The sequence below is a fragment of the Bacillus rossius genome, chromosome 2, assembly GCF_032445375.1.
Source record: "Bacillus rossius redtenbacheri isolate Brsri chromosome 2, Brsri_v3, whole genome shotgun sequence".
NCBI lineage: Eukaryota > Metazoa > Arthropoda > Insecta > Phasmatodea > Bacillidae > Bacillus > Bacillus rossius.
The window spans coordinates 71,928,881-72,505,596 of record NC_086331.1 but is presented as its reverse complement, the minus strand read 5'-3'; the positions used below and the strand labels follow the sequence as shown (position 1 = coordinate 72,505,596).

Sequence of the window (576,716 nt, the reverse complement as noted above, 5' to 3'; positions counted from 1 at the left end):
TGTGCGAGAAGCAAGGCATAATACAAGAGTACTTTTCCATGGGTAGACACGTCAAAGTACACTGCATTTACCTGTGTCACACGTACAGTCGTATTCCAAAACATCTCCTGCGAGACAAAGCAAATGTCATAGTACTTTTTCGCATGGACGAACTTAATTTATGTCACGCTTATGACGATCATGTAAACACCGACATGACATTCCAGGAATTTAAAGACATGTGTTGGAAAAAAGAACACGGATTCCTAGTTATAGTCAAGGACTGTGTTCTATATAAGGGCAGGTACAGACAAGGTTTCGATAAGTTTATCGCCAAACATGAGTCATACCATTTCGAAATTCGGTCGTAGCAGTCGAGACTTACGTACTGCTCTCAAGTCCCACGACGACGATATCCATAAATACATTTCGCTACTGGCTCAAAAAGTAGAAAGTGTGAAAAAGGAATTACTAGAGTTCCTGCTAGCCATCGACCAGCAAGTGGAAGTCTCGGATTCTCGAATTCGCAACATGATCGAAGTATCGAATGCACAAAGACGCGACGATTTAAGGACTTTTCAAAGTAGTCTGAAAGAATTACTAACTCACTTGTCAACCAATTCAGATTTTGCCAAACACAAGAAAGAATTTTCTGCGAACGAGTAAAAAAGTATAAAACGAGGTCTTGCAATATGTTTTCAGCCAGTACAATGTCGGACTTGGCCAGTGACCTTCATCGAGCTATACAGTCTGTTCGTGAAAAATATCTACTTGCTAAACGAACCAGACTTGCACGTGAGATGGAAAATGAAGAGATATTTATGCCAATCACTAGTCGTCTCGACGAACTTAAAAATACGGAAGAACCAACCATCAATATGAAGACAAAAGTTGAAGATGAAATGCCAACTGTAAAGAAGAGAAAGTATGAACTAGATCGAGAAAAAGAGGAATTTACGAGTACAGAGTCCATGCACAAGAAAAAAATACCGAAAAAGGGACACCAAGTTAATGCAATGGTTCGACCATACCTGATATCGTTTACGAGTCGGAATAATGACCCGACCTATGGAGTATACAGAAAACATAATAAGTGGTTCCTCGGTGCTAAAGAAATATAGGTACTTTCTACCAGGAAAAATCGTACGTGAAGAAGAGTTCAAAACAGTAGTATATAATAGGGCATCCGAAAACTGGGTTCTGGGTGTGGTGTCGGTGGTGTTGACCGCCATATTGGATTGTAACGTCACGGCGGCCATAGTGGATGAGCGTAACGGGACACAACGTAACGGGACAAGTAGGACATAGACCTTTGACCCTCAAAATCCGCCAAAATTGGGCAAAATTTGCCCAAAAATCCTCAAAAATCGCCAAAATTTCCATTTCTGTGGAAACAAATTCCGCCAAAAAAACTCAAAAAATTCCACAAATTAAAAATTTCTCTTTTCGAGGGAAAAATTTCCCGTTTCGAGGGAAAATTTCCCGTTTTTAGTCCTTAAAAATCCCAGCGGCTGAAAATTCCTAAAACTGGCTTAAAACTCCTAAGAGATAGCCGCTTATAAGCTTATAGGAATAAGGATATCATAACCGCCATTTTGGATTATGTCGTCACCGTTGCAATTATCGTTACAGTCGCCATCTTTAACTTTTTTATTTATTATCCGATTTTAATGAAATTTTTTTAAAAATTATAAAAAAAATTTAATAAAGTTGTAATAAAAAACAAACATTTACGACACGGAGCTCGGAGTCCGCGGTTCGAACCCGGTGCGGGCAAAAAAAATATGGTGACCGATCCTTCCCCCCGTGGTGGCTGCTGACAGACTGACCCCCGACACTTATGTCAAAGTATATATCGTCACCTAGTATGACGTTATGGCCGCCATCTTGAAAATCCGTAATTCTTATGTTAGAAAATCGGGAAAAATTTTAAAAATCATAAAAAATATTAAATAATCTAATTAAATAATAAAAAATCTTAAAAACCACTGTTGCACTTATCGTTATGGTCGCCATATTGGATTATATAAATGTTGCTTGTTTTATTACGCCCGCCATCTGGTTTGAGTACGATGTCATCGTTACACTTTACGTTACGACCACCATATTGGATCCTATTAATGTTGCAAATCGTGTTACGGTCGCCATCTTGAAAATTCGTTAATTTAATGCTAGAAATTCGGGAAAAATTCTAAAATTCATAAAAAAAATTTACTCATTCAAGCATGAGTGGTTCAAAACTTGGTTCGATCCCTGGTCGATACAAAAATAATTTTATGTAAAAATACCACAATAATGACAGGTTCGTAAATAAAACACCTCAAGTCCTTTCACAAACATAATATTTATTACACAATTTCTATCCTATTACAGGATCACTTGCGAAAGCCATCAATCTTTTAAATATTTAGCCCTGCATAGGCGTGAAATGACTAATTCTTAGCTCCAATCGGTTTATACTAGACAGAGACCAACCAGAACCTTTACAGACATAGTCCTCCTCTTCTTGACAGAGTTTCCGGACACCGTTTTTAACAGTTTGCTTCACATCGTTAGAACTGTAAATTACTGCAGCCGATGTCTTAAATGCACACTTCTTCACTTTGTCATCGAACGGATATGGCTTTCCATATAAACAGTCCAACCACAAGTTAAATTTTAATGGACCGTTTGTTGCTACGTCATCAGCAAGCTGATTGATTATGTTCTGTCTGATATCGTCAAGAAAATTACAAATGTCCTTCGTCTCACTAAACGTATTTAGATAATAGTAGTCTTTCAACGTTCCACGAAATGCAGACTGCGCCAAGTAGAAGCCATTATCGTTCACTTGTAATGCTCCGAACACAGTCTTAGGTTTAGTTCCATGGGCAGACGTCATAACAATCGGTTGCTGGGCATCTGTTTTTTTGGTTGTACGCTTTCGTGTCTCCAATCTAAAGCGAGGAGTCGAAATGTCGGCAGGTAGTTCAGCAGTATGAGCACAGACTTCACCTTTACATTATTTCGCATGATGTCGCAAACTGTCAATTCGAGTAAACCATTTAAGGTACTCATCACAGCGAAACTTCATGCGAGAAGGATTCTTCGTGCATTTGCTCCGCTCATGTCTTCGTGCATCATGGGAAAATGCGAACGACGTATCACAGTAGCTGCAAGGATACCGTGGAGATGAAGACGAGCCTTTCAGACCTGATCCAGATACAGGCGTTGCAACAGTAGTACCATTTCCAGGCATACGTACTCTTATGCACATCGATGCATCGTTGTTGCGCCGAAACCTTTACTTTCTGCCGCACAGCAGGACCTTTGCATGCATTCATGTGCGTTTTCATATTATCTTTTCTGGCAAACTGCTTATGACATTTCTCACAAACAAACATTTTACGATATAGGTTCTTGGCACATTCGCTCCTCTCGTGTCGTCGAGCATTGCTGTTGTTTGAGAAAATCTTGTCGCAGTAACAGCACCGATGTTCGCTAGTTGTTGTCGATTCGGCATCCATTGAAGTCTCCATCGAGGGCGAAACGAAGTTCGTCGAGTTTTCCTGCACAGCCAGCACTACCGGCATTAAAATCTCTTCTGCTGGTGGTATCGCGTCTGATGAAGTCTCCTCCAGTGTTGTCGCCGTGGTTGTCAACGGAATCTGCTCCTTCTCCGTCGTAGCTGTCGTCAAGGTTCCCGTAGACGATGGTACAACCTCCATCGAGTTCGATGTTAAAGTCGGTAAAGATGCCATCGAGTTCGCAAGAACAGGTAATTACGTGATTAATGCACCAGAAGAAACAAACTAGGTGATCCGTATACCGTCGTCGTCAGTTACAAACTGAGCGACTTGCTGTCTAGGACTCGCTTATATACATGCACCGGATGGAATAATACGCTAGTCAAATCAAGAACAATTTACTATAATACTAGAGTCAAAACAACATTAAAAATAGAAGCACCATCAAAAAAAAAGGCACCACATTTTGGACACACCGCCAACGAAAAGGCAGCACATTTGGAAGCACCGTCAACGAAAAGGCAGCACATTTGGAAGCACCGACAACGAAAAGGCAGCACATTTGGAAGCACCGACAACGAAAAGGCAGCACATTTGGAAGCACCGACAACGAAAAGGCAGCACATTTGGAAGCACCGACAACGAAAAGGCAGCACATTTTTGAAGCACCGACAACGAAAAGGCAGCACATTTGGAAGCACCGACAACGAAAAGGCAGCACATTTGGAAGCACCGACAACGAAAAGGCAGCACATTTGGAAGCACCGACAACGAAAAGGCAACATATTTCGCGCCTTCAGATCCAAAGCTCCAACACGCAATGTACGCAATGTTCGCGCAATACATGCAAATTACACGCAGGAAACGAAATGAAGAAATAGTACACACAGGAAACGGAACGAACACATAATGTTCTCGTAATTGACGCACAGTACACGCAAAGTACACGCAACGTAGGCAAAGTACATGCAATGTATGCAATGTACGCAATATACGCAAGGTACACACAACGACTACGCTTCGTTCGCACAGGACAGGCATTTAATGAGAACATAGCACGTTTGGACGGATATTCTATAAAACGAAGGCTCATTTAACGAAAAAGAGGCACATTCTCTCTCGTTCATTCAACTCGGTAGGATGCGATCGGCAATGATAAGTTAGGATATAATGTTTCCAACAGTCAATGAATCCAACAGTTTTTATTTCCATTAGTCATTGGCTCCAACAGACATTGGCTCCATCAGTCATTGACTCCAACAATCTTTTGGCTCCAAAAGTCATTGGCTCCAACAGCCATTGGCTCCAACGGTCTTTTGCTTCATCAGCACCAATGATATTTGGCTAGACTGCTGCGAGTCTAAGAGACTATGAGGCTACAATTCTACGAGTCTACGAAGCTCCAACTACTCCAGCAGCTTTATGTTATAAGATTACAAGACTACTTGTTTACATAGCTACAAGTCAACGTGGCTACTTGGCTATGTAGATAAAAGTATACGAGGCTTCAAGACATCATGACTACGCGACTACGACCCATGAGGTTACGAGTATTCAAGTTTACGAGACTGCAAGGCTATAGAGCTACGAAGCTTCTGGAACATAAGTTTACGAGACTGCGAGGATACAGGACTACAAGTCTACACGATTACTTGACTACGAAGCTACAAGTCTACATGGCTCCAATTGAGGCATCTGTCCTCGTCTGAATTTTGTCTTTGGCTCCAACTGCTTCAGCAGCATAATGCTATAATAGTACAAGGCTACTTCACTACAAGTCTACATGGCACCAATTGCGGCATCTGTCTTCGGCTGAATATTCTCTTTGGCTCCAACTGCTACAGCAGCATTATGATATAATATTACAAGGCTACTTGGTTACGAAGCTACACATCTACAAGGCTCCAATTATCGCATCTGTCTTCGTCGGCATTTTCTCTTTTGCTCCCACTGTTCCAACAGCATTATGTCATATGATTCCATGGCTACTTTGTTACGTATCTACAGGTCTACGAGGTTCCAATGCATCATGTTTACGAAGCTTCCAGAACACAACACAAGTTTACGAGACTGCGAGGCTACAGGACTACGAAGCTTCCAGGACACGAGGCTACATGGCTACGAGATTACATGACTCTAACTGATTACAATAACACCATTCAGTGGTGAGAGTTAGGTTATCTAATGCAAAGCAAATTGATGCAAGTAGTTCTGGCTGTCATCAACAGATGTAGCCACGTGTTGCTTGCAGGTAAATATTAATTAGTTATTTTATGTGGGATGCGGGATGCTCACTAACGATCGCAAAAGAAGGAGGGCTTCGCTAGACACCAAGGAGAAGGAAGTTCGTCTTACATGTTAATGATTCGCTGATGTCTAATGGTATATTATTTGACTGAGTAATGGTTGTTTATTTCTTTAATTCCACCTGATAAAATTATTGCAAGTGTCAATTTATTAGCAGAAATTCACTAATTAAATGTAACTCTGAATAAAATGACATGACTCATTAAGTAAATATCCTTCATGCAGAGATCGATTTTACACAAATAATCAGGAGCACCTGGAGAAAATCATTAGATTTCTAGCCAGGAATAACCAGAAGCACTTGGAGAAAACCATCAAATTATTAACAAGATTAATCAGGAGCACTCGGAGAAAACGTAATGACAAGAATAATCGGGAGCACACGGAGAAAACCATTTAACTTTTCTTTGATATCGAAAAAATAAAGAAAAAATATTTAATAAGTAACAAATAAAGCAATAAAAAATTTCAAATAAAAAATACATAAAATTCTGGCCTGTACTAGAACTCTATATTTGCTCAACAATGAGAAGTTCACAAGCTAGCAGAATCTGTTTATGTATTTTTTATTTGAAATTTTTTATTGATTTATTTGTTACTTATTAAATATTTTTTCTGTATTTTTTCGATATCAAAGAAAAGTGTAATGGTTTTCTCCGTGTGCTCCCTATTATTCTTGTCATTACGTTTTCTCCGAGTGCTCCTGATTAATCTTGTTAATAATTTGATGGTTTTCTCCAAGTGCTTCTGGTTATTCCTGGCTAGACATCTAATGATTTTCTCCGGGTGCTCCTGATTATTTGTGTGAAATCGATCTCTGCATGAAGGATATTTACTTAATGAGTCATGTCATTTTATTCAGAGTTACATTTAATTAGTGAATTTCTGCTAATAAATTGACACTTGCAATTTTTTTATCAAGTGGAATTAAAGAAATAAACAACCATTACTCAATCAAATAATATGCCATGAGACATCAGCGAATCATTAACATGTAAGACGAACTTCCTTCTCCTTGGTGTCTAGCGAAGCCCTCCTTCTTTTGCGATCGTTAGTGAGAGTAGTATGTTTTGGGGGCTCCAAGCGCAGGATGCAGGATAAGGATTGTGATTGTCGGTCCGCCATCTTGGATTGTGACGTCACGGCGGCCATCTTGGATGGTTGTGACCTTGACCTTTGACCTTGTCCTTGACCCCGACGGCCATTTTGGTTCCGCCATTTTGGATGACGTAATTGTGTGTTCTCGAACATTCCGGCTATGTGTTTTCCGCCATATTGGATGATGTCACCGTTGCAATTTCCGTTACGGCCGCCATCTTTAACTTTTTTATTATTATCCGATTTTAATGAAATTTTTTTTAAAATTTATAAAAAAATTCAATTAATAAAATTTTAATATATTTTTTTAAAAAAACGTACTTTTCAGACACGGAGTTCAGAGACCTCGGTTCGACCCCGACGAGTGAAAAAAAAAAAATGACGACAGGCTCCTTCCTCAATGGTGGCTGCAGGCAGACTGACTTACCCCCACCACATGTTTCATAGCATATATATCATCCGGCAGTATGACGTCATGTACGCCATCTTGAAATTTGGTCGCCATCTTGAAAATCTTTATTTATTATCCGATTTTAATGAAAAAAAATTCCAAAATTCGTCAAAAAATTAACGTATTTGAATTCTGTTTGATTATATCGATGTACGTCCTTGGTTCAATTCCCGGCGAGAGTAAACGGTCGATCCTTCCTCCATGAAAGCTACCTAGACTGATCTACCACCACCAGTACCAAGGTATATATCCAGTGGCGTAGCGTGCCATCTCGGCGCCTAGGGCGGGAGACCCATTTTGCCGCCCCCATTCTATAGGTGCTTAATTAAAATTAAATTTCACATGCAATGAGATACCTTTTATTGAAGTTTAAATAGGATGAGCGGTTTTACAAGCGGATTCTACGGGCCTTATGAGCAGCGAAGTCAGAAATAACTTTGTCAAAATCAATATTAGCAGCCAATTCTTGTTCAATCGACAATATAGCCAAGTTTGATAGTCTAACGGAGCTCATAGAAGACCTGGGGTAATTTTTTATTAGCTTCAACTTCGAAAAACTTCTCTCACAACTTGCAACACTAATCGCCAAAGTCAAATATATACGAATCAAGATGACTATATTTGGAACCGAAATTCCGAGATTCAGTTTTTGAATGAACTGGAGGAGCTCCAGTGGTCCTTTACCACTTATATCTTCCTCTGATTCAGAACAGGCAACAACAACAAACTGCTGAAGACGCTTCCGCTCCATCTGAAACTCGTCCTTGTCGATGTCTTCTAATACATGGGAAAGATCACACTTGAACTTGCTGTCCAAAAGTTTCGCTGGCTGACTTGTCCGATATTTCTTGAATTTGCTGGAATCGAGTCGTCATTTCTTGAATGATCTTGTCGAATGATGCGATAATCTCTCGACGGATTTCCTGTTCGTGAGACAAAGCTGCATCTTCAGAAGATTCATCGCCATGCATGCGTTTTTTCCTGCGAATTCTTCTCGTTTTGAGTTCGATTCCGAGTTTTTCGCAGAGAGTCTTAGCAAAGTCAATTGCTTCTTGCACGAAACGGTCTCTACTTTCCACTAAGAGGGTTTTCAAAGCGCAGAGTTTCTGAGCACACTTATCCACACTTAGTCCTCGTTGCAGCAGGTAAATCTGTGCGTCATCTACTTCAGGTAGCACTGCAGCCCAAAAGCCAAGAAAAGTTAGGAAGTTAAATTACTGCATGGCTGTCAGGAGAAGAATGGCTCCCGATCTTGTTTCGGAAGTTTGAGATGAATCTGTTAATTGTTCCAGTACCTCAAGAACTACCTCAAACTTATTTTTAAGCATCTTGACAGCTACATGTCTAGCGCTCCAGCGCGTTTCAGTGACTCGTTTTACTGATTGACCTGTGACGGCAACCAAAGCGTTCCATCGAACAGTTGATGCGGAAAAGAAGGCAAACAGCTTCTCCAGAGGTCCAAAAAACGTCACGGAATCCACTGATTCAGAAGCAGCGTGTACCCCAGCCAATTTTAGTGAGTGGTTTGTGCATGCAACGAATATAGCTTTCGGATTCAGTGCTTTAATCCGGGCTTGAACTCCATTGTGGATCCCTGAAATTGTGTCAGCATTGTCATAAGCCTGTCCTCTCAGATTCTGTATGTCCAGTCCGTCTGATGTTATCTTCGCGATTATATCGTTGCTGAGATCTTCTGCATTTTTTCCTTTTGGTTCGAAGAAGTCAATGAAAGATTCTACCACGGCGACTTTTTCTCCTTCGATATGTATGTATCGCAGAACTTGGCTCATTTGGTCATTGTGGGAGATGTCTGGTGTACTGTCGAAGATTACGTAATAATATTTAGCTTCTTGAATACGACGGATGATGGTGGATCGAACTTGCTGTCCCAGTAAGTTTATAAATTCATTCTGGGTTTCTGGAGATAGATACGAAACTGAGACTCTTGCTCCCAGCTTTATCTTTGTCAGGTGTTCCATTAGAAGAGGGTCGTATTTAGCTAGGAGGTGCACTAACTCCAGAAAGTTCCCGCGATTGCCACTATCATCTCCTCGAATGTCTTCTCGATGTCCTCTGAAGGCCAGATTCTGTTTGGCTAAGAACTGGATAATATTCAGCAACCTGTACAGTACATCCCTCCACTTCTTCTCCTCACTTTCGAAAACTTCTTGTTGTTTCTGATCGATGGTTGCTTTACAGTTCAGGTGAACTTCCAACTCCTTCCATTTCAAGAAGCTCTGTTCATGGCCCAGGCTATTTTCATGGTCTCCTATTCTTGGATTTAGCTTCCACCATTTGTTGAATCCTTCTTCAGATGCGAAGTTAGAGCCGGAATTGCCAAACAGCTTGCAAGAAAAACAATACAAGGATTGCTTCAAAGGCGAGTACACCATCCATGTTCGGAGAACCTTTTCACCGTTAGATAATGGTTTGTAGAACCACTCTTTGGTTAGTTTTCGGGTACCGCCTTTCGTTGAAGTCCCTGAGCGAACAACATCGGCAAATTTGGAATCGATGTGCTGTACTGAGTCAGATCCGCGACGTACTAGAAGCGTTCTTACTTCGTCGGTCATAGGAGAAGGCCAGCAACCTACATCGTCGAGATTCACATCTTTGATTTCGGCAGGAGCAGAAGGCACGATTTCAATTATGTCTTCTTTGGCAACATTCACTTTTTCTGCAGGCTTATGACTAGATGCTTGAGGTACTTTTGATGAGTCGACTTGGTCTTGACCCTGCTCTGTGGTGGGACCAGAACTACTTCCAACTGCGACGGCAGGTACGTCTTCTTCTTGTACCTGTAAAATAAGTTATGTATTCCCATGAATATTGGCCGGAGGACACGTTCGAATTTCAAATAAGTATTTTATCTATCACAAAACAAAAGTGGTTTTGGTGACGGCGCGGTTTGCCGGGCTTATAGGAAAATTTACAAACAAAATTGATTTTGTATGGCAGCAACCTTTTTTAGAGTTTCCCGGTAAAAACTGACTGAGTAAGCCATGTTATAGATGTTATTAAAATATAAAATGACGAGAAATTTGAGAAAAATCGTTGGTGCCATTTTTGAGCTAAATGAAAAATTATGTTTTCTTTATATGACAGGTACCATAAATAATCAAGTTATCCAAAAACAAAAAAAAATATATATATATATATTCCTAGACTACTACTAGATTTATAAAACATCTCCTATTGAAGTTTTAAATTCAAGTAGCAGGACAAAATTCAGTCGTAAACTTAAAAAGATGTACCTTAACTCAATGTAATTTATGTTAATATACTCCATACTTTTTAAACAATAATCAATGTTCAAACAGCTATTAGAGCAATTTTAAGTGAATAAGATTTAATGAACGAGTGTGACTCCGTACTCGCAGACAAACCTAGGTGAATAGGTTTTGCGAGACTAATGTAAGAAATTTTTGTAACTTTTGTAAACAATAAATAAATAATAATAATAAATAACTGGGGTAATTCTAGGCCATGCATGATTCTAGATGGAGGAATCATATACCTACTTACACTGGAATCACTTCCGCTGCTGCAGGATGCCACCGAAGACGTTAACGTGGCTTTCGAACCAGAACTGGAACTAAAATATTTCAGTAATGCACCTTGAGACTTCTTCGCATCTGCTTCTTTCTTAGCCTTTTTTTTTTTTTTTTTGCGGAATTCCGCACCGCTTTCTTTGACTCTTTTCATTTTCAAAAACTAGTTCAAAGATTGGGTAAAGTTCTAAATGTTTAGTTTTAGAAGATTCAACAGTATTTAAAAGATCGAAACACAATCAAAATGACTTTCGTTCCGTATCCGAAACCCTCGCGAAACAAACATACGAGTAAAGCGTGATTGCGTAACGGTACTTCACGATGCACTAAAACAAACAAAGATCAGTACTGTAGCATGTGTGCTACAGCTGCTACCTTTGATAATGTTTATGTTGGCAGAAATGGTTAACGTATTTTATTAATCTTTCGGATGCCCTGGTAATACGAGAAATTTTGGATTTAAGATTGTTATATGTTGTTTTAAAAAAGAAATTTGTAACTCTTGTTTAGTCTTATTATTTTAAAGTTTAAGATTTTAAGTTATTAAATTGGTCTGGAAAGTTCGAGGACACTACCGAATATGTTGGTAATCGCTGCGCTAGACGGCGCGCGAGCAGAACAGCTGATTGTGTGACGTCAGGTGAGACGGGCGAGCGGAGTCGCCTGGTAGGCCCAGGCGGGCGCGCACGTGAAGTAAAACGCGGGTTGGCCATGGTGATGGTTCCACATCGAAGTAACTGTATACGTGTGTTCCTTTTTGAATATGAACGGGGTTTATTTATATAATTTAGAACGCTTTGGTACGATGAACGCGAGTGGTTGGTGAGGCGTGTGTGAATATCGCGAGGATTTTCCAAGGATGAATTATGTGCGCCGAAATAAACTCCAAGACGGTATGGCGAAGAATTCGTCATATCCGTACAATTACCTGCAGCTACGGTAACGTATAATGGCAAGGGTTTGCCATTAAAAACACTCGTGAGCAAACGAGTGTATTTGGTGACCAGACATCACGACGTCAAAAAGCAAGTAAGTGCCAGCCGTGCCACTGCCCCGTTGACCCCTTTGACCCCTGGTGCGAAACTATAATTTGTGGATTTTTGGGATTTAAATTAACGGACTAATAAAACTGAAACTGGGATTTTACGTTCAGCGTGTTTCACCCAATCCCTGCCAGACCTAGAAGAAAAAAGGCGTCGACCGTTAGAAAATGACTTAACTGAGAAGGGCTTGTAAACCCATAATTTGTAATTTGCTAAATTTTTGGTATATTTATTTGCATGTTAAGGTGTGTCAATTTTTTGCTAGATTTCGCCTATGTTAATTGGTATTTACAGCGGTGATACGCCCGGTGCGTATCTATATTTGTATTTGTATTTGTATTAATATGTTCTTATATATTTTTAATGCCTTTTTATTATTATATAGCTATTTTTTATAAGTAGTAATAGGGTATGTATTTTATGATGGATGCGCCGATTTGTGATGAAACGATTTTATTATATATATATATATATATATATATATATATATATATATATATATATATATATATATTAAATGTTGTCATATCAATTTTGCGTTTTTTAACTTGCTGCCTCCTCTCACTGTTCGCAACCTTATTAGTATTTTTTAAGCGTGCTATTAGTTTGGGTTTTAATATTTTTTTGGGTTTACCTGCGATCGCGGTACGGGGCAATATAGGAGTTTTACTGTGTCCCGGTTTGTGGAAGTTGTTGGTTTGCCCTGGGTTAAGGTCAAACTTTACAGTACAATGCGTAGTACTAAATTCAATGAGTGCGAAAGAGAGGCATCGACACGGGCCGACGCGTGAAACAAAAGATTTTGTATGAGTAATGAACATAATAAGGAGTGCCGCTCAACTCGACTCGCGCGCGCCGGGCGGCGCGGCGTGATGCGATGTTGCCGTTCGTATGTAAACAAACAAACGTTATAAAGAGCTCTGTCAGTGATTTCGCAGTTTTTCTTTTAAATAAATATTAAAAAATAGTTGGTGCGCAAAATTTTAGATAAAAATGGAACATTATAGTGTGTCTGACACATGTAATGAATGAATCATAGATCAGATCTCAACCCGCTTCACCGGCGACCCGCCCCCGCGGGCTGCCGCCCGGGGCGAGCCGCCCCCTCCACCCCACCCACGCTACGCCACTGTATATATCATCAACTGGTATGACATCATGTCCGCCATCTTGTCTTCATCCGCTGGAGACTACCATCTTGTTTTCGTCTGCTAGAGTGTGCCGATACCATGTAGTATAATTATCTGGTCACCATACTTTTGTCCTCAACTGTTGACATTGAACATTTACCTTGGCCTTTGACCTTGACCTTGAACTTTGACCTCGAACATGAAATTGGACCTTGACCTTGAAATTTGACCTTGACCTTGAAATTTGACCTTGACCTTGAAATTTGACTTTGTCCTTGAAATTTGACTGACCTTGAAATTTGACCTTGACCTTTAATTTGACTTTGTCCTTGAAATTTGACTTTGTCCTTGTCAACCATCATGGATTCGACATTTTATGTTCAGTACATGTTACCAGGAGCTACCACCTGCCGGAGTACGCCATCTTGTGTGTGTACTTGTATTATAGAGTACATTTCCATCTGGATAATTTTATTCTAACCCGCTACAGTGCAGCAATCATTTATTACCGAGGTGCCCCCGCCATCTTGAAATTCGGCCGCCATCTTGAAATCATGTAATAATGTAGCTAGAAAAGCGGGAAAAAATCCAAAATTCATCAAAAAAATCACTCATTAACTTACATATTGATTCGATCCGCTCCAGTCCTTGGTTCGATCCCTGAATGATGCAAAACATTTAATTTTATTTAAAAATAATAATTTCAATAAACCATGTTCAAAATTCTTAAAGAGACTTTAAATCCTCTACTACCATCATCCTATCAGACATAAAGACCATCATATTGGAAATTCGTAATTGTAATGCTAGAGATTCGGGAAAAAGTTCAAAATTCATTAAATTTGTAATCTATATACTGATTGATTAGATCGTCTAAGGTCCTTGGTTCGATCCCTGGCCGATACAAAACAACTTTAATTTTAAAAAAGTATCAGAAAAGTGTAAGGTTCGAGAAATAAAACACCGCAAAGTCTTTTACAAACATAATATTTATTACACAATATCTATCCTACAGAATCACTTGCGAAAGCCAGCAATCTTATAAACATTTAGCTTTGCATAGACGTGCAACGACTACTTCTTAGCTCCAAATGTTCCAGCAGCTCCAAATGCTCCAACAGCCTCCAAATGCTCCAACAGCCTCCAAATGGCTCCAACAGCTCCAAATGCTCCAACTACCTTTTCTTTCAACAGCTCCAATGATATTAGGCTACAATGCTACGAGGCTAAGAGACTACGAGGCTACAAGGCTACAAGTCTAAAAGGATCTAGCTGGTTCCGAGTTTTACATAGCTGAGAGACTGCATGACTAAAAGACCGCATGGCTACAAAATTACATGTCTATGAAGCTACATGGATACAAGTCTACTCGGCTCCAACACGCAATGTACACACAGTACACACAGGAAAAAGTAATGTACACACAGGAAAACGGAATTTACACACAGGAAAACGAAAAGTACACACAGGAAAACGAAATGTACACACAGGAAATCGGAACGTACACACAGTACACACAGGAAACGGAACGTACACACAGGAAAACGGAACGTACACACAGTACACACAGGAAACGGGACGTACACACAGGAAAACGAAATGTACACACAGGAAAACGAAATGTACAAACAGGAAAACGAAATGTACAAACAGGAAAACGAAATGTACAAACAGGAAAACGAAATGTACACACAGGAAAACGAAATGTCCACACAGGAAAACGAAATGTACACACAGAAAAACGAAATGTACAAACAGGAAAACGAAATTTACACACAGGAAAACGGAATGTACACACAGGAAATCGGAACGTACACACAGTACACACAGGAAACGGAATGATCACACATACAGTTGCGGAAACACAGACTTATTTGGAAATCAGAATACAAGAAATAAATCATACTTTTTTAAAATATAAATAATTCATTTTATTTTTCATTTGTACACACATGACAGTTAATCAAATAATTATTGTATGTAGCCAGCGTTCCGAAGTTCTTTAAGTATGGTCGATACTTCCACGATATGCGAGTAGTTCCCTCTACGAACAGATGCCACCATCAGTCTTGGCCGGTCAACCAATATTTTTGGATCTTTCCATGATGTGGAATCAATCTCTTCTGCCACCATCTTCATTGCTTGTTTATTATAAATATTATGATCTCTGGTGTCTTCCGTTTTAACACCAACCTCAGGGTTACTTTCATCATCTAGCCAGCGATCATCACAAGCTTGATCAGATTTATTATAACACATACGTTTCCATCGCTTCGGTCTCAGGACACCACCACATTCTTCGATCTTGTCAGCTTTAGGTTCTGCATCACAGTCTATGCCTTTGTAAACATCCTCAGAGTCACTGTAGCAATCACCGTAGAAGACAACGTCTTCACCCAGATTACAGCAAGAACTCAATATCGTTGATGTCGAAGTGTCTTCATCGCCTGTATGCTTCCTTTTCAGGAGTCCACCATTTATACAAAGTATGGAGGATCTGCTAAATATAGGCTTGAATGTATTCTCACTTTTCACAGTGTTGATACCTTCATTAGTTTCAGTCTTCCCGATACCATCAACATCCTTCAATATTTGTTTCTCGTCACGATCGGCGTGCTAAGGCTTCCATCTTTTCTATATTAATAATATTATTTGTCTTAAAATCTCCGCGTCCGTGTCACTATCACAGATGTAAATCATCATCATAGCTGTCATCAATATTATCATGAGTTGCATCAATATCACTCATTTTATGATATCGTTTCCTCATTTCAGTTGTCAGAGATGTACCACAATCTATGATCTTGTGAGCTCCATTCTCATTTTCTGTAAAAGCCTATGAGTCCAGTTTTATTATTTAATCCTTCAACCCATCATCACAAACTCAATTAAATAATTGTAGTATATAGAAAAAAAAATCATCAAAGTTCCTTTCATTTAATCTTGGGAACCGCATCATCCTTTCCACCTATAGTGTAGTTTCTTGAGCCCAAGAGTCTTTCATTATATATACCATGCAGTGTTCTTCAAGTGATGTGATATACTTCTAGTTCTACATACAAATCCATCCTATCAATGATTTGTTTACACATTAGAAAAACCTTCACGCTATTTTTACGTGTTTTATTAAAATATCACTTCGACTAAAATAATTACCACACATAGTAATTTCTACAGAGGACACTTTGTCCAAGACATTTTAACCATCATCTCTCTGAAAACAACCATGTTCCATCTATATCACAAAGTAAACGAGGGTTAGTGGAGATAGGTCAAACAAGTGCTAGTCACTCATAGGGTAAGAACCATGTGTTCGATACCTATCTCAGGCATTGTAGCATCTATGTATTTTTCTTACCCCATGTAGAAAAATATGTTCCAATGCATACGAATTTAAACTTATTCACGTGCGACTAGTCAAAAGTACATAAATTCAAGCACGCCAACCTCAAAAAAAAATTCTCAAGGATAGAGGCAGAGACTTCTCGATCGAGACACGCCTACCATCACCTGCAAATGAACATTGACCCCCTCGCGCGGGAATCGCAAGCTTGCAGAATGCTGCGGCACTCATATGTTTTGCTCAAGACATGCATACATCACATCGCTAGCCTTCCAACTCAGTACACGTAAAACTCCAGTGAAATCGTATCCAGCATACGTAAAGTACTTGCTGGAACCACTTCAAAGTATACATCACTGAACCGGAGCAGAAAATCAGCCTACGAATGTATATCTTGCTACCTACAAAATAAATGTATAGTAAATATACGAGAGGAGTTTATTCCTACATAGCATACTCAATACTCTGATAATTATAAGCAGCAAAATATTTTAAATCAAGACCTTAGCCAGTATACATTCATTTTCCCATGTTGTAAAAATTCATGTTAGTAATCAGCAACGAAGGAGTGAGTAACTTGGACGAAGAACCGCTTTCCAAGTATCCGGAATCTTACTGATACAGCCCATCCAGTGCACCAGCATACCCCGAAGTGTGGTCAATTGATAAACATTCTTTAATTTTGTAATATCACGTCCGTAGTGTACACCAATATATGACAGGTTACGATTTAAGACCATAAGTTTCCCACAAGTCTGTTAGTTTTATTTCGGGGAGTAATAAATTATTTCTTAAAAATAATAAATCAAGTTCCTATCAGATTTGCTCTAATGTTACGGCATTACCTGTACCAGCACATTACCAAAACATCTCCCATAAAAATCTTAAGAATGCAGATGACATACACAGTCAAAAATAATTTTAACAAAAAAAACAGTCGTCAGCATTATTGATAAAAAATAATACACACAAACAAGACAAAACGGACATTTCAAATCCAACCTAAATTACGTGTCACATGTAGTTTATTGCATTAAAATAAACGATGTAGGTTAGGGAAAAATAAATAAAAAATTCTTTAATTCTATAATTGATTTAAAATTTTACATTTATACACATTAAAATCTGACATTGTATATATTTTTTACATTTCTCAGTCCATGCGACATTCAATATTATTAAAATAAATTATTATAGTTCGTATTAAGAGTGAAAAAATACAAATAATTCATACAGATCACGTTACATCAGATCAGGAGTGTAACACCTTAGAGGGCCAGAAATTATGCTAGAAACCCATCTTTACAAAATTGATAATGTTTTTTCAAGAAACATTTTCGTGTAACCTGTACACCGTACTTCTCACACAGAAATTTTACACGGTCAAGATTTCATCTGCAGCCATGCCTTTCATGGATGCGTGTACTTCGTACTCGTTCAAAACGTTTACCACAGTAGCGGCACTGATACAGATACTCATCGCAATTACCATCGCTTCCCCGATGTACAACTTGCAAATGAACTTTGCTTTTACAATGCCTAATAAAATTACTTTTGTTTGTGAAATGTACACCACATGGCTCACACGGAAATGTCAAACGATTAACGTTTCTTCTACAGACATGATTTTCATGTCTTCTTGCATGTTGTCGGTATTTAAAACTTTTGCTACAGTACGTACACAGATGTCTCGTCGTTAGACCGTTAGTCACCGACGGCTCGGAAAGTATATTACTTTCAATGTGCACTGCTGTTGTAGGCGACGAAGTCCCGTATGTTACATGAGCTGGAGATTTCCCAGTCGACATTGACAGATCATCTGTACTGGATGCCAAAGAATCTGAAGTATACACGACTGATGCAGAAGCTGGGAATTGCTCACAAAATGTTTTATTTACGAAATGCGGTGTATTTGCAGGTATCGGAGTCTCCTCCGCGTTCGATAATGAACACATTGAAGTCTCTTGGAGTGAAGAGACAGTAGATACAGCCATCATCGGGATCTCTGGAGATGGTAGCTTCGTTACCATCGGAATCTCTGGAGCTTCCCTCATCGTGGTCATAGGGATCTGCTTCGTCATCTTCGCCTCCGTCGTCAGGGACCCCGGTGAAGACGTGAGACCCTCCGTCAAGATCTCTGCTGTCGTTGACCCCGCCACCATTGGGATTTGTACCGATTTCAACGTTGCTACCATGGAGTTCGGATACACATCAATATTCATATACCAGACTTATATGCAGACGAGCCAATCCATCAGATCTGCACTGTACCACTACAAGAGGTGGACTGAGGGACCTGCTGTCTAAGACTCGCTTAAATAACAGTGTCCGCTTGTATAATACACAAGGCAATACATCATCCATTGTTATTACTTTTAAAAAATTAGGAATTTCAAGGAATAAGAATTTAAATTATATATTCAATCAACTAATCACACATCATACATACAAGGTTCATTTAGACCTACATGAGGAAGGAGCAAGAGTCTGTAATCAATGGAACTTTCAGAATCCAAACAAAATTTAAACTACTCAAATGTAAATTTTATTATGTACAACTACACATAACCTCCAACTGACTCCAAATTTCTACAACATATGACTAAATTATTTTATCCGATACCAGGCTAGGTCCAAAGTCAATTATTTTTTGTACCTCTCATCTACAGTTCAGGGGAGCTTCAGTGCTGATATAGCTACAGCCAAGACATGCTCAGTACCACACATCTTCAAAATCCTAACCCTTCAAAGTCGATCCTTGTTAAGCCTTACGACAAAAGTCTCCGAAACAAGAGACCTACTCTATAATTTTACTAGACATTTTTAAGCTTTTCATAGCACACATCGATAAATATCTTCTTAAATAACCCAAAATATTATCAGACCACTAGCATTTGATTTATGCACATACTGTGGGTCACCAACATATTCATCAACACATGACCATTCTACATTAAGCTCCCCACTTACTTCCATCAGTCTACTAGGCTCCACGCAGCACACATAAACTAAAATAAGTCAATTAACAACCTATTATTTATTTACATTCGAATATTTAACAGCATACCGTCGACTAGTAAAATAATCCGGTCAGTGAACATGTCAGCAAAGTCTACATTTATATAGAACCAGGAATCCATTGAACATTCAGAACCTAGCTACACATACACAGTGCTGGATGCAAGTTAATTCTACACTGTTTTGTCATCACTGACACTCATATTACATCATAGGCACTTGAGTCAACACTCATTTTCCATCATTAACATGCACACAAATGCATATTAGCCACCATCGACACTCAATGCAACCAACCACTTTCCATAATCTAATCTCAATTCGGCACTCATTTTCCAACATCGACACTCAATTCAACACTCACTTTCCATCATCAGCACTCAGTTTCCATATTCGACATTCAATTCAACACTCATTTCCCATAGTCGACACTCAATTCGACACTCATTTTTCATAATCGACACTCATTTTCCTTAATCACACTCAATTCAACACTCATTTTCCATAATCGACAATCAATTCGACACTCATTTTCCATCATCGTCACTCAATTCGTCACTCATTTTCCATCATCGACACTCAATTCGACACTCATTTTCCATCAACTACACACAATTCAACACTCATTTTCCATCATAGACACTCAATTCGACACTCAATTTCCATTATCGACACTCAATTCGACACTTAATTTCCATCATCGACACTCAATTCGACACTCATTTTCCATCGATGACACTCAATTCAACACTAATTTTCCGTCATCGATACTTAATTCTACATACTCCTTCCTTCTTCGACACTCATTTTCCATCATCTACATACAGTAAAATGGAAACTTTCCACACACACACACACACAGATATATATAAATATATTCATACTCAACTCAATTCTTTAAAGTAGCAAACACATGAGCTTTATTAGGGCATGAATAACGACACATTTTAATAACAATTTTTAAAATTATATTTATATCAAAAATACAAAAGTATAAAAATTCGTCAGTCAATAAACATTACTAACTTATTATATATATCCTGAAATTCTAAGTTCATCAAGAATAGTCCACGTTTCTTTGATAACTGATAAAATTTCGTCATCTTGCGAAACAAGTAAAAGTCGCAACCTGTTCACCAACACGTTCGGGTCTTTTCACGATATATAACCAATTTCACTTGATGACACCATCTTCTTCGATTGTTTGCTGAACATATTCTGAAAATCGTTGTAATAATGATTATGATAATTTATATCATCATCGTTGCTGTCCACATCTTTATCAAACACACTGACATCTTCATCTTGCATATCCCAGTATTTCGAATTTTTTGACATTGGAGTACCCTCATTGGCATCAAGCTTACTTGCTAATTTTCCAAAAAAATATTCCAAAGTCCGTAGAAGTCTACTATAAGACGTCTTGTCACTTTTACTGGAGATGTTACTTTCATTATCTTCTACCTTACTTATATCTCCAACACCATTTAAGCTATATCCTTTCTCAAGACCTGGAGAGATTTTAACACAATCGCTTTTAAGGCTAGGTAGATCAATTTCATTGTAAGACATACTGTCCCCGAGCATAACGTCTCCATCTACGTACTTTATCTCCTGCGCGAGCTTGGCTTTACAAGTTTTATCGTGTCTTTTTAAATTATCTCTTCGTGTCAACCGTCTACCACACTTGACACAAATTAGTATTTGACGGAATGAGCTTTTAACACAATCGGTCTTTTCATGTCTACGAGCATTATAGCTGTTATCAAAGTATTTGCTACAGTATGTACAATGTCCTTCAGATCGAGATCGATATTTGTGTATCGTACCTTCACTAGACTGTACGTACTCCATAATGGTTGAATAGCAACTAAAAGTATTTTTTAGGTACTTCGTATTTTTATGCATGAACATTCATCAATTATTTACGAAAAAAAATTTTTTTTCTCATTTTGAAAAAAAAAATCATGTTCCACGTAGTTTTACTACCCACCTTCATATTTCCTCATATGTTATGTTGTAAAAGCAACCAAAGTTGGTTGTAGGTTATGGAATGCTCACTCACGATCTCTTGAAAAAGGTGTGCCTCCCTATATCTCAAGAGGAAGAACATTGACCTTATTTAAACATTAGTGAATAATACCATGGCCTAGCAAGAATCACAAGATAATCTGTTCTCATATTAGCAACCATCATGTATCAGTTGTCTGTATAAGCAGTCAATGATTTGTGTGGGATGCAGGATGCTCCCTAACGATCGCAACAGAAGGAGGGCTTCGCTAGAACTCAAGGGGAAGGGAAATCTTCGTGTGTGATAGCGTTTCTCAGTTGCTTCATGACGTAGTAATCGTCTGATTAATGAACTTTTGTTTTTGCCTGATTTCCACCTGTTAAAATTCTTTTTTAAGTGTTGATTTGATAATATGACTTCGGAAATTTATACGAAACTCTGAATAAAATTACCTGTCTTAGACACCAAGAACAATGCAGTTTGTCCTTCATGTTAATGCTTCTCAGTTGTCTCAAAGCATATTATTTTTCTGAGTAAGGTTATTATTTTTTAAATCCACCTGATAAAAATATTGTATGTGCTGATTTATTGACAGAATTTCACTAATTAAATGCAACTCTGAATAGAAATGACATGACTCATTAAGTAAAAAATTCTTCATGCAGGGATAGAATTCTCACAAATAATCAGGAGCACTCGGAGAAAACCATTAGATTTCTCACAAATAATCAGGAGCACTCGGAGAAAACCATCAGATGTCTAGTCAAGTATAATCAGAAGCACTCGGAGAAAACCATAAGATGTCTAGTCAGGTATAATCAGGAGCACACGGAGAAAACCACCATAATATTGTCAAGAATAATCGGAAGCTCACGGAGAAAACCGCCATAATATTGTCAAGAATAATCGGAAGCACACGGAGAAAACCACCATAGTATTGTCAAGAATAATCGGAAGCACACGGAGAAAACCATCAGGGAGGATGTCGTGAACTCTTTGCTTAAGCAACATGAGAGTTCTAGCACAAGTCAGCTTGTGAACTCTTTGCTTAAGCAACATGAGAGTTCTGGCACAAGTCAGCTTGTGAACTCTTTGCTTAAGCAGGATTAAATTTGGACTTTAAAAAAAAATTGGTAATTTATGATGTTTATAAACGACATCCTCCCTGATGGTTTTCTCCGTGTGCTTCCGATTATTCTTGACAATACTATGGTGGTTTTCTCCGTGTGCTTCCGATTATTCTTGACAATATTATGGCGGTTTTCTCCGTGAGCTTCTGATTATACTTGACTAGACATCTGATGGTTTTCTCCGAGTGCTCCTGATTATTTGTGAGAAATCTAATGGTTTTCTCCGAGTGCTCCTGATTATTTGTGAGAATTCTATCCCTGCATGAAGAATTTTTTACTTAATGAGTCATGTCATTTCTATTCAGAGTTGCATTTAATTAGTGAAATTCTGTCAATAAATCAGCACATACAATATTTTTATCAGGTGGATTTAAAAAATAATAACCTTACTCAGAAAAATAATATGCTTTGAGACAACTGAGAAGCATTAACATGAAGGACAAACTGCATTGTTCTTGGTGTCTAAGACAGGTAATTTTATTCAGAGTTTCGTATAAATTTCCGAAGTCATATTATCAAATCAACACTTAAAAAAGAATTTTAACAGGTGGAAATCAGGCAAAAACAAAAGTTCATTAATCAGACGATTACTACGTCATGAAGCAACTGAGAAACGCTATCACACACGAAGATTTCCCTTCCCCTTGAGTTCTAGCGAAGCCCTCCTTCTGTTGCGATCGGTTAGGGAGCATCCTGCATCCCACACAAATCATTGACTGCTTATACAGACAACTGATACATGATGGTTGCTAATATGAGAACAGATTATCTTGTGATTCTTGCTAGGCCATGGTATTATTCACTAATTTTTAAATAAGGTCAATGTTCTTCCTCTTGAGATATAGGGAGGCACACCTTTTTCAAGAGATCGTGAGTGAGCATTCCATAACCTACAACCAACTTTGGTTGCTTTTACAACATAACATATGAGGAAATATGAAGGTGGGTAGTAAAACTACGTGGAACATGATTTTTTTTTTCAAAATGAGAAAAAAAAATTTTTTTCGTAAATAATTGATGAATGTTCATGCATAAAAATACGAAGTACCTAAAAAATACTTTTAGTTGCTATTCAACCATTATGGAGTACGCACAGTCTAGTGAAGGTACGATACACAAATATCGATCTCGATCTGAAGGACATTGTACATACTGTAGCAAATACTTTGATAACAGCTATAATGCTCGTAGACATGAAAAGACCGATTGTGTTAAAAGCTCATTCCGTCAAATACTAATTTGTGTCAAGTGTGGTAGACGGTTGACACGAAGAGATAATTTAAAAAGACACGATAAAACTTGTAAAGCCAAGCTCGCGCAGGAGATAAAGTACGTAGATGGAGACGTTATGCTCGGGGACAGTATATCTTACAATGAAATTGATCTACCTAGCCTTAAAAGCGATTGTGTTAAAATCTCTCCAGGTCTTGAGAAAGGATATAGCTTAAATGGTGTTGGAGATATAAGTAAGGTAGAAGATAATGAAAGTAACATCTCCAGTAAAAGTGACAAGACGTCTTATAGTAGACTTCTACGGACTTTGGAATATTTTTTTGGAAAATTAGCAAGTAAGCTTGATGCCAATGAGGGTACTCCAATGTCAAAAAATTCGAAATACTGGGATATGCAAGATGAAGATGTCAGTGTGTTTGATAAAGATGTGGACAGCAACGATGATGATATAAATTATCATAATCATTATTACAACGATTTTCTGAATATGTTCAGCAAACAATCGAAGAAGATGGTGTCATCAAGTGAAATTGATTTGACGCCAGCCGATAGTGCGCCTCTTAGTCGCACAGGCCGCGATGCCTCTCCGACGCCTCTCAAAGCCGTGTGCCACGAACACGCCCGCGCGTGCAACATGGTGCAACGAGTGTGAGTGCGCCGAACGACCCGCAGCTAGCACCACTACCGGCAACCTCGGCGGATGCACTCCACCGGGTGTGGCAATGTGCTTCCTCCGGACTATAGAATTCAAGGGCACATGTTTTCTCTCACAGACATAAACTATGTAATGTATATTTCATCAAATGTTTTTATTTGTTAATTCAATTGTTCAACGTGCGAATAGGTCCTAAACTTGGCCGCGTCTGTTTCCCGCGCGCTGCGCTTCTGGCGCGCAATTGGCAGGCCTGCTGTAGCGCTGTGCTACACGAGGGAGTCAGTACCCACCGGGAGCTCGAAGAGGCTGGTCGTCTTCGCGCAACGTTGAGAGGCCACCTTCGCGCCATTTCCGCAACCGCATCTAGATCGTGAGTTACAACACCACTGGCCGTGCATCACCGCGCATCACCGCGCAGGTCTTAGCAGCAACGTCCGCCACATACTGTTCGCTCAAAACTCCCCCCTCTCCATTGTAAGCGGGGTCATCACCGAACAGCCGTACACGCGCAGAGCTCTCTAACCCCGAACAGTCGCGGCCAGGGGATGGATAGCACCATGTAGAGGTTTGTGTAATAAAAACCACACTTCACGTAGCGGAGTGTATCATTTGTAGTGTAAGGCGTCTTGGGTGGCCTAAACAGCCCAAGGATCACCTCTACGGACACGTCCCTGCCTCCCGCCACTTGGCCGAACCCAAACCCCGAGACCCAATCTGCAAAAACTTGATAGCTTTGACGGGGAGGCAGCCGGAACGGTGTCAGATTATATATCGTGGAAAGACCCGAACGTGTTGGTGAACAGGTTGCGACTTTTACTTGTTTCGCAAGATGACGAAATTTTATCAGTTATCAAAGAAACGTGGACTATTCTTGATGAACTTAGAATTTCAGGATATATATAATAAGTTAGTAATGTTTATTGACTGACGAATTTTTATACTTTTGTATTTTTGATATAAATATAATTTTAAAAATTGTTATTAAAATGTGTCGTTATTCATGCCCTAATAAAGTTCATGTGTTTGCTACTTTAAAGAATTGATTTGAGTATGAATATATTTATATATATCTGTGTGTGTGTGTGTGGAAAGTTTCCATTTTACTGTATGTAGATGATGGAAAATGAGTGTCGAAGAAGGAAGGAGTATGTAGAATTAAGTATCGATGACGGAAAATTAGTGTTGAATTGAGTGTCATCGATGGAAAATGAGTGTCGAATTGAGTGTCGATGATGGAAATTAAGTGTCGAATTTAGTGTCGATGATGGAAATTGAGTGTCGAATTGAGTGTCTATGATGGAAAATGAGTGTTGAATTGAGTGTAGTTGATGGAAAATGAGTGTCGAATTGAGTGTCGATGATGGAAAATGAGTGACGAATTGAGTGACGATGATGGAAAATGAGTGTCGAATTGAGTGTCGATTATGGAAAATGAGTGTTGAATTGAGTGTCGCTTAAGGAAAATGAGTGTCGAATTGAGTGTCGATTATGGAAAATGAGTGTCGAATTGAGTGTCGACTATGGAAAATGAGTGTTGAATTGAGTGTCGAATATGGAAACTGAGTGCTGATGATGGAAAGTGAGTGTTGAATTGAGTGTCGATGATGGAAAGTGAGTGTTGAATTGAGTGTCCATGTTGGAAAATGAGTGCCGAATTGAGATTAGATTATGGAAAGTGGTTGGTTGCATTGAGTGTCGATGGTGGCTAATATGCATTTGTGTGCATGTTAATGATGGAAAATGAGTGTTGACTCAAGTGCCTATGATGTAATATGAGTGTCAGTGATGACAAAACAGTGTAGAATTAACTTGCATCCAGCACTGTGTATGTGTAGCTAGGTTCTGAATGTTCAATGGATTCCTGGTTCTATATAAATGTAGACTTTGCTGACATGTTCACTGACCGGATTATTTTACTAGTCGACGGTATGCTGTTAAATATTCGAATGTAAATAAATAATAGGTTGTTAATTGACTTATTTTAGTTTATGTGTGCTGCGTGGAGCCTAGTAGACTGATGGAAGTAAGTGGGGAGCTTAATGTAGAATGGTCATGTGTTGATGAATATGTTGGTGACCCACAGTATGTGCATAAATCAAATGCTAGTGGTCTGATAATATTTTGGGTTATTTACGAAGATATTTATCGATGTGTGCTATGAAAAGCTTAAAAATGTCTAGTAAAATTATAGAGTAGGTCTCTTGTTTCGGAGACTTTTGTCGTAAGGCTTAACAAGGATCGACTTTGAAGGGTTAGGATTTTGAAGATGTGTGGTACTGAGCATGTCTTGGCTGTAGCTATATCAGCACTGAAGCTCCCCTGAACTGTAGATGAGAGGTACAAAAAATAATTGACTTTGGACCTAGCCTGGTATCGGATAAAATAATTTAGTCATATGTTGTAGAAATTTGGAGTCAGTTGGAGGTTATGTGTAGTTGTACATAATAAAATTTACATTTGAGTAGTTTAAATTTTGTTTGGATTCTGAAAGTTCCATTGATTACAGACTCTTGCTCCTCATGTAGGTCTAAATGAACCTTGTATGTATGATGTGTGATTAGTTGATTGAATATATAATTTAAATTCTTATTCCTTGAAATTCCTAATTTTTTAAAAGTAATAACAATGGATGATGTATTGCCTTGTGTATTATACAAGCGGACACTGTTATTTAAGCGAGTCTTAGACAGCAGGTCCCTCAGTCCACCTCTTGTAGTGGTACAGTGCAGATCTGATGGATTGGCTCGTCTGCATATAAGTCTGGTATATGAATATTGATGTGTATCCGAACTCCATGGTAGCAACGTTGAAATCGGTACAAATCCCAATGGTGGCGGGGTCAACGACTGCAGAGATCTTGACGGAGGGTCTCACGTCTTCACCGGGGTCCCTGACGACGGAGGCGAAGATGACGAAGCAGATCCCTATGACAACGATGAGGGAAGCTCCAGAGATTCCGATGGTAACGAAGCTACCATCTCCAGAGATCCCGATGATGGCTGTATCTACTGTCTCTTCACTCCAAGAGACTTCAATGTGTTCATTATCGATCGCAGAGGAGACTCCGATACCTGCAAATACACCGCATTTCGTAAATAAAACATTTTGTGAGCAATTCCCAGCTTCTGCATCAGTCGTGTATACTTCAGATTCTTTGGCATCCAGTACAGATGATCTGTCAATGTCGACTGGGAAATCTCCAGCTCATGCAACATACGGGACTTCGTCGCCTACAACAGCAGTGCACATTGAAAGTAATATACTTTCCGAGCCGTCGGTGACTAACGGTCTAACGACGAGACATCTGTGTACGTACTGTAGCAAAAGTTTTAAATACCGACAACATGCAAGAAGACATGAAAATCATGTCTGTAGAAGAAACGTTAATCGTTTGACATTTCCGTGTGAGCCATGTGGTGTACATTTCACAAACAAAAGTAATTGTATTAGGCACTGTAAAAGCAAAGTTCATTTGCAAGTTGTACATCGGGGAAGCGATGGTAATTGCGATGAGTATCTGTATCAGTGCCGCTACTGTGGTAAACGTTTAGAACGAGTACGAAGTACACGCATCCATGAAAGGCATGGCTGCAGAAGAAATATTGACCGTGTAAAATTTCTGTGTGAGAAGTGCGGTGTACAGGTTACACGAAAATGTTTCTTGAAAAAACATTATCAATTTTGTAAAGATGGGTTTCTAGCATAATTTCTGGCCCTCTAAGGTGTTACACTCCTGATCTGATGTAACGCGATCTGTATGAATTATTTGTATTTTTTCACTCTTAATACGAACTATAATAATTTATTTTAATAATATTGAATGTCGCATGGACTGAGAAATGTAAAAAATATATACAATGTCAGATTTTAATGTGTATAAATGTAAAATTTTAAATCAATTATAGAATTAAAGAATTTTTTATTTATTTTTCCCTAACCTACATCGTTTATTTTAATGCAATAAACTACATGTGACACGTAATTTAGGTTGGATTTGAAATGTCCGTTTTGTCTTGTTTGTGTGTATTATTTTTTATCAATAATGCTGACGACTGTTTTTTTTGTTAAAATTATTTTTGACTGTGTATGTCATCTGCATTCTTAAGATTTTTATGGGAGATGTTTTGGTAATGTGCTGGTACAGGTAATGCCGTAACATTAGAGCAAATCTGATAGGAACTTGATTTATTATTTTTAAGAAATAATTTATTACTCCCCGAAATAAAACTAACAGACTTGTGGGAAACTTATGGTCTTAAATCGTAACCTGTCATATATTGGTGTACACTACGGACGTGATATTACAAAATTAAAGAATGTTTATCAATTGACCACACTTCGGGGTATGCTGGTGCACTGGATGGGCTGTATCAGTAAGATTCCGGATACTTGGAAAGCGGTTCTTCGTCCAAGTTACTCACTCCTTCGTTGCTGATTACTAACATGAATTTTTACAACATGGGAAAATGAATGTATACTGGCTAAGGTCTTGATTTAAAATATTTTGCTGCTTATAATTATCAGAGTATTGAGTATGCTATGTAGGAATAAACTCCTCTCGTATATTTACTATACATTTATTTTGTAGGTAGCAAGATATACATTCGTAGGCTGATTTTCTGCTCCGGTTCAGTGATGTATACTTTGAAGTGGTTCCAGCAAGTACTTTACGTATGCTGGATACGATTTCACTGGAGTTTTACGTGTACTGAGTTGGAAGGCTAGCGATGTGATGTATGCATGTCTTGAGCAAAACATATGAGTGCCGCAGCATTCTGCAAGCTTGCGATTCCCGCGCGAGGGGGTCAATGTTCATTTGCAGGTGATGGTAGGCGTGTCTCGATCGAGAAGTCTCTGCCTCTATCCTTGAGAATTTTTTTTTGAGGTTGGCGTGCTTGAATTTATGTACTTTTGACTAGTCGTACGTGAATAAGTTTAAATTCGTATGCATTGGAACATATTTTTCTACATGGGGTAAGAAAAATACATAGATGCTACAATGCCTGAGATAGGTATCGAACACATGGTTCTTACCCTATGAGTGACTAGCACTTGTTTGACCTATCTCCACTAACCCTCGTTTACTTTGTGATATAGATGGAACATGGTTGTTTTCAGAGAGATGATGGTTAAAATGTCTTGGACAAAGTGTCCTCTGTAGAAATTACCATGTGTGGTAATTATTTTAGTCGAAGTGATATTTTAATAAAACACGTAAAAATAGCGTGAAGGTTTTTCTAATGTGTAAACAAATCATTGATAGGATGGATTTGTATGTAGAACTAGAAGTATATCACATCACTTGAAGAACACTGCATGGTATATATAATGAAAGACTCTAGGGCTCAAGAAACTACACTATAGGTGGAAAGGATGATGCGGTTCCCAAGATTAAATGAAAGGAACTTTGATGATTTTTTTTTTCTATATACTACAATTATTTAATTGAGTTTGTGATGATGGGTTGAAGGATTAAATAATAAAACTGGACTCATAGGCTTTTACAGAAAATGAGAATGGAGCTCACAAGATCATAGATTGTGGTACATCTCTGACAACTGAAATGAGGAAACGATATCATAAAATGAGTGATATTGATGCAACTCATGATAATATTGATGACAGCTATGATGATGATTTACATCTGTGATAGTGACACGGACGCGGAGATTTTAAGACAAATAATATTATTAATATAGAAAAGATGGAAGCCTTAGCACGCCGATCGTGACGAGAAACAAATATTGAAGGATGTTGATGGTATCGGGAAGACTGAAACTAATGAAGGTATCAACACTGTGAAAAGTGAGAATACATTCAAGCCTATATTTAGCAGATCCTCCATACTTTGTATAAATGGTGGACTCCTGAAAAGGAAGCATACAGGCGATGAAGACACTTCGACATCAACGATATTGAGTTCTTGCTGTAATCTGGGTGAAGACGTTGTCTTCTACGGTGATTGCTACAGTGACTCTGAGGCTGTTTACAAAGGCATAGACTGTGATGCAGAACCTAAAGCTGACAAGATCGAAGAATGTGGTGGTGTCCTGAGACCGAAGCGATGGAAACGTATGTGTTATAATAAATCTGATCAAGCTTGTGATGATCGCTGGCTAGATGATGAAAGTAACCCTGATGTTGGTGTTAAAACGGAAGACACCAGAGATTATTTAATTTTATTTTATGATTTTTAAAAATTTTTCCGATTTTCTAACATAAGAATTACGGATTTTCAAGATGGCGGCCATGACGTCATACTAGGTGACGATATATACTTTTGACATAAGTGTCGGGGGTCAGTCTGTCAGCAGCCACCACGGGGGGAAGGATCAGTCGCCATTTTTTTTTGCCCGCACCGGGTTCGAACCGCGGACTCCGTAATTTGCCTGTGTTTTTTTACTTGTAGTAGTGTAGAATTTAAATAGGTAATACAATTTGGGATTTTAAAAGAACTTGTGTTTTATTTTCTCGAACCTGAAATTACTTCATTTTGTTCATTGTCCAAGTATCAAACCAAGTATCGATTTAATATGTAAATTAATAAGTGATTTTTTGATCAATTTAAGAATTTTTTTATAAATTTATGGGTCAATAAATACAAATTTTCGATATGGCGGTCATAACAGCTTACTGGAGGCTGGTAGTAAAGGATTTTAAGCCTCTTATGATTTTGAATGTGATTTATTGAAATAATTATTTTTACATAAAATTAAATTTGTTTGCATCGTCCAGGGATCAAACCAAGGAGAGGAATCAATCAGTGTATTAATTGAAAATTTATTTAATGAATTTTGGAATTTTTCCCGAATTTATAGCTGAATAATTACACAATTCCAAGATGGTGCTCAAATTTTAAGATATCGGTTGCCTCAGTAATAATAAATGATTACTTCACTCTAGCAGGTAAAACTTAAACTAGTATGGTGGTATCATGCTCTAGTAAACGAAAACAAGATGACATCCTCTAGCAGACGAAAACAATATGGCGGACATGACATCATACCAGCTGATGAAATACACCTTGGTAATGGTGGTGGGAGGTCAGGTGACAGTTGGCTTCCATGTAAGAAGGATCTTTAGACAATTTTTTTTTATTCTTGCTCTTACCAGGTTAGAACCAAGGACTTCAAGGCGTAAGTGCGTTTTTAAATAGTGTTTTATTAAAATGTGATTAATAAAATGTTATTGTAATTTTTGAAATGTTTTCCAAATTTCTACCTTACAAATTACGGTTTTCCAAGATGGTGCTCGAAACTTTAACTCTAGACATAACCTATAAGGCCCCACAAAGTGGCGTGACAAATGTTTAAGTTATATGAATTATGACGGTTACTGCGGCCCTCTAATATATGCGTGGAACGACATTTAACAGCTAGCAAAATACATACCTACATTATCTATGGTCAGGATTAGAATCATACATATAAAATTACTGCGATAACAAATTGATATTTATTCAAAAATAAGAAAAAGAAATAGCAACTGGGTCACCACAGCACAATATAATAATGATAATCCGTATGATGACCAAGGAAGAAATAATGTTCAAATCTAGGTGCCGTTACGGTGCACACAATTATTTCAAAAATTCATTTATATTTATAATGTTTTAAAAATCTCAGGGAATGTCTTTCTTAAACTGCTCCGGCGTAGTTCGGTAAGGTATTTTAACGAAACGGTATTCTCAGGACTACTAGTCTTGGTGTCTCTAGCATGTGAAAATGTATAATTGAATTTGTTAAAATGTCGAAATAGTTCTCACCTTGAAGTCCTAAAGTCACTAGGGAACCGTGATATAACGTGGCGTCACCTCAAACCGTAATAGCAACAGCCTACCTTAGCCGATGGATGCTGGGGTCCAGATGTGAACGCAGATATCACACTCACGCACGTTATAATCGAGGAGATTATTACACACAAATGTTCACGGCGATGTCACGAAACCGATTTAAATATGACAAGAGTGTCAGTGCGCGGATTATTAAAAAAATATCCCGATTGCCGAGACACCGTCAGCACGGCACGCACTCAGGACAGCCGTCCAGGAAACCTTCTATATTTTACATTGTCGCTTTCGTACCGGCCGCTCCTCGGCCGGCCAATCACGACGCACCATCGCGGAAACGGCTGTTGAAGTTCTAATTAATTTCTTTATTTACCTACTGAAAATGGCTTAAATTAGCGCAAATAAAACGTCCAAATGTATTTAAAATTAAAATAAATAAGGCTGGAATGTTTACTGTTTATATTTGTAACAAATAAAGTTTGTTGCTAGGCAACGACGGTAAAAACGTAACACACGGCGGGCGGACAGTGCTAGAACTCGGTAATATAGTAGATACATATTACATAACGTAAAGTGCAACAATGTTTTTAAAGCTTTTCTATTAAAATGTAATTAATAAATATGTTTTATAATTTTTAAAATATTTCCCGATTTTCTAGCATTAAAATTACGGATTTTTAAGATGGCGGACATGACATCATACTAGCTGACGGTGTATATAAACCTTGACATAAGTGGTGGGGAGGTCAGTCTGCCAGCAACATCCATGAGGGAAGGATCAGTCGCCATTTTTTTTTGCCATCACCGGGTTCGAACCGAGGACTCCGAGCTCCATGTCGTAGGTCTATTTTTTTTAAATTTTTAATAAAATTTTAATAAAATTTTATTAATCGATTTTTTTTATAAATTTTTTCATTAAAATCGGATAATAAATAAAGATTTTCAAGATGGCAGCCGTAATGGGAATTGCAACTGATACTCATAATTCAAAATGGCGGAATTCAAAATGGCAGAATGTTCGAGAAAACAAAATGACATTATCCAATATGGCGGATCCAATATGGCCTCAGGGTCAAGGTCAAGATCAAGAATCAAGGTCAAGGTCATCCAAAATGGCCGCCGTGACATCACAATCCAAGATGGCGGTCAGCTCCCGGCTCCACCGTTTGGCACCTGCGACAGTAGCCCCATTTACATACTACTCATGCACAAAGCAGTTAGAATTTTTACAAACAGATGTAGCATCATTTAACAACAATGTATGTGTTTAAGCTATGTAAAAAAAATTGTATGATCCATCCTAGCATAAGTAGGGAAAGGCACCTAAGATTGCGCACCTAACAAACAATAGCCATATATGACTACATTTCAAATTTAAAATGTCTCAATCCACTTTGGTTTTATTAATCTATTATGCCTCCATCTTCCTATGCTCAATCATATAGAAATATTCGAATTGTTATAAAACACACAGTAGTATGTAAATGGCGGTCCTGCGCCAGGGTTCAGGGTGTGAAGCTGTGAGCCGAACAGCTATCTTGGATTGTGATGTCACGGTGGCCATATTATATGACCTTGACCCTGGCAGCCATCTTGGATCCACAATTTTGGACCCACCATCTTTGGTGGTGTCATCGTCGCCATTTTGTTTTCTCGAACTTTCTGCCATTTTGAATTCCGCCATTTTGAATTATGACATCACCGTTTCAATTCACATTATGGCCGCCATCTTGAAAATCTTTATTTACTATCCGATTTTAATGAAAAAATTCTAAAATTTATAAAAAAATTAATTAATCAAAATTTAATAAAATTTAATAAAAACCATTGCACATTTATGTACGGTCTCTATCTTGAAAATCTGTAATTATTATCTGATTTTAATGAAAAATTTCTAAAATTGATATAAAATCAAATTTTAATCAAATACAAAAAACACCATTGCATGTTTCGTTATACCCACCATCTTTAAAATCCTTCATTTTTATGCTAGGAATTTAAAAAAATCTTTAAATTCATAAAAATATAATTAATTATATATTGATAAAAATTATTCAAAACATGGACTTATGTCTTTGGTTCGAACGCCGTGAGGGCAAAAAAAATCACCAGTCCTTTCTCCACTGAAGCCACCGACAAACTGACCTGCCACCACTAATTCCAAGGTATATATCGACAGCTAGTGTGACATCACATCCACCATATTGTTTTAGCCTATTTAGGTCACCGTCTTGTTTTCGTCTGCTAGAGAGCACTACCATAATTTTAGTATAATTTTCGTTCACAAGATGTTTAACTATAACCTTGACCTTGAACTTTGATTTTGAACTTAGACCTTGGCCTTGAACTTTGACCTTAAATTTTGACCATGAATTTAACCTTGAACTTTGACCTTGACCTTGTAATTTGATCTTGAACTTCAACTTTGACCTTTGATCTTGACCATGGTGACCATCTTGGATACACCATTTTGAATTCAGTACTCACTACCGGGAGCATTAGTTAACATACATGGCATCTGCTAGAGAGCCCTGTCGACATCTTGTTTTCAGTATTCGATACAAGGAGCACTAGTGTCATGCAGTACACATGCTATCTGCTAGAGTGTACTACCTTCATGTTAGATTGATTTTCACCTGCTATAGTGCAGTAATCATTTATTATTACTGTGATGTCGTCAACTTGAAATTTGGACACCATCTTGGAAATTCATAATTATTTAGCTAGAAATTCCGGAAAAATTCCAAAACTCATTAAATAAATTTGTAATTAATATACTGATTGATTCGATTGGTTTATGTCCTTGGTTTGATCCTTGATAGATGCAAATTTATTTTTATGTAAAAAATACTTATTTAATAAATTATGTTGAAAATCTTAAAAGAAGCCTAAGTTCTACATAAACCAGCCTTCAGTAAGTCTTTATGTCCACCATCTTGGAAATCTGTAATTATGTAGCTATAATTTCGGGAAAAATTCCCAAAATCATCAAAAATTTCAACTATATAATAATGATTGGCGCGATAGATTTTCGTCCTTGGTTTCATTCTCGGACAGTGATAAAGATGTCTAAACCTTAAATTGAATTTTATATTCTGTTTCCCATTACCTTTCATGAAGTTTACTAATCATTCACTCTACGAAAATCATCACTAGACAAAATACCTGTCCAACGAAATAAATACATGGCCGCTATGCCTAACATAGAAGTCTAATTTTTCGATACTTAGAATACATTCCGTCAAGTTCATGTAAAATGCTATACGTATAAGCCAAGTGTCTACAGACCAAGAGACCAGGTCATCAACAATGTCACGCATCATTTAAATGATTGATCTTTGACAAATTCAAAATTCAAAATGTAAAATATACATGTTAAATCTAATAACTAGGTATATGCTATTATTGTATATACGTCATGAACACGGTAGGCATCAAAACCTTGAAAGTACATATGTAAGAATGATATTTTATAAAAGTCATATTAAACGGTATATTTTTTCCCAACAATATTCATCACACCAAAAAAAATAGCTTTTATTCTATATAAACCCCACATTTCTTAGTTCATATTTCATTCATGATGTATAAATGTTCAGCATTTCTCGAACCAAGTAGACGTTTTAGACTATTCACCAATCATTTGGATTGTCTCTCGATGTACAATATGTATAATGTGCTACTGCTTCCAACTTCTTTACATATACCTATGTTATTAATATTCTTAAAATCTACGTGTCCATGTCACTATCGCAGTCGCAAATTAATCATCACCGTAGCTATCAGCAATAATACCATGAGCTGTATCAATACCATATCGTTTCCATATATATGTTGGCAGATATTTATTACAATCTATGATCTTGAGAGTTTCACATTATTCTATATTGTTTTCAAGTTCATGGATATCTACATTCTCATTTTCTGTAAAAGCTAGTGTTTCCAGTATTATTATCTAATCCTTCAACCCAACATCCCAAACACAACTAAATCTTCGAATTATATAGGAAAAAACAACACAGTTACATTCATTTAATCTTAAGAACCTCATCATTCTTTCCACCTATTGTATACCATCTTTAGGACAACGTAAAAGCTGGTTAGTGGAGATAGCACACACAAGTGCTAGTCACATATACGATAAGGACCATGTGTTCGATACCTATCTCAGACATCGAAGCAACTATGTATTTTTCTTGCCTCATGTAGGAAAATAATTTTCAATACACGTGAAGTGAAAAGTAAAGATGTAAATAATTTTACTTGTCCTGAGCGTGATAGTATTAGCTCACCCGATCGCGACGAAGAACATAAATTGAAGGATTGGCTTCGGGAAGACTGAAACTAATAGAAGTATAAACACTGTGAGAAGTGAGAAAACATTCAAGCCCATATTCAGTAGATCCTCCATATTTTGGAATAATAATGATGGACACTTAAAAAGGAACATTTTAGACGATAAAGAAGCTCCAACATCAACGATTTCGAGTTCTTACAGTAATTCGGGTGAAGATGTTGACGTCTATGGTGATGACAATAGTGACTCTGAAGCTGGTGACGTGATCGAAGACTTTGCTGAAGTATCTAAAGCTGGCAAAATCGAAAGCTGTGATGAAGCCCTGAGACCGAAACGATGGAAACATCGTGTTATAATAAATAAATCTGATAAAGCTTATTATGATCACTGTGACGATAGTGATATTAAAAGTATTTATAATAAACAAACAAGAAATATGGTAGCAGAAGAGATTGATTACACAACATGGGAAGATCCAAACATATTGGTTAGCTGGTTAAGACTTCTACATGCCTCGCTTTGTGCAGGAAACTATTCGTGCATCAAAGAAATATCTTTCATACTCAAAGAACTGAGGGAAGCTGGCTACCTACAATAATGGCTTGTTTTGCTTGCATTTGTATAGTGTTGATAAATAAAATAAATAATTTAAATTACAAAAATTTAATGTTTTATTTCTTGTACTCTTATTTCAAACTAAGTCTGAGTTCTCGCTACTGTGTGTGTTCATTCCTTGTCTACAGTGTGTACTGTGAGTTCGTTCCATTTTCGGTGTGTACTGTGTGTACTGTGTGTTCATTCCGTTTCCTGTGTGTACTGTGAGTTCATTTCGTTTCCTGTGTGTACTGTGTGTAAATTCCGTTTCCTGTGTGTACTGTGTGTTAATTCCGTTTCCTGTATGTACTGTGGGTAGTATGTAAATGTATGTCCTGGCACTGGGTTCTGGGTGAGGAGCGAGAAGACAGTCCGCCATTTTGGATTGTGACATCACGGTGTCCATATTGTAAGACCTTCACCTTTGACCTTGACCTCTGACCTTCAAAATTTGCCATAATTGGTCAAAAATGGCCGAAAATTCTCAGTTTTTTGAAAAAAAAATCCCACCAAAAATTATCAAAAAATTCGATAATTCATAAAACCTCAAAAGTCATTTTGCCTTAGGAAGAACACAAATTCCTCTACAGACTCCGATAAGCCGTTTCTAGGAATTACGATACCATGACCGCCATCATGGATTATGAAGTCACCGTTGAAATTTCCGTTACGGCCGCCATCTTGAAAATCCGTACTTTTTATGTTAGAAAATCGGGAAAAATTTTAAAATTCATAAAAAATGTAATCGAACAAATTTAATAATAAAAATAATTTTAAAAAAATTTTAAAATGTACACTTACATCATAGTGCTTGCAGTCCTCGGATCAAACCCGGCGAGGTCATAAAAAATGACGTTCGGTTTTCCTTCACGGAAGCCACCAGCAGACTGACCTCCCACCACTTATGCTAAGGTATATATATATATCGTCAACTAGTATGACGTCACGTCTGCTATCTTGAAAACCAGTAATTATGATACGATTTTAATTAAATAAATTAAAATTAAATAAAATATTACTTAAAAACCACTGTATCAATTATTGTTACGGTCGCCATCTTATATCATATACATGTTGCCTGTTTTTTATGCCCTCCATCTTGGATTACTATGACATCATCGCTACACTTAATAATACATCCGCCATATTGGATTCTATAATGTTGCATGTTTCGTTACGGCGGGCATCCGTAATTTTAATGCTAGAAATTTCTAAAAAATTTCAACAAAAAAAATATTATAAGAACTGCCTACTTAAAATGTTTAGTTACTTAAACGATTTATGTCCTCGGTTCGATTCCCGGCGAGAGTAAACCAGTAATTTATTAATATATTTAAAGTAATTATCAATTAAAAGTAATAAAAATGTCTTATGCCACACCCGACATTTTGAATTATGTCACCAATGTATCAATTATCGTTTCGGACGCCATCTTGAAAATCTTTTTATCCGATTTCAATAAAAAAAGTTCAAAATTCATCAAAAATAATTTATTAATATACTGATTGATTAGATCGATTCCTGTCCTTGGTTCGAACCCAGTAAGAGCAAAAAATAAAAAAACGACAGATCCTTCCTCCACGGAAGCCACCTGCAGACTGACCAATATCAAGGTATATATCGTCAGCTGGTATGACGTCATGTCCGCCATCTTGTCTTCGTCCGCTGGAGACCGTCATCTTGTTTTCGTCTGCTAAAGTGTGCTGGCGACATGTTAATATAATTTTCTGTTCGCCATACCTTTGACCTTAACTGTTGGCATTGAAATTTGACCTTGACCTTGAATGTTGACCTTAAACTTCGACTTTGAATGTTGACCTTAAACTTTGACCTTGAATTTTGACCTTGACCTTTCTGCTATATCCACCTCAGTCGGCTAGTTTAACCTCGTGGTGGGACACAACAGGGAAGCCCCAGGATCTTAGGCTCAATGACACTGTTTTGTATGTGAAGAGAAATATATAAGCAGATAAAACATGCGCCGAGTGGCTCTTACAACCAACATAGCTTACTAAGATAAAGATTACTTAACTAAAGGATCTGATTTTATATTAAAAAATTACATATATACTTTGGTTCAGGCCATTTTTATTTTAAATATCATGCACATACTTAACTTACAAATATGTCTGATGAGTATTATAGTAAACAATAGTTCGTAAAATTACCAAGCTTGGGGGCCCCGCAAGAGAAAATAAATATTTTAAAAAAATTAACACATGGCTGGTTACACCAGTGGCAATTACAATAACAAGATCAACATTTAAAATATTTTGAAGGTTATAACTAAAATTTTTATTTTTGTCATTTAATTTGATAGTTAAAAAGAAGAAAAGGTCCTTTCAATTGATGTAGGGTATTTAATATTTTTCACCGCGATGATAGGTTAGCAAAAGTCACAATAACATTCATGCCAAAACATGCTAGAAGCCAAAAGAGAATTGAGGAAGTGACTTTCCTGAAATAGTAGGCTGCATCCTGGTGCCAATAGAGGAGGAGATAGGCTCACTCCCATCCCGTATGTACTTATTGGACTAAATCAAGCATGGCCCGAATGTCTCACGCCACACAAGGACCGCTAAAAGAAATTAAAGAAAAAAAAAAAACAAATATTAAGACATCGACCAAAAATAAATGCATAAGATGATTCCGGGGGAATCAAGAAATAAAACTCACCCAAAAGGCGGTAAGCGGTAATCAAATCACCGCATTATCCAGCGGATTTAAACAGATACAAGTAGTGCGATGTTCACACAATGGCTGACCGACCAGGAAGAAGAAAGAGCAAAGTAAGTCTTCTATTTAAGAAGCTACACCATAGATAGTGACACAAGATGTCAAACTTTGTCAGTGGCGGATCTAGAGGTTCAGAATAGCCAGAGAAAAGATGTTTTAAAATTACTAAATTTGTTTTTAATCTACTCACACTACACATAACATCCAAACACCAGATTTTATTATTCTACAAGAAATTCATTAATTATATTAAAATATTTTATTGGTTTTATTAATAGTAGTATTTTTTGGCCAGTCCGGCGCCAGGGTCCGGAGCCGGGAGCCGAACCACCATCTCTGAATGTGACGTCACGGCGGCCATTTTGGACTCAAAAATTCCTCAAAATGACTCAAAATGACTCAAAACTTACCGTTTTGAGGAAGATTTTCTCGTTTTCTTTCACAAAAATTCGAAAATTATGATTTCGAAAAATCTCAAAGTACTTTTGCCTTAGAAAGAACACAAAATCCTAAAAGAGGCTTAAGCATCCTTGTCTATAGCCTCCGATAAGCCTCTAACGTCATCTAGGATTATGACGCAACCATTGCAATTTCCAATACGTCCGCCATTTTGAAAATCTTTATTTATTATCCGATTTTAATGAAAAAAAAATTTAAAATTTAAAAAAAATTAATTAAAACAATTTTAACAAAAGTATTTAAAAACATACTTTTACTAGCCCTCGGTTCGAACCCAGTGAGGGCAAAAAATAAAATAAAAATGGCAACTGATCCTTCCCTCACGCTGGCTGCTGGCAGACTTACCCTCACCACTTATGTGAAAGTATATATATCGTCACCTAGTATGACGTCATGTCCGCCATCTTGAAAATCCGTAATTTTTTGTTAGAAAAACAGGATTTTTTTTTTAAATCATTAAAAATAAAATAATAATAAAAATTTAATAAAATATTACTTAAAAACCATCGTTGCAAATATTGTTACGGTCATCATATTGGATCCTACTAATGTTGCATGTTTCGTTACGCCCACCATCTTGGTTGAGTACGATGTCATCATTTCAATTTACGTTATGACCGTCATTTTGGATCCTATAAATGTTGCATGTTTCGTTACGGCCGCCATCTTGAAAATATTTATTTTTTATCCCTTTTTAATGAAAAAAGTTCAAAATTCATCAAATAATTAACTTATTAGAATACTGATTGATTAGATCGATTCCCGTCCTTGGTTAGATTCCCGGCGTGAGTAAACGGCCGATCCTTCCTCCACGGATGCTGCCTAGACTGACCTCACACCACCAATATCAAGGTATATATCGTCAACTGGTAGAAAAATGCATAAAATTCTGGCTTGTACTAGAACTCTAACTTTATCAACAATAAGTTCACAAGCTAGCAGAATCTGTTTATGTATTTTTTTTCATTTTAAATTTGTTATTAATTTATTTTTATTTTAATTTTTAATATATGTTCTGTTATTTTATGATATCAAAGGAAAGTGTGATGGTTTTCTCCGTGTGCTCCTGATTATTCTTGTCAATACCTTTGATCCTGGTTATTCCTGTCAATATGATGATGGTTTTCTCCATGTGCTCTTGATTATTCCTATGGTTTCTTCAAGTGCTTCTGTCTATTCTGAGAAACCATTCTCTGCTTGAAGGATTTTTTTACCTAATGAGTCATTACATTTTATTTGGAGTTACATTTAATTCGTGAATTTCTGCTACTAAATCAGCACTTGCAATTTTCTTTACCAGGTGGGATTCAAAAAATAATAAACAACCATTACTCAGTCAAATAATATAGCATGAGACATCTGTGAAGCACTAACATGCAAGACGAACTTCCTTCTCTTTGATGTCCAGCGAAGCCATCCTTCTTTTGCGATCGTTAGTGAGCATCCCATATCCTACATAAAAGAACTAAATAATATTTACCTGTAAGCAACATGTGGTGTCATCTGTTGACAATAATCCACACTACTTTAAACAGGTTAGTTTGCATGAGATAAATTAACTCTCACCACTGAATGGTGCTATTGTAGTCAGTTAGAGTCATGTAGTCTAGTAGCCACATAGCCTCGTGTCCTGGAAGCTTCGTAGTCCTGCAGCCTCGCAGTCTCTTGTGTTCTGGAAGTCATGATGTCATGGAACCTCGTAGACTTGTAGCTACGTAACCAAGTAGCCTTGAAATCATGTAACCTTGTGTTCTGGAAGCTTTGTAGTCCTGTAGCCTCGTAATCACGTAACGATGTGTTCTGGAAGCTTCGTAGTCTTGTAGCCTCGCGATCACATAACAATGTAGACTCGCAATCGCATAGTTTCATAACCACATGGTTCGTAGTCACGTAGTCATGATGCCTTGGATCCTCGTAGACTTGTAGCTACGTAACCAAGAAGCCTTGTAATCTTATAACATAATGCTGTTGGACCAAATGAGAAAATTCCGTCGCAGACAGATGCGACAATTGGAGCCTTGTAGACTTGTAGCTACGTAACCAAGTAGCCTTGTAATTATATAAAATAATGCTGCTGGAGCAGTTGGAGCCATAGAGAAAATTCAGCCGAAGACAGATGCAGCAATTGGAGCATTGTAGACTAGTAGCTTCGTAGTCAAGTACTCATGTATATTTGTGTTCTAGAAGCTTCGAAGCTCTGTAGCCTTGCAGTCTCGTAAACTTGAAGACCCGTAGTCACATAAACTCGTAACATCATGGCTCGTAGTCGCGTAGTCTTGGAGCCTCGTAGACTTGTAGTCTCATAGTCTCTTAGACTCATAGCATTCTAGTCAATTATCATTGGAGCTGTTGAAGCAAAAGGCAGTTGGAGCCAATGACTGTTGGAGCCAATAACTTTTGGAGCCAAAAGACTGTTGGAGTCAATGACTGATGGAGCCAATGACTATTGGAGCCAATGACTTATGGAACTAAAAACTGATGGATTCATGGACTGATGGAGACATTATATCCTAACTTAACATTGACGATCGCATCCTACCGAGTTGAATGTACATGAGAATGTACCTACTTTTCGTTAAATGAGCTTTCTTTTGTAGAATGTGCTTTCTTTTGATTGATGGTGCGTCCAAAATGAGCTTCCTTTTTGTTGATTATTATTCCGAAATGTGCTGCCTTTTTCGATTGAGCTTCCAATATGTGCTGCCTTTTTTTTATGGTGCTTCCAAATGTGCTTCCTTTTGGTTGATGGTGCTTCCAAATGTGTTGCCTTTTTTGATTGTGCTTCCTTATGTGCTGCCTTTTTGTTGATGGTGCTTCGAAAGTGCTGCCTTTTTGTTGATGGTGCTTCCAAATGATCTGTCTTTTTGTTGATGGTGCTTCCAAATGTGCTGCCTTTTTGTTGATGATGCTTCCAAATGTGCTGCCTTTTTTATGGTGCTTCCAAAATGTGCTTTATTTTTTGATTGTGCTTCCAAAATGTGCTTCCTTTTTGTTGATGGTGCTTCCAAATGTGCTGCCTTTTTTATTGTGCTTCCAAATGTGCTGCCTTTTTGTTGATGGTGCTTCCACATGCGCTGCCTTTTTGATGATGATGCTTCCAAATGTGCTGCCTTTTTGTTGATGGAGCTTCCAAATGTGCTGACTCTTTGATGATGGTGCTTCCAAAATGTGCTGCCTTTTTGATGGGATTCTTGATCCTCTTGTTAGCATAAAAACATGTTACGTTGGTTTAGTTGAATATAATTAGCTGACATCGAAGGTCGTGAGGTTCGGAAATAACTAATCTCTATGTCTGACATTGTTTATGACCCGGTCTCGCGGTCCGAAGACGCTTGGTCTATATGTATGTATGGCTTTGTACATGAACGGATTAGAGGTTATTCAGATTATCGAAAAACTAGGCTTTCATGTTAGGCTTATCGGCAACAGTAGTATACATATGGGGCCCCTGCGCCAGGCGCCAGGCGCTGGTGCCGGTGCCGAGCCACATCTCTGATTCTGACGTCACGACGGCCATCTTGGATGAGAGTAACGGGACACAGCGTAACGGGACACAGTGTAAAGGGACACAACGTAACGGGACAAGTATATCACGGTGGTCATCTTGGATCCGCCATCTTTAAATCATGCACCCCACTCATTATGATGAAATTTTCGTCTCTGTCGCCATATTGATTTTTTCTGTTCCGCTGGAGACCGCCATCTTGGATACCGTCGACTTTGTTTCTGTTGTTTGTTCCTAGATAGCGCCAGAGTCGCTCTTGATTTTTTCTGTTCCACTGGAGGCCGCCATCTTGGATACCGACGACTTTGTTTCTGTTGTTTGTTCCTAGATAGCGCCAGCGGCGCTTTTGATTTTTTTCTGTTCCACTGGAGGCAGCCATCTTGTATACAGGCGACTTTGTTTCTGTTGTTTGTTCCTAGATAGCGCCAGCGTCGCTCTGTCTCATCACATAAGGTCAATGTTCCATTACCTACCATAGCTATTATGATCCTTATCGACATATTAAATTAAATTTTTATGCAAAATACCTTGGAAGCGCTGTGATTCGAACCAGCGCAGCTCTGATCGCTAGATTGGAAAACATACGCCTTTAACCGCTCGGCTATCGAGACATTTACCAGACTGAGAATTAAATAAGGTATATAAAAAAAATAACATGCATATTCGGACTTGAAACTTTTTTTAAATTTTAAGTAATAATAGTACTACCTGCTCGAGACAGAACCGCCATCTTGGATTAAGTCGTAACTGTTGCAATTATCGTTACGCACGCAATCATTAAAATCCGCAATTTTTATGTTAGAAAATCGGGAAAATTTTTAAAAATCATAAAAAAAATAATCGAATTAAATATTAAAAATCTTAAAAACCACTGTTACACTTATCGTTGCGGTCGTCATCTTAGATTATATAAATGTTGCATGTTTCGTTACGCCCGCCATCTTGGTTGAGTACTATGTCATCGTTACACTTCCCACCTCGTGGTTAACCACCGAGTTAGCCTGACGCCCTCCCGGACACGTTTCACGTAAAAAACCAGCCTTCCCGCTAGGAACTACGCCATATAAATTCACCGCTAATGTAAGTAATCAACCTGATGGCAAAAGCAGAAATATTTCATATTTCTTTAAATAGTTTATGATATATAAATATGTTCTGTCAAGTATGCTGTTAAAGTCAATTTGGATCAGCAATTGGCTGCAAAATTGGAATTCCGAAAGCTTAATATTTCATTAATTATAATAGCACCATACTTATTTTTTACAATAATTAATGTATTTGCGGAAGCAAACGCATACTGAGTGGCTCGATCAAATAAGGCACCGACTTCTCTCACAGACAGCTGCTTGACTTTTTGGTTGTTAAATTGCAGTATTAATTAGGGTCATGTGTTTCTTCGCGAAAATATTTCAGAATAGCTCATTTTCTTTCATTTTCTTCATTTAAAAATTAAAATTCTCTAAATTACAATATATATAAGAGTTTTCATTTTTGTACATTTTCTTTATTCATTAAGATAAATAACTTTATTTATGATTATGATGGTAAATCTCACCCCATCCGATGCCCATTTTTTGTTTGAATTCTGTTATACCCATGGGTATAAAATGGGCATAAGAGTTTGTATAGAATAAGACAATGTGAACTATTGGGGTGTTGGTATCGATATGCTCGACCTAATCTGTTTGCAGTGGAACACTGCAAATAGCTCATTAAAGTATTTATACGTATGTGTCTTATTTGTAAAATGTGCAGAGTATCAGAAGAAACCACGTGATTTAAAAACTGCTCAACATATCCAAGTGCAGTCTCTTTATGAAAAAAACTTAAAAATACGCAATCACTAAGTGCATAGCCTTGCATTGTCCATTTCTGTATGCACACAGATGCATGTGTTAGGCCAGTGATTTCACAACACTTTAGCAAGTATATTTGTCGCGGTAGTTAACAGTAATATATAATTAAAGTTCCTACAGGTGATTGCAATCTAACAGTTTTTTGTTTCAGAGCTATGAAAATATGATGAACAAGAAGACTAGCTAAAACATTCTAGTGGTGTGAAATATACATTGCAGCTAACTGTGCCTGTAAATTCTGTAATTATAGTTGTGGGAAATTAATATATGGCTTTTTCTGTCCCTAAAAGAAACAACACCTGACTAGATTATATTTTTTTACGTGATAAGATTTGATAAAATTAATCCTCACATCCACAATCATAGTAGTTGTAAAGTTCCAATGAAAACAAGCATGTTGTGACTGACCTAACCTAACCTAACCTAACCCTTCGAACATACATATAGTTTTACATACACATAACTTTGAAGTAAAACAAATAGTAATAAAATTTTCCAGATAATCTGAATTACAAATATAACATTATTTCTTTAATACATATCCATAGACATGACATGTCAAGCAAATCCTATATTTTTTCTTAATTTTTGGTTTTATTAAAAATAAACATAATAAACGGAATTGATAGTGTAATTACTATGGGAGTTGTGATTTTTTTAAGGCAGGGCGCTATGCTCGCTATGATCGCTATGCTCGCTATGTTGATCAACTCTGGCGACGAACTACCTCCACCAAAAACAAGGTATTTACCATCAGCTGGTATGACGTCATGTCCGCCATCTTGTCTTCATCCGCTGGAGACCACCATCTTGTTTTAGTCTGCTAGAGTGTGCAGGCGACATCTTAATATATATAAATCTCGTGTCACAATGTTTGTCCTCAATGGACTCCTAAACCACTTAACCGATTTCGATGAAAATTGGCATTTATGTGTAATTTTTTCCAACTTGAGAGATAGGATAGTTTTTATTTCGATTAATGGTCTTAATCTGATAATTTTAGAGTTTTCTAATGTGATGTATGTATGAGTTGGCAGAAAATCACCACGGCAACGGCTGTAGCATTGTTGATGCTTCATTCGTCTCCATGGCAACGACTATTTCATTGTTAGTGTAGTCCTCATCACTCATTAAATACAGACCACCAATTTTTAGATATATACAGGTAAATAACTATACACTGGTAGAACAAAGTCGGTCGGGATTTGAAAGTGATATAAATTATTCAAATTAAGAAGACAATTACTAACTACATCTGATTTCTAAAAAGGTCCAGTGAACTCTTTACCAAGTCAACCGATTTCGATGAAAATTGGCATTTATGTGTAATTGTTTCCAACTTGAGAGATAGGGTGGTTTTTATTTCGATTAATAGTCTTAATAATTTATAATTAATAATAAACTGATTATCAATGTTGATTGGTGTTTAAGCCCGGGAAACAGTGGGTACTTCGTTTCCATGACAACGTTGCGTGCTTGAGAGTCGGGAAACCATCGGTGCTATTCGTTTTTTCTTCGGTACATTACAAAGCATTGTATAAAGTTTTTGTCAAAATTAATTAATTTTCATTTTATTTCATTTATTATAACTGTAAATAGGAGATTTGGTCTCATTTTCCCCCCCATAATTACAACCGTGCGAAGCCGGGTCGGGCAGATAGTTTTAGTATAATTTTCTGTTCACCATACCTTTAACATCGACTATTGAAATTGAACAATGTCATTGACCTCGAACCTTGTCATTGAACTTGAACTTTAAATTTGACCTTGACCTTGAAATTTGACCTTGTCCTTGAACTTTGACCTTGATCTTGAACTTTGACCTTGGCCTTGAAATTTGACCTTGACCTTGAACTTTGACTTTGACCTTGATGCCCATCATGGATCCGTCATTTTATGTTCAGTACATGCTACCAGGAGCTACCACCTGCTAGTGGTCATTGTCACCATGTTTTCGTCTGCTGGAGGACACCATATTGTGTGTACTCGTCTTACAATCATGCTAGTTTTATTCTAACCTGCTACAGTGCAGTAATTATTATGACTGAGGTGCCCGACATCTTGAAATTTGGGCGCCATCTTGATATCATGTAATTATTTAGCTAGAAATGCGGGAAAAATTCCAAAAGTCTCCGAAAAAATTGATTATTAATATACAAATTGAATCGATGGATTCCTGTCCACGGTTCGATTCTGACCAGTGACAGTTGTAACTAATTATTATATAAATTTTAGGTTCGGTTTTCCATTACCTTTCGCGGAGTTTATTAATCATTCACTATACGAAAAACAACTCAAGTCATTATACCTAACCAACGAATTAAATACAGTACCGATTATCCTAACATGAAAGCCTAATTTTTCAATAATCAGAATAGCTTATAAGCCGTTCATGTACAAAGCCACACATACAGGCAAATTGTCTACAGACCATGAGACCGAGTCATGACAATATCAGAAGTAAAGGCTAGTCATTTCAGGTCCGCATGACCTTCTTCGTCGTTAGCTAATTATATTCAATAAGTCCATCGTGACATTTTTTAGACATACTAAAAGACCAAGTGACCTTGAAAAATATTTTAGTAACGCCAAGAGGTTTTGTACCAGTAAATATTCAGTCACTACATTTTGTACTACGCACAATCAACAAAAAGGAAGCACTGGCAACGAAAAGGCAGCACATTTGGAAGCACCAACAACGAAAAGGCAGCACCGTCATCGAAAAGGCAGCACATTTGGAAGCACCGCCATCGAAAAGGCAGCACATTTGGAAGCACCGACAATGAAAAGGCAGCACCGTCATCGAAAAGGCGTCACATTTGGAAGCACCGACAACGAAAAGGCAGCACCGCCATCGAAAAGGCAGCACATTTGGAAGCACCGACAATGACATGGCAGCACCGCCATCGAAAAGGCAGCACATTTAGAAGCACCGAAAACGAAAAGGCGGCACATTTGAAAGCACCGACAACGAAAAGGCAGCACCGCCAACGGAAAGGCAGCACATTTGGAATCACCGACAACGAAAAGGCAACACCGCCAACGAAAAGGCAGCTCATTTGGTAGCACCGCCAACGAAAAGGCGGCACATTTGAAAGCACCGACAACGAAAAGGCAGCACCATCAACGGAAAGGCAGCAAATTTGTCATTGACTCCAATATTCTTTGGCTCCAATATTCATTGGCTCCAATATTCATTTACTCCAATATTCATTGGCTCCAATTTTCATTGGCTCCAATTTTCATTGGCTCCAATATTCATTGGCTCCAATATTCATTGGCTCCAATATTCATTGGCTCCAATATTAATTGGCTCCATCAGTCATTGACACCAACAGTCTTTTGGTTCCAAAAGTCTTTTGGTCCCAAATATATTTGGCTAGAATTCTTCGAGTCTAAGAGACTTGAGGCCACATGGTTACGAGTCTAAAATGATCTAGCTGGTTACGAGTTATACATGGATTGCGAGGCTACAGAGCTATGAAGCTTCTAAAACACAAGTATTTCGTGATTGCGTGGATATAGGAATACTAGTCTGCATGAATTCTTGACTACGAAGCTACTCGTCTACAAGGCTCCAATTGCAACATCTGTAATCGACGGAATTTTCTCTTTTGCTCCAACTGCACCACCAGCATTATGTTATAAGTTTACATGGCTACTTGCTTACGTAGCTGCAAGTCTACGAGGCTACTTAAATACGTAGCTACAATTCTTCGAGGTCCCAAGACTTCATGACTACGCGACTTAGAGCCATGAGCTTAAGAGATTATGAGACTACAAATCTTCAAGTTTACGAGACTGCGAGGCTACAGAGCTACGAAGCTTCTAGAACACAAGTTTACGTGACTGCGTGGATACAGGAATACAAGTCTGCATGAGTTCTTGACTACGAAGCTACTCGTTTACAAGGCTCCAATTGCCACATCTGTCTTCGACGGAATTTTCTTTTTTGCTACATTTGCACCATCAGCATTATGTTATAAGATTACAAGGCTACTTGCTTACGTAGCTTCAAGTCTACGAGGCTCCAATGCATCATGACTACGAGACTACGAGCCATGAGGTTACAAGACTATGCGATTGCAAGTCAGGTGCATGTCGCTTCCCCCCCACCACCGCCGATCAGGATTAAATTTTGTCAGTGGTTTGTGCTCAGTTTGTGCTAGTTTGTGCCGCAAATTTTAGAGTTTGTGCTAGTCTGGTTAATGAGATATTATTTAATTAAAGTGGGGGCTTAGCATGTCGCCAGCCCCCCACCTCCGTCGATCAGGATTAAATTTTGTTAGTGGTTTGTGCTCAGTTTGTGCTAGTTTGTGCCGTAAATTTTAGAGTTTGAGCTAGTCTGGTTAATGAGATATTAATTAATTAAAGTGGGGGCCTAGCATGTCGCCAGCCCCCCACCTCCGCCGATCAGGATTAAATTTTGTCAGTGGTTTGTGCTCAGTTTGTGCTAGTTTGTGCCACAAATTTTAGAGTTTGTGGTAGTCTGGTTAATGAGATATTAATTAACTAAAGTGGGGGCCTAGCATGTCATCAACCCCCACCTCCGCCGATCAGGATAAAATTTTGTCAGTGGTTTGTGCTCAGTTTGTGCTAGTTTGTGCCGCAAATTTTAGAGTTTGTGGTAGTCTGGTTAATGAGATATTAATAAATTAAAGTGAGGGGGGGGGGGCTAGCATGTCGGCAGCCCCCCACCTCTGCCGATCAGGATTAAATTTTGTCAGTGATTTGTGCTCAGTTTGGGCTAGATTGTGCCGCAAATTTTAGAGTTTGTGCTAGTCTGGTTAATGAGATATTAATTAAATAAAGTGGGGGCCTAGCATGTCGCCAGCCCCCCACCTCCGCTGATCAGGATTAAATTTTGTCAGTGATTTGTGCTCAGTTTGTGCTCGTTTGTGCCGCAAATTTTAAAGATTGTGCTAGTCTGGTTAATGAGATATTAATTAATTAAAGTGGGGGCCTAGCATGTCGCCAGTAACCCACCTCCGCCGATCAGGATTAAATTTTGCCAGTGGTTTGTGCTCAGTTTGTGCAAGTAATTTTAGAGTTTGTGCTAGTCTGGTTAATGAGATATTAATTAATTAAAATGGGGGCCTAGCATGTCGCCAGCCCCCCACCTCCGCTGATCAGGATTAAATTTTGTCAGTGACTTGTGCTCAGTTTGTGCTCGTTTGTGCCGCAAATTTTAAAGATTGTGCTAGTCTGGTTAATGAGATATTAATTAATTAAAGTGGGGGCCTAGCATGTCGCCAGCCCCCCACCTCCGCTGATCAGGATTAAATTTTGTCAGTGGTTTGTGCTCAGTTTGTGCTAGTTTGTGCCGCAAATTTTAGAGTTTGTGCTAGTCTGGTTAATGAGATATTCATTTATTAAAGTGGAGGCCTAGCATGTCGCCAGCCCCTCCCCCCACCAATCTCAATTAAATTATGACCGTGGTTTGTGTTCTGTTTGTGCTAGTTTGTGCTGCAAATATTAGAGTTTGTGCTAGTATGGTTAATGAGCTATTAATTAATTAAAGTGAAGGGGCTGGCGACATGCTAGCCCCCCACTTCCGCCGATCAGGATTAAATTTTATCAGTGGTTTGTGCTCAGTTTGTGGTAGTTTGTGCCGCAAATTTTAGAGTTTGTGCTAATCTGGTTAATGAGATATTAATTAATTAAAGTGGGGGCCTAGCATGTCGCCAGCCCCCCCACATCCGCCGATCAGGATTAAATTTTGTCAGTGGTTTGTGCTCAGATTGTGCTAGTTTGTGACGCAAATTTTAGAGTTTGTTCTAGTCTGGTTAATGAGATATTAATTAATTAAAGTGGGGGCCTAGCATGTCGCCAGCCCCCCACCTCCCCTGATCAGGATTAAATTTTGTCAGTGAGTTGTGCTCAGTTTGTGCTCGTTTGTGCCGCAAATTTTAGAGTTTGTGCTAGTCTGGTTAATGAGATATTAATTAATTAAAGTGGGGAGCTTAGGATGTCGCCAGTCCCCCACCTCCGCTGATCAGGATTAAATTTTGTCAGTGGTTTGTGCTCAGTTTGTGCTAGTTTGTGCCGCAAATTTTAGAGTTTGTGCTAGTCTGGTTAATGAGATATTAATTAATTAAAGTGGAGGCCTAGCATGTCGCCAGCCCCTCCCCCCACCAATCTCAATTAAATTATAACCGTGGTTGGTGTTCTGTTTGTGCTAGTTTGTGCTGCAAATATTAGAGTTTGTACTAGTATGGTTAATAAGCTATTAATTAATTAAAGTGTGGGGGCTGGCGACATGCTAGCCCCCCACCTCCGCCGATCAGGATTAAATTTTGTCAGTGGTTTGTGCTCAGTTTGTGCTAGTTTGTGCCGCAAATTTTAGAGTTTGTGGTAGTCTGATTAATGAGATATTCATTAATTAAAGTGGGGGCCTAGCATGTCGTCAACCCCCCACCTCCGCCGATCAGGAATAAATTTTGTCAGTGGTTTGTGTTCAGTTTGTACTAGTTTGTGCCGCAAATTTTAGAGTTTGTGCTAGTCTGGTTAATAAGATATTAATTAATTAAATTGGGTGGGGCCTAGCATGTCGCCAGCCCCCCACCTCTGCCGATCAGGATTAAATTTTTTCAGTGATTTGTGCTCAGTTTGGGCTAGTTTATGCCGCAAATTTTAGAGTTTGTGCTAGTCTGGTTAATGAGATATTAATTAATTAAAGTGAGGGGCCTAGGATATCGCCAGCCCCCCACCTCCACCGATCAGGATAAATTTTGTCAGTGGTTTGTGCTCTGTTTTTGCTAGTAATTTTAGAGTTTGTGCTAGTCTGGTTAATGAGATATTAATTAATTAAAGTGGGGGCCTAGCATGTCGCCAGCCCCCCACCTCTGCCGATTAGGATTAAATTTTGTCAGTGATTTGTGCTCAGTTTGTGCTAGTTTGTGCCGCAAATTTTAGAGTTTGTGCTAGTCTGGTTAATGAGATATTAATTAATTAAAGTGGGGGCCTAGCATTTCGCCAGCCCCCCTCCCCTCCCCCTACCAATCTCAATTAAATTATGACCGTGGTTTGTGTTCTGTTTGTGCTAGTTTGTGCTGCAAATATTAGAGTTTGTGCTAGTCTGGTTAATGAGGTATTAATTAATTAAAGTTGGCGACATGATAGCACCCCCACCTCCCCGATCTCGATTTATTTTTGTCAGTGGTTTCTGCTCAGTTTGTGCTAGTTTGTGCCGCAAATTTTAGAATCTGTGCTAGTCTTGTTAATGAGCTATTAATTAATTAAAGTGGGGGGCTAGCAAGTCGCTAGCCCCCCCCCCTCCCCGCCCCCCCGATCACGATCCTTGTAGACTCGTAGCCTTGTAGCCTCATAGTCTCTTAGACTCGTAGCATTCTAGCCAAATATCATTGGAGCTGTTGAAGCAAAAGGATGTTGAAGCCAATGACTGTTAGAACCAATGACTTTTGGAGCCAAAAGACTGTTGGAGTCGATGACTTATGGAGCCAATGACTATTGGAGCCAATGATTTATGGAACTAAAAACTGATGGATTGATAGACTGTAGCATACATTATATCCTAACTTATCATTGACGATTGCATCCTAGCGAGTTGAATAAACGAGAGAATGGACCTCCTTTTCGTTAAATGAACTTTCGTTTTGTAGAATTTCCGTCCAAACGTGCTTCGTTTCCATTAAATGCTTGTCCTGCGCGAACGATGCGTAGTCATTGTGTGTACATTGCATATATCGCGTACATTGCGTGTACTTTGCGTACATTGCGTGTACTTTGCGTGTATTGTGCGTCATTTGCGAGAACATTACCTTTTCGTTCCGTTTACTTTGTGTACTATTTCTTCATTTCGTTTCTTGTGTGTACTGTGTATTCATTACATTCATTGCGCGTAAATTGCGTGTATTGCGTGTACATTGCGTACATTGCGTGTTGGAGCTTTGTAGCTTTGGAGCTGTTTGAACACTTGAAGCTGATGGTCAATTGGAGCATAGGAGCCAAATGTAGATGGATCTGATAATGTGAATTGTAGCTGTTGAAGCCAGATGGATATGATGGCACGAATTGAAGCTCTTGGAGCCTAGCGTATATTGGTGAGATCGAATAAATGAGACGAGAACGTATCACTCTGCATCTAATTTTTTCGAACATATGTGATTCTTTTTTAAATGATGTTTTGACACTAGTATTATAGTAATGGTTCTTGATTTGACTAGCGTATTATTCTATCGGGTGCATGTATAAAGCAAGTCATTGATAGCAGACTGCTCAATTTGTTACTGTCGTCGACGGTGTAAGGATCACATAGTTTGTTTCTTCTGGTGCATAAGTCGCGTAATTACCTGTTCTTGTGAACTCAATGGCATCTTTACCGTCTTTAACGTCGAACTCGATGGAGGTTGTACAAACTGCTACGGGAACCCTGACGTCAGCGTCGACGAAGAAGGAGCAGATCCTGTTGGCAACGACGATGTCAACATTGGAGGAGACTTCAACAGTCGCGGTACCACCAGAAGAAGAGACTTTTATGACTACAGAGCTGGCTGCACAGGAAACCTCGATGAACGACGTTTAGCCCTCGATGGAGACTTCAATGGCTGTTATTCGACATCAACTAACGAACATCGGTGCCGTTACTGCGACAAGATTTTCTCAAACAACAACAATGCTCGATGACACGAGAAGAGAGAATGTGCTAAGAACCTTTATCGAAAAATGGTTGGCTGTGAGAAATGTCGCAAGCAATTTAAAAGAAATGCCAATTTGCAACAACACTTGGAGACATGCAAAGGACCTGTTTCGCGGCAGAACGTAAAGGTTTGTATACAACAGCGAATGATTGATGTGCATAAGAGTATGCCTGGAAATGGTACAACTGCAGCAACGTCAGTATCTGGATCGAGTCTGAAAGGCTCGTCTTCATCACCGCGGTATCCTTGCAGCTACTGCGATATGACGTTTGCATTTGCTCATGACGTACGGAGACATGAGAGGAGTAAATGTACGAATAATCCTTCTCACATGAAGTTTCGATGTGATGACTGTCATGAATGGTTTACTCGAATTGATAATTTGTGTCGACATGCAAAAAAATGTAAAGGTGAAGTCCGTGCGCCTACTGCTGAACTACCTGCAGAAATTACGACTCCTTGCTTTAGATTGGAGACTCTAAAGCGTACAAGCAAAAAAACAGATGTGCAGCAACCGATTGCTATGGCATCTGGACATGGAACTAAACCTAAGACTGTGATCGGTGTTCTACAGGTGAATGATAATGGCTTCTACTTGGCGCAGTCTGCATTTCGTGGAACATTGAAAGACTACTATTATCTAAATACGCTTAGTGAGTCGAAAGACATTTGTAATTTTCTTGATGATATCAGACAGAACATAATTAATCAGCTTACTGATGACGTAGCAACAAACGGACCTTTGAAATATAACTTGTGTTTGGACTGTATATATGGAAAGCCTTATCCGTTCGATGACAAAGTGAAGAAGTGTGCATTCAAGACATCGGCTGCAGTAATTTACAGTTCTAACGATGTGAAGCAAACTGTTAAACACGGTATCCAGAAACTCTGTCAAGAATAGGAGGACTATGTTAGTAAAGGTTCTGGTTGGTCTCTGTCTAGTATAAACCGATTGGAGCTAAGAATTAGTCATTTCGCGCCTATGCAGGGGTAAATGATTATACTATTGCTGGCTTTCGCAAGTGATCCTGTAGTATAATATAAATTATGTAATAAATATTATGTTTGTAAAAGTGCTTGCGGTGTTTTATTTCTCGAACCTGTCACTTTTCTGGTATTTAAATTAAATTTATTTTTAGCTTCGTTCAGAGATCGAACCAAGTATCGATTTAATATGTAAAGTAATGTGTGATTTTTTGATGAATTTTGGAATCTTTCCCGAATTTATAGGTCAATAAATACAAACATCCAAGATGGTGGCGGTCGGCATCACAGGCACCACACCCAGGACCCAGTGCCAGGACCGGTCAACCTATACTACTAATGGGACACAAACATAGCATTTTTAACCTGGGAAAGATAGGACAGTCAGACTCCCCTTAAGTTAGATTCATAATAACATATGACATTGGCGTACAGCCAATCAGATGGCTACGTAACTTTTTTCTGTACATGCCGTTGCCTTGTTTATTCTGTTACCACATTCCCAGAACGTTCTTTTTCGGGAAAATAAGATTTTTTAACATTCAGTTTAAAAAATAACTCGCCATGCAGTGAGTTTGCCTTTGTTTCTACAGTTCATTTCGCACTTATGTTTACATTGCTAATTATAAGCAATGGTTGTCCAAGTAAGAAGTAAACCACGACTATAGGTACATTTATTTAAGCTATTTATGTTATGTACAATACAATATGTCAATAAATAATTTGATTTATTTTAGGTTCTTCTACTCTTGCTGAAAATGGACCAGAGGAAAAATGTGTGGTTTACCCGAGAAATAGAAATACCCGGCAAGCCAGGGACAGTAAAGTTCCTGATATTTCTTTTACCAGCGAGAAATGTCATCCTCAAAGTACATTTATCTTTCCTACCAGAACCGACGGAGCTAGTCGTGGAAGGAGAGCGCGGCATCAGTGGTTTAGCGATTACGGATGGCTTCACTATGATAGTGTAAACGATAGTGTTTTGTGCTTCGTGTGTATTAGGGCATGCAACATGGTGAGCAAGGAAGACAGGCCATGGTATAGTGATGCAGAATTAGAATTATTTATGTGCGCTTCCGCTCCTGGAAGGATGCGACAGCAACATTTGCAGGTCATCAAAGGAGTACATTCCACAATAAATGTTAGCAGCTGATAATAAGCAGGGAAAAATTTGTTCCAGTCGTTTCTCAAATGTCAGATGCTCATGTGAGGGAGCAAATGAAAGCTCAAATCTGCTTACTTGCTATGATTAGCTCTATTCGTTATTTAGTGCGCTCTGGAAATGCTGTACGAGGTCACGAAAGTGGCACTGGTAATCTTGTCATGCTCTTAGAAGAGAGGAAATCAGAAATTGAGGAACTGGAGCTGTGGCTGTGACAACTACCTGAGTCCTGAAATACAGAATGAAATAATTGAGATTATGACTCACATGGGTTTGCGTGAAATTGTATCTGAAATTGAAATTGCTCCATGGTTCTCGGTTATTGCAGATGACACTACTGATTGTGCTGGTCAGGAGCAGTTCTCTGTATGTATCAAACTTTAGTTGCAAATAGTTATTTGTAGGATTTTACAACCCTCATGATAGCAAGGGGGCGACATTTGCTGCGGCCATTTAGGATCTGCTTCTACGAATCAATCTTCCAATTTCTGATCTCAGAGGACATTGCTTTGATGGATCTGCTAATATGTCTGGAAGAGAGAAAGGAGTTCAAACGATTTTAGAGAGTATTCAGCCAAAATCTCTTTATGTACACTGCTCAAACCATGCACTTGACTTAGCCTTGCATGAAGTAGCTCGTCGGAGAAATGGAATGTGCGATTTACTCTGCACAGTTAAAGATGTATCCAATATAATTTTGGATTCGGCAAAAAGGAGAAAAATCTACGAAGATATTGTTTTGCCTCCTTGCAAAATTGGAGCTGAAGACGAAGATGTGGTCACTGTAAAACCAACTCAACTTCTTGCTCTGTGCCCTACATGTAGGAGTGTCAGGGTTGATTCACTTAAAAGATTCAAGAAAGAATACAAGCGAGTTCAGAGAACTTCGGATGCTATCAATGACAAAAAAGGAACCATTTCTGATGAAAGAAAGTCTGCTGTGCGTGGATGGATTGCCAGGTTGAGAAAATTTGAAACACTTTTCTATCTTAATGTAAGTATCGAGGTGTTTAGTCCTTGCGAAGAACTGGCTCGGGCTCTACAAAATCCACGTATCACTGCTTCAGGTGCAAAGCATTCTGCTCTGTTGGTGATTAGAAAATTGGAAGAGTTAAGAACAGAAACAGATTTCAACAGAATCTACCAGCAGACACATGAAACTGCCAAGAAGCTTGAGTTGAATGTTTCAGTGGAGCCCAGACAGAAAAAGTTGCCACAATGCTATGACCATTGGTCCATGACAGAACCATCAGCCAAAATACAGGCGACAGACGGTCTTCGACTAGAATACTATCAAATCATAGATATCCTTAAGAACAAGCTGTCGGACCGATTTGAGCAGAGTGGGCTGGAACAACTATGTGAACTCGAAAGGCTCATGATGAATTAACTTCAAGGAAGGGTACCTACACAAGTTGAATTAAGCACAATACTCGGTGTCTTTGCCGAAGATTTCAATTTAGACAGTCTCCTTACACAGTTGCAGTTATTGAAGAATCTTCCTGGAAATGTACCCGACACTTGTGCAGCATTCGCTGAAAAGTTGGGTAAAGAGAGTGATACGGCTCGTGCTTTGCTCGATCAAGTAACTCGACTCATGATACTCATCATGACTGTGCCTGCTCCAGCCGCATCTGCAGAGCGTTCATTTAGTGCACTTCGTCGTTTGAAGACATACTTGCGATCTTCAATGTCCCAAAGACGTCCCACTCTTTTGACTTTGCTTCATATCCATAGTGATAAAACTGCATCAATAGACATCAAGTCGGTTATGAAAAAATTTGTCTGCCGCAAGGTCGAGAGAAAGAGCGTTTTTGGTAAAGTTTAATTTTCCTGTTGCTACTCATCAAAACATGAAGTCTGGGTGCTGTAATAATTCTTTCCTTTACATCAAAACTTGTGATGCAATTTCTAGTAGCTGTGTAGTTGTCAATGAAAAAATACGGATTGTTCGTACAAATAATTCTGAGAATTTTGAGAATGTTTTTATGTATTGTAAATTAAATTATGAGGAACAGAAAAATGCTATGATAGTAATATGTTGAACGGCTCACTATTCCGAGGTTTGTTATATTGTGATTTGACTGTGTTATTTTGTCATATAACTTATCATAAGATATTTAGATTTTCAGATTTATTAATAGTCAAGCAGTTTTTCTGACACGTTTTAAATTAATATTCAGTGGACACTAGGTACACCATAAGCTTGTGTCAATACATTCTGAATATTGGCATCATCTAAGAATATTTAATTAAAGGTGTGTAACATTAAAGTGGGGGCCAAGCATGTTGCCAGCCCCCCACCTCCGCCGATCGGGATTAAATTTTGTCAGTGCATTGTGCTCAGTTTGTGCTAGTTTGTGCCGCAAATTTTAGAGTTTGTGCTAGTCTAGTTAATGAGATATTAATTAATTAAAGTGGGGGCCTAGCATGTCGCCAGCCCCCCACCTCCGCCGATCAGGATTAAATTTTGTCAGTGGTTTGTGCTAAGTTTGTGCTAGTTTGTGCCGCAAATATTAGAGTTTGTGCAAGTCTGGTTGATGAGCTATTAATTAATTAAAGTAGTGGGCTAGCATGTCGACAGCCCCCCCCCCCCCCCCCGCCAATCACGATTAAATTATGACCGTGGTTTGTGTTCAGTTTGTGCTAGTTTGTGCCGCAAGTATTAGAGTTTGTGCTAGTCTGGTTAATGAGCTATTTATTAATTAAAGTGTACGACATGATAGCACCCCTACCTCTGCCGATCTCGATTTAATTTTCTCAGTGATTTGTGCTCAGTTTGTGCTAGTTTTTGCCGCCAATTGTAGTTATTTTGCTAGTCTGGTTGATGAGCTATCAATGTAGAATTTTTTCAACGATTTTTGCTCAGTTTATGCCTCATATTTCGCAGTTAGTCCCTGTCGGGAAGACTTGTAATCATGCGTTGATTGTAGATATTCTAGTGTATTACAATGAGTTAAAGGTATTATAAGAATAAATCATTTGTTTATGATAGCTAAAAGAATATGATATTAACTCTATTGGAAAGGTCTATACATACTGTCACAATTTTAATGGTAACACGGACCCAGCTTTAGAGTTGTGATATTATGTGAAAGAAGATAAAATTATGCATACATATGAGAAATTATGTAATCGTTTACAAAAGTATTTTAAAATATATGTCATCAAGGCGCGTTGATGATAACCCTTTATTGGATATTGGTAAACTTAAATATTCAGCCGAGTATCACAGCAGTATAGTAGAAATAGGTCTAGACCCATTTCATTTTTATTACTGGAAACCAGCACACCTTTTTGTATACCAAGAGTACTGCAAAATTAAGTCGAACCCATCAATTATGATAGATGCAACAAGAGGGTTAGTTAGTAAACTTCAGCGCCCGTTTGGAAATGTTTCAGGTGTAGTGTACCTGTATTCTGTTACATTTCATGACTGTACAGCTGGTTTGCAGTACACAGTTGCAAACATGCTTTCAGAAAGTCATCACAAGAGAGTTCAACATTTCCTACAAACGTTGCTACGAAGTGGTGCTCCGACTCCAAAAGAAACTATCAGTGAAGACTCACTAGCCCTTCTGTCTGGACTAGTAAAAAGCTTCACTCAATTTGGTTCTCTTGCAAAATACGTGGAAAACTGTTTTAACAGCATTTTTTTTGTTCTGGCTATTATGAAATTCCTGACTGTTTCGTACGTTGTGGTGTAGCGCACAAATGAAAATTAATAGCAAATTTACCTCCCCTTCACGGCAAGCCAAAAAGGGTTAGACATTTCTACATACGACGTTTAGCCCTGATGGTTCAACGCGCGAACATTAATGATGTTAAAATTTTACTGGAGAACATTTTTACAGTAGCACTTAGCGAAACAGACGAAACGGCTGCAATCACAGGCGAAAAGATGCACAGTGAAAAAGCAAACGATATTTTAAAAAATATGTTTCTAACAGGACCAAACCCAGCATTACAAGCAACAATTGAAATTATTTTATTTGACGAAAGTGTTTCAAATACACAAGGAATTACCACTTAATTCACCAAATGGCCACTTAAAATTGCGGCAGAAGTTCATGGAAAGGTTAATGATGAAGGTGACCATGACAATTGATATTATTTCTTACCAGAAATTGTAACAGTCATAAAAATGTTAACCTTAATGGTGCCAATTTTTGGGTATGGTTCTTTGACAGCTTCAAGTGCTACAGTAGAAAGCATATTCAATGACATTAAGCACCGTACTTTTCAGAACGTACGTCTGCCAACGACTGGGAACTCATTTCTGGAAAAACATCTGAAATCTGTTGGTGAAATGAAGTTATTCGCAACGAATATACCAAGCAAAAACATGTTCAAGCACAGAGAGGAAAAAACATCTCATGATTATGTTGAACAACTTCTTTTTTCATCCGATGTAAAGGAAAACAAAACAAAGAAAGTTGGAAATAAAAAAATTAAGAACTGAAAACACAGTGGCGATTGATACACAACATACGCTCATCAATGAACCCAATAAAAGCTTTGCATGTGCCAGAGGTGATTTGCCAACAGGTGCTTACACTTGTTGTGTCTACGGCATTCCGTTCCATGTTGCATTTACTGACTATTAACTCCCATATTGAAAGTTCTGAAGAAGGGTATGGCGAGAAACGTATATGCATGAATTGTGTAAAGAATGGTACTGTCCATACATTATACACTAAAGAAAATAGCTCCACTTATAATATAGATATTCACGAACAGGCGCGTAGGAAGCAAATATTTAATTGGGGGGGGGGGGGGGGGAAATGAGAGTATCATTATAAGTGGTGGATTTAACAAGGGGGGTGTCCGGGGGCTCTCCCCCGGTAGAAAAATAATGTATTCTAAGGAGCAAAATTGTGCTATTTAAGCATCTTTCGTACATAAAAATAGAATGTACTACTAGCAGAAATTTTAATTTTTTTATAACAAATTAACTTAAGGCTCGGCATCACAAAACAGTGTTCAGTTTTCGCCTCGTAGAATTCATTTTAAATGCAATTGGTTGATTTTTCCCACTGCACAGAGTACATAAATTACAAGCACCTTCAAATTTAGTCCCCAGATATCAAGTTATCTAGAGCTGTAGAAAAGGCAAATATGTATTTATAACTAAAAATATGTTTCACTAATTGCATCATAATTACATGACGGTGGTTGAAGATTAATATTTGTAGTGTGAGATAACATATTTTGCCAACTATCTATAGCTATAGTTACATTTTCTTAATATGTGCTAACAAACAACTGCAATAACCAATACAAGCTATAATCAAATATTTAAGTGAGGCTGTATCGAATTGAAATTAAAAGGAACGACTAATGCTGCCGTTGATTTAAATTCAGTCGTCCTTTCAGGCCTTGAGTAAACAATTTAACAAAGACGTCATTATCCCACTCATTGCCCACTCTTAAGTAAATTCATTTGAATATCAGGACAGGAGAACTCTTAACACTAGAACTACCAAGGGGGTCATTTTGACCCCTTACGATATTTTTAAATGATGCCAAATCTATATATCTGATTCAAATTAACAGACCTTTCGTGACTTTTCCTAAAATTATGTTGTTAACAATTTTTGAACATCGATTTACTCAGGTTTTATGCAGAAACTATTTAATTACAATTTGTTTGTCCAATTTTACCTAGAAAAACCGACAGGGGTCAAACTGACCTCTGCAGAAAAGTATTCAGTTTGTGATTAATAAATGCCACATAAGTATATATTAGTAAATAAGTATTTTTAGTAATGTGTTGTTAAGAAAAAATACTCTTTTTATGGATGAATAATATGTCGAAAGGATATTTGGTGTGGATTATCTGCGAAGGAAACAATTGCTCTCTCAGTACATGCTCATGCAGCGTCATTCAGTAGGGCCTGTGATATTTTTATCTGACTCCGCCTTTCCTCTCACTGGTGAGACATATTATATACAAAGATAATTATCATATCGTCTTACAGTGTGTTGCGGTTGTCTGACATTACAAAGCAATTAGTTATCTTCCTCTATCTACAGTTTCTGTGTTACTAGTTTCCAGTTACTCCTCCGCTTGAGATTTGTTATATTTTTTCATCAATTTTGGAGGACCGGTCGTGAAATGTTTTTCGTTTTAGTCTGTTACATTTGCAGTGGAGAGAGAGTTGATTGTTGTCTTAGGTAATTGTTTTTTGGTACTATCTATGTCATTGTACAATCGTTCCAGTGTATGATGGATCGTCGCCAAAGACTAACTACAGATCAGGCACTCCGATATTTTCAAGACATTTGTGAAACAAACTCAGGCAGTGAAAATAGTGATAATGATTTGTCTAGTGGTGAAGAATATGTACCTCAGAACAGCGATAGTGACAGACATTCTGATGAAGAGGTGGAATCGAAAATCCTACAAGACGCCGATGTCCGTAAAACATCACGGGCTACTACTCCTTCAGTAACACAAGGAAAAAATAAACAGGTAGCTGAGCAGCAACCTTCTCAAATGGAAGTGGAAGATGTTGAATTCGCCCCACAAGATGATCATGCTCAGGTATTGTGTAGTAGTCAATGGGCTAACCGCAGTAGAAGTAGCAGTAGGTGCAAAACAATTCAACGTGTGAAACCAACAAAGTGTTTTTCACTGAAAAAGATGCCACCTGAATCGGCGACTGTATTGAGAGGTACCGGGACAGAATCGTTACTCGTTCGAGGGATGCAGCCTGAAGGTTCTGTGCCGTGTGTACATGTAGGGCCTGCTGTCGGTCACATTGAGGTTTCTAGGGATGGAACAGAGTGGGAGGTGATTGACTTTGGGAACATCCTTCCTGGTAGACGGGGAGCTCAAAATGTAGTAAAAGAAAATAATGGTCCTACACTTCATGCTAAGCGACAGATCAAGGATAATTCTCCGCTAAGTGCGTGGAGACTGTTGCTGACTCCAGACATCCTTCTACATATCAAGACATCTACTGAGAATGAAGCCTGCAGAAAATTACACGATAATGCATGGACCATCACACTCGTAGAACTTGAAGCTTTCATATCAATAATTTATGCTCGAGGGGCTTATGCAGCAAAAGGTCTGGAGCTATCTGCACTATGGTCAAGCATCTGGGGACCAGCATTCTTTACGCAAACCATGTCGCGAAATAGATTTTGCGAAATAATGCGATTTCTCCGCTTTGATGATCGAGTTACACGTAGTGAACGTTTACGGACTGATAAGTTTGCACTAGTGTTACATGTGTGGAATGGCTTTATACAAAATAGTATTGCATGCTACAAGCCTGGTATAAATATCACAGTGTATGAGCAGCTTTTCCCAAAAAAAGCTAGGTGCCCATTCACGCAATACATGGCCAATAGGCCCGATAAATTTGGGATCAAATTCTGGCTGGCATCAGATGTCGACTCTAAATATCTAGTCAACGGGTTCCCGTATCTTGGAAAAGAAGATGACCGACCCCGTGATCAGCTACTGGGCACCTACGTAGTTATACGCCTATTGGAACCATATTTGCTGAGCGGCAGAAATGTAACGACGGACAACTTCTTCACTTCTCTAGAACTCTGCCATGCACTGAAGGACAAGAAAACCAGTTTAGTCGGCACTGTAAATCGCTCTAGGAAGGAGGTGCCACCTACTGCTAAAAATTGCAAACAACAGTTGCATACAACATATGTGTACAGGAACAAGGACACAACTCTTGCAGTGTATCAGGGGAAAGTCAGTAAAAATGTGATCCTCATGAGCTCACTCCATCCAAATGTGAGCATTGCTGACAATGAAAAGAAGACTCCTGAAACCATCCAATACTACAATGCCACTAAATTTGGCGTTGATGTTCTGGACCAAATGGCGCGGAAATATTCTGTCAAATCAGGATCAAGACGTTGGCCGGTTCATGTTTTTTTCAATGTGTTAGATTTGGCGTGTATCAATGCATGGATCCTGTACAAAGAAGTAACTGGAAGGAAAATCAAAAGAAGAAAATTTATCCTGGAGCTGTGCGAAGAGCTACGAGCGGCTTACCTGGCTAACAAGAATACCAAGCCACATATTGTTAGCAACGGCGATGAAGAAACAGAAAAATCGCGAAAGAAGTGTGGCAACTGCAGAAAGAACAAAACAATGGCAAATTGTGCTGCATGCAGAAAACCAGTGTGTGGTAAATGTGATGGGAGTAAACGCCTCATCTGTGTAAAATGTAAATAGGATTTTATATGATGTCAAGTTTTGCTGAAAATAGTAGTGTTATGGTTTTTTTTTACTGGTAATGTTTAGGCTGAATAATAACATTGCTATTACGTTTTTATTTAATGTTGTTGAACAATAGTATTGCCATTTTTGGTACAATAATGCATTGCTGCAGAAGGAAAAAAAACAATGACTAGTGTCGCAGCAATGTATAAAAACATTGTGTGGTTATGATAGTACTAGGAGTAAACATTTCATGTGGCGAATTATATGTCATGTTAGTGACTGAACAATAGTGGTTATACTGTTCCTGCAGAAATAACACATAAAAAGCAAATATTGCAGGATGTACGAAACCTGGGTGTGGTAAATGAATTTCAAGTAAATATCTCATATGTGTAAATGTATCCAGGATTTAGTGTCTTGTCAAATTGTAGGTGAATAAAACTAGTGCATTAATTTGGTTTTGTAATTTTTTTAGATAAGAAAAATTTAAATCAGTACAATATTTCTTGGCTCTGCAATAAAGTTGTCACAACTATTTAGGAATTTATTGTTTAAAGATAAAAATTAAAAAAGGTCAAATTGACCCCTCGTGGTAGTTCTAGATAGTCAGCTGGTGCCGGTAGTCCTAGTGTTAATTAATTAATATCTCATTAACCAGACTAGCACAAACTCTAAAATTTGCGGCACAAACTAGCACAAACTGAGCACAAACCACTGACAAAATTTAATTCTGATCGGCGGAGGTGGGGGGGCTAGCATGTCGCCAGCCCCCCTCCCCACTTTAATTAATTAATAGCTCATTAACCAGACTAGCACAAACTCCAATATTTGCGGCACAAACTAGCACAAACTGAGCACAAACCACTGACAAAATTTAATCCTGATCGGCGAAGGTGGGGGGGCTGGCTACATGCACCCTTGCAAGTCTTCAAGGTTACGTGATCGCGAGGCTATAGGACTACGAAGCTTCCAGAACGCATGGTTACGAGACTGCATGACTAAATGGCCGCGTGGCAACGAAACTTTATGTCTCTAACTGACTACAATAGCACTATTCAGTGGTGAGAGTTAATTTATCTCATGCAAAGGTACTTGCTGCAAGTAGTTCCGCTTTTTAACATCAGATGATGTCACGTGTTGCTTGCAGGTAAATATTATTTATGTTATGCAGGATGCGGGATGCTCACTATCGATCGCATAAGAAGGATGGCTTCGATAGTCTCCAAGAAGAAGGAAGTTCGTCCGTCCTGCTAGTGCTTCTCAGATTTCTCACGGTCCACCATCTTGGATTGCATGATCACGGCGGCCTTCTTGGATGGGTGTGACCTTGACCTTTGACTGAAACCGCAGGAATGATCGCAAGCACATGGATTATACATCAAAATATTGATAAGAATAATCAGGAGGACACGGAGAAAACCATCATAATATTGGCAAGAATAATCAGGAGCACACGGAGAACAACGACACACGTTTTCTTTGATATCATAAAATTACAGAAAAAAAATTATTTAAAAATAAAAATGTGCTTTCTTTTCGATGACGGTGCTGCCTTTCCGTTGTCGGTGCTGCCTTTCTGTTGTCGGTGCTTCCAAATCTGCTGCCTTTTCGTTGGCGGTGCTGCCTTTTCGTTGTCGGTGCTTCCAAATGAGCTGCTTTTTCGATGACGGTGCTGCTTTTTCGTTGTCGGTGCTTCCAAATGTGCTGCCTTTTCGTTGTCGGTGCTTCCAAATGTGCTGCCTTTTCGTTGGCGGTGCTGCCTTATCGTTGTCGGTGCTTCCAAATGTGCTGCCTTTTCGAAGACGGTGCTGCCTTTTCGTTGTCGGTGCTACCAAATGTGCTGCCTTTTAGTTGGCGGTACTGCCTTTTCGTTGTCGGCGAATCCAAATGTGCTATTTTTTCGTTGTCGGTGCTTCCAAATGTGCTGCCTTTTCGATGGCGGTGCTGCCTTTTCGTTTTCGGTGCTTCCAAATGTGACCCCTTTTCGGAGACGGTGTTGCCTTTTCGTTGTCGGTGCTTCCAAATGTGCTGCCTTTTCGATGGCGGGGCTTCCAAATGTGCTGCCTTTTCGTTGCCAGTGCTTCCTTTTTGTTGATTGTGCGTAGTACAAAATGTAGTGACTGAATATTTACTGGTTCAAAACCTCTCGGTGTTACTAAAATATTTTTCAAGGTCACTTGGTCTTTTAGTATGTCTAAAAAATGTTACTATGGATTAATTGAATATAATTAGCTAACGACGAAGTAGGTCATGCGGACCTGAAATGACTAGCCTATACTTCTGATATTGTCATGACTCGGTCTCATGGTCTGAAGACAATTGGCCTGTATGTGTGGTTTTGTAGATGAATGGCTTATATGCTATTTTGATTATTAAAAAATTAGACTTTCATGTTAGGCTAATTGGCACTGTTTTTAATTCGTTGGTCAGGTATATTGACTTGAGTTGATTTTCGTAGAGTGAATGATTAATATACTCCGCGAAAGGTAATGGAAAACAGAACCTAAAATTTATTTAATAATTAGTTACAACTGTCACTGGTCAAGAATCGAACCGTGGACAGGAATCCATCGATTCAATTTGTATATTAATAATTAATTTTTTCGAAGACTATCGGAATTTTCCCGCATTTCTAGCTAAATAATTACATGATATCAAGATGGCGCCCAAATTTCAAGATGGCGAGCACCTCAGTCATAATAATTACTGCACTGTAGCAGGTTAGAATAAAACTAGCATGATGGTAAGACGAGTACACACAATATGGTGTCCTCTAGCAGACGAAAACATGATGGTGGCAATGACCACTACCAGGTGGTAGCTCCTGGTAGCGTGTACTGAACATAAAATGACGGATCCATGATTGTCATCAAGGTCAAAGATCAAGGCCAAGGTCAAAGTTCAAGGTCAAGGTCAAAGTTCAAGATCAATGACAAAATTCAAGTTAAATGGCAAAGTTCAATGCCAATAGTCGAGGTTAAAGGTATGGTGAACAGAAAATTATACTAACATGTCGCCTGCACACTCTAGCAGACGAAAACAAGATGGTGGTCTCCAGCGGACGAAGACAAGATGGCGGACATGACATCATACCAGCTGATGGTAAATACCTTGTTATTGGTGGAGGTATCTCAGTCTCTAGGTGGCTTCTGTGGAGGAAGGATCTAATTTTTTTTTGCTCTTAGCGGTTTCGAACCAAGGACGGAAATCGATCTAATCAATCAGAATTCTAATCAGTTAATTTTTTGATGGATTTTGGAATTTTTCCCGATTTTCTAACATAAAAATTACGGATTTCCAAGATGGCGTCTAAATTTCAAGATGGCGACCATAATGGTAATTGCAACATTAATAGGATCCAATATGACGGTCGTAACATAAAGTGTAACGATGACATAGTACTCAACCAAGATGGCGGGCATAACGAAACATGCAACATTTATATAATCCAAGGTGATGACCGTAACGATAAGTGCAAAAGTGGTTTTTAATATTTTTATTATTTAATTCGATTATTTATAATTTTTCCCGATTTTCTAACATAAAAATTGCGGATTTTAATGATTGCGGGCGTAACGATAATTTCAACAGTTACGACTTAATCCAAGATGGCGGTTCTGTCTCGAACAGGTAGTGCTATTATTACTTAAAATTAAAAAAATTATTTCAAGTCCGAATATACATGTTATTTTTTTATATACCTTATTTAATTCTCAGTCTGGTAAATGTCTCGATAGCCGAGCAGTTAAAGGCGTATGTTTTCCAACCTAGCGATCAGAGCTGCGCTGGTTCGAATCACAGCGCTTCCAAGGTATTTTGCATAAATATTAAATTTAATATTTCGAAAAGGATCATAATAGCTATGGTAGGTAATGGAACATTGACCTTATGTGATGAGACAGAGCGACGCTGGCGCTATCTAGGTACAAACAACAGAAACAAAGTCGCCGGTATCCAAGATGGCTGCCTCCAGTGGAACAAAAAAAATCAAGAGCGCCGCTGGCGCTATCTAGGAACAAAGAACAGAAACAAAGTCGACGGTATCCAAGATGGCGGCTTCCAGTGGAACAGAAAAAAATAAAGAGCGACTCTGGCGCTATCTAGGAACATACAACAGAAACAAAGTCGACGGTATCCAAGATGGCGGTCTCCAGCGGAACAGAAAAAATCAATATGGCGACAGAGACGAAAATTTCATCATAAAGAGTGGGGCGCTCGATTTAAAGATGGCGGATCCAAGATGTCCGCTGTGATCTACTTGTCCCGTTACGCTGTGTCCCGTTACGCTCATCCAAGATGGCCGTCGTGACGTCAGAATCAGAGATGTGGCTCGGCACCGGCACCAGCGCCTGGCGCCTGGCGCAGGGGCCCCATTTGTATACTACTGGCAACGTATTTAATTCGTCGAACATTGCCGTACATTTCTTGAGTTTTATTTTTGAAGAGAGATTGATTAATAAACTCCGCGAAAGGTAATGGAAACAGAGTATAAAATTTATTTAATATTTACTTACACTTGTCACTGTTCAAGTATCGAACCGAGAACAGGGATCAATCGATTGAATATGTAAATTGATTGTAAATTTTTTGGTGAATTTAGGAATTTTTCCCCAATTTCTAGCTAAATTATTACACGATTCCAATATTGCGCCCAAATTTCAAGATGGCTGGCACCTCAGTTATAATAAATGATTACTGTACTCTAGCGGGTTAGAATAAAACTATCATCCAAAATGATGAATAATACATCTAAGCTAATGACAATGAAAAAGTTTAAGGTAATAAATATTTTTGTTTAAACATATTTATATTTCATAAATTCTTTTAAATTAATGTTTTTATACATATATATAAATATATTGAAGCACTTCACTTTAGATTAAAAATAAACTTCAAATTTTTCACAATTTACATTAAGATATGATTAAAATTAAAATAAAATTACATACTAAAAAAAAATAATTTTAAAATCCACATAATTGAGCCTGCATGATGTCCAGTTTGCCAAAAAAGGAAAAGAAATAAAAATTAATGAGAAACAGGTTGAGTACATACAATGTTACGAAGTGCAATAGCACACCTTTGACCTTGGCCTTTGACCTTAACGACGACCATCTTAGATCCGCCATTTTGTGTTCAGTACTCGCTACCAGGAGCGATAGTTAACATATATCACCTGCTAGAGGACATTGCCACCATCTTATTTTCATCTGCTGGAGGACTCCATCTTGTGTGTGTACGTACTTGTCTGATAGAGTACATTGCCATTATATTAGTTTAAGTTTTACCCGCTAGAGTGCAGTAATAATTTACTATTACTGAGGCACTTACCATCTTGAAATTTTGGCGCCATCTTGGAATTGTGTAATTACTTAGCTAGAAATTTGGAATGAAGTTCAAAATTCATCAAAAAAATAACTTATTAATATACTGATTGATTCGATCAGTTCCTGTCCTTGGTTTGATTACCGAACGATGCAAAAATAACTTTATTTCTAAATACCACAAAAGTGACAGGTTCGAGAAATTAAACACCACAAATTATTTTACAAACAATATTTATTACATAATTCATATTCTACTACAGGGCCACTTCCATAGGTTAGCAATCTTATAAACATTTAGGCCTGCATAGGCTGGATTCTGTCTAGTATAAACCTATTGAAGCTAAGAATGAGTCATTTCATGCCTATGCAAGCCTAAATGTTTATAAGTTTGCTGGCTTTCGCAAGTGTTCCTGTAGAAGAATATAAATAAAGTAATAACAATTACGTTTGTAAAATAACTTGTGGTGTTTTATTTCTCGAACCTGTCACTTTTGTGGTATTTTTATATACAATTATTTTTTTGCATCGCCCAGGGATCGAACCAAGGACAGGAATCAATCAGTATATTGTTTGCAAATTTTTTGTTGAATTTTGGAATTTTTCCCGGATTCCTAGCTAAATAATTACGAATTTCCAAGATGGTGTTCAAATGTCAAGATGGCGGTTGCCTCAGTAATAAATGATTACTGCACTCTAACGGGTAAAACTTAAACTAATATTATAAAAGCACCCTCTAGCAGACGAAAACCAATTGTAGGCCTCAAGCAGACAAAAAAATATGGCGGACATGACGTCATACCAGCTGATGATAGGCTATATACCTTGGTATTAGTAGTGGGAGGTCAGTCGGCAGGTGGCTTTCATGGAAGAAGGATCTATCGACATTTTGATTTTTTAATTTTTGCTCTTACCAGGTTAGAACCGAGGACTTCAAGGGTTAAATAGTATTTTATTGACTGACAGAAAACAATAATTTTTGTTATGTTAGTTTAGTGTTGTTAAAGTGATCAGATTTATAGCATAACTAGCTGCCCGACCCGGCTTCGCACTGCTATACTAATGGAAAAAAATTAAGCCACATCTCCCATTTACAGTAATGGTAAATAAAAAAAATTCAGTGAAAATCTATTACAATGCTGTATAATGTACCGGAGTGAAAATGAATAGCACCGATGGTTTCCCGACTCGTGCACGCAACGTACAACTGATGTACCCGTATTTCGCTACGGCAGTCTACAGGCAGATCACTCTTACGCCGCTCATTATACATGCCCCTCCTTGTGGGTACGCCACTGCCGCGCGATGCCCGTTGCCATGGAGACGCAGAAGGCATGAACAATGCAAAATCCTGTTCTCATGCAGACAAAGTACCCACTGTTGCCTGGTTTTAACCACCCATGGGATCTAATTTTCGGAAAATGTCATCCTGCGTAACATAACGAACATTACTGTGAAGTTTCAAGTCTGTAAAATATATATACTTGAAAAAAAGGGCAATAAAAACACAAATTAAACACAGAGAGAGGGAAAAAAACAATAGTTTAGGTTTGCTATTTAAAGTGATAAAAAGTATTTAAATACTAATTGAACTCTTATGAGAGTACTGATTGCTTCGTAGTTAATATCACACGGGTGTTTTTTACTTGTATGGGAAAATTAAGAATGATAAGGCATCTAGTGCGTGGCAACAATGTTAATAGGCAATAGTAAATAAACTTCTAGCGCCTGCGCCATTGTCAACACACACTTCGTACGTGTACTGCATGTTGTATCTAACCCCCTTCAACGCATTTGATTCTAAATTGGACATTTAGTAAGGATCTCTAATGTAATTGATAATATTATATAGCCTATAGCCTTCCTCGATAAATGTACTATCCAACACTGAAAGAATTTTTCAAATCGGACCAGTGGTTCCTGAGATTAGCGCGTTACAAACAAACAAACTCTTCAGCTTTATAATATTAGTATAGATAGTATCACGATAGTATCTAAGTAGTATAGGAATGGGCATCCGGGGAAAGGGTGCAGGGTGTGGAGCCGCGAGCCGGCTCCGCCATCTTGGATTGTGACGTCACGGCGGCCATCTTGGAGGAGTGTAACGGGACACAGCGTAACGGGACAAGTTTGACCTTGACCTTTGACCCTCAAAATTCGCCAAAATTGGGCAAAAAATGCCCAAAATTCCTCAAAATTCGCCAAAATTTACATTTCTGTGGAAAAAAATTCCGCCAAAAAATCTCAAAAAATTCCACAATTCAAAAATCAGGATTTCGAAAATCACAAAAGTCGTTTTGCCCTAGAAAGAACCCAAATTCCTAAAAGCGGCTTAAAACTCCTAAGAGCTAGCCGCTCTAAGCCGCCGAGGCCATGACCTTGAAAACTAGGATGCCATGGCAGCCATATTGGATGATGACGTCACCGTTGCAATTTTCGTTACGGCCGCCATCTTTAACTTTTTTATTTATTATCCGATTTTAATGAAATTTTTTTTAAAAATTATAAAAAAAAATAAATAATAAAACTTTAATAAAATATTTAAAAAAACAACATACATTTACGACACGGAGTTCGGAGTCCTCGGTTCGAACCCGACGAGCGCAAAAAAAAAATAAAAATGGCGACCGATCCTTCCCCCCGTGGTGACTTTTGGCAGACTGACTCCCACCACTTTTCTTAAAGCATATATATCGTCACCCAGTATGACGTCATGTCCGCCATCTTGTCTTCGTTGCTGGAGACCACCATCTTGTTTTCGTCGGCGAGAGTGCGCTGATAACATGTTAGTTTGATTCTTACCCGCTAGAGTGCAGTAATCATTTATTACAGTGACACCCGCCATCTTGAAATTTGGCCGCCATCTTGAAAATCCGTAATTATTTAGCTAGAAATTCGGGAAAAGTTACAAAATTCATTAAATAAATCACTCATTAACTTACATATCGATTCGACCCGCTCCTGTTCTTGGTTAGATACCCGAACGATGCAATAATGTTTAATTTTATGTAAAAAATAATAATTGCAATAAACCATGTTCAACATATTTAAAGAGACTCTAAATCCTCTACTACCATCATCCTATCAGACATCAAGACCACCATATTGGAAATTCGTAATTTTAATGCTAGAGATTCGGGAAAAAGTTCAAAATTCATTAAATAAATTTGTAATTTATATACTGATTGATTAGATCGAATAAGGTCCTTGGTTCGATCCCTGGCCGATACAAAACAACTTTAATTTTAAAAAATACCACAAAAGCGACAGGTTTGAGAAAATAAAAACACCACAAGTTCTTTTAAAAAAATTTATTACATAAATTCAATACACTACTACAAGTACAAAAAAACACTGACAAATTACCAAAGCCTTTTGGATTCCTCGTTTCAAACAGTCTTCTTATTGTACGGACTCAGCCTTTTACATGACTTTAAATGTCTATCCGATCCGTTCATTACCTCAGCCAGAGACGGACTGAAGTCCATATCACCAGGGTCTCACTTATATAGACTCATCAGTCGGTACAACACATGAGTCAAAACAAGAACCATGTTCATTATACTCACACTTAACTTTCTAGGAGCATTTTACATAATGAAGATGTAAGCTATCAAGACGTGAAATTAGTTTTTTGCACTTATTGCACTGAAATTGTATTCTTTTAACATTATTAGAACAACTGCTTCTTTCATGTCTGCGAGCATTTGAGGTGATAGTAAATGATGCGTCACAGTATTTGCACTGACGCAATGTACGCTCTTCATTAGTTGAAGAATCCATTGCTGACGATGAAACTTCGGATGATGGTGGTATCACGTCTGTTGAAATCTCCTCCAATGTTGACATCGTCGGTGCACACGGGATCTGCTCCTTCTCCGTCGTAGCTGTCGTCAAGGTTCCCGTAGTCGATGGTACAACCTCCGAGTTCAACGTTAAAAACGGTAAAGATGCCATCGAGGTCTCAAGAACAGCTAATTGACACGACTTATGCACCAGAAGAAACAAACTAGGTGATCCTTACACCGCCGTCGTCAGAAATAAACTGAGCGTCCTGCTGTCTAGGACTCGCTTATATACATGCACCGTATGGAATAATACGCTAGTCAAATCAAGAACCATGTACAATAATACTAGAGTCAAATCTACAAATTTAAAGAGAGGATCATTTGATCGAAAAAAAATTCGATCTCTCCAATATACGCCAGGCTCCAAGAGCTACAATTCACGTCATCAGATCCATCTACATTTTGCTCCTATGCTTCAATTGACCATTAGCTGCAAGTGCTCCAACAGCTCCATCAGCTCCAACACGTAATGTACGCAATGTACGCGCAATACATGCAATTTACACGCAATAAATGTAATGATTACACAGTACACACAGGAAACGGAACATACACACAGTACACACAGGAAACTAAACGTACACACAGTACACACAGGAAATGGAACGTACACACAGTAAACTGAACGTACACACAGTACACACAGGAAACGGAACGTACACACAGTACACACACAGGAAACGGAACGTACACACAGTACACACAGGAAACGGAACGTACACACAGTACACACAGGAAACTAAACGTACACACACACAGTACACACAGGAAACTGAACGTACACACAGTACACACAGGAAACGGAACGTACACACTGTACACACAGGAAACGGAAAGTACACACAGTACACACAGGAAACGGAACGTACACACAGTACACACAGAAAACGGAACGTACACACAGTACACACAGGAAACTGAACGTACACACAGTACACACAGGAAACGGAACGTACACACAGTACACACAGGAAACGGAACGTACACACAGTACACACAGGAAACGGAACGCACACACAGTACACACAGGAAATGGAACGTACACACAGTAAACTGAACGTACACACAGTACACACAGGAAACGGAACGTACACACAGTACACACAGGAAACGGAACGTACACACAGTACACACAGGAAACGGAATGATCACACATACAGTAGCGGATACACACACAGGCTTAGTTGGAAATCAGAATACAAGAAATAAAAACATTAAATTTTTACTTTCAATATTTTATTACTTCTCAACATTACACAAATACAAGTAAAAGAAGCCATTATTGTATGTAGTCAGCTTTCCTCAGTTCTTTGAGTATGAAGGATATTTCTTTGATGCACGGATAGTTTCCTGCACAAAGCGAGCCATGTAGAAGTCTTAGCCGGTCAACCAATATGTTTGGATCTTTCCATGATGTGTAATCAATCTCTTCTACCACCATCTTACTTGCTTGTTTATTATAAATACTTGTAATATCACAATCGTCCCAGTGATCATAATAAGCATTATCAGATTTATTTATTATAACACGACGTTTCCATCGTTTCGGTCTCAGGACATCGCCACATTCTTCGATCTTGTCAGCTCTAGGTGCTTCATCACAGTCTATGCCTTTGTCAACGGCCTCAGAGTCACTGTAACAATCACTGTAGAAGACATCCTCTTCACCCAGATTACCGTATGAATTCGCTATCGATGATGTCGAAGTGTCTTCATCATCTTCATGCTTCCTTTTTAGGAGTCCATCATTTTTACAAAGAATGGAGGATCTACTGAATATAGGCTTGAATGTATTCTCACTTTTCACGGTGTTGATACTTCCATTAGTTTCAGTCTTCCCGAAGCCATTAGCATCCTTCAATTTATGTTCTTCCTCACGATCGGGTGAGCTAATACCATCACGCTCAGGACAAGGAAAGTTATTGTCATAATGCAGATCACTCTTCTTTAGTCTAGTGGATCCATCGGTGTCCTCTATGCCGTAAGTAGTCTTGACTTTAAATGTTCTACCATGTCTTTTTAAGCTGTCAATTCGTGTTAACAACCTGCTACAACGATTACAGCTAAACATGTTGCGTAGTGGGTTTCTAGCACAATCATTCTTCTAATGACGTCTAGCATTCCTTCTCATGACAAAATCCTTGCCACAGTATCTACAGCGGCTTCCTTCCGATTGAGCTATAGATAACAAACCACGATCCATGGTAGCTTCTGTGACTAATGTTAGATACAAACTGTCAGTTTTCTCCAATTGGAACCATTTCTTAAATAGAGTTTTTGAAATATTACATCAGCGAGAGTTAAGTTATCTAATGCAAAGCAAATTGATGCAAGTAGTTCCGGCTGTCGTCAACAGATGACGCCACGTGTTGCTTGCAGGTAAATAATATATATTTCATAATGTGGGATGCGGAACGCTCACTATCGATCGCAAAGGGAGGTTGGCTTCGATAGTATCCAAGGAGAAAAAAGTTCGTCCTTCCTGCTAGTGCTTCTCAGATTTCTCACGGTCCGCCATCTTGGATTGTGACGTCACGGCGGCCATCTTGGATGGTTGTGACCTTGACCTTTGACCGAAACCGCAGGAATGATCGCAAGCACACGGATTAACCATCAAAATATTGATAAGAATAATCAGGAGCACACGGAGAAAACCATCATAATATTGGCAAGAATAATCAGGAGCACACGGAGAAAACCGCCACAAGTTTTCTTTGATATCATTAAAATACAAAAAAAAAATTAATAAAAAATTAAAAATAAAAAGGAAAAAAAAATCAAACATTCTGCTAGCTTGTGAACTTCTCATTGTTGAGCAAAGATAGAGTTCTAGTACAAGCCAGAATGTATGATTTTTTTTTTCCTTTTTATTCCTATTTACTAGAACTCTATCTTTGCTCAACAATGATAAGTTTACAAGCTAGCAGAATCAGTTTATGTATTTTTTGTTTTTATTTTAAATTTTTTTTATTAATTTATTTTTATTTTTAAATATTTTTTTTCTGTAATTTTATGATATCAAAGAAAACATGTGTCGTTTTTCTCCGTGTGCTCCTGATTATTCTTGCCAATATTATGATGGTTTTCTCCGTGTGCTCCTGATTATTCTTATCAATATTATGATGGTTAATCCGTGTGCTTGCGATCATTCCTGCGGTTTCGGTCAAAGGTCAAAGTCACACCCATCCAAGATAGCAGCCGTGACGTCGCAATCCAAGATGGCGGACTGTGAGAAATCTGAGAAGCACTAGCAGGAAGGACGAACTTCCTTCTCCTTGAAGACTATCGATGCCATTCTTCTTATGCGACCGATAGTGAACAACCCGCATCCCGCATAAAATAAATAAATATTATTTTACCTGCAAGCAAAACGTGACGTCATCTGATGTTGAAAAGCGGAAATGCTTGCAGCAAGTACCTTTGCATGAAATAAATTAACTCTCACCACTGAATAGTGCTATTGTAGTCAGTCAGAGACATAAAGTTTCGTAGCCATGCGGCCAATTAGTCATGCATTCTCGTAACCATGCGTTCTGGAAGCTTCGTAGTCCTATAGCCTCGCGATGACGTAACCTTGAAGACTTGCAATCGCATAGTCTCGTAACCTCATGGTTCGTAGTCTCGTAGTCATGATGTATTGGAGCCTCGTAGACTTGAAGCTACGTAAGCAAGTAGCTTTGTAATCTTATAACATAATGCTGATGGCGTAGATGTAGCAAAAGAGAAAATTCCATCGAAGACAGATGTGTCAATTGGAGCCTTGCAGACGAGTAGCTTCGTAGTCAAGAACTCATGCAGACTTGTATTCCTGTATCCACGCAGTCACGTAAACTCGTTTTCTAGAGGCTTCGTAGCTCTGTAGCCTCGCAGTCTCGTAAACATGAAGATTCGTAGTCACGTAATCTCGTAACCTCATGGCTCGAAGTCGCGTAGTCATGAAGTCTTAGGACCTCGTAGAATTGAAGCTACGTATCCAAGTATCCTCGTAGACTTGAAGCTATGTAAGCAGGCGGCCTTGTAATCTTATAACATAATGCTGGTGGTGCAGTTGGAGCAAAAGAGAAAATTCTGACGAAAACAGATGCTGTAATTGTAGCCTTGTAGACGAGTAGCTTCGTAGTCAAGTACTCATGCAGACTGGTAGTCCTGTATCCTCGCAGTCACGTAAACCTGTGTACTAGAGGCTTCGTAGCTCTGTAGCCTCGCAGTCTCGTAAACTTGAAAATTCGTAGTCACGTAGTTCTGTAGCCATGTGGTCTCATAGTCTCTTAGACTCGAAGAATTCTAGCCTAATATATTTGGGGGCCAAAAGACTTTTGGAACCAAAAGACTGTAGGTGTCAATGACTGATGGAGCCAATGAATATTGGAGTCAATGAATATTGGAGCCATTGAATATTGGAGCCAATGAATATTGGAGCCAATGAATATTGGAACCAATGAATATTGCAGTCAATGACAAATTAATGTGCTTCCTTTTCGTCGATGGTGCTGCCTTTTCGTTGTCGGTGCTTCCAAATGTGCTTCCTTTTCGTTGGCGGTGCTGCCTTTTCTTTGTCGGTGCTTCCAAATGTGCTTCCTTTTCGTGGGCGGTGCTGCCTTTTCTTTGCCGGTGCTTCCAAATGTGCTTCCTTTTCGTTGGCGGTGCGGCCTTTTCGTTGATGGTGCTTCCTTTTCGTTGTCGGTGCTTCCAAATGTGCTTCCTTTTCGTTGGCGGTGCTGCCTTTTCTTTGTCGGTGCTTCCAAATGTGCTGCCTTTTCGTTGTCGGTGCTGCCTTTTCGTTGTCGGTGCTTCCAAATGTGCTGCCTTTTCGTTGTCGGTGCTGCCTTTTCGTTGTCGGTGCTTCCAAATGTGCTGCCTTTTCGTTGTCGGTGCTGCCTTTTCTTTGTCGGTGCTTCCAAATGTGCTTCCTTTTCGTGGGCGGTGCTGCCTTTTCTTTGCCGGTGCTTCCAAATGTGCTTCCTTTTCGTTGGCGGTGCGGCCTTTTCGTTGATGGTGCTTCCTTTTCGTTGTCGGTGCTTCCAAATGTGCTGTCTTTTCTTTGGCGGTGCTGCCTTTTCGTTGTCGGTGCTTCCAAATGTGCTTCCTTTTCGTTGGCGGTGCTGCCTTTTCTTTGTCGGTGCTTCCAAATGTGCTTCCTTTTCGTTGGCGGTGCTGCCTTTTCTTTGTCGGTGCTTCCAAATGTGCTGCCTTTTCGTTGTCGGTGCTGCCTTTTCGTTGTCGGTGCTTCCAAATGTGCTGCCTTTTCGTTGTCGGTGCTGCCTTTTCGTTGTCGGTGCTTCCAAATGTGCTGCCTTTTCGTTGTCGCTGCTGCCTTTTCGTTGTCGGTGCTTCCAAATGTGCTGCCTTTTCGTTGTCGGTGCTGCCTTTTCGTTGTCGGTGCTTCCAAATGTGCTGCCTTTTCGTTGTCGGTGCTGCCTTTTCGTTGTCGGTGCTTCCAAATGTGCTGCCTTTTCGTTGATGGTCCTTCTATTTTTAATGTTGTTTTGACTCTGGTATTATAGTAAGTGGTTCTTGATTTGACTTGCGTATTATTCCATCCGGTGCATGTATATAAGCGAGTCCTAGACAGCAGGTCGCTCAGTTTGTTACTGTCGTCGACGGTGTAAGGATCACCTAGATTATTTCATCTGGTGAATAAGTCGCGTAATTACCTGTTCTTGAGAACTCGATGGCATATTTACCGACTTTAACGTCGTACTCGATGGACGTTGTATCATTGTCTACGGGAACCTTGACGACAGCGACGACAATGGTGGAGCAGATCCCGTTGGCAACGACGACGATGTCAACATTGGAGGAGATTTTAACAGATGTGATACCACCAGCAGAAGATAGCTTAATGACTACTGAGCTGGATGTGCAGGAAACCACGACGATCGACGATACGACCTCGATGGAGACTTCAATAGATGCTGATTTGACAACTAGCGAACATCGGTGCTGTTACTGTGACAAGATTTTCTCAAACAACAGCAATGCTCGGCGACACGAGAGGAGCGAATGTGCCAAGAACCTATATCGTAAAATGTTTGTTTGTGAGAAATGTCATAAGCAGTTTGCCAGAAAAGATAATATGAAAACGCACATGAAGGCATGCAAAGGTCCTGCTGTGCGGCAGAAAGTAAAGGTTTCGGCGCAACAACGATGCATCGATGTGCATAAGAGAATGCCTGGAAATGGTACTACTGTTGCAACGCCTGTATCTGGATCGGGTCTAAAAGGATCGTCTTCATCACCACGGTATCCTTGCAGCTACTGTGATACGTCGTTCGCATTTTACCATGATGCACGAAGACATGAGCGGAGCAAATGCGCGAAGAATCCTTCTCGCATGAAGTTTCGATGTGATGAGTGCCTTAAATGGTTTACTCGAATTGACAGTTTGCGACATCATGCGAAAAAATGTAAAGGTGGAGTCTGTGCTCCTACTGCTGAACTACCTGCCGACATTTCGACTCCTCGCTTTAGATTGGAGACACGAAAGCGTACAACCAAAAAAAACAGATGCCCAGCAACCGATTGTTATGACGTCTGAACATGGAACTAAACCTAAGACTGTGTTCGTAGCATTACAAGTGAACGATAATGGCTTCTACTTGGCGCAGTCTGCATTTCGTGGAACGTTGAAAGACTACTATTATCTAAATACGTTCGGTGAGTCGAAGGACATTTGTAATTTTCTTGACGATATCAGACAGAAGATAATCAATCAGCTTACTGATGATGTAGCAACAAACGGACCTTTGAAATATAACTTGTGGTTGGACTGTATATATGGAAAGCCATATCCGTTCGATGACGAAGTGAAGAAGTGTGCATTCAAGACATCTGCTGCAGTAATTTACAGTTCTAACGATGTGAAGCAAACTGTTAAAAACGGTATCCAGAAACTCTGTCAAGAAGAGGTGGACTATGTCTGTAAAGGTTCTGGCTGGACTCTGTCTAGTATAAACCGATTGGAGCTAAGAATTAGTCATTTCACACCGCTGCGGAACTAAATGATTATAAGATTGTTGGCTTTCGTAAGTGATCCTGTAGTAGAATAGAAATTATGTAATAAATATTATGTTTGTAAAAGAACTTGCGGTGTTTAATTCCTCGAACCTGTTACTATTATGTTAAATTGATGATATATTTAATTTTTTTTGCATCATCCTAGATCGTACCAAGGATCTTAGTCGATCTAATTAATCAGTATATTGATCGGAAATTTATTTAATGATTTCTGAACTTTTTCCCGGATCTCTAGCATTAAAATTACACATTTCCAATATGGTGGTCTTGATGTCTGATAGGATGGTGGTAGTAGATGATTTAAAGTCTCTTTAAGAATGTTGAACATGGTTTATTTAAATTATTTTTTTTACATAAGATTAAACATTATTGCAACGATCGGGTATCGAACCGAGGACGGGAATCGATCGAATCAATATGTAAATTAATGAGTGATTTATTTAATGAATTTTGGAACTTTTCCCGAATTTCTAGCTAAATAATTACGGATTTTCAAGATGGCGGCCAAATGACAAGATGGCGGATGTCACAGTAATAAATGATTACTGCACTCTTGCGGATACGAATTAAACTAACATGTCATCGGCGCACTCTAGCCGACGATACAATGATGATGGCTTCCAGCATCGAAGACAAGATGGCGGCCATGACGTCATACTAGATGATGATAAAAAGTGGTGGGAGTCAGTATGCCTGCAGCCACCTCGGGGGAAGGATCGGTCGCCATTTTTATTTTTTTTGCACTCGTCGGGTTCGAACCGAGGACTCCGAGCTCCGTGTCGTAAATGTTTGTTTTTTAAATATTTTATTAAAAATTTTATTATTTAATTTGTTTTATGAATTTTAAATTTTTTTTCATTAAAATCTGATAATAAATTTAAAGATGGCGGCCGTAACGGAAATTGCAACGATGACGTCATAATTCAAGATGGCGGTCATGGTATCCTTATTCCTAGAAATGGCTTAACTGAGGCTTGAGTTAAGGATGCTTAAGCCAGTTTTAGGAATTTTCAGCCGCTGGGATTTTTAAGGACTAAAAACGGGAATTTTTCCCTCGAAACGGGAAATTTTTCCCTCGAAATGAGAAATTTTTAATTTGTGGAATTTTTTGAGATTTTTTGGCGGAACTTTTTTCCACAGAAATGGAAATTTTGGCGATTTTTGAGGAATTTTGGGCAAATTTTACCCAACTTTGGCGGATTTTGGCGATTTTTGAGGATCAAATTCAAGGTCAAGGTCAAAGGTCAAGGTCACAACCATCCAAGATGGCCGTAGTGACGTCAGAGATGGACGTGACGTCAGAGATGTGGATCGGCACCAAGCACCACAGCCTGAAGCCTGCGCCCGGACCGGCTATCCTATACTACTGACTCCTAAAAAGGAAGCATGAAGACGATGAAGACACTTCGACATCATCGATAGCGAATTCATACGGTAATCTGGGTGAAGAGGATGTCTTCTACAGTGATTGTTACAGTGACTCTGAGGCCGTTGACAAAGGCATAGACTGTGATGAAGCACCTAGAGCTGACAAGATCGAAGAATGTGGCGATGTCCTGAGACCGAAACGATGGAAACGTCGTGTTATAATAAATAAATCTGATAATGCTTATTATGATCACTGGGACGATTGTGATATTACAAGTATTTATAATAAACAAGCAAGTAAGATGGTGGTAGAAGAGATTGATTACACATCATGGAAAGATCCAAACATATTGGTTGACCGGCTAAGACTTCTACATGGCTCGCTTTGTGCAGGAAACTATCCGTGCATCAAAGAAATATCCTTCATACTCAAAGAACTGAGGAAAGCTGACTACATACAATAATGGCTTCTTTTACTTGTATTTGTGTAATGTTGAGAAGTAATAAAATATTGAAAGTAAAAATTTATGTTTTTATTTCTTGTATTCTGATTTCCAACTAAGCCTGTGTGTGTATCCGCTACTGTATGTGTGATCATTCCGTTTCCTGTGTGTACTGTGTGTACATTCCGTTTCCTGTGTGTACTGTGTGTACGTTCCGTTTCCTGTGTGTACTGTGTGTACGTTCAGTTTACTGTGTGTACTGTGTGTGTGTACGTTTAGTTTCCTGTGTGTACTGTGTGTACGTTCCGTTTCCTGTGTGTACTGTGTGTACGTTCCGTTTCCTGTGTGTGTGTACTGTGTGTACGTTCCGTTTCCTGTGTGTACTGTGTGTACGTTCAGTTTACTGTGTGTACGTTCCATTTCCTGTGTGTACTGTGTGTACGTTTAGTTTCCTGTGTGTACTGTGTGTATGTTCCGTTTCCTGTGTGTACTGTGTAATCATTACATTTATTGCGTGTAAATTGCATGTATTGCGCGTACATTGCGTACATTACGTGTTGGAGCTGATGGAGCTGTTGGAGCACTTGCAGCTAATGGTCAATTGAAGCATAGGAGCAAAATGTAGATGGATCTGATGACGTGAATTGTAGCTCTTGGAGCCTGGCGTATATTGGAGAGATCGAATTTTTTTTCGATCAAATGATCCTCTCTTTAAATTTGTAGATTTGACTCTAGTATTATTGTACATGGTTCTTGATTTGACTAGCGTATTATTCCATACGGTGCATGTATATAAGCGAGTCCTAGACAGCAGGACGCTCAGTTTATTTCTGACGACGGCGGTGTAAGGATCACCTAGTTTGTTTCTTCTGGTGCATAAGTCGTGTCAATTAGCTGTTCTTGAGACCTCGATGGCATCTTTACCGTTTTTAACGTTGAACTCGGAGGTTGTACCATCGACTACGGGAACCTTGACGACAGCTACGACGGAGAAGGAGCAGATCCCGTGTGCACCGACGATGTCAACATTGGAGGAGATTTCAACAGACGTGATACCACCATCATCCGAAGTTTCATCGTCAGCAATGGATTCTTCAACTAATGAAGAGCGTACATTGCGTCAGTGCAAATACTGTGACGCATCATTTACTATCACCTCAAATGCTCGCAGACATGAAAGAAGCAGTTGTTCTAATAATGTTAAAAGAATACAATTTCAGTGCAATAAGTGCAAAAAACTAATTTCACGTCTTGATAGCTTACATCTTCATTATGTAAAATGCTCCTAGAAAGTTAAGTGTGAGTATAATGAACATGGTTCTTGTTTTGACTCATGTGTTGTACCGACTGATGAGTCTATATAAGTGAGACCCTGGTGATATGGACTTCAGTCCGTCTCTGGCTGAGGTAATGAACGGATCGGATAGACATTTAAAGTCATGTAAAAGGCTGAGTCCGTACAATAAGAAGACTGTTTGAAACGAGGAATCCAAAAGGCTTTGGTAATTTGTCAGTGTTTTTTTGTACTTGTAGTAGTGTATTGAATTTATGTAATAAATTTTTTTAAAAGAACTTGTGGTGTTTTTATTTTCTCAAACCTGTCGCTTTTGTGGTATTTTTTAAAATTAAAGTTGTTTTGTATCGGCCAGGGATCGAACCAAGGACCTTATTCGATCTAATCAATCAGTATATAAATTACAAATTTATTTAATGAATTTTGAACTTTTTCCCGAATCTCTAGCATTAAAATTACGAATTTCCAATATGGTGGTCTTGATGTCTGATAGGATGATGGTAGTAGAGGATTTAGAGTCTCTTTAAATATGTTGAACATGGTTTATTGCAATTATTATTTTTTACATAAAATTAAACATTATTGCATCGTTCGGGTATCGAACCAAGAACAGGAGCGGGTCGAATCGATATGTAAGTTAATGAGTGATTTATTTAATGAATTTTGTAACTTTTCCCGAATTTCTAGCTAAATAATTACGGATTTTCAAGATGGCGGCCAAATTTCAAGATGGCGGGTGTCACAGTAATAAATGATTACTGCACTCTAGCGGGTAAGAATCAAACTAACATGTTATCAGCGCACTCTCGCCGACGAAAACAAGATGGTGGTCTCCAGCAACGAAGACAAGATGGCGGACATGACGTCATACTGGGTGACGATATATATGCTTTAAGAAAAGTGGTGGGAGTCAGTCTGCCAAAAGTCACCACGGGGGGAAGGATCGGTCGCCATTTTTATTTTTTTTTGCGCTCGTCGGGTTCGAACCGAGGACTCCGAACTCCGTGTCGTAAATGTATGTTGTTTTTTTAAATATTTTATTAAAGTTTTATTATTTATTTTTTATTATAATTTTTAAAAAAAATTTCATTAAAATCGGATAATAAATAAAAAAGTTAAAGATGGCGGCCGTAACGAAAATTGCAACGGTGACGTCATCATCCAATATGGCTGCCATGGCATCCTAGTTTTCAAGGTCATGGCCTCGGCGGCTTAGAGCGGCTAGCTCTTAGGAGTTTTAAGCCGCTTTTAGGAATTTATGTTCTTTCTAGGGCAAAACGACTTTTGTGATTTTCGAAATCCTGATTTTTGAATTGTGGAATTTTTTGAGATTTTTTGGCGGAATTTTTTTCCACAGAAATGTAAATTTTGGCGAATTTTGAGGAATTTTGGGCATTTTTTGCCCAATTTTGGCGAATTTTGAGGGTCAAAGGTCAAGGTCAAACTTGTCCCGTTACGCTGTGTCCCGTTACACTCCTCCAAGATGGCCGCCGTGACGTCACAATCCAAGATGGCGGAGCCGGCTCTCGGCTCCACACCCTGCACCCTGTCCCCGGATGCCCATTCCTATACTACTTATCTACTGCAACAGAACCTCCCCGACAAGAGTAGGCTACTGCTGTCTAGCTTGGCTTGACATCGCGAGAGTGTGCTACATGAGCGAATCTGTAACTTTCACATGGTTTACAGAATCAGAGTATAATGATGGCCGCTACTGTGATAGAAAATAAACCTCGAATGAAACTGTCGCCATGACCATCGAGTTTTATTAAAAGCTATTAGAAAATGAATGGCCAATTTTTTTTTGCAATTGTATATCTATGACGTTTTTTTTGATTCCACTTCTGTCTCATTGATTTTCTAAATGGTTCAACATTAGTTTGGTTTATATCCTAGGAATTCACATATAGAAACGCTGGTTGCTTCATTTCGTGCTTCATGCTGGTGTGTTCATCTCGGCGTGCGATGGAAATGACGAGGTGCGACAGTTGAGAGCTAATCAATGGAGGAAGCGCGGTCGGCCACCACTTTCGAAAGTGAACGCAAATGGTGAGTAGCGGCTTTGTATAAAAATATGTAAGGTATTTCAACTTAAAGTGAAGGGCAAACCTCGAATACAATAGCAGATGAAGGCCGCTGAAACGGTAGTAATCCTTCACTAGGACGTGATATGATCTATATTTGGAAGCGGAGTGGACTTATCTATAGAAAGTATTAAAAAAAAAAAAATCACCGATTTAAATATAGATTTTAAAGCATTTTCCCTGTACACACATTTATTGTCGACAAATTGCATTTTACTATTAATTTTCACTGCCCAGTGATGTAAAAAATATAGTTTAATTCGCAGTCGAGTGTCCTAAAGTCATTTGCCCTAAAGTCGTTTGTCCTAAAATCGTTTGCCTAAAGTTGTTTGTTCTAATGTCGTTTGTCCTAATGTCGTTCTCCCTAAAGTCGTTTGTCCTAATTTAATTTGTCCTAAAGTCGTTTGTCCCAAAACTGAGTATAAAAATTTATCGAACCTATACAGTTGTTTGTCCTAATTTCGTTTGTCCTAAAGTCGTTTGTCCTAATTATAGGACAAACTTTTTCAGGACAAAAGACATGTGTGCGGAAAAAGGAGTGCAAATTCGGAGAAAAAACAACACTTTTTTACAAATACAATTTATTACATAGATCCTATACTACCACAGGAACACTTGCTAAATTAGCAATTTTATAAACATTCAGTTCTGCATTGTCTTGAACTGAATAATTCTTAGTTCCAATCGGTTTACTGAAAACAGAGACCAGCCAGATCCTTTGCCTACACAGTCTTTTTCTTCCCGACAGAGTTTCTCGATACTATGATTAACTGACTGATTCACACCGTCGGAATTGTAAATGGGAGTATTTACTATCTTGAATGCACACTTCTTCACTTTGTCCTCGAACGGATATGGTTTGCCATATACACAAGTTATATTTTAAATTTTCTTATGTAACTACTTCATCAGTAAGCCGATTGATAATGTTCTGCCTAATGTTGCCAAGAAAAGAACAAATGTCTTTGGATCCATCAATCTTAAGCTCCAACTGTCTTTGGCTCCAACAGTCATTGACTCCAAAGGTCAATGCTCCAATGCTTTAATTTCTCCAATTGCTCCAATGCTCCAATTGGCCAACAGCTCCAAGTGCTTCAAAGCTCCAAATGCTCCAACTGCTCTAACTGCTCCAATGCTCCAATGCTCTAATTGCTGCAAAGTTCCAACAGCTCCAATTGCTCCAATGCAACGATTGGCCAACAGCTCCAAGTGCTCCAAAGCTCTAATTGCTCCAACAACCATTGGCTCCAAAAGTCAATGCACCAAGTACTCCAACAGATACAACTGCTCAAATTGCTCCAAGTGCTGCAACTGCTCCATCTACATTAGGCTCCAAATGATTTCAATTACATTTTTTTGATCGAACTTGTCCTGATTGCTGGTACAACTATTATTACTCTCCATTTTGCCTGTCAATGGTGATGATTTTTACATCTTTAAGTTATAAGTCGTATTACGAAAACTCGGCATTAGATAGAAATCAGATTTCGAGAAATGAAACAATCCCTTTTGAAATCCAAAATATTTATTTTTTCAATTTTATACACATACAAGTAATACAAGACATTATTGTGTGTACTTATTTGATGAGCGAATAGCTTCCTGCACAAAGCGAATCATGTAGAAGTCTTAACCTGTCAACCAATATGTTAGGATCTTCCAATGATGCATAATTAATCTCTTCTGCTGTCATCTTCCTTGCATGTTTATAATAAATATTATTATTAAGATCTCTGGAGTCTTCCGTCTTAACACCAGCCTCATGGCCACAGTGATCATCGTAAGTTTGGTCAGAATAATATATTTTAACACCTTGTTTCCAACGTTTTGGTCACATCGATTCATCACAGTCTTCAACCTTGTGAGCTTCAGGTATGTCATCACAGTCTTCGATCATGTCAGCTTCAGATGTTTCATCACTGTCTTCCTCCTTGTCAGCTTCAGGTCGTTCTCCGTTGTTGGCAGATTTTGGGCAAATTTTGAAGGTCAAGGTTAATGTCATCGAATATGGCCGCCGTGACGCCACAATCCAAGATGGTGGTTGGCATCTCTGGCACCTCCTGCGAAAGCCTGTCCCAGGAGGAACTATTATATACTACTAATTTCCTATCCATTGCCTTGGCGTTCTCGTCGGCTTAGTGATGCTCGAGGCGGCCTGCGAACTAACGGATCTTGTAGTAGTCGAACCCATCATTAACATTGTGTTAAATGGAGCTTCGTAAAAAATACTATATTTGTCCTAAATCCGTCACAATTTTTGGCATTTTTTCTCATATTATTATTATTTTTTCGTTCGTTTGGGTGCTTGGTAAATGGTTAATCTGTAGGGTAATTTCAGGAGAGATGCCACACATTTTGAAAATAATCTGTAGAAAAAATATTATTGGATAATAATTTCACATACACAAAGTTACATACACTATTTTTTTTTCTTTAACAGAAAAAACGCATATACTTATTAGCATAACAATATGTCTCGAAATAACTAAACAAATTCTAGATCTTGTTTTCTCCAGCATAATGTTACCTATAGGAGAGAAGCTGCACTAATGAGGATAGATGCCGCACTTAATTTGATTTGTTGAGGGTTAAGTTTTCTCTTTTATTCTCTTCCACATTTATTACACAATGTGCCGTACAAAGTACATGTATCATGAAGCCACTTTGCACATAATCTGCACAGAATCCAGTCCACCTTGGAAGTATGTAGTTTTGTAGTAGTTCTCCCAACATTCACAACAAATATAGCCTGTGTCAATAACAATTAAAGCCATAGAAACACTTTGATTTTTCCTGTAATATTCTTTACGAGATATTTAATTCATTTTCACCTCTTTGCAAGAAGCCACAGGTTGGGTCATTTCAGGTGATGCTAATATGGTTTTGTTTTTCCTTATTCTCTTTCAATCTTTATAAATTCTCTCTTGTGGTAAGAATCTGTGCATATTGTTTAAAACTTTGTTTCTTATTAGGGGGTAGTTGTGGGAGTGTGCTTATGTCATGGAGATACTTTGTTGGAGTTTCTTTAGATGTGGAGGGTGTAGAATCTGTTATACTCTGATTTTTACTCTGGCATGAGATTTCAATGGGAACTGTAGATGACTGGTGACTGAATAGGTCTATTTGGGATAGTATGAGAGTAGTGTATATTGGCCGGTCCGGCGCCAGGCGTCAGGCGGTGGATTGTGATTGTCGGTCCGCCATCTTGGATTGTGACGTCACGGTGGCCATTTTCAACTCAAAATTCCTCAAAATTCCTCAAAAATAACTCAAAATGACTAAAAAAAATTCCCGTTTTCGAGGGAAAATTTCCCGTTTTCGAGGGAAAAATTCCGTTTCGAGGGAAAATTAGGATTTCTAAAAACCACAAAAGTCGTTTTGCCTTACAAACCACGAAATTCCTGATATAGGCTTAAGCATCCATGTCTACAGCCTCCGATAAGTCTCTTTTAGGATAATGGCGTCACCGTTGCAATTTTCGTTACGGCAGCCATCTTGTTCATCTTTATTTATTATCCGATTTTAATGAAAAAAAATTTAAAATTTATAAAAAATGCAGCTTCCGTTAAGCCATTTCTAGGAATAAGGATACCATGACAGCCATCTTGGATTATGACATCACCGTTGCAATTTCCATTATGCACGCCATCTTGAAAATCTGTAATTTTTATGTTATAAAATCGGGAAAAGTTTTAAAAATTATTTAAAAAATTATTTAATCGAATTAAATAATAAAAATATTAAAAACCACTGTTGCACTTATCGTTACGGTCACCATCTTAGAATATATAAATGTTGCATATTTCGTTACACCCGCCATCTTGGTTGAGTACTATGTCATCGTTACACTTTATGTTATGACCATCATATTGGATCCTATTAATGTTGCAATTACCGTTATGGTCGCCATCTTGAAATTTAGACGCCATCTTGGAAATCCGTAATTTTTATGTTAGAAAATCGGGAAAAATTCAAAAATTCATCACAAAATTAACTTAATAGAATACTGATTGATTATATCGATTCCCGTCCTTGGTTCGAAACCGGTGAGGGCAAAAAATAAAAAAATCATCAGATCCTTCCTCCACAGAAGCCACCTTCAGACTGACCTACCGCCAATATCAAGGTATATATCGTCAGCTGGTATGACATCATGTCCGCCATCTTGTCTTCGTCTGCTGGAGAACGTCATCTTGTTTTCGTCTGCTAAAGTGTGCTGGCGACATGTTAATATAATTTTCTGTTCACCATACCTTTAACCTCGTCTGTTGACATTGAACTTTGTCATTGACCTTGCACTTGACCATGACATTGAACCTTGACCTTGAACCTTACCTAGAATTGTGACCTTGAACTTTGACCTTGACCTTGACCTTTGAACTTGAACTTGACCTTGACCTTGAACTTTGACGTTGACCTTGAAAATAGACCTTGACCTTGAAATTTGACTTTGATCTTGACTTCCATCATGGATCCGTCATTTTATGTTCAGTACATGCCACCAGGAGCTACCGCCTGCTAGTGGTCATTACCACCATCATGTTTTCGTCTGCTGGACACCATATTGTGTTTGTACTCGTCTTAACATCATGCTAGTTTTATTCTAACCTGCTACAGTGCAGTAATCATTTATTACTACTGAAGTGCCTGCCATCTTGAAATTTGGCCGCCATCTTGAAATCATGTAATTATTTAGCTAGAAATCCGGGATAAATTCCAAAAGTCTCCGAAAAAAATCAATTATTAATTTACAAATTGAATCGATGGATTCCTGTACACGGTTAGATTCTTGACCAGTGCCAGTTGTAACTAAGTATTAAATTTTAGATTCTGTTTTCCATTACCTTTCGAGGAGTTTATTAATCATTCACTCTACGAAAATAAACTCAAGTCAATATACCTGACCAACGATTTAAATACAGTGCCAAATAGCCTAACATGAAATTCTCATTTTTCAATAATCTGAATAACCTATAAACCGTTCATGTACAAAGCCACACATATAGATCAATTGTCTACAGTCCATGAGACCGAGTCATGTCATTATCAGACGTATAGGCTAATCATTTCACGACCGCATAACCTTCGTCGTTAGCTAATTATATTTAATTAATCCATCGTGACATTTTTTTATACATACTAAAGGACCAAGTGACCTTGAAAAATATTTTAGTACACCAAGAGGTTTTAAACAAGTAAATATTCAATCAATACATTTTGGACTACGCGCAATCAACAAAAAGGAAGCACCGTCAACGAAAAGGGAGCACCACCAACGAAAAGGCAGCACATTTGGAAGCGCCGACATCGAAAAGGCAGCACCGCCAACGAAAAGGCAGCACATTTGGAAGCACCGACAACGAAAATGCAGTACCGCCAACGAAAAGGCAGCTCATTTGGAAACACCGACAACGTAAAGGCAGCACCGCCAACGAAAAGGCAGCACATTTGGAAGCACTGCCATCGAAAAGGCGGCACATTTGGAAGCACCAACAACGAAAAGGCAGCACATTTGTCATTGACTCCAATATTCATTGGTTCCATTAATTCGCTCGCTCCAATAGTCATTGGCTCCAAGATTCATGGGCTCCAATATCAATTGGCTCCAAATGCTCCAAATGCTCCAACAGGCTCCAAAAGGCTCCTTCAAACTTTTGGCACCTACAGTCTTTTGCCTCCTATAGTCATTAGCTCCAATAGTCATTGGTCACAATATTAATTGGCTCCAATATTCATTGGCTCCAATATTCATTAGGCCAATATCAATTGGCTCCAATTGCTCCAAATGCTCCAATATTCATTGGTTCCATTAAATCACTTGCTCCAATATTCATTGGCTCCAATATTCATCGGCTCCAATATTCATGGGCTCCAATATTAATTGGCTCCTATTGCTCCAAATGCTCCAACAGGCTCCAAAAGGCTCCATCAGTCTTTTGGCTCCTACAGTCGTTTGACTCCTATAGTCATTGGCTCCAATAGTCATTGGCCACATTATTCATTGGCTCCAATATTCATTGGCTCCATTATTCATTGGCTCCAATATTTATTGGCTCTAATATTCATTGGCTCCAATATTCATTGGCTCCAATATTCATTGGCTCCAATATTCATTAGGCCAATATTCATTGGCTCCAATATCAATTGGCTCCAATTGCTCCAAATGCTCCAACAGTCTTTTGGCTCCTATAGTCATTGGCTCCAATAGTCATTGGCTCCAATAGTCATTGGCTCCAATAGTCATTAGCTACAATATTCATTGGCTCCAATATTTATTGGCTCCAATATTCATTGGCACCAATATTCATTGGCTCCAATATTCATTGGCTCCATCAGTCATTGACACCAGCAGTCTTTTGGTTCCCAAAGTCTTTTGGCTCCAATATTCATTGGCTCCATCAGTCATTGACACCAGCAGTCTTTTGGTTCCCAAAGTCTTTTGGCGCCAAATTAATTTGGCTAGAATTCTTCGAGTCTAAGAGATTATGAGACCACATGGCTACGAGTCTTAAATGATCTAGCTGGAAACGAGTTATACATGGTTGCGAGGCTACAGAGCTACGAAGCTTCTAGTACACAAGTTTACGTGACTGCGAGGATACACGACTACAAGTCTGCATGAGTACTTGACTACGAAGCTACTCGTCTACAAGGCTCCAGTTGCCGCATCTGTCTTCGAAGGAATTTTCTCTTTTGCTCCAACTGCTCCATCAGCATTATGTTATAAGATTACAAGGCCGCTTGCTTACGTAGCTTCAAGTCTACGAGTCTCCAATGCATCATGACTACGAGACTACGAGCCATGAGGTTACGAGTCTATGCGATTGCGAGTCTTCAAGGTTACGTGATCGCGATGCTATAGGACTACGAAGCTTCCAGAACGCATGGTTACGAGACTGCATGACTTATTGGCCGCGTGGCAACGATACTTCATGTCTCTAACTGACTACAATAGCACTATTCAATGGTGAGAGTTAATTTATCTCATGCAAAGGTACTTGCTGCAAGCAGTTCTGCTTTTCAACATCAGATGACCTCTTGTGTTGCTTGCAGGTAAATAATATTTATTTCTTTTATGTGGGATGCGGGATGCTCACTATCGATAGCATAAGAAGGATGGCTTCGTTAGTCTCCAAGGAGAAGGAAGTTCATACTTTCTGCTAGTGCTTCTCAGATTTCTCACGGTCCGCCATCTTGGATTGCGACGTCATGGTGGCCATCTTGGATGGGTGTGACCTTGACCTTTGACCGAAACCGTAGGTATGATCGCAAGCACACGGATTAACAATCATAATATTGGCAAGAATAATCAGGAGCTCACGGGGAAAACCGCCATTATATTGCAAGAATAATCAGAAGCACACGGAGAAAAACGACACATGTTTTCTTTGATATCATAAAATTACAGGAAAAAAATATTTAAAAATAAAAATAAATTAATAAACAAATTAAAAAAAAACAACATAAAATTCTGGCTTGTACGAGAACTCTATCTTTGATCAACAATGATAATTTTACAAGCTAGCAGAATCTGTTTATGTAATTTTTTTAATTTTTTATTAATTGTTGTACTCCACTATCACCGCACCTCTCTTTGGATGGATGAGTGATTTCCACATATATATTTGGATGATTGGGTGGTTGCACATCACTATCACCGCACCTCTCTTTGGATGGTTGAGTGATTTCCACAGCATATATATTTGGATGATTGGGTGGTTGCACATAACTATCATCGCACCTCTCTTTGGATGGATGAGTCCTTGGAGACTAACGAAGCCATCCTTCTTATGCTATCGATAGTGAGCATCCCGCATCCCGCATGAAAGAAATAAATATTATTTACCTGCAAGCAACACGTGAGGTCATCTGATGTTGAAAAGCGGAACTGCTTGCAGCAACTACCTTTGCATGAGATAAATTAACTCTCACCAACTGAATAGTACTATTGTAGTCAGTTAGAGACATGATGTTTCGTAGCCACGCGGCCAATTAGTCATGCTGTCTCGTAACCATGCGTTTTAGAAGCTTCGTAGTCCTATAGCCTCGCGATTATGTAACCTTGAAGACTTGCAATCGCATAGTCTCGTAACCTCATGGCCCGTAGTCTCGTAGTCATGATGCATTGGAGCCTCGTAGAATTAAAGCTATGTAAGCAAGTAGCCTTGTAATCTTATAACATAATGTTGATGGTGCAGATGTAGCAAAAGAGAAAATTCCGTCGAAGACAGATGTGGCAATTGGAGCCTTGTAGACGAGTAGCTTCGTAGTCAAGAACTCATGCAGACTGGTATTCCTGTATCCACGCAGTCATGTAAACTCGTTTTCTAGAGGCTTCGTAGCTCTGTAGCCTCGCAGTCTCGTAAATTTGAAGATCCGTAGTCACGTAGTCTCGTAACCTCATGGCTCGTTGTCTCGTAGTCATGATGTATTGGAGCCTCTTAGACTTGAAGCTACGTAAGCAAGTAGCCTTGTAATCTTATAACATAATGCCAGTGGTGCAGTAGGAGCAAAAGAGAAAATTCCGACGAAGACAGATGCTGCAATTGGAGCCTTGTAGACGAGTAGCTTTGTAGTTAAGTATTCATGCAGACTTGTAGTCCTGTATCCTCGCAGTCACGTAAACTCTTTTTCTAGAGGCTTCGTAGCCTTGTAGCCTCGCAGTCTCGTAAACTTGAAGATTCGTAGTCACGTAATCTCGTAACCTCTTGGCTCGTAGTCGCGTAGACAAGATGTCTTGGGACCACGTAGAATTGTAGCCTCGTAGTCTCGTAACCATGCGTTCTGGAAGCTTTGTAGTCCTATAGCCTCGCGATCACGTAACTTTGAAGACGCGCAATCGCATAGACACGTAACCTCATGGCTCGTAGTCTCGTAGTCATGATACATTGGAGCCTCGTAGACTTGAAGCTACGTAAGCAAGCGGCCTTGTATTCTTATAACATAATGCTGATGGAGAAGTTGGAGCAAAAGAGAAAATTCCTTCGAAGACAGATACGGCAACTGGAGCCTTGTAGACGAGTAGCTTCGTAGTAAAGTACTCATGCAGACTTGTAGTCCTGTATCCTCGCAGTCACGTAGACATGTGTACTAGAAGCTTCGTAGCTCTGTAGACTCACAAGCCATGTATAACTTGTAACCAGCTAGATCATTTTAGACTCGTAGCCACGTGGTCTCATAGTCTCTTAGACTCGAAGAATTCTAGCCAATTATATTTGGAGCCAAAAAACTTTCGGAACCAAAAGACTGCTGGTGTCAATGACTGATGGAGCCAATGAATATTGGAGCCAATAAATATTGGAGCCAATGAATATTGGAGCCAATGAATAATGGAGACAATAAATATTGGAGCCAATGAATATTTAAGCTAATGACTATTGGAGCCAGTGACTATATAAGCCAAAAGACTGTTGGGGCATTTGAAGCAATTGGAGCCAATTGATATTGGAGCCCATGAATATTAGAGCCAATGAATAATGTGGCCAATGACTATTGGAGCCAATGACTATAGGAGTCAAAAGACTGTAGGAGCCATAAGACTGATTGAGCCTTTTGGAGCCTGTTGGAGCATTTGGAGCAATTGGAACCAATTGATATTGGAGCCCATGAATATTGAAGCCGATGAATATTGGAGCCAATGAATATTGGAGCGAGCGAATTAATGGAAACAATGAATATTGGAGCATTTGGAGCAATTGGAGCCAATTGATATGGGAGCCCATGAATATTGGAGCCAATGAATATTGGCCTAATGAATATTGGAGCCAATGAATATTGGAGCCAATAAATATTGGAGCCAATGAATATTGGAGTCAAAGAATATAGTGGCCAATGACTATTGGAGCCAATGACTATAGGAGGCAAAAGATTGTAGGAGCCAAAATTTTGATGGAGCCTTTTGGATCCTGTTGGAGCATTTGGAGCAATTGGAGCCAATTGATATTGGAGCCCATGAATATTGGAGCCGATGAATATTGGAGCCAATGAATATTGGAGCGAGCGAATTAATGGAACCAATGAATATTTGAGTCAATGACAAATGTGCTGCCTTTTCGATGATGGTGCTGCCTTTTCGTTGTCGGTGCTTCCAAATGTGCCGCCTTTTCGATGGCGGTGCTTCCAAATGTGCTGCCTTTTCGTTGGCGGTGCTGCCTTTACGTTGTCGGTGCTTCCAAATGAGCTGCCTTTTCGTTGGCGGTGCAGCCTTTTCGTTGACGGTGCTTCCTTTTTGTTAATTGCGCGTAGCACAAAATGTAGTGATTGAATATTTACTAGTTTAAAACCTCTTGGTGTCACTAAAATATTTTTCAATGTTACTTGTTCCTTTAGTACCTATGTATAAAAAATGTCACGATGGATTAATTGAATATAATTAGCTAACGACGAAGGTTATGCGGTCCTGAAATGATTAGCCTATACGTCTGATAATGACATGACTCGGTCTCATGGACTGAAGACAATTGATCTATATGTGTGGCTTTGTACATGGACGGTTTATAGGTTATTCAGATTATTGAAAAATGAGAATTTCATTTTAGGCTAATCGGCACTGTATTTAATTCGTTGGTCAGGTATATTGACTTGAGTTTTTTTTCGTAGAGTGAATGATTAATAAACTCCTCGAAAGGTAATGGAAAACAGAATCTAAAATTTAATAATTAGTTACAACTGTCACTGGTCAAGAATCGAACCGTGGACAGGAATCCATCGATTCAATTTGTAAATTAATAATTGATTTTTTCGGAGACTTTTAGAATTTATCCCGGATTTCTAGCTAAATAATTACATGATTTCAAGATGGCGGCCAAATTTCAAGATGGCAGGCACTTCAGTAGTAATAAATGATTACTGCATTGTAGCAGGTTAGAATAAAACTAGCATGATGTTAAGACGAGTACAAACACAATATGGTGTCCTCCAGCAGACGAAAACATGATGGTGGTAATGACCACTAGCAGGCGGTAGCTCCTGGTGGCATGTACTGAACATAAAATGACGGATCCATGATGGAAGTCAAGATCAAAGTCAAATTTCAAGGTCAAGGTCTAATTTCAAGGTGAAGGTCAAAGTTCAAGATTAAGGTCAAAGTTCAAGGTCAAAGTTTAAGTTCAAAGTTCAAGGTCAAGGTCAATGCCAACAGACGAGGTTAAAGGTATGGTGAACAGAAAATTATATTAACATGTCGCCAGCACACTTTGGCAGACGAAAACAAGATGATGGTCTCCAGCGGACGAAGACAAAATGCGGACATGACGTCATACCAACTGACGGTATATAGTAGGGGAGACCGGGGTAAGTTGACACATTTTTTTGTTTTTAATTTTTATAATTTTTTTTGTGAACACGAAAATTAGAAAAAAATATCAATGTAGAAGCAGTTGTTCCTTTACACATTTAGCATATTACAAGTTATGAAATATGATAACAAACTTAGTAAAAATTCATTTAGTTAGCAAATGCGTAGTGTCTCAATTTGACCCACACTGGGGCAAGTTGATACTGTCATTGGGGCATATTGATACAATCACAGCCAACCTATTCAAATGATGATTCATGATTGTTCAAATAACTGTAAATTAAAAATTACTGTTCTGAATTTTTATAAATAATACAAATTTTACATGTTGGCAATGCGCTGCGAATTATTCACCATATTTTTTGTTGCTCTCGAAAAAACATATTGACTAAGAACTAATTAATGATAATAAAATATTTATCAAAACATTTTATCACTTCACTGTCGTTTAACTATTTTAACTCAATCACTTTCACTGTCTTCGGACAAAACACAAGTGTCCGATTGGCAATGAATGCATGTGTATTCCAGAATGTCCTTTCCACATTTAAGGTGAGCCCATTTTTTGCAGGAAATGCACTGAATCCATTCCTCGCCTTGTTTGGATGATGAATATAGTTTGAAGCAAATTAAACATAGGGCATCTTCATCATCTTCTGATTCTGTATTTGATGAACTATCATCTTCCTCGTCCCGGCGCCTCAGAATTTTTTTCTGGGTTTCTTTGGATTCCTTTTTAGACCTTTTTAAACTTTTTCCTGTTTGTTCGTCATGAAGGTTTTTATTTTGCTTTCTCATCAGGCTTTCTTTTCTCACTGATGCTCTTATTTCTTTTTCTCGCAGTTTTATTTCTTTTATCCGTGCTTCATTTTCCAGTCTATCTTTCACTGGAGTGTCTGTAAGAATTGATGATGTCATTCGTCTTCTGTTTGTAGGCCTAGTCTGTTTTCGTTCACCAGCTCTGGGATATGGACGTACTACCTCGGGACTGACCACTGTACGAGGCATTTCTTGGTTAACAATGCTTGAGGATGGCACAGTTTCAGCATTTTCTTCACTTAATTCAGGCCTCGTTGAGGTAAATGGAGATTCAGGAGGAATAGATGTGTTGTTCCCAACTTCTGTAGGTCTTTCTTCTCTCAAAGGACTATCTGTCACCGACGATGGCAAAAAGTCTGCATCTGTAAAAATTTCTGGATTGTAAGGCATGATACCAGTGCTTTGAAACCCTGATAATATATTTGTTTGAGTTAATGCATGGGATAGAGCACATGTGACAATGGAAGGAATGTCCTATATAGTTAACGTTTTCCCAGGGTTGCTAGTCATCCAGTTGTCAACTCCAGAAAAATAATAGCTCTTAAATAGTCCAAAAACTGACTTTCTAGTGGCTGAAGACGGTGAGATGTATGAGGCGGGAAAGACAAAAGAATTATGCCATTGTCTTTGCAGAATTTCAAGACATGTAAAAACAAATGAGATTTATGATTGTCTAGTATAAGTAGACAAGGCTGCTCTTTGGTTGACTTGACATGGCTATGGAAGTGCTTGATGAAAAGTAAAAATGAAGGCCCGGTCATCCAGCCAGACGGATATGCCGTAACCACACAACCAGGAGGTCCGCCTTTGATGAAATAGTCTTTAAAATGGACCCGGGGGAATATAAATAGTGGCGGAACTGAATTACCAACAGCATTTACAGCAACTGCCATGGTAACCGTGGTTCCCCTTTCAGCCGATGTCGCCTTTCTCACTTGGCGCATACCTTTCTCTGCAACAACTTTCGATGGTCGCTGCACAGTCTGGAGACCGGTTTCATCAGAATTCCATACGTCCTTAGGGGAAAGAGAGTATTTATTTAATACAACCTTTAAGTTTGTGAAAAACATTCCAACATTGTGCTTGTTGAAGCTAGTAGCGCGGCTCAAACTTGTTGATTCAGGATATCTGATGGAAAGTATAGGATGCCTCTTCATAAACCCGGTGAACCATTCTGCTGATGCAAGTTTCGATGCAGTCCAAGTCTCAGGAATTGCGACGTTGTTAGTCAAAGCTAAGTCATAAGCCAATACTCGCACATCTCTAGGAGTCAACCCATAATATATTTTTGAGCAGTGAAGAATATATTCTTTCAGCTGTAGTTCTAAATCTTTACTTAACACCTGCCTGTGTTTAGCATACCCCACTTCAACATCAGGTTGTTGTCCTTTTTTCTTGCAATATCTCGACAGGGTCATTTTATCAATTCCATATTTTTTTGCAGCTCCTCTTAGTGATGTCATCCCTGTTTCAATGTCTGCATAAGCCCTTTCAAACGTAGCTCGTGGTGTTTCACCCCGACAGGTTTTATTGACATACCTCCGAACCATATTCTGTAAACAGACAATAACAAACACTGCTTGAAAATAAATAATGTTATGCAAGTAAAAAAAACCTTAAATATCTTTGCAAAGTCAGCTGATCCTCCCCAGTTCTTTACCAGCTAAACTATGTATATATACAGATGCAAATATGTAAGTGATGTTTTTTTAGAAAGAGAGTAGGCATGGCTATATATTAAAAGCAATACCTAAATATACCTAATCATACACTAACTAGCCAGAAAATGTTGATATAATTCCAGACACTGTGTTGAGTGAGCCATCTGATGCGTTTCCTCTTACATGCGCGTAGTTTTATCTGTACTCAACAGATGGCATGCAAAGTACTAATATTTTCTTAGGCTAGAACGATAGCTATGAGCTTTATCTGCTGTACACGAAACTGTCGCTATTTATTTGTTTACACAATGAAACAAAAGCATCTTTATTTATAAAGTGTAACAGCTGTTATTTATATCTTTTCGAAACAAAAAGATCTAGTAAGCTTAATCAGAAACGTAAAGTGTAGTGACATTACGGAAACGTTACAAAAACTATAATTTATTTCGAAAAAAAACAAAACAAGCGGGCAAGTTGATACACCGTATCAATTTGCCCCTTTTCAAATGTATCAACTTGCCCCATCGACGCCATTTCATTTCAACACCGGTACATGGAAAGAGAGGACCCACTAAACAATTATCAATAATGGAATCAACTTATCTTTTAGAGGCTAAACGACATATGAATCAAGACAGAAATAAAAGTGTTTATCCGTGCGTGTTATGTAACTTCAAACAACAACCATAAAATTTACTTTTCACTTTAAAAAACAACTTTCTTGAATAACTTTTATACCGTTACACCCATACCACCAAGCGTACGCACAGACTGAAGGCTCCACGGGATGGGTCTCCCCTTCCAAGGAGACACATGTGCGCATGCGCGTTTCCGCTCAGCACCAGCTGTACCAACGTGCCCCTGTCTCAATTTACCCCTGTCTCCCCTACCTTGATATTGGTGGTAGGTCAGTCTGAAGGTGGCTTCTGTGGAGGAAGGATCTGATGGATTTTTTTTTGCCCTCACCGGTTTCGAACCAAGGACGGGAATCGATATAATCAATCAGAATTCTATTAAGTTAATTTTGTGATGAATTTTTGAATTTCTCCCGACTTTCTAACATAAAAATTACGGATTTCCAAGTTGGCGTCTAAATTTCAAGATGGCGACCATAATGGTAATTGCAACATTAATAGGATCCAATATGACGGTCGTAACATAAAGTGTAACGATGACATAGTACTCAACCAAGATGGCGGGTGTAACGAAATAAGCAACATTTATATATTCCAAGATGGCGTCCGTAACGATAAGTGCAACAGTGGTTTTTAATATTCTAATTGTTCTGTTGTGTGGCCAACTGTACAAGCCCCACAATAATGGGTGCTTTCTAAGTGAAATATGTATTATAAGTTATGTGGTCAACTGTAACTAACTGGTGTTCTTGCTGGGTTTTTGGCGCCTATTCTCTCCGCAGTAGATCTCAGGAACGCTGCTGCTGTATCGATTACCCAGACTGCTAATCCAGCTAGCACGTCACTGCATTGTATTACTGGAAGGAGAGTAATTATTAAAAATAAATTAGGTAGTGTTGTGTGACTAGTGGAAATTTGCATTACCTATGACCTGGTCTGTTTTATACGTAACTGACATTTACTGTAAACGAAATAGCAATAGCTGTAAAACATACAATTTTAATGGGTTCTTTGATATTGACGTGAAGTTACTGTTAACATGTAATTCAGCGAGAGGAACAACCAAAATAATTTACTGTGTATGTTATCATTTTGTTCAGACCTAGGTGTCAGTAAGTAGATGTAAATGACGTCACAGGAACACATCGACTACCATGCCGGGTCTAGCTATAATCTGTCGGAGGCTTGAGGCTCTCTTCTTAGCACCTCCAGGTGGTCTGCTGCGACGCTGGAACACGGGACGCTAGAAGCTGTAATTGGCGAACAACAGAAGATCTGATGTAGTCGGGGGTCTGGCTGAAGAATCGACTTCCCTCTCGTCCTAAAAAGTCTGTTTTAATTTGGATCGTTCTCACCAAAACGTCGTGGCCGATCGTAGCTGGCGCTGACATCAGTCGTCCGGAACCACTACGGGAACGAACGGGACCGACGCGGAAGTGAGCACTAGATGTCGCCGATACTTCCTATCTGAGACTTATTCAGTCCGGAACTATTCTCACAAATCGTAGTATGGAGAATTCTATATAGCACACGACCGCGGATGACGCGAATCTTCAATTCCTCGGGCGGCAACCAAGCCTTTGGTTCGCCCCAGCCCGAGAAACGTCTTCCCGCTGCAAGATGGCGATGGCGTCTACCCTTTCTTCTTCCTTCTAACTATTTATTTTCCGTCCCTAGCAACCAAGGAGCTATAAGGCCATCAGCAAACCAAATTAACTGCATAGTGAAATAAAACTTGGATTTTATCATGTAAGAGTGCTGAACTAAGGCAAATGAATAAAGTTTCCAAAGAATAATGCTTAGAAGACCCTGAAGTTAAAAGGTGTGTTGGCTCTTTCAATAAGATGTGTTATATAGGTTAACTTTGGTTGTACTCTTTACAATAAAATAATTAAATACATAAGATCGGCTTATGAAAAATACAATTAATGTTACAATGATAATCAAAATAATAATAATATAACTGTAAACAGTTGTACTGGTTACAAAATTTTTATTATTTAATTCGATCAAATAATTTTTTTAATAATTTTTAAAACTTTTCCCGGTTTTCTAACATAAAAATTACAGATTTTCAAGATGGCGTGCGTAACGGAAATTGCAACGGTGATGTCATAATCCAAGATGGCGGTCATGGTATCCTTATTCCTAGAAATGGCTTAACAGAAGCTGAATTTTTTATAAATTTTAAATTTTTTTCATTAAAATTGGATAATAAATAAAGATTTTCAAGATGGCTGCCGTAACGAAAATTGCAACGGTGATGTCATAATCCTAAAAGAGGCTTATCGGAGGCTGTAGACATGGATGCTTAAGCCTATATCAGGAATTTCGTGGTTTGTAAGGCAAAACGACTTTTGTGGTTTTTCGAAATCCTAATTTTCCCTCGAAATGGGAATTTTTCCCTCGAAAACGGGAAATTTTCCCTCGAAAATGGGATTTTTTTAGTCATTTTGAGTCATTTTTGAGGAATTTTTAGGCAAAAATGGCCGCTATGATGTCACAATCCAAGATGGCGGACCGACAATCACAATCCACCGCCTGACGCCTGGCGCCGGACCGACCAATATACACTACTTAGGAGCATTAGTGGGCTATGTTCAGCAAGTACTTCAACATTCTCAGGAGCAGCATGATTAGATACCGTTTTAAGAAGCCGAAGATGCATCAGAGATTGAATAAAAATTGTCAGGAATTGCATCAGGATTTAAAGGAAAGATTCCAGTCACCTTTAATCCTGAAATAACATTACCAACAGTGGCAGATTTTTCCCATGCATTACCAATGAGCTGTCCTGCTTGATGTCTGGTTATAATTCGGTTTGTATGCTCTCGCATCCACATGCTAGCCTCTTTGTTGCCTTCAAAGGCCCAGAAAACAAGCATTACAGTGGTTGGAGTGCTTGAGTTTTATGGCTGGGCAAACAAACTATAATATCTTCCTTTTCAGGAATTTCCAAAATATCTAGGGTACTTACATGATAAGCATGTCCATCAAGAATGAGCAATGTTTTTCCTATTGGTTTTCTTGGTAAAAAAATGTTCTATAAACAACCGAATAAATAATTCAGCCCTTATGTAGGAGGATTTTGGATTCATGTACACATCTGAACCAGCAGGTAGTCCATCACAGAACTCCTGTTTGTTTCTTTACACCTTTCATTATAAGTACAGGAGGTAAGTAAATATCTTCATTCTGCTTTAAAACATCCTATTAAAGTGGTGTTTTACCCCCTTTCTTTAGGTGCCAATGTCTGGACTTTTCTAGATCTTTTATTGCTAACACTTTCTCTGGTTTATTAATAAGAAGGAAACCCAAATCATCAAAATTAAAATTTTTATCTGGTTTGTCCACATTAAAGGAAGTATTCTGTAGCGATTCATAAGTAAATAATCATAAAAAATATATATTTGACACTACGGCATCGCTCCTTTATTTTTGCTTGGCATCTTTACTAATGTTGAATTATAGACGCCGCTCTTAAGGACTTGAGTAAGAAAACATTTTTTTTTTATCATGCTTTCACATCACAAGATTTACAACACAACAGAGAAGTAAATTAAATCGTATTAAGCAATAAACTTATGAACACAAATAGTAACAGACTTTATAATCTCTTATTTAAATTTTTTCGAACCAAAATTCCTTGCCTTGTGTAAAAAAATCGTCCGTCACAAGCGTAACGAAGCAGCTGTCCAGGAGTACTAACATGGCATCGTTGCGCGGATACAAAAATCACGTTCTGCTCTAGTGCTGCAATCTGTGTTGGAGTGCAGTATTACCACGGGTGCGGTATCTTATCTGCCGCAGCATCTCTCCTGGTACTACCCTACCAGGGCATTAATTTTTTTTCCTCAAATTTGTTAGTAAAGTTGAAATGTTATTTCAGGAATATGTTTAAAATTCGTGTCAAATCAGAGGCTTGCTTCAGTGGTCAAATGCATGGCCTGGCTATCTGGTAGCTTGGGTTCAAAACACAGTGGTAGGCTACTGTTTGTTTTTACATTTTGTTTTTATTTTCACAATATTTAAGTATTAGTAACAAAATATAAATGTAGTTAAATAGTTAAACGTATATATTTAAAATTAATGTATTTAATATAGTAGTAGTATGTAAATGGGCATCCTGGCACTGGCGCTGGTGCATAGAGCCGTGGAATGGGGCCGCCATCTTGGATTGTGACATCATGGCGTACATCTTGGATGACCTTGACCTTTGACCATGACAGCCATCTTGGATGACATCATCGCCGCCATTTTGTTTTCTAGAATATTCTGACATTTGGTTTTTCGCAATTTTGAATTGACATCACCATTGCAATTTTCATTACGGTTGCCATATTGAAAATCTTTATTTAATATCCAATTTGAATGAAATAAATTTAAAGATTAAAAAAATTAAATATCAAATTATGATTAAAATATTTAAAAAATACTGCTGCAATTATCGTTACGACAGCCATTTTGAAAATCCATAATTTTAATACTAGACATTCCAAAAAATTCCAAAAAGTATTATAAATTGCCTATTTCAAATGTTTAGTTACTTAAACGATTTTGGTCCTCGGCTCGATTCCCGACGAGAGTAATTTATTAATATATATTTAAAAAATCCTCCATATAAGTAATAAAAATGCCTTATGCCACATCCGACATTTTGAATTATGTCACCACTAATCAATTATTTTTACAGATACCACCTTGAAAATCTTTATTTATTATCCGATTTTAATGCAAAAAAGTTAAAAATACATAAAAAAATTACTTATTAATATACAGAATGATTATATCGATTCACACCCTTGATTCGAACCCAGTAAATACAAAAAAAAGACAGATCCTTCCTCCACAGAAGCCACCTGCAGACTGACCTCACACCACCAATACCAAGGTATATATCGTCAGCTGGTATGACATGTCCGCCATCCTGTCTTCGTCCACTGGAAGCCACAATCTTGTATTCGTCTGCTAGAGTGTGCTGACACCATGTTAGTGTAATTTTATGTACACCATAACTTTGACCTCGACTGTTGACATTAAACTTTGAACTTGACCACTGACCTTTGACCATGGCCTTGACAACCACCTTAGAACCGCCATTTTGTGTTCAGTACTCGCTACCAGGAACAATAGTTAAAATATATCACCTGCTAGATGACATTGCAACCCCATTGTTTTCATCTGCTAGAGAATGCCATCTTGTGTGTGTACTTGTATGATAGCTATAATGCATTTCCGCCATATTTGTTTAAGTTTTACCCACTAGATTGCAGTAATCATTTATTATTACCGAGGCACCCGCCATCTTGAAATTTCGGCACCATCTTGAAATTGTGTAATTACGTATCTAGAAATTCGGGAAAAAGTTCAATATTCATAAAAAAATTTCACTTATTAAAGTAATGATTGATTCGATCGACTCCTGTCATTGGTTCGATCCCTGGGCGATGCAGAATTTTTTTTGTTTTATGTAAAAAAATATCAATTTCAAAAAAAAAAGATGGTGATACATAAAAGAGGCTTAAAATCCTCTACTACCAGCCTCCAGTGAACCGATATGCCCGACATCTTAAAAATTTATATTTATCGACCTACAAATTCGGGAAAAATCCCAAAATCCACCGAAAAAATCACTCATTAATTTACATAATGAATCAATGGATTCCTGTCCTCAGGTTTGATTCTTGACCAGTATCAAGTGTAACTTAATATTAAATAAATTTCACATTCTGTTTTCCATTACCTTTTGCTGAGTTTATTAATCATACACTCTACGAAAAACAACTCAAGACAATATACCTGTCTGACGAAATAAATACGTTGCCGATAAGTCTAACATGAAAGTATAGTTTTTCGATACTTAGAATAACCCCTAAAACATTCATGTACAAAGCCATCTACATACAAATAGACCAGGCGTCTTCCGACCACGAGACTGGGTCATAAACAATGTCAGATTGCCGTCACCCGCGGTCTCGTGATCGGGACTCGGGGCGGTCCTAGTGGTTTTAGTGGCTCTTAATGAAATCTCCGGCGGGCGCCAGGTTAATTTGAGTATTAACCGAGGTGGTCGTGGGTTTTTGCCCCTGCGTGTTCCACTAGGATCGGCGGCTGTTGATGGTGGGAGGGAGTCCCTGCTTTTAATACGCACTGGCCCTAAACAGTGTAGAGGACTGTTTCCTAACTGTTCAGGGGACGTCTACGAAATAAAGAACACGTTAATTAGGTGCTGGTTTTTAATCCCGCATCTCATAAAGTGTGGATGGGCACAAGTTATACAATTACACTGGACAAATACGCTGACACTACACACACTCGCACTGAATAATTAAATACGTGTTACGTTGCGGCACTTGCAAATAAGATTCCTACATGGGCTTGGGGGTCGTCGCAGAGTTTGAGTGGGTTAACGGCCACTCCCGTGATAAACTGGAATTAGCTTCGTGCCCGGGCTCACCTGTGTGAGTCGCGGGCCCACGAAAGTAATATTAAAAGAAAAGTCTTTACGTTTGTAGCCGGCAGGCGTCTGCTCGACGAATTAGATTAAGTTCTGTTCGCGGGAGTCGGCCCGGACCGTAAGGTGACTGCGTCGCGAACCGTTGTTGCGCGACGAGCAAAAATTAACGTGGCCGGGTTAAGCCCTGCACCGGAAAAGGGCAAGGGGGCACGCGGGGAGAGGAAAAAGGAGGTTTTAATGAATTATAATATTTACCAGCATGAAGAGATCAGTAGCACAAAAGTTGAAGTCTCCCCGCGGGATCACGTGTACGCCCCGGCCCGTGAGTAAAACTCTACTGCCGCTTTGTGCCGGCTTGGGGAGGGGGGGGGGGGGGGGAGGAAGCGTCATGACGCGCCGAACTTTCTAATGTGCCGTTATTCCAAATTTATAATTATAATTAGACATTATTATTTCTAGAACCCTCGTAATTTAATGACATCTGTCTGAATTAATTGGCGGAAGGCCTATAATAATAATACATAATAAAATTGAGATTAATAATATTTGAAAATAGAAAGTCAAGCTGGAGACTGTCTGTCACTTGTTGACTACTCCAGTGGCTATTTGCAGGTGAAAACGGGGAGGTTAATTAGGTTGATTTATGCTGTTGTTAATTATTGGCGGAAGGCCGCAAGGGGTGTTCCGAACGTTTATTAATTGCGGTTTCCCACGGGGAAAACCGCTGCACCCCTACGACGCACTTTCACTCTTAAGGGTTGTTTTGATAATTAAAAATCACTTAATTACTCCCCGTAATTAATGAAGCATAAGAGTTGTTTGGTGGAGTTGGCATACGGGCGTAATCTATTTAAACACTCACCGACGTCGTCGGCTCGCTTGACTCACGTGACCTGGGCTAGGATTGCGTTCCGTTAGCGGGGTTTAATACTGGCGGGTGGAGGCCGGGCTTTATGGCCTTCGGACGGACGACGTCAAGATGTATAGACCAGTTATTACCGAACCTCACGACCTTCTTCATCGACAGCTAATTATATTCCATTAAACAAGAATCCCTGAAAAGAGATTTATCAAGACAAAGAGGTAAATATTCAGAGATAGTACTTAAGATTTGAATACGTACATTTAACGAAACGTCACACATTCAACAAAAGAACACACTTAATATTCAGTACACACAGGAAATGAATAAACACAGAGTACAAACAGTACACACAGGAAACGGAATGAACACACAGTACACACAAGAAACGGAACGAACACGCAATGTTCACGCAATTGACGCGCAATACACGCATTTTACACGCAATGTACGCAATGACTACAAAACGTTCACGCAGTTCAAACATTTATCTAATGTAAATGAAGCACAATCGGAAGCACAATCATCGAAAAGGAAGCACAATCGAAAGCACAATCATCGAAAAGAAAGCACATTTGGAAGCACAATCTCAAAAAGGAGGCACATTTGTAAGCACCATCAACGAAAGGCAGCACAATCGGTAGCAATTTCAACAAAAAGGAAGCACATCTAACGAAAAGAACACACATTTTTACCAACATTCTACTCACTAGGTTGCGTTAGTTAATTTTACGTTAGGATACAATGCCTCCAACAGTCATTTGCTCCAACTGTTTTTGACTCCAACAATCAATGACGTCAAAATTATTTAACTCCAAATAGTCTTTGGCCTATCGCTATTTGACCGCAAGACTAGGAGGCCACGAAGATACTAGACTACAGGACTACATATCTACATGAGTAGGTACTTGACTACGAAGCTACAAGTCTACAAGGCTGCATCTGTCTTCGACGGAATTTTCTCTTTGACTCCAACTGCTCCAGCCGCATTCTGTTATAAGAATACAAGGCTACTTGATTATGTAGCTACAAGTCTACGAGGCCCCAAGGCATCCTGACTACGCGAGTACGGGCCATGAGGTTACGAGACTACGTGATTACAACTCTACAAGGTTACGAGACTGCAAGGCTACATGACTACGAAGCTTCCAGGACACGAGGCTATGTGGCTACGAGACTACTTGGCTCTAACTGACTACAATAGCACCATCCAGTGGTGAGAGTTTATTTATCTCATGCAAAATAACCTGTTAAAGTAGTGTCGATTCTTGTCAACAGATGACACCGCATGTTGCTTACAGGTACATATTATTTAAGTAGTTCTTTTATGTGGGATGCGGGATGCTTACATACTATTGCAAAAGAATGTAAGCCTCGCTAAGCACCAAGGAGATGGAAGTTCGTCTTGCTTATTAGTGTTTCTCAGATGTCACATAGGTTATTATTATATGACTGAGTAATAGTATTTTCGTTTTAATACCACCTGATAAAAATATTACAAGTACCTACTGCTTTAGTAGCAGAAATTCAATTAATAAAATTTAACTCTGAATAAAATGACATGACTCATTAAGTAAAAAATCCTTCATGCATAGATCGGTTTCTCAGAAACAACCAGAAGCACCTGGAGAAACCACAGGAAAAATGAGGAGCACACGGAGAAAACCAAAATATTGACAAGAATAATCGGGAGCACACGGAGAAAACCACCACACATTTTTCTTAATAAAAAAAATTTACAGATAAAATTTAAAATAAAAACAGAAAATATTACAAAATTACAAAAACAGTTTCTGCTATCTTGTGAAATTCTAATTGTTTAGAAAAGATAGAGTTCTAGTACAATCCAGAATTTTTTGTAATTTTGTAATATTTTCTGTTTTTTATTTTAAATTTTATCTGTAAATTTTTTTATTAACGAAAATGTGTGATGGTTTTCTCCGTGTGCTCCTGATTATTCTTGCTAATATTAAGTTTTTCTCCGTGTTCTGCCGATTATTCTCAATAGTTTGATGCTTTTCTCCTTGTGCTCCCGATTATTCTTGTCAATATTTTGGTTTTCTCCGTGTGCTCCTCATTTTTCCTGTGGTTTCTCCAGGTGCTTCTGGTTGTTTCTGAGAAACCGATCTATGCATGAAGGATTTTTTACTTAATGAGTCATGTCATTTTATTCAGAGTTAAATTTTATTAATTGAATTTCTGCTACTAAAGCAGTAGGTACTTGTAATATTTTTATCAGGTGGTATTAAAACGAAAATACTATTACTCAGTCATATAATAATAACCTATGTGACATCTGAGAAACACTAATAAGCAAGACGAACTTCCATCTCCTTGGTGCTTAGCGAGGCTTACATTCTTTTGCAATAGTATGTAAGCATCCCCAGGGCCGTTTTATGAGAATGCGAGGCCTGGGGCAACAATATTCCGAGGCCCCCCCTTTTTTTATTGTAGTGATAATTTTCAGATATGAAAAACTCATATTTGCATTGACATGTATGTATGTAATAACTAACATAAAAAAGGACAAGTAGTACCATAATGAAATGCAGCCTCTATTCGCAGAATTATGAAACATATTTATGCAGGGAAAACAAAATAATGTATAACAACAAATTTTCTAGTTGAAATGGAGTAATATTTCATAGCCAACACCCACCCCCAATATTTCTCTGCTTCATTTACGAAAGTCTTAAATCGTTCTCAAATATTTACACAATTTTATGAGTTGCAGATCCCGACCAATCAAAATTACATATTTATTAACTCACTTTGCAATAAATATCTTCCTTGCCTTTTTAGCAGCAAACAAGTTAATGAGTCCATCAAATGAAATGCTGTTCACAAGATCATGTAGGTACTGTAGAAATCACCGCTAACGAGTTTAATCTCTCTTGTGACATGGTAGATCGGAATTGATTCTTCAGAACTGACAGTTTTGAAAATGATTTTTCACTTTCACAGTTTGTGATTGGTAGTGTCAAATACAAGCGCAGTGCTATTGCTACATTTGGAAATACATCAATTATATCACTGTTATATAAGTGCTGCAAAACCTTTTGTGGCGTGAATGATGTAACACTGTCTTCAACTTGTTGCTCTCTGAGAAATGATGATAAGTGTAATAATTCATTTGTAATAACAGGCTGCAGATCCTTTCTGTATTTTCTGACCAACTCGGTAGCACTATATTTGAGTTCATCTTCACTTGCTGTAGTTAAGTTACAAAGAAACCCAAATGTTGAAGCAATATCTTTGTAGGAAGCAGCTCTCTTCTCCAGTTCCATGCGGAGCTTATCAGCAATGCATAGAAATGTGGAATTCTGAAATTCTCGCGGGATGTTACAACAGTTGAAAGTTCGTCTTTTCCATTCAAAAACTTTTTATTTTTGGAAGATCTAGTATCTACAAAAGTTTGTAACACATGGTTGCTTAGTTGTGTTGCTTTAACTTCAATTTCATCAAAATTACTTCGCAAATCGGAAACAAAATCTTTCAAAGAATTCATCAGTTGATGACCAGTTATGACATCGAGTCCAGGCTTCTGTAGATGCTTGGTTACTGCACCGAATCTTTCCATAATGTCGTCCCAAAATACGGCCATAAAAGCAAATTCTAAATATTGCATTTTCTTCATGAGGGAGTTCGCTTCCATCCTTGTGACTTGCGTTTCATTTTTGTCGTAGAACATATCATTAAATGCACAGAAAATCTCATCATAATGAATGACGAGAGTTTTCAATGCATCTTCTCTGCATGACCACCTTGTTTCCGACAAGCTCTTGACAGTGATTTTTGGCTTTCCGCTATTTCCTGTGCTTTCCGAAATAACTCCTTCAATAACTGACCACCTGTGAGTGGAAGCAGCTGTTTTTTCCTACTAATTTTACTGAATGTGCTGCATATGGAACATACAGCACAGAGCTGTTTATTGATTTAATGTGCGCTTGCAGGCCCTCGTATTTTCCTGACATGTTGGCTGCATTATCATAGCTCTGACCTCGGCAATCCTGGACAGGGCCGCAACTAGTCTCTAGGACCCGGGGCATGAATGGATTCGTGCGCCCCACCCCCCTCTTTTTTTGCACATACCACACCAATAAAGCGGAAAAATGGTGCTATTTAAGCATTTTCCATACCTACATGTAACAGTTTCTGTGCTACTGTACCTTCCATGCATGATCCCACTATGTCCATAAAGTAGTCCGTATAATCACTAGACTTGTTGAGACGTTATATTGTAAATCAGATAAGACATTCCTGGCATGCAAGTTAAAAAACTTTTTACCAGTTACCAGTTGTAGTAGGAATTACAATGCAAGCGATTTCGGCGCCCCCACAGCTTTGCGCCCGGGGCGTATGCCCCGCTTGCCCCCCCCCCCCCCCCCTGGTTGCGGCCCTGATCCTGGATATCAATGGTGTTGTCTTTTAGAGTACCTACAGTTTACAACTTCACTTAAATTTCTTCCTGTGTGGCTGTAAATTGGAATGAAACAAAAGATAACTTATCTGTATGGGAAACATCAGGTGTAGAATCAACTATCAGTGAATAATATTTGGCCTGTCTAATCTCATTTAGCATGTGTTTCCGAACTTCGTTGCCCATTAGCTCAATGAATTCTTCACATATATCAGAAGAAGGATACGATACATGGCCTTTTCCTTTGTTCCCATGTATCCTTAAATGTTCCTGTAAAAAAGGATCAAACTGAGCAAGGAGTTCCGAAATTCCTAGGTAATTACCATTACGAGGTGATCCAAGCATCTAATTATCACCACGAAAAGGAAGACCACGACTGCACAAAAATTTTACAACTGCCACTACTCTAACAAGAACATTCTTCCAGTAATTTTTCTCAGTCACTTGTGCATCTGAATGTGATGAAATTGACATTTTCTTATTTTTTCTTGAAACCCATTTTAAAGAACATGCTTTGTGTTCAATACTGTTTTCATGCTCCCTCAATTTTTCTTCTGTTTTCTTCCAATTAGAAAAACCAATTACAAATTTTGATAGTTTACAATTACTGAAAAGTATGCACGCAAAGCAAAACACATTTCCCGTACATTTAGAGTACAATAACCATTTTCTCTCCTGTCGCTCTCCATTTTCAAGAACTCTCACAAATGCAGATGATGTTAGTTTACGAGTACATTTTGGATATTGCCTAGCAGAAGCTGTGTAGTCTCCATCATTATTACTAAAAACAGTCCGGCCCCTTATCAACACAATAACTAATCCTTTCGTCAGTGATTTTTCCAGGCCATGCCGCAGGATCTTGCTGGATTTCTTCTATTAACACTGCACTATCAAACTCTACACTTCTTTCAGTCCTAGCACAGTTTCTAGAAATTATGGGAATTTCTGAAATTGTGTTAATGAGATTACAATTATCTATTTTAGTTACTTCTGTGTTTTCTTTAACTTTATCAGAGCTTGAAAGTGGTAAAGTCAAATGCAACTTACCATCACAATCACATGGTTCTAGTGTTTGAGGAGGTTCATGGACCGGCGTCGATGTCGGTGACTTACTCAGTAGTTATAAATAAAACCATACAAGTTACAGCACGGTGTGATTTTATTGTGGAATCATGCTTTACAAAACTAAATGAATAGGTACCTATCTAAATTCAAAGACAAGTTATTATTACGCCAGATATAAAATGGGAATTCACTTTAAATAATGATATATTTTTTTGATAAAATTTGAGGCCCCCTTGAATGTGAGGCCCGGGTCAAATGCCCCTTTTGCCCCCCCCCCCCCCTAGACGCGGCCCTGAGCATCCCGCATCCCACATAAAAGAACTACTTAAATAATATGTACCTGTAAGCAACATGCGGTGTCATCTGTTGACAAGAATCGACACTACTTTAACAGGTTATTTTGCATGAGATAAATAAACTCTCACCACTGAATGGTGCTATTGTAGTCAGTTAGAGCCATGTAGTCTCGTAGCCACATAGCCTCGTGTCCTGGAAGCTTCGTAGTCATGTAGCCTTGCAGTCTCGTAACCTTGTAGAGTTGTAATCACGTAGTCTCGTAACCTCATGGCCCGTACTCGCGTAGTCAGGATGCCTTGGGGCCTCGTAGACTTGTAGCTACATAATCAAGTAGCCTTGTATTCTTATAACAGAATGCGGCTGGAGCAGTTGGAGTCAAAGAGAAAATTCCGTCGAAGACAGATGCAGCCTTGTAGACTTGTAGCTTCGTAGTCAAGTACCTACTCATGTAGATATGTAGTCCTGTAGTCTTGTATCTTCGTGGCCTCCTAGTCTTGCGGTCAAATAGCGATAGGCCAAAGACTATTTGGAGTTAAATAATTTTGACGTCATTGATTGTTGGAGTCAAAAACAGTTGGAGCAAATGACTGTTGGAGGCATTGTATCCTAACGTAAAATTAACTAACGCAACCTAGTGAGTAGAATGTTGGTGAAAATGTGTGTTCTTTTCGTTAGATGTGCTTCCTTTTTGTTGAAATTGCTACCGATTGTGCTGCCTTTCGTTGATGGTGCTTACAAATGTGCCTCCTTTTTGAGATTGTGCTTCCAAATGTGCTTTCTTTTCGATGATTGTGCTTCCTTTTCGATGATTGTGCTTCCGATTGTGCTTCATTTACATTAGATAAATGTTTGAACTGCGTGAACGTTTTGTAGTCATTGCGTACATTGCGTGTAAAATGCGTGTATTGCGCATCAATTGCGTGAACATTGCATGTTCGTTCCGTTTCTTGTATATACTGTTTGTTCATTCCGTTTCCTGTGTGTACTGTGTGTTCATTCCGTTGCCTGTCTGTACTGTGTACATTTCGTTTCCTGTGTGTACTGTTTGTACTCTGTGTTTATTCATTTCCTGTGTATACTGAATGTTAAGTGTGTTCTTTTGTTGAATGTGACGTTTCGTTAAATGTACGTATTCAAATCTGAAGTATCTCTGAATGTTTACTAGTCCAAAACCTCTTTGTCATGATAAATCTTTTTTCAGGGATTCTTGTTTAATGGAATATAATTAGCTGTCGATGAAGAAAGTCGTGAGGTTCGGAAATAACTGGTGTATACATCTGAAATTGTTTATGACCCGTTCTCGTGGTCCGAAGAAGCTTGGTCTATATGTATGTATGGCTTTGTACATGAATGTTTTAGGGGTTATTCTAAGTATCGAAAAACTAAACTTTCATGTTAGGCTTATCGGAAATGTATTTATTTCGTCGAACAGGTATACTGTCTTGAGTTGTTTTTCGTAGAGTGAATGATTAATAAACTCAGCAAAAGGTAATTGAAAACAGAATATGAAATTTATTTAATATTATTTACACTTGATACTGGTTAAGAATCAAACCTGAGGTCAGGAATCCATCGATTCATTATGTAAATTAATGAGTGATTTTTTGGTGGATTTTGGGATTTTTCCCGAATTTCTAGGTCAAAAAATATAAATTTTCAAGATGTCGGGCATATCGGTTCACTGGAGGCTGGTAGTAGAGGATTTTAAGCCTCTTTTATGTCTCACCATCTTTTTTTTTTGAAATTGATATTTTTTTTACATAAAACAAAAATTTTTTTTTGCATCGCCCAGGGATCGAACCAATGACAGGAGTCGATCGAATCAATCATTATTTAATCAGTGATTTTTTTTATGAATATTGAACTTTTTCCCGAATTTCTAGATATGTAATTACACAATTTCAAGATGGCGGGCACCTTGGTAATAATAAATGATTACAGCAATCAGACAAGTACACACACAAAATGGGATCCTCTAGCAGATGAAAACAATTGGGTGGCAATGCCCTGTAGCAGGTGATGTATGTTAACTATCGTTCCTGGTAGCGAGTTCTGAACACAAAATGGCGGATCTAAGATGGTCGTCAAGGTCAAGGTCCAAGTTCTAGGTCAACTGTCGAGGTCAAAGGTATGGTGTACAAAAATATTACACTAACATGGTGTCATCACACTCTAGCAGACTATATATACCTTGGTATTGGTGGTGGGAGGTCAGTCCGCAGGTGGCTTCTATGGTGGAAGGATCCTTTTTTTTGCTCTTATCAGGTTCGAACCAAGGACGGGAATTGATCTTATCAATCAGTTTATTAATAAGTTATTTCTTGATGAAAGTTTTACTTTTTTCATTAAAATCAGTTAATAACTTAAGATTTTTAAGATGTCCATAACAATAATTGACACAGTGGTGACATAATTAAAATTGTCGTGTTCCGTGATACATTTTTATTACTTTTTATTGAGAATTTTTAAATATATAATAAATTACTGGTTTACTATAGTCACGAATCGAACCGAGGACCGAAATCGTTTAAGTAACTAAACATTTGAAATAGGCAATTTTAAAAATATTTTTTGGAATTTTTCGAATTTCTAGCATTAAAATTACGGATTTTCAAGATGGCAGGCGTAATGATAATTGCAAAGTTTTTTGTAAATATTCAAATCAAAATTTGATAATTTTTTATAAATTTTAGAATTTATTTAATTAAAATTGGATAATAAATAAATAATTTCAAGATGGCGGCCTAAACGGAAATGGTGAAGTCATATTTCAAAATGGCAGAATGTTCTAGAAAACAAAATGGTAGTGATATAATTCTAGATGGCCACCAATATCAAGGTCATCCAAGATGACCGCCGAGACATCACAATCCAAGATGGCGGTCCCACTCCACACGCCAGTGCCAGGATGCCCATTTACATACTACTTATAGTGAAGTTTACAGTAAATTAGTTAGTTAATATATTTCAACAGGAATTGTTGCAGGGTTACTACACATTTTTTGAATAAGAAATTCCCTGACTTTTCCAGGTATCCTAATCAATACCTGTAGAAAATTTTTCAGGCCATTACATATGATTGTAATTGTACTTGGTAAGTAATGTATTTTGTAAAGTTCATAAATGGCAATTTTTATCCAGTATATTTGAAGCACGGCTATCTGATAATTTATATGAGACATGTCTTTTCAGAAAGGAAAGAAAAAATATCAGAAATGGTTTAAGAGAGAAGAAACGAATTTTTTTTAGAAGAAACTCAGAAGGAAGCCCTACTATTACAGAATGAAATCTCTTTAATTACCAAGCCTTTAAATGTTATGAATGTTTGTTGACATACTTATCACAAGTTATTTTTATTGTTGTATGAGGTAATGTGAATAGACTTATTATCAGGATTTTGAAATGTCAGAAATACTGTACATTGTACGAACATTTTATATCTTAAACATGTCATCTTTATTGTTTTAAACTTGCAAAATAACAGCTTTACCAATACTTCTTTGAAATGTGTAAGTACATTTTTAATTAAGTCATTTTATAATTGTGTTTTTTAATTTGTAGGTACATACATATGAATATTAAAAATTATTTTTTGGTGACTCACGCCACATGCAGTGCCCTGTAGTCCTTTTGCGAGCCGCCAGATAGCTACACCAGTCTCTTCCATAAGCCCGCATGTTTTAGCAGTGCACTCGTGCGATCTGCACAGTCGATTTGTGTTCTGTTTCTGCCACCACCCAAGAGATGGCGCTCCGCTCGGGTCACTAACGACAATATCAAGATATTGATGCAGGTGCCATTGCCATCCACTCGGAAATCTTAGGAACTTTTCGGCCCAGAAGCCGAATCCACCACCCCTCCCCCCCTTTTTTCTTCGAAATCGAGCTCGTGTTTTAATCAAGCGTCGTTTACGCCAAAAATGGACTCCGCGCCGCGCTAGTAGACTGACCACTTCGGATCCTCGGCCAGCACACAGCAAGATTTCAGTCGGTTGTCGTACAAAAATGTAGTCGGCTAGTCAAGGGATGTTTTCCCTAATTTTTATCTTAACCAGTAATTAATTTCAAATCTCCATACCTCCAAATTCTCAGTGATGTCCACAACATGACAATTAGATTACTACTTTGAAGAGACTGGAACATCCGAAACTATTTCTTACAAGACTTTAATAAATCTAAGCACTAAGAATTAAAACTCTGGGATTGTTTACTTTGACCTTTTATTGTGTCTTATTCTGTTTAACTATGCCAAAGGAAACCTAATAATAATATTCAAATTAGGGTGGCCCATACATCAAATGTTATAGTTTTAATATATTTGCCAACCCATACAGCAAATGTTATAATTTTAATATATTTGGCAAAACATATATGTAAGTTAAGTTACTTTTTTAACCTGTTTACTGAGATCATGTTTTGCTGGTTTATGTTCACTTAATTAAAAGTAAAATAAATATAGAGGCACAGATTGATAGACAAAATCACATTTGTTATTTTTTTTTTGTATTTGAAACTAAAAGATCCACCAGGCTCCCAAAGTTTTTGTTTTAAGAGGACATCTACATTACACCAAGAGAAGAGTGTCTAACATAAGAAAAAAATACAAACAGTAGTTTTTATTTAACTTCCAAAACAACAAAATAATCCAACCGCGCCTTGGGAGTTACAAGAATTTTTCTATCACTAACCACATCGATTAGTCAAAATCGCCAAAGTATCAGTCACAATGTACATCACAGCGTCATGATAGTCCACTATCACACCCTATCAATTTGCCAAAAACACGCAATAAGGTCCACTGTGGTTTGTTAAATGCAGTCTTATCTATCATGTTTGCAATGTGACAGAATTAAAAATTACCACTTAGTTGGTTATGTGCCATGTAAGTTCCAAATTCCTCTGTGTACTGTTGTGTGTGTGGGTTGTAGTGGTACTGACGAGTGTCTGGAGCTTCAATACAGGACCAGTAACATTGCCACTTAACTGTGAGTGATACTTTCCCATTTCAATATATCCTGCTTTCCTTGTCCTGTCCACATGTGTGCATGCGTGCAAGAGATTTGTGAAGGGACGTGTCCACGGGCCCTTACATGTGGACCAACTCAGTAAGACAGCCACTTTCCTGCTACTAGTGTTTCTCCCGATCCAGTCACGTGTTCAGTGGTCACAGGGGTTTAATGGTCCACACTCCGCCTCCCTAGGGAGGCTGCTCTCTGAAAACTGATGCCAGGCAAACCAGAACATCACCAACTACAGAGCAACGTCCACCGCGTCTTCCCATCCTGTGTGGAGACCGGCCTTCGTCAAATGTAGCCAACATAACCTGGCCCGCATCAAAAGTAGTTAACCTAACTGCTCAAACAATTTTACAATATTCAAAATGTACCTAAAAACCTTTTATTTTAATGATAGAATAATGTAAATATCATAATGCTGCCCTTACTAAATAAAAGCATTAATTTATTAGAAGAACTAGAAATAATTTTTTTTATTTTTGCATAAACTCACAACTCCAAGACTATTTCTATTACCAGTGCAAATTTATGGAGTTTACATTCGGCTTTTTGTAACAACCAAAACCTAAATCATTGAGTTGGTATTGTTTAGAACACCACTTTATATGTTATGCACAGTTACAAATTTGATATGAAAAATGCAGTGGGATGAGAATTGTTGGACATTTTAGTGTGTCAAAAATTTTTTTTTTCTTATTCCAAATTTGTAGTAGAATTAACCTTAATCTGAATCAACATACGCTTTCATTATCAAAGTAAACATCATAGATAAATGCATGCTAGGTTTGTAAGTCAACCCCATGTCAGCCAACCTTATCTTAATCTTAATGCAGCAAGCTATAATTTCACTTACAGAAGAGAGCATCATTTTACTGCGTTCATGTGTTATTATGACCACTGCATTTAAATAAACAAAAATTGGTCCCAATGCGAAAACAAGTGTGAAAATGACAATCTCACAAAAACTTGCTTGTTAGTGATGTTATAGTGTTTGTTACAGCATTTATTCACTGCTATATCATCTTAAAAAATTTCCGTAAACTCTAACCAAAATAAAATACTACCACCATCCACACAATAAAATCAAAGCAAGAAGAATAAAAATGAAAATTATCTAGTAGTATTTCATTTATTTTCGGTAAAAAAATTAAAACAAACTTAAATATTCAACCTAAGTAAATAACTTCAATTTTTATTAAAATTGTATACAAAATTACACATCCAAACTGGTTTTGCTTGCTAGCAAATACTTACTGAAAAGCTACACAAGCTAGCAGGTTATTTTCTGCAGCACGATGTTAAGTGTGTCACTGTAATTTTTAATTTCTCATAGAATTTTCTAACAATGTTCATGAAATTATACACAAAAAAATGTATGTGTCAACTTGCATGCTTAACCAATATATTTAGGTATATAAAATTGCATTGTGCATGTGTCAATAATTTGTTAAGCTGCCACATATCACCAATTTTCATTGTATTGTTGAAAATAAAAACAATATTACTGTTGTTAAGGTAAACAAATCCCACAAACTGCTATGGAAGTCAAATGTGAATACCTTGTGCTTTTATTATAAAATTTTTAGTGCAAAATATTTTCCACATGAATACCCTGCTCTGACAACACTTTTAGAAAAAGATTAATCCAGTTTCTGATTAATTATAAAACAAATATTTAAAACACACAAAACATAAAACAAGCAGAAATATAAACTATCCTTTAGCAGGCTCAATATAACAAACCAACCTTATATAAACAAATCACAACTCTGTACGACAATTGTAGTGCACGTGGAATATTAACTTCAAGATACACATTTTAGCGATATGGATTTAAAACAATTCACTGATGATTCAAACTGTACAGCAATTAATCTTTTATCCAAGCTTAATAAGGATATGTTGTGACACACATGACAATATATCAAAGTCAGTATACCTATATCAGTGTATAAAACATAAAAAAAGCTGCCATAAGACATGCAAATCTGGTATAATAAAGTGATGAACATCATCATTTAATAAATTTTTTTTTCAGAATATTCAAAGAAAGTAATAGTTTGAAACAAATCATGATATGAACAATACTAACATTGTAAAAAATAAGATAATTTTTTTTAGTTTATCATACAGATCACTCACCACAGAAATTAAATATTCAAGCAAATAAAAATTATTACTAAAGAAAACTTGACCTAGTTGAATACATGGAGCAGCATGCAAGAATAAAATTTTTTGTGTGGGTATACATTTATGGATATTAAAAGAAAACTGTACATTTGAAATAAAGTTATGAAGGAAACATACAAAAACAAAACAATTCTTTTTTTATAAAAATGAAAAACAATATTTTTTAAATGTTGATATTACTTGTAAAAAGTGGCAATACAACTGCTTGCTATATGTACCATGTCTATCCAATATAATCATAGGATAAAACATCATATAAAATGAGAATTTATCTTAGGAAAAATACACACACAGTGAAACAGAAACATGTTACATCCAGTAAATTAATAAATTTTGATCTACTACCTTATACATGTTCACTGAAATATCACAAATATTACATGCATTTGATTACTAAGCACAAATAACATTTCTTTAATCGGAGACTTTACACGTACTATGAATTAAATTAACAAAAAGATACTGCTGAATAAAATAAAAATTTCGCAACAATTGTGTAAACATGTCAAAGTGGGTAATACAACAATGAAGAAAGCAAAAAATCTGTGATCTTGTCCAATATTTTTAAATAATAATGATAAATTTACAAATTAAATAGTATTAAATTGATAAATTGCAGTGTTTGAGGTTAATAAAATGTGTGACTGAATTTCTACATAAGCAGGCACATTTATGAGGCACTGGCCACTCAAAATACCCCAAATATAATAGGTCCTTCAAGTATATTTCAAATGATTCAAGTAGACAGTAACTAATAAAATTTAAAACGGCCTTTCAAATAAACCATAAGCAATGGCAATGTAACAGCCATTAAGAAGATTAGATGGTTCAAAAGTTAGCTGACTGTATGGTAAAACACTTTCATTAATTTAACCATAAATAACCTAAATCACTATTTATTGCAATTATTAAACTAAGACATTAGGTAGCTAAGCATATAAAGTCAAAATTAACCATAATATTTTTAGTTGATTATCTAATTTCCTAGAGTTCTTAATGAAGAGGCCAAATGGTTTTCAAAAATTTCTGACAAATCAATAACTTAAAAAAAATTTGTTTAGTATTTGATTACACTTTCAAGTACCATTCAAATGTAGACTTTTATTCTAAACATCAGAAATATGTCATTTTGATTTTTTTTAACATGTCAGCAGGCTAAATGAACTATAATAAGTATTTTAATTAAGTGGAAATGTGAGCAGCAACATTGGTGCATGAACTAAATACATTTCAAAAACCACTTTAAATACAATTTTAAGAGTGTACACAAAAACATATGCAGTTGAAAGATAGGTTAGCTGGTATTCAGTCCAGTAATACAAAAAACAGAACATTATAAGTAAAAGGATATTACTGTAAGTCAATTCCAGCTGAACATGTATTTTTTTAGTTAGTTAAAGATCTGTTATTTGAGGTTTTTGTGAAGAACAATCACATCATAACCATGAATACTGCAAATTTTTGAAAATGTGATCTGTTAAGTCATAATAAAAAGATAGTATTTGAGACCATTACACTTTAATGTAATTCCTTCGTAACACTGTATATACATATTTACAAATATAAATGTTTGAGCATATATATATATTTTTTTATTCAAATTTGTGAGAATACATATATGTAATCATTGCTACAGTTTAACTACTTTTCAATATCAACTAAGTACGATCATTGCCACCATCCATCACCACAGTCATCGTCTTCATTGCCATCACGTCATCATATTTTGTTTTCTTCTCCTTGCCGCTATGGAAGTTCTACAGAAAATGCAATTAACACTGCACATGCCTGAAATGGCTGCATCAATTCCACTGCATATAAACTGGTTTACAAACCAGGGTTTAATAAACATTACCAGTTATAATGCATAAAAATATTTACGTATTAACTACTAGAAATATTCTTGAAGCAACATTTTTAATGTCACATATTGAAACTTCAACACAAATTATTCATTAGGTCCGTTACAGTCCACAATAATTTTACAAGAGTGCATGTTAACAGTTGGAGTACAATCAGCAAAATTAGAATTAATAAATAAATAAATAGTAAATAAATACAATACAACAATTTTCATCACAGCATGTTTCCACTATCTCATGATGACAGTTATTCACGATTTATTACAATTAGAATCAATGAAATATTGCAAAAATTTTACAACAAAATCAAGATGTTGATTTTAATATGTCAAAATATTTCCTCCTAAAATTATTAAAATATCGCATTCTTTCAAGAATTGGCCCAGTAACTGTTTTCTTCCAATTGTGATATATACATACATACATACATATACACACACATACATATACATACATATATATCTCTTCGCTTAGCATCAATACCACCTAACTGACATTAAGGTGGTATTGTTTGCTAAGTGATGATATCCAATTTTTCTATTAATGTTACAATATCCATTGAGATAAGTTTTCCATAAATAAAAAACTAATAAAAAGATAAAAGCTATACAGGAAATTGTACAAAGTAAGACCCACGGAAGTGTTTTATCCAAGTACACCGCCTTATTACCAGTTTTCAGAGCTGTAATATAGTCCTGACCGGGTTCCACATTAAGAATGGGAAAAAAAAAGTCGACTTTCTGTCCAATTGCTACTAGCACTGAAGTAACGAACATAAGAAAATTGTTATAAGGCTGCAAACTTAGAAAGCGCAATGTATACTGAGGCTATATTAATCTGCTGCAAGCTTCGGGCCACAAAAATGTTTCAAAACTTTAATGGTAACTCCATCTCAAAAATTTTAACAACCCCTGATCTTAACAAAAGTAGCTTAAGATTTCTTATGCAAATACAGTAACACTTGTTTTAGACGTTCCTACACAATTTCCCATCTAATGTGGTAAAATTTTAAGAGTCCTGTCATTCTCTATAAAATGTACATAACATACATTCCATGTAAGAAGTTCCTTAAAAACTTAATTTTCCATGTTAATCTATGTTCCTTTAGAATTGAAATGCATTATTTGCTAAGGAATTACAGTTTAAGTATTTAACCAACAAAAATAGGTAGTAGTTGTTTTATTTGTGTCTATTGGACATATTTTCAACTATTACAATCACAATTGTTATCAGTACACTATGTTAGTTCTGCCTCACATTGTGGTTCTGGTTTTTGTTAATTTATTTAATTTGATATAAAATGTGGTTTTAGTTTTGTAATATTTATTTACTAGTAATACAGAATAATTGAACAGTGTGATTAAATGCAAATTTAGAATATGTTTTCATTCTGTAAAGTCTCTTTCAGACAAGTTCTCAAACGTTAGAACTTCAATCTGTACTATTTGTTCTTTATTACTCAACATGTACTTTATGTTATTAAATTATCTTAAGTCCAAATTTTCATAAGGAAATGTTACCATTAGTATTTTATTTTTGTATTCTATAAGGAAACTATGAAGTAGATAATATTTATTTTTTCCATCTAAAAAAGCTTTTTGAAGGTAGTCCTTTGAACACATCTTAAAGTTTCACTGCATGCAGCAGAAGACAACTGAAATTCAAAATAGGCTGAAGATTTATAACTATATAGTAGTTGGTTTAAAATCCACCAAATATTATGAATAAAAAAATACTTTAAAGATTTTTGAAAACAAAATATAACATTGCACAAAGTAGTACTGAAAACTTTAGTTCCAAAAATGGAAATTCTGCAATTTGTATTTTAACGTTCCAAAGATATGCTTCTGTAGATTTATTGCAGTTAAGTTTTGCTATTATATATAATAATATTTACAAAATGTTATCAATAAAAAAACTGATGTACATACATACAGCAGTTTCAGCAGAAAATAACAGACTGGATTAACGTAAGTACAATCAGCCATGGCCAATATCTTGTAAGGCTTGCACTAATATTTTCATTGAGAAATTTTTGCACAGTAATTAAAGCTCCAAGCAAGATTGGCATGGATTATGGCTACCAAATAAAGTAGTCCCAACTGACCATTGGCAAGAATTCTTTTTTAGCGCACGTAAGTTTTACATTAAAAGTACCAGCATTTCTCAAAAACTAAGAACCGTCTAATATAGATGTACAACACTAGACAAAAAATTATAATATGAACTAATATAATAAAAAACACTTTTTGCTATGAAAGACATTTTAGTTTAAATTACTTAACTATACTGATTATAATACTTTATAGGTAGACTCCAATGAAAATTTATCTTTGCTTCATATTCAAATGTTTTCTAAATCTCTATTATTTAAATGCAAAGTTTTTTTTTTAGACCTCCATCAGAAACAAACAAAACAAAATGGAAATGTTTAAAACTTGACACTTGGCTCACTCATTAAGCCTATGAGGCAAAACATACATACTAAAATTATTATTTGTGGTTAATACCTTACACTTAACCACATCAAGGAAATATAAATTACAACATTTACAACAAATGTAATTTCAAACTTCAGTATGTAAAGATTTTTACACATAACATATAAACAAAATATTTTGCTAAAATGTTAAAACAAAAAACTTACAACTAAGAAAATGAATCATTAATACACTACTTGGTAAGTAATTGTGTGGATGATTGCTATCATATACAGTTAATATAGTGAACAAAAGTTTTATGCACCGTGAACTAATAAAACAAGAATATTCACAATTTTATATTTAAAAAAATTGTCAGTAGAGTGCACTCATATTTTCAGATCATTCATCTACACAACTGTAAAAATACAACATTCATCACGCACCAAAATATACTTATACATATGTATGTATATATTAGGGGTGCACAAGGAGTATATGCTGGTGTTACATTGTATCTAAAAACTGAGTATTAAGGTCAAATATGGCTAATTATTCTGCATTATTTTAAACAACTTACACAATTACAATTACTCAAATGGTGGTTTGTACAGCTGTACATAAATGTTTTAGAATGCCTTACCGAATAATTGCCATTATACTAATAACATATTTCAGTATTTGTATTTACAATAAGTTTACAATTTTCTTACATGTAATTTTACCTACAACTTAAGCCAATATCACTTACAAAATATTTCTCAAGAAATATTTATTTTGTAAGAATGCATAAGCTGAAATTAAAATACACATCGTGCAGCCACATTGAACTTAGGCTTTTAATAATCAGTGGATATGTATAACACTACTACTAAAAATATTACATGTCTCCAACTTTATATGATGTTTTGTTTGCTATTTTAAATATAGAGGTTTGTTGTCACTTATATACTTACTGTCGAATAACACAAACATAAACAATTATTCTATTTGCATAATTTGTATACCTAGAATGAGAATACTTGGAGCTTATGCACACTAATATTGGATTTTTGAATAATTCATAAAACCACATATGCTAAAACATTTGCTTACCCAATATGTATTAGTTTTGTTTAGTTAATTATGCACCATTTAGAGCATTCAGTGGGCAAACTGCTGCTGCAGAGCTAAGCATTTCAAATCATTCAGTTCCAGCACTGCAGCACAGTGCTTCAGCAATGGTCGTGGAAAAATAAATGCCATCTCTCAACTGTGAGATCACTTGCTCTAGATGATGACTCAAAATGGCTATACCAATAAACAAATAGTATGCCATGTGTTATGTTCACAAAACATGGCACATTTCTGAACTGTAATCTCACTAAGCAATTTCTGAAAAATTTTGGTGATAAAATTCAAGCAGCAGGAAATAAACTTTAAATTCAAAATACTAACACCGCCACCTGCAGTTCATTCAGCCACTGATTCAGCAGAGCTATGCCTGCTCAAAATGCCCATTCTACAGAAATAGCAAAAAGCAGACAAGTGATCTGTGCATTTTGGTACAAATAATGGTCTCATAAAAAAGTATTAAGTTAGCCTATTTTAACAAGCCTTCCTATAACATTTACCAAATTCAATAATACAGCTCACACAGGAATGTAAGATTAGTGTTCTGTAGTGCGTGCATGTGTGTGTGTGTGTGTGTGTGTATGTATATATATATATATATATATATATATATATATATATATATATATATATATATATGGTGGTTTGTACAGCTATACCAACAATACAATTAGCAATGAAATGAACTAACTGGAAATACATTTAAAATAAAAATCTAATTGGCAGTATGTGATAATGAAGAAATATCTAATATGTTACTAAAAGTTTTATTCTTCATTATCTTTTTTTCCAATGCATACAATGAAATTCCAGAAGAATAAAACATAAGTGCGCTGTGGTGTAACTGTAAATAATAAAAATTGGTTATGTGGATGTGTGATAAGACCGTAAGGAAGTGAAAAAAAATTCCTGGAATATTTCCATCAGATGTGAACTTCTAATGGGAAAATTATTAAAAGGTGTAAATTTATACATATATAGATATACAAATAAAATATTAAATTCTTTATGTGACATCAGTTATGATAAATAATTTCAGCATTCACAAAACCGAATTTCAACTTAACTACTTTGTTTCGTCACAACTGTACGGTTAATATTCTGAGACCGACCCAGGCTTGCTTCAATGAGGTTACACTAAACCAAACAGAAAAATACTGAAATTTTACTAGCTTTAAAATTTTAACTGGTCAAGTACTAAAAATGCAACATTTCTAGTACTTTTGCACCCCTAGTATATATGTACTTACAAACAAAAGTTACATACATACATACATCATACATAGGTACTCAGAAAGACAAATATTTATGAAACAGTTATTTTTTTGAGCATGTTTCATGAATACATTATTTTATTCAGCAATACACCACAAAATTTATAAACATTTAGCCCTGTACTAATTTAAATGGAATTAAAATTGTTCATTTTATTTATTAGTTGTGTGAACGTCATGTTTACATGCCTTCTTTAAGAAAAAGCTAGGCAATGTTAACAAAATATAATTTTATTTATTACCTTGTCATGTCCTGAGTGACAATATAACCAAGTACTATGCAGATATGACCATAGAGTATAACATGATTAATGAATAACACATTCAACCTATCACCAGTGCCTGACAAGGCTGCATTCAAATTGTTTAAAAACAAATGAGACTAAGAAAGAAATGAAAAATATTTTGACAATTATAGTTTTCATGATTAAAATAATATCTTAGAGATTTATACATAGGTGAAGTATCATGCAAAAAACTAATAAACAAATTGTAAATAATACTAGTTAAGATGCTGTGCCTGACAAAATAGTATTTTACTGTTTATGGGAAAATATGAGATAGTACTTAAAATACTTTAACCCATGTACAGGAACACTATCAGAAACATGCTGTCAGTAAAAAAGAGACATTAATTGACTAAATATTCATTTATGGCTATTTTTTTTTGTACCTTTACTTCAGTGAAATATGTGTGTGCATCTCATTGCTGTATTTAATTTTTCCCTCACTAAAATTGTGTTGGTTTGTGTCACTCACTGAGAGTAGATTGTTTCATGTGTGCCTGATAATGTTGCTGAACTCATTACTGGGTGTGAGTATTTGCTTAGATGCACCAACTGTGTTGATTTTTTTTTGTACTGAGAAAAGTGAATAAGGTTTCTTAATTGTGTATTTAAATTCTAGACAGTTTTTAACATAATGGGTTCGAACTGCAGTAAGGAACAAAAAGTAGGGTTTATAGCTACGGTAAATAAGCTCATCGGATAGAAAATTAGTCACCCTGGTGGGCACAGACAGATGGATTGTTAAGCCTGTACAAATGGTGCAGCGAACGAGTCCCATGCTCAACCGCATTTGCACTGCCTCTATGTGAGCATAAGGCAGTAGCAATCAGTGAGACATTGATGTTTCAAGTGGACAGTGTACGTCAACATAGGTAGATGTAAGGATGTGACAGAGTGGCAAAAAGGGGCAATCATGTTTGGCCATGCCCATAGCCATACAGTGCGTAAAGTTGCTGGATTTATTGGTGTTTTGCAGCGGACTGTTCAAAGTGTCTACAAGCAGTGGTGTACTACACGTGGCCATGAAACATTTTACCAGAATTGTTGTTGGAAAAAGATCCTGACTGAGAGGGACAAGACACGTGTTTCACGGCATGTGTATCAAAATCGCTTCTAAACCCAACAGTAATTGCTGCAGTCAGTGAATGAAGGTCCATCCCAACCTGTTAGCGAGAGATCATTGCGACAGGAACTGCATGCAATAAACATTTGGAGAGGGTCACCTTGCAAGCGGCCATTGCTCACACAGGCACATAAAGCTGCAAGTCTTCAATGGGCTAGAAATCATTGAACGTGAACAGTAGCTGACTGGTGAAATGTACAATGAATCATGTTTTTGCCTGTATTCCAATGACGCATGTCATCATGTGCACCGAAGACCAAATGAAGCATTTCGCCCTGGATGTGTGCAAGGTCAAGTTCAAGTCTGAGGTGGGTCTGTGATGTTTTGGGGGTATTTTTTACATACGGATTGGGCCCGCTCACTGCGTTGAACACTAACATAAATCTGCATGTTTATTTAAACATTCTGGATGATCAGGTGTTGCCTTTCAGTCAATATCTGTATCATGAGTAAACCACGATTTTTCAAAATGACAACAGCAAAGTTCATTGGGCTCGATGCATATGTGCCTGGTTTTATGAACACTCCCCCACCCTATTACATCTCGATTGGCCTGCAAAATCACCTGACTTGAACCCCATTGAAAATCTGTGAGTCATGTTGAAACAGCTGGTGAAACTCGGACATCAGAATCCCCGTAGTTTGGTGGAATTGAGCGATCAAATCCTCAGCGAGTGGCTTAACCTGGATGCAACGTACCTTCAAAACCTAGTGGACTCACTTTCTAACAGAATCCAGGCAGTTATCAAGTCCAGCGGTGGAGCTACACTGTATTAAATTATGCTTGTAATTATTTCTCCAGGGGTGACTAATTTTTTATCAAGTGAGCTTACAAAAGTTACAATGGTGCAAATAATTAGCACAGCTATTGCAAATAAACACAATGACAAAAGACTGAATAGACAGGTTGTAAAAAAAAAGGAAAGTTTGTTGTTTGTAACCATAATTTATTATTTTGAGAAAAACCAACTGACATATACTGCTATAATTATACATGTGTACATAGTTTTGGAAAAATTCTAACTATTTTTTTTTTGCTAGACTCTTAATGAAAAATTTTGACCAAAAATTTGAGAAAGTAGATTCACTCAAATGTGACTCAATAAATATAAATAATACTAATCAAATACTGCAAAAGAGGCAATATGTGGATTCACACATGCATACACACATATACAAACTTGTGCACATGCGTGTGTGCAGGCACAAACATGCATACACATGCAAAAACACATATATATGAGTGTATATATGTTGTATGTATATATGTGTGTGTGTACATATATATATATTTTTTAAGCCAATGGAGGAATGCAAAACATTTGCAGATATAATCATTTGTAATTTTAAGAAAGATTATGAAATCAAACCCACATATTTCTGCATAATTATTGCACATGTGACAGACATGAAAAATTTGCTTCATTACTGAGAAACATCAATATAAGTGGGAAAATGGACTCTGGGACAGTGTTTAGGCCTACTAGCATATTTCTAGCACATGGTATTAGTTGAAAGTAGTCAGCAGGAGCAAGCATGCATGCTAATGGGCAAGGTGTTCAAACTTGTGTCGGCATAACCATTAAGTGTTTCCTTAACCAAGGATTTCTAAATCTCATGCTTTGTAGTCAGTTCATATCTTTATGTATGTATGTATGTATGTATGTATGTATGTATGTATGTATGTATGTATGTATGTATGTATGTATGTATGTATGTATGTATGTATGTATGTATGTATATATATTTAAAAAATTATGCTCACACATGCCTATGCATGCAGACACACACATACAAACATACTCAAAAACATACTTACAGACAATATTTATGGTAATTTTCAGGTAGAGGAAATGAAACTGATTCTATGGAACTCTCTTCTCAAAAATTGGCCTACCTAACATTTTTTTCTCTCGAGGAAAGTAAGTTATGAGTCAGGTAAACAGGCAAAGCTATGTATGAACATATGGGCTGAAATCATTTAATGTGCCTTAAAGGAAACTATGGCCTCTGAATGGACAGATTGCCAAGTGATTTGAATGAAGTGTAGCAACAGCTGATTTTACAGAAGTAAGTCCAAGAAGGATTTAATTTATTTTGCAGATTTACTTTTATGCCTGACCTCATAAGAATTCACAGACATGTATTTGAATGTAAAATTCTGTTGTTATCTTGCATGATGTATGAAAAATATAATGTATGTTGTGTCTGGCCGAGTCCTTATTAAGCAAATATTCATAGCCATAGGTATTAGCAATGGTAAACTTAAATTATAATTAAAATTGGAACCTGACTGACATAATTATTTGTCTACAGTAAAAATGCAGTGCAACTTCGAACATTGCTACATCAAATCACTATGAAAGAGTGCATTATTAGACTAAGCTGTACATATTAATTTATTTCCAAATTTTTTTATTATTAATGAAGAAAATGATGTTAGATAAATGTCAAAAAACTCATCTTTATATTCAGAAAATTATTTATATGGGCCTATGCAGATACGTCTAAAACAAGGAAAGATTTGAACTATGGTTTCAATGAAAAATTTACAGAATTGATCTACATTCCATTGTACTAGGTATTCAAAACCATTTTTAATTACTTCATATTTGTCATGTACATTGCAATTTTTTTTATTCAAAATAATAATAATAATTCTTCTGGAGACTTGTTTATATTTTAGCTGAAATTTTATCTAACGTTAAATGCATTTTACATGAGATCTCGTGCAGTTTAAGTGTGAATTTGTTTCTTTTGCATGCAAAATAAAACTTCATTCAAATTTTTTGTGTAACAATTTTTTCACCAAAAACAGTTGTTTCTACCAGCATCCACCTTGCACTGATGTGACAGGACAAGCCAAACATTCTCACTACTATTTATTTTTCTGCACAGCTTGAAAGGGGCAGCATAAAAAATCACAAAAAGAGGCAAAAGAGCCTGCACAGACAACATCGTCACTGAGCGGTTGTATGATGAGCAAAACAGTAACTGGAGGGGGTTAGTCAAGCAACTGCTATTACAAACAACCTACTGGCTGAGAACATTGGTGGCGTGTAGTCTGAGTTATACAATCCGATTTATGAAATGGCTTCTACGTCAAAATTTAAGTAGCATATTACATTAGATACACCACTGTGGAGACAAACAAGGGATATGTAGTTTATAAATGTTGTGAAATTTTGACATACAATGTCGCTGAAACAAGTAGCGCTGCACAGGTGTTTCAACAGCAACAATCAAACAAATTCAGCAAAGAGAAAGAAAATTAGCAAAACCAGTTTGACTTTTATGACAGCTTCAGGTAAGGCAACAGAACACAAGAAATTAATTGAAGTAGATGTAGAATAATCTGAGAGTTTTATTCTTTAAAACAGTTGGTCGCAACATTAAAGTTGTTAAACTTGTAAAGTAGTCTGAAATTAAAAATGCACATAAATTAAATATTTAAGAAATGTAGCTGGGATTTGGCTGGAAACTATGTCAAATTGAAGAGAAAGATTTTTGGTTGAAAAGCCCTGATTAACTGTTTGGAGAGGGCATTACAAAATTTTATGTGGCAGATACACAATTAATTATTGTGCATGCGTATGAGAAAAACGCTTTTGTTCTGAATACCGTGTTTTCTCGCATAATCGTCGCACATTTTATTCTAAAATCAAGTTTGAAAAGAAGGGGTGCGACAATTATGCGGAAATTTTTTTTTGTTAGATAAAGTATTCATAAAAACAAAACCCATTCATGGAAAGCACGTTTATTTACAAAGTGAAGTATAAAAGAGCACGCCAAACAATTAAATTTAATAAGTCATGCAACAAAAACTTTTCTTCAACTTTAAATAGAAAAACAAAATCTGTGATCCAAATGCAAGCCGAACGAACGTGTAACTACCGTAGTAAACACCACGAGTGAGCGGGATATCAAATGTAGTTAACTTGGTTCCGCATAGAGAGCGCACGTTGCATGCAATTGGCGAGATATCGATATTCGACTAAGTGTGCGTGCTCTATACGGGAAGCAACATAACCAAACAGTAATGATTGCAACGAGCGCTGGCTACCTTTTTGTAAGCGGTACACTGCGGCAACGCAGACAAACAATGAAGATTATAACATTTAAAAAGTCTTTAAAATAAAATTTACACATCTGACAGCTTTGTATTTCCGTTATCTAAATAAGTACGCGGTAATTTCTGAATAAATATTATATCTATACTTTCAAATACATCATTTTATACGGAAGAGATACCTACCATCGGTGAGATATCGATATTCGACTACGTATGCGCGCTCTAAACGGGAAGCAACATAACCAAACAGTAATGATTGCAACGAGCGCTGGCTACGTTTTTGTAAGCGGTACGCTGCGGCGACGCAGACGAACAATGAAGATTATAATGTTTAAAACGTCTTTAAATTTAAATTTACACATCAGACAGCTTCATATTTCCGTTATTTAAATAAGTACGCAGTAATTTCTGAATAAATATTATATTTATACTTTAAAATACATTGTTTTATATGGAAAAGATACCTACACAAAGCGCTCTGCATCTAATAGCGGGACCAAAAACATTATGTGACATTTACGCGAGAGGTTTTTTTTCCATACAAATTTTGGACGCCCTAAAATATGGGTGCGATGATTACGCGCGTGCGACGATTATGCGATAAAAGAGGGTAGTATGCTTTGAATTTTGAAAACTTTTCAATGTATGTTTAAAGTAAATTAACTATGAAATCACCACGAAAAATCTGTTCTAATATTGATCGCTTAAACAAAACCCTACTGCATCATCCCTAAACTAGACAATTAAAACTGGCTGACTAGCAACAAAGATGAAAGTGAATCTTTTGTTTTTAGTTAAAAGTGCAACCAAAAAAATTTTGATTGTAATAATTTTTCTTGTTCATTCACGGTGGTAACTTTTTACTCCAGTTTCAATGTTCTGAAGTGGCAAATATTTGTTAAATAGATTACTAAAGCACTTCTGTAAAATATAGGTTCAGTAAAATTTTTTAGCGATGCCATAAATTAGACTTGGTTTATAACAGTTTCTTCAAGCCATACCCCGGCAAGAGACTTTAAATTTATGAATGTCTGAAAGAGGTTTGTAAGGGTATTTGTGGGTTAAACAACTAATTTTAACAATATATTTAGTTTATAGTCACACCATTATAATAAACATAATTTTTTTTTTACATGAAACCACAAGGGAAATAGTATTGTCTGGACATCAATTTTAAAAAGTTGGGATGTGATTAAATTACCAAATGAGTAATTAAATGAAATTTCTTAGTTAAGACATCACTGCTCGTGTACAACTAACTCAAGCTTAACGGTTGGTGAGACATCCCTCCTGGCTCATTGCGGGAGGGGAAGACTGTTGTGGAGGGAAATCTGAGAAGGCTCTTTTGCTTCTTGTTGCATTATAGAACTGCATGCAAAACAGAGTGGGTGTTATCAGAGAAACAGTACTGCTGCTCACAGTTTGACACAATTGCAACTATCCACAATGGACTAGGCCACATCTAATTATTCTCTCATAGAGTTGTCTCCAAGTTAATTGGCATTAGTTAAGCATTACTTCAAATTTCACAGGTTTAAACATAGCTAAGGGCTAAGATTTTAAGAGGCATTTGAAAATTTACAAACAAGCTAGTGCAAACTTGTGTATTAAGCTTTCCGCTCTACAGTTCAGTTCCGTGTATCAAACTTTGATCAACCCTTGTAAATGTAAATTAATAAGTAGGTAGGTACCTTGAATGAAACATGCAGGTGAGTGTATAATATCCCTATCACTTGGCTTTCAAGTTAATTTCTTTTGTAATTATGGCAGGGAGCTAATTTTGACAAGAACGGTTTAAACATGGAACTATATGGCTTTTTCCATATCCATTAAGTTCGGGACACCTTCTAGCAGAGACCAAAATAAAATAGTTTTTACTAATTCTTCTTATAGTTCACTAAGGAATACTTTGAAACATCTTAATAAAATACTCTTAAGAAAAAAACCACACTGACTTGTGATTAGTAGGCCAATTTAAATTTGAGGATTCAGTCACATCAAGTGTTCAAACTTGCAGTTATGGCACTTTGATACTTGCATACCATATTATGTACATGTAATTAATTACACTATAATTTATAGCCTAATATGTCTAATAGTATAAATGATTCAACAGTATGTTTTGCAATAAACTTTTTGTGTTAGAATACCCTTTTTTCCACATAAATTACAAAGTAAGAGTACTTAACATTTATGTAAATACCATATGGTATGAATAAAAAAAAGAACAAAAACAAGAATTCCAAAAATGAAACCCTAATAGTTTTAGAGCTGTATTGTGTGGTAGAAAAAAAATACTGTTAACCAATAAACATGTCTAAAAATTTTTTGGATGATAATCAAATCACTTATTGGCAAGAAAGTCTGCCCCTGCTCTGTGCTTGGACTTTTTCAAGAATTTGTGCACAGAGCTACATGTTTAAAAACATGGCAAGAATCAAGGTATTTAAGGCACAAATTCAACTGCAAAGTATGGCAGAATTTTAAGATACAAGAACCTGTTTCATGTAACTCACAAGAGCAGTAAAAGAATCATTTTCTCCTTCTCACATTCCTTTCCATCTTGATTTCTACCATCAAATCTCACAGCCTTTATACACTCCTCTGACAGAAAAGTTGACGTTCATGTTCCATCGAATCCAACCCACACGAGCAGGAGACACTTCCCAGATACAACTAGGCCAAAATATGTCAACACACAAAATATTCCTTGCACATTTTCATTTCAACTCTGACCATTAGCAACACTGCTACTGTACATCTAAACATTTAAGTCTTTCAGCCCTTTAATTCATTATTTAAAAATACATTCACACTGCAACAAGGCAACTATATATAATAGTAATTTGCTTACAATGACTTGATTTGTTTTAAAAATACATGTCTACAAACTATCACAACATAGTTTTTGAATGTCAGAAGACATAGGAGATGTACACAACTGCCAGATACACACATGCACACTGTATAAATACTATTGTTCTGAACAATGACAACAGTAAAATGACTATGATATGGATGAATGTGGTGAGAGACATTTTCAGAACTTAAGAAGACCTGTATCCATCAAGTCAGATGAATGCAGACAACACCCAACATTTCTACACTTTTGTATCTCGAAGATTTGATCTTGCATCGTAGTAAAAAATAGTTACAAATTACATTTGCCTCTTACCTAGCCCTGATAACAGTTCTGAAGTTCATGAGCCATCGACCAACAACGACCATATCTTAAATTATATGGAGTTATTTCCAGTAACTTCCGTTCTTTAAAAATTTAATTCATATACTCTATTTAAATTCATCAATGCACGTTGCTCAGTTGATCCTCTGCACACACTTTGCAAGTTGATCCACAGTCTTTTTTATACAGATGATAATAGTCCATCACAGTATTCGAAACAAATATCTATAGAAATTAACAGCCAAACAAAAGAAACTAAATTTTACTTCAGTAGGTACAATTTGACCCGGCTACTGACAGTTAGTGCACGCACTGGCCACCAACCAACAACAACAATCCATTTTGGTATGTCCATCCATTGAGAAAGTTGCAAACTGCAACACATGGCATACATAAATTATGTGTGGAGGAGGTGACTACCAGGAGTGAGTGAGCATACATCCTTGCGCTCCTCACCGGCCAACCAATCTGGTCGATAGCATGCTGGTCAGCACTACGAGCCAGCAACAATCTGCACGCACCACTGCTGTACTGTAGGTCAGTTCCTCGTTCTTCACCACTTCGTTTGGATGCTTGTCGTACTCGCCTGCACAAACATAAGATGCACATGAACACTAACTGCTACAAACAGGCTATTGTTTGGTTAAATTTGAGAAAAACACATTACTTAATAGTAAGGTGCATAATTATATCAGTGGCAGGTTAACCATGCCAATCTGCCAAAAATATTCCAACGCTATCAACAGAAACAAAAGCAGTACATGCAGTGTAAATTCTATATAAAGACACTTAACGGACTGAGCATTTTTCGGCATTATAGAGAGTGGTCGCTAAATGGAGAGAAATAAAAGATTTTTTACTATTCTATAATAATATGTATTTACTAATATAGTACACATTTTACACACGAACATTAATATTCATACAAATAACAACACTTGTTGCGAATAGTCCGTTATTTAATCTTTGTTTTTCCACATTGTAGACATGGTAGAGTGGCTAAATCCAAAGCGTCTTCCAACATCACTGATCTTTTCTTCCACCTCTACTGAGCATATTAATAAAACTTTTTCGTCAATACACAATCATTTTTGTTTACTCGCCATGTTTACAGTTCGATAGTCTGTAAGCAACTGCAATAATGATAACGTGTAACAACTTGACAAAAGTCTAGTAACCGAGGTAAACATGTGCAAGTTCCTCATACAAAAATAAACGACAACATTTCTTAGAATCTCCGGTATGTCAGTTGAAGTAAACGCGTGCTAGATAATAAAAGAACAAAACAGCAAACAAAAGAACGTACACAGCTGCAGTTATTATCAACTTCAGCAACTTAGAAAGTACTGCTTAATGATTTATAATGCCGTATTGTTTTCATTAAAAAGAGTTAGCGTGACGCTATCCAGGGTGTATCAAAATTCATGTTACAACACTTGAGGGTAGAAAGCTCTTATTATTTGCAACCATTTTTGCCAATAAACATGTTGCCGGAAACGCAAAACTGTAGCCCCAGAAAGAGTCAGCGTAGGCAACCCGTTGTAGAGTGTTATGTTGTGGATGTGCGGGCGTTCGAGTAGAGAAATAACCTTTTTAATCGTGGCACAGATTTTAATTTCACTCTGAAATCAATCACAGCTTCGTCTTTGTTTCACAACACTGAAATTGTTGCATACGTTTTAACAACGTGACAGCGCTTAAAAAGACGCCCACCTTGAGCGACACAGAGGTGGCAACGGCGAATCATGTTTTCACGGATACGCTGGAGCATGTGTGGAGTCGACCTTATGATTTTGAACGCTTCAATGATTCGCTGTGTAAGCTCTTCTACCGTTTCTACTGGCGTAGCATAGATAAGCCCTTTTACGTAACCCCACAGAAATAAATCTAACGGGGTTAGGTCCGGTGACCTTGGCGGCCATGCGACAGGGCCCGCTCGTCCAATCCATCGGTTTGGAAATGTTTGGTTTAAATACTCTCGCACTTGCAGGGAAAAATGAGGTGGTGCCCCATCATGTTGGTACCCCATCACACGTCGGACATGCAATGATGGAACCTCTTCAAGAAGACTTGGTAGTTCGTTCTGAAGGAAGTGGAGGTATCCGGCGCCGGTAAGTCGTGGCGGAAGAAAAAAATGCCCGATGAGTACACTGTCAACAATACCGGCCCACACATTAACTGAAAAACGTTCCTGGCGAGCTGTAACACACGTTGCATGCGGATTGACATCATTCCATACATGACTGTTGTGCGAATTGAGAATAGCGTCTTGAGTGAACTTGGCTTCATCGCTGAATAAAACCGCTAACTCGGGGTTCCTCAATACTCTTCGAATGTACCAATGAGAAAAGGTCATGCAAAGAGGATAGTCCGCCGGACCCATGTGTTGCACTTTTTGAAGGTGGTACGGGTACAAGAGTTGCTCATGAAGAACTCGCCAAACAGCCATTTTGTCAGCGTCCATATCGGAACCTTCTGCCCTTGTGCTTGTATCCGGACTCTCCTCAAATCTCTGAAGTACATCTTCTTCAAAACTGGGACTACGAACCCTGCGTGGAGCACCAGCATTTGGTCTTGTGACGGCATATGTACCAGTATCACGTATTCGCTGAGTAAGTCTTGCAAACATGGTGTGAGCTGGAATCCTACGAGCCGGATATCGTTCTTCGTACAGACGACGGGCGGCTCGTCCATTTTGTCTAGCTTCCCCGTAAACAAGCAGCATGTCCGTGTACTCACTAAACGTGTACTCCATTGAGCTCCACTAAAACGTTGCCCTTTTCAGAACCACAGCGAAAGAAATGACACCACGAGTTTGCTTGTACGACAGAACAGTCAACGACAGACCACCAGTGATATCACAACACACTGCGACACTGCGATGTCACGCTGCGCAGTGCTATGGCACGGCACGAACGGAAGAAAAGAGGTGAGGGCGCCACCAACGGAAGTAAAAAGGGGCGGGGGTCAGCATTCGACATCGTACAGTCCTCTCGAGCGCTGCCTGGCGTCGTAAACACGTAATTCACCACAGCATCGTCTGTCTCGCACAAAGCCCAACGGGTTGCCTATGCTGACTCTTTCTGGGGCTACAGGGGCTTAACTACGCGTTTCCGGCAATATGTTTATTGGCAAAAATGGTTGCAAATAATAAATGCTTTCTACCCTCAAGCGTTGTAACATGAATTTTGATATATCCTGTATAGAGTGTATTATTATATAGAAAACAAGGTAAACCAACCCAAGTCAAGAAATTTAGACACTTTAAGGAGTTTGTCGTTAAATCGAGAGACGTTATAAAAAGTTAACACTGTATTTGTAAATAACAAACTTACTCTTGGTTTAGAAGGTTATATAATTATTGTTCCACATAACAAATGTATCATTTTCATTGGTAAAAGTAATAGTTGAGTAGTTATCAGTGTTAAGAGGTAAAACATGGGAAAATTACACAAAGCTGATACAATGAGCTAGCTCTGAAGCTGGAATTCTGTTAGTTTAAAAAATAAAACCAATTAATGAGGGGAAAAAAATGGGTTAACAGTGATACAAGTTTGAACACGCACCAAACAAGTTTGAAAATAGCACTAAAACTTTGACATAAAAAAAATGTTGCTATCATGCTAAACAGTTTTGAGTACGTAACTGAAACCAAACCAACCTTAGCAGCCACCAGTTTCCAACATTGAACTTTTTATAAAACATTAAGTTCAGGAATTATTTTTCTTGATAAGCTGTGGACTTAGCTGGGTGTTACCAAAGTGTGAACAACATATATAAAAGCAGAGTAAAATTTAGACATCTGCGAATTGTGATTTTTCAGTTTGAATCGAATTTGAATCGAATTTCAAAAAAATTCACGAGTTTCGAATTTTTTTCTAATCAAATTTGAGAATATTTATTAAAATATCATAGATCATTAAAAATTATTAACATACCACCTTTGAAAAACTTGTCACATTATTCACAGTTTAAATCAAGTAACTAAAATTAAAGTGAGACTATATTGAAGAAGCACAACCAGATTCTCAAAAATTAAAGAAAATTAAAAAAAAAAAAATTAAAAATTATATGTCTGTAGCACTAACATCAAATCATGCTAATTAACTGTATTTTGTAAATTTACAGACTGGCAATTATTAGTGTGTTTGAACGTTTGACAGTTTTAGTTGGTTGTTTTATAAAGTGAAACATGGCTACGCACATTATTTACAGTAACACTTATTTCCAATTTTCATGGGGTCAAAGTAAAAGCAGTAAAGTATAAATAAAGGAAAGACCATAAAAGTATCACAGCTTACCTTATTTAGATAAAAATATCAATAAAAATATCTCAGCATAAGGAAGTTGTACAAAAGAAAAATAACAAATTTACCGTTTTTATCGCTTAAAAATCGCACATTTTATTCTAAAATCAAGTTTGAAAATTAGGGGTGAGACCGTGGGTGCTACTATTATGCAAAAAAAAAGTAAAGTAATCCATAAAAACACAACTATTCATGGAAAGTGCGTTTATTTAAAAAGTAGACTTAGCGAAAGCACGCCAAATAATTTAAATTAATGAGTAATGCAATAAAACCATTTTATTCAGTGTAAAAAAAAGAAAAAGAAACCTGTAACAAGAACGTGATTTGTAACTATACGCATAACGATCGGGCAGGTTAACTCGGTTCCTGACAGAGCGCGCGCGTGCATGCAGTTTGCGAGCTATCGATATATATCTTCGACTAAGTGTGCGCGCTCTATACGGGAATACAGGAATCAACACAACCAAACTGGCACTGCTTACGTTTTTATAAGCGGTATAAAGCTATTCCCGAGACATTAAAGATGAAGTTTATAACTTTTAAAAACATCTTTAAAACACGATTTACACATCAGATTACTTTGTAATAGGATTTATTAAGTTAGTAAGCAGTTTTATCAGAACGAACGGTGCAAACTGCGTAAAGCAATATGCGCGTTGTAAACAACGGGAATTTATTGCATTACATCAATTGAGGTTCAAACGGGACAGAAATAAAATGGTTTGTATAACGGAAAAACGTAAATAATGGTAACGTAAATAAGGATTCACTGTATAATTTTTGTAAGTGGAAGATGTAATCGTCCATTTACATTTCTTTTAAACATGTGTTTGGGGGGAAGGGGGGAGGTCTTATATTAGTGTATCCGGGCCAGATTTTGCAAGTCGAATTATTGTAAAATGAATTCGATTTGAATTGACGAATCGAAAATCAAAAAATTTGAACTTGAATTCGGAAATTTTGAATATTCGCAGAACCCTAGTAAAATTTACATAAAAATGGAAATTTGGCAACCAGCATTATGTTTTACTTTGTCCTAATTATAAGCTTAGGACTTCTTTTTAATAGGTACCTAAAATAATACAATACTAAAATTTAATTTAAAATTTCATTCAATCAATTAAAATTAAATAAAATACCTTCTATCACCATACACCTGTAGACATACCACAATAAACAATGTCACAGTGAGGTTTCACAGAACGCAGAGTTATTTTCAAATTCTCAAGAGTTGAAATACATTAACTACAAAACTGATGCAACTTTTTGTGTACTTTAATGTACTGAAAACAAAATTAATTTTCAGTACATAAATTTTCTTCTAATAGTTTTCCAAGTGCATGTTTTCATAATAAATGTGTATTTCTTTTGGTCATTTGACTGAAATGAATGAAAAATTTTTTGATTAAAATTTTTTTTTAGATACATCTTCCTTGAAATTTTTCTTGTGTTACGCAATGATTTAAATTGTACTGAATGTATTAAAAAAATCACACCAAAACTACCAATAAGGGAGCAGGTACAAAGGTTAACTAGATATAACTAAGTACAAACATGTACTTTCATTCTTTAACAAAACACAAACAACAATGGTCCATAATATGACATTACACTAGATCTCTCGCTATGCATAGAACAAGGAATCACATATCCAAGTTAAAACTGATACTATTGGTGCTGTTGATACAGCATTTAAAGTCAATTTTCAACCGTTGTCGATAAACAGTGTGATTTTACCGTAGTAGATCTGCATTTTTCACTGGGAAAATGGAGTTTAGTTCAATTTTGAGATATTTTCATGTATATTCCCAATAAATCATTGTTGTGGCAAAAGTCATAAAACAACCATCAGCCAAAATGCCAGAGGAATAAATATCAGTGTTTAGGATAATTCAATGTTGCAGCATTCTAGAACATGACAACTAAACCAACTAAAAAATTCTCTTGAAAATGTTTGTTTATGCAACAGATGGGTGGATATTCTCATGAGATGTCATTAGTACATAAAGTATGTGTTGTTTTGCTGTTGGGCTCCACATTCAATCCCTGACCTGCCAGTGTAAAAGGTCTTTTGATCAGGTCAAGTTTTGGATTGGCACTATAATTAAGAACCAGAGGTGTTACAATTTGGTTGGGCTTACCCTTCTAAATTCCAATTGGATTTAGTTTTTCCTAGTGGTTTAACTTTTCTTTTGAATTAATTATATTTTTTTCTCCCATCTGGGTTGTGGTTATGTGCTGATTCTTTGTTTTGACTGTCCATGTTGTGTGCTAAGGCCGACCACTATAGTTAATCTAGAGTGCTATTTAAACGCGTCTATTATAGCTAAAGCATTTTTAATTATTTTCTGTTTGAAACAGGGGTTTTGATAAGTCCTGTTCTGAACTAAAACAGTTTGATGTACCTAATTTTGTGTGAGATTGAAATTGTGTACATCACATTACTTAAATTTGTATCCTGCCAAATGTTTACCCACATTAAACCAAAATGCTCTTTGACTTTTAAACTTTTGAGATGATGTACCCTATTTGTTATGGCTTTTTTTAAATAATTTAATTAAGTTAAAATTATTGGCAAGTAGAAAAAGAGGCTTTAGCAATTATATTTGGAGTAAAAAAATATCAGTACTTGCGTGGGAGAGAATTTTTGTTGGTAACTGACAAAAAACTTTTAAACTAATATTTGATCCTAAAAAGGAAAACCATCAATGGCAGCTAGTAAACAGCAGGGATGGGCAGTATTTTTATGAAGGTTTACATGCACCATAAAACTGGTTACTTCTAAAGAGAATAAGACAGATCAGTTAGCTAGACTACCACTTTGTAATGTTCCCTAAAATCCAATTGAAGCAAAAATGTCTTCATATATTAATGTTGCAAATGAGGCACCTTTCCGTAATCATTCTGGATGGTGCTACTGATCCAAGATGGTTATCATTGTCAATAGTGTGATGTAATTTTTTTCAAAAGATTTACCTGAAACAAAACTACCAAAAGTTTTTAAACCATATAAGAACAAGAGACATGAGATGACCGTAAAATAGAGACTGTTTAATGTGGGGCCATACATGGTAATTCCTTGCAAACTTCACTGTTTGTTGTTAGCAGACTTGCATCACAGCCATATGGGTATAGTAAAAATGAAAAGCTTGGCAAGATCATATTTATAGTGGCCATCTTTAGTTCAAGAAATTACAAGAAAAAAAAATGTTAAGACTGGTATACACTGCCCAGCTAGTCCTCATATGGCAGAATTGGTTAACTGACCTTGGATATCAGGGCCCAATAAGAGATTGCATGCAGTTTTTTTGTGATCTTCTTCCAAGATAAAAAGTTTTTTTTGTGAAACTGAATGCTCATTCAAAGTGTTTGATGTTTTTGAGATAAGTAAAATTATGTAATTCAAGCTATTGTTGCATTTCAGAAGAAATTTTTTACATGAGGCTTACCACTGTTAGTTGCGACAGATAACGGTCCTAGCTTTAAGTCTGAAGAATTTAAAACATTATTTGTAAACAAATGGGTTAGGCATATTACTACAGCTGTCTGCATGCCTCAATATAATGAGGCATCAGAAAATAGTGTAAAGACTTTTAAGTCAAGTTTCAAAAAACAAATACTGGATGATGGAGCAGTACAGTCATTTGTTTATGTACCGTAATACACCATATATTACAACCGAACACTTACCAGCTTAACTACAGCTAGGGTACAAGCTATGGACTAGACTTATTAACTTCTGAAAAGAACGACACAGTTGAAGGGCTATAGTATGGACAAACTGTATTGGGCAATATTAATGGCTAAAAATCATCTGTCTGTTAACAGAGGAATAATTTCTGATTGGCATCCTTACTATTACCAGACGAAACAAAAGGGGGACCCTGATGGTTATGGGAGTGAATCAGCAGAATCACCAGTGGGTGACCAAGAGATGGCAGAATTGAGTGGAAAAAAAAAGGGTATTAGTGAGTTCAGAAGGAAAATTTCACAGTAAGAAAGTTAGGCAGACAAATGAAACCTAGACTAAAATTTGAATTGTAAATTTAGTAGGCAGGAGATGTGATAACAAGTATAAGGATGTATGATGCTAAGCTTTAAAATTTGTAATAATTAAGGTAATTTAAGATGGTATCTGTCAATTTGTCAAATTAGTAGAAGCAAGAAGAAAATGGCATGCTGGGATAGAACGGAATGGACATTGTACTAGTGAAGATGCAAGAAATGTAACTTTTATAGTTATTGCTAAACAATTGCAACTCAGAATGAAAAAAAAAAGTGTAAAAAGATAAAACCAGGCACCTAACCCATGGATGCGGTATTATGCGCACTTTCTTGCTTCTGGTTCGGTTTTTGGATAGTGGAGAACAATTTTTCTTTTCGCAAATTGCGAGCAGTTAAACTTTTTTGTATTTTTTTGGGTAGCTTAATATTGACACGTGGCTCAAAATTATCATTAATTTATTTAATTAGTTTATTTGTTGAAAATACAATTTTAAATTCTTTTCGCTAGTTCGGGACTTGGTTTCCCTCACGCTAAGATGGGGTAACACCTTTGTTTGATTTGGGTCTCCGCGGGGCTGGAAGAGAGCGAGTCTTGCACGTCTTTGTCTGGGAACGCAGGCGTGACCGCGTTTCAGCCAGGCCAGCTGACACGTTGTTTGCTGCAGTTCCAGAGAAACGCGGTACAGACTTGTTTACCGTTGCTTTTGAGGCCAGCTGGGAATGAGGTTGTGCGCACGCGCTTTGCGCAGGGCGAGTGTTGCAACCTGGTGGCTGGTTTTCTGACTACGTGGACAACCCGGCGCGGCCGACAGCGCGGCTGGCTTGTTGTAATAACTTTACGTGTTTGTAAAACACAGGAAAACTTCCCGTCAGGATGTTTTCCCCGTAGGGGTTTTGCGGCCAAGCAAATGGCTTAAAAGAGATGTAAAATGTTTTCGCGGGGCTGTAATCCTGTGGAAGGCTGTTATGCTGCCCGGCCGTGCGGCGACTTGGTAATGGTTAGGTGAGTGCAATCGAAATGGCGTCCGAGTGATGCCGGACTCTTAGCCTTCCGAACCTTCATTGTTTCTTCGTAGTTAACTTTAAAATTCTCGTTTGGTGTATTATTTGCTCTCCTAAGTAATTTGTTTTAAAAACTTGGTGTTATTCACGTGAAATTAGTTAAGCTCTACAGTTCCCTGTTTGTTTTCAAGTATAAACTCGGTAATTTGTTTGTATCACGATCCTTGTCTTTTCATGTTTATGATGACGTTATAGACTTAAACTAAATAATTTTTAAAATCGGTTTCGAAGTAGTGAATGTTATTAATAATTTTTAAAAATGAAGTTGTGGAAGAACTAATGAAGTTTGGTATCACTGGGTGGCCTGGAGGAAATTATTAGGATAATGTTAATGTGTTAGTACTACTAAGGGAATCTTATCTGAAGTCTATTGTTTTATGTCTGGGTATTTAAGGCTTATAGCGTACCTGGAATGTGCCTCATCATTTGTCAGCTCTATTTAATTGTTATAAATAAATGTGATTGTTCTATTGTTTTTAGGTTTCTCTTATTTTTTTCTCAGTATCCTGATTTTCTATTCTTGTATAAGGATACACCTACTAGGATCAATCCTCAGTGAAACGCTCTACGGCTAGTTAAGGTTTTGAGTTTATAATTTATCTGAGCTGTATTTTTGGAAGAATTGAACCCCCCCTCTGAAAGTGAGACGTGACAATATAATGCATTATACTGTTGCAAACTGAATCAATACAAATCTTTGATGATTACAAATTGCAGATTGTCATAAATGCCTGTTACATTACACAATTTTTAGCTTGTTGAATCTCCTTTATGCCTGCTCAGTTGTCAAACCACAATTTATATGTACAGTAGAAACCCTGTCATACACTTTTCAACGGAGGGCACAAAAATGGTGTATGATGCGGGAAAGTGTATGAAACGGGGAACGGGAATAATAAAAAAATTTTCCAATCTAGCATACCAGCACAATGTCAGATTAAACATAAATACATATGTGTAAATAATTGCATTATATTAATGAAAGATACCTAAGAATTCATCATTATATATACATACAATAAAACCACCAGAAATGTAAAATACAGTACATAATCACGTAAAGCTGACATGAGAAACGGTGGCCTACAAAGTGTTATGAAGTCCTTTCTTTGGTGGGATGGTGGGGGGTGTGTGTGTGAAAAAGTCACCAAGCCTAAATTAGAAATAGAGAAAAAAAATTAGGCTATTTCTTGCAAAAAAAAAAAAAAAGAAATTTTCGTTTGTTTTCTGTTGCAACATGCAAGTTCTTCAACATGTTGTTCCAATTTATACAAGTGAGGGTTCATACTCACTCACAAGAGATGGTAGCTTCTCTTTCCAGTGTTCCACAGTATCAGGATTAACACTTCTACTCTCCCTGCATACAGTGTTGAAAACAATGTTGTGTCTTTTTTAAAAGGATCGATCCAGCCGTTTGAAGCAGTGAAATTCTGGATACCTAGGCGGGAAGCTACATGCAATGCTTTTTCTCGCAGTAGTTTACCATCCGCGGGAAGACCTGCCGCGCGTACGTTAATAAATTATTCTTTCACCAAATCGTTAAGTTCTTCAAACGGTGATATTTTGATGGCCATAATTTTTTTTACCATTGGCCCATTTCTTTGTGCAATGTCTTCAATAAACACTCGCATTTTCGCGATCGTGTTAATCGTCGACACCGGCATCCCAAGTTTATTTGCCAAGGACACACGTGTACGGACATGGGCATCCAACTCTTTTAAGATGTCCATCTTTTGCTCAATTGTAAGCGGTTTTCGTTTCCTGCTACTAGACTCCATTGCCGTTAAAGCGTTTTTACAAACAACTTTATGCAACAGAACAATTTTCAATAAAATTTTAACCTTAGATACGTAGAATACAAAACAATCCGATCGTAAGAAAACAATAACAAATGGGTATATTCAGTTCAAAGATTAATGAATGCATAAAATATGAGATCCGTGCCTTGGTAAAGAGCGTGACCATTTTCATAATCATTGCTAGTTTGCGCCACTAGTCTTTCTTCGGTGCTGGCCATAGATGCTATAGATGCCATAGATGCGAAGTTCACAGTCTTCCTGATACTATCCATTTCTATGGCACAATAAAGTTATTTTCTTAGTTTGCAAAGGTAAACAATAGATGTTTTTCAAAATAAAAGCATTAAAGCGTAGTTTGTAAGGAGGAATATAAAAAAACATTTGTGAATTTTGGGACTTTTCCGCTTCGTAAAAACGTATAAAACAGGAAATTAATGATTTTATTAGGGTATGTTCCGGGAAAGGAAACCATTGTAAATATAGTACTTTCGGCGGGACCAAAATTAATTTGCGTATGACAAGGGAAAATGTAAGAAATGGGAACGTATCATAGAGGTTCTTTTGTAACACTATAGCATTCTGAAACCCTGCCCTCCCCAGCACATATTCTAGAGGAATAAATGCCGTGTTTTAGTTAATCAGATGGATCAACAGTTTACACATATTCAAAGTCATAGTGATCCAGATTTTTATTAAAATTTTTTTTTTTAACTTTAATATTATTTTAATTAATTTTGATATTAACATATGTTTACTATAAAAGCCCTTTAAATATGTTTTTACCAAATATAGGTTCACTAGTAAATATTTATGTAAGTGTGATTTTCAGTATTTTATTTCATTGACATGTAATTTTTTAGCCAATTTTTTCGTGTTCATTTTATAGTGTGTTTGTAATATGTACAGAAAATTAGATAGCATTTTGGTAAAGGAAAGACATATGTGCGATGCTCTGGCACCGGCAGAAAGGCAGTTCATTAGTTACAGAGATGTTCTGGCACTTTTTGTATATATTCTTGTGATGACATAAACAGAAGGTATTTGCTTCCATGGGACATGGTTAATTTATCAGGTTTTTGTGCAACCAATCAGAAGTGAAATTTGTAATTGTGTGTTTGGTTTTTTTACATAAACACCTAGATATTAGATTTAATATGAGTATTCAGTTTGTTTTCGTGATCTTCAAAATTACTGAAGTAAACATTTTTTGAGCAGGAAAAATTCATGTGTGTTGTTACTATGGAAAATGTGGCGAACTGTTGTGCATTAAGTAATAACACATGGTGTTTTGTTTTTATGTGAACAAAAAATAAATGTACATAGTAATTTTACGAATAATTTTGTTTAATAATTTTTTTAAAACTAAATTCAAAAGTAATATCAAATACAAAACATGTAAAAACATTTTCAGAATTTATTTTTTGAAATGATTTGGTGAATATTCAAGTCATGTAATCTTTTAGCCAGGCCGATCTGATTTATAACAACACCTCTGTAATACGTCATTTTCCACACTAATAACACACACATTTGTTATGAGTTATTCCTTTACGTTTTTCAGTTCAAACATCTATGCCAGTTTGCAGACATCATTTAGGAATGCATCAGTGGATTATCATACTTGCTATAGGTGTTTGAAAAGTTTAGCCTTCTTCAAAATAATGTTTTTATTTACTGAAGAGAATGGGGTCAAACCAACCTTTCCCTTATCACATTATTTGTTCATTTCTTGGTCTTACAACAAAAATTATTCCAACATACTGTTTCTATCAGGTTCCATGCAATGGAAGCATGTTATATTAAACTAAATTGTTTTTATTCAAATTTTAAAATTTTAATACAAATTTTTTTTAGCTGTAATGAATAAACGGCAATAATGCATTTAGTCACACCTCGGCATTGCTTAAACTGTAATAAAAAAAAACTATCAATGCCTAACATTTATTCAGAAATTTTTTTTCTAAAAGTATGACATATTACTTGTAGAGATGAACTTGTACCTGAAAGGACTAAGAAATAATTTTGAATTAACCCACAATTTGATTCAGAAAAATGTTATCTCAACTTTGAAAATTTTCAGAACCAACCATATTTGCTCCAAATAAAAGTGTTACCCAATCTTTACTAAGTGTACTGACACTGCAGCCTTCATTCTAGAAAGTCACAATTTTGGCTGAAGTAGGTACACTTGAAAAACAGTACTGTAGATTTGGGTTTCAAAAAATCCTAGGAATTAAATTTGATTTAATAAACACCCAGAAAAAAAAAAACTAGGCTGACAGTTGTATCATTGCACAATCGACAGATGAGAGATGGAAGAAAACTGGAATCTTATTGAGCCTCGGGGGAAAAAAACTTGAACAATATATAACTCTTTCTGTTTGACTCTCGTCTGCTATCTGTCAAGCAAATCACATGACCAGATTTGGTTCGAAATTGTGTTAACATGGCATTACAAAATTCTCATATTTGGGCAAAAATGTTATGAAACAACCACCACATTACGTAGTCCCACCCAAAAGATGGAAACTGACACAAAAACACTTGATGTCCTTTCTTTAAGAAAACAATTATCAATAACAGTATCTAAGATTATGTTACGATAAAGTAGCAAACAAAGAAAAATGTGGTGCCATTTTCCCAGCTAAAAAATGCAGATTTTCATAATCTTGGAAGGTTAATGCCAATGATAAGGTATATAATTTGAATTAATATGGACACTTTCTGTTGTCAAAAAGATTACACAAACAAACTAAAACAACAGAAAAAAATTAACAATGACACAGACATAGAAATCAACAGAAACATTGCAGTCATAGAGCAATCAGAAAAATTAACAACACAGAAATATAAACACAAGGACAAGCATATTACCAGAAAGCATATATCAGGATTATAAATCCTTGTGAGTAGTCTACTACAACATTTTGCTGAATGCAGCATCTTAACTGAATAAAAGGACATATTTCATACCTAAAAGGTATTTTAACCTTGTGTTTTGTGTTGTTTTCTGTGTCTTATTTTCTTGTCTACTTTTGTTGTGTCCAATGTTTTTGATTTTTTTTAGTTCATCACTGCTTTTGTGGTTTCATCGAAGAATTTCTGAAAAGGATTTGTAATCCTGATCATAGTTTCCTTATGTCTCTAAGTTTTAATAGAAATTTTTTTTTGCAGCTTTGAAGTAAGCTGTTATGTCAATTTTACTATGCAAAATACACTACATTATTAAAATTTATTATGTCAAACAACATACTTGTCTTTTTCGTAGTAGATTTGATATTGTAGTTTGGAACGTCCAACTCCTTATAAGACGTAAATTTGGGAGTGGTCGAAGTTGATTTCGTGACTGCTGTCGATGAGGATGATGGAGTGCTCGCCACAGTCGTGGAAAATGTGGTGCTTGGCTGGTGGTTAATTTGAGCTGGAAACATAAACATACTTCAAGTTCATACAAGCTGTTAACAGACACAACTGAAATGTAATACTGCTACCATTAAAGACATGACTAAATATGTTCAACAATTTATTTACTATACAGATGTTAATGCAAAACGCTATAAAATATTTAAAAAAAACTAGAAACAAGGCTTAAGAATACAAACATGTGAGGTATAAATAGTATTAAAAATATAATTAGTTGTTTATGTTTTAAAATCTGTGAGTGGCAAATAAAAAATATAAAATAACAGCTGAAGATTTCTCAACCCTGAAGATGCCTGCTGCAATGCAGAGTGAAACGTTGGTACTCATTACTACTATGTCAATGCAGCTGAACCTCCAAACCAAGACAGTTTATTAGACTCAACCTCTAAAACATGACAGTTTTATTAGACAATGACCACTAAAGCCAGAAATATAATTTAGATTTTTTACTATCAAATAAAAAAATATTTTGAGTTCAAGATTTGACATATATATTTTTGGCCATAATTGGTCGACAAACACCAACATTAAAAATTTTTTACACCACTTTTCTCTGGTCTTATATAATGCTACTTAGGCATAATGTTCTCTCTTTCATACTTTTATGCATTTTGCACATCATATTGGTGGACGAGGAGGAGGAAGAAGCCGAGCTGGAGATGGACTTTCTGCCTGTTGTTCCAGAGGATTAGGGCATGGAAATGCATGAAGGTGAATACTAGCTGACCCATGTGAATATTTCGCAAAGAATCGTGATCAACGTTAAACAGACTGTTAATAGATGGCACCTCCTACATGTTAGTTGAATATATCTTCATTACGAATGCCATCAACAAATGGCATTTCCAATGAAAATATGTTTTTTTTTATAAAAAAAGTTGGTTAATAATTTTTTGAACTAAAACATTAGTTTTAAAATTTCATCTATTTTTCATCAATAGCGAGGAACATAAGCCTTAAAAATATGATTTAATAATTATATTTGATGAAGAATTAAAGGAGATATGTCTTTCTCACAAAAAAACACCTTTGAGAAATAACATATATGATGTTTGTAGGTTGTTTGTGATATAAAATATCAACAGTAATTTCAAAAGTACTTACTTATAAGAAAAGTCTGACGTACCAGAAGTTTTGGTTAAGTGGTTTTTTGGCAGAATTTTTTGGTTAAGTTGAAGGATCCTATAAGATTTCTTTATCGTAAGTTCTGTTTATTATGACGGGAGTGCAATTTAAAAAAGAAATATGTAAACGCTGATGTTTCAAGTGGATATCCGATTCGATATGTATTGAAAAATCGATGCATCCATTAAAGGACCTCTTCTTAGATGACTCTAAATCTCAAATATAAGAGAAGCGGTACATTTTTAGACAGTGGGTCTATTTTTCGTCATTAGCTGGCACGATAAGCTTTAAATGAGGGGTGAGTCATGGAATTTGATAAAGGAATAAGGAAGATCTCGCGGACCGACAGAAAAACGGGCTAGAGAAATAATATATAACATATAAGTACATCATTTTTATTACAGAAACATAATACTATTCATGGGAAGCAATCCTCTACTATTTCCACGCTTCTAATCTTGTTTTGCAGATTTAGATGTCCCTGATCAGCCAGGACCTTCAAAAGAATTGAAAAAAACGTTGAGAGTAACCAATGTTTGAGAAGCCACTGAAGGTATGAAACATAGATATTTACTTGGTACCAGAGAGACCTAGAAACATAGTATACCTCACAACATTCGAAGTGATTACCCACTGATTCCCTTTCTGTTCCTATTTTACTGATGTGAATGATCAGCCAGGGCATTATACCAATTTCGGGACATCAATACCATAGCTACTCAATTCCTACTTCATACAACTATATACTTAATTGAATTACTTTTAGCAATAATTTTATTACTCTTAAGCAAAATTTTTACTATGATAATTCTTTCAGCAATGCCTAGTCGTATTTATTAACAAGATTCCACACTCACTGATATACATTAAGTAAGTAGGCACGTAAAAACTCAATGACTACCTGAAATATGTAGTTACTATATATTATGTATATTAATATACATAAATATAATCCTAAAACCAACTGTAATATCATACGTAGTCATTTTTTGCACAAGAAAGATAGTTACAGCGTTAAATCGCCATTAATACTGATTTTGGGAGTTTTTGGTTTGGCACCCCTTTTAGCGGTGCTCCCACGGCTAAACGGTTGGCGGAGAAAATAAAAATACATAAAATGTAAATAAATTTACCCTCTTTAGTTTCATATAGGATTAAATTTCATGTAAAATGCTTAGTTTTAGAGTTATTCAAGAAAAACCCAAGAAAAAGTCTATTTTTCACACCTTTTAGTGAAAATAGTATTTACTGTCAACATTTTTGTAGGAAAACCTCAGATTCGTGTTCAGCAGCCCAAAATACCATGTAGTACCAAAAACATAAACTCCACCAAAACTTTCCTTTTTAAAACACAAGCCACCTCGACTATCTACTGAAATTAAAAATTTAAGTTAATACTGTTTATTTCTGAAAGCATTAGCATTAGTTACCACAGTGAAATCTATGACCAAAAAAGCAACATAGGCCTATCACCATAATTGTGTGACGCACACAATTATATTATGAAATAGAAATTGGCAGCCAGTACATATTTCCTTTAAATAAACACATTTTCATGTTTTAAATTTTAATTCTTTGTATAGCAAATAAATGATTTCCTGTAAGTTTGTTGGCAGCTCCTTAGAGTTTTGATTTGATGTATTACTTCAATTTAGTAGGTAAGGCCCAACCTAATACAAAAAGAAATGCAAAATATAACAGAAAAAAAATTTACACACGTTGACAATAGAACTCATTGTAATTCCAAATTATTATCAAATGAAATCTATGAAAAAAATTCATACTCCCAAACAAAACATACTTTTTTACTGTAAACTGCATGGTTAGGATTAACAATAAAAAAATGATAGTAATGATTTTGGCCAGTCATTAATAGAAACATTAATTCTGAGGTTTCTTAAAGGACAAGCACTACGCTAAGCAAATGGCACTAACTAATCCAGAAAATTTCACAAATCAATTACTAAATTAGTGTCATTTGAACCAATTTAGAGGGTGTGTTGATTTTTCATATAAGAGATGATTTCAACATAATTGTAATAATGTTTTACTAAACTTACCTAATTACAAGGAACAAATATTTAATACCAAGCTATGTAATTATCTGTAAAAATACTGGCACAAACAAGTCTATAAAATAACAAAATAGTACATACCTACATACACTCTAATGTTGATAGTGATTTGCAGAAAATGGGTACTGGTGTCCCAGTATGCTTATTTATATAATTTTTTTAAATTCATACTGCATATCTTAACTTAAAAAATGACAGCATTTTAAAATTTTACATCTCATGCCAATAAATGCAGCGCAACACTAAGTTAAAAAATAAAATGTGTAAGAGTTTCACTTGTAACCAATCCCATCTTACTCTTTCACAAAATAATTAGTTACGAAGATAAAATATGTGTTGCTACACACAGCACAAAGGAGCAACATATCACTTTTTTTTTTTCCATCAAATACTATTGATTGGTGCTGCTGTAGAAAAAAAAATCCTATATTCGAGATTTCAAAATACTTTGTTTTGCAATTTTTTTTTTGTGTCACAAATGTATGAGGTACCTTGTGAGGCTTTCAGAAATGGCATCGATCAACACAAGAAATATGGATGTATTTTGCACAAATCTCAATGTCTTCACAAAAAAGTTGAAAACTAGTGAAAAAATTTAAAATTACAATTTTGAGCGTTACCATTTTTTGGGGTCCCTGCTCAGCATCCTTATTAATAGCTAATGTCTTAGTCAGTCATCATGCACAGTAGGTATGCTAAACGCTCAGAAAATAACTTAGAACACGAAGCGTGATTAGGTTGTAAAAACTCATACAGTCATGAAGATTTCGTGTTCAATAATTTACCTGTTAGTCAATGAAGGGAATCTGAATTTAGTGGGTATCACAATTATATACCAACACAAAACCACATTTTAAAATTAATTTAACTTTTAACAGTGATAAATAGGTTATGACAGCACCGAATGGTGTTAAAAATGTGTTCGGCTAACCAGAAAATATTTTTCTTAAAAGCAATTATGAAGATTTACTTAATGGAATGGGCAACTGCAACATGATAGAGTATCATGAAAATATAAAACTGTGTGTAATAATACTTCATCCACTCAAATGCTTAACAAGGATTTTTTCCCAGTCTGAGGAAAATGTTTCTAAATTTGTCTTGCTTTCAGTTATGATTCACTGTAACACTTTTTCCCTCCCTGCGTTTTTAGTATTTTGTATTTAGTATTTAGTATTTTGAGTAACTTCAACAAATGTGGATAAATAATAAAGTTAACTTTACACGTGTTAAAAATTATTCAAAGCTCATTGTCTGAAGTTAGTTCGCACCGAGTAATAAGCAAGATAAAGTCATCGAGCAAATTGGTAAGCAAACGTAAACAAAGTTCAACCACAGCGGGTGGTTCATGACTGGTCAGTTTAAATTCTCGAATGGTGATTGGTCTATGAACTTAATCAGTACAACTTTCGATTAAGTTTAAGATTTGCTATACAGAATTGAGCATTGGGTAGCAGTAGTGATTGCAACACTGTGACTTAATTTGATACAAAACTCCATAAAATTGTTAAAACATGAAAGAAAGTTTTTTATCATTATATGAAGTCAGGTGCATTCATTTAAATACTGTACATATAACATGAAGAAGAACATTGGATTATCACGAGATGCGTAATTTTAAATGACTGTTACATATATTTAAAAACTGAAACTTGAGATTCCCACCTTAGATGAAAGACCACATTAAGTGCGACGCGGTGTGAAGTTGTGTTTGAGTCAGTAGCTTAGTAGCCTCAGCTCAATGTGTAGGTGTTTATATTCTGTAGAACAGTCATTGCTAGGTCATTAAGTGGAGCCCACAAATTTTTAAACTTCTACTAGCGACAGGTTAAAAATGTTGGCCCTGTGATCATAAGTACATATTCAAACACACATATTTAACATATTAATACATATTCATATAGTACAGTCCAGAGCCTATCTTTGGCTCACCTTTGCTAAAAATATTTCTAAATTGCAGTGCATGAAAGACAGGTGAGGTTCAAAACTTATTTTTTCTAACTCTGTTCTACTGCACTTCAACTGTTAGTTGTTAACACCATTACAATCAAATTATACATCAATTTTATTATCTTGCTAAAGTCAACTTATTAGGTGTTATGTATGGTAGTAGGAATAATAGCCTAGATTGGTAAATGTGCATAGCCTCTGTTGGTACCACTGTCAAGTCAAGATGGACACGGGTTGTTGTGTTGTGTATGATGTGAACAAGCCACAATAAATCGAAAAACTAAATATATAACACTGGTACAAGTAATTCGTCTAGGATCAATATCGGCATGGCTAACCTGTTAGGCCACATTGAGGAGTTCGATGCGAGTCGGACGCAGGAATGGGATGTGTATGCAGAACGTTTGGAATTCTATATCGAGGTGAACGAGATTACAGCAGCCGAGAAGAACGGGCAGTGTTTTTGTGTGTGTGTGGACAAAAAACGTATGCAATAATACGGTTGCTCGTATCACCTGAGAACCCAGCAATGAAAACATATTCAGAAATCATCGCGTTATTGAAGCACCATTTTGCGCCAAAACCTTACGAAATTTTTCAAAGGTTTAAGTTTCATCAGTGATGTCAGCGTACCGGTGAAAGTATTGCTGATTTATGGTGGAGCTGCGCAGTTTGGCTGAACACTGCAATTTCGGTGAAGGGTTGGACTTAACCTTACAGGACCGTTTTGTGTGTGGGTTAGGCGACGAAGCAGTGCAGCGCAGACTGTTAGCTGAAGTTACATTTTCATTTGCGCAGGCGTAAGAAAAGGCCCTAGCTGCTGAAATTGCCTACCAGAATTCCAGAGAAATCAGAGGGGCTTCTGCATCTGTGATAAGTACAGATAAATTAAGTCGTATGCCTCTCCAGGCTGCACTGGATCAGGTTGGTGGAAACAAAGCACACTTTATTAAGCATGTAGTCCTTTGCTCAAGCTGTGGAAATCTTCACAAACCTCCGTGTAGGTTTAAGGATAGTGATTGTTTTTACTGTAAGAGGAAGGGGCATATTGAGAGAATCTGTCGAACTAAAGCAGCACAGTTGCAATCTAATGTCAAGGTGAATGCTGTACAGGATGCGCCACAGCCCGCGATAGTCAACGACATGTTTGAACCAAATGTGTATCACCTTTGGAATATAGGAGTGTCTGAAGCTATAAATGGCCAGTTAATTGAAATGGAAGTGGACACTGGTGCGGGTCTCTCAATAGTGGATGAATGTACCTATCAGAAGATATTCCCTTGCCCACCTACCACACTCAGTATGGCAGCATGTGTACTTCATGTTTACAGTAAGAATGAAATTAAGATGATGGGCTCATGCAATGTCCAGGTAAAATATGGGTCACAACAGTGCACACTTCCCCTCATCATTGCTAAGGGATTGAAGCGTTCCCTTCTTGGAAGAAATTGGATGCACGCCTTGGGGATAGAAGTTATTGGTTATTTATGTATCTCAGAAGCGTGTAACGACGTTATCAAGGAATTTCCAGAGGTGTACAGCAAAAATTTTGGTAAGTTCAAGGGGCGACCTAATTCGTTTCAGCTTGACCCAGGAGTCAGACCTATACAGCTTAAGCCTCGTTCAGTTCCAAGAGTGGAAAAAGAGTTAGAAAAGCTAGTATCCCAGGGCGTGTATACACCGGTTAAGCATGCTGAGTGGGCGACATCGATTGTTGTTGTTATTAAGCACAATGGGGAGGTCAGAATTTGTGGGGACTACAAGAGCACCTTGAACAAGGCATTACAGCAGGACTTGTATTCCATTCCACCTGTATGCCAACTGCTAACCAAATTGAATGGGGGCACCACTTTTGCGAAGATCAATCTTGCACAGGCATTTCAGCAGCTTGTAGTTGATGAAGACGATGCAAAGGCTCAGACAATCATCACACACAAGGGTGCTTTTCAGGTTAATTGGCTGCAGTTCGGCGTACGTGTTGCCCCTGGAATTTTCCAGCGGTTTATGAAAGGGTTATTATCTGGCCTAGATGGAGTGGTTCCATATTTCGACGACGTTTTGGTAAAGGGTGCATCAGCAGAAGATTTGCGTAGCAAGGTTCGACAGGTACTGCAGCGTTTCCAGGAAGCTGGGATTCATGTTAAACCAGAAAAGTGTCAGTTTGGAGTACCAGAGGTAACGTTCTTAGGGTTCGTAGTGGACCAAAGTGGGTTACGACCCACACCGGACAAGGTTCGTGCCATTCACGATGCACTCTGTCAAAGAAGGAAGATCTACAAGCCTACCTTGGACTCTTAAATTTTTATCATTCCTTCTTGAAGAATTAAGCCTATATGGCGGAACCCTTGCATGATCTATTGCACAGTTCAGGGAAGTGGGAGTGGACACAGCGACATGAAGCAGCTTTTGCCGCGACCAAGCGCCTCATGTCGTCGGATTCCTTGTTGGCTCATTATGACCCTGACCTACCACTAATTCTGACGTGTGATGCATCTCAATTTGGAGTGGGAGCTGTTCTAAGTCAGACGAGCGCACGAGGTGAAGATATTCCTTTTTCTTTTTACTCCCATACAATGACTTCCACCGAGCGGTATTATGCTCAGATTGACAAAGAGGCACTGAGTATCATTGCTGGAGTCAAAAAATTCCATGACTTCTTATATGGTCGGCGGTTTGCGATCCACACAGATCACAAGCCGTTGCTTGGATTATTCACGATAGACCGGGTAACTCCAAACATCATTTCACCACGCATGCTGCGTTGGAGTATCATCCTCAGTGGTTATGATTTTGAGCTGCGCTATAGGCCTGGTTCCAACATCGCAAATGCTGATGGATTCAGCCGTCTCCCACGGCCTACCCCTGATGTAGATGTTCCGGCTCCGATGGAGGTCCTTCTCGAAGCATTAAATGCGCCACCTCTGACCTCATGTCATATCGCTGCGACAATTCGAGCTGATCCGATCCTATCACGTGTCTGTCATTGGGCTTTGATGGGCTGGCCGCATGACAAACAGGAGGAATATGTTCCCTTCGTCAGGAGGCAACATGCACTGACCGTACACTGGGGGTGCCTCTTGTGGGGCTCCCGGGTCGTCATTCCGCCAGCCGGGCGACCTGAGATTTTAAAAACCTTGCATGTGGGTCATCAGGGTATGGTTAATACAAAGGCATTAGCTAGGATTTATGTGTGGTGGCCTGGTCTCGATGCAGATGTGGAGCACACATTCCAGCAGTGTGACACATGCCAGTCACGTCACGTCACGCACCACCCTAGGCACCCAACCAACAATGGGAGTGAGCCAAGCAGCCTTGGTCTCGCCTACACCTGGATTTTGCTGGTCCACTGCATGGCCAGGTGTTCCTGGTCGTTGTTGATTCGTTTTTCAAATGGCTCGAGGTCGCACCGGTCTCTTCCACGAATGCAATGAGTGTCATTACAGCATTACGTACCCTATTTTCCACACATGGAATTCCAGATGTGCTGGTCAGTGACAATGGCACTGCATTTATGTCAGGAGAATTCAATTCCTTTGCCAGAAATAATGGCATTCGGTTGGTCACAGTAGCACCGTACCACCCATCCTCGAATGGTCAGGCAGAGAGAATGGTTTATACCACCAAGGAGATGCTTAAACGAATAGAGGGTAGTCACCTGCACCAACGAATAGAAACAATGCTCCTGACTCAAGACGTAAAGCCCTGTTCCAAAACAGGATCCAGTCCGGCGGAACCCGGTGGAACTACTTATGGGTAGACATCTGCGGACGTGCTTGGATAGAGTTCACCCCGACTTTGTACAGGAGATGACGGACAAGCAGGAGGAGAGCAAGAAATTGACTGCCAAACCACGATGTTTCGCACTAAACCATTTGGTATATGCCCTGAATACAGGACGAGGACAAAAATGGTTAGCTGCCACCGTTGTGGTGGTAACGGGGCCAGTATCATGTTGTTTTAACAAGTGGAGGAGAAAGTCTGCGACGGCATGTCGACCAGCTGCGAACGAGGTATCCATCAGCGGTGGAACGTGAGAGGGATTTCCCTCCAGATGCGAGGGGCTCCCAGGAAGCACAAGAAAAGGGGGCAGATCAGCCGGAACCGACAATGAGTTCTGTAAAGGGAAATGCACAGGCATTGCCATTTCCAGTCAGTGGGGAGGAGGCTGGAGTCAAAGACTTTGGCCAGCCTCGAGAGTTGTCACGGCCACCAGGGCTGCTGCCACCACTTCCGGTCCAGGACGAGGAGGCTGGGGTCAAAGGATTCAGCCCACCACGGGTGAATCAGGGGAAAAGTTCAAGTGGAGACTTGATGTATGATGGAGGCAGGCCACTCAGGGCATCAGTGAAACCAGCATGGACTAAGGACTTTGTGATGTGAGATTGTGTGTCATGTGCTGTGTGTTATTGTGTATAGTAGAGTGTGAGAACTTGATGTAGGGGAAAGGAGTGTTATGTATGGTAGTAGGGATAATTGCCTATAATGGTAAAAGTGCATAGCCTCTGTTGGTACCACTGTCAAGTCAAGATGGACACAGGTTGTTGTGTTGTGTATGATGTGTAAAAGCCACAATAAATCAAAAAACTAAATATAGAACATTAGGGATACGTTTGTAAAGTGTGTGCTTACGTCCGTTAGGTTAATAAATTAATTATTTTGGCAACAGTAGTAATAGTAGTTTACCTATTTTATTTAATTTTTTTAAAATTTAATAAGGCTGTTGTAGGTATTTAAATATTGTAATGTAAACATACTTACGTGGATTGAAAGAAAAATTGTGTACAAACTACAAACCTATAATAGGCCAGTTTTGAAAAATAAACTTCACTGTGATTCTATATATTTACTTAAGAAATAAATAAATTCATTGGAATAAAATTAAAGGTTGAAATTTTTTTTTACTAAGTTAAGTTTTATTCCAGTTTAATGTTTTTTTTTTATTTAGCTAGTTTAGCCAAGGACCCCTTTTCTTGTATAAACTAACATAACTAAAATATCACACATGTTCCCCAAGTTCTCGATTAACAGAATTTTGAATTTTTTGGTTTGGTTTTTTATTTTTAAGTAATAATTAATGCTATTTGTTGTTTTTATAGGTCACATTGTTGAATAAATTATGGGGGGGAAAGTTACCAGTGATAAGTATATCGTCTTTTATATATTATAGTAAATATGAATTTTTCCCCTCTATGGGGTTTTACTAAAAAATCTGGAACGACACCTCCCAGAAAACATCCTGTGTACGCCTATGGTAGACACACATAAGATATTTCGACTGCAATGTTGAATTTTTTTCAAATTGTTGTAGATAAAGACAAGATCAAAGATATAAAAATGAAATGCAAAGAGAATACAAATCCATGTAGCACTATATAAAGTCATTCAAAAGAACTATTTTATGCAGAGGCATTCTATCATATCTATGATGGTGCTAAAATAGAAGTGAAAATTCCACAAAAACCCTAAAGGTATTACATTAATTCAAGTGTATTGTTTATCACTACCAATTTGATTAATGGTTGAAGAAATGGTCAAAAATTGAAATCTGTGGTTCAAGAAGCTGTGGTTGACGAGATACGACTGTAGATATTTTTATGTATGCATGTTTTACATGTATGTAGTTATGACTTTGTAATGACCACCGAAAACTGTATGAACGTACTTTGGTTTTGATCTGGCCGGCAGCATACTTTGAAGACCACCTTCATGTTGTGGCTAGAGCAGCGGCCACCAATACGGCGATGTAGGTCATCCTTCGAAGAAGTTGCTGCAACACGACAGTGTCACCACATTCATTGTGTCCTTATAATTAATTATCCATTTAGAGCATCATGTATCACATAAACATGTAAACAAACTAATAATAACAGTAGCTTTAAAAATCATGCCATACCTATATATACAAATATAAAATGAATATAAAACACATTTTTTTAATTCTGTAAAATATTTTTCTTGTTCGTAAGAAATATGAAAGACAGAATATTAAAATAAACTAATTTCTTCTCCCTAAATGTTATGTAATCTGCCAAAACAAACCTAACTCTCCTCAATCATCTTCCCACTAAAAATGACTACTTGAAACTGCCAGTCTCAAAATATGAAACGGGCTGAACGTCAATCACAAACTTTACTACTAGAAACAAACAAGATTACAAAACTGGAGAAATGGAAGTATAACCTGCAACATTTAACAGTATGTCGCTGATGAGACTGTGATTCAGGTTCTGCTTCACCCACCATGTCTATTTGCGAGCTATAGCAAAATGGATAATATAAAAACCTTCTCCATGAAAAAACTCAGTGGTGTCAACTTTCATGGTGATTGGTCAAATGGTGTCGGAATTTATCAACGTCATATATATATATCTTAATATATATAAATCTCGTGTCACAATGTTTGTCCTCAATGGACTCCTAAACCACTTAACCGATTATAATAAAATTCGCACACCATGTGCAGTTCGATCCAACTTGAGAGATAGGATAGTTTAAATCTCAAATTATAGTCACAATTTTAATTTATTGCTATTTATTTGTCTGTTATTATTTGACAGTCACAATTATCTGTTAACTCCAAATGATTCTAACAGATGTCGATACCTTTCGACTGGGTTGAGTAAGTAATCAATAGATGGCGCTGCTATGGTAAATCTACGAACGTGTCATATAAGCTACATTTTAACAGCATAATTACCACGTGTTTGTTTCCAGTGCACTCTTCACCAAGTCAACCGATATCAATGAAAATTGGCATTTATGTGAAATTTTTTCCAACTTGAGAGATAGGATAGTTTTTATTTCGATCAATGGTCTTAATAATTTATAATTAATAATAAACTGATTATCAATGTTGATTGGTGTTTAAGCCCGGGAAACAGTGGGTACTTCGTCTCCATGACAACGTTGCGTGCTCGAGAGTCGGGAAACCATCGGTGCTATTCGTTTCTTCTTCGGTACATTACAAAGCATTGTATAAAGTTTTTGTCAAAATTAATTAATTTTAATTTTATTTTATTTATTATAACTATAAATAAGAAATTTGGTCTCATTCCCCCCCCCCCCCCCCCAATTAATACAACCGTGCGAAGCCGGGTCGGGCAACTAGTATATATATATATATATATATATATATATATATATATATATATATGGCTCTACTTTAATGGTAAATAAAATCAGCACATTTCGTCATACAAATTTCTTGATTTCGTCACAAAACTCCCTTGATTTCGTCATAAAAATTAACATTAGAAATCAAACATTTTAAGAAAAAAACATGTACAAACAATAATAATTGGCTGTGATTAATTAAATTGTATAAAAATGAATTTTTAATCTCTGATTCTTAATTACTTACAATAGTAAAGTCTGACTTTACAGCATATTAAAAAAATATATATTTTTATTTGAAAACATTCTATGAACAACAAAATTCAAAATTACAAATTGAGTAGGACTATCATACAAATGCCATGAATGAAAAGTTCAACAATGTTATAAATTCTTCTCATTGAAGTACAACGAGACCATGAGTTCAACATTTTCTGGTTTCAAGCTTCTTCTTTTGTCTGAAAAGACATCGGAATAGGCTGAAAATGTCCTTCCTGAATCAACATTAGAAACTGGAATCCATACAGCTTTCAAGACGTTACATGCAAAAGCTGTATGATCAAGTTTCAATGACAATAGTATCGGCACAATGTCTACACCACTATCACTCTGTTTGACTTTGTCCGTCACGATTTGCTTGAACGCTGAGTAGCCTTCTAAGAATTCCTTTGCCGGAATACTTGAAACAAAAGGTATCAACTTCCCTGTCTTTACCAAGTCACCACAAACTTGTTTCAAAATCACTTCCCGGGGATTGAACAGGTGACCTAGACTCTTGAAAACAACTTTGGCTGGATCTTCAGCAACCAGTTTCAGCAATTTTGAGTGGCACTTCAAGCCACACAACTGGAATTGGGTTTTAACAGAACCCTGTTTTACTGCTGACAGTGCCTTCAGAGATACACTCGTTCTCGAACCAAACTGAAAACCTTTAACTAGCTCAAAGGATCTCAACAAATCAGAGAGCTTACCAGTGACAAGGTGAGACATGGGGTAGTGTGAACCCTCGAGTTATTTCGTCAAATCCACCAAAGTACAGCCATGCTCAACATGAAATTCAGCTTGGCACTGAACAACGTCAAGCTGTTCCTTTTGTAAGCTTACAAAATATTGTAAGGCTACAGTTGACTCATCATCCAATGATTTGAGGTAAGTCACCCAGTCATCCATATACTCGTTCACATATGCCACAGACACAAACCAAGAGCTCCACCTCGTTAGAACTGGTGAGGGAAACAACACATGGGGTTTTTCTTCACTAGGATAACGTTCTTTGAGAAAACACAAGTATTTGTATTTATGTTTTCTAGTGTTTTGGAATGCACTTTTGGTTTTTGCGATGAAATCGTTCAGTTGTGGGAGAGTTTGGGGCCAAATGTTTTGGATGAGGTTTAGTTTATGGCTCCAACACTGCACATGAATGACATCCTTGCCTTCAGATGAAAGTACTACTTGGAGAGAATTTACGCATTTAGTCATGTAGCGTGCATTGTCACATACAATTGCAGTTACCCTTGTGTGCTCAATCTCATACTTTGATAGTACCTCCAAAATTGCTAGTGAACACTCGCTTGCATTGGAGTTTTCCAAAACCTTAACACCACCCACTAGAAGAATTTGCTTGTCTGTAGCTTGTAAAGTTTTCATTAGCACAACAAACACACACTGCCCTTTTTTATCAGTAGTTTCATCGCATAAAATTGTAATGTCTTGCCCTGCAATTGATTTCTTCCACTGCTCTTCAGCAGATTCTTGAATCTTAGGCATGTATTTTTCTCGGATGGTTTTCACACATGGCAACTGTCCCCCACCTGGAACAAACATTTCCACGAAGTTTCTTATAGATGAGTTGCAGAGTTTTTCCAGTGGAATGTTTGCATCCATAAATGCTTTGGTCAGTGATGTCACAAAAACGTCTTTATCGTCTTTCTTCTTCTTGAAGGTCTGGAAGCTGTCCCCAACACTGATCTGTTGTTTGCTTGTGCTTGCTTGGGATAAGGCAGCTGTCTTCTTTTGTTTGTGGACTGCACTGTCACGGCAGTGCTTCAGACATGTATCTTTATGGGACCACTCAATTTTAATGTTGCAATATCTACACATTAATATTTTATTTACTTTATCAAACACGTCAAAGCCGTCACTCTCAAATTCCCGGGCACAATGAAATTCAGTCACTACTTTCGGCGTTTTAAACTAACGATGCCGATACAACCAAAAATACACAACTTTAAATACAATAATAACAATCTCTTCACGTGGTTAGATCGTTATCGCAGGAAATAGGAAGTAAAACCAAATAAAAATGCTACGTATTCTCATAGACGTCACGTAGGCCGCAATCATTTTGATAGATCGATAGTCGGTAGTGCAAGCGAGTGCAAGTCGGCCATTTTTAACTCCCATTTAGTCCACGTGTTAGTTTCCTACGTTGGCAATACTAGAACAATCGATTAGTTGCTACGTTTATTTTATGGCATGTTTACTGTTGCGTACGTGGTCTTTTCTATGGCTGTGAATCATTTGCACCGCACGTAAACAAAAACAAGGTTATGTGGAATGCGGATGGAATTATTGAAAGGAGAATACTCATAACACAATGGAGTAAATACCATAACAGATGTAAATATTTTTTACAAGTTAATTATAAAAATGCCACTGTAAACGAAACTTAATGTAAAATGTCTTTATATACTAATTTCGTCATTATTTCGCGAATACACAATTTCTGCTTAAATTGCGTGAATAACGGTAAATTGTTTGGAATTTCGCATTATTTCGCGGTTAGCGAAAATTTCTAGGCCCTAAATGATAGGGTCAAACCCAAATTGTTTTGCAAGTGGGAAACGTGGTAGACATGGTGTGTAGACAAGTGTGTTTTCTTGGGGTACTCTCATTTCCTCCACCATGCAATCAGATAATTCTCCATCCTCATCTCATCACCCCTCATCACCTCTATTAAGACCCCCCGGATACCCAGGCACACATATGTTGTACAGAACTTCAGAAAAAAACCATGCGATATGAAAACTGCTCAAGATATCAGAGTGGTATCTGTTTGGGAAAAACATTTAAGAATATGCTGAGGGTGGATGAGTAGTGTTTTTGTACTTTTTTTAAAGTGTATTTTCAGAAGAGTGAAAATGGTTAGTTCTCAGAATAAATTACAGCAATGAAACACCTGGTATCGATTCTTGAACACACTCACGGGACTTACATTACACCTTTATTTTCATTTATCCGTCACAAAATGTTATGTTTACCGCTTAAAACTCTAAACCCGAGAAGACTGCGCACCAATTCACAGCCGTGTGCTTATACACAATACCATGCTAGAAGCACCAGCGAGCATTGCACTTAACATTCCGCCTCACATAACACAAATACACCCCTGACTAGGCGGGTCACTTAATGACTTAGATGTTGACATGACGTTAAACCAAAACCTTAATTCATTCATTAAACATTCACATATGACAAAGCCATTGCTATTCTTAGGGCGGGATTCATAGTCGAAGGCTTGTTTGGCGAATAAGTAATACTTTATAAAGTAGTGCTTATTATTCAAGTAGTACTTATTCCAGCAATGAATTCATAAACCTATACTTGACGAAGTAATACTTGAACAAGCACTACTTATATTGGCCATGCTGTACTTGATGAAGTATCTGAAAAAGTAAAGGATGAATTTTGTGTCAATGTAACGCAAGCAAATATACCGCTGTAAATACATAGTTTACTTGTTTGAAAATAAAAATGCCCACGTTTCAAACCATATATGCAATTAAAATAATGAAATTAATACGTAAGATGATATTTATAATTTATTTGATAGTGAACTTGAATAACATAAATATGAACATGTATTAAAAACGAATTTACAACTACATAAATATGTTTTGAATGTTTGTGTTGTTAAATTATATTGGCCATCTTGTGTCTGTGATCTATAAGCGGGTAAAGTTAACCACGTGGTAGCGAAACAACACGCTAGCTGCAGAAGAGGTTATGTACGTAGCCTGTATTGTTTACAAAACTAAGCGGCAACGATTTGTTTAGTTTCTTTTCCCCAAATTGAATTTGTTTACTCTCTCAATTTTAATTTAATATATGGAAAAATTAACGGGAATTAATACCTTACACAACCTATTCCTTACAACAAACAAAACCGTACCAGTACTTGAGTCACCTAGATAGCCGACTTCATGAAGTATTACTTATATCAATGAATAAGCATGTCTTATTTGATTATGAATACTTGCGAAACAAGGCAAACTTACTTCATGACTGTGAATTCGTATTGAGCAGTACTTATTTGATGCAGTGCTTCGTGAAGTATTACTTGAAGTAGTCCTAATAAGCAGTGCTCTTTTTGTTCGCTATGAATTTAATGCCATACTTAAGCATGCATATAAGCAGTACTTTTTTCAAGTATTGCTTATATCACCACTATGAATTCCGCCCTTAGTGTATAAAAGCAACGTGTAAAGCGGCTAGGGTAATGTAGAAAATAGTGCACAGACTTTTAGGTTGCAGAAGCCAGTTAGTTGATAAATGGTTCTTTTAATTTGTACCTCTATAACAATGATGCATCATCATACGGAAAAGATATGACAGTCACAGAAATCTCCTGTATCAACTGTGGCATCACAAACAGGGTTGAAAATATTATGAAGATGATATTTACTTTTCAGCGAATGGAGTAAATGGTCACAATTTTAGCTAGCATAGTTCTTCTTTAATGTAATCAGCAATAACTTTATTGGTTTTATTTGTAATTTTTTCAATACATTTATAAGGTGGCATGTTTTAGAAATGTTAAATGGGTTTATATTAAATTTAAGTGCTTGGTAATGATTTGAAAGTTTTTTTTTTACTTTGCTTTGCTTATTTCAAATTTATTTAGATAACAAACAGAGCATACTTACATTACAAGTAAAGTCAGTGATGTTAATTTAATACTGAAACAGAACTTGATGTAAGAAAGTGTGTATTACTTTTTTTTACTGTTATTATTTTTATTGCATAATTGTGTGACTGTACAGCAAGTTACTTAATTCATTACTTATAAGGTTTCAGATTTCTACAACTACAATGAGCCACAAAATTTGTAGGTTGGTAGTTTAAAAGAATTAAAAACACAAAACCTCTTCAATTATTTGTACTCTTGAACATTCCAGGATTGTTTCTTTTACAATAATCTACTGTTTCATGCAATTTCATTAAACTGTTAATTCGGTACAAGTCAACTATGGTAACATTGTATCAGCTTCAGGCTTAATGGAAATCTTAACTGAGCAGAGAAGAGAAGTTTCAGACATCAGTGAGACAATATCTGGTCAGAAGATAGGTATTCAATTTGAAAAATTAGTATTTTGGTGTACTTTACATCTTTAACCTATCAGCATATTTAATTTTTTTAACAATAACAAGGTCTATCGCATGAGATGGGTCAAATAAACTAACATAAGAGTAATCCTTTAAGATATGCATGTTTTAATTTAGACTTGATGGTGTAAAAAAGTGATTAAACATGTGGTCCTTTTTTTGTTAAGTTACACTAGGGCTATTATAACATTTTATTAGGCTAGAAGACATCTGAGATATTGAAACATTCAGTAGAATTTGGTAATATGATACTTATAATTAATGATGGTTCTAAGTATAAACTATAACCATTAAAATGTACTCTAAAATACCATGTCCCAGGCCTGCCGTTTTTACTGATTTTATCCGTTTTCATGGATATTTGAAAAGTAAAACGGATTGGCGGAAAAAAAGCAACATTCACAGATATTTACAATGGTTCGGTTAATATTTTCCATTAAAATTACGTTCCTGTAAATATTTACATTTTACTCTGCTATCAATCTGGAGACGTCCGATGGTAAACAACTCCCATCACATGTGGCACCATGACACTTCCAAGCTTTATATCAACAGACCAAAAACATTTACCCAAAGGTACCATTTTTACAGCAATATCTATGAACATGAGGTAAATGTTTTTGGTATGTTGAAAGATTAAAAGTGTCATGGCGGTACTCAGTTCTTGAACTATTTGCAGTTTGAGTTTTTGACGCAATGTTGTTTTTTAAATGAACTTTTGTATGACTTTTAGGTGTGTTATGATGGCGAAAAAGGCAGCCATCTCCAAATGAATCTTTATAAAAATAAAGTAATTGTAAAATTTTTTTTAGCAACGCTAAAAGGGTTGAGGCATGTCAAAACAATATGTTCAACTGTCTGTTTTCCTGAAATTCTGAACAAAATGTGACAAGGTGTGTTGAAAGATCTTTGGTGGCACGAAAGTATGTAAACATTGTTCATACTGGAATTGACAAGTTGCGTAGCAAAATTGATCTTCATATTTTTTTGTCTTAAAACCAGACAGCAAAATGACGGATACAAAACACAAGGAGAGTGGCTATGTCATGGACACGGCTGTGTGTTGTACGTGAATACCTGTACGTAACAGGTAATATTTTGTTGGCTTCAATGAGCGCGGAAACCATAGACGATTACACACATCACACTTATGTCCGAATGGATTGTTGACAAACGTCATAGTGAAACGTGCACTAGCTGCTTTCCAATGTCTCTTCATAAACGACGATCATACACAGTCCGGTGTCGATATAGAAGCAATTTCATCATCCAATTGCATAATTTCAACCGCCCCAGCTGCAGATGTACTGGCAACGTCGTTGATTCGCTCGGCCGCATTCATTCTTTTACGTTCCCGGAACTTCTTCACTTGGTCATATTATGTTTTATTGGTATCATTCAATTGCTTTTGGGAAGCCCTTTCCAACAGTATACAATCTCTGCATTTGGATTTGGTTTTTTGATGTGTAAGAGATGACATATACTTTTGAATATATATACATTTTTTTAAATTTAACACCATATATATTTATTGTAACTATTTTACACTAATGTTTTATAAATGCAATTGATAGGTTTTGACGAGAGCTGACGATTGAAACTTAAGTCGTAGCTCCTCCGAGTCAAAAGTTATATTAAATGGAAATCTCAAAACGCAGCAAAATGACCTCAAAATGGCGGTGCTTCCCCCTCTACCATGTGCAATGTGTCACAGTCCTCACTTAGCGTAACAAAGTCTTTGATCCTTTAGCTATCCAGTGGTGTAATAAAATTTTGGATGGAGATGATAAGATATGTAGCTGCAACACCAAACTGTATCATTCATTTTTTGAATTGCCTCCCACTATGGAAGCAATTTTAAAGATGTATTTACGTCAAAAACAAGTTATAGGAAAAATATGTGCACGAACAATAACAGACTCATCAATGCTGAATGTCCTATGCATTATAGAATGCTAGAAACTAATACAGTAAAACTCGCTTAAGACGTTCCTGCATACTAAATTGTCCCGCTTATTAAGTTCACAAAATTATTCTCTTGATCACTTCCATATATCCCTATGTTAATTTTTCCCATTCATAACGTTTGCATTAATAGATGCTTCCTGCATATTACGTTCAGCGTTTGTAGAAAAAAAATTAAATAATTTTATCTTTAAACTTTTAAACTCTTATTTATATATAATTTTCAAAAATTATAAATGATGAAAAAGAAATTATTTGAACTTGCACAAGACCGTCGAAGCCTTTGCCAGACACAACACGCTGTGACAAGTGAATTTTTCGACCAATCATTTGTTTTCATTGAGACGCTGTTCTATCTGCACGCCATTTCCCTTATTCAAGGCAGAATATCTGACGAATGAGAAACGCGCACGACCGTTGAAACCTGTGCCACATGTCACACGCTGTTACAAGTTTTATTTTCGACCAATCATCTGCTTGCATTCGTATAGACTGTGAGACTGTTCCATCTGCATGCCTTTTTTCCTATTCGAGTTATAACACATGACGAATACGCAGCAATCCATACTTACTACCAGACATTACTTGTTTTTTAGTTTAGTGATCTTTTTAGGTGCGATTTTAAGGTTATCAAGCATAATACAGTAGAACCCCGATTATCCGCGACTCGATCATCCGATTCGCGGATTAACCGCGATTTATGTCCATCAAGTCCAATTTTTTAGTTACATATAACCAATGATTCAAAATGTATGTAAATGTTAAAATACTTTGCAAAATGTATGTTGGTCAAAGTACTTTGACTCAGTTATTTTTATATACACAGAAAGTTTTTAAAAAAATACTAGTATATACATACGTATGTACAAAATATTTTTGTGTTCCATGTTACGTGAATAGATTATACACTGGTGCGCGATTCCACGTCCGCATGACCGGACTGTACACTCCCGCGCGCAGCACGGCGCCGTGCCACAGAGATTACCCAGTGCATGAAGACAGTCCATTTCATTAGTGTACATTGTTGAAGTGTGAAGGTGGTGATAATTTTATGTATTGTAACAGTGATCTGCATTCCGACGGATTATACCGTTGTGTTGTGCGGAAGTGTTGAGCGCAACATTTCATCATGTCATCAAATGAACAGAAAAGAAAGCGAGTGGTACTGTCCATTGACAGAAAACAAAAATTATAGAAAGATTTCAGAGTGGAGAAACAATTGCAAACTTGCGACTGAGTTTAATGTCGGTAACACAATAGTGCGCGACATCATAAAAAATCGCGAAAAAATCCTTCAGTTTGCTTCACAGGCTGACAGTTCAAGTGGATTAAATAAACGCAAGACGATGAAAGAATCCACATTTAGCAGCTTGGACACTTGTTTGTTTGAATGGTTTCAACAGAAAAGGTCGGAGAGTGTACCATTAAGTGGCGTAATTATATCACAGCAGACGTAAATTTTTTAAAAAAACTAGGCTTGACAGTAGAACCATTTTCCTCTTATATTATTTCTCCGTTATTTTATGAGCACCGACTGTACGGAAGTGTGCGTGTTTATTTCAAAACTCAGCTAAGAGTGAACGGAGAATAGATATAACAACCCCTCACGGTTCCCGAGATTAGGGTCGTTATAGAGAGGTGGTCGTTATAAGATTTCCGACCCATCTGCAACACTAAGTCATAATAGGCCGTTTTTGCACTAATTCCACGTTCAGCAAGCTAAAAATAAATAATCTAACATTTAAAATTCATATAAGTAAAGGGGGATAAAAACACAGTGAATTATACGAGACAGAGACACCGTTTCAAAACCATAAAATCAAGTCTCAATGCACTGGTATGAAAAATCTTATCTCGAAAAGAATTTTGAAGGCAGTCGTTCTGTAAAACAATAACCAGCCCGATGGTGTTACTGACAACAGAGCAATGAGCTAAGTGTGGCAGCGTCGCTTACGGGCGATGAAAAGAATGCGTGACCTTGGCAGCTATCAGCCGTCTTGGGCCCTCGGACTGGCGGGCGGCTAGTCACACACCTCGGTGCAACAACGACTCGCGTGCCCACGTCTCCGCACACGAAAGACTTGAAAACCACTGCTACCCAGCACTAAGCAGTCCGCTTCTATGTCAACAACGCACACGCACACAAAGCATGTGTATATATGTAATTTCCGAATGTCCACAGATGGCTGTCTGTGGGCTAATGACCTTTGAGGCAAGCATGACTCGGCTAACCGCGATTTTCGATTATCCGACTCACTCGTTCCCTTCATTAACACGGATAATCGGGGTTCTACTGTAATTACTTAGTGTTGTGGCAAACAGTGAATAATGGCATCTACAAGTAGTGGAGGACCCATTAAACGGAAGGTGTTATTGTTTGAAGAAAAATGGAAAATAATATCAGAAGTTGATGCGAATCCTTTGATACCAAGAATGAGTATGGCAAAAAACTTGGGATGCCGCCGTCTACTTTGAACGGAATCATGATGAAGCAAGACCAACTTTTGACTACTAATGCATCGTCAAAGTGTAAAAAAATGAAGAAGTTGAAATTTTACTCTTGGCGTGGTTTAAAAAACAGAGGGAACTTGGAATTCCGACGAACGGCCCCATTTTAAGAGAGAAAGCTGTACAAATAGCACATAACCTAGGTGTTGAATTTAAAACTTCAAATGGCTGGCTCGACAGATTTAAGAACAGAGTAGGAATTGTCTTTAGAGCTGTAAGTGGGGAATCAGAGTGTGTGTGATGATACTGTACAGAGTTGGATAAACACAAAGTTGCTTGCAATTATAAAGGACTTTGAAACAAAAATGTATTCAACGTCGATGAATGTGTCTGTTTTTCAACATTCTTCCGGACAAAACCTTTGTTTCAAAAGGTCAAACATGCCATGGAGGCAAATAAAGTAAGGAACGAGTGACAGTGTTATTGGGTGCCAACATGGATGGCACTGAAAAGTTACCATTGCTGGTAATTGGGAAACAAAAAAACCAGTGTTTTAACAAAATACATTACAGTGCAAATATGCAAACAACAAGTCTGCGTGGATGACTGGCAGCATTTTCGAAGACTATGTGAGAGCATTGGATACAAAGATGGGGTGCCAAAATCAGATGATTTTGCTTTTCATGGATCATTAACCTGCTCATCCCAAGGAAATATCCAACCTTAAAAATATCCAGATTAAATTTTTCCCACCAAATTCAACATCCAGGCTACAACCCATGAACCAGGAAATTATAAAAATTCTGAAACAGCATTTTCGTAAGCGCCTTGTGTTACGACTTATAACAAGAATGAAAGTACAAAATCTAGTGGTTATAAAATCAAAATTCTGGACACCATGCATTTTCTTGCTGCTTCAAGGGAAATACTTGACTCAACCATAATTAGCAATTGCTTCAGAAATGCAGGCTTTGGTGCTCAACAAGTTAACAATATTTTCCCCGAAGATGCATGTGAAGACAGTGAACCAATTGCATGTGCTTCTACATGCAGTGCAAATTGGAAAACTCTTCAAGAGCAACTAAATTTTTCATGCACTTTTGAAGATTATGTCTCAGTTGATGAAGTGGTTTTACCATGTGAGCCACCAACCATCGAAGATTTATGTGCACAACATAAGGATTTAGCTGAGGATGAGACTAGCGTTGAAGGTGAGTCCACTTCCATGCCAACTTAATCCGAAGCACTTGGCCACCTGGACAAGCTGAGGTTATATGTTCATGGAACACCAAATATTCCAGATAGTGCGAGGAAGAATTTATGAGAACTGGACAAATTTATGATGCCACAAAACGAAAATGTGTTGAAACAAACAACTCTGATGCAGTATTTTTCAAAATGGTAAATGTTAGTTTTTTTTGTTTTGATAATTGTTTTGTATTGTGCTTATTAAAAAAAATTATTTTAAATTATTCAAACAGTATGTCATTTTTTTTTTAAAAATGGTTTTTATCAAGCAAATGTATTTCCCTTTTAAAATGTTTTCCTTGTTAAGAAGTTTTTAGCATCCAGTCCCTTAAAAAATGTCTTAACAGGGTTTTACTGTACATACTTTCATTTTGAACTTGTAAATAATTTTAATTTATATTTGTTAAACAAGGAGAGGTGGCCTAGATTTGAAATAAAAATTTTATCAGGTATTTTATGTTTATACTTGAAGCAACTGTATTTAATTGAACTTAATATATTGTTTGATAGGTGCAATCTGAGATTGTTTAATGAAATAATTTTATTTTGGAACTAAGTTAGAAATTAAGGTAATGTATTGTCTTGTAGAAACATTACTAAGTTGTTTGCTGTACAATTGAAATATTACAAGTGATTTTTACTTGTGAACACTGTAAAGTCGCAGATTTCAGGAAATAAGTCAAATCGTCACTAAATAAAAGGTTGATTAAGTTAGGGAAGCTACATTAATTAAATTAAATTTTTGTTAAAATTGTAATTTACGTATTATTATTGAAGCTTACCTAACCTAGCCAACCTTTCACTGCATTTACTATTTGTTATTATTTATTCCTTTAATTTATCTAACTTAGTTTCAATAAACCTGCATTTTGAACATTTACGCCTATCATTTTACTTTGTACACTCAAATTACCGCAAAACATAATGTGAATTTAGATTTTGAATATTACAGGACTTCACAGATTTTTAAATGCTACGAACAGGATTTGGAAAAAGATCATGGCACCACACCCACCATATAATATTGCAGGCTACTTTTCTTATTCTTCAAAAAATAAACATGTGAGTTTGGTCACTTTACTTCTCACACTTTTACCAAAAAGTTATAATTTTTGGACAATAAAAATCTTTTAAGTACCTGACAGGTTTATTTTGGTAGGTGTTTGTACTGGCTGCAAAATACAGTAGAACCCCGATTATCCGTGTTAATGAAGGGGACGAGTGAGTCAGATAATCGAAAATCGCGGTTAGCCGAGTCATGCTTGCCTCAAAGGTCATTAGCCAAAAGACAGCCATCTGTGGACATTCGGAGATTACATATATACACATGCTTTGTGTGCGTGTGCGTTGTTGACATAGAAGCGGACTGCTTAGTGCTGGGTAGCAGTGGTGTTTAAGTCTTTCGTGTGCGGAGACGTGGGCACGCGAGTCGTTGTTGCACCGAGGTGTGTGGCTAGCCGCCCGCCAGTCCGAGGGCCCAAGACGGCTGATAGCTGCCAAGGTCACGCATTCTTTTCATCGCCCGTAAGCGACGCTGCCACACTTAGCTCATTGCTCTGTTGTCAGTAACACCATCGGGCTGGTTATTGTTTTACAGAACGACTGCCTTCAAAATTCTTTTCGAGATAAGATTTTTCATACCAGTGCATTGAGACTTGATTTTATGGTTTTGAAACGGTGTCTCTGTCTCGTATAATTCACGGTGTATTTATCCCCCCTTTATTTATATGAATTTTAAATGTTAGATTATTTATTTTTAGCTTGCTGAACGTGGAATTAGTGCAAAAACGGCCTATTATGACTTAGTGTTGCAGATGGGTCGGAAATCTTATAACGACCACCTCTCTATAACGACCCTAATCTCGGGAACCGTGAGGGGTTGTTATATCTATTCTCCGTTCACTCTTAGCTGAGTTTTGAAATAAACAAACACCCTCGTATCACTGCGCCGCGTCAGCAAGTGATAGGCTGAATTTATCTTGCGTGCCAAGCACTAGTTGCAACACACACACTTCCGTACAGTCGGTGCTCATAAAATAACGGAGAAGTAATATAAGAGGAAAATGGTTCTTCTGTCAAGCCTAGTTTTTTTTAAAAAATTTACGTCTGCTGTGATAAAATTACGCCACTTAACCCTGGAGTGGGCGCGTGCTTTTTTGTTACATGTATGGGCGCGTGGTTGACATGTGTCACCCGTATGGTTTTTTTGTTTTTATGGTTTCATATTTCAATAACTCGGGATGTTTAATGTGTACCTAGTTTTATAGGTATACTAAACCACAGTAGTACCAATTTAAGAGGGCGAGGTATATAATAACAATATATATTGAAAAAAATGAAACTGCATCACAATAAAACCATTATCCAAAATCATTGTATATATTGCTATCACAATATAATATATATCATATATTTGCTGTTTTTAATCATGTATTTATGTATATGCCCTTAAATTAAAATGTTTTCTTGGAGTTCCTGGTCAAAAAATACCTACATATTTGCAAACAATTCAAACATACATTGTGAAGGTGATCACAACACTTCCTTTAATTTTTTGGCACCATCTTGTTTTATGTCACCTATATTTATTGTATTTATGTTTCATGGCATCATATTATATTAAGTCAGTATGTTTCATAATTATATTATTTTTGTAAGTATGCTAATCACAAAATAACACTACTTTCTGGTGAAAGTAAAAAATATTAAGCAATAAAACAATAAACTAACACAACAATAAAACCAAAAGCAGAAAATATTGTACTTATACATTACTGTCGACACAAAACTACTTATGTGGTCCCTTTGCTGTATATAATCATGCATGTACCCTAAAATAACCATTTACGTATTAGAGTTCCTGGTTAAAATACACTTACTTACAAACAATTGAAACATACATCGTGCAAATGATCACCACACATCCATTCCTTGCATTTTTGGCACCATCTTCTTGTTGTGCGGTCTTTTTTTCGTCCACATTCACGACATCGTCCTCTGGAACCCTGTTTCGGATTATCCGAAGGCTTTCTTGTTGAAGTCACACCCAGTAGAACACATGCACGTCGCCTCAATTCAATAGGCACTTGTGGCAATGCTGATCTGTACTGTATTTGAGGTTTGATCATTTCCCATGACAACCTCTGCAGAAACTCTGTTCTTCTCAATGATTGCATTCCTTTCTGTTTGCTCGATATATACACAATGCATTGATAGCAGATATATTCAGTAAATTGTAGAAAATTACCATGGGCCACCTGCGAGTGTTCCTAGAAACATCATTTTTTTGAATGAGCTGGTCAAGGAGATCTACACCAACCTTTGTCATGTTGTAAAATGTTACTATCTGTGGTTTCATAGATGTTCCTGTTTCCTCATCAATTGAATCAGAGTGATGTAATGTCGATATCAACAGAACAGCTTTGTTTACTTTAGGGCAGTACGAGACTAAGGTGCAGTCATGTTGGAAACCAAATAGGGAAGAGTGTTGTTTCCGTTCCTTGTTGGCTAAAAATTCTCGGGGAATTTCTTTCTTGTTCTTTCTAAGTGTACCCACATAGGTAAGACCCTTGTCTGCTAGCAGGTTTTCAGCCAGAGGTATACTGCTAAACCAATTGTCACCAGTAATATTCCGGCGAGTCCCACTAACTGGTTCCACTAGTCTCATAACCACATCTGTAGGAGAGTTGCTCTGCTTATAAGGGCCATGCGGTTGGTTTCCTGCGTATGTTTCTAAATTACATGTATAGGCTGTTTGAGATAGTGTCTGAATTGACATCTACCGCGAAAAGCAAGCAGCTGCTCATCGACAGTCACATATTCACTTGGAATGAAATGTGCTGAGAAATTGTGAATAATGGTTTCAAAAATTTCTCTCACAGGAGCTAGTTTGTCGATTATTTTTCTCGTCTCTCTATCTTGAATGTCATCAAAACGTAAGCATCTAAGAAGGAATCTGAACCTCTTCTCACTCATTGTCGAATAACAGGATTCTAATCCATTTCCTTTGGAATTGTCCCACAGCATGCTAGCATTTTTCCTTGAACTTCTTAGAGTTCCAATAAGATACAGCAGTCAAAAAAGTGTCCTAATTTCTGTTTCATCGGTGCATCTTGCATCTCTATCCCTTTGAAAATTACTTCTCAAGTGATTGATGTATATATTTGTACAACTTACAACAATCTTATAAACGTTAGAGTTCAGGAACAGATCCAATAACTTATCTTCTGAAACTATTTTTGATGCATGTTTTTTCGGACCCGGAAGATGAATGATTATATTCTCTGACCTTGTCCTGACACTTTTCTTAGGACACGATTTACACCACTTAGTTATCTCATCCTTTCCCACATAATACAAATTTTGTGACTCACCCTCGCAGGTCTCAACTTCATCTGCTGATTGCTCCGACTCAGTATCATGTTCACTTTCAGTTACATGGTCTTCTTCATTAGAATCACAATCTTCAGGGTCAACAATGTCTGAAGTATCATCTTCCACATCGTCTGCAAGCCACTTCATCCAAACATTAGGATCAGAAGAGGTTTCTACTCTTCGTTTCTTTGGTGCATCCATCGTTTCTAAAGAAAAAAATGCAAACATTGTGTCAGGAAAAAAGATAAATAGATGGTTTATTATGGTACACATTTATATTGAAGTTAAACATTATTTCTAAATGAAAAGAAAGAAAAAAATACAATAAAAAAATTCACTTACCAAATACACTGTTGCATGTATAGGCGCGTGGGGGACAGGTGTCAACCAGAACACATTCACGTCTTGTCAGCACGTGATTATAAGCCCAACTGCCAAGCAACCTCTAGAATCCACACTTCTAGGAAGGTACTGGGAAGAGGAAGGTCCAGAAAAAAAAATAACAGGAAGTGCATACCAGCAAAGTTGGTTGGGTGACACCTGTCAACCAACTCCAGGGTTAATGGTACACCCTCCGACCTTTTCTGTTGAAACCATTCAAACAAACAAGTGTCCAAGCTGCTAAATGTGGATTCTTTCATCGTCTTGCGTTTATTTAATCCACTCTAAGTGTCAGCCTGTGAAGCAAACTGAAGGATTCTTTCGCGATTTTTTATGATGTCGCGCACTATTGTGTTACCGACATTAAACTCAGTCGCAAGTTTGCAATTGTTTCTCCACTCTGAAATCTTTCTATGATTTTTGTTTTCTGTCGATGGACAGTACCACTCGCTTTCTTTTCTGTTCATTTGATGACATGATGAAATGTTGCGCTCAACACTTCCGCACAACACAACGGTATAATCCGTCGGAATGCAGATCACTGTTACAATACATAAAATTATCACCACCTTCACACTTCAACAATGTACACTAATGAAATGGACTGTCTCCATGCGCCGGGTAATCTCTGTGGCACGGCGCCGTGCTGCGCGCGGGAGTGTACAGTCCGGTCATGCGGACGTGGAATCGCGCACCAGTGTATAATCTATTCACGTAACATGAAACACAAAAATATTATGTACATACGTATGTATATACTAGTATTTTTTTAAAAACTTTCTGTGTATATAAACATAACTGAGTCAAAGTACTTTGACCAACATACATTTTGCAAAGTATTTTAACATTTACATACATTTTGAATCATTGGTTATATGTAACTAAAAAATTGGAATTGATGGACATAAATCGCGGTTAATCCGCGAATCGGATGATCGAGTCGCGGATAATCGGGGTTCTACTGTATAAATAAATTAGGTGTTAAGTTTAATTTTTCCCTATGTTGCAGTTTTTTTATTTATAAGCGCCTGGGCTGAAATACACGTAAATGTGCTTTTAGCGCGTTTCATAATTAATATCTCTGCAACTTTCACAACGCAGATGTGCATTTTGAACTTGAGATGATCAAAGTAATACAAAATTTAAGAGATATTGACAGTGATAGCAATATAGAAGCCACTCTCATCAGCAGAGGAAATAGATGGCATTGCCGAACTCACCGAGCATGAGTAAAAAATGTAATTCAGAAAAGTCCATAATTCCCGCTATTCTGTAGCATCCGCGACAGAAACACTATCACTCCATCTGGCGAGACCCTTCTTTCGCCCTTGTAACATTTCTCAGGCTCAGACGTTTTAGAGGCATACTTGTAAGATTTAAAAAGTTGCAAGTGTTGATCAGTCCGATAGGAAATTCAGGTATTTTTGTGCAATCATGCAAAACCTTTGTCAGTGTATACATTTTTATGAAAATATATTTTTGCAATAAACAATTATTAGTGCAGTTTCATTTCATTGCTTCAGATATGGTAAGTGTGAATACCTAAACCATTAAGAGTATAAGTATTCTCTTTATAGTATTTAATATCTGGTAAACAAGTTTATTTAAATAAACTGTAATCTTATTTAGTCAATGATACCTGCAGAATAAATTTTTTAAAATTTTTTTAAAGGAAATTTAACTACATACTTTATTAAAATAAAGAGGTCAATAAATAAGTATTAAGAACCAAGATTTTCCATGAAGCTAAATAATTTATCAATGAATGAAACAGTAATTTTAAAACATTTCTAAAATGGACTATATACTACTTTTAAGTATTAAAATAAGGTCTGATATTTTAATTTTTAAATTTAATGCTATAAAACTTTGTTTTATTACTAAACTATAGAATTGTGATAGCACGAGGTCCTAGTGATGGTGCCACAAACATTATTTAAAAAAAAAAAAAAGCAATAAATAATTGAGCTCTACTTCCGGAGTCAAGAATTAATTTTTTTTTTTTTTTTTAAGGAAATTTTGTCCATTTAAGACATTTATAATTTGAATTTGTAATAGATAACTATATAAATAAAAACCCATTTTTATGTTTAACAAACACTAATCATAAAACCAGAACATATTTCCTAGAATATGTAAAACTTCTATAAAAATTCCAGCTCTCCCCCGAGCGAAAGTTCAGATCCGTACCTGGCATGACTCTTACAGATACACAATAATAAATGCTGAAATGTACCAAAAACCTACTTGTTCTGAATGCTGTGTACAGATTTGCTCTGTCTTCCAAAAATTAAATTGAACCCACCTGTACTAGTGAAGCATTTAAAAACATTTTCAATTCTGCAAGTTTAATTTTAACACCATAGGGGTAAAAATAAGCAAAAATTTTTTGAGGAATACTTTCTTAAAATTGATTACACATTTAGCTAAGTTAACTGGGTTATCAGGCATTCCAACTGACAGGAAAAATTATGGTTAGCTTATATCTTATAAAACAAAACAATTTTTAAGCCAGACTTTGTTATTTGTCTTAGAAAATTAGAATCTTCTCAACTAAATTAATTTTTTTTTCCAAATAAACTGTATACTGACAGTTCTTTGCTGATTACTGCAACAGTTACATTTCGAGTACCATTTAACTTTTCTGATAACTTTGTTGCTTTTTTAAACATATATGTAAAATTTCAAGTAGTAAAATTAACATCCATAGATATATTGATTTTTTTATAAACATTTTCTTCTTCTTCTTCTTCTTCTTCTTCTTCTTCTTAAGGTGTCTTCTACTGACGGATGATGGCGGTCCACAGAGCCAGCACTGGAAATGATATTGCAGCATGGAAAGTTTCTTCTGACATGCAGTTGAACTATCTGCGAATGTCTTTCAGTCACGAATTCCTCCTCCTTCCAACAGACCTTTTCCTTTGTGTTTTCCCTTCAATAATGAGTTGCAAAAGCTGGTATCTCTTGCCTCAAATAATGTGCTCTAGATATTGAGTTTTCCTTCACTGTTTAGTTAGCAGCAGTTCTTTTTTGGTTTTCTTCATCTGATAAAGGTATGCTTAGAGATGGGGATATAAATCTATTTTAAAAGCATCAATTATTTTCTTTAGATTTTCATCAAGGGTCCAGCTTTCTCATTCACAAAAAAACGAACACACAGCAACGAATAATTCACATTTTCAGTTGCAGTCTAAGTTCCAATCTTATAAAGTTTTGTTTCATGCTAATAAATTGTCTATGACCTGTTCTATTATAGATTTTATTCTCTCTAGCAATTACACTACTCATTCAGCACAGTGCCCAAGTATTTGAAAGAGGAAACTTGTTATATCTTATTGACTTTTATTGAAAGGGTAATATAATAAAAGGCAATAAACATAACCATATATTCAATTTAACAAACTAACAGGCTGAAATTCTTACAAATGAATGTACTAATCTACTGAAGAACTCTGTACATTGTATTTAGGAACAGACATAATCCAGTAGAAGAAAAGTTTGAATTAAAGTTTAACAGTAATATCATAACTAGAACATCAAATGTTAAATTCCTTGGTGTGAACTTAGATGAACAGCTAAAGTATAAAGACCATATTAACTCTGTCGCTAGCAGGCTAAGTGTATCCTGCTGTGTACTAAGACTGACAGACATAGTTAGTATTGAAACATTAAAAACTGTCTACTCGCTCACTTCCACTCTATAATGACATATAATATAAAAATCTGGAGAAACTCAGTGGGAATTGAAACAATTCTAAAATTACAAAAAAGAGCTATTCGTATAATAACACATAACAAAATGTCAGCTCATTGTAAACAAAAATTCAGAAAACTTAAAATCTTAACAGCCATAAACGAGTATATACTAAGAATACTCTTATTCATACATAAGGAGAAACACTATTTTCAAAAAAATCTAGATATTCATTTATACAACACAAGAAACTCCAATAAATTGAGGATAAAGTTCATAATACCAGTCAGTATGAAAAGGGCACAAATTACATAGGCATAAAAATTTACAACTTATTGCCACAAAATGTCACAAATATAACCGATTTATCTATATTCAAAAGAACAATCAAACAAGTTCTGTTTGAACATCCTTCCTACTCTCTGATAGAATTCTTTGACCTAATAACAGATAAGAAATCTAAACTCTGGTAAATCTTATTTAAATCCATCACAAAATGAGGAGAAAAATATTGAGTTTTGTAAACTAATTCTTCGCTCTGAGCCTTAGACTTGAGTTTATACCATTTCTTATGTACCCATGTTTTTTTTCTTCTTCTCTCTTTCTTACTTTTGAAAGGGAAAAGTACTCTGTAACATTAAGTTTTTGTGGTTGTACAGTATGTTTGTACATATGTATATATTTGTATTAATTGACTTGTTCTATATCCCGGAGTCCTTACCTCCATATGGGATCTACAGATCAAAAACTGAATAAATAAATAAATTTATTTAACATTTTCCAGGTTGATAAGCTATTAAATACACTCACATATGAAATAGTAGTCTTGTCCAGGCTGAAACTCCAGACCCCCGGGCTGTGGTGTGAACGAGCGGAAGGTAATGGTGAAGTACATCAGTTTGTATGGTTTATCACAGATGGCTATTATTCGAGGATTTGGATTGGTGATACGACACGTGTCATATTCTTCTTTGGACACCTGTAAGAATACACCAAATATTATGTTACATAATGTTTACAATACAGCTTACCAATTTCTATTTACACTAAGTATAGTACACAGATTCACGCAACTAACTTTCAAATGAAGTATGGTTCACGTTATACATTGACATTGAACAGGGTTATGCCTTCCTTTAGCCTGATGTGCCTTGGCCCGCTCACCCGTCCATCACCATCCACCAACATCCTCTATGGCCGCTGCATATTTTGAACCTCCCACCAGCAGTGTGTGTGTGTGTGTGTGTGTGTGTGTGTGTGTGTGTGTGTGTGTGTGTGTGTGTGTGTGTGTGTGTGTGTGTGTGTGTGTGTGTGTGTGTGTGTGTGTGTGTGTGTGTGTGTGTGTGTGTGTGTGTGTGTGTGTGTGTGTGTGTGTGTGTGTGTGTGTGTGTGTGTGTGTGTGTGTGTGTGTGTGTGTGTGTGTGTGTGTGTGTGTGTGTGTGTGTGTGTGTGTGTGTGTGTGTGTGTGTGTGTGTGTGTGTGTGTGTGTGTGTGTGTGTGTGTGTGTGTGTGTGTGTGTGTGTGTGTGTGTGTGTGTGTGTGTGTGTGTGTGTGTGTGTGTGTGTGTGTGTGTGTGTGTGTGTGTGTGTGTGTGTGTGTGTGTGTGTGTGTGTGTGTGTGTGTGTGTGTGTGTGTGTGTGTGTGTGTGTGTGTGTGTGTGTGTGTGTGTGTGTGTGTGTGTGTGTGTGTGTGTGTGTGTGTGTGTGTGTGTGTGTGTGTGTGTGTGTGTGTGTGTGTGTGTGTGTGTGTGTGTGTGTGTGTGTGTGTGTGTGTGTGTGTGTGTGTGTGTGTGTGTGTGTGTGTGTGTGTGTGTGTGTGTGTGTGTGTGTGTGTGTGTGTGTGTGTGTGTGTGTGTGTGTGTGTGTGTGTGTGTGTGTGTGTGTGTGTGTGTGTGTGTGTGTGTGTGTGTGTGTGTGTGTGTGTGTGTGTGTGTGTGTGTGTGTGTGTGTGTGTGTGTGTGTGTGTGTGTGTGTGTGTGTGTGTGTGTGTGTGTGTGTGTGTGTGTGTGTGTGTGTGTGTGTGTGTGTGTGTGTGTGTGTGTGTGTGTGTGTGTGTGTGTGTGTGTGTGTGTGTGTGTGTGTGTGTGTGTGTGTGTGTGTGTGTGTGTGTGTGTGTGTGTGTGTGTGTGTGTGTGTGTGTGTGTGTGTGTGTGTGTGTGTGTGTGTGTGTGTGTGTGTGTGTGTGTGTGTGTGTGTGTGTGTGTGTGTGTGTGTGTGTGTGTGTGTGTGTGTGTGTGTGTGTGTGTGTGTGTGTGTGTGTGTGTGTGTGTGTGTGTGTGTGTGTGTGTGTGTGTGTGTGTGTGTGTGTGTGTGTGTGTGTGTGTGTGTGTGTGTGTGTGTGTGTGTGTGTGTGTGTGTGTGTGTGTGTGTGTGTGTGTGTGTGTGTGTGTGTGTGTGTGTGTGTGTGTGTGTGTGTGTGTGTGTGTGTGTGTGTGTGTGTGTGTGTGTGTGTGTGTGTGTGTGTGTGTGTGTGCGCGCGTGTGCGTGTGCGTGCGCGTGCGCGTGCGCGTGCGCGTGTGTGTGTGTGTGAGAATGTGTATCACTTTGCCACTGCAAAAGGCATGTGTATAGCTTGTACCATTTACACAATTGTATTTAATTAACTAATTAATATTGTATTTGTTATATTTTACTTTTTATTTCAAGCCCCATGTCCATGTTTTTCAGGTCAGCATAATAGAGACGGAGCGGCGCTATACGCAAACATTTCTGAATGCACCCTTGTTTGAGAGGTTTAGCTTTGTACTTTTAAACTAAACATGCAAATATGTATGTAATATTATTAGCTCCAGGTATTTATTAATATAATTAGCAAAATACTGAAGGTTTACATTTTTTCAGTCACAGCATGTTTTGACTGAGACATAATGGTAATTTGGACAGTTCCAGTGCGGCCATGACACCATGACCACTGCCCAGTATCGCTAGATCGTCACCCAGAGCAGGACGCACCATTACGCACCCCGAGGAAATCACTGTTGCTGAACTAATCAAGTCACATTCGCCGCCCACTTGAGTAATTTTCTGGCTTTTTCTATATTTTCAAGGCCTACTCCAGATGGTAGACTGTTCTACTTAATTATTTTTAATTTTGCTTACGAATGTTTGTAACTATCAAGACCTTACTTTTTCTAGTCGCCACCTGGTGCTCTTGACTGCAATTAAATAAACTGATCATCTGCTGTTTGCTTTTTATCCACGCTATGTTTAATATTTTATTTTGATAACTCCATGTACCGATTATGACAAGAATACATCTTATTTTACCAGAATACTGACCGTCTACTTTCAAGCGACCACGTGTGTATCACTGAGAGACTATGACGTAAGAGCCCACATAATGAACATCAGCAATTACTGTAAGTAGCGTACCCAATGCTGAGAGCGGGTGAGTTTTCATGGTCGGATACTGAGGGAGGAATTGAGCTTAGAACCAACACGAGTCACATCACGGCCCTATTATTCAGAGTATCGGGTGGGTTCACATGCCCATCCACGTGGTGTTCCTCAACACTTAGCGATGAACATCCGTAACCGTTAAAAATGCATATTCCCTCTGAAATCTTAATATATTTAATTATTGTATCAAATTAAAAGGTAAATTACCAGTTTCAAAGCAGATTCCCAAAACACTCTAAGTGTGTGTGTGTGTGTGTGTAAATACACATCTATATACACACACATTACTTTTAGCACCATCGAGCACAAATAAGATAACCAATTTGCATTCTTTGCCTTACATGTCAATGAAATCATAAGCACATACTATAACATAATTCTGGGAGATATTTACTTCTGAGAACGTCACATAACAAATAGATTTAACAAGCAATGATATCTTGCTACTCAGGTGCTACAAGTCATTGTGTACATACAGTTGTTAGCAGCCTTTTTGTATTCAAAGATTGCCTATAAAAGTATTTAAATTAGTATTTAATCACTACAGATTTACAAGTTTAATTTATTTATAACTGTGTCTGAAAGCTGTCATCCACATTTACCAAAACAAAACAAAAATTAAAAAAGAAAAGAACTAACAAGTAACCTGGCCAATATAATTTGAACTTCCACAATAATTGCTCAGTACCATACCTACATTGGCTAATAACTTGTTGCTATTTCAGATGCAATTATTATGTAAATTGTTCATAACTAAAAAGTAGGTAGAACAATAATAATAATAAAATAATAATAATATACATTGATTTCAAGTATCAAACTACAGTGTAAACTATATATAACGACACTTAACAGACTGAGCATTTTTCAGCGGTATAGAGAGTGGTCGTTAAATGGAGAGTTATAAAAGTTTTTTACTATTCTATAATAATATGTATTTACTAATATAGTACACATTTTACACACGAACATTAATATTCATACAAATAACAACACTTTTTGTGTATAGTCCGTTATCTTCGTCTGATGTTTTTTGCTGCTCCAATTTTTTAATTGTATTTTCTTTTGTTTCTTCTTATTTTAATTGTATATTCTTTGTTTTTCCATATTGTAGACACGGTAGAGCGGCTAAATCCAAAGCGTCTTACAACATCACTGATCTTTTCTCCCGCCTCTATTGAGTGTATTAATAAAACTTTTTCGTCAATACACAAAGATTTTCGTTTACTCGCCATGTTTACAGTTCGAAAGTCTGTAAGCAACTGAGATAATGATAACGTGTAACAACTTGACAAAAGTCTAGTGACCGAGGTAAACATGTGCAAGTTCATCATACAAAAACAAAAGACATTTCTTAGAATCTCCGGTACGTCAGTCGAAGTAAACACATGCTAGATAATACAACAACAAAACAACAAATAAAAGAACGTACACAGCTGCAGTTCTTACCAACTTCGGCCACTTAGAAAGTACTGCTTAATGATTTATAATGCTGTATTGTTGTTAAATAGAGTGAGCGTGACGCTATATAGAGTGTATTTTTGTATAGAAAACAAGGTAAACCAACCAAAGTCAAGCAATTTCAATGTTTTAAGGAGTTTGTCATTAAATCGAGTGACGTTATAAAGAGTTTACACTGTATCACCATTTTCCATTTAGAGGAATAACTAACATGGCATAAAATTACCAACTTTGACTACCTCTTACATTATAATTCATCTAGAAAATATTTTTAACACAGAGCTCCACTTAACTAGTTAAATGTGCCTATGTAAAAATATTGACTTTCATTTTACCCTGTTTATAAGTTGAACACCTGTAACATTCAGAAAGACGAAAGCATAGACCAGAGAGAGTTTCCACTATAATCGAGTTACATATCGTTAGGTACAAAACCCTTAACACATCAATCAATGGGCACAATCGGTGATAACTTCTATATCAGGACTTTGTATCTATTAACTAGCATCAGTGATAAGAGCTGCATGAATCTATGAATATTTGATGGCTGTTTTCTGACAAACTGAAAACGGTTGATTTCAGAGACTATAACCCAATCATGTTTAAATAGAGAAACTATGAGTGTGTCTAAAATATTTATTTGTTATGAAAACATTTTATGAAATGTTGAATTTTAAATTGAGTCTTAAAAACTTATTACTATTGGTTCCTAATTTGTGATGTCATACAGAATTCTTTTAGAACTGAATTTCTAAATGCTTCTTTTGGTACTAAAAACAGTAAACAGTCTCTTTAGCTGTGTATTTTTGCTTTCCTGGCAACTTCTCTAACAACATAATGTTATACATTGCAAGCAAGCAGATAGTCTGAGAATGTATATCTAAAAAAAATAAAAAGTGAGTCTTTCGGTACTCACCAATGTAGGGTAAACATCTAACCTCGTAAAGAGCATATTCATGTTTTTTTGTGTTGCAAATAAACTTATAATACAAAACTCAGACACAAAATTTAACATAGAATTCTCTACAATAATACACAGCATGATAAATATACGAAAAAAAAAAATTTTTTTAGGAAAAAAATGTAAAAGTTTTGCCCCTTTACAAAAATGAACTATAATTCTGTTAACAAAATAGTACTATTGATTTCTCAGGGCTAGCCAATCAACAGGAGTACCGAACACATTGCATGTAAATGCCTCAATTCCGAACATGTGACATTTCCCCTTAGACTGAAATTATCATTGCCTGGGTTTTTGAGGTTATACTTCTTTAGGTGCGTTGAAGATGAAATTTTAGTATACACCTGAAATGCAAAGAAATGAACATGCATTATACAATGCAAATTTGACAGACTGGAAGTCCAATGCATATGCATGCAGAAACTGCTATAGACACGAGCCGAAGTCATCAAGGCGGTGAACCCACATGTGGCAACAATCACCAGTGCATGTTTCGCGAAAATCGGGAGATGTACTAGCGTGTTGGTGTGCTAAAGTAAACTTTATGTAAGTGAAACTATTCTGGAATACATTTTGTAAGTTTGAATAGTCATAACAAAATATAATAGAAACTTAAAAAATATCTATAATTTATTAGCCAGGAAAATAGTGTTGGGACAAACATTGTATAAAATATATTTAACATTTTGCTAGTTCTCTAAAGAATTATGAAAGTGGTACTATTTTTTAAGTATTTTTTGAACTAAAAGTTGCAGACCAATAGATCCTGGCTTTGGACTTGATTGTTGACAATAAATGTATTAAATTACTGCCCATCTTGTTAAAATTCATTAAACAGTTAATACTATGAAGTTTCCAAAAACATTATAAGTGATACTTATTTCTATGGCATTACTAAAATATTAATCCGAAACATTTTAAAATATATTATAACACTAAGTATATATTTGTATATTTGGTTTTGCTTAAATGACTGAAATCAGTCTTTAAATACTTCCAACAAACCAACCTTTACATTATTGAGCTGATTCAACATTATTAAAATATTATTATATTATAAAAAAAATTCCCAGCAACGTGATTTAAACCATGTCCCTTGACAAAACAAGTGCACAAATTACCACTGCACCATCAGGACACTTGTGAGTTGGTAGGGAGAATTTGATTTATTATGTAAGACATATGATTATTGATCCCATTAATCAGTAAATTAAAAAGTTTTTTTTTTAATTTTTTAATGTTATCTGAATTTCTAGCTTAAAAATTACAGAATTTCCATGTGGTGGCCAAGACAGACGACCAGCTGGCCGACGTCAAGTAAAAAATGATTCCTGCGCTCTAGCGGACAAAAATTAAACTAATATGGCCGCAACGCACTCTGGCATAGATTACTGAATACAAGATGGTGGCGACACCCTCTAGCAGGCGATGTGTCTTAACTAGCGCTCCTGGTAGCATGTATAGATAAAATAAATATGGTGGCTCAGTCTCTATCAGGTGATGCTATTATTCCTTCAAATTAGAAAAATTACAAGTCTGAATGTGTGTTACTTTTTATATACCTTAATTAATTCTTAATCTGGTAAATGTGTCGATGGCCATGTGGTCAAAGGTTAGTGTTTTCCAACCCAGCTGTCATAGTTTGAATCACAGTATTTCCAATGTATTTTGTAAAAAAAAATTAAATTTATTGTGCTGATAAGGACCACAACAACATTAGTCGGTAATGGAACATCGACCTTATGCGCATTTGACAAAGAGATGCTGGCACTCTCTAGGAACAAACAGCAGAATAAAGGTGACGGAATCCAAGATGGCGGCCTCCAGCAGACGAAAACAAGATGGCGGACATGACACCAGAATAATAAAAGTGGCTGTGACATCAGATCCAAGATGGTGGGCATGTTCTTAGAATTCAAAATGCTGACCATAGCGAAAATTGAAACATTCAGGAATTGGTGCACTCAATGTCAAGATGGCATAATCCATGATGGAGAATGAGGTCAAAGGTCAAAGTCAAGGTCATTTAAGATGGCCACCATGTCAGGGTGGTTGGTCATTGACCCCACCACACAACTCGTTCCAGCTCCATGTTCTCGGAGCCCCATTCCTATACTACTGATAATAATTACGAACACTTGCGCGACTCTTTACACTCATATAACAATGAATATTTGTTGACAATATTAGTGACAGAACCACAAATGCATGGGAACTGACATGTTAAAATTTCAAAAATAGCCCTTCAAAATAGTAATGAGAACAAACTGAAAAAATCAACATGGTGTGTGAGGAAGCCTAAACATATCTGCATTAGGTATCCCAGATTCCCTAGTAGTGTACTGACCAAGATTGAGTACAGTCCAGTGGAATTTTTGAAAGTTCAGTCAAAACTTGTAAGTAATATAATTTTATTTGTTAACAAAATTATTTAAAATTAGGATTAACTTTGGCTATACAGCATGCCAGAAAAGTTGTTTTTGAAATCCACAGCATTATATAAAATATTTATGCCTTTTTTTGTAAAAATAAAATCAATTCCTTAATTACACTTCAGAGATCTAAAGATCATCACCAACGTCATTAAATTTCAGAGTATGACCACATGTGCCCAAAATAATGACCCAATCCACATCTGTATCCCATGCCAATATCATTTACAGCATACTATCGTAAATTAATAATGGTATATTCTTAATAATAATAATAATCTTTATATATATTTCTTGTGTGCGTGTGTATGTCACTGAACTCCTCCTAGACGGCTGGACCGATTTTGATGAAATTTTGTGTGTGAGTTCACGGGGATTCGAGGATGGTTTAGATTCACAATTGGATATTTTATCTCGATTCTGAGTTAAGAAAAACTAAAAAAAAACACGCTTTAAAAGCAAAAAAAAATTGCATTGTTGATAATTAGCCTCCATGGCAACGGACTTTTGCATTGTTGTTGCCTTCTGCGTAACCATGGGAAAGGTTTTTGGTAACGGCAGTGGCGTGCCCAAGAGGAGGGCATAATGAGAAGATACAATATGTCCAGCGTAGAAATACTTACCGCCATATCCATATCTCAGAAAAAGTACATTTGGGCAGGACAATGTCTGTCGGGTCCGCTAGAAAGATATATAGAGAGATAGAGATATAAATAGAAAGATAGAGAGAGTTATAGAGATATACATAGAGAGATAGAGAATTAGAGAGATAAAGAGAGATGCTTAGTATACGTTTAAAAAGTTACAAAAAAAATTGATTGAGGCATTGCAACGCATGCCGGGCATTATCTAGTAATAATATATAATTGAAAGAAAAACTATAAAATACTTAGTAAGTACTAAATAATAGCAGGTTTTGGCAATGGTCCATGGTTGCGGTGTGTGGTGGGGTCAGTAACCGACCGACTTCTGACGTTATGGCGGCCATCTTGGTGTCAAATTTCCTCAGAATTCCTAAAAAAATGACTCAATATGCCTTAAAATTTCCATATTTCTAGGGAAAACTTACCATTTTCCCCTCAAATATCCAATAGGGCTCAATTTCCTTGGAGAGGAGCAATTTTCCTCAGAGAGGAGCAATTTTTCTCATTAGCCCCACCTGAAGTAATGACCTAGACCTTTAACCTCAGCTGGCATTTTGAATTATGTCATTTTTAATTATAACACCACACCTGTCATTTTGAATTCTACCATACTGGATCCTGCCATGTAAAAATTAAAACATCACGTCCGACATCTTGAAAATCTTTTATAATTATCAGAAAAAATGAAAAAAAAAAAATTAAATTACTATAAAAACAATGATCCACCATTTTGAAATTGTCAGGTCCACCAGTGTTTGGTGGTGTCTGCTGCCGACCGACCTGACATCACAGTGGCTACCTTCAATGAACTTTAGCATGACCTTTGACCTTGACCCTGGAGGCTATATGGAATTACACCATCTTAAAATTAATTACCCCACACACGAACATTGCACTTTTCGTTACAGTGACACCACGCCCTTGGCTTATGTCCGCCATCTTTAATTCTGATCTCACTTCTGACATCTTGAATTCTGATGTCAAATCCATCATCTTGAATTCTGGTACCACGTATGCCATCATGAATCTGACATCACAGCCACTTCTTTTTCCGAATCTAATGTAATATCCACCATATTGATTTCGTCTGCTGGAGGCCGCCATCTTGGATACCACAATATAGGTTTATGCTGTTTGTTCCTAGAGATCACCAGCACGTAAGGTCGATATTCCATTACCTACCTACAAATTTTTTATGGTCCTTATTGACATATTAAATTTATTTTTCATACAAAATACACTGGAAGCGAGGTGATTCAAGCCATGACTGCTCGAATCTCTGGGTTTTAAAACATAAAACTTTAACAGCATGGACATTGAGACATTTAACAGACCAATAATTAAATAAGCCATATAAGAAAAGAACACACTCATTCGAACTTTTAATTTTTTTCATCTGAAGGATCAATAGCATCACCTGTTCGAGACCAAGCCGCAATATTTTATTTTTCAGTACTCGCTACCAGCAGCACTAGTGTCACATAGTACACGCGCATTTCCTAGAGAGTACTGCTGTTATCTTGTTTTCAATATAACGATGAGCGTTAGTGTCATGTTGTACGCAAATCATCTGCTAGAGGGTGCTGCCGCCCTATTGGTTTAATTTTTACCAGTTAGAGTGCCAATCACCATACCGTCGTGACATACGCAATCTTCTTGGTCATTTTGGAAATATGTAATTATTTAGCTGGAATTTAAGATAAATTTCCAAAATTATCAAAATTTCAGCAATTATTATACTAACTTTTTAAATCGATTTCCATTCTCAGTTAATTCACTGGTTGATGCAAAAATGGTCATTTGAGGTATAAAAAAACTTATTTAATAAAATATCGTAAAAATTCCTAACAGTGGCTTAAATTCCTTATCTACAAGCCTCCAGTAAGCCGATGATTACATCTTGACCTCCATCTTGGAAAATCGTAATATGTAACATAAAAATTTGTAAAAAAATCTAAAAATCATTAAAGGAAACCTTTATAAATGTAATGATTGATTTTATTATTTCAGTACTTGGTATGATCATTGCTCGATCAAAAAAAAAAGTTTATTCGAGGAAAAAACACTTTTTTGATAAAAAAAAAAGCTGTTAAAACCTTTAAAGCTGTTAAAATTACTTATCCACCAGCCATCAGAAAGCCAATAATGACATAACAACCACCCTCTTGATATTTTGTATTTATTAACAGAGATTAGGAAAAGGAATTCTAAAAATAATCAGACATCACCTATTGATGTAGTGATCGACTAAAACGATTTCAGTTCATGGTTTGATTCCTGGTCGATGCGAAAATGTAATTTATGCTCTAAAATATTTATTAAATTAATCATATCACGGCAAACAAGGGCACCTGCCCTGGCAGAATAAATATGTTAATCGATATCACTTTTCCTTCCAAGGAGGTCTTTTTCGATACTGGGCATACATTTCGACCAGGTCATGTACAATGCAGGGCATATAGGCCAAGTATATCCGAACCACGAAGCCTCCTTCAAGGATACTTGTTAGATATTTGAAAAAAAAAAACAAAAAAACAAAAAAAAAACTATGAAATATATTTCTAGCAGAAAAGTTAAAAAAGTTTCTAAACTGTCAGAACTACAGTATATATATAATATATTAAAAGAAAATATGTAATTAACTAAGCATTTTTATGCTTACCATAGGAACAAGAATCCTTGAAAAATGCTTTACACTTACAATAGCACCAAGAGGTACTCGATCATAAAGTCATCGGTCCTCAGCACTGACTTCTTGATGAACATTCAACAAAAATGACACACATTGGATACAAATTTGACATACAGGACACCCAATTGGACACACATTCGTCTAAAAAACACACATAGAACACACATTCGACAAAAAGGACATCACAATTGGACATACATTCGATATAAGACACACAGAGGACATACGTTTGTCACCTATAAATATGTTCAATTAACATATAAATATTTTTAATGTATGTGGCCAGTTTCCCTCAGACCTTTGAGCATAGAGGCATTGATGTGCAAATAGTTTCCTCCTCTGTGCTGTAAATTTGAAGTATTTGGCACAAATTTATTTTTCACCTAAATTCTCCAACATAAACTTTGTTAGACCTTTGTGCATACTGATCAAATCTTTCCTACGAGAATCCCGCAACACTTTCCCAATGCTTCAACATACATCCAGATGTAATTTCGCCTATGCTAGAAATTCGCCTCACTTTTCTCCCCGCCTCAAGTCACGAACCCGACCAGAAACTGTGTCCGACTTCTGACAGGCAGCGCGAACCTCAGCTGCCTCTTGCGGGACTCTGGCGTACCAACACCGAGTCAGTTCCGGTTGTCCCCGACAGAGCGCTCTGCTTTGCACCTCTGAGACCCCTTTAAGTTAGGCAATTAGCCCTCTTCGTATATTTTTCTTGGTGGGCGGGGCAAGTACTCCGCGGGATTATTACAACCAATCAGAAGCCATTTCTCCCACTCCCTAGGACTCCGGGCCTCTCACCCCAAATTTAACCACATGTCACCTGGGAGATAGGGAGATTCGTCCTTCTGCAGTCACCGCGATTACATCTAGCGCCGGAGCTCATCGCCCGCGACTCTAACATTTTCGGCTGCAACTAATTTAAGAGATGTATTCTCTTAAGTTCGGGTGTTTTCCCTTATGTTTTCATTCATCTAGATGGCTAATCGCTTTAGTTCAGCCGAGTAGCTAGTGCTAACGATGTCTCGTGACGGTTCACCGCGACCACTCGCGCCGCCTCTCCTGAGGGAGTGACACACTTCACTCCAACCCCAGACTGGTAAGTGGAAAATTCAACATCAATTTGGCTATATTTTCCTCACAATTTAATCTTTTGCCCTAACTTTTCTATTTATTTGGATTATTGACCACTGGACCTCTTTTTTGGTTCCAGTGGGGTGCAAGAGCCAGTTCAAGAGTTTTTCAAGTCCCAGTTCAAGAATTAGTTCAAGACTTTTCAAAATTTAATCTACAAAATTCACACCGGTCCCTCGGAAATTGAAGAATGCCAGCATCTCATAGTAATCCTCAGCCAGTGAACAGTCCTCTGGGGAATATTGTGAATATATACTCCAGCACCGATCAGAACTAATGACTTAAATCAATTAAATTTATTATGTTAAATTTAATTTGGTGAAAAAAGGATTGTTAAAATTTGTAAAATGTATCAGATAGTTTTAATTAATATTTGATAACGGCCCGTGCCCTCCTTAAAATTAATTTTGCCAAGGGAAATTTTGTAATTTCAATAAATATCCAAAGAAAATATAACAAATCTTAATTACAATAAAACAGGAAGAAGATAAGCAAACCAGATTTTGTTTTTCACTTCGAATACGATCCACCTTCCCAGTTCCTATTGTGAGAGCTAATTAAATTTAAAATTTCTCCCTTGTGTCCTCTGATTATACAGTTGTTACTGTGCAGCACATATAAGGCAGCGTCCAGAACTTTGATAAATAAATTTATATACAGTTTTTATTTAACTACACAAGGGCTGTAACACTACTAATCAATGCCAGCAGCAGTCTCAGATGATCAACCAAAATTTTAGGATCTTTACATGATGTGTAATCAATATCTTATGCTGATATAACCTTTCTTACAAGTGTAGGTATTATCAATATTCTTTAAACATCTACTGTTTTCCGTTTTGTTGTCAGCCTCAAAGTCACTATCGCCATCATCGTAACTATCAGTATCATTGACGACGACAAACACATTTTCATCATAACCTGGATTACTTTAAGACTTCGAAATCTTTGACATCGAAGCTTCTTCATCGTCTTCAAGCTTCCTTTCTAACTGGCCATCAGTTTACGAAAGTTCGAATGTTCTACTTGGAATTTGGCTTGAATGCTTTCTCACTTTTCTTAGTGATGATACTTCCATTACGTTCAGTCTTCCTTAAACCATCAAGGTCTTACAATTGAAATTTTTTGTAGAGATCAGGAGAGCTGTGGACATAATAACTTCCAGGCAAGGAAAATTCATGTCGTCAAGCAGCACACACTTCTTTAGGAGTGACTCCATCATTTCCTCTAGCTTGTCTATCTTGTGAGTACAGCTTTACAAGTCCTCCTGCTGCAGGCTTCGAAACGGGATCCACGTTAACTTATACAACTAATTCCAGATGCAATCTGAGAGTTTTAAATTAGAATTACGAAAATCGTATTTTTAATATTTCGTCAGCAAGAGTTAATTTATTTCATCAAGAAACTTGTTGCATGTAGATCCTATTACTGCCAACAGATGTCACCACGTGTTAAGTTGAGGTAAATATTACATATTTTTATGTGGAATGCGGGATGCTCTCTCATGGTCGCAGAGAAGGAAGACTTCGCTATACATCAAGAAGAAAGAAATTCATATTGCATGATAGTGTTTTTAACTGTCTCAAGGCATAGTAATCGAATGAGTAATGAATCTTTCTTTTTGTTTGAATTCCGCCTGATTTAAATATTATTAGTATTAATTCCGTAACAGGAATTTATCAATCAAACGAAACTCTGAAAACAATAGCATGTCTAATTACGAAAAAAAAAATTACACGCAGAGATTATTTTGTAAGGAATAACCAGGAACAAACAGAGAAAATCAACAGAAGTCTTACCTGTAATAACTATGAGCACACGGAGAAGTCTTGCCAGTAATTACCAGAAACACACAAAGAAATACAACAAAATGTTTTCAGGAATAATCAAGAGCATACGAAGAAAACCAACTAAGTCTCGCAAATCCAGCTCACTTCTCCTATAAAGGATGTCTTTATCGCTACTTTGCATACATTTATACCAAATCATGTACAATGTCGGGCGTAAAGCCCAAGTGTTTCCGAACCACGAAGCCTTCTTCGTCTATACTTGTTAGATATTTGAAAAAAAAATCTATTACAGGAAAAATATGCAAATAACATTTTTTATGCTTACTACAGGACCAAGAATCCTTGAACAATGGTTTATGCTTACAACAGCGCAAAGCGGTGCTGCCGGGATAGGAATCCTAGTTTGCAGAGAGGATGATAAATGTAATATTTTAGAGTATAAATTACATTTTCGCATCAACCAGTAAACGAACCATGGATGGACATCGTTTAAGTCGATCACTACAATAATAGGTGATTTGTCTGATTATATTTAGAATTATTCCGAATTTCTTGGTTAGTAATTACAGAATTTCAAGATGGTGGTCAAAATGTCATTATCAGCTTAATGGTGTCTGGCGAATGAGGAATTTGAGCAGCTTTAAGGAAGTTATCCATGTTTTATTAAATAAGTCTTTTTTACCTTAAATATTTTTTTTCATCGAGCAAGGATCGAACCAAGTATTGAAATAAATCGAATCAATCGCTACATTAACAAAGGTTATTATTTAATGATTTTTAGAATTTTTCCAAATATCTAGGTTAAATATAATGTACTTCTAAGATGGCAGTCAATATGTCAACATCGGCATACTGGAGGCTAGTAGATGAGGAATTTAATCCACTTTTAGGATTTTAACATGTTTTATTAAAAATGTATATTTTAAACCTAAAATGACCCTTTTTCGCATCTACCAAGGTATGGACCAAGGATGGCTATTGATTTAATGAACGAGTAAAAAAAAAGGGCTAATATTTTGATGATTTTTGGAATTTTATTCGAAATCCTAGCTAAATTATTACAGATTTACAAGATGGCGACGAAGATGGCCAAGAAGATTGGGAATATCACGACAGTATGGTGATTGACACACTAACAGATAAAAATTAAACCAATATGGTGGCAGCACCCTCTAGAAGACACTAGCACTCATCGTTACAAGTATTAAAAACAAGATAACAGCAGTGCTCACTAGCAGATGATGCGTGTACTATATGACACTAGTGCTGCTGGTAGCGAGTACTGAAAAATAAAAAATAAAAATGGCGGCTCAGTCTCGAACAGGGGATGCATTTGTTCCTTAAAATTAAAAAAAATACATAAAGTCCGAATATGTGTTCTTTTTTATATGGTTTATTTAATTATCAGTCTCGATGGCCATGCGGTTAAAGGTTAATGTTTTCCGACCAAGAGGTCCAAGCTGTCATGGTTCGACTCTCCTTGCTTCCAATGTATTTTGTAAAAAAAATTTAATTTAATGCAGTAAGGACCACAACACAATTGGCAGGTGATGGAACATCGACCTTAAGTGCTCGTGCTCTCTAGGAACAAACAGCAGACACCAAGATTGTGGTATTCAAGATGGCAGCCTCCATCAAAACAGAAAAAAAAAACATGGCGGCGATGACATCGTCCAAGATGGCGGCCTCCAGCAGACGAAAACAAGATGGAAGACATGACAAGAATTGAAAAAAGTGGCTGTGATGTTAGATCCATGATGGTGGACATGATGTGTCACAATTATAGATGGCAGATGTGATGTCAGAATTCAAGATGGCGGATGTGACATCAGAATTCCAATTGGCGAACATGAGCCAAGACCATGGTGACACTGTAACGAAAAGTGCAAAGTTTATGAGTGGGGCGCTCAATAAAAATGGCGGCATTTAAGATGGCGGAATTCAAGATGGCCACCGGTGCCAAGGTCAAATGTCATGGTAAAGGTCGTCCTAGATGGCTGCTGTGACATAAGAGGTCTTTTGGCAGCAAACACTACCACATGATGGCGGACATGACATCATAATTTTAAAATGACAGAATCTAATATGGTGGAATCCAAAATGATAGATGTGAGGTCATAATTCAAAATAACAAAACTGAAAATAATAGCTGAGGTCAAGGTCACAATGACCTCTGATTTTTGTTTTAGGAAAACTGCCCCACTCATGAGGAAAAAAAAAGGGAAACGTTTCCTCGAAATGGGAATTTTTCTCTAGAAATAGGGAAATGTTTTACGAATTTTTAAGGAATTTTAACACCAAGATGGTATCTAACTGTGACGTCAGAAATCGGTAGGTGACTGATCACACCACACACTGCAACCATGAACAAGCGCTAGTACCGGCTATTATATACTATAGTTTATTTAAAAATCAGCTTATTAAACCATCGGCATCACAAGAATATTGATTTACTTTAATCATTTATATCATTGTCTAAAGCAGCGGTTCCCAAAAGGTGTTCCGTGAGTCAGGACGAATGTCATATAAAGCAGGCACAATTATGGTCAAATAACTTTCTTTGATGGAGTTGGGGTTTCCTGGCCGAAAACAAATTGGGAACCGCTGGTCTAAAGAACAACCGGGAAGTTTTCAAGGGTCTTATTATTATTTTAAAGTTAATTTTGCTTCTATTTTGTGTTGATTTGTAGTGAACTTTACTATGTTCAGGAATTTATTGGAATAGTTATGAAGGTTGGTAGGTTCTGGCACAGGATTAAGTCTGAGGTATCGGTCCGCCATCTTTCATGAAATCACGGCCGCCACTGTGGATGATCTCGTTGCAATGACTTTAATCTTGATTTTTGACACCGACCACCATCTTGGATGACCTTAAGCCTGGCAAAAATTATGAACCTGTCATTTTGTGTTCTAGAAAATTCTGCTATTTTTAATTCCACCATTTTTTAGGTAATATCTATACATGAACACATGGAACACTTTCTTGGATTTTGGAACATGTAATAAACACACAATAAAAATACTTAATATAATTTTGGTTCCTTGGTACACTGTACAATTACTTACTGAGTGTGAGCCATAGAATCCGAAAAGGAGGGGGAGGGGGGAGAAGGAAAGAGAGAAAATGAAAGAGAGAGAGAGAAAAACATTTAGACCAGCATCCGCCAACTTGCAGACACTGCGCGTAACGCCCACGACATGGTGTATTATTTAAATAGTTTTCAGCAGCAATGGCTGTAACGTTTAGCCAGCAATAAGATAGTTTATTTTCCCTGATCACAGCGGGATGCTCGCGGCCCTATCATCAGTCGAGGCATGCGGGTCTCTCTGGCTGCGAGGGAGGCGTGCTGCTAATGGCAAGCAGGTTGCCAAATAACCGCCCTGGTTCGTCGTTCTGCGAGGCTGCGCGGGCTAAATTAATGCTTGCAACACCTTCGAACCGCGCAGGCGAGAAGTGTGCGCCTCGTCTGCTCCAGGCATCAAGAAACCTCCGAGCAACATCTGTCTCACAAAGAAACGCCATCGGCTCCAGGGATTCGTCATTCGACGTCTACGTTCGTCGGCAGGGGAGCTGGCACTAGACAGAAGCTACAATGTTTTATCTGAAGTAGTCCCTCTGTTAATACCAACCTTGAAATATTGCATCAACCCGTATAATCCAAGGTATGCAGGTTTTGAAAAAAAAAAAAAAACGAATTCGTGTACTACTCGCGTGCTTCCAGGTATTCCGTCGCCATTTTTAAAAGAGGTTAAGTGGGTCTCAAAATATTGACCATGTAATATAAGCCTAAATGAACACGAGTAACATATATAATGAAAAAAATACATTTTTATACAGGTTTATAACTAATTCTCAAGAAATACGTGCACACATACCGATCGTAACTTACGTAACAAAGGTAGAAACTTGAGAAGAGTGCTTTAAATTTATGTGTTTGTAATTGTGTGTAAAAGAAGTACAATTTTAAAGTGAACTGTTTTTTGTGGAAATAAATGTATTTTTTTTAAACTATTTAAAAACCTGTTTAGCTGTATAATATTATTTATGGACTTATCTAGTACACCACATGGGCAAGAGTAAAAAACATGCGGGGTCGCAAGTACATGGATGCTACTCCAACTAGGACACGGCTTTAAGGTAATCTACGAGACCTACAATTAAATGTACAAACATTTTTACGGCACACGCACACAAACGATAGCGCTCAAGTATAGAAAAACGTGTGATTTTATCCACTGATCTACCTTTGCTTTCATATTTAAAAACCGGTGTGCAGGCTAAGTTGTGTATCTGGCGGTGTTAACTCCCTAGCTGTCGTATGTTTACAAAAAAATATATTACCAAAGCATTGTTTAAAAAAAAAAAGTTGCACAATCAGTTTTTCCTCACTTATTATCACTTTACTGCAAGCGAAACATCCTCACACTACTATTGCTCGCGCTAAAACAACCAAGATTGAAGTCCTATAACGTCACCAAATCCAAGTTAATAGAGAGCCGATTTTCAATGTTTACAGCGTGGTTCAATTTAAACATGTAATTTGATAAATACTACAGTGCTCAAGGTAGTGAACATATTATTTTCTGTATTATGCAAGTTAATTATTTAAAATACAATAGTTAAAACAAAATTATGTTCTACAAATCATCCCTATTTTTAGGATCAAGACAACATCAAGACAACAGCATAACGTTTGCGACGACGCACTGAGGAGGCCACATCACACAAGTTATGACGTCAAACCAATGAGAGAGCGTTTCGTCATAACGTGATAACGGTCACGTTAATACCTTTATAAAAGTTGAAATAACGCTGGCCAATATTCAAGACTACTTTCAAATACATTTTAAAAAGTATTTTTTTGTTAATTTCAACCAATTTCATAATATCTGCATGTTGCCCATTTTGTACATAGTTGTAGTTAGTGATTTTTAACTCATGTTTGGAAGGTGTAAATGCTATTTGCCAAGCAATAACTTAATACATAATAATATACTTAAATAACTTTAATCACGCATATAATAATGGATATTTACAGCTGAAGACTACGCCTTACTTTACAGCCAGAATGAAACTCTCAACCCGCATCCACCTCCAAGAGGTATTACTCACATTCGCGGTCCAGTGTCCAGTGTCCACAAGCCCAGTTTGTTCGCACAGTAGCCGCACTCAATCACTGACACAACAGTTCTCTCTCTTGTTCTCATTCACACTTCTCAGAAAGCACCAAGCCTCCCTCGGAACACAACTCACTCTTTCAGCCACAGAGGGCATTTGGGACAGAGGCGTCACTCAAGCAGATTTCGCAGCCGCTTATTTTTTGCGATCTCCCCCTCTACCAACACATGAACAATGAACTAACTTTCTTTTCACGAACTTTGGGCGGTACTGATACCTAGCGACCTTTCGAAAACTTAATCTTGTAAGGCTCGGTCTCAACGCCATGTTGATTTTTATTTTCGTATACGTCTTCGTAATTATCATCACTTGTGCGACGTTCTGTACCCATGATACTACACTACGTGAATATTTGTTGAAAATATTTGTGGTTGAACCATAGGCGTGCCCAGATATTTCCATTAGGGGGGGCCCTGCTAAATTTTTAAATCAGAAGCTGAATTTAGAATTAAATAGCCTAAATACATTCGCTCATTGACTTGTTTATATTTTTGTGCAGTATCAACGAGATATGTTTACTAGTTAATATTTATATCCGTATAATTTTAACAATCTTGGAAATATGTTTTTTTTTTTTCCATAGACAATGTTTAAAGGGTACTTACACATTTTCCCCCCTCGAATTTTCCAATAGCTTGGTCCAGATCTACCTTGAAATGAACTTCTTTTTAGTGAATGCAAACACAGCAATTCAGACAACAGAACTTTAACAAACCTCTTAATTTTTTTTTGCTTTGAAATACATACATCATCGTAAAAAAATTAAATCAAAATTCTAGATGACACAGACGACACTCAAAAGGTACATGTTTTTAAACCACAATAGCTTGAATTTTCAACTGACCTTGTTTTACAATGAGTCAATGAATGATTGTTCAATCCGTGAAATTTTAAAAACATTAAAAAAATTTTGATTTATGTGGTGATATATTGTACTCAAGTATTTTCAAGATAACTCAAAGCACTGATTACCAACACAAATTTTAACAAACCTGCAAAATATTCTTATTTGCATGGTAATACATTCTACTTAATTATGTTCAGATTAACATAAAGTTCTTATTAAAAACAAACATTTTAACAAACCTGCAAAAGATTTTCATTTACATGGTAATAAATTCTACGAAATTACGATAACGCAAACGTTATCTCAAAGTTCTGATTACAATCACAAACACAAATATTAAAAACTTGCAAAGCATCCTCTTTTTTTCAATCAATTACTAAATTTAATAGACGCAACAAATTGAGTACAGTTTTGATTACAAAAAGAAATTTTTAGAAACATTCTACTGTATTTAATTACGTTCAAGTTAACCCAAAGTTAAGGTTACGAACATGCAAAAAAGTCAAGGTAACTTTCTCTCATCAGCTTGGATCTATCTATCATTATTTAAAGTTGTTTTCCAATGAACAGAATAATAATGATATCCAAGCAATTGTAAGGTAAACAAACCGGCAAGCATTTTTATTTATCTTGTAATACTTGCACAGTTTGAGTGTCACAGTGCCAGGAATATACGAATATTAACGAACGCATTAGAGAAAATGCCGATCTGAGTGATTACATTAGGGGGGGCCATGGCCCACCTGGCCCCCCCTGTAGGCACGCCTATGGGTTGAACAACAAATGTAATGGAGGTATTGAGTACAAATTTTAGAATTAGCCCTTAAATAAAACTAACGATGAAAAAAACAAAACAAGATGGAGTATGAGACCGATCCTTACGGTGGCTAAATAGGAACCGGACGATCCATGTTTGCTTCAACAGTGTTTTATGTCGTAACAATATGTGCCATTAAATATTGAAAACATGCCTTCTTTAAGGCAGAAATCACACATTAAGAGATCTACAAGCACAATACATACAATTGAAGGTATTAAAGCTGTAGTCATTCTCGAAAATGAATGCATTACTAAATTCTATGACTCCACAGGGGAAACTATGAACAGCAGTCACTCACTGTTATCTTCAGGTATTCAAATAAATAGTATTCTATGCTTTAAAAATACAAATATCTAAAGACAAATGATAAAAAAACAGTTTTACCTAAAATCTGTAGAAATCAACATTGCATATTTTGGTTCCTACTTATCCTTAATTTGATTAGAGTAAAATTTTTTATGTCCGTTTGGAAACAAAACTCCGCAGTTTACTCGTTTTCGAAGGATTCATCGGGTTAGCTAAGACCACCTCCGGTTTCACCATGTAAAAAGCAGACAGGCACAAAAAGCAGGAGACCAGAGCAGGGACGTAACTAGACATTTTTCCACCCGGGGCAACATCTCATCTTGGCGCCCCCCCCCCCCCCTTTAATTTTTCCCCAAACCAACAAAGAAAAAATTACCGACAACACGTCATCATATTACCACTACATATGAATTCCACAATTCCAAATATGTTTTATTAATTAGATAACAAACAAATGTATTTATTTACATCAATTTAATTTTTACTACAAGATAAAATACCCACTTATGTCTAAGCTACTTAATTGACATGTAATCTAAGAGTAGCATGTTTGATATATACATTCACAATATTTATATAAATGCTGCAAATGAAATGAAAAGTTTATCATCAAATGACAGAACAATATGTGTGGACTGAATCGACAAAATGAACAGGATATTTGATTATGATAAATAGAATTAATATTATGAATAAAAGAATTCACTCAAGTTATCTTGAGAATCATAATTATACATTTTACACAATATCTTAATCTACTGGCTAATTGTGAAAAAAAAAAAAAAATTCATACACAGAAAGCTTAATACACTAAAACTTAACTTTACGGGCTCTTTTGGCTGCAAATGTTTTTACAATGCCCTCAAAAGACAGCTTTGAAACTAACTTGTGCTCTATTGATATGATGCTCAGGTTGGTTAGTCGTTGCTGACCTCTTAAATTTCTAAGGTGACTTTATGATTTTTAGTTTGCTAAAACTCCTTCATTAGAGGCGGTTGAGACTGGTATTGTGCAAAAAATTCTCAATGCTGTCGTTATGTTGGGGTATGCGTCTTCAAGCCCATTCTTATATATTAATGGCAGAAGATCTGCTGGTGAAGCTGTTTTCATATTAGGGCTTAAATTAAGGCATGATACTTAAAACCTTCAACTTATATCGCCAGCTCGTCCCTGTTTAAGTCTTCTTTATATGTGGTAGCTAAATCAAGTGCCTGTTTCTTCAATTCTTCTCCATTTAGTGTTTTTAAACAGAGCTCCATTGAGGAAACCAAATAAACTATTCATGTTTTGAATAGCTTGAAACCTTTGTCGCAGTTCACTCAGAATCCGATCCATTATTTGTATAATCAACAGTCTGAACTTTTTTTCTTCTGTGAATTCATAGCTTTCATCTTCACCCTTTTCATCAACCATCCGCTTTTTCTTTCTTCCCCTTACTTTTTTGAAATGAGGATCTAGGTTAAGCTTTTCTGCTATTTCTTTCGCTTCTCTGATTGCGTTTGTGGAACTTGATTGTGTTTGTTAACCTTTCTGATCCTAATTCTGATATCAGACGGTTAATATGTTTTGCTGATAGATCGATAGTCATGTCATCTCTTTGTTATAATTTGTTGACGATATCAATACGGCTATACCAAAAACAGGAGAAGACAATGCATTCAAACTTTCTGACATTTCTTAGAAAAGAAGTTGCTTCTGTTTTTGTTTCAGCTGTTGTTATTGGGCTGGTCACGAGATAATTCAAAGCATCTATAATCTTGTCTAGATGATTATATATTACAGCTACAGCTTCTCTCTTAGTCGACCATCTGGTATTGCTTTGCAGTTTGAGAGATAAGGGAACATGTTGCACTCGAACCTCCCATCTATTGGTGGAGGAAGCAAAGAAATTGTAGAGACAATTAAGTTGGCCAAAGTAGGACTCTGCCTCTGGTGGTAAACTTCGCCCCAACTAAATTTAGCGAATGTGCTGCACATGGCACGAAATATACCAAACTATTTAATTCTTTGATTCGAGAATGAACTCCTTTGTACACACCAGCCATGTTTGACCCATTATCATATGACTGCCCTCTGCAGTTCTTAATATCTAATCTATTATTTCTGAGATTTTCTAAAATCTTTTCTGAAAGAGCCAATCCAGTTTTTTTATTATTATGAAATCAAGAAAACTTTCCACTATCTCGGGGCCATTTTCGGTCATCTTCACGTAACGAAGAACTTCAGACATATGTTCAAAATGGCTTGGATCGGGCGTGCAGTCAAACATAATGGAAAAGTATTTAGTAGCTTTGATGTCATTAACTATATATGTTCTCTTATTTTTCCAGAGATAATTTCTAAAAATTCATTTTGTATATAAGGAGAAAAGTAGCTGACCTGGCTCTTTTTATGGCGGAGAATGTGCTCTCTCAGTTGGGGATGATAATGAGATACCAGCTCTATTGTGTTTAAAAACTTGACATATCTAGGGTCACCAAAGTCTAGGGATTCATCAGAACCTCTTAATGGACTACCTTGTTTTGCTAAATGTATAATAACATCAATTATTACATACAAAACACCTCTCCAGTGTGTTTCCTTCTGTGCTATTTGATCCTGCAGCTCTTTATCAATTATTATTTAAGGATAATTCCAATGTTTTCCACGAGCAAAAACACTTTTTGTGGTTAAATGAATTTTCATGCTCAGGAATCCTTTCACTCAACTTTTTCCACTGAGTGAAACCTTCCTCCTTGGCCAAAACAGATACTTTTTGTTCAGAGAACATGTAGGAAAAAAGTTTGCATGGTACACAATACAAGGCATTTTTTGATTGACTTTATGTTAGCCATGTTCGGCGTACCTTTAGTCCACCAGCCAATCTTTTGGTGAACCAGTCTTTGGTTAAATTTCTTCCATCTCTTGAGGTGTTACTTAGATCAGGCTCTACCTTCCCCTCGTTCAATAATCCTGATACTATAAAGCATCTTTCTGTATCCGAAAAGGCTGCAGGCCACTTTCCGGGGTCTCTGAAATCAAAATGAATAGCAGGCTCACCCTGGACGAGGTCCTTTGTCGGAACTGTAGAATCCGAAAAAAAAAATGCCTTTGATGTTCCAACAGTAGTCGTAAAATGCTGCTCAGATAAAGTGCATGGTTGGAACTCATCTTCATTGATGACTTGTGTTACTGGAATTTGAAGTTCTTCTTGATGGCTTCATGCCCGCTCACTCTCTGTTCCAGTTACACATACCTCTTGAATTGAATGTTCTTCAGGATCCTAACTGCTACTGCTACCACCTACAAAACCAAACCAAAGTAATTAGACTTGTTTGATCAATGAGTAAGTCTATATATGTGATTTCTGTGTAAGATATTGCTATACTATTTTGAAATTCTAAATTGAGCTGGTAAATCCTAAACTCTTGGTCTGAAACAATTTTTATAAGATTAATCATTGCTGCAAAGGGTTGAAAAAATAGGGGTGAAATTAAAAAAATATATATATTCGTACCATTAACACTATTAAATTCATTACATTTTATTGTAAAAACTAAACATATTTCTACAAGCTTCGTCTAAATTTATTTTTTATATGCCCAGCCATTACTGCAAGGGGCAGAAAATAACAGGGGTCGAAAGACAAAAAAAATCATTACTCCCTTAGTAGGCACACTATTAAATCGGTACAAATTGTTTGAAAATCATAATTTTTATCTAAAACATTTGTATTAAAATTGTTTTGATGATTCAAACCATTATTGCAAGTAGTTGATAAAACTTGGGGTTGGAGTAAGAAAATAAATAATTTTTTTCAACAATGTCACTACAAATCCATTCCTGTTTTTTTAATTTCTAAATATTGTCTAAAACTATTATTAAAATAATTTTTTATCTGATTAAGTATTACTGCAAGTAACATGGTTTGAAATTAAAAAAGAGGCATATTTTTTTAAATATACCTATATACTATCGAATCCGTAATAATGTATTTATAAATTCTTAACTTCATCGAAAACTTTGGCTGAAACAATTTTTGATTAAACGAATTACTACCGCATACACAGGTTTTGAAATTTTAAATAATTCAAAACATCCTTAGTAAGTAGGCCTATCAAATTTGTTCGAATTTATTTTAAACCGTCTTAATATTATCATAATCCTTGGTGCAAAGAAAAATTTTATATGACCACATTTTTAGTGCAAGGAATGAAAAAAAAAAAGTGTTAGAAGGTCAAAAAAAATTAAATAATTACTTACCTTAGCTGACACATAATATGAAAGTCATTCTATGCTCTTTAATGCTGGATACATTGAGTTATAAATGAACAAATATTCAATCGATCATTTTGTAATATTGGAGAACATAAATAATTTAAGTACATTAAGTAATTAAAATGTCCCGGAAGTTTATACAGGGTGTCTACCAGATCTAGTAAATGAAATTCCCTGATTTTTCCAGGTTTTCCAGGTATAAAACGAAATTTTTCCAGGTTTTCTGTAACACAATTACGACATTCCACGAAACTGAAAAAAAAAACTGCAAACAGTACATTCACAGGTTTCAAAGTATTTCAACTCACCTAAATAAGTAAAAAAAATTACCTTCTTCCAATTGAGGCCAAAGTGACTCATTTGATGACAAAGAAAACATGCTGCTACAAATATTTCACACACTTACTTTTGCAAAAACATTAGTAAAAGGAATCTCCCATCAATTTTGCAGTGAATCAACTTTTGTGTCTATTGCATTTGCTTCAGACCGAGTCAAATCCAACACTCGAGCCTTCTTCAACTGCAATGCCTTGATCTCCTCTTCAACTCTTTTTTTTTCTGCCTTCTTGTCTGTAGCTTCCTTTTCTTTTTGTTTTGTTTGCAAGGCTTCCTTACGCCTACAACTAGCATTTCTTACATACTGTAACATGGACTTGGTGATATCAACATGCTTTACACCACCAGAACGTTGAACAAAGTCATACACTTGTCTTTGTGCAATCAGTGTTTCTTCCTGCAAGTTTTCAGTTAGCAGATTAGAATTCACTGAAAATCATCTATCAAATTATGCATTTCCATGGGAAAGTACCAACATCATCCTCACAAACTTTAGTAGGCCTGTTTTGGCAGCTATTGCATGTGCCTTAAGAATGAGCATCCACAAGTGATCAAGGCGCCCGTCTTCTCGAGAAAAAGACGAGAACAGTGCTTCAGAATCTTGCGAGAAACATACCAACTCATATGATTGCTCAATGTTATCAGCTTCTTGTCCTGATAGCCACCTGTTTTGAAGACAACATTCTAAACTGTACTTCAAACGCTGTTTCCTCACACCCGAATTTAAAGCCACAGACGGACATAAGCAGGAAATTCCCTTGGTAGGTTTATACTTCAGGGGACTTTTGTCTTGAAGTTTTTTTTACCATAACCTTTGGACAAGTCCTAACATCATTTTCCAGTAACAGGACAGACTTTTCTGGTACTTTCTCTTTCTTGATGGTATGGCATACAGAATACTGCATAACCCAACTTGATATTGTTAGCAGTCAATAGATTTTCCTGGTTATCTACATCCAATCGAAATACATTGCGTTTCCCCTTAAAGCAATTCAGTACCTCTGCTTTCACAAACTTTCTTGCCAAAGCTAATAAAATGTCTACCAGTGAATCAAAGAGAAAAGGTGCAATGGGTGCTTCACTTTGGAACATTGTAAGAAACAATTCCAGCTCTGATGCCAGCTCTGATGCCAAAGAGTGGAAGAATGTCAATTTTACTTCTAGATTATCTTCAAGAGCACTTTTCATTACACTGAAAGAGACAGATGAAATAGAAACTTCACTAACAAATTTCTTCAGGTGGGGTAACTTTTTCATGGCATGCTCAGCAACTGCAGTATTCATCTGATTGCACAAAATTTCTTGGGAAAAATCTCTGATCCAGTTATTATAATGTAATCTGCCCTTCTTGCAGGTACATGCTTAAACAAATAGTAACTGTGCCTCAAAAAACTAACTACGTCCCATTGTGTAGCAGAAATTCCAGTTTTGAAAACACCATGGACCGTATGAAGCCCACAGCAACCAATTTCTAGCAATGATGGCGAATCTTAACCAAAAGTGTCTGTAATACGTATTTTCAAAGCTAACAAAAATGCCCAGTTTACGTTGAGAGCATCCATAAATACTTAAAATGAAAAGCACCTGTCGGTATAATCTGAATGTGGGAAGCACATGCTGCAGCACGTCACGTCAGCAGGATAACAGACCAGCTTGTGCCAGTTTGTATCACGTGATTTGACGCCACTTCCGAATCCGATGGTAAATAAAAGAAAATAGACGTGGGAACTGTTTGATATTTGCCATTCAAAAATAAAAATGGGAGGGGATACACTTGATGCTACGTCAATGCAAGCTGATCAATAAACAAAAAAACGTATTGCCAACTACAACCTGCCAAACAAAAATTCCCTGATTTTTCCCTGATTACAATATTCCCTGATTTTTCCAGGTTTTCCAGGGTCGGTAGACACCCTGTTTATAGGAGTCTTCAAAATACTTCCAGAGTAAATATGTATTACTTCGAAATCTACATACGCCTGTAGGCTGTGCCGAAAGGGATTGTTTTTATAATTTTTATTTGAAAGGTCTATTTGATCCAATTTCCATAAAAATATTTTTATATCCTGGCTACCGAACTGGTATCTTAATATTATTGCTAATCCATCCAGTATTTTTGAGTTTTTATAGTGAACCTTGCTCTCTCAAAATGCAGTCTGCTAAATCATTCATATAAAAAAATATGATTAGAAAATATTTTAATTACCGCTTTTCCAAGGATGTTATTATTATTAATTACCCAAAAACTTACAAAATAGTACAATAATTGTATACACATAAATATCAAGTTTAATCATACATAATTTTGCTTTTCAAAGCGTTGAATTAAACATATATTACCGGCAAACAGGTAGATAGACAGACATGCGCAGCAAAGTACTAATGTCCTTTGTTTGCGTACGGACTAAAAAAAAAAAAAAAATGTTGTTCAAAATTATGTATTACATCTAACGGTGGCCCTATTTAAGTTCGAATGCAATACTTTTCTATTACAAAAAAATAAAAGAAAGTAACATTTAAAAAAAATATATTGTTAGGTACCTTATTTTTTTCAAGTAAGTTAATAACGTACCTTCTTCATTAACGTCTTTGACATTAAGCCAAGATGATAAAAAGGACGAAGACTGGCGAGCTTCTTTTTCTCGTTCTTTAGCTCTTCTTTTGAATTCTGCACCAGACGATTTTTTTTGACATGTTTTGAGATTAAACACGATTGTCAAACACGATTGTCAAAACACAATTGAAACAGTTTACGAAATTGTGTATTCACAAATAGCAAAAGTGACGTAACTGAGAGAACAGAAATGCTACACACATGAAAAGATACTCCCGGGCGAATGATCCTACTGGGTTGTGGTTGTGATCAACTGAAGCTATTTCAGACACCCGATGCCTGACCTGGCCTGGGAGGGACGGTGGGGGTGAGAAATGTCACGACTTTCCAAGGTCGGGTGGGGATTTCCCTCCGTGGTTTCCACAGGGCCACGGCAGAGTTGCCAGAAGTACAATCTAGACGGTATTATTATTATTACCTACCAAAATTCAGTGGTATGTACCTACCAGTTACCACTGTACCATCGCAAGTTAGAATGTACGCGAATAATATCATTATTATTAGCTTATATATTATATATCTTCCAATATGAATAATTCCGTTAAACTGCCCTCGACTTTTTTGTTCTAACGCTACGATATTGAAGTAAATATATGTAGTATAAATTACTCTGCCAGTTCAGCGCCCCTCCAAATGCGGCACCCGGGCCGCAAGCCCCGTCTGCAACCCCCCCCCCCCCCCTCCTAGTTTCGTCCCTGGACCAGAGCAGTATACTTTAGGGCTCTGCTCCTGGGTTCTAGGTAAGGTGTATCAGTGTCCACCATCTTGGATTATGACGTCACGGCCGCCAATGGTTGACCATAACCTTTGACCTTTACATCAAAACTTGCAAAATTTTGTCAATAAAGACTCACAATTGGTCAAAAGATAGCCTAAATTTCCAGATTTTAGGAGAAAAATTCCGACAAAAAACTCGAGAAATCAGAAAAATAAAAATGTCACAATTTCAAAGGGAAAATTCCCGCTTTGAGACAAAATTACCCATTTTAGCCCTCAAAAAATGCTGATTTCCACATGACAGTCGATTACCACAATTTTCACACAGCATAGAGTTCTCAGTTTCACTGAAAGACAGTGCTATATTCCATTATGTCTTGCATGTTTTATGTGTGTGTGTGTGTGTGTGTGTGTGTGTGTCACAATTCCTGATGTATCTTTTTAACCTTACATTGTTTACAAATTTGCTACATCCATACCTGCCAACTTTTTAGTTTGGTCATCAAGAAAACTTTTAAATTGAGAAAATGTATCGTAAATCAAATGCGGCAATTATTTACATGCTTTATGTGCAATTATTTTCTATTTTTATATTCCATTTGGTTTCTGCTAATTTACTAATGACATGAAGGGCATATCGATGGCCTAGAATGAAAACCTCATAGACTCAATATTGTAAATGTACTGGGAAACTTAACCTATCCAGAATGTGTCAATTTACACAGCATGCATATGAAAAGCAAAATGATCAAGTATAAAACAAAAGCAATAGTATTCACTAAACAAGATTACTTAAAGACATACCTTGCTATATCACATGTTTGTTACATATTTCAGTCATCTCCTGATTATCATCCTTGATGCAATTTTAAGACTTTGAATGTTCAGCAGTTGCCTTCTTTGCTTTACCTAATAAATCTGAGGTAAGCCTTTGTTCATAACAAACACGATTCCTTGATTTCAACACAGAAATAGACTGCAAAGTTTCAGATGACATGGAGGACCTAAATTGGGTATTTTTTTTGACCATACTGAAAATGCGCTCACATTCTAAATTACTGTGGGGAATTGACAGAATTGATAGCATTATCTTTGACAGTCTGTTCTACTTCAGGAAGCCATCTACTCCACAAACTCTTGATTATTCAGCCCACTTGACATCAACAGTGCCTTCTTTTTCTAGAAGAGATGAAATGTCATCAACTTGAAGTGCCACAAATTGTTGCTGGACTTCATCCATGGCTGAATCTATTGTTTCATTGTCCTTCAGAGGAAGGATAAATGGAAACTTTTGCACAAAAAACTTAACAGAGGAGAACTGTGCAATTTCAAACTCATTTAGTCGTTTGCTATTTCAGAGTCCGGGAACACCTTTCTAAATAATGCACCAGCGTGGTCTGCTGCGTTTAATGAAATATTATTTTCATTCAAAAACGAAACAAAGAGACATTCTGCTTTCGTCATTTCGAACCCCGTGTGTGCAGTACTGGTGAAAAATCTATCAATCTTCTTATTTTCTTCCTCAGAAAGCACGTTTTTTCTACGCTTAGGACACTTAACGTGTGTAGTTATGTCGGACCTACCTCCATGAGCAATACTAAAATCACATCGGCACACTGTGCAAAACACAAAAGTTTCTCCTTTTTGCGATTTCAGAATACATGGGAATTCGTTGTTATACGCAGCACGGTAAGCCTGAATATATTTCTTGTTGGCTAGCTTACTCATGGTTCCCACCACGTAAATACACACGAAAAAAAAAAACTGTTGCGCAGCACTACATTGCAACTACGAACAATAGTAAGCCATTTTGAAGATAATATAAGGAATAAGGAACAGACCAAGGGGGTAGGGCTGACGTCACAATTGTGGTCCGTTCCTCCGTTTAAGGAAGCACTTTTCGTTGCGGTAAGTGGAAAACGACTGTAGACCGTCCAGTCCAAACCATTTGCAAATAACTAACTATCTCTTGTATTGTTTTCATTCCGCCTTACATCGGTGCGTCGGTAACATGGCCGGTACAGTAAAAGTTGGCAGGTATACATGGCCGGTACAGTGAACGGTAATAAACCACCACGCAAAAATAAATCCGTAAGATATTAAAGACGTCCGTAAAACCGTAAAATAGTATTAGAATCCGTAAAACTTACGGACAATCCGTAAAAGTTGGCAGGTATGTTACATCCATTGCACTTATATTTAATGCGTTTAGAGCTGTTATTACATTCGTGTATTACGTAATCACGAATTTTCAAGTTTTGATGTAGTCACCGTACACACAGGTGATGGATGTCAATGGCGCTGTTGACACCCACTGTCCTACTGCTGAAGGCACTACACGCGTTAAAATTTCTTGGGTTGCTGGCACCACTGGAGAAACTTCAACCATGGAAGTCTCCAAGATCTGGAACAGTATGTGGAAGTGTTGACGTAATTGCCAACAGTATCTGCGTCGTCGTCGCGACCGGAATCTTTGGAACTATCAGCAACGTTGTCATCGGAGTCTGCAGACCAGTCGAAAAATACGATCCGCACTGCACCACAGCCAGAGGTGGACTGAGAGTCACATCGCCAATCCTCACTTATATACTCTCAGTGACAAGCATAACATGCAAGTCAAACCCATAAACAGGTTCTTGCTTGCACTTAACTGAACCGCTGATATTTTCATAATGAAGATTTAGACTATCTAGTAGTGAAATTAAATTAATATATTTGATGCATTGAAACAGTATTCTTTATGCATTATTCGGCATTCACTTCTTTCATGCCTGCGAGCTTTTAAAGTGGTAGTGATTGACATACCACGGTATTTGCACTGGAGCGATGAATGACCTACTATTCATTTAAGTCTCCGATGTTGCTGGCGAAACTTCCACCTATGGAAAAACGCCTGCTATTTCTCATCTGCAGCTGTTATCACAGACACCTTCGGCGTCGCTGCCATAAGGTCTCCGCAACCGTCGCCGTCGCTGCCACCAGGTTATGCACTGCTGATGTTAAATTGTACATCAAGGTCGACATTCGAACACCAATTAAATCTTAGGAAACCGTACTGAAGAGAGTCGATCCGCACTACACCGCGGTCAGAAGACTGAGGGCCCTGTTGTCTGAACATCACATAAATACACGCAGCGATTGGTGTAAAACACGAACGGTTACAAGTCTCCAACTCTCCAAATGCTGCAACTGCTCCAAGTGCTTCAAGTGCACCAACTGCTCCAGTGCTCCAATTGCTCAAACTAAGTTAGACGTTGTGTTACGAGAACTCAATCTTAGCTAGAAATCATATTTCGAGAAATAAAACAAGTTATTAAGATAAGTAGCCAGCTTCCCTCAGTTCTTTGAGTATGGAGGCTACTTCGTTGATGTGCGAATAGTTTCCTGCCTTAAGGGGCCCGCCTACCTGGGCACACATACGGTGTGCAGAGCTTCAGGAAAAACAACGCGATTTCAAAACTACTCAAGATATCCGAGTGGGGTATGTTTACGAAAAGCATTTAAGAGTTCGCTGAGGCCCGAAAAGTACTTTTAAAATTTTTGATCATGTTTTTAAACTGTATTTTTAGAAGCGTTAAAATGCCTAAAACGCGTGTTTTCAGAGTAATTTTTAGGCATAAAACAATCAATACAGATTCTTGAAAGCACTTAAGGGGCTTGCATAACACCTTTATCTTCATTTCTCCGCCATATAATGTTACGGTCACCGCTCAAATTTCACAGTTATCCTGTGACGACGAGACGAATGCGCGCCATTTCAGAGCCTTGCGCTTAGAGGCGACACCGCGCCAGAAATACCAGCGAGCGTCGCGCTTATCATCCCGCCTCACTAACACACATACACCTCTGACGAGGCGGGCCCCTGCCCCTAGGGGCCCGCCTCGTCAGAGGTGTATGTGTGTTAGTGAGGCGGGATGATAAGCGCGACGCTCGCTGGTATTTCTGGCGCGGTGTCGCCTCTAAGCGCAAGGCTCTGAAATGGCGCGCATTCGTCTCGTCGTCACAGGATAACTATGAAATTTGAGCGGTGACCGTAACATTATAAGGCCGAGAAACGAAGATAAAGGTGTAATGCAAGTCCCTTAATGGAAGAATCTATACTCGTTTTACGCCCAAAAATTACTCTGAAAACATAACTTTTGGCCATTTTAACTCTTGAAAAAATACAATTTAAAAATTAAATCCGAAATCAAAAGTACTTTTCGGCCCTCAGCGAACTCTTAAATACTTTTCGTGAGCAGACCCCACTCGGATATGTTGAGTAGTTTTAAAATCGCGTTATTTTTCCTGAAGCTCTGCACACCGTGTGTGTGTCCGGGTAAGCTGAGCCCTTAAGCAAAGCCAGCAGCAGTCTTAGATGATCGACCAATATGTTAGAATCTTTACATGTTGTGTAATCAATCAATTTTCAAGATCGTGGTCGTGATGTAAAATTTTTAAATGAGTAAGATCTTTTTATTAAATTTTTTATATGTTTTTATAAATAATACAATTTTCCCAATGTTCTCCGATAAGGATTTCGGGATTTTAAAATGGCGGACGTGACATAACATTTTCAAAATGGCGGAATGCTCTTTTCATTAAATTTTTATTATATAATTTTTTATAAATTTTTAAATTTGTTACCAATATTTTTCCGACAGAAATTACGGATTTTCAAGATGACAGACATGAAGCCACTATTAAAAATGATAACCATGACATTGTCATTGTCAAGTTCATACCTCAGCGGCTTAGGGCTGCTTGCCGATAACATTGTATGTATGTCTATATACACACACTTATATATGTGTATGTATATATATATATATATATATATATATATATATATAACGTATGGAAGTCGCGAGTGGGTACGATTTATTCTGCCAAATTTCGGATCCAAAACTGAGGTAGTAGCAAGCCTCCCCGCTCGACGGCTCTTCCTTCAAAAAGAAGGTATTCGTGGTTCCAAACTCTCACGCGAGAACGTTATTGCATCGCTTGTCTCAAGGTCGCGCACTGTATTCTGTCTCTCTCATTCAGTTTGAATTTGGTTTCTGTTGTAGAGCGGAGGGAGGGGCAGTTCCTTGATAGGCGGGCGGTTAGTTTACAAGATATGCTCGTGAAAACAATGCGCTAACATTTAAAACACAATTATATTTTATTTAAAGAACCGAAAGGTAAAAGAAAATTCCTCAGTGTTACACAATTCTTTAAAAACACCCAACATAAGCAAGTTATGCATTGGTACATGATTCCAGCTGGTGTGATAATATTATGTATTTTGATAAAAATTGTGCATTTTAAATATAAAATTAAAATAAATTTTTTATGAAATGAATTAATGTTCCTCAAAGAGTCAACTATATTATAAATTCAATAAAATTTACGTTATTCAACAACAAACTAGAAAGTACTAACCACGGACACAACTACGGATATCGACACTGCTGTTCTGTGTATATCTGTGCACGGCCTTGATAAACGATACAATCAAAATAATTTTAGCACACTATAACACAAGAAAAACTCGTTTTTATCTGAAAGAACAATTGTGTTAAACAAATAATTAAGCAGGAAACATGTATGTACATGTGATTTAAATTTGCGTACCTGCAGTGAATATTATTTTGCCGTAGCAAATTTATATTTTATTACCAAGGCTAGATCTATAAAACGTTCATAGAAAACTTCAAACATATTTACTACCTATACGTTAAAGTTGTAATGTTTTTAAATTCTTATCAGGAGCATTATACAACACAATGCATTAAATTGCATTATACGTTTTCAGACGCATGAAAATAATTTAATAATGCGTTGGATATTATATAAAAAATACTATAAAACATTATACATACTATTTTATTATCTTTATAAATTTAAATTAATGAGGTACCCTTGTATTTACTTCAAGTTGATATGTAAAAATACTTGTAAAAGTATGCTCTGTATTCTAGAGCTGCTTAAATAGTTTATTTACATGCACGAAAAAATTTCAATAATCAACCTATCATATTGGGTGACTTTTTGACAGGTGCTACAACAAAATTGGAGACTTTGGCAGGTGAATATTGTGAAGCAATAAACCAAAAACACATATTCGTGTAGTACGAGACTAACTAATCATGTATAGATATTTTTTTGTAATTTTATAATAAAATATTTAGCTGTAAAAGTCTTAAAGTACGTTGCAACCATTGTATAATAGCCACTGTGAGTGAAATAAACTGTAGCTAAATGAGGCCCAGTAATTTTGAGTCAACTTTTAACGTAAAAATCTTGTCAGTATGGTTCTCTATTTATTAGAGCTGTCTTTACATTATATTATATGCACTTTCATAAAGAAATTTCAATATCTCTTAGCTTTAAAAAAATAAAATAAAATTTCAAAGTCAGCGAAAACAAAGAAAAAAGTACAAAATACATTTCAATGAATAATTTCATTCTAAATATTGATGTGTAAAACTCCCCCATGACGTACACACGTACGTAACTTATTACTTCCGTACACTCTGTTTTAGCACATTCTTAGCGATTTAAAACATGCACAGAGCCATCTAGAACATTTAACTAAACTATTTTATTTAGTATTGCAATTAATTTAATAACTAAAATCTTTAAAATCACCCTCAAATGAATATCGTTAAACGTTTTGTGATTCCAAAGCTATACAGCGCTGTTAAATTGACATAATACACGACAGTAAAACTTCGTGCAAATTAAATGCAAAAATCGACCAAGTAAACAAAAGATAACTATTTACAAGTTAAATCGTGTGAAGAAAACAAGAATTAAATGTAAAACAATTCCCTGAATACAAATAAAATTATGTTTATCCGAAATAATAACACTACGAGAAAACATTACTAAATTTCTTACGTGGTAAGTTCAACATGTTAGTAATATTTAAGGAAATAAAAAAAATACTAATATTGGTGATTATAATATGAAGAACGATGCGTAGTTTTTTCACCTTAAACTATTGCTTTCAAGAACTCTAGCTAGAATCTTAGAGATGATATAAATCGCATTTAACTGTTGTCTATAAAGTTGAACTTACCGTGAAAGAGTTCAGATTGTTGTAAATCATTGGTGTTAAATCATTTTTGGTTTGGTATTCGTTTCATGCTGCTGCTTTTGCGTTTGGTGTAACTTTCTTGACTGGAGATACACTACCTGATTAAATATACGACAGTGCACTAAGGTCCGCAATATAAATTATTTGTGGTCACGACACGTTTGAAGGTAGCAATGGTACATTCTTTTACAAAAATTTTCATCAACTAGGTGTGACTTTTTTCAACAATGTGTTTCTTAATATTTAAAAAAAAAACTATCTGACCGCTCCTGACTTACGTGAGAATGCTGGATGCTACACAGTTCAATGGCTTTCTTCGACGTTTGGTGGTTGAAAATGTTTTTACAGGTGTAGTTCTTATAATATTTTAAAGGCTTTCCTCTTCAGACTTACCTTTGTATTTTCCGTTAACAAACTTTCACAAATTGTGCAACGGAAGTTTTCCAAACACATTTTAGCTGTGTTCCCTGCTAAAACGTACACTGCAGAATCTGACATTGTTCCACGGATCATTGGATCCTATTAATGTTGCATGTTTCGTTACGACTGCCATCTTGAAAATCTGTATTTATTATCCGATTTTAATGAAAAAAATTACAAAAATCATCAAAAAATTAACTTATTAGAATTCTGATTGATTAGATCGATTTCCGTCCTTAGTTCGAAACCGCTAAGAGATAAAAAAAAAAATCATCAGATACTTCCTGCACAGAAGCCACCTACAGACTGACCTACCACCAATACCAAGGTATATATTGTCAGCTGGTATGACGTCATATCCGCCATCTTGTCATCGTCTGCTGGAGACCACCATCTTGTTTTCGTCCGCTAGAGTGTGCCGGCGACATGTTAGTACAATTTTCTGTTCACCATTCTTTTAACCTCGACCGTTGGCATTGAACTTTGACATTGATCTTGAACTTTGGCCTTGACCTTGAAATTTGACCTGACCTTGAACTTTGACATTGACCTTGAACTTTGACATTGACCTTGAACTTTGACATTGACCTTGAACTTGGACATTGACCTTGAACTTTACCATTGACCTTGGACCTTGATCTTTGACTTTGACCTTGTGTCCATCATGGATCCGAAATAAATATAATTTACCTGCAAGCAACACGTGGCGTCATCTGTTGATGAAAAGCGGAACTACTTGCAACAAGTACCTTTGCATGAGATAAATTAACTCTAGCCACTGGATGGTGCTATTGTAGTCAGTTAGTCATGAAGTTTCGTAGCCCATCGGTCATGCAGTCTCGTAACCATGCGTTCCGGAAGCTACGTAGTCCTATAGCCTCGCGATCACGTAACCTTAAAAACTCGCAATCGCATAGTCTCGTAACCTCATGGCTCGTAGTCACGTAGTCATGATGCAATGGAGCCTTGTAGTCGAGTAGCTTCGTAGTCAAGTACTCATGCAGACTTGTAGTCCTCTATCCTCGCAGTCACGTAAACTCGTGTCCTAGAAGATTCGTAGCTCTGTAGCCTCGAAGTCTCGTAAACTAGAAGATTCGTAGTCACGTAGTCTCGTAACCTCTTGGCTCGTAGTCACGTAGTCACGATGTCTTGGGACCTCGTAGAATTGTAGCTAAGTATCCAAGTAGCCTCGTAGACTTGTAGCTACGTAAACAAGTAGTCATGTAATCTAATAACATAATGCTGGAGTAGTTGGAGCCGAGTATACTTATAGTCTTGTAGCTTCAAAGACTTGTAGTTTCGTAGCCACGCGGTCTTTTAGCCATGCTGTCTCGTAGCCCTGTATAACTCGTAACCAGCTAGATCCTTTTAGACTCGTAACCTTGTGGCTTCATAGTCTCTTAGACTCGTAGAATTCTAGCCAAATATATTTGGAGCTGATGAGACAAAAGACAGTTGCAGCCAATGACTGATGGAGTCACTAGACTGATGGAAACAATGACTGTTGGAGCCAATGAATATTGGAGCCAATGAATATTGGAGTCAATGAATATTGTAACCAATGAATATTGGAGCCAATGAATATTGGAGCCAATGACTATTGGAGCCAATGACTATTGGAGCCAATGACTATTGGAGCCAATGACTATTGGAGCCAATGACTATTGGAGCCAATGACTATTGGAGCCAATGACTATTGGAGCCAATGACTATTGGAGCCAATGACTATTGGAGCCAATGACTATTGGAGCCAATGACTATTGGAGCCAATGACTATTGGAGCCACAAGACTGTTTGAGCCAAAAGACTAATGGAGCCTTTTGGAGCCTGTATGAGCATTTGTAGCAATTTGAGTAAATGAATATTGGAGCTCATGAATATTGGAGCCCATGAATATTGGAGCCCATGAATATTGGAGCCAATGAATATTGGAGTTAATGAATATTGGAGCCAATGAATATTGGAGCCAATGAATATTGGAGCCAATGAATATTGGAGCCAATGAATATTGGAGCCAATTACAAATGTGCTGCCTTTTCGTTGATTGCGCGTATTACAAAATGTATTGGTTGAATATTTCCTAGTTCAAAACCTTTTGGTGTTACTAAAATATTTTTTAAGACCACTTGGTCCTTTAATATGTATAAAAAATGACACGATGGACTAATTGAATATAATTAGCTAATGGCGAAGGTCATGCGGTCCTGAAATGACTAGCCTATTCGTCTGATATTGACATGACTCGTTCTTATGGTCCGGAGACACTTGGTATATATGTACGGATGGCTTTGTACATGATCGGCTTATAGGTTATTCAGATTAACGAAAGATTAGACTTTTATGTTAGGCTAATCGGCACTGTATTTAATTCGTTAGTCAGGTATATTGACTTGAGTTGTTTTTCATAGAGTGAATGATTAATGAACTCCGCGAAAGGTAATAGAAAACAAAATATTAAGTATGTTTAATATTTAGTTATACCTGTCACTGGTCAAGAATCGAACCGAGGACAGGCATCCATCGTTTCAATATGTAAATTAATAAGTGATTTTTTCAGTGACTTTTGGAATTTTTCCCAAATCTTTAGCTAAATAAATACATGATTTCAAGATGGCGCCTAAATTTAAAGATGGCGCGCACATCAGTAATAATAAATGATTACTGCACTGTAGCATGTTAGAATAAAACAAGCATGATGATAAGATGAGTACACACAAAATGGTGTCCTCCAGCAGATGAAAACAAGATGGTGGCAATGACCACTAGTACGTGGTAGCTCCTGGTAGCATGTACTGAACATAAAATGACGGATCCATGATGGTCGTCAAGGTCAAAGATCAAGATCAAATTTCAACATCAGGTCAAATATCAAGGTCAAATGTCAAGGTCAGGTCAAATTACTAGGTCAAGGTCAAAGTTCAATGTCAAAGTTCAATGCCAACAGTCGAAGTTAAAGGAATGGTGTACAGAAAATTATACTAACATGTCGCTGGCACACTCTAGCGGACGAAAACAAGATGGTGGTCTCCAGCAGACGATGACAAGATGGCGGACATGATGTCATACCAGCTGACGATATATACCTTGGTATTGGTTGTAGGTCAGTCTGTAGGTGGCTTCTGTGCAGGAAGGATCTGATGTTTTTTTTTTTGCTCTTAGCAGTTTCGAACCAAGGACTGATATCGATATAATCAATCAGAATTCTAATAAAGTAATTTTTCGATGAATTTTCGAATTTTTTCATTAATATCGGATAATAAATACAGATTTTCAAGATGGCAGCCGTAACGAAACATGCAACATTAATAGGATCCAATATGACGGTCGTAACAAAAAAGTGTAACGATGACATAGTACTCAACCAAGATAGCGGGCGTAACGAAACATGCAACATTTATATAATGCTAGATGGTGACCATAACGATAAGTTCAACAGTGGTTTTTAAGATTTTTATTATTTAATTCGATTATTTAATTTTTTTTATGATTTTTAAATTTTTTCCCGATTTTCTAACATAAAAATTGCGGATTTTAAAGATGGCGACCATAACGATAATTGCAACAGTTACATCTTAATACAAGATGGTGGTTCTGTCTCGAACAGGTAGTGCTATTATTACTTAAAATTAAAAAAAAAATACAATTCCGAATATACATGTTATTTTTTTATATAGTACCTTATTTAATTCTCAGTCTGGTAAATGTCTCGATGGCCGTGCGGTTAAAGGCGTATGTTTTCCAACCTAAAGATCAGAGCTGCGATAGTTCGAATCACAGCGCTTCCAATGTATTTTGCATAAAAAATTAAATTTAATATGTCGATAAGGACAATAATAGCTATGGAAGGTAATGGATCAACCACCTTATGTGATGTGACAGAGCGACGCTGGTGCTCTCTAGGAACAAACAACAGAAACAAAGTCGACGGTATCCAAGATGGCGGCCTCCAGCAGAACAGAAAAAATCAAGAGCGACTCTGGCACTATCTAGGAAACAAAAACGACGGTATCCAAGATGACGGCCTCAAGTGGAACAGAAAAAACCAATATGGCGACAGAGACGAAAATTTCATCATAATGAGTGGGGCGCTCGATTAAAAGATGTCGGATCCAATATGGCGGATCCAATATGTCTGCCGGGGTCAAGGACAAGTTCAAAGGTCAAGGTCAAAGGCCAAGGTCACGTTCATCCAAGTTGCCCGCCGTGATATATTTGTCCCGTTACGCTGTGTCCCGTTACGCTCATTCAAGATGGCCGCCGTGACGTCACAATCCAAGATGGCGGCCGATACCGACACCACATCCTGCATCCTGGCGCAGGACAAGCTATTACACACTACTCTTAGATTTAAAATAAAAATTGAACAAAAACACAATGTTAACACTAATAGGAACATATATGTTATCGTTAACACGTCACGTGACCATGTCAATGTCGACTTACATGAATTTACTCCCTATCCATACCTTTCCCAAGATGTTTACACTTTAAAATTAACATCTCCATTGCAAACAAAGCTGAATGTAAAATTGTTAGCACAAATAACGTAAATAATTAATTACACATACAGTACTTTTACCATTTTTCGATATTCGACGCCAAAAACCGAGAAACGGGGGCACATTAGTTTCTATAGTAATAAAACATATATCCAATCAAATTAAGATGAAGGTAATACACTGAGCAAGAATAACGTACACAATGATGATTTAATATCATGTTCTAACCTTTACCAATTTTTTTCTATATTCGTCCGCAAAAGGGGCGAAACCGCGGTCAATTTTTGACGTGATAACGTCTTATAAATCGATGAACGCCGGCTGCACGCACGAAAAAGCATGACTCATTGTCACGTTCCGCCTGAGCCGAGCGTGCAAGCGAGAGCGCGGAACAAGCGATAGAGAAGCACGATCGGCTTGTGACGCATTTATCACTCTTCCACTCCATCGGACGATGCGTCCGAGTAGAAGAGAGACAGCGGCAGCACACAACCTACACGTGAACTGTTTTGTCAACTGTTTATAAAGTGAAGTGAAAAGTTAATGTGGTTTGTATGCAATTTTTCATCAATGTTTTCTTATGACGTTATCACGTAAAATTATCGTCCGTAAATAGACTTTACAGACAACCCCCCTTGTTTTAATAATATAACAGCCCCATCTCTGAAACCTATCAAGCAGGAAGTAAGTTATGTGGTATTATTTATAAAAATGTAAAATATACCAAATCGTTTTTATAATTTGCTGAAGTCATATTTTTGAAAAGCCAAATATTGTAAATATGGGTTTGAAAAAAAATATTTTCCGATCAAACTTAATTTAAGATATTGTAAATTATAGGTAAACATACCTTCAGATACTTATTCAACGATATCCAAAATATCACCTCTTAAGTTGTAAAAGGGGTTAATATTATTTTAAAATGAAAAAGTTATAAAATCCTTTCATTAGTATTAACAAGATAAATTTAAATTTAATACCAATTAGATTTTTATCGAAATTTTTGAATCCACATATGCGGTACTAAGGAAAATACGAGATGAGTTTTGTTTTTGTTTGGTTAGCGGATATTAGCATAGTTACTTAGTACTGAATTTTTAGTTGGGCATCCTCGTAGGAAAATAAAAAGGGAGGTAAACATTTTAGGGATTTTATTTAAGTAATACATGCAAACTAATGATCAAGTGATAAGTTGGATGATAAATATGACATCTATACTCTGTAATTAAAATAAAGATGCGATGTTATCAAATATTATTAAATAATGGGAGGTATTTGTAATAAGTTTAAATTATTAAATTATTATAATCATAGCTTTAATCATAGTACTCTAAAACAGAAGTTCTGAATTCAGATAATTGATCTATACCAAACATTAAAAAGGTCTACGCATATCCACTTAAAAATATAATTATTAAACGTTTTTGTTATGAAATATATATTTTTATGTACCTCACGAATTGACTGTGATTACTTATTTAGTAAAAGTGTTTGAAATTGATAACATACTTTTCTTTCTATGCTAAGATTTTAGCAATGCTCTGAAATTGTGCGAGCGAAGCCGCGGGTTTCAAGCTAGTTAAAATATAATATGCTTCATAACAAAACATCCACTAAGATGAAGATATAAAATCGGACCAATCAAAGCTCGGTCTCACACGTAGAGTTGGTTTTTTTTTTATCTTGCCTTTACTTTAGATAAGGGGTATTATTTATTGCACTTTGATCACGAAAGCTTTCGTGAATTTTACGTTTCTTTAAAATTTTATCTTCAGATATTTAATGAGTTTTATCCAATAGTGGTAAAAAGTCACTCAAGTGTTTATATATACGTTAACTTGCTTGGCATTTTATAACTAGTAAACGAAGTTTCGTTTCCCCCATCCTACAAACACCCGCTGCATTCAGCATGCAAATGAGGGGCGAAGATCTTTCGACCAGTACTTCTGAAACTTCAATGGGTAGCGCCAAGGCGATTCGCGGTTCCCGGAAGATTCACTTCCGGGTTCTTTACCAGTGGGAAACGTGGCAGACGTTGCAGCGCGCCAGTTTTTTTTCTTTTTTTTTTTTTTCATTTCGTCAATAATCCAGTAGCATCTCGTTTCATTGTTTCTAATGACCTCGAAGTCGCTGAGACGTTTGGCTCAATGCATTTCCCTTTCCACTATATATTTGTATAATGTTTCACAGCCACACACTTGAATTACTTGTTGCCGTATTTAATTTTGTCCGCGCATGCGTGCACAAAAATTGGATGATACCAGCAATTTTACTTCTATCAGTTTCCAATGGGAGTTCCCTGTTTTCTTTGTACTACTTCAAACTTTCCTGTCTCGAGGGTCTTAAGATATGTTAAACATTATCAAAATACATTTCAACAAACATATATAACATGCAAAGTTGACTACAGAAATGTTTTCCTAAACAATATACAGTTTTCAATGATATAATTTCCATCAACACTAAGTAACTAACAATTCGAGTCTGAAAAAGAACTTGAATATATAAATCTTGAATTGCATCGTCGAAAGACTATATATATTTATACGATAAAGCTTCAAGTTAATACAGTTTTTTGACGTGACGTCTAATAAATCGATGAACGCCGGCTGCACGCACGAAAAAGTGTCTCGTAACGCACATTGTCCCACTACGATATGTCCCGTTACTCTCATTGTACGCTTGTGCCGCATCTCTCTTCCACTCGATTGGAACAACCATCATTTGACTTTACAATCATGTTTTCGTCGTTTGAATTATTAATATTATGTAATTTAACGATCGTCCTCCGATTTTCAGCACAATCGGTATGGTTATTTAAAAGTAATGTTGAACTTTCAAATACGTTTTTGTATGAACAATGGTGTTTTACAGTTACACATAATAATTAAAATTACACCCGGGATCTTTTGCACAATGTTTTAAAAAATATTGTAACACATTATAAATAAGTTTGGTGTATTTGGGATGCGTATTTGTTATAAAAAAGTATTATAAAAACGAAATAATAATATTATTCCCCTATGGTGCTGTAATCTACGGTGACGGACGCGAACCGAACGAATCGCGAAATCTATCCGCTTCCGCGGCAACCAGGCACTCGTTAATACATATTTTCCTTTGTTTATCGCGAGGGGCGTTATTATTAATGAATTATAAATAAAATTTCGTGCCCGGGACCACAATTGCATATTATTTTGAGCACTAGAAGACAAAAACGTAAAATATTCTCGACGAATTTTAATCTTGGCCCCAGCGCACCACGAGTGTCTGGGTTGGAGATTAAAGCCGAAATTCTTTCTTAAACTTACTAATACTTATTTTATTAACTGCAAGGACATTTTTATTAAATTCTACATTTAATTTCACGACGAACAAACTTCGTCGTTAAATGTGTAATTGCGAAAAAGCGTAAAACATTCTCGACGATCTTGAAGTTAAATAGGAAACATGTATAAAAGTTATAGTTAAAATAATCGCTTTGTTAAAGTAATAAACATATTTGAATTAATGAGTGCAAATAAAAGTAAATTTATCAATTAAATTGTAGATTAAATTTCACTCCTTCTTTGTAGCCATACAAAATAGTGATAATTCAATAAAAATGATTCAATTTTATTCATAAAAGTATGCAATCATTTCATCAATGTTTTGTTATGACGTCACGTTAAACTATCGTCCGTAAACCGACTTTACAGACATCGAATTTTTTTAAATCCCTTTGGTTGATTAATTTGAGTTTAAAAAATATTGACTTAATATTAAATTATATTTGAAATAATACCAACTTTAGTAGTATAAAATTCGGGCTCCTGACATAGGGTTGAGGGTATGGTACCATGGTGCCAACCGCCGTATTGCATTATGAAGTCACGGCGGCCATTTCTAGAAAGCAGTAGTGTCAATCATTGGTCATCTTGAAAATCTGTCGTTACTGACCTAGAAACTCGTAAAAAATTCCAAAAATCGTTCAATCATTCAGCTATCATTAAATTGATTGATTCAATCAAATTTAGTCATTGATTCGATACTTAATGAAAAGTAAAATAGTTTAGGATAAAAAATATTTATTTAAAATTTATTTTATATTTAGTAAACATTATTCCATAAAATATACAGGCTCAAAATATAAAACAAATAAGTATATACAAATAACATTTATTATGTAAATTTACACTACTACAAGTAAAAACAAGCAAATTAGCAAAGTCTTTAGCTCTCTCGATTTTTGCATCTGATACAATTTAAAGCGAGGTTGGAAGTCCCAACACTTGACAAAGAATCGTGCATTTCTTCATTTAAGAATCTTCTCTAAATACATGTCCGGATACATCGTGGGCAGAATCCCTTCGGCAAAGAAGCTACCGCAAATAGGCACGCGGTCCAAATTTTCGAGGTCGTAGGTTCTAGGCTCTGTTTCGCGAATGTGGGTTACACAGAAACGTTCTGGACTCCAATTCACAGCGAAACCTTTTTCGATGACATCTTCCTGCTTGGATGTCCACACAATGTCACCGACATTAGCTTTATGCGTGGAACTTAATCCTTCGTGTTGGGAAACACTGTTTGAAGCAAGTGATCATCCTTCACAACTTTGGGCTTCATTTTCATAGGATAATGCACAGTGGGATTGTATTTTCTTATTAGTATCGGAAAGATCTCTAGCCACTTGTAATTACCGTCGACCGTGAACTGATGCAACATCTTGGAATGCAAAGTTTTGTTAAACCTTTCGACAAAGGCGGCTTTGACATTGCTAAATTTAGAGTAGTGTTTGATGCCACACTTCATTAAAAACTTTAAAGTAGCATTGTAGAATTCTTTCCCAAGATTTGTTTGCAGGTAAAACGGTACACGTCCATCGCGCAAAATATCTGTCATGTCCGTGGTTACATCAGTCGCCTTCTCCGATTTTACAAGTATGGCTCAAACAAACTCTATATGTGTCCATAACCGTCAACATGTACTTGAAGCACTTGTTCATTCGGGAATATGGACAAGGTCTGCCTGGAATAAATATAAAGTACATGCACTAAAACTTTGCATCGAAAATATTACATTCGCAAAAACATGATGTTAGCACGCTTCCTTCAGTTCTTCGAGTATGGAGACTATTTCGTTTGTGTGCGAATAGTTTTCTTCACTAAGCAAAGTCAGCAGCAGTCTCATATGATCAACCAATATGTTTGGGTCTTCCCAATACCCATAGTCGAAGTTCTGACCACTTTCTAGGTTTTTTAAACCTGTAACATTTACTGTAAGTTCACTGAAGATATAAGCGAAAATGTCGATTTTTTCCCGGATTTTCGTCTATATGTATGTCACTCTCTGGATTGTTATCACGGATATGAGCACGAGTTTGTTCTAACAGTTTTTTTGTATTTTTTTCAAATCACCTAAGAATAGCATTTAGGCTCCATGCGAAACAGAAATTAGCACAGACCATGAGTCCATATGTGGTTTTTAATCCTCAACACATATATAAAATGTCCATTTCTTTAGCAACGAGGAGTCACTCATTATGTTTTCTGTACACTCCGTAGGTCGCGTCATTATTCCGACTTGAGAAAGATCTCAGGTATGGCCTGACAATTGCATTAAATATTTGGTGTCCACATTCCCTCCCTAACTTTTACTTGTGCATAAACTTTGTACTCGTAAAGACTTCTTCTTCTGGAGCTGTTACATATTTCCTCTTCTTTGAGGTTGACACCTCGTCATAAACTTACTTCTCCACCGCGAGGGGTGGTTCTACCTTACTTTTAAGTTCCTCAAGGCGATAATGATTGGTTTCAATATATCATCATTTTCCATTTCACAAGAAAGTCTGTATCTTTTAGAGCGCATCCATTCTAAGATCGCAATGTGGAAGAACCTAAATGGACAATTTTTCTATCTATCAAACACTGCTGTTAATGGTGTCCTTGTACCTTCGTACACTGTTGCCATACATCATACGAATTTAAAATTGAATTTTTTATACAAAGCATTAAAGCATATTATAAAGCATGAAAACACGCATCAGGTGATGTATATTTTGAACTCTTACCTGCATTTTAATGGACGCCCAAAATAGAAGATTGTGATGATGCACTGAGGACTAAATGATGGAAACTAGGCGTTAAACTAAATTATTAAAATCAAGCTTAGGATGTTCTCTGGGACAATGATGATGATGATGATGATGGTGACTTTAAGGCTGGTGTTAAAACGTATGACTTCAGAAATCTTAAAGATAATAGACATGCATGGAAGATGGAAGCAGCCGTAGAAGAGATCGATTACAAGTCATGGGAAGATCCCAACATATTGGGCGATTGTGTGAGAGTTGGTGGCATCGGTTCGTGAAGGATACCACTCGCACATCGATGAAATAGCCTTCATACATAAATAATTGCGGGAAGCTAGCTACATGCAATAATCACGTGTTTTACTTGCATGTGTATAATATTGAAAAATAAATCATTTCATTTCAAAATTTACTATTTTATTTCATGTAATCTGAAATCTAACTAAGACCGAGTTCTCATAGTATCCTATCATATCCTGCCAGTCGTATTTTTTTAAAATTAATAAAAAGATTAATTAATCGAAATAAATAATAATACAAATTTAATAAAATATTACTTAAAAACCACTGTTGCACTTGTCGTACGGTCGCCATCTTGGATTATATAAATGATGCATGTTTCGTTATGTCCCCCATCTTGGTTGAGTACGATGTCATCGATACACTTTACGTTACAACCGCCATATTGGATCCTATAAATGTTGCATGTTTCGTTACGGCCGACATCTTGAAAATCCGTAATTTCAATGCTAAAATTCCGAAAAAATTCCAAAAAATATTTTAAAAAATTACCTACTTAAAATGTTTAGTTACATAATTGTTTTCGGTCCTCGGTTCGATTCCCGGCGAGAGTAAAACAGTAATTTTTAATACATTAAAATATATCCCAATAAAATGTAATAAAAACATCTTACACCACACTCGACAATCTTGAATTGTCACCACTGTATCAATAATCGTTACAGACGCCATCTTAAAAATCTTTTATTTATTACCCAATTTTAACCAAAAGTTCAAAATTCATCAAAAAATTCACTCCTTAAAGTAATGATTGATTATATAGATTCCTTTTCTTGGTTCGATCCCAGGTCAATGCAAAAGATTTAATTTTATGTAACAAATAATAATTTCAATAAATCATGACCAAAGTCTTTAAAGAGACTTAAAACCATCTACTACCAGCCTCCAGTAAGCCACTATGTCCACCATTTTTGAAATATTTATTTATTGACCTAGACACTCAGGAAAAATTCCAAAATTCACCGAAAAAATCACACAATACTTTACATATTGAACCGATACTTGGTTCGCTCTATGGACGAAGGTAAACATACATTTTATTTAAATACCAGAGAGGTGTCAGGTTCGAGAAATAAAACACCACAAGTTCTTTTTCGAGATATAAAACACAAGTTATTTTACAAACAATATTTATTTCACAATTTCTATTCTACTACAGGATCACTTGTGAAATCCAGCAATCTTATAAACATTTAGCCATGCATAGGCGTGAAATGACTAATTCTTAGCTCCAATCGGTTTATACTAGACAGAGACCAACCAGAACCTTTATAACATAATCCTCCTCTTCTTGACAGAGTTTCTGGATACCGTGTTTAATAGTTTGCTTAACATAGTCAGAACTGTAAATTACTGCAGCCGATGTCTTGAATGCACACTTCTTCACTTTTTCATCGAACGGATATGGCTTTCCATATATACAGTACAACCAAAAGTTATATTTCAAAGGTCCATTTGTTGTACGTCATCAGTAAGCTGATTGATTATGTTCTGTCTGATATCGTCAAGAAAATTACAAATGTCTTTCGACTCACTAAGTGTATTTCGATAATAGTAGTCCTTCAATGTTCCACGAAATGCAGACTGCGCCAAGTAGAAGCCATTATCATTCACCTGTAGGGCACCGATCACAGTCGTAGGTTTAGTTACATGTCCAGATACCATACCAATCGTTTGCTGCGCATCTGTTTTTTTTGCTTGTACACTTTCGTGCCTCCAATCTAAAGCGAGGAGTCGAAATTTCTGCAGGTAGTTCAGCAGTAGGCGCACAGACTTCACTTTTACAGTTTTTCGCATGTCGTCGCAAATTATCAATTCGAGTAAACCATTCATGGCACTCATAACAGCGAAACTTCATGCGAGATGGATTCTTCGTACATTTACTCCTCTCATGTCTCCGTACATCATAAGCAAATGCGAACGTCATATCGCAGTACCTGCAAGGATACCGGTGTGATGAAGACGAACCTTTCAGACCCGATCCAGATACTGACGTTGCCGCAGTTGCACCATCTCCAGGCAAACTCTTATGAACATCAATGCATCGTTGTTGTATAGAAACCTTTACTTTCTGCCGAACAGCAGGACCTTTGCATATCTTAATGTGCGTTTTCATATTATCTTGTCTTTAAAATTGCTTGTGACATTTCACACAGCCAAACATTTTGCGAGGAGGGTTCTTAGCACATTCTCTCTTCTCGTGTCGACGAGCATTGCCGTTGTTTGAGAAAATCTTGTCGCAATAACAGCACCGATGTTCGTTAGTTGTTGACGAATCACCACCAATTGAAGTCTCCAACGATAGTGGACCAGCGTTCGCAGAGTTTTCCTGTGCAGCCAGCAATACCGGTATTAAAGTCTCTTCTGCTGGTGGTACCACGACTGTTGAAGTCTTCTCCAATGTTGACGTCGTCGTTACCAACGGGATCTGCTCCTTCTTCGTCGCCGCTGACTTCAGGGTTCCCGTAGACGATGGTACAACATCCATAGAGTTCGTCGTTAAAGACGGAAAAGATAACATCGAGTTCACAAGAACTAGTAATTATGCGACTTATGCACCACAAGAAACAAACTAGTTGATCCTTACACCGTCGACATCAGTAACAAACTGAGCGACCTGCTGTCTAGGACTCGCTTATATACATGCATCAGTTGGAATAATACGCTAGTCAAATCAAGAACCATTTACTATAATACTAGAGTCAAATCATCATTAAAAATAGAAGCCCATTCAACGAATAAGGCAGCACATTTTGGAAGCACCATCAACAAAAAGGCAGCACATTTAGGAAGCACCATTATCAAAAAAGGCAGCACAATTTGAAAGCACAATAAAAAAAAGGCAGCACATTTGAAAGCACAATCTATAAAAAGAAAGCACATTTTAGACGCACCGTCAATTAAAAGGAAGCACATTCTACAAAACGAAAGCTTATTTAACGAAAAGGAGGTACATTCTCACATACATTCAACTTGGTAGGATGCGATCGTCAATGATAGGTTAGGATATGTCTCCATCAGTCTATGAATTTATCAGTTTTTAGTTCCATAAGTCATTGGCTCCAGTAGTCATTGGCTCCATCAGTCATTGACTCCAACAGCTCCAACCGCACCAAATGCACAAAAGCTCCATCAGCTCCAAATGCCGCAACAGCTCTAAATGCTCCAACAGCTCTGAATGCTCCAACAGCTCCAAATGCTCCAACAGCTCCAAATGCTCCAACAGCTCCAAATGCTCCAACAGCTCCAAATGCTCCGAGAAGAGAGAATGTGCTAAGAACCCTCCTTGCAAAATGTTGGCTGTGTGAAATGTCACAAGCAATTTGCAAGACAAGATAATAGGAAAATACACATAAAGATATACAAAGGTCCTGCTGTTCGGCAGAAATTAAAGGTTTCTATACATAAATGATGCATTGATGTTCATAAGAGTATGCCTGGAGATGGTGCAACTGCGGCAACGTCTGTATCTGGATCAGGTCTGAAAGGTTCGTCTTCATCACCACGGTATACTTGCAGCTACGGCGATATGACATTCGCATTTGCTTACGATGTACGGAGACATGAGAGGAGTAAATGTACGAAGAATCCATCTCGCATGAAGTTTCGCTGTGATGAGTGCCATGAATGGTTTACTCGAATTGATAATTTGCGACGACATGCGAAAAACTGTAAAAGTGAAGTCCGTGCGCCTACTGCTGAACTACCTGCAGAAATTTCGACTCCTCGCTTTAGATTAGACAAGGATTCTTAAGCCTCTTTTAGGATTTTTGGTTCTTTCTAAGGCAAAAGTAGTTTGAGGTTTTTCGAAATCCTTATTTTAGAATTTTTGTGGAAGAAAACGAGAAATTTTTCCTCAAAACAGGAATTTTTGAGTCATTTTTGAGGAATTTTGGAGTTAAAAATGGCCTCAGTTACGTCAGAATCAAAGATGGCGGTCGGCACCACAGTCACCTCACCCTGGACCCTGCGCTCGGACCGTCATTTATATACTTCTTCTACTATTTAAAAACTTGATTGATAACTAACAAAAGGTTTTGGGTGAGGAATTTTTTTATATAGGTTTACAAGATATTTCCAATTAATATTATTTTTTAATTAAAATTTAAAATAAAAAAATTTATTAAAATATTTTGTGTGGAAACTTCATACATGTTTAAAAATACGATGGCAAGCTAGCAGCAAGAAATATAATCCAAACTCAAACTGTACGCACTGGAACGAAGGAAGTGGCGAATTAACATGTAGGCACGATTAAATTAGGTGAATTTGATTGCAACAAGTGGAAAAGCAGGCATATAGCTAATGCACTCATTTAACATAATCAACGATAAACTAAAATCAGTGGTCTCAAGGGAAATTATCACAAACTTCCTGGCCTCAATGTACAAAGACTGTATATATTTCAAAATAAATGACAGTTATTTTAAAATAATGTCAAATTTTTTAAAATTTTAAATAAGTTTTTGGTATATTTATTGTTTATGTAAGGTCATGACGTAGATATTGGGTGCGTAAATAGCTTAGCTTAATAACTGCTTTGTTACTGTTGTTTTAATTCAAACAATTTAAAAAAAAAATAATGAATTAGCTCCCAATTATAGGTACATTTCATTTAAGTAATACACAATTTCTCCACAATTCATAAATAAAAGTAAAGCTCTCTTATAATGTTTTTTGAAATATATTTTTATTTTTAGTAAACACGGGAGGTTTTCAACTGATTATTTACAATAGCTGATTTTCACTAGCAAAATCCAGCGCCCCATTTAAATGTTGTTCCAAATGCAATTTTTTTTCTTAAACAATAAATTTCTTTGTGCTTATTATTTTTGGCTAACTGTTTAGCCTAATGGCGTTCTACTAAATGGCGTTTTCCTTAGAGGTTTTTTTTTCCTGCCTGAATCTTGGTTGACTATATATATCCTGTAATCAATGGCATTTTGCCTAACTGTAGGTTTGCTGGACTATAATTTATTCGTGAACATGAATGTTGAATCAATTTTTAAGTAATTAATCCAGACCGACGTTTTGCAGTAATGAGATACTGGAATCACAATCCGTGGGCTCCGGGTTAAATTATCGGTCGGCAATACTGATTTCAATTAATAAATTCAAGGCCCATTAGCTCCATATTGCGATATTGTAACTCAGACAAGCAAAGTGATATTTTCAATACCTCTCTCCTAATAATAATCTCACACTTCATTTCCAGAATGGCGGCTATGCTGAGAAAAAATCCAGGGGAAACCCAATATGGTTATATTTCCAGGCATAAAAAATTGACATTAACTTCTATTTATACTTTCATAGAGCACGGGAAATCTGAAAGCATTGTTGTCAAATATAGACTTCTTAGTACCCTAAGTCACTAACCACTGCGGTACTGATTTAATGCCGGTGACATATCAAATCCCCCACCCTGGCCACATGAGTGTCACACTTTGGTGATTGCGACCTTCAAATTTCCTTGAACATGCATACATTCTCTGCAAATCAGTGAAAACATACTGATAAATATCGCGTGTACGCTAACGTTCCATCCCAAAAAGTCGAAATCATAGACCACCTAAGTCATTATATAACTAACCATAAGATTCCACTGGTATTTAACTTGAGACCTTTATCACGTAACAGAACTTCTATTATGCTTTTTCAAATATAGCGGGCTTCTAATTATGGTGTGCCTAGCTTCGATTTGCCTAATAGCGATTCCTTAAACTAAATTTTATCTAAGAGCGATGCACTTAAAACGGAATGCAAATTTACCGCGTTTCGTCCAACAATTTTTTTTCCTAATAGCATTTCCTTTAAATTATATAACTTTAATAACCTAACTGCGATTCCCTCTCTTCCACCTTCCCCCCCCCCCCCCTTCGCAAACCGGTCTACAAAGAGGCGACGATGACCAAGTCCAATAAACAGCCAAAAAGCATTCGCATTTTCATATTTAAAAATTGCAAGCTTTTTTTTACCAACACAAACCAGTGAAATGTTAATGTTTATAAGTGACAGTTGTAGCTCATTGAACCCAATTTTAAAAATCTTAAAAATCTAGTTTTTGTATCTAAAATTACCCTCATTGGTTGGGTTTATTTTTCCAGAAACACCCAGATTTTTGCTAACCCATCAGATCTCATTGCCAAAACAAAGGACCACAGAAGTCACCAAGGCGATCCAGGTTCCATTCGCAGAAGTGGAAAATGTGGTGGACGTTGCCGTTAGCCGGTAGGATTCCTCGGAACCTTCCCCACCCCCGACACAAAGTCATTCCGTCAATATTCCATTCCTCGTATCACCCTTCATAGTCTCTTATGACCGCCATGTCGAAGAGAAGTGAAGCCCTCGTTCATTCAATTAAAGAATGAAAAATACTTTTTTTTTTTGCGCGGCATATCTAACTACTTCACCGGAAAATGTTCAATTCAGCAACTGGTTACATACATTCTGAACGTGTTCTGATCTGGTATTTCTCATTCAAACTTAACAGGTTTTCCAATTACTTCAGAACGACATATCTTATACGCTTGATTATGATTATCTGGTTTAACGTCAACAAATCATAACCAAAATGTGTAGAAAAATTAACAAAATAAATTGTAGTATATAATAGGGCATTAGGCACAGGCTTCAGGCTGAGGTGCCGAGCCACTGACCGATTGCTCTGACGTCACGGCGGCCATCTTGAATGAGCGTAACGGGACAAAACGTAACGGGACACAGCGTAACGGGACAAGTAGTACCGTGACCATGACATTGACCCCGGCGGCCATTTTGGATCCACCATCTTAGATCCGCCATTTTGGATGACGTAATTTTGTTTTCTCGAACTTTCCGGCATTTTGTTTTCCTCCATTTTGAATTATGACGTCACCGTTGCAATTTCCGTTACTACCGAAAACTTTAAAATCTTTTTATTATCCGATTTTAATGAAAAAATTAAAATTTATAAAAAATTTAATTAATAAAATTTTAATAAAAAATAATTTAAAAATTTACTTTTACGACAAGGAGCTCGGAGTCCTCGGTTCGAACCCGGCGAGGGCAAAAAAATAAAAAAGGACGAAAGGCTCCTTCCTCAATGGTGGGTGCTGGTAGACTGACCCCCACCACTTTGTTAATAGCATATATATCGTCACCTAGTATGATGTCATGTCCGATATCTTGTCTTCGTTGCTGGAAGCCATCATCATTGTATCGTCGGCTAGAGTGCGCTGACGCCATGTTAGTTTAATTCTTACCCACTAGAGTGCAGTAATCATTTAGTATTACTGTGACACCCGCCATTTTGTCATTTCGAAGCCATCTTGAAAATCAGTAATTTTAATGCTAGAGATGCGGGTAAAATTTCAAAATTCATTACATAAATTTGTAAGCAATATACTGATCGATTCATGTCCTTGGTTCGATCCCTGGATAACGCAAAACATTTAATTTTATTAAAAAAAATAATAATTTCAATAAAACATGTTCAACATTCGTAAAGAGACTTTAAATCCTCTACTACAATTATCATATCAGACATCAAGACCATAATCTTAGAAATTCGTAATAATTAACCTATAAATTCAGGAAAAAGTTCAAAATTCATTTAATAAATTTGCAAACAATATACTGATTAATTAATTGGATCGACTAAGGTCTTTGGTACGAACCTGGAAGAAGCTAAGAATAATCTTAATTTTTAGGTAAAAATGCCTCAAAAAATTACAGGTTCGAAAATAAAACACAAGTTCTTTTACAAACTTAATACTTATTACATAATTTCTATTCTACAACAGGATCACTTGCGAAAGCTAGCAATCTTATAATCATTTTGCCCTGCATAAAAGCGAAATGACTAATTCTTAGCTCCAATCGGTTTATACTAGACAGAGACCAACCAAAACCGTTACTAACATAGTCCTCCTCTTCTTGACAGAGTTTCTGGACACTATGTTTAACAGTTTGCTTCTCATCGTCTGAACTGTAAATTGTAACAGCCGATGTCATGAGAGAATTTCTTCTCTAGGTCCTCGGAATGGATACGATTTACCATACAAACAGTTCAGTCACAAGTTATAATTTAATTTCCGTACGTTGTTAGTTCATAAGTAGGCTGATTGATTATGTTCTACCTGATATCCTCAAGAAAAATAAAAATGTCTTTAGCTCCAAATGATCAATCGACTCCAAATGCTCCAACCGGTCCAAATTCTCCAAATGGTTCCAAATGCTCCAACAGCTTCCAAATGCTTAGGACAGCTCCAAATGCTCCAAATGGCTCCAACAGCTCCAAATGCTCCAACAGCTCCAAATGCTTCAAAAGGCTCCAAATGCTACAACAGCTCCATCTTAAATTGGTTCCAACTGATTCCAATTACTTTCCTTATCGAACTTGGCATGATTACTAACATGACTTTATTAGTATACATTTTGACTGGCAGTGGTAACGTTTTTTACACCTTTAAGTTATAAGTTTTATTTAGAAATCAGATTTCGATAAATGGTAGATACCATCTGGAAATAAAATATATTAATTTATCTTCAAGTTTATACTCATACATTTAATTTAAGCCATTATTGTATGTAGCCAGCTTCCCTCAGTTCTTTGAGTATGAAGGATATTTCTTTAATGTTCGAATAGTTTCCTGCACAAAGCGATCCATGTAGTAGTCGTAGCCTGTCAACCAATATGTTAGGATCTTCCCATGAGGTATAATCAATCTCTTCTGCTGCGTTAATCATCCTTGCATGTTTATAATAAATATTATTATCTCTGGTGTCTATCGTTTTAACACCAACCACAAGGTCACTTTCGTCATCTTGCCAGTGATTATCACAAGCTTGATCAGGATAATTTATTTTATTACGACGTTTCCATCGTTTTGGTCTCAAGCCACCATCACAGTCTTCGCTCTTGCATGCTTTTGGTGCTTCAGCACAGTCTTCATTCATGCCAGGTTCTGATGTGTCACCACAGTCTTCAATCATGTCAGCATCACAAACTTGATCAGGATAATTTATTTTATTACGTCGTTTCCATCGTTTCGATCTCAGACCGCCATCACAGTCTTCGATCTTGCCTGCTTCAGGTGCTTCAGTACAGTACTCAATCATGTCAGCCTCAGATGTGTCACCACAATCTTCAATCATGCCAGCTTCAGATGATTCATCAAAGTCTTCGACCTTGTAAGCTTCAGGTGGTTCTCCATCTTTCACATTTTCATGGAGACGACTAGATATTGGAGTAAATATCTTTTCATTTCTAATGTGGTTACAACTTCCTTCGTTTGTTTTAAATTTTAAATTATTATCTTGATCTAGATCAGTAATTTTAGCATTAGCTTTTTCGCCTTCGTTCCTCTTCCGCGATGTTGTAGCCCAGTCTTCGTTATCTTTATTCATCTTAATTGTACAGGTCTTGTAATTTCTATCCAAGTAATATATTCTACCAAAGGATTTCTGACACTGACTGCAATGAAATGGTTTTTGACAAGGACCCAAATTACACTCGTTTCTCCATGTCGTTTAGCATTCTTTCTCAAGGTAAACACCTTGCTACAGTATCTACAGTGATGACGTTTTGATACAGCAACAAATCCCGAATCAGGATTCATATTAGTTACTGAGACTAATGCCAGTTGCAAACTAAGAGTTTTAAATTAGATATATTACTTAAATAGAATTTTTAAATTATTTCATCAGCGAGAATTAATTTATCTCATTCAAAGGTACTTGTTGCAAGTAGTTCTGCTTTTCAACAACAGATGTCGCCACATGTTACTTGCAGGTAAATAATATTTAGTTCTTTTATGCGGGATGCGGGATGCTCACTAACGATCGCAAAAGAAGGATGGCTTCGCTAGACTCCAAGAAGGAAGTTCGTCCTTCCTGTTAGTGCTTCTTAGATTTCTCAGAGATTAATATTATTTGACTGAGTAATGATATTTTTTTTTTAATTTCCACATGATAAAAATATTACAAGTGTTGATTAAGTAGCAGAAATTTACTAATTACATGTAACCTTGAATAAAATGACATGCCTCATTCAGTAAAAAAATCCTTCATGCAGAGATCAATTTCTCATCTGTAACCAGAAGCACTCGAAGAAAACCATAAGATGTCGAGTCAGGAATAATCAGAAGCACTCGGAGAAAACCATCAGATGTCTAGTCAGGAATAATCAGAAGCACTCGGAAAAACCATTAAAATATTGTCAAGAATAATGAGCACACGGAGAAAACCACCATAACTTTGACAAGAATAATTCGAAAGCACACTGAGAAACCACCAAAAGTTTTCTTGGATATCATAAAATTACAAAAAAAAAAAAATTATAAAAAATTTAAAATAAAAAACTAAAAATATAAAAACAAAATTTGGCTTGTACTGAAACTCTAACTTTGCACTACAATGAGATGTTCACAAGCTAGCCGATTTTGTTTTTGTATTTTTAGTTTTTTATTTTAAATTTTTTATATTTTTTTTTTTTTGTAATTTTATGATATCTAAGAAAACTTTTCGTGGTTTCTCCGTGTGCTTTCGAATTATTCTTGTCAAAGTTATGGTGGTTTTCTCCGTGTGCTCATTATTCTTGACAATATTTTGATTGTTTTTCCGAGTGCTTCTGATTATTCCTGACTAGACATCTGATGGTTTTCTCCGAGTGCTTCTGATTATTCCTGACTCGACATCTTATGGTTTTCTCCGAGTGCTTCTGGTTACAGATGAGAAATTGATCTCTGCATGAAGGATTTTTTTACTGAATGAGGCATGTCATTTTATTCAAGGTTAAATTTCTGCTACTTAATCAACACTTGTAATATTTTTATCATGTGGAAATTAAAAAAAAATATCATTACTCAGTCAAATAATATTAATCTCTGAGAAATCTAAGAAGCACTAACAGGAAGGACGAACTTCCTTCTTGGAGTCTAGCGAAGCCATCCTTCTTTTGCGATCGTTAGTGAGCATCCCGCATAAAAGAACTAAATATTATTTACCTGCAAGTAACATGTGGCGACATCTGTTGTTGAAAAGCAGAACTACTTGCAACAAGTACCTTTGAATGAGATAAATTAATTCTCGCTGATTAAATAATTTAAAAATTCTATTTAAGTAATATATCTAATTTAAAACTCTTAGTTTGCAACTGGCATTAGTCTCAGTAACTAATATGAATCCTGGTTCGGGATTTGTAGCTGTATCAAAACGTCATCACTGTAGATACTGTAGCAAGGTGTTTACCTTGAGAAAGAATGCTAAACGACATGGAGAAACGAGTGTAATTTGGGTCCTTGTCAAAAACCATTTCATTGCAGTCAGTGTCAGAAATCCTTTGGTAGAATATATTACTTGGATAGAAATTACAAGACCTGTACAATTAAGATGAATAAAGATAACGAAGACTGGGCTACAACATCGCGGAAGAGGAACGAAGCCGAAAAAGCTAATGCTAAAATTACTGATCTAGATCAAGATAATAATTTAAAATTTAAAACAAACGAAGGAAGTTGTAACCACATTAGAAATGAAAAGATATTTACTCCAATATCTAGTCGTCTCCATGAAAATGTGAAAGATGGAGAACCACCTGAAGCTTACAAGGTCGAAGACTTTGATGAATCATCTGAAGCTGGCATGATTGAAGATTGTGGTGACACATCTGAGGCTGACATGATTGAGTACTGTACTGAAGCACCTGAAGCAGGCAAGATCGAAGACTGTGATGGCGGTCTGAGATCGAAACGATGGAAACGACGTAATAAAATAAATTATCCTGATCAAGTTTGTGATGCTGACATGATTGAAGACTATGGTGACACATCAGAACCTGGCATGAATGAAGACTGTGCTGAAGCACCAAAAGCATGCAAGAGCGAAGACTGTGATGGTGGCTTGAGACCAAAACGATGGAAACGTCGTAATAAAATAAATTATCCTGATCAAGCTTGTGATAATCACTGGCAAGATGACGAAAGTGACCTTGTGGTTGGTGTTAAAACGATAGACACCAGAGATAATAATATTTATTATAAACATGCAAGGATGATTAACGCAGCAGAAGAGATTGATTATACCTCATGAGAAGATCCTAACATATTGGTTGACAGGCTACGACTACTACATGGATCACTTTGTGCAGGAAACTATTCGAACATTAAAGAAATATCCTTCATACTCAAAGAACTGAGGGAAGCTGGCTACATACAATAATGGCTTAAATTAAATGTATGTATATGAACTTGAAGATAAATTAATATATTTTCTTTCCAGATGATATCTACCATTTATCGAAATCTGATTTCTAAATAAACTTATAACTTAAAGGTGTAAAAAACGGTACCACTGCCAGTCAAAATGTATACTAATAAAGTCATGTCAGTAATCATGCCAAGTTCGATAAGAAAAGTAATTGGAATCAGTTGGAACCAATTGAAGATGGAGCTGTTGGAGCATTTGGAGCCTTTTTGGAGCTGTTGGAGCCATTTGGAGCTGTTGGAGCCATTTGGAGCTGTTGGAGCATTTGGAGGCGTTTGGAGCCGTTTGGAGGCTATTGTAGCATTTGGAGCCTTTTGGAGCATTTGGAGCTGTTGGAGCCATTTGGAGCTGTCAAGCATTTGGAGCCTTTTGGAGCTGTTGGAGCCTTTTGGAGCTGTTGGAGCCATTTGGTGCATTTGGAACTGTCTTAAGCATTTGGAGACCTTTTTGAGCATTTGGAGCTGTCCTAAGCATTTGGAAGCTGTTGGAGCTGTTGGAACCATTTGGAGCATTTGGACCTGTTGGAGCATTTGTTGTCGATTGATCATTTGGAGCTAAAGACATTTTTATTTTTCTTGAGGATATTAGGTAGAACATAATCAATCAGCTTACTTATGAACTAACAACGTACGGAAATTAAATTATAACTTGTGACTGAACTGTTTGTATGGTAAATCGTATCCATTCCGAGGACCTAGAGAAGAAATTCTCTCAAGACATCGGCTGTTACAATTTACAGTTCTGACGATGAGAAGCAAACTGTTAAACATAGTGCCCAGAAACTCTGTCAAGAAGAGGAGGACTTAGTTAGTAACGTTTCTGGTTGGTCTCTGTCTAGTATAAACCGATTGGAGCTAAGAATTAGTCATTTCGCTTCTATGCAGGGCTAAATGATTATAAGATTGCTGGCTTTCGCAAGTGATCCTGTAGTAGAATAGAAATTATGTAATAAATATTAAGTTTGTAAAAGAACTTGTGTTTTATTTTCGAACCTGTAATTTTTTGAGGCATTTTTACCTAAAAATTAAGATTATTTTTAGCTTCTTCCAGGTTCGTACCAAGGACCTTAGTCGATCTAATTAATTAATCAGTATATTGTTTGCAAATTTATTAAATGAATTTTGAACTTTTTCCTGAATTTCTTGGTTAATTATTACGAATTTCCAAGATTACGGTCTTGATGTCTGATATGATGATGGTAGTAGAGGATTTAAAGTCTCTTTACGAATGTTGAACATGGTTTATTGAAATTATTATTTTTTTATATAAAATTAAATGTTTTGCATCATATAGGGATCGAACCAAGGACATGAATCTATTGAATCAATCAGTATATTGCTTACAAATTCATGTAATGAATTTTGAAATTTTACCCGTATCTCTAGCATTAAAATTACGGATTTCCAAGATGGCGTCGAAATGACAAGATGGCGGGTGTCACAGTAATAATAAATGATTACTGCACTTTAGTGGGTAAGAATTAAACTAACATGGCGTCAGCGCACTCTAGCCGACGATACAATGATGATGGCTTCCAGCAACGAAGACAAGATGGCGGACATGACATCATACTAGGTGACGATATATATGCTATTAACAAAGTGGTGGGGGTCAGTCTACCAGCACCCACCATTGAGGAAGGAGCCTGTCGTCCTTTTTTATTATTTTGCCCTCACCGGGTTCGAACCGAGGACTCCGAGTTCCGTGTTGTAAAAGTAAATTTTTTAATTATTTTTTATTAAAATTTTCCTAATTAAATTTTTTATAAATTTTATTTATTTTTCATTAAAATCGGATAATAAAAAGATTTTAAAGTTTGCGGTAATTCAAAATGGAGGAAAACAAAATGCCGGAAAGCTCGAGAAAAAAAATTACGTCATCCAAAATGGCGGATCCAAGATGGCGGATACAACATGGCCGCCGGGTCAATGTCAAGGTCACGGTACTACTTGTCCCGTTACGTTTTGTCCCATTATGCTCATACAAGATGCCCGCCGTGACATCAGAGCAATCGGTCAGTGGCTCGTCACCTCGCACCTCAGCCTGAAGCCTGTGCCCGGATGCCCTATTACATACTACTGATTTGTTTCGTGTAAGTGAATGGCAGAATTATAGTGTTGCATGATACCTTGAAGACTGCAATCTAATTCCCATTTAATAAACACTAAAACATTAACATTTCAATCGATTTGAGCTGTAAACAATCAATTACGGTGTAATCTGACAAGAACTTTCTTCTCAATAAAGTAGATGTTTATAATATAATACGGCTACCTAAACTTATTCACTTTAAGGACAAGACCTACCCAGGCACACATACAGTGTGCAGAGATTCATAAAAAAAAAAACGCGATTTAATAACTAAAAAAGATATCAGAGTGGTGTCTCCTTACGAAAATCATTTAGGATGCTTAGGAATGAAACACCCAGTCCAGGTTCTTGAAAGCCTCGAAAGGACTTTCATTATACCTTTATCTTCATTTTTCTGCCATATAATGTTATGGTTACCACCCAAAACTCATAACTGCCTTAACTATACACGACACGAATACTGCGCGCCGTTCAGAGCCTTGCGCTTAAGAGCGATACCGTGCTAGAAGCATCAATGAGCGTCGCACTTATCATCCCACATCAAAAATAAATACACAACTAAGAAGGCGGGCCTCTTTAATATAGACCAGCTGTGCCGTGGACCTTGCTGTAAATCTAGAACTTTGCTGAACAATACAAACACTCTTCGCGCAATTCCAGAGACGCCGATACGATAGGTGCCGGAGCCGGAGGGAAAGGGAGGTAAAGAAGTGGTTCTTGCGATGGTGTAGCAGGGAAGGGGGAAGCAGAAACCAGAAAGATGGTGCGGGGGTACTTCCATCGGAGCCGCATGGAAGAGGAAAGAATAAACAGAGAGTTGGTGCGGGGATACTTGCAGCGGAGCTGCCAGGAAGGGGAAGCAGCTATAGAATGATGATGCAGGGTACTTGCGTCGAAGTCGCAGTGAAAGAAGAATGCATAACAGAGAGCTGGTGCGCGGTTAATTGCATTGGAGCCGCAGGGAAGTGAGAAGAAGACACAGAGAGATGGTTCGGAGGTATTGTTTCGGAGCCGCAGGTAATGGGGAAGCAGAAACAGAGAGATGGTCCAGGATACTTGCATTGTAGATGATGTACTTCTCCGCGTCCTCCTCGTGCGTGCCGGGGAGGTAGACGGGGCAGATGATGTTCACCTGGTCGTACTCGAACGGAATGTTGCCCTTGTTCACATCGATTATGTGGTCCGTGTTGTCTATCCTGAATCTGAAACAATACGAACACGAACAACGCTGTAGCTACATAAAAATCACCAGGAGATGGCATGTTGTGATGTAGTTGGTCACCTTTTACCTCATCATCGCCACATTACGACACACATACCATCGTGGAAATGATGCATGGCCATGCTTGATAATGGTCATTAAGTATGTATTATAATTCCCGTATTTATACAGTCACTTCCATAAAAAAACGCGGCGCGGACCATCAGCTAGAAAAAAAACTGTTTCATATAGTTTCCATGTAGTATTGCATGCATGGCCAATTCCTGACTAAGTGAATATGGGGAAAAAACCCAAAGGAATTGACATCAGAAATTTGCTCACCACAGCCAAACGACTGCACATCTTCTTTGGCATGTGGTATTTTTACTGCAGTGCTGCAAGATATGCGAAGGACCAGCTTTTTTTTTACTTTTGCTAATCGCATATTTTAAGAAGAAATGCAGTATGGACCTTTCATGTACGTACAGAGCTTTCCAGCAAATAAAGTACAATATTGTGAACACAAATGAATTCAATGTATGTTTTCATTTAAGTACATATTTAATTACACTTGTGCGATATTAATTAATTATATAAAGTTTATTAAGTTTGTAATGTCGCTGATACATACAGTAATCATCAGAATTGTACATATGCTATCTACCTGTTCTGGGCATAAACTTGAGTACTTCAAGAGTCCAATGCCGAAATATCTGTATATAATCGATGTGCTCATATATGGCTAGGGATAAAATGCTGCTCACTGTGGTGTATTGCTTCTTAGCTGACTTGCGTATGTGAAAGAAGGGAAAACTGAGAATTCAAGTATCGGCGATCGAAAAACCAAATTACATTGAAAACAGAAGGGGGAAAAAAACACAGGCAGCGAAAGCAATGTTTATTTGTTTAGTAGATGAGATCTAATTCACTTATGCCAAAGTATATATATCGTCAACTAGTATGACGTTACGACCGCCAACTTGATAATCTATATTTATTATCCGATTTTAATGAAAAAAGTTCAAAATTCATCAAAAAAATTAACTTATTAGAATACTGATTGATTAGATCGATTCCTGTCCTTGGTTCGAAACCGGTAAGAGCAAAAAATAAAAAATGACATATCCTTTATCCACGTAAACCACCTAGACTGACCTCACACCACCAATACCAAGGTATATATCAACAACTTGTATGACGTCATGTCCGCCACCTTATCTTCGTCCGCTGGAGGCCGCCATCTTGTTTTCGTCTGCTGGAGGGTGCTGACATCATGTTAGTATAATTTTCTGTTCACCAAACCTTTGACCTCGACTGTTGGTATTGAACTTTGACCTTAGCCTTGAAATTTTAAACCTTGACCTCGAAATTTGAATATGACCTTGAAATTTGACCTTGACCTTGACGACCATCATGGATCCGACATTTTATGTTCAGTACATGCTACCAGGAGCTACCACCTGCAAGAGGACATTGCCACCATCTTGTTTTCGTCTGCTGGAGGACACCATCTTGTGTGTGTACTCGTCTTATAGATAACATTACCATCATGTTAGTTTTATTCTAACCTGCTTGAGTTCAGTAATCATTTATTATTACTGTGGAGTCTGCCATCTGGAAATTTGGACGCCATCTTGGAATCGTGTAATTATTAAGCTAGAAATTCGGGAAAATTCCAAAATTCACCAAAATAATTTGCAACCAATTTACAGACTGATTCGAAACTTGGTTCGATCCCTGGACGATATAACATTAATCTAATATAATATCAATTTAGCATAATAGTGACAGGTTCGAAAATAAAACAGCACAAGATGTGCAGCAACCGATTGCTATGGCATCTGGACATGGAACTACACCCATGACTGTGTTCGGTGCATTACAGGTGAATGATAATGGCTTCTACTTGGCACAGTCTGCATTTCGTGGAACACTGAAAGACTACCATTATCTAAATACGATAAGTGAGTCAAAAGACATTTGTTTCTTTCTTGAGGATATCAGGCAGAACATAATCAGCTTACTGATGACGTAGCAACAAACGGTCTATTAAAATATATCTTGTACCTGGACTGTGTATATGGCAAACCATATCCTTTCGATGTCAAAGTGAAGAAGTGTGCATTGAAGACATCGGCTGCAGTAATTTACAGTTCTAACGATGTGAAGCAAACTGTTAAACACGGTATCCAGAAACTCTGTCAAGAAGAATAGGACTATGTCAGTAAAGGTTCTGGTTGGTCTCTGTCTAGTATAAACCGATCGGAGCTTAGAATAAGTCATTTCACACCGATGCGGAACTAAATGGTTATGAAATTGTTAACTTTCGCAAGTGTTTCTGTAGTAGAATAGAAGATATGCAATAAAATGTATTTTGTAAAAGAACTTGTGCTGTTTTATTTTCGAACCTGTCACTTTAATGCTACATTGATATTATATTAAATTAATTTTATATTATCCAGGGATCGAACCAAGTTTCAAATCAATCATTACTTTAATGAGTGAATGTTTTGATGAATATTGTTTTTCCCCCCCAAATCTCTAGCTAAATAATTACACGATTCCCAGATGGCGCCCAAATTTCCAGATGGCAGGCACCTCAGTAATATTAAATGATTACTGCACTCTATCGGGTTAGAATAAAACTAACATGATGGTAATGCACTATATACGACGAGTTCACACACAAGATGGTGTCCTCCAGCAGACGAAAACAAGATGGTGGCAATGTCCTCTAGCAGGTGGTAGCTCCTGGTAGCATGTACTGAACATAAAATGTCGGATCCATGATGGTCGTCAAGGTCATATTCAAATTTCGAGGTCAAGGTTTAAAATTTCAAGGCCAAGGTCAAAGTTCAATGCCAACAGTCGAGGTCAAAGGTATGGCGAACAGAAAATTATACTAACATGATATCAGCACCCTCCAGCAGACGAAAACAAGATGGCGGCCTCCAGCAGACGAAGACAAGGTGGCGGACATGGCGTCATACAAGTTGACGATACATACCTTGGTATTGGTGGTGTGAGGTCAGGTCAGTCTAGGTGGCTTCCGTGGAGGAAGGATATGTCGTTTTTTATTTTTTGCTCTTACTGGTTTCGAACCAAGGACCATAATCGATCTAATCAATCAGTATTCTAATAAGTTAATTTTTTGATGAATTTTGAACTTTTTTCATTAAATCTGAAAATAAATAAAGATTTTCAAGATGGTGTCCATAACGATAATTGGTACAGTGGTGACAACATTCAAAATGTCGGGTGTGATGTAAGACTTATTACTTTTTATTGAGAATTTTTTAAATACTTTAAAAAATTACTGGTTTACTCTCGCCGGAAATCGAATCGAGGACCGAAATCGTTTAAATAACTAAACATTTGAAGTATGCAATTTTAAAATATGTTTTGTATTTTTTTCGGAATTTATAGCTTTGAAATTACGGATTTTCAAGGCGGTGGCCGTAACAAAAGATAAAACGGTTTTTTAAAAATATTTTTAATTTAATTTTGATTACTTTTTTATATTTTTAAAAACTTTTTTTCATTAAAATCGGATAAAAAATATAGATTATCAAGATGGCGGTCGTAACGTCATAATAGTTGACTATATATATACTTTGGCATAAGTGGTGGGAAGCCAGTCTGCCAGCGGCTTCCGTGGAGGAATGATCGGTCGTCATTTTTATTTTTTTGCCCTACTGTGTTCGAACCGAGGACTCCGCTCCTAGAGGTAAGTGTACATTTTTTTTATAATTTGTTAAATCATTTCTTTTATTATTCAATTAGATTATTTTTTTATGAAGTTTAAAATTTTTCCCGATTTTCTAACATAAAAATTACGGATTTTCAAAATGACAACCGTAACTGCAATTGCAATGGTTACGTCATAATTCAAGATGGCGGTCATTATCATAGATGACGTCAGAGGCTTATTATAGGCTTTGACATGGATCCTTAAGTCTCTTTTAGGACATTGTGTTCTTTCAAACGCAAAAAGTATTTTGAGGTTTTCTAAATCCTAATTTTAGAATTGTGGAATTTTTTAAGAAATTGTAGCGGGATTTTTTCACAAAAAACTGGAAATTTTGGCGAATTTTGGGCGAATTTTGACAAATTTTGAAGGTCAGTTAAGTTCAAGGTCATCCAAGATGGCCGCTGTGACGTCACAAATCCAAGATGGCAGCCGTACACTCGCTCCTCACCCAGAACCTAGTCCCCGGAGGAACTATTATCTACTACTGACCGATATTGCCAAAATTAATATATTTGTGTCCGATCTCATTCAGAATGTGTGTAGAAACCTAAACACTGCTGATGGCCGATATGGTCTATAACATTTTAGAAGCAAATGTGAAACCAAGTGCTCCCTGAATGTGATCAAAAGCAGTGTTTTTACTTTCAAACAGTGTACTGTGCCTAGCTCTAGTCACTTATTTTTGTGTATGTTATCAATTTTATGAACATCATAAAAAGTTTTTTTATGCTGTCCAATACTACTTAGGAAAAATTTTAAAACCAATTTAATTTATAATGTAATTATTCAATAATTTATTTGTAGCTCTAGTTTATGATGCTAAAATTTGTATCGTAAAATGATTTCTTTGTAATAATATAGGGTAAATGCATGTCAAAAATGGTATGTAAAATAATGCTACTGCCAACTACTTAATCGTTTTACAACAGCAACAAGTTTTGCGGTGGTTGTAGAAATTTGTCTACTATAAGAATATCCGGACGCTAAATTTTCTAATCTCAAATACTTTCTATTGTTATTTGCAATAAAAAAAAATTATGTTGCTCCAACTTCAAAGGAGTATACCAGCCTTGGGAAACACTTTAGAACAAAAGTCGTATTCAAAATCTGCAGCAGAAGTTGTTGTCGGTCGAGTTATGACTCATACTCCATATTACAGAAATGAAGTCTGAGATCACTCTGTTGCTTTACATAAAATCGGTCGAAACGTGTCTTACAGTGGTATTTATATTCACGTCTTCAGCAATTCCTTCGTCAAGAAATTCTTATATGCATTCTTATTTAACATTTGTGTGCCATAGAGGTTGCTTGAGATGATCTAAAGTGATCGCAAACAAGACAATCTTGATGAAGACCATCTTATGATAGTCCCATATTTCTTATTTCTGAGAGGGCATTCTCCTGTCTCATAGTCGTTGCTTGAGAACACCATCGTAGAAGCATGTTTCATAGTCGCTGAGACCGTGCTTAAGAACACGAATAAGATCGTCTTTGCCAAGACCACTGCAGGCATGTCTCAAGCAATGCTTGTTTTGATCGCAATGTAGAAAATGGCGGATTCTCGTTAACCTCGTATTTTTAAACTTAAATAAATCCTGTATGAAGTGCTGAAGCAATTTTATATGTATTTTAAATGAGTTTAGTGTTTGTTTGTGACCAGTGGTTACATTTTCATGTGCTAAACAGACCGAGGACATCATACCAGAAGGACGTATCTCGATATTGCAAAAAGTGTTGATACGCCCTTTTGGTATGATGCCCTCGAATCGATCACAGAACGAGTACAATGGATGTGGAAAACGATGCGTTTAATGATGGTTGATGGTAAATATCACAATCAGAAAATTTAATTCTACATTCGTGACACCCAGAACACATTAAAAATAATTTAAGAAAAAGTGGCATTACACTCTTAATATACAATAATTTCCCACTGTTTCTGTCAGAGGTTTGGTAGTGTGTTGGTTAGGGAGTTATAGAGAAAATTTACGAATGCGGTTCAATTCCTGACACTGACAGTACTTTTTTTTTATAGTTACAGTTAATGAAAAATGCAAATGTAGCTTTAAGTGAAATTTTATTAGATTTTTTAAAAATCTAATTGTTATAATATATTTAAATACATAGCTCAGTTTATTGGTTTGGTTATTTCATACGCAGTAGGCTTTGAGACATAATGTAGTCTATATATTTTACTTATAATATGATTAAATTATAGAATCACAAGTAACTTGAACAAGAAAAATTAACGTATTATATGAGGAAATTAATATCTTATATCATTGATGAACAAACAAAAACTTTATAAAGGATTTTACAAAATTTTAAGTTCCTTACTATGTAGCCTTATCAGATTCGTTCAAACTTATTGTTATAATTCTAGACATACATTTTTCTTACTTAAATTAATAATTGTCTTTTTACTGTGTAGTTAAATCTGATATTTTTATTAAACTGACATTTACTGTACCTTATCCTGAAGCTGAAGCAGAGTGACCTTTTCTCAAAAAAAAAAAAAGTTTTTCACTACCTGAAATATTTTTTGATAATTCTGTAAAGACAAGTAGCTTTTAAACAAGTAGTAATTCAGTATTAACAGTTCTTAAGATGCTAACTTAATTTTATTGCATTATTTTGTTAAAAGGGTATTATTAAATCGTTAGATACATAATTTCTTAATGTTAAACTTGCACAGGAAAGACAAGTGTCTATAAAGTTCTTAATTTCATTTATCTCAAGTGACACAAGCTGAGATGTACTAGACGGTGTGCATATTTGTGGTCGCAAAACATCAATTTTTCCATGTGTGATTCGAGAGTATTAAAACAATAAACGAATTCCTCACATCAACGTACAAACGCACTTCGAATGTAGTGAAATGTACTCACTAAATCTTGTTACTATAAATAGCCTCAAATTCTCGGGTTTCATTCAGTGCTTGGTGTGAATAGTAGCAGAATATTTAACGAAAACAGTTCAATCGGCAAAGTTCGTGTATACTCGTGTCTTTTCGGCTGTCTCAAGTAAGTGCTTCGTCAAGCCATAAGTACAGCAAACAAGCTTGAGCATGCAGTCTTCATGAAGCTCGTCTTGTTCGCGGACTATGAAACATGGAGATTGAAATCGCTGCCTTGAGAAACAAGACCGTCTTCGTCAAGAAGGATCTCAAGACATTGCTCAAGATGCGACTATAAATACCATCCTTAGACTTGGAAATATTAAACGTCAACAAAACGTGCCAAAAACACGCTTCCCGGAAGACTTAGCATTACAAGTCCTGCAGTTCACTGCCTGCTCTAGTCAAACCCACTGTGGCCCACTACTGCCCACATTGGCGTTCCCGATAAACGAAAAGAAAAAACCTAGATGCACGAACGTGTTTACCTCTTGCCAAACCATGTTAGCGCATATGCATAGATTAAAATGTGATTAAATTTCACTTTGTTTAGGCTAAAAAAATAGCCGCTACCATTTCAGATTGTACCTGAAAGCATTCTACTGATATGGATTCATCAAAGGATGCATTTATTATTTTTTCTTACAACGGGTTTATAAACTACGCAAGAAACACAAGACGTAAACAGGTTAAGCAACAATGTTTTCAAATACCAGTTTTAAAAATAAGCAAGATGTAAAAAAAAAACGCAAGCATCGAACAACTTTCAACTTCTTGCGTTTCGGCTTGAGTTTTTGCCTTCCATTCATGTAGTGAAGTGTTCCGAAAATGTTTAAGAACACAGACGTTATATGCATCGAAAACCACGACATTGTTTTTGTTACACACATCACGTTTTCACTTGTCAAGCTTTACCACAGCGAATGAAAATTGGTTGTCTGTAAAGTCGGTTTATGGACGATAGTTTAACGTGACAACGTCATAACAAAACATTGATGAAATGATTGCATACTTTTATGAATAAAATTGAATCATTTTTATTGAATTATCACTATTTTGTATGGATACAAAGGAGTGAAATTTAATCTACAATTTAATTGATAAATTTACTTTTATTTGCACTCGTTAATTCAAATATGTTTATTACTTTAACGAAGAGATTATTTTAACTATAACTTTTATACATGTTTGCTATTTAACTTCAAGATCGTCGAGAATGTTTTAAAGCTTTTTCGCAATTACATATTTAACGACGAAGTTTGTTCGTCGTGAAATTAAACGTAGAATTTAATAAAAATGCCCTTGCAGTTAATAAAATAAGTATTAGCAAGTTTAGAAAGAATTTCGGCTTTAATCTCCAACCCAGACGCTCGTGGTGCGCTGGGGCCGAGATTAAAATTCGTCGAGAATATTTTACGTTTTTATGTCTTCCAGTGCTGAAAATAATATGCAATTGTGGCCCCGGGCACGAAATTTTGTTTATAATTAACGAGTGCCATGTTTCCGCGAAAGCGGATAGATAGCGCGATTCGTTCGGTTCGCGTTCATCACCGTAGATGACAGCACCGTAGGGGAATAATATTTCGTTTTTATAATACGATTTTATAACAAATACGCATCCCAAATACACCAAACTTATTTATAACGTGTTACAATATTTTTTAAAACATTGTGCAAAAGATCCCGGGTGTAATTTTAATTATTATGTGTAACTGTAAAACACCATTGTTCGTACAAAAACGTATTTGAAAATTCAGCATTACTTTTAAATAACCGTACCGATTGTGCTGAAAATCGGTGTACGATCGTTAAATTACATAATATTAATAATTCAAACGACGAAAACATGATTGAAAAGTCAAATCGATGGTTGTTCCAATCGAGTGGAAGAGAGATGCGGCGCAAGCGTACAATGAGCGTAACGGGACACATCGTAGTGGGACAATGTGCGTTACGGGACACTTTTTCGTGCGTGCAGCCGGCGTTCATCGATTTATTAGATGTTGTCACGTCAAAAATTATTGAGAGTTTCATGGGTGTATTATTAAAAGAAGCCCAGGGAAATAAATTTGTTTTACAATATTTCTAGTAGGGTTAGTGACGTATTGCGACTTTCGTGCTTTATAAACATCCGTGATTTTCTAGTGTTGGTTGCGAGTCACGTGGTTGCGTTCTTTTTGTAGTTTATAAACTCGGCCTTAATTTATTTTTATGTGAACTGAATGGCACATAAGTAAAAAAAAAACTATAATCACATTTTAGGGAACTCAGGTTCGAACACCCCCACCGACCTCCTTGATTTCGATTTTCCCATGGCTGCGAACACACCCAAAGAAACTGCTGGTATGAAACTGTAATATAATGCCTCGGTGGATTCCTACACCAATATATCCGCATATAATTACGTTTTTCCGTCTCTAGTGGCCTTGTTGTAGAATAGAACTGTCTTGTGGCCCGGTATCTTTGTTCGGGCTATAGTTAGTCTCAACGTTTGTAAACTCCGAGGTTTACGTGTTTGTATCGCTCGCTGCTTTATTCCTACTGTTATTTTGTTTTCTGGAATGGCAGTTTTTTTTATAACTGGCCTACACTGTTAAAATTCTTACCTTAAATATAGGATGAGCATTGGTTGTAAAATATCCAGGAGTCTTCGTAAATTTACAGATATTTCGTAAGTATTCGGAAGTTTATTTAACAAAATTTGAACACGAAATCAAAAGAATCATCTTGTAACCCAAACAAAATTTTTATAAAGTTAAGTCTAAAAAAACACACAATTCTTCCATGCACGCATGCATGTTTACAGTGTTGCCAACACTGCAAAGAACCCATAGTCCGGCGTAGTTTCAATGAAGTTCTTATTATCTGTAACTATGAAGACCGATTCGTTTCTTAAGAGGCACATTCTTCGTTTGAAAAGTCCATAAATTTACTAGAATTTCTAGTGTGTTTATCAATGTCGCTTGTGTCGGTTGGAGAGCGCAACTTTGAATGTTCGTATGTTCACTACTGGATACAGCTACAGCAGGACGTCGTAGTGATCGGAACCTTCCCCGAAGGTAAATCTGTTGACTCGTTTAAAACTTCATTACGTTCCTCTGTGGGTGTCTGTATCGGGGGGATACCCGTACACTGGTGTCAGCAGAAACAGATTTAATTACATCTGTGTTCCGTCCAGAGAGGAAGGGAGCACTGCACTGGAAAACTAGCCACAAGTGTACCCCCTGGTCGTTACGGGACGTTTAACGCGTTCGGATAGCAAGGGACATTGCAATCGATAGTGCCCAGTCAAGCTGCCCCGCCCCGGTTTCCCGTAACAAATCCCTTATGACCCTATAGAGCTGTAACTGAGTGCCAGTCCAACCTTCATTTTGAGTCACGTCCCAAGATTTTTTTTATGCTTGATGTTAACGTAGTCACACACGTAAAAATTCTTGATTTTTTTGTTTAAATAATACCGTAACCTAAATGTAAAAAATAGTAAAATAGCAAAAACAAAGGTTTAGCAATTTAATTTTTTTAGTGTGAAATTCTTAAAAACCAAGTACAACTTGCGTATTTTACAGATAATTTTCTAGAGAAACAGAATTGTGTTGCAGGCATCGGTTAAAATACGCCAATGTACATATTTTAATAACTAACATGGTGTGAAATTACACTTTTGGAGATGTATAAAACTACACATACCAATGGTGTTCAATTTATGAGAGCCAATTTTTTTATAACCTGTATTTTTATATTACAAACTTATGTCATCGTAATGTAAAACTGCATAATATTCGTCAAGAGTAAATTTACAACAATCAAGTATCTGCAAACTGACAAAAACCATTTAATTTACATTAGATTACTGATTATGCAATACAATTTTAACATGTTGTGAAAGAGGTAATCTTAATTTATTACTGTCAGCGATAGTCGAGATGTTAAGATGACAGGCTATAAACAAATAAGCCATGGGTTCAGTAATCCGTAAGTTCACTGCCAATGTAAAAACGTAGTCAGTAAACTTTGTTGAAATCAACAAACGCTCTAACGCACACATTGGTGTGTGTGTGTGTATGTATGTATGTATGTATGTATGTATGTATACACACATTTATATATAAATATATAAAAGTACACATTTACTTACTATGTGTAAATTTACTAAACAATGAATTAAAATTTACAGTTGTGATAAATTGACGCATGAAAAATACGTCCACAGCTATAAAATATTTACCAAACAGTTGCAACTGTACTTTACACTTTTTATAGTATTTTTACTTGAGCACAGGAGTAAAGACACTCTTATGCTCAAGAAAAATACACCAACACGTGTAAGTATAACGCTTGTCTGAATTCAAAGATAAAGATTTTTATTAAAGGTTCATTTAAAACTTTTTGCGCAGAAACTACAATATATAAAGCGAGGCTATCAATACTCTAAAAACTTCTAGAACGTAGAACAGTTAAAAACGAAACTAGTATTGTCACATTTAACTGATAAGGGAACCAACCCTCCCCTACTCTCTTTTTTTCTACTGTTTTATCGTAAGTGGCCATGGCAGCGCAGGAAGTGACGTCACATCACCTGAAACAAGAGCCCGCAACTCAAGTGTGGCGTGGCATTCTTCGTCGCTTATTGAATGCTAGGAAACTAGAGCAGCGAACATTTCAGGCGTTCCCAGCTGTGCACTTCTTCCTCACACCTTGGCGGCGCCCAAGGTTAGTAGAGAGAGGTTGTCTCGATCCCATAAGAACAATGTAGACAGCCCGACACTCCGCTCTGACGTCATCTGCAGCCCCGCCGTTCCCAGCCGTAATACTGCACCCGCTGACTGACGGCTTTCTCTTATCAGCTCGGCTCGTTTCACATGTCTGATACGCAATACTTATAGTATTTCATTTATGCTTTGTTGATTACTGTTAATTATAATCGTTTTTATATGCTTTTCAAATGACAAAATGCTATGACTGAAAACAAGGATGAATTATTATTTCAACATATTTTTAAGTGACAGTAAAACTTTTCAAAATATCAATGATGAATCCATGAATTTTTAAAAATATAATTAACATGTAACTAGTAAACAAAATGGTTTATTTGTATTTATTTCTCAGCAACATTATAATGTTTAAAATAATTGCATATCAATTTCTTAGTGTTTAATAAAAGTAGCCATAGCTCATTAAAACGTTTTGGGAATGTTTACAATATAAATAAACTGAAGTTAGATTTAAAAATAAATTTCTAACATGAATAGAGAAGTTTTTCGTGTAATCATTTCATCCTGTTTTGCATCATACTGGAGCGTTTTCTTCACTTTTACTTCGTCAAATGAAAGAACAACAATGCGTTCGAAGTCTAGCAACGAAGAACGTGCTACATTAAAAAATTCAAACATGTTTACTAGGATACCTTTTCTCATGTCAAATGAAGATGCCCATCGTTGAAGAGTTGAAAGTCCAGGTAATGGGAAGTTAAGTTTCTGTTTTAAAAATAAATAACATCGCTTACTGAAATAACGCAAAGTGAAAGCGAGAGCTATTTCCTCATTGGTCCAGTTTACTCTTTTTTTCAACGAAAGTAATGTCAATTTGATTTTTTGAAAAAAAAAAAAAAAAAAAAAAAAAAAAAAAAAAAAACATTTGAAAGAATATTCCGCATGCGGAACTCTAACGAAGAACGTTTTTTTTTGTTTGTTTTTAAGATTTGCGTTTTCTTTTTTGAGTTTTTTCATGACTTCCAAATTTAAAACTGACTTTCTTTCGGCAAGAAACAAATTTTCTTTAAGAATTTGGATTTACTTCCTAAGCATTTCAACCGAGTCATTGTTAGAACAAGACTTTGAATGCTTTAACTGACTACAAGAACAGGTTTATTCCTCACTTACATTTTCATTTGAATCTACGATTAATTTACATAACATTTTTTTTTTGTTTTCCCTACATTTAACTCGGTCTTCTCGGCGCACACGACTTTCCAATGTTTCTACAGGTGTTGTAATTCCAAGTTTTAATGAAGGTACAGCATTTGGTTTAAGACGTCTTTTAGCGCATGTATTTAACAACTCAGCTTTCAAGTTGCGCTCATAATCATCATCTGTAAAGTACTCTGAACATATGTAAGTTGTTTTTGGATTCCACTCACCATCACGTCAGCATTTCTGAACCCACACTTTCAACAGATGATCATCACGTGGGAATCGATGATATTTTATATGATTTGTTTCAGGTAAAGATTTTGTTTTTACAAACTATTTGTACACACAGCCACTGTACACCGCGTACCTGGCATTTTATGTTTAAATACAACTTGTTAACAGCGTTTAGCCTAACAAAACAAATTCACTTTAAATTCGTGTTCTTAACGTTTTGCCTGCTAGTTATAATTAACGAAGCACCTGTGCACTTATGATGTAAGCAACACCAACATTTTATAACACACGCACTCTCAATTAAATTCCTCACAACAATAACTCCCCCTGCATTACGCTGTAGTTTGACACGTTATTACGAGCAGATGTGCTTGTAAACTAAGTAACTGATAGGAGCGGACGGGCTGGCAAGCCGAGCCGGGGCTGCAAGTGACGCGATGCGCAGAACGATGCGCAAGCGATCGAGGCAACCTCTCTCTAATAATCTTGGGCGGCGCCACACCGACGCAATAACCCGGGAGTTGAGTTACACGCGGCGCGAAACAAAACAACCAACAACACTGCACCAACACGAACAGTGCAGCCCTAACAGATTAAAAAAACCGCCGTCATGGCACACAGTGGAACCAAACACAAAAGCAAACAGGCCAAAATTTTAAACTAACTTGCATTCGAACAAAAATGTACACGCTGGGGTTTTCAAACTCGCTGATTACAAATCTAAAGTAAAAAAAAAATATATATTTACTGTCACCAAATGGCGACTCCTATCTGGTGGCCACAAACAGGACAATACACCAGACTTGCCTATTCACTAGCTGTATATTGGGGTTTTCAATTTCACCGATAAGTAGGGGACCGAGCCGATCTGGCTACCAAACATAAACAAAGCAACAGGTGTATGGGTGTGTCTGGAGGGGAGCGTGACTATTAACTAGCTTAGATCAAATATGGCAGCGACAAGAAACTTTAATACTCTATGTTACTTTCGTCTAGAAGACACGTAATATTTAACTGGGGAAAAATTTATGTTAGTCTGGACGGCACTCGTATTTTAACTGCAGAGAAAAAAAATTAACTTGGGAGAAATGTTTACCTTTTAATAAATTTTATTAAAAAACTATACAGGCACACGTAACTCTGTGGCTTACTCTCTGATGCTGGGCGCTGGCTGGCGGTCCCTACGCGGGAGGCTGTCTGGATTATTCTTAAAACAGAGGGGCTGCCTGCGAGCACGTCTCGATACAGCGATGCTGGCTACAGAGAACTTCTACTTAAAAAAATTATGCTTACCATTTAAAACACTAAAGGAATATATTAAAATATATGCCTATATGATACCACAATTAAAAAATTAAAGGAAACACATTACACAAAATAAGAAATTAAGTATTTTTATCTGTAGTAATAAAATAATTCATAAGTGGAATACTTAAAAAAAATATATATGTAGGTATTTAAATACTATACAGAAATATTAATTAGTATAAAAATATTGCTGTATGCTAGTACCATAAGCATACTTGTAATAAATATTCCTATAGTATTTTTATAATGCTAGACAGTGTCAATCAAACATGAGTCTTTAGTATTTAAACTTCTTTTTTAAATAACCCACCATCACCCAGTACTATAAAAAGGTGGCATACTTAAGAAATTTAAACATAACTAGTACTATAAGTTTAAACTTAGCACCAGTATACAAGATTGCGGCCTTCAGCAGACGACGTATTTCTTTAAAATTAGGCACCAATGACTGTTTAAAAATAACACCACACATGAGCTCCTAGCGCCAAAAATAAAAATCAAGATGGCCGTCACCGACCATGACGTCATCAGCAGACAACAAGGGCGACGCCCCCCTCCATTAACACCCATACATTTGTTGCTCTGTGGGGCAACCTGTTGCTTTTTTTACGTTTGGTCGCCAGACCGGCTAGATTATTTATTTAAAGTTTAAAATTGTTGACACAATAAATTACTAAAAAAGGTTATGGTAAATAGAAAATAATTCAAACCAATAAAAACTTTCACAATTAGTTTTTTAATTTGTTTATTAAAATGATAAATGTTCGAAAATTCATAAATCTTGTCAAAAAAAAGGAACATTTCTTTCTTGATACAGTTTAACTTTTTAAACATGACAAAGAATTGATTTTAAGGCAGTTTAAGTTAAAATACAAGACTAATTTATTAAAAACATTACTAAGATAAAGAAGTATACTACTTGTCAAAATGAGAATCAACTTCTGGAACAATAACAATCGTTTAAGATTTTTGTTTAAATTTCGTCAGCAGCGGTCATGTATCATGTCATGTAGAAAAAAAAATAACTACAGCTTTCAGGGATAAAATTTCGTGTTTCTTCTGTGGCGTTATTTTTTTCTTTACGATAAGTTTTCACCTTATCGTCATGATTTCATAGCTTCAAGCTTTCTTAGCATCTTATGACCTTTGCACAAATGGGTAAATTATAAAAGTTATTATTTTGAAACATTAATTTATATCTTGAGAATTATATCAGGCACAAACACCACATGGGTTTAGAATGGAAATTATATCGCAGTATCCACAGGATATTCTTGAAGCTCAATGTAGCTGATCTCGTGGTCGCAAGACATAGCTACCTTACAGAAGCTCGTGGGATTATTTTGAAGTCAATTTAGGGCATCATAAAAGTTTTAACGAAATTAATAAAAATTTGGATGCAGAAAAAAATATTTTATTTAAATTATTCATAATACTCTAAAAGGGGACATAATGCTTATTTTTTTACGAATATATTTCAATTTTTTACATAATTGGCAATTTATTGCTAGTATAAAATTCTAGATGGTGTTTTCTACAAATTCTAATACTGAATGTTTAAAAACTCGGAGAAGTATTAGTATTGTTACAAACGCAGAGAGGACCTCGACGCGCGCCAGGTTCGGAGCTAGCTGGCGGCCCCGCATGGCCACTGAAGTCATAAGCCGTTCATTGACGTAAGGCATGTCATGCATGCCTGGCCAGATAACAAGGGTCCTCGTTACTAATACCCCTCCGCTTCCCGCGCTCCGTCCCGCATAGGCTATTGTCACCTTTAGCGACATGGAAATACCGGGTTTACAGAGACCGCCGCGACAAGTGGCGAAAATAAGCGTCGCTGTTCTGGGTGTTGCGGGCATCGAGTAGGCCTTAGATGACGCGATACGTCACAGCCGCTCTCATCCCTTCGAGAAGGATGCCACGGGTATATACTTCGCGGGAGTTTGGAGGTTTCCACGAGTGAAGGGAAGTGCAACATCGGCGAAGAGGGTGAGAGACCCCCTCGAGAACGACGCGACGAGGAGCGACGGGTCCGTGAGAGTGCGACTGAGTGGCGCGAGGCTGTGTGAGGACAGGCGCGAGTTAAGTGGCGAATCACTGTAGAGCCTAGCTCCGGCGAGAAGTGCGAAATGTTTAACTTGACAGACATTGAGGGACTTGCGAATAAATATATTTTCTGGAGCATGTGATTAATGATCAAACGTTATTAAGTACAATTATGTTTTAGTAATGTAAATATTAGTAATTAAGAAAACGGTAATAAAACTTAATTGAGCTATCCCTTACGAACCCAGTAGTTCTCTCCACATAAATCGTAACAGTATTTTAGTTCATTGTTTTATAATAACAGGGGACAGCCCAATCCTTGAATGTATAGTTATTATAGATAATCTAAAGTAAAAACGTTTTGTTGTACACCTGAGATGTTCCTTAAGCAAATTTTTTTTGAAAGTTATTTTAAATATATCACTTACTGCCTACGTAAAGTGATAGTGTTTACAAACTAGCTAAAAATACAAAAGTAAAAAATTAGACACATAAAAATCCTTTAAATATGTAATTTCATCGGCACCGGCCACGCCTACACACAACTACAAACAAAGTAAACAAACTAGCACTTTTCATTAAAAAAAAATAATTGAAACTTATTTTTTAAGTGTCTATTGGCATTATAAAAATAGAAGTTTCTGAAATAATTTTATTTTTGCAGGAACACCGAACGCATATTTATGAAACACACTATACAATTAGTTTTTTTTATCAAAGCAAAAGCATTTTCAGAATTAGTTCAGAATTAAATTTCATGCACCAGAAACTAAAATCAAGTGTTTCATATACAATTAGATAAATTTATAGTTTAAGTTAAGTTTCTCTATGTTTTATGCATTGTGTGGACAAAGGCTGGCTTTGGTGGATTTAATTGGAATACTGTGTTTGAAACGAATGTATGTGGAATTAGTAAAAATCATCGCATTTGGACATCTCAATCACCTACACTGAAATGTAATGAGATCCCAGCAACGAAGAATTGGCGCCAAGATACAGTACTATAGGAAGAAAATTATGACAGGTTTATTAAGATGAATCACTGAGAATATGACCTACAAAATTCTCTGGTGGATTTAATGTTACTCAAACTTAAGGATTAAAAAATATTACTGGAAACCATGGCAAAAAAACAGCTTTGCAGAAAATACGAACAAATTAAAAGAATTTGAAGCTAGCAATGATGATGCACAGAAGCCAAAAACGATGGAAATGATGCATTTAACTTAATTATTCTGATCAATCTTATGATGATTACTGGAACGATGACAACACTGACTTTGAGGCCGGTGTTAAAACGAAGACTTCAGAGATCTTAAAAATAATAACAAACATTCGAGGAAGATGACAGCTGTAAAAAAGCTCGATAAAACATTATGGAAAGATCCTAACATATTGGTCGATCATATGAGACTATTGATGGCTTTCCTTATGGCACGAAACTACTCGCACCTCAACGAAGTGACCTTCCTATTCAAAGAACAAATAAATTGATTAATTGGATTTCAAAAATGTATTGTTTTATTTCTCGTAATCTGATTTCTAGCTAAGACTAAGTTTTCGTAGTATCCTACAAGTCCTAACCTATCAATGTATTCCTGCGATGATGTATCCCTGTGACGAGATTGTATCTCTGTGACGACATCGTATCCCTGCGATGATATCGTATCCTTACGATTATATTGTATCCCTGTGCCATATCCTTTCAATGAGAGCCTTGCAACGAGATTGTATCCCTGCGATGATAATACAAAGGTGCATCCTTTTTTAATGAGATTCACTTAGAGAGAATGATTAATAAATTCCACGAAATGTAATATGAAATAGAATTTTATTTCATCTTGAACTTTGGTTACTCTTATCACTGGTCAAGAATCTATCCAAGGACGAATACCAATAGAATAAGTTTTTTGATGGATTTTGGAATATTTTCCGAAATTCTAGTTCAATAAATACGAATATTTAAGATGGTGGTCATATCGGCTTGTTGGAGTCTGGTCGATAAGGAACTTAGGCAGCTTTTAGGATTTTTAAAATGATTTATTAAATAAGTGATTTTTACCTAAAATTACCTTTTTTGCATCGACCAGGGGTCGAACCGAAGACAGGAATCAATTTTTTTTCAGAATTTCTAACTTAAAAATTACGAATTTCCAAGATGGAGGCCAAATGTCAATATAATGGATGCCACAGCAATAAACAATTCCTGCTCTCTAGCGGGCAAAAATTAAACTAATATGGCGGCAACGCACTCTTATCATACGAATACCATATGTCCGATCCAAGATGGCGGCATCCATCAGGCGAAAACAAGATGGCTGACATGTCGTACTGATTGAAGTAATATCTACCTTGACATTAGAGGTGGGAGGTTAGTCTGTCGGTCGATTCCGTTGAGGAAGGATCTATCGCCATTTTTAAAAGAATGATTTCGTCGGGTTCGAACCGGGGACTCCATGACATAATTGCGTTTTTAATTAAAATTTTAGAGGGTATTTTTTAATTTTTTTTTTTTTCGATTTTCTAGCATAAAACGTACAGAATTTCAAGATAGCTGGCGTAACGACAAGTGCTTTTTTATTAAAATTTTATTTTAATTGTAACTAAGAATTTTTTAATTTTTATACGTAAATTATACTATGTGACATTTAAAATTTTTTGAAACGATGTTTTGAGACTGTAAGGGGAAATAGAAGTATTTTATATGCTGATGTCAAATATGATTTTACTTTTCCTGTATCACGTAAGGATTTTATACCATTGAGTTTGTTTAAAGGGGCAGTTTCAAGAGAGAAAATTGCTGAAAACTTAAAATTAAGTTGGTTTTCAACAATTTCTTTCTTGTAACGTAAAATTTTTGTTGGTTTCACTTTTAATAATTAATTTACATTATTATCTCAATTATTTGCTACAATCTTTATTATAAACTAGGTATATAAGAAGTTCTGCGCTATTTAGCATCTCAAAACGCTTGTTGAGACCAGAGGTAAATTAAATAAAACCCCTTAGGAAAATGAAATTTTTGGACAGTGAACAATTTATTTGAGTTTCATTTTAAAGTCGTGTATTTTATAACCCAGTATGAAATTGCAATGCACTTGCATTACAGTGGACAATAGTATTATATATTATACTCACTTTAAAATTCTATGACTGTTACGAAAACATAACGGTATATGACAATTTAATTCATCATCTTCGCTGATTTCACTTCACGATCTGTCTGACGTGAGTTTAAACTTCTCTTCCTCAAATGTCTTCCTTCAGCAGCGCCATATTTTTCAATAATGAAGCAGTAGACCGCCATCATCATTTTTTTTATCTTACCTTCCCTGGTATCTCTTTTCCATGTCTTTGATGTCCTGGTGAACACGTTATCTTTGTTCTTCACTGACATAGCCGAGATACGCAGAGAAAAGAATCAACATGTGAATGTAAGAAGTGAAGTTTTACACTCATATTCCATTATAATTTCATGAAATCCTCCAACATTTCATCAACCATTCTTTTATACTCTGGATGTTTTTTGTTACCTAAAACGTTGGCCACAACTTCTTTAAAAGAAACCCAGGCGTTTTTTTCTACAGGATTCACTGTATTTTCAAACATACTGTCTTTCATTAATTTTCTGATCTGCGGTCCCACAAAGTCAGTTTCGCAAAAGATATTTTCGAAAATTTGGACATATGCTGGAAGCAATCACCTTCTTTTGGAGGTGATTTAGTGAAACAGCTTCATTAATTTCGAGTTTAATGTGAAGAGGAGGTAATAATAGTACCTTGCTTTGTTGAACAAGTGGTACATTTATTATGTTCTGCGAACCTGTTTGTAGGTTTTTTTTTGGGCCTGTCTGTCTGATTCCAGTGTTTGTATTTGGCTTCGCTGTGTCATTTACAAATAAAAAACGAAATTTTTGTGTAGCCAGGTTGTAGCCCAAGTAGCATACTAACAACTTTTAAATCACTGCAAATTGTCCAAGAATGTTTCTCATAGTTCACGCATTTTAGCAGAAGTTTGATATTTTCATATTGCTACGAACGTTAGCAAGGCCACGTCACGTGCAGGTGCAGAGCTAGCTGGGCTGCATCACATGCCGACGTAACATGAAATGTGCTGTGCGCACCTGGGTAGCCGCTTTATCTCCCTCCAGCCCTCCGCGCGACACTGTTAGTTTGACATCCGAAACCTGCCAGCTGCAGAGTTGCGCGAGCCGCCGACACGTGTTTTCGAGAGATTTCTGCCGTCGGGACGGCTCGCGATGACGCGACTGGCCCCGGCCGCTCTCGTGATGGAATTGCGATGGGGCCTATATATATGCCCGAGGACGTCAGGGCAGGGAGTCAGTTCGGAGTGTTCAGTCGGGAGTTCTCCCGCGGCGGAGTTTCCGGACGATAGTGCGCGGGTGCGGCAGAGTGGCGAAGTCCTTGGACGAAGGTTCCAGGGCAGGGAGGGAGTGAGTGAGTTCAGTGGAGTCGGGAGTTTTCCCGCGGCGGAGTTTCCGGGCAATCAGAGTCGCAAGCGCGGCGGAGTCCCGAGCGAAGTTGCGAGCGACGAGTTGAGCGGATCCTCGGCGAAGGGGAAGTGCGTCGTCGGCGGCGGCGGAGTGTGGCGACGGAGTCCCGCGGCGGAGACCCACGAGGGATGCTGCGGCGAGAGTTGGTGCCATAGGTGCGGCCCAGCGAGGTGTGTGGAACGAGTGACTGGGGAATAGACCTTTCTTTAAGTGTAATTATTTGCCATTTCATAAGATTAATTGTAAGTGACATAAGTAGTGGCCATCAATAAAACTGTGTAGTGTGATAAAAATCTTTAATTGGGCTATCCTTTACGAACCCGCGGTAAATCGTGACAATATGTTTCCTTGACATCCACTGAATGCACAATGGGTAATGAAACAAAGAAATTTCAATTATGTAAAATTACACCTTTGAGACTACTTTTGGACGAGTCTATAAATAACCTCCACTCACTTGGATTGTAAGTGACGTTAAAGAAATTCAATAAACCCTCAATATCACAACAATAAACCAGGGAGTCTTCTTCTTCGAAGACTTTTATTAAATCCTTATCTCGAATCCTATACCAAGAGAACGAAACTCCAGGTAGTAGGAGATTTTTTTCTTTCAATCATGATCCAAGCAATAGAGCAGCATCCTTTGTCAGATTTAAGTCACGAGTTAAAACGTTAAGTTCATTTTGAGTAATTAATTTTGGTTCAGTATTTCTTTGGACTTGTAATCATCAGCATTATCACATTCATTTTCTGAACTGCTCTCCTGTAGCACATTTTCGAGAACGGGAGGTGGAACTGGGATAGGAAGAGATTCACAATGTTTAACTGGTCGTATGGTCGAGGGAATATTCGGATATTGTATGTCCTTAGTTTTTGCGTTATGACCTTGAACGTTAACCATATAGAAATAACAGTCGTTAATATGATTTTGTGGATCCCTCTAATCCTTTGGAATTGCAAAGGGCATTGAATTTTTGCACCATCTTTCCACAGTCTCAGTCCGTCGACACATGTACGACATACCACATACCTTGTGCGGTGCCACGTTTTTGTCTTGATTACCAAGCTTTATGCCGAAGTAAGCATAATAGACATTTATCACAAAACTACTGATGTTTTGTCTTTGCTTAGCAGTGACATAACCACAAATATAACAGAACACGTTTGGGTTATTAAAACACTTACGGGAACTCATTTCTCAAATATAACCTCACACTATAGCATGTAAACAATGAATTACTGTTTCCCTCCTAAAGCCAGCTGGGTGTAACAAGTGTTGCCTATTATGCCCTCTTACCAAAATAAAATTTCCCCTTCGTAATGAAAATTCCTGTTGTAAAATTTACGTTTTAATAAAAAACGAGTTTCCTCAATTTGCAAAAAAAAAAAAAAAAAAAAAAAAAAAACTGTACGTGATAGGGGAAAAAACGGATTGCAAATCTGGAATCAGCGCAAAAAAAACTTTAGGAACACGTAAAATCAGAGAATCATATAAAATCATGTTGCATAGTGTTACGTGTTTACTCTCGCTGGGAATCGAACCGAGGGCTGAGATTAATTCGATAACTAAATATTAGAAGCACAGAATTTTTTAATTTTTTTAATTTTTTTTCTCGCATTTTTCGGTCGAAAATTAATGTCAAAGATTCCCCTCCAGAGGCTTATTGGAGCCTTGCCCATGGGGAACTTAAGCCTCAATGGGGACACTTCGAATTTTTCTGGAATAAAAACGGGAATTTTTCCCTCGAAATAGGGAACTTTTTCTTCATTTTGAGTCAATTTTGAGGAAATTTGATGAAATTTGACACCAAAAATAGCTGCCGTGACGTCAGTTGTCGGTCCATCATTGACTCCACCACACACCACACCCAGAACACAATCCCCAGATGTAGCTAAATGTTAGCTCCGTGGACTTATGTGTGTAATCAACAAGTGTTGGCATATTCCCCTAACGTATACGTACGTACCGAACAACTGTAAAGTGATGTGCTATATATTTCCATGACAGACAGAAAAATTAAAAACGTGAGAACTACAAATATATGATAATATGCAGCTTTCTCTTGGAGGTGACCCTTTCGTGACATTACAAAGCATTTAATGTGAATTTGTAAACTTTGTTTTGTACCATACTAAGTTACCTGTTGCAACGTTACAAATAATTGTCTGCATATTTTACCAAATGAAACTAGAGATGGACTAACAGTAATTTCGAAGAATAACCTGTTCCACTGTTTCAGTTCCTGAGCGACAACACGTTACTGAAACCTACAAACACCTTCGTATAACTGCAGCATTTTCTTTGCATTTTCCCCATAAAATTTTTGTAAAATTTACAGAATGTTTCTTGTACTTTTACGAAAAAAATTCTTGGCTACTAGTTAAAAAAAATAGATACTTTTTTTAACGTGTAGAAAACTGACTACTAATTAACCATGAAGTCATCCCTCTTCTTGTGCATCTAGAACAAGAGAATATCAAGTAGTTTTACAAATAATTTTATTGTGTGGCTGTGGTTTTAGCTCTGAAAAATAATTAAGGTCATGCACTACAACAATTCGTATCTATTTTTTTTTTGGTTTCAAACTACAAAAAAACATAGAATAGTTTTTCTATGATATTTTAATATGGGTAACGTATTTCGTACTAGTCAACAAGAGATAACTCAAAAATGTATTTTATCTGCACCTCTGTTTTTTTTGCTTACGTATGTAAGAATACTATTGAGATGAGTTTTTATGAAAGTGAACGATGACGATTCAAGATTAATATCTTCGGTACGTCATAGTTGCCACCTGTAATTTTTTCACGGGGAAAGTCTTAAAAAAATTGTATGAACAATCGCCGTCAGTATGACCCTGATTGTCTATTGCACTCATTAGCTGAGTATAATGGTACATTATATGCATGGCCGGCAAAATACAGGGGTTATTGTTATCCTAAAAAAAACACCGAGGTCAAAACAACAAAGCGTTTTAAGGTAAGTGAGAAAGAAATGTATTTTTTGTTTATTGTCCTCTTTTTAATATAACTATAAAAATTCTTGGTAGGAGAATTTGGTAATATTAATGACAATAAAGAAATTAAAAGACACAGTGACGTAGGAAGCCATAAGCGAATTTCATTAAATGTTTCGTAAATGACTTTCAAAATACAACGATTAAGATTGAGAAACGGTCTTATTATGCAAAGAACACTCATTGTTGTAGCTTTGTACAGCACTGTTAACGGCGTGTCAAGCTTCACGTTTTGAAAAGAAATACTGTAATAGAAGCAACCAACTAATTATTATTTTCACAAAAGCAACCATTTCATCATCATAAGAACATTTTACAGTTTTCATAGTCCAAAGTGAAAACAATTTTTTTTCGTAAAACTATTTCTGAACCTCTTTTTTATTCCTGTTCTGTTCTACAAATTAAAATTTTATATGTAGTCTAAAACTCGCCACACTAGAGATATAAATTATATTTTAGCAATGAATTAATGTTTCCAATAATGTTTAGCTGATATACGAACAAGGTAAAATAAAACTATACATTTTTTATATAGGCCTATGCATACAGATACATAGCATAACTATTATTTTGCTGGAACTAACGAATCGTTAATTCATTTTAAGTCTTTGTGTAGTTAATCTTTCGACATATTTAGGTCTGGCCTATATCATCGAACAATACATTTATTTTGCTCTGTCATTAGGGATTGACTGCGAGCTAACATAATTCTACAAATAAAATTCCATAAATTTCAAAACTTTCAAAATTATGTAAATATTGATATTTAATTTTTAAAGTATCTTTCATTCGAGACGCCAGGTCAAAATCCCAAAACCAAATTTATTTACGATCAATAAATAGGTACAATTGTCAACAAACCGATTTAGAAACATTTTAATGAAAACCACAAGGTTAATTAAAACGTACATGTACATTAACAGGAAATTTTAGGTTCAACATCATATGAGATAGCTGACAAGAAGAAAATTTTTGACACGTCGACGATTTAAGTACCAGCCACACTAACAACTGTTGGCCTACCAGCTCGCATTTGGTCGGCATCGTTTGCCCATTATAATATGTAAAGAAAATTTTTTGTCGCAAACGTTATGTATGTGAAATCAGCAACACCAATTAAATTACATCACTGAAGACATAAAATGGAAGACAATATCTCCGGTGCAATGTTTTGTACTTAGAATTGTCAAGTTGATATATGGAAGGTCCATGCAGATTTAACAAAAAAACTTCCACACTAGTTGTGTGTTAGAAATTTGAAGCATTGTCTGTGTTTGTGGTTGGTTGGGCTAAGACAACATTATTCCAAGGTGGGATGACATAACAAAAAAAAATCAGAATTTGGTATTTTACAATTCTTTAAAGTACACAATTTTAGCCAAAATACGTTTTTTTTTTTATTCAAACAGACTTTGCTGATGATGTGTTGGTAAATTGTGATATTACGGTTAATAGAGCACGGTGGTCCAGTGATCACCTCTTAACAAGGCGATCAAGAATCGATATCCGGCTGGAAATGTGGAGTAGTGTTCGCAAGTCGGGTGGTTTTCTCGGGGTACTCCACTCACTCCGTCATGCTCTATTCTTATCCCAACTCCTCAAATCGTATATCACGACACTGCCAATCAATTTCATAATTAATTACAACTAATCACTTGAATTAATTTTAATTTTGATTATCTTCTGTCAAAGGCATGAGGGCACCTGGTCCAGATCACACACTACCTATCTTGAAGCCATCACCTCGAACTTATCTGTGTTTAACCACGTGGCATAACCATTACCCACGCCCTTACATTTCCATGATTCAATTTGTAAATAAATTTAATTTTAAAGTATAGTTCATGTTGAGATAAAATGTACATACATAAAAAGAATTGAAAATTAAAAAAATTACATGTTTAATTCATTGGATATTTTAAAACCTTTAAACATTAAGGCAGAGACTATGCAATTTATACATTGTAATAAAAACAAGGAAATGTTGCAAAAATGTGATGCATTGCACAGAAAAAAAAACTAAAAATATAGGAAACATTAAAATTTTTTTATCTATGCACCAAAATTCAGAAAGGTAATTTTTTTAAAAATCGTTTTAATTACATATACATCTAAAAGTTTAACAATAACCATATGTAACACTATTTTGTGGTCATGTTCTCTTCTTAGTATTGTAGATGACTGCATTTAGAATATTTATTTTCATTTAAACTATAATTTACGAAATTTATGTTAAATTTTAGATTTATATTAAAATTTTATTCACTTGAGCGGTACACGCCGAAGCACCGTGGAGCACCGATTAACACCATGAACGGTGGTTCGCGCCTAACAACGAAACATACATTTTGTAGAGAATTAAGTAGAATAAACAGAATAATGCAAACTGTGTAAAAAAAATAAAATATTGCTTCCATATTTTTTGAAGTATAAGAGGCATTTTCAACTGATGGCAAAACATGTATAATGGTTGGTATTCAGTTCGTGATAAAAACACTGCCAGCATTTTACCAACGTTTAAAACCGCAGTTCATTATTCGCAGGCATGTAAATAAAGCTGGTTTGTACACGTCTTTGAATGTTAAGTTCCCGTGGCGCATGCTTCACGCGGATGGCCGACAGGTGTCGCTGATGACGACCACACTGCGTGATCCCCGTCCACACTGCGGCAGTGAGCCAGCATTTTGAAGGAGAGTCCGTGGGTCCTTGAGGGGGGGGGGATAGATAGGAAGGGGGGGGGATAGATAGGAAAGGGGGGGATAGATAGGAAGGGGGGGGGACATTACCCCTGAAGTTATTAAAATAAAATGGGTGATGCAAGGTGACCAGTTACAACACCTGGTATCAGTGATGTATGTTGAAAATGATAATGTAAATGTACAAACATATTGTTGTTCCCGTAATTTTTTATACCTACAAAAATTATATTATTTATTTTCAAATCCCTCCCGAAATTAATTCCTGTAACCGCCACTGCGTACCTGAGCAAGACGTAGAGCGCATCCGGCAGTGATTTGTACAGAGTCCACTCAAGTCAGCAGAGAGACTGTCGCAGGTTCGTGCGGAAATGGTTATCGAGCAGCTTCTACACCACTAAGGGCCGGTTTCACCAGTCGAGTTGAAAATCCCGATGATGTTATCGAGATAAAAAGTTAATCTTCCATTTCTATCTCGATAAAGTTATATGTGTTTCACCACATATTATCTTTCTCTGAGAAAATCGAGATAAGTTTAACTCGATCTTCTGAAATTATCGCGATTTTCTGTTTGTAAACACCTTTCGTTATCAAAGTTTGGCTAGAAATTTCGTAGGCTACTATGGCGAGCCAAGGCTGTAATTTGTCAAAGAAGCAGAGAAATAAAAATACATCGCAGCAGGAGAAATACATTCTTTTAGATTTAGTAACTGAACATTTCAATATCATTGAAAATAAAAAAACAGATGGTGTTTCACAGCAACAAAAAATGAAGCAGTGGCAAATACTTGCAGATACTTTCAATTGTATGTCTGGAGAACATCACAGGACTGCAGAAAATTTAAAAGCGGTGTGGGAGAATCTCAAAAAGCACACGCGAAAGACTTCTGCTGATCAACGAGTTCAAGTATTAACTGGAACAGGTAATATATTTTTTGTCTGTATATCCTGGTACATTATAGTTAGGTACAGCAATAAATATTGTATGCATTTTTATCCATAATGCAATTTTACGAATTGTAAACATGTGCAATAACAATTTTTTTAGTTACTTGAATTAATTGTAATATATTAAAGAGGTATCTTGGGTGGAGTTGGAATCAGAACTATAACCTTTGCACTGTCAAGAAGACACTTCGCACTATACCACCAGTGGATATGAAATATACACCACATAACTAAATTAATTCTGTATTTTTTCAGGTGGAGGTCCTTCAAAAACAGTTAGTAAGGATCCCATTTGTGAGAGAGTGCAGAGCCTAATCAAACCGACTATCGATGGTGCCAAGAATCCCTTCAATTCAGATTCAGATGCAATAATATTACCATTTGATGCATCAAATAGGCCTACTGATGAGGATGACAGCATTCAACTGGATGTCGGAGCAGAAGTGGATGTTTCTTTCGTGGAGACGGCAGAGACAGTTAGTAGGCCTACACTTTATTTTGAGAAAACCTAATGGATGTGTCACTGTGCATAGTTATGCTTATTAATCATGTATAGCTATAGCCTATGCACTGTGTTAACTTTATTTCTCTCACATAATGTTCAAATTTAATTTTTCCACAGGTAACTCTTCCAAATGGCGACTGGACGCATTATACTCCAGCCATGCTCAGCAGTCCTGTGTGTTCTGCCCTTCGACACTCCAATAACAACTCGGCTATCACAAACACAGTGCAGACCAATACTACTGATTCATGCAGTGCAAGTAGTGGGAAGGCAATGCCTCCTAGCAGTAGGGGAAATGCTTCAGTGCAATCTCCCTTTACTAGCAAGCGGCGACCAACCCCGGCCACCAAAGTGAAAGAAGTAAGTGCTGTCAATGCAGCAAAAATCGAACTAATTGAACTTGCAAAAAAACATGCAATCGAGGAAAAAGAAGTTATGAAAGAAATCTGGGAACTGCGGTTACAACAAGAACGAGAAAAAGTAAAGCAGGAAAAGCTGCAAACTGAACTTTTATCTTTACAAATCTTGAAAATAAAGAAAGAACTAGAACATTTGCAGTAATTTAATTGTTCTTATGTATTAAACATTTGCTCAACTATCATGACATAATTGTTATATATTACATGTATATTTACAAAGTGATATTCATTGTGCCTATTAACAAACAGTTTCAAGTACAAATGTTAAGAATTATATAAAAGATAATACATGTTCGCTTATGTCACATTATTTTGTATGATCTAAGCAGTTGTACAATGCAAATGTATTAAAATATTCCATACATCTTGCTATATGTAGTTATTTTCACCAGCAAATCTTCAAGTTGATGGCATCTCTGTGTGACATATAGATCAGTATGACCTACAACAAACTGAAAATACACAGAGTGATAAATAATCGTATCTTAAATAAGTATTACAACACACACACATATATAGGTATTTAATTATAGGTATATGTAAATTTCATTTACCTCCTGAAATAGTTTTCAATCAGTAAATGCCTGACACTGTCATATCTGGGCCTTCTGTTTGCATTTTCGTTGTTCTGCTGTACATTTCCTTCCTCAAGCAACTGTTGCCAAGGGAGGTGGAGATTGAGGTTAGGGTCGTCTGGAGGGAGTTCTTCCCCAGTTTGTCGCAGGATATTATGCAGCACCCCAGTCGCTACAATGATGGCAAACGAATGTTCTAATGACACTCTCAATCCTAAAGATAAGACTGGGAAACGTCGCTTCCAGCAACCGAATGTTCGCTCTACAGGATTTCTTGACCTAATTTGCGACTCATTAAATAGGTGTTCCTGTGGACTTCTGGGATTATCTAATGGAGGCATTAGATATGACCTACAAGCATAGCCCGCATCAACAAGTAGTACAGAATCACCATACTCCCCTCTCTCAAAACATGCCCTTCTGTTGCTATTGTTGAATATGGTACTATCATGTGAGGAACCAGGCCATCGTGCAACAATATCTGTAATTTCCAATTTTGTATTACAAATTACTTGCACATTCACAGAGAAGTAACCTTTTCTGTTACGGTAGAATTCTGCATTGTTTCCACCTGCAACAAACATAAAACAAGCTTGTATGTGGATTGCAATGTTTAATAAAAAGGTAGCATAAAATCAGTGTTTAAACCAACCTGGTGACTGGATTTTTACATGAGTGCAATCCATAGCACCAATAGCCCTGGGAAATTTAGCAATTGCATAGAAATCCCTTTGTGCTAAATTCAGTTCTTCCATCGTCTCTGGGAATTTAATGAACTGTGGTCGAAGAGATGCAATTGCGGAGCTAACCCTATGTATTATTCGGTGAGCTGTGGGTTTACTAAAGCCAGCATAATCCCCAATGGTTAGCTGGTTACAGCCTGTAGCATAAAATCGAAGTGTAGCCAGCAGTTGGTTCATTGGCGACACTGACATATTCCTGTGAAAGACGAAAAAAGTATGTTGAAGGTTGTAATGTAATGTTCGTATAAATGAGTTTTATTTTACTTGTCTATGATTTCATATACATATTTATTATTCTACAGAAACAATTAACATTAGGAAATAATATTAATATAAACTTACTTTTCGGGAAACTGTAGTTGATTTTCTATAAGTTCCAAAACAAACATAGTCGACTGTTTTGAAAGGCGAAAATGTATTTTAAAGTCTTCTTCATCATACATTTCAAAATAATCGCTTCTATCTCGCATCCATCGTGGCCGACGAACAATGGCATCTTCTTCATCACTTTCATCTTCAAAAATCAAATTGTACATGCCTCGAGCCATTACAATTTTTAAAATCTCCTCTCGTCACTTCGTTTTACAATATTATCTCGATAATAAGACTTTAACCACGAAAATCGGTGGTTAGAATATTTTATCTCGATAACACTAAAAGATCGAGATATTCGGTGTGGTGAAACGGGATATTCAGTTAATCTGGATAATTCATTACTTTATCGAGATAATTTCGCTTGGTGAAACCGGCCCTAATAAAGATTAAAGAGACATATGACGTAAAGAAGACTGCTGAGTCGTTTGATACCTGGCATGTAAGACGTCTCCTTCAAAATAAGACAATCAGATCCGTGCTGCCACAACTAACGAGTATTGCAGACTTTTTAACTATTTGGAAGGGTGTAATGGAAGGTGTTTGTCGCTTGGCACTAAGTTGATCAAAGTTTAGGTAACTCTGAAGGAGATCCATTTTTTTTAACCAAAATAATTTAAAATAAAAAATATGTATATTTACTTTCTGACATGTTTTACAATCATTTTCTAAAAGGGCGTTGTGATACTTCAAGTACTTTACCATTAAAAATAGTGGTTAGGTTATATATTACAAATACTCTGATATTGTGAGGAGGGTATGTTAGGTTGGATTAGCTACATTAAAAAAAAAGTTACTGTGAAATCGTTTGAACTATTGGTTAGGAATTACCAATATAAAATTTAGCTAACTTATCCTAACCAACAGTCCTTGCTATTTTAGAGTATTTTTTTATTTAGCTAACCAACCGTTCACTCAATTAAAAAGTACACATAGGTAACCTAACCAAACGTTCACACAATTTTAAATGTCGCTTAACTAACCAACAAACAAAATAACACGATCTTGCACTATTTTTAATATGCCTTAACCTCACATAACTACTCTTTAAAATAGTCAATTACTGGTAAACATACTTGAAGTATCACAACACCCTAGACGATGATTGTAAAACATGTCAGGATGATAAAAAAGCATTTTGGAACTTTTATTATAATTTTTAAGGAAAATTTCAGGTAGTGGATTTAGGGGTCTAATCTAAGTTACTCAGAAAAGAGTTCCCGATCGTAAAATGACGATTATCAGACGATTGAAGTGTATGGTGTTCTAAGTTACGTGTGGCATATCGATTCTCGCTGGCCGCCGATCGGGAGAGCCGGACTGCTTCTAGGCTGTAGGAACCTGACTTCACGATCGGCAACTCGCTTTCAAACATGGCGGCTTGAAAGCGTGGTAGCAACAGTTACATATAAGCTGCATATTCAAGCATCTACTGTTCAGGCGCTACTTAATTTTTAAGTAAATTTAAATACATTTACATTATTTTAGTTTACCTCCCCATTATTATAGTATAGGTATACGACTCAATATAATGTTTTCTCGCCTCACGTAAGATAGAAGTGACGGAGTGGGTTACATCATGAAGTTGTACCCCATGGGAATAGTTTTACGAGTTCAAATATATATATATATATTTTGTTTCGAAATTAAGTATATTTCACTGTTGTTCAAACAAGTTAAGACGTCAAAATATTTTACGGTACCTAGACTATTAAGTGTTAAGCTTGCCTTGCAAGATATAGTTTAGTGACGTGATTTTTGTAATTAATATTATACAATTATGCAGTTGAGGTTTCAACAAGCAGTCCGTAGCCTGGTTCTCTAATTATCTCATAAATAAATACTTTTCAATCAGAGTCGCTAATGTATTATCTTTAAGCTTTTCTGTTACATTAGGTGTTCCGCAAGGCGGTAATCTATCTCCACTTATCTTTAATATATTTATAAAGTATATTACAAGTTTAAAAAAAATGTACTATTCCTCATTAATTCTTTTGATACTTTTTTGACTGCTCAGTTATAATATTTCAGATTGCCTTAAGAATTTCATATTATAAAAAATAAATAACACTTTCATTATGATTAGTAAACAAAATGTCATAATAAATAGGTGAGTTAACAATATTATTATACATACTAAAACAAATTAATATCTTTTACTGAAAAGAAAATCAAACAAAAGGATATTTCAAAACTATAATATATTTTCGTTTATTCCGTAAAAATTGAAAATATATTTGTTAGTAGTAGGTATACTTCGTATGTCCGCCTGCTGGAGTCGGAGTTTGGAGCTGGAGCCAATCCGCCATATCAGACTGTGATGTCACGGCGGCCATCTTGGATGACCTTGACAGTGACCTTTGATCTTGGCCTTAAATTTTAACGAAAAATTTACCAAAATGACAAAAAATTTCCTTTTTTGGGAAATATTTTCCATAAAAAATCGCAAAACAAAAAATATGAAAATTAAAAGATTTCCCATTTTCAAGGGAAAATTTCCCATTAAATTAAAAAAAAGCCTCAAAAATTTTTTTGGGTTTAAAAGAACTAAATATTTTAATTTATCAGACTCCAGTAAGCTGCTGAAGACTCTTGAGCTTGACCTTGAACCTATACATTGACTTCGGCAGCCATCTTAAATTCTGCCATTTGGATTCTCCAATTTTAGATTCGCCCATATTGATTTCAAGAAGTTTCCAGCATTTCGCTTTCTGGAAATTGTCGACATGTTGGATTCTGCCATTTTGAATTATGTGACGTCTGCCAACTTTAAATTTCGTAATTATCCAAAAAAAACTCAGAAAAAATTTATAAAATTTAATCAAATTTTAATTTTAAAAACGCACTTATATCACAGAGCTTGTAGACCTGGGTTACAACCCGACGAGATCATTCGATTAAAAATGGTGACGGGTCCTTTCTCCATGGGTACTACTAGAAGACTGGCCCTCCACCACTTTCGTCATGACAGATATTAGGCTATACAGTATAGCGTCATGACGGCCAAATTGTATGCCATAATTGTTTTTTTATCTGCAAAAGTTCCTGCTGCCATATTGGTTTAATTTTATTCCCTAGAAAGCAATAGTATTTATTACCAGACAGTCGTGGCATCCGCAATCTTGTCGGCCATGTTGGACGCCATACTGAAAATATTTCATAATTTTAACTTAGAAAATTGAAACAAAAATTCTAAAAATTATTGAAAATTTTACATGGTAATATGATTGATTCGGTCAGTTCGTGACCTTGATTCGATCTTCGACGGAGCCATAAAAGGTTGTTCATGCTCAAAAACCATTATTTATAATGTATTGAAATAAAAGCACTTCAATTTTATTTTAAACAAAAAAAGTCCAGGTTTCAGGTGCACAAAATAAAATAAAACTTTTATTTACAAGTATTATTAATTTTAATTCCCCTGTACTATGAACACTAGAGAAAGTTAGCAAAACATTTGGTTCTGCGTTGGTTTGAAATGACTAATTCTCAGCTCCAATCAGTTTACTGAAAGCCAAGACCAGCCAGATCATTTCCTCAAATAGTTTTTTTTCTCGACCGAGTTTCTCGATACTGTGTTTACAGACTGCTTCACTTCGTCGGAATTGTAAATGGGAGTATTCACTGTCTTGAAATGGCACTTCTTCAATTGGTCCTCGAATAGATATGGTTTTCCAAATACACAGTCCACTAATGTATTTTAATTTTTTACCCAACATGTGTACATGTATTTAACCCACACAGGTCTCCGTAAAGACAAAATTTTGTTAAAAATAACACTCACAAAGTATGTGAAAATTCACACATCACAGACAGGTTATTTAACAATATAACATTACAAATGACATTTACAACGTATGTGTAATTTTAGTTTCAATGAGTAATTCTATTAGTTCAAATAAAAATTTAATGCAACTTTGCACTATGACATCACGGAAGGTTCCGTAGTTCGTTACTAGGTGTCACAAGTGTGTCTTCTTGTAGATCAATTTTATAATCCCGAGTGCAGTGGAGCGGGCTCGAAACAAGATCGCAGACACTCATCTCGTGTTGCGAAAGCAAGACCTTTACCAACAGCTTAAAAAATAAGTTGTAAATTATGGATTAAATAAGGTATATAAACTATGCCTATTAGTTATAATTATAGACAGGTCCCTAGGAAGCCATTGTGATTACAGGTGGTTATCGACTGATTCTTTAATCACTTTCGTTCCAGTCGCAATATTTTTATTTCCGAAATCAGCTGCCAGGGGCGCTTGTGTCACTTGCATTAGTTCCAGCTATTACAGCATATGTCGAAGTAATTTTGTTCACTAGGTTCAGTGTCATTTTACTGCAACAATGGAGGAGCAATTTAGCACCGACTAAAAGTAATTTTACTCTATCAAATATGTAAAAATTTACTTTACAAATGACTTAGTTGAGAATAACTTGTCATTTACAACAATACTAAGAAAAAATAGAACTTTATAAACGCCTTAAGGTTCCTTCAGTATCAGTAAAATACTCCGAAAAGGTTTATAAGTAAATAAATAATGTTAATTTTTTTTTAGTAGAAAAGAAAATTTTCCAGTAAAACTCGTTGGTTCTTGTAACTTTTTTCCCCAGAATTATATAGGTAGTAAAATTAAACAAGTATGAAAGAAATTATAGTCAAGCCTGCGAAGGTAAAATATTTTTTACATGTAATTTTCAAACTTATTTGCAGGTGAGGAAGTACCGTACATATGTAGTGCTAATGTAATGGCCAGATCATAGGCGTACCCAGGAATTTTTTTCGGGGGGTGTTCTTCCAGATTTTTAAGAAAAACTGCATAAACACCAAAAATTAATTATTTCTTTAGTAAATAAATACAATAGTCTCAAATTTCATATTTTAACCTGGGCTATTGTTGATATGTAATTTGTACGTAATTTTTCTTTCAATTAACTTAAGTAAGTTGACATTACGATATTAAAATACCTACAAAACCCCCGAAAAGATATATATATATAAAATAAAAAATAATTAGTTAACTTAACGAATTTACGTACGCACTTTACAAACTTATTCCTTATCAGTTGACGGCATGACAATAGAATAATAAATTGCTGTATAATTTGATTGTAAGGGTGTGGGCAACTAAGGCCGGAATTACAATAGCCCGTCCATCCGTCATCCGTCTGTCAATTACGTGACCTGCACCCAATAAGATGGACCGAAAAATGTCATCCACTCATCCGTCTAAAGCTTGATAACTTTATAATTGACGGGTGAACGGATGAAACTATAACCTCCTAGTGTGTCTTCTAGGTGTTTGCAGATAAAATATATTAAAATGTATTAAAGTTTGTTTAATTGTTTAGCTGATTCCAAAAATATTTCTTAGCTTACGTTTAGACACATATCGAAAGCTCTTTTTTGAAACAAAAATGGTCTAAGTCACGGAAATATTATAATTACGTATGGTAACTCTGGAAATGTGAAAATACATACCGAAAAAAAAAAACCTCTGAGTTTAATGAGTTTCAAGTACTTACTTTACATAATTGTTTAAGTAATATAATTACATATAATTTTTTTCCCACCAAATTGTTAATTTTTCTCAACAGTTGTCAGCATTGACATGGAGAAATATTATGACGGACGAGCGGAGTGTTGTAAATCGCCAGCCGACCTCCGTAGCGTAGTCGGTTGCACACCGGCTTATGGTGGGAGAGGTTCTGGGTTCGAGTCCCGGGTAAGGTATGGGAGTAAAATTGAGACTTATTCAAAATATACACTTGCGATAAAAGATGATGAAAAAGAATAATGAAATTGATATTTCTGGCTAAACGGATACCGCTCAAGGCCAAAATCCAAGCAGTGACGTGAAGTGAAGTTGTATATCGCTTGGCGGCTGACGGACGGACGGATGCGACGGGCTGTTGTAATTCAGGATTTACAATTCAAGTGTAGCAAAACAGAATTAAATCTTTATATATAAAAATCTCGTGTCACAATGTTTTTCCGCGCTAGTTTCCGAAACTACTGCATTGATTTTAATGAAATTTCGCACAAATATTTGTAACTTTGTCCAACTTTATATATAGGACACTTTTTATTTCGATTAATGACAGCGTTTCCGAAAATCAGCTCCCAAGGGTGGTTAAGCACTGGCAACAGTGGGTACTCCATCTCCATGACAACGGGATTTTGAATTGTTTATGCCTTCTGCGTCTTCATGGCAACGGGCATCGCTTAGATCGATTTTTTTTTTCAATTCGAGGCATATTTCTGTATAGATTTGATTATTATTTTATGTAAAATTATTTAAATTTAAAAATATATTTGTGCGAAATACTACTGACTGACTCATTACGATTGACTTGAAATCTTTCAACCGATTGAAACTTAGCATAGTTACTCATTTTGTGATGTAGGTATGTAGACGCTCACTAAGATATGATTTTCCGAAAATCAGCTCCCAAAGGGAGTTTTGGGGGTGTAAAATATCAAAATTCCAGTTTTTGGTAGAAAATCACCATGGCAACGGCTGTTACTTTGTTGATGCTTCATTCGTCTCTATGGCAACAACTAATTGACTGTTAGTGCAGTCCTCATCACCGTTGAAATTTTACGGGGACTTTAAATATCAAAAAATTGCCCCTTTTTTTCAATTTTATATCCTACAGACTTGAACTTAGCATTAATGTTCCTCATTTTATGCTGGATGACGTTTTCCGAAAATCAACTCCCAAGGGTGGTTAAGCCCGGCCAACAGTGGGACAGCGGGATTTTGCATTGTTTATGCCTTCTGCATCTCCATGGCAACGAGCATTGCTTTGATTTTTTTTCCATTCGAAGTGCGGCAGTGGCGTACCCACAAGGAGGGGCATGTATAATGAGCGGCGCAAGTGTTCTGCCTGTAGACTGCCGTAGCGAAGTGCGGGTACATCAGTTGTACGTTGCGTGCTCGAGAATCGGGAAACCATCGGTGCTACTCGTTTTCTCTCCGGTACATTACAAAGCATTGTAATAAAATTTTGTCGAAATTAATTACATTTTATTTTATTTATTATTACTGTAAATGGGATATTTAGTCTCAATTTTTCCCCATTAGTATAGCCGTGCGAAGCTGGGTCGGGCAGCTAGTATATTATATATATATATATTAAATTATATTGTTCTATTACAATATTCGCTAAAAACACCTACATATTGAGTTGAGGCCATTAAGCTACTGACTCAAACACAACTTCACACCACGTTGCACTCAACGAGGTCCCTTTCATTTGAGGCGAGAAATTTACAATTCAGCTTTTCAATGTTTGTAACAGTCGTTTAAAATTACGCACCTTGTGATAATCAAACTTTTTTCTTCGTGTTAAACGTACAGATGTACAGTATTTAAATTAAAGTACCTGACTTGACAAAACGACCAAAAAACGTCCCATCCCCCCCCCCCCCCCACGTTTTAATAGTTTTATAGAGTTTTGTATGAAATTAGGTCGCAATCACTACTGTTAATCAATGCCCAATTCTACTAAGCAAATCTAAAAAATAATCAAAGTAGAGTTGAACTGATTATTCCATAGACCAATCACCGCGATTTGAGAATTTAGACTGACCTATCATGAACCAACCACTGCAATTCAAATTTTTTTACGTTTACTTACCAATTGGGCTGCTTGGTGACGTTATTTCTCTCGTTGCTCTGTGTTTAGAAATTGAGCTCGAATGACATGAGTGTTTATAATTTTCTTTACTTTCGGGGGGGGGGGGGGGGGGGGGGTTTGAACCCCCAAAACACCCCCCCTGGGTACGCATATGGGCCAGATACATATAATCCCTTTTTTTTTTCCACTTTTTTTTCGCGTCGCGTCTTTCGCGTTAGAGCCCTTACACATGGACGACTTTCTGTCACTCTGTCGCAGCGACTTAAAAGTCGCTCTAGATGGAACCAATGCTTTGTAATTGATCCATGCACACGAGCGACATTTTTTATCGCCACGACTAAAAATACGCATCTGGTTACATTTCTGTCGCAAGTCGCCACGTCTAACAGTCGCTGAGCGATCGCCAAGGACAGTGAAACACGCGGTTTTAAACCTGTCCCTTCACACAAGCGACATAACTGTAGCAGCGACTGCCGCAAACCGAAACGCCAGAGCAGGGTACTCGTGCCTCTTAGTGCATCGACCCGACATTCAAAAATCAATATAGAATCGGAACTGTGAATTTCAGAGGTAGAAAAACGATCTGAACTCTATAATTGTGGATTAAAAAATTACAGTGACATACATTTTAAAACGAAGTTGGGGATATATGTATGTAAAGAGTTTTAAAACAAAATGGGATGACCTGGGTGTAGAAAATAAGAAAGATAAAGGCAGAAAATATTATTTATCAAAATATTTTATTAAGTCGCTGACTTACTAGCGGATGCACCCATTGCTCGTCTTTTTCTTTCCGCATGTGCGTGCCGAACAAGGAGTACAGGAAGGCAAGCTAACTCTACGAAAACCCATCTTGATACTGCGACAGAAGTGATGCTCGTGTGCAAGGTCAAGCGACTGTCGCCTGACGCTACGAATTTCTGTCGCTCAGTCGCTGCGACATAAAGTCACCCGTGTGAATGTGTCCTTATAGTGAATCTAGCCAGGCCCCGATTTACAAACGGGCCAACCGGGAATTTGCCCAGAACACAAGTTTTTGAGGGGCGGGAGAATTTAAGGTGCAAAAAAAATAGGACAAAAAAATTTGAGGGACGGGAAAAAAGTTTTTTTTAACGTACGGTAATGATTTGATCACAGTACGCTTAAAACTATTAGGCATTTAACCAAATACTTTAGAAATTGATTTAAAACTCGTTTAACAAAATACAATCTACTATAACTCATGTTTTATTACGGTAGTTACAGCAGGAGTATACAATTGCAACAAAAATCATTAAATTTAAGTACGAAAAAAGACAGACTATGTCTTTGAAAAATTATATTTAGTTACATAACGTGCTTTTAGAAAACTGAAGATAAATAAGCTTGAATTTGTACAATTGTGTGATGTGTGGGGAACCGGTAAGGAAGAGGGCGGCTAAAGATTATTTGCCCAGAGCGCTGTCTGCGTGAAATGGGAGCCTGAATCCAGCATCGCTGACATGACATATACGTTAGTAGAGCAAGTTTAAGCGTGCGCGGCATCCATTTTGAGAACAAATCGGTCGAACGAGTGTTTGGTAGCCATTCCGCGCTCTTTCGAAATAAAACGAACGAACTATGTGACGGAACAACAAATCAATTTGGGCGGCCTCGTGCCTTCGTGTAAGTAACGGAACGCGGCCTATGAAAAGAAACACGATGCGAGTAGCAGGTTGAGCAAACCAGTTCGGGATTCAGCCGAGAGCCAGACGTCTACCTGAGCGCTTGCTTGGAGATGGAGGCGGGAAGAGCAAGTGGGAGTAAGGATCGACCAGACATGTCGGCAAATGGTCGCCCAGCGAGAGGCAGGTTCCTTTCGATATATTCTGGAATTCCAGGCGCCCAGAAAACATGCATTCACCTTGTAGAGCCTACCGATCTTAATAAATATTGTGAATTATGAATTGTCAATTTCTTACATAACTTGCAGGTTTTTCATGACTGTATTTAAGTTAAGTAAAGTGATACAATTGTTGTTAACAACTGTAACTGATATTCACACCGAATATTTTGAGAAATTTAAACGATGTCACTCGATTCTAAACAACACTTATGCCAGCATGCCAAAAATTAGCTCTATTTTTATTAGTTCATGAGATCCTAATTGTAAGGTGTTAAAAAAAATGAAATTTTGAGCACGTAGGCCCATAACTCTAAAATATAATTTTAAGTTAAAATTATTTTTAGTAATTTTTATAGAGAAACAATACATACACACAAACTTAGGAATAAATAAGTTGGACCTTGCATCCTTACATCGTCCGAAATCATTGTTACTATAGTTCGTACCTTAAAGATTCTGAAGAAAAAAAACCTTTGTAAAATAAGAAAGGCTGGGAGAAACATGGGAACGTAAAGGGAAACAGGCCAGAAAGACACTCAAAAGCATAGCATGCAATTGGCATACAGCAGCGTTACACGGCCATCGCCCCAAAAAATATTCCGTATGATAAACTGAAAATATTTTTAAACTAACAAAATAAATTAGGCCTACTAATAATTTTGGAAAGTTAGTAATCAGCACTTATCTTTAACTTTACATAAAAAATATGCTGTTTATAGTTTATGCAAATTATAAACTATGATTAAAAATACTTTAAGTGAAAACTCTCTTTATTGTAACAGATTTTTGAGATATTATTTGATAATAAAATACAAATGTATCATCTATGTTAAGAAAATGTGATTATGAATACAATTGCAGTTATTATACGGTTCAGTTTTTGAATAATTGCAATATGTCGTATTATCCTATTTGCTTTACAAGTCGCTGGTGTAACGACATAACCAAGCAGTTTACTTGCGCAATGCATGGTGTCTAGTTATCACAGGTTACAAAAAAGCTTTAAATCAAAAATGTTCTTAGCTGCTTGTGGTAAGAAAAGCAGCACTGTAATGCTCAAAGGCAATAAAAAAAAGTTTATAACGTGCCTTGGGACTAGTGAAAATGGAGGATATTGTGCAGTTGACAATAGGCAAGAGTTTATATAAACGAAATCGCCGTATATTTGTTGCAATATAAGCTAGTGAACATTATTTGGTTGTGTTACTAGTTTTATAAAAAATAATTGTGATAGAGGCCATTCAGAACCAGCAGAAACACACATTTAATTGGTTCAGGATTGCGATATGACTGAATACGTAGGAACTGCACGGACCTATCAACGTTCGTTTTTGGTTTCTAAAGTAATTCCTTTCTTACATAATAATTGTATTTGTAGTTAAACTGTATGTGAAAAGTATCTAAATCAGGAATATTAAATATAACTAAAAAAAAACGTGATGAGTAACCACTAAACATGTAAAGATAAAGTAAAAACCCTTATTGAATAATTGTATAAGTTGCTTCTTTATTTTCAGAATGATGAAACACATTTAACTTGTGTGGGTGCAAAAACTTTAATCAAAATATTATCTATCAAATGTTTTAAGGAAATAAAATTATGTTGCCCTGACCAATGTTATTTATTACAAAATGTCTTATTATAATCACAAAACAGTTTGAGTTTACTAGAAATTATGAAACATTTTTTAAATTTTCCAACATTTTCTGCGACAACTGTAGCTTTATTTTTAGGGTGAAAAATTATTTTACCGTAGATAATTGCGGCATGTAATTTTTTACAAATTTACATAAATAAAATATAGATGTAAATGCCGCACCGCACCCGCCCCAATATATACTGCGGCTCTTGAGCTTCTCTAATGATCCAACCGATTACACTAGTTACTTCAAGTGCATGCAATCTGAAAGCTTAAAGTTTTGTGAAAACGTTAAATATAGAAATGATATCTGCTTTGTGGCCTTCATTTTACTTTTAATTCTATTCTATTGCTGTAACGAGAGCGAAAAAAAAAAAAAAAACATTTTCTCCATTAATTTACATTGCCTCATTAGTATTACATTTCATCATTTTTAATACAAAAATATTACAAATTATGTGTGCGAGGTATCTATATATTTATAGTTTGTTCACCGAGAGTCGACGATGAAAATTCTGTTTAGAGTAATAAGTTAATGGAACTCTGTGCAATGTCACATTAAATAAAGACTTTATAGGGCTTTTTCAGTGACAAACAAGTAGCGTGGCGTAATTATTTGATGGGTAATCAACCACATTTTACTTTACAACACTGCAAAAATTCAACTCATACCAAATTTCTAGAGGTTTGTGACTCCACAGTTGAAAGGTTCCCTGGCCACGAACTCAGAGCTGCTTGGACGCGTATTGTTTGGTTGCGATCATTCGACAGGCCTGCACTCCGTCCTACCCTCCCCCATGTCTGTAATCCCGTGCCCCATCCTCCCAGCAGCAGACAGTGGGGGCGGGCGCGGCATAGTAAGCGGAGCCAGGTCTGCCCTGAGTCCCCCACCTTAGGAAACACAAACTGCGATGTTTATTTCAGAAAAATTAGATATTTTCGGGTGAGTGAGAGTGCGGTTGTTCATACATTCCATTGGAGAAATGTCACGAAATTGTTGGAGAGAGCTCGAGTGCCAATTATTTGGAACAGAGCCTAACTCTGCCGCGCCAGCTGTCCAAGCCCTATAAATCTTGATTTGTTTATAAATAATTGCCATATCATGCAGTACAAGCTTATTTCTTAATCTAATGGCTAAATAACTCCAGGACCAAAGTCTGGACTATCGCCGAAGTCAACATTCGTGACTGTAGCAACAGCTTATAGAAGCTTTGCCAAGACGGTAAGAGGTGTTATACGGGAGACAAGATGGCCGGGAAAGGGGAAGCGTCCTCCTGCTGCGGGATTGAGAGGGGAAGGTGCTCCAGCGCTAGTGCCGGGGTGTCCTACGAGTGCCGCGGGCTGACACGTCGCGCTGCCTCTAGCGCCCTCGGTCAGCATGGAGGGCTCGTGGTGTCGGTGTTTGACGCCGCACACCCACGGAGGCAATTAAAAATCGCCGTCTAACGGTGCACTAGGGTTAGGGTTAGGGTTGATTTTTTTCTTTCACTATCTTAGTATAACGTCATGTGTGTTAATAAGTCATGCGATAATAATTTATTACAAACTCTCGCGCGGCGTTTTACACCCTATTATATTACGCTCAGCGAATATCTGTGGAAAATATTTGTGACCGAACAAAAAATTCAAAACAGGTATCGCGAAAAAAATTACAGAAATAGTCCTCACAGCAAAGTAATGCTATAAAAATGTAATTATCAACTTCGTTGGTCGCGTGATGACTTCACCGTGCAGACATGAAGACATCAGTTACATGTCACACATTGTACTTACGGACTATATCAACATGCGCTGAATGTCAACAAAAAAAGTTTATACAAACAATATGATTATGAGCGGTGGATCCAATATAGCAAAATTGTGTATACGAATCTGTATTCTATGACAAATAATCGTATAAATAGTAAAAACAATAAAAAGTTTCGTAATTTTTCTTCAATGAACTGAAAAGTAATAACAAAACCAATTGTTCATTACGCAGGTACTCAGTATTAATAGCTACATCCTTTACATTTGATGACTTCCTGGTGCCTTTTTAGTTTGGAACTTGACAAGCTGTTGGCATGTAGCAAGGATGATTTTGTCCCATTCTTATTATGAACTCGCGTTGCTATTGCATCCCTATTTATTGCACCTGTATATTTACTGTCGCCCTGCCGAAAGTAATACTGCTGTTAAACCCATGCAGCGAGCACTTGGCTTAGCATTTGCAATTAATATGTTGTACTTAATAGAATATGACGTCCAAAACAATTTGTTCTCAACCACTTTGGACGACATGCAGTTTTAAACTATTATGGATCTGCCACCATGATTTACAGTAGGGAGTGTGTTTTCCATATCAGCAACACTTGTTTTCCGGTCCACATTGCACTGTACCAGAACACTTGGGCTCTTTTACAAAGTCCTTGACAAATTCCAGTCTATGAGCCCAGTTCAGTTGACCAACATAGTGCCTTTTCATTGGCATTCGTCCATTGCGTTCTGCCCTATACAGTAAATGATGGATAGTATTATCACATACTAGTTTACATGTTGCCTTCTATACAATTACATTCACTTTTGACGGACTCAATCGTGAATTTGACCTTATCTGCTGAACAATAAAACAGTCCTCCCCCTGCGAGAAATTTTTCCTTCCGTTTTCAAATTAAAATAGCTGTTGATCCCTGATACTTGTATTGGTTGACCACTCGTGGATTTGTAGTGTGTGTTTTGTTTACATTTTCCTCAAACTGTATCCCTTAACAGCTACTTCGACAAACACTTCCCGTAAGTCATAACTCGGCTCTTTCTTCTTCCTCATACTGAAAGCAACTCTGAAGCAATGCACCACAGCGAGTAGCATTATCATCCCTAGCCATTGATGAACACAGATGTCGATGATATACGCAGAGATTGCGGCATTGGACTGCTGAGTACTCAAGTGTACTCTCAGAAAAGCTAGGTAACATGTGTACAACTGTGATTATTAGTGTGGGTAGTCAATGACATTACGAAATTAACTTTATATCATTTATATACACGAGTGTCATAGAATACGTATTCAAAAAACAAAAAAAAAATTGAAGCAGCCAACATTTTGTACTATCTATATTTTCTCCATAGTTCTGTGCTCACAATAAAGTTACATACATACTGTACATACGTAAATAAAACGTATACGGATGCAAGTGGAGTTGGCTTTGCAGAGCACTGCGCAGGTGCAAATTTCATGCAGTCATGTTTAATCCCAAGATTACTGATAAGCTGTAGTCTGCGCACTTAAGCTGCACAGTCAAAACAATTCGTGGTCCCAACAGAACTTAAAAAAATAAACGCGTGTAATGGCGGACGCAGTTGATGAAATTATAAAATGTCATGATACTTTGTATGTATGAAATTAGTGAATTAAATTTAACAAAAGCGGCAGGCTGTTGGAGTGTTTCAGAATTGACATCAGTTGAAACAGAGTTATATTGGCTGTGCCGGGAGCACGGAAAACAAGAATCGACCTATGCCAATGGTTACTCTTATTATTGAATCCGACGCGACAGTGGTGAAGGCAGCGTTGCGCCATAACGTGTTCGTGGGAGGGCTTGGGTTTGACTCTCGGCGGGCAGGCATTTTCATAACTTGCTCCCGAACAGGCTAATATCTGAATATGTGCGTTGAGTGTTCCCCCATAAGCCTGCTTCTATCATCAACAAATTGGGTGCGTGGCCACCACGCACGTTAGAAATTAAATTTAGCAGATAACATAATAAACACCATCATGTATGCGAAATGTGCAGCTGGCAGACGGCCTGGGTGTTTTTCGCCGTGTTTCCAAAGGTGCTGTGTCCACAAGGAGGGGCGGTCCTGTAAAAAGGTTTCCTTAAAAAACACACCAACATTATTGGAAAAGTCTATACGAATCCTCAAAATTCAAAGAGTTAAAAAGAATTGTGAAATCCAATGTAACAGAAAATGCAGCACTAACGCTTGCCCGATGAGTGGGGCACTCAATATTCCCTTCTCCCTCTCCACAATGAAGCGCTCCACTTCTGAGCGTTACACTTTTAGTTACGTCCTTATGACTTACCCTACCGACAGTACAGAAGTTTCACTTCGGAAGCCCTATATTAGAGCTTCGTTATGTGGTCAAATATGTTAGTTGAAGGTCTAATTATGTTTAATTCGATTTATTTATTAAGTATAAACTTTTTTTAGCCTGTACAAGTTTGCAGAAATATATTCACATTAACAGACAATATTATATATATAGTCTGCATCGAGTACTACTGATAGCGATCTCTACATGTATCACGATAGTGTGTGTGTGAGAGAGAATGAGAGAAAGTGAAAGTGTGAGAAAGAGATAGTGAGAGAACCGCTGGGCACGGAAATCCTGTAATGACGAGAGTCGTTAAACTTCGCTCCATTTCCCCATGCAGAACAATGCAGATACGTTTACATTTAATCAGCCACAAAAAAAAAAGTTTATAGTTGCACGAAAGACCGCTTTCTCCGTCACTATGTAGCGACAACTTCGTGACTCGAGTCAAATTTATGTCACGACGTAGTTCGTGGGATATCACAGTCGCCCACCGCATGAGTTACAACAGGAAGTTGCAATGTGTAAAACTTACGAACTATCGCTAGATAAGCGCTAAGGAAAAACATGAAAGCATTAGGGAAGAACAAATAATAACAGTGCTTGTGGTTTATTGCAAAGTTTAAAGGCGTTGTAATAGGACAAATGTGAGAATTTTTTAAAGTTACACTTCTTTAGGTGAATTATTAAAAAAAGTATGAGAATTCATTTTTACAATGCGCGCACAACATTCAACAAAAATTTCGTAATTCCATTGACTACCCACACTAATAATCAAATTTGTACACACGTCTATTTTTTTGGAGCGTACGTTTGAGTACTCAGCAGTCAAATGCCGCAAATTCTGCGTATATATTCGACATCTGTGTTCAACAATAGCTAGAGATAATAATGCTGCTCACTGTGGTGTATTGCTTCAGCTTTCAGTATGAAAAATAAGAGAGCCGAGTCATGACTTACGGAAAGTGTTACTGTTAAGGGATACAGTTTGAGGAAAATAAAACAAAACTCACACTACAAATCCACACGAATGGTCAATCAATTCAAGTATCAACAGCTAATAAAAAAAGGCTAAATACAAATCAGAATCATATATGTTCTTTGAAATCATATACTTTAGTGACTGAAATTGAGTACTGGTCCATATAATTAAAAGTACATTATTTCTTGTGAATATTAATTATAGAAATTGTGTTTATAAACTTTCTGGAGTGTACTTTCACGTGTATTTATATAAGTGAGGTTATGTTGCCGTATGTAAAAATTATTGCATTATAAATTATTACTTCATTATTTAGTAAATAATAATAAATTAGAATAAAAATTCAGTATATTTATTGATTGTCATTAATAGTTAAAATTTATCTCGATTATTATACTAAAATAAATAATTTTATACAAATCTTTATATTGCGTTCACAAATTATTCTCACTATTTTCCGGGTAATTTCAAATTCAACAAGTTCAAGTTAATCGTCGTACAGTAACAGATAAACGTTAAAAGGCATCAACAGTAGCTGACTAACTAGGAGACAGATTATAATTACATTTTTTAATAAAAGACAGCGCTACAAACCCGTCGAAGGCCACGACGATGCATGGAAGGAGGCAAGCGACTCGAACTTTCACGAAAGACTGCACAGGCGATTCTGTAGGGATCCTTGGAGCTATATTCATAATGTAAAGAGAAAGGCCGGCCTCATTTAAGATACATTTTACAAGGCTCTTAGGCTTAAGGGCTAAAAAGGTATTCGGAAACAGCAATAGTCTATGTACAGTGTGCACAACAATTTAGATTTTATTTCTTTCTCTTTCGTGGTGACAGCTATTTCCGTTTAGAGAACTTACGTAGCGCGCGAATTTGAATCAAGAAGATCTTTGTGTTATTATTTCAATATGTAAGCAATAATAAAATTCCTTAAAATGTGACATTTTATTATAAGATGAAAATAGCTCTTAAATATAAACGTTATAATTATAGAACTATCCATTGACGTTTGTTTATGAGTAAACAAATCTAACTTTTGCTTATTTGCATTAAATTGAATTAGTGGATCACAAAAAAAAATCATATTTAAAGAATTAACCTTACTCACGCACTTGACATATAATGCATGCTTTCTTATTGGAGAAATGCTTAAGTTTGAGTCTACATTCTCATTGACAAATGCGGGAGATTACAAGACATTCTCATGCACCAAAACCACTATGAAGCTCCTTAATAAATTAAAATATAATAATATTTACACAACGTTAAAAAAACGAGACGAAACCACAAATAGTATTAAATTATAGAGTACTAAACGCCAATCTAACACAATTCTAATACTGAGTGTGTCGACTACTAGCACCGTAGTTCGCAAGCCTCCGCGAGCTTCACTAACTGCACGGATCACGTCAGACAGACGATTGAGAGTTGCCAGCGGGTTAATTATGAACACACACCTTGCGGTACACGGCACGGCAAACCACGAAGATTGTATTGATTACAGCAGCAAGATTCTATGCGATTACGAACCCAACATTTATCATTAAACTCAGATTATTGATGGCGTTGTAACGGTGTTTACTGTAAACTTCCTACAATTATAAACACATTTCGGATGGTATTAATAACACCGATTCTACGTTATATTCCACGTGTGTTATCAGTTGGTGGTATAAAGCTAGACATTAAAATTTAGCTTTTTTTTTAACAATAACAGGTATGAAATCGTGTGAAATTTCAGTGGCACGGTTTTCTTTTAACATTTTTGAGTGTGTTAGGGAGCCAAATCAATAAAATCTGAAGTTGAAGGTAAACAGTAATTGAGGTTAGGAACTGTTACTGTAATAGTATTATTTTGTAAATCTACTGTTTCATGTTTGCTACGGCAATGCACACGTTTGACAACATTGACGACACAAAATTCTAAACTGAATCTTTAATATTAATTGTTATGAAATAAATGAGCGAAAAATTTAAATGTTTAAGACAAGAATATAGAATACCAAGAATGTATATATGTATTTTAGTTATCAGTTATACAAAATACTCATGTTTTACTGACAGAATAGATAATTCAACAAATACATTAACTTTTCAGAGGCAGCCTGCGTTTTACATCATTGATTTATAATGTGGATCATAAGTCTCACGGATCATAAAGAAACACACTCCGCATGTTGGGTCGTAATCACCTACAGTAGTACATGTGTGTTTCGGTATTGTGTGTATCCGCGAGTGTTCATCAGCCCGCTGACTTATATGTATGACCGCGGCCTCGGCAGACGGTGATGTTGAAGAGCACGCCTCGGCTAAAAAAACGTTTTTGTTTATGCTTCATTGACAATAGCTATGACGGTAGGTCACATCTAAGTGTGCTACTTTCCTACAGAAGTGTCAACATTCAGTGTATAAATTCACGTCTAAATGTGTAATAATTTCACACTGGCTGATGCACGGGTTCAATTGAGCTCAAAAGTTGATTTTGAATGAGATGGGAGAATACAAAAGACCGAAAGCAGACGCTAGGCCATACTTTTGCGATCGTTTAATTATCCGGCCACTACTGAACAGCACGTAAAGCCCCCGCCCACTACAATTGTATTTTTAAAAAAAATAATGATCGGATTGCGAGAGAAGGCGATGGTGCAACCCGTGGCGTGTTGAAGTCGCTCTTAGCTTCGTGCTGGAACGGAAATGACGACAATCACATCCACACTTATCCGCACTTAGCCACTAACAAGGAGGGGGGGGGGGGGAGGAAACACCTCCTTGCAACAACCTGCACAATTAAACATATTTTTTTTTATCTTGGTTTAACATCAAGGCGACAAGGTTATTAAAGAAGGGTGGCCTTCAATTTGTTCCACCGAGCTTACCGTATGGTCGACAGTGAGGTCATTCAGACGAAAATACACATATGTACCTACGTACGTCAACAGGCATCGGCCAGGGTGTATCGTAAGGAACCATCCCAGCGGTAGCTCGGAATGACTGTGGAAACCGTGGAAACCATGGAAACCCGAAATCTGGATAGCTGGACGAGATGGAATATAAAAGAGCATTCGGCCCCAACATTCAGGGTAAGGATTGTGAAGACTTTATACCTAGCCACCATTTTGGATGATTTGTAATACACCATTTAGAATTTAGACCTTTTCAACTATAGGCAACTCTAAACGCCACCATTATGTGTCATATTTGATATCAATATATAAAAAAAATATATTTATAAATCAACAAATTTACAAAAATTAAGGTACGAAAAACTTACTTTAATGACTTTATATTTCTTTTGTTAGATTTTCGGTGTGTGCACTAAAAGAATTTCAACACATCCATCCTCCATAATGTCCACAAGTATACTGACCCTCCACTACTTAATCTCACCACTGTCACGTAGCAACAGCAATCGTGTGCCATGTTGTCGGTTATATTGACAAACTTTAAATAATCATATTATCGAAAAAAAATTTGAAATGCCAAAAAAAGTTTTGAAAATGTTAACTAACCTATCTATGCTGCTCCTAGCAGCGTTCATATTTAAAGTCCATAAATATCGGCAAGACTATTAAAAATCTAGTCCTATATTAATTAAAAACCTACAGTCAAAAAATCGAGTGTGGTTTTTGTTTCAATCCAACATCATTGTAAAAACAAATTAATTCGTTCTTAAATGTTCTATCGAATATATCCTATGCTATAAAACGAACAATTATTATATAGACAAATACACGAAAATATATGTATTTCTCTTTTTTAAAATAGCTCTTAGAGATTTCATTGAAATTTACAAAACAGTTTTGAGGGGCAAATGAATTGTATATCTAAGTGCCAACTGTAGGAAAAATCTAATATAACATATGTTTTTACTAACACCCAAAGGAGCGAACTCTTGTAAGATTTTACCGCTTCTTGCTTCATATGTAAAGATTTTCAATATGGTGACTAATATTGGTTACAGGGCGATGTTTGACACTAGTGCACTCTAGCAGATAAGTGAGACGGCATGACAATCAACACTAGCAAAATCGCAGATGGCAAGAACTAAAATTATGGTGGCCAATGTGGCTAGACCGTGAAGTCGTAGATGAGGGGGCAGGCATGTATGTGCATGTATTATACCTTCTTGTGGGAGTCGCAGAGAAAATATGTGTCACAATTTTGATTTCTGTGCACCCGTCAGAAATTTTACTTAGAACATCTAAAGTCTATGAAGAGTCATTGCTTTTTATATAATTTTTAATTAAATATTTTCAGTACTTTTTATATTTTTAATACAAGATAGCAGAATTCAAAACGGTGGTACTAAGAACTGTCAAGATTTTAAATTTGAGAATTTAAAATGGCTTTCATGGCGTAATCAAGGATAGTTGCCGACAATCAAAATCCTCGCACCTAATTCCTGGGCTCTGCTGCCCAATTATACACTTATTTTGTTACAAAATTTTCATTTCAATTCAAAATCCATATGGAGCAGACTCTCGTAGCGTAATTGTCCCGGGTTAAGACATGGGTGTTAGGGTAAAACATAAGCGTTGTTTTAATTATAACGCAGGCCAATACAACTAACAGTTTTCTGTTAAGTAAACAATGATGCAGCATAACTATAAGTAAAAAGGTATTACACATTTATTTATTTATTTGTATCTCAACACAAAAAAAATATACGCAGTGTAGGACCAGCAATAAGAAAGTAAAGCTTTACTGTAGATTTTATTTTATTCAGAAAAAAATTACTTCGAAAACATTTACGGATGTATCTGTCATTTCAAAATATGTATATGAAATTGACGGCAAGCCGCCCGTTACTGAAAAGCTTCCGTTTCATAATATTTCACGTTTTGTGACCATGTTCTTCCATAACTCAAAGAAAATATTTTCAGAATCAGACTGAAATTAGACAAATAAAAGTTTTAAATATCCCCAACTTGCTGTGCAGTATTTAATGTAGACTGTAATAGCACGTACTACAACATAGAAGGTATTTTAATTTTTAAACCACAATCAATCGCTTATAGAATGAAATTACATGAGTAATATGATGGGATCATCAGTCCGGACGGCGGGCAAGATGTTTCTGCGGCGGTAAACAATCCCGTCCGCAGAATGGTGGCAAAGGAACAAATACCTTAGAAACCAATAACGAGCAGCTATATGCTATCAACACGGGCGAGCGTGCAACCAATAAACTGGTGGCATGGTGTGGACTGCAAAAATCTTTCCGGCGACAAACATGTTTCACCTCAATTGGGATATATGAAGCACTGTACGTTTATTTTTACAATAAATTTACATAAAACAAATAATGGCTTGCTAGGAGGCAATTATTAATATAATGTTGGTATTGTAAATTATCAAAAAATGCAAAGCTAATACTCCATACACTCTTTTGCTATATATAGGGCTGGTATGATAACAGCAGATTTGTCGCTCAAAAAACATGAAGTTGCCCTGTATCCAGTCATAAACCCAGATAGTCGCGAATCGAACCCGGGACCTGTGGTTCACCAGCCGGAAACTATAATCACATCTGTTCATCTTGTGTTTGATTTGGGCCTTTTTAAACTCAAAATTGTCATTTTTAAACTACAAAAATTTACAAAAATACCTTATAGATCAGAGCAAACACGTTCCGGGAATAAGCCTTCACTGGGCGAAGTCACACTCTTAGTCTGCAGATGCACATTGCAGCCTCGTAATTGATAATCGGATGCTTCAGCTTACTTCTTTATAATGTAGGTCTACTAAATACCGCTGTTTAATTCCTGGTACATCTTCCAACTGTAAGACAAAAACATAAACTGCCATAAATTTAACGATAATCTAGACTCCACAAATACAAAGTATACTTTTCGTTTGATTTCAAACTGAAATACAAAGAGCAAGTTTTTTTTTTTGCGCGCGTTTATTGCAGATAAACTAGAACTGTTTTAAATCAAACCTGAAAAGGGCGTGAAATATTTTTTAGTTAACAAACTCTTCGAATTAAGAACAATATTTTCTTGTTACCACTGAGTCTCCTTTAATCGTCTATTTAAAAAAAAGAGAATTCGTTACCTGTTCAAAAATTTAACATTTTACTTAACTATCCAAAAACATTTTGACCATAAATAATTTTTTCACATTCATTATTAGAAATACCAGGGGGATAGTATTTTTTTTTTTTAATCACCCACGACTTCAAATAACAGAACTTCTAATAAGACAGGTTCCACTGTACTAAAGGTTTTCCTCCGAGTAGTGCTGTTGTACAGTAGGTGCAAGTTATCTGATAGCTTGGTGTAGGTGTCAGTTGAATTTATTCTTTGACAAGGACAAGAAAATACTAGCCAAAGGTTAGAAATTTCAGAACAGCTATGAAACTTCCAGCATCATAAAATAATATTTGTAAATTAAGAGGTTACACCTTGCCCTTAATCAAGAGTGGTTCCGTAGTTCACCAAGCTTGCCGGTATGCCGCGCCTAATGTAGCTGCAGCCAAGAAGCATAGAAGTAAACAACAGATGTCACTCCCAGGATGAATAACATTTTTTTCTCTGAAATCGGTCACAAACGATTCTAAAAGTACCAAATACACAACATAAAAACCAAAGGAGATTAGTTATGTCTCGAACGATGTTAGGTTAGCTAACAATTACTTGGGATCAGAATCTATAACTATACAGTATATGTATATGTTTTAATGATATATTGTGTGATTTGTACTTCAATGTCTTGATATACACGAAAAATTTTTTAAGGATATTTATAAGGTTTTATTTAGTACTAAATGTTGTGTTCATTAATGATGCAGAACTAAGAACGCCATGCAACATATTTGTTTCACGATAGCTTTTTTGGCGCTATGATATTTATTTACATATTATATACACGAATTGTCTTATTTTAAGCGATAGCTATAAATGCAGCAGTTATGCACTGACAAATTTTAACTAACTAGTGTCCTTAAAGAATCAACTGTTACATTCAGACACATGGGCACATAAATATCAACACAATTGCTTGTATTTGAACACAAAAGTTTACCGAGGTCTCCCGGTATTCACATTTTCTGTACTATACATTAATTCATCATCAGCATCATCATCATCATCATCATGATAATCATATATATTATTTCTCAAAGGTGTTCTGTTTTGTGGTAACTACATATCCCTCTTAATTCTTCGTCAAAATTAATGTTTCAAACATCATTTTAAAGCTTATATACCCCGTTATTGACGAAAAATAGACAATTTAAAATTAATATTTTCGTTAAAAAAATAGATAACTTTTTTATAAAAAGGATATTTTCGTTACGAATCTGTTGATGGCATTCCTAATGAAAATATATTCAACTAACATGTAGGAGGCGCCATCTATTTCTAAATTTTAACTAACATGACAGCTGTTTTAGAGTGTTTACATTCTATATTCAAATGTAATCCATCACGCAAATCAATCAAAATGTCAAGCGTTATAAATCATTATAAACTCTTATTTATGAACCAACGTAAATAAATAAAAGTAAATAACTTAATTAAATAAACGTATTAAATCAGGTAAGTACTCCTAACTTCAATAACATTGATGCTGAAAATATTGTATGCATAAAGACATTTTACAATAAGAATGATATTTATTACTTCTCTGCATAATGACTATTGGTGTTTGATTACAATACTGTGCGAAATATTAGCACGGGTCAGCTAGTATTTATTATTTTAAATACATAGGGACAGAAACATTAAAAACCCAACGATCTTTGACGAACGCGATTTAAATAAACGATAACACCAAAATTTGCAGCTTCGCACATTAATTTAAAAAATTTGTAAAATTGTTTCCTAGACACTAAAACGTTGTACGAGTCAAATTAATTACTTTTAGAATTAAACTCTACATTTTACTTACAAGTCACATTATTACATATATACACATACATTAGCTTTGAATTTCAACGATACTAATGTTGGTACAACAGACTCGATTAGGATAACAAGAGCCGTGTAGGGCTGTAGGCCATATCTAGTGACGGCCCCCTGGCTGCAGCAACGCAGCAACGTCTGGGCTTGGCCGCGTGGGCGGGGGACTCAGGAATGTCGGCTGCCGACATTATAACTTTCACTTCTGTATTCCAGCGAGAGCGCAGGCCTGAGCGAGGGGAACCAAGACGCCTTTGTTCCGACACACAACACTAGCGCCGCAGGCTCGCTCTCCTTAACGTAGGGTATCACAGGCAATGTTGATGTTTTTCCGAACAGTACTATTATTTAAAGGCTATTTCTGTAAATGTAACACTATATCTCTATTGCATTTGTTCTGTCACAAATATTTCCAATTGATAATAACCACGTGTAATAAATAGGGTGTAAAAAATCGCGCAACTATGTAACGGGTGTTCTCCGACCCATTACTCTTTTTCACCGCGACGTACGAGGTGTGTTTTAGTTACATCCCTGACCTTGAAACTTGACCTATACGCTTGACATTGAATATAACTTGGAAACATGATATTCCAAGTATCGAAAAAGAAGGCCTCGTAGCTCGAATACAGTTGGCATATATGCCTAGCATTGGTAATAGCTGTTTGAAAGGTACTTCAAGTATCGAAAAAGACGGCCTCGTGGTTTTGAGACACTAGTTCTATGTACTTACAATTGATTTTTACCTGGACATATAGCATACTTAGTATTGACAAAGAAGACCACATGGTTCGGAGAAACTTGGTCTATATGTTTGTAGTTGATACTCTAGTAACCATAAGGTACCCCGACTACAGCATCCATGGTATACATAGTGATATCGAGTAAACTTTATTTGGTGGGAGTAACATATTTATTAGTTGTCTTGTATAGTATCCTTAGTGAGAATGAATAAGTAACTCGACGAAATATATTGGGGGAAAAATAATTTAAATAATTATCTTAAGCTTTAATTACTCTCAGCACTGACCAAGAATCTAACCAATGATGAAAATCTATCTAATCAATCAATATATAAGTAAATAATTACTTTTATGATTTTTAGAATATTTCTTTTTTTTTTTTTTTGGTTAGTAATTCGATTTTCAAGTTGGCTGTCAATATGACACCAGCAGCTTAGTGGTGGCTGGTAGATGGTAAATTTAAGTCACTTTCGGGACTTTTCACCATATTTAATGAAATAAGAATTTTTTGGCAGAAATTACATATTTTTGCATCGACAAAGGATCTAACCAGAGATTGAAATCTATCTAATCAATCAATATATGAGTGGCACTACGACGGTCCTGTGATTGGCACTAATAAAATCTAAGGGGGTAAAAATATAAACCAAGATGGTGGCAGCGCAATATGGCGGATGATGTGCACTACGTGACACTAGTGCCCCTAGCAGCAAGTATTGAAAACAAAGATTTTGGCAGCATCCTCTAGCAGATGCTGTGTGCACTATGCGATAATAGAGCTCCAGGTAACAAGCATTGAATAGAAATATGTCGGCTCTGCCTCTAACAGGTGCTGCTATTATTTCTTTGTATTAAAATATACAAGTCCAAATGTATGTAATTTATAAATATCTATTAATTAATTCTCCCTCTAGTAAATGTATCGATGGTCATGTGGTCAAATATGTTTGTTTTTCATACCTAAGGTCCAAGTTGTCATGGTTCGAATCACCTCACTTCCAATGTACGGTGTATAAAATAACTTAATATGTCTGTAAGGGTCATTATAACACTCGTAGCGGTAGGTAATAGAACATCGACCTTACCTGCATGAGACAAAATGATACTGGCACACACTAGGAACAAACAGCGGAAATAGAGATGGCAAAAATAAAACAAGACTGTGGCTGTGATGTTAGAATCCAAAATGGTGACCGCCAGCAGACGAAAACAATATGGCAGGCATTATGTCAGAATCCAAGATGGCGGCTGCGATATTAGAATCAACGATAGCAAACATGTCATAATTCAATGTAGTGGACATAACATAATTTAAAATTTTGTAAAGCTCTAGAAAAATAGCAGAACAAACATGGGGGAATTCAAGATGGCATCCAAGGTCAATGTTCAAGGTCGAGATCAAGGTCTAAGGTAATCCAAGATGGCCGCCAAGACGACACAATCTAAAATGGCGGTCGAAAATCTCAATCCTCACCCATGAACCCAGTAGCAAGACCGGACATTATACTACTCACGAACACATGCAATTTACTATACAAACCTAACCAAATCAAAGCTAGGTAACCGGAATTTGTTATAATCATGCTTGAAAGATAACCGTTAGGTGCAAAACCTTTATTTGAGTGGTGTATATACAGACCTGCCAACATTCAAATTTAAAAAATCATGAGGTCCTCGATAAAAATTTTCAGACCCATAAATACAGGTTCGATATAAAAAAAACAACACATGAGAATCTTTAAATTTAAGTGACACACCTGTACATATGTTACATGGTCTCTGCTTCAAAATTTATTTCAACAAATTATAGGTTGCAGATTTAATTTAGTTGAACATAATTTAGCGCTGTCGATAGTGATCATGCAGGGCCGCAACTAAAAAAGATGTAAAATAACATTCTGCTCGTGTAACATTATTATCACTGTTCACAGCAAAATTAATTTTTTTATTGGAAGCAATACACTTCACGTGTTAGTTGTGTTTTTTTTTTTGTAGCGACATGTTTCACAATGTCTCCTCTTCCACTATGCGAGATAGAAAAATCAGCACGGCACACGCTACAAAACGCAAATTTGCTTCCTTTACGTGACTCGAGTATTGATGGAAACTCGTTACTGTAAGCTTTCGTAAAACTTGTTTTGTAACTTTTACAAACAAAATCTTGGGGCCCCGAAAAATCGTGAGGAAACGCTATTTTGGCGTGAGGGCGTGAGATGGACCTTGAAATCGTGAGCCTCACACCAAAATCGTGAGAGTCGGCAGGTCTGTATATAGAATGTGAAACATCTGTTATGATTTCAAATTCCTCCATCACATATTTCGTGTTACATTAATCATCACATCTTTCTAATATCACTTTTTTTTTTTACCTATGTATAATATTTACGAACTTCTATTGCCATAAAATATGCATTCGCACCATGCACCGCCTAATTTTTAGCATTAGATGTACTTGACATTCTGGGATTTATTTCAAAAGGCAGACAACTTATAATGTAAATAAATATCAGTATATAAAAGAGCATATGCAATTTACAGTTTTTGAATACTATAGCGAGTCTAATCCTTAGTTTGCAGCGTGCATTTTAAAGGCTATATACTTACTCTTTCCAATTCACGATCTGTCATTGGTGCTATCCTTGTTTCTGTGTAATCTATTGCCATAAATACGCCATAGAGCACAACCGTTTAAGATACACCTTCATAATACCGAACTCGTCGCGGGACTATTGCCTCATTCCTCGCGGAACTGCCCCGGAGGCCGGCGTCGCTGCTTAAGTACCTGAGGGTCACCCTTCTCGAATCAACGAGAGCAGCTGTGACGAGTCGCGTCATCCTGGGCCGACCCGACGCCCGAATAGTCCAGAAGGGCGGCGTCCATTCTCGCTACTCAGCACGGCGGCCCGCGAGATTCCCAAGGCCGTTCAGCGATAGATAACAGCGCCGAAGCAGGATGATGCGCAGGGAGCGGATGGAGGGAGGGGAGTAGCGACGATCCGGCCAGGCACGCGTGGCATGCCTTGCGTCAATGGATGACGCGTGACGTCAGTGGCCGTGCGGGGCCATCAGCCAGCTCCGAACCTGGCATCACGGTCTGGTCTCTCGCGTTTGTAGCAATTAGAAAATTTACTATATTTTATTTTGTGATAGCAGCAGTTGGAGCAGCCGGAGCCTGATGTAGTTGGAGCAATTGATGCAGTTGATCTAAGTGCAGTTGCAGCAAATTAGTGATAATGAATTCAAGTGCAGTCGGAGCAATTGAAGCCAGTTGGATCCACCTGCAGTTTTGTTCTATGAGCAAAATGGCAGAAGTCAAAATGGCGTCATTCATGTAATCCAAGATGGCAGCCGAGGTCAAGGTCATATGTCCCCTCCAGAGGCTTATGGAGGCTGGTAAATGGGGAATTTAAACCTCTTGACATATTTGGTGACTTTAATGGGAAATTTTTCTTCGTAAGGAAATTTTTTACTCGAAATAGGGAAATTTTTATTTTTCAGATTTTTAAAAAAAAAAACATTTTTGGTGGAAATTTTTTACTAAAAACGGAAATTCTTAGCCGGCTGCTATGGCGTCACAATCCACGATGGCGGTCGCCACCTCGGTACTTCACCCTGAACCCTGCACTCGGACCTACGAATACATACTACCGACGAAATTAAATCAGAGCAAACATAATTAATAATTTAAAAATTAAATTATGAACGAATATCACCGCAGAGCGTTGCGAAACGACTGATACAACAGACACACACACTTGTTTGTTTATCATCATCCAGTTATTGCATACGATCACTGATCATTCATTAGTGATCTCGGTGGTCGTCGGTAACAGCGGACCCCGCTGGAGAACGGAAGAGTTTAGAACGGCACATTGCAAGAGAGGATGAGTGGCCGGTCTCCCTCCTCCTCCTTAAACCATCTTGCCCGGCCCCCTCCCCCTCCGCACGGGAACATAACTTTCACGATTCTGGCGACAAAGGCAGTTGTGCAGCAAACTGTTGTAGCTTATATATATGTGAGCAGTTAATATTGTATGCTTGAGCATGCGACTTAAAACTACACCCATGTTTCCTATACTCGTCAAAAAATTACAATTTTCGCGTCGTTGGCAAAAGATTGTCGAGGATTTCCGCTACGATACCGAATTGCACGAAGCCGTGACTCTGGCTGCGGGGCGTAAACAAATGGTAGGTCTTAGAGATGTGTAATACTGTATGGTGTAACTTGTGTCAAATTTGATACTTTCCAAAAGTATTGCCAATGGTCTACGTATCCTGCCGCCACTGTCGTTCTGTCGACAGAGTTTGCAAAAAACTTCACGCGATTGCCAGTGTTCGTAAATAAACATGTGTTGCTTTGCAAGTGACAGTTGGGAAATGTGTACCACTGGTACTACTTTGGAGAAATGTCAAGTCTGTGACAAGTCACATGACACAGACTTCTGATGGCAGGTTACATAAATAAGCTTTGGGCGTTCAGCCGCAATGTGAGAAAACCGCCAAGCAACAGGAAACTGAGGGCCGCCTTCTTTATCTTGCAATTAAAGCGGTTGTTTACGAAAGAGAAACATAATGGCTAGCGCACACTCTTCTAGCAGTTTTATTTCTAAAATTGAAGCCGCGCACGCTTCAACTTACTTCGCTATATGTTATATCTGAAATATTCTCTCTATCGTGTCATTTTGTTATCTCGAGAGTCACTTCAAAATATGCTTCCTCATTCGTACCAACTAACTTGGAAGTCGTAAAGTATACATTTGACTATTTATTACAAGCTAACCTAAACATTGTATTGTTCCCGCCAAACGCGTCAGCACGTGGATCGCTCGTGTTTCAGACCGCGTGCTGATAATGCACAAAGTTGGCCGGAAGTAGAAATGACGTTACAATTACATTAATGCCATTGATTTTGTTACGGAACTGAACCTCTGCGTATCTGCGTACAAGATGCTCAAAAGCAGTATCGGAACTCGGCCTATGTATACATCAATGAGGATGCTAAGCCTCTATTTTAAAATTGTAAGGTTTTCAAGCGGCTAAAAAACTGTATCGATAACTCTTGGTTTAAAAAATAAAATATTCGTTTCAGAACTTCGTCTTAACACGAAGAGTCACTGCCATGAGTACATACTGCTGCAGAAATGTTCGCTGATCCTCATTGGTTGAGATTGGAAAATATCCACAATTTTACTTGCGATGTTTATGCATCTGCCCGGTATTCTACATTCGGCGTGGCCCCTTGGTATTTAGCCTCGCGTGTCTGTCCTTGACGTTAACAAGCCGCGCAGACACCCGGTTGCTGCACTGAAACGTCTACTCATTCCTACCTGTAGTTTCAAAAAACCACACCAGAAGGCAGTAAACATTAGTAATAGCTATACTAAAGAGCACCCGGGGACAGGCGTCAAGCGCTGGAGCTGAGTGTACAGGTTTTTTTTTTTGTGTGGCGGTTTCTGCTGCCTTGGAACCTACATTTCCGATGACGTCATAGCAACCATCTTGGATGATCTTGACCTTGAACTTTGACCGTAACCTTCAAAATTAGCCAAAATTTAGCCAAAAATCGCCAAAATTTCCAGATCACAGAATAAAAATTAAAAATAATAATAATAAATAAATAAAACAAAAAATTTAAAAATTACACAAAATTCTGGCTTGTTTTAGAATTCTATACTTGTTCTACAAGCGGACAGAAACTGTTTTTGGAATTTTGGAATTTTTTTATTTATTATTATATTATTTTTTAATTTTTTCTGTGATTTTTTGATATCAAAGAAATATGTGAGACCGTTTTCTCCGTGTGCTCCCGATTATTCTTGACAATATTTTGATGGTTTTCTCTGTGTACTCTTGATTATTCCTGTGATATCTCCAAGAGCTTCTGGTTGTTTCTGAGAAACCAAACTATGCATGAAGGATATTTAACTCAATGAATTATGTCACTTTATTCAGAGTGAAAATTAATTAATTGAATTTCTGCTACTAAATCATCACTTGCAATATTTTTTTACCAGGTGGAATTCTAACGACAATACAATTACTCAGTCATATACATAATATGCTCTGAGACATCTGAAAATCACTAATAAGCAAGACGAACTTCCTTCTCCTTGGTGCTTAGCGAAGCCATCCTTCTTTTGCGATCGTTTGTGAGCATCCTGCATCCCGCATAAAATAACTAAATAATATTTACCTGTAAGCAGAATGTGGTGTCATCTGTTGACAAGAATCGACACTACTTTAAACAGGTTATTTTGCATGAGATAAATTAACTCTGAACACTGAATGGTGCTATTTTAATCAGTTAGAGCCAAGTAGTCATATAGCCACGTAGCCTCGTGTCCTGGAAGCTTCGTAGTCCTGTAGCCTCGCAGTCTCGTAACCTTGTGTTCTGGAAACTTCGTAGTCCTATAGTCTCGCGATCACGTAACCTTGTAGACTCGCAATCGCATAGTCTCGTAACCTCATGGCTCGTAGTCACGTAGACATGATGCCTTGGAGCCTCGTAGACTTGTAGCTACGTAACCAAGTAGCCTTGTAATCTTATAGCACAATGCTGTTGGAGCAGTTGGACCCACGTATCTTCGAAGCCTCGTAGCCTTGAATACAAATAGCGTTAGGCCTAAGACTATTTGGAGTCGAATACTTTTGACGTCATTGATTTTTGGAGCCAAAAGTTGTAGCCAATGATTGATGGAGGCATTGTATCCTAACGTAAAATTAACGAACGCAACCTACTGAGTTGAATTTTCGTCCAAATGTACGTCCTTTTTGTTAAATGCGTTTCCTGTTTATACATTTCGTGTTCGGTGCGTGCATTGCGTGTTTGGTGCGTACATTGCGTGGTCATTATGTGTACTATGCGTGTCCCGTGCGAACATTGCGTGGTCATTGCGTGTACATTGCATGAACATGATGTCCAGTGCGTATATTGCGTGGTCATAGCATGTACATTGTGTGTAAATTGCGTGTATTGCGCGTCAATTGCGTGAACATTGCTTGTTGGAGCGAATGGTGCTTTGGAGCTTTGGAGATGATGGAGCTGCTGAAGCATTGGAGCTGTTGGAGCGAATGGTGCTTTGGAGCTTTGGAGCTGTTGAAGCTTTGGAGCTGTTGGAGCATTTGGAACTTTAGAGCTGTTGGAGCTTTGGAGCTGTTGGAGCATTTAGAACTTTGGAGCTGTTAGAGCTTTGGAGCTGTTGAAGCTTTGGAACTGTTGGAGCATTATAGCTGTTGGAGATTTGTAGCTTTGGAGCTTTGGAACCTAGCCTATATTGGTGAGATCGAATTACTGAGAAGAGAACCTATAACACCACGTAGAATTTTTTCGATCATATGTGCTTCTATTTTTAATGTTGTTTTGACTCTAGTATTATAGTTAATTGTTCTTGTTTTAAATTAATCGTTCGGTCGCGGGTATATTAACGAGTACTAGACAGCAAGTCGCTAAGTTTGTTACTATCGTCGACGGTGTAAAGATCACCTAGTTTGTTTCATCTGGTGCATAAGTCGTGTAATTACCGGTTCTTGTGAACTCGATGGCATCTTTACCGTCTTTAACACCGAAATCGATGGAGGTTGTACCATCGACTACGGGAACCCTGACGTCAACACTACAGGAGACGTCAACAGTCGTGGTACCACCGTCATAAGAGACTTAATGCCGGTAGTGCTGGCTGTACAGGAAACCTCGACGAACGCTGTTTCGCCATCGATGGAGACTTCAATGGATGACGAATCGACAACAACTAACGAACATCGATGTCGTTACTGCGACAAGATTTTCTCAAACATCAGCAATGCTCGTCGACACGAGAAGAGAGAATGTGCTAAGAATCCTCCTAGCAACATGTTTGGTTGTGAGAAATGTCATAAGCAGTTTGCCAGAAAAGATAATATGAAAACGCACATGAACACATGTAAAGGTCCTGCTGTGCGGCAGAAAGTAAAGGTTTCTAAACAACAACGATGCATTGATGTTCATAAGAGTATGCCTAGAAATAGTAAAACTGTGGTAACGCCAGTATCTGGATCAGGTCTGAAAGGATCGTCTTCATCATCACGGTATCCTTGCAGCTACTTTGATATGTCGTTCGCATTTTCCCATGATGTACGAAGACATGAGAGGAGTAAATGTACGAAGAATCCTTCTCGCAGGAAGTTTCGCTGCGATGAGTGTCATGAATGGTTTAATCGAATTGATAATTTACGTCGACATGCGAAAACCGTAAAGGTGAAGTCCGTGTACCTACTGTTCAACTACCCGCAGAAATTACGACTCCTCAGTTAAGGTTGAAGACTCGTGAGCGTAGAAACAAAAAACAGATGTGCAGCAACCGATTGCTATGGCATCTGGACATGGAACTAAACCTAACACTGTGTTCGGTGCATTACAGGTGAATGATAATGGCTTCTACTTGGCGCAGTCTGCATTTCGTGGCACATTGAAGGACTACTATTATCTAAATACGTTAAGTGAGTGAAAATATATTTGTAATTTTCTTGAGGATATCAGGCAGAACATAATCAATCAGCTTACTGATGATGTAGCAACAAACGGACCACTAAAATATAACTTGTGGCTGGACTGTGTATATGGCAAACCATATCCATTTGATGACAAAGTGAAGAAGTGTGCATTCAAGACATCGGCTGCAGTAATTTACAGTTCTAACGATGTGAAGAAAACTGTTAAACACAGTATCCAGAAACTCTGTCAAGAAGAGGACTATGTCAGTAAAGGTTCTGGTTGGTCTCTGTCTAGTACAAACCGATTGGAGCTTAGAATTAGTCATTTCACACCGATGCGGAACTAAATGTTTATGGCATTTTTTAATTTCCGCAAGTAATTCTGTAGTAGAATAGAAGATATGTAATAAAATGTATTTTGTAAAAGAACTTGTGCTGTTTTATTTTCGAACCTGTCACTATTATGCTAAATTGATGTTATATTAAATTAATGTTATATAGTCCAGGGATTGAACCAAGTTTCAAATCAATCTGTAAATTGATTGCAAATTTTTTTGGTGAATTTTGGAATTTTTCCCGAATTTCTATCTTAATAATTACATGATTCCAAGATGGCGTCCAAATATCCGGATGGCGAGCTCCACAGTAATAATTAATTATTACTGCACTCTAGCAGGTTAGAATAAAACTAACATGACAGTAATGCACTCTATAAGACGAGTACACACACAAGATGGTGTCCTCCAGCAAACGAAAACAAGATGGTGGCAATGTCCTCTAGCAGGTGGTAGCTCCTGGTAGCATGTACTGAACAGAAAATATCGTACCCATGATGGTCGTCAAGGTCGAAGTCAAATTTCAAGGTCAAGATCAAATTTCAAGGTCAAGATCAAATTTCGAGGTCAAGGTTAAATTTCAAGGTCAAAGTTCAATGTCAATAAACGAGGTCAAAGGTATGGTGAACAGAAAATTATATTAACATGGCATCACCACACCCTAGCAGACGAAAACAAGATGGCAGCCTTCAACAGACGAAGACAAGGTGGCAGACATGTCATACCAGTTGACGATATATACCTTGGTATTGGTGGTGTGAGGTCAGCCTAGGTGGCTTCCATGGAGGAAGGATCTGTCGTTTTTTATTTTTTGCTCTTGCCGGTTTAGAACCAAGGACGGGAATGGATCTAATCAATCAGTATTCTAACAAGTTAATTTTTTAATGAATTTTGAACTTTTTTCTTTAAAAAAGGATAATAAATAAAGATTTTTAAGATGGCGTCCGTAACAATAATTGATGCAGTGGTGACATAATTCAAAATGTCGGGTGTGCTGTAAGACATTTTTAATACTTTTTATTGAGAATTTTTAAAATACATTAATAAATTACTCGTTTACTCTCGCCAGAAATCGAACCGAGGACCGAAATCGTTTAAATAAGTAACCATTTGAAGTAGGCAATTTTTTTTAACCAGTTTTGGAATTTTTTCGGAATTTCTAGCATTGAATTTACGGATTTTCAATATGGCGGTCGTAATTAAATATGCAACGGTTTTTGTAAAGATTTTTTTATTAAAAATTAATTGGTTTATTTTATAAATTTTAAAACTTTTTTCATTAAAATCAGATAATAAATAAAGATTTCCAAGATGGCGGACATGACATCATACTCGCTGACGAAATATATACCTTGACATAAGTGGTGGGAGGTTAGTCTGCCAGCGGCTTCCATGGAGGAAGGATCTTTTTTTTAATTTTTGGCCTCACCAGGTTTGAACCGAGGACTCCGAGCTCCATGACGTAAGTGTATATTTAATGTTCTAAAATATTTTTCATTAAATTTTTATTATTAAACTCGATTATTTAATATGTTTTATAAATTGTTACATTTTTTCCTGATTTTCTAACACAAAAATTACGGATTTTCAAGATGGCGACCGTAACGGAAATTGCAACGGTGATGCAATAATCCAAGATGGCGGTCATAATCCTAGATGACGTCAGAGGCTTATCAGAGGCTTTATAGATGGATGCTTAAGCCTCTTTTAGGACGTTGTGTTCTTTCTTAGGCAAAAAAGTATTTTGAGGTTTTTGAAATCCTAATTTTTGAATTGTGGAATTTTTTGAGAATTTTCGGTGGGATTAAAAAAAATGGAAATTTTGGCGATTTTTGGCTAATTTTGAAGGTCAAGATCTTAGTTCAAGGTCATCCAAGATGGCGGCCGTGACGTCATCGGAGATGTAGGTTCCAAGGCAGCAGAAACCGCCACACACAAAAACCTTGTACACTCAGTTCCAGTGCCTGACGCATGTCTGCCTGACTGCCCTTTTGTATACTACTAACATTGCAAGCATTTAGAACATCTTATTCTTAATCAGTTTGACTTGAGTTTTAACTATTTTTTTTTTATCAAAGTACTCTCTGAAATTTTATAGAACGTTTCAAAAATTTAAGGATAATATTTACTTATTGTAAAATTATATTTAAGCCAAAGTGTCACAGTTAAAATTTATAAAACTGTTTGTTTAGTTAAACTGTAAGTGCGCATTTTAACTGAGTGCATGTGATAGAAGTGAAACATCTATGGCAATTCAAACCTCGACTCGTAAGTATATATAAGGGGTAAAACGGTAGAGAGAGAAAGAGAATAAATATTACACAATGTTGAAATACTCTCATAATAAGAATTTTTTTTTAGTAAATATCAAAGCTAGGATTAAGTATAATAAACTAGTTTCTAATTATTTATTTATATTATGTATAAGTCAGATGTGATCGAGTATTCTAATAGACCATTTTGTAGTTCTGCAAATATCACTATCACTGAGATTCTGCCAATAGGCTACATAGACATACTGTAATGCAGCCATTCGCATTGATAATGTTCTGCCATTCAATGAATGAATAATGACAATATGTTCACCGCTCCGCGACGCGAAAACTAAACGGCACGGACATACCTCACGGCAATTCTTTACATTTTAACCATATTGCCACAAAGCAGGGTTGGAAAAAAAAGTTTTTAAAAAACCTGTTTTTTTGTAGAAACCAAGTTTTTTTGGACTAAACCAAGTTTTTTTTGTCTAAACCAAGTTTTTTTTATTACATTAGTTATTTTGTTTCTCAGCATTATCAGATGAAAGCTATACAACATCCCGCTTTCTGCCACTCACTTTGAACCAAAAAAGTTATAACATTAAATAACTTAAGTCCAGCAAATCTGCACATCTGACTGGGATTTAACACCAGAAAGGGTATTTCGGTAAATATCTTACAGCGCGGCGTTTCCGCGTGGCCGGATTACAAGGTTCGTCGCTACCCCCGTCCTCTCTCCGCTCTCCACGCATCGTCCTCCCTCGGCGCTATTATCCAACGCTGAACAGCCTTGGGAATTCCGCAAGCCGCCGCACGGAGCAGCGTGATTTGACGTCACCCGTATGGACTGTTCGGGCGTCGGGTCGGCTCGGGATGACGCGACTCGTTAAAGCTGCTCTTGTCGGTTAGAGAAGGGCGTCCAATATAATAACAATATATACTAATATAAACTGAGCCATGTAAAGAGAGCGACGAGTTGACGAGGTCAGCATTGATTACACTAAGCAAGTTTCTGCGCAAGGACTTTTTTTGCCAACGAGTAGCTAGCAAACTCAGCGTAAATGAGGCAGTTTTCCTAGTTAGTTTAACGTCGTTGATGATCAGATTGTCGTGCATTTTGCAATATCTCAGACGCGACCGGAACCGTGATAGCAGAGTGATCAGAGCTCTCGTCTCCCGCGAAGGAAATTTGGGTTCAAGTCCAGATTTTTCTCGAGATATCCCCTCCCCCTTCCTTTGATTCAGTCACTGCTCCGTGTCATTGTTTCAATCCTCATCTGTCTCTCATAGCGACGAAACATAACTCCAATCCACTCATTTATTCATTCCTTCTTCATCCATTAATAATTAATTTCAAAGAGATGCAACTAACAGTAAAACACTTCTGCATTGTGCGACCGACATGTCAATAATACTGCTCATGGAAAAACACACTACAGAGTGTCTCGCCACTGGAAACTTGAAAACCAGGAGTGTTGCCAAAATATTTAAGTTAAATATTCGGAGGGAGGGAGGACAGTAAGAGAGAAAAGGAGAACTCAAAGAAATAATAATAAAAATAAAGAGAAAGATAGGGAGAAATTGAGAAAAAGATAAAGGGAGAGAAAGCGAACTAAAGAAAGATAAAAAGTGCGCGATGGAGATGAATAGAGAAAAAGGGGGGGGAAAGAAGACAAACTAAAAAAAAAAAAACGAAAGCAAGATATAGAAACAGAGTTAAAGATAAAGGGAAAGGAAAAGATACAGAAAGAGAAAGAAAAAGTGAGAAAGAGAAAAAATGGAAATGAAAAAGAGAAGGTAAGAGGCAAAAATGAGTGAGAAAGAGAATGTAAGAGACAAAAATGAGAAAGAGATAAACGGGAAATGAGATAGAGAGCACAAGGAAGTGTGAGGGAAAAGAGCAAGTCAAAGAGAAGGTAAAGAGAGTACCAAACTACACCCCTATAGCTTTGAACTCGGTTGTACAAACGGGTGCGTATGTAGGCCTATTCTTGAGAGAGACGGTATCACAGTGGTTAATCCCACCACGGACAAATGCATTACGTATCCGTGAACTCTATATTACTGCCGATGTGGGTCAGTGGGCGGACATGAATCTCGCACGCGTGCAGATTGTCTGTCACTGTCTTGCACGACTTCCCGCGCCAATAAATGCTGCGGCGGGGAGTTGTTGCAATCACGATCACAAATTCAGCCAAACGAGAACAGGGGAAAAATTAAAGTAGTAAATAATTTCATTCAAAGGATATTCGTCAGGCATCACCTGGACGCTTCTCGGAACAATTGCCGTACTGATAGTAGCCACATCAACGCAAAAGCTTGTCTGACGATGGCGAGAGCATCCTCTACCGAAACGTCAAAGGAACAATTTTCATCTGGTGCTGCTAAAACCGAAAAGCTTTGCATTATGAGGACATTTGTTCCCCCCCCCCCCCCCCTTAAATTATGTCAAAAAATATTTTTAGTGTATCCTTTATACTAATACTAATTAGTTTAAAAAGTTGCAACAAAAAAGCGAATTTTGTATCTTGGATTCGTATCAAAAAAAGACAATGTTATATGAGTTATTATTTTATTGCCTATTTTTCGAACATTTTTGTTATTTACCAATAAAATTCACCATCCTGATTTCTGTTCTCCGAGATTTACATAACTTCTTCCAGAGAAATTCTGGGGTGGTTTTTAAGCGACCTGCACACATGGAACCTGGTTCGGCAAACCTTGTTTGCGGACCATGTGATCTACACATTAGAGGGGGGTGCAAAACGGTTATCGGTGACACAGTTTCACTCTGAAAACGGGCGAATGAGCTGTTTAAAAGTGGCTGCTGCGAAGACTGTTTGGATGAATTAGGAGAATTTAATAAAAGAAAATCGCGAAAGAGATCACACTGGACAAGGGATTGGTTGCATGAAAGGGAAAAGTGGTCGCACGTTAATCTACTGAAACCGCTGAGAGAAAACAAAGCGAAGTACTACCTAATTATTTAAGAATTATTGAAAATAAGTTTAATTTTTTATTCGAACTAATGGCAGCCTATATTGTTAAGCAAGATACTCACACGAAAACATTAATATAGGCCAAACAGCGTTTGCTTGCTACAATTGGGTACTTGGCTACAGGACGAAACATTGAAGACTTGAAATTTTCGGGCGCCATATTTAAACAAGCGTTGGGACAATCATACCAGAGACATGCAGAGCGATATACAGATACAACAGCCTCAAATATCAATTTAAAAAGGTAAGTAGATAAAAACCAACACACGTTAAAATTTGTAGATAATTGTAATAAAGGTAAAGGATTAGCTGCTAGTACATAAAAGTGATGTAAAAACAATTAAATGTGATTATATGCAAGGAAATACAGGTGGAACAATATATTTACTTATATGTGCAATATATTACACCAAAAAATAACTAAACACACAATGTACATTTTTAATTGTTTGACACAAACGTACAGCAGTTTAGGCCTACATAGCACATAAAGCATACACCCCTAAACTGAAGAATAGTGATTTTCCGACACATATATGTGATTGTATGGTGTGGTACAGCGCCGCTAGAGCTACCAATGATATCGTCAGGGAATTAAATAAAAACCAACATGGATAGTTACGAAAGGCCTCGATGAAGTCCGTCAGAAAAGACAGGATCATAAATTAAGCACTACCCGTCATTGCAGCAACTCATCCAAACACACCTCACGTGTGCTCTAGACTACCGACCAACACAGGCTAACGTGGTTCGCCGAACCGAACAAATGTTTTCCAACTCGATGGAAGACCAAGTTCGTCTGCGAACTTGGTTTGTTAGTACCCACACCAAGGCGAACCACGGGGAATCTCGTGTGAACCGGCGAACCGTGTTCTCACGTGTGTATGCCGCTTTACTATCGGCAACGCTTAGGGCCACGCAATTTTAGCGAAAAGATTTTCAGACCAGCTGGGTTCTAAAATTTTGTAGCATTATTGACTGTTCCTGGTTGGCTGGGTTTATTTCAGGTACATCTGCTGCCAGCACACCAATCACAGCCATCCAGTGCGAAATCAAAGGCATCCTGGGGGCCCGGCCAAATGGGGCAATGTGTTCTCTTGCAGACGGCCGTCAATTATTACAAGTAAACAATCGCTAGCGCAGGCGAACCTTATTTCAGTTTAATGAGCAATCAGATTTTTTTCGCTAACACTACACTCCCCAAGTCATGGCCGATCCCTTGCCTAGTTTCCGTGAACTGTGTTGAGTTTAACAGTCTCCAGTGACCTCGCGGTCGACGAGACAGCAGACCCAAACTGGAGTTTTTGTAAACCATGCACAAATATTAGTTAAGTCCTATTTTCGCACAAGAAATAAATTATCACAGCATTTTTGACATTAAAACATCGAAATAGCTGACTACAAAATAATTTGAAGTCAATGATTTCGGCAAGGGCTATATCGAGGAAACTGACAAGACATTAAAACGTCCCAAAAATGTTTTTTTTTAAATAAAATCAGTAGTTCTAAATCGAAATACACCTACCTAGACGCAGATCTGTAATACTGCTGAATAGTATGTTATAAAGACCTCGGTGGTCGTGATCGCTGAAATCAGATAATCAATCCCAAACAACACGACTCAACAGCTCATTATCGCAACCCATGTAGTTCCAAACTCACACTATGCACAATCATAGGATGTCAAACCCACGTGTTAATTTTATTTACAACAATTTTAGACCTGATTAGAGGATTTAAGGGGAAACTTTAACTTACGCAGCAGGGAAGTATTAGGACACTGAAAAGACAAGGTATTAAATGCCAAAAGATCTTCATCGTTGTGTTCGTATATTCGCTGCATTATCCAGGTTTTGTTATCCGTCTACATTTAATGTTATTGTTGAAACTATCTCGTTGTTAGCCCACTATGTTCATCTGTGCTTTAATTACTTTTTTTTCATGACTAAATTCATTTCCACAGAATTCTTGTGCTGTCTGATATTTCAGTCTGAATGTGTTCGTCTGCGCTGTCGTCGTTGTGTTGTCCATAATATCTGTTTGGGTTCATCGTTGGGTTTATCTGTTTGACCTCAGCTGATTTATGCTAGTTTTCTGTGCGTTTGATTGCATTTTTATTTCTTATTTTGCATTTATGAATTTTTCCCATGTCAAACAGTGCAAAACTGCAATGGCGTATGTCAAATAAATTGTTACATTCGAAATTCTATTAAATTATTTTTTTTTAATTTATTTCAATTGCTAACACTTTTCTAGTAAACCATTTTAGGAATAAAAGGTCATTTTACCAAAACTTTTAAAAATTAAAGTCATTTATTTATTTTATAGACTTATTTTATGTGGCGTAGTTCAGGCGAGCAATCTTTTCAAAAGAAAGACCAAACTAAATTGAATTATGCTCAGAATCAATTTTCTCCGCTTAAAAATGCTAATTATTTATAAAAATAACATTGTGTATTGAATAGTGATATTATAAGAAACACATTATGAATTTATATGTGCCTCTGCACAAAATTTCTATTTATAAATATAAAACACTTTCGCTGCAGTAACGTACATTTTTTTTCCGTTTTAGCATAGGATTATCAGAACTGTTACACAGAATTCGAACATTGCAGGTCATGAACAAAGAAAAAAAAGTCCTAAATTTCCGTAAAATAAGTTCGCAATAAGGAATGATTTCTTATACGGCAGTAAAAGTACAATTTTAAGTATTTGAACTTGCGGTATTTCATTGTTGTATCCGCACCTAAACCACTGAACCAATAGTGATTTCTACATGGTATTCAAATTTAAATGTTACCGCATTGTTGAACTCTTATGTCTAAACATATAATTAGTGACAGCAACTAATATAAATACCAGATTTTCTAGTTATATCACAATTAAAAAAACAAAGGAATATTTTTAGAGACAACAGTTCCGAAAGCCACTTCCATTGTGCCATGTGCAAGAACGCACGAAAACCCAAAAACTTAAAAAGACGATTGTGAGGAAACAGTTATATATTAACGTTTAGTCAACTTAGATTTGATATTTGACCCTTACTGCACATTTCGTACGCCTACATTACCAACCTACAGTAATTAGAGAAACAAATATCCATTGATAAAGACAGTTAAACAAAGCACCTTACAAACATCAAAAACGCTTCGCGATGTATTTTTTTTTTTGCTGACGTATTATAGAGACTACGGTTATAAAAACCTTTAAGTTTTATGCCGTTTGGTTGGTTAATTTCTTCACACTGTCGAGTTTATTTTACCGCTGCGTAATTACGGCTACACTGGCCGGGAGTCGGCGCCCCTTCTCACGCGAGACCAGACGGCAGCCGTTATACCGTATTTACAAATCCAAACGTGTGCATGATATGTCCATAAATCTAACTAAAAAAACTATGGCAAATAGTTAGGAACGACCCAAGCATTTATTTTGCTGTATTGATTTCGAGGAAATCTTGGAGAACCAAAATATTTATGGCCGTGCGGATCCGAAACAGGGCCCTCCGAAATGACAGTACAGTGTCTTTCATTTTTAATTTATTCTTATTTAAATGTCTGGCTCACTGACTTATTGACGTATTCTTTGACTGATGACATATTTTGGACATTACACATTTTCGCTCATGCCTTAAGCGGGACTCCAACCCAGATACCTCCAGACCGAGAGCCGGCGTGCGTCCGACTGCGCTGCGGAGGTTGGCAGCTAAAGGTAGACGGGCATTGATCGTCCCACCACGAACAGTAGTACGCAACACTTCATTCATTCTCTGGGTCGTTCAGTCATCCGCATCGCACTGAACATAAGGATTTCTTGCCCTCTCACCGATTCTCATCATCATTGCTGGTATCCGATACGTACGATGCGGGTAAGTGAGCACAGTCTCATTTAATACACTGTGGAGATTTCTTAAATAATCGATGCGATGCTGGTGTGCGTGCGATAACGACAAGTGTGGGCCTGCGCTAAGGATGGTGTCACATCAAGCGTTTCTGTCACTGCGACAAAAACTTCCGCGGCGTTTTTTTCCTGACTATTCTTTCGGTCGCTTTTCTGAGAGTGTACAATGCAGGTATCTCAAGAATGCACTATTTAAATGTATAAAAACTGAACACATAATTAATTGATCAAGAAAAAAATCACAAACTAGACTCTGGCAACCGCTCCGGTTCAAACGCATAGTGTGTGTGACACCACAGCTTAATGAACCTCCTCGCTCCACGAGTGCGTTGTCGTTCTGGCACTATTATCATTCTGCCTTAAAACGCACCCTCCCACCTCTCTCACCCTAAAAATAATAGACCAAAAAATAAACTGTTTTAGGCCTGTCCTGCCGCAAACTGAAGTACACTCTCGAACGAAATGAGACGTGACTTTCACCCTTGGTTGAGCGCTATGAAAACTGCGCGTTTAAACACATGCTGTTTGCTGTAATTTAATGTTGGCTGGTCAGTTTACACTATGTATTTTCTTACTTTAAAGCTTTTTTAAACTGCATTACAGAGTAACAGAAATTTCAACATTACAGCCAAATGTAATTTCAGGCCGCCAGCTAGCCTACATATATCCAGATATTCAGCGACTCTTCATTTTTTAAGTTATACTTCCTTAGGCGCGTTATATAAAAAAATGTTGAGAGTGAATTTTTACGATGCGCGCGCACCGTGCAACGAAATTTTCACACGATAAAAAAAGGCTAACTACAAAATAAAGGATACATAAACATAACAATTATATACGTGCTTTTAACTCTTATACTTTGATGATTGATAGTAAATATTAGTCCATTTCATTAAAACATTTATTTATTATGCATATTAGTTATCGAAATTTTATTTATAACCTTTTTCAGGTGTACTTTTAGAAGCGAGGTTATGTTACACTTCTTTAGGGGTGTTAGAAAAAAATGATGAGCGAATTTTTACGATGCGCGCGCAGCATGCAACAAAAATTGACAAGATGAAAAAAAAAGGCTACATACAAATAAAATTTGTGTGATATACTTTAGAAATTGATGTCTAATACTGGTCCATATAATTTCAAAAAATACTCAATATATTGTGAATATTAGTGAAAGAAATTGTGCTGTGAAACTTCAAGTGTATTTTCAATGGGATTTATAGTGAGGTTATGTTCCCGTACGTATAATTAATTTGCATTATAAATTATTACGTTATTATTTAATAAATAACTAAAAGTAATAAATCGGAATACACATTAAGCATATTTGTAGTCATTATTAATTTAAATTTATCTTGATTATTTTACTAAATTAAATCATTAATTTTATGCACATGTTTATACTATATTGAATACTATGTATGAATTAAAATTTCTCAATTTGATGAATTTATACTTTATAAACCGGAATAATTTTAAAACTTCGGTCATTTTATTTCTATTAATTATTTCCACGCAAAATTAAAGTTAGTATTTTATTACGCCAAGTAAGTATAACTTCAAACGCGCGTGCATAGGTTCTACACGCGGCCTTTTTTGTTTAGGTATTTCATATACGCCTTTATTACATACTTTTACCTACACCTAGACCTTGTTTTAACATCAACGTTTTTTTACGCTTCGAAACTCCAGATGGCTACCAAAAGGGTGGCGAGTGTACAGAATCGCCTTCTCTCCTTAAACGAGAGTGAGCGAGAGTATGCTCCTCTTGGAGAATTAGGACGCGGCAATTACGGTGGGCTCAGAAACGCGACGGTAACGACAAGCACACGTTGCAAGGGAGTGTAAACGGAACTGCCAGATAAACATCGACACGTTGAACAGACATTACACTGTTAGAAATGACCGTAAATTAGCGGACTTTCCAACGAAGAATGCACATGAAGTAAACTAAGAGTTCTTCGTAATTTCAGATACACGAATCTTCGAAGAGACTACGACGTACATCGACTGCCGAGTTTTCTGTTTCGTTGTAAACAAGGTAAAAACACGCATGAAAGAAACTAAAGTGTTTTTCCTGTATAATTACCCTGTTTTTAAATGTTTTGTTAATATACCAAGATTATTCTTGAGGAAAATGTTCCAAGTTACTGAACTCAGTACCTATAAATTTACCGTAAATTTACGAAGATCTCTGGATATTTCACAACCAGAGTTCTTCGTAAATTTAAGGTGAAAATTTTTAACCGTGTAGAGCCGTGCGTCACCAGGCAACGTCCTTAGACTGCTCTCGAACATTTTACAAGGCGTGCAACTGACGCCATCCATTTGTACCAACCTCTATAGAATAAAACTACTCCTTCATGTTACTGTGTTTGCAAGAGTTTCAAATTGTACTTCACGGTGTTCGTAAGTCAAAACGGCAGTTATTGAAACAAAGCTGCAGCTTTCTTCTGTTTTCCTACTAAAGAGCTGAGAAAAAAAAATATTAGTGTGAATCAAGAGGACAAACAGCTAAAATGTTATGACCAGCAGTAACAATCCATAGTTTGTATAGTTAATCCTTTGAACTTAAAAATCGTACTTATAATTTTTAATGATTCGATATTTCTCCCCTTTTCCAACAGCATTGATATGGTGCAAATTGTATTGCCTAACCTTTTTTCATACACGTTGTAAATAATATGGGTTATATGTGAAAAAATTCAATAATAATTTCATTGCAATAAATTTTTGCGTGTTTGCAACTCTGGAAAAAATTATTAAGAAAATTTTAAGGCAAAACATATGGTTTTTAGTTTGATGATCAGACATTGTTTCAGCTATGTAAGAAATTGTTTTTATATAAGCGAATCGAAACTGGAGGCGAAAAATTATTTTACAAACTACTATGGAGAGAAAAGTTTATATCTTTTTACTACTGTGACCAATTTATTTTATAATCGTCGTATTTGTTTACGCCTCATAATAAATTGTTTTAACTATTGCTCAGGCAAAAAAATCATTAAAAAACTCATAAGACCAAATGTAGGTACATGCAGGGACGTACGCAAGAAATTAAAAAATAATCTATTATTCGCCCCAACGAAAGGAAACAATTTGAACCAAACAACGGGCAAAATGGTTTTTATAACACCTCCCCCCCTAATAAATAACATTTTTCTTACGCTCCTAGGTACATATTACAAAAATTAAAAATAAAAACTGGTTGGCAATTTCTAGTGCAGTTCGTAGCGCGCGGTTGTACCGCACAGGAGCTGTGGAGCTGTGCATAATCTGAGAAACTGTGCTCTTGACAGTGAAAATTACCATAATTTCTTTGAGAGGTATTAGGCTATCCTATGTATGATTTTGAAACATTGATCATAACTTGTCCGCATTGCATGTGACAAAGCTTTTAGAATTTGTAAAGCTAACCCCGTGTGAGATGATCACTTATTTCCAACCTGCGATCACAGACTGAAACCTGTAAGTAAATATATTGTACGAGGAATAGGAACCCGAGAAAGTATCATTTATGCTTTGTCATGACAAAATTTGCAATAAATAGCCAAAGTTTAAATTATAGCGAAATATTTTATGATTAATATGGCGGGGCCTAACCCCCTTAACATCACTAAAAACCATCTTGAAATGTCACGTAATTGCTCATAAAACTCGTAAGTGTCTTCTTTTTTTTTTTGCCAGAGAAGAAATATTTTTGTAGCAATTTTTTTATCAAAATTTCCCAAATTTCCCTAGACAAAGCTAAGAAACCCATACGCCACGAAAGGCTAGAATATGACCTTGCTGACTTTACAATACATTTTTATTGAATAACATATTACCATTGATAAAGGCCTTAACTTCCAATGTCACGCACGGAGTGGATTGATAAAAAGGAAAACAAAGTACGTCGTCTACCTTTCATATACATAAAATCGGTGCCGATAGTGCAAATTCAATAACCAAGGGATGGAAAATAAATTTCGCTTGTGTGAAAATCCCTAGCCGAACTATGAATTCAAAGTTGATAGAAAAATTATTACAAAAGAATTTTGTTTGTTTTTTCCCTCGATTGAGAAAAATAATTGATTAACTTTTTATTCACGAACTTAACGTTCCTGAAAATAAGAAAAGTTAAAATAACTGGAATAATATTTATTGGTTTTATGTAATCCGTCATGTACTGTGAAACCCGGGGCGTAACCAGGGGGGGAGGGGGGGTTAAGGGTTCTAACCCCCCCCCCCCTTAGCACCCATTATTTTTCTTATCTGAAAGCAGGTTAGCTAAAGGGTGTCTTACTGCTATCACCGGCCACTACACTGGAGGGGAAGAGCAAGCGAGCCCTACCGATTCTCCTGCCCTTCCACAACCCCTGTCACGAGCAGAAGCTATAAGGTTGTGACGCCGTGACGGGTCCCAAGCTTTCAAATATCTTACACCTACTGTATTTAACCAGCGCGGTAATTATAAGCAGGTGGTGACTGGGCTTCCAAAAGTGTAAGGATCGCTGTGTGTGTATAGAATTGAGACAACGACATGGTGTCAAGTAACTCTTCAAGCTAAAGCTAATTGTATCCAGGAATAGATCAGTTCTGCCGAAACCCAACCCTTTTTATTCCTTTTTTTTTGTATTGTCGAGCTTCGAGCATGATTTATGGTTTTTAGTGGACGTGGACAAGGCACTTAGATTGATTAAAATATCTTAAATTAATTTCTTACTTCATCACTCAAACAATTTTTTTTATTAAAAAATTAATATTTTCACCATGACAATATTTAAAGTTAAGTATCGAAAACTGCTCAAATAACACTATTTTACACTTTAAAATCCAAATTTTTTCCGGGGGAGGACCCACGGACCGCTTCAATGGGGGGGGGGGACCATGCTTCTTAACCCCCCCCCCCCCCCCATACAAACTCCTAGCTACGCTACTGTGTGAAACGTGTAAGATGCGTTATTAAAATAGAAGGAATTTAAAAAAAATTCCTGATGGTACACAAAACAAAGGTATGTGATGAAAGATTGCAAATAATTATCTATAAAATGGAAATGACTCTTAAGGCTTTCAGTAGAAAACATGACTGTTCGATACCCAGAGGATGAGAATTAATACTTGTACTAAAATGTTGTATTTTATGTCCGGCAAATATTTTTTGGTCACGAATAATAAAAAACCAAAATTAAAAATACTTATACGGCGGTAGGGGAATGTTTTTAACTCACGCTTTAAAAACCCGTAACATTACATAGCAACTACTTTTTTAAAAATGCATAAAATACAGCCATGCAATAACAAAAAAAATTACACGATCTTGGAGAGCAGCAGTTTACAAGTAAAAACAATATTAAATTTTTATTTTCGTGGGATACTGACGTGCATGTTTATCATCCACTGTGCAGTGAATTCCCCCACCCCACCGCCCCCCCCCCCCCCACCATAACATGTGTTACTAATTTGTCAACTTAAAATATTGCGGGAAAGTTGTGAAATAGTTTTCTCTTCCATTCTATATGTTTTTAGGGTACTTAATCCGAATCTGATGTTTGTTAACAAAATTTCGTGACGCAACATTGAAAAAAAGCAAAAGACGTAAAAATAATCTCATTTTTTGGCGGTGCTTTGCTAATAACTAGAAAACCATCAACTTTTCGTAAAGATTCTCCGTATTCAAAATGAAAGTACGTATATACAATTTCCTATAAATTTTACTACATACGTTTTATCTCCGACGAACCGTTTTGGCTCAAGTGCTAGTTGAAAATTGGCGTATTTCCGTTGTTTCCACAAAAATCCTCTGTCAATTAATGAATTTCTCCTAGTTTTAATTTGAATACGATGTATACTGGTTTCAACTGTTATGCCATCTCCAGTACTAAAAAAAACCTTTTTCAAAATCATATTTTATTGCGATTTCATAAAAATTAGTCCGCCTTGAACGTCTTCCATTTTATTTATTCTCTCCCGGCCTCCCCAAACTGCCCCATCTGGTTTAAAAACCCTCTATATTTCCATTCGACTCCTTCACAGACGAGTCAAGGCCAACTACGTCACCCTGTACCTGCATTCCCAGTCTCGAAGCCCTTTGTCCACCCTCAACCCCCACTAAAAACACACCAGCCATCTGCTCACTCCCAGTGGCAAAAGAAGCGAAGGGAGTAGTTCGGTGTTAAGAGTCCAACGACAACACAATTCAACAAATTATGTTTACGCGTAGTGTTAAAAATGGCTTTAAATGTGTGTTTCATTTGTGAAGTGCTGAACAACGATGTAGAAAAGGGGACAACGGTGCAGGAAAAAGGGGGTTGAAAGCGTTTATCGAGTCAATCAAGAAGTGAAAGGGTGTTGAGCATATTCAGTTAAGTAAAAAAATCTGCAGTTCAGGTTCCTGAGCGATGTCGTAAAAATTACAGTAATGAAAAAATTAATACCGCCTATTTGAAGAAGGTGGAGCACGATAAGGCGCAAGTCAAAAGATGTACTACTGATGAAGCACCTTTTAGTTTCAAAACTCACTGCTTTATGTGTGGTGTCGTTATAACTCATGCGTTTATAGAACCACAAAGAAAAAATAAAACCAATCGCAATATTGTGTATCAGAGTCGAGTTATGAAAATGAAGGCACATATCATAAAAAGAGCAGAAAAACGTGGTGGTGATTATGGACAAGCCATAATCAAACGTATTTTGCCTGTCTCAGACTTAGTGGCCTCTGATTGTCAGTATCATAGTTTATGCGTGAGAAAACTATACAATAGCCCAAAAACTCAAGAGAAGACAAAAGCTGTCAATTCACACATTAATGATGTTGAAGGGCAATGGAAGATGTCTACACTAATCAAGATAAAAGTGATGAAAAGTGCCAGTTTACGCTCAACGAGTTGATGGACCAAATCAAAGGTGATTATCGTCCTGAAAAAGACAGTCAAAGCTCATCTACTCAAAATATGTTGAAGCGATATCATAATTACCTTTTCTCTAAACAAGAAGCCGGTAGTGTGTTTCAAAAAACAGGGTATAAAATGTTGACTAATGCTTGGTACCAGCATATGTTAAAAAATGAAAAAGAGGAAAGACTCCTAATTGTTAAGACGGCTGCTGCAACTATTGCCGAGGATATCCTGAACCAGGTTTATGATAAAGATAAGTTTTTGGAAAGAAATGAGGAACTCATACCTCAAACCCTCTGTACATTTATGGAAACAGCTGTAATAAACAAAAAAATGTGGCGACCATGACATGTGGAAGAAGAGCACAGCGTTGGCTGCGCAAGAAGTGCAAGGTACAAGAAGTATGGCTCAATGAAAATGGAAGATGTGGTTTCCTCATTGGAGTTTTGTTCGTCTGTACATAAAATGTTCACTCGGAAGCATCAGCAATCAAAGGCGATCCGCAGAAAGTTAACTAGGCGTGCTTTAATATAATATTTGTAATAATTTATCAAGATTTTTCGTTGAAATTTATAGTTTTTTGTAACGGAATTTGTACAAGTTTGTACTTCATAACTTTAATATTGTGTACTTTTTGAGAAAAAAAACTGTGCCTTTACAATACAACCTAAATAAGGTATGTGCAGATAACTGGAAGGAATTCACCAATTGAAAGCCTTCAATAATAAATTAAGAGTTTCGGGGTGGAAAAACATGCAGGGACAGCCGAAATACGCCAATTTTCAACTAGCACTTGAGCCCAAACGTTTCGTCGGAGATAAAAACCGGGAAAATTAAAATTTGTAGGTAATTTAAGTACTTTCATTTAAACGAGAAAGGGTTTTTTTTTTACGAAATGTTAACAGTTTTCGAGCTATAAGCAAAAAAACCACCAACAAACAAGATTTTTATATTTATTGCATTTTTTTTTAATTTTGTGTCAAGAAATTTTGTAAACAAACCTTATATTCGGATTCAACACCCAAAAAAAAAATTCTAGAATGGAAGAGATCGAAACTACCCCACAACATTCCTGGTAAAAACTAAATTTTACTGGATTATTACGAACATGAGCATATGCTGAATTTCGTTTCGGGGTGTCCACTGTTTGCTTTCGAGTTCTTTCCTTTCATTGCTGGTAATGATAGATTTTAGAATTTGGGGGAGGGGGGTATATAGACTCCATTGTAAAACCAGCCTGCTTCCGGATATTCCAAAGAAGAATGCACCTTAGATAGGCGAATAGTTCTTTATAGTTTCGGATGCTTGGATCTTCTCCGAAACCATGCCGGATCCCAACCTCCAGAGTTGTGGTTCCGTTGTTAACATTATAGACAGGCACGTCTAATGAAGAAGTGTGTGTTTTCTGTGAACTTTTCACAAGTCTGAACGATTTGTTAACCCATCCAAGTTATGTGCGTCCATGTTCACAGTAAGAAAACCCAATATCCGCAAACTAACGAACATCTTAGGATAACTAATAACCGGTAATTCGCGTAAACTTGCAGTAAAAAAATTTAACAGTACATTCTGAAAAGGGCATCCTTCCGCCGGACAGCCAATATTTATTCTGTAAAAAAAAGTTGTAATTTTATAAAGAAATTCCTAGAAAACTAGCTGCCTAAAATTTCTGTTAATCAACAAGTAAAACAGTGTAAATAGGAAAGTATATTCATGTGGCATATAAAGCTTATGGTTTATCTGAAAAATCAAGTATTGTAGTCTACCAAATTATAATAAACATTAAGATACAGCATACATTTCGTATGTGTCATAGCAGTGTGTTACAAAATTTACTATGAAATTATATTACTTGTAGCATTATACTTATTATTTTAACTAGTTCCTAATAATCTATTGTAAAACATACAGCACAGTGTTACAGCGGAGCGACTGGAATTTCTTTGCCTCAAAACAATCTCTGCATAATCGGGAAAAGGCTGCCTGATCTCTGGCAGCTGACTTCCTAAACGTTGTAAACTCGGCTCCTCAAGGGCTCAGAGCCATCTAGGTGGGTTGTAGAGCAATATTAAATCAGCACAAATGTTCGAAAGTGTATGAATTCTAGACTATTGTGAAATAAATCCGCGTGTTTTTTTTCCCTGTTACTTGTCAATTACTGTGTTAAAAGTAAACTTTTTTTTTTTGGGTTGAACCCTTTCGGACTGTAGTGAAGCATGAATGGATTTTGTTTACATTCTTTGAATGGTACTTGCAATGGAGAAGATTACTTTAAAATGATTTTTTTCTGGACATACGCCATTGCTGGTTACACAATTTGTCATAAAAACCTCAACAACGGACAAAAAATATGAATGAATGTTAATAAATGAAAGACAGCATTGGCATCGGATAATTTTTGCCTCGTTTGTGTGTATTTGCACATTAATCTTTTTTTTTTATCTGTTGTTGAGGTTTCTTGTGGTACACAGTGTAACAAGGAATGACGTATGTAAAACAAATTTAAATGATTTTGTTTATTCCGGCTCTTAGCGGCTCGTCCACACAAGTGACACGGGTATTGGGGAAGAACGGGCCATGGGCCAACAGTGAGAGATCTCTGGAAATCATGGGAACAGACACCAGCGTAGCAAATCTAAATTTAAACCGGACCCATTAGGAATGAACGTTTTTATTTTAGTATATTTCATTTTTCGCTAGATCTATTGGTGGTGTACGTAAATAAGCATTTTACATATGATTCTACAAGCCAGTTAACCTGAAACTTAAAAACGCTTTTTTTTTTTCAAACTCTTAAATTATATTAAGTTATAATATTCAATGCAAAATTTGAAACAAACTATATTTAAGGAAACTCAAAACCTTTTTTTTTAGTAGATACTATTTTATGTACATTTATAGCGAGTGACTGATCTAGATAGTTAATATATTCTATTTTAGAAACGATTAAACATCTCAACAATTTATTTCCACCATTATGACAGAATAAAAAACAGTTAGGCAATTCATCCGTAACATAAATAAATTCTAGACCTATATCCCTCCCATGCAGACGACCGTACTATGCGAAGATGTGAGTCAGTAGGTTGGAAATCACGGCGGTCAAATCTTGTGCACACGACCCAAGTTATACGTTACTGTTATTCTTTTTCTTTTAAATTGAGATTCAAACTTATGTCTGTCTCTAACGACCTCATCGATGAGGTATACAAAAAATTTAAAATATTTTCAGGTTCCAACACTATACACTGACAAAATCAGTGACCCGCTGCTTCGCGCCCACCGTTCAGCCCTCTCCCGAGTTGTGCAGGCAAGTCTGCGAGCCAGCTGCCCGGCCCTCTCCCGAGTTGTGAAGGCCAGTCTGCGAGCCAGCTGCCCAGCCCTCTCCCGAGTTGTGCAGGCAAGTCTGCGAGCCAGCTGCCCGGCCCTCTCCCGAGTTGTGAAGGCCAGTCTGCGAGCCAGCTGCCCAGCCCTCTCCCGAGTTGTGCAGGCCAGTCTGCGAGCCAGCTGCCCGGCCCTCTCCCGAGTTGTGAAGGCCAGTCTGCGAGCCAGCTGCCCGGCCCTCTCCCGAGTTGTGCAGGCCAGTCTGCGAGCCAGCTGCCCGGCCCTCTCCCGAGTTGTGAAGGCCAGTCTGCGAGCCAGCTGCCCAGCCCTCTCCCGAGTTGTGCAGGCCAGTCTGCGAGCCAGCTGCCCGGCCCTCTCCCGAGTTGTGAAGGCCAGTCTGCGAGCCAGCTGCCCGGCCCTCTCCCGAGTTGTGAAGGCCAGTCTGCGAGCCAGCTGCCCGGCCCTCTCCCGAGTTGTGCAGGCCAGTCTGCGAGCCAGCTGCCCGGCCCTCTCCCGGGTTGTGCAGGCCAGTCTGCGAGCCAGCTGCCCGGCCCTCTCCCGGGTTGTGCAGGCCAGTCTGCGAGCCAGCTGCCCGGCCCTCTCCCGAGTTGTGCAGGCCAGTCTGCGAGCCAGCTGCCCGGCCCTCTCCCGGGTTGTGCAGGCCAGTCTGCGAGCCAGCTGCCCTCAACCTGCCGGCGCGAGTCGGCGACATCGAAGCGACCAGTGCACCAGGCTCTTTAGTATGCGTAACCCCAGCGCGCTTTCGAGTAAAAATAAACGAGATATTTATTGAGGGTAAATTAAACTCGTTCATCTATACACGAGAACATCAGCACAAGAAAGAGAGCAAAGACGCAAAGCAAAAATGTGGTTCGTAATGTTTGTGTTCAACTAATCACAGACAACAAACGTCTGCATGAAAATATCAATTTATTCAAATAAATTTAATGAATAAACGCCATTACTGGTTTACATTAGATATGTAATAAAAACCTCAAGGTGAGGTTTTCTATGACATCCAGTGTAAACCAGCAATGGCTTAGGTCCATGAAAAAGTTTTTTATCAATCTCTCCTATTGCCAGAATTATTCAAAGAACGTATTATTAATTCGCTTATATTTCCACAAATTTAACCAATTGCAAGTTATGTTTACAAAAATAATTACAAACTTCATTTTCTTAATCCCTGATAAATAATTTATTATTGAATGTTTGTACACATCCTAAAATAAGACCTCACAATTATTTCCAACACGTCTACCTATTAGTTGGTGTCTCACACGCCACGATGATTTTCTTCATTTTCTCGTCCTTACTATTAGTTAAAGGCTATTTCTGTAAATTTAACACTATACGGCCTCTTGCGTGTGTTATTCTGCCAAAAACTATTTTCAAAATATATTTACTAAGTGTGATATAAAATGCGTACAAACACTTGCGCGACATTTTTACGCACATTATAAAACACTTAGTAAATATATGTTGAAAATATTTGTGACAACCACAAATGTACGAGTTGTGAGGTGTTAAATTGACAGACATACCCTTAAATAATAACAAAAGAGGAGACAATAAAAAAAATCGTCATAGCTTGTAATACCCCACGTTAAAACGGATTCCTATACAAAAAGTAAGAAATCAGCAAACACTTCCATTTTTTGTGTGCGTGTACGTCTTACGCCTTCCGTTCTCCACCAAACGCGGTCACGCGACCGAAATCGAAAACTAAGAACATCGATAGTGGAGGACACTGCAGTCGACTTGGCAACGGCGCGAGCGGCCAATCACGGACGCCGCGGGCGGCCGGATCGATGGGCTAGGGCCCATAAGGTCGAGAGGCCAAAGGGAGGACCACTTGCGCCTCCCCCGATAGCCGGCAGGGCAGGCGCGCGCCCCAGGGCGTGGCCTGGTCACGTACGTGGCAGCCTGCGGACACAACGCCTAGGACGTAAATAGCAATAACCAACGAGCCACCATGAAGTTCGTGTTAGGAAATATGTGAGCTTTGTTCTTCGAATTTTTCCACGAATATTTATACCCTGAACCAGTCACACTACCAACAAACATTTAACCAACTTATTTACAAGAATCTAAAACATCTAGGTTTCACTTTTTCAATAGAATAATGTGATTCGTGGTAAATTCTAAGTTGCTGTAGATGGCGTGGAATTTTTTTTTCATGTTTACTGCACACAAATTAAACTAAAAAATTTGTTTTAAACAATGTCGCCCTACAAAGAAGAGGAAGTGCTAATGATGTATTGGGAGCTGTAAAATAAAGAGAAAATAAACATAACTGAGTTCATTTATTTCAATATGTCTAACTCCCGTCCAATGGTTTCAAAGTCTGTCTCCACATACTAATTAAAATCGAGCGTTGAACAATATTCAATGTATTATATATATATATATATATATATATATATATATATATATATATACGGAAAATAGTTTTAAATTTTTTTACTTAAAAAACAAATTTTTATGAAGTGGTCGGTGTTTTGCATTTTTTAAATCTTACTATTTTATTCTAACGTACCATTTTAGCATTAAAAATTTTTATAGTACATAAAATGAAAATCCACGTGTAGTTTCCCGCCTGGGGCAGGGTCTACATGGATAAAACGGGGCTGACAACAGCCAGCTGCTCGACCGAAGGGACAGAATTGTTCCGGCCGGCCTGGAGAATGCGTGCGATGATATGTAGTATGGAGCAGCAACGCAATGAATTGGCGTTTCCCACTAGCGAAAATCCGAGTTCATCCCCATCGGGATTCGAACCCCGGTCGCTTTGGTGGGGGGCGAGTGTTCTAACCACATTATTATTTTTTCTTTTTTTATGTTTAGCTGGCTGGTGATTTTCATCACCAACCAGCCAACCATCACCCTTTATTTACTTAATATTTATTATAGTTTTACAGTTTCGTGTGACAGATTTATTGACTTTGACAAATCGGTGTCAAATTTTAACGTTTACAAATGTACACCCATGCCTTACCCAGAACCGCTCACACCTTAAGCAAGTGTGCATGCGACTACGCTACGGAGGACGGCCCATTCGACCACCGCCTTTTTATAGTGGGAAGCCTACAACTCACGTAGTTTCGGTTCCCTGAAAGAATTTCCGAAGATTTCCGAAGTTTTGCGTTTCGGTATTAACGCCACTTCAGCCGCTAAATCAGAAGTTTCCAATGAAAACAAGCATGTTGTGACTGACCTGACATAACCTAACTAACCCTTCGATTTTTTTAATTTCAATTTTTGAGGGAAATACGAAGTTGCACGAACGTGGTAGGGAACCGAAACTACGTGAGTTGTAGGCTCCCCCTTTAGAGTACATATAGATGGTTAAAGTTATCCGATCCAAAGTTTTTACAGTCGTGCAAATAAATTTTATTTTCCAAAAAATAGCTCGTTTGATTTTACTATGAATTTTGATCAATAGTAGGGTTATTCACAGGCTTGCGTAGCAAAAATTAGAATTGTATAATGCAGAAATTTGTAGTTGCTGTATCTACCGTCATTAACTGGCCTATCAAATGTTCTCCGCTAAACGTTTTTGAGTTCTGTGACACGATCAATATAACATTATAATCTATGTATATTTTGATTATTATCAACTATAAACTAATTTCCCCCAACAATACAACAGTCAGAACTAGAACAGAAAAAAAAAACTTGGACCAAGAGCTAAAACGAAATTTACTTCTAGGTATGTTACAATTATTACTCAATGTGGCCTCAAACGGCGTACATAACTCCAGTAGAGAACGTTTTATTAAAACAGGGCAACATTTCCGAAAGGCGTCAGATTTCATAAGAATTTTAACACTTATATAAGTTACACGTTTCTTTAATTTTAATGTGCATTTCCTGAACATAAAGTATTTAAATAAAGTAATTAGAACTTGAACCTTAATTAAATATGAACGTTTCCAGATTTTTATTTTAATCATTTCGAAGATTTCAATGTAATAAGAGACCTAAAAATTATTTTAATTAATTATATATTTAATGTATATCATCAAAATAAATCCATAATATTTGTATGCTGTTTTAATACTCAGTGTTGAGAGGGAGCGAGATTGTAGTGGTAAAGCACTATCTCGCATTCTAGAGGATCCAGATTAGAATTCCACCCCATTCATCTTGAATTATGTTTTCCACAGTTTGCCGAAATTACTCCATAAATCCACTGGGATACTTCCTTACGATATACCAAGGGGCAATTATTTTCCCAATATCGATATGCGTTGACATATCAAATTACCTCGTTGTTGACGATATATAAAGGTCCAATGTCAACGTAGTATGAGCGCGAACCGTAAACGTAACGCCTGGGCTGGGAAGATTCTTTGCAAAACATACCATTAATTTTCTGTAAAACTGAACAAAATCCAATTGTGACTACACCAGTTTTTGACATGGTTTTACTTAGAAAAATATGGCAGGTTTGTGTAAAAGTGAACCGGGTGTAAGGGGACCGGGTCTTGGTCATGTACTTTAGATTTAGCCAATAACAGACCCCCAAATTTTTTATGACAATGACCTTGAAGTGTACCTGAAATTGATACCTAGAGTGTAATCCGACTTCTCTATTCCATTTCACCTAATAACTAGAAAAAAATGTTATTAAAAATTCTTAAAAACTCTTTTAAAAGTTCTTTAGTAGGCAGGAGACTTTGAAGGTACTGGGTTCATTCACGCATAGAGCTATATATATATATATATATATATATATATATATATATATATATATATATATATATTTACTCCACATTATTTATCGGTGAACTTACACCCCCCCCCCCCCCACAAACTTCCCCAAAAAAATTTATAGGCCCTATATATATATATATATTACAAGACCATTTCCATCGTGTATCCTCCATTTTGTTTTTGTCTGCTAGAATGTGCTCCAGCCATACTGGATTCTTTTACCCGCTATAGTGAAGTAATGATAATCACAAGAAAGTCAACCATTGTCGCATCCGCAATATTGTCGTTCACCTTGGCCGCCATCTTGTAAATTCATAATCATCAACAAAAATCTGAAAAATTCTAAATATCATTCAATAATACCTAATCATTAGAGACCGGAAAAATTCGCGGGTTCAATGACCTCCAGGATAGACTCCAATATCCTCTGCACACTCGGGGCAAATGCCAACTGTTCATTGGCTGTTGACTTGTGAGTCGTCTCGACTGGGCAGCCTGTGATTCGACACTTCTATGAGTGAGGGTCTCTAATTGGCCCTCATTACTCTATATTAACAGTGAACCAATGGCAGAAGCAGCACTAAGGTATAATTATTTGAATTGTAGCATTTCACGAATTGAATCCGCGAATTTATCAGGTCTCTACTAATCATATATCAACACTTTCTAATCCCGTCCTTGTTCTGATCACAGGCAGTACAGAGTTAATTAAAAATAACTCACTATACAACAGTCTAGGATCCAGGTACAATAAATAAAAACACCAATATCACACGAAACTGCTGGACAGACGAGAAAGAAGATTGCAAAGACAAAGTGACAGTCACTCAAAAGGTAGGGGTCGTGTTTTCGATTCCTACCTCAAGCATAACAACTTTGTTCTTGCATATGTTACATTAACATGTGCAGTTAAATGTATTCACATACAACTAGTTAAAGTACCTAATTTGAAGCACATTAACCACAAAGTTTAAAAAATTCTCAAGGCTTCGAGCCAGATGCCGGCCGAACGAGGCCTGCGTGTCGCTGCGGGCAGGGGAGACACTAAACCCCGCGCTCCAGAGTTGTAAGCTTGTATTTCAGGAGGCACGCTGTGTCGCTTGCCCGGCAGGCTCACCAACAAGAAAACTATTGAAATCATACATTACTTGTTGGAATAACTATAAAGTATGAACAACGGAATCAGAATTAAAAACTAACCTAGAAATATATACACTACATCCGGGAAAAAAAGTGGTGCATATACCAGAATCGAACCCAGGCCACATGATACAAAAGTACATAGCCACGAAAATTAGAAACAACTATACAGCAAGTCTCCTTATATAACGTACATGATGCTTGAGCTCAATTTGTCGAAGTCCCAGGTGTTAAAATCTAAGCGAGAACACACATGAAATTTTAAGCAAGTTTCTTTTCATATTCGTTTCAATAGTAGTAGTGCACAAATGGGGCTCCGGCGCCATAGCCCAGTCATATTAGGTAAAAAAAAAAAAGGGGTCAACCTCGGAATGAAAGATAATAAGCTGTAAACTGGTATAAACCTTTGTTTTTTCGTTCTAAATGTTGTCTCAAAAGTCACAAATGTCATCGTGTTTGCGTCTTAAGATATTGAAGGTCAAAGGTAATAAAAATCGGTTTTTCGCGAATATCTCACTTTCTATTGCGAGGTCAAGCGTGAGTTACGGTTATACAGTATAATTATTAAACAATGCCCATTATTTATGTACTAATTATTAATTATTTATATTTAACTATTTAACTATAGTATATTAATAATTCTGGAATGTATATTTTAGTTATATTTTAAGTTAAAACTTGTAAATTTTTTAATACTTATATACCTGGAAATACTTGTCCCTACCCTATGACCTTTTCTATTTATAGCCGGGGCAGATGTTCTATAGTATTCAAGGCCATTTTCTCTTTTAAGGGACCACTTTGTATTAGTCAAGATTATTCGTTAGTTTGAAATTGTATCTTCGCAACGACGGACGTACGGTTTTAAGATCTATGGCTGATTTGTGTTTTATATGTGATAAGTCACTTTCAGAAGGTGTTTCTGTGAATGTCGTACGTGGCCATATATGACTGTACACGGCGCACTCTTCGCGGTCTACCGCAAAAACGGTTGATCGTGTGAAAAAAAAAGTCCAAACAAAAGTCGTAGAGAATTTTATACTCTACAACTTTTATAATATGTGCAAATCTCATTTAAGCAATATAAAGCGAGATATTCGCGAAAAACCGATTTTTATGACCTTTGACCTTCAATATCTTAAGACGCGGACACGATAACATTTGTGACTTTTGAGACAACATTTAGAACGACAAAACAAAGGTTTATACCAATTTACAGCTTATTATCTTTCATTCCGAGGTGAAACCCCTAATATGACTGGGCTACCAGGGTGCAGCAGGGTGTGAAGCCAGAGCTGACCGCCATCATGGATTGTGACGTACGGCGGCCATTTTGGATGACCTTGACCTTTTACCCTTGACCCGGTGGCCATTTTGGATCCGCCATCTTTAAATCGAGCGTCCCTCTCACTAATGCTGCACTTTTCATTACCCCCGCCATCTTGGACATGTGTGTCACCTTGCACTTTAAGTTACGGCCTCCATCTTGGATAATAGAACATTGCAATTTTCGTTATGGTCGCCATATTGAATTGTAATAACATGTACGCCATCTTGGATTAGATTTCGAAGCCATTTTTTTCGGTTCTGATTATGTCCGCCATTTTGTTTTTGTCTGCTGGAGTCCGCCATCTTGGATGATGACACGTTCACCATCTTGGTTTTTTCTGTTCGGATGGAGACCGCCATCTTGGATACCGACATCTTTGTTTCCTCTGTTTACTCCTAGAGAGCATCATCGTCGCTCTGTCTCATCACATAAGGTCGATGTTCCATTACCTACCAGAGCTATTATGACCCTTATCGACATATTAAATTTAATTTTTTATACAAAATACATTGGAAGTGATGTGATTCAAACCATCGCAGCTCTGACCTCTAGGTTGGAAAACATATGCCTTTAACTGCACGGCCATCTAGACATTTACCAGACTGAGAGTTAAACAAGGTATATAAAAAATAACACACATATTCAGATTTGTACATTTTTTAATTTGAAGGAATAATTGCATCGTCTGTTCAAGACCAAGCCGCCATATTTTTTTTTAAATACTTGCTACCAGAAACGCTAGCTAACACTAATGACGTCTACAAGAGAGCGCTGTCGTCATCTTGTTTTTAGTAATCGATACAAGAAGTGCGAATGCCATGTAGTACACATACCGTCTGCTAAAGCAATACCATCGTGTTAGTTTAATTTTTACCTGCTAGAGTATAGTAATAATTTATTATTACTATAGCACCCACCATCTTTACATTTGGCCACCATTTTATAAATTCGTAATTATTTAGATATTAATTCGGGAAAAATTCCAAAATTCATTAAATAAATTTGTAATTAATATACCAATTGATTCGATCAGTACCTGTCCTTGGCGATGTAAAAAAATAATTTTATGTAAAAAAATGTTAGTTTAATTTTTACCTGCTAGAGTAAAGTAATCATTTATTATTACTGTGGCACCCAACATCTTGACATTTTGGTGCCATCTTGGAAATTCGTGATTTTTGATCTATGAATTCTGGAAAAATTTCAAAATTCATTAAATAATTTTTCACTTAATAAAGCGATTGATTTTATCAGCTCCTGTCGTTGGTTCGATCCCTGGGCGATGCAAAAAAAAATAATTTTATAAAACAAATAATATAAATTAGTTTCCAAACTAAACAGCTTCCTATAAATATAAACCGATATGAACGACATCTTGAAAAATCGCAATAATTAAACTAGGAATTCGGGGGGGGGGGGGGGGGGTAAGAAAATTCATCAAAAATCATTCATTAATATACTGATTGAATTGATGGATTCCTGCCCTTGCTCTAATCCTTGACTGATACAAATATTTTAATTTTATGTAAAAGATCCTTATCTAATAAATCATGTTTAAAATCCTAAAAGTGTCTCAATTTCATCATTTACCAGCCTTCAATAAGTCGTTATGTCTGCCACCTTGCAAGTTTTTATTTACTGACCTATAAATTCGGGAAAATTCCCACATTCATCAAAAAATTCAAATATTAAAAAAATGAATGGCGAGATAGATTTCCGTCCTTGGTTTTATTATCGGCCAGTGACAAGTATAACAAAAGCTTAAAATTAATTTTATATTCTGTTTCCCATTACCTTTCATGGAGTTTATTAATCATCCACTCTACGAAAATCATCACTAGAAAAAATACCTGTCCAACGAATCAAATACGTTGTCGCTATGCCTAACATGGAAGTCTAATTTTTCGATACTTAGAATACATTCTGATCAGTTCGTGTAAAATGCTATACATATAGGCCAAGTGTCTACGGACCACGAGACCAGGTCATGAACAATGTCAGTCGTGTATACCAGACATTTCCAAACCTCATGACCATCTTCGTCGATAGCTAATGTAAAATATTTCAGCCAGTATAGACAAATTCTTCGAAAAGTCAACCCAAAGTATTGATAAAATCAATTACAAGCATTTTGACCAACGGATCATGTTTTACACTTACAAGAGGACCAAGAATCCTTGGAAAATTTTTTATCAAGACAAAACTGTTTTGGACTAGTAAATATTCAGAGCTAACAAAGAGCTACTACAGATTTGACTACGTTCATTCAACGAAATGACACACATTCAACAAAAGAAAAGAACACACTGGACACAGAGTACACACACTGGACACACGAGTACACACACTGGACATAGAGTACACACAGTGCATACACACACTGGACACACTACACACACTGGAAACACAGTACACACTGAACATACAGAACAGACAGTACACACAGTACACACGACACGGAATTAGCACACAGTACACACACAATGAACACACAGTACACACATGGACCCACATTACACACACACAGGACATTCAATGGGCTTGTAACGCAGACATTGAACATGCAGTAGTGTGAACTCAGGCTTAGAAATCATAATTCGTGAAATAAGAACAATCGCATTTAAAATCTTCAATGTAATTTATTATTTTTATTTTTGAACAGACATTAAGTGTGACTATTAATTAGTGATGTAAACATTAGCAGTAAATACAATTGTATAAAAATTAATTGGGCTATCCTTACGAACCCTATTTTCCCCGCTCTTAACAATACGAACTGTTAATTCAAAACTGTGTACCACATATAATATTTTTAGTATATGCTAGTATCGACATAAGAAATTTTCCTTCAAGTTCATAAAAATTAAAATAAAGACTGTTCTAGAAAAATTATCCTTTTATAAACACATGAGGTTATATTATAAATTTATTTAAAATCATGAGCATAAACATTAAGTATTAAAAGCTAAAATAATTTAGGATAAAACACCTTTACGGTGGCCACCTGCCTGGGCGTCAACATGCCATTTACTATCTGCCCAAGATTTCTTGAATGTGTCCGATTACGAATAGCATTTAAGAACTACTGCACTTGCCTATACAAGTTTCGTTTCATGGTTTCGTCTTTAAGTCATTCCTTTGGACAGTGAAAAAAAACTAAAACGGGTGGATTAACTGATTTTTTATGTATGAAAAATTATTAACCTTGTATTGGTGCCTGAAGGGATATTCCGGCATAAAAGATAGGGTCGCCACTCGAGGTCACCGCTCGAAGTCTGCACGCCCGTTCGGTGCCTGTCGCGCAAAGGCGTAGAGGTGTTTGATGCACGAGCCAATGATTTTCTTAGCGCCCCCTCGCTTTTAGAACTCGTGATGGCAAGCCACGTCACAATGTCAAATTTTTGTCTCTAACTATATTTGGACACAGAGTTGGAGGGGTAAAACTGGTAGAAATATGGCTTCCAATTATCTCTTATCAAATAAATTGACAGATAACCTCAAACATGTTTTAATTCTTGTCACATTATCAAAGCTTACTATCGGACTAACTTACAATTTTGATCTCATTTTGAAATTAAAATAATGTATTAAGTACAGTGTGTACCAACTTGTAGCAACATAAATCCATATATCGTCACTTTCGTAAACATTAAGGTACATAGAGAAAGTATTGGTGTGCCAACTGAAATTTTATTTTAGTGAAACAACCTAAAAAACATTACACATCACTATTATAATACATATTACCCTTCCTACACATTAACGGGCACGGTAGCACAGCGGTAGGGCACACATTTGTTAACCTTAAGGAACGTGGTTCAATTCTCATCACCATAACTATTTTTACTTGTTTATATTATAATATAATTCATAATAATTATGTTTAATCAGCCCAATAAAGTTAAGGTTTGTTTTTACTTATTATTAAAACTAATTTCAGTAGTTTAAGCGAAAACAAATATACAAACATACACTTAGTGTTATAAAATGTTTTTTTAAAAGGTTTCAGATTATTATTTTAGTAATGCCATAATATAATAACTTCTAATGTGTGCGGAAACATTAAAGTATTAAGTGATCAACGAATTTTAACAAACAGGACAGTATTGAAATAAAATTCCTTTCAGGTCCAAAGCCAGGGTTTGCGATTTTTCAAGTCGTTTTTAGATTTTATCGGAGCCATTTCAAATTCGAATTTTCCTGTTGTTTCGTGATGTCATGTGCGAGTGATGGTGGCAAACAAAGTTTACGATTCGGCAGCGAATTCCAGCGGCGGGTGCAGCAAGTGAGTGTGTGATTCACGTCTACAAATTTTAGTATGTACTTCAAAAGCGAATATTTTATTAATCAGTATATTCATCACACTCGGCATTATTTTAAATTTCGTGTCCGAGTTTCGTATTATAAGTTTATTTCCAGCATGAGCAATTTGAAAACATGTATTTACTCGTTACCAGGTCCGTCCAAGTAACAACGTATTTTGGAACACTTCAAACTTGTCAAATAGCAAGGCTACGCTCGTGGCATTTTCTGCGACTTTATAACCACCCAACATTATTTTACCAACTTTACTGGAATGTGTGGGAAGTGAAAGTTAGACAGTGTAACAGGGCCTTTTGTAGTTCATTTGTAGGAAACATTTATTTCTGAATATGATTTTGTCAGTGTGGGCTCTGCCTTCTAAGGGCTCGGTATCCAAAAAGTAACTTTGCGTTCTTGTTATCGGGGGTAGTGCTGAAATTAATATAATTGAGTCTTTTTACTGGAGTGCTCCATTTCCCGAGTCTGTTAGAAGGTGCGTATGGGCGGAAGTTGAATTAAAATACCAGGTTTCATATTATAGCATTCTGTCTTGTTATTCTCAGCAAAACATGTGGTTTTCAAACAATTATGTGCTTGGTATTATATTTAGGAAATGAAAATACTAATACGAAAATATTAACTGGCAATATAAAAAGAGATAGAATTGTTGCATATTCCAGCAATTTTAAACATGAATACTTAAAAACACAAATGTTACTAAATATTTTTAATACTTTACATATTTAACATCAAATTATAAATTAAACATTAATTTAGAAATAAAAGTAACCTTATTCATATTTTCAATCAAAATAAATCGTTTATAAGCACTAATGTGTTCTGGTGGTAATATTTACTCACTTGTACTTGGCCTACAACACACTTACCTTTTACACTTTGCACCCACTATATCTTTGGGTGCAGAAGTTGCTAAATGTGCAGTCGATGTGAAAAAGGACTGTGTTTGCGTGTAGGAGGAAACAATTGTTCTATAGTACACATATATAGATGGGTTCTTGATACAAAAATATGATTTATGTTTACCCTCAAAATGTAGAAAACAATTTAAATGGATGCTTGTAGATAAGGTTAAGTCAGTCTACGTTTACCCTAACAGAACCTATTTTTAATAATGATTCTTATATTCCAGCTTGTTACGGACGCTCTCCTGTAACGCCCCTCTGCGTAACAGCCGGCTGCCCTCAGCCACGCGCGAAAAGGATTGACAACAGGCGGGGAAGGAGGCAAACAGACCCTGAGCCTGTGAAGTTGGTGGAAACTGAAAATGGCAGTAAACAGGGGAAAACAATGCAGGAGGACAGGTAAACATAGAGGCGCGGCCGCTGTAGACAGTCGGACCGAGTCGTACATGGTCTCGCACAGTCGTCAGTTTCAGCCATTTTACACTGAGTCGCCAGAAGTCAATGATGAGACACATAGGCGCCGACTATGGGGGGGCAGGAGGGGCGGTTGCCCCCCCACTGAACAGATAAGAGGGGCGTCGCCCCTCCTCGTTGGTCACAAAAATTATTAGTTACATTCTTGAAGTGTAACATAACTAGAACTTTCAGAATAATTTTAAGGTAAGGTGATTGTCAATCAATGTTTACGTTTTACGACTCATGGTGGTCACGCTATAGACATGGTGCATATCACATGGGCTCCGATTACGACCACAGGATCACTGCGTTGGCAGGATGTGCTGCTATCGGGTGTCACTTATCGGCATAATTTGTGCTCGGACGTTTTACCGCCTTTCACATGCTATCAGGTGTCACTTTCGCTTTCGGTATCTTTTGCTTTCAAATGTTACAACCCTTTACGTTCACGACTGCTATCAGTTGGAACATCAATTTATTTTGTTTTTAAATGTTGCCTTCCCTGCGGTTTGTATTTACCGATGCCGAGTATTTCAATGTTTTTATTGTGAGTGAAAACATGCCAATGTGCACGTTAGAATTTATAAAGTTTTAAGGTGTGTAATATAATTGACTTATTCACTTTAACTGTGGTGCATTATGTGGAAGTACATAAAAAAACTGCCCAGTGATAAAACTGTACAACACACAGATCTGACTGTTACCGACAGCAATCAGCAGACAACTTCTGCCTCATCAACAAAGGAGAAGGAAGAAGCACAAGTTCCTGTTACTGGTGAAGGTGGTGAAGAACGAAAAAAGACTTTCGGAACAAAAAAAGAAGGTAATCGACATTTTATTAGAGACTGGGAAAATAAATTTGCTTGGCTTGAATATGACAATAATAAGGATAAGGTATTTTGTAAAATATGTAAAACTATTTACTCTCAGAATAAGTGTGTGAATAAAACTTTTAGTGCAGCTTTTGTGGAACTAGGATTCTGCAATTGGAAAAAAGCGATTGAGAAATTCAATGAACATGAGAAGTCTCGGTTTCACAGGGAATGCACGGAGGCAGATTTTCATTCTCAAGCTGGTACTAATGTGCTCAAACAATTGTCCACAAAAAAAGCTAAAGAAATGGATGAGGCCCGAATTGCTTTGGGTAAAATTATAGGCAGTGTGCGGTTTCTAGCAACTCAAGGATTGGCAATTCGGGGTCACAATGACGAGTCATCAAATATCCTGAAACTACTGAAATTAAGAGCTGAGGACAGCATGGAACTAGATGCTTGGTTACAAAGAGATGGTTATAAATGGATTTCTCACGACATCGTTAACGAAATATTGTCTATTTTGTCACATGCAGTGGTGAATAAGCTTGTTTTCGAGATTAAAGAGAACCAACATTTTTCATTGATAGTCGATGAAACAACTGACTGTACAACTAAGGAACAAGTGTCATTTTGTGTACGAACAGTAGATACAAATCTTGAAATTCAAGAACTTTTTTTAGGATTCTACGAAACCCCCGACACTACAGCTCAAACCTTATTCAACATAACAAACGATGTTCTAGTTCGTCTTCAGTTACCAGTGTCGGACCTCAGAGGTCAGTGTTTTGATGGAGCCAGTAATGTAGCAGGTGTTCATTCAGGTCTGCAGAAGAAAATTAGAGAATTAGAAAATCGAGCCTTATTTGTCCATTGTCAAGCTCACTCTCTTAATCTAGTTACTCAAGATAGCATCAAGAATGTTCCAACTGCTAGAGATGCAATGAACTTACTGCGTGAGATTATTGGGTTTATTAAGCATTCCCCAAAACGCCTTGAGTGGTTTAAAAGGTTTCAAGAAGAACACAGCAAGAATTTAAGGCCACTATGTCCTACAAGATGGGTTATGCGTTACTGTTCTCTTCAGACTCTTTTGTCTAACTACAGTAATGTTATAGCCTTTCTAGACGAATTTTCTAGTCAAGATTCCAGCGAGGCTGCCACCAAAGCTTCCGGATTTCTCAGATATCTGGAAAAATCAGATACACTGGTAATGCTTGAACTGTTGTGTTTAATTTTCCAGCATCTTTCTGCCGCAAACAAATCATTACAAGGCAAAATGCTGCATATGAAAGATTCGTGCCACATTCTGTGTGTTTTGGAGGACACAGTAAAACAGCTGCGAGAGCAGTTTGATGCATTTTGGTCAAAAGTTGATCACAACTCAAAGGCTTTGAATTTAGAGCCTCCACGAGAAAATAGAAAAAGAAAATTGCCAGCAAGATATGATGGTCCTACTCCACCTCATGAATTCACTCCTAAAGAAAATTATAGGCAGATATACATTGAAGTCATGGATAATATACTATCAGGTCTCAAAACCAGATTTGATGTTGAAGCAAGGAAATTGCTGACCTCTGTGGAACATTTTCTTTTGACCCCTTCTTTTCCAGCTGACGAAGTTGTAGCATTTTATGGAAACGACTTCAACAGCAAACGGCTAGAAATGCATCGCGATATGTTCCATGATGTCCTGAAGGGGCAAAATTTAAAATCCCCTGCAAACTTCAAAGATGTGGTTGACATCTTAAAATCTGATGGTATGCAGCATATGAAAGACTATTTTGATGAACTTCACAAGCTTGTACGAATCATCATGGTTATTCCAATTACTACATGTGAAAGTGAACGATCATTTTCGATGCTACGTAGATTAAAAAACTACTTAAGATCTACTATGACAGAGGCGAGATTGAACCATATAGCCCTTCTGAATGCCCATTCAAGTACTGCCAATTGTTTGGATTTGAATGAAATCGCGACATCTTTCATTTTGAAGAATCCGATTCGGCAAAACACATTTTCGTGTAAGTGATGACTGTTCTTACTGTATTTACAAATCAAACTTTTTATGTTATTTACATGTGTTTTTGGTGTAATGGAATAATTTCAAATTAACAAGCCAACACTTGTTGAGATCCGAACTTTAATGAATGAATGTTGGTAATTGTGTGTTACCTGCTATGTTGTAAATAAATTGTAGCTTGTTCTTAATGCATTTTCCATTCTACACCCACTGACTCAAAATTATGGTAAATTATTATCAAGTCTAAATGAGAATGTTCAAATTTTATTATGGATATGGTTTTTATACTTCAAAAACGTGTCATTATATCGAATTTGTAACTTAAAATTACAACTTATGACGAAAATGGTTGGAAAGTAAGCCTATTTAATTTATGCATGCAACAATCACACACGACAGTGAAAGATAGATACAGCAATAGCATATCACTAAAAGTGCCCCACAATATGAGACTTGCCCCTTGCCCCCCCTCTGAAAACTAGAAGTCGGCGCCTATGATGAGACAACGATACTGGCGACAGAGAATCGACGATAGAAGGCAACGATTAGCTGAAAGAGTGAGTTCAGCGAGTCGCATGGTGCTACCTGTGATTGAAGCAGAAGCCAAACTTTGCTTTCGAGATGGAAGCGACGACGACACACAGTGGGCGATTGAGCTGCAGTACCAGTTAAAAAAGATCACCGGTGCAGTCTACGGCGATTCGTGTACACAATCGTGCGGCTGCCGAGTAGGCTTGCCAAGCGAGGAGAAACAGAAACCCAACTCACTGTGCTCGTCTCAACTCACAAGCTCATCGAGCGAGTGCGGAAAGGATTCGCCCTGCTGCAACCGTTGGTCGCTGGTGCGGCCATCGAATCAACGAGGTGCATCGCGTACGTTGGCTGGGGCGGTCGATCACCACACAAACTCGCTGAACGAGTTGCCCAGCTGGAGAAGAAATGGCATGACGACTCTTCGCGATTGCAGCTGGGATGTTATCTTTAAAAGATTTGTGCAATGGGAGTGCATGACTTGATGTAAGTTTTTGGACATACGCCATTGCTAAGCAATGCATTGCTTAGCAATGGCGTATGTCCAAAAACTTAGGGGAAGGTCGGGCAGTACCGGACACCTTAGGTTTTCTTTTAATAAAAATATAACTTACTGCAAAAAATGAAATGTACATATGTCTCTGGAATTGTACTTTAATTATTTATAATGCCTAATAAAGAAAATGGGCCAAAACATTTAGAAATATTAGTATTTTACATTTGAACAAACAGTGGTATTTGGAAGTTTCAGTAAACTGGAGGGTTATATCGGACAGTCATTTCCCCTTCAGATTTTTACAAAATACCGCCTGTAAATAACATTTAGGTTTTCTTACAAACATCACACTTATAAAATACAGCATCCCCTTCAAGGTCAGCACAGTTTTCATGTGCCCATCCTTTACATATGGTACATTGTATCCAATCCTCACTGAAATTTTCACCGCAAATGATACAGTCAGTAGTCTCTTCGTTTGTTGCACATGGAACTTTTGGTTGGGGTGTTCTATGCATTGATGTTTTTCTGAGATGTTTCCCTTTTAGTTTCTTAGTGGTTTGCGACTTTTGATTCACATTCAACTTGCATCTTTTTGCTTCAAGCTCATTTTTGTATGGGCTAGATGTTAGAACTTCACTTCTGTCTCCCCGTCGTTTTCGTGAGGCCAACTTGGCAACTGCACTGCTAGGAAGTGGAGAAATTTGTTCTACTACATTGAAGGCTGAAGTGTGCAGTACAGTGCTTTCAGAACCTTCCATTCTGGAGCATGATGGAGTTGACATTTGCTGTGTTGTTAGACCTACTGCTTGATCTGAAGTTGAAGGCTCTGGTGAACTCTGTCTTCGAACACACGGTGGAGATTCTTCTTGAACAGTGATTGGTAAGTCATTCAAACTAGTATGGAAATCCAAGTCTGTGAATATGCTACGGTTGAGTGGGTAAATTCCAGTGCACATGAATGCTGATTGAGCGAGTTCCATTCTGCAGACTTTTGCTAATGCATAGTTAACCAGTCCAGCTATGTCCTTGAGAGCAATTTTCAGCTTTGGATATTTTCGCATCCACAAAGAACATGCTTCATTGAAAGCATTCTTAAATGGCTTCATAACTACTCTGTCCAGTGGTTGCATTTTGTGAGTTGTATGAGGTGGTAAACTCAGGATATGGACGTGGTGGGAACGAGCAAACAGAATCACTTCTAAGTCCTTGTGACTTGAATGACCATCAACAATTAACAGTGTAGGGTTCTTTTCACTTGGCACAACTCGTTCAACAAATAATTTGAACCATTTTAGGAATCCATCTTTGGTTATCCAACCACTTTGTTGTCCGTCAAACACACTTCCAACAGGAGCATCTTTAGTGAGATCCTTATCGATGCGAACTCTGGGGAAAACAAAGAGTGGGGGAACAAACATGTCTCCAGAAGCATTGATGCATAAGAGAACAGTTACATTTCTTCCTCTTTCGCCTGATGTTAATTTCCCCACTTGTTTCTTTCCCTTTATTGTCATGACTTTCAGTTGATTGTTGTGAACACAGGATACCCCAGTTTCATCTGCATTAAAGATCCGCGATGGACTAAATGAATATTTGTCCATTAATTCAGTCAGCTTTTCATAAAACCGATCAACTTGTTCTTTATTAAACCCTGCAGCTCGCTGCAAACTTGTGGATTCTGCAGACCTTAGGCTCAAATCGGGGTGCCTCTTCATGAACTCATAATAGAAGTCTTTCCCAGCCCTCTCTTTTTGCTTATTGAAGCGATGATCAATATTTAGGTGTTCTGCCAAGTCAAAAGATAATTTAAGAAATTCATCTCGAGTTAATGGCATGAGTTGTCTATCTAAAGCTTTAACATGGTTGTATAACTGCTCCTCGTGTGCATCACTGAATGTATTACTGAAAGTACCCATGTGTGGTTTCATAATTGCCTCATTTCCCGAACCAAGTTTAATGAGTCGATCACCTAGTGTACTCTTCGGAACAGAAAATTGTTCACTTGCTTCTCTAATGCTCATTTCTTTATTTATAACATGCTCTACTGCTAATTTCATATCTTCTTCTTTCCACCTTCCCCTTCTTTTCTCCATTTTCTGCAAATAGAAAGAATACTTGAATCAGAATAGACGGGAAATTACTCTACCATTGTGTCCGATACCACCCGCAACCGTCCGATATAACCCTCCAGCAGGTTGTCCGATATTACCCGACGGACATGCCATCGAAATTACGTCATAAAATATTTAGTATTTGTCGCACACAGATGTTACACTGTATGGTAATATATAAATGGTTAGTACACAAGTTACTATACTTAAACTTATAAATATCTTACTTGTTATGTTGTAACAACCCGGCAAAGTTATCTTCGTGCAGAAGATCTTGGCCTAAAATCAATAAAACGTAGCACTACTCAACAAGCAGACAACGCACGAACTCATAATGGCGACACTGCGTGTCCTTCACAGAGACCTACGAGACAAACGACCGACTGGTGCTGCCCCTAGCGCGCACCTCTGGAAACTGGTACTGTCCGGTATCACCCGCTGTCCGGTATTACCCGACCTTCCCCTACATCAAGTGCAGCTGGGATACTGCGAGTAGTGTCCATCAGCACGAGCTCCAGGTCGCGAGTCAGAAGCAGCTGACCGAGTGACGGTTGGAGTGAAGGGGTCGACAGCCAAGGAGTCGAGGCGACGAAGCCGAGTTAAGGCGCACCTCGCGTGTGGTGGACTACAGGGGAAGACGACCAAACAACGCTTTAAAGTAGGAGAGTAATAACTTATTTCACCGACCACAGCATTCCATGGCAAGTAACTTAATGTTCAAAAGTTTTTTGAGGACTCGCCATAGTCAACAAGTTTTCCCTTTGTAGTCACAGTATAAACTCAGATTTTTATTTTAAGTTTGATTTCAATATTCATAATTTAAAAAAAAGTTTTGGGAAATTTGTAAATAGCCCGTATAAACTTAAATTAATGTTTAATATTTGTTTAGTAAGGTATTTCTCTGATTTGTCATGACATATTTAAAATTGATTCTATTGCCAAACATTAACAAAGTGCCATTAGTTTTGCTAAATGAAAGTTTTTTTATGCTTAATGCCTAATTTAGATTGTTTTGTTTCATCCACAGATACAAGGCGAATAAAAACAGCACGCCCTTCGGGTGAAGATCATTTATAGTAACAATGTGACATTAGTAAACTGTTTGAATGATATATAAAATAAATATAATTTCTGTCACTGGTACATTATCCCTGAGTCCTAAGTTTTCTTGTTGTCTAACAGCAACAAGCTCACAGAACGCAATACTATTTCAAATCTTTCACTGTATCTGCGGTTCGCGATTGCAAAAGGCTTCCAAGAGTGTGATGCTTACAAACACACTCAATTTTAAACGTGAGGTTGCGAAATACATCGTTCAGTGTCGCCAATGCTTCCAGAACCACACTAGATTACAGGCATGCGTTCATGTAGATATATAAGTAATGTTCTGTTCCATTATTGTGTTACATTCCTTTTTTATTTTTATGTTTATTATATGTGTTTATGTTCTTTAGATTTTAATAACGTCTGGACTTTATTTTTTAAGTTATTAGATTATATCAGTTAAGTTTGGTACTGTCGTAATATTATGTAACGTGATTTTGTGTAATAGAAGGCTTCAAGTCTTAATTTCACCATAAAGTCGTTAGAAAACAAATAAATTAATCACACAACAGATTATCTAATTAATTTAATACACAAATAATGTATCTTCCATTCTCTTCCGTAACTCAAAGTACATATATATATAATATATTTATAGACACCTGCAAAATTCGCGGATTCATTTCGTGATATGCTACAATTCAAATAATTATACCTTAGCACTGCTTCTACCACTGGTTCACTGTTAATCTGGATTAATGAGGGCCAATTAGAGACCCTCGCTCAAAGAAGTGTCGAATCACAGACACTCAGTCGAGACGACTCACAAGTCAGCAGCCAATGAACCGGTGGCATTTTCCCGAGTGTGTAGAGTGTAGTAGAGTTTATCCTGGAGGTCATTGAACCCGCGAAATTTGCAGGTCTCTGTATATTTATTATATATCGTCTGCGTATCATTAGAGAATAAAATGCGTTTTCATTAACAATAGGCGCTTAGTTATCCCAGCGAACGTTGGAAGTGTTGAGGCGTTTGGAGCCGATGTGATTTCCCGCTAGCCAGTGTGTGGTGACGTGGCGTGCTTGGTCGTGCGGCGAACAGAAATGTAGGGGAGGTTGTGAGGAGCGGTAACAAGAGATGTTGAGAGAAGAGGAGAATATGACGGTAAGAAAGGGGGAGTAGAATCCTTTAAAAAAAAGAAAGGGGGAAAGGGGAAGTAAAGGAGGGGAAAACGTCGAATAAGGAGGAGTTGAAAAAGAGGAGGGGGTGTATGGAAGAGCCTCAACGCCAGGAATTCGTCTATCTTCGTACGAACCAGTGTTGCCAGCTCAGTTCTCTTCCAACGAACTCGTTTCGAAAGTTTCAGTTGCGGGAAAATAACCATCTTATTGCTCGTGGGAAAATAGATGCTTCAAAATGCTGCCTGGGTGTAGCAAATGGTTTGGTGTTTTTAGACAATTAATGAATAATAGTCATAGCATGTATGGGTTTCCTTGGTGTTTATTTGTGACGCTGCCGATATAGGGAGAGAAGGGCGTGTTCGTTTACCTGTGTATGTAATAAAGAAAAAGTAGCACATAAATGGATGGGTCTTTATTTTGCCGATAGCAGTTGACTGGAAGCGGAAACTGGAAGCTGGGGGGAGGTCCATAACATGTAAAATCAGCAAAAGAACTGCATTTCGGTGTATATTAGAGCTGGATTAGCAGGGTTATGAGACCAATCAGAATCTGTTGACAATGTTATTCTAATCGCAGAGTTTTAGGTTGGAAAATAAAACTCAATAATTGTTTTCAAAATATTTGCGTAGCAATTTACTGCGTAAGAAAATCCTAGCTGTTTCCAACTTGATTAAAGTTGTTTTTTACCTAATTTCTTGTTGTAATATTTTTTAACTGATGGCGACGGCACTTAAAATTCCATGTGTTTTCGGCAGACGCCAGAGGGTGCCAGCTGGCCATACCTGGGTTCGGTTCCCTGTGAGAACACACGAGGAATTTTTAAAATAGTGTAAAACGTGACGGGTGTTCCTATTAGGCAATGGGTTTTATGGTGTATTTACCCCCCCCCCCCCCCCCAAAAAAAAAACCAACCCAACCACACACACAAAAAGAATTCACTGTCTTCCATCTTGTATCCGGTCGTTTCTCAACTTTAGTCTTGAGAAAAGCAGTCCTGACTTTCACTTCCCTCACTGGAGCGAAGCTATAGAGCATCCCACTCTTAGATTGCAGTGTGGAAGTATATGGGCGCATTCTCTCTCTCTTTAACACACGCCGATTGCCGTTAGCACTGTCCTTGTTTCTTCGTGCGTTGTTGCCAAATATCAAACGAAATTTAAAATTTTAATTTTTGGACCAAGCTTTTTTTCATATTGTATAGAATCAAAATACGCATCAGGCAATGCTTATTTTGAATACTTAACAATATTTTAAGTGTCCGAAAAAATTAAAAAACATAACTTATTCGCTGCGAACTGTTTTGAAGTATTCCGATATGTTTCACATCAAAAAAAGAAAACCTACATGTGTATTTCATTCAGATTTTTTTTATTAGTAAATTAATGACTTAGGACGCCACCGAACAAATGTTAAGACAAAAACTGTACAGGTTTCACTTAAATATTTTTTTTAATATATTGAAATGCATTTTCTCACAAACTGAAACATCAAAAAGTTGACCCGCGGAAAAAATTTTTTCTATTAAAGATAGATGGGGGACGAAAGCGAGAAAAATGTTCACAATGAATTGAATTAGTTTTTAAAGGCAGCCCCATCTCAATTGCTTCTACAGTTTCCGTGGAAATAGCTGTTAAAGATTTGTCTTATCAGTACAAGAGCGCGCGTTGCCGTCGTAAGAGGAAACAGGGTCGTGTGTTTAGATAAGTGGGGTTCTGTCCTACAAGCAATTTCAAATACATTGCTTCCTTAGTCAACAAAAAATATTATAATCGATTCTTGAACATAATATGTAAAATGTATGAAATAAATACGAAGGAATTCAATAGCGATCATGGTACAAAATTTTGAATTATTTTTTTATCCTTCTCAACACCAAGCATCTTATCAAACATTGTTTTAGACAAAGTTTTGGAAAATAACTATGATATTATTACAAACAATTTAAACAGATTTGATAAGGTGTCTACTAAGGCAGTTACGTTTTTTTGTCCGGTGAAAATTTTTTTCGAACCCATGCAGTTATGGCTGGTCGTATCAAAAATGTATTTAGAAAACATTTTTCGGCATTAGGTAATCCGAGTTATCATACGTTAAAACGGATTCGATATTATTCATATTATGGGAGTTGTTGCGATTTTTCTGTTTTTAAAAAAATCTTCCCCATTTCGAACCAATTGTTCGGATTTTTCCCATAACTTCTCGACCGAGAATTTCCATTACCGTATTTTATTTATCATTTTGGACATGACTTGTCCAAAAATACGGCATTTATCGGGCCCATAATTATATATATATATATATATATATGGGATTTTTAGAACAGAAAAGAAAACTATAAGAAATTTTCGTCTACAATAGGTAGTTTTTATTTGAAATTTACATAAAAGTGGCATTATTACAAATTTATATGTGTAATAGTATAAAATATTATAAATTACGATATGATTTCTTAAAATGCTTCTTGTTCGATCCAAATTACAAAGACACGCATCTCCTGAAATTCGTAATGTGTTAGAGATTTGGCAACAGCGCGCGCCATAAGCCGTGTACTGCAATCTAAGAGTGGGACGGGCTATAGCTGTGAATTAACGAGTCGGCGTTATTTCGCACGCGGCATGACGTGAATTCCCTAACTAGTTGTTAATAATAATGCGCAATATAATTGTGCCTATTTTTGGTGGTAAGTCTATTTGCAAGTTTTCTCTCTCTTCATTTCTTCATACTGGTGCGAATGAATGACTAGTTCATTCAGCAGAAGAAAGTACATAAATTTCGTAACGACTTATCAAGTGTATAATGTCATGGTCAGCTAGAGCGTAAAAATGCCTGATAGGTGCAAAAGTTGTATACTAATGATGATGAAATATTTCGCATACAGCTACAAGTATAGTCAACTGGTATCTGTTTTTAGAGTCAGAGGCACAACAAAGGTGGAAGAGGGAAGCAAGGGAGATCAAAAAATTGTCCTAGTTTGCGCGTATAAATATTAATTAAGATGTTTAATAGGTAAAAAATGAATTCGGATCCCTAGATGGTTCGGGACATACACCTTTAGCCGCACAAAAGTCTGAATTGAATTATTAATATTACTGCATGGTAACTTAATAGCATATAATATACAGTTAATCGCAAAAGTATTCGTCCACAAGCTTGGTTAAGAGGTAAAATAAAAAAAAGATAACATTACCTTTACTCTATGTTTGATACAAGTCTCAGTTAAATTAAACTGCCTTTGACTATAAACGTTAACTTCAAATTGGTTTTATTTTCGTGGAATAGAGCTAATAAGACAAGTGTTCATAAAAGTTGTCGGAAACAGTAATGCCACAGTATAGTCCACTTCGTTGGCTGGGTTGAATCGTGTGTGTAAACTCGAGATGGAAACGTATCGGGTGCACTGATTCAGTGTTGAGTGAGCAACCACCAGCAGGGTAGAATGAGCAATAACAGAACGAACTGAAATTGAAACTACATAAGGACGGAAAGTCACAACGAAAGATTGCTTAAGCTACAGGAATGCCACGAACAACAACAGTAGTTAGTATTATCCAGAGATATAAAAATAGTTCGTCTGTGATTAATAAACCAAGTATCGGACGACCAAGTAAGCTGACGCGGCGAGAAAAGAGAAGAATTGTGCAATCGGTGCACCAAACCCTCATATTACTGGTGCTTCGCTTCGATCTGATGCAGAAGCTTTAAAACACAACATTAGTAAGTCACCGGGTTTTTAGAGACGGGTGCTATTTACTGATGAATGCAAATTCTGTTGAGTTGATTCATCGGACAAACGACCAATATTAAGAAAGAAGAACAAAAATTGCTCATGTGTAAGAGCCTGCAGCCTACAGTCAAGTATGGCGGCGGATGCATGATGTTATAGGGATGTATGTCGGCAACTGGGACTGGTAACTATTATGTAGTAACTTCAACGATGGATAAGACGGTGTATCTAAATATATTAACGCAGAAACTGAGGCATATATCGTACAGAAGCTTGGCTTTATAGTGCCTATATCTTTCAGCAAGCTAATTACCCGAAGCATACCACTGGAGTCGTCGCTGATGTACAATACACCTCGTGCTGCAAACACAACCCCAGTCACTAGACTCAAACACCTTTAAGCACTTACCAGCTATAATAAAAAAGATACTAAGAAAAAAGCGGGTTACAAATAAAGAAATTCGCGAGTGCTTTGCTAATGAACGGAGCAAAATAGGCCTAAACATCACACAAGAACTTGTTGAATCAATGCCAACAAAGACAAAAGGCAATGCCAACAAAGACAAAAGGCAATGCCAACAAGTACTTAATTGTTGTGTGGACCTGTGAACTCTTTATTATTGTGCTGGACAAATACATCGTTCAGTCCTGCACTTTTTTGTTTGTTTTCAGAGATACTGAATTGAGATTTTTCTAGTAGTAAAGTTATCTACAATGTCAATTAAACCAGATTTGTAGTATTCACGTTATAGTTCCTTTAATTGTCAATGGTCAATAGACGAATACTGTTGGTCAGACATACTCGGCCAGTTTATTAAATTTTGTTATAATTACACTGTTGTCCACCTAAATGCGCTCATTATTTCTAAAATTCAAGGGTAGATGTGTATTGCAATAAAGAAGAACACTACATATTTCAACAGATGCTACAAGTGGAAAGAGTTATTAGGAAATAATAAATCAGTGTTGCCACTATATTGTCACCTTTTCTGAGCTAAAACCTTCAAAAATCTTGCCTGCCAAATTGTAAATTTTGCTTGCCCCTCTACTACCACGACACGACAACCAATGGAAGGGCTTAACATCACGTCGACGTCGACGTCGACATCGAAGTAGATAGAGAGTAGGGGAGCATTGACGGGATGAGTAGGTGGGGAAAACAGGAGCAGCCAGATAAAACCCGCCGGCTCACGGCAAAGTCCACAACACGTTTTCCACATGCGACGAAGAGGAAACAGTTCCGTAACTAAATCAAGAACATCAATGTGGGTGTGACGTCATTATACTTCCGTCCTACCTCGTGCACCATCCGCAAGCGGTTCGAAGCACAAGCGTTCCAGGCGCTAACGTCCCAAGACGCGAACATTTTGCAAGAACCCAATATATTTAGGTTAGCAAGTTCATAAATAGTCGGATGTGTACTTAAGGCTCGGTCCCTCCCTCGGAGTTAATTTCATTTTTTTACGATTACTAATATGTCAGAGCTTTTCCTGTAAATTTTTTTCCCTACTTCCCTTACATTTGTTGTTGATCACAATATTCTGACCGTACATTTACTCAACGTTATTTTCGAGCTGTAAAATGTCACGCAAGTGTTCGTAACTGAGGAGCTTTCGTGCAAAACTCGACATGTCCATCACCAGTAAAAATGTATGTTTCATATGTTTTTAGACCCTTTTTCTAAGGCGAAGAACACTACCATCTCACGACGATACAAAACCCAACATGTCCAAGTCATTTACAAGTATGAAGTATGGGTTTTTGTGCAAAAAGGATCTCAAAACATGTGAAACATACATTTTTACTGGTGATGGACATGTCGAGTTTTGTACGAAAGCTCCTCAATTATAAACTCTTGTGTGACGTCTTCGCGCTATCAAATAATGTTCAGTAATGAGCTTTTGAAACCATTGAGGCGAAATATAAAGTACAATAGAGGTATACGAATAAAGTGGGTAGCTAGTACACACGAATGAGGATGCCCTTTTTTTCAGGTGACATTCAATACGACAAAAAATTCATAGAGTGAATATTGCAGTGACTGCCTTAATTTAAAACAAAACGGCAAAACAAGTGTACGTACTCACTCCGTTACTCTTTCGAAATCAGACGCATGGAGTTATGCTGAAAGCACAATGGTGCGGTGGACACGACGCGAATAAAATAATTTCCCAGCCAATCACATTCTATCAGTAGCTGCGACGTCAAAGCGAACAAATTCGCGGGCGCGACAGATTTTCAGACTAGAAAAGTTTTATATTTCTATTGCATCTGGGGGCGCGATGTTACTGAAACGCATGTCTAAATTATTTTTAATGATGGTAAGATTTGTGCATTGGCAATTACACTTCATATTTTTAAAAGTTATTTGTACTTAAGTTATCAGTGAAATATTTGAAATGTTTTCACGCACAAAGAATTTTCAGAATTAGCATTTAATTTTGAATAAACATACTTCTCTCAAACATGTGGATAAAAAAAAACTTGAAAATCCTGAAATCTGTCGTATGCCAGAAACATTTTGTGTATCTAGACTGTTTAGCCAAAAGGGTAGGTGCCAGTCAAAATTGGCACAGATTTCCTATTTTGTGTAGTTGACTAAAAGCCTTAACTTCGCCATTAAGTCAATAAATAAAAAAGTAAACTGTGTCGTATAATTATAAATATAGTTTCAAAATAACTGTACATACAACGTACAAAACAGATCACAGTGTAAAGTTAAGAAAAAAATAACACACTTTTTGACCTAACTCTTTTGTTTACATAGTCTAGATATAATAGTTTCAATCTGTTTGTCGTGCAGGTAAAGACCGCATGTCGCATTCGTCGCGCTTTTGTGAATCCAGCATTACAGAACGACATATCGCGGGAGAGCAGGTTCGTGCCTTCACGAATATTCTGGCGTCATTAGTAAGTCTTCTGTAAACGCTACGGAGCTTTGGCAGTAAACTTTTGACAGCACTTCCAGGAACACAAAAGGAAATCAGTGCGCGTCAGCAGGGCGCGCGCACATTCCTTCTGGCCCGCGTCATGAGCATGTGCATCACGCTAGTAAGTCAGGTGCTGTTCAAGTGTTACAGAAAGTGTGAAGAGGATTGCCCCACACCCTCTTCCAAGAGTGCTTAAGTTGTAAATGCAAGTAAGAGTGACCCTTAGCCTCAGAGTAAGTACAGAGAGACAGAGAAGTCACTCCCATTTTGGTCGATGTTTCATGACCTAACAGAGCTGTTATGGTCGTTATCAACACAATAAATTATTTTTTTATACAAAATACATTGTAAGTGCTGTGATTTGAACCATTACAGCTCTGAGCTCTGACCTCAGGGTTGGAAAACGTACATCTTTGACCGTACTGCCATCGAGACAATTACCAGATCTAGAATTATATTAGGTATATAAAAAACACATATTCGGACTTGTAATTTATTTTATTTGAAGGAATAATAAATTAAGTTAAACAAAAATAAGAACGGATTCGATAGTGTACATGGCAGGGAAGTTTTATTTATTTTATTATTCCAACCCTAAGTTTTTTCAATTCCTTGCAATAATGGTTTGCATTATCAAAACTTGTTTCAGACTAAAGTTTTACATAAAAATTATCAAGATATACAAACAATCTGAACGGATTTGATAGAATGCTTACTAAGGGAGTTATAAATTTGTTGTCATTCAACCCCTGTTTATTCCACCCCTTGCAGTCATGGTAGGTTGTATACAAAATTATTTAAGACAAAAGTTGTAGATAATAATTCAAGATTTTACAGTAAATTAGAACGAATTTGATTGTGTACATGGTACGGAAATTATTATTTTTTAATATTCTGCCATTAATTTTTATCAACCCTCTGCAGCAATGGCGACGTTATAAAAAAAATTTCCGACAAAAGTTTTAGTTAATGTCTTTACGGTTAACAAACAATTTGAACAGATTTAATAGTGTGCATATTAAGGGGGTTATGATTCTTTTGTCTTTCAATCCCTGCTATTTTCCACTCCTTGCAGTAATGGTTGTATCAAAAATAATTTCTGACGAAAGTTATAGATACTATTTTTAGGTTTTACAATAAAAAGGAATGAATGGATTTAATTGTGTACTAAGTACGGATTTTAAGATTTTTTAAATTTATTTCCTTTTTTTAACGTCTTGCAGCAATGGTTCGTCTAATCAAAAATGGTTGGCCAAAAATCATAATTATAATAATTAAGTACATAATTTGTATGAATTTAATGTTGCGCCTACAAAGGGAGTTTTGAATTTTTTGTCCTCCAACCATTGTTTTTTTAACCCCCTTGCAGTTATGGTCGGTCGTATCAAAAACTATTTCAGACAAAAGATTTTGGTATTATTCCTACGATTTTTAATACGTTCAAACGTATGTGGTATCATTCATACTATGGAAGTTAGAGCGATTTTTCTGTTTTTCAACACCCCTTCCCCATTTCCGCCCCTTTAAGTCGAATATTTCCCATTAACGAACTCGACCAAGATCTTGCACTACTTGATTTTATGTATCAGTTTGGAAGTGATTTGTAAAAAATGCGACAGTAATCGTGTCCACAAAATTGTGATTATATAGATATACAGATATGTAAATATATCTATATATAAACTTTAAGTTGACGATGGTTTTAGGGTCTATGAACCAGGAAACGAAAAACTATATAAAGATTTTCGGAAGTCACACCATGGTAACGGCTACAATTGGTAGTATTCTTCGAAATCTACATAAAATATTAAGAGCGAAAAAATAGGTTTTAAAAACCCACTAAGAACTTGTAATACAGCGTTTTCAATAAAATAAAAAGGAAACTTATGACAACTGTAAAAAAATTTAATAAATCACGTGTTAGTAATTAAATAAAGGAACCGTTTATACTCAGTACTGATTAAGCTTATGCGTGAAACACATAGCAAAAGATTAATTAAGGCACAAATTAAACTATATCAGCAAACCAACTTAAAGAAAACTAAAACTTCTGTAAATTACTGACATTATCGTTGCCAGAATTTTTTTTCCAACATATCTTGCTTTTAAATTTTCTATCAGTTCGGCACTGTGATCATTGTTTAGTATAAAAACGCCTAAGTTGATATAATAGTAATTAAAAAATAAACAATCTTCACAGCCACAAAATATATCACTAATTACAAAGTCTGCAATAACTGTAATAAAATCATCTGCTTGGCTGAACACGTAATAAAATGCCGAAGGTATTTACTAAAACAGGCTTTTCGATGACCAGCCTAGCTCTTCCGTGAAAATGTAAGAAAAATCTCAAGGGTGGGTGGCCACCACGCGCGTTGGAAGTGAAACTTCACAGACCGGTTTTAGTTCTACGTCTGCTCTGTTGCCACAATCTGTTTCCGGCAAGTAACTTGATAGCTAATGTTAATGCTGCTAGTACAATAAAATTAAAGGTTGTGTGTAAGTTATTTGCTTTCGAATTTATGTAAATTTTCAAATGCAGTTTCTAGTAGTGTTTAAAAGGCTTCATAATAATGTTTGCAGCGTGCGATTGTCGTATTCGCAGTCACAAGGCCTCGCCACACTTATTAAGTAGAACATGGCGTCAAATAACAATGCAGTTACTCCACTCTTCCTAATCGTTACACTTTTCGTAACAGTATAAGCATTACACTTTTATCCGTTACGCTCTAATGAAGTCATCACCTCGACTTGACTTACAGACTGTAAAAAGGTTTTACTTCAATAACTTACATAAAGCCTAAAGTAATACATTTTATTTCACAAACCATCCGAAGGGTAAATTTACGAGGATAAGTCAGGAACTAATGAATGGAAGACGTGTAGTCAGCCGGCCGCGGCGGTCGGGATGTGGCGAGGTCGGTCCCGGCGCAGTGTTGCCATATTTCAACACCACAGGAGTTCCACTCGAGACGACCGTGAGCTGGCCCAAAGCAACGGAACCAGTTCACGGTCACTGATTTGTCAAATGAAAATGTATGTCAAAGTAGTTACCAATAGGACATTAAATTTGTTTGGCCTACTGGTAGTAGAAAATCACCAACGAGCCTAACATTTATGTTTTTTTTTCCAAAGCTATTAAACGTTGAACTCGCATTTGGAAGGAGCCCGGTCTGAATGCAGCTCCATTCGTCTTTATTCCTGTTTCCCATGGATTCCTTAAGTCACTATGGCAGGCAAAATCTGGGATGGCCCCTTACAGTAAGCCATGGCGTATGATTGTCACAAATGACCTCGTAATGAACAAGAAGTAGAACCATATTAATTAAAAAATAATATATAAGTCGACGAGACGTTAAACTCAATTGTATTCATTCGCTCGTTCATAAGCCCCAGGAGTTCATTACGTGACGTAGATATCCACAACGTCGAAGTTCCAATACTCCTGAGTGTTGCAACCCCCACTCAAAATATAGAGCTAGCTGGCATCCTGACAGTTACAAACGTGCAAACATACCTACATTTTACAAACGTAAATCTATACTGCACGTCTTATTTGCGATCTTCCAATCATTCTTGCAATTGCGAATATTGATTTAAAATAATTTCACGGAAGCACGCCATTTCTATGTTACGCTGGTTTTCATAGATAAACCTCACGAATGGAATGCAAACATTATTGCATACATTAACACACGGAGAACCAGACAATATCAGCTGAGTTCAAATGTTACGTTGCTACACATCACAAAGAATTTTGTGGAATTACTGTTCTCGTAACTGTCACGTCGTTTTCAGCCCACTGTGTTCGGCCGTGCCGTAACTTATTTTTCTGATTAAACTCCTTTCACAGAATTGTCTGTGCTATCTCTAGGCATGTAGCATTTGACATCATCTGATACTGGCTCCTTCTCCATGTTTAATTATCAATAATTTAGGTATTTCTATGAAAACCAGTGTAAACCAACAATGGCGTATGTCCATCATATTATTTTTAATCATATCTGCAAGTCTGGGAACCACACGAGAGTGGCGTGCAACTACATCTCTGAACTTCTCGTGGTTGAGATGTAGGACAGAGGTTATAATCAAGCTCGTCGAGTAAAGAATCAATGTGTATTGCTGTAGCTCTCGGACTCAGATACCTGGCACGCTGTATACTCCGGCCGTAGTCGCGAAACACCACGAGTGAACGATACTATTTTCCGACAAAAACGACAGTGAAACTCCATTCGTATGCTGTATTCACCGGTGATTTCCGGTGCGAGTACGGAAATGTCAGAACAAGCGATAATATTTTCGGTACACTCAGCATAGAAACAATACATAGAAACAATAATTTTTTTAGGGTTTTAGTAAGCCATAATTTTTATTGATTTACAAATGATATACTAAAAATGGGTTTTACGACAAAGGCTATGTACTAATGGTTGGTTTAAAACCGTATAACATAAGATTTCGTACTTTCACAGTATGCTAGGACTGACAAAATAATTTTGCTTTAAGTAGCTAAAATAAACATGTTTAAATTATTGAAAATCATAATCGAAAACACGCAATATTAGAAGTAGTGCTCTGCTTTGCAGTCGAGCAACGTCAGCAGCGGTCGTGCGGTGAGTCAGGCGCCGCGCCCAAGCTTTTCCCCCTGATTGCTTCAGCGCTCGTGTCGCCAGGACGTGCTCTCGCGTCGCCGGGTTTTAACGGCAAGCGAACTGCGCGGGGACGGCATACCGCGCCAGTTTGATGGGCTTTTGCGGGCGCTCGTCAAGCCTCGCACGTGACTCGAAACTGCCCCCTGGCGGCCATGTCGGCCTTCTCTCGTCGACAACGAGGTCGCCGGAGGGACACGCACTTCACAGATAGCGACACTCGGGAAGCCCACTGGAAACGACTATCCAACCTCTTGCCTGGAGTGGTTTTGGAAGACCACGGTGAACAGAATCATAATGGATTGATCGAAACGCGAACCCGTGCCACCTCGCTCGGTGACTGGCCCTAGGACGACGGCGCAGATACTGAGAGCGGCAGAGCAAACGATCTGAGGGGGTGCTATAATCGGCCTGTTTTGTAGACAAGAAGGTGGTCACATGAGACGCTTTTGTGTAAAGAAACGTGTATTCTAAATACGAAATTTCTAATTCGTCATGTTGATTTTAATTTTTACAATAAAAACGCGTAAGCGTCTTTGATTTATTTAGAAACTTAGAATTTTGGTGACAAAGAGAAGTACATAGTGTGAATTGTAATCAACTGTTAAGTCTTGAGACAATTTAAAGAGGTGTCTTATAGAAATAACACGCGATAGTAACTTTGAAACTCTTAAGTCTTATTTCTGAAGACGACGTGTTTCCACTCCATTGTTTCACAAATAGCGAATAAGGGTGGTATCACACAATGTGTTTCTGCCGCGACGGCTAAAACACCTGCAGCGGTTTTTGGCCGAGTATTCTTTCGACCGTTTTTCATAGCAATGCACGTCCATTAAATATGCAGTAAATGAATGTATCAAAATCAAAATAAACACACCATTTAGAAGAAATTACCTAGTAGAAACTGACAACCGTTCCGGTTTAACCGCATAGTGTGACACGGCCTAAGACGATCGTCGTTAAGTCAATGTGCTTCGAGATCAATTCCGGCTTACCCAAGCAATATTGCTCAAGAAAGTGGGCCAAATGGGAACGAATATTGGGAATTTCCACTATAAGTTATAGGCCACACCAATTTTATTCTGTCTTCGTGCTTTCATAGGCTTGTATTATTAATAATAAATAACAAAAAAACTTGTTCGTAGTGCAGTTTAACATAAATTAGAGACGTCCAAAATTATGGAAATCCAAGAAATTAGAGACTGTTTAGTTATGATACAATCAGTAAAGTATTTAGCAATGACATAATCAAAAATTCGACTGTTTTTACTTGTGCGTACAGAGAAGTGGAGCAATTAAAAAAGCAATAACCATAATGGCGACAGAAGCTGAGCTATCTGATGTGGACCACAAGACCCATATGATTAAAAATTAAGAAATAGTCATATAACGACATGACTATGGATAGTATTGGGATGGTTTATGATAGTCGTGTAGGGGTTTTGACAGGTCGTGTACGAATCAGTTGTAGATATTTCTAAGACTTAACAGAGGTGGTTATATTTAATATTTTTTTCCTTAAGAATTATGGGAAGCACCAACCAGAGCATAACAGAAAGTGTTGTTGGCGCGAAATAATGTTTCCTCGATGAAAACAAGTTATGAGATAGTACGAAAAGAGTAAATACGGAATTATAATTTCAAGAAACGAAAAGATTACTTGAAGATAATTTAACGATATATTAAAAATTCTCTCATCGGAATTTTTTTTTTACGATTTCGGGAATTACTCTACTGAAGTGTTTCCGGTTATTTTTGGCTATTCTACGAGTATATAAAAAAGTACTCCAATTAAATGAATATTTTTCATAACTGTACATTCCATGTTGGCTCAGAATAGATAATAGCATTACACGAAAAAAGTCTTTATACTAAAAGTTAAATATTTGTGATTCTTATCTATGAACGAATTCTAGGTTAGTAGCTAAAACTAAAGTTTTAGGTTAAAACGTAGCCATATGTCTGATATTTCAAGTATAAACAATTTCACCATGAATAAAAACGATACATTGACTAATTATCAATCAGCAACGATTCCTAACCAAGATGAACTCAAAATGCAGACAATATCTACAAATTCAAAAATTCTGCTTATAAAATGGCTGAATCTCGCCCGTTTCAATTGGCTTGAATTAACTACCACTTAGTCGATTATAAACTGGAAATTCACAGTATTACTTCACCACGTGCTTATTGGCGTACAGGTTAAGTTTATAATTCTTATGTTTTTCAATAGTATACCCACCTTAAAACCCCATCCAACAAAAGTGTACACTGTGGAACATTCGTTGAATCGCACTAGATAAAAAAAACACGAATTGAAAAGGCGGGTGATTCTGAGCCTTAAATGGAATAGCTATTAGCTATTTCAAAACTTAATTATTATTTCTTTCCGATTAATTTACTTTATACTTTATTTAAATAACCAAAATATTAAAAAATATATATATTTTTGGTGCAATAATCCTGACATTTTTTTTGGAATTTGGACTTTGACAAAGTACAACCAAATTTATCTTAAATAAATTAAACTTAAGTCGTATTTAATTGTATTAATTCGTTTGTTTGGTTGGTCTTGTAAATAATGTGTCCCTAAAATAAAGAGAGTACTTGGACACGTAACAATTTAAAAAAAATTGTTTGGTAAAAATTGCTTATGAAAATTCAGTCGGTATAACTGTGTTATCTTTTATCAATGGCGTATGTCCAAAAACTTACATCAAGTCGGTATAACTGTGTTCTAATGATCTGATAGATGCCAAACACTCTTCCAGCTTGAACCTACCACTATTTATCTGAAACATTCTTCCGAATGATACGGACGAATATCCAAGTTTTCGGGGATTATTCTCCTGCCCGCAACACCGTCAGGCTACAGACGTGCGGCTAGAGCTTGTGTTTAGCGTCGTCGCTACGAAGCCAGCTATGGCTCAAGTCCGGCAGTCACGACCAGCCCTATGACGAAAACATTCTCAAACAATGCACAAAGTTAAAAAGTTTGTTTTATGTACCGACACGTATACAAGACTTCAACCATAAATAAGCATAAACGAACCACGAGCAAACAATTACAACCTAACGGACGCGAGTTAACTGGTATGTTTAGCTCCCGGACTGTTTATCAGATCGTAACTCACGCATTGTCTTCGTCGTCACGTCGCTTTGTCAGTAGCACACGCTTGGCCATGACGATTGTGGTCGCGGTATCGTCAGTCCTCGTTCATTGAAACGAGCACGCGGAAAAGAGACGTACAAGTCTTCAGTGCAGGCTCGCCACGCCCTACTTGCATCACCTGACTGCATTCTGACTGCATTCAACATCATACAATACCCTGGGTGACCATACTTGCATCACTACACTGACACTGCGTCAAGTCGCTTGTAGGCTAAGTGAGGTGTTTGCATTGTGGAAACGGTTCTAAACGACTGTATTTAATGGAAATGAATGTTTAACGACGGCATTTCTAATGTATAGGCCTTCTTACCAACCATCATCAGGCGAGATCACGACACCATTTTCGCAATGTTTTGGGTGCTGCAATATGGCGAAGGTGAAGTAAAAGTGACTAACTATTTCACAGCAAGCTACTCCCGACAATTCGTAACTTCAAGGCGTGAACACAAGATACTGCCGTGTCAGACTTGGAAGCGAGTACATGTGGGGTAGTCACCGCGCATCGTGCTATCGGATCACAATTAAAATTAGGACAGAATCTTCATATTTATCGCCAAAAATGAATTATTCATGCTTGCGGTTTTCCTGATTCTGTGCGCAACAAATTATTTCAAGGAATAAAAAGTCAGCGTCCACCGTTGCCTTTGTGCAATCGCACTTCTGGCTACGTTTTTACTGTATCGTGAGACATTTCTAGGGAACTCATATTTTATCAAAGGTACGAACCAATTGACTACTCTACCGACATTAAAACAGAAAAATACCACACCATCCGTCAATCGTCTTACAGAGTGAGCCACGCAAGCATGCTAACTAAATTAACAAACAATAGGCATATGAACATATGAAAGAAAGTAATACTTTTGTGTCGAAAATAAGCTGTTTACGAATATTTAAATCTTAACATACTGGTATTATAACATTATAAACCATTCAGTAAGTCTGACACAAACCACACAAAAATATTTTCAACTAAAATGTAGTTTAAATTTGGTATTTACTGTTTCAATGTACAGTATATCAATTTATTAATATTTCAAATTCTCAAAATGATTTACTAAAGAAAACAGGATTATATATTTGTGTATAGTAAATCCTAATAAATTATTTCACACGTTATTAACTCACCCATGTGGATGGCTGCAACAAGGCATATCTAAACTTAAGACAAATCATTTTGATCTACGTGGCCTCAAGACAGAGACCCAAAAAGTAGTAGCCACAAAAGCCTAAGTTCTAGATTCAATATTTGTCTGGTTAAATATTCTTTTTTTTCTCTGTGCAAGCTCACTTACGAGACACAACAAAAACTTTTTAAAATTACAAAAAAGTTTGATAAATATTACATCTGTCAAAATAAAACTTAAATGCCTGAATAGTCAGAATGACAACCATTTTTTACTAATTTCAGTGAACCCAATGAAAATATTTCTGGTAATGGGTCCGCTACTGCAGTAAGGAACTCTTAAAAAATAATAATCGCGAAATAACCATTTTACAAGAATAAAAATGTCTGCATTAGTAAAGAAATACTTAGGTTTTATATCACAAAGAAGAATTTGCTCACATTCTAACTGCAGGTATATTCTATATATACATACTTAATATTAATATTTTTTATTAATAAAACATTTAAGGCTATTTTATACAAGGGTAATACATATTCCTTTCATATGTTCAAGATGTAGAAAGCTACTGTTTGCTCCTCATATAAGGCTAAGCTTCATCCAACAAATAGATTCTTTTTCTTTTTTCGCTAATTCCAGATTTTTATAAAGAAATACTTCGAAAATGAAATTATTAAAGCATATTTATATGCGTTACCAGCTGTGGAAACCCAGCCAATCGACTTGTGAGATACCAAGCCGCAATTGGTCAAACAAAAAGTGTGAATACGAATATTTACGTGATGTTTTAGAAATTGCAGATAACACAAGCATATATCTGACGACATAATCTACTACAGACCACAAAATGTGATGCTTATAAGTATGAACATCTGAAGAAGTTTGTCTGAATAAAAAATGGTGGCATGAAAATGCGATAACCCAAATATGGCGAAAGAAGCAGTGTCTTCTGATCTGGAGCAAAGAAATGATGGCACTGACTCGAGTCAGCACGTGGGCCCACATCGGCTCAAACTGGCAAATGAAACAGTTTATGCATATCTGGGCGAGCATTGGTGGAATAGTTCAACATAAATGTTTCTTCAAACTTCACCGTTCCACGTGACCAGCACATGGATAAAGTCACTACGAACGTGACATAGCACCGACGTGACAGAAAGAACACTATATAAATAGAGGACACGGAGAGGAAACACAACGGGGCTTTCAAAAGACCACAATTGACTATGATCCAACAACAATGAAAAACATTCGGAATGCGATAATGAAGTCAGTCTATAAATATGCATTGTGCTAAAAGGGATTCAATCAAAGCGTCATTAGTATATAAACTCTTACCTAAAACCACATTCCGATTTACATTTACTAGCGTTATATATATACATATATATATATACACCCAGCTTAACGTCTTCACTAAATATTTATGCACATAAAATGTTAACTAGAATGTACATCAGGATTACCTCAGGCTATGACCCAATCAGGGAACAAAATTTATTCGTCATGCTATGGGTTGGGTGTGAAACATGGCCAATACCAACTCCTTGGCAACGCGTACGGCCATCGCAAACATCAAATTAGTTTAATTTGAGAGCTCAGGAAAACGGATTTAAAAAAAGGTGAGTTAGAGCAGACGACAAAATAGAATTTTGTGACCTTGTTTTGACCTCAGAAATTTACTCAAAATTATTTTTTCCTTTTCAAATTTCGTTACTCTCTGAAATATTACAGCAAAGTCAAAAAAAGCAATAGAGAATAAATTTCAAAATATTTGAAATGTTTTTACTTTTAAACAACTTATAAAGCTATCTGCCGCAATTCAACACAGTAGAATTCAGCTTTAATTTTTTAAAATTCTACAAAAATAAAAAGCTCTTACATTCTACCTAGCTCTTGGCCATATTGCACTGTAGGTCTACTACTCTTCCACTTGACTGTTCACAACTCGACTAACTATAAATAGACTAAAAATTCTCTATAGATCTACCAATTGAAAAAAAGGTGTGTGTGGGGTCCACGCGCGACAGAAGTGAAACTTCTTGCTTATTAGGTATATACAGAGATAAATTATTAGTGTTTTTAATTGAACAAGATATAACAATTCAGATTAGTAAGGATGCGGGTATGATCTCAAATGGAAAAAAAAAAAAAACTTTTTCCGTGCTCTGTACCCTCGCATCCGTTCACTGGAACATTTGGCACCTCTTTTGGCAGTTTATTCCCACGTTGAATTTGATAATACCTCTTATCTGCTTTTCAAATTATTTTTGGCATGATATTAAATCACGATCTCCAGTTGAATAAAATGGAAGGAAAAAAACAATCTAATCGAACATAAATTACACTTATAAAGGCTTTTCAACAGTCTCTATAAGTCCTTTAACATTTCAAAACACAGTGTTCACATACTAAAAATAAATTACACTTATAAAGCTAACCCCTGAAGTCTACACGTCTTTTTTACATTTTCAATCACATTATTCACATAAAAGTGATTAATTGCACAAATCAATAACTCTTTTCCGCACGAATAAATAAATTGTATATACTTCACTTCTTATGCGTGCTTTGCTAATGGCATAATTTTGGCACAAAAAAGTAATAAAACGTAAATTCACATACGCTAGTTATAATATTGTATGTTAGTGTAAAGTTAGTTATAAGTAGAATACTGTAGTAAGTTACGTGCTAAGTTAGTTATAAGTAGAATACTGTAGTATGTTACGTGCATAGTTAGTTATAAATAGTGTATGTGCGTCATAAATTTATTTGAAGCCATGATTTTATCAGGGATATGTAGGTAATAATTACGAATATTCCTTTCTTAATGCCATATTACAATCTAAATAACATTACCAAAACCACAACTACAACAACGGCCTAAACCACGAAAAAAAGCTGTATATGTAGGTCTACATTGGAAATAAAACTGACGTTTTAATTCTTATTCACTCACAAAGCTTTCACTTCCCACTAGAACGTTTACGGACAGGGCCTGATTAACCCTTAGGCTAATTAGGCTGCAGCCTAGGGCGCGTGGATCGGGGGGAGGGGGGGAGCGCAAAATATTGTCTTCGCATGCACTATTAATCTACCATAATTGCAGCCAATACAAGTCATGCGGCCAAACACTACATGGATTTGCTTTTCTACTTGGTAGCCTGCAGTCACTTGTGATTTTGGTCGTATAATGCGTGAGGTGCTTTGCCTTTATGTACGGTCAGCTAAAAAAAAATGGTTTGCCACCCTAAGGTAGAATGTCATGCAGATTAAAGGACAACGTTAGTTTCGCTTGCAGATCGATCTGAAAACTTTTATAGGTAGTATGAACCATGTTAAAATTTTCACACTAGTAAACAAAGTCAAAACTAATATACTACTCTTTAGGCCGACCGTAACACACACACACACCTGGCGGGAGCGCGTCCTCATTAACCTAGCTAGGGCGGTCAGAACTCTTGATCAGTCGCTGTTTACGGAACATCAACTGAATAGCTATTGTGTAAATTTGTTATATTATTTTAGTCACTAATTTACCACAGGTTTTTACTAAGATTTTTCAGTTCAGCTTATTGTCCATTCTTATACGCCACAAAAACAAATTAAAACATTAAAAAGCCAAAAACACTAGTTAAATAAATATTAATGAACGGTATTTTTAGTGTGTGCAGTTATGAGGCGACGATTGGCTAAGCACAAGAACGTATGAACGTATGACCAACCAATTTTAAGTTCGCCTACTTATGTTACCATGCTTTGTCAGTGGTATTGTCATTGAATGGCGTGGGGGATGTCGGCGTCCGCGCGTTTTGTGCCACGTACTCAAAAATGACGCCAACACCTGTCCTACGATTACTTGGCGATGGGTAGACCTAGGTGTACACAGGTAAACGCAGGATTCAAATTTACTTTAGTGATTATCCGGACTTTATGTAACAAATTTGGATAATTCTAAGATAACCCGGGTGAACCTAGGTTTTATCTTCTATCATTACAAGTAACATAAAAAACAAACGTAATTGTAAAAGTGCATAAAAGTTGTCACAGTAAATTAACAACGATCAATGCATCATAAAAAATCCAATTATTTTACTATTTAAGCTGACGAAAACACATTTCATTTATATTAGGTTACAAAAGTCGCATTCCTATTTCTTCATGATATATATTGTGCACAATGGTCGTGAGATTAAGATGCTTGACTAACAATCAGAAGATTGTGGGTTCGCTAGGTCACTGAGAATATTATTGTACTATTGTAAATTTGGTCAATGATGTAGTAAGATTAACTTGCAGTTGTAGTAAATTTACAAATGCATGCATTTGTAAATTTATATAACAAAGATTAAAAGTACACCCAACAGCTATGGCACATTTTACCAAACCATAGGAATTGTAATTTTACACTAAATGTACGTGACAGTATCCACCTTTTATTGTAATTTTACACCTACACGTGTTCGTGTATTTTTATTCTCGTGTTTAAGTAAAAATACTACCAAAAGTGTACGCGTAAAATTACAATAACGTCCGTGGACACTGCTGCCACATGCATTTTGTGTAAGATTACACAATTATTTTTAGTGTACATGTTTCGAAAGTACGAAAAATCTGTCTTTCATCCCGTGGTAGGAGGCGTCAGATCGACCCACTCAAACTTTCCAAACTAGTACTTCAATCAGGGTTCCCAAACTTACTTCAGCAAATTCTCCTGAGTTTTCCCTGCCCCACCTAACATTATTTTCCTTGTCTGCTTTAAAACTAACATGTTTGTTTGCTTACATTCCGGTTTAAATGCATTCATTTAAAACATAGAGAATGAAAAAGTACTGGTACTGTTTTGTAATTCAGATATTGTCATATTCCTCAAGTTTTTGACGTTTTCAGACGTGTTTTATATTTCCTGGGATTTCCCGGTTTTCCTATTTTTCCCTTACTGCGGGAACCTTGGAAATCCCTAAAAAAATTTAATTAGTAAAACAACTCTCCTGGCTGAGACTTCGGTCCAAAAATTATAATAGCCAAGTATAAAATAGACTTCAATCTTTAGCGAACATATTTTTATACTTAAAAAAAACGAACGATCCCCACTCTGAGTGAAGTAAAAATCTAGCCTCCGACTTGTCTGTGTGTGTGCACGCCAGCTACAGCAACAGGTACTTGAGAGTTATAGAAGTGAGGGAAGTCATTGTTCGAATCACAAAACGCAGTGTCACATAACTGCAACTGCACTCATGTGGTCAAGGATAATTAGTTGTTTCAGAATAACGAAACGTCATGTGAGGAAATTGTAGAAATAATAAAAAGCTACCTCCAGCACGCAAACCATTAAATTTATCCGTTCACTACGGTAAAACAAAATGGTTAAAATGTACCACGAACTGTGAAAAACAATGGTCTGACATACATACAGCACTCGCCTAACGTGACGTACAAGAATTAAAGCCTAACGTTTCGTAGACATCGCGGTCATTTGGGACGATGAGAAGTCTTGAAATGAGATTGGAGCATTGAGTGATAGAACGAGTACGGAAAACTAAAGAAAAAAACTGACCGACTCAAAGTCGCAACTACGTTCACCATGTTTCCCACTAGGTTTGACCGTGGGGGAAGTAGAGCAAGAGGTGGTGGGCTGTGAAACGGTGAAATAAGTTAAATGTGAGAGATATAGGCACTGAAAGACGTCACTTTTGTTTCAAAAGTTTTCATGCCATACTTATTACACTTATAATTTTAATATTGAAAAGATGCCTTTGTTAAAGCAGATATTACACATAAATATATTTTCAAAGACTATAATATAGTGTCTATTTACCTTATCATTACACTTCTAGTCATTCCAAAAAAAAAAAAAAGGAATTTAATACTAAAGGCCAATGACTTCACAGAGTAAACTATTTGTACCAGCCAGTCACAATTACCTTCAGGAATTTCATTAAATTATAGACTGAGTTTTAACGTGGCCCAATTTTGAAAATGAAACGACTGAAATTGTTATGGCCAAAAAAAAAACGTTGAGTCGAAGATAACGTATTTCGGTTCCTATCCCTCTCCTTTGACGACATGTCGACAGTGAAGGAAACAATAAGATGAAGGAAACAATAAGATGAAGCAGCGGTGGAATGCATTCGGCGGGGTTAACGTCCTGCCAAGAATAACTCTACAAATGCATTCACAACCTCGTACTGAATCGCCAGTGTTTTATAGCAATAGTAGCACGCCCGAAACCATTGACATGCTGGGTCCCGGGCAGATTTGAAACTCTCCCAACATAAGAGATGGACAGCTAGCTGCTAGCGGCCAGAACGAGGACCTCGTGAACAGACATAATACGAGGAGCCTTTGGGCCAGGACAAGAGGTGGGTGCGTTCCAAAACTGTATCCTGCGCTCCCACCCCTTAATCATTGCTAAGTATGTTTTATGTTAACTTGACTCTGACCGATCTCTGTTGGAAAATGCATTGTGGGCTGTTTCCAATCATCTCTTGTTAGTAAGTGAGGTTATTTCTACTCTGGATTTTCGCAGACGTAATAGGAGACGAACACACGAAAGGAAAATCCTGTATAGTTAAAATAAAAACGAGTTTGGGGAATAATGCGAAAATTGACAAAACCTAAAACAGCTATTAAACAACGTCCCTAATAACCGAATAAAAATGTGTTCAAAGAAAAAAAAAAGAAGCTAAAAAGGTGTTACTCGCGCACTATAGACGTTATTAAATAATTGTTTGGTAAATAGACACTGACAAATATAAACGTTGACATACATTTCTAATAGGTATCTAAAAATTTATTTAGCTTCTAAACTGACAGACTTGGAAATTCTATTTTTAAAAAGTTTCTAGTATGACAATATATATTTTTTCCAAAACCGTATTATCTTATTATGTTTATGTTGTAATACTGAAGCATGTATGTTAGGGCGTTACGTCACACGATCATGCACAAAGTCCTACGGCAACAGGACATGGCTACCGACTCAACGTACAAATCTGAGCGTTGGGATTAGTGAGAATCTCGAGTTCAGGAACCAATGTGTTTACTAGTTTTCACAACAAAAAAAATAATAATTTAACCCAATGTAACTCGCGAACAGAAGGCAGTCGCGACCAGAAGGCAGTCGCGATCAGAAGAGAGAAAGGAGGGGCCTTGGATCGCCTCTATTTGGGATCTAAGCCAGGACTTTCACCACATGAGCACGACGCGTAAACTACCATGGCCGCACTGAGGATGATTTACAGTGGTATTTAATATCCCTTACTACGAGAATTTTCTGTATGTTCACACACGTGTTGTCTTCCCTAAAGAAGGGTGATTAGGCTATGTCATCTTGATTTTTTTTCAATTTTTTCGCAATAATTTAAATACAGGTTACTTTGACCAGTTCTTTTAGCTAGGTAGGGCATAATCATCTTCCTAAGCTTGATAAACTCAAAACAGCCTAGTAACTTTACTAACAGGTTACCGTCTAAAACCACCGACATAATAATAACGAATCATGTCATGGGGGAATCGACTGACATACTAATTACACTAGTCTAAGACTGTTGACTTCAACATAACGTCAGAGATAGATCCTATGCCATGCTGAGCCTCGAAGTCAGAAATAGATCATATGCCATGCTGAACCTTAACATTCAATACTGAAGCTGTACTTCATGCTATAGATTCATATTTAAAAAAAAAAACATGTCGGGTTTACGGTAAAAGAATAAAGCATCATGTCAAAGAACAATCACATACATAAACATTAATTATGTAGTTCTAAAAAAGTAAATACAGTTTCATGTTCTAAATTACGAAGGAGAAACTAGCAAAAAGGCATACATCGGAAAACTGAAGAGCCAAGTTTCCTGCTTGCGGCAGGTTTAACACAGCTGACATAGGAGCTGGCTATCCTCCCACAGGAACAGACGTGAGGTCCTACTGCCACGATGATGCACGAGGTACAATGAGCTTGGCGTGGAGCAACGATAGAATGTGCTGGGAGAAACGGAAACACCCCAAGAAAACCAATCAACTCACAGCAACGTCAGCCATGTTGAGAACAATTCGAGCTTTATTCCGCCGGTAATCAAACCCGGATATTACTACTCAGCCAACGCAGTCCATAAGTAATGTAAGGTATACATGCGCTCGCCATCCAAAGCCAATATATAGTACGAGTCAGAATTCCACCGAGCTTTGACTTCCGGTTTGTGTCATGGAATAAAAATAAGTCAAAACAAATTGTTGAAAAAATATATTATAATTATAGTCTAAAGTGCTACCCAAGAAAAGTATTTAAGACGGAACACTGAATGTCTATACACATGTTTCGTACACATGTTTTCAAATTATTATGTTTTGTTATGAACCTGCAGCTGAAGTTTGTGAGTCGAATTCTAACGAACATGAACATGAACATGTGGGCGATGGACGTTGCAGAAAGCTTTATTCATTCGCGTCAGTAAGGTGGACCATAGACTAATAATGACATACATATTCTTGTCCTCTGCATATGGCGCCATCACTACCTTACAATTTGCTTATAGAACTGTCGAAATCAAACAATTTAAACAATGGCATGCGAGTTCCTTCACAAATGGTACTCCAACAGAAACGCTTTTTTTTTAAGTATTGCATTTAGGGTGAGGTCTAACAACTGTGTGTAGCTTATTTTATTTTCTTAGAAAACTATTAACGAATATTCCTGTAATTGAAAATCAGATAGCTCTCTTGCATTTGTTCCTGGATCACCAATTTCTCTAATGTAATTTTCGAGCTGTAAAATATCACGCAGGTGATAATGATTATTAGACATTTTATCGCCATTAGATTTGTTTAAAAAAAAGAGACGAAACAAAATGCAAACAGCTACCATGATCAATTTACAGGAGTAGTTTCAGCCAATTACTGGGTGCCGTGACATCCCTATGCTTAACGAGGCAGGATGATTCTGCGATGGTTTACCACTGCCTTCCGCGGGATTAAGTTGAAAGAGACGTCGCACACACGCAGTCCTGAACCCAGGGAGAAGGTTTGAAAAATCACCTAATTGGCCGGAAATCTAACCAGGCCCCTTGGCCCACCAGCCACACACGTTAAACACTAGAACAAGTGAGCGGACAAAATGATAGAAATAAAAAGAAAAAAAATATTCAACACGATGTGAGAGACCGCTATGAAGTTCTAATATAACACTAAGCGTGTTTTGGTGAAGAAGTCACGAAATATCAATTATTTTCTGCACTGAAACCCAGACTTACAACGCACACTGATATTATATCCCCTCCAACAGTGTCCCAACTGCGTCTGCCACGATAACAGCTCTAGAGCCTTATTAGAAGGGACTAGAGTCTGTGTCATGTAACTTGTCTCAATTTTGACAGTTCTCAAATGGTCTACGTTACACTTTTTTTTTGCTTGGAAGTGACATTTTGGAACTGGTATAACTGGTACTACTTTGCAGAACTGTCACATTTTGACATGTTACAGCTTGCACGACACAGACTGTCATTGGCACCGACGCCTTGCAACGTAAAGCCAACTCAAATGTACTTGCATCCGTCATTTTCATTTACGTACAAGATATTTACTTCTTTTTTTAAAAAAAAACAACGGTGCAAATTCTGTGTTGTGCCGTTATTCACAATACACAAGGGACCTCTTTCTTGAGCTTGAAAGTCAACACTTATTCAAACTTAGCTAGTACGCAAGAAAGATAGTGAAAAATACATACGGCACTAATTTATGTGTTTATTATTTTAAGTGGAAAGTCTAATTTTTTTATTAAAATTTATTTAATTTCTACTTTTATGTCCTGAAATAAGCTAAAGTTAATATACATGAGGAAACAAATATTATTTTTTCTTTCTAACGGTGGTATGAATAATTTTATGTTTGCTACACTGGAATTTTTCAAGAAAGATAATGAAAAATAGGACCGTCCCTATAAAACACTAGCCAGTATAAAAGTCCTTGCATACTCCGAAGAACTCGAGTAATTTCCTGGTAGTGACAAGTCAAAATATCCACTACTCATCTCGTATAATTTATCATTGTTCTAAAATTCCATAAGTAAAAAAAGACATCGCCGCTCCAAGCAGCAATGTAGATGTTCCTTAACGAACTGCTGCTAGCCATGATGTTTTCCACGCTGAATTCCTCAGCTTATATATAAATATAAATATATATCTACAGAATTAGGGGTTCCTTTAAAGAACTCATTTTACGAGTCTTCATTTGCTAAGAAGTATTTTGAAATATGAAATGTATAAATTACCCAAAAAGTCTTTAACAGATGAAATAATATCCCAATTACTTCAATTCATGACAAACTGATATTAAGAATTCTGAATATTCTGATGTTCATATTACGGGTCAACTTTACAGAACATGAAAAATATAAACGTTTTTTCGCAGAATGTTTTCGTATGCGACATTCCTTTTTGTAGTTATTACAAATCATGTAATTTAGGCATTAAAATTGGGACCATTACAGAGAAACGCAGTAAAAACCATTGATATTGGGAGAGGAATCGGCTATGGCGTGAATAATGAACAATCCCGGCATTTGCCTTGAGTGATTTGGGGAAACCATCAGATACAGAATTCAGTATGGCCGGATTGAGATTCAAACCCGGGGCCTCAAGAGCGCGAGGCAAGTGTTTTACCACTGACCACTCCGTTGTTGAAAACAATAAGTTCACGTGTTCATCAGACAGTTTTTGCCACAGTTAACATTTGCTAAGAAAATACCTACCATACAAAAGCAAATTTTTCAATAAAATCCATTAACCAGAAAGGTTAAAATAAAATAACCAGTCTTCACCGGATTCATGTAAACTATACAGAATCATACTGAAATTAAATTATACTGAAGACTAGAGTAAATAAACAATTATTTGCAAATTGATTAAGTACAAGTGTTTGAATACCATATTATATAAACTAATAACGATGCATGGTATAAATTCTCAATGGATGTTCCTTATTATAAAAATAGAAACTTTATTTGGTGTATGATTTTATTTTCAAGCTATGCATATTTTCGAGATATTAATGATTATATAAAATATGGCTAGATAAAATGTTAAAGGTTATCATCCAACTTCCATCAATTTTCCTTAATACGCAATAATAATCAAAATTGACTAAACACTAGCTTTTTTAAAATATATATTAAAATGTTAAAACGGTACACATCTTCACATAGAATTATTATTTACGTTATATTATAAAGAGCCAAAAATATATTTAGCAATATAATATTTATTTATATAGCAAAAAGTAACGTTTAAAATATATTTTAAAACTAGGTTGTAAGGCGCCTAAGGCGCTCGTTGAAAAATTATGAAAATAACACTTTAATTTAATATACATGAAATTTTTATTAAAAATTACATTTCTTTTGATAATGTAGAAATGAAAATCATTCCTGATATTTCTGTGTTATTTTCCGATAATTTTAGCAGCAAGAAGTGACCACAAAAAAAGAATTAAATATAAAAATTCAAAAGGGCGTTATTACAAAAAAGCATGTCTGCCAAAAACCTTTCTGACGTACGAACAAATATACATAAAAGACAAACATACCAACGGTTTTTTTAAGTAATAAAAGATAAAAATCAATCACATAAAATATATTTCAACAATAACAACAAAGATTTTCGATAGGGCGTAAGTACAAAATGCAAAAAATCAAGATTCTCAGTGACGTAATCTTAGATTTAAAAAAAAAAAGAAACTTTTCACCGTTTTTCGTTTAGAGCTAAACTTTTATATATAAAAGCCTTTTTAGTGATTATTAGCATAGTTATTCATAAAGCGCACACATTAAAAAATCATGAATATAACAAAAATTAAATTTAATAATGAAGGCGTGTTCCACTTATGGAGCTGTAGCCTATTTAAAATGTTACCCTATTGTATTTCCATTTTCTATTTGTTACATTTCAAATTTTCTATTTTATACTTATATCTATGGAGTATGCTAATGTGTGATTCGTGATACGCTTGTTTCTAAGGTATGCATATCTCTTTGGCGTTACAAAGTCAGTGAGTCAGTGATGAGCGCAACTATATATAGGTTTAATATAAAAGTGTATAAAATTAATTATTTTATTTAGTAAAATAATCGAGATAAATAATTAATAATGAAAACAAATCGATTCTGAATGTTTATTTTAATTTACTGTGTTTGATAAGTCAGTGAGTGACTGCTACTTAAGTCCACCTCTGCTCCTCCTCGGGGGTAAGCCACTGTCCTTTCTTGTGGGTACGCCATTCCATGATTCGTGGCTTTTACGCTCCGAATTAAAAATAATAAAAAAACTGACTAATTCTACATGCAAATAATTAATATAAATCAAATAATAAAAAAGACTGGAATTGTATTACAAATACGGTTGGTAAAGTTTAAATTTAATCAAATTAAAAAATTTAATTAAATACACATTATTAAATATTAATATAAATCCGTGTATAAAATTAATAACTAAATTTATATAAATAATCGAGATAAATTTCAATTATCAATAAAAAATAAAAAAACACACTGAATTTAAATTATAATGTAAAAATTTATTGTTTGTAATGCAAATAAACTAGGTATACTTACGGAAACATAAACTCACTTATTATTATAAACACACTTGAATGTACACTTGAAATATTTTTAACATAATTTCTATCACTAATATTCACAATAAATAAATGTTTTTAATCATATGGAACAGTATTCAATATCATTCACTAAAATAGGTATATAATTTAAAAGTACATATATTTTTTAATATTTGTATGTAGCATGTTTATTATTATTATTAGGTGATATACACTTTCATTTGACTTGCAACTCTTTATCGTGACGAAGCCACATACAGTTTATCGTGTGAAGATATATTGCACAGTAAAATATGCATTTCAATTTTATTGTATATAAAGATGATAACAAAAAAGGAAAGACCATTCATCTACCTTATGACATTAATCATTCGAACACAGAGCGGCATAAGGGAAGATAATAGGCATACATATGGAAAGATAATGGTCAAACACATGATCATTCACACACAGTAAACTTTTAAGATACTTAACTCACTTATGATGTGAAGGAAAATGGCTTACCCCAACACCAAGATGTAGTCAAATTAATTATTATCTTTGCACCACGGAATCGGCAGCAATGCTAGGAGGAACAGGTTAGCAAAGAGCAATGAAAATGTTACATTGTAAGCGCATGGAAACAGATTTGGGCCACGGACTTGGTCGCAATGTTAGGAGATACAGGTTAGCAAAGAGCAATAAAAATTATACAGCCTACAGCGTTACGAAATCATTAAGTCAGTAATGAGCGTAACTATATTTAGTATGACTGTACACTAGTATCCATCTAACTGCTTGAACCAATTTTGGTCGAATATTTGTCAAATTAATAATCTGAATACAGAAAGAAAATTTTTTTTATAAAAACCAGCTAAATTAATAGGTATAAACTAAGTTAATGGGTAACACACACATACTAAATTAGAGACAGGCATAGGAAAAAATGTATTTTTTAATGTTGTTTATCAATTGTGTTAAGAAAAGAATTCTGGGCCAAAGTTTGACTTATTTTTTTATAATTTTCAGTTTCAAGTTATAAATTAAATATATAGTCTCAAAAAGAAATGTCATTCATCGTCCGTAAGAATTTAGGTATTAATATTGTTCTCGTTATTTTGGTATATAAAGGTTGTTAATAATGTATGTATATATTATACTTAAGCCATTATTTTTATAGACAGCCTATTAATATGTTCCATGGCATTAAAAAAAATAATGGTTGTTTAGTTTTTTTATTAAATGTTTTTACAATTAATTTCAAATACCATTCCACTCCAGCCCGATTTTGTTTTTCCATGCTTCACGAAATCACTCCAAAGCAAATGCTGTAATGGCTCCTTAACATAGACAATGTCTGATTCTTTCTCCAATTTACCTGCATAAAGTTTATAATACGTGTCCGTCTAATGACTTCACTGAAAACATAACGTAGAAGCCCAAGGCCTAAAATATATTTTAATAAAAATTTTCCTCTACTAATCTGGTTATACATCCCGTAAGTTCTGTTAAAATACTCGAACAAAACCCCTTACAATTGGTAAATAATGAATTTGAATTATTGAATTAAAAAATTAATTTTACACTCAGAATACCATTAGTCACTATGGCAAACACATTCACTTCACATAGTGCTGAAATGTTATAATGAATTGCCAAACCACTGTCGCCAAATTTTCATATGTAAAGACGTTTTAGAAGAACTCTAGAAATTAAAGATACATAATACAAACACTCGAATTTCTTTTCCTACAACAGTTCTTGGTGAAATGTTAAAACTCATGAAAATAGGGGGGGAAGTCACTTTTTTCAAATTTGAGTTATAAAAGCCTAAAACAACTTTGAATAAGTAAAGAAAGCATGAGAAATTTAAATATATAAAGCTACACTACACATTTACATGACACGAACTCATTCAGTAAGCAAAATCAATACATGACAATCGTACTTTAAATGTTTTATTTCATATTGAAACAATTTTGTAAACACATTTTTTATTATTTATGCCAGCATAAATGTTTCGCTTTTGTAAAATAAACATAAAAAATAGTATTTTTAAACCACCCTGGCTCACGCCTGCGCCAAAGTCTTTTTATAGGAAGCCAAGACCATAACATATTACGCAACTTTGATATTGTGTGTACCTTAAAAACATTGTCATAAAATGCAAACACTATGTTATGGGGTGAAGTGCATCCCCCCAACTCATCTTTAGTGGACCATATCGGCGATATGTGGCCTGGCATCTTCGAAGCCTGCGAGGTAGACTTCCGGCGAAGCAGTTGGTGCCTGACGTATAGGCCATCCGACGTACAGGAGCGAAAGAAGTGTTCCGCTGTTTAAAAAACCCTCCAGTGGCAGAAGTGACGTCATAGGAAGTCGGCCATCTTAGCTGGCCGAAACCGAAAAAATTCTAGATTGTTTGAGGTTCGCAGACCTCGAGTATATAAGGGGGTCACCTGAGAGGCATGGGAGCAGTCTGCCTCCGAGGAGATGCCCGGAGTCACTCTCTTCGTGAGGGCATTGCGACGCCACACCGACAACCAAGGACTTCACGCTGCCCGTCATCACCACCATGTGATATATGGGTATATAAGCCAAAAAATAAGTCCAGTACTGGACTTAGAATTTCTTCAAGGCAAGCCGCTTGGTGATAGAATATTTTCAGGTAATAGTCTGCAGCCATAGCTGGAAAATATTCTAAGTCCAGAATGGACTTAAAACTACGGACGTAAGCCATTTGATACTGGTAGAATTATGATATGCAATTACGTGGGAAGTTAGGAAAGTTGTAGAAAGCTTATGATGACTATTGCGCTGTCTGGTCGTTGAGCTTGTCGGGGGTCGGTGTGGCTGTTGGTGGTGTTCATTCTGGTTGGGAATTACACTTTTCACGGCAAAGACAAAGGCGCTACGTTGGTTTAAGTAGCTTATGTAACCACACTTATGGTTACGGTTTTTTTTTTTTTTAAACCATTATACTGGTATGGCCCTAGCATGTAGGGGAACTAAGCAAATTACATTTTTTTTTTCCGGCGAAATTCAAAAGTGTACACTTGTGTTTACGATTATATACATAGATACGTATCGTGACACGCCCAAGGGAAACACGTGTTCTGTACTCTGTTATCACTGGACTATCTATGTGCGTGTGGTTGATCGACATTACTCCAGGTTTTACGATGAATTTTTAAGGCGCTCAATGCAACCAGTTCCCTTACTAATAATATATCTTCAGTAAGTCTATCAGAAACCAGACATCGCGTGACGATCCCGGACGAGTGCCGCAGCGAGTTTTCGGAGGGACCGTCTTCTCGCTTTCCGCTCGCTGCATACGCCGCTGGAGCATTGGGTGGAGCTCGTCCGCCCCGAAAGTGCCTTTGCAACTCGTCAGGATAGCCGCGGATTGCAAGGCAAGCGTCGGTATTTCATTACAAAGGTCTGAATATGTGAGATTCAAAGCAAATTTTAATTTCACAAATATTATGGACCATGTATAAATACGAGATTCTGCTGTGGCAGTGATATTTCTGTTAGCAAAACCAAGTATGATAATGATTTGATCAGCCAGAATGCAGGTTTGACTCTCCAGCCACTGCCATGGCCATAGCCTGATTGGGGCGTACAAGGCGAAATGATTCTACAATGGTCCGCCACTGCATTCTGCAGTATGGGGGTGGATAGACTATAACACCCAGTTAAGAAACCAAAAACTTCCCAATCCAGCTAAGAATAAAACCTGGGACCTTTGCCTCATCAGTCAGAAGCTCTTATAACTCAGCCAACTGATTAGACATACATGTATTTGACACATTATCCTGGGAACTTATTTTTTTTTTTAATTTTAAAAAGACTAAGGCTTTTAAAATCAGATTTAAGAGTACTTGAGAGTTAAAAGTATGTTGCATATTGGTATAAATGAGGTGTGCTGTGATACACAAGTAAATACTGGAAGTCAAGCAGCATTGATGAAAATCTGTAGGATTCCCAGGGTGGAAAAGAGTTGAGGGGAGGGTAAAGTTAGCCTTTCCATTTCACAGTTACGATTTTGCAAGTGCAAGTGCAAGTGCCCCCCCCCCCCCCCCCCCCCCCCCGTAATTCGTATAGTACGGTAGGAGAATGACATAAGCAGCATATGTGCCACTGATTGCAATTTTGCCTAACCGAATCAGGGAAAACAAATCTACCAAGTAACCACAATTTTTCAGACAAATTTCATTATAAAAATTTAATATGTTGATTTATATATTAAAATTATTTTTACATTCAACTTATGGAAAACAATTATCTAAGTCCCAAGCACTTTAATGCAAATCTGTTCCACTTCATTATTTGCACTAATATAAATCAAGTACATTTCATAATACCCACATTCGGCTTTTAACCTCCATCCTGACTAAGCAAGTCAAATTTCAAGAGTTTCTATAGCATTGAATATCCTAGATGGACTATGGGTTGTCAACATATTTTTGTCTGAGTCAAGGAATTATATATATATATATATATATTCACTTATTATAAAAATCATCACTAATCAAAAACAATTAACTATATATGAATAAAATACAATAAAAATATATTAGCTAACCCTTTTGAGGTTTTAAACTGCTTGAGAAGAGGCCATCTCATCTGCAAAATGTTTACTTTCCAACTCAAAACCTTTCAAGAAACAAAAAGTTAGATTTTTTTATACTGCTGAATATCTATACATAAAAATAAGTAGGCCACTTTATTACAAACAAAAATTCTGATGCAAGAAGTTTAAGTTACTGTGCAATGCTTCTCTCTGCCCACATATTTCCTTGTATTTATGGATTCTTGAATGCATCTCTTTTGGGATCAAAGCCTATACTTATTATCTCTGCCTTTTATGTATGATGATTACTGTATGCAGTGAAAAAGGTTTGCTTGGTGGTAAGACCCTGGACTGGCATTCCAGAGAACCTATGTTCAATCCAATCTGGCCATTCAGATTACATTTTATCCTTGGATTTCCATAATCACTCCAGCAAAATGCTGGAACAGTTCCTTACAATAGGTCATGGTTGAGACCTGTTACAATATTCCTGTTTCTATGGTCATTTGTTTACTGTCTCTAATAACCTCATTGTTGACAAGAAGTCTAATAAAAAAACTACAAAGTTTATTTATAGGTACATAAATGTAATTCCAGTACAAAATATTTAAAGATATTTAATGTACATAGCTTCACAGTTAAGACTCAAAAGAGTTTATATATATATATATATAATTTTTTTTTTCACAGCACAACATGTGAAGTCTTCAACTGGGGTGAAAACATTTGTTGAAAAGTACTAACCATTTCAGGACCACTATCACTAGGTAATTTTGTTCAAACATTTCTAAGTCAAATATATAATAAATATATATATATAATAATAATATATAATCCATAGGGCTACACCCTAAACATTTTATGGTGCTATTAGAATTTAAAAAAATTATAGACTATCCCATCATAAACCATTAAGTAGTCACATTGTTAGTGTTATCTAATAGCCCTGTACTTTATTTTCAGACAACCATAGTGTAGCCCACTATGAAAATTTTAAATGTAAATTTAATCATAGCATTAAGTTTGAAACTGTATAATTACTTATTATGGAGCACACTGTCATTTGTGAAAAACTATCATAGGTCTGAAGAAAATATAGGGAAATAATAACAAATTTTTAAATTAAATTGTAACACAAAGGAAGTCTTAAGACTTTTCTGCAATCACAATTGCATTTTTTCAAATATGTAAGCTTTGTTTGCATGATGCTTATATTTGCAACTCCTGCACCCAAAACTGTAATCAGTACAGAAAGTAAAGTTTAGGTTGTAAAAAGTCCAAAGGGTGTAAATATTACCACCCTAACACTCAAGCACTAATAAAAGGAAGGAATCAACTTAAAATTGAGAAAAGTATAATCACCATAATTTATATTATAACTTACCCCATTAATTTTAAGTGAAAAATATTATTAATAAGATATAAAATTTATTTTTTATTTTTTTAAAATTATATATGAAAAATAAATAATAAATCTCTTGGATACATAACATTGTTCTGTTTATTTTTCCAATTAATTTTGTTTAAATTATTAATTTTCTCTTATATTATTATCACATAATTATTTGTAGACCACATATTTTCTTATGCATAACCCAAGTCAAAAATGTACATTATTAAAACCCGTATTAAAATTTGTTACTCTCACTTCCACCTTTTGCTCCAAAGTTTAGAAGGTACAGAAATTGTAGAGTTACACCAAACTGTAGAGTGAATTAGTTGTAGTAACTTTAGTACTACTCCCGGTAATAAAAACACCAATTTACTGTTTGGTTTCGTTAAGTCATAGAAGGTATACTTTACACAAACAATGTTTAACATTGATTGCTACCCCTGCTATCCAGAAAGTATTTGCATGACCAATCAAAAATTATCACAATACAAAGACAGGTAATGCCTAGGCACATGTTGGTCTAGGGTTTTATTTGTTTAGTTGTATTCCACTGATCCTGCGTGGGCTGGAATGGCTAGATATACAGAGCTGTTGAAGTTACAATCAGTTGCACAAACATGTATAAATAAAAAATGAAGAAATCATATGTTGGCAGTACGGAGTTATTCTGAACTCCCGGTGAAAATTCAGCAAGGTAGTAGAGAAGTTATTACAAACATATCTCACAGCAGGGGTGGGAAAATGCTGATCAGTACTCCCTGTGCACACTGTTATGCACCGAACACTGCACACACGAAACACTACAGCATGCCAATCCTGGTGAGGATATCACAGAGGTTTTTAAGGCATTTACATACATGCAAGATTTGGCCATCTTGATATCAGTTATCCATGGTGTCTTGAAATCACTCAAGGCAAATGTTGGATCCTTATCAAAGGTCATGACCATTTTTCACCCTATTTTAATAAGTATTAATTATGACAAACTGATGACAAACGTAGAGATGTGTACAAAAAAAATCACAAATCTCAAAATTTTAAGCGGAGAAATAGGAGGATAGTCCACTTTGAAATAATAGTACATCATAGTTTAGTAAGATGGTTTCAGTACTGCAAATAAATGTTATTTTAGTTGATTTGATATTTGTTGTAGTGTTAATTTAAAGGCAAGGGAAAAATTGGTTTAAACTCATTATTTAAAATACCTAGCTTTAAAAAGTACATTTTGCATTTGTAATAGCTGTATTACAGACAATTTTAAAACTTTCCAACACCAGTAAGTAAATGTAAAAATAAAAACAAATTAGTTATTTAAATGCTGATAAAGTTTAACATTTCCCAAAAAATTATGTCTGTGGCAAGACTAAATTTAAATTAATTTTAAAATATGTGTTATTAGTCTGTGATGATGATTTTTTTTAATAAATTTCAATTACATTACTGAAGTAAAATATTTTTTTTTTAATGTTTTGGGGATGTTGCTTTTTGCATTTTATTTCAGGGTTGTTTTCAAAGTGATCTAGCGATACTCGTGGAGGATTCTTGTCTATCCTTGAAAACTGAGATTGCAAGTATAAAGTATACTATACTGTAAAATAATCAGAAACTAACTTATTAAAAATGAAAAAAAAATTTATAGAATTTCCTTAAACATGTAAAAATTTTAAAACTTATATAATTCCCAATCAATTTAAAAAAGTGTCTTCTTACAAAAACAATTTTTTTAACTCCCAAATGATATAATTTTTTAAAACTACATATTATGGGTCAAACACAAAAAAGGTTGCCTCCGTGTAGTATCTATCTCAGGTGAATAGTTTTTGTATGAAAAACAAAGACTGAATAGCAAAATAAGGCTCATTTTGCTGAAAAGGCCCTGCCTAAGAGTGGGCTATGTTTGGAGAGTGGCTATGTGTGGGGTAGAGATATGTAGTCGTAAGAAAGCGGATTAAAAAATGTTCGGTGATTTTGAAATAAGGGAAAGATTGAGCTAAAACAATTGGTTGAAAAATGAAGTCGTATCAAGTAAAACGGTACACATAAAGGCACTATTAGGTAAAATTTGAAAATAAAAATTACATGAATCTGAAGCTGTACACAGAGATTGTAACTGTAATGAAGGGGTGCACACAATAAGGAACAATTGCAATTAATGACTAGCTCGGTTCGCAAGGAGCAAATCTAGTTGATATAATTATAAACAAACAAAAAAGTACTTTTAATCTTTTATTTATGTGAAATAAAGAAGTATGTAATTCTGATTTCTTGGTTAAGTATTTGACAATTTTACTAAACATTCTCAAGTGTGTATAAAGTTCCGGTTCTGATTTTACTAATTTTGTCAGCATTGTATATACTTCCCAAACAGTTAATTTTGTTTTTAGATGCAATTATGTAATTGTGAGTTTTGTTAACGATTCACTGAAAAGTAATTGAGTTGATTAGTGAGAATGGGGGCACAGTGATCCAGTGGTCATATTGCTCATCTCCCACCACGGTTATCCGGGTTCAAACCCCAGTGGGATCACACCTAGATTTTTCTCAAGTGGGAAATGTAGCAAACATTGCTGTGAGTTCGTGGGTTTTCTTGTTCCCTCACCCATTCATTCCGTCAATGCAACATATCATCTCACAGAATCACAGCAGAAGCGCAAGGCCACAACCCGTGAATGTTGGTTCTCTGGATCTGCTAATTCTGCTACCACCAATCCTAAGATTAGACATGGAGATTTTCATTTTTTATTTATGTAATATTACATATTTATTTTAATATTTCACTGAATTCATGATGTACCACTTTTTTCCTATTGAAGTTAATGCGTGCATTAGCCATGTGAATGATTTGTAGAATTAAAAAGTTTGCTTTTATTTAGTTTTTATGTTTAACATTACTGATGGTTGTGTAATTTTTTTTGGAAAGGGTAGGTTTTCCCAGAAAACCTAGGTGTCTTCAAGTCTAGTTGATTATAACTACAATAAAAAGATAGTTCATTTAAGCCAGATTCATTTAAAATGCATGTAAAATTGTTCAACTAGGTATGTTGATGTATCTGAAAAATTTAGGCTTTTACATAGTGGCGACCTTTGGCAGGTCTATGTTTTCATACCTAAATTAAAAGTTGATTAGGTTTAAAATTCTGTAAAACAATTAAAATAACTGATTTAATCAGATTTGTGACTTGCCTATCACCAGCTGAGAATCCTTAAATAGTAGGCACAGTAAAAAATCATGAATCCCTAAACATTAACACAAAAAAAAAAAAGTTCCAGGAACAAAAGACATGACTACTACACAACAGCCAACACTTCACAACTTAATTCAGAACATTTTAATAAAATCACCATTTTATTTAAATTAAATAAGAGAATGTAAGTTTTATACAAGCCATCTGTTTATTCAGTAAGGAAACAAAACTTTCAAATTTATTCAAATGTGTGAAGTCTGTTTAAAAATATATTGTTTTAATTTACATAATAATAGTTACTGACAACTGCTAGTGGTTATATTTATAGCAGTTACGAACAAATATTGCATCTAATATTTCTCCTCTCTCTTGTAGACAGAAAACCAATACACAATTGTAAATTTACATCATTATTGAAAAACATATATTTTTTTTGCTTATAATTCTGATAACTGTTTTGGATCATCATATGTAACTATCAGTTTAATTAATGTCATTTGACTTTGTCACTAGCTGTTTTATTAATGTTATTCCGAATGATACCTATATTAAGAGTAGGTATTTATGTGATCTTTAATAAGATGCATTAGCTATAATATATTTAATGGGAGCAAAGTTTTTTCAGGATTAGATATAAGTATTACTTCAACATAACAAAATACAAATTCAAAATCATTAGCATATCACGATTTTGTAAATGTATAATTTACTGGTTCATATTAAGTATCATTAAATGAATTTTCCTGGAGAAGGTTATGATAGTACTTTATCTGTAGTTAATATTCACTGCTAAGTTTAAATTACACCTCTCTATACTCTGAAACAAGTAACAGTCATGTAAGAAAGAAATTTTTTAGATAATTTGTGAACAGTATGCCAACAAAGTGGTTTAACACTAATAAAGAAAATGAACTAAAGGTATGATAGGGTACCTTCTTGAGGAACCCCAGAGCTAGTAACATAAATTTCAGAATTAAATTTATTATCAAAACATGTCTGCCAAATTTTTCTAGTGGCTAACGCGTCCGGCTGGTTGGCCAAGGGCCCAGGTTTGATTCCCGGCCGGAGAGGGGATTTTTCAAACCTTTTCTCTGGGTTCAGAACTGGGTGTTTATGAAGTCCCTTCATCTTTAACCCACGAAAAGCAATGGTAAAACATAGCAGAACCATCAAGCATAGAGATGTCACTGCTGTAACCACTGTGGCATCTCCTGTGCCTATGACACCCACTAATGAGTAAAATGACTCATCATTAATCAAAACATAGAAACATCTTCTAGATGACTTCAAAATTAGTAAGTTTGAAGTATTTTCTGCATAATATATTATATTAGTTAATTTTCCAAGTAATTAAGGATGATTTAATGTGTCAAACTTTTTCAAAATCAAAATAACAAGTAGGGCGTATTCACATGACCATTCATTATTTCAGAATCAATGAGCTTAAAAAATGTTCATTAATTTTCTTCAATTCTGAAACAATGTTAACAATCGGATAGTGCAATTTTGAACGTTTTGAAATATTATTTTGTTGAGAACTTTAGGAAACCCTTTCAAAAGTGTTCTAAGCCTATAATTACATACATTTAATCTTCTACCTTTCTTATGCATATGATTGACATTAGCTATTTTTATTTAATAGGATATACACTTCTATTAATGCTATTAAAGATATACTGAATAAAAGTAATATTTAATACAATATACACACCTATTAATGATATAAAAGATATACTGTTTTAGAGTAACCAGAAAAAGGGAACATCCTTTTATAATAAAATTTAGAATCACATCATGGACCCTATTTTTGATGCCGTCTAAATAATTGAAATAAATGACTGAAATCCGATGGAGATTTGCAAGACCCTATTCTTAAACACTCACTAGCGGGATTAAGTATCAAAATGACATCACAAACTGTAGGAAATGGAATTGCAATTATGCTAGAGATTTGAGATTTTGTTGATCTTCCGAACTTTGATTTGTTGAAAACAGAGGCTCTATTGACGTTCTGAAATACTTTAAAATCGTGCGGATGATAGGTTAAGTTAAGTTGGCTACATTTAAATTTTGTAATATAGTGCGGATGCCTAAGTTAGCTACATTTAAAACCAGCAATAACTTATTCATCTGGTTTGTGATGCATTCTCAGATAATAAGTGACATGATACTGTAGGTAGGCCTGTCACTGAATAAGTTCTATTTAGGATATATATATGTGTGTGTGTGTGTGTGTGTGTGTATATATATATATGTATATATATATGTATATATATATGTATGTATATATATATATATGTGTGTGTGTATATATATATATATATATATATATATATATATATATATAAATTAAAATTTACTTTCTTAAAGGAAAAAAATTATTTATAGAAATGCATTTGATAGGTTTAAAAATATGCCAAATTACTGCATTTAAAAATTGCAACACCAATATTTTCTACCTATCCTAAATTTTCTACATGTGTCTACCTGCCATGCAGGTAGGAATGTGAAGAATAATATCCTTGGAAACAACACACATCAATTAAAATTCCAACTAGTATTCCAACTAGTATTATTAGATAAACAATATGAAAGAAAAGAGTTGCTGAAGGAAGCTTTTTTTGTTTTATTTATGTATTTATATATATATGTGTGTGTGTGTGTGTGTGTGAGTTTTTTCCAGAAGACTCTATTCCAAACAATTACAGTAATAATTGCCATAAAATTGTCCATAAAAGTTATAATTTTGTTATGACTTGCAGTGATTATAAAACTCTCAGTGTAGAATCATTAATGATTTTTTGAAACCAACAAACACCACACAAAATTTATTTTTACCTTATAGTTGACACAAAAAACTGAATTCTTGTGCTGTCTTATATTTAGAGGTCAAACATTTTTTGTCTGTGCTGTTGTCATTGTGTTGTTCGAAATACTTGTTTAGTTTCATTGTTGGTTCCGTTTGTCTGAAAGCTGATTCAGTCTTGTTTTCTGTGAATTTTTTATCTTCATATTTTTTTTTATTATTTCTTACCAGTTTCATGGTGTCCCTAATACAATATTTGGTTTTACCCACGGCAATGTAGGCAGGTCTCACAACTCCCTTCATTCTCCATTCACTTAGTGAAGCTTGCGGCAGCCTGAACAGCGCCGATAGTCGACACACCCGGGCTTAAGAATTTGTTTAATGGGACTTAACGGAAAACTATAGACGAAAATAAACAGTTGTTTTTTTAAGAGATGGTAAGTTATAATCAAGGTTGGAAAAAAAAAACCTAACAAACTTTTTTTTGTTTGAATCAGTTTTCTCTTCAAACCAAGTTTTTTTTATTTTATTAGTTATTTTGGTTCTCAGTATGTTCAAATGAAAGCCATATAACATACCCGCTTTCTGCCACTCATGTTTAACCAGAAAAGTTATAACATCAAAGAACTCAGTCCAGCAAATCTGCACATCTGACTGGGACAGCCACAGGAAGGGTATTTCCCCACAGTAGGATTCTCCATGGAATGGGTGTTTCCCACAAAAAGTGGATTTATAGTACAATCAGGAATTTCCCACGAAAAAAAAAAATTTTTTTTAAATAATAAATTTATTTATGTCCTCCTCTTTTACACTTTTGACTAAAATTTACTAATTAATTGTATTTTAGTGGAGTACTTAGCTGAGTTTAATTTACAACATATTCGGATAGTTTAAATGATAAGATCTTGATTAGTACATAATTATTTGTTCCCATAAATCATAACAATCATTAATGAGCAAACTATTGTTTTTATTAGTGTGGCATTAGACCTTTCATTAAAATTTATTAAGATATGCTAATTTAAAAATAAATTTTAAAAAATTGATTCTTTATAAAAAACCTTTATTCATACCAAAACCATTTGAAATGCTAAAAGAACACAAATCTGTAAACATTTCATAAATATTGGTTTTTTGTAGTCCTTACCCACTGGAAATAAAGTCTACATTTGCATTTCAGGATATTTTTCGCTGCTTAACACACATTTTTTCATGTATGTCATAGAATATTCCATTTCTCGAATGTAATTTAACAACTCATTTTATTTTTAATATTTATTTATCAATTGATACATATAATGTCTACATCCATCAACTAGAGAAAAAAGATGACAGAAAGAAAAATTAACACTTTTTCATGAAGAAATGCTCCTTTCCTCATTGTGATTGGCCTTCTACCATTGGCGTCAACATTAAAGGCAACGTTGCCACACTTCCAAAGAGACTTTACAATAACCAGACAATGTTGATTCTGATACCTGCTATAACAGTTTCAAGAATAGTCTTTTTGCTCTCTACCAGAATGGAACTATAGGATCATTCCTCTAGACAGCATCAAGAATATGGTCCCAGAACCCATTGACATTGCAGATTTCAAGTATTTGATAACCCAAAGTACAAGACTGTGATTCTAGACATTTAAATGACAGAAGTTTAGGGATTATGGCTGTCAGGTTGAGAGAAAAATATTTTGGGAAACCGTTAGCAATAACTAACAGGTAACTACATACTGGACTGTTAACCTTCAGGGAGCAATGAGAGGCTTAGCCTTTTTACAATAATTTGAAAACAAAGCATAGTAATTTAAATCAGTTAAGTTTATATGATTTATGATGTTTTTAATGTTTTTATAACCTGCTTAGAGTACCAATGCAAGTAGCTTCATGTAGTACTGGGGAACATTTGATGATTTAAAAAAATCAGACCGGTCATGCTCTTCAATAACATAAAAAAGCTTAAGAATTCACCACTCCAATAGTTTCTAAATGAGAAGAACCATTTTCCTTTCTATTAAATATAACATATTCACCCAGTTGTATGTTAACTTCTAGGGTACAGTAAATCATCTTTAACAGATCTAGCGCTTTAATGATTCTACAATGCTGCAAATTAGGAAAGGTTCAACAAACAATAAGAAGCCTCAAGAGTAGTTACATTGGGATAAGCTCATACTTGAGATGAAGTCAATCAAACTATGTGCTTTAGATGTTTTACTGGTTTGCATTGCAAAATTTGGCACGAAAGAAACATCGCCCTGCAGGTAGAACATAAGGTGGTTTTTTTATTGCAGTGGTTTTATGTTTATAATTCTTTTTGTTTGTATGTTTTTGAAATTTTTTTAGAGTATACGATACCCATGAGTTCTTGTCCAATCTGAACATATTCACATACAAATTCGAATATGCAGTGCACCAATTAATTTCCTATTTACAAGGCTACAAGAGAAAACCATACAATTACACTATGCGACATTTAAAAATTTTTGGAACAATGTTTTGTGACTGTAAGGTGATTTTATAAGTATATTTTATGGTGATGTCAAATATGATTTTAACTTTTCCTGTATCACGTAAGGTTTTTATACAATTTTGAGTTTGTTTAAAGGGGCAGTAAGACCCCCTCTGGCTTGAACAAGTGTTTTCGGATGTTAAATTGCGACCAATTTCTTTAATACTTGGTTTACAATGACGATTATAGCACATAATTTAAATAATAATGTAAATGAAATATTCAAACTGAAACCATTATAAAATGTTATGTTTCAAAAGAGAAAATAACAGAAAACTTAAAAGCAAGTTGGTTTTAAAAATTTTCCCTCTTGTAACGTAATATTTTTGAATGGTTTCAATTTTAATAATTCATTTACATTATTATCTAAACTATTTGCTACAACCTTAATTATAAACAAAGTATTAAAGAAGTTAAGCACTATTTAGCATCCCAAAACACATGTTCAGACAAGGGGTATATAAAATAAAACCCCTTAGGTAAATGAAATTTTTTGACAGTGACAGTGACAGTGGGTTTCATTTAATAGTCATTTATTTTATAACCCAGTATGAAATTGCAATGCACTTGCAATACAGTGGACAAAAGTAAAATATATTATACTCACTTTAAAATTCTATGACTGTTATGAAAACATAACAGTAAGTATATGACAATTTAATTCATAGTCTTCCCTGATTTCACTTCAAGATCTGTCCGACATGGGTTTAAACTTCTCTTCCTCGATTGTCTTCCTTCAGCAATGCCATATTTTTTAATCATGAAGCAGAAGTCTGCCATCATGTTTATATCCCACCTTCCCTGGTATCTCTTTTCCATGTCCTATATGTCCTGGTGAACACGTTCTCATTGTTCTTCACTGACATCGCCGAGATACGAAGGGAAAAACATCAATATGTGAATGTAAGAAGCAAAGTTTCACACTCATGTTACATTATAATTTCATGAAATACTCCATTTCTTCAACCATTCTTTTGTTCTTTGGATGTTTTTAGTTACCTAAAACGTTGGCCACAACTTCTTTAAAAGAAACCCACGTGTTTTTTTCTATAGGATTCACTGTATTTTCAAACATACTGTCTTTCATTAATTTTCTGATCTGCTGTCCCACAAAGACCCCTTTTTCAGTTTCGCACAAGATATTTTCAAAAATTTTGTTACCAAATAATGGAAGCTGTCACCTCTTTTAAATTGCTTTAGTGAAACTGCTTCATTAATCTGAGTTTAATGTGAAGAGGTAATAATACCTTGCTTTGTTGAACAAGTGGTATATTTATTATGTACTGTGAACCGGGTTGTAGGGAATTATTTTGGGCCAGTCTGTCTGCTTCCAGTGTTTGTCTTTGGCTCTGCTATCCCATTCACAAATAAAACAAGACTTTTTGTGTAGCCAGATTGTAGACCAAGTAGCATACCAACAACTTTTAAATCACTGCAAATTGTCCAAGAATGTTTCTCATAGTTCACACATTTTAGCAGAACTTTGAGATTTTCATATGTTTCCTTGACACCACTGAATGCACAATGGGTAATGAAACAAAGAAATTTCAATTATGTAAAATTACACCTTTGAGACTCCTTTTGGACGAGTCTATAAATAACTTCCACTCACTTGGATTGTAAGTGACATTAAAGAAAGTCAATAAACCCTCAATATCACAACAATAAACCAGAGAGTCTCCTTCTTTGAAGACTTATAATATCCTTTTTCGAGTCCTATACCAAGAGAACGAAACTCCAGGTAGTAGGAGATGTTTTGCTTTCAATCTTGATCCAAGCAAATTGAGCAGCACCCTTTGTCAGATTTAAGTCACGAGTGAAATTGTTAAGTTCAGTTTGAGTGAATAATTTTGGCGCAGATTTTCTTCGGACTTGTAATCATCAGCATTATCACATTCACTTTCTGAACTGCTCTCCTGTAGCACATTTTCGAGAACGGTAGGTGGAACTGGTATAGGAAGAGATTCACAATGTATAACTGGTCGTATGGCCGAAGGAATGTTCAGATATTGTATGACCTTAGTTTTTGCGTTATGACCTTGAACGTTAACCATACAGAAATGGCAGTCGTTAATATGATTTTGTGGCTCCCTCCAAACCATTGGAATTGCAAAGGGTATTGATATTTTTGCACCATTTTTCCAGTCACAGTCCCTCGACCCATGTACGACATATATTGAGCGGAGCCCAGTTTTTGTCTTGATCACCAAGCTTTATGTCAAAGTAAGCATAATAGACATTTCTACAAAACTACTGATGTCTTGTCTTGCTTAGCAGTTACATAACAACCACAAATATAACAGAACACGTTTGGGTTAGTTAAACACTTTTGGGAGCTCATTTCTCAAATATAACCTCACACTATAGAATGTAAAAAATGAATTACTGTTTCCCTCCTAAAGCCAGCTGGGTGTAACAAGTGGTGCCAATTATTCCCTCTTACCAAAATAAAATTTCCCCTTCATAATGAAAATTCTGGTGAAATTTACGTTTAAATAAAAAATGAGTTTCCTCAGCAACAATTTGCAAAAACAAAATGTACATGATAGAAAAAAACGGATTGCAGATCTTAAATCAGGGCAAAAATTTTTTTAGGAACACCTAAGTTCAGAGTATCATAGAAAATCATGTTGTCTTATTTTATAAAAATTTAATTTTTAAATGTTATTAGGCAGTGGCTCATTCAGGAAAAAGTTTATGAAAATGGTATTTTTGAGTACCTACTAGTTACTAATTTCGCTTAGTTATCTCTTTGACCAGCATTTTTCAATCCCTAATTGGATTCTAAAAAAAAAAAATAGTGGGGGAGGTGACGAAGTTCAAGGAAATAGTGAGGTAAAAATTATTAAAATCTATTTAATATGAATACAAAAACTATATCACTATAAATTTTTTTATAAATTCCCATCAATATTTACTTGTTAAACTACACAAGTTCCGAGAAGTCAATTTTACAGTATTTTAATGATTCCTTTTCATTTAGAACTATTGTATGTGTAAATTATTTGGCTTTTATATGGTATTGAAGAGCATGACTGGTCTGATTTTTTATAATATCTGTGATAGTTAATTAAATTCCACAGTGAGTAATTGCATCAAATGTTCCCAGTAACTACATGATGCTACCTGCATTGGTACTCTAAGCAGCTCAGAAACATTGAAATCATAAAACTTAAGTGATTTAAATTACCATTATGCTTTGTTTTCACATTATTGTAAAAAGGCTAAATTTCTCATTGCTCCCTGAAGGTTAACAGTCCAATAAGTATTGACCTGTTACTTATTGCTAACAGTTTCCCAAAATATGTTTCTCTCCACCTGAAACCATAATCTCTGAACATATTTCATCCAAATGTATAGAATCACACTTAGGGGTATTAAATACTTAAAATCTGCAATGTCCACATGTTCTGATTTAATTCCAAATATTATTATAAAAGGATGATACCTTTTTCTTGTTCTTTTCATGCAATATATCTCTTATATATCTTTAATAATTAATAGGCGTGTAAACACTATTAAAAAAATAGCAAAGATCAATGCTATGCATAAGAAAGATAGAAGATTAAATGTTTGTAATTATAGACCTGTAACACTTTTGAATGGGTTTCCAAAACAAATTTATACAGTAAATAAATTAACAAAATTCCAAAAATGTTACAGCCTTTTACATCCAGTATACGTGATAATTATGTTTCTCAGTGCAGAAAATTTTAATGTGCATTTTATAGTGTCTTAAAAATAGAGATACTTAGAAACTTAAATCCATTCTAACAGACTTCATTTGAATAATTATTATCAAAACATAAAATTTTAATTCCATGTACTTATTACCCATAAATTTTCAATCTAATAAAAACAGTTAAAACTTTCATAATTTTCAACACCATCATAAACATTGAATACAACTTGCTATTGGCTATATCATGGCACTTGCCACAAATCATGTGATATGCGAGTAAGTATCAGAATTAATCTTTTACAGTAGATTGAAAATGGCTCTAAAAGTTAATTCAATGTGTGTTCCATTATTCAGGTCTAATACTGGTATTCTCCTGTATATGAGAATATTTACTAACCTACTAAATAATAGTGTTATAAATATAATGTACAGCTTTGTTTTATTTTTTTCATTGAACATAAAATATAACTCATTTTCTTTCAGTTTTCTTATCAATTAAAAATTAATTCCATTGAATATGAACCAGTAGTGTGTTGCTATTAGTCGTCTAGCATTTAGCCATGCTAAACATGTTATATAACTTTACATGCCTTGTTGAAGTTTCTTTTTTGAAGTAACAACTTTTTACAATTATCGTACAACATATAATCCACTTAGTGCCACATGGGTGACTTTCTGTCGCACTGTCGCAGCGATAAGTCACGCTAGATGGAGCCAATACTTTATAATAGATCCATGCACATGAGAAACTTTTTTTATCACAACTAAAAATATGAAAGTGATTCAAATTCTGTCCCGAGTTGCCATGTCCAAACAGTCGCCGAACGAATGTCAAGGACAATGAAACACGTGTGTTCAAACCTGTCCCTTCACACAGGCGGAAAAACTGTAGTAGCGACTGCGGGTCAGTACAACCAACATGTCAAATTAGGTGTTCGTGCCTCGTGGTGTATCGACACAGCAGTCAACAATCAATATAGAATCCCAACTGTTAATTTCAGAAGTACAAAAAGAACTGAACTCTATGATTGTGCATTAAAATATTATTGTGATATAAATTTGAAATTATAGTTGTGGGCAGATGTATGTTATGAGTGTTACACAAACTGGGATGATCTGGGTAAAGAAGAGAAATAAGAGAAAAGTAAAAAATTGTATTTATCAAAACATTTTAATGTTTATTGATATAAAAATTACAAACAAGTGTTTCATTCTAATAAGTTTTACGATATGTTACATAACATAAGTTTGTAAAATTTTCTGTAACAAAATAGCAGAATTTGTAGTTGCTAGTTTTATATATCATTTCTAACCACTGTTTTGCTACAGAAATATTTTAAATTTATGTACACATTATGTATGAAAAATTGTTCCCAAGTCCAACAATAAACCACCGGGCTTTTAATAAATAAATAAACTTCCTAACACAGATCTACAGACATACTGTAATGCATAAGTGAAAACCCTTAATTTACAACTTTGTAACTAATAAAACAAATATAGACTCAACTTATGTATGCCTGTAAAAATTTTTCCGTGATTTCCAATTTAAGCAAATCGTGTTTTATCATACTGTCATTAGCCATTATGACATACTCAGCAAAGTAATCTTTGTTAGCAGTTCCATGCAAATTTCACTTCACCCTGCGCTGAGTATATTCTGCAATGAACATTTCAGACAGTGTCTTCAAAATGGATTCCTTCATTTTTTCATACATAGTTATGTAAAACACAACACAAATGACTAATTAACGGTGTCAATTCTACGCCGATGTCTATAGCGTTATGAAAAACACGCCACTTATTGGCACATATGCACATCCCACCATTTGTCTTGCTCTTGTTAACTTATAGTTAAAACTTATTTTTTTCACACTAAGGTTTCTGTGGATATGGTCATAGTAGGTATTGTGATAAACTAAATGCCTATTTCCAGCAGTGACGTTGGGGATACACCAATCCCTCACTTAGCACGACTAATTTGTCCCTAAAAATGTTCGTGTTATTCGAAATTGCGTTTTCTGAAGCATTATTTTACATAAATAGCAGAGCTAATTTACTTAATGTGCTCCAAAATGTGTATGAAAATATTTTTTACATAATATAAATGAGTAGAAGAACACTCAGCGATAAATATGTCACAACGTTTATCTTTATAAGCCTACCATTGAATACTTTGTATAACAAATACGATACAGCGTAATGGGAAATACGTGGTTATCGTCAGTAGGCTGGCTGACTTTACTGCCCAGGCGCGACCTTCAACTTTCCAAGAAATTTCCAAACTATTCTTTACTGACAGTGAAACCGATATTACTGTCCGGGATTTTTACATTTTAATTTTTAAAAAATTTTAGTGCTTTTTCGTGTACCACTGCTTGGTTCACACCAATCCTGTCAGGCCCGTGATTATTTTTAACATGGCACCATTCATTTAACTACCTTTTCCATGTGAATCATCTGTTGATTTCTGTTCCAGAATCTAATGTCAAATATATTCCTGCTAGTACAAACATCAGAATTATATAAACATTTGATAGTCCTTATTTCGTACGATTGTGCGCACAATTGACATGCTTAAAACTAAGTGTAACCAACAAAAGTTTGGCCTACATGACATTCTGCACACTATAATACTTCTAGTTGTGTCTCAATACTTGAACACGAAGCATTATGCTCTCACTTGGAAGCCATGATTCCAATATGATTCCAACTGTAGGTTCTTGCACACGTACAGTTACCGGCAGACGAATGAGCAGATGTTACTTTGTTTTGTTTGAGTGCGAGTTCCCTGCCACTAGCTAGACTGATGTTCATAACGGCACGGCCCAGTCTGTGGCCGGGCAACAATGGTACAGCCTGGCGGCATACGCACCGACGTAAAAATATTTGATCATTTACACTTAATAGCTGCAACTGAACTTGCCATAGCGAACGTTTGTACAACAGCCGAAAACGTAGTCAGACCTGCGTGCGCATCTCTTCCCCCCCCCCCCCCCATACAGCTAACTGTATGCCACAGCACATCTGTTGTTTACAGAGTTGAAGCATACTTTGTGGCATCATGCCCAACATTTTTTTGCCTGTAGAGATTTCGTGCTAAATGAAATTTATAGATGTGCTATTCAAGACTGGGGCTGTAAAATTAACACTGCCCTAAATGAATTAATGCAATTTGAAGATGTGCGAAGTGAGGGATTGGTGTACTTATTTCGTTATCACCATTTGGCAATTGTTTTGGCCGGGGAAAATTAATATTTTTTTCTATCCTTTGGCTTAAAATATAATTTTTGACAACAGTAGATTCACTGCTCTGTACATCAATTGCCAAAAAAATAATATTATTCATTGGCAAGGCCAAGCAGTATTAAAGAAAAGAAATGTTTATAATTGAAATATTGTGAACCTGCATTTCAAGGGTTTACAATACGGACATATTTACCATCAATAGCATCAACAAAATTTGGGAAATGTGTGTATTCATAGAACTGTAGAGCTACTTTCGCCCATTCTTTTGCTGTTTTATTTTCCATGTAAATGGGAGGCAACGTATCCTGTATTACCTGCATCGTACAGTACTTATCCCCAAAATAAACTCTTAGTGGAGCAAAGTAATGGAGTTCTCAGTTGCCAAGTACCTGAAACCAAAATAATTAATTTTAACATGGTAATATTAGAAATTCTTTTTTTTTTTGCAGGAGATAAGGTACAAAAACATTGGAAGTTACTAAAAGATTGTTTTCAGAAGGAAATCACAACATAAGGAAATCGCAACATAAAGATAAGCTCCTCCAGGATCTGACACAGATATTCAAAGACGAAAGTACATCTACTTCGATACTCCAGTTTCTGCTACCATGCTTTGAACAGGGGAAGATCACATTATCCCTTCGACATATTGAAGAAGCAAGTAATGCTACAGAAAAGACATAGAAATAGATGAAACTTTATAAAGTCCAAATCAGTTGGAGGCGAAACAAAAAAAAAATCTGAATCAAGTTCTATTGTAAAGAATATTTTGCAATTACTGGAAAAGATGACAATACAGGACGATGATAAGGATGATAAACAGTTTTTACACCCTCTTCAACCACCAACTCTTAAAAAAATTTGATGAAAACTAACAAGCTTCTAATACGATAAAAGTTCTGAATGATATTCGCAAAAGGGAATGCCAAAATATTTTTCAGACTATTCCAGAACAAGCACTTCCTTCCCTGTAGCAACCAAGGAAGGAAGTGCAATCCTGCATTGACAACGAAAGTTAGGACATTTTGTATTTAGAAGCATACAATCAGCTAAATAAATACTGATGACAAATTTTTATCATGCAGTCATCTCTATTTAATTAAAAGGAAACTAATACTACGTAAGATTTTAAGTGTAACCCAAAATTTCAGTACAGCTAATTTTGAGTAATTAAGATGGTAAAATATTTCTTACCTAATCTTGATAGTCGATCATTCTTCTGGACACACAGGTTTTCACATGTTGGTTGTTTGGTAAGTAATTTTTTGACCAACTAAAACAAGAAGTCCATCAAAATAATTCATGAACATCTTAAAGTAGTTTAAGAATTATGAAGGATTACCTCTCAGATCTTGATATATCTTGAGAAACTGTCCTTTAATAATTCTCATGACTTAATAGCGGATGCATCCTTTGCTGTCTTCTTTTTTTTAGCACATGCATTCTGATCAAGAAGTACAGAAAGGCATGCTAACTCTATGAAATCCATCTTGATACTGCGACAGAAGTAATGCTGTGTGCAAGGTCAAGCAACTGACTTTGTGTCACTCAGTCGTTGCGAAAGAAAGTTGCCCATATAATTAGTCTAAGTCAGAGCACCTCCGAATTTTAGAACCAAACAGATGCATATGGCAAGCAACTAGCTACTTCGGTTGGACCTATATGTAACCGAACTTGCTGATGTCACAACCAAAAATCACTTGGGTGTCAATTTTTTCTGCAAAAAGCTGTTCTATCTCTAGAGATGCATTTTTCGCAAGTATTTGCATTTCACTATATCTATATGGATTTTGGCCTGATACTTTCAAGCTAGGCCTCTCAAACATTTCAAGTAACAAATATTCTAATATCATCTCTATTGTATGATATCGCACTATTATTTGGTTTTTTCACAGCAATATGGTGCATACGATATTATTTCTACAAATGTAAATGTTATGCTAAGCATTTATAGTGACTTTGAAAATGTATATTTTTGGGGTTTTGTGTATGAGCAAGGCCACGTCACGCGCAGGTGCAGAGCTAGCTGGGCTGCATCACATGCCGCCGTAACATAAGATGTGCCGTGCACACTTGGGTCGCCGTTTCTCCCCTCCTTCCCTCCGCTCCCCACGCAGCGCTGTTAGTTAGACATCCGAAACCTGACAGCTACGGAGTTACGCGAGCCGCCGACACGTGTTTCGAGAGATTTCTGCAGTCGTGTCGGTGCGGAATGACGCCACTGGCCACAGCCGCGCTCGTGAGTTCCAGAAATGCCGGCTGATATATAAAAAGAGGATGTCGGCCTCAAGAGGGGAGTTCAGAGAGTGTGGAGAGTCAGAGTTCAGGCGGGAGCTTTCCCGCGGCTGAGTTTCAGGGGCAATAGTACCGCGGGTGCGGCAGAGTGGCGAAGTCCTTGGACAAAGGTTCCAGGTCCGGGAGTGAGTGAGTAAGTGGAGTCAGGAGATTCCCACGGCGGATTTTCCAGGCGATAGAGCGGCGAAGTCTCTGGACGAAGGTTCCAGGGCAAAGAGTTCAGTTCCGGGTGATATTTTCGCGGGCGCGGCGGAGTCCCGAGCAAGGTGTCAGGCGGATCCTCAGCGAAGGCAAGTGCGTCGGCGGCGGCGGAGGTCGGCGAGGGTTGCTGCGGCGAGAGTTGCGCCAGAGGTGCGGCCCCGCGAGGTGTGTGGATTGCAAGAAACGAGTGACTGGGGAAGCAACAACATTTTTAAGTGCAATTGATTATTTGCCATTTTTGAAGATTATTTGTAAGTGACCTAAGTAGTGGTCACCAATAAAACTGTGTGATAAATCTTTAATTGGGCTATCCTTTACGAACCCGTGGCAAATCGCAACAATATGTTAGTAATATTTTTATCGGGCGATTGATTTCCAACTAAGGGTATGTTTTTTGCAGTGTAGATTTTTTCAGCCGGTTGTGTTTTTTCAGTCACTATGTAGTTGCATGTGAAAGTGATTGTAACTAACATAATAGGAGGTCGTTAAGGTTAGGTCAGTTACATTTAAAATACTGTAAAATCATTAAAATGTAACAATTCTTGCAAAAATTAGTTGTGAAGGGCTTTGAATTAAAAATAATATGTGATAGAGTGCATTAAAACCTGGCAAATATTGGCAAATTATAAAAATTGCCATCATTCATTCTTGTAGGTAGTGATATTAACATTAATATTTTCTCATTTCAATAACTTATACTTCACAATTTCTCTGTGCTAAATTTCCCTCTCCAACACAGAAATTAGTAGGAAGTTAAATACTTTGTTTTTCAGGATAATCAAGTAACATCAGTACCACTCAATAATACCAATTTCACTTTTTTTTTTAATTTCTATTACGCAGCAACCGCTCATTTCAGCATGACCCATTTTAATTTAGAAAAACTATACCTATTATGTAATTTAAGCTTCGAGGTATGTATAAATTTTTTATATGTATTTTATGTATATATGAAGTGGAAGAAGTCCAATTGAATCAATGTATGCTCTAATGGACAGTAAATGAATAATATGTATTAACACTACTTGTTTGTTAAATATCTTTGTGCAAACGTTTACACAAAAAAACTAAAGATTACAATAAAAAATGCATACAATAACTTTTGATAGGCCTAATTGTTATTACTCAAATAAGTCTAACATTCAGATATTAATAATTCAATCCAGCCGTACTAAGGTTGGGGTGGTTGTAGGATGAATGGCTTTTTTGAATGTGTGTTCATACACATGCACACATACATTGTATTATTGAGAGCTACTAGTTCTGCTTGACTGTACAGAAGCCTTAAGATTACAAAATAAGTTTTTTACCCAATAAATGTTATTTTCCAGTGGTTTATTTAAAACATTGTCATTTGACTAATAGGAATGAGAAAAAAAATTGTTTTCCAGTTGGTTATAAATAATTAGTCAAGTTGATGATTTAAATTTATAAAATAGTGCTAGTTAATCATTATGTATTTTAGCATAGGTATATGTTTTGATGTAAAATATTTAAGGTGGTTTAAATATATCTATAGATTGTTAATTTCATACACTTTGTTGATTTTGTTAGTTGGTTTGTGTCATTCAAACTGAAATGTTTGAATTAAAACTATTAGTGTCAATTGATATTACCATACAAATACAAAATTTCTTTTCATCTTTTGATGGTTCTGCAAGAGGTCATAGTAAGTACCTAGTAGTGTGTTTTATGAATTTACAGAAGTGTTATTGTATGTTTTTGTGATACAGGATATTCATTTAAATATTACAATATACCTATTAATTGTGCAACTCATACATTTCTTGTAGAATGTTAATGTCTGCACAAGCAATGCTAAGTGTTGATAGTGATCCAGTAAAAGGTGATCTTTTATGTGAGTGTTGAGTATTTTTATGATATTTTACATTGCTGTGAGTAGTGTTAATTTTCATCAAAGGAGATGTTTGTAGTGATTTTTTTTATAAGGCCAGTTGTTTGCAATCCTAGGTAATCATCAATAAAGTGATAAGTAAGGTTTGTTTGGTTAGGTCCTGTCAGTTACACAAATAACACAGGACGATTGAAAAAGAATGAACAGATTCCATGATCAAATATTTTGTAAATAAATGTATGAATGAATAAATGAACCAATTTCATGATCAAATATTTTGCAAATAAATGTATGAATCATAATGAGGGAGTGGCTGTTTGAAAGGTAAGGTTTCTGAGTTTCAGATGGTTGCCACATGACTGCGCCAGGTGCATCAGTCTCTCAAGGACGATCAGTTGTTTTTTGACTGTCAAATTGGCAACTCCTCAACAGAAGGTGTTCTGTGTTCTTGAGTTTGCAAAAAATAAATCAGTGATAACAGTGCAGCATGCATTCAGAGTGAAATTCAATTGTGATGCACCTTCTCCCAAGAACATCCGAAGGTGGTTTAAACAGTTTGAAGAGTGCAGGTGTCTGTGTAATGGGAAAAGTCCCGGGCGACCGCGAACTTCAGAGGAAGATATGGAGAGAATCCGTGCTGCGTTTTAGCGGAGCCCAAGGAAATCCACACGCCGGACTAATAGTGAGCTAACAATTCCTCAACCCACGGTATGGCGTGTACTTAAAAATAGTTACAATTGGAACTGTGCACATTGCAGCTCGTTCAGGTGCTTAAAAACTATAAATACTTGCGACACATGGAATAAAACAACCAGATGCTGAAAATGATGGAGAACAATGAAAACTTCAGTTCACTTTTAATTTTTAATGATGAAGCCAGTCTTCTTCTGAGTGGCAAAGTCAACCAACACAATGTGAGAATTTCGGTAACCGAAATTCCTCACATCATTGTTCAGCATGAGATTCCCCTAAGGTAAACATTTTCTGTGCTCTTTCCTACAACAAGGTTTATGGCCCAGTTTTCTTTGAGAGAAACTCTTCCCGCCAAAACTACAGGGATATATGCTACGAAACTGGCTCTTCCCTTTAAAGGAAGCTGATTCAAATGAATTCATTTTTCCACTGGAGCCAATTTGTTAGAGCATTTTGAAATGAAAAACTGCCTCAGCAATGAATTGGTCGGATAGGGACCCAAAACGTTGCTCTTTGTGCTTGGCCTCCTAGATCTCCTGACCTCACAGTTTGTGATTTTTTTTCTCTGGGGGTTTGTAAAGGATAATTTCTTTATTCTGCCATTACCAACTGACCTGGATAACTTAAAACATTGAATAACAACGATCAATTCATTAATCCTGATATGCTTGAACGTGTTTGGAAAGAATTCTCATATAGTCTTGATGTTGTCCGTGCGGCAAGGGGTGGCCATATTGAACCTTTGTAACATGTGATATAAAACTTGACTGAGAGCAGAAAACTTGTATTAGTTCAATTTTTTTGCTATTTATCCTTAAAAAAATATTTCATCATGGAATCGGTTTATTCTTTTTGAATCACCCTGTATTTAAAATTTTTGTTAAAACCATAACAATCATGTAAAATTTATTTCTTAATTTTTTCTCAAGAAGGTAGCTTTGTGTATATATTTCTGATAAGGGGAAAGTTCACTACCCTACATGATATGTAAATGACATGTTCCATAGCCTTATGGTTTCTACCAAAAGAAGGCTGAATGGAATACAAATAAAATAAATAAATGATACGGCACATTACAGACAATTTTTACTGGGTGGAAAGAAAGTAGGGGAAATCTTTGATGTTATCGAAGTTGGCCAATGATGACAAACTTGAATGGAGAAACAATATTGGTAACAGTAAAGGATGGATAGAAATTTAAAAAAAGGACACAGTGTAACTTTTTCAGAGAATCAAGGAAAGTAGTGATTGTGGCATGAGTAGGAGTGAAGTAATAAGTGAAATGGAATATAAATGTGATTAAATAATTATTCTACACAAAAAGTATTTAGAAGGTTGTAAGAAATGTATTTAAAAATGTGATGTGTGTAGCAGCCATAAGAGAAACAAATGGATGATTCTTCGTATTTAATCAATATAATGGAACAGTGTGCAAAATAAAGATGTGGGATGTGACGGGTGGTGTTTTGGGATATTAAATTAATTAAATGGTGGAATGGCAAAAGTATTTCACATAAATTAAATGTCTACAAAAATAATAACAGTCCTGGGTGAAGATTCTGGAGGGGGGGGGGAAGGAAGCCCCCTCTCAGTTAAACAGGAATAATATATGTAACCTCACTGGCTCCCTCTAGAAATCCTATGGATTTTCCCCCTGATGACAGTAAACAATTATTGTCATAAAGCCAAGAAAGGTAAGGTTTTTTTTGTGTTTACATGCTATAGTAATTTATAGTAGTGTTTTAAGTGTATTTTGTTTAGTATTGTGTTCTATACTAGAATATGTATGGCTGTAGTATATAATACAATACCTAATTTTGATTCTTAAAGAAACATATCTTTGTGGGGGAAAAAAAAAAATAACATTAAAGTTCCGCACACAAAACAGCCATATTCCAGTGCATGTCCTGCTAGAATGTAGGGTTGGTAGTGATGTCAGCACCGCCATGTTGGTGAAGTCATATCGTTATAGTACTTTTCGTGTTGTAGAATGCTCCCCATGATAACTAAAGTGAAAATTAGGTTGGGTTTTATCAGTGACATTTAAAATAGGTAACTTTAAAATTGTGACAAGTGTATGAATTCTCGCCAAATGGTGTTTTTTTTTTTTAATTCTGATTGGATTATAAAAAACTCAGTAAGTAGATGTAATGGGCCTTGAAATTGATAAAAACTATGTTGTTCAGTAAATTAAAAATGAGTAAAAATTTAAGATAACCTTTTGAAATAACTGAAGTTAAAAGCTTAGATTAATCATTCCATATCACATATCCAAGTTTATCCCTTGATCCTCATGACATAATCCTATATAAATTTATCCTTTTGTACATGATGCTTGCTGTTAATAATTTAACATATTGAAAGAGCCTTGACATAATAAAAACTTGAATAAAAATATACAAACAATTTGTGTCAGGTCTTGTGAAAAAAAATTTTTCATATGCATTTTAAAATCGCAATGCATTGTTAAATCAGAAGTTATTGTAATGTCCAGCAATATGTACCTATCACAGGATAAATGTATGTACAGAATCATGCGATCAGGATCAAGGAATAAACTTGGATATGATTTACGGAAATTTTACCGGACAATCAAAAAACTTTAGTAATCTAAAAATAAGTTTATTTTTCCCCTTAGAAATGTCACTTCTCTACAAATGTTACTGTTGGTTAGTTGTTAATGTGTCACGCCACTTCCAAACAATAATTACTAGCCCTAAAACTCCCCATTTAACCATTTAGACGTAGATAACGTTAAAAATAATAATCGCAAACATATGTAGGTTATGGGACCTATATCTACTTGATACAATGAAATCTTCAATTTTTAAGACAGATAAAGTAAGCATACTGCAGATGGATTTAGGGAGCAGTTACGAATTTTATTTTCATATTACATTTGATTAGGAATATCTACCTCATCTCTTAGAGACAAAATTATACCCGTTTGATCCTTTACGTAGGGTCTAAATGCTATTGGTATGTCACGAAACATTACACACCCAAGTTTGGGCTTTTAGACTAGGCAGCACATGAAGTTCATGCATGGACCAATCGATAAGTTTGCTGACAAAAAATGCGACGAGATAGCCAACATAAACACTTTTCCCGGTCCGCCAATAACGAGAACACAAAATAAAATCAAGATGTGTCGAACTTTTGTTTACAAAGTTCACTAAGTAATAAGCATCAAAATATAATGCGAGCCCTACCACAGGTAAACACTTTTGTTTTTTAACATTTATTTTCTTATATAATCGAGTACTCATCGACCTTAAATTGCCTACTATAATAAACCTTTATGGGTAAATGATATCTTGAATACTTTTTCATTACGTTTCTCAAACACCCTCGCAATCTTAACTATCAAAGAAAAACTGTGAAAGTCGGAACCACTTCATTTTTTTTTCCGAGCCCAATACTCATGTCAAAATAACTGCACAACGTCCGTTGAGTGTGATCAATATTCCCCTACACCACGTGCCAAAAATAGCACAGGGACACCTTAGCAAAGGCTATTTGCCTCGCATTTTATTGCGAGCTTCGCAAATAATATGTTGATAATAATTATACAATAGTGAAACACGAGTACGCTAGGACACTGCCTTCACGTTCGCTTAATGATTAATCACATACCAAATCAATGGCAGTGTGTTAACACCTCATACACCAAATAAAAATAATATTATTCAATTAAAACTATATTCTTGCGAGCATGCATAACAGTAATAAATACAGAAGTAGGGGGAAATGTATAAAAAAAAATTCACCTTACAAGTAATATAACATTACTTACATGGAATCGGTTGTGTTCCAATAAACATGAAAAGTTTTTGTGCAGTCACTGACAGTAGACAGGAGGACAGTTTCTAAAGAAATTAGCAACACTAACGTAAGACACGATGTGATTCTGGTGTACTTTGGTCGAACGAAGAACATGGCGGAGGCTGTTGGCACATGCGAAGATACCATGATGGCTAGAACAGCCGGAGCGACGGAGAGGCGGAACACTTTAAAGTCGTAAGATACCAGGAAAACGATGGTCACACCGGTTCTACCACCGATTTAATCATCGGAGTTTTCATTTTCGAAGCAACCGTATTTATTTTTATGTTAACACCATCGCGCACTAACTAAACTTCCATGTCTAAATGTCAAACAAAACGGTAATATTAGCTGCTCCAACACGACACTTCACTAGCACAGAATATTCCTATGCGTTGAGATATCCTGTCGCACTAGACTGCGAAGCACTCCCCATTTGAAACTACCGAACGTACAGAAAAGTCGACATCAATTACAATACTGTCACCAATGATGCCCGCACGCGACTCAAGGACCAAGTCCTGCCTGCTTGATGCTTGCTTGCTTTGTCGCCGGCTCCCACAGACACAACTTCAGCCTGGTGAGTTCAGCCTGCGCGCGCGCGTGTGTGTGTTTGTGTCGTCGAAGGGGGGGGGGGGGGGAGAGGGAGGGAAGGAATCTGGCGAAGCTGGTCTACAGAACGAACCGGGTTGGTGGATCGGACTATGAAAGGAACGCGGAGGGGGAGGGTTCACGACTGGAATGAGGGAAAATGTGGTTGAGGTTATGTTATTATGGCTGCTGCTGATACTCATTACGAAAACATCAGTTTTCATGTTGGGCTAGCGGATTATTACGCTATATAGGAATAAACTGAAAGGTAGTGTATCCCTTTTCCAACGCATATAACATTTTTTAATATATACTTTTTTTCCTTTAAAATTCTTATAAACCATTTGTAATTATTTTTAGTTACTTTTGTATAAATATCAGTAGGCTAATTAAAATTTGACTAAATTTCTGCGGAAAATTATTTATATGCATACATGTTATAAGTTAGCAATGATTCAAAATATTAATCTATGGTGACGATGGAGAAAATTGGTACAAACCTATATTATTAATAATACTTTGTAAAATAATAGAAGCAATAATTTATTAAAATATGTATGCAATTTTCTACTTATTTGTATAACTGGTTGCTATAGATTACTTTTTTTTTTTATCTGTAACTTTATTCAAGTGATTGTCAAGTGTCAATCACGAAATGACATTGTTTGTATTCTCGATCTTGCGTTCTGAGCTCGATTCCAGACCTTATCATATTAACAAATAAAAAACATTCTCATATTTTTGTGTATTGTGTGACCTGTTTAACATATATTGGCCAACTAGTATTTTAACGATGTATCATTTTCACTTGGGTGTTTTGATATTTGAGCGTGTTGTACCTATTCATGCGTTTCCCACGTGTTATTCAATTACATAGTTCTAAGCTCTGCAGTGGCGGATACAGAAATTTTTTTTCTGTTTGGTTGGGGGGGGGGGGGGGGGGCTAATTCAGTAAAAATTAAAAGAGAAAATTTAAAAGTTGACCACATGCGGTATTCAAAAAACTTAAACTTACTACCATTGACACTAACAAACTGGCATAATGGGCGTACAGAAGTAGACGTAGGCGACGCGGCTTCTCACAAATTTGAAAATGCATCACCCAGGTAACAGTGCCTTCACTTATATTTTGTAAATGTTTTCCCAACTTCAGGGGGTATATGTCCCCTTCCCCCCCCCCCCCCCCCAAAAAAAAAATCACTCAAACTCTGTATATAAACCAATACGTTCAGGGGCGCAACAACAGGGGGGGGGGGGGGGGCAAGGGTATTTTGCCCCCCCTCTGAAACCTTGAAGTGGGGGCAAACGGGGGCAAAGAAAGTGCTGTGTAATCAATATTTAGATAATAAAACTGCTTAAATAGTACCATTTTCCACTTTGAAATACAAATTTTCGCGGGGGAGGACCCCCCGACCCCCCGCTTCAATAGGGGGGATCGATTATTCTTTATAAAAAGGTATATTGCCCCCCCCCCCCTTGGAAATTTAGTTGTTGCGCCCCTGAATACGTTCATCATTTGCTTTTTTTTTTAAACTCCTGAAACACGCTAATATACAGAATGAGTATGAATTCGACCGACTGCAGGTATCACGAACAAATAAGTTGAAAACCTCTATACGACTTATGGTCTAAAGTGCTTTCCAACAAGGCTGGTATATGTCTTTGAAGTTGAAGCTGGACATTTTTATTGTAAACTAGCAACCCGCGATTTCGCTCGCCCAATTTCAGAGTATTGCTGATATCTTACAATTTAAAAAATATATATATGATTTATTTGAAACATTTTTACTAAAGAAACAGATACAATAAATTGTCAGGTACATAAAAGATTTAATTCACAACAGATCTTTTAAAGTGGTTAAGTGTATGCCGATTTAATTTTTAGTTCAGATTTATTATGTAGCCTATCTGATTTTATAACTTCTGTTTTAGTGTGATCGAGGATATATTTTACAGTTATGAAATAAAACTAAACTCCTTTTCATTTCATGAGGTACGCAATTAAAATAATTGGTTTACATACGCCTATTTAATTTTAATTAAGTTTATGCAATTTTTTACCCTAAAACTTTCATTTATTATCGTTAAAGCTGTGGTTAGAATAGTTAAATAATTTGACCTTATTACAAATACCAACTTTATTTTAAGATATTTGGTACGTGCGCATCTTTATTTGAAATGTAGAGTACAGTTAACAAATTTATTATCTAACGTAAATTATTAGTTATTTGTTAGTTGAGCTTGTATTGCTTTTAAAAAGTAGGTACATAAATTTTTACACCTCTTTTCTTTTCACACAAGAAAAAATTCTGAACTAAGTAAATATGGTCATATCTGTTAACCAAATAAAACTAAAGTAATCGCTTTTTTACACAGATGTATACTCCAAAATAATTATTATAAACATACATTTATATTTAATTTAAATTTTTTTGCCAATATTAATTTATTAGATTCCAGTAGTGTAGTAAAGTAGGCCTATTTTCAGGGACAGGCTTCAGGCTGGAAGTGCCGGTGCCGGGATTGAGTCTGTGGATTGTGACATCACGGCGGCAATCTTGGACTCAAAATGACTCAAAATACCTAGAAATTGCATTCTATGAGGGACAATTTCCCGTTTTATTCATCAAAAATTCAAAGATTCGGAATTCGAAAAACCTCAAAAGACTTTTGCCTTTGAAAGAACCAAAATTCCTCAAAGAGGCTTAAATTCCCCAACGACAAGCCACCCTAAGCCTCTGACGGCCATCTTAGATGACCTTTAACTAGACCATAAATTTGTAATTCTATAATTTTAAATAAAAAATTCTGAAAATATTTTTCAAAAAATATAAAAATAATTGCTTACTTTAGTGGTTTAGTCACTTAACCAATTTCTGTCCTCTGTTCGATTCCCGGCGGGAGTAAAATTGTAAAATTATTTATAATAAACTAAAAATTAATTCTCAATAAAATTTATAAAAATTATTTCGTCACAATTGCCATCTTTAATTTTGATCTAACCGCTGTAATTATCGTTACGGCCGCCATAATGAAAACCCGTAATTTTTATGCCAGAAATTCGGAAAAAATTGTAATCAATCAAATTTTAATAAAATGCTATTAAATATCTTACTTATAATACAGAGTCTTCGGTTCGAACACGGTGAGGGCAAAAATAAATAAAAATAACGATTGATCCTTCCTCCACGGAATCCGCCGGCAGTCTGACCTCCCCCCATTTATGCCATAGTGTATATATATACATATATATCACCAGCTAGTATGATGTTATGTCCAACATCTTATTTTCGTCTGCTGGAAGCCACCATCTTGTTTTAGTCTGCTAGAGTGCACCACCATCATGTTAGTTTAATTTTTGTCCACTAGAGTGTAGTATTCATTTATTACAGTGGCGTCCACCATCTTGAAATTTAGGTGCCATCTTGAAAGTTTGTAATAATTAACCCATAAATTCGGCAAACATTCCAAAATTAATCAAAAAATTACTCATTAATTTACTGATTGAGTCGATTGATTCCCGTCTTTGAGTGGATACTTTATCAATGCAAAACAATTATTTTAGGCATAAATACTTATTTAATAAATCATGTTCAAAATTTAAAAAAGCAGCTTAAGTTCGTAATATACCAGCATCCTATAAGCTGATATGGTTGCCATCTTAAAAATTTGTATTTATTAAACCAGAAATTCATGAAAAATTTAAAAAAAATCATCAAATTAATCACTTATTAAAAAACTATTGTCGCGATATATTTCCATCCTTGGTTTAATTCTCGGCCAGTGATAAGAATAACTAAAGCTTATAATACATTTTAGATTTGTTTCCCATCACCATGCATGGAGTTTATTAATCATTCAATCTACGAAAAACCGCACTAGACACATTACCTGTCCGAGTAATTAAATATGTTGTCACGCTGTCTAACACGAAAGTCAAAATTTTTTGATGCATAAAATACATTCCAATCAGTTCATGTACAATGCTATACATATAGGCCAAGTGTCTTCGAACCACAAGACCAGGTCTTGGACAATGTTAGATGTATAGACCAGACATTTCCGAACCTCAAGACCTTCGTCTGTAGCTAAAATACCTAACATAATTCAACCAGAAAATAATAAATTCTTCGAACTGTCAGACCTAAAGTATCAATAAAATAAATTACAAGCATTTAGACTAACGCAACATGTTTTAGGCTTCCTACTCGATACCTGCCCGATGAAATAATTACATTGTAACTGTGCCTAGCATGAAGGTATAATTTTTTGATATTTGGAATACCTTTCAACCAGGTCATGTACAATGTTAGGCATATAGGTCAAGTGTCTTCGAACCAAGAGGCCAGGCCATGTACAATGTCAGGCATATAGACTAAATTTTTCCGAATCATAAGGCCTTCTTCGTTGATAACAAATATAGCATATTTCCAGCAGTCAAGGCAAAGTCTCAAAACTGTCAGACCTAAAATCAATAAAATCATTTATTCAATTAGACCAATGGAACAATTTTACGCTTACTAAAACACCAAGAATCCCTAAAAAATGTTTTATCGGGACCAAACGTTTTCTACCAGTAAATATTTATAATTAGCTGACTACAGATTTAACGAAACGACACTAATTCAACAAAAGAAAAGAACACACAATACACACAATTGACATATAATACACACTCTGGACAAGCAATGAATACGGTACATGCAATAGACACACACCCACATAACACATCAACGTTGCAGAAACGTTTCCACAATGTTGCCTTAAAATTTGTCAACGTTGCTACAATGTTGAAGTAATGTTTATGCAACGTTGCATCTACGTTGATGCAACGGCCAGATGTCCGCCCTGTGAAACGTTGTTCATGCAATGTTGTAACAACGTTGAATTGTAAACCACCAAACAACGTCAACATTGCTTAGCAACCCAAGAAAAGTGTTGCAGCAACGTTGTGCAGCCAACTTTGCAGCAACATTGCCCCAGACAACCTTGCAGAAACGTTGCCCCAGACAACCTTGCAGAAACGTTGCCCTAGACAACCTTGCAGCAACGTTGCCCAGACAACTTTGCAGCAACGTTGCCACAGACAACTTTGCAGCAACGTTGCCACAGACAACTTTGTAGCAGTGCTACTCTGAAAACTTTGCAGCAAATTTGCCCTAGACAACGTTGCAGCAAAATTGTCCCAGACAACTTTGAAGCAACGTTTCTCTGCCAACTAATCAGCAGCATTGTCAAGTTAGGTAGTCTCACAGTAATACGTTCACTTTTCTGACAGCTCTGAAAACAGTGTCAAACATGTTTTATGTTTGGAATTTAAAACTCTGGTTGTTCCCATATCACATTAATACTGTATTTACTCGTATAATGTCCGCAGTAATTTGGCAACATTTTTTATGAAGAAAATGGGGTGCGGACATTATGAGGTGAAGTCCGAAAATTATTTTTTCTCAAAATTTTACATCATGTTTTTATGTAGAATAAAAAATTTTCTTCTATCATAATTAGTTTATTTGGATTTACCTTGCTGTGATGAGAAAACATTGCGTAAAAACTTTACCATATTATTTTTGATCACCCACACCGGTAACCAACCGGAGTTGGACCATGCTTACACTGCAGTCGTTGACACCAATGACTGTCTCGTCCGTCAGATATCACACACTTTACTGCCTGGACAGAAAGAAGTGTAAGTGGTGCTATGATTGTGACGGCCAAGGCGGCCACTGACGACACGCGGCATATGTCTAATGTCTGCATTAGCCGGCGCTGGCGAGCCTCCCTCCCTTTGTTTACGGCGACACAATGTTTGGTAGAGCCAGCGGTAAATAAGATGATGGCAAAGATGGCGGAATACAAGCATTGCCATACCTTACAGATATATTTCTTGTACAAAGTAGCAAGAACTCTGGTACGAGCAACAAAAATCTTCTGTCTTCTTACCGTAATTAACAAATGCGTGAATCTCGCTTAATACTATTGCGTTGTACGATAACTCGCCATAGATTTGGCAACAGTGATCAATAAACAAAACAACCAGGATGGTGACGTTCTCAGCACGGAACTAATTTCTTGTTACTTTAATCTGGTGTGGACTTTATGTAAATTAAAAAAAAAAAATCCATTTCAAGTATTTAAAAATAAATGTGTGGACATTATGCAATTAAATACAGTAACTTCACTTTTCTGACAGATCTGAAAGTAGGGTGATATAAGTTTTACATTCGCAATTTAAAAACTTGGTATATAAAAACATGAATCATGTCGTACCAAAGGACATTTGGAGGTCAATGGCGAAGTTGGATTTAATGAAACACTGATTTAGCGGAAAGATAGTAGAAAACCATGGCATCTCATCAAATCGGGATGCTACTGTACGATGAATTAATTCTCTTTAAAGAGAATTAGTGCAAATTAGGTTATCTAAGTAAGTAATAGATAATGTAGATAATACACACAAGTTATTAAAAAATAAACACTGATGGTAGAAATAAAATATATACTGAAAAATTAAATAGTAGTACATGATAGAATGGTCTTTTAATAGCTTCACTATTATTACAGTAAAAATATTTTACGAGTCACACAGAAAACATTAAAATAAACAAACTTTTTTCTTTACTTCCACAAAATTAAGTTTTTTATTTGTAGTAAGAGGTCAACGTTTGACCCTCGATATATTGAGGCATGATCGACAGACCAGGTTTGCACCATGTTCGCAACATTATCCTCGAAGTTAACAATGTGTCTGTGTTGACTCCGGAGGACCTTCAAGTCGATATCACAAAAGCCATAGTCGGTCACGCTGAAGATTGGACCGAGTTTTGAGGAGACTCGTTCGCAGCTGGAGACTGGTCTGGTTAAGTATTTTGGTTAGGCTTAGTAGCTTTGAATCAAGACATTAGTGTTGCATGAAGGCAGTTAAAAAACAAAACCTTTTAATAAGTGTAAGTAAAAGTTTAATTCTGCAATATTTCTACAAAGTATTTTATAGTTTTCATAGTAGAGTATAAAAATATTATATGCAAGGTATTTTTAAACATTTATTTGGCACAATAATTCATGTCCTGGTAAAATTCATTACAAAGTAGCTCACTTAAGTTCTTATGCTTCTTTTTTCAACACTGGTCAGAAACTGGCAACTTCCTGAAAAAAGAAAATACCATTCTTAGTAATGCAAAGGCTATATATATATATATAAAAAATGTAGTGTTTAGACAACACCCATGTTATGCCTACATAAATAAACAAATTAAAGGGAAATCCATCACGGTTTGTGTGTTGGGTCAACATTTGTAGTGAACATTTCAAAACTGAATGAGTGCATTTCATAACACCAAAATGCGTATATGAAATGCTGGAAGATTTGAAATAAAAACATATTTAGTCTCTGAATTACCATAATTCCATCTGTTAATTACCAAACATTTTTAATAATTATTGTATGACATTTAAAATAAATAAGACAGTGGTAGGAAAAGCCAACCACTCTTTTGTAGTGAGCAAATGATACACACTTATTCACAGTTAAAAAGTTATTTATTCATTATTGTTGCAAAACACTGCAGTGTTAAACATAGTATATGTACATACTTACAGTGGATTTTTTTCTGTATTAAAAGTATAGTCCGTTAACCACTGGAAAAACTTTTTGAAATCCAACTTTTGAAAAGAAAACCCTAGCTGTTAGCAGCTTGCATTGTCATGATCATTACTAGAGTCGGTGACGGCCCATCACATTTCCTTCAGTACCTACACAAAGTGAAACAGTTCCAAAAACTTTTTAAAAAATATGCTCTCTTATTTGATATGCTGGATGTACCTATCCCTGTGGCTAGCCTGAACAATTGATAAAGTACAATAGAACCTCATTTGTACGAACCCGGGATCAACGAATTCCCGTGATTAACGTATTTTTTCTCTTGCACCGTCATTTTCCCTACAGTATTAATGCATTATTTTCCCGTGTTAAACGTAAGTGTTTCCTTCAATTTACGTTGTAACAGTGTTGTATTTAATAGAAAATCGTTAGAAAAGTTGTGATGGAACAATAAAAGTTGAAAGCGAATAGAGTAAACTTTACTTATTATACGTGATTGCATGTTTTGAGGTCATGGCAGGTTCTTTACCCATTGTAAACAAATCTTTGGTGACGTGAACGTGAAAATTAGGTTAATATTTTATCTCTCCCTTTTGAACTTTAATGAATAATGCTTTAAAATTAAGTTGTATAGTGGAGTTTTTAATTAAATAAATATTGTACTATGGTGGCACCACTAACATAACTTTAAAAGCAACATATAAAATTCTTGTAAATATGGCGACTTCATGCATGTTCGGCAATTTTCGGTTTACCACATAAGAAATATTGCAGAAAGACGATTGGCAGCACTGAATTACCAAACATTACATCTGAAAAGTTTTGTTTAACTTTTTATGTTCTGTAGCCGTGTTATTTTAGAACAAATGTTTACTATAAAATTTCTGAAATTAAATCAATATTAACAAGCGATTATACACAAAGTCAGAAATAAGAATTGTGTGATAAAATCTCACCATTAATAGTGGACGTTTTAAGATGCTCAACATTCACATCCTTTTAGTGGGGGAGCAAGTTGTTTTCCGTGGGATTTTTGTGGTACAATATTGGGAAATGGTTTTTATGACAGGTATTAACACAAGGAAAACGAATATGGATGTTGCCAGTCCCAAAAATTGTGCAGAGCGGTGGGGGAGAGGATTCAAAATGACCGAAAATGAGTTAAACCAAAACAGCAATAGCTTCTTCATTTATAGGGTTACAACAAATTTTCAAAGCTTAAAATACTTCGTGATGAGGTGTTAAGAATTGTTTTTAGGAAAAATAAAGTTAAAATACACATTTGTATTAAAATATTTTGTATTAAAATATTTATATGAAACACAAATAGCTGAAACGATAATAAGTGATATCAGAAACAATCATGGAGTGTATGTGCCGGGAGACATAGTCAAGGACAGATATATTTTCTTTGCAGTTGACAATGTGGATTTCATGGAGGACACACCAGATGGGAAGAATTCTACTCATGCAACTGCCCTCGCCATTTATCAACAGAATGAACCAAACGATAATTCACGAGCCATACACTTGATACAATCATCAAACAACAGAGCCTTAACAGAAATTCCAGACAGCATGACATCACTGAAAGAATGTAATATGCCTACAAAACCAAACCTACATTCTCCAACTTATGCTAATTTTTCCTCAATGAATAATCTAGATGTAAAGGAAATTAAGTCATGGCTCATAGCAAAGACATTACATTCTGAAGATGTTTGTGAAGAAAATGATAGTGTCAGTTGTGGTCGCGCGATTAACTGGATTCCCACATGACCTGCATACAACTCTCACAAGAGTAATGCATTACCACAAACCACAGTACATGTAGCACCATTGATTCACGCACCATCAACAGAATGGAGTACACTACTTACTGTTTTACTTCAGGCTCAGAGCATTAATTATGCAGTCATGGGAAATAATAGGAAAACAGTGATTACATTGGATTTGGGTTTGTATATACCAGCTAAACAGCTACCAATGAGTAGAAGCGACCTTGATCATATTGTGCTCAGACCAGGTGAACTGCACATAGTAATGGCAGCACTGAGGTGTATCGGTGCTTTTGCAGAGAATAGTGGATTGGATATGGCATGGATTCTGAGTGGCTTGTATGTATCTGCAACAACAACTTCGATTATTCTTGGAAAACATGTAAGAAGAGGGATCGAAGCACATTTGATAAGTCTTGAGGCGCTATTTTCACAGTACATGGAAGAATTTTATACACAGAATCCAAGCTTTAAAAATGGCATTCAAAGATCATGTACAAACATACAACATTCATTTTTCAATGGTACTGGAAAAGAAGAGTCAATAAAGAAAGCAATTCATCAATTCGAGCAAGTTCTTAAGTCAAAAGATATATATGCAAAAATTGAAATGTTTGATGAAAAATTGCAATCTGTTCCAAATGCAAGGCAATGTTGCTGTATATGGACATGGTGATAGATTTGTGTTTATTCATAAAATCTGTTAGAACAGGTGATTGGCAACTTCATTTAATCTCTCTTGATGTATTGGTCAAGTACTTCTTTCCTCATGACAAGCTTCACTATGCTCGCATGATTCCACTATATTTGGCAGAAATGCAAGTTCTTTCAGAAACCAATAAAGAATTGTTCCACAATTTTTCAAGAGGCAATTGGGTTGTGAACAGAAACGTCATACCTTACTGTGCTATAGGGGCAGATCATGCTCTAGAACATATCAACCGTACAATGAAGGTAAGTGGAGGATTAATTGGTATAACACGTATACCATCAGCCAGAACAAGATTCTTCTTAATTGCACCTGCTATGGCTCTTATTGCCGCAGAATGCAAAGCAACAGTAGGCATTGTTTCTAAATAACATGGTGCACATCATGAAGACACAAAGTCTTTTTTAGATCTACATGACCGTAACGTGAATAACCTCGCCGAAGTGCTACATAATCAAGGCAATGTATTTAAAGAAACATCTACAGATCTTACGAATTTAATGACAAAGGCTGTAATGAATGACAGCATAAAACAAGATGTTTGTGACAGAAATGTCATTGGCCAGAGTGCTTATGACAGGTTTGTTGAAACCAGGGACTGGAAGTAACGCGCTACTAGTAACGACGTTATTTGTGACAGTTACTTTTTATGGTAATGATCGTGGTAACGCAATATATTAAGTTTTCAGTAACTGTAACTGTAACTGAATTACATTTTTCTGCCTTAAAGTAACGATAATTGTCGTTACTTCTTGCGTTACATTTTTTAAATTAATTCTTATTGAACGAACAATGTTTTGTTGATTTTTTCAATCCCAGAACGAAAATTCCGACGAGCATATTATTTGCGATGGTATTGCTTGTACTTGTAAAACTGCTGTTGGCTAGCCTACGCTCGTATTTTGATTGTCATTTATTTAATATTTGCGGCATGCGGGTTTGCTGCTGTGCTGTTTAATTAATTAACCTACCTGTGCACATGAGCGAAAGCAATGACAGAATCTAATGAAGCGAGAAGCCGAGAAAGCAGTCCAGAATTTTCCTTGCCGTGGCCTTCATATTCTAATTTTTTCGAAGTTCGGTCGAGTGATAAAAATAACCTTATTGTGAAGTGCTTGTTGTGTGGTGCTGCGAACAATTTTGTAGTGTGAACTTATTACTCAATGTAATTTAAGACCTATTTAAAAATTTTCAGTTTAAATAAACCTATATCTTTACTAAATACAATATGTTTTATTAGCTTTTAATTATAACAATATTACGTATCACATTTTTAGTTTTTCACAAAGTAACTGTTAAAGTAACTTACAGTTACTTTTCTCAGAACTGTAACTGTAACTGGTTTATTTTCAGTAGTATAACTTGTAGTTGTAACAGGGTTACATTTCCAATGGAGTATTTGTAACTGTAACTGAGTTACTTTTTAAAAGTAACTTTCCGGTCCCTGGTTGAAACACGCATACAAAATAATGTAACAAATTTATGGTCAAAAATTACGATGTTGAAGCTTAGCATGTTTAATAGTAATGGGAAAATAGCAAGTGTGAAACTGCAGTCTAAGATACTACAGCTAAAAGAGGACCGTGCATTGTTTGTTAGATTTCTATTAGTTGCTAAGTCTAGGCCAACTGCAGATCTCAGAGAAGCTATATCTAATTATGAGCTTTCGGTAGTTCCACGTGCGCTGTTCACTCCTGAAGGTGACCTGTTTTTACCAAGTAGTAAGAGTGACATTTCCATTCTAGAATCTCAAATTGGAGACCAAGCATCTCTTCAAGATCCAGAGCCAACGAACCCCATGTGTGTTGCAATACTAGATGGTATGGCTTTTTTGCAGAGCCTCGATAAGCCTCATACTATAAATACTTGTGAAGATTTGTCCAATCACTTCCTTACAAGATTACAGACATACTATGATTCCTATGACGAAGTGGATGTTTTTGATAGATATGATATTCCTGTTTCCTTGAAGAATGCAACTCGACAAAAACGTCTCAGAGGAGGTGACTCAATATCCTATCATATCACTGACACTACAAGAATAAAGAACATAACCATGAAAACATTGCTGTCAAGCGTGCAGACTAAAGACGAACTAACTGCCTACTTAGCAAATAAAATTATCTGTCAGTTTACAGAACTGAAACTGCATGTCATTGTGGCATGGCGAGATAATGTGGCAGCAACACACATCACAGTACAGCACCTACATAGCTCACATGAAGAAGCTGACACAAAATTGATACTACATGCTGCTGATGCAACCTTACGAGGTACCTCTACTATTGATATTCACTCACCCGATACCGATGTTGTTGTATTGGCTCTTTAGTGATACCCCATGCTATGGTCTAGAACATCGTGTATTGTAGGTAGTGGTAAGAAGAAAATGCGAATTGTTCTAAAACCAGTCTACAATGCCTTAGGCGAAGAAAAAGTGAATGCACTGCTTGGGTTTCACGCATTTACTGGATGTGATACCACGGGAGCTTTCGCTGGCAAAGGTAAACTTTCATGTTGGAAATCATTTCAGCAAAGTGATACACATATTTTGCAAGCTTTTGCTAACTTGGGATTGGATGCTACACCATCTAATGATATTTTTGAAGCATTAGAACGATTTGTTTGTAAACTGTACATGCCAAACTCTGCCAAATCTGATGTTGGAGCTGTCCGGTTTACTTTGTTTCAAAAGAAAATGGCTGAATCAGAGAAAATGCAACCAACACAGTCAGCTCTTCGCTATGCTATACTCAGAGCACATTATCAGGCCATGGTATGGAAAAATGATGTTGTTGCGAATCCGAAGATTCAACAGCCAGATGATGGCTACGGATGGGAAAGACAAAAATGTGAATTTGTACCACAGATGACTACGATGAAACCTGTCCCACAGGCAATTATGGAGCTAGTGAAATGTTCATGCAAAAAGAGTAGATGTTCATCACTTCTATGTAAATGCAAACGTCACGGCTTTCCATGCACTGACATGGGTGATTGTGTGGACTCGGACGAAGATCTAAATAACTGTTTAAACCGGAATGGAGACAATAGTTCTGATGAAGACAGTGGAACTGATTATTAGATATGTTTATGTTTAGTAATTACAATACTTTCATGACTTTATAAACTGAATTTATAAGAATTTTAGGCTTTGAAAATTTGTTGTAGTCCTATAAATGAAGAAGCTATTGCTGTTTAGGTGTAACTCATTTTCGGCCATTTTGAATCCTCTCCCCCGCCGTTCTGCACACGTTTTGAGACTGGCAACATCCATATTCGTTTTCTTTGTGTTAATACCTGTCAGAAAAACCATCTCCCAATATTGTACCACAAAAATCTCACGGAAGCCAAATTTATTACCATTTGCTCCCCCACTATTTCTTCAATAACCAGAATTTTAATCTTCAACTTTAAATAAACATTAATTGTGAATTACTGCAAGTTTGGGTGGATTTATTGTTTTCACCATGTGAGATAATTGTTATAGTAAAAACGTAATCTTCTCTTTTTTATTTGGTGTTGTGTGTATTTGCTTGTTTCCACCATAGTAAGAATAAAAAAAATTTTCAAACACTTTCCTCCTTTTACGTTTCTCCCGATTTTTACTTTTTTTTTTTCTTGGTCCCTTGAAATAAGTAAAAACGAGGTTCTACTGTAACAAAATAGTAGGGCTGGACTGATACAACTTTTTATCAATTCCATTACTACAGATTCTTATGGGCCAATTCTGGCGATAATATGTGCCGATACCATGAAGGACTAGACACAAGATAATATTTTAATTTAAATTAGGGATCTGCAAGTACAGGTTTTTGAACTGAAGCTGAGTTCGAGCAAGTTTTCCAGAAAGCTCACGTGTTTTGAATGGAGCTTATTTTTATACAAAATTTACATTAAATAAAATGCAGCATTACTAAACAGTTGAGCTTATTATGGTACAAATAAAAACTCATAAGTTCGGTTTTTTTTAGCCTTGGATATTTCAAGCTCCAGTTTTTAATTCAAGCGTGACTCGGCTCAAAAATTTGAGTTCTTGCAGATGCTTACTTTAAATTATTTTTTCGGTCATCTATGTCAATATTATTTCTCCTCAGTAAAAAATAGTTCCATGCTTCCTACAGTAACAACGCCAGTCCTAGTTTGAGTATAACTCTAATCTAGATACTTATTTTTAGTCATTCACTAGATCTTACAGACGGACAGAAACGTTTCACAAAAGCTTTATTTTGTACACTATGCAAGGGATTCTGATTGTCCCCTGGATTGCAATTATTTTGTATTTCAAAATGGCCACCAAAATAACTAACTGTAAAGTTTTAATTATCTACAGAATTCATCGTGGAGCACTTGGTGGCCCTGGAACTTCCTACTGTGACAAGAATATTTTGTGATAGCTTGTGCTGTTGCAGAGTAAAATGGCCATTTCTAGTACAAGTGCAGCTGAAAAGTAAGTTATTCATTCCATGTGCTTTGTAAGCTACATTCAAGGTGTCCAGCAAATGTGTCCTTTTAATTTCCTGTACATTTCCCACATTCCCTGCGTAATCCCAGTACACTGCTTTAACGTGGAACCAATGTTATACTATCCAAGCAGAAGCACTATAATCATAAAATGTCAATTTACTGTCGTGGTATGTAAATAATAGAACTTGGAAACACATACAGTAAAAGTCTGTCGTAGCGAGTACGGTATATAACATGAAATCCGCTATAACGATAATTATCATCGGCACCACCATTTTCCCATAGATTGTGTAGGAAAAAGTTCGTAAATAATGAATGCACCGTGGGCTCATCTTCGCTATAGCGATAGCTTATTCAGCTTTTACACCGATTTTTTGCAATGCTTTTGCCTATTTTCACACCCGCATTGGCAAGTTTTACCATTTTCAGGTGGCGCTTATGATGATGATAATATATGGGATATATAATCTTACTGTGATGTTCTGACAAGTCTTGTTTTGGCATGCTTCAACCAAGCTTGTATATGCTCTGACACTTCAGTTTCAGTAGCCCCTGGTACATGTAACCGTACAACATCTGGAAAAAAAAAATAAAACCACAATTATTGTTGCATTCAGTAAATTTTGCATAGCAAAAGAAGTGGTACCATCATATGTCATTGGAACAGACACAGATACATATGATGCCACCACCTCCACAAAAAAAAAGGAAAATATTTTGCATTGCAATGTTGCAAAAAATGTAATAATTGTAATTATACCATTTTTAAATTATAGTGCTGTAATTTTCTTTTTCACGTTGGCAAACGTTTTTATGCGTATCAACTTCTTGTTGACATCTACCCACTATACTGCAGAAATGTTTAAATACAGTATTTACTCGAACATAAGGCCTTGGCTCACAGTCAACAATATTGCCAAACATACAAAACATGGGAAAAATTATTTTATAACAATTTTATAAGAAACTGTTAAGTTACTGATAACTTTCAAAAATTAATAATTTAGTTTAAGTACAATATTTTTAAGAATACCTTGTAAAATTTACTATTGAATTGTTACACACAAAGATGGTGCAATACTTTTTCAAAAAACATTAATGTAAATAGTCTTATCTTTAACAAAACACTTACGTAGCACAACTTGCGACAGCCTTAAATTTTTAAATGTTTTCTTTCCTTTGAACCCACTCCAGCTGTATTGGGATGCGGCAGAATTGGTCATCAATCTCCTGAGCACTGCGTTGACACATGAAAAAATGCCCTGTCCACCAATACCACCAAGAAACTGTACCTGAAAAAGTTGACAAAGGCATTTAACTCCAAGAATGCTAGTTATTGTGGATACATGCCATTACAACAAATTGTCTTCCACAGAAAAACAAAAGAAAACACACATAATTCTGCAAAAAAAAAAATCATTTAGAAAGATACAATAAACCAGGACTGACATAAAATTAATTTATACGCAAACCCAAGCACACAGAACCCAAACAAGAGACGTTGTTGTCCTAGAAAAAAAAAACATATCATGGAAACCACCCAGGATCCGGACGTACCCAAGGATTTGGATATTCAACTGAAATTCCGCAACATCATTTTCGCGAAAATCGTCTCTATCATTGATGGATTACTACACACAAGTTCCTAAGTTCAGTACATAGTATCTGTGTAGCGCAGTATCTGTTTATAATGAGTCGGAAATTGGAAAAAAAAAAAAAAAAAAATGGTAGTACAATATTATATGTTTTATGTAAAAAGTGTTTTTCATAATCATATTGGTGAGATTACCCACATTTTCAGAAGGTTTGAATCGACAGATACCAATGTCTGAACCAAAAATTTTCAGATGAAACGTCTCAATCTCGAGCTATCTGCATGGCATATTTAAAAATATATATATTTTTAATACACATTTGTGCTATTTAATTTGAACATGTTTATGCACAACAAAGTTTTCGCAGGTGCATCACATATAAGTGCATGCAAAGTAACACTAACATGCTTATTAAAATCAATACCATTCTTGAATACAGAAATAGCTTCATTGACAAACTGCTGCAGAAAAACAGTAGATGATGGTTTTTCATACCCATGATATACACCGACAATAAACACATCCCTGATTGCAGACGATGAACACAGAATAGGCCACAAGCAACTGGTAGAAGATTTTGCTAATGGCAATCCATCAGTATTTACCAATAACTCTAAACTGTCCTTTAAAACATCTAGCCGCACATCATGTTCTTGTAGAATTCTTTTGCAAGCTTTTTCTAAGCCAAAATGAAGATATTCACCTGGAAGCATTTCTGATAATGATATAGTTCTAGGAGTAAGCAACAGTGTACGAGCATCTTAAGGAATTTCACAACCTGATGTGTGTTTGTTAATTATTTTTAATAAAGAAGACAATGCTTTGTGTGGTATGTTGTGATCGACAGCCCAAAAAGCTAAATCCTTCCTTAAATCTGAACCAGAAGACTGTTCCTTTGAATTGTTTTGAGGAATACTTTCACAGATACTTTCTATGTCAGAATCTGAATCAAAGTTTGACTGCACATCACTACTGACATTTCCACTTACTCCAGATGGAATAGGCAACCTCACATTCTTCAATGAACTGCAAATTTTATTATTTCCTCTGACTTCCACTTTATTATGAACTTGAATTTCAGGTGCTGTTCTCAAACATGGTACATTATTTTCTGAGTCTAATGCAGTACTTGTATTACTCAGGTCATGAAATTCTGAACACAAACTTTCATTGTTTGTTGTGTGATTTACTATTCTTCACAAATGTCTCTTAGATATGGATGAAATAGCTTTGCACCTTTTCCTGGGATTCTCATCCATTCTAGAGGGAAAAAAGTAAACAAATACAAGCAACAGAATGGAATTGAATAAAAGTTATTAATGTTTTGTGAAAAAATAAGTATTGTATTCTTAGGAAAATCTAGGTATTCTTAAATCCTACGGGAGAGTATGCAAATTTTGAATACTGCCCTTTTTACCAAATGTTCAACTTTACATTCACACACATATCCAGTGAAAATCGCCATATGTTAATGAAATACAGTTAGGCACATATATTCAGTAATTACTATCTGTGCAATGCAATATCATGTTAATTTGCATGTGGGTTGGTTTGATTGCCTAAATATGTGTTCCTGAACATCCTGAATAAGATTTTCCTAAGAAATATTTTTTGAGGCATAACAAAAAAAAAACATTTGCAGCAGGTACATGGACATGGCCATTTGCATAAATATGCATGAAACCTGTTCCAGCTTCAAAAATGGCTTAGAAATATATTCAGGAGGTAGAAAGCTGTAAAAATTTCAAGTTGCAAACTCATCTGGCAGTATATTTGTTTAAGTTTGAAAATCACTAAAAATAAGCAGTATTTACGTTTCCACACATATTAGCCTACACACAGTAAATGTAAGTTCCGACATAGATAAAGGGGTTAAATCGTTAAGTAGCACTATTAATTATAACTAAAAAATTGCTGGGTGGAAACTTACGACCAAACAATTGGAATAATACTCCAACCCTAAACGGGAAATTACAAAATTAGAAATTACTTTTAATTCACCACTACCCACCTTAGGTTAGTTTAATATATACATCATACCTGCTAGTATTGTTTGGTTAAGTATTAATGCATTTAAAATAAGTTGTAGATACCTAACCTAACCAAACCAGCATGCAAGATGCGTATTAAAATAACCTAGGGAGGTGTTGATAATACAGGTAAAAAAAATTAGGATATTGAATGTCACACGTCACACCCATGAGCACACATGTTTCTACAGCTCCATCCATCGTACAAAACTTCATACGTTAATTGTTTACATTTGGAAACACAAGTTTTACTGCTTATTCCTTGCAAGTTTCAACCTTTCTTTAAAAATACTTCCAGGTGAGTTCGGAACTTGAAATTTCACAGCTTACTAAGCTGATGCGGATCTATTTCCTGAATATATATTTTAAGCTGTTTGAAGCTGGAGCCGATTTCATGCATATTTACTGTCATTTGTACAGACTATCTATATAGACACACTACAGTAACTCAAATCAAATGTTTTCAAAAACGTGGATGAAAAGAAGAGGCCTAATGTCCATTTTTGAGAAAGTAAGAAAATTAAAAAAAAAAACGTTTTTATTATATTAAAGTATATTAATATGGTTAAAATTATATTTGGTGGAATTACTCTGTACAGAACTAGCAAAGCAGCCAGTATCATGTGCAGCTAAATCTTGTAACATTCCCAGTAGCCAGTAGGTACCTATATCGGCTAGTAACCTAACCAAACCAATTAAAATATAATAAACCTATAGATTGTTTATTACCCATACAGCACACAATGTTTCAGTAACATGTCTGTGATATTGCAGTAACATTACTATGTTTCGAATAGATTACATTTCATCTGTCATGTTTCTGGAATATTTAATGAACATTTCATTGGACACATAGTACTCATGTCTATAAATGAAGTTTCAGATACATTTCAGCAAGATTCCTTTGGCAATATTACATTGTGGTTGATTCTGAAATGTATCTGAGACATTATATTGAAACTTCCCATCATGCTTGTTGGCACTGAAGTTTAGAAATCTTTGTCTTTGTGTATTATTTTTTGTTTTGGCGCAGTATTTTGGTACTTGGGTTTTTATATGTGGTGAATAAATTGTAAGTTTTAACATTATTTATTTCATGTTAGTTTACTATTTTTTGTTTTTACTTTCGCACTTAAGCAAGTATAGAAACAATCTTTTATGCGTCTTCGAAATGTGTAAAGCTGTAGGTTAAGGAATGTCGGTATGCTTATTATGCTCAAACATTCCCGTGCCATATTTATATGTGCGCTGTTTTCAGTCTGATTTTTAATTTATGTGATGCATTAACAGGATATTCGCGATTTAATAAAATTGCTAAAGCATCTAACAAGTTTTCTACTTACTGTAGCTATGCCGCTATATGGTCGTTGACTGTAGAACACGAATGCTAATGTATGGGTTAGTCCCTTTAATGTTATCTTTAGTTAAAAATCACAAATATAGGCTTATAGGTTCCTAAATATTTTGGTTTTAATAGCATTTGATTAAACCAATTTATTTTATTCAGTTATCACCTTCGGGCTTTTATAATATACTTAAGTAAATATATTTCATAACCTATAATGTGTAGTTAAGGGTAATTTATGTTTATTTACTGTGCACAACACATAAATTAATTATGTTGTGTTTATTTTAATATAATTATTGAAGTGTTTAATTTGAAATAATTTACAATTCTACTGGTTAAGTAATTATTTTTATTATGTTCCGCACTCTGTAGTACTTACATCGTATGTTGTAGGCCTACGTATTACTATTAACGGAAATTTAATAAAGCCTGCTATTATATCTGGCTTGTCATAAATGTAATTTATTGTAAGTGAATGCACTAGGCCTACACATATAATTAGACAGCGGTTTCATTAATTGCCATTTCGCTTAACAAAGTTATTTTTGCAATCTGGCCTTCATTTTATTGGTGGGCTGGAATTGCAGCGCAAAAAAATTGAAATAAATTTTGTCCTTTACCGCAGAGAAGGTACAAGTCTTCGAGTTGTGTTGTACTAAGCATAAGCATCATTGGTATTTCTAGTTAAGTTAGTTTATCTTATGCTAAATTATGGTAGTAACCAAGTATGTTTGATTTGGAGAGTTTGACAAAACCTAATTCCATCCATTATATTACAATAAAGGAAACACATTTAATGATGATTTATTAGATTACATGTGTATAGTTATGTAGTGGTAGCAATTTAAATAATGAAAATAAACATTAAATGTGCACTACAAAGGATAATATTGAGAATCTGCTCAAAAAATTACTAGAAATTTTAGAGTATTATTGCACAAAAATATGGGCTGAATTGTAATGATGTAACATCACAGGCACTGTTCACACAGACACTTATTAGGAAATCATTAGGATTTAAATTTAAGTTTTCTTTTAAAACTTTGCTTAGAATGTGTTATTATACAATGTCATGGGTCTCTTTGCATTAACCAGACACCATTAAATTGATTATTAGGAATGTAAATAGCATGTTAAGAAATTCCCAGTGAAGAAGTATTCCTGCTTAATAAGTTTGAAAAAAAATGCATAGGTTGCAATACCAATTTGTCCCTTTTAAGATGCTTTCAGTTTTGAAATTTATCATTGGCATCAGAAACTTTTTTTTCTGTTTGCATGGTAATTTAAAAATAAATAATGTAACACCTTAGTGTCTACATGTTTAAAAATCTCACATACATGTCATAATTGACCTGAAACAAGTTAAAAATAATTGTTTTTTCTTCTTTTTTTTCAGCAAAAATCTCCAAGAACATCTGCATAGAGAGTCAGTTAAAAATTTCATGTATTGTATATATAATATATATAGTTTTTTTATATTAAAGTCTACTTCTCAGACTACGTTGTTATTTGTTATTGAAAATACCCCTTTTCATCTTTGCCTCTATTGTTAAGTATTCAAATGGATAGAACCTGGTTTGACCTGGTGTGGCTTTCTGATTATGGTTATATATGGTTCTTAACTTACTTCAGGTGTATTCTTGGCTGGTTTCATAACATAGATCATAGAAGTTACAATCCAAAACCCTATTGTCTGTTTGAATAAGTTTCTCTATCTCTAATGACTTCATTGTTGACGAGTTAGGCCAAACTAGCTACCTTCTATTTTGTACAAAGTATAACTCGCCATGCATATTATTTTAAAATTTTGTACTGCATATTACAAAATTATTTATATTATTTGTTTACAATAAATTTGTGATCTCATTTGAATATAGTTTGTGTGGAAGTACTGTTGTGTTAATATTATTTTGTGTATTTACTTTGAAAATTTGGATTTTAGAGACCCTATATACTATTGCCATATTGTATTTGTTGTTTTATCCTTAGGCTATTTAGTCAATTTGGTAGTATTAAAATACAAATATAAACCTAGCTTAATCCACGAACTTTAGGTAGATTAACATGCTTTCTATAGAAAAAATTAAGGAAACCAGATTTTTTATGGACTGCCACTATTGTATCTTCAGCAAGTCACTGGCCACTCAATGTTAGGGAAGCTGGATCAATTTGAGCTCTTGTCTGATACAATAAGTCTTTCAATTGGGGAAAGTGACATTGCAATGTTAAAGAGTATTTCTCATTGCACATTTGTTTCATTCCCATTTATATTCCACTACTACACCACTATCTCACTTCATTTAGGCTGGTCAGACAAGTTTTTCGTTTAGTGAGGACAGCCGATTCCAGTCCAGTCTCATTTATGTTGAGCTTGTGTGAAATGGAAAACAATATGTCGATTATAAAGCTATATGATGAATTTGTATTAAGACTGCATTGTTTCATATTTAGACCCTCTGTAAATTAGTATATGTGTGTTTAAGAAGAAAAAGACATTAATTATAGCATAAAATTGTTACATGTCTTTTGAGGGTTTTCAAGCACACATTTTTTTCTTGCATATGTCCAAATCACAAGCACCAGCCATATATACTTACTATAGCATTAAATAAGGAGAAAAGTACATCACAATACGAGCACAGGTCAAGTCTCATGGCTGTTCATTATGTTAATACCGGTTTCCTGTGCAACATACAAGTAGAAATTTTCTATTATAATATGTTAGTGTATTGTATATAGGTATATTAGTGATGTAGATGCATGCCTGCCTGCCACTATATCACATTCAAATTCCCCATTAAAATAAAATGCAATGGACAGGAAACATGGACACCAGTGCTGGGCTTCCTATGACATTCATGTAAGTTTCATTCACTTTGCAAGCATACTGAAGACTTATTTAAATTTTACTTTCATGACCATAATTTGTTTTTAGAATAATAAAATAAATGTTAGGCAAGTCTGGTACGCTGACCTGGGAACACATCTGATGTCTAATTAGATTAATTAAATTATTTCTTTGACTTGGTTTATATATATTATATATATTATATATATATATATAAATTTAGCTCAGTAGGGTGGAGAATATGGTTTCATTAATTTACATGATTTGTTGGATTTTGTCGGCAGGCCTTTTTAATCTTACATTAGAAATTATAAGTAGATTTTTAATTGGTTTTTCAGCAATTGTATGTACAAGCCAAATTATTAAGTAATATAATCAATTATCATTACATTAAAAACGACAAAAATTTACATTCTATGCCCTACCAGAGCACATCTTTAAAATAATTTCAAACAAAATAATATTACAATATCTATTTTTTTATATAATCAAAAAATGACACTAATGATTACTAAGGACAAGCAAAACTTGACGAAAACAAGAAGATACGAACAAGATCATATCAATCCACTGATTAACACTTTCTAAGGGAGTGGTCAAGGGGCATTATGCACAAAGTGATCAAGAGGAAGTGTACGAGGGCATGCTGTGATGAATTGGAACACAGTAACTGCACTTCACTGCAACTAGCTGACCAATGCAGCTGTAACATTATGGTATCTGTTAAAGTGCAATACTCTTTTAAATTATAAATATACCCTCAGTCATCCTAATTTTCAGAGGTATTTTAGGTCACATGATACATTTTATACGTATTTCAGAGCATTTATGGAAATATTTCGGTTAAATGTTTCAGCAATATTGATGGGACATTAGTGGAAACATTTCAGAAACATTACCATTTGATGTTGCAGGGAGGTTTCATTGAAATATTTCACAGGGCGGACATTTTGACGTTTCTGAAATATATCCGAGATGTTTCAGGTAGGTTGCGAAATGTTTCAAACATGTTACAATGTTTCAAAAGTTATACTTCTGAAACATATCTGTAACATTTTGTGCTGTATGGGTAGATTTTAATTGGTTTGGTTAGGTTACGAGCCGATATAGGTACCTATAGTACACAAACATGTACAAAATATTGTTCCGTGTGCACCGGGTTTTAGTTTACGTTAGGTTAAATAGGGTTTGGTTCCTAGATTGGGTTAGCTTAGGTTATCTCAACAATGCTCGTCCCGATTACCGTAATTCATTAATTATTTTAACAGTAAGCCAAGCTTTAATTCTATATTACATGCGGAAGAATCGGCGGGCGGAGAGAACGAAAGCATAAACATTCACATTACGAGATAATATCCTCAACATATTCTTACCTCCATATTTTCAAGAAAATCCGACGATAAAACCACGTGAAATTCCAAAATGTTGAACGAGCATAAAACGACGACAAAAGAAATAAACAATCAAACACGGAATTTTGAAGTCAGTTTGCAACTAAAATTACATTTTAGTGTATAGTTTAATAGTATCAAACTAACATATAACTTAAATTAAATATTAAAAGTAATTAAAATTATTGAAAAATACTCTTTAAAGAAATAATATATTTATTTCAAACATTGAAAGACAAACAATGTTATGACCTTTTAGTAGATACGCAAAGATGACCACTATCAACGTTGTGACAATGTTATAAATTTGTGTATGTAGATTCGTTACGCGTGGAAACGTTGCAACAACGTTTTCGATTCTTATGTTGCCAACTTCAACAATTCAACGTTGGATCAACGCTTCTGCAACCAAGTGTGTTATGTGGGCAGTACACACACAGGACATGTAATGAACACAGTACACACACTGGACATGCAATGGACACACCGTACACAAACAACGGTCATGTACTGGACACATAATACATATATAGGCATTGCAATGGACACACAGTACACATACTGACATAGCAATGTACACACAGTACACAAACAATGGTCATGTACTGGACACACAATACATATATAGGCATTGCAATGGACACAGTACACTTACTGACATAGCAATGTACACACAGTACACATGCAATGAACACACAATATACACACAGGTACCCAGTGGACATGCAGTACAAAACCGGACATGCAATGAACACATTGTTCACACACTGGACACACAGTACCTACACACAGTGGACATGCAATGAACATGCAATTCACACACCGAACATGCAATGAACATGCAATGCACACACTAAACATGTCGTCGCGGGAACTTAGTCTTAGTTAGAAATTATATTACAAGAAATCAAAACCACCACTTTAAAAATACAAAAAATAATTTATTTTTCAATTTATACACATGCAAGTAACACAATTAATTATTGTAAGTAGTCAGCTTCCCGCAGTAATTTTAGTATGGAGGCTATTTCTTTGATGTGTGAGTAGTTTTCTGCACAAAGTGAAGTAGGTATGTAAAAGTCCTAACCTGTCAACCAATTTGTTATGATCTTCCCATGATATCAATCTCTTCTGCTGCTATCATATTCTTTGCATGTTCATAATAAATATTATTTAGATTTTGGAGTCTTCAATTTTATCACCAGCCTCTAGGTCACTTTCGTCATTGGCCCAGTGATCATCGTAAGCTTTGTCAGAATAATTTATTTTATCACGATGTTTCCATCGTTTTGGTCTCAGGGCTTCATCACAGTCTTATGTATTGCCACCTTTAGGTGCTTCATCACAGTGTTTGGTCTTGTCACCAGCTTCAGGGTCACTGTCATCATCATAGTAGACGTCAGCATCTTTACCTAAATTACTGTAATAATTTGAAATTGTTGACATCAAAGCTTCTTCATCGTCTAAAAGTTTTTTTATTTTTTAATGTCCAACATTTTCCTAAAGTATGGAGGATCTACTTGATATGGACTTGAATGTATTCTCACTTTTAATGTTGATGATACTACCAATATGTTTAGTCTTCCTTAAACCATCAGCATCATTAAATTGAAGTTTTTTTATCGAGATCAGGAGATCTATGAACATAATATAATTCAAGACAAGTAAATTATTTACAGCATGCAGCACATTCTTCCTTAGTGTAGTAGCTTTATTGATGTACTTTATCTCGTAAGTGGGCTTGGTTTTACAAGTTGTCATGTATTTTTAAGCTATAGATTTGTGTAAACAACCTGCTACACTGATCACAGCTTAACATTTTGCATAGTGGGTTTTTAACACAATCATTCTTCTCATGACATCTTCTCAGGACAAATTTATTGCTACAATATCTACAGTGGTGTCCTTCAGATTCAGCTACAGGTAACGAACTGGAATACATATTAGCTTCTGTGACTAATGCCAGATGATTACTGATAGTTTTAAATTGGATCAATTACTTCGGAAGGAAGCCGCTGTAGATACTGTAGCAAACATTTTTTCATGAGAAGTAATGCTAGACGTCATGAGAAGTATGATTGTGTTAAAAACCAACTACGAAAAATGTTAAGATGTAATCGGTGTAGCAGTTTGTTAACACGAATTGACAGCTTAAAAAGACATGGTAGAACATGTAAAGCCAAGCCTATTTACGGCATAGAGGACATCGATAAAGACACTACACAAAGGAAGAGTGTGCTGGTTGATATAAAAAATTTTCCTTGTCCTGAGCATGGTGGTATTAGCTCACCCGATCGTGGCGAAGAACATAAATTGAAGGATGCTGATGGCTTCGAGAAGACTGTAACTAATGGAAGTATCAACACCGTGAAAAGTGAGAATACATTCAAGCCCATATTCAGTAGATCCTCCATTATTTTTAAAAATGATGGACTCCTGAAAAGAAAGCATGAAGACGATGAAGACACTTCGACATCAACGATATCGAATTCTTACGGTAATCTGGGTGAAGACGATAGTAGTATATAATAGCCGGACCGGGCACAGGGTCCAGGGTTGTGATTGAGTGGATTGTGACGTCACGGCGGCCAACTTGGATTGTGACGTCACGGCAGCCATCTTGGATGTGTGTGACCTTGACCTTTGACCTTGACCTTGAATTTGATCCTCAAAACGTGCCAAAATTTTCCAGAAATTCCTCAAAATTCCTCAAAAATCTTCTAAATTTCCAATTTTTTGGAAAAAAATTCCGCCAAAAATTCTCAAAAAATTCCACAAATCAAAAAGTAGGACTTCGAAAATCCTCAAAAGTCGTTTTGCCTTAGAAAGAACTCAAATTCCTAAAAACCGCTTAAGCATCAATGTCTAAAGCCTCCGATAAGCCATTTATAGGAAAAAGGATACCATGAACGCCATATTGGATTATGATGTCACAATTGCAATTTCCGTTACGGCAGCCATCTTGAAAATCTTTATTTATTATCCGATTTTAATGAAAAAAATTTTCAAATTTATAAAAAAATTCAATTAACTAAATTTTAATAAAAAATATTAAAAAACATAAATTGACGACACGGAGCTCGGAGTCCTCGGTTCGAACCCGACGAGTGCAAAAAAAATGGCGGCCGATCCTTCCCCGTGGTGGGTGCTGGCAGACTGGCCCCCACCACATTGTTAATAGCATATATATCGTCAGGTAACATGATATCATGCCCGCCATCTTGTCTTCATTGCTGGAAGCCATCATCATTGTATCGTCGGCTAGAGTGTGCTGACGCCATGTTAGTTTAATTCTTACCCGCTAGAGTGCAGTAATCATTTATTATTACTGTGACACCCGACATCTTGTCATTTCGACGCCATCTTTAAAATCCGTAATTTTTATGTTAGAAAATCGGGAAATATTTTAAAAATTATAAAAAATATTTATTAATTGAACTAAAAAATAAAAATCCTAAAAAACACCGTTGCACTTTTCGTAACGGCCGCCATCTTGAAAATCCGTAATTTTAATGCTACAGATTCGAGAAAATTCTAAAATTCATCAAACAATTTACTTATTAGAATACTGATTTATTAGATCGATTCTCGTCCTTGGTTCGAAACCGGTAAGAGCAAAAAAATAAAAAAACATCAGAATCTTCCTCCAAGGAAGCCGCTGGCAGACAGACTCCCCCAATACTTTTTTTACCATGCATATATATCGTCACCTAGTATGACGTAATGTCCGCCATATTGTCTTCATCCGCTGGAGACCACCATCTTGTTTACATCTGCTAGAGTGTGCTGATACCATGTTAGTATAATTTTCTGTTCACCATACCTTTGTCCTCATCTGTTGGCATTGAACTTTGACCTTGACCTTGAAATTTGACCTTGACCTTGAAACTTGACTTTGTCCTTATCGACCATCATTGATCCAACATTTTATGTTCAGTACATGCTACCAGGAGCTACCACCTGCTGGAGTACACCATCTTGTGTGTGTTCTCGTTTTATAAAGTACATTACCATCTGGATAATTTTATTCTAACCTGCTACAGTGCAGTAATCATTTATTACCGAGGTGCCCCTGCCATCTTGAAATTTGGGCGCCATCTTGAAATCTTGTAATTATTTAGCTAGTAATTCGGGAAAAATCCAAAATTCATCAAAATAATAACTCATTAATTTACATATTGAATCGCTGGATTCCTGCCCTCGATTCGTTAGGGTAAAGGCTCCAAATATGAGACAGTTTAAAAAAAAAAAATACAAAAAATATATATTTTACATAATAATATTTTTAAGAAAAAATGCACATTTTCTGTAAGCCCTTTAATAACACGCTGTTCACTTAAAAATTAAATCATTTACATATTTCAATGTTATTTTTTGTTTTATTTAGAATTATGACATTTTGAACTAATTTTTAATAGGTTCCTAATATAAGACACTCCATTTTTTGCTTTACATAAACCACATTTACTTCACAATTCAACAATGTTTACCTGCATTACCTTCAAAATACACACTTCGTGTTTAAACATATTTGGAAACTTTTTTAAGGCAGTTGGGTCAAATGAATTGGTCATCAGCACCACAGTTCTGATGAGCCCACATACAGCACTTTCTACACTGATGCCATTCTTCACCATTTTTGTCCTCCGACCACAAACCAGCACACAATATACACTCTGCATCATTGTCGTCCATATCATCCATCCCATCGGAGCTGTCTTCCAACGCAAAAGAATCGGATAAATCATCCGATTCTGATGACTCCAACTGTGCGGTCTTCCTTTTCTTAGGCCTCGTTTTGTTGACAGACTTAGGCCTATCCTGGCATCTTTTAGTGGTCTTTATTGTTGAGGTGAAAAGTTCCTTAGCGACAACATTCTAGTTTTTTTTTCCTTTTCCTTTACCTCTACCTCTAGCAATACCTACTTTCATTTAGTTGGTCTTTGTAAGGTGTTGATGTGATGACTTTTGCAGTGCCTCTTCCACTTGAAATTGGCTCCTCTGTAGGAAAATATGGCAAAGGAATAATGTCCCCCAGGGACACCATTTTTTTTTTGCTATGCGACGTCTTATCCTCTCGATTGGTTATGGCAGAATATTTATTCTGATGTGCTGAACTTGTTGAAGGAGTGGCCTGTAACATAGAACTTGTTGAAGCAATAGTAGGCTGTAGTATGTAATAGGGTCTCCTGAAACTGGCTTTTGGCTGTGGAGCCGGAGCCGAGCCACCATCTTGGATTTGTGACATCACGGCGGCCATCTTGGATGATCATGACCTTGACCTCTGACCTTGACCTTGACCCCGGCGGCCATTTTGGATCCGCCATCTTGGATCCGCCATCTTGGATGACATCATTTTGTTTTCTCGAACTTTCAGCCATTTTGTTTTCCGCCATTTTGAATTATGACATCACCGTTGCAATTTCTGTTACGCCCGCCATCTTTAACTTTTTTTATTTATTATCCGATTTTAATGAAAATTTTTTAAAATTTATAAAAAAATTCAATTAATAAAATTTTAATAAAAAAATTTTAAAAATATACATTTACGACACGGAGCTCGAAGTCCTCGGTTCAAACCCGACGAGTGCAAAAAAAATTAAAAATGGCGACAGGCTCCTTCCTCAATGGTGGCAGTAGGCAGACTGACCCCCACCACTTTTTACCATGCTTATATATCATCAGGTAGTATGACGTCATGTCCGTCATCTTGAAAATCCGTAATTTTTATGTTAGATAATCGGGAAAAAATTTAAAAATCATTAAAAAAATTAAATAATAGAATTAAATAATAAAAATCTTAAAAACAACTGTTGCACTTTTCGTTACGGCAGCCATCTTGAAAATCCGTACTTTCAATGCTATAAATTCTAGGAAAAATTCCAAAATTCATCAAAATAATTCGCTCATTATGGAAATTATTGATTCCTGAACTTGTTTCGATCCCTGGCCGATAAAAAAAACTTTAATTTAAAAAATACCACAAAAGTGACAGGTTTGAGGAAATAAAAAACACTGCATGTACTTTTAAAAAATTTTATTACATAAATTATACACTACTACAAGTACAAAAAAGCACAAGGTACTACAGTCTTGTGGATTTCTCGATTCAAACAGTCTTCTTATTGTACGGACTAAGTCCTTTAAATGACTTTAAATGTCTATTCAGTTTATCAGGTCGACATATTGGTACACCACAATTTTCACACAAAGCCGAATTATCGACTTCATTAAAAAGACAGTGATATATTTAATGTCGTTTAGCACTTTGAATATTTGCTAATGTTTTGTTACAAAATATACAGCTTGATTCTGATGAATGTACAGCCAGTCTATCACAATTCCTGAGGTGTTGTTTTAATCTTCCATAGTGTATAAACTTGCTTAAACACCTGCTGCACTGATATTTAATGCGTTCAGAGTTATTGCTACAATTGTGTATTACATAATCACGTAATTTCAAGTTTTTGATCTTCTCACAGTACGTACAGTTGGGCGATGGAACACCGTTGGATGCTCCTTCCTTCATCAATGACACTGGGACTGTTGACAACCATTGTAACACTGCTGACATGTTAACTTCTGAACCATTTGAGGTATGCTCTGCGGAAGATGTTGCACGCGTCGAAATCTCCTGCTGTGCTGAGAGAGCAGGTGTAGCTGTAGACGTCGTTGTCATCGTGCTCTGCACTGATGATGGTAGACCTTCGATCCAGGTCGGTGTTGATACTGGTAATGATGGCATAGAGTTCTCAAGAATAGCTAGATACTGGTCTATTAATCAAGTCTGACTGTCCGATCCGTTCATCACCGCAGCCAGAGACGGACTGAAGTTCATATCACCAGGGTCTCACTTATATATTCTCATTAGCTGGTACAACACATGAGTTAAAACAATAACCATGTTCATTATACTTGCACTTAACTTTCTCGGAGCATTTTATATAAGTAATGGCGATGTAAGCTATCGAGACGTGAAATTAGTTTACCGCACTTATTGCACTGAAAATGTATTCTTTTCAGTAAATTATTCGGACAACTGCTTCTTTCATGTCTGCGCGCGCTTGAAGTGATAGTAAATGATGTGCCACAGTATTTGCACTGATGCGATGTACGCTCTTCATTAGTTCAAGTCTCCTCTGCAGTCGGTATCGGGATCTCCACAGCTGTCGACACCGCAGCCATTGAGCTCTCCGCTGTCGTGGTCTCCTCTGCATCCGGTATCGGAATCTCAGACTCCATCATCGTTGCTGTCATCGAGGTCCCTGCTGCTGACGGTAAACAGTCTATCCCGGTCGACATTGGAGCAGTAACTAAATCTCACGAAACTTACTGAAGAGAGCAGGTCCATACTGCACCGCGGCCAGAGGTAGACTGAGGGTCCTGTCATCTGAACCTTGCTTATATACCCGCGGTTTACTGGAATACTACATGAGTCAAAATATTGTTTGTATTTAAAAGAAATTTTTATTAGGTACCTAAAAATTATAGAAATAAAAAACAAACACAAGTACAGGTTTTACACATTTATTTATAAAAATTACACAAATGCATGTGAGGTTAAGGAATTAAGAATTTTCGCTAGCAAAGTCTTTAATGCCGCATGAACTGCCTCTTCGACTCCGGTTCCAACTGGTTCGCAGGTCACAGGATCAGGAACACAGGTTTCCAGCTGGTCATCTTCTGCGATGTCGTCGTCTCGAGCGAGACATGATCGATGGCGTCTGTGACCACGTCTGCGCCTTAGCTTTACTGCAATGGTAGTTGGGACAGATTCACTGGCTGAACTTCGACGACGAGACGAACGTCGTTTGGACATCTGCGTAGAAGCATCACAGGTCGCATCAGGTTGCAACACGCTCATGTTTGGTGTTGCACGTGCAGACGAGGCGACTACCTCAGCGATGCTAGCAGGAAGGATTGTGTGCGGTCTCATGTGATAGACGGCACAGTTGCCAGGTTCGCAACAATCTAATAGCTGCTGAGTCGGTTCGTAGGACACAGGAAAGTGTGCAAACCGCCAATGCTGAGCGCCTCCATCACAGGTTTCTGTATATGTACGTAGATACCCGGCATCCCAGTAGCTGTACTCGACACTGCTGAAGCTAGGTCGTACGCTCACGTACACGTTAGCAGGATGAAACGTAATCATCTTCTTACAGGTCGAACGATAACTGAAGGCACGAACGGATGTATGACATTTATATATGCGGGCTCCTACTAACACTGTGTGTGCCATTTCTGCATTAGCTGCGAGTTTGTACAGGCACAGACACGTTCAAACTTGTCACGTGGCTGCACGTCGTATATTGCACTAAACTTGCGCAGGGAAGGACAGCCGTAGTCGTTCTGTAGGTCTACAATTTCAACAGGAGCTTCACACAGATCTCGTAGCCATTTACTCTGTTCAGGTCCGGCAACGTATATTGTTTCTTATTGAACTAGTAAATCTTGCAGTGTGTTTTTCACTCGGTGGTATGGGATTTTACCTTCGTCCCACTCTAGTCCGTGATAATATTTACATAGCCATTCATTCGTACGTTTACTTTTTTCGTCTAGTAGTTTCCAAGGATACGGAGGTCGGAAGCTGCGAGTTCGAGTCTTGTCTCCGGAGGTGACGCTAATTTCTTTGAGAACAAAGCCGTTTTGGCTCTGGAAACCTTGCAGGTTGCAGTACATCTTGACGCTAGCAATGCTCGGTCGTAACTGAATTATCATCACAAACAAAACAGTTTTTATGTCAGAATTTTCACAAGTTTGTCTCGACAATTGTAGGATGCAAGCCGATCGTGAAGTATCAGACAAAAAGCATAGGTGTTTGGTGGAATATTTCCGCTAGTCGTTATCTCGATCCTACAGTCGATGATGTTTGAATTTAATCGATCATCCTGTTTGGAAACGTCAAACACCATTAACGGAGGGGGTGCTGTCATAACTTAGAAACACACAACTTAGAAACACATAACTTAGAATTTTCTAAGTTATGACGGTTCTAAGTTATGACTTTCTACGTTATGACGTTTCTAAGTTGTGTGGTTCTGCGTTGCGTGTTTCTAAGTTACGTGTTTCTAAGTTATGATCGTTCTAAGTTGTGTGTTTCTAACTTGTGATAGTTCTAAGTTGTGACTTTCTACGTTACGACGTTTCTAAGTTGTGTGGTTCTGCGTTGCGTGTTTCTAAGTTACGTGTTTCTAAGTTATGACAGTTCTAAGTTGTGTGTTTCTAACTTGTGATAGTTCTAAGTTGTGACTTTCTACATTACGACGTTTCTAAGTTGTGTGGTTCTGCGTTGCGTGTTTCTAAGTTACGTGTTTCTAAGTTATGACAGTTCTAAGTTGTGTGTTTCTAAGTTATGATAGTTCTAAGTTGTGACTTTCTACGTTACGACGTTTCTAAGTTGTGTGGTTCTGCGTTGCGTGTTTCTAAGTTACGTGTTTCTAAGTTATGACAGTTCTAAGTTGTGTGTTTCTAAGTTGTGATAGTTCTAAGTTGTGACTGTCTAAGTTACGACGTTTCTAAGTTGTGTGGTTCTGCGTTGCGTGTTTCTAAGTTATGTGTTTCTAAGTTATGACAGTTCTAAGTTGTGTGTTTCTAAGTTATGATAGTTCTAAGTTGTGACTTTCTACGTTACGATGTTTCTAAGTTGTGTGGTTCTGCGTTGCGTGTTTCTAAGTTACGTGTTTCTAAGTTATGACAGTTCTAAGTTGTATGTTTCTAAGTTATGATAGTTCTAAGTTATGATTTTCTACGTTATGACGTTTCTAAGTTGTGTGGATCTTGATTTGTTAACATTCGGTTGCTAGTTTGTGGCGAAGGTTTTCATACGGTCTTTCATGCAGTCCCTACATAGTTCTCACTTTGCCCGCTAGATGGAGATGAATACCTAACCATCTTTATCAGGAGTGCTTTCTATTGGTTACTTTTAATACTACTTTTTTATAAATTTTTTTTATTAACTATGGCATTTCCACACAGTACGTACATTTAACAAAGAACATATGTGAGAAATAAATTTTATATATTATTAATTGTAGAATAGTAAAAAAATGAGCTTATCTCCAATTGAAACACAAAAATGAACAATGGTATAAAAATAGCCTAAATTATTTGAAGCGCAATCCAACAAAACAATACTTCAACTGAATTAAAAAATAAAGTTAACATCCAATTACCAATATGATGGAAATAACGGCCATTTAAATTAGCTAGCAATGCCTAAAACTTGATGGGTAGTTTTGATTGCATGGTTTTAAAACTGGGAACAATACGATTGGTTTATTCTTTGTAATAGTGAACACCAAATAACTCTTCGTGTTTTTAAACTGCGTAATTAAAACAAATATTTTAAATTTATTTGTTATTTCGTTTTATTGATAAAGCTCCGCTTTATTGGTCATTTGTGAAACGGAAAAATTAATTCACAGTCCAATGTACAATAATAATGTTTGTTCGCTGAAGTATTACTTGTAATAAAATGAATTAATGATTCCGGCTAGTCGACGTCTTATAGAGATGCATAATCATCCCATACAACACAGAAAGTTAGCCAAAAATTTTACAGTGAAACATTTTTTTTGTTTCCATTATGTGCAATTCACAGTTAAATAGTATTATTTTAGTTTAAAAATTGGTCTAATAAATACACACTGAGCAGACTTACGGGTCTATATTTTGACAAAAGTTTGAAATCAACATATTTCATATGCTTTTTTTGTATATGTAAATTTTATTTTTTACTGCAGGGATTTATAATCATGCAAATTTAAAATATATACTTGATAGTTCAATGGTTTCATTACACGTTACAAGATATTACTTCAACCATTTTTTTATTTGTAAGTAAATCATCTAGAGTTTGTGTTGTAGGCTAATGGAAATGAGGAAAAAATCTTAGCGACATTGTTTTGTACACTTCAAACGGATTGTCGAATAGAGTCTAATCGTGTATTGGATGATCAAGAAAACAATGCCAAAAACACGTACAAAGTTTATGAGTTGTGTTTCGAAATTATATTTGATACTGCTGTAGCGACCAGCCATCCTATCTTATTTTAACTCAATAACGTTAATTGTTTAAGAGAGTCTTTATTTTAAGAACTAATTTTATAACCTTACATTAATTATACTGTTCCTGAGCTTACTTTTACTATCCATAATTTATTTGTGTTAACGCTTACTAGGCCCCTACTTCAGAATTCTATTTTAAAACGATTTCTCTAGACTCATTAAAAATTAAAAACTTTGTTTAAAATTTTATATGAAAAATTAGCCTGAAAACAAATTTAAGTATTAATTTTTTCGTAACCATACAAAATATTGCCTGAAGATATTTCCCGGTGGACTGATTCATACTGCTGTATTTTTTAATTGTAGTTGGCTTTGGTTGCCAAAATAATTAGTGTAACTTCTGCAGTCACAAAAATTTTGTCGTAATTTTTACCAGTTACAAAATTCCTTTAAATTAAATGAATAAGGAAAGAAGCATTTAAACAGATATTTTCATGTTGGTTAACTTGAATATTTTAACATTAAAAGAGAACAAATTACATAACATTTTCATGGACTAACAAATTTCTGAATTCTTGCAAGTAGTAAGGTCTGGCGAGTCGAAAACGTAATTTAGAGTTGTTATTGTTGTTAAAGTTGGGTTCTACCCGACTTTGACGTATTACTTTGACAGAAAAATAACAGATCTAATAAAGTTCTATAACTCAGGTAGAATTTTATACTTCGAGTGAAATTTGAATCCTAGATTCCAATTTTACCTAGAAACTGAAAGATTCAAATAAAAATTTTTTTAATAAATTACAAAAATTATGAATTCTTTTTTCATTCTCTTTTCTTCAGACAACTATTAAGACGTTTTTGAAACCAGTCACATGAAAAAAAATATATTAGTGTCAAATAATTCAATTACGGTATTTGAACCTCGGGAAGACAACAAAAAATCCACCGCTGTCTTAACACTTCCAAGCCCATTAGGTGACTGATCTCCACCGCAGCAAGCAGGAAGTATTTTATGTTCAAATACTCTTTCTATTCTTTAACTTTTCAATGTCACTGAACATGTCATAAAAATATAAAGAATGTTGGTAAATCTTCATACAATTAAAAAAAATTAATGACAATTATTCTCATATGATGAAATTCTTTCATAACTTTTAATGCAAATAATTATTTTTAGAAATTTTCGGCAACGTATGGTATATACATAAAGAGTCATTAAAAATATTTTAAGGTAGCAAAAATTTTTTAAAGACATTGTTTTCTTGTTCTATATTTAAGTGAATACAGAAATATCCATTTAACAAAAAAAAATCTGATTTAGTTGTCGTTTAAAGAAGGCAACGCAAGTGTCATGTAATGTAACATCATTAAAAAAATTGCAAAAGTTCTATCCAAGAAGACGCATATTTTTTGTTTGTACAAGTCAATAATTTATAAACGCCTTATTTGTACATATAATTGGATTCACTTACAACATACAAAAGTGCATGCATTTTATGGCAAATTTGACTGAATTTTGCGCGATTTGTCAACAAATTCACGATGTGGATCCACAAGCAGTGCGGGATCCCCCAGGCCTTCAGATGATGCTGGATCCCGCGGGATTGCGGGATTACACTTATCTGTATTGCAATCCCTAGTCTCAGTGCCTTGCTCCTGTCAAGCTTATACGCCTATAGCGTTACAGTATTTCATTGACATGCACCTTATTAAGTAATGCGATTGTAGTCTCGTCTTTATTTGCTGTCAGCCACGCACACGGAGCTCAGAAGGGAGACGCTAGCCACCAGTGTGTACCTAACTACGTTTTGCTAACTAATCAAACCACATTTCTTTACAATAAATATATTTTAAAGTTTCTCTACTTTTAAGATCAATGCATATATTTTAAACCCTGTTTTTCTATGCATTTTTATCAATTCTGTCAATTACAATAATAAATTAGTTTTTCTGTCTGTCTTTCGCGTTGCTCGGAGACTTTAATTTGTTACATAGATTCTTTTGGAAGAGAGGAAAGGGAAGGGGGTAATTTAATAAAGTTTCCTTTATTTCATGTTAAACGATCTTTACGCTATTATATACACTTCGACAACGCGACAAATCCCGTGTTTCATAAATTGTAAAACTATTATTTTAAACATACTCCCCTCACATGCCTCTTCTGCATATATTAAGTTTACTTTATATTATATAAGTATTTTTTTCTTCATATGAACTTTTTTTCTATTCGGAAATTCCTTACAAAACACTTAAAAGGTTTTGTTTTTATCAACAGCATACTTATTTTGTAGCATGACTTTTAAATTAACAGATTTTTAGTATAGTCTCTATTCCGTGTTATTCCTACTGACCCCAGCTATTGCATTGTCGATGCTTTCTTCACTGCAGTCGTGAAAGGTCCTTGGTGTATTACACACATTTCTCTTTAGAAACTGCCAATAAGTTTTAATTATTAAAATTCCTACTCGGTTCAAACCTTGGCGTTTTAATTAAATTGGCTTTACAACAAATATTTCAGTAGATTTACATTTTTAATATGTTTGTTGTCGTAAAATTATGTGTGGTGTTAACATTTCAGTTTCGAATTAAGTTCGGAATAAAATAATTTGTATTTCAATACTTTCTTGGTGATATTTTTGTGTAGAATCAATTATGACTATTTAATGTGTTAAAAAAATAATTCATTGATTCACTTACTATTTTATTACTGCATGGTTGCACCGGAATGTGGCGCACACGTGCTTTTGAAATATGATATATTATAATTCTCACAAGTTAACATCACTTTTGAATGTTAACCCAGTCCATCTGTTATTATTACCACATTCATACAGCAATAATTAAATAAAGTTGAATTTAAAAACTAAATATAAGAAATTGTTCGATTTTTACATTCATTTTGATATCAGTTATTTGTACTGCTTCTTTAAAGAAAACATGCTAAATATGATCCAACCATACAACTTACTTAGTCCCACACCTTTTTCATTAGAAAAAACTGGTCTAAAAATTAAAAAAATAAAGAATTATACAACCAATTTATAAAATAAATGTTTTACAAGTCTGTTTATACTTCACTTAAGATAAAGTAAATTTCTTAGTTACTCGTGTCAAAAGTAATATATATTCAGTGTAAGTTTTAGCCGCAGCGTCAGAAAAGCATAGTGTAGTATTAGCCTAACAACTGCAAGCGTGCAAGGAAAGAATATATATATATATACACACACACACCTAATATGTGTGAGTGTTTGTGTTTGTATGTACATGTGTGTATATATAAAACATTTTCAGCAGTTTGTAGTACAAGAAATGAATAAATGATACATAATACATTCATTTCATTAAATATAATAAAACTTATATCCATCACATTTACTACTTCCTAGCTTTATCCCACGGTTAGCTCGCGTTTAAGTAGATTTTGTCATTCAATTCAGGTTGTCGGTCGACACAGGAAGCAAAACTATTAAATTCAATAAATTAATAATATAATTAACTAATTTAATTCAGGTTGTTGTTCAATAAGGGTAGAGGTTAAATATTTACAAAAGAAAAAAAACTACACAATATAAATCAGGGTTAAGTGTTGGAGAAGAAAAGAAATAGCGGAGTTTGTGTTAGTAGAGTAATAGGTTCTGCCTTGTCGCGAATTTAAGATTTCACTCCATATTAAATTTTACCTACAGTTAATTAACATCCCTTTTTAACTCCGCTTGTAATCTATATCTTACATAGTATAAAACAAAGTCGCTTCCCGCTGTCTATCATTATGAATGCTTAGATCTTTAAAACTACGCAACGGATTTTGATGCGATTTTTTTTAATAGAGAGATTGATTCAAGAATAAGGTTTATACATATAAAACATGCATAATATAGTAGAGAAACACTGATAATTTTAGAGGTTTAGAGGTGTATGTTGTGATGAATTGGTAGAAAATCACCATGGCAACGGCTATTCGTATCTATGGCAACGACTATGTCATTGTTAGTGGAGTCCTCATCAGCGTTGATATTTTGCGGGGAATTTAAATATAAAAAGTTGCTCTTTTTTTCCAAGTATATAGGTATCCTACAGACTTTAAACTTGACAGTAATGTTCCTTATGTTACTCAGGATGACGTTTTCCGAAAATCAGCTCCCAACGGTGGTTAAGCCCGTGCAACAGTGGTTACTTCGTCTCCATGGCAACGGGCATCGCTTTGTTTTCTTTTTCCATTCGAGGCACTGCAGTGGCGTACCCACAAGGAGGGGCATGTAAAATGAGCGGCGCAAGAGTGTACTGCCTGCAGACTGCTGAAGCGAAGTACGGGTACACCAGTTGTACGTTGCGTGCTCGAGAGTCGGGAAACCATCGGTGCTATTCGTTTTCTCTCCGATACATTAAAAAACATTGTAATAAATTAATTGCCATGATATTTTATTTATTATTACTGTAAATGGGAAATTTGGTCTTCTTTTCCCTGTAGTATAGCCGTGCGAAGCCGGGTCGGGCAGCTAGTATATGTATAAATGATGAAATTTCTTCTGCTTTGAGGTGCAATCACGTAAACACGACTAAACGTACCAGTATGGGAACATCACCATTCGAAGCGGGATCGCATGTTTGTGGTTCTAGGTTATTCATTTTTTTTTTTTAATTCCGTAGACCCTTTCGCCAATTTTTGTTTAGATTTTTAAATTTAATAAGATTTTTCTCCAGTAAAAAAAATATACATACAATTTATGTTATGGAAACTTTTCTCCGTGCTAACGGATTGCTCATAGCAACGAAAAATAACTACACCCAGCGATATATTAGTTAGATTTGCTGCTAAAGTTTTCTTTTAGTTTATTAAACTATAATTTATTCTTTGATTAAATATAGGTATCCTATGTCCTTTTCTGTACCCCTGACAATGTGTATGCAAAATTTAATGATGATCGGTTGAGTAGTTAAGGCGTGAAAGCGTAATAAACAAACAATCAAAATCAAATTTGCATTTATAATATTAGTAGGATGAATAAATAAAAGTGCTAATTGAACTGAATAGGCCTGTGTTTATTTTTCATAGTCGTTTACCTATATTTGTTTAAGTCATTGGCATTTCTTTCAATGAAATTAGATATGTGCCTCCCGAAATCAGATACTAAAATAAAAAAAGTTAATTTAGTTTTGTTTATGAATAGGTTGAACGAATATTTATGCTTGTTTATACGAGCACAGCGACTGCTTGTTGTTGACGGAAATGTTAGCAGGTTGTACTGTATGGCTAGTCATTGTGACGCCTCAGCGGGGCGCCTTATATCCCGGACTCAAGGTCGTAGGGTCTTTGGAGAAGAATACCTGAAATGTGCTGGGGTGGGGTGTGGCAGGAAACCCGTGTGTCACTGGGGAAGGGGAGAGAAGTTGCCACGTGGTGGGGGAACAATTTACAGGCAAACGGATTCTCAAGACAAAGGACAGAATGAAACTCACGCAGATTTTCGTGCTGGTTTGTATGAAATATAATTCGAGTATTCACAAAAACAAAATATTTAAAAAACGCAATACAGTCTCCTTGAGTTCTATGGGGAAATTAATTTTTTTAAGTGTTCCAAGTTACTTCCAAAATTATACCTAAACATTAAATAATTTTATTTAAAAAAAATCTGCATTTTTTCATTTTTACAATCGTATTCTAACACATAAAATTTTTTCACCCTTTCAGATAATACAACGAGCTTTGAGAGATGCACGTGTACACTTACAAGGGGCCATCCATAAATTATGTCACACGAATCATGATTTTTTTGCCCTCCACTCCCACTCGGGACTTGTCACAGATGGTGTGACGTCACACATTTTCCAACTTTATATATTGAACTAATTTAATGAAAACAGCAGTTTTAAAATTATTTTTACTTTCATTAAAACTATGTTTTAAACAAAATAACATTAAATCAACATTTCTTAAAATTGACAAAACAAGAAACTACTTAAATACTGATAAAGTAATAATTTTATCAATGAAAGATACAAAACTCAATCATCTTGTGTCCAAGGACTCTGAATTCAATCCTCTATATTGCTTATTACTGACATAGCAGGCATTTCGTTCTCATTTTGGTTGTTAATGTCAGGAACACAGAGGCCATTTATCGTTAAACTCTGTTGAATGCACTTCTTCCCGGAGCATTTGTGGCAATGTAAATAGCATCCAAGTCAAAATCTTTAAAATATTGCACAGCTGATACTATAAATCGCTCTAATTTCAAATCTCGAAAACTTCTTTGAATTTCGCATTCATGAGTTGATTACCTTAAATCGTATAGGCGTATTGATATGTTGGTAATATTTCTAAGTTTTTCGCTTACATTTAAAGTTTCGCATTTAAATATTTTATATTTGGACAAGTGACATCACGAAGCTTATGTAGCCTCCTACCCCTTGTCACACAATGTCACACTTCGTCGACCACCTCCCCTCCCCTTAACGCATGGCGTTATTTAGGGATGGCCCCCAATGAGACCGAGTCTTATCAGTTTCAGACAAGAAACTCAAGAAAAGGTAAATAACAATGTTTTCAAATAACCTTTAAAAATCACACAAGACATCTTGCAATTCTGTCCTCCATATTTAAGGGGATTGGTGCACCAGCATCGTATTAAAAAAAAACAATATATTTGTTGATGATTCAGCTGCTAGAGAAGATTTGAACCATTCTGGTGTAAAATTTATTTATTTATTTTTTTATTTTAATTATGTTATTGCTGATTTTCGGGAATTTTTTAAATTCAAGCTTTATTAATAAACTATAAAGAATTCAGTGGTAAAACTTTCGCAGATAAATTTTCAGACACGGGAGATATGACTGTGACCATTATTTTATCTGTAATCATTATTAATTTAACGTTTTTTTAATTTGAATTTTAATAAATGAGCTGATACGAAATTGCGTGATATTCATTTGCAAATTTAATAACATTCGCGTTTTCATTTGTAATTCAAACGCCAACATATCTGTCGGCTGAATGATTGACTTTATTTTAGTCTTTAGCTTATTGCAGTCGGACCTAAAGTAAAAATGTAGCTGTAGAAGTTTGAGCAGCGTGCAAGCTCGGATACGAGAAATTATGGAGCGCGCTGGACAGTAGTGACACCTTGCGACAGTTTCCCCAACTGTTTGCAGCCAGTGTTTTCTCTCGTTCCCACCCAGCCACAGCTGTCTGCTGTTTACGAAGGGGAGACAGGATTTCGCGCGTAACTGATATGAAGGTCAACGTATTCATTTTCAGTAGATAAGAGAACGTGTTTGGTCTATCTCGGCGTATAATTGAATGGTTATTCCCTCTTATTATTTAGCACAGTGATTTAGCCAGATGTTTTTTGTTGTAAACGTGAGATTTATTCAGGAATAAAATGCCGAAGAAACCTCCACCAAGCAGAGTACACAAAAGAACAAATCTATCGAAAGCCATTATAGCTCTTAGAAAAAAGAATAAAGAAAGATAAGAGATTATTTTATTATAGCTTTTTTAACATACATTTATTTTTCAGAGTTGCGTATGTACAACGCGATGGACGCGATGCGACAACCAAAAGATGTGTAAAATTGTAAACATGCTTTATTTTTTCAGCAATGCGTGAACCATTCATAAACTATACTCAACATGTATCCGTATAATTACGTTTGAATTTTTTTTATGACAGGCATCAATGTTAAAAAGTTTATTAAGCCACAATATACTTTTTTTCAGAAAAATAAGTGTAGCAGAAAACACTCAACATAGTCTCACACAAAATCAGTTTACATGAATGCAGTTTTAAGAAGTAAGCTACGTAAATAATAGTTAAACATTATTTAATATCTGCTGGTAACGTTTCCAAAGTATCAGCTTCGCCTTCATTCACGAACAATATTCGTGGCCTTATTTATTTATTTTGCTGGCGTTTCGTTGGTGACTGTTAGGACTGCAAAATTAGTAAACATTTTTCACCCTATCCTGAGTTAAATCTAAGTGTGCGCGGTTAGATGAGGACCTAGATGTGTCTCATGCTTACGCCTTTACACTCTACTCATGCGGGTATTAACCATTCGCGTAAGGGCGCGTTGCTAATGACCTGTACGATAGTCTCAACAATCCTCTACGGACTCGAAAAATGTCACCTGCTCATTGGCTACTTGACTTGTGACAACTGTTTGTTGTAATGCCTGTGATTCATCGTTGATTTTGTTGAGGAGTTTTCAGTGATTCAGATCCTCCCATTTAACTGTAGCCGAATTGAAGAAGCAGTACAAATGTTACATGCTTGAATTCATAGCGAATGGAAACCACAAATATTTACTGATGTAGTGGTTGGTAAAAAAAATATTATTCGTATCGCGTCCATCGCTTCGCGCCATGTTGGCTCCTATATTATTATGGATTTACAAAATATAACGATTCATTTACGACACTTAAGATAAGGTGTGTAGGATTTTAAGAATTCACTTGAATTAATATTTAAGAACATATTTCAGGATAACTTGTGAAGACGCTCGTACAGACGGCACCGGTTGTGATGAGTCATTGTTACCAGAGCAGGTGTACACGAAGTGGCATGTGAAACCTCAACACAACTCGAAAATCAGTACCGTAAACCGGGGTAACTTTGGGACTGGGGGTGTAAATTTGGGACAGTGAGTAATTTCTGGCTTTAGGATTTCCTGTCAAGGCAATGTATTTAGAAGTGGTAGGCAATCATCGCTTCTATATTCGCTGGTATGTGCTACTATCTCATGGCATTTATTTGAAGCTGTAGTTGCACTGGTGGGATAGAGGCAGTGGATTTGTTTTCAACCACATGTTAATATTTTTGTTTTTGTGTAAACTTTCGTACGCACTTTAAAAACGGCAAATACTTCACGAAAGACAGGTATGTATTTTAAAAAGTACAAGCCTTGACATCCATTTAATGTGATGCTAATGTTTTTGATACTTGCATTTTATTTTATAACCTCAAAATAGTACATTTTCATCACTTGGTGGGGTAACTTTGGGACTGTCCCAAAGTTGCCCCAAAGTTGGCGTAATATGTTTTACTGCATTTTTTCTTCATATTTTTCAGAATAAAGCGACCAACCATGCCAATAAATCCCGAACGTGCTCTTGGTACACGGCCATATAAAAATTACACAGAGGAAAACTTGAATGAAGCCTTGCAAGCTGTACGGAACAAAACATTGTCGATTCGCAAAGCTTCAACAAAATATGGTATTCCAAAAAACACTCTGCACCTAAAAAACCAGGAAAAGCATTTTAAAGCTGTCGACCGAGCTCCTGTTTTCACAAATGAAGAGTAGTTGCAATTTGTAAGTCACATTGTAGCCGTGTCTAACTATGGATTTCCTGTGGATATGTTTGACCTTCGATGTGTTGTCAAGTCCTACCTGGACCGCTGTGGAAGAAAGGAGCTACGATTTTAAAACAATTTACCAGGAAATTATTGGGCGGAAGGGTTCATGCGACGGCACAAAGCAATATTAACTCAGAGAACAGCAAAAAAAGTTCTTACTCTAGAGCAGCAACAGAAGAAAAGGTTGTGAATAAGTTTTTTGATAATTTGTAAAAGGAGCTGATAGGAATTCCAAAAGTGAATATTTGGAATTACGATGAAACAAATCTTGTAGACAATTCTGGAACCAGAAAAATCATCACGAAGGGGAATTAAGTACCCTGAGAGCAGGGGTGCAACAATTAAATTTCCAAAGGAGGGGCAATATAACTTTTTATAAAGAATCATCGATCTCCCGTATTGAAGCGGGGGGTCCAGGGGTCCTACCCCGGGAAAATTTGTATTTCAAGGTGGAAAATGGTGCTATTTAAGCAGTTTTATTATCTAAAAATTGATTACACAGCACTTTCTTTGCCCCCGTTTGCCCCCACTTCAAGGTTTCAGAGGGGGGGCAAAATACCCTTGCCTCCCCCTGTTGTTGCGCTCCTGCCTGAGAGGATACAGAATTTGTCTAAAGCGTGCACATCTATAATTGTTTGTGGGAATGCAGCAGGGGATGTAGCACCACCTTATGTAAACTATAAGGCGGAGAAGATTTGGACAACTTGGACTGAAAACGGACCCTCGGGTACTCGATACAATAGAACTAAATCTGGTTGGTTTGATGGGCATGCTTTTGAAGACTGGTTTACATCTTTAATGTTGCCTGTTCTAAACTACCAGGAAGGTATGGTAATTCCAGACTGAATTTTACTCTGAAATAATAAAAGTTTCCTAACTACAAGTGATTTTTGCTGCAAACGTAGATAAAAATCTTCCAGGATGCGATTTGCTTAGGTAAAAATGTTAGTATGATCGACTCTTTAATTTCTAAATTATAAATAAATAACAACAATAGAACTTCCCAGAAAGTTGTGATAAACTGACGATATTGCGCGAGTAGCAGACCCGTACGTGACTACAGAGAAAGGCTATTTTCCTTGACCGTTAAGATTTCTGGGACGAACACCCTCTCACAGCTGGGGTCATAAAATACGGTCAAACTCTTGCAAAAACATCCACCACCGCTCTTTGCCACTAGCAATTTAACGAAGTCAGCTAGGCGCAGCACTCCAATAAATTAACTTAGAAAAAAAATACTAAATATGTAATTCTGTCAATACATTTTACAACACAACTTATGTTTTATTTATTTTCTGGAAAAAATTATATTATCATACGAATTATGTTATAAAAGTGACAAAACTCAATAAGTAAATTTACGGTGTATCGTTTTTTTCAATTGTTATGTAGTAAACTAATTTTATACAATTAAATATATATTTTTTATAATATAGGCTACATTAAAATTTTGCATAGTTCTGATCGAAAATAATATAATGTATTAGAAATAAAAAATAATTATATTTTTTGGTATTAAAATAATTTTTAATAATAAAATTTTTGTAACAAAATACGAACACACATAGATAAAACTAGAGGTCCTCTAGAATTTTTATTTACAAGTTCCAAGCAGAAATTGTTTAGCTATTGTTAATTTTATTGTATCAAAAATCATTCATATAAGAAAAAAGAATATGCATATCTCAATAGATGTAACATGAATACACCCTATCATATGCATTAAATATATTTTAAGTAATCCTTAAATAAGACCAAGTTTATTGAGTGTCGCAGTACGCAGCGTGTTTCAAAGCACGCCGGCCGTGAAAGATCAGTACGGCCGCAGTACACTGCAACGCTCGGGCAGCTTTAATGAGGCAACTAATTATGCTAGACTCTTTATAAATATACTATCTTAAAGCTAAAAGTATAATTATAAACATTTATTTAGACATTTTATCGCATTGGGCTCTTCAAATTGGTGTAAATCGTATTTTTATCTGGGTGGCAAAGATTAAAAAAATATGTCGTGAATTAATCTCTTTATATCATATCTTAAATATTAAAAATTTAATTTTTCCTTACATTAATGGGTGAATTACAGTTTCTCGATTATTTTGGTAAGTTTACGGACAGTCAAAATTAAAAACTGTATAAATGGGTAGCATTTTAATGTTTTTAATTTGCTGTCATCTAGGACTTAAATGCAAATTTTCGGTTATAACGCACAAGGTCTACAGCGGTAAACTTTCGGTATGTTATTAAGCACAGTCAACTCTACCAGAGTACAAAAATATGGAGTAAAACGAAAGTCTACACGGGGAAGGGCGGCTACCTGATCCGAGAATGAAGGATAGGGCGAGATGGTAAGCGAAGATAAGAGCTGGTTATCGCGGTTCGCTTTCCTTCCGTGTTGGAGAGAGAGAGAGAGAGAGAGAGAGAGAGAGAGAGGCGATATTGTGGAAGACCTTCGAAAGATTCCCGCTAGATGGCAGGCCTCAGAGCTGCAACATTCGACAACCTCCCCTCACAGAAGCTCTCTCGCCACTAACTTGCCAAATCTCACCCGCTAGTTTATATACGTGCTGGCTGGCCTTACAGTAGTAATAAACAAGCATTTATGAAATACTTAAGCTCATTTCCAACAAATTCTGACGAATGACTGTTTTTTGTCCTGCACCAATCCCCTTAATTAATGTAACGTGTTCCGAAAACACTGAAGTTATATGTATGGAAGCTAACGACTTTCACGTTTTCACTTATGAAACTACCAAACAGTGAAAGCACATGAAAATTTTTAAAGAAATTATAAAGAATTGCTTACTTTGAAATAAAAATTAACATTACTTATAGATATAAGCCAAATGTAAATTGTTTCGACATTTGTATTGTTTCAAGTTGCAGGGTCGGCGATGTCTAGCGTCTGGCGTATTTTACCTATAAATTGCCGCAGTTTTATTGCACTTGTTGCATGTAGCGTCCTGTGCGTTTGCTTTCCTTGTGAAGTTTATATCATTAGCCTTGTAGCCAACTAGTGAACACCTTAAGGTGTAGCCAAATTATACTTGTTGATTTTATTTAATTTCAGACGCACGTGGTCACTTCTTAAACATAATTTACTACAGTTACATCCAATTGTTAAATTGTCATGTATTTCACACTTCTTCCACGTGAAAAGCCGCTCAAGCCCGCTCCACAATGTGTAATGGGACTTCAATAAATTTAGGTTTTAATATGCGTTCGCTGCTTCCGCAGTGTGTGAAAACTTAACAAATGGTAATGAAGTGATTAAATTTTTCCGGTTACGAAAAAAATAAATTAACTGAAAATTTGTTGAGTTACGATAAAATAACCACGTTCATGATTTACACACACACGCCTACACGCACACACAGATGTATATAAACATAACTATATAATTAAAAAACAAAGTAATGATTCTGGAGGCAAATTGAAAATAATGTCTTATAATAGCGAACTACATGTTAAAAGTTCTCAAATAAACTCTTTGAAAAGAACCGCATACTCTGTTTATTATTTACTGAAATCCAGCGCTATTGGACGTCTACACTTTCAACTACCATGATTCACAACTGCGTTTGCTTTACGAGAACTTGCAAAACAAATCAGTGTAAAAACAACAACCCACAGGTTACATACAGGATTAGCATATATGAATGACCGGATGTAAAAAAATCATATTTTCAAAGATATTCTATCAGTGATACTGAAAATAAAAGAAAGAATTTCCAATTTCTTATAAAAAAATCGTTCACTTCATGGCAGCTTTACCTTAGAACTCGATGATAATTGGCAAAAATTATGTGTTTATAAACCAAGTATACATGAATAGTTAATAATCAGGCATTTATATGTTTACATATCACGACCTAACTTCGTATTACGCTTCATATTCTAGTAATTTCATCACTGTAGATGCACAAAATGTACTAGTACTAGGCTCCAATTTATATATGGGTCAATCAGGCATTCGCCCAGATTTCCAGTTTTTGAGCGGCGAAAGAATTCGTGGTACGAAAAAAATTGGACAAAAAGGTTTGAGGGACGAGAAATAATGCCTAAAAATATAAATTACTAAATAAAATATTTTAGAAAAAGACATAAAATTCGTTTAATAGTATACTGTAACTCTTATTTTATTACGGTATCTATAACAGCCGTATAAAAATACTACAAGCATTAATTAAATTTAAAAAATACACACAGCCTTTGTCTTTGAAAAACCTTAGTATTTATTTGCATAATATGCTGTTTTAAAACTTATTATTAATAAGCTTGACTTTGAAAAGTTTTACTATTTTTGCGGGGAACTGGAAAGAAAGGGGGGCGGCTAAAAATTATTTTCCCAGAGCGCTGGCTCCTGAAATCGGGGCCTGGCTAGTACATAATACAAGAGCAACCAAATTACCAAAATAGTTTAAGATGAAATGCACTTATTTTCCACTTTCCCTACAACCAATTCTATAGATTTTGGTGGAAAGTCAAAATCATCCTCACAACGAATCAAGTGAAAGCTTACCATACGAAAATATCTTAAAAGAAATGTTTTGTACAAATAAAACAGAAAGGCTGTTTGCAAAACAATCTATTATTCACAAAAGCAAGGCTACGCACAGTTAAAACATACTTGTTTTTCCAACACTCGACCCACTTAGATTTTAAGAACATATACAGAGAACTAAAATTAACCTAGCAACTCAAGAACTAATTATTCTTAGATGACGCTGTGGGCACTATTCATTTGGTTAGAATTCGTATACAAGGAGTATAAAATCTATATTGTAACACAAAAAATTAGGATAGGTTCCTAATATGGTAATTTTATAAAATAGCAGCTTCTTGTAAATAAGGCTAATACAAAACCGTCAAGTGGAAGATTCGTTGCGTAAATTCAGAAGTAGTAATATTTATTTGGTACGTAAGTAAAACTTTATACGTAATTAATAAAGGCAACCTAACTAACCTTTAACTTTAGTTACTATTCAAATTGTTTTCCAGGAACCGCTACACTGTAATTTTCCCCTAAAACATTACGATGTGGCATACAAGTAATATATAAATGTATGTCCGGCATCTGGTGCCAGTACATTGTGTTTGGTTGAGGTCCATCATCTTGGATTATGACTTCACGGCGGCCATCTTGCATGACCTTGACTTTTACCTCGGCAACTTTTTATTCCTGACAACATTTTGTTGGTGTTTTCCCTGTGCTCCTGGTTATTCCTGTCAAAACTTTTGTTGAATTTCTTAGCGTGCTTCTGGTTAATCATTAAAAAGTAGGTAAATATTTCAAGCATTTTTTCGATATGAGACATGCAATTGTATTCAGTTTTACGTTTAGTTAGTGAATTCCTGTTACCAAATTACAACTACAAATTAAATCAGGTGAAACTCACACATAAATTAGATTTATCACTGAGTCGATTTCTATGTATTAAAACAGCTGAGAACCACAGCATGCAAGACTATTCTCCTTCTGCTTGAGGTCTAACAAAGCTCTCCTATTCCGATCGTGAGTGAGCATCCCGCATCTCGCTTAAAACATAACAAATAACGAATGTTTTATACTTGCATTATTATACAAGGTAAATTGTACTAGATGGATTCAGATATATTGTTTAAATTACGAACACTGTGAGCAATTACATGAGGAGACATCTGTTGGTGAAAAGCAGATCTACTTGGAGATGAATTTTTCAACAAATGTAAAATTAACTCTAGCTGATGGTTTACTGAAATTCCTACTTGAATTTCTGTTTTAGTTTGTAACACTCAGTATGCTTCTGACCACATTCACATAAGCTAGTATGGATTCCGTAGCGATGTCTGTAGCCGTTATCGAACGGACACAAGTGTAGTTATTGTAGCAAGAAATTTACCTTGCAATAAATGTGAACCGTCATGAGAGAAGCGAGTGTATTTTGGGACAATACCAAAAATTATTTAGTTGCACTCAGCATCATTTAGTTGATGAAATATCTTGAATAAACATCACAAGATCTGTACAACCTAGCTAAATGATGATAACAAGAAAGTGAAATAAAGACAACACTATCCTAGATTTCGTTAATGCTTTGAAATTAAATGCTAACGAAGAAAGTATCATATTTAATGGAAATGAAAAAAAAATTATCAATAGCAAATTCAAGTCATCTTTTCAGAAATGAAAACAATATAAAAGCATCTGAAGCTGACAAGTTCGAATAACGTGATGACGCACTTGAACCTTTCAAGATCAAAGACCAAGCTGAAGCACCTGAATCTTACAAGATGGACAATTGTGATGAAACACTGAGACCTAAACGATGGAAGCGACATGTTAAAATTATCAATTCTGATCATTTTCGTGATGATCAATGGGACGATTATGATTATAATAACTATGAGGCTGGTTTTAAAACAGAAGACTATCGAGTTTCTCAGTAAATTGGCAGTAAAAGCGCAAAGAAGATGGAGGCAGCAGCAGAAGATATTGATTACACAACATGAGATGATCCTAAAATATTGGTCGATAGGTTAAGACTTCTAATTGCTTCCCAAAATGTTAAAAATATATCCATCACTAAAGAAAAATGTACTATACTTCATGAACTAAGATGTACGGGATAGTAATATAATGCCTTGTTTTACCTGCAAGTGTGTTTTATTGAAAAATAAATTATAATCGGTATTTTGAAAAAAAAATGTTTTATTTCTTGTATTTTAATTTATCGCCTAAGATTGTTTTCTCACGCTACAATTTCTAACTAAAATATGCAATAATCGTCACCAAACAAAATAATAAGTAACAAAAAAGCCTTCTCAACAATCGAGATAGTTTCGGGCTAAATATGATTGAAACCAATTGGAGCCAAATTCAGTTGTAGCTGTTGCCGAGAGTTGGAGCCATTGTAGCCGTTGTAGCCAGTTGGAGCTGCTGTAGCCATTGTAGCCGTCGTAGCCAGGTGGAGCTGTGGAAGCCAGAGCAATTTGGAAATGTTGATTAAAATCTTTACTCGGACTGGACAGTAGCAGTCGCAACAACGACAAAGACCTTGATGACGTATTACCATCACCAATTGGAGGTTCTTCAATTCAGTCTGACCTATCACCTACAACAACAGTAATGCTGACTATCGTTAGTATAGATCATTGTGGAGGTCTACCATCGTCGGTTACATACTAGAGGAGACTTTAACGGGTGCAGTGTCATTATCAGCAGTAAAACATAAGTATCGAAAACGAATATATCGTGGTTCGGATACGCTTCGTCTACAAGGCTGACATTGTAAATTATCTGTTCGAACAGTATGCTGAGAACCGATGTATTGGATCTTTTGGTTCGGGATACTTTGTCTATACCTGAAATGGTACATGAGTAAGCTGAAGGGGTTTCCAAACATTTTGGTGTGGAGACGCTTGTCATACGGCCTGTCTAGAGAGACGTTTCGTTGTAAGGCCAACTATCCAATTGTCAGAAGGTAAAGAGAGAAATAAAAAATATATTTTTTAAGTCTAAAACCCCTTTTTTTTTCATCGACCAAGGTTCGAACCGAGGACTGAAATCGATTGATTCAATCTATATATTATTTGGCTAATATTATAATATTTGGTCGATTTTTTCTCGATTATTTATTTAATAAGTACAGAATTTCAATATGGCGACCAAACCTTCATCTGCGGCTTACTGGAAGCTAATAGATCACGACAGTGAATATAAATTTTTTGCATTTTTAAATGAATTTAATTAAATTAAATTTTTAACATAAAACTTTATTTGTATTGGTCAAAGATTGAACCAAAGAATTAAATAATCAATCGGGTCAATCATTACATTAATGGGCGATTTTTTTTTATAGTTTTGGAATAATTTCCGGATATATAGGTTAATAATTACAGAATTACAATATGACGGCTATGATGTCCGAAAAGATGGCGGAAGTGACAACATTGTTGCAATAAATGCTCCTGCACTCTTGCCAACATAGCAGTAGCGCTCTATAGTAAACGGCTGGACACTAACGTGCCTGGTAGCAAGAACTGAAAACAAAGATGGTGGCAGCGCCCTCTAGCATATGGTTGGTGTACTACGTGACACTCGCGCTCCTATTATTGTGAATTGAATACAAGTATGGCGGCAATTCCCTCTAACAAATTCTGCTATTTTTATTTCATCATATTGAAAAAAATTACAAGTCCGAATATGCGACATTTTTTATATATATAGGTACCTTATATAATTCTCAGTCTGTTAAATGTCTCGATGGTCATGTGGTAAAAGGCGTATGTTTCTAATCCAGAGTTCCGAACTGCCATGGTTCGAATCACCTAACTGCCAATGTATACAGTATAAAAAAATTAAATTTAATATGTCGTCAAGGGTCATAACCTCATTAGTAGGTAATGGAACATCGAACTTAACAGAGAGTAGCTGACACACACTAGGAAAAAATAGCAGAAACAAAAATGGTAGACATTACATAATCCAAGATGGCGACCTCCAGTAGAAGAAAGAAAAGAAAGATGACAACTTCAGGCAGATAAAAACAAGATAATGGAAAAACCAGATTGCGGCCGTAAAGAATTGGGGCATTCGATTTTAAGATGGTGGAAAGTTTCAGAAACAAAATGGTATATTCCAATATGGCGGCGAGATCAAAGTCAAGGTCATTCAAGATGGCCGCCGTGATGTCACAATCCAAGATGGCGGACTCCAAACACACTACGCACCGACTTCAGTTTCCGGACATACATTTATACACTTCTCATACGGAATGTTAGGAAAAATATTTATTTTGAATGCATACTTGCGTGAACTTCTTATTCATTATAAATACTTTTTTTGTTAAGAATCCTTAAAAAATATATCAAAAGGAGTTTGGTGTGTTTCAAGGGAAAGGACCTACTGTTAATTTCAGCTGCAAAAAAAAAAAAAGAGTCAAAATATGACAAAACATAACAAGTGAATAATGTTCAAATTACTAGTTAATGGAGTGTAGCACTATAAGGCAAAAACCACAGACTGATATAATGTAGGTCTTCACATAACATAACCAACCACAGACATTCAATTAAGTTAATGTGTCACAGCATTTTTCTCAAGAAAACAATTAGTTAATTCATTTGTGAATCACCTACTCGCACTTGGCAATGAATTAGTGAAAGTGTTAATTCAAAGTCGAGTAAATAGTTATCTGGTTGCAAGCAATAGAGCTTAAAATTTTTGTCCAAATCACCTTATACAGTTCTTACTTTTAGAGTAAAGTAAATAAGAAAAGGGAATTTTTTTTTCACAGAACCATTAAAATACATAATATTAAATTTTAACGTTTATTGTGCGAAATACGGAATAAAATATAATGTAATAATTAATTGATGAAAAACCGTATATTTTTAACACTTTACTATAAAAGGAGGGGGGGGGGGGGGGGAACTGCCGTAGTACGTAAATTTCAACTTATTTACTAAGACATTGGAAACTTAAAAGTCTGTAGACATAATACGCTGCAATCTTACGTGATGGAAGAGAAAGTCCGCGAGAGATAGTAAAATTTCTGATTTAGACGTAGGGCATAACGCAGGTCACACCGAGCAGATCGACCCGCATTTTCAGCCACATGAGTCACGTTGAAATATGAACTCGATTGAAACTTCTACGAGCCGAAGAAAAGAAACAGCAAATTTTCCTAAACTATTACTAATTCAAAGTAATGATTAATATACAAACGGAAAATACCGCTGCAAAATTTTTATAATATTAGTCAAAAATCGTTATAAATAACTACTGGTAACTCATTCAAAGATATGAATAGGTATATTAAACGAAAATAGTTATCGAATTTTATTTTAAATCTATGAAAATAGGTTACGCAAACAATAAATTAATCACAGTAACAAAGAAAAAATTTGTAATAAAATATATACTTTAAATTTAAAACCTTATTCCCGTAAAAATACTACATTATCTCACATCAAGTAATGAGAGTTACTCGGAAATGCACTACGTATAATACAACGACGTAGCGCAAACGCGAAAGCTCCGATTCGAAATCATTTCAAGAATCTTGATTTTTTACCACCTCTCCAATGACCTAGCCGTCATGTTGGAACCAGCTGTCTGGCCAAACGTTTTCTGCATCCCCAGTAAACATTTCTTGTGCAGTATTGCCCCGGAAATCAACAGGAAAATAGTACCTTGATATAAATTTTATGAAATGGAAAAATTAAATTTTTATGTTCCTCATATATAAAATTTGCAACGCTTTTTATATAAAATGTTTTAAAAAGATTTAATAACTACCATGCGTCTGAACATTAATGTTTCTGCTTTCTCTACATTACGTGATTTCTCACTTATTAAAATTTTAACGATTATTTTACATACATCCTGTATTTATATTCTAAAGATTATATTTAACGCTACATTTAAAAATATGTAAAAATTTTATATTAAATAAATGGCACTAATGTAACCTTCGAGAGAAGAATACCTAATGATGCTACAACAAAAGTACTTCAGATAATACAAGTTCAATTTATATATATATATATATATATATATATATATATATCGTTTTAAATTTCCGTCAACAGTGACGTCATAGAAACCGGGAAAATTAATTCAATTTTTCTTCTTCTTGGTTTTACTTGTAGTTATTTAAAAACGTGAATTTAGCCCAACGCTCTGACTTGTCCCGGGCTTCTGGGAGGGGCACAGGGAGGAGCGGGAGCGGTCCCCGAGCAGGGGTCGCTGCCCAAGAGCAGGGAGTGGTAGGAGCGGTCCCCCAGAGAGGTCGCTGCCTACCAGAGGAGGAAGGAAGGGGGAGGAGCGGTCCTCCAGAGAGGTCGCTGCCTAAAACAATACTGCTCAAGTATTCAGTCACTTTTATTGGCCCAGAAATACTGGGAAGAGCTTTCTGCCTGGCTTAGCTCAGCCAGGGTAAATATACAAAATATGTACATATTCAGTAGGGAGGGCACATCTGTACCCTTCCTGTGCATACATATTCGACTTACAAAACTCTTTACATTCACTTGTATCATTAACAGTTTCTTGTCACAACACCATATATTTACATATTTGCCCTGAGTTTAGACGGGGCAGGTAGACAAAGTCACCTTACTTTACATTCCCCTTTGTCTGCCATCTAGGGGCGGGTGGCGAACTAAATGTCCTGCCCATAGAGTGTGTAGGAGGGGTGGCGCACCTGGGGCTTGTGCTATTATACCAGCCGAGGCCAAAATGGTGGACATGACAATTCGCCCCCCTCCCTCTGTGGCCTTGACTGGGATCGTTGCACATGCCAGGAGTCAGCACGCTGGGCTTCAGTCCCAGGGCTGGCTCCTCTACACTGGCCACTACACTATGGGGAGGATAGACGGTAGCGGGCTGGTCTGCCCAGCTGTTCCCATGGTCGTAGGGTCCTGGAGGTAGTTGTCCTGGTGAAGAGGGTCTAGTAGGTTCCTGGGGTTCGGGGTTTTTGGACAGATCTGTTTTCCGTCTCCATGGCTGCAGGTGAATCCTGTTCTGGGGAAACCATATTCCTCGGTCTGGAAAAGGCTCTTTCTTCCAGTGGCATCTTGCCTTTGAGAGGGCGCCGCTCAGCGGCTGTCTCCATGACTGCATGGTCGATTTCCCCTTTGGGGTTCCCCCTTTCTGGCACCACTGAAAACCACTGCCCGAGTTATTTTGGCTTAGCTTGGTGGTGGCAGAGCGAAGGGAAGGAGTTTCTTGAAGTCTCTGGTCCCCTTGCGTCAACACAACCATAGGTTGGTCTCTGTGTTGTTCAGTGCAGATTCTAGGATTAGGGTTACCACCACTTTGATTAGGGGCATTCAGGTCACCCATTCCTTTGGTGCCCCAGTCAAGAGTCCGGCGGGACGTTCGTCCGAAGTGTATAGTTTGATCTTCAAAGTCCAATATCGCCTGCTGCTGCGTGAGCCAATCTTGGCCCAGCACAAGTTCTTCTCGAAGGTCCTTTGCGACTAAACATGGGATCTCCATCTCCATATCGGCTATGCAGCATTGTACCACAGCATTGCCCAGTAAGGTCATGGTGGATCCCTGGGTGGCAAGCTGTGCCCTTTGGGGTTGGGAATTAATAGGGGTCCCTATTATCTGCACCACACTCTCGCGCACATAATTAGTGGTGGCGGCTGAGTCGATAAGAGCCTGAATGGGCTGTGAGTCCAGTTGCACCTTGACTCTTGGCAGTTCTTGTTGTGGGTGGTGCTGTACGCACATAAGGCTCGGGGTCGGTCTACCTTCGAGCCGAGCTTGGGAGTTGAGGTCTTCTACCTTCGGTGTAGGGGTAGGGCTCGTTGGCACCACTCTTTCCCTCCAGGGGTCTATTGTGTTGAGGCTGTTCCTTTCAGACTGTTTGCAGCGGAGCACTGGGCAGTCTTGGTGAAAGTGTTGTTCAGGGCAGTGCCAACACTTCGGCAACCTTTTGTTGGGGGTAGCATATTCTTGTACCAGGGTTGGTGGTGAACAAGGTTTACTTGTTACAGTGCCCCTAGTTTCGAGACAGTCTCGCTGCACGGCAGTGGCTCGAACTATAAGTTCGGATAAATTCTTGGGAGGCGGATGCCGTAGAAATGGCCGTAGGTTGGGCCGCACCAGCTCCAACAAGGTAGGAAGAAATTCATTTGGGTCTCTCCCTGGGTGTAGCCTCTTATAAAGTTTCCTTTTCTGTAGTAAGAAACTTTCGACATCCTCTCCTTCCTTTTGTTTGGTACCATATAATTGGGCAGTAAGCTTTGCCAGTCTTGATTGGCTTCCAAACTGGTTCAGGAAGCCCCCTGTGAATTCTTCCCAGGTGTCATACAGCCCTTCATGGTTATTCCACCATCTAGAGGCTTCCTCAAGTAGTAATGGACCTATCTGGTCCACCCATTCGGTGGGGTGGATTGCATGTGCCCGTAGGGCTTGCTCCCATTGGTGGACAGATTGCACAGGGTCCTCATGATCCTGCCCTCTAAAGGGCCGAGGTACACTTGCAGATCCTGTACTTGAAGGTAAAGTGGGACTCACTCTACACTGGGCGCAGGTAAACGACATCCCAGCAAGGTCCAGTGGTGTATCTTCCCAGCCTAGACAGGCGAGATGGTAGTCGCGATGGCAGGCCTGGCAGGTGACGAGGACTATGGCTGTCCCAGGGCAGTTTGGCGCGAAGCAGCGCCGGGGAGCTGGAACTGTTGGCTTCTTCTCTACCAGAAGTTGTCTGCAGGGCTGGCATATGTGGATATATGCCTGTTCACTGACTTGTTCCACGATACCAAGGCATTGTAGGTGAAACTGGGCATTGCAGCATACACAGGGAATGCTGGGTCCATCCGGTGCACTGCAGCGAGGTGCGGCACAGGATCCAGAAGACATCCTTCAGTTGGGTTGGGCGCCACCAGGTGTTTTCTGCACTCCTGGAAGTGGATGTGGCTCTGGCCGTGCTGATAGCTCTCGTAGAGGCAGGGCGTGGTCCTCAGGTTATCCAAGCTGACTGGCCCCACGTTGGGCGCCAAATTGACTTGTCCCGGGCTTCTGGGAGGGGCACAGGGAGGAGCGGGAGCGGTCCCCGAGCAGGGGTCGCTGCCCAAGAGCAGGGAGTGGTAGGAGCGGTCCCCCAGAGAGGTCGCTGCCTACCAGAGGAGAAGGGAAGGAGGAGGAGCGGTCCTGCAGAGAGGTCGCTGCCTACCAGAGAAGGAAGGAAGGAGGAGGAGCGGTCCTGCAGAGAGGTCGCTGCCTACCAGAGGAAGGAAGGGGGAGGAGCGGTCCTCCAGAGAGGTCGCTGCCTAAAACAATACTGCTCAAGTATTCAGTCACTTTTATTGGCCCAGAAATACTGGGAAGAGCTTTCTGCCTGGCTTAGCTCAGCCAGGGTAAATATACAAAATATGTACATATTCAGTAGGGAGGGCACATCTGTACCCTTCCTGTGCATACATATTCGACTTACAAAACTCTTTACATTCACTTGTATCATTAACAGTTTCTTGTCACAACACCATATATTTACATATTTGCCCTGAGTTTAGACGGGGCAGGTAGACAAAGTCACCTTACTTTACATTCCCCTTTGTCTGCCATCTAGGGGCGGGTGGCGAACTAAATGTCCTGCCCATAGAGTGTGTAGGAGGGGTGGCGCACCTGGGGCTTGTGCTATTATACCAGCCGAGGCCAAAATGGTGGACATGACAGCTCATTATGTAATCAACTTAATTTATTATAGCTATACAAAAAAAACTGTTTTACTAACACATATTAAATCATAATCAGTGAAAACAGGAATAAAATAAACGTGTCGTTCAGATGTGGCGAGCAAACCATTAGCTGAAGTCAATTTAGCTCTGTGTGGAACTAACAGCGCCATCTATAAAGAGAAAACCAAACTGAACACGAAAGTAACTATTTAGCCACAAGAGTGCAGCTCTGAAAGCAGGAAAGGCAAACAAATATATTTCTCACTAAAGTCCTTTCAAAATATTTACGTCTTCTCATTCAAATTCTAAGTAATGTGATTCGGCGTTATGTGTTTCTAAGTTACGTGTTTCTAAGTTATGATCGTTCTAAGTTGTGTGTTTCTAACTTGTGATAGTTCTAAGTTGTGACTTTCTACGTTACGACGTTTCTAAGTTGTGTGGTTCTGCGTTGCGTGTTTCTAAGTTACGTGTTTCTAAGTTATGACAGTTCTAAGTTGTGTGTTTCTAAGTTATGATAGTTCTAAGTTGTGACTTTCTACGTTACGACGTTTCTAAGTTGTGTGGTTATGCGTTGCATGTTTCTAAGTTACGCGTTTCTAAGTTATGACAGTTCTAAGTTGTGTGTTTCTAAGTTGTGATAGTTCTAAGTTGTGAATTTCTACGTTATGACGTTTCTAAGTTGTGTGGTTCTGCGTTGTGTGTTTCTAAGTTACGTGTTTCTAAGTTATGACAGTTCTAAGTTGTGTGTTTCTAACTTGTGATAGTTCTAAGTTGTGACTTTCTACGTTACGACGTTTCTAAGTTGTGTGGTTCTTCGTTGCGTGTTTCTAAGTTATGTGTTTCTAAGTTATGGCAGTTCTAAGTTGTGTGTTTTTAGCTTGTGATAGTTCTAAGTTGTGACTTTCTACGTTACGATTTTATAAGTTGTGTGGTTCTGCGTTGCGTGTTTCTGAGTTACGTGTTTCTAAGTTATGACAGTTCTAAGTTGTGTGTTTCTAACTTGTGATAGTTCTAAGTTGTGATTTTCTACGTTATGACGTTTCTAAGTTGTGTGGTTCTGCGTTGTGTGTTTCTAAGTTGTGTGTTTCTAGGTTATGATCTTTCTAAGTTGTGTGTTTCTAAGTTACGTGGATTTTTCCAAGTTTTCTAAGTTATGACAGTTCTAAGTTGTGACTTTCTAAGTTATGTGTGGTTCCCTTAACGGAGCCTTGTTCTTGAAACTGTCGGGACTCAGTATCGGTGACTGACTCCGCCGGGAACACCACATAACTTAGAACTGTCATAACTTAGAAAACCTGGAAAAATTCACGTAACTTAGAAACACACAACTTAGAAAGATCATAACTTAGAAAAATACAATTTAGAAACACACAACGCAGAATCACACAACTTAGAAACGTCAAACGTAGAAAGTCATAACTTAGAACTATCACAAGTTAGAAACACACAACTTAGAACTGTCATAACTTAGAAACACGTAACTTAGAAACACACAACGCAGAACCACACAACTTAGAAACGTCATAACGTAGAAAGTCACAACTTAGAACTATCATAACTTAGAAACACGTAACTTAGAAACACGCAACGCAGAACCACACAACTTAGAAACGTCGTAACATAGAAAGTCATAACTTATAACTATCACAACTTAGAAACACACAACTTAGAACTGTCATAACTTAGAAACACATAACTTAGAAACACGTAACGCAGAACCACGCAACTTAGAAACGTCGTAACGTAGAAAGTCATAACTTAGAACTATCACAAGTTAGAAACACACAACTTAGAACGATCATAACTTAGAAACACGTAACTCAGAAACACGCAACGCAGAACCACACAACTTAGAAACGTCGTAACGTAGAAAGTCATAACGTAGAACTATCACAAGTTAGAAACACACAACTTAGAAGTGTCATAACTTAGAAACACGTAACTTAGAAACACACAACGCAGAACCACACAACTTAGAAACGTCATAACGTAGAAAGTCACAACTTAGAACTATCATAACTTAGAAACACGTAACTTAGAAACACGCAACGCAGAACCACACAACTTAGAAACGTCGTAACATAGAAAGTCATAACTTAGAACTATCACAACTTAGAAACACACAACTTAGAACTGTCATAACTTAGAAACACATAACTTAGAAACACGTAACGCAGAACCACGCAACTTAGAAACGTCGTAACGTAGAAAGTCATAACTTAGAACTATCACAAGTTAGAAACACACAACTTAGAACGATCATAACTTAGAAACACGTAACTCAGAAACACGCAACGCAGAACCACACAACTTAGAAACGTCGTAACGTAGAAAGTCATAACGTAGAACTATCACAAGTTAGAAACACACAACTTAGAACTGTCATAACTTAGAAACACGTAACTTAGACACACGCAACGCAGAACCACACAACTTAGAAACGTCGTAACGTAGAAAGTCATCACTTAGAACTATCACAAGTTAGAAACACACAACTTAGAACGATCATAACTTAGAAACACATAACTTAGAAACACGTAATGCAGAACCACGCAACTTAGAAACGTCGTAACGTAGAAAGTCATAACTTAGAACTATCACAAGTTAGAAACACACAACTTAGAACGATCATAACTTAGAAACACGTAACTCAGAAACACGCAACGCAGAACCACACAACTTAGAAACGTCGTAACGTAGAAAGTCATAACGTAGAACTATCACAAGTTAGAAACACACAACTTAGAACTGTCATAACTTAGAAACACGTTACTTAGACACACGCAACGCAGAACCACACAACTTAGAAACGTCGTTACGTAGAAAGTCATAACTTAGAACTATCACAAGTTAGAAACACACAACTTAGAACGATCATAACTTAGAAACACGTAACTTAGAAACATGTAACGCAGAACCACGCAACTTAGAAACGTCGTAACGTAGAAATTCATAACTTAGAACTATCACAAGTTAGAAACACACAACTTAGAACGATCATAACTTAGAAACACGTAACTCAGAAACACGCAACGCAGAACCACACAACTTAGAAACGTCGTAACGTAGAAAGTCATAACGTAGAACTATCACAAGTTAGAAACACACAACTTAGAACTGTCATAACTTAGAAACACGTAACTTAGACACACGCAACGCAGAACCACACAACTTAGAAACATCTTAACGTAGAAAGTCATAACTTAGAACTATCACAAGTTAGAAACACAAACTTAGAATGATCATAACTTAGAAACAGGTAAATTAGAAACACATAACGCCGAATCACGTTACTTAGAATTTGAATGAGAAGGCGTAAATATTTGGAAGGACTGTAGTGAGAAATATTTTTGTTTGCAATCCCTGCATTCAGAGCTGCACTCTAGTGGCTAAATAGTTTCTTTTGCGTTCAGTTTGGTTCTCTCTGTGAAGATGGCGCTGTTAGTTCCACACATAGCTATTGGTTTGCTCGCCACATCTGAACGACACATTTATTTTATTCCTGTTTTCAATGATTAAGATTTAATTTGTATTAGTAAAACAGTTGTTTTTTGTTTGTATAGTTATAATAAATTAAGTTGATTACATAATGGGCGTTGGGCTAAATTCCCGTGTTTAGAAACTACAAGTAAAACCAAGAAGAAGAAAAATTGAATTAATTTTCCCCGTTTCTATGACGTCGCTGTTGACGGAAATTTAAAACTAAATTATATATATATATATATATATATATATATATACATATAGGTATATGAATAAATTAAACATGTATTATAACATTTACTTTCGTTGTAGCGTCATTAGGTATTCTTATCTCAAAGGCTACAATAGTGCCATTTATTTAATATAAAATTTTTACATTTTTTTAAAGGTAGCGTTAAACATAATCTTGAGAATATAAATACAGAATGTATATAAAGTAATCGTTAAAACTTTTATGTTAGAAATCACGTAATGTAGAGAAAGCAGAAACATTAATGTTCAGACGCAGAGTAGTTATTAAATTTTTAAAAAAAATTTTATATAAAAATCGTTGCAAATTTTATATACGTATGAGGAAAATAAAATTTAAATTTTTTCATTTCATAAATTTTATATCAAGGTACTATTGTCCTGTTAATTTCCGGGGCAATACTACACAAGCAATGTTTACTGGGGATGCAGAAAACGTTTGGCCAGACAGCTGGTTCCAACATGACGGATAGGTCATTGGAGAGGTGGTAAAAAATCAAGATTCATGAAATGATTTCGAACCCGAGCTTTCGCGTTTGCGCTACCTCATTGTATTATACGTAGTGCATTTCCGAGTAACTCTCATTACTTGATGTGAGATAATGAAGTATTTTTACGGTAATTAGGTTTTAAATTTAAAAGTATATATTTTTTTACAAATTTTTTCTTTGTTACTTTGATTAATTTATTGTTTGCGTAACCTATTTTCATGGTTTTAAAATAAAATTCGATAACTATTTTCGTTTAATATACCAATTCATATCTTTGAATGAGTTACCCGTAGTTATTTGTAACTATTTTTGCAGTGGCGCACCCAGGGGGGGGGGGGGGGGTTTGGGGGTTTAAACCCCCCCCGAAAATGTGAAGAAAAAATCTAGAATGGAAAAAGTAAAAACATTCCCAGTCCCAGCAAAATAGGTACGATGGTCTATGGGCAGCGCTCAATCTACCAAACTTTGTGAGATGTTTTCACGTCAGTGTATACATTATGGTGTCGCCAGACGACTATGCTTACCCCTGCAGCGCCTAGTAATCTCTACCCGGCACCCCCTCCTCTAATCGTTATCCCTCGCTCTGTTAGTCGATGCGTTTTCATTTTCTCTTACTCAGTCTGTTTTCGGCTACCGTGGAACATTACCGAAGATTGTGGGCAGTGTTCTTCTTTGCGAGTTTTAGAACTGATGTTGATAGTGAGTGCTGTATCAGAATGTCTAAACGTAAGCATAGTTTTAATTTACTGAACTACTTCTCCAAACGACCAAAGCCAGGAACTAGTTATGATGCTGAACATGAAGGTAAGCGGCTTGCAGGGAATTGATAGATTTCTCATTTGTGTGTCAGCTACTATACTGTATTTCAAGTAATTGTCCATTTTTTATGTCGCTCTTCCGAGAAAAGTGCCTGTAAACACAAACAGTAGAGCACAGGGGCCCTTTTTTTTCCTTTTTTTTTCTTTTTCTTCTTCTTTTTTCTTTCAAAAAGCCGGTAAGTATTAGGATTAAGCACCACTACCACTTCAATGGAGAGGGCAGACGTCTTTCTCGGAAGAGAATCGTCAAAACACGGACAACTTACATGAAACACAGTAAATCTGCAGTTCATGATGATGGATAGATCCGTGGCAGGAATGCAGGTTGGACAGAGGCACTTGTGATATCACGTGGCTCTAGTCACCAGAGAGCATACATTACTGTGCAATACAAAAACATTAATTCGCATTTCTAGACGAATAATTCCTACCACAGTGCAGGCACGACCCAATGATTGCGTGCATGTCTTCACAAGTATCTCGCGATGAGTAAACAACTGTTGCCCTGCGCACATTTTCCAGGAAATGGTCTGTGAGTACAGAACCCAGTCCCCAACTCACCCGTGCCCAAGAGCGTCACCAGCCGATAACCTGGGGGGGGGGGGGGGGGGGGGGAGTTGATGTATGGAGCCATGGTTTAACAGTAGATTATGGCAGCGCAGACGGAATACTTGGAATGGAATAAGTGAAATCATTCGAGTTTCGATGTACGAGACTTGCTTGATCGTTCAAACCAATCAAGTGAGTGAACTTAAACCTTTGATTTCTTTGCATTTGGCTTTCGCTACATTTTTTTTTTAATATCTAGAGGGAGGCAACTGCCCTCCCTACCCCCCTTGGCTAAGGCCCTTGCCCGTGCCCGATATCGTGTCCCATCAGTCACAGAGTGAGTGTACTTCCTACGGCCTGTATTAAACCTGCGATATATGTGCCATACAGTCTTATCTAAGTTGTACATATAGGTAATGGATGTGTGGATGTGCCAGATAACTGTAGTAATAATGGCGTTACATACTGTTGCTGTAGTGACCCATACCGCAGTATAAGTAATTGTGCGATCGTTGTTAATGATTATCATTCTTAAATATACAAATGTTTAAAACAATTAAATATGAGTGATTTTACAGCAATATGTATGACCAGGAGAAGTTTCTGTTCAAAATACCATCCATTATTTTTGGACGATTACAAAATTAATAAATTATGATTGATAATTAATTTAGCATTTTATCACAGAAACAGTTACTTATTTAACGCGGTAAGTTATTATTCAAAATTTTCGCCTCTGTGGACAGCTTTGTTCACTGTCACCTCACCGTAAATTCCCTTAATGACCAAGTTCGTCATTCCATTGTTGCCCATGATGTACGATCAGTCCCGAGCAACACGACTTGATCATTAACGTTAATTGGCAGTCATAATTCGTATTTGTATGCTATAACTTTACCCAGAGAAGGTGGTAATACAGACTCTTACATTATAGTTTAGTGGCAACGGCATATGGTGTTATGTATGTGTTACTGGGACAAAAAATTGATGGAGATTGAGAAACCAATAAAAGTTATAATAACAATTGCAAAAACACTTCTCCTGGAAGTAATAACTCTTATTATGGAATGAGTTATAAGTTATTATTTGTGTTTGAGTTATCTGTTCTGTAAATTATATCTGTTTATCTTAAGTCTTTCACTCTTTCGACAAAAAAAAAATGTGTGTCGGGAGGCCGGAGTACATGACAGAAGTGATAAGTTAAACTTCTATAAATAGCTAAACCAGTCGTACTAGCAATGTGACACACATTCTTGATATGTTTTGGTTAATTAGTAATTGAGAAATTATATTTCAGACTCTCAAGAAGAGAAACTGATTGCTGAGGTAAATGAACAGACTGTAGTGAAGACTGTGGGAAGTGTGGAAGAAGATGAAGATGTCGTAGTTATTGTTCAACAGTCGGACCCATACGACATAGCTAATTTTGTAGACAATAAACTAACAAATAGTGAGAAGAAGGACATCTTGATTAAACTGTGGTCACCGTCAGAAACCTTTACATACCCATCATCAGGTAACAGGAATTTAAAGTTTCAGCACAAGTGGTTGGTTGAATGGAAGTGGTTAACTTACTCAAAAAAAGTTAATGGAGCATTTTGCAAGTTTTGTGTTCTGTTCAACAAAAAATGTGTTGGTAAAGGAAGTCACCAAAACCTAGGGCAGTTGTGTTATGAAAAATTTTGTAACTGGAAAAAAGCAAAAGAACGTTTCAGTCAACACCAACTAAGTTCGTATCACCAGGAAAATGTTGAGACAGCCAGCATCATAATGATGATTGAGACAAAACAGCAAGATCCAGTTGATTTGCAACTAAATGAAGAAAAAAAGAAACAAATTTTGCAGAACAGAAGTAAATTAAAACCCATTATTGAGTCAGTGCTCTTCTGTGGAAGACAAGGTTTGAGTTTAAGAGGTCATCGGGATACTGGAAGAGTTGGAGATGATGATACTAAGGTAAATGAAGGAAATTTCAGAGAGCTGTTAAGATACAGGGCAAAATACGACGACAGCCTCCAGAAGTCATTATCTAACAGTAAAAACAATGCATTGTACACTAGTTGGAAAATTCAAAACGAAATTATTGAAATAAGCAACAGCATTATTCTTGATGTATTGGTAGCCAAGATTAATTTGTCATTTTTTTCTGTGCTGCTTGATGAAATGACAGACATTTCTTGTGTTGAGCAAATGTCCCTTTGCATTCGTTGTCTAGATTCTACAACATCTAATGTTGAGGAACTGTTTTTGCAGTTCATACCTCTTGAAGATGTCACAGGCAAAGGGATTGCATTTGCAATGATTGATAAGCTTAAGGCTCTTGGAGTAGATCTGAGCAAGGTGCGTGGTCAAGGATATGATGGAGCAGCTGCAATGAGTGGAAAATTCAATGGCGTACAGGCCCATTTTCAGTCTTTGTATCCACAGGCACTGTATGTTCATTGTGCTGCACACTCCTTAAACTTAGTTGTATCGAATTCCTGTGGTATTGCAGCAATTAGAAATTGTTTGGGTACAATTGGTAAGTTGCATGACTTTTTTCACACCCCTAAAAGACAGGGTGTACTGGATGAATGTTTGAAAAAAGCAGAAGTTTGTTCTAGCCATGAAAGACTGAAACAGATGTGTGCCACTAGGTGGGTTGAAAGGTACAACTCTGTTGTAATTATTCTCGAGTTATATTATGGCATTGTTTTGGCTCTAGGAATAATTTCTGAATGGTCAGATAAAGATTCTGCTAATGCTGCACACCAGTTAAATTGTACAGTAAAAAATGTTGATTTTGTTGTTGCTCTGCATGTTATAAATCAGGTATTTTCCTACAGCAGCATTTTATGTAAGCTACTACAACAAAGAAATGTTGATTTGAAAAAGGCATGTGATCTTGCAGAGGATACACTACAGGAGATAAGAAATATCAGAGAAAATGCAGACGCTGAGTTCACCAAGTTATTTACTAATGTCGCAACAAAGGCTGAAAACTTTGATTTTCAAATGAACAAACCAAGGACAGTTGGCAAGCAAACGTTGAGATGCAATGTGGAAACTGATACTTCAGAGGACTATTACCGAGTCGCAATATACATCCCGTTTTTAGATGCATTCATAAATAATTTGGAGGAGAGATTTACAAAACACAGGTTAATATTCCAAACATTGTTGCCAACAGATCCCACCAAATTTTCTGAGGAAACATTGAATGACTTTCAGTCTTTGGTGATGTTCTACAAAAATGACTTGCATGGTACAACTGACGAACTAAAAATAGAGCTGAGGTTTTGGTACAGAGCTATTGCTAGGCTCTACAATGACGACAGGCCAAAGGATGCATTAAGTGCTCTGAAGCATTGTGATGAAAACATGCTACCGAACATTAGAATTTTGTTGCATATATTAGCAGTACTACCTGTGTCCACTGCTGAAAATGAAAGGACTTTTTCCACTCTGCGTAGACTGAAAAGTTATTTAAGAAGTTCTACTTCTGAAACAAGGTTAAATGGTTTATCTCTCCTGCATATATACAGGAACTTGACACCATCAGTTGACACAGTTTTGGACAAAATGGCGGAAAAATCAAGAAGAATGGATATTTGTTTAAAATAATAATATTGCCTTGTCGTGAATAATAGTTTTTAGTAGTGTTTTTTTTTAATAGTGTACCACGAACATTTCATTCATTATGTCTGCAATATGTATCATCAACTGTATTTGACAGAACTGATGCAGCATTGTTAAATATGAGGCTTTTGTTTCCTGGAAGGACAGACGGAACTTTGGTATGTATTATACTAGATTAGATTTAGACGGAAAAAAAAGTGTATTCCTGAAAATTAGAGACTTCCAAAATTACTATAACCAGTAAAAGATTAATAATATATTACCTTTAAAGTGTGTAATGCGTGAACTTAACACATAGTGTAAACAATTGTAGTTACTTCATTTCGATATATATTTTTCCTTTCCTTTGGCTTCGGGCCTTCAGTAGTAAAGATTGGTGATCGCTGAGCAGTGTTATTGTAGTATTACATTTGTAGTCTGCTACCGTGAATTACTTTAATTTTTTTTTACAAATTAGTTTGTGTTAGTACTTATATAAAAACTAAGAATTGTTTGTGCGCTAAGTTTATCTCAATTTTTGCATAATTTTGGACTGTATTTCTGCAGTTTTAACTAGACATTATATTTGTGAATTTTGTACCCTTTGTTTTTATTCGTAGAGTGAACTTAATTTGTGTGTGTGAATGCAGTAAAAAGCAAACCATCATTGTCAGTGATTTAAGTTGCACAGAATGTGGACTTTATTGCATGCTATGATTCTCATGGTATTAAAATAATACTGGTTTCGAGCGGACGAGACCCTGGGTTTGATAAAGGTATCTTTGTTTCATTCTTGTCTAAAACAAAATTTAGTACCGTACTAAAAATTATTCTTTTTTCTACCAGCAGTATATTTAATAATTTGATACAAAAACTTCTTAAATAGCACAAATTTTCACCTAGAAATCCAAATTTTCCCGGAGGACCTCTTTATTTTTGAAACCGACGTTCCTTCATAAAAAAAAATTCAAACCCCCCCCCCCCCCCCCCCAAAATAAATTCCTGGGTGCGCCTCTGTATATTTGACTAATATTATAAAACTTTTGCAGGGGTATTTTCCGTTTATATATTTATCATTACTTTGAATTAGTAATAGTTTAGGAAAAATTGCTGTTTCTTTTCTTCGGCTCGTAGAAGTTTCAATCGAGTTCATATTTCAGCGTGACTCATGTGGCTTAAAATGCGGGTCGATCTGCTCGGTGTGACCTGCGTTATGTCCTACGTCTAAATCAGAAGTTTTACTATCTCTCGCGGACTTTCTCTTCCATCACTAGAGACCTGCAAAATTCGCGGATTCATTTCGTGATATGCTACAATTCAAATAATTATACCTTAGCGCTGCTTCTGCAATTGGTTAGTAGTATGTAAATGGGGCTACTGAAACAGGGTTCAGGGTGTGGAGCCGAGAGCCGACTCCGCCATCTTGGATTTGTGACGTCACGGCGGCAAAAATTCCTCAAAATTCCTCAAAATTGACTCAAAATGACTCAAAATTTCCCGTTTTAAGAAAAAATTTCCCGTTTTCGAGGGAAAAATTCCCGTTTCGAGGGAAAATTTCCCGTTTTATTCCTTAAAAATCCCAACGGCTAGAAATGTCCTGATAGAGGCTTAAGCATCCTTAACTCAAGCCTCAGTTAAGCCTCTATCAGGATGTGACCTTGACCTTTGACCTTGACCCCGACGGCCATCTTGGATCCACCATCTTGGATGACGTCATTACGTATTATCGAACATTCCGGCATTGTGTTATCCGCCATTTTGAATTATGACGTCACCGTTGCAATTTCCGTTACGGCCGCCATCTTTAAATTTATTATCCGATTTTAATGAAAAAAATTTAAAAATTATAAAAAAATTAAATAATAAAATTTTTAATAAAATATTTAAAAAACAAACATTTACGACACGGAGCTCGGAGTCCTCGGTTCAAACCCGACGAGTGCAAAAAAAAAATAAAAATGGCGACCGATCCTTCCCCCGCGGTGGACGCAGGCATACTGACTCCCTCCACTTTTTTTTCAAAGCATATATATATCGTCAGGTAGTATGACGTCATGTCCGCCATCTTGTCCTCGTCCGCTGGAAGCCATCATCAGTGTATCGTCGGCGAGAGTGCGCTGACGCCATGTTAGTTTAATTCTTATCCGCTAGAGTGCAGTAATCATTTATTATTGCTGTGACACCAGACATCTTGTCATTTGGCCGCCATCTTGAAAATCCATAATTATTCAGCTAGAAATTTGGGAAAAATTCCAAAATTCATTAAATAAATTTGTAATCTATATACTGATCGATTAGGTCGACTAAGGTCCTTGGTACGATCTAGGACGATGCAAAAAAATTAAATATAACATCAATTTAACATAATAGTAACAGGTTCGAGGAATTAAACACCACAAGTTCTTTTACAAACATAATATTTATTACATAATTTCTATTCTACTACAGGATCATTTGCGAAAGCCAGCAATCTTATAATCATTTAGTTCCGCAGCGGTGTGAAATGACTAATTCTTAGCTCCAATCGGTTTATACTAGACAGAGTCCAGCCAGAACCTTTACAGACATAGTCCACCTCTTCTTGACAGAGTTTCTGGATACCGTTTTTAACAGTTTGCTTCACATCGTTAGAACTGTAAATTACTGCAGCCGATGTCTTGAATGCACACTTCTTCACTTTGTCATCGAACGGATATGGCTTTCCATATATACAGTCCAACCACAAGTTATATTTCAAAGGTCCGTTTGTTGCTACATCATCAGTAAGCTGATTGATTATGTCCTCTCTGATATCATCAAGAAAATTACAAATGTCTTTCGACTCACCTAACGTATTTAAATAATAGTAGTCCTTCAATGTTCCACGAAATGCAGACTGCGCCAAGTAGAAGCCATTATAGTTCACTTGTAATGCGCCGAACACAGTCTTAGGTTTATTTTCCTGTTCAGACGTCATACCAATCGGTTGCTGCACATCGGTTTTCTTGCTTGTACGCTCACGAGCCTTCAACCTAAACCGAGGAGTCGAAATTTTTGCAGGTAGTTCAGCAGTAGGCACACGGACTTCACCTTTACAGTTTTTCGCATGTCGTCGCAAATTATCAATTCTAGTAAACCATTCATGTCACTCATCACATCGAAACTTCATGCGAGATGGATTCTTCGTGCATTTGCTCCGCTCATGTCTTCGTGCATCATGAGCAAATGCGAACGACGTATCACAGTAGCTGCAAGGATACCGTGGTGATGAAGACGAACCTTTCAGACCCGATCCAGATACTGACGTTGCCGCAGTTGCACCATCTCCAGGCATACTCTTATGAACATCAATGCATCGTTGTTGCGCCGAAACCTTTACTTTCTGCCGAACAGCAGGACCTTTGCATGCCTTCATGTGCGTTTTCATATTATCTTTTCTGGCAAACTGCTTATGACATTTCTCACAAACAAACATTTTACGATATAGGTTCTTGGCACATTCTCTATTCTCATGTCGTCGAGCATTGCTGTTGTTTGAGAAAATCTTGTCGCAGTAACAGCACCGACGTTCGTTAGTTGTTGTCGATTCGGCATCCATTGAAGTCTCCATTGATGGCGAACCAGCGTTCGCAGAGTTTCCCTGTGCAGCCAGCACTAGCGGCATTAAAGTCTCTTCTGCTGGCGGTACCACATCTGTTGAAGTCACCTCCAGTGTTGACATCGACGTTGCCAACGGGATCTGCTCCACCATCGTCGACGCTGACGTCAAGGTTCCCGCAGTCGATGGTACAACCTCCATCGAGTTCGTCGTTAAAGTCGGTAAAGATGCCATCGAGTTCGCAAGAACAGGTAATTACGTGATTAATGCACCAGAAGAAACAAACTAGGTGATCCTTACACCGACGACGTCGTTAACAAACTGAGTGACCTGCTGTCTAGGACTCACTTATATACATGCACCGTATGGAATAATACGCTAGTCAAATCAAGAACCATTTACAATAATACTAGAGTCAAAACAACATTAAAAATAGAAGGACCATCAACGAAAAGGCAGCACATTTGGAAGCACCGACAACGAAAAGGCAGCACATTTGGAAGCACCGCCAACGAAAAGGCAGCACATTTGGAAGCACCGACAACGTAAAGGCAGCACATTTGGAAGCACCGACAACGTAAAGGCAGCACATTTGGAAGCACCGACAACGTAAAGGCAGCACATTTGGAAGCACCGACAACGAAAACGCAGCACATTTTGGATGCACCATAGAATAAGGAAGCACCGACAACGAAAAGGCAGCACATTTGGAAGCACCGACAACGTAAAGGCAGCACATTTGGAAGCACCGACAACGTAAAGGCAGCACATTTGGAAGCACCGACAACGAAAACGCAGCACATTTTGGATGCACCATAGAATAAGGAAGCACCGACAACGAAAAGGCAGCACATTTGGAAGCACCGACAACGTAAAGGCAGCACATTTGGAAGCACCGACAACGTAAAGGCGGCACATTTGGAAGCACCGACAACGTAAAGGCAGCACATTTGGAAGCACCGACAACGTAAAGACAGCACATTTGGAAGCACCGACAACGAAAAGGCAGCACATTTGGAAGCACCGACAACGAAAAGGCAGCACATTTGGAAGCACCGACAACGAAAAGGCAGCACATTTGGAAGCACCGTCAACGTAAAGGCAACACATTTGGAAGCACCGACAACGAAAAGGCAGCACATTTGGAAGCACCGACAACGAAAAGGCAGCACATTTGGAAGCACCGCCAACGAAAAGGCAGCACATTTGGAAGCACCGCCAACGAAAAGGCAGCACAGTTTGGATGCATCATCGAATAAGGAAGCACATTTGGAAGCTCCATCAACTAAAAAAGGCAAAAAGGAAGCACAAGTTACGAGATCTAAGTCTTAGTAAGAAATCATAATACAAGAAATAAAAACATTACATTCTTATAATTTAAATTATTTATTTTATTGCTTTACATTATACAAATGCAAGTAAAACAAGTCATTATTGTATGTAGCCAGCATTCCTCAGTTCCTTGAGTATGAAGGATATTTCTTTGATGCACGAATAGTTTCCTGCACAAAGCGAACCATGTAGAAGTCTTAGCCGGTCAACCAATATGTTTGGATCTTTCCATGATGTGTAATCATTCTCTTCTACCACCATCTTCCTTGCACCTTTATAATAAATATTATGATCTCTGGTGTCTTCCGTTTTACCACCAACCTCAGGGTAACTTTCATGTTTGAGACGGTGATCATCACAAGCTTGATCAGATTTATTTAATATATCACGTCGTTTCCATCGTTTCGGTCTCAGGACACCGCCACATTCTTCGATCTTGGCAGCTTTAGGTGCTTCATCATAGTCTATGTCTTTGTCAACAGCCTCAGAGTCACTGTAACAATCACCGTAGAAGGAATCGTCTTCACCCAATTTACCGTAATAATTCGATGTTGATGATGTTGAAGTGTCTTCATCGTCTTCATGCTTCCTTTTTAGGAGTCCATCATTTTTACAAAGTAGGAAAGATCTACTTGAATTCGGCTGGAATATATTCTCACTTTTCACGTTAAGGATTCTTCCATTGCCTTCATTCTTCCGTAAATCATCAACCTTCTTCAATTTAAGTTCTTTGTCGAGATCAGAAGATCCAAGAAAATTATTGTTGTAATGCAGATCACTCTTCCTTAGGCTAGTCGATTCATCGTTGTCCTCTAGCTTGTACGCAGGCTTGGCGCTACAAGTTCTGCCATGTCTTTTTAGGCTTTCTCTCCGCGTAAACGACTTGCTACATCGAACACAACTTATCATATTGCGCAGTGGATTTTGAACACAGTCATTCTTCTCGTGTTGTCTTTTATTCTTTCTCAAGATAAACTCTTTACTGCAAAACTTACACCTATGTTCTTTCGATACAGCGCCAGATCCCAAATCGGAATTCATATTAGTTACTGAGACTAATGCCAGATACCAATTGAGTGTTTTAAATTAGATTCAATACTTAAATATAAATTTTTTCATATTTCATCAGCGAGAATTAATATATCTCATGCAAAAGTACTTTATGCATGTAGTTCTGCTTTTCAACAACAGATGTCGCCACATGTTGCTTGCAGGTAAATAATATTTAGTTCTTTTATGCGGGATGCGGGATGCTCACTAACGATCGCAAAAGAAGGATGGCTTCGCTAGACTCCAAGGAAAAGGAAGTTCGTCTTGCATGTTGGTGCTCCACAGATGTCTCATGGCATAATATTAATTTGACTGAGTAATGATATTTGTTAATTCCACCTGATAAAAATATTGCAAGTTTTGATTTAGTAGCAGAAATTATCGAATTAAATGTAACTCCAAATAAAATGACATGTCTCATTAGACCAAAAAAAATACATGCAGAGAGTGGTTTCTCAGAATAGTCAGAAACACTTGAAGAAACCACAGGAATGATTGCAAGAACACGGGAAAAACCATCAAAATATTGTCAAGAATAATCAGGAGCACACTGAGAAAACCACCATAATATTAACAATAATAATCGGAAGCACACGGAGAAAACCATCATAAAATTGACCAGATTAATCGGAAGCACACAGAGAAAACCACCACATGTTTTCTTTGATATCATAAAATTACAAGAAAAAATATTTAAATATAAAAATAAATTAATAAAAAAATAAAAATAAATAAAAAAAAATCCATAAACAGTTTCTGCTAGCTTGTAAACTTATCATTGTTGAGCAAAGATAGAGTTCTTGTACAAGCCAGAAATTTATGCATTTTTTTATTTATTTTTATTTTTTTATTAATTTATTTTTATATTTAAATATTTTTTCTTGTAATTTTATGAAATCAAAGAAAACATGTGGTGGTTTTCTCTGTGTGCTTCCGATTAATCTGGTCAATATTATGATGGTTTTCTCCGTGTGCTTCCGATTATTATTGTTAATATTATGGTGGTTTTCTCAGTGTGCTCCTGATTATTCTTGACTATATTTTGATGGTTTTTCCCGTGTTCTTGCAATCATTCCTGTGGTTTCTTCAAGTGTTTCTGACTATTCTGAGAAACCACTCTCTGCATGTATTTTTTTTGGTCTAATGAGACATGTCATTTTATTTGGAGTTACATTTAATTCGATAATTTCTGCTACTTAATCAAAACTTGCAATATTTTTATCAGGTGGAATTAACAAATATCATTACTCAGTCAAATTAATATTTCGCCATGAGACATCTGTGGAGCACCAACATGCAAGACGAACTTCCTTTTCCTTGGAGTCTAGCGAAGCCATCCTTCTTTTGCGATCGTTAGTGAGCATCCCGCATCCCGCATAAAAGAACTAAATATTATTTACCTGCAAGCAACATGTGGCGACATCTGTTGTTGAAAAGCAGAACTACATGCATAAAGTACTTTTGCATGAGATATATTAATTCTCGCTGATGAAATATGAAAAAAATTTATATTTAAGTATTGAATCTAATTTAAAACACTCAATTGGTATCTGGCATTAGTCTCAGTAACTAATATGAATTCCGATTTGGGATCTGGCGCTGTATCGAAAGAACATAGGTGTAAGTTTTGCAGTAAAGAGTTTATCTTGAGAAAGAATAAAAGACAACACGAGAAGAATGACTGTGTTCAAAATCCACTGCGCAATATGATAAGTTGTGTTCGATGTAGCAAGTCGTTTACGCGGAGAGAGAGCCTAAAAAGACATGGCAGAACTTGTAGCGCCAAGCCTGCGTACAAGCTAGAGGACAACGATGAATCGACTAGCCTAAGGAAGAGTGATCTGCATTACAACAATAATTTTCTTGGATCTTCTGATCTCGACAAAGAACTTAAATTGAAGAAGGTTGATGATTTACGGAAGAATGAAGGCAATGGAAGAATCCTTAACGTGAAAAGTGAGAATATATTCCAGCCGAATTCAAGTAGATCTTTCCTACTTTGTAAAAATGATGGACTCCTAAAAAGGAAGCATGAAGACGATGAAGACACTTCAACATCATCAACATCGAATTATTACGGTAAATTGGGTGAAGACGATTCCTTCTACGGTGATTGTTACAGTGACTCTGAGGCTGTTGACAAAGACATAGACTATGATGAAGCACCTAAAGCTGCCAAGATCGAAGAATGTGGCGGTGTCCTGAGACCGAAACGATGGAAACGACGTGATATATTAAATAAATCTGATCAAGCTTGTGATGATCACCGTCTCAAACATAAAAGTTACCCTGAGGTTGGTGGTAAAACGAAAGACACCAGAGATCATAATATTTATTATAAAGGTGCAAGAAAGATGGTGGTAGAAGAGAATGATTACACATCATGGAAAGATCCAAACATATTGGTTGACCGGCTAAGACTTCTACATGGTTCGCTTTGTGCAGGAAACTATTCGTGCATCAAAGAAATATCCTTCATACTCAAGGAACTGAGGAATGCTGGCTACATACAATAATGACTTGTTTTACTTGCATTTGTATAATGTAAAGCAATAAAATAAATAATTTAAATTATAAGAATGTAATGTTTTTATTTCTTGTATTATGATTTCTTACTAAGACTTAGATCTCGTAACTTGTGCTTCCTTTTTGCCTTTTTTAGTTGATGGAGCTTCCAAATGTGCTTCCTTATTCGATGATGCATCCAAACTGTGCTGCCTTTTCGTTGGCGGTGCTTCCAAATGTGCTGCCTTTTCGTTGGCGGTGCTTCCAAATGTGCTGCCTTTTCGTTGGCGGTGCTTCCAAATGTGCTGCCTTTTCGTTGTCGGTGCTTCCAAATGTGCTGCCTTTTCGTTGTCGGTGCTTCCAAATGTGTTGCCTTTACGTTGACGGTGCTTCCAAATGTGCTGCCTTTTCGTTGTCGGTGCTTCCAAATGTGCTGCCTTTTCGTTGTCGGTGCTTCCAAATGTGCTGCCTTTTCGTTGTCGGTGCTTCCAAATGTGCTGTCTTTACTTTGTCGGTGCTTCCAAATGTGCTGCCTTTACGTTGTCGGTGCTTCCAAATGTGCTGCCTTTACGTTGTCGGTGCTTCCAAATGTGCTGCCTTTACGTTGTCGGTGCTTCCAAATGTGCTGCCTTTTCGTTGTCGGTGCTTCCTTATTCTATGGTGCATCCAAAATGTGCTGCCTTTTCGTTGTCGGTGCTTCCAAATGTGCTGCCTTTACGTTGTCGGTGCTTCCAAATGTGCTGCCTTTACGTTGTCGGTGCTTCCAAATGTGCTGCCTTTTCGTTGTCGGTGCTTCCAAATGTGCTGCCTTTTCGTTGTCGGTGCTTCCAAATGTGCTGTCTTTACGTTGTCGGTGCTTCCAAATGTGCTGCCTTTACGTTGTCGGTGCTTCCAAATGTGCTGCCTTTACGTTGCCGGTGCTTCCAAATGTGCTGCCTTTACGTTGTCGGTGCTTCCAAATGTGCTGCCTTTTCGTTGGCGGTGCTTCCAAATGTGCTGCCCTTTCGTTGTCGGTGCTTCCAAATGTGCTGCCTTTTCGTTGATGGTCCTTCTATTTTTAATGTTGTTTTGACTCTAGTATTATTGTAAATGGTTCTTGATTTGACTAGCGTATTATTCCATACGGTGCATGTATATAAGTGAGTCGTAGACAGCAGGTCACTCAGTTTGTTAACGACGTCGTCGGTGTAAGGATCACCTAGTTTGTTTCTTCTGGTGCATTAATCACGTAATTACCTGTTCTTGCGAACTCGATGGCATCTTTACCGACTTTAACGACGAACTCGATGGAGGTTGTACCATCGACTGCGGGAACCTTGACGTCAGCGTCGACGATGGTGGAGCAGATCCCGTTGGCAACGTCGATGTCAACACTGGAGGAGACTTCAACAGATGTGGTACCGCCAGCAGAAGAGACTTTAATGCCGCTAGTGCTGGCTGCACAGGGAAACTCTGCGAACGCTGGTTCGCCATCAATGGAGACTTCAATGGATGCCGAATCGACAACAACTAACGAACGTCGGTGCTGTTACTGCGACAAGATTTTCTCAAACAACAGCAATGCTCGACGACATGAGAATAGAGAATGTGCCAAGAACCTATATCGTAAAATGTTTGTTTGTGAGAAATGTCATAAGCAGTTTGCCAGAAAAGATAATATGAAAACGCACATGAAGGCATGCAAAGGTCCTGCTGTTCGGCAGAAAGTAAAGGTTTCGGCGCAACAACGATGCATTGATGTTCATAAGAGTATGCCTGGAGATGGTGCAACTGCGGCAACGTCAGTATCTGGATCGGGTCTGAAAGGTTCGTCTTCATCACCACGGTATCCTTGCAGCTACTGTGATACGTCGTTCGCATTTGCTCATGATGCTCGAAGACATGAGCGGAGCAAATGCACGAAGAATCCATCTCGCATGAAGTTTCGATGTGATGAGTGACATGAATGGTTTACTAGAATTGATAATTTGCGACGACATGCGAAAAACTGTAAAGGTGAAGTCCGTGTGCCTACTGCTGAACTACCTGCAAAAATTTCGACTCCTCGGTTTAGGTTGAAGGCTCGTGAGCGTACAAGCAAGAAAACCGATGTGCAGCAACCGATTGGTATGACGTCTGAACAGGAAAATAAACCTAAGACTGTGTTCGGCGCATTACAAGTGAACTATAATGGCTTCTACTTGGCGCAGTCTGCATTTCGTGGAACATTGAAGGACTACTATTATTTAAATACGTTAGGTGAGTCGAAAGACATTTGTAATTTTCTTGATGATATCAGAGAGGACATAATCAATCAGCTTACTGATGATGTAGCAACAAACGGACCTTTGAAATATAACTTGTGGTTGGACTGTATATATGGAAAGCCATATCCGTTCGATGACAAAGTGAAGAAGTGTGCATTCAAGACATCGGCTGCAGTAATTTACAGTTCTAACGATGTGAAGCAAACTGTTAAAAACGGTATCCAGAAACTCTGTCAAGAAGAGGTGGACTATGTCTGTAAAGGTTCTGGCTGGACTCTGTCTAGTATAAACCGATTGGAGCTAAGAATTAGTCATTTCACACCGCTGCGGAACTAAATGATTATAAGATTGCTGGCTTTCGCAAATGATCCTGTAGTAGAATAGAAATTATGTAATAAATATTATGTTTGTAAAAGAACTTGTGGTGTTTAATTCCTCGAACCTGTTACTATTATGTTAAATTGATGTTATATTTAATTTTTTTGCATCGTCCTAGATCGTACCAAGGACCTTAGTCGACCTAATCGATCAGTATATAGATTACAAATTTATTTAATGAATTTTGGAATTTTTCCCGAATTTCTAGCTGAATAATTATGGATTTTCAAGATGGCGGCCAAATGACAAGATGTCTGGTGTCACAGCAATAATAAATGATTACTGCACTCTAGCGTATAAGAATTAAACTAACATGGCGTCAGCGCACTCTCGCCGACGATACACTGATGATGGCTTCCAGCGGACGAGGACAAGATGGCGGACATGACGTCATACTACCTGACGATATATATGCTTTGAAAAAAAAGTGGAGGGAGTCAGTATGCCTGCGTCCACCGCGGGGGAAGGATCGGTCGCCATTTTTATTTATTTTTGCACTCGTCGGGTTTGAACCGAGGACTCCGAGCTCCGTGTCGTAAATGTTTGTTTTTTAAATATTTTATTAAAAATTTTATTATTTAATTTTTTTATAATTTTTAAATTTTTTTCATTAAAATCGGATAATAAATTTAAAGATGGCGGCCGTAACGGAAATTGCAACGGTGACGTCATAATTCAAAATGGCGGATAACACAATGCCGGAATGTTCGAGAAAACGTAATGACGTCATCCAAGATGGTGGATCCAAGATGGCCGTCGGGGTCAAGGTCAAAGGTCAAGGTCACATCCTGATAGAGGCTTAAATGAGGCTTGAGTTAAGGATGCTTAAGCCTCTATCAGGACATTTCTAGCCGTTGGGATTTTTAAGGAATAAAACGGGAAATTTTCCCTCGAAACGGGAATTTTTCCCTCGAAAACGGGAAATTTTTTCTTAAAACGGGAAATTTTGAGTCATTTTGAGTCAATTTTGAGGAATTTTGAGGAATTTTTGCCGCCGTGACGTCACAAATCCAAGATGGCGGAGTCGGCTCTCGGCTCCACACCCTGAACCCTGTTTCAGTAGCCCCATTTACATACTACTTTGGTTCACTGTTAATCTGGAGTAATGAGGGCCAATTAGAGACCCTCGCTCAAAGAAGTGTCAAAACACAGACACTCGGTCGAGACGACTCACAAGTCAGCAGTTAATGAACAGGTGGCATTTGCCCGAGTGTGTAGAGTGTAGTAGAGTATATCCTGGAGGTCATTGAATCCGCGAATTTTGCAGGTCTCTATCCATCACGTAAGATTGCAGCGTATTATGTCTAAAGACTTTTAAGTTTCCAATGTCTTAGTAAATATGTTGTAATGTACGTACAAAGGCAGTTCCCCCCCCCCCCCCTTTTTTTATAGTAAAGTGTTATCAATATACGGTTTTTCATCAATTAATAATTACATTATTTTTGATTTCTTATTTCGCACAGTAAACTTAAAAAATTAATATTATGTATTTAAATAGTTCTATGAAAAAAATTCCCTTTTCTTATTTACTTTACTCTAAAAGTAAGAACTGTGTAAGGTGATTTGGACGAAAATTTTAAGCTCTAGCCAAGTGCGAGTAGGTGAGTGGAGAGGCATTATTCACAAATGAGTTAACTAATTGTTTTCTTGAGAAAAATGCTGTGACACAATTACTTAATTGAAAGTCTGTGGTTGGTTATGTTATGTGTAGACCTACATTATATAAGTCTGTGGCTTTTTTCCTCATAGTGCTACACACCATTAACTAGTAATTTGAAAATATTCACTTGTGTTGTTTTGTCATATATTGACTTATTTTTTTGAAGCTGCATTAACAGTAGGTCCTTTCCCTTGAAACACACAAAACTCCTTTTGATATATTTTTAAAGAATTCTCAACAAAAAAAGTATTTATAATGAATAAGAAGTTCACGCCAGTATGCATTCAAAATAAACTTTTTTTCTAACATTCCGTATGGGAAGTGTATAAATGTATGTCCGGGAACTGAAGTCGGTGCGTGGTGTGTTTGGGGTCCGCCATCTTGGATTGTGACATCACGGCGGTCATCTTGAATGATCTTGACTATGATCTCGCCGCCATGTTGGAATCCACTATTTTGTTTCTGAAACTTTCTACCATCTTAAAATCGAATGCCCCAATCTCGAACGTTGCACTTTTCGTTACGGCCGCAATCTGGTTTTTCCATCATCTTGTTTTTATCTGCCGGAAGTTGTCATCTTGCTTTTCTTTCTTCTATTGGAGGTCGCCATCTTGGATTATGTAATGTCTAACATTTTTGTTTCTGCTATTTTTTCCTAGTGTGTGTCAGCTACTCTCTGTCTCATGTACATAAGTTCGATGTTCCATTACCTACTAATGAGGTTATGACCCTTATCGACATATTAAATTTAATTTTTTATACTATATACATAGGCAGTTAGGTGATTCGAACCATGGCAGTTCGTAACTCTGGATTAGAAACAAACGCCTTTTACCACATGACCATCGAGACATTTAACAGACTGAGAATTATATAAGGTATATATAAAAAATTTCGCATATTCGGACTTGTAATATTTTTCAATATGATGAAATAAAAATAGCAGAATTTGTTAGAGGAAACTCCGCCATACTTGTTTTCAATTCACAATAATAGGAGCGCGAGTGTCACGTAGTACACCAACCATATGCTATAGGGCGCTGCCACCATCTTTGTTTTCAGTTCTTGCTACCAGGCACGTTAGTGTCCAGCCGTATGCTATAGAGCGCTACCGCTATGTTGGCAAGAGTGCAGGAGTATTTATTGCAACAATGTTGTCACTTCCGCCATCTTTTCAGACATCATAGACGTCATATTGTAATTCTGTAATTATTAACCAATAAGTTTATCCGGAAATGATTCCAAAAATGATAAAAATAAATCGCCCATTAATGTAATGATTGACCCGATTGATTTAAGTCTTTGGATCAATCCTTGACCAATACAAATAAAGTTTTATGTTTAAAATTTAATTTAATTTAATTCATTTAAAAAAACAAAAAAATATATATTTACTTTCCTGATCTATCAGCTTACAGTGAGCCGCAGATGTAGGTTTGGTCGCCATATTGAAATTCTGAACTTATTAATAAAATAATCGAGAAAAAATCGACAAAATATTAGAAAATTAGCCAAATAATATAGCGATTGAATCAATCGATTTCAGTCCTCAGTTTGATCCTTGGTCGATGCAAAAAAGGGGATTTTAGACTTAAAAAATTTACTTTTTTATTTCTCTCTTTACCTTCTGACAATTGGATAGTTGGCCTTACAACGACATGTCTCTCTAGACAGGCCGTATGAAAAGCGTCTCCACACCAAGAGGTTTGGAAACCCCTTCAGCTTACTCATGTAGGGGAGACCGGGGCAAGTTGACGATGTTAAGCTTTGAAATGGCCTTTAACAGATAAATAAGCATATATAATATCTAATTTGGTACCAATACGAAGTACATACTAATTTCTACCTAAATATGTAAAAAGGTTGTATTACTTTGCGTAGTTCCGAAGTTATTGACAAGAAACCAATTAGTTAGCACATTCGTCATCTTGCCCCAGGAGTGGGGTAAGTTGACGAACATATTGGGGTAAGATGACGAAACCAAAATATATATATTTATGGACAAAGTAAACAATAGTTTTATAGATATCCTACACTAAACAACGTGCAGGATGTAAAGAAGATATATTGTAACATATTTGAACGACTTTGATATAATTCATTGACTTCATATTTGGAAAAGTTTTCGTGCCACCACTCAGAACATGTGGAACACTGAATCCAGTCTTCATTTGGAGGTTCCACGTAAACTTCTTCACATGCAGGGCAAAAAACGCTATTTAGGCTTTATGGTTTTGCTACAGAATGATCAGAGCTTTGTTTTTCAGTTTTCTTAGTTTTTCTTTCATTTTTCTTCTCTTCATTCTGCTTCTTCTATCTATCTCTTCGTCACTCCAACGCCTCCTTTCCGTTTTCCGCTTATAATGTGCCTAGGCATCTACAAAAAAATCAAACAAAATTGTTACGACTATTATTAACACAGGAACTATTTATAATATTTTATAATTTCATTATTATTTTTATTTTACTTAAATGTTCATCATATCTGTACATCATTGGTTTAAATAACACATATAATACAAAGTAATGCTCACACTGCCATTACCTATGGCAAGTTGACGATTGCAGGGGCAAGATGACGAATTCGTCATCTTGCCCCCGTCAACTTGCCCCAGCAGCCGTATTTTTGCTTTACCAAAATCACGAACAACATTAACAAATTTTCTTCAACAATCTATACACTAAAATACTCCCAAAAGTCAGCATTTCATTTTACATATATAAACATTTAAAACAAATGGACTCTTTTCTCGTAATAGCTTAACATACGTGCCTTCAATATTACAACAATGGCTCACGAAACAGACTGCCTCTCAAAACTGCCACATTCAAACTGACTGGAAAATTCCGCTGCACCTGCCTAGTAGGTGCAGATGGTGACACACAAGGTCACAGGTGCGCCAACCGTCTATCTGTGTTTCTGGATTAGTTACAAACGATTCGTCATCTTACCCCGTTCGCCAACTTACCCCGGTCTCCCCTACTTACCATTTCAAGTATAGACAAAGTATCCCGAACCAAAAGATCTAATTCATCGATTCTCAGCATACTGTTCGAACAGATCATTTACAATGTCAGCCTTGTAGGCCAAGCGTATCCGAACCACGATGTATTCATTTTCGATACTTGTTATGTTTTTACTGCTGATAAAAACACTACACCCGTTAAAGTCTCCTCTAGTATGTAAACAACGATGGTAGACCTTCCACAATGATCTCTACTGACGATAGTCAGCATTACTGTTGTTGTAGGTGATATGTCAGACTGAACTGAAGAACCTCCAATTGCTGATGGTACATATGTCATCAAGGTCTTCGTAGTTGTTGCGACTGCTACTGTCCAGTCCGAGTAAAGATTAAAATCAACAACTCCAAATTGCTCTGGCTTCCACAGCTCCAACTGGCTACGACGGCTACAATGGCTACAGCAGCTCCAACTGGCTACAACGGCTACAATGGCTCCAACTCTATACAACAGCTACAACTGAATTTGGCTCCAATTGGTTTCAATCATATTTAGCCCGAAATTGTCTCGATTGCTGAGAAGGCTTTTTTTTAATTATTATTTTGTTTGGTGACGATTTTTGCATACTTTAGTTAGAAATTGTAGTGTGAGAAAACAATCTTAGGCGATAAATTAAAATACAAGAAATAAAACATTTTTCCAAAATACAAAATATAATTTATTTTTTCAATAAAACACACTTGCAGGTAAAACAAGGCATTATTTAACTATCCCGTACATCTTAGTTCATGAAGTATAGTACATTCTTCTTTAGTGATTGATATATTTTTAACATTTTGGGAAGCAAGAAGAAGTCTTAACCTATCGACCAATATTTTAGGATCTTCTCATGTTGTGTAATCAATCTCTTCTGCTGCTGCCTCCATCTTCTTTGCGCTTTTACTGCCAATTTACTGAGAAACTCGATAGTCTTCTGTTTTAAAACCAGCCTCATAGTTATTATAATCATAATCGTCCCAATGATCATCACTGAAATGATCAGAATTGATAATTTTAACATGTCGCTTCCATCGTTTACGTCTCAGTGCTTCATCACAATTGTCGATCTTGTACGATTCAGGTGCTTCAGCTTGGTCTGCGATCTTGAAAGGTTCAAGTGCGTCATCACGTTATTCGAACTTGTCAGCTTGAGATTCTTTTATATTGTTTTCAGTTCTGCAAAGATGACTTGAATTTGCTATTGATTATTTTTTTTTTCATTTCCATTAAAGATGCTACGGTACTTTCTTCGTTAGCATTTAATTTCAAATCATTAACGAAATCTGGGATAGTGTTGTCTTTATTTCACTTTCTGTATGTTGAAGCACCGTTCTTTTTATCATCAGTTAGCTTGGTTGTACATATATTGTGATGTTTATTCAAGATATTTCGTCAACTAAATGATGCTCAGTGCAACTAAATAATTTTTTCGTAATGACCCAAAATACACTCACTTCTCTCTTGACGTTTAACATTTATTACAAGGTAAATTTCTTGCTGCAATAACTACACTTGTGTCCGTTCGATAATGGCTACAGACATCGCTACGGAATCCATACTAGCTTCTGTGAATGTGGTCAGAAGAATACTGAGTGTTCCAAACTAAAACAGACATTCAAGTAGGAATTTCAGTAAACCATCAGCTAGAGTTAATTTTAGATTTGTTGAAAAATTCATCTCCAAGTAGATCTGCTTTTCACCAACAGATGTCTCCTCATGTAATTTCTCACAGTGTTCGTGCTTTAAACAATATATCTGAATCCATCTAGTACAATTTACCTTGTATAATAATGCAAGTATAAAACATTCGTTATTTGTTATGTTGTAAAAGCTGTCACTGTTTTAGGCGAGATGCGGGATGCTCACTCACGATCGGAATAGAAGGAGAGCTTTGTTAGACCTCAAGCAGAAGGAGAATAGTCTTGCATGCTGTGGTTCTCAGCTGTTTTAATACATAGAAATTGACTCAGTGATAAATCTAATTTATGTGTGAGTTTCACCTGATTTAATTTGTACTTGTAATTTGGTAACAGGAATTCACTAACTAAACGTATGACTGAATAAAATTGCATGTCTCATATCGAAAGTAATTTGGTAACAGGAATTCACTAAATAAACGCAAAACTGAATACAATTGCATGTCTATATCGAAAAAATGCTAGAAATGATTACCTACTTTCTAATGATTAACCAGAAGCACACTAAGAAATTCAACAAAAGTTGTGACAGGAATAACCAGGAGCACAGGGAGAACACCAACAAAATTTTGTCAGGAATAACAAGCGGCCGAGGTCAAAGTCAAGGTCATGCAAAATGGCCACCGTGAAGTCACAATCTAAGATGATGGACCTCAAACCACACACAATGTACTGGCACCAGATGCCGGACATGCATTTATATATTACTCGTATGCCACATCGGAATGTTTTAGGGGAAAATTACAGAGTAGTGGCTCCTGGAAAACCAGTAGAATAGTAACTACAGTTAAATGTTAGTTAGGTTACCTTTATTAATTACGTATAAAGTTTTACTTACGTACCAAATAAATATTACTACTTCTGAATTCACGCAACGAATCTTCTACTTGATGGTTTTGTATTAGCCTTATTTACAAGAAGCTGCTATTTTATAAAATTACCATATTAGGAACCTATCCAAAAAAATTTGTGTTACAATATAGATTTTATACTCCTTATATACGAATTCTATCCAAATGAATAGTGCCCACAGCGTCATCTAAGAATAATTAGTTCTTAAGTTTGGCTATGTTAAATTTTGTTCTCAGTATATGTTTTTTAATACTAAGTGGGTTGAGTGTTGGAAAAACAAGTATGTTTTAACTGTGCGTAGCCTTGCATTTGTGAATAACAGATTGTTTTGCAAACAGCCTTTCTGTTTTATTTGTACAAAACATTTATTTTAAGATATTTTCGTATGTAAGCTTTCACTTGATTCGTTGTGAGGATGATTTTGACTTTACACCAAAACAAGGGCGTATATAGGGGGGGGGGGGCCCAGGGGGCCCGGCCCCCCCCCCCCCCCGAAATGAGAAGAAAAAAAAATAAAAATTAATAGACCTTGCATGTAAGGCTGATAACTAAAGTTTATAGTGCAGGATAACATTAATTAAGCACTACACAAATATTTTTTTAAGAAAATGAAACTATTAGAATTACATATTTTTTTTAGACCCTTATAATGTTTCGTGGTTTCGTGGTTGTGCATAAGTTTTTTCAGGCAAAGTGGAACTTTGTTAGACAGGTGATACTCTTACCATTTAGGATTCTAAATCCAATAATTAAAGTTACATTGAACCCCGAATTTACGTATGCTTAGGTTTTACGAGGGGAGGCAAGGGGAGAATATTATCCAGGGGATGGAGAGGTAAGCCATGTCATGATGCCGCCTGACGCCGTCGCGCCAGCCAGCCGGACTAGTGTCGCGCGCCCACTTACTTTGTAGAAGCTATGTACCGTCGCCACATTTCTAAACGCAATGTCATATTTATTTTACTCCTCTTATAGGAACATAATTTAGAGTATTAAAGACCATACAAAATAAATGTTGTGCGTTAACAAATGTTTGTGAGTAGGTGCAGCAAAAATAAACCAATGAAAACATTAGCATTCACTTGTGCCTTTCTTGCGCGGGCTGTCTAAGCGTTACTTCACTGCGCTTCCGCTTAGAGCGCTGAAACTTGTCCTCAATTGTTTACATTGGACTCTGTTCTGTGCCCTCCCTTTTCCATAGTTCATTCTTATGTTGTTGGCACGTGTGTTATAATGCTTTATCTGCTTGTCTGTCAAGTTGGTTTATCTGTATCTGTAGCTGTGTTTATTGAGTTGGTGAATGTATCTGCGATCATCTGGATGTTCATGTTCTGGAATCTTTAATTGTTATTTAAGTAAACTGCATTAATAATGAAGAGACAAGCTTCTATTCAAAACTTTTTTACGAAAAAACAGAGTGTAAATAGACCTGTTAGTGACAGTGCTGACGTTGACTGTGCCAGTAACAATGTTTCTTCTGGTGTCGCAAGTACTAGTGCCGTTGATCCAGCACCAGCTGCGGAAGACTTCAAGCAAGTAAGAAAAAATATATATGATATTGGAAACTATTGTCAAAGCAATTCCGTTCGTTCGTTAACGAATGAAGAAAAAATTACGCTTGTAGAAAATATTTGGAAACCTCATCCTGTATACAAATTTCCTTCTACTTCTAGTAGTTCTTCTAGTTCAAATCATACTAGATCTTTTCAAATGAAATGGCTAGAAGAATTTGAGTGGTTAGCTTTCTCTGAAGAAAAATCAGGGTCTTTTTGTAAATATTGCGTAATATTTTCACACTCCAAAAGTGTAGGAAAAGGAGATCACCAAGAAACAGGAGCATTAATAACAAGGGCTTTTAGTAATTTGAAAAAAGCCAAGGAAATTTTTCGTAAACATGAAAATTGCACGTACCATAAAACATCAGTTTCGATTGCTGAAAACACAAAATCAATTGTTACAAAAAAAAACTGAGTGTGTTATAAATCAAGTCAATGCTCAAAGGAGATTGAAATATTGAAAAAAAAATAACAGGAAAAGACTGATCCCTATCATACAAACAATAAGATTTTGTGGAATACAGCAAATCGCACTAAGAGGTCATCGTGACAGTGGACGTATAAGCCTAGAAGAGCCAGAAAATAATGACGTAAATTTTCGATCACTGCTGAGATACAGAGCAAACAGTGGCGATAATGACCTAAAAGACCAGTTAATGAACAGTAGAGGGAGGAGCATGTACACTAGTTCTTTTATTCAAAACGAGCTCATTAACACGTTTGGTCATTTAATCCAATCCCAAATTGTGAAAAATATCAGGAATTCTATTTTTTTTTTCCGTTTAAGCAGATGAAACAACTGACATTGGCCAAATAGAACAGTTTTCTCTTTGTGTACGGTATGTTGAAGACCAGTCATACAATATTAGAGAAGATTTCCTAACTTTTGTCCCCGTTTATGACGTTACTGGGGCAGGCTTAGCTAACACAGTGTTAGAGACCTTGTCAAATTTAGGGCTTGACTTAACGAAACTGAGAGGTCAAGGATACGATGGCGCTCCACGCCACGATGAGAAGGCAATTCAGAGGGGTACAAGCTGCTATCAAAGGAAAACTACCACTAGCTTTGTACACACATTGTTCTTCACATAGTCTAAATTTGTGTTTGTCAGATGCAAGTAAAATTCCTTCTATAAGAAATTGTATGGGCGTTATCAAAGAAGTCTGCGGATTCTTCCATATGTCAGCCAAAAGAACTGAAATATTGAAATCAACGATATCTGACTGTTGTCCTGAACAGAAAAAAAAGAAACTTATCTCATTATGTGAAACACGATGGGTGGAAAGGCACGACTCAGTGATTTTATTTAAAGAGATTTTAGAACCAATTCTCCTCTCTCTTTTGAAAATAGAAAAATAATCAAGTGACTCAGCACCTAAGGCACATGCTCTTAGTAGTTATATCAGTCAATTTCAATTTCTTGTTAATATTTTTTTTGAGCCGGATGCTGTCAACTACACATAACTTATCTGTGAACCTTCAAAGAAAAAACATAGATCTTTCTCAAGCCATTGCAAATGTTACAAGTGTCTTAGATCTGCTATCTAAACAAGGGAAAATGCCAATGACAACTTCAAATCCCTGTATGCTCAAGTAAAGGAATTTGCTACAAAACTCGACATTAAAGAAGAGATTCCTAGAGTTTGTCGCCTTCAAACAGCCCGCAACAACGTCCCTTACAGCACAGAAGAAGAATACTACCGACGAGCTGTTTATGTACCTTACCTTGATGATTTTTGTAATTCACTGAAATAACGCTTTGAATCTCACAAGGATACAGTTGCATCCTTACAACAAATCCTTCCAGAATTTTGTATCAAAACAGATTTATGGTCATTGGAAGCTGCTTTCAATTTCTACGAAGATGATTTGTCAAATAGAGAGGTCGTGCAAAGTGAGTTTATTTTGTGGAAAGAAAAGTGGAGTCAGGAAATATCAGAAAATCTTCCCAAAACAGCCATTAGTTCTCTAGAAAAGTGTGACAAGACTTTCTTCCCTAACATTTATAATCTCTTGAAACTGCTAGCAGTTCTGCCTGTTTCTGTCGCAACCGTAGAAAGAAGCTTCTCAAGCTTAAGAAGATTGAAGACTTACATAAGAAATACCACATCAGAAACTAGGCTTAATGGATTAGCATTACTTTCGATCCATAGAGACATTAAAATAAGCGATGAAGAAGTACTTGATAAATTTGCTAGTAAACCAAGAAATCTGGACTTCGTTTTGTAAACGTTACATAAAAAGTGAATTTTTAAAATGTATTTACATCATTACACCCTTTTTATAGCTCAAAAATAATAAACCAACATTCTTTTCCATTGTACAAAATTTACTTTTGTTGGGTTGTTGGTACAAGAGGGAAAAAAATCTTTACTAAAAAAAGGTAACACATTAAGTAAAAAAGAAAAAAGTAAAGGGAAAAGGGAAATTAATATAAACGTGAATACAATTAAATGTTAAATACGCACGTTTTTCAAAACAATGTGTTATTATATAATAAAAAATCAATGCAGTTCTGTTATAAAAATAACCGAAAACTAAAACATAAATAAATAGAAATAATACATATATTGTTTAGTCCTAAAACTTTCCTCAAAACCCTTTGTAAACTTACATAATCATTAAATGATGTTGATTAAAAAAAGGAAGCATAAATGATGGTAAGCTCGGTCATATTGGGCCCCCCCCCCCCCCCCCCAAAAAATTATAACCTATATTCGCCACTGCACCAAAATATATATAATTGGTCGTAGGGAAAGTGGAAAATAAGTACATTTCATCGTAAACAATTTAAGTAATTTGGTTGCTCTTGTATTATGTACTAGCCAGGCCCCGATTTCAGGAGCCAGCGCTTTGGGAAAATAATTTTTAGCCGCCCCCCTTTCTTTCCATTTCACCGCAAAAATATTAAAACTTTTCAAAGTCAAGCTTATTTATAATAAGTTTTAAAACAGCATATTATGCAACTAAATACTAAGGTTTTTTTCAAAGACAAAGGCTGTGTGTATTTTTTTAATTTAATAAATGCGTGTAAAATTTTTATACGGCTGTTATAGGTACCGTAATAAAATATGAGCTACAGTATACTGTTAAACGAATTTTAAATCTTTTTCCAAATTATTTTGTTTAATAATTTTTATTTTTAGGCATTATTTCTCGTCCCTCAAACCTTTTTGTCCAATTTTTTTCGTACCTCGAATTCTTTCGCCGCTCAAAAACTGGAAATCTGGGCGAATGCCTGATTGACCCATATATAAATTGGAGCCTAGTACTAGTACATTTTGTGCATCTACAGTGATGAAATTACTAGAATATGAAGCGTAATACGAAGTTAGGTCGTGATATGTAAACATATAAATGCCTGATTATTAACTATTCATGTATACTTGGTTTATAAACACATAATTTTTGCCAATTATCATCGAGTTCTAAGGTAAAGCTGCCATGAAGTGAACGATTTTTTTATAAGAAATTGGAAATTCTTTCTTTTATTTTCAGTATCACTGATAGAATATCTTTGAAAATATGATTTTTTTACATCCGGTCATTCATATATGCTAATCCTGTATGTAACCTGTGGGTTGTTGTTTTTACACTGATTTGTTTTGCAAGTTCTCGTAAAGCAAACGCAGTTGTGAATCATGGTAGTTGAAAGTGTAGACGTCCAATAGCGCTGGATTTCAGTAAATAATAAACAGAGTATGCGGTTGTTTTCAACGAGTTTATTTGAGAACTTTTATTATGTAGTTCGCTATTATAAGACATTATTTTCAATTTGCCTCCAGAATCATTACTTTGTTTTTTAATTATATCTCATTATATAATTATGTTTATATACATGTGTGTGTGCGTTTAGGCGTGTGTATGTAAATCATGACAGTGGTTATTATATCGTACCTCAAAACATTTTCAGTTAGTTAATTTTTTTCATAACCGTGAAATTCAATCACTTCATTACCATTTGTTAAGTTTTCACACACTGTGGAAGCAGCGAACGCACATTGAAACCTAAATTTCTTGAAGTTCCATTACACATTGTGGAGCGAGCTTGAGCGGTAGATACGTGGCACTTTTCACGTAGAAGAAGTGTGAAATACATGACAATTTAACAATTGGATGTAACTGTAGTAAATTATGTTTAAGAAGTGACAATGGGCGTCTGAAATTAAATAAACTCAACAAGTATAATTTGGCTACATCTTAAGGTGTTCACTAGTTGGCTACAAGGCTAATGTTATAAACTTCGCAAGAAAAGGAAACGCACAGGACGCTACATGCAACAAGTGCAATAAAACTGCGGCAATTTATAGGTAAAATACGCCAGACGCTAGACATCGCCGACCCTGCAACTTAAAACAATACAAATGTCGAAACAATTTACATGTGGCTTATTTCTAAAAGTAATGTTAATTTTTATGTCAAAGTAAGCAATTCTTTATAATTTCATTAAAAATTTGTATGTGCTTTCACTGTTTGGTATTTTCATAAGTGAAAACGTGAAACGTGTAATAAAAATAAAGTCTTTGGCTTCCATACACATAACTTTAATGTTTTCGGAACACGTTACATTAAATATGGAGGACAGAATAATTGCAAGATGTCTTGTGTGATTTTTAAAGGTTATTTGAAAACATTGTTATTTACCTTTTCTTGAGTTTCTTGTCTGAAACTGATAAGACTCGGTCTCATTGGGGGCCATCCCTAAATAACGCCATGCGTTAAGGGGAGGGGAGGTGGTCGACGAAGTGTGACATTGTGTGACAAGGAGTAGGAGGCGTCATAAGTTTCGTGATGTCACATGTCAAAATATAAAATATTTAAATGCGAAAATTTAAATGTAAGCGAAAAACTTAGAAATATTACCAACATATCAATACGCCTATACGAGTTTAGGTAATCAACTCATGAATGCGAAATTCAAAGCAGTATTCGAGATTTGAAATTAGAGCGAATTATAGTATCAGCCTTGCAATATTTTAAAGATTTTGACTTGGATGCTATTTACATTGCCACAAATGCTCCGGGAAGAAGTGCATTCAACAGAGTTGAACGACAAATTGCCTTGTGTTCCTGACATTAACAACCAAAATGAGAACGAAATGCCTGCTATGCCAGTGATAAGCAATAGAGAGAAGTGGGTTCAGAGTCCATGGACACAAGATGATTGAGTTTTGTATCTGTCTTTGATATAATTATTAGTTTATCATTATTTAAGTAGTTTCTTGTTTTTTTTGTCAATTTTAAGAAATGTTTGATTTAATGTTATTTTGATTAAAACATATTTTTAATGAAAGTAAAAATAATTTTAAAACTGCTGTTTTAATTAAATTAGTTCAATGTATAAAGTTAAAAAATTTGTGACGTCACACCATCTGGGGCAAAAATCATGATTCGTGTGACATAATTTATGGATGGCCCCTTGTAAGTGTACACGCGCGTCTCTCAAAGCTCGTTGTTGTATTATCTGAACGGGTGAAAAAATTTTGTGTGTTAGAATACGATTGTAAAAAGTGAAAAACTGCAGATTTTTATAACATTATTTAATGCGAAGGTTTAATTTTGGAAGTAACTCGGAACACTTAAAATAACAAAAATTTATTTCCCCATAGTACTCAAGGAGACTGTATTGCGTTTTTTTTTAATATTTTGTATTTGTGAATACTCGAATTATATTTCATACAAACCAGCACGAAAATCTGCTTAAGTTTCATTCTGTCCTTTGTCTTGAGAATCCGTTTGCCCGTAAATTGTTCCCCCACCACTTGGTAACTTCTCTCCGCTTCCCCAGTCACGCACGGGTTTTTGGCCACACCCCACCCTAGCACATTTCAGGTATTCTTCTCCAAAGACCCTACGACCTTGAGTCCGGGATCTCAGGCGCCCCGCTGAGGCATCACAATGACAAGCCATACAGTACAACCTGCAAACATTTCCGTCGACAACAAGCAGTCGCTGTGCTCGTATACACAAGCATAAATATTCGTTCAACCTATTCATAAACAAAACTTAATAAATTTTTTTTGGTATCTGATTTCGGAAGGCACATATCTAATTTCACTGAAAGAAATGTCAATGACTCAACAAATATAGGTAAACGACTATGAAAAATAAACACAGGCCTGTTCCGTTCAATTAGCACTTGTATTCATTCATCTTACTAATATTATAAATGCGAATTTGATTTTGATTGTTTGTTTGTTACGCTTTCACGCCTTAGCTACTAAACCGATCATCATTAAATTTTGCGTACACGTGGCCAGGGGTACAGAAAAGGACATAAGATATATTTTATCAAAAAATAAATTATAGTTTAATAAACTAAAAGAAAACTTTAACTGCAAATCTAACTAATATATCGCTGGGTGTAATTATTTTTCATTGCTATGAGCAATCCGTTAGCACGAAGAAAATTTTCCATAATATATATTATATGTATTTTTTTTACTGGCGAAAAATCTTATCAAATTTAAAAATCTAAAAAAAAAAAAATTGGTGAAAGGGTTTACGGAATTAAAAAAATGAATAACCTAGAACCACCTGATGCGATCCCGCTTCGAATGGTGATGGTCCCATACCGGTACGTTTAGTCGTGTTTACGTGATTGCACCTCAAAGCAGAAGAAATTTCATCATTTATATATATACAAGCTGCCCGACCCGGCTTCTCACGGCTATACTACAGGGAAAAGAAGACCAAAGATCCCATTTACAGTAATAATAAATGAAATACCATGGCAATTAATTTATTACAATGTTTTTTAATGTAGCGGAGAGAAAACGAATAGCACCGATGGTTTCCCGACTCTCGAGCACGCAACGTACAACTGGTGTACCCGTACTTCGCTTCAGCAGTCTGCAGGCAGTACACTATTGCGCCGCTCATTTTATATGCCCCTCCTTGTGGGTACGCCACTGCAGCGCCTCGAATGGAAAAAGAAATCAAAGCGATGCCGTTGCTATGGAGACGAAGTAACCACTGTTGCACGGGCTTAACCACCCTTGGGAGATGATTTTCGGAAAAAGTCATCCTGCGTAACATAAGGAACATTACTGTCAAGTTTCAAGCCTGTAGGATATATACTTGGAAAAGAAAGAGCAATTATTTATATTTAAATTCCCCGCAAAATTTCAACGGTGATGAGGACTGCACTAACAATGAAATAGTTGTTGCCATAGAGACGAATGAAGCATCAACAATGCTACAGCCGTTGCCATGGCGATTTTCTACCAATTCATCACAACATACACCTCTAAATCTCTTAAATTATCGGTGTTTCTCTACTATATTATGCATGTTTTATACATATAAACCTTACTCTTGAATCAATCTCTCTATTAAAAAAAAACGCATCAAATTTCCGTTGTGTAGTTTTAAAGATCTAAGCATACATAATGACAGTCAGAAGCGGGAAGCGACTTTGTTTTATACTATGTAAGATATAGATTACAAGCGGAGTTAATAAGGGATGTTAATTATCTGTAGGTAAAATTTAATGTGGAGTGGGATCTTAAATTCGCGACAAGGCAGAACCTATGACTCTATTAACACAAACTCCGCTATTTCTTTTCTTCTCCAACACTTAACCCTGATTTATATTGTGTAGTTTTTTCTTCTTTTGTAAATATTTAACCTCTACCCGTATTAAACAACAACCTGAATTGAATGAGTTAATTATATTATTATTTAATTGAACTTAATAGTTTTGCTTCCTGTGTCGACCGACAACCTGAATTGAATAACAAAATCTACTTAAACGCGAGCGAAGCCATGGGATAAAGCTAGGAAGTAATAAATGTGATGGATATTATTTTTATTATATTTTAAGAAATAAATGTATTATGTATCATTTATTCATTTCTTGTTCTACAAACTGCTGAAAATGTTTTATATATACACACATGTACATACAAACACACTCACACATATTAGGTGCGTGGATATGTATGTATATATATATTCTTTCCTTGCGCGCTTGCCGTTGTTAGGTTAATATTATAATATTCTGACGCTGCGGCTAAAACTTACTTTGAATATATATTACTTTTGACACGAGTAACTAAGAAATTTACTTTATCTTAAGTGAAGTATAACATACTGACTACTTGTAAAACATTTATTTTATAAAATTAGTTGTATAATTCTTTATTTTTTTAATTTTTAGACCAGATTTTTCTAATGAAAAAGGTGTGGGACTAAGTAAGTTTAATGGTTCGATCAGATTTAGCATGTTTTCTTTAAAGAAGCAGTACAAATAACTGATATCAAAATGAATGTAAAATTCGAAAAATTTAATATATTTAGTTTTTAAATTAAACTTTATTTAATTATTGCTGTAAAAATGTGGTAATAATAACAGATGGGCTGGGTTAACATTCAAAAGTGATGTTAAATAGTGAGAATTATAATTAGAGTCAAGATTTTGTGGTGTTATTTTAAGACAAATTTCGGTGTAAAGAAATAAAGATTTCGGTGTTATATGGTTTTATTTTTTTTTGCTCAAAATACCCACGGCAAAATTTTCTTGCTTTTCTGTACGACATGCAAATTTATTAAAACAAATATTAATAAACACTAAAACCTCATGATCTAATTACAATTAAGTTCATTTGCAAATTCAGAGATAATTAAGTTCATTTGCAAATTCATAAATTCAAACTTTTAAATAACTACTAAAAATTTTACGACTTAATAACAATCACATACACTACAAAATTACACAATTAAGCACTTCCAAAGTTACTATTAAGACGGTTTTATTGAAATGCTATCATAGTAAAATTTTCCGCATTTTCTGGACTGAGACGTTGTCTTCTGTCACTAACTACCAGTGAGTACCTGGAAAATGAACGTTCTGCATCAACATTTGATGTTGGGAACCAGATTGCCCTTAAACTGGCTTGAGCAAATTCACTGTAGTCCCCTTTAAGGGAGCAGAGAAAAGTACCTTTGCAACATCAATTTGGCTTGTTTCTGGCAATGAAAGTTCATCCTCAATTAGTTTTTTGAAAGCAACATAGCCATGTATGAATGTATCAATGGGAAGATGGGAAACAGAAGGCAAGTTATGCAGAGACTTCTGTAGGTTTGCATCTTCTATGCTAACCCTACTCACATGTCTTGGGTTGAACAGCAAATTAAGTGCATTAAAGACTCTTAAGACAAGGATGTCGTTTAACAGATGAGTTTTGCCTCAAACGCTTATGTTTCTCACTCGCGACATGTTTCACAAGCGTATCGCGTCTCTCGTAGTCTAGCCTGCAGTTACAGAATTTGCACATTAAAATTTTATCACTGAAATAAAATCCTTCGCTGGAAAATTCTTTCGATCGGTCACTGGCAGAAACCTTCGTTTTAGGCATTATCAAAACATTTTTAATCACATAGGAAGAATTTAACCTCATAATACGTAATAACTTGCCGTGCTGGAAAGATCAAAACAATGGAGAACAGATGCGAATACAAACGACAAACGCATACCGAATACCAGCATACGTACGTGAAAATAAATACCGACATAAACATGTACTATTTAGTATTTACAATCGTTACGTTAAGCAGGGTTAATGTTATTTTCGTACCCTACGTAATTTATTTTAAATAAACAGTAAAAGCAATGCGCTTTAGTGTGTAATATTTTAATGATTAAAAACGTAATCTTAGAAAAACATATTTTGGACGTTTGTTATTTTTGTATTTACAGAAAGTGAACGGCGGCCATTGTATCATAGTTATCAACATCTTAAAATATTATGGTACACAAGATTACCGTTTAATGAAAATATTACGTTAATTCCGAGACTTCATTTTAAAATCTATAATGAATCACCGTAGCATATAATATATATAGCTGCTAGTTACTGTCAGAAATATTTGACTGTGCTGAAGATAGTGAATTGTCCTTACAGAATGGAAAAAAACAAGTAAATAATCAGGATAGACGAAATTTCGTGACATATAGAGGATTTCGCACAATTTCGTTTTATTTCGTGTTTTCAAGCGGTTTTCGGTGTTATTTCGTTTTATCGCGCATTACCATATAATCGTGCCTCTAATTATAATATATCATATTTCAAAAGCACGTGTGCGCCACGTTCCAGTATAACAATGCAGTAATAAAATAGTAAGTGAATCAATTAATTATTCCTGTTTTTTAACACATTAAATAGTCATAATTGATTCTACACAAGAATATCACCAAGAAAGTATTGAAATACATATTATTTTACTCCGAACTTAAATCGAAACTGAAATGTTAACACCACACATAATTGTACAAAAACAAACATATTAAAAATGTAAATATATTTAAATATTTGTTTTAAAGCAAATTTAATTAAAACGCAAAGGTTTGAACCGAGTAGGAATCTGAATAATTAAAACTTATTGGCAGTTTCTAAAGAGCAATGTGTGCAATACACCATGGGCCTTTCACGACTACAGTGAAGAACGCATCGGCAATGCAAGAATAACTATGCCTACTGTATTTGTAAACATTCGCTCACCCGTCATAACGAATAAAACTAGTGTGAAATGGACGGCGTGTGCATTTTACGCCTTTAAATCTAATAAAATGCACGCACTTTTGTATGTTGTAAGTGAATCCAATTAAATGTACAAATAAGGCGTTTATAAATTATACATTTGTAATAGCAAAAAATTGTGTCTTCTTGGTTAGAACTTTTGCAATTTTTTTTAATGATGTTACATTACATGACACTTGTGTTGCCTTCTTTAAACAACAACTAAATCTGATTTTTTTTTGTTAAATGTTTATTTCTGTATTCACTTAAATATAGGACAAGAAAACAACGATGTTAAATTTTTTTTGCTACCTTAAAATATTTAAAATGACTCTTTATGTATATACCATACGTTGCCAAACATTTCTAAAAATAATTATTTGCATTAAAAGTTATGAAAGAATTTCATCATATGAGAATAATTGTCATTCATTTTTTTTTAATTGTATGAAGATTTACCAGCATTCTGTATATTTTTATGACATGTTCAGTGAGATTGAAAAGTTAAAGAATAGAAAGAGTATTTGAACATAAAGACTTCCTGCTTGCTGCGGAGGAGATCAGTCACCTAATGGGCTTGGAAGTGTAAAGACAGCGGTGGATTTTTTCTTGTCTTCTCGAGGTTTAAATACCGTAATTGAATTAATTGACACTAATAATTTTTTTTCATGTGACTGGTTTCAAATACGTCTTAATATAAGTTATATTTATAAATAGTTGTCTGAAGAAAGCAGAATGAAAAAAGAATTCATAATTTTTGTAATTTATTTCAATTTTTCTTTTTATTTATCTTTCAGTTTCTAGGTAAAATTGGAATCTCGGATTCAAATTTCACTCGAAGCATAAAATTCTACCTGAGTTATGGAACTTTATTAGATCTCTTATTTTTATGTCAAAGTAATACGTCAAAGTCGGGTATAACCCAACTTTAACAACAATAACAACTCTAAATTATGTTTTCGACTCGCCAGACCTACCTTACTATTTGCCAGAATTCAGAAATTTGTTAGTCTATGAAAATGTTATGTAATTTTGTTCTCTTTTAATGTTAAAATATTCAAGTTAACCAACATGAAAATATCTGTTAAAATGCTATTTTCCTTATTCATTTAATTTAAAGGAATTTTGTAACTGGTAAAAATAACGACAAAATGTATGTGACTGCAGAAGTTGCACTAATTATTTTGGCAACCAAAGTCAAGTACACTTAAAAAATACAGCAGTATGAATCAGTCCACTGAGAAATATCTTCAGGCAATATAATATATAAGTAGTATAGGAATGGGCTACTGGCACAGGCTCCAGGCGGTGGTGCCGGTGGTGCCGACCGCCATTTTGAATTATGACGTCACGGCGGCCAGCTTGGATGGTTGAGACCTTGACCTTTGACCTTGACCTTGACCCCGGCGGCCATTTTGGATCCGCCATCTTGGATCCGCGATTTTGGATGACGTCATTTTGTTTTCTCGAACATTCCGGCATTGTGTTTTCCGCCATTTTGAATTATGACGTCACCGTTGCAATTTTCGTTACGGTCGCCATCTTTAAAATCTTTATTTACTATCCGATTTTAATGAAAAAAATTTAAAAATTTATAAAAAAAATTAAATAATAAAATTTTAATAATTTTTTATAAAAAAATGTACTTTTACGACACGGAGCTCGGAGTCCTCGGTTCGAACCCGGTGAGCACAAAAAAAATTAAAAATGGCGACCGATCCTTCCCTCGTGGTGGGTGCTGGCAGACTAACCCCCACCACTTTGTTCATAGCATATATATCGCCAGTTAGCATGACGTCATGTCAGCCATCTTGTCCTCATCTGCTGGAAGCCATCATCATTGTATCGTCGGCTAGAGTGCGCTGACGCCATGTTAGTTTAATTCTTACCCGCTAGAGTGCAGTAATAATTTATTACTGTGACACCCGCCATCTTGTCATTTGACCGCCATCTTGAAAATCCGTAATTATTTAGCTAGAAATTCGGGAAAAGTTCCAAAATTCAATAAATAAATCACTCATTAATTTACATATTGATTCGATCGATTCCTGTCCTCGGTTCGATACCCGATCGATGCAATAATGTTTAATTTTATGTAAAAAATAATAATTTCAATAAACCATGTTCAACATTCGTAAAGAGACTTTAAATCCTCTACTACCATCATCCCATCAGACATCAAGACCACCATCTTGAAAATCCGTAATTATTTAGCTATAAATTCGGGAAAAGTTCCAAAATTCATTAAAAAAAATTGTTATCTATATAATGATTGATTAGATCGACTAAGGTCCTTGGTTCGATCCCTGGCCGATACAAAACAACTTAAATATTTTAAAAAGTACCACTAAAGTGGCAGGTTTGAGAAAATAAAAACACAGCAAGTTCTTTAAAAAAAAACTTTTATTACATAAATTCTACACTACAAGTACACAAGAAACACACAAGAAAAATTACTAAAAACTTGGTTAAGATTTATTTCCGCATTTAATCTTGTGCTGTTCAAGACACTGTATACCTAGCTGTAAGTCCTGATTTTCGAGGTCGATTAGCGAAATACTTAAAGCACATCTTACACACATAAATCTTATGTTGATGTTTTGTAACCTGGGGTCTCACAAGTCGGGAGAAGTTTTTGATGTAGCAGTAGTGTGCAGCACCGCTTTCATTTGTCACAAGCAACAAATCGAAATGATTTTTTCTTTCTTGTTTGGTTACCCGAATCGGACACACCTTATTATCCTCATTTAGCGCATACACATTAACTGAGCATTTAGGGTTATTTTTCTCAAAAACTTTTATTTGTTTTAATGGTGGCGGATAGCACAGTCCATCGAAGTTGTACTTATTCTCCAAAGCATAATACCTCTTATCAACACGGTTTTGATGACTTCCCTCGACAAATCTTGCCAAAATACTCCATATTTAAAAAATAATAACTTTACTCAGACAAATAATAAGCTTTGAGACAGCTGAGAAGCATTAACATGAAAGATAAACTTCCTTCTCCTTGATGTCTAGCGAAGCCATCCTTGTTTTGCGAACGTTAGTGAGCATCCCGCATACCACATAAAAGAACTAGATAAATTATGACTCAACACAACACGTGGCAACATCTCATGCTAATAATCGAAACCACATGAAACAATTTCTTTTGTATGAGGTAATTAATTCTTGCTGTTGAAATAATTAGAAAATTCTATTTAAGTAATGTATCTAATTTAATTCACTCAGTTTGCATCTGACAATAGTCTCAGTAACTAATATGAATCCTGATTCGGTGACTGTTGCTGTATTGAAAGGACACAGGTGTAAGTTTTGCAGCAAAGAATTTATCTTGAGAAAGATTGGAACACAACACGAGAAGAATGACTGTGTTAAAAATCCACTACGTAATATGATAAGTTGTGTTAGATGTAGCAAGTCGTTTACGCGGAGAGAGAGCTTAAAAAGACATGACAGAACTTGTAACGCCAAGCCTGCGTACAAGCTAGAGGACAACGATGGCTCTACTAGGCTAAGGAAGAGTGATTTGCATTACGACAATAATTTTCCTTGTCTTGGGAGAGATTATGTTCGCGGCTCTTCCGATCTCGACAAAAAACTTAAATTGAAGGATGATGATGATTTATGGAAGAATGAAGACAATGGAAGAATCCTTAACCTGAAAAGTGAGAATACATTCCAGCCGAATTCAAGTAGATCTTTCCTACTCTGTAAAAATGATGGACTCCTAAAAAGGAAGCATGAAGACGATGAAGACACTTCGACATCATCGGCATCGAATTCTTACGGTAATCTGGGTGAAGATGATGCCTTCTACGGTGATTGCTACAGCGACTCTGAGGCTGTTGACAAAGGTATAGACTGTGATGAAGCAACTAAAGCAGGCAAGATCGAAGACTGTGGTGGTGACCTGAGACTGAAACGATGGAAACATCGTGGTATATTAAATAAATCGGATCAAGCTTGTGATGATCATTGTCTCGATAATGAAAGTTACCCAGAGGATGGTGTTAAAACGGAAGACAGCAGAGAAAATAATATTTATAATAATCAAACAAGTAAGATGGTGGTAGAAGAGACTGATTACACTTCATGGAACGATCCAAACATATTGGTTGACCGGCTAAGACTTCTACATGACTCGCTTTGTGCAGGAAACTATTCGTGCATCAAAGAAATATCATTCATACTCAAAGAACTGAGGAAAGCTGGCTACATACAATAATGGCTTGTTTTACTTGTATTTGTATAATGTAAAGAAATAAATAATTGCAATTATAACAATTTAATGTTTTTTTTTTCTTGTATTCAGATTTCTAAATTAACTAAGATTAAGTTCTCGTAACTTGTGCTTCCAAACGTGCTTCCTTTTCGTTGATGATGCGGCCTTTTCGTTGATGGTGCTTCCTTTTCGTTGTCGGTGCTTCCAAATGTGCTGCCTGTTCGTTGGCGGTGCTGACTTTTCGTTGTCGGTGCTACCAAATGTGCTGGCTTTTCATTGATGGTGCTGCCTTTTCGATGACGGTGCTTCCAAAATGTGCTACCTTTTCATTGACGGTGCTTCCAAATGAGCTGCCTTTTCGTTGACGGTGCTTTCAAATGTGCTGCCTTTTCGTTGACGCTGCTTTCAAATGCGCTGCCTTTTCGATGACGGTGCTGCCTTTTCGTTGTCGGTGCTTCCAAATGTGCTGCCTGTTCGTTGGCGGTGCTTCCTTTTCGTTGTCGGTGCTTCCAAATGTGCTTCCTTTTCGATGCCGGTGCTGCCTTTTTCGTTGTCGGTGCTTCCAAATGTGCTTCCTTTTCGATGCCGGTGCTGCCTTTTCGTTGTCGGTGCTTCCAAATGTGCTTCCTTTTCGATGCCGGTGCTGCCTTTTCGTTGTCGGTGCTTCCAAATGTGCTTCCTTTTCGATGCCGGTGCTGCCTTTTCGTTGTCGGTGCTTCCAAATGTGCTGGCTTTTCATTGATGGTGCTGCCTTTTCGATGATGGTGCTTCCTTTTTTTTGATTGTGCGTAGTACAAAATGTAGTGATTGAATATTTACTAGTTTAAAAACCTCTTGGTGTTACTAAAATATTTTTCAAGGTCACTTGGTCCTTTAGTAAGTATAAAAAATGTCACGAGGGATTAATTGAATATAATTAGCTAACGACGAAGTTCATGCGGACCTGAAATGACTAGCCTATACGTCTGATAATGACGTGACTCGGTCTCATAGACTGAAGACAATTGATCTATATGTATGGCTTTGTACATGAACAGCTTATATGTTATTCAGATTATTGAAAAATTATACTTTCATAATAGGCTAATCGGCACTGTATTAATTCGTTGGTCAGGTATATTGACTTGAGTTGTTTTTCGTAGAGTGAATGATTAATAAACTCCGTGAAAGGTAATGGAAAACAGAATCTAAAATTTATTTCATAATTAGTTACAACTGTCACTGGTCAAGAATCGAACCGTGGACAGGGATCCATCGATTCAATATGAAAATTAATAATTGATTTCCTCGGAGACTTTTGGTATTTTCCCCGCATTTCTAGCTAAATAATTACATGATTTCAAGATGGCGGCCAAATTTCAAGATGGCGGGCACCTCGGTAATAATAAATGATTACTGCACTGTAACAGGTTAGAATAAAACTATCATGATGGAAATGTACTCTATAATACAAGTACACGCAAGATGGTGTCCACCAGCAGACGAAAACATGATGATGGCAATGACCGCTAGCATGTACTAAACATAAAATGACGGATCCATGATGGTCGACAAGGACAAAGACAAATTTCAAGGACAAAGTCGAATTTCAAGGTCAAGGTCAAATTTCAAGGTCAAGGTCAAGGTCAAAGTTCAAGGTCAAAGTTCAAGGTCAAGGTCAAAGTTCAAGGTCAATGACAAAGTTCAATGTCAATATAAGAGATCAAAGTTATGGTGAACAGAACATTATACTAACATGTCGTCAGCACACTCTAGCAGACGAAACCAAGATGGCGGCCTCCAGCGGACAAAGACAAGATGGCGGACATGACGTCATACCAGCTGATGGTAAATACCTTGTTATTGGTGGTGGTAGGTCAGTCTGTAGGTGGCTTCTGTGGAGGAAGGATCTGATGTGATATTTTTTTTGCCCTCATCGGTTTCGAACCAAGGACGGGAATCGATATAATCAATCAGAATTCTAAAAAGTTAATTTTTTTTGATGAATTTTAGAATTTTTCCCGATTTTCTAACATAAATATTACGGATTTCCAAGATGGCGTCTAAATTACAAGATGGCGTCTTAATTTAAAGATGGTGTCCATAACGATAATTGCAACATTAATAGGATCCAATATGGTGGTCGTAAGGTAAAGTGTAAGAATGACATGGTACTCAACCAAGATGGTGGGTGTAACGAAATATGCAACATTTATATAATCCAAGATGGCGACCGTAACGATAACTGCAACAGTGGTTTTTAAGATTTTTATTTAATTTTATTATTTAAATTTTTTAATGATTTTTAAAAATTTTCCCGATTTTCTAACATAAAAATTGCGGATTTTCAAGATGGCGTCTAAATTTCAAGATGGCGACCATAACGATAATTGCAACGGAGACGTCATCATTCAAAATGGCGGACAACACAATGTCGGAATTTTCTAGAAAACAAAAAGACGTCATCCAAAATGGAGGATCCAAGATGGCCGCCGTGATCTACGTGTCCCGTTACGTTATGTCACGTTACGCTGTGTCCCATTACGCTGTGTCCCGTTACGCTCGTCCAAGATGGCCGCCGTGACGTCAAAATCCAAGATGGCGGAAAGGACACACAGCACCACAGCCTTAAAGCCTGTTTCAGGAGGAACATTCCTATACTACTCACATGACTTTAGTAATTTGTCTTGTGTGTTTTTTGTGTACTTGTAGTAGTGTAGAATGTATGTAATAAAGGTTTTTTTAAAAAGAACTTGCTGTGTATCTGTTTTCTCAAACCTGCCACTTTAGTGGTACTTTTTAAAATATTAAAGTTGTTTTGTATCGGCCAGGGATCGAACCAAGGACCTTAGTCGATCTAATCAATCATTAAATAGATTACAAATTTATTTAATGAATTTTGGTACTTTTCCCGAATTTATAGCTAAATAATTACGGATTTTCAAGATGGTGGTCTTGATGTCTGATGGGATGATGGTAGTAGAGGATTTAAAGTCTCTTTACGAATGTTGAACATGGTTTATTGAAATTATTATTTTTTACATAAAATTAAACATTATTGCATCGATCGGGTATCGAACCGAGGACAGGAATCGATCGAATCAATATGTAAATTAATGAGTGATTTATTTATTGAATTTTGGAACTTTTCCCGAATTTCTAGCTAAATAATTACGGATTTTCAAGATGGCGGTCAAATGACAAGATGGCGGGTGTCACAGTAATAAATGATTACTGCACTCAAGCGGGTAAGAATTAAACTAACATGGCGTCAGCGCACTCTAGCCGACGATGCAATGATGATGGCTTCCAGCAGACGAGGACAAGATGGCTGACATGACGTCATGCTAACTGGCGATATATATGCTATGAACAAAGTGGTGGGGGTTAGTCTGCCAGCACCCACCACGAGGGAAGGATCGGTCGCCATTTTTAATTTTTTTTGCGCTCACCGGGTTCGAACCGAGGACTCCGAGCTCCGTGTCGTAAAAGTACATTTTTTATAAAAAATTATTAAAATTTTATTATTTAATTTTTTTTATAAATTTTTAAATTTTTTTCATTAAAATCGGATAGTAAATAAAGATTTTAAAGATGGCGACCGTAACGAAAATTGCAACGGTGACGTCATAATTCAAAATGGCGGAAAACAATGCCGGAATGTTCGAGAAAACAAAATGACGTCATCCAAAATGGCGGATCCAAGATGGCGGATCCAAAATGGCCGCCGGGGTCAAGGTCAAGGTCAAAGGTCAAGGTCACAACCATCCAAGCTGGCCGCCGTGACGTCATAATTCAAAATGGCGGTCAGCACCACCGGCACCACCGCCTGGAGCCTGTGCCAGTAGCCCCATTCCTATACTACTTATATATAAATTTAAAACAAAGTTTTTAATTTTTTGATGAGTCTAAAGAAATCGTTTTAAAATAAAATTCTGAAGTAGGGGCCTACTAAGCGTTAACACAAATAAATTATGGATAGTAAAAGTAAGCTCAGGAACAGTATAATTAATGTAAGGTTATAAAATTATTTCTTAAAATAACGACTCTCTTAAACAATTAACGTTATTGAGTTAAAATAAGATAGGATGGCTGGTCGCTACAGCAGTATCAAATATAATTTCGAAACAAAACTCATAAACTTTGTACGTGTTTTTGGCATTGTTTTCTTGATAATCCAGTACACGATCAAACTCTATACGACAATCCGTTTGAAGTGTATAAAACTATGTCGCTAAGGTTTATTTTACATTTTCATTGGCCTACAGCACAAACTCTAGATTATTTACTTACAAATAACAAATGGTTGAAGTAATATCTTGTAACGTGTAATGAAACCATTGAACTATCAAGTGTACATTTTAAATTTGCATGATTATAAAGCCCTGCAGTAAAAAATAAAATTTACATACCTATACAAAAAAAAAAACATATGAAATATGATGATTTCAAACTTTTGTCACAAGATTTACCCGCAAGTCTGCTAAGTATGTATTTATTAGACCAATTTTTAAACTAAAATAATACTATTTAACTGTGAATTGCACATAACGAAAACTTAAAAAAATGTTTCACTGTGAATTTATTGGCTAACTTTCTGTGTTGTATGGGATGATTATGCATTTTCTATAAGACGTCGACTAGTCGTAGTCATTAATGCATTTTTTTACACGTAATACTTCAGCGAACAAACATTATTATTGAACATTGGACTGTGAATTAATTTTTCCATTTCACAAATGACCAATAAAGCTGAGTTTTATCAATTAAACGGAATAACATATAATTTAAAATATTTGTTTTAATAACTCAGTTTAAAAAAAAAAGAAGAGTTATTTGGTGTTCACTATTACAAAGAATAAACCAATCGTATTGTTTCCAGTTTTAAAACCATGCAATCAAAACTACCCATCATGTTTTAGGCATTACTAGCTAATTTAAATGACCGTTATTTCCATCATATTGGTAATTGGATGTTAAATTTATTTTTTAATTCAGTTGAAGTAATTTTTATTACATTTCGCTTCAAATAATTTAGGCTATGTTTTATATCATAGTTCAACTTTGTGTTTCAATTTGAGATAAGCTAATTTTTTACTATTCTACAATTAATAATACATAAAATTTATTTCTTACAAATGTTCTTTGTTAAATGTACCTACTGTGTGGAAATGCCATAGTTAATAAAAAAAAGTTAAAAAGATGTAGTATTTAAAGTAACCAATAGAAAGCACTCGTGGTAAAGATGGTTAGGTATTCATATACATCTAGCAGGCAAAGTTAGAACTATTTAGGGACTGCATGAAAGACCGTATGAAAACCTTCGCCACAAACGCACATCCGAATGTTAACAATTCAAGATCCACACAACTTAGAAACGTCGTAACGTAGAAAGTCACAACTTAGAACTATCACAAGTTAGAAACACACAACTTAGAACGATCATAACTTAGAAACATGTAACTTAGAAACACGCAACGCAGAACCACGCAACTTAGAAACGTCATAACGTAGAAAGTCATAACTTAGAACTATCACAAGTTAGAAACACTCAACTTAGAACTGTCATAACTTAGAAACACGTAACTTAGAAAAACACGCAACATTGAACCACACAACTTAGAAACGCCATAACGTAGAAATTCACAACTTAGAACTATCACCAGTTAGAAACACACAACTTAGATCTGTCAACTTAGAAACACGTAACTTAGAAACACGCAACGCAGAACCACACAACTTAGAAACGTCGTAACGTAGAAAGTCATAACTTAGAACTGGCATAACTTAGAAAATTCTAAGTTATGTGTTTCTAAGTTGTGTGTTTCTAAGTTATGACAGCACCCCGTCTCCGCCCATAGCAAGCTTGCTGAAACTTGACATACATTTGATATGCTAGAAGAAATCTTCCACTTTCAAAGTCCATGTTCATGTCTACGTACGGATAGCTTTCGCTGTTTAAAAATATTTTTACATTACGTATTTGACAGTTATCGAATAAGGAGCGACTTACTCCTGCATTGAGCTATCTTCCGGTCTGAAGCCCGACGATGATGTATCTTGGTTTTTCCGTAGCGAAGCTGGACTTTACTATCCAATTTATACGCTGACTATGAGGCAAGCCAGGATAAGTTTCCAGGCTCCAGGATCGGAATGGCACATCGAAGTTCTTGCCATTTTCTATGTTCTTCAACATCTTGACTCGTTCAACGGTGCTCACTTGGATTTGGGACAGCATCCACTCGATAGATTGTAGTGTTAGCGAGACATCTTGAGGGTTTTCTGCAGCGGCGACAATTGCATTAATGTGCGTGTTGACTAGAAGCAGTACGAGCTCTTGTTTCGAATTAATGATTATATGATTGTAGTCCTCAGAGAATTCAAGAAGCATGGACACATAGGTGTGCCCAGACATTTCCATTAGGGGGGGCCCTGCTAATTTTTTAAATCAGAAGCCGAATTTAGAATGTCAAATAGCCTAAATACATTCACTCATTGACTTGTTTATATTTTTGTGCAGTATCAACGAGATATGTTTACTAGTTAATATTTATATCCTTATAATTTTAGCAATCTTGAAAATATGTTTTTTTTTCCCATAGACAATGTTTAAAGTGTACTTACACATTTCCCCCCCTCGAATTTCCAATAGCTTGGTCCGGATCTACCTTGAAATGAACTTCTTTTTAGTGAATGCAAACACAGCAATTCAGACAACAGAACTTTAACAAACCTCTTAAAATATATATATTTTTTTTTGCTTGGCCATTGCAAGGGACTTCATGTTTTAAATAAACTAAGGCGGCCGTATTTCCAGAACGATAAAATGTTTAAAAATATTGTTAATTAGCATGTTGCAACACTGAAACACAGATTGAGTGTCACAGTGCCAGGAATATACGAATATTAACGAACGCATTAGAGAAAATGCCGATCTGAGTGATTACATTAGGGGGGGCCATGGCCCACCTGGCCCCCCCTGTAGGCACGCCTATGCATGGACAGAGGAACACAAACTTCGAACTTTCCTTTGGCATAAACCGGAAGTTATATTCATCCTCGAGAGCCCAACCGGCCATCTTTGCAGCAGTCAGTTCATTTGACGTGAGAGAAAGGTAATTTTTCATAGCAGATTTTATGCCTACATCTCTCGTCGGGTCTACCTCAACGCCATTGAGTACATATGTAATGCGCTCGATTAGGTGAAGAATACCATTGCAGGATATTGACGTTGTTGTTGGATGCGTACCATCCGCTTTTGTCAGCGTGCCTCTTATACATAGAAATGACTGCGAAGGTAAAGTACAAATATCTTGGTGCTGTACAGCAATGCGTACTTCTGATGGTAGTGCGTACGGTCCGAGCAGGAAAGGCTGGTACTCGTGCAATTACATTTTCGTAATGCTGTCATCAAAAATGACCGGATCTTCCACGTTGAGGATTTCGTCTTCCATATTTATTCGGCACTTGTCCAATACTAAGAAGATATTTTATGCTGTCAGGTGTTAATGCACCGATGTCTGGTAGAGAACTGATCTTATTCAAGCCAATGTGATTTCTTTTATAACTGTTCGGTTTTACGAACTTTATGCCCATCGCTTCAAGTGCAGACGTAATGTAATTTCTTCGTCTTGAAAATTCACCAATCGTCCTCGCTGGTCAACGATTCTGACGACGACTTCGTGTGCGCACTTTACGACGACTGGAACGTAAATGATACTTTGCGGTACTTCGACCAGTTTATATCCTGGCGGGACCATCGGTGAAAACTCGTGCAACATGTTGCTTAGTCTTCTGTTGAGATACATTCCACTTACCAAATTACAGTTTATTCTTATGACATTCACAGGCAAAATGTTTACTGCGCGTGTATATTCGTACGTTCTTCCTACATCATACACCTTTGATTCGAATCCTAGCATCGAACCAATGGTCCCAGGTTTTGTAAAGTCAACAATTTCACTGCATGTTAGAATGCTTTTTTGAGTGTTTGGATTTCCACGCAGTTGAAAGTCTACATCCTGTGGAAACATATCCCTGATGTAATTTGCAATGTCGTCAATTTCGTAAGATCCAACAGGTAACTGTATTTCATGAGCGGTCTTATCGCTTTTCAGGAAGCAGATCTTGCAATTTTATTCGTCAATATTCGGTATGGCATTATACGTTTGAAAATCTACGGGTCCGATACACCATTCTCCGTATAAATCCAGAGGCGGGAAATGAACCGCCCGAAGCTCAGATGCGTGACCTGTCAAGGTAAGTGTTATCAACATGACTAATAAATTATCATCACTGCACAACCTTTAAATAGCAATTGTTTTGGTCAGCTAAATTTTTTTAGTTAAAAAGCCAAGACACAAGTGACCGCAGTTTGTTTGGTTAGGCTTCTGTTCCGTTCGTAATTGTAGAACAATGTAGTTGTCCGGCCCAGGTACCGCCTAAGTCCAAGCGGAGGTATCAAATTACCGAAACTGTCGTAGTAATTAGCTTTATTTCCAGACTTTATGTACGCTACCCAGTGCGTGCCGCGACCTGCTGACGTGTCAAAATTAATTATGGCGCGTTCGTTGGTTTTTGGTTTACTGGGCAAAGTGTCTCGCATAAACACGCCACGGAAATTTGGTATTTTCTGTTTGCGTGCGTACTTTATTAAATCTACGTTGGTGAGCGGACGTTTCGGCAGAGAACTTAGGATTTTCGTTTCTTTCTCATGCCTAGACCTGATTTGTGAGGACGTAAGTACAGTCCTGCGCCGTTTTTTTTACCCATGGCAATGGCTTCCATGCTTGCATTATGTCGCTGTGCTTCTTTTAACTGCTTGCGCTCATTCTTCGAAGTGTTGACTACCCGCACTATACCACTCGTTGCACCGATGAGGCCGCCGAGAGCACCCAATGCAGGCAAAAGCAGAGGAAGAAATCCTCCTTTAATCTTCTTGTTAAGAGTCTGTAATTTTTGCTTGGCTTTTTGTAGGGGAACTTGCCCCAGTACCGGACGATCCCCAGTTCCGGACAGTAGAAGGTTACAATTTTCTCCGCTAGATAACAGCACTTGACGGTCATAGGCAGGTAGAGTTACGTAAAGCAATTGTATAAATAGCGCCACTTGGTCGTATCTCTTGCCGTAGTTGAGTTATTGGTTTGAAAATGTGGAGGGCTTGTTTTTCATACTACACAGTTAATTTTTGAACCAATTTTTCACCTTCTTTAGGTATGTAAATTGTGTTCATATTTTACTTGAGATTCCACATGTTTAGAGATAAAAAAGCTGTATTGACATTGAGATAATTTCGCTTAGGTTTTAGTCATTTGCAATGTTTTGTAAACTCTCGCGTGGCCCCAGTACCGGACAGTGGCTATGTTCCCAGCACCGGACAGAAATAAAATATCGTAAAAAACACATTATAAGTATTATTTGTTTTCAGGAATATTTTGAACCGATGGCAGCAGCCAAAAAAGGAAAATGGGATGGAGATAAAATGAAAAAAAGCTTTATATGGTGTTTTGGTGGGCATTGACAGTATTAGAGAAGCAGCTGGACATTTTTCTGTGCCTAAAAGCACATTAGAAGAGCGTGTCTGTGCAATCAAACAAGGTAATTCTGTTAAACTCTTACCTTCAATGGGTAGATTACGAAACCCATTTAATGACAGTCTAGAAAGTGATCTCGTTGAACATCTTAAACACCTGGACAGTTGTTTCTTGCCAGTTAATAAAAAAGAACTGTTAACCTTGGCATACGATCTAGCTGAGCACTTGAAATTGCCACATCAGTTCAACAAAAAGAAAAAGACTGCAGGAAACAAATTTTATCGTGGATTCATTAAACGCCATCCTGAATTTTCTCTGCGCTGTTCTTAATCCACAAGCCTACAGAGAGCTCATAGTTTTACCAGGAACAGGTGAACAATCTTTTTTTCCAAATTAGAAGAGCTGACAAGAAAGTATTCTTTTCCTCCAAGAAGAATTTTCAACTGCGACGAAACTTGTGTCAGTGTTGTACATTCTAACACATCGAAAGTTTTGTCTCTTAAAGGGAAAAAACAAGTTAGCAAGCTCACATCGGGTGAACGTGGAAGGAACATAACTGTGATGTTTTGCATCAATGCTGCAGGGGATCTGTTTATCCCCCTCTTTTTGTTTCCCAGGATTCGAATGAACACAGTATTGACAAAAGATGCACCAGATGGAAGCACATTTGATGCTCAGGAAAGTGGTTGGATCTCAGTATCAGGATTTCTGAAATGGCTGAAGTCATTTGTTGAGAAAGTTCACCCATCAGAATAGAGTCCAGTTCTGTTGGTATTGGATGGTCATAGCACTCACAAAAACCTGCAAGTCATTCTGTATGCCAAGGAACATAATGTTCACATGTTGAGTTTACCCCCACATACCACACACAAGCTCCAGACATTGGATAGAGCAGTCATGAAACCTTTCAAAAATGCATTTAATTCAGCATGTGAGACATGGATATCCAAGTATGGAAGACAAGGTTTGAAAATCACTGAACAAGATATCTGTGGATTGGTAGGAAATGCTTTCTCAAAAATATGCAGAATGGATCTAGCAAAATCAGGATTCAAATGTACAGGGATCTACCCATTGAATAAAAATATTTTCACTGAGCTAGATTTTCTGCCAGCATCGAACATCAGTGTAGGTTCACTGACAGAACCAGAAGAAATAGAATGCCATTGTGATGTCTCTGGCCAACATCTTGAAGAGACTAGAGCTTCAACTTCCAACATGCAAGTGGCCATACCACCTCAGCACACATATTTGGTTGACATGGCTGTTCCCTCCACTTCCAAGACCTTCCAAAATGCCATTGAGAAGATTTATCCAGTTGCTGGTGATTTGAAGAGGAAGATCATTTCTAGGAAAAGGAGAGGAGAAAAAAGTGAAATTTTGACTTCTACATCCAATAAAAAACTGCTGACAGACAAAGAAGAAATTAAGCGACTGAAAAAACTAAAAGAAGAACAAAAGCAGAAGAAACTGAAAGATAAGGAAGGACAACTATTGAATAAAAAGAATGAAACAAGTGAGGCCAACAGAATGTCTAAAAAGAAGTCCAACTCAGAAAATACAATCGCAAAAAGGAGACTTGATTTCAACAGAGAAGTTAAGGAAAAGAACACAACGGATGATGGTTACGAAAAGACTGTGTGTGTTCTTTGCGGAGAGAATTTTGAAGAGGACTGGGTTCAGTGTTGTACCTGCTGTGGTTTGGCTCATGTTGCATGTGCTGACAGTGACCAAATAGCATATTTTGTGTGTGAACACTGCCAACAATAAAAAAAAATCACTTTGAAGTTAAACTGTTACTTAAAGTAATGTATTTTATGTCTATATGTAATGTTTGTTGACTTTATATAGTATTTTTGTGTTAAGAATAATGTGTCCGGTACTGGGAACAGGTTTTTATAATATCTTGATTAGCATGGTATTTGTAATCTTAAAATAACACTGTTAAAATTTTTTTTGATCGGGTTATTTTGGTATAAAATTGTACCTCATATATACACCTATCGCTAGTAATATAAATTTGTTTCATCCGTGTAAAGGTTTTAAGAAATCTATTTTTTTTTTGCCTTAGGTGTCCGGCACTGGGGCAAGTTACCCTACGCCTGCTCCAGTCTTGCGTTTGGTCTTGCGTGAGTTAGTCTTTGACTTGTTGGAGCTGGTTCGACGTGCACCCAGTCCTAATTTGGTCTTTGTCTTCATGATTTTAGATACGCCCCAGGCTGCGATTTTCTCTCCTAGACCCGCGTCCGGAGATTCGCTTATTTCTTCGGCTTCCTGTGTCAATATCTCGTCGGCCCGGTGCATGGATTCCAGATCCTTGCTCAACGAGTAGGCAATATCGTGCTGCTTGCACTTTTCGTCGAGAGAATTAATGCCCACGTCACCGCGAGCTACACTTTTCGCTAGTTTAGTGCCGGGGCCGCAGAATCTGTAGCTGGGAATTTGTAGCTCGAATGGCAGATTGTTTATCAGCGAGTTTACGAGTCCTGCACCGATGTGTTTTTTTTGTTCTTACCTCTTCGAGTCATTACGCACAACTGACCAGAAAGTATAAATACGCTACTTTTATACAATTTCTTCAGTACAATGCAGGTCGTCAAGCAAGATGTTTGTTTGCCCGTGCGCATTACGCAAGACGATGAAACTAGCGGTCGTGAATCACGACATGGCTTACTGTTGCCTTCTGCCGTACGTTGAATAATGGCGGGTCCGTCCAACTGCGGCAAAACGTGCGTTCTGCTGAGTTTACTGGAGGAACCAAACGGTCTTAGGTTCGAAAACGTTTACTTGTATTCCAAGTCGTTGCAACAGCCAAAGTACCAGCGCTTAGCTACTGTTCTACGCTCGGTGGATGGTCTGGAGTATTTTCCATTTAATGATAATGCGGATGTAGTACCTCCAAGCGAAACAAAAGCCAATTCCGTGTTTGTTTTCGACGATGTAATGTGCGAGAAGCAAGGCATTATACAAGAGTAGGTACTTTTCCATGGGCAGACACTCCAAGGTAGACTGCGTTTACCAGTGTCAGACTTACAGTCGTATTCCAAAACATCTCCTACGAGACAACGCAAATGTCATAGTACTTTTTCGCATGGACGAACTTAATTTACGTCACGCTTATGATGATCACGTAAACACCGACATGACATTCCAGGAATTTAAAGACATGTGCTCCTTGTGTTGGAAAGACGAACACGGATTCATAGTTATAGTCAAGGACTGGCCTCTATATAAGGGCAGGTACAGACGAAGGTACAGACGAGGTTTCGATCAGTTTATCGTCAAACATGAATCATAGTATTTCTAAATTTGGTCGTAGCAGTCGAGCTCCAAGTACCCAGCTATGCGCCGTGAACCACGATGCTGAAATACGTAAATACATTTCGCTACTCGGCCAAGAAATAAAAAGCGCAAAAAGACGAGATAATAGTGTACCTTGTAGCCATAGACCAGCGCGTGGAGGCCTCTGATTCATGAATTTGAGACATGATCGAAGTTTCAAACGCACAAAGGCGTGATGAGCTAAAGTCACTTCTGTCCACACTTAATTCGCGCCTGGTGTCTAAAGGTGTTTCGAAATAAAAACTATGGATGATAAAACCGATTTGGTTAAGCAACTGCATGATGTCATCGAAGCCATACGAACAAAATACCTGCTTGCCAAGCAACACAGATTAAGCGACGAGGTTCGAAGAGAGGAAAAATTGAAGCCCTTGAGTGCCCGTCTCGATAGATTCATATCCAGGTGAGGGATCGTCGAAAACGAGAAACCAACTAAAATTGAAATAAAAGAAGAGCCGCAAACTACATCCACGGGCAAACGAAAGTGGAGTCCACAATTAACAGATAATTCCATCGTTTCTACTAGCGAAGACGAAGTTCATTCCGGTCGAATTCTTAGGAATAAACCTCGAAACAAAAAAAGTTTCGAAGTCGGTCCTCTCGCCAGCGAATACCTAGCATCCTCTGTGCCACGAAACAACGACGTGACGTATGGAGTGCACAAGCGAGGCCTCAAGTGGGTCCTTGGTTCGAAGGAAGTTCATTTCGTGTCCGACGATAATATTGAATGTGGAAAAGAGGTCATAAAACTTATTCGTGGATTATGTGAACTTTTGTTTCGTAAAAAAACGCGACGATATTCAGAGATGGATTTGCGAAAATATAGAAGATTGCTAGATGCTTCCAACGATGTTTATGCAAAAAATGACGCGAAATCGGGTCGATTCAAAGATTATGAACATGTGAAATATCCTTTGATAGCTAGTCTTTTTTTAGATGTGGAAGGGTCCGGACTTTATAAACTCGACACGAATAGCAAAATTGATTTCCAGTTTTGGGACAACCCCAATGAATTTGTTGCTCGCCTTAGACTGCTCCAGGCATCTCAGAGTGTGGGAAATAACGCACACTCCAACGAAATCGCTTCCATTATAGAAGAATTATGGGAAGCTGGATACATACGATGAGTCGATCTGGTATTGCACGCGAACTACACGCGCCTGCGAGACGTAATTATCCGCGACGAAAAATCAAGATCAAAGGATTGGACAATAATTGGCAGTCTGATCTGCTAGAAATGTGCGAATATTCACGTGTGAACAAGGGGTACAGGTACGTTCTCATAGTCATAGACACTTATTCAAATTCCTGTGGGCTAGACCCTTAAAACGGAAAACTGCTGTGGAAGTTACGAGTGCTATGGCGGATATTTTAAAACAGAAACGAAGACCTTCGTTACTTCAGACGGACGACGGGAAATAATTCTTCAATGCTTCATTCAAGGCCTTGATGAAGAGGTATGGCATAAAACACTATTCTACATTTAGTAACGTCAAAGCCTCCGTTGTCGAAAGGTTTAACAGAACTTTGCGTTCCAAGATGTGGCGGCAGTTCACGGATAACGGAAATTACAAGAGGCTTGACATCTTGCCGAAACTAATAAGCGAGTATAATTCCACAGTGCATTCTACCACGAAAATGAAGCCAAAGGATGTAAAGTACAATCACCTACTTCGAACAGTGTTTTCCAACACAAAGAAGAAAGATCCACGAAAGCTTAAAGCTAACGTCGGTGACATTGTGCGAATCTCCAAGCAGAAAGGTATCTTCGAGAAAGGTTTCACTGCGAACTGGAGTCCCGAACTTTTCCGTGTGACACATGTTCGTGAATCAGAGCCTAGGACCTACTACCTCGAAGATTTGGACCACAAACCTATCCGTGGTGGCTTCTATGCTGAAGAGATTCAGCCTACGTTGTATCCCGATATGTACTTGGTGGAGAAGATTATAAAACGAAGAAATGGACGGTCCTACGTCAAGTGGTGGGGCTTTCCACCTCGCTTTAATTCATGGGTGGCAGATGCAGAAATAGAGGAATCCACATGACTTTAGTAATTTGTCTTGTGTGTTTTTTTTGTACTTGTCATAGGTTAGAATTTATGTAATAAAAATTTTTAAAAGTACTTGCGGTGTTTTTTATTTTCTCAAACCATTCGCTTTTGTGGTATTTTTTAAATTAAAGTTTTTTGTATCGGCTAGGGATCGAAACAAGGTCAGGAATCAATAATTTCCATAATGAGCAAATATTTTGATGAATTGTGGCATTTTTCCCGAATTTCTAGCATTGAAATTACGGATTTTCAAGGTGGCTGCCGTAACGAAAAGTGCATCGATGGTTTTAAAGATTTTTACTATTTAATTCTATTGTTTAATTTTTTTAATGATTTTTAAATTTTTCCCCGATTTTCTAACATAAAAATTACGGATTTTCAAGATGGCGGACATGATGTCAAACTACCTGATGATATATAAGCATGGTAAAAAGTGTTGGGGGTCAGTCTGCCTACTGCCACCATTGAGGAAGGAGCCTGTCGCCATTTTTAATTTTTTTTGCACTCGTCGGGTTCGAACCGAGGACTCCGAGCTCCGTGTCGTAAATGTATATTTTAAAATTTTTTTAATTAAAATTTTATTAATTGAATTTTTTTTATAAATTTTAAAAAAAATCATTAAAATCGGATAGTAAATAAAAAAAGTTAAAGATGGCGGGTGTAACGGAAATTGCAACGGTGACGTCTTAATACAAAATGGCGGAAAACAAAATGGCTGAAAGTTCGAGAAAACAAAATGACGTCATCCAATATGGCGGATCCAATATGGCGGATCCAAAATGGCCGCCGGGGTCAAGGTCAAGGTCAGAGGTCATAGTCATCCAAGGTGGCCGCCGTGATGTCACAAATCCAAGATGGTGGCTCGGTTCCGGCTCCACAGCCAGAAGCCAGTTTCAGGAGCCCCTATTACATACTACTGTAGGCCTATTTGGCGCTGAGTTTGTAGGAGGACCAGTATGTTGTGTTGTCATTGCAGTTGGATCAGGCTGTGGTGTTGACCCGTTCGGACTAGGTTGTTCTGCAGTTTTTGAGAGAAAAGCTTTTGATGATAAAGTAATTGGCCTATAAGTAGAAGCATGAAGAGGAAAGTCGTAATCTCTGAAAACATGCCGGTTCAGTGGGAACAAACCAGTTTTTCTAAAAGAATTCACATATGCTTCCTTTGTAGCTGTTTTTGTGTAGGCCGCATTAAAAAGTCTCGTAACACCTGTCAGTCTTAGAGGAGAAGGATGGGGTTTGTCGCACATGTCGTTTTGCTTGAGATAATTTTCTACTTCCCTCGCATAATAAGATTTCAATGGAAACATAAACCCAACATCAAGCGGCTGCATTTTATGCGACGAATGTGGAGGCAAGCATATGATAGTTACATTATTCTCTTTTGCCTTGTCTATGACATTTATGTTTCTAGTGTGTGCATTATGTCCACCTAAAACTAACAAAACTGGGTCTTCAGCACTTGGACGTGTGAAAGCTACAAAGTGCTCAAACCACTGTGTAAAAATTTATGTTTTTATCCATCCAGATTGGCTGTATGCGCCAATTGAACAAGCTGGTGCACCATCCATGAAATTATCGTTCGTATTTTTTCGTGGCCAGACAAACATTGGTGGTATGTAGGTGCCAGTCGCATTCATACAAACAACTGCCGTTATCAGTGCTCCTCGCTCATCTGATGTTATTATACCTACATTTTTCTTTCCTTTCGCACTTATTATTTTACTATGTTTATGCTGTACAACAGATACGCCTGTCTCGTCAATTTTTTTCAACTCAGTTTCGTAAAGATCAAAAGATTTTCCCATGCTCTCAGGATTAAAACCTTTTATTCTAGCCAGGGATGTCTCTTCTGGGCTTCTGACAGAATAGGGTGTCGTTTCAAAAAACCTCTAAGACACTTCTTTCCAGTAGAATGCTTGTTATCAGAAAAAGGATGAGGCAGGCCTTTTTTTTTTTGCTAATTCAAAAGCCATCCGCATTATGTCAGCTTTTCTCAAACCAAAATATCTTGCATCCATCTGAAAACAATATTCAACAAGTGATCTTTCCATTTATGGGGTTAATACCGGCCTTCTACCATGAGGAACTGCAATCAACTCATCAGGAGATTTAGTATCTTTAACATACCTTTCTAGAGTACCCCTAGGGACTTCAAACTATTTCGAAGCTCGTGTGTAGCCCATGTCCATATTTCTTACAGCTCGAATTGCACGTACCATCTGTTGCGGACCCACGTTTTTTTTTTTTTTTTAGGTGGCGACATCTGCAAAAAATATATATAAATGCACAACGGTTTTTTTAATTGAGTGAAAATGTGTATAAGTAATCACTACATTGGCACTGGAAAAGAACTGAGTAAAATTTGTGTAAACTTTACTCTGCCGTAGCCAAGCTTAGGCCCTGTGTTTACTGATGGGCACTTTAGGGTCAAGGGAAAAGGAAAATTTATGTTTGAAAAATAAATCATGTAGCAGGTGCATAAATGAACGGTGGTGCCAAATGAACACTATGATACAGGATACCTACATAGACTACACATTATTTACACATTACAAACTAATTACTTTTATTAGGGGAAGGTAGGGGTGATTTAAAAAAGCTTTTGGTTGACAAATATTGGTCAATATTCTGACGAAAAAAAATGTTACTAAAAAGTATTATATTTTTTTAGTTTGGATTTTACATTGTTCGAAAACAAAACACTGTTTTATATAGGCTGCGGTCAGCCAAATGAATCTTGTATGTATATTATACTTATCCCATTATTTTAAAAACTTCCATTAACAATTACGTTGATCTAACATAATAACTACCAATAGGTTTCCTAATATGAGATACCAGTTGCCTTATCTGAGATGTGTCTCATATTAGGTGAGTCTAACAGGTCTCATTTTGGGAACTTGGACATGGCGACAAAAAACCTGAGTTTGTTGGTTAACTAAAAAAGATATCTTTACTGTAATAACGTGATCGCAAATATAAATGTTTATATATTATTTATAGAAACCAATAAATACATATACACTTACCTTTTCTGATGTACTGAATATTTAAGATGGTGTGGAAATAACTTTTATCGTAAAGAAAACTCACAGACCGTCACAGCGTTGCAACTGTTTACCTAACTAAGCGGCACCAGCCGAACTACTGGTGCCTGAAATAGCTTCTGCATAGATTTCCACTGACTACCGAGATAGTGCAGCACTTCCTTGGTGAGATACCAAGGGGTCTCATATTAGGCAGCAGTCTCATATAAGGTGCCAGTACCCTACTTGAACAGTGACAAGTGTAACTAAATATCAAATAAATTTAATATTCTGTTTTTACATTACCTTTCGCGGAGTTTATAAATCATTCTCTCTTCAAAAATAAAATACAAGTCAATGTACGGCAATGTTCGACGAATTAAATACGTTGCCGATAAGCCTTACATGAAACTCTAGTTTTTTCGATAATATGAATAACCTCTAAACCGTTCATGTACAAAGCCATACATACATATAGACCAAGCGTCTTCGGACCGAGAGACCGGGTCATAATCAATGTCAGACGTATAGACCAGTTATTTCCGAACCTCACGACCTTCCTCATCGTCAGCTAATTATATTCAATTGAACCAACGGATCATGATTTTTACACTTACAAGAAGACCAAGAATCCAATCAAAAAGGCAGCACCATTAACAAAAAGGAAGCACATTTGGAAGCGCCATCAACAAAAAAGGCAGCACATTTGGAAGCACCCTAATCAAAAAGGCAGCACATTTGGAAGCACCCTAATCAAAAAGGCAGCACATTTGTAAGCACCATAAAAAAGGAAGCACAATTGGAAGCACCATCAACAAAAAGGCAGCACATATGGAAGCACCATCAAAAAAAGGAAGCACATTTTGGAAGCACTATAAAAAAAAGGCAGCACATTTGGAAGCACCATCAAAAAAGGAAGCACAATTGGAAGCACCATCAACAAAAAAGGCAACACATTTGGAAGCACCATAATCAAAAAGGCAGCACATTTTGGATGCACCATCATAAAGGCAGCACATTTTGGAAGCACCATCAAAAAAGGAAGCACATTTGGAAGCTCCATCAACAAAAAGGCAAAAAGGAAACACAAGTTACGAGAACTAAGTCTTAGTTAGAAATCAGAATACAAGAAATAAAAACATTAAATTTTTATAATTGAAATTATTTATTTTATTTATTTACATTATACAAAATGCAAGTAAAACAAGCCATTATTGTATGTAGCTAGCTTTCCTCAGTTCTTTGAGTATGAAGGATATTTCTTTGATGCACGAATAGTTTCCTGCACAAAGCGAGCCATGTAGAAGTCTTAGCCGGTTGTAATGCCTACAGGCATAAGGACGGGGTGGAACGCCATAGCATGGCAAGGATTGCGAACGGGTATTTGTAACAGAACAACAATTTTTAAACAATAATAAAGGTTTAATAAAACTTAACAAAAATAAATAACAAGGTGATCATTACGTAACAAGAGTTTAGCACACACAGCAAAAGTGAACGAGCCATTATCAAGGCTACAAAAAAGGTGAGATTTTACGCCGGCGCAACGTGGTACAAAACATGCGCGGTACCATTAAGGGGCCTCGAAAGAGGGCGTCACAAGGTAGACGCATTTGAAACTGCCAAATTACTAGATTGCCAAAATGCAGGGAAAACCCACTGCCTTATGCGGATTACGTGCGTTACAAAAAGTAAGTTACATTATCTTAAAATGAATAATTACGTTACGTTTTACGTATGTCGACGACTCAGGGGAGAACTGTTACAAACAAGTGAAGTTAAATTAAATTAATTTACATGATTTCCAAAAGTAATTTTCCAGGTGGCGATCGAAAAGGAATTTAGACAAAAAACACAAAATTCAATAAACGCTTACATTATGGCAAGGGCCACCGCCTTACTCCAACTTACATTTTCTTTCCCCCGAGGTCGCGCACGTCGTACAAAGTTAAAGTCTAACTGACTGACTACATGCTGGCTAACAATTACTCGAGCTCTCACAAGAGACTAAAATAGGTCTGACGAGCTAGTTGATACTAGAAGACATAGAATACAGAGGGTTATATAGAACGGCATCTTCTATGTTGTTAAACGAAACACTGTTTGCTGCGCCCCTAGCGGGTGTGAACCCCAACTAACACGCGCGGCGCGCGATTTGAAACGGCCTACATTGCGCGGTTTTCAAATTTGTACTATACTACACTTAGCCTAACCATTTATTTCTCTCTATATATATATGTATGTACATAAGTACATACATTATACACCAATATATCCTTAAGCCATGGGTGTATCATATTTACTAAAATAAAAAATTTGTAGGTTATGTAAACTAACCAAAATGTAACCATGGGGGCCATGATATCTCCGATGTTTGGAATGCACAAAACTGAAAATTATATTTAATATTCCAATTTAGAAGTGCCGGGTCTTCAATACTATTACTGCAAAAAAATAATAATTTGCAATGTCATAAAAAAAATTCACCCAAGGTATTTATTTGGGCACATTTTTTAGGCATGGTCAGACTCCTAAATCTAAAATGTACACTTAAATGGGTGTAGGCGAACAATATAATTTGTACAAGTCTATACAAACTGAGAATAATAATTTTCACCAGCTGAAATGTCTGGAGTAGTAAATTTGGGGAATTATTAATTTAAGTTCAAATAAAACCAAGCATCTTTAAACAGACTTGTCATTTGCTACATACTAACGATTTGTTACCATTCTCGTGTTATTACTCCCACAATGTTACTTACTATAAATGTTTGCGTTGTTAGGCATTTTTGCAAACAATGTGCGTGGATGGATTTTCATAAAACTACCATCACTTTTCATTATATTACCAGAGTGATATCACATTGTAAAAAATTATTCAAATTTGTACAAATTCCACTAAACAAGTTTCGTAACAGTACTGTTGTTTATGAGCAACATATTATGCCTGTTAACATAAGCCATTTGTTTTGAAACTTGGTATATGTATATGAGTTGCATGTATTCATTAAGCACATAGTTGCACACTATGCATGAGGACAAATTTTGATAGATGTTCCCATATGGCTGTGTATGTTACAAATAATTATATTGGAAAATTGGGAATTTGTAACAGTATCGTACTAAGTTTACCTGAAATTAAATAATGCTCACAACAAAAAAATTCACTTAAACAAGCAACTCTGTTTACTTTATTAGAAATCATCAACATACAATTACACTCAAATGTGCATAAAAAAATTAGAAATGGGAAAGTTTTGAAACAAACTTTATAACAGTTCGTTATATACAAAAAATAAAAAGATGTTTAGCGCCAATTGTAGTTTTTGTTTTATTTTTTTCAAAATAGAATGCTACACAGACGAATCTAATCACTTTCCAAATCTTTCTCACTCATTCAACTTGTACATCCGCCTGTCGAGAATTGCGCGCAGCTCAAGCAATGAGAATTAACTAAAATAACGTGGATTAAGTCCTTCAGTAACATTTTACTGTAAGTACACGAAATCAGTGCGGTCTCAAACGTGGCCGCACCTGGCGAAACACAGTCGCCAAGAGTCAGACGTCGACGAAGATGGCCACAATTTCTAATTAGAATGGCAGAATGAAAATATAAAATCAATTAGGTTAACTTAAAACTCGACATGGCTCTAACCACCAACGTTAAATTTTCTATCCCGCAATTCTCCTACATATTTGGCGAGAAGCCACCGAACGCGCCCTCGCCTTGCAGCGATCGACAGACTGGTGAGATCATGGCACTGTGTCCTTCACGCAGGGAGGAGAAGTTACATGACCTCACGGACCAATCACACGCCCGCTTCATTCACACTACACATTACAAGCCAATAAGAATACACGACACACCTTGAAAACAGTTTTCTACACATAGAGACAAGGGCTTTACATCATTGTTCTCTCTCCCACACTGTGAGACAGTAGTTATCACTCAGTTCACACGACCAGTGGGGAATCCCAGCGTTTGTCTCTGTTATTGGGGAATCACTGTTTCGTTCTCATTTGCACTTACAGGCCTCTTAGGCCTCTCTCTATTTACATCCGCTACAGACACAGTTCCTTGTTCTAGAAACATTATACAACATGTTAATGAAAATTATACACAGCAATCATTATACAAATTACTTGACAAAATTAAACTTATTTAGAAAAAACCCGAAAAAGTAGGCCAAAACAGGCAAAAATCCAGTACAATGGCTTATTTATGAATAATTACATAAAAAATAGTAATAATTTAAAATGTCTGTTACAATAAAAAGTACATTCTTAAAACACACAGCAAGTGCAAATATCAACCCTAAAATACATAAAAATGATAAAATATTCTTAGCGAGACCCTTTAAGACCCTTCATGAAAATTGTTTAAACAAAAAATATTGAGCCAGGAGGGCAGGGGTCTTGCACCGTTACAACTTTTATACAGGAAACAAACAAAACTACACATCACAAAACATTTCTAGCATATGATAACACACCGATATGATCTGCACACACTTAACAAATTGTTGAAAAAATGAAATTTAACGTGTTTCATGCATGTGTAGTAAACAACCCATCCACATGTGTACTAACAAATATTCCAGATAATGGTGTTAATATTTAAACAAGAAACCTGATTTCTGCCATTTTACCAATCACACAAAGCAAAAAACATAAAAACTGTACATATTTTTTACATTGTTACATAATAGATGGTGCTAAACAACCTACTATATTTAAGAATACAATTAATTGATACCTGCATTTAGTCTACAATTTGTACAAATTCCCTTTAAAAAATTGTCATTATAAAAATATAAAAGTTAACTTTTACACACACAAAAAAAACACATTACACATAATTTCTAGCATATGATTATATGTACATAATTATTAACAGATATTTGTTAAGAAAAAATTTCATTTATTTACTACGACACTGGACACAAATCAGTTAAATTAATGCTGAATGAGTCTCTTGATTAAGTTTTAAGAATATTGATGAAAATCTTGTCCAGACCAATAAATGTTTCGGATTCACCAATAAATACTATATTTATTTAAAGTTATTTTTGATAGGAGCCGAAGTAGTCACTATGCTATTTTTCCCAGTTTTCCATTTAAATAAAGGGTTCTTGTTCTACTTCAATACAAATCACTGGTACACCATCATTCATCATGGGAGAAAAAAAAATAATTACAAAAAATATTAATTAAAAAATAAACAGATGATGCTAGATTACTTGCAATTATTTCTGAATAAAGAGATAGGTTTATGTATATATTTGTATAAATTGACTTGTTCTATATCCCGGAGTCCTTACCTCCATATGGGATCTACAGAACAAAAATTGAATAAATAAATAAATAAATAAAAAGATATCTGTATTCATAATAATAGACAGGTTATGTACTTTTGCATTAACACCAAACACAGGAACACCACCATTTAACTTTCGTACATACAAGTTTTCCCCATGACACTACGGTACAAAAACATTGTTTAAAAAAATCAGTAAAAAAATTCTAATGATGCTAGATAGTTTTTTTCAAGAGAAAGGGCGGAGGTTTCATCTGGTAGACATATACAATTTTTATATTTGGCCGATATGTTGGATTGCAAAATTTAATGTGTGCAAAAATCTTCTTAACATTAATACTGGGGCTTTAACCTTAATCATTTTAGCTTTCACAGAAATTTGGTGGTAGACTTTGAGAGCGTACCGGTGTTGAGGTGAGGATATCGGTGGAAATTAATGGGCGCCACCACGTGAGTGGGCACGTGGACCCGGCTGAAAGACTCTAACTCAGGGCGTTACGTGGCCCGTGTGCGGCGAGATATTAGCCCTCCTGATGTTTTACGCAACTCCTGTCCCTAACGAAGCCCGCTCTCAGCGTCGGGCACGCTCCTAATCGTCGCAGTGGGCTCTCAGGGCGTCCCACACGCCACTGACCAGGTTAAGGACCCACGTGGTCCCCCCGAACACAAAACACGTAACTCAGTTAATTGGTTTTTATTCTACTCACGGTACACATCTTTACACGATCCTCCGTTGATACAACTATAAAACGCCCGAGGCACGAATCAGATTAGGTGAGGAGGCGAACCACGCACGTGGTCGCCTCAAGGTACAGACACGTCCGCCCTCGGCTGGCGGGAGAGAGAGACTGGGCTGAGCTCCTGGCTTGCGGGAGGCAACATGGCGCCCCTTCGCGCCGAACACAATTACCGTTACAACTTTGGTGTAGTGTGCCCCGGGTTACTATTAGAAAATACGTAAATCCTTTTACAATAATTATTAAATTACTTCCATGTCCAGACCGTCTGTAATAATTACTTATAAGAATAAAACATGGTTCAAATGAGTTGCATGCTAGTTCCTCCGTCGCCCGCTAGGGAGCGTCCTTGTTCGTGCTTGGACTTATTAAATAACAAAAGATCATGAAGTTATTAATTAAAAGACACTCACATGCATAGCCATAGTTACACTGTTTTGGGGTGGAAAGAAAAAGGATTACAATATTAATTAATATATATTAGGGGTGCGGCGCACTGCAGCTAAGCGCTCTCTTGCCAGGCTAGCAACACACACACACACGAGCGGGAGGTTTGAACAGAGACGGTGATTGGGCGGTGTCACATCGGGCTCAAAGGGGCCGCAGGCCTGGACGATGTCAACTTCATAGACCTCACATTTCTACCTGATCGTGACTTTAAATATTTGGCATATGCTGCTTTCTTGACTGGGTCTCTGATGTCTTTAGGGATAAATTTTCCCTTGAGCAATCTATTTACATTGTTACACCACTGATGAATATAAAATCTAACAACAACTTCAGAAACACATTCACCGAGGTTATGGTTAGAACAAGAACCTGATTTTGAGCAACATTCGTTAATTTTGTTGATGATCTTTTGCCGAACATTTGGCTCATAACAAATTTTCGGTAGTTCTGAAGTGACAACATTTACAATGATATTGCACATATTTGAAAAACCAGTGTGCGGCTGGCATAGTGACTTCGGCGAATAGGCTCTTGCAGTAATAATTTCACTGTTGGGTACACTGGAATCACTTATAAGCTCTTTTTCACATGTGGTGCATCCTTTGAGCTTCTTTAAAACTTGCCTTGCCAAATAACCAGTTACATATGCTTTTGTGACAAGTGAGAAAGGAGTTGCTGGTAAAGTAGGAGCTTTAGAAGGAGCCAGAAGATGAAGTGGAGGTTCAACACTAACTTTTGCAATTGGCTGTGCTTGCAGAAGCTCCTTTAAAGAGTCAAGAGGACCAACACTGTTGTCATCTTCACAGTTGGATCCAAGAGAGTGAGGTGACACTAAATTGTTTAAAAGCAAACTCTTAAATGATGCCTTGAAGTTGGAACATGTTGGATTTATGTTGCGAAATCCATGGCTTCGAAGTGATCCAAAAAAATTCTCCAGAGGATCTTGATTTAAGTTTCTTAAGACAAGAAACTTTAAGTCTTCTCTCAACTTCCCCCACAAGTGCTGAAAACCTTTCAGTGTTCTCACCCAGTTTTTCACAGATGGTGGTATGGATATTTTTTTCCCATCAGTAAACTGAAAAGTTGACAAAACTGAGATCGCTTCTCTCCAAAACTGGACATGAGGAGATGTTACAGAAACTGCACAACGAAGAGGCTTACCCCCGACAGCACGAATAAGAGTTCCATTGACACTATCGAACAACTTGTCCATAAACAGCAGAAAATCGGCTGTGTCAACTGCACGTGCATCCAATTTTCCATCAGAACCTGCAACAATCCATCAAAAATAATTACATAAAACAGTTACAGTTAATAAGTTTTAGTCGAAGTTAAAACATCACAATTGCAATATACACTATAGGTATCACACATTAAGGTGATACAATTAAAAACGAATCTCTGGGAAATCACCCTACATCTTACTTTATGTTTGCAGTAACAAACCATACATTATAAGCATTTTGTAATATTGACATACATAAACATATATTCTTTAATAACTGCACTGTATCTTATATTTTATCAATAGATTCCTATATTTATTTTGCAATCAACACATATTAAAAACAAAGAGTGGTATATACGTTCTGACTAAAAATAATTTTTTTTATTGCAGTGAGCGAATAAATTTAGTGTTGGACTCAAATTACAAGGTTGATGCATTTTTAACTGTGAACTAGTTTATGCCTTTGTAATACTATTCACAACTTTGTAATGTTATCATTTGAAATACATGTCCGTGTGGATTTAACATTGACGACACTTTGCTGAAAATGCTTTCCTAAAAATGCTTTCAACCAATTAGAAGGAGCAAAACAATAAACATGCAGTAAAAAAAAGGACATTTTGACATTTTTAACTGTGAATATTATAACCGTTACACTTTTCGGAAGCGCATATTTCAAAGGTTACGCCGACAAAGTTAACCAAGTAACTTATCGTAAGCACCTGTGTTGGAAGGATACATGGTTGGATTCAAAAAATTTCAACAGGTGGCAGAGCTTTCAAAAGGGATCAACGATTATATTTATTGTAATTGTAACCTGTTTAAAGAAGTAAAGATTTCATTAACAATTAAACTTTCATCTTTAATTTTTAAAGCAAATGTTTGTCAAGATAAATGCATACTTGATACTCTTCTTTTCACTTAGTAGGCCAAGGTTAACTGCTATATAAAATCAGTCAATTATATAAGAAAAAAGTTGCACATAGAACAAATGTAGTTTAATTTGCATTTAGTTAACACAATTTAACTCCCCAATATTCACTGGCATATCAACTATATATACGTATTTAGAAAAGTTACAGATAATTATTAAAAATCTGTAAACAGCGGTAAAAATTGAAATAATGCTTTGTATTATACTTCTGTTGAATCATTACGTTCTTTTCTAGGAAAAAAAATTAAACTAAAAATTAAGTTGATACACACACACACTCACACACGCTCACTCATACTCACACACACTCACAATCACACACTCACACACACACAGAGTAAATGCGTAATTTCTTCCCCTCGATTACCAAACATAATTTAGAATTGACTACCTACCCATTCAATATGCAAATATTAAAAAAAGCTAAGATTCATCTACTTATCGCATTGAGCGAGCAGCCGCATAATTGCCGACAATCTCTGACTGAATACTTGGCTGCAGTTCTTCACCTTCATTTTATTTATTTTGTCAATGACTACATGCTCTTCAGTAAATTTTGGGCAAGCACGTAGTTCATCTTTGTGATGCTGACTGTCTATTTCATACACTTGTAGAATATCCTTCCAAGATGCAACCTGCTTCCCTTTTCCGCAAACAAAAACAACATCCCTAATTAGTAAATTATTTCTGATCCCTTTTAAGAGATGAGGGGGATCAAAAAGGGGAATGATTTCTTCTCCGTCAATGACCATGCCAAAGTAATGGTTTTCTACATTTTTCTTTTTGCAAATTTCGTCTGTTTCTTTTAGGAGGTAGTTCACAGCAGCCTGGTTAGAAGCACCTTGGTCACATACTGTTGCTACTATCTTTAGGCCGGTTTGCTGAACAGCCATAACTACTTCTTTAATACAACGTACCAAGTCTGTTGTTTTTGTTGAGCCCTCAACAAAGGCATATGTAATTGGCTGTTTCCAGCGTCTCCTAATCCCACGTATCATGAACACTAATACGTGATCAGAAAACACTGGTTTCCGCTGCCCATCACCAAAATCTTGGAAACCTTCGATTATATCACCATGTTCATCGTAACGGATGTTTGGCTGGATACTCATTTCGTCGAACAGAAGGCAACAGTACCTGTCTTTTGGGTGAAGTCTAGCCACAGTTATTTTTAGATGGTTCATAACATTCATATTTACACCTGGTTCAAAACAAAGCCTTTGTAGCACTTTACTTAATGTTCGCTTTGAAGGCAAGGCGAAGTACTGTGACAAAAGCTTGTATCCCTTACTACCTTGCTTTGTAAGAGAAAGAGCAAGAACTTTGTCATCCAACGTAAATCGTCTAACTTTAGGCGACACTTTCTGGCTTTTCAATTGTGACAAGAAAAAGCGATAAGTCACATCATTTACCTTGTTAGAAACATTTTCGAACAATTTTGTGCTTGAAAATTTTTCTGCTAGTTTTACTCTGTACTTGTAGCTCTTGACTTTACTTGCCAGTATCATCTTGTGACGCTGCAGTTTAACAGCTTCTTTGTATAATTTTTTGGCTTTAGGTGTCAACTCTTTCTGCCTCTTGATAGCGAGCCCTTTTAGCAAACTTTTCCTAACAGTCTGTTCAACACCTGGAAAAAAAACAAAACATTATGAAACACTAGGGGGCTACTACTCTGACATCTGACACACAATAACAAAAAAAGGACAGCAATTAAATTTAAATGTTAATAATAAATAGATAAATAGAACACTTAAACGGCCTTGCAAAATTTTTATATTTAGCTTCTTGCATACGTTTACCTCATAAATATTCTAATTCTTGCACTGTGTTCAACATCTTTCCAGAAGTTTGCTAGGCCTAAATTTAAACATTAAATAAAATATTTTTTTTATATAAATAAATATAATAAATAAATACTGTACAACAAATAAATTGTTGTGAAATTACCCTAAATTTAACAGTGTTATATTATATCCTGCTACATTCTTTTACAACACAAAAAATAAATTGTTTCTCCTTGCAGAATGAATTTTAAAAATTACTTGGGTTTACTAAGAAAGAAAATAAACGTGACACCACAAAATTGGTAGCAATATAACACATAGGTATCTTATGAAAATGCAATCAGCTAATGCAAAAAAAGGGGACCAAAAGCTGATTATGAACACTACCTATGTTTCTTGATTCAATTACTGGAAAATATATTTTCATTATAACAAATAATACATATTAAAAATGACAATGAAAGGGTGACAACAGTGACTGCTTAACTAAAATTAGATTTATCACTATCACTGTCACGTCTCAGGAACCTCAGACTAAGAATTTGTTTTTCAAAGTAAATTTCATTGATATGTATAAGTATCTTAGAATGATTAATTTGGGTTAACAATAGTTCCAATTGCTATAGCTGACACACTTTTCCTCAGTCACCACCGGATGGTAATTTAGTGAAATTGACATTTACAGTTTTAAAAAAAATGTAATAGAGAATTTGCTACACATTTAAAGGGACAAGTACACATTTTACATGGAATATAAAGTTCTGGGCTTAACATAAATTTCTTCCAACGAAATAGTAATCTTTGGGCCAAATGAGAACATTTTATTTGCCATAAAAAAAGGTTTCAGCCCTAACGTCTATTTTCTCACCCTTATTTTGTACAGCCCCAGTCCACATTCTATCAGAAATTGTATACTTTTACAAAAATTCTACTTTTGAAGAGAATTTTAAATTACACACAAAATTAAGAGAAATATTGCAATTATATTTAAAACAGAAAACACAATGCACAATTATAAAAAAAGAAACATGTATGTGTTAGAAGTTATTGTAAATTTGTTACCATTGTTCTGCTGATGGACAAATACTGTAGGTGTTCCTGGTTCTAATGGCTGAACTCCATCCATCACAAGTGTTTCACCTTGTAAACAAGACATATTGGTTTCCTTGCAAACAGTAGCTGTAACAGAGATAAACATAATTAATCCCATGTAACCAATAAAAATTACAATCCCATTAGCTCATTTAGCTTAATTCTTCACCATCATACTGCTGATGCACAGATAGTGTAGGTGTGCATGGTTCTAATGGCTGAACCCCTTCCATCACAAGAGTTTCATCTTGCAAACAGGATGTACCATTTTCCTTGGAAACAGTAGCTTTAAATGTTTTTTCTTGTGATGTGGAAGTGATTGTTTCTTTAGAGACCGCAGCTGTAACAGCAAAAATTAAAACACTTCTTAAAGTGATAAACTGGAAACATGAATTAAGCCTTAGTATTGTAATTCAATTTTAGTTAAATAAGTTTAATGTTGCACATTTCAAATTCGACCACAGCATGTATCGGAGATTATGAAGTAACTATGATGTTAAGTAATGTCATGAAATTAAAAAATATATATTAACTGAATAAGTATAGCATTATTTAATTACTGTAATTACAAACCTCTTATATCACTGGGATATAGAAACGAATTTTCTTTTGTTGATCCTTCCTGAAAATCTGAAATCAAAAATAAAATTGATTTTCAAAAGGTTTCCATATGGCTATAAACTGTTCACCTGACCAGTTCTCTATCACGTGACAATGGTACATTATGCTCAAAATAAAGTGTAATCTGCTCCAGGTTATTATCCATTCTTAGTGTTAGGCCTAATAGGTAATGTGGATGTGATATTATAACTAAAAAGTTATTTGGATTTGAAGATATCAATGAATCTTGGCGAAGTGTGTTGCTGTGTATAGTGAAGTATGAAATACAAAACTAAAATGATTTAGACTAATTTCTAAATAAAGTAACAACATTCACAAACCAGTTACCAACAGTATTGCAAGTTTTTACTGCCAAATGGCTTAGCCTATGTGCACACAAACAAGGAGATAATTCTTAACGGACTTAACAGCTTCATATAATTTAATGTAAAGCAAGTTGACCTGCCTCAGCGATGTCTACCATAAAGCTGGGTATGTAATGCCGCTTAGTTTTAAAGTATTTATAATGAAACTAACCTGACCTAATCGACCATTTTAAATCATGATGTACAAACCTAAACCATTAAAATCAAATTTTCTTTGGTAGTAGGACTAAACCTTTTCAGCTTACACACTGACATTCATTTCAATTACCTGGAAGATGAAGTGTTGGGACCGAATAAATCTTGAGGCACTTTGATCCATCATTCTTACATACATCGTTGAAATGCCGGTCACAAACAAGATACGTGTCGTACACTTTCTTCTTCTCTAGGGAAGCTAGTGTCGGATTCTGAATCCTCTCTAACCAACAATTATACACTTCATTGCCACGTGGAAAACGATGTCGCACCGAAACTTTGTCCTTACAGTCAGGCACACAACAAGGTCTTTTCTTCCCCATTACGGAAACATTACGTTTAAATAGGAAAACCACAAACTCTCCCTTTAATTTAACCTAAACGTAAAATACGATTTCTGACTTCAACTAACACTGATAACCATGTCCGCCATTGAATAAACAATCATATACAATTTAAAAAAAAAAAAAAACATGTACAACAACACACTCTAGCGGGTGTGAACCACAACTAAAATTATAGTTTCAGTTGTTCCTATATAAGATTCAGCCGCATGCTAGAAGAACAAGACCGAATAAATTGAAAACGTCTGCTTTTATAACATATGTGCCACGCAGCGCGCATGCGCCGAACGGAGGAGGAGAGGGGAGGCGAGAAGCAAACAGGCATACACTAGGAGGGGAAAGGAAGAAGGGGACGACGAGCCGCCGCCCTCGCAGACGCGCGGTGTTTGAAAGAAGCGGCGATCCTAACGCTTCACGGTCAACCAATATGTTTGGATCTTTTCATGGTGTGTAATCAATCTCTTCTACCACCATCTTCCTTGCTTGTTTATTATAAATATTATGATCTCTGGTGTCTTCCGTTTTAACACCAACCTAGGGGTAACTTTCATTATCGAGACAGTGATCATCACAAGCTTGATCAGATTTGTTTAATATAACACGACGTTTTCATCGTTTTGAGATCAGGTCACCATCATAGTCTTCGAATTTGCCTGCTTTAGGTGCTTCAGCACAGTCTTCGATCATCTCGCCAGCTTTAGAGTCACTGTAGCAATCACCGTAGAAGGAAGGCATCGTCTTCACCCAGATTACCGTAAGAATTCGATATCGTTGATGTCGAAGTGTCTTCATCGTCTTCATACTTCCTTTTTAGGAGTCCATCATTTTTACAGATAATGGAGGATCTACGTAATATAGGCTTGAAAGTATTCTCACTTTTCACGGTGATGATACTTCCATTAGCTTCAGTCTTCCCGAAGCCATCAGCTTCCTTCAATTTATGTTCTTCGTCACGATCGGGTGAGCTAATACCATCACGCTGAGGACAAGTAAAATTATTTACATCAACCAGCACTCTCTTCCTTTGTGTAGTGTCTTTATCGATGTCCTCTATGCCGTAAGTAGGCTTGGCTTTACATGTTCTACGATGACTTTTTAACCTGTCAATACGTGTTAACAACCTGCTACACCGATTACATCTTAACATTTTGCGTAGTGGGTTTTCAACACAATCATTCTTCTCATGACGTCTAGCATTCCTTCTCATGACAAAATCCTTGCTACAGTATCTACAGCGGCTTCCTTCTGATTCAGCTGCAGATAACAAACCATGATCCATGGTAGCTTCTGTGACTAATGTTAGATGCAAACTGCCAGTTTTCCAATTAGAACTATTACTTAAATATAATTTATTTAAATATTTCATCAGCGAGAGTTAAGTTATCTTATGCAAAAGCAAATTGTTGTAAGTAGTTCTGCTGTAGGGTTTACTCTACATTCAACTTTGACATGTTTTTAAGAGAATACAAACAACTGTAACAAACTCTCCCACAAACGAAGTAAAATCTCTGGCAAATGTGCGTTCCAGAATGTCATTGGTAAGGAAATTTTTCCTAGGTTCGCGTTATCCTACCCCCCCCCCCCCCCCCCCTCTGATACTGATTGTTTATCTGTCCCAGTTAAAGAGGTTTCGTCACGTCCATCACCGTAACTGAAATAAAGAGAGATATTGCGTCAATATTCGTCACCTATATAAAACGTAATCTTCTTATTCGAAAAATATTCTTCTTCTTTACAAGGAAATAGTATTTAATCAGCTCATTAGTATGCGCAGGGAATCCATGAAGATAGTGAAAGAATTAAATTACCTTGAACAAGGGCAAGGTGTTATCTTTATTTACTACTAGATTCTTGGGGGTTTGTAGCTGTTATGCAGAAAATACGAATCTTTACAAATCCTGACTATCTTTTGCTGACGTTTTTCAAGAACACATACAACTATCGCTAGGCTTTAGAAATATATTGCCTTTAGTGTACTGCATGTTCCTACCTTGTAATCACTATCCACAATACAAGAATATAAAGCAGACGAACAAGCACTCACTTCATTAGCTTATTTTAAATTTTCCAACTTTTTAATATGAATTAGAGGTTTTTCTGTGACTGTTTCGCCTTTACGTTTTAGCTGTGTACAGTACGTGTACTTCTAGAAAAATATATTGGAACGAAATGTCAATTAAAATCATTACCTTTCAAATGAACTGAAATAACACTTATTTATTTGTCCGATGCAAAGGGATCCCGTTGGATTTTCGTCACCCACAGCTTATAGCGAAATAGTGATTTTTCGCGGGAATGCAAGCATACACTACTATCGCGCAAGTAGTAATTTCTGCAACCAAAAACACAGCACCTTTAAAGCATTATTAAATGATCTTTACAGCTATTAACAAGCTATAAATTATTTCATCATACGAACTGAATAACGAAGGATGCCTGGGAATGGAAACAACGTGCGTCCCGTACCTTAAGCTAGACACACTAGAGACTGGTCCTGCGGTACCATTGCGCTTCCCATACTTAGTGTGCTCAAAACTCGAGAACCATACGTCACGCAAATCTCGGATTTCCACTACTTCAATTTTTTCCACATTTTGTGAGCTACTTTAGAAAGGTATTCGGAAACATCACATGGCACGTTATTTATTTAATCACAGCAAAACCCCTAGATTTACCATTATCAAAATAAATGGTTGATTTAAATAATTTTTTTTGACATACGCCATTGTTAGTTTGCATTGTATGTAATAGAGAAAACCCGAAGAACGGGCAAAGAAAGAATACTGCACAAGCACACAGAAAACAAGCAAAAAAACATAAGATATCAAAAGTTAAATGTAAAGACAGCGCCGAGAATTATGTAGAAGGGATTATTCAGAACAATACCACAGCACTGACGAACACAGTGGGCTGACAAGACAGGTGCAACAAAAAAACATTAAATACAGACAAAAAAACACTTTGAACAACACAGCGACAGACAGAGGAACGAAATGATGATACAAAACAGATAATTTGAACACACCGACAATACAGCGCAGCACATGCGGACCCAGCGATGAGATAATGTGCAAACTAGCAATGGAGTATGTCCAAAATTATGATTTAAATAATCAATCTTTTCCATTGCAATGATCATCAAAAAATCGAATATAGATGGTTATATCTAAAAACACAGTTGAAAATAACAACCTGGTTTAGTGGGACAACAGCCAAGGTGGCAACCCTGGCTGCGACGCGGCTGCACTTGCGGTTGGCCGAGCACTCGCGGGCTGCGGCCTGATTAACGCGCTCCCCTCGTTAGCGCACCAAGAATCGCACTCCCGGCACTCGGCGGTAATCCAAGGCCCGCCAGCGCGCGCTCTCCAGTCGACGAGTGGGATCCGCCATTATGCACGCGTGTGCTGGCTGCAGCATTAGGGGATAGCCACGTCTGCATGATTACACGCTAAGCGGGTGGAGCCTTGTAACAGCTCATGGCTTGCGCCATGTTGGCTAGACGCCCAAAACATTGGCTCTGGTATAGTGTGCACTGTGGAAACCGCTTTAAATAACTATGATAGTGTCTGTGTTTAAAGACGCGATTATAATTAATTTCTCAAATAATCATCAGAGGTGGTTAAGCACCATTTCCGCAATGTTTTGGGCGTGGTAATATGACGATGGTGAGGTAAAAAAAGGTACTTCAATTACGTCATAGCATGCCGTCTTTAAGGATTGGATGGACGCAATTTTTGCCATGTTAATAATCTTATATATTATTTCTCTAGCCTGTTTTACTGTCGGTCCACGAGATCTTCCTTATTCCTTTATCAAATTCCATGATTTACCCCTCATTTTAAAGCTCATTGTGCCGGCTAATGACAAAAAATAGACCAACGGTCTAAAAATGTACCGCTTTTTTAAATTTTAGATTTAAAGTCATCTAAGAAGAGGTCCTTTAATGGATACGTCGATTTTTCGATAGATATCGAATCGGATTCGATAAATATCGAATCGGATATTCACTTGAAACATCAGCATTTACATCATTCTTTTTTGAATTGCATTTCCGCCATAATAAACAGAACTTATGATACAGAAAACTTAGAGGATACCTCAATTTAACTAAAATATTCCACAAAAAAAAAAAAACTTAACAAAAACTTCTGGTACGTCAGACTTTTCTTATAAGTAAATACTTTTGAAATTACTGTTTTTTTGTATCACAAACATAACATACTAACATAACCTCTTACATTTACTTCTCATAGCATCAGTTAGTATTGAAGATATGTACAACCAAAAAGTGAACGATGGTCACATCATCCCTTACAAAATTGTATTTAAAGAGGTTTTGTAAACGCGTATATTATTGGTATGTTTGAATATAATACTTCTGTAAAAAAAATGTGTACCAGCTATTTGTACTGATGTGTTGAATTACATGTCTCCTTTCGTACCAACACCCGTTTACTTTTTTCTATTCTTCTTCAAAATATAATTTCTCCCAAATTTTTAAAGAATATAATGCCACACTAAACGATATGGTGCGCACTGCGGAATTTCTCACGGATCGACTAGTTGAACTTAAAATCAATTTCATATATATATATATATATATACATATATATATATATGTGTGTGTATATATAGTTACGATTTTAATAATCGTTTAGTGGGAAGAACTGGGTTTGTATAGGGAAAGTCCAATTATTTTTTGCACAGTTTTATTGACTGCTAATATTTATAACACTTATACATAATCTTACTAAAAATGCCTACTAATCAATTTCTTGCACCCTGTATCTCAAGTCCTTACACACCGCACACCTCGCTGGGCCGCACCCCTCGTGCAACTCTCGTCGCAGCACTCCTCGTGGACCTCCTTCGCCGAACTCTCGTCGTACTCGCCGTCGCCCTTCCTTCGCCGAGGAGCTCGCTCCAACTCGCCGAGCCATTCCGTCGCCGCCACCGCACTTCCCTTCGCCGAGTCCTGTTGCGGAGGCCGGCATCCAGGCTTATATAGACCCTGGCGCCTTTCTAGAAGTGACGAGCGTGGCTGGGGCTAGTCGCGCAAACCTTTGCCGACCTGACGCCCGAAGCGTCGAGAAGGGCATTGTTAGCTCACGCGATGGCCCGGTATGACGAGTCACGTCATCCCGCGCCGACCCGACGCCCGAAGCGTCGAGAATGTCTGCCCATGGAAAAGTACTCTTGTATTATGCCTTGTTTCTCGCACATTACATCGTCGAAAACAAACACGGAATTGGCTTTTGCTTCGCTTGGAGGTACAACATCGGTATTATCGCTAAACGGAAAATACTCCAGACCATCCACCGAGCGTAGAACCGTAGCTAGTCGCTGGTACTTTGGCTGTTGCAGCGATTTGGAATACAAGTAAACGTTCTCGAACCGAAGACCGTTTGGTTCCTCCAGTAAACTTAGTAAAACACACGTTTTGCCGCAGTTTGACGGACCCGCCATTATGCAACGTACGGCAGAAGGCAACAGTAAGCCATGTCGTGATTCACGCGCACTAAATACATCGTCTTGCGTAATGCGTACGGGCAAACACACGTCTTGCTTGACGACCTGCATTGTACTAAAGTAATTGTATAAAATCAAACACATTTATACTTTCTGGTCAGTTGTGCGTAATGACTCGAAGAGGTAAGAACAAACAACACATCGGCGCGGGACTCGTGAACTCGCTGATAAAGAACCTACCATTCGAGCTACACATTCCCGGCTACAGATTCTGCGGCCCCGGCACTAAACTAGCGAAAAGGTTAGCTCGCGGTGACGTGGGCATTAATTCACTCGACGAAAAGTGCAAGCAGCACGATATCGCATATTCATTAAGCAAGGACCTGGAATCCAGACACCAGGCCGACGAGATATTGGCACAGGAAGCCGAAGATATAAGCAAATCGTCGAACGCGGGACTAGGAGAGAAAATCGCAGCGTGGGGCGTATCTAAAATCATGAAGGCAAAGACAAAATTAGGACTGGGTGCTCGTCGAGCCAGCTCCATCAAGTCAAAGACTAACTCACGCAAGACCAAACGCAAGACTGGTGCAGGCGTGCAAAAATCCAAGCAAAAATTACAGACACTCGACAAGAAGATTATAGGAGGATTTCTTCCTTTGCTTTTGCCTGCATTGGGTGCTCTCGGCGGCCTCATCGGTGCAACGAGCGGTATAGTGCGGGCAGTCAACACTTCGAAGAATGAACGCAAGCAGTTAAAAGAAGCACAGCGACACAATGCCAACATGGAAGCCATTGCCATCGGTAAAAAAAACGGCGCAGGACTCTACATGAAACCTCACAAGACAGGACGAGGCATGAGGAAGAAACGAATGAAAAAATCCTAAGTTCTTTGTCGAAACGTCCGCTCACCAATATAGATTTAATAAAGTACGCACGCAAACTGAAAATACCAAATTTCCGCGGCGTGTTTATGCGAGACACTTTGCCCAGCAAGCCAAAGACACGTGAGCACGCCATAATTAATTTAGACACGTCGGCGGGTCGAGGCACGCACTGGGTGGCCTATGTAAAGTCTGGAAAAATGGCCGAGTACTACGATACTTTTGGAAATATACGGCCTCCGCCTGAACTGCGACAGTAACTGGGCCGGTCCACTACGTTGTTTTACAGTTACGAAACGGAACAGAGGCCTAATCAAACAATCTGCGGACACTTGTGTCTTCGCTTTTTAACAAACAAAAATTAGCTGACAAATAAAAATTGCTACTTAAAGGTTGTGCAGTGATGATAATTTATTAGTCATGTCGATAACACTTACCGTGACAGGTCACGCATCTGAGCTGCGGGCGGTTTATTTCCCGCCTCTGGATTTATACGGAGAATGGTGTATCGGACTCACGGTTTTTTAAACGTATAATGCCATACCTAATATCGACGAGGAAAACTGCAAGATTTGCTTCCTGAAAAGCGATGGGTCCGCTCATGAAATACAGTTACCTGTTGGCTCTTACGAAATTGACGACATTGCAAATTTCATCAGGGATATGTTACCACAGGATGTAGACTTTCAACTGCGTGGAAATCCAAACACTCAAAAAAGTATTTTATCATGCAGTTTTAATATCGACTTTACGATACCTCGGACCATAGGTACGATGCTTGGATTCGAATCAAAGGTGTATGATACAGGAAGAATGTACGAATCTACGCGCGCAGTAAACACTTTACCTGTGAATGTCATTAGAATAAACTGTAATTTGCCTAGTGGAACGTACCTCAACGGAAGACTAAGCAACATGCTGCACGAGTTTTCGCCGATGGTCCCGCCAGGATTAAATCTGGTAGAAGTACAGCAAAGTATCATTTACGTTCCAGTCGGCGTGAAGTGCGCATACGAAGTCGTCGTCAGAATCGTTGACCAGCGAGAACGATTGGTGAATTTTCAAGACGAAGAAATTACATTACGTCTGCACTTGAAGCGATGGGCATAAAGTTCGTAACACCGAACAGTTATAAAAGAAATCGTATTGTCGTGAATAAGAACAGTTCTCTACCAGACATCGGTGCATTAACACCTGACAGCATAAAGTATCTTCTCAGTATTGGACAAGTGCCGAATAAATATGGAAGACGAAATCCTCAACGTGGAAGATCCGGTCATTTTTGAAGACAGCATTACGAAAATGGAATTGCACGAGTACTAGCCTTTCCTGCTCGTACCGTACGCACTACCATCGGAAGTACGCATTGCAGTACAACACCAAGATATTTTTACTTTACCTTCGCAGTCATTTCTACGTATAAGAGGCACGCTTACAAAAGTGGATGGTACGCATCCGACAACGACATCAATATCCTGCAATGGTATTCTTCACCTAATCGAGCGCATTACATATGTACTCAATGGCGTCGAGGTAGACCAGACGAGAGATGTAGGCATAACATCTGCTATGAAAAATTACCTTTCGCTCACGCCAAATGAACTGTCTGCTGCAAAGATGGTCTGTTGGGCTCTCGAGGATGAATATAAGCTTCCGGTTTATGCCGAAGGGAAGTTCGAAGTTTGTGATCCTCTGTCCATGCTTCTTGGATTCGCTGAGGACTACAAGCATACAATCATTAATTCGAAACAAGAGCTCGTACTGCTTCTAACCAACACGCACATTAATGCAATTGTCGTCGCTGCAGAAAACCCTCAAGATGTCTCGCTAACACTACAGTCTATCGAGTGGATGCTGCCCCACATCCAAGTGAGCACCGTTGAACGAGTCAAGATGTTGAAGAACATAGAAAATGGCAAGAACTTCGATGTGCCATTCCGATCCTGGAGCCTGCAAACTTATCCTGGCTTGCCTCATAGTCAGCGTATCAATTGGATAGTAAAGTCCAGCTTCGCTACGGAAAAACCAAGATACATCATCGTCGGTCTTCAGACCGGAAGACAACTCAATGCAGGAGTGAGTCGCTCCGTATTCGATAAATGTCAAATACGCAATGTAAAAATATTTTTAAACAGCGAAAGTTATCCGTACGTTGACATGAACATGGATTTTGAAAGTTGAAGATTTCTTCTAGCATATCAAATGTATCCCAAGTTTCAGCAAGCTTACTACGGGCGGAGACAGTCACCGATACTAAGTCCCGACAGTTTCAAGAACAAGGCTCCGTTAATGGTGTTTGACGTTTCCAAACAGGATGATCGAATAAATTCCAACATCGTCGACTGTAGGATCGAGATAACGACTAGCGGAAATATTCCACCAAACACCTATGCTTTTTGTCTGATACTTCACGATCGGCTTGCATCGTACAATTGTAGAGACAAACTTGTGAAAATTCTGACATAAATACCGTTTCGTTTTCGATAATAATTTAGTTACGACCGAGCATTGCTAGCGACAAGATGTACTGCAACCTGCAAGGTTTCCAGAGTCAAAATGGATTCGTGCTCAAGGAAATTAGCGTCACCTCCGGAGACAAGACTCGAACCCGCAGCTTCCGACCTCCGTATCCGTGGAAACTACTAGACGAAAAAAGTAAACGGTCGAATGAATGGCTATGTAAATATTATCACGGACTAGAGTGGGACGAAGGAAAAATTCCGTACCACCAAGTGAAAAACACTATTGAAGATTTACTAGTTCAAAACGAAATAATCTACGTTGCCGGACCTGAACAGAAGAAATGGCTGAGCAAGTTGTGTGATGCGTCAGTTGTAATTGTAGACCTACAGACCGACTACGGCTGTCCTTCCCTGCGCAAGCTTAGTGCAATATGCGACGTGCAGTCACGTGACAAGTTTGATCGTGTCTGTGCCTGTACAAACTCGCAGTTAATGCAGAAATGGCACGCACAGTGTTAGTAGGAACCTGCATATATAAATGGTGTACATCCGTACGAGCCTTCAGTTGACGTTCGACCTGCAAGAAGATTTTTACGTTTCATCCTGCTAACGTGTACGTGAGCGCAAGACCTAACTTCAGCAGTGTCGAGTACAGCTACTGGGATTCCGGGTATCTACGTACATATACAGAAACCTGTGATGGAGGCGCTCAGCATTGGCGGTTTGCGCACTTTCCTGTGTCCTACGAACCGACTCAGCAGCTGGTAGATTGTTGCGAACCTGGAAACTGTGCCGTCTATCACATGAGACCACACACAATCCTTCCTGCTAGCATCGCTGAGGTAGTCGCCTCATCTGCATGTGCAACACCAACCATGGACGTGTTGCAACCTGTTGCGACCTGTGATGCTTCTACGCAGACTTCCAAACGGCGTGCGTCTCGTCGTCGCAGTTCAGGCAGTGAATCTGTCCCAACTAGCACTGAGCCAAAGCCCAGGCGTAGACTTGGTCACAGACGTCATCGACCATGTCTTGTCGGAGTTGTCAACGTCGCAGAAGATGACCAGCTGGAAAACTGTGTTCCTGATCCTGTGGCCTGCGAACCAGTTGGAACCGGAGTCAACGAACCGGTTGGAACCGGAGTCGACGAGTCAGTTCGTGCGGCGTTAAAGACTTTGCTTGTGAAAATGGTTGATACCTTAACCTAATATGTATTTGTGTACTTTTTATAAATAAATGTGTAAAACTTGAACTCGTGTGTTTTTTATTTCTACAATTTTTTTTAGATACCTAATAGGAAAAAAAATAATTTTAAATACAGACAATATTTTGACTCATGTAGTATACCAGTAGACCACGGGTATCTAAGCGAGGTTCAGACGACTGGACCCGCAGTTCACCTCTGGTCGCGGTGCAGTACGGACGTGCTCTCTCTATTAAGTTTCGTGAGATTTAGTTATGTCGACCGGAATCGAATGTTTACCGACAGCAGCAGGGACCTCGATGGTAGCAACGATGATGGAGTCGGAGATCCCGATACCGGCTGCAGAGGAGACCACGGCGGCGGTGGAGTTCCCGATACCTGCTGCAGAGGAGACAATGATACGTGCTGTTCCATCATCAGCTGAAGTTCCACCATCTGCATTCCAGACTTCATTTCATGAAGAGCGTACAGCGCATCAATGCAAATATTGTGACGCATCTTTTACAAAACCTACGAATGCACGCAGACATGAAAGAAGCAGTTGTCCGAATAATATACTGAAACGAATACAATTTCAGTGCAATAAGTGCAATACACTAATTTCACGTCTCGACAGCTTACATCGTCATTATATAAAATGCTCCGAGAAAGCTAATTGCGAGTATAATGAACATGGTTATTGGTTTGACTCGTGTGTTGTACCAGCTGATGAGACTATATAAGTGAGACCCTGGTGATATGAACTTCAGTCCGTCTCTGACTGCGATGATGAACGGATCAGATAGTTAGACTTGATTAATAGACCGGTATCTAGCTATTCTTAAGAACTCGATGGCATCATTACCAGTATCAACACCAACCTGGATCGAACGTCTACCATCAACAGTGCAGAGCTCGATGTCAACGATGTCTACAGCTACACCTGTTCTCTCAGCACAGCAGGAGATTTCGACGCGTGCAACATCTTCTGCAGAGCAGACCTCAACGGATTCAGAAGTTAACATGTCAGCAGTGTTACAATGGTTGTCAACAGTTCCAGTGTCATTGATGAAGGAAGGTGAATCCAACGGTGTTCCATCACCTGGCTGCACGTACTGCGAGAATATCAAAAACTTGAAATTACGTGATTATGTAATACACAATTGAAGTAATAACTCTGAACGCATTACATATTAGTGCAAGAGGTGTTTAAGCAAGTTTGTACAATATGGAAGATTAAAACGAAACCTCAGGAATTGCGATAGACTGGCTGTACATTCATCGGAATCAAGCTGTATATTTCGTAACAAAACATTGGCAAATATTCAAAGTGCACAACGACACGAAATATATCACTGTCCTTTTAATGAAGTCGATAATTCGTCTTTGTGTGAAAATTGTGGTGTACCAATATGTCGACGAGATAAACTGAATAGACATTTACGAACATGTAAAGGACTTAGTCCGTATAATACGAAAACTGTTTGAATAGAGAAATCCCCAAGACTTTAGTAATTTGTCTGTGTATTTTTTTGTACTTGTAGTAGTGTAGTATGTATGTAATAAAAGTTTTTTTAAAGGAACTTGTGTTTTTTATTTTCTCAAACCTGCCACTTTAGTGGTACTTTTTTAAAATATTAAAGTTGTTTTGTATCGACCAGGGATCGAACCTAGGACCTAAGTCGATCTAATCAATCAGTATATATATTACAAATTTAGTTAATGAATTTTGAACTTTTTCTCGAATCTCTAGCATTAAAATTACGCATTTCCAATATGGTGGTCTTGATGTCTGATAGGATGGTGGTCGTAGAGGATTTAGAGTCTCTTTACGAATGATGAACATGGTTTATTAAAATTATTATTTTTTACATAAAATTAAACATTATTGCAACGATTGGGTATCGAACCGAGGACGGGAATCGATCGAATCAATATGTAAATTAATGAGTGATTTATTTAATGAATTTTGGAACTTTTCCCGAATTTCTAGCTAAATAATTACGGATTTTCAAGATGGCGGCCAAATGACTAGATGGCGGGTGTCACAGCAATAATAAATGATTACTGCACTCTAGCGGATACGAATTAAACTAACATGGCGTTGGTGCACTCTAGCCGACGATACAATGATGATGGCTTCCAGCATCGAAGACAAGATGGCGGTCATGACGTCATACAAGATGATGTTATATATGCTTTGAAAAAAACTGGTAGGACTCAGTCTGCCAGCTGCCACCACGGGGGAAGGATCGGTCGCCATTTTTATTTTTTTTTACACTCGTCGGGTTCGAACCGAGGACTCCGAACTCCGTCTCGTAAAAGTACAATTTTTTAATATTTTTTATTAAATTTTTATTATTTGAATTTTTTTATTAATTTTAAAAAAAAATTCGTTGAAATCGGATAATAAATAAAAAAGTTAAAGATGGCGACCGTAACGGAAATTGCAACGGTGGCGTCATAATTCAAAATAGCGGAAAACACATCGCCGGAATTTTCGAGAACACACAATTACGTCATCCAAAATGGCGGATCCAAGATGGCGGATCCGAAATGGCTGTCGGGGTCAAGGTCAAGGTCAAAGGTCAAGGTCACAACCATCCAAGATGGCCGCCGTGACGTCACAATCCAATATGGCGGTCGGCACCACCACACACCACGCCCCGGACCCAGGCGCAGGAACGGCTATCCTATACTACTCCTATTAACGACAATTTTTCATGTTAAATTCAAAGTTATTCATGCATATTTCCGCCATTTCAATCGGCTAGTTATAGGACTGACGTCACTTAATTACAGCGAAAACAACGTGAGAAATAAATGAATTTTTTTTAGTGTAAGTGATGTGATACAAAAATTAAACATTGACTACAAAAACTTATTTACACATCTCAGATGTAAATAAAAAAACATGATTCCTTACTTACACGCCTACTACAAAAACTTCAACATAAATACTTCCTTTGTTAATTTTATCTTGCATCATTGTTTGGGGAATCGTTACTAGAAAATGAGAATAGTTCACTAGTAGGTACTCTGTCTCTGCACTGCCACGCCACTATTGTAATGCCTACTAGATCCATAAAATTTAGAAGTATTTACTGATTATTCAATATATTGTCATTCATACAGCACAAGGTTTAGATACACTTTTACAGAATGTCTCAGATTTTTATGGCCGAAACCTGAGTATAAATAAATTTTACATTTAAAAAGCAACAAGAACAACAGTAGTATATATTGGCCGGACCGGCAACAGATATCTACTATGTGGTGCGTGGTACCGACCATCATCTTGGATTTGATGTCATGACGGCCATATTGGATGACATTAACCTTGGCTGTGACCATATGACCTTCAAAATTTGCCAAAAATGACTCAAATTTTTCCAAAAATTCGCCAAATATGCCAAAAAAATTCCAGTTTTTTTAAAAAAAAAATCTCAAAAATCTGAAAAATTAAAATTATATTATTACGAGGGAAATATTCCCGTTCTGAGGGAAGATTTCACGTTTAATTCCTCAAAATTCAAAAATTTTGAATTCCAAAAACCACAAAAGACTTTTGACTTAGAAAAAAAAATTCTGCAAAGAGGCTTAAGGGCTCCGCCTACACGGTCACACATATAGTCCATCCACGGTAACCTCCTACTTTTCTGAAGCCCTGCTTTTCACCGGATCTACTTTAATGTCACTATGTATCCTTCCGCCGTATGTAAACAAAAACATTGCCATGTGACAAATGTCAAATGGTTTGTTTACAATCACCAGCTGTCAAAACAATGTGTGTATGTATGTGTATATATATATATATATATATATATAAGTAATTTGAATATGATCTAAGTATACATGTATATGTTCATAACATTATTTATGATACCCAATGGTAAAAATATTAAAAAATAAGTTTGTCAGCTAAAGAAATAACATATAATTTAAAGTAAATTTTTAGGAGAATATATAAATTTACAACATTTATGTAAGCAATAAATATCATCATTTAGTACAGTTCAACACAGTTTTCTGCATCTGAAAAAAAAAGTATTGTAAATTATACATATGGCTGTCCATCTAAGCAATCTGGAAAAGACTAAGGATTGAAGGTTTAATAAAATTAACAAATTCAGATGAAAACATTTAAAAATGAATTTTCTTCTTTTATTTAATAAACCCCTACCATTTTGCCGGTTAAGGCCACAAATAAAAATATGGTTATATACATTTTCCTGAGTATACTTATTAGACAAAATCATAATTTTATGAACAGTAAAATTGTGGTGAAGAATTGACAGTAATTTCTATACCACTTATATGCATTATTTATTTGTGGCCCTGGATGGGGACTGGCTTTTTGTTTTCCAAGTAAGTTCACTGAAAAATGAAGACACACAACAAAATAAAATGTTTCACATACACCTATACGAATCCAGAAATGAAATTTATTATTAATTTCATAATACGTGTAATATAAAGTTAATACATAAAGTTCCAGTAATCAACATACTTAATGGGAATGCATAAAAGAAAAAAAAATGTTTCAAACCCCAATACTTACAGTTGCCCAGGTGTTTATTACATACAGACCTCAATAAGAACACCCGGGTAAATCATAAAGAGGAACTGCCAGTACTTCACTGTCTCCATCTACTTGCTGTGTCGTAACCTCAAATTCTTCGCTGTCACTGTCTTCACTTGAACTATCCTCGCCGAGGTGGATGATGAGTGGAGGAATGGTGCCGCTGTCTATGTGGACTTCTCTCTCCCAGTCTGCTTGAATTAGCTTCTCCACGTGATCCACACACCTCGCCCATCTAAAAAAATTAATGTATACAGTAAAACCTCTATATAAATGACCTGTTTATAGCAAAAACCACTCTATAACAAAATATGTTTGTTTCTGTCAAAACGGCATAGTAAACAATGCATGGCATGCTCTTTATTACATACAATTTTGAACTCACTCCACAAGAAACTATTTTTAAACACAACAAAACTCATTTAATGTGTTTTCCTCAACTATCAAAGCTATTATTTAATACTTGAAGTAACATGTTTTGTTTTATGTTATCTGAAAAAAAAAATTATAGTGGTTTATTCAAGATATAATAAAGCTGTAAATATTATATATGTTATCAATAAAGGCTTAGAATGCATATGATAAAATATTTATTTCATAAGTTTTGTGTTTGTTTTTGGTTAAAATTTGTCCCAGACAAAAACAGTGAGATATAGCGAAAATTTAATTTTTTGAATAGTTTTGATGATTTACTGTATATGTATTTCACTATAATAACATAACTTTTGAAAATACTAATGTGCAAGAACTACATGTGTAAATACCTATTCAAGTTCGCTAGATGAAAATATTCAAAATTCTCTACGTTGAAATTTTATCTGAATATTGAAATCTGCCTACAGCACTGAACCAACCATAACTTTAAAGTCATTGACACAAGATTAAGCATAACAGAAAGTAATATCACAATTACTAATAAATACAAAACTATTTATGGAAATGAAACAATTGCAAATGAACTTCAATTACAAAAAAAAAAAAAAACCTTGCAAATAAGTCACCACTGTTAGATCTAGAAACTACACAGATATGTATGAATCACATGGGAATAAAATTACAAACACAAACACGAACACAAACACATACATGCAACACATTTTCAAAACGACAACTACACAAATTCAAACCACTTATTTTTACCAATTGTTTTAAAACTGTATTACTGGTATATGAATATACACAAAATGATAATCACACTATACACACACTAGCACACAAAGTTATCAAAAGGAATGGTAGGACCAGGCTGCTAGGCAACAATACTTACGTATTATGTAAAAATGTATGGTAAGGGTTTTGCTGAAGCTTGAGGAATGTTCTACAGGAAAATAAAACAATTTCTACTTCAAAAGGAATACCCCATTGGTCATGCAACATGAAAATACCTCTCTGGTGTGGAAGCATCAAGAGCCTCTTTCCAGATGGCTGCAACTGCATCATTGTCAAATCTCTTGGCCCGCCCCACGTTACTATTGTAATGGTGTTTACATTGATCCCAAACTAGTTCGATTGCATTATAGTGGCAGTGATAGGGTGGGAGTCGTAGAATTTCGTGGCCATAGTTACGAGCCAACTCGTCTACCTCATATCTGAAAAGTGTGTTAGAACAAGGCGTATACGTAATTTTTTGCAACTATCTCACTTTTAAAGAAATGCTGTGAAAAAAACGAAATAATATACCGTATTCGGGGCTTGTTTTGTTTAGCTATTCTCAGCAGCTCCACTTTCAACAAATTATTTTCATGTTTTATCCCATTCTTCTCCAGCCACGCGATCAGTGCAGCCTTGGTCCAGTTCGTTGTAGGTGTTTTCTCAACCTACGTTATGCCAACATTTAACTAAATACTCAAGTAGCTGATAAGAATTCATGACAGTAGAACCCTGTTACAATTTTACTGCTTATAAAGTTTTCCTGCCTATAATGTATTATTTTTCAAGTCCAATATTTTCCCTATAAGGATAATGTTTTTAATTCCTGGATATAATGTTTCACAAATTATGCGTTTCGTGCTTGTAATGTTCACTTCATAAAATTTTAGAAGACGAAAAAAATTAAAAGCCTTTGTCTATACTGTCTATGTATATGTGTATGTTAGCAGTTAACTGCCTGTTGACACCCTTGGAAAACAAATAAATTCATAAATTTTTAGCCATTCTGTGTGTTTTCAAATGTATTCACTTAAATCACATGTTCAAGTGGCAAAAGAACTGGACTTAAGCATTTCCACTGTAAACACTGTCGTGAATTATGACAATTTTACAGCAATGAGACAATGTGTAAGTAAAGACAAAGCAGATAGAAGCTGGAAGTACCATGATGTTAAAGAAAAATTGTTTTTGGCTTGCTACAAGCAAATTGGAGCATCAAATATATCTTTATGCAGCTTGTTGAGTCCATTGGCAATAAATCCACACTAAAAAGTACTAAATTGAATTTCCTGCTTATGTTTTTTTTTCTTGTAGCCCCTTAAAAACAAATTATAACAGGGTTCTACTGTACTTATGCAAAGCAAACATGTGTTTTGGCATATTGTCGTAATGAATTTCTAAATTTAACAAAGCATGTTAGTTTAGTGACTAGAAATTTTTTTGAAAATATTATTTTAATTTATTAAGTAGGGCAACAGAGCATTCATAAAGTGGGTCCTTTTACCAAACAAGTAATTATGTCATTTTCAAATGCTGTTTGCAATAAAAAATTTTTATTTGGTATTTCAAACCCTCTACTAAATTAGTTTGCACTACAATGTAATTCAATTACATTATATATATATATATATATACGTATATATATATATATATATATATATATATATATATATATATATATATATATATATATATATATATATATATCTGTGTGTGTGTGTATTCAATTTCAGCTCAAACATTATAGTTTATAAAAATGTAGTGTAGGCATACTATTAAGATAACAATTATTGCTGGCAAAATGTATTAGTCTCGAATATTCGTACTTATACACAATAATAAACACATGTAAATTTTTCACATTACAATTTGAGCAATAAAAAGACACTGCTTTACCATTGCACATACCTGGGTGCTGTGATATGAAGCATTGTCCATTATGATGACACTGGGTTCCTCAAGATGCACCAACATGTCTTCAAACCACATCAAGAAAGTTTCCCCATTCATCTCGCCATGGTAGTCTGCAGTCTTCTGACCTGAAACAAAAAGTAATCCTGCTCCTGGCACAAAGCCAGTGCGCCCTCCAGCATTAACAACAATAAACCTTTTACCATCTCCAACAGTACGTCTCTTCGCAGATTGTAGACTCTTGTCCTGCCATGACTTTGATACAGTTCCTGAAAAATATATGAAATGGAAATGAAATACTTTGTATTGGACCACAGAACAAATTTTCAAATAAATTAATGCCTTGCCTCTCTGGAAAATCCACGTTTCATCAACAAATATGAAATTGGCACCTCTTTCTTTTTCTTCTTTATACTTTCTCAAGAAATCTATTCGCTGCAATACTATGTTTTCATTCTCTATCAAAGCTTTTCGTCCATCAACAGTTGTCCATGAAAATCCCATCTTCTTTAACAATTTATGAAGACTTGATCTTCCACCATAATAATCTATTTGTCTTTCCCTGATTTCTTTCAAAATGGTGTCGACTGTAACATTCAAACCTGTAAATTTATTGCATACATTAACAATACATGAAATAACAGAGGTACACAAAACTAAGCGAAACCACAACCCCGTAGAAGATAATTTAAGTGCACAATTTACATTTATTAAATAGTTTTAATAAACTTACATTTCAAAAATACTTTTAAATTAATTTAAATTTTGTAGTTTGCTTAGAGGAATTCTACATTGCAGTATTTTTGTCTGCAATGATATGACGATTATATTGCGCGTTTGTATTGAAGTTGTGTAAAACATTAGTATTTCAGCATTCAATTTAGCAATCAATAAGTTACAAGCTCTACACTGTGTTGTAGGTAAATGTTTTGTATCGTGTATCCCATGTGATCCCTAGATCTTTATGCATGAACCTGTACATCCTATTGATCGTGTGGTGCATGCTTTTTTTCATTTATTCAGATCAAAGATCCTGAACATAATCAAATATTGTGGTATAGCAAGAATAATTATCATAAGTTTAATAAAACATATATATTTTCATTATTATTCAACTTTAAATCATAACTCATTACTACATCACAGGTTTTTAGTTTTGGTTTTGTACAGGATTTTTAAACGTAATAAATTAGAAAAGCAAGCATCATCAATCACAGGATCAATATTTGCAGGATCATGCGATCAGAATCAATGTATCGAATCGGATACGCGATACTAAACTTTTACTGTTTTATAACCTTCTGTTACTTCATACACTAACACACAGTTTGTCTGGCTAAGTTGTGTTTTCATATGATACTTCATTACAATGAAGTAGGCCTATTGTTTATAAAATAACAATACCCCTATATTTTCTAAAGGGTTAGGCAGGGCATGACACTATTTTGCAATAGAATATATATTGTACTGGACCCTGCCACACAGTACAATTTAGCCAATTAAGTATCCCAATTTTTTTTTAATAACCATGCTTGCTTAGACCACAACTCACTAATTTGTAACCAATTACTGCTAAAGCGCACAACTGGATATTATTTATACTGGAAATAGTCATTATTTAACCTTCTGATACATCATAAAAGTTGAGGTAATTTAATATGTATACTGTGTATAACGATATAAACATTACTTGTAGTTTTAGAATGTAACAATTTTCTTTCTATCTTTAACCTAACCTTAAAAGGACGTGTACCTATTTCATATGTTGCACAATATTCTATATATCAATACCATATCAATAAAGAAACCTAACAAACCACCCAAAAATGTTAAGTATTTTTAAAGGACAGATGATATCGGAAAAAAACTGAACCGGTCAATCTGCATATGGATATATGAAATGAATACAATTAAGTAGGGCCTACCCCAGTGATATTGAAACTACTCTTCAGTATCAAATTTTTACCTTCAGCGTACATCCTGTAAATTGCATTCCTGATTGCATTTACTGTGAAATCGTCGACTGTGTCAAGTGACTTTCCTTCCTGTGGCCTTTTTTTCCTCTTTTTTCCTGGTGTTGAAACTTCTTCAATGTCTTTCTTGTAGTACCTAACCAAAAAAAAAAAAACATTTGTCATAACACTTCCGGGGACCCGTTCACAATACGCAGTTAGGCAGTGTTCCAAATATGGCATTTTGTCACAAATATTTGCTTTGTGGTCACTAAATGGAAACATGACAGACTTTGTCCACGAAATTAATGAAGTGTTTTTTTATTTATTTTGTGATCTCCCAAACAGATGAAAAACTAATTAAATGCAAATTATAAAATCACTCCCTTATGTTATAGTTAAACCTATCATAAAGTTTATAAACATCGTTATAAACAAACGTGTATCACACCCATAAAAATACTTGAAAGTGCCTATATTGTTATTGTTAGGACCTGAGTAGGCCTAATATGATTTTAGGTTAACTTTTCAACAGAGACGCCACATGGCGGTGTTGTCTCACACCAAAAAATATAAATTGGAAATAAAACACAAAAAAACTCGTGAGTTAAAACACAGGCCGACAATACTTAGGACACAGTCGATATTTTTTTTACGTGCATGAATACGAAAAAAGCCTACTTACTTGAGAACAGTTGACTTTGCGATGTTGAGAAGAAACGCGGTCGTCTGCGTAACGTCACATTTCTTCAAGTCGCCTTTTCTAATTAAAACATATAAGTTCTGAGCGACGTTAATGATGTCCATCTGACGCTGCGACGAAGTAGCTTTCCCCATCCCGGAACCAATTACCATTACAGCAATCACAAGAACCACACAAAATATCAAAACGATAACAAATTCCATCATTACAATAGTAGATAATAAATAATATAACAAAGTTAAAATACACAATATTAACACAAAATCCTGAAACACAAACTGTACGTTATTTCACGGTCAGTAATATATTAAAACACACTGCAATATGGCGTACAGACTGCAGACTGCAGACAAACGGCTGAAAGAGAAAACAAACAAGTGACTATTAACATTATTAATGCGCGACCACGGTTTCGGCACGTAATATTTTTTTACCGTTAACATAACGTTTTTATTTCACCAGAGATTTAAAAAAATGTTCAAACTTAACAAATACCCAAACAAATTCTTAAATACACGCGGAAAGTCAAAAAATATATATTTTGGCTATGGAACTATTTCGTTCTAATCATTGCCAACACACCACTTCTCTCACTGTTTCATTTACACACATGCGAGATCATTAATATTAATAATATTGTACATAGATAGTTACTTTTTTTGTAAAATTTTATTTAACATCATTATACGGTAATTTAGTGTTAATGCATGTTTAATATGCATATGATGGAAAGTATTTTTGCAAACGAACCAAACATGCTGCATCCTGGTGTGTTTTTTCAAAGGTTCGTTTAAAAAAGTAGGAGGTTACCGTGGATGGACTATACGTTGTGCAGAGCTTCAGGAAAAACAACGCGATTTCGAAACTAATCAAGATATCCGAGTGGGGTCTGTTTACGAAAAGCTTTCAAGAGTTCGTTGAGGTCCGAAAAGTACTTTTGATTTCGGATTAAGTTTTAAAACTATTTTTAGAAGAGTTAAAATGGCTAAAACGCATGTTTACAGAGTAATTTTTAGGCGTGAAACAACCAGTACAGATTCTTGAAAGCACTTAAGGGACTTGAATTACACCTTTATCTTCATTTCTCAGCCATATAATGTTACGGTCACCGCTCAAATTTCACAGTTATCCTGTGACGACGAAAAGACTGCGCGCCAGTTCAGACTTCAGAGCCTTGCGCTTAGAGGCGACACCGCACTAGAAGCACCAGCGAGCGTCGCGCTTATCATCCCGCCTTACTAACACACAAACACCCCTGACGAGGCGGGCCCCTTTTAAGATCCGTATCCACAAGCCTTCAATAAACATCTCGCACCCATCTTAGATGACCACGACCGTAATATTTAAATTCTTTAAGTTTTGACCAAAAAAAAAAAAATCCGAAAAAATTAAAACAACTAAAAAAAGGATTGCTTACTTCAAATGTTTAGTAACTTAATCGATTTCTGTCTTCGGTTCGATTCCCGGCGAAGGTATACAAATAATTAATTAATAAAAAATTTAAAATCTTAAATACATTATTAAAAAAATTAATAAAAATAACATATGTCACACCCACCATCTTGAATTATGAAGTAAAGGTTGCAATTTTTATTTCGGCCGCCATCTTGAAAATACTTAATTTTTATGCTAGAAATTCGGAAAAACTTTAAAATTCATAAAAATTTAATTAATAAAATTTTAATAAACAATTCCACCATATTACATTAACACATCACCGTTGCACATTTCGTTATGGTCACCATCTCGGATTCTAGAAATGTTGCAATTTTCGTTACAGTCGCCATCTTTAGAATCCATAATTATTATAATAAAATAAAGGAAAAAGAATTAAAACATATTTTTTAAATAATAAAATATTATTTAAAAACACACTTATGTCATGAAGTACTTGGTTTGAACCCGGCGAGGTCACTGGATTAAAAATGGCGAGGATTCTACCTCAATGGAAGCCACCAGCAGAAAGTCCTCCCACCACTAATGCCCAAATATTTGTATTGACAGCTAGTATGTCGTCATGTCCGCCACATGTTTTCGTCTGCTAGAGTGCACTGCCGCCATGTTAATTTAGACCGATAGATTGCAGTAATTATTTATTATTACTGTGGCACCGCCATTTGGAAATTGGGATGCCATCTTGGAAATCTGTATTTATTTAGCCTTAAATTCGGGAAAAGAAACTAGTTATAAAAAATCACCCATTAATATACTGATTGATTTATTTGATTCCTGTCCTTTGTTCGATTCTTGATCGATGCAGAAAAATTTAATTTTATAAAAAAAATATTAATTTCAATAAATATGGATAAGAAGATTAAATTAATCTACTACCAGTCTGTAGAAGGCCGATGATGACATATTAACTGCCATCTTTGAAATTCGAAAGAATTAAACTAGAAATTCGGGAAAAATTCCCAAAATTAACAAAATAAATCACACATTAATTATCTACAGAATGATTCGATTATAATACTTCCTTGGGCCAATACTTGATCAAAACAAAAAAAATTAAAGACCAAATATACTTAATCAATTATTCTTGTACAAAATCCTTAAAGTGGTTTAAGTTCCTCATATACTAGCCTCCAGTAAGCCGATAAGCCGCCATTTTGTAAATTTATATTTATTGACCTAGATATTCGGAAAAATTACAAAAATTCATGGAAAATTAATTATTAAATAATCACTGATGAAATAAAATTAGTATATAATAGGGCATCCGGGCACAGGCGCCAGGCGGTGGAGCCATGAAGCCTACCACCATCTTAAATTGTGATGTCATGGTAGCCATCTTAGATGACCATGACCTTGACCTTCAAAATTGGCTAAAATTGGTCCAAATTGGCCAATTTTACCAAAATTTCACCAAAATTTCGTCAAAATCCGTCAAAATTTACAATTATTTGGGAAAAAAATTTCGCCAAAAAATCTAAAAAAATTTTATAATCCAAAAATTAGGATTTCGAAAAACCACAAAAGTCTTTTTGCCTTAGAAACAACACATATTCCATATTGAGGTTTAAGCATCCATGTCTACAGCCTCCGATAAGCCTCTGACGTCATCATGGATTATGATGTCATCGTTGGAATTTCCTTTACGGCAGCCATCTTGAAAATCTTTATTTATTATCTGATTTTAATGAAAAAAAATTAAAATTTATAAAAAAATTCATTAATTAAATTTTATTAAAATATTACTTAAAAACCACCATTGCACATATCGTTACGCCCGCCATATTGTATTATAGATCGTTGCAATTTTCGTTACGGCCACCATCTTGGAAAACCGTAATTTTTATGCTAGAAAATTGGAATAAATTAAAAAAATTATAAAAAATTATAAATTAACATTTAAAAAAATTATATTTTAAAAATGCACTAAGGCCCTTGAAGTCCTCGGTTCTAACCCGGTAAGAGCAAAAAAAAAAAATTGATCCTCCCTCCGCAGAAGCCACCAGCAGACTGACCTCCCACCACCAATACAAAGGTGTGTGTGTGTATATATATATCTTTATATATATATATTTCTTGTGTGCGTGTGTATGTCACTGAACTCCTCCTAGACGGCTGGACCGATTTTGATGAAATTTTTTGTGTGAGTTCACGGGGATTCGAGGATGGTTTGGATTCACAATTGGATATTTTATCTCGATTCTGAGTTAAGAAAAAACTAAAAATACACGCTTTAAAAGCAAAAAAAAACTAAGCATTGTTGATAATTAGCCTCCATGGCAACGGGCTTTTGCATTGTTGCCTTCTGCGTAACCATGGGAAAGGTTTTTGGTAACGGCAGTGGCGTGCCCAAGAGGAGGGATATGTATAATGAGAAGATACAAAATGTCCAGCGTAGAAATACTTACCGCCATATCCATATCTCACAAAAAGTACATTTGGGCAGGACAATGTCTGTCGGGTCCGCTAGAAAGATATATAGAGATATATATGTAGAAAGATATATATAGAGATAGAGATATAAATAGAAAGATAGAGAGAGTTATAGAGATATACATAGAGAGATAGAGAATTAGAGAGATAAATAGAGATGCTTAGTATACGTTTAAAAAATTAAAAAATTGATTGAGGCATTGCAACGCATGCCGGGCATTATCTAGTAATAATTATAATTCTTCTGTGCGTGTGTATGTCACTGAACTCCTCCTAAACGGCTGGACCGATTTTAATGAAATTTTTTGTGTATATTCAGGTGGATTCGAGAATGGTTTAGATTCACAATTGAGTCCACTGGAAAATGTTTATTTAGTTAATTTTTATTTATAAATTGTTGTTGATCATTGGATGGTTTAGGTTCACAGTATATATATATATATATATATATATATATATATATATATAAACACATATATGTGTGTGTGTTGTGTATTTATTTATGTGTTGTTAATCTTTGGATGGATTCTATGAATTGTTGTTATTACATTAAAATTAAAATAGAATTGCTAATTGAGAATATTATATTATTATTTATTCAAATAACATTTTAAAGTGTAATTAAAAAATATACATTGTGTAAATTTGTGAGGTGCAGTATTGAAGTTAGTATTTAAAGTGATTTTTTTTCGTAATTTTAATGATGCATACACGTGCATTCAATACCAATCAACTTAACCTACAAATTAAAATTGTCAGTCCTCATTTTATTCTACGTTTTAAAGTGTATTTAAAAAATACATTGTGCAAAATATATAAGGTGCAGTATTGAAGTGAGTATTTTACACGATGTTTCATTACTTTTAATTATGTTTAGACGTGCATTCAATAAAAATCAACTTAACCTACAATTTTAAATTGTCAGTTCTCTTTTTATTCTATTTAACTTATGACGTATTGAACGCATCTTTGAAAATAAAAATATAAGTTAGTAAATAAATTATAGATACCATTTATAAAATAAAAATTACTTATAGAAATTATAGTTTAGAGTATATTTAAAATTAAAGTTTTATATTTTTTATTTATAGTTTATTAAAAAAATTATAATTTTTGGATTTACAACGTTCGAACAGGACAACGTCTGTCGGGTCCACTTTAAAGTGTGTGTTCAGGTGGATTCAAGAATGGTGTAGATTCATAATTCAATCCGATAAATAATAATATTTAATTAATGTTGTTGTTGAACGTTGGATGTTTTACATTGGATCCGGTAGGAAGCGCTGTGATCGCGTTATCGAATATTCAATAATATTTTATTTTTATTTCAGTTCGACCGGGCAGATGGTGCTGCGATGAGATTCAGGGAAATTTATTGTAAATTTTCAAATTTAAATCGTTTGAAACAGAACAACGTCTGTTGGGTCCGCTAGTATATATATATATATATATATATATATATATATATATATATACATATATATATATATATACATATATATATATATATCACACCAGTTAGTATGACGTCATGTCCGCAATCTTGTATTCGTCTGCTGCAGACCACCATCTTGTTTTCGTCTACTAGAGTTCATTAATGTCATTTTATTTTAATTTTTACCCGATAGAGTGCAGCAATAATTTATTATTACTGTGGTACCCTCCATATTGTCATTTGGGTGCCATCTTGCTAATTTGTAATTATTTAGCTTGAAACTCGGGAAAAAATCCAAAATTCATCAAATAAATTGGCAAATAATATACTTATTGATTCGACCGATTCCTGTACTTGGTTCGATCCCTAGACAATGCAAAAAAAAATAATTTTGTAAAAATAATAATTTCAATAAATCATGTTCATAATTCTTAAAGAGGCTTAAAATCCTTTACTACCTGCCTCCAGTAAGCCGTTATGATGACCATCTTGGAAATTTGTATTTATTAACCTATACATACGGGAAAAATTCCAAAATTCACCGAAAAAATCATTCATTTATTTACACATTTAATCGATAGATTCCTGTCCTCGGTTTGATTCTCGGTCAGTGATAAGTGTAATTAAATATTAAGTAAATTTATATTCGGTTTTCCATTACCTTTCGCGGAGTTTATTAATCATTCACTCTACGAAAAACAACTCAAGACAATATACCTGTCCGATGAATTAAATACACTGCCGATAAGCCTAACATGAAAGTCTAGTTTTTCGATACTTATAATAACCTCTAAAACGTACATGTACAAAGCCATACATAGGTACATACATATAGAACAAGTGTCTTCGGACCGCGAGACCGGGTCATGAACAATGTCAGACATAACCTTCTTCGACACCAGCTAATCATATTCAATTAAACCAACTAAACATGTTTTACGCTTACAAGAAGACCAAGAATCCCTGAAAAATTATTTCAACGAGGTTTTGGGACTAGTAAAAATTTTGAGATACTACAGATTTGAATACTTGGTTTGATTTTCAGACAGTGATAAGGGTAACTAAAGCTTTTAAAATTTTTTTAAATCTTCTTCCCATTACCTATCATGGAGATTATTTATCATTCACTCTACGATAAAAAAACAACTCTAGACAAGATACCTGACTGACGAATTTATTATTTTGCAAAACTGCCTTAAACGGAAGTCTATTTTTTCGATGCATAAAATAAATTTCAACCAGTTCATGTACATACAGGCCAAGTGTCTTCGGGCCACAAGACCATATCATGAACAATGTCAGACATATAGGCCAGAAATTTCTCAACAAACATCACCTTCTTCGTCGATAGCTAATATAACATATTTAAAGCAAACAAGATTTACTCTTCGAACTGTCAGATATAAAGTATCGATAAAATCAATTACAAGCAATTAAACCAACGGAACATGTTTTACGCTTAGTAAATGACAAAGAATCCCGGAAAATTATTTTATCAAGATCAAGAGGTTTTAAAGCAGTAAATATTCAGAGCTACTACAGATGTGACTACACAAATTTAACGACACGACATACATTCAACAAACAGTACACGCACTGGACACACAATACACACACAGGACACACAGTGCACACAAACTGGACACACAGTGGACACACAGTACACACAAGACAGACATTGGACACACAGTACACACACAGGACACGCTATGAACACACAGTACACAAAATTAAAACACAGAACATACACAGTACGTACAATGGCCACACAGTAGACACATAGGGCAGTCATTGGACACACGGTACACACAACGAACTTACAATGAGCACACAGTACACACACAGTACTCGCAATGGACACACTGTACACACACTGGACACGTAAAGAACACACAGTACATAGACATGACATGCAATGGACACAAATACACGCACAATGAATAAACAATTCACATAATGAAAACACATTGGACACACAGCACACACAATAAACAGACAGTACATACATTGGAAACACAATGAACCCACAGTACACACATAGGACATGCAATGTACAAACACACAATCCCCACACTTGACCTGATAAGAACAATAATGGACACACGGTACACATAATGAACGCAGACACACAGGACACGCATTTGAATAAAAGGAAGCACTTTTGGACAATAATTCAACTTGGTGTGTTGCGTTCCCATCAGTAGGATACGATAATACAGGCTTGACTATGTACATTTAACGATAAGAACGGACATTTTCATGAACACTCAACTCAGTATGATGCGATCACCAATTTACTATAGGATATAATACCTCCAACAGTCCATGGCTCCAACAGTCTTTCGTCTCCAAAACTCTTTGGCTCCAACAGTCATTTGATTTATCAGTCTTTGGCTCCAAAAGTCTTTGGCTATAAAAGTATTTGGCTTCCAAAAAAGTATTTTGCCCCAACAGTCATTGGCTCCAAATGTATTTCGCTCCAAAAGTATTTGGTTCAAACAGTCTTTGACTCCAGCTGTCGTTGGCTCCAGCAGTCGTTGGCTCCAGCAGTCTTTGGCTGCAGCTATCTTAGGCCTAGCTGCTATTTGGCTACGAGACTAGGAGGCTACGAAGCTAGGATATTAGAGGACGACACGACGACAAGACTACAAGGCTTTATCTGGCTACGAGAATACAGAACTACCAGACTACAAGACGTCAACTGGCTACGAGGCTACAAGGCTACCAGGCAACAATTATACGAGGCTACAAGTCTACGAGGCTACAAAATCTACGAGGCTACGAGACTATATGGCTCTAATTGTCTTTGATTCCATTCAGCTGCGAGAGTTAATTTATTTCTTCCATAAGAACCTGTTGCAAATAGTCCCGATTCTTGCCAACAGATGTCGCCACGTGTTGTGTTGAGGTAAAAATTATTTATTTATTTATTTTATGTGGGATGTGGTATACTCACTAACGGTCGAAAGAGAAGGAAGGTTTCGCTAGAAGTCAAAGAGAAAGAAGTTGATCTTGCAGGATAGTGGTTCTCAGCTGTTTCAAAGCACATTATGGATGTTTTTTAAATTGAATTTCACCTCATAAAAATTATTTAGTGATAATTTGGTAGCAGAAATTCACAAATTAAATGTTACTCTGAATAAAAAATATTTGCATGACTCATTAAGATGAAAAAATGTTTTCGTGCACACATCGATTTCTCGGAAATAACCAGAAGCATTCGGAGAACCTCAGCAGGAGCAACGAAAAGAATAATAAGGGGCACATTAAAAATACCAAAAGATTTTTGGCAGGAATAATCAGGAGCACACGGAGAAAACTGACACACGATTTCCTTATTCAAAATCAGCCAATCATAGAAGTAATATTTAAAAAATAAAAATAATAAAAATGACAAAATTAAAAAATTTAAAAAAAATAAATCTTACCAAGATGAATTTTCGCCCAAATGTGGTTACTTTTAGTCGAATGCATGTCCTGTATGTGTGCTTTCATTATGTGTACTGCGTGTCCATTATTTTTCATGTCATGTCCTGTGTGTATTGAGTGATTGTTCATTGCATTTCTCTTCTGTGTACTGTGGGTTCATTGTGTATCCAGTGTGTATACTGTATGTTCATTGTGTGTACTGTGTGTCCAATGTGTGTCCAGTTATGTGAATCGTTTGTTAATTGTGAGTGTACTGTGTCCATTGCATGTAATATGTGTGTTCTGTGTGTTCATTGGGTGTCCTGTGTGTGTACTGTGTATCCAATGTGTGTGCTGAGTGTGTTCTGTGTGTTAATTTTGTGTACTGTGTGTTCATTGGGTATCCTGTGTGTCTAATGTGTGTCCTGTGTATGTACTGTGTGTACATTGTGTGTCCAGTGTGTGTACTGTGTATGGTGTGTTCATTCCCATGTACTGTGTGTGTACTGTGTGTACTTTGTACTGTGCGTGTTTAGTGTGTGTCCAGTGTGTGTACTGTGTGTTCTTATCTTTTGTTGCATGTGTGACGTTTCGGTAAATGTGCGTAGTCATTTCTGCACTTGCTCTGAATATTTACTGGTTCAAAATCTCTTAGTTCTGATAAAATAATTTTCAGGGATTCTGGGTCCTTTAGTAAGCCTAAAACATGTTCCGTTGGTCTAATTACTTGTATAATTGATTTTATCGATACTTTAGATCTGACAGTTCGACGACTTAATCTTGACTGCTTGAAATATATTTTATATTAGCTATCAAAGAAGAAGGTTTTGTTTGTTGAGAAATTTCTGGTCTATATGTCAGCCATTGTTCATTATCTGGTCTTGTGGTCCGAAGACACTTGGCCTGTATGTATAGCATTGTACATGAACTGGTTGGAATTTATTTCATGCATCGAAAAAATAGACTTCCGTGTTAATTCGTCAGGTATCTTGTCTAGAGTTGTTTTTCGTAGAGTGAATGATAAATAATCTCTATGAAAGGTAATGAGAAGAAAAATTAAATTTTTTTTAAAGCTTTAATTGCCTTTATCACTGTCCGAAAATCAAACCAAGGACGGAAATCCATTACATCAATAATTATTTAATAATTGATTTTTTGATGAATTTTGAAATATATTCTGAGTTTCTAGGACAATAAATACAAATTTCCAATATGGCGGTCGTATCGGCCTACTGGAGGCTGGTATATGAGGAGCTTAAACCGCATTAAGAATTTTTAACATGATTTATTGAATAAGTATTCCTGGTCTTAAATAATTTTGTTTTGCTTTTATCAAGTATTGAACCAAGAATGTATTACGATCGAATCAATAAGTATATAAATAATGAGTAATTTTTTTTGTTTATGTTTGGAATTTTTCACAAATTACTATGTTAATTATTTTTAATTTCAAAGATGGTGGTTAATATGTCATCATCGGCTTACTAGAGGCTGGTAGTAGATGAATTTAAATTTATTTAAGGACATTCATCTTTATTTATTGAAATTATAATTTTTATAAAATTAATTTTTTTGCATTGATCAAGAATCGAACAATGTTGAATTTTGGAATTTTTTCCGTATTTATAAGTAAATAAAAACAGATTTACAAGATGCCATCCAAATTTCCAAATAGCGACCGTCACAGTTATAATAAATAATTTCTGCACTATATCGGGTAAAAATTAAACTAAAATGGCGGCAGTGCACTCTAGCTGACGAAATTATATGGCGGTCTCCATAAGACGAAAAAAAGATGACCGACATGACATCTTATTAACTGGCGATTTATATACTTTGGCATTAGTGGTTCGAGGTCAGTTTGCCGGTGGCTTCCATGGAGGAAGGTTCCGTCACAATTTTCAATCGAATGACCTCGCCGGGTTCGAATCGAGGACACTATGACGTAAATGTTTGTCAAACAATATTTTATTAAAATTTCATTATTTTTTTTATAAATTTTAAATTTTTTCCCTTTTTTCTGATTCTAAAGATGGCGGGTGTGATGAAAATTACAACATTTCTAGAATCCGAGATGGCGACCGTAACGAAATGTGAAACAGTGATGTGTTGATGCAAGATGACGTAAATTTTTTATAAAATTATTTAAATTCTTTTTTATGAATTTTAAAGTTTTTCTGATTTTCTAGCTTGAAAATTACGGATTTTTAAGATGGCTGCCGCAAAGAAATTTGCAAACGGTTACATCATCATTTAAGATACAGGATGATGTAAGCAATTTTCATTAATTTTTTAAAATGTAACTTATTAGTTGTATACTTTGGTATGTTCAGCCACAGAGTTTAGGGTGTGAGTGGTGCCGATCAAGCTCTGATGTCACGACCATGTCTGACGTCACGGCGGCCATCTTGGATGACCTTGACCTCAAATTTTGACCTTGACTTTGACCTTTGATCTTGACCTTAGTGGCCATCTTGGATCGGCCATCTTTAAATCGAGCGCCCCACTCACTCAAGATGAAATTTTCGTCAAGACCGCCATATTGATTTTTTTCTGTTCTGCTGAAGGCCGCCATCTTGGATACCGTCGACTTTGTTTATGCTGTTTGTTCCTAGAGAGCACCAGCATCGCTCTTGAATTTTTTCTGTTCCGCTGGAGGCCGCCATCTTGGATACCACCGACTTTGTTTCTGCTGTTTGTACATAGAGAGTGCCAGCATCACTCTGTCCCATCACATAAGGTCGATGTTCAATTACCTACCAGAGCTATTATGTAATTTTTTATGCAATATACATTGGAAGTGCTGTGATTTGAACCATTGCCGCTCTGATCTTTAGGTTGAAAACATACCTACGCCTTTAACCGCACGACCATCGAGACGGTTACCAGACTAAGAATGAAATAAGTTTTATATAAAAATACATGCATATTCGGACTTGTAATTTTTTTAATTTGAATTAATAATAGCATAACCTGTTAGAGACCGAACCGCCATCTTGTATTAAGATGTAACTGTTGCAATTATCGTTACGGCCGCCATATTTAAAATCCGTAATTTTGTTGCTAGAAATTCCAAAAAAATTCCAATTTTTTTTTTTAAATTGTCTTATTTAAATGTTTAGTTACATAATCGATTTAGGTCCTCGGTTTGATTGTCGACTAGTGTGAACAAGTAATTTATTAATATATTTTTAAAAATCTCAATCAAAAGTAATAAAAATATTTTACATGACACCCGGCATTTGAATTATGTCACAACTGTATCAATTATCTTTATGGCCGCCATCTTGGAAATCTTTATTTATTATCCGATTTTGATGAAAAAAGTTCAAAATTCAAAAAAATAATTTATTCCCGTCGTTGGTTCGAAACCGGTAAGAGCAAAAAATAATCCTTCCTCCATGGAAGGAGACTGACCTCCCACCAATACCAACGTATATAATGTCAACTGGTATGACATCATATATGCCATCTTGTCTTCGTCTGCTGGAGGCCATCTTCTTGTTTTCGTTGCTAGTGTGTTGATGCCATGTTAGTGTAATTTTCTGTTCACCATACCTTTTATCTCGACTGTTGGCATTGAACTTTGACCTTGACTTTGAAATTTGACCTTCACCTCGAAATTTGACTTTGACCTTGAACTATGGCCTGACCTTGAACTTTTGCCTTGACCTTGAAATTTGACCTTGACCTTGAACTTTGACCTTGACCTCGAAATTACCAAAAATTCTGGCTTGTGCTAGAACTCTATCCTTGTTCAACAAATGAGAAGTTCACAAGCTGGCAAAAGCTGTTTTGGTAATTTTTATCAATTTTTTTTATTTTTTATTATTATTTTACTGTATTTTTTGAATTGTTTTTTTTCCTGTAATTTTTCTGACATCAAATAAAATGTGTAACGGTTTTCTCCGTGTGCTCCTGATTATTCTTGTCAATATTATGATGGTTTTCTATGTTTGCTCCCGATTATTCTTGTCAATATTTTGATGGTTTTCTCCGTGTGCTTCCATTTAATTAATGATTGTCTGCTACTAAATCAGCACTTTCAATATTTTTACCAGGTGGAATTCAAAAAAATAAACGTCCATTACTGAATCAAATAATAAGCTCTGATACATTTAAGAAACACTGACAAGAATGACGAACTTCCATCTCAGTAGGAGTACCGAAGGGGTTCTGTGGCAATGTCATCATTGACTATGCAAAGATGGCGGCCCTCAAGAGTCGCTGTCTGCTGGGGGCCGCCATCTTGTCGGCCTGGGAAAGTGTAAACATTGGTTATGTAACCTTGACAACCAATCAGCATCTGCTGGAGGCTGCCATTGTTGTTAACATCTGTCACCTTAGTTATACCTTTGGTTGCCAGAGCGCGCCACCGTCGCTTCGAAGGTAGGAGTTGTGTATAAAAAAAGCTGGGCGGCTGGGGTTTGATCCGGGGGATGCACAAACGTCGAGGTCAGAAAGCGGACACCTCACCAACCAGACCACGAGACCAGTTTAGGAGTAGAGAAATAAATAAGGAATATATGCTTACGTTCTCAAAAATAAACACCCCGAGTATGCTTAAAATAAACGCCGCCATACCGATATGTCTAAATCCCAAAAGATAAAGTATGCTTAAAACAAACGAAATCATACTAGCTATGTTTAAAAAAACCCACACCCCGAGTATGCTTAAACAAACGCCGCCATACTAGTTATGTTTAAAAAAAAAGTACTCATGTAGACTTGTAGTCCTGTATCCTCGCCGTCTCGTAACCTTGTGTTCTAGAAGCTTCGTAGCTCTGTAGCCTCCCAGTCTCGTAAACATGTAGATTCGTAGTCACGTAGTCTCATAACCACATGGATCGTAGTCGCGTAGTCATGATGCCTTGGATACTCGTAAACTTGTAGCTACGTAACAAAGTAGCCTCGTAGACTTGTAGCTACGTAACCAAGTAGCCTTGTAATCTTTTAACATAATGTTGCTGGAGCAGTTGGAGCTTTGTAGACTCGTAGGCAGTTGGAGGAGTCTTGTAGACTAGTAGAATTGAAACTTTGTAGCCAAGTGGCCTTGTAGCCATGTAGCCTCGCAGTCATTTGGAGCCGAGTAGACTTGTATCCATGTAGCTTCATAGCCATGTAGTTTCGTAGCCAAGCAGCCTTTTAGCCATGCAGTCTCGCAGCCATGTATAACTCGTAACCTGCTAGATCCTTTTAGACTCATAGCCTTGTAACCTCATAGCCTCTTAGACTCGTAACATTATAGCCAAATATCATTGGAACTGTTGAAGCAAAGGGCAGTTGGAGGAAATGACTGTTGGAGCCAATGACTTTTGGAGTCAAAAGACTGTTGGAGTCAATGACTGATGGAGCCAATGACTATTGGGGCCAATGACTTTTGGAACTAAAGACTGTTGAATTAATAGACTGTTGGACACATTATATCCTAACTTATCAATGACGATCGCACCCTACCGAGTTGAATGAACGAGAGAATGCACCTCCTTTTCGTTAAATGAGCTTTCATTTTGTAGAATTTCCGTCCAAACGTCCTTCGTTTTCATTAAATGCTTGTCCTGGGCGAA

General features: G+C 36.5%; 3 protein-coding genes and 1 long non-coding RNA gene across 9 annotated transcripts; 1 reads left to right on the top strand and 3 right to left on the bottom strand.

Moving 5' to 3' along the window:
• Nucleotides 1–135,651: 135,651 nt before the first annotated feature.
• On the bottom strand, nucleotides 135,652–409,048 carry LOC134529369 (ephrin-A4). Its single transcript, XM_063363355.1, has 6 exons — nucleotides 408,409–409,048; nucleotides 245,820–245,961; nucleotides 183,294–183,462; nucleotides 161,538–161,642; nucleotides 150,556–150,723; nucleotides 135,652–136,715 (listed from the first exon to the last, which is right to left on the bottom strand). The coding sequence occupies exons 1-6, from the start codon at nucleotides 408,582–408,584 to the stop codon at nucleotides 136,582–136,584; spliced, it is 894 nt and encodes a 297-aa protein (XP_063219425.1). The 5' UTR covers nucleotides 408,585–409,048; the 3' UTR covers nucleotides 135,652–136,581.
• LOC134529367 (myb/SANT-like DNA-binding domain-containing protein 3) lies at nucleotides 272,734–274,452 on the top strand. Its single transcript, XM_063363353.1, has 3 exons — nucleotides 272,734–273,253; nucleotides 273,534–273,754; nucleotides 273,901–274,452. Exons 1-3 carry the CDS (start codon nucleotides 272,953–272,955, stop codon nucleotides 274,342–274,344), a joined length of 966 nt encoding a protein of 321 aa, XP_063219423.1. The 5' UTR covers nucleotides 272,734–272,952; the 3' UTR covers nucleotides 274,345–274,452.
• LOC134529368 (uncharacterized) lies at nucleotides 274,338–282,967 on the bottom strand. The gene is made up of 2 exons (XR_010074549.1): nucleotides 275,863–282,967; nucleotides 274,338–275,716 (listed from the first exon to the last, which is right to left on the bottom strand). It is a non-coding gene; the product is annotated as an uncharacterized LOC134529368 (long non-coding RNA).
• A 147,230-nt stretch (nucleotides 409,049–556,278) lies between the features above and the next one.
• LOC134529365 (uncharacterized) lies at nucleotides 556,279–563,137 on the bottom strand. Of its 6 annotated transcripts, XM_063363348.1 has the most exons (7): nucleotides 562,404–563,127; nucleotides 561,733–561,875; nucleotides 560,159–560,368; nucleotides 559,764–560,035; nucleotides 558,387–558,523; nucleotides 558,092–558,295; nucleotides 556,279–556,941 (listed from the first exon to the last, which is right to left on the bottom strand). In XM_063363348.1, the coding sequence occupies exons 1-7, from the start codon at nucleotides 562,625–562,627 to the stop codon at nucleotides 556,716–556,718; spliced, it is 1,416 nt and encodes a 471-aa protein (XP_063219418.1). In that variant the 5' UTR covers nucleotides 562,628–563,127; the 3' UTR covers nucleotides 556,279–556,715. The 6 variants fall into 6 exon arrangements, with proteins under 6 accessions (XP_063219418.1, XP_063219417.1, XP_063219420.1 ...); XM_063363347.1 differs by having other exon boundaries at nucleotides 559,764–560,368; nucleotides 562,404–563,137; XM_063363350.1 differs by lacking the exon at nucleotides 558,092–558,295 and having other exon boundaries at nucleotides 559,764–559,894; nucleotides 559,970–560,368; nucleotides 562,404–563,125.
• Between the last annotated feature and the right edge of the window lie 13,579 nt (nucleotides 563,138–576,716).

Excerpts from the sequence above, each read along its gene's own strand:
- LOC134529369 (XM_063363355.1), bottom strand. The coding sequence starts at position 408,584 with ATGGTATCTTCGCATGTGCCAACAGCCTCCGCCATGTTCTTCGTTCGA. Across the intron at positions 161,643-183,293 it reads ACAAGACTACTATTTCATAT|CAACTTCTTCGAAGGATGAC; the intron begins GTGAGTGTATTT and ends GTCGTGTTGCAG. Across the intron at positions 150,724-161,537 it reads CCGGCCAGATCAAAACCAAA|CTCAAATTAACCACCAGCCA; the intron begins GTACGTTCATAC and ends TTATGTTTCCAG.
- LOC134529365 (XM_063363347.1), bottom strand. The coding sequence starts at position 562,627 with ATGATGGAATTTGTTATCGTTTTGATATTTTGTGTGGTTCTTGTGATT. Across the intron at positions 561,876-562,403 it reads GCAAAGTCAACTGTTCTCAA|GTACTACAAGAAAGACATTG; the intron begins GTAAGTAGGCTT and ends TTTTTTGGTTAG. Across the intron at positions 558,524-559,763 it reads CTTCATATCACAGCACCCAG|GTTGAGAAAACACCTACAAC; the intron begins GTATGTGCAATG and ends GGCATAACGTAG.
- LOC134529367 (XM_063363353.1), top strand. The coding sequence starts at position 272,953 with ATGGCGAGCCAAGGCTGTAATTTGTCAAAGAAGCAGAGAAATAAAAAT. Across the intron at positions 273,254-273,533 it reads TCAAGTATTAACTGGAACAG|GTGGAGGTCCTTCAAAAACA; the intron begins GTAATATATTTT and ends GTATTTTTTCAG. Across the intron at positions 273,755-273,900 it reads TCGTGGAGACGGCAGAGACA|GTAACTCTTCCAAATGGCGA; the intron begins GTTAGTAGGCCT and ends ATTTTTCCACAG.